General features: G+C 41.4%; 5 protein-coding genes and 2 long non-coding RNA genes across 12 annotated transcripts; 4 read left to right on the top strand and 3 right to left on the bottom strand.

Moving 5' to 3' along the window:
* Positions 1-204958: 204958 nt before the first annotated feature.
* On the bottom strand, positions 204959-227302 carry KLF5 (KLF transcription factor 5). Its single transcript, XM_074961977.1, has 4 exons — positions 226847-227302; positions 223837-224707; positions 222553-222612; positions 204959-206875 (listed from the first exon to the last, which is right to left on the bottom strand). Exons 1-4 carry the CDS (start codon positions 227027-227029, stop codon positions 206697-206699), a joined length of 1293 nt encoding a protein of 430 aa, XP_074818078.1. The 5' UTR covers positions 227030-227302; the 3' UTR covers positions 204959-206696.
* Positions 227285-252538, top strand: LOC141992653 (uncharacterized). Its single transcript, XR_012640627.1, has 3 exons — positions 227285-227556; positions 238784-238881; positions 251804-252538. It is a non-coding gene; the product is annotated as an uncharacterized LOC141992653 (long non-coding RNA).
* Positions 252539-252647: 109 nt separating this feature from the next.
* PIBF1 (progesterone immunomodulatory binding factor 1) lies at positions 252648-417794 on the bottom strand. Of its 2 annotated transcripts, none has more exons than XM_074961959.1 (18): positions 417482-417794; positions 415988-416286; positions 413372-413472; positions 410127-410325; positions 404754-404873; positions 401142-401275; positions 398600-398708; positions 395089-395270; positions 375244-375369; positions 365797-365895; positions 326632-326797; positions 317997-318147; positions 308774-308864; positions 300433-300535; positions 288942-289072; positions 284307-284391; positions 259355-259534; positions 252648-252778 (listed from the first exon to the last, which is right to left on the bottom strand). In XM_074961959.1, the coding sequence occupies exons 2-18, from the start codon at positions 416237-416239 to the stop codon at positions 252722-252724; spliced, it is 2286 nt and encodes a 761-aa protein (XP_074818060.1). In that variant the 5' UTR covers positions 416240-416286; positions 417482-417794; the 3' UTR covers positions 252648-252721. The 2 variants fall into 2 exon arrangements, with proteins under 2 accessions (XP_074818060.1, XP_074818068.1); XM_074961967.1 differs by having other exon boundaries at positions 417634-417793.
* LOC141992643 (uncharacterized) lies at positions 255915-295343 on the top strand. 2 transcript variants are annotated; one of them, XR_012640626.1, is made up of 4 exons: positions 255915-256028; positions 293030-293145; positions 293699-294294; positions 294894-295343. It is a non-coding gene; the product is annotated as an uncharacterized LOC141992643 (long non-coding RNA). The 2 variants fall into 2 exon arrangements; XR_012640625.1 differs by lacking the exon at positions 255915-256028 and adding an exon at positions 288329-288378.
* A 97-nt stretch (positions 417795-417891) lies between the features above and the next one.
* DIS3 (DIS3 exosome endoribonuclease and 3''-5'' exoribonuclease) lies at positions 417892-450644 on the top strand. 3 transcript variants are annotated; one of them, XM_074961924.1, is made up of 21 exons: positions 417892-418217; positions 419153-419310; positions 423023-423216; positions 423319-423392; positions 424433-424600; positions 428941-429105; positions 431455-431568; positions 431669-431806; positions 432655-432801; positions 434245-434361; positions 436502-436708; positions 437578-437642; positions 437733-437817; positions 438490-438617; positions 439664-439750; positions 440984-441140; positions 443164-443378; positions 445015-445183; positions 447824-447982; positions 448620-448742; positions 450288-450642. In XM_074961924.1, exons 1-21 carry the CDS (start codon positions 417990-417992, stop codon positions 450372-450374), a joined length of 2985 nt encoding a protein of 994 aa, XP_074818025.1. In that variant the 5' UTR covers positions 417892-417989; the 3' UTR covers positions 450375-450642. The 3 variants fall into 3 exon arrangements, with proteins under 3 accessions (XP_074818025.1, XP_074818036.1, XP_074818045.1); XM_074961935.1 differs by having other exon boundaries at positions 436502-436603; positions 450288-450640; XM_074961944.1 differs by lacking the exon at positions 417892-418217 and having other exon boundaries at positions 419159-419310; positions 423004-423216; positions 450288-450644.
* Positions 450645-460670: 10026 nt separating this feature from the next.
* Positions 460671-505940, bottom strand: BORA (BORA aurora kinase A activator). Its single transcript, XM_074944164.1, has 13 exons — positions 505596-505940; positions 502444-502614; positions 500744-500850; positions 491820-491865; positions 482074-482155; positions 481038-481103; positions 480219-480275; positions 477318-477541; positions 474176-474329; positions 472154-472761; positions 471126-471257; positions 466231-466408; positions 460671-462110 (listed from the first exon to the last, which is right to left on the bottom strand). The coding sequence occupies exons 2-13, from the start codon at positions 502597-502599 to the stop codon at positions 462052-462054; spliced, it is 1869 nt and encodes a 622-aa protein (XP_074800265.1). The 5' UTR covers positions 502600-502614; positions 505596-505940; the 3' UTR covers positions 460671-462051.
* Positions 505941-506162: 222 nt separating this feature from the next.
* MZT1 (mitotic spindle organizing protein 1) lies at positions 506163-526036 on the top strand. 2 transcript variants are annotated; one of them, XR_012640623.1, is made up of 4 exons: positions 506163-506337; positions 517841-517986; positions 519394-519510; positions 520828-526036. XR_012640623.1 is itself a non-coding variant. In XM_074961905.1 (3 exons), the coding sequence occupies exons 1-3, from the start codon at positions 506289-506291 to the stop codon at positions 519415-519417; spliced, it is 219 nt and encodes a 72-aa protein (XP_074818006.1). In that variant the 5' UTR covers positions 506163-506288; the 3' UTR covers positions 519418-526035. The 2 variants fall into 2 exon arrangements, 1 of the variants encoding a protein (XP_074818006.1); XM_074961905.1 differs by having other exon boundaries at positions 519394-526035.
* The last annotated feature ends 15342 nt before the right edge of the window (positions 526037-541378 follow it).

The raw sequence follows: 541378 nt of genomic DNA, 5'->3' as shown, positions 1-541378 counted from the left end.
AACAGAAGCTAGTGACACCCTCTCTGCCCATCCCGGCTAATACCCACTGATGGACCTATCCTCCGTAAACTTATCTAGTGGTGAAAACCTCTGTGATGTGCTGAGTATTCTCAATCTTTGTGACTTCTTTGGGAGTTGAAGATGCTCCAAATCCTCTCAGCACTTACGAAGGTTGAGCCCAGACAGGCCAGACCCTTTTTACATATTGTCATAAATCGAAATAAAAATGAGATACTGAGGACCCAGCCTAGCGTCTGTAACACCTTTTGGTCCCTTCCTGAAGTCTCTTCAAATTCTGCCTTATTGACTAGCATTATTGTTTAAATACAAGCTTTTGCCAATGACATGTACAAGAGGAGACAGCACTGTGTGATAAAGAAACGCAGCATGCCGTGGCATAGCAATAACAAACAGTGAATGTGTAAGAACTTTGTTAAGGGGGGTGGGCGAGAGAATCCTAGCTAGATACTAATATTAATAAGGTAAGTCAAATGTTTGTGTCTGAAGGCCACAGCACATTGCTTTACATTAACTGGTGAATAATTTGTGCTAAATGTTTTACCCTGTGAACATTCACTTTATTCTCTTGAAACCAACTTTAGGCCCCAGTTCAGGCAAGCATTCCTATACAGGACCTAATTTAGGCACATGTTGAAATGCATTCCTGAATCAGGTCCACAGTTTAAGCACCTGCGGCCTACTCCAAAGCTCGTTGAAGATTTCATTAGACTTTGCTTCAGGTCCCTACAGCATATTAGTTTCATACTAGTACAAAATGGATGGGAGAAATACATTGATGTATCGGATTAATGCACTATCCTTTTTGCCTCTGGAGATTTGACTTAGAATTCAACCATAAGATATTTTGGCTAGGTGGAATTCTATGCTCGGTAGGGGTTCAGAACTGGAATAACAGGTGTGTTTCCGGTCAGTATTGATGTGAACTGGCAGAGCTGTCTTTGAAATTGTTCACAATGACTTAAGCACCTTATACCTCAGTAATTCATATGAGCTAAAATCCATACCAATTTTAAACAAACCTGCAAAAATATTAACATTGGTTTCACCATACTGTGACAATAGCATTGCGTGATTACAACTGGTCATGGACAGTTATTTTCTGTTACTAATTTTTTTAATTAAAAATAAATAGAATTGTTAACTGTGAACCTTTTGCATGACAAAAGTATTAAACAGCAAGCATGATAGATATAAAGTGTAAGAAAACACAGACCTGAGGCAGTATAGAATATGTAGTAAATACATACATTATTATCACCTGGCTCACCTGGATTGATTGGTCTTCAGCTGTTTTTAAGACTGTGCTGATCACAACACATCCGCCATTCTTCTCCCACTCTTACCTTTCATCTTCATGTTCGTCCAAAACGTTTAACAATGTCATCTTCCATCTTCTTGGAGGCCAACCCGGTGGTCTTTTCTGTTCTCGCGGGTACCACTCAGCAATGATCATGGTCCACCTATTGTCCGTGAGCCGTGCTGTGTGGCCCACCCATCGCATCTTGTTATGTCTGCTTTCCACAACAATATCTTTCACACCTCTGCATTCTCTGATCATTTCATCTGGGATGCGATCCAGAAGGGAAATTCCCAACATAGCTCGTTCCATTACCCTTTCAGCTATCTACAGCCACTGTTCTTCTCTCTTCATCAGTGCCCACATTTCACTGCCATACAGCATGGCTGGCAGCACTGTTGAATTGAAGATATTTGTATGTGTGGTCTTGTTGATTTTTTCCTTTGAGGATGTCCTTGATAGAATTAAATGCACACCATCCTGCCCGAACCCTTCGCGACAGTTCTCCGATTAGGTCTTCTTGGCCCAAAAATATGTACTGTTCCACTTCTTTGATTTCTTCTCCTGTTACCGTTATTCGGGTTTTTCATAAGACGTCTGATCACATGTATTTCGTTTTGCAGCGGTTCATTTTCAGGCCGACCTGACTGCTTTTCTTGTCGAGTCTTCGTAGCATGCTGTACACTTGGTTGGTACTTTCGGCAATTAGTACGGTGTCGTCCATGAATCTGAGATGGGATAATTGTTCTCCATTTATGTTTATGTTCTACCACTCTTCCAATTGATCTTGTTCATAACCATTTTGAGGCAGGCGGTGAATAGTTTCAGTGAAAGCGTATCTCCTTGCTTTACGCCTTTCTCGATTGGGATGCGGAGGGGAGTTTTGAGGAGAGTAATGTCTGTTGTACATCCAGTATTCGCTTCTTTCAACAAACTGATGTACCATGTGTTACATTATTATATAAGTTTTATAGCAATTATTTTTATCTCTCTGTCCCAGTTGGCCCATGTTGCCTCAAATAGTTCAGTTTCTCTTAAATCACTTATTTTGGCCAATCATATTTCTACATGTCTCTAAGAGGATATAAATATCCTCTTGCATAAAATTGAACTGTTGCTGTCACTGAAACTGAAATGACAAAAATGAGAGCTTTTGAATTGCGTACTACAATTTCTGAAACTTGAATAAAGCAATAATAGTAACCCTCTGACCATACTGAGACAAATCTAGTCATGGAGTAAAGGGGTATAACTGTATTGCAGCTGTTTATATGGGTTTGAATTTAGCCCATAAATGCATAAATCCTAGTAGGAATGAAAAGGCTTTTAATCCAATTAAATGACATTTTCTCTGCTCTAATGTCAATAGGGTGGATCCCAAGGTAAAGTTAGTTAAATTCACCAGTTGGGAAAGCCTAACAGAGATACCTGACCAAAAAGGAGGAGGTAAATTGTGAGAGTACAAATTTGGAAGCTGACAGAGACAGGGACTCTAGATGCTATAGCTTCTTGAGATATAAAGATGTCTCACGTACGTGAGACCTCGGAGTGGATTGAAAATGTATTGTTTCCTTTATAGGCATATCTTCATAAATACTTTCTTTTGTAGCAGAGAATTTGTGCTAGCACTACCAGTCTACTTGTTTTGTAATAATATGATTTCTGTAGAAACAGTTTTATTTTCTAGTTTCCTTTCTTTGGCCTTTGGAAATAGGTTAGGTATTACATTTATTTCATACGATCTCTTAACTGCATTCTATGTCCAGGGAATTCAATCTTAACATGTTACCACAACATATCCATTATGGGTAGATTTCTGATATTAAGGGAAGCTTTCATATGAGGGCCATAAAACTATTTAGATAGGTAGAGCTGTTAGTTATGACAAGCCAGAGAGAGTTTAAATTAATAGATTCTGCTCCTTGTTTCAATTTCAAGACAAGCCAGTAAGTTTTTTGCCTCACTATGGTGTAACCTTGAATATCTAATTTCAATTTCTGGCTCTGTCATAGAGCAAAAATATGTGAGAGATGAATAAAACTATCATTTTCTTTTGTTCTTAATCAGAGAATGAGTAAGGTATAATATGCAAAGGTTGTGAAATCTTAGCACAGAGTGATCTCAGGTATATGCTTTGTACTGAATAAGGAAGAGACTGGGAATTAACACTTTTGAAGCTTCCCTCTGGATGTTATGAACAGTACCAGGTGGGCAAGGTAATATCTTTTATTGGATCAACTTTTGTTGGTGAAAGAGACAAGACAGGTTGGTCCTTTTCAAATTGTTCCAATAAAAAATTTTACCTCACCCACCTTGTCTCTCTGATATCTTGGGACAATCACGGCAACAACAACACTGAAAATGAACAGTACAAAACATATATTTCCCACATATTAGTCTGTGGGTCTGTAATTTAAGGCACACTGTGAATGGAACAAGAGGAGCTGTTCTTTAATGGTCAAAGCACAGCTTAAAATTTGACAACTTAAATTTAGCAATATGTGTACAGAATTCCATCAATATAAGGCCTTTATATGCCTGGCTACTTATTTGACAGACTTTGTTGATTTATGATATCCTGTTTAATACACATCACTGACCAATGTGTATGCAGATACAATGACAAAGCCTTGATTTAAGGGTATGGTTTCTTGGGCTTTGTTCATTTTTCTTAGATGGATTAAGAACTCTCTAATTCAGTCTAAATCAATCTAAAGTTAATTACATGTTGCAATATGTGTTCTTATCTTTATCATAAATAGAGAAATTTATAATACCACTTCCTCTTTCTAGGGCATCAACTGTTCTTTTGGACTCTGCAATGATGCCTGGAGGTGTTCAGTAATATAATTCTGATACCTATCTGGGATATACCACATTGCCTTCTAATACCCTCCCAGACCCTGACACTCTTCTCAACCTGCCCACAAACATTATCCCTTGTTTCTGCCTACAAAACACAACTCCCTACTTTATTTTGGGCCTGACCCAAAACCCAGTGAAGTCATTGGAAATACTGCCATAGATATCAGGACCTGTGTGCACAAAACAACCACTTTGTCTTCATCCAGACAGGCTTGTTCCAAATACACTGTTAATCTATGAATAAGAAAAGTGTTTCTCACACACACACACACACACACACACACACACACACTGCATGCAAACTTCAAGATGTGCCTAATATTTGGTCATCTGGTTTATTTTGTGTTTATTCTGAGTTGTCAATCCAGTTGAGAATCTGTTCGTAAAAAGATCTACTCACGTGAATAATATTTAATAGATGTGCAGTACCTCAAAGATTGAAATCTTACATTGCAGCCTTCATTTTAAAGCACCTGACAAACCATATAGGGAAATGCAACCACCTCTGGGTGGAGGATGGAAACTAACAAGCAAACAGCACACTGTAATAAAGTATTGGAGGGGCATTTTGGTGAAGCTGAAGCTTTAATATATTCAAAGAATACATATGACCTCAATTATTAAAGACCCATATCCAGTATACTGCACAGAGCTCAGCTTATATAGCTCTGAACACCTGGCTACATTATTTCAGGATTTGAATCAGCAGGTCTCTGGAGTGTAGGTATGGCAAGCTAAGGGATCCTTAAAGGTTTTCTCTTTGGCTAGGATTTCCTATATAAATGTATAATTCACATTTATAAATCAGAGCATGAGTTTACATTATTCTGTTTGGGTTACGCTCTCAGGTGCATCTGAGCTACTATGGTTGGTACATCAGATTGCTGTCCCACTCCCAGTCCTGAGGGCGCATTCAACATCTTGTGCAACTTAGAGCAACTTCATGACTGCTGTAGATTGCATTGGCTTGCAATAGCCTCCTAGAAGCTATTGCATCAGAAGAGATCACCAAAGCACAGAACGCTCCATCTACTCCCTATGCTGGGGTGGGACCCAGGAAGAGGAGGCAAAGGACTAGCTACCACAGCCAAGCATTCCTCCACAACGTTTTAGGATAGCCTTAAGTCCCACTTGCACCATGGATCAGCACAGAGTGTACTGAGTGGGACCAAAGATCTGGCCCATTGTACTGAATGGGAGCCACATGATTGAAGGTCATGTGACCCCCCACTGAAAATGTAGAAATGGACTGTTTCCTTAGTTGTGTTCACTACTGTTAGTAGGCATATGCATATCTGGACAGGCATCATTGTATAAGCATATCTGGACAGGTTTTTTAATTAATAGCTATTTAATTTACAAAGAATGTTGCCATTATTAAAGACATGTTAATACCAATGGATAAGCTAGTTAATCTCATTTTATAAACTGCCAACATGTAGTGGCACTTTTGGGGTTTTTTTTATGATGGGTTTCATCACAGGGAAGTGCTGGTTCTGGTGTATAATTGAATCCATTTTACTGACTCACAAGGGGTGGAGTAAAATGACAAGTTCCTTTGGTCCTTCAGTTAGAATCTTTTCCTATTATTGAGCGATTATGCATTTATCTACTTACCCACATAATGTACAGTACTGTGTGAACTCATGATCAGTAATTACCATCCTAGAACAACTTTAATGTACAACAGAACATGTAAAAAGTGTATGAATAGGTTGGATTAAAAGAGTTGCGAATAACTAAGACTGTCATCCAAAAAAAAAAAAAAAAGACTGGAATCCTGCCCATAAGGTTAAAGGCTCCATTTACTAGATATTGCAAAAGAAGTCAGGATTTATTATGCATTATGTATGCTTTTTTTTTCTTGCTGAGTGTAAAACTGATACAGAAAACCAGAAATCCCTGTAGCACAGAAAAAGTGTGAGACTAAGATAGAAAAATGAGTGATAAAGGAATGAGAACTTGGAGGTTATGGAGGGAAGACTAAGATCACAACACTAATTTGTGTGGTTGCTTTAGTTAGTAATGCAGCGATCTTGACATTTTATTTAATTAAAATATTTCAGTCCATTTAAGAACAGCTGTATTGGGTCAGACCAATGGTCCATCTAGTCCAGTACCCTGTCTTCTGACAGTGCCCCATGCTAGGTGGTTCAGAGGGAATGAACAGAACAGGCAATCATCACGTGATCCATCCCCTGTCATCCACTCCCAGCTTCTGACCGTCAGAGGCTAGGGACATACAGAGCATAAGGTTGCATCCCTGACCATTTTGGCTAATAGCCATTGATGGACTTATTCTCCATGAACTTATCTAGTTCTTTTTTGAACCCAGTTATAATTTTGGACTTCGGAATATCCCCCTGGCAAAGAGTTCCACAGTTTGACTGTGTGTCGTGTGAAGAAATACTTTTTTTTTTAAACCTACTGCCTATTAATTTTATTGGGTGACCCCTGGTTCTTGAGTTATGTGAAAGGGTAAATCACACTTCCTTATTCACTTCCTCCTGGCCCATTCATTATTTTATAGACCTCTATCATGTCACCCCTTAGTCATCTCTTTTCTAGGCTGAAAAGTTCCAGTCTTATTAATCTTTCCTCTTATGGAATCTGTTCTGTACCCTTAGTCATTTTTGTTGCTCTTCTCTGTACCTTTTTAAGATGGGACGACCAGAACTGCACACCATATTCAAGGTGCGGGTGTATCATGGATTTATATAGTGGCATTGTGATATGTACTGTCTTATTATCTATCCCTTTCCTAATTCCTAGCATTCTGTTAGCTCTTTTGAAGGTTGCTGCACATTGAGTGGATGTTCTCAGAGAACTATCCACAATGACTCCAAGATCTCTTTCTTGAACGGTAACAGCTAATCCAGAGCCCATCGTTTTGTATGTACAGTTCAGTTGGGATTATGTTTTCTAATGTGCATCACTTTGCATTTGTCAACACTGAATTTCATCTCCCATTCTATTGCTCAGTCACCCAGTTTTATGAGATTCCTTTGTAACTCTCACGGTCTCGTTTGGACTTAACTATCTTGAGTAATTTTATATCACCAGCAAATTTTGCTCCTCACTGTTTACTGCTTTTTCTAAATCATATATGAATATATTGAACAGCGGTGGGTCCAATGCAGATCCCTGGGGAACTCCTCTATTTACCTCTCTCCATTCTGAAAACCGACTGTTTATTCCTAGCCTTTGTCTCCTGTCTCTTAACCAGTTTCTGAAGAGGACCTTCCCTTTTATCCTATGACTGCTTACTTTGCTTAAGAACCTTTGGTGTGGGACCTTGTCACAGGCTTTTTGAAAGTCCAAGTACTCTATATTCACCGAATGACCCTTGTCCATATGTTTGTTTGACCCCCTCAAAAAATTCTAACTGATTGGTCAGGCATGATTTCCCTTGACTCTTTTCCAACAAATCGTGTTCATCTATGTGTCTGATAATTCTGTTCTTTACTATAGTTTCAACCAATTTGCTGGGTATTGAAGTTAGGCTTACAGGGCTATAACTGTCAGGATTGCTTCTGGATACTTTTTTAAAAAATTAAAAAATCTTTATGATACTATGAGGAGGGAAGTCAAAGGCCTGGTGGAAGAACTGCAGGTGAGATTCTGTGCTGTAAAGTATTAAGAAGCAAAGCCTAAGGTGGCTTTAAACCACATTTGTGTCTTCCCAGTTCTAGGATGCTCTGGAAGTGTGATTGGTGATATAATTTAAACAGCTCTCTGGGCCTAAATTATAGTAATCTCTCCAGGGTGCCCTATGAGCTAAAGTGCTGCCTAGAATTGCCACAGCACGTCAGACCCCTTCACACCTTTTCTGCCCCAACAAACACCCCATTCCAGGGCTTGCAAGTAGGTCCTTGGAAAGCTTCATTACAGCTGCCTTTTTCAGTTCCTGTTTTGGGAGAATTGTCTCCCTCTGGGATATTAGACTTTTAGTGCCCCTGTATGCCCCTCTGGCCCTTTTTCCTAGCATAAAGGAGCCAGTGCAGGTTAGATGACTTCACTGCATTTTAAGAAGAACCTTGAAAGAGGAGAGGGTAGAGAGCTGTCATTTGTATTTTGCTCAACTTTCAGGGTGAAGATGAGGAGCATGAATTTGATGAGGAGAATGGGTTAACACAGTGATGGGATAAGAAAAGGGTCTGGACATGGTCAGAGTGGTGATCAGTGTAGATAATTTTCTTGAATTTTGAATGAACTAGATGGAGGAGAGCTGAGAAACAGGGAAGACAGAGAGGAGGAGGCTATGGTACTGTGCCAGATTATCAGGGTCAGGACAAGGGTTCTGGTGGAGGGAATAAATGGGAGTTGATGACACTGTGGTGGAAAAACTGGCAAGGTGCTGTGATGGTATTGGTTTTTGGGAATGATGAGGGGAAAGAAAACCCTGTGTGATACAAGTATATGAAATCGAGGGATAGTAGAGCTGTCAACCACCACAGTGGAGAAGGGAGAAAGTGCGTCCTCACTACTGTGTCTAACATCAACTTACAGAGCGGTGCACTGTGGGTAGCTAACCCACAATTCCCACAGTCTCTGCTGCCCATTGGAATTCTGGGTTAAGCTCCCAGTGCCTGATGGGGCAAAAACATTGTCACGGGTGGTTTTGGGTACATGTTGTCAGGTCCCCCTCCCTCCCTCCCTCTGTGAAAGCAACGGCAGACAATCGTTTCACACCTTTTTTCCTGGGTTACCCATGCAGACGCCATACCACGGCAAGCATGGAGCCCGCTCAGCTCACTATCACTGTACGTCTCCTGGGTGCTGCTGGCAGACGCGGTACTGCATTGCTGCACAGCAGCAGCTCCTTGCCTTCGCAGCAGAAGGTGCAGTAGGACTGATAGCCATCGTTTGTCTCCTGGGTGCTCCTGGAAGACCTCAGTGAGGTCGATCACGGGCGTCTGGACAGACATGGCTATCTTCCTCTTAGAGCACCGAATGGGAGCAGGAGACTCCAGGTCATTCTCTTCTTTAAGCTTCAACTCATGGAGATTCAGTCCTGCCTGGAATATCATGCAAGCTGGATGCCTCTGCCTCAGGCTGCTCTCCCAGGCGGCAGCACTGCGCGGTCGCATCTACCCCAGCCTACCCCTTGCTCCCATGGCTCATGAAGCCTGGACAGTAGTAAGGAGCCGTTCAACTATAGGCTGAGCAAGTGCAGAATGGTGGTAGAATGTGCCTTTGGACATTTAAAAGCTCGCTGGCGCTGTTTGCTGACTTGGTCAGACCTCAGCGCAACCAAAATTCCCATTGTTATTGCTGCTTGCTGTGTACTCCATAATATCTGTGAGAGTAAGGGGGAGACGTTGATGGCGGGGTGGGAGGTTCAGGCAAATCACCTGGCATCCAGTTTTGAGCAGCCAGACACCAGGGCAATTAGAAGAGCACAGCAAGGCGTGCTGCACATCAGAGAAGCTTTGAAAACTAGTTTAATGACTGGCAAGACTTCAGTGTGACAGTTGTGTGTGTTTCTCCTTGATGCAAACCCGACCCCTTTGTTGATTTTAATTCCCTGTAAGCCAACCACCCTCCCCGCTTCAAAATAAAGTAACTATTGTTTTGAAACCATGCATTCTTTCTTAATTAAAAAAAAAATGAGATAACAGACAAGGTAGCCCGGGTGGGGTGGGGGACGAGGGAAGGACAAGGCCACATTGCTTATTGTAGCCAGACTAATAATCAAACTGTTTGAATGACAGCCTTGGGCCATCCTCTAGAGTGGAGTGGCTGGGTGCCTGAAGCCTTCCCCCCGCCCCCACCTCTGCTCTTGGGTGTCTGGGTGAGGAGGCTATGGAACATGGGGAGGAGGGTAGGTGGTTTAAACAGTGGATGCAGTGGGGGTCTTGCTCTTGTTGGCTTTCCTGCAGCTCCAACAGACGCTTCATCATGTCCGTTTGCTCCCCCAACAGACGCTTCATCATGTCCATTTGCTCCCCCATTAGCCTCAGCATTGTGTCCTGCCTCCGTTCTTCATGGTCACTTAATTCTTTCCTTGCCTCTGAATGCCTCCATGCATTAAGCTGTGCCCTATCAGTGCAGGAGGACTGCATGAACTCGGAAAACATGTCATCGCAAGTGCGTTTTTTTTCTCCTTCTAATTGGCGATAACGTCAGGGATGGAGATGATGGGGGAGTGTAGAAACATTCTACACTCTACAATTCTGGGGTGACAGCATGGTCACCTGTGCTGCTGAGTTCACCATGCTGATCAAACAGGAAATGAAATTCAAAAGTTCCCGGGGCTTTTCCTATGTACCTGGCTAGTGCATCGGAGTTCAAAGCGCTGTCCAGAGCGGTCACAATGGAGCACTCTGGGATAGCTCCCGGAGGCCAATACCATCGATTTGCATCCACACTACCCCAAATTTGACCCAGCAAGGTCGATTTTAGTGCTACTCCCCTCGTCAGGGAGGAGTACAGAAGTTGATTTTAAGAGCCCTTTAGGTTGACTGAACAGGGATGGTTTTGTGGACACAGTCATTTAAAAATTGACCTAATGCGGCTAAATTTGACCTAACCCCGTAGTGTAGACCAGGCCTAAGGATGCAGATAGCCACCTAGTGGGATTTTTCAATAGCACCCTGGTACTTAACTCCCATTCATTTCAGGGACTGTGTAAGTGGTCTGTTGACCCCTTACCAAAATGTAGTGGGGTTTTTTGGTTGGCCCTTTCCCAATACCAGGAGAAAGGGGAACGGTCAAAGAGGATTCAGGATTCTGAGACTGGTAAGTCCCCAGGGCCAATAAGAAGAGTGCAGCCGCACAGAACCAGGGCTGACCGACAACATTTTGGCACCAGAGGCTGGGCCAAAACTTTGAAAGGTCTCAATTCTGCCTTCTTCTTGTTCTGCTCCTCTCATAGTACTGCTCTGCTACCTACCCCAATAAAGGAGAACTAACAACTTAAAATGCCTTGTTCAAAAATGTTAAGTAACACTTAACTTTCAAATGCCTGAACAGCAAATGTAACTTTTTTTCTTGTCTGCATAGTAAACACTGGCATTTTTATTTGTTTGAATATTCAAAGTGGTGCCTTCCATGACTTCTTGGTTGCAAAGATTTGAACTGCTTCCTGCCGAAGGTCCACAGTCTGGGCCAGCTCATGCTCTATTGGGATGGTTGCAAGGCCGACCAGCATCTCCTGTGTCATAGTGGAGTGTAGATGTGTTTTTATTAACTTCAGCTTGGAGAAGCTGCGTTGTCCCCTGGCAACTTTTACAGGATGTGTTAGAAGTATGCACAGAGCAACAAAAGCATTTGGTAAGAGGGTGGTCATCTTATTTGTGCACATATATTCCAGAACATCCTTTGGAGTTGATCCTGCTGAAATGTATCTTGAAAGGTCTTTCAGTTCATCACCTAAATCACTCTCATCAATATCGCACATGTCATCATGTGTCAACACTGTCTCTAGTGCCCTGCATTACTGGTGTAGGTCGTCTTCAGGTATAGTGAGGAGTTTTGGAATATCATACAACATCCCAAATATACTACTGTGTTCCTTGAGCTGCATGAAACGTTCTTCAACTGACTGTATTGCACAATCTAGCCTCTGGTTAAAGAATTCAACTTTGAAGTGTTGTTTGGGGTCTCTTATGGGATTATCCCATGCCTCGTAATCAGAATATCTTCTTCGGTGACGCTTGTATTCTTGAATGGGTGGGAAAATAGCTTCAGTGTGAAGCTCCTCTGCCAACTTCTGTGCACTCTTCAGAACGTTTTGAAATCCCTCATCTGACCGGTAAGACTGTAGGTATGACTTTGCTTTGCCAGTTGTTCCATTGCTCCAGATATATCAAGGTCAACACCTTGGAGTCTTTTGCTTACAACATGTATTTCAAACAGTATGTCATGTCAAACACTAAGACACACAGAAATTTGAAGTTATGTATGTTTCTGGTGATTCCATTTCCCTCTCCCACTGTTCTCCCACGAACAGTTCCTGTCATAGCATTATCCTCCATAATGGCAACTATGGCATCATCTATCTTCCCAATTTTGTGTTTGATAGGCTTTATCGCCTCCACTTGACTTTCCCATCATGTGGCACTCAGTGGTTTCAGTGTCAGAGAGGATGTTCCCAGATGTTGCTTCAAAATTTGCCATTGATGAGTTGATGCAGAGAAAAATACATAGATGCTTTGAATTATATTAAAAATTTCAGCAGCCTCACTAGAAGCTGATGCTGCATCACTGACACCAAGTTCAGTGAATGAAAACTGCATGTGACAAAAAAAGCTCGAGGATTTAACTCTCGGATCCATGACTTCACTCCTCTGTTCTTTCCTCTCATGTTGGCACCATTATCATAGCCCTGACCATATCTTCCAGCTTTTTAAGGAGCACATTTTTTCATACCAACTCCTGTAGTATCATCAATGTCAATAAAGTCTAGAAAATGCTCTCTGACAATCACCATTACAGGGACATTTTCACTAGGTTCTGTTTTTACAAAACACACCATTAGTCATGTGCTCCGTATGGCTGATGTCAGGTATGCAGTCCAGAAAAACAGAGTAATATCTTGCTGACTTCAGAACTGCCACAATCTTCTGTTTGACTTTTTTGTTGCAAGTAACTGTATGATATCATTTTGAATTGTTTTTCCAAGGTAGTGGTGTGTGTACATTTCTGGGGTGGTGACTCTTCTTAGATGCTCCTGGAGTACAGCATCAAACTCCGCCATCAGCTCCACAATTTTAAGGAAGTTTCCATCGTTTGGCACGTACAGCTGATTTGAAGTGCCATGCAGTGCTAGGTTTTGGGTAGCAAGCATTCTCACAAAGGCAATGAGCCTTTTCAGAGCATTTTGCCAGTAAAGAGACTCTGATGCAATCTTCTCTTGATGCTGATAGTCTATGCTGCCCTTTAACCTTAGTCTCATCTCAAGCTCTTTCCATCTTTGGAATGCTCTCTGGTGATTTTCTGCCTTCTTATGGCATGCCAGATTTCTAGCCAGATTTTTCCAGTTCTTTGTTCCTGTAGAACCCAATGTGGCTGGAACATTAGACTGGAAGAGTTTGCAACAAAAACAGTATGCAGCATTCTGGGTTTTTGCGTACATAAGCCATGGCCTCTCCACTTTGTCACCATTGGGGATTTCACGCCAGTAATGTGTTGGATGGAAACTTCTATTTACATTGTCTTTGGAGAACATGACATTTTTCACTTGCTGTGGCCCATGCAGTACAAGAAAGTCCCTCAGGCTACTGCTCAAGTGGGTCCATAGTCCTGTATCATCTAGACTTAAGAAACTAAACTCAGCAGCAGCTGTTTCTTGCGCCTCCATCATACTCTTCTCTGATTTACACTTTTCTTCAGGAATGTGCATGGTTACATCCATTTGAGATAGAGATATGGATGCTGCAGTAGCTGCCAGGTCACCTGCACTCTGACTAACTGGAAGATCAGTCATCTCCTCACCACTCACATCCTCACTGGGGCCAGAAGGCTCATCGTGAACATTTGTGTGTATGTATCTCAGGAGAGCTCCTTCCTGCTTAGATAGAAAAGCTTCCTTTGCTTTCTTTCTTTTTCTGAATGCTGCCCCAGAGGGGCATTTTCTTCTTTCACTCATGACTGCTGTTCTGTGCCAGCTATAGTGGCTCTCAACACTCAATTGAAGGGGACAAATAAGCAGGCTGGTAGCAGGGCCTGAGTGAGGGAAGATAGGCATCTTAAGGGCCTAACTGGCTCCTACTACTTCAGTTGACTGCCTGTTCTCTTCAAGTGGGTTCAGGGAAGCAGCAGGAAACAGGAAGCTCCCTGAGAAGCTGGTGTTAATCAGTCCAGGCTCCTGGGAGTGCTAGAGAGGCACATAAGAGGCTCCTTCTCCTCTCACTCCCTGCAGCTCCTCTGCTTTCTGTTATTCCCCCTCACCTTTTCTCCTGCCTGCCTGTTATGTCTCTTGTACCCTCCTTCCTCCAGCACAGCACTCCATCATCTCTATGCATCTAGAGCAGAGAGAATACATTTGCACCAGCAGCAGACACAATTTTCTACACTCTGGGGCCTAGTGGCATCCCCCCGCAGTCTGGCACCTGAGGCGGCCGCCTCAGTTCGCCTCATGGTAAGGCCAGCCCTGCACAGAATGGAGCCAGAGCAGCAGTCCAGAGCCAGAGGGGCTGGAGCAGCAGAGAACATCTGCGCTCAGATGAGCCAGAATGAAGTTACCACATGGTGAGCTGCGAGACCAGAACCAGGATAGCGGAAAGTCGGTCCATTCTGCAAGTAAACTGGAGCCAAGAATGGTGAGAGGGAGAATGGCATAGCTAATGGCATAGAGAGTACACTTATAAAGTTTGTGGATGATACCAAGCTGGGAAAGGTTGCAAGTATTTTGGAGAATAGGATTAAAATTCAAAATGATGTGGACAAACTGGAGAAATAGTTTGACGTAAGTAGGATGAAATTCAATAAGGACAAACGCAAAGTACTCCACTTAGGAAGGAACATTCAGTTGCACACATACAAAATGGAAAATGACTGCCTAGGAAGGAGTACTGCAGAAAAGGATCTGGGGATCAGAATGGTCCACAAGCTAAATATGCGTCAACAGTGTAACGCTGTTGCGCAAAAAAAAAAAAGCAAACACCATTCTGGGACGTATTAGCAGGAGCGTTGTAAGCAAGACACAAGAAATAATTCTTCCACTCTACTGTGCATATTGTGTCCAGTTCTGGGTGCCGCATTTCAGGAAAGATGTGGACAAATTGGAGGAAGTCCGGAGAAGAACAAAAAAAAAAAATGATTAAAGGTCTAGAAAAAATGACCTAAGAGGTAAGATTGAAAAAAATTGGATGTGTTTAGTCTGGAGAAGAGACGACTGAGAGGGGACATAACAGTTTTCAAGTACATAAAAGGTTGTTACAAGGAGGAGGGAGGAAAAAATTGTTCTCCTTAACCTCTGAGGACAGGAGAAGAAACAATGGGCTTAAATTGCAGCAAGGACAGTTTAGGTTGGACATTAGGAAAAACTTCCTGACTGTCAGGGTGGTTAAGCACTGGAATAAATTGCCTAGGGAGGTTTTGGAATCTCCATCATTGGAGATTTTTAAGAGCAGGTCAGACAAACACCTGTCAGGGATGGGATCGGGGTCTCAAAGTCCCAGCCCGTGGGCCATCTGCAGCCTGAGAACCTCCCCACTGCGGCCCGTGGAGGAGAGACGGAGGAGAGATGCAGGCACATGCTACCGGCAATCTCAACTACAGGCACCCCCCCCCCCGCAGCTCCCATTGGCTGGGGGAGAGGGACAGCGATACCATCACTAATTGCCAGGCAGAGTCAGCCACAGAAGCAGCATCACTTTTTTCCCCACAATGCATACAAGTCAAAATATGGAACACAACTATCTGATGCACACCTTGCTGCAATCCTGAAGGTTTCAACTGTTCAGACACTGAGGCCAAACATCAACAAACTGACAGAACTGAAGTGTTGCCAGGTGGCTGGCCAACACTAAAAACTCTGTGGGACGCGAAGAATTTTATAAAGTTGTATGACAGTTTTATTATTTCTAAGAAATTCAAAATAAAAAATACAATATAAACATTTTCTTCTCTGAACACTATCTTTAGTAACATTATTGGCCCACTGGGAGGATTTGAGGACTGGCACTGGCCCTAAGATAGATTGAGTTTGAGACCCTGGTCTAGATAATACTCAGTCCTACCATGAGGGCAGTGGACTGGACTCGATGACATCCCGGGGTCCCCTCTAGTCCTATGTTTCTATGAAAAGTGTGCACCTTGGACAGAGAGGGCCCAGTGGAGAGGAATGTCACCAGACTAGAGGGCCATGAAGGCTGGACTTTGTGTCCCCCCTCTAACTTCACAGCAGAAGGGTCCCACCACCTAGAGTCTGAAGGTGTGCAGCCACCACCAGAGCAAGTGGCTTACCTACCATATCACCACAGTGCATCCAGGCCCTGGGAAGGCGGCCTGGGATGTGTTAGGAAAAGTCACAGCCTATTCCTAGAGTTCCAGATACTATTGTTTACGGTGCTCCCCATGCCCACAGTGTGGGCTTCGTGGATCATTTAGCCTTTCCGGTTTTTCCCTTATTCATTTAAAGTTGCTGTTTAATAAATTGTATGTGGTTTAAACTCAGTGTAGTGATCACTGGGTCAGAGAAGTGGCTGGTAAGGAGAAAGTATCGCAGTGTGGGAACACCCTAGCCCTCTCCTCAGTGACCCATGACAAAATTGGGGGTTAAGCCCCGCAGGGATCCTAGGTACAGCCTTGTTGGGGTTACGAGGACTGTGCTGCACAGGTGGAGAGTCCTTGAGGTCAGGGCATCCGGGTAAAGGGAGTTGGACTGGGGACTGAGATCTTTTCACCATCTGATTCCACCCGGGTAGTAGAGAAGTCAGGAAAATTCCCCATAATAGCATAGCCATTCCCCTGCTTACAACTGAATGAGATTATCCATAGATAAAGTGTAGAAGGAGAAGATGGGCTAAAATCCCTCTCCTATTTTTGCTATAAATTTCCTCCAGAGACTTTAGCAGATTTGCTCCATAAAAGTTCTTTTTAAGTGGTTATGGGGGAAAGTCATCTTCTCAGGATAAAATGATTTTAAAAAGGAAGGAACATGGTTTTGTTTTGTTTTTTTACCATGGCTGTACTCCAAGCACAAATTCAGCAGTCCACTTAGCCCAAATTCACAGGTCAGCAAAACAACCATGAGACATGAACTGCATATAATCACAATGGAGCTGAAAGAAGGCAATGATAAAATTAGACATGAACTAAAAAGATGTATTAAACTGAACAATATGAATGAAAACTTTAATAATCAAATAAAAGAAATAGAGGAGAAAGTGGAGAAGGCATGGTAGAAACCTCCATCAGTTGCAACTAAAAAAGGATACCAAGTGTTACAAAAAAAAATAAAAAATCAGCAACTATGTAAGGCAAGAACATTTAATAAAATCACGGTTGCTAATTCACACGATTTTATCGCAAGTCTCATGCATTTTGATGCTTTATTTAAAGCCTCGGCTCCAGAGGCAAGTTTCAGAGTAACAGCCGTGTTAGTCTGTATTCGCAAAAAGAACAGGAGTACTTGTGGCACCTTAGAGACTAACCAATTTATTTGAGCATAAGCTTTCGTGAGCTACAGCTACAGTATACATCCGATGAAGTGAGCTGTAGCTCACGAAAGCTTATGCTCAAATAAATTGGTTAGTCTCTAAGGTGCCACAAGTACTCCTTTTCTTTTTTCTCCAGAGGCAAGTGATTGCATGAGAATGGCAGCTTCCATTTTTTTAAGAAAGGTAAGTTTCTAGCTTTCATGGTTAGGGTGAAAAGCTTTAAAATGTGACCTGAGTATGATCTAAAGGCTCAAAAACCAGCAGTAAATAAAAAGAACCCAACTTTTTAAATCTTATGATTTTTAAGCCAATCTGATGGTTGATTGTGGCTTCACTCATGACTGAGAGTTTGCTGCTGGCATGGTGGGATCAGGGTCCTTCCAGTGGATGGGGTTGCTGTGACAGAGCACAGAAGAAAGTCCCCTGCTGAGGAAGCTTTTCCACACTTCCTGTGAACAGAATGAGCTCACTGCTCATGTGCTGGAGCAGCAGCAGCAGGCCTTGAGAAATAATGTCACAAGTGCTGAAATAATTCATACTGGAGAGAATGTGCTGGGAACGTATGGAAAACCAGAAAGATTGCACTTAACGGAATGGAATTTCTTTATCTCTTCTGACCTAAGAGCAGAGACTAGCTGCAGGCAATGGGAATTCCTCCATATGGCTACCTCCTTGAAAAATGTGAGACCAATGATGACGAAATACCTGCAATTCCCAGCCACATTAAGCCTAAGGCTACCCTTTGCACAGTCACAACAGCAGATCATCACACCAAATGCCAGGACGTGCTGAATAGAACTTGTGCCTTCTTTCAGTCTTCAACTTTGGTTCTAGGGCTGCTCATACTTCACAAAGGATACAAACTGCTGTCCAGAATTACATCAGCAGAATTCATAACTATGGAGCTGTAATGTTAACCTTAGATTTTAGAAACAGCCTTTTGTGTAACTAGGCTATTACAATCAAGATTGGGTGACCTTTAGGACTGACTGGAAGATGCACTTGTTTTCCCATGCTTTAACGGAGGGAGGAGGGGGAGAGGGAGAGCGGGGAGTAAATGATGGATTGATGACAGACTTATCTGGTGAGTGTAATGGACTTTTTAGTGGTGGCTGTGCTATGAAGTTGTTCTGTGTAGTGAATCTTATGCTATGCACAATGGCCCTAAAGCGGGGAATGATCTTCTGAGGGGCCCTGCTTCTAGATTCACGTTTTTTTTTTTTTTTTTTTCCAGAAAATGTTGTGCTTTTGAAATTTTGCAGTATGCTTAGTGTCTGAGACAAAGCACAGGCAACGATGAAATAAACAAAACCAATAACCTGGAGGAACTAGATTGACTTGGCTGGTTGAGCAAGTCAAAGGTAATTCCATCTGTTTTGTTCTTGTTCTGCTGCAGATAACTTATTTGGAACTCCATAATCCATCAAATTCAACTAGACGAGGTAATAAAAAACAACACGATGAATCCTGCTTTTGAGGCACAGCCCTTCGTAAGGGTCAGTATGGAGCTGCACTGTCACAGTGAGGAACACTGGGGGGCAATAAATGCCTTCCAGAGCTCCACCATATGCAAGGACAGTGTGCCTGCTATTGTACATCTTTATTAGCATGACATCACTGTGCCCTAGTCCTGCTCCGTGAGTCAGTGTGCAGGGGATGCATGATGGAACATTCTCCCCACCCCTTTTGGGACTGTAGGCTCCCCCAGGCAAGTAGAAATGGAGCAGGCCATTCTCTCCTGAGCTGTCTGGTCCCTACATGGTCCTTGCTCCTTCCCCACAAGGTAAAAATTCCAAGCAAAATCTGGCCCTATATCACTTTATTTATGCTAGCAGTTGTATTAGTTACATTAATAGATAAAGAACAAGAATAACAATTAATATAGTGCTTTACATGTTGAATGCACTGTCAAACATAAATTAACCTAGACAAGGTGGGTGAGGTAATATATTTTACTGGACCACCTTCTGTTGGTGAGAGAGACAAGTTTTGACACACACACACACACACACACACACACACACACACACACACACACACACACACACACACACACACACACACACACACACACACACACACACACCTGAAGAAGAGCTCTGTGGGGCTCAAAAGTTTGTCTCTCTGAAGTTGGCCCAATAAAAGGTATTACCTCATCACCCCCTGGTCTCTCTCATATCCCGGGACCAACATGGCTGCAACTACACTAGTTGTTTAATAACCTAGTTATTTAATGTGTGAGCAGTAATTTCCATGTGTAAAGCTCCACTGTAATTGTCATTTGCAATAATTATTATAGAACTCTTTGGAAAAATCTTGGTCTGAGATTCATGGAAGTGCTAGAGGAAAGATGACAAGGACAACCACTTAGGCTCCCATTCACTTGGGCATTGACTCAAATGCCCACCAGTGCTGCACAGTTGCAAAGGGACATGGAGGCTTGTCTGGGTTGTTCTGTGCATCTGATTTGACAGAGGGCACTGGGGAGAAGTGGTCTGTTCCTTTTGTAAAGAAGCAGCAACGAATGCCATGGGCCATTGTCTTCAGAGGCTCACTGGAGCCGTCGGCCTTGTGTCAGTATAATAGCCTTCCACACAGAGGCTCAGAATTGTGCCCTGTTTAATACTTTATCTTTAGGTGCTGTTTACTTCATGTGCATTCTATTAAACATCAATACGTAATATACATTACCATAATTTTAGAGGCAACTGGTGCATTTTAGAAAAGATTGTTACTTAAAAATTTTAAGCCACATCTCTCAGACAGTTTTTAGAGATTTTAGTCAATATATGGATGTGTCATATAAATTACCCTTGGTTTTCAATATGTTCTTGGCATTGGATCATGCTAAAAAAAAAAAGTGTGTGATTGCGTATTTGTCCATCTTTAAATTGACTTAGTTCTTCAAAGTTCAAGATAAACAATTATTGAAAAAATAGTTTAATTATGTCTACAATTACTAATCCTCATCTGATTGTCAGTTAAATGTTAATGATAAAAGTTTTCCTATATCTACTAACAGGATCCAATGTCTTGAAGTTGTATCTAGACAAATTCAGACTGGAAATAAGGTGTACATTTTTAAGTGAGAGTAATTAGCCGTTAGAACAATTTACCAAATCTAGATTGGATGTTTTTCTAAAAGACACACTCTAGAAATTATTTTGGGGAAGTTCTATGGCCTGCACTATACAGGAGGTCAGGCCAGATTATCACAATAGTCCCTTCAGGCCTTGGAATCTATAGAATGCGGAAAGATCTGACCAAGCAAAATGTAACTTTTTATAACCTAATAGTGAGGCTCAAAAAACAGATGACAAATAAAAAAAAATCTAAAATGTGTTATTAAAAAAACCTCCTGATTTTAAGCCTATTTGATTTTTTTTTTCCAGTTCTGACTCATGATTTGAATGCTTAGGGTTGGCATTGCTGCTAGGATAATGGTAAGATCTTTTCAGAATCTGCAAGACACAGTAAGGAAGTACTGTGTGGGCAAGTATGTTTGTTTAGTTTTTTAATAAACTCAGCTGATTTCATTGGAAAAAGGTTCTGTCAATTTCAATTTTTTACCAGACTTGTATGCTACACATGTTCCATCATTTTCAGATCGGTACATTAGAAATGTTCAACTGGTTTCAGTTTGGTTGCAGACCAGATATATTACAATTGTTCCCTTGATCTTAGTCCAGGAGAAGTCTGGACACATTTGAAATATTCCATTGGTTTCATTTTGTTAGGAGATCAGATACATTAGAAATTATTCACACGGTTTTTAAAGACAGAAGGGACAAATAGATCATGCATAAGGCTATGGTTTAGTCACAGGTATTTTTAATAAAAGCCATGGACAGGTCATGCACAACAAACAAAAGTTCATGGCCCATGATCTGTCCATGATTTGTACTATAAATGCCCCTAACTCAGGCTACATTGGAACCTGAATGACAAAAAACAGACCCCCAAACGACAAAAGTTTTGCTGACTGAAAGCGCCTATGTGAACAGCGCTTGGTTGGCAGGAGCACTCTCCTGCCGACAAAGCTAATGCCACTCATTGGGGGTGGAAGTTTTTTGTCTCTGGGACAGTTCTCTCCTGCTGACAAACAGCAGCTACGCTGCTTGCCTTTTAGCAGCATGGCTGTAGCGGCATAGCTGTGTCGCTAAAACGTGTGTAGTATAGACATAATCTAAATCTTAGCTGGGGCGCTGCTGCTCTGGGGGGTGGGGAGGAGGGGTGGCTTGCTCCAGCCATTGCTGCTCCTGCCACCCCTGGGACCGCCGCTCAGGCAGTCCCTGGGCCCAGCTCCCTGGGCCAGCTTCCGCAGGAGCCAGTGTGGCTGGCTGCGGGACTGTTACAGCAGTGGCTGGAGTGGCTGTTCCCAGGGCTGCCTGAGCAGCTGGCCCCCGGGCCAGCTGGTTGGGCAACCCTAGAGTCAGCCACAGTGGCTGCTGCAGAAGTCATGGAGGTCACGTCACGTCACAGAATCCCCGACTTCCACAACCTCCATGACAGACACGGAGTCCTAATAATGTAATCTGACCTTCTGCATTTCACAGGCCACTAATGCCACCCTGCACTTGGCACACTAAACCCAACAAGCTAAGTGTGACCTAACCATTACAACCCACTGGAGACTAGACTATTATGTGTCATAGAAAGAAAATAGGAGGGAATGAGGTGCACCAGTGCTCAAGGACCCTGTAGTGGTAGGGAAATGATTATGTGATATATACCCAGATAATCCTGGCAAATGACCTGCATACCCACACAGCAGAGGAAGGCAAAAGCCCCACAAGGTCACTGCCAATCAGACCTAGAGAAAATTCCTTCCTATCCCCACGTATAGTGATCAGTTAAACCCTGAGCATGTAAGCAAGAACCAGCCGGCCAAGCATCTGAGAGAGAATTCTTGGTGCCTCCTCAGAGCCCCAGCCCACCCCATCCAGTGTTCCATCTCCAGCAGTGGCCATCCCTAATCATTCAGAGGAAGAAGATATAACAAACCTTCCCAGAATACATGCAGGGTAGGAAGGAAATCCCTTCCTGACCCCTGCTCGTGGGTGTCTGAAACCCTGAAGCATGAGCTTTAGGAATATAAGACAGATATTTTTTCTCACGGTTCTACCAAAAAGGGAAAATATTTTAAATGGAAACTATATTATATGATATTTTCAAAAATGACATATTTTCAGGACAACTCCATGTCTTTCTATTTCATCTCAACGTAGGGATGAGAATTACACTGTCATTTAAAATATGCAATGTGAAATGCACATGGTAACTGTGTGAGAACATTTTATAATTTTGTGGCTCAGCACTACTGACAGAGTTCCTGTCCATACTAGTATATTGATAACTGTATTGCAAGCCAGTTGTGTGGGTCAGACCCTCAAGCAAATTACCTTAGAATGTGTGGGAAGAAATAAGCTTCTTTATCTCAAATTGCTTTATCTCAAGGTGTTGTGTAATTGATAACCAAGTTTCATAGTTGTGGAGCCTGGTAGATTAAGAAATCCCCATGTCTAGCTGTAAATTTGTATAGTGCTTTGGGAATCATATGAATTTGAGGTTCAATATTCATGTGTATATTATCATTTAGTAACATTAAGGCATTAGAGCCTTTTCATTACATTAACATAAATATTAAAAAGCACAAAAAAAGTTGAGTTCAGGGTAAAGATGGTCTATTCCTATGGGTCTGTACAGTGCTTAGGCCAATGAGATGCTGATAGTGCTTGGGGTTTTTGTGTGCTACCCAGTGGCAAGGGTGGATGCACAGCACCTTTGAAAATTAGATCACGTTTACTTAGGTGCCTAAAAATATAAGTGCCTAACTTTAGGCAACCAAGTTTTACAAATGTTGTAATTAGAGTTTAGATTGTCACTGACAACAAAGGGTCCTATTCAGTACACCTTACTAACTCCTTAGTCAAACAAACGTCCTTGTGTGCTCAAGTCAATGAGAGCTTTGCCCGAGTAAGAGATTCTGATCCGGCCCCTAAATCATCCGTGAAATATTTCATTCTGTGCCTCTGGTGTTTAACTGCTAAGTTAGTAACAAAAACCCTAATACCGTATTTTTTATTCCTGGGCCAATTCTTTTAATCACTCACCTATGCACTAGTTGGAAGGCGTTAGTGAAGGAGAAGTTTGAACTTGTACAATCAAACTGATTAGGTTGAGTAGTCAAAGTGAGCTGTTTTTCTAAAAGTCAAAGACATGTTAAATATTCACTTCTCTAGTGTGCAACTCAAAAATTACTTAGCATTTAGTTCCCCAAAGTATTCTAAGACCAGAGGTGAAAGTAAGTCAGTATGGGCCGTTACGGCGTACTGGTAAGAAAGTGGCCGCTGGTACACAGCCGACCGTACTGGCAGAGCCGCTGATGGGGGCTGGGGGGCAACAGGGGCAGCTGCCCTGGGGCCCAGAGATCTAAAAGGGCTGGGGCTCCTGGAAGCAGCTGGAGCCCCTGGACCTTTACATTGCCGCAAGAGCCACAGCTGCTGCTACCCCAAGGCTCTGTCGGTGATTTAAAGGGCCCAGGGCTCCCAGCCGCCACTGTGTCTACCACTACCACACCAGTGGCTGGAGTTCTGGAACCTTTAAATTGCTGCCGGAGCCCCAGGCACTACAGGCTGTGCAGCGCTGAAGGGCTGGTTGGGGGAGTCTGGCCCCAGCCCTGCCCTTTCCGCCCAAGAGCCGCCCCCCCGCCCCCACACACACCTTGCCCAGGACCCCGGCCGCCCTGCATACCAGTAAGTCCACTAAGTTACTTTCACCCCTGTCTAAGACTACGCATAAGAACAAAAGAACGGCGATACTGGGTCAGACCAAAGGTCCATCTAGCCCAGCATCCAGTTTTCCGACAGTGGTCAAAAGCATCAGACTTTTCAAGCCAAAGAATATTTGGTTGGTTGATTGCTTTCTTTTTAACAAAGTCAAAGATGGGGAGGCAGCATTGCTGAGAGTATTGAAGAGAAAATAAATCATATCATGGAATTCTGGCTGAAATTTTAATGTGTGTAAGTGAAGTGACTCTGTACAAATGGTTTTGTGGATTTCTATGTTTGTGTCTCACTATTTCCTGCTCAAATTTGCTTACTTTATAAATAAAAATATGTTTTTCTGACTCCCATTCCTGCAAATTCATGCAGGGCTCTTTCCTTTTCACATCATCCCCAATATTAAATATTTTGTGGGCTAAATTACAAAATAAAAGAAATTTATACATAGGGAAATTTTTCCCCACTGAAATGGCTTCTTCTCTGACTGCTGTCCAATAGAGAACATCCTCAGAACTCTCCAGAATCTCCAATTCCAATGTCCTTGCCAAATAATTTATGTAATTTGCATTTCAAAATGAAATAATCCTAACCTCACTATTATCAGAGCACGAACGCAAATGCTAAACATCCACTGCTTGGGTAAACAAGATGTTCTTATGATAAATAGAATTTTCACATGTAACCTCAGGTGTTTTGATTGAGGTTCTTCCTAAGGCTGTTTGATATTTTTTGAACATAAGCAAGACTGTGGTGTATCTATACCCTAAAATGATTAATCAGCTCTCAGAATTCGTTAGGTCACAGTACCCTGCCCTTGTGATCACTGTTGGGCATACATAATGCAAAACTGCAAGACTGTCCTTAAATAGGCATGATTCTTGCCTGTTCCTTACATTAAGCCTTAGATAATAGGGCAGAGGGATAGTTCAGTGGTTTGAACATTGGCCTGCTAAACCCAGGGTGGTGAGTTCAATCCTTGAGGGGGCCATTTAGGGATGTGGGGCAAAAATTGGGGATTGGTCCTGTTTTGAGCAGGGGGTTGGACTAGATGACCTCCTGAGGTCCCTTCCAACCCTGAGTTCTATGATAACAAATGATTACTTGCCATTTTTGACAGCATGTGCTGCTCATTTACTTGAATTAAGCTTTTTAAACATGAACTTTCTAATTCCTCTTGGTTCTATTTACTGTTACTACAAACACAACAAAGTAGAATTCAGTTAAATCACAATTAAATCACAAGCTTGTGTCTGTTTCTGGAAAGAGCATTTAAAATTCAATAACTCAGAAGGGCAGAATAAAGGAATAAGAAGATTTATTATCTTCCAGGAAGTGACAGGAGCCCTAGCACTGAAGAAAAGTTAGACAAAACTGAGATACTGACAACAGAAGTATGTTTTGAACTATCCGATGAAGTGAGCTCTAGCTCATGAAAGCTTATGCTCAAATAAATTTGTTAGTCTCTAAGGTGCCACAAGTACTCCTTTTCGTTTTGAACTATGTAGTTCCTAATGCCACATGGAACTAGTGGGCCTTCATCTGATATCAAATTACCTGTGTTACTCTGGAATAACTCCAGTGACCTCACTCTCTCACATCCACACTCCATCAACATCTGGAGTTACTCCAGATTTACACTGGCATAGCTGAGAGTGGCATCAGGACTAATGACTGTAGAGAAAGTTGGAGCAGTCATCTCAGCAACCCATTGTAACCTTGCAAAGCAAATGAACATTAGTGAGGAGCAGCACAAGAATTTATAGTTCATAGCAGAGAGGAAGTGGCAGATCACCCTTGCTGTCAACCTTGAATTACAATTATACAAGCTCTATTTTAAATATGCATTGGGATGAATCAGGCAGAAATGCAAGAAGCATTTTACACGCCCACCCTACAGGTGTAAATGACTGAACAAGGAGCAAGGCTGTGGAGACTGAGGCACAGAATTCTACCCACTGATTTCAGTGGGAACAGGATTTGGCTTGATCCTCAGCCCACTGAAGTCTTGGGAGTCTTTCTATTGACTTCACCAGGCTCCGGATCATGCCCAATGACAGTAAGCTATGGTCAGAAGGAAGTTCAGTTTACCATATTGGTTTGTACAGTGATTGTTTGTAGTGGCATTATATTTTTTTAAGTCTTTCCCCAATTCCTCATTATTTTTTTTCTCCATAACTTCTCCTATCCTAAATATCTGGGAAACTGAACTTCTAACCCATATTACTGTGGATTAGTTTACCTAACCTGTACAAATAATTTGAGGGCATAATTGGACAATGGGCATTTCTAATCAAGTCTAGAAAAAGTAAGGAAAAACATACTAGCTTCAAGGAAAAGTTACAGGGTATCTCAGGTTTCAGGTGCTCTAGTCAAAGAAAGAATCCACGCTGATTTTTCTACCTAGCCTTATAAGGCATACCACTTTTTAAAAAGTATTTTAGGTGTGCAACCAAACTCCCATTTGCCACCCACCCACAAAACAACCAGCCAACCAACCAAAAACACTATATATATTTTGACAGTGGGAAGGAGTTGACCAAACCCAGATTTCCCAGTCACACACATCTTAACCACAAATCATCTCCTTTGGGTTCTATTCTTTAATGCTGGGCTTTGATGCATCAAGCCCTACAAGAGAGACCAGTTCAAAGCTAAAGAGCTGCAATCGCCCTTCCAACATTCAAGCACTTCAGGGCCTGATTCTCACTTCCTTTGCACAAATGTAAAGCAGATGAAAAATGCTACCAAATCAGTAGTGTTTTACAGATTGTTCCATGTAAGGGGTAGACAAAGAGCACAGCTGCGAATGCAGCATCAGTGTTCCACAGCCCAGGGTGAGATGATTCTGCAAATGCCCTGTAAAAGCATGATTGCTCAGCCTCTGCACAGCACACTTGGATAGTTTGTCGTTCAGTGAGCAACCTTGCACTAATCTGATGCCATCTCACCTTAAATTTCCTTCTATGTTAACAGCTGCAGGTCTAAAGAATACTGGCTCTATCCGATGATTTAAAGAATGCATTAAAGCTCAGCAATCCTGGGAATAAAAGGAGAGGAAGGAAGGCAAAAATAATCACTTTGCCACAAGAACATGAAATAGATTTTGGATGTTTTATAAATATTGACAAAGTAATAAAATAAAAGGGAAGAAAATACCAATCAACAAACAAGGTACATCAAGACATTTTCACTGAAGCTTGTACTTTAAAACGGTTATGAGGAAGAAAAGGGCAGCTACAGTAACTAGAAAACGTCATTAATATTTTCAGATCACTTCTAGGATTTAGGTGCTGAAAGGCTTGCCAAATTGGGGTTTATACATAACCAGATCATTCAAAAACACATAAATGGCTGCCAGAATAAAGTACAATGTGCACTTTTGAAATCACAAAAAATCCTTTGTTTCAGGAGAGTGAATTGACTAAAGTTTAGTTTCAGTGAAGCATGTTTTTGCTTCATTATTTAGTTTGGCCTCCCTACCAGGGAAACCTTTTACTGAGTGCAGTTCCTTCAACTGTTGTTTTTATTCTCCTGCAACAGCAAAAATCAAGGCTGTGTCAGACGCTACATATTTAAATGAGAACTGTTCAATGTTTATCTTTAATTTGCACATGGTGGTGGTGGGGTGGGGTTGCAGGGTCTTGATCACTTGCCAGGTCCCAGGATTTATACAGCAGATGGGTTTGAGCCTTGTTGCTTAAATAATCTGGAAAATCGAGTTCCACTGGTTGGATCAAAGAGCTGGCAAGTCAGTAAGAAAACGTCTGTTTATCTATATGCCTATCTAGGCATGTATATGGCCTCCATCATCATGGTATCTGAACTCCTGCGGTAGATATATTAGGCAATAGCTACAGATACTGTATACATCGAACATGCCAAAGGGCAAAAAGCTAACAGCTTTGCCAGAGATAAAGGATTAGTCTGTTATGCTTGTGCATACTAAGGAAAGGAATTTTGCATTTTAATAGCAGTCTGAAGTTTCTACTAGTCAGACATTCAAGCACACAAATATCCTAAATCTTAGGACTTAAGCGATGATGAATAACTCTAAATGTATTGTTGCTGTATTCACATTTAAACCCTGTGTTTAGAGAGGGAATGAAACACACATTTCCTTTTGTAGTTTTATAAGGGTAGCATGCGGTATTTCTCAGCTAAGCTGGTTTGTCATTATTTCATTTTCCCTTTTTCATTTGAGAACTTCTTGTCTCAACACCTGTTAAGACAAGATTATTTAGATAGGAATTTCCTTCAGGGAGTGGGGGACGAACAGCCTATTTTGGACATCCTCCCTTTGTGAAGTTTTGTCACATGGGTAAAATACAGAGGTATGTTTTTCTCTGCAGGGAAGAATGAGGTTCCTGCAGATAAAGAACAGTATGCGTCTTGTGCAATGAAAACAAATTCTGACCCTGGTAAGCTGTACCGTGTGTGATGAAGAAACATTCTAGAACTTATACAAAGGCTAACTGATGTCTGAGTTGAGAGGCAGGGATACCTGAAAGGGTTCTAACAAGCAGGCTGTGGTATTTTTGCTTCTTATTTAAAAAACTTGGCAAGTTGAACTGGCATTCAGCTAAATTACGGGTGCAGAAACAAGTAGCTGAATTGTCTGGGGCTACATACTGTCTGGGTAATGCATTGTACATATTCTGTAATGATTTTTAAATTGTTTTGTTGCCAAGAATCAGAGTACGAAAAACACAATATTGCATCTAGCTTTTCTGTATTATTCTATACTATTTATATATTGTCCTGAAGCATGGTACTCTGCACACGCACGGTGAGCTATGAGCAACTACTGCTGCTCCTATCGTAACCCCCTTCTTCCCATTAGCTTTCCATCAGGGGCAAGAGAATCCCCTCCTGTCTGTTGGACAGCTGGCTGAAGCGTGGGATTTCCAGTCTGCAAGAAATTTGGCCTTTCTGAAATTTTTGGTTTTGTTCAGTTTCAGAACCCAGCCTGTGAGTTAGTGAAAGTTCATCAATTGCAAATCACTTTTGCAAGACATTTCAAGGCTGATGAACCAGCATTTTCTCTAACAAAACAGATCATTTCAAACCAGGTCTAGTCTCTTACCACTTGGAGGAGATGCTGCTACTGTTGCTTATTACAGGAAGGGGTAGGCACTGGCAACTAAGCAGGAGGGGCAAGAGTTTCTATCCATCCATCTAAAGTATGCTAGAGCACCGAGCATTTTTAATTAAATATTAATCTGTTTAAATTGGGAGACTTTGCTCCACAAGCAGACAACTTTCGAATAGCATCACAGCACTGGCTGCAAGTATTATGCCTTCACATCCACTTATATGGGAATGCTCCTCTCACAGCTGCATAATGTGCATGTGCCCAGCACCACGTACTAGCAAATAGAAGCGACCGCCCTACAACAATAAGGGTAGTTACTTTGAAAATGAAGAGCGCAATCCTGCAAATCTGCATTACACGTGGGTGAAGAAATGGCTGTGATATTTCATGAGAATTTTTTTTCAAAATTGCAACTTTGTTTTATTTCTTCAAGTTAAAAATCAAATTTTTCAAAAATATTTTCAGTAAAAAAGTTGGGTTAATTTTTACTGAAACCTAAAAAAAATAAAATTGAAAAAATGTCTAGTTTCAATTTCCAGTTTTCCAACAAAAAGCTGGAAATTTTCTATCAAAATGAAATTTTTCATTTTGGTCAAAAAGCCATATTTTATAACAAAGTTTCATGAAAAAATTTCAACCAAGCTATCTGCACCTCAGGTCTAATGTGCCCACTCATGTAAAGCAGTCTCATTGACTTCAGTAAGACTACTCTTATGAAGGAGTACTGGCATTAGCAAAGGTTTGCTGGATAGGGCTGATCAATTCTTGTTAATTATGGGCTTGACAACTCTGCATATCACGAAATTGATATTGTTTTGCCATACATTTAAATTTAGTTGGAGCGATTAATCGAGAGATTAATTTGGGGCATAAAGCCTTGTACCTCCTAGTTTGTTTTTGGCCTGATTCTATCATCTTTACCCATGCTGAGTAGTTATTTACTGCATGTGTAAGTGATAGAAAGTATATGCGAAATAAGGGACTAACTGAGCCTGATAAAGGGTAGCAAAATCAGGTAATTTATTTATTAAATGCACACCTCATCAGTAAACTCTGGGTACATATACATTTTAAAGAACCTTTTCAAAGCCCCAAGGAGCAGCAAAAGGCTTTCCCCTAGAACTGGTTGAAAATTATCAAAATGTTGACAAAAATTACTTTAAAAAAATTCATGAGCATTTGTTGTCATTTTTCTATCAACTCTAGCCTTCCCAAACCCGGATACATGGTTCCATCATCCAAGTTCTTCTGGATCTCATTAGAGCAGGGAAGTAAGGTCTTTTGGAAGGCAGTGTGGGAAAAGGGTGAGGATACACATTCATAGATCTTTAAGGTCAAAAGGGACCATTGTGATCACCTAGTCTGACCTCCGGAATAACATACAGAATTTCACCAAGTAATTTTGCTTCAGGCCTATAACTTCTGACGGGCTGAGGTGTTGTCTTGGGAAGAGGAATGTGATAGATTGTTATGATCTACAATTGCAAAAGACACATTTTTTTAAGAGCACAATTATACAGTTATGGATAGCCAAGTATTGATAAAGCTAAAACAGAGAAAATAATTCAGGACAATAATTAAATTCAAAAATAAAAAAAATTAGAGAATCAGGCAATGGTTTAAAACTGAAGAAAAAAGAGATTATACATATTAAGAAACAGCTAAAAGGCAAGGAAAATAGAAAATGGCTAAGAGCAAGACTAATTTAACATAGCTTATTTTATTTTTAATGTAAAAAATAAATTTAGAAAGATTTAAAGTGGAATAAAACAAAACCTAACTAGACAAGATTTTAAAATAATTAAGCTAATTATTAAATAAGAAAGTGGTGATTAAGAAAAGATTTTAAAAAAAAGCAAAAATAACCTGCGGACCTTACATCGCTTCAAGTATCTTGCTTGTTTGTCTGTCTTGCCCAGATCCAGGAAGGCAAAGGCACATTGAGTCGATCATTGGATTGACACCTTAGATGGTGGGCTATTTGGTGGAAAGACCATCTCTTTAAATATGGCGCCAATCCTGTAAATGCTTGTACTTTAAACGTATGTCTACACTGCAGCTGGGATTGAGCCTCTCAGACCAGGGAGACAGACTAGCACTAAGTCTTGGCTCAAGCTTAGCATGCTAAAAGTAGCAGTGTGGATGTTGTGGCTCCAGTGAAGACTCAGGCTGGCCACCTGAGCTGAGACCCAGAGGAGGGTCAGGTGGGCTTGAGAGCCCGAGCTGCTACTCAAGCTGCAACATCCACACTGCTATTTTTAGCACGCTAGCTCAAGCCAAGCAAGCCCAAGTCTGTCTACCCTCGGTGGGAGGGTCACTCCCTGCCACTGTGGAGACATATCCTAAGTCGTTTAAGTTCAATGAGACTAGTCACATGCTTAATTTAAGTAAAGGACATATTAACTCTGTTCAGGATTGAGTCTATTAAGTGAACACAGCCTAGCACCTCACTACAAACAGTAAATAAAATTAATAATACTGACCCATATAACACTCCCTAGAACCATGAACAGAAGGGAACATCTGCATGTGGCTCTCTCCCTTTCTGCATGAAAGAGGGGCACAACCATCTCTGATGACTACCCCCATCCCCTCTAATTCTGCAGTGCATGCTCCAAGGGTTGATTACTAGGAGAATATGATGGTGACTGGCAGGATTGGGGAGGAGAAGTGGGCAGGGCAGGGACAAGCCTGGAGCGATACAGAGAAATTATTCAGAGAAAGATCATTGATGGTCCTGGGGAAAGCTTCAGCTATGGGGATCCCTTGATAGCTCCATATGGGCCAGAGAGGCAGGGGAGATGCCTGCAGCCAGAGCTGACTAGGTTAACCCTAACCTGAACTAAATGCTAAGGAAGGGCAGCAATAGAAACACCACATGACTTCTCCCATAGTTAAATCCCCCAGGAAGTAGCCCTGCTGACATGAAGAGGGGAAAGGGTACAATTTGCACTCCTTGTACCAGCAGGATGAATTTAGCCTGGAATGTCCCTATACACTATCTCATATGTTGCCCTTTTCCGTCAAAGAAATCCTGACTTTGTTGTTAAACTAATCTATTTCTTTTAGTCTTCTCCTTATTTCACACTTCTGCAGCCTCTGTATTTCACAAAGAGAATTAGGCTGAAAATCTGCAGCTATTTCATCAGTTATTCTTGGTCAGAGTACAGATTCCCCAAAACAGTCCCTAGACTTAGGCGCATGTCTTGGGACGAGGCAGGGAAAACACATGGAGAGTTAGTTCAACAGGAGAACTACCTGTTTTGGTAATGTATTTTCATATGAAAAAATGAAAGTGTAAACTCCTAGGTATATGCTCTGTTGTTATCTTTAATTTTTAGTGAAGGCCAAAGAAGTTTTCACATTTGTATCAATAGTTTTATCAAATCTGCAGTGCCATATCCACTCAGTTATCTCTGATAATGTCAGTCTCCTTATGGACTTTGATGGACAGGCCTGGGTTCATCTGGATCCCACCTCCAGCTCAGCAGGGTGTAACTTCCTTATTCTCGTCATAGCTAATTAATTTGTCAGTGCCTCCACCCCCTTTGCTCCTCCAGGGTAGCTTGGAAGGAAAATTGTAACCATGGTGTAATCCCCTCTTACTTGCCAGATAGTAGGACTCCCAAGGAATAACACAAATACACACAATATATTCAACAGAGTAACTGTTTTAAACAGGAAATGAATCTAACATAACAGGGTAAACCAATATACTCTGGGTCACTGGTGCCCTCCCCCTGTTGATAATGGATTTCCCTAAAACTCCCCAGTTACTTAATCTGATATACCAAGAACAAAATTAAAATCCCCTGGTGGTATGCATACTCTGTGGGGGACCTTGATGACCTGTGAAAATCATATCTTCTATAGCAATAATAAGCACGGTTCAGTAGATCCTCAAAAGACTCACATTTGGGACAAGATGTCCCTCCACAGATTTAATAGCCAGTAAGTAATAAGTCCCCAGATCCCTACCCCATGGCTTGAGAACACAGTTCAGGGAATAGGGGGTCTCCCAAACAATTTCCCTGACTGTCCAACTAAAAGATAGTGCACTTACAAATCTGCAAAGGAACATCGTGCTCAGAGCTGAATCCAGACTATCAGCACCTCTGCAGTTGCTGAGGAATCTCAGTTGGCATGCATCCTCTTCATGCAGAAATCAGGATGCTTCTGTTTCCAAGATTTCTCCTCACCATGAAGGGATATAGAGATCAGGTGCAGATTATAATTTATATCCTAAAAATTCCTCACAGCTAATTTCTTACGCATGAGCTCGGGTACAATCAGGATGATCCAGAAAACAGAAGGGTGTTCTGTCTGCTGGGAGCTAAGATATGGGATGTGGACCTGAGGCTGAAGAGGATCCTAATGGGAGCAGGAAAGAATCCACTCATTCTTGCTAGGATGCATGGAGGCTCTACTTGTCCCGAGATGATCAACAGATGGCTCTGGCAATGGTGCTATGAGGAGGACTTCGGAATGTTCAATCACTCGAAGGCATCCACAGAGGACTGTTCTCCACCTGAGCAGAGAAGGAAATAGACTTCTGGGATGAAGTTGGCACAACTGATTAAAACAGTTTTAAACTAGGAATTTGGGGAAGACGGTTAGGAGATGCTCATGTAATCTCCATGCCTGATTCTAATATTCAGCAAGAGGAAAATCAAGTAAAAGAGGGTATAGCAATGGAGAAAGGAACAACAGAGGGTAGGAGAATGGGCAACAAGAAGAAAGATAATTCCAATACCACTGACAGTAACAGTCAGGTAGGAGAAACTGGCAGTAAAATGACTACCTGATTGGGCATGGAATCTGGGTGAAACCAAGCAGAACCAACTAAGATATCTATACACCAATGCAAAGAGTCTGGGTAACAAAATGGAGGAACAAGAACTACTGGTGCAGGAAATGAAACCAGATATTATTGCGATAATAGAAACATGTTGGAATACAGGTAATTATGTTCTGTTCAGGAAAGACAGAAATAAAGGTAAAGCTGGTGGAATAGCATTGTATATTAATGATGAGGTAAACTGTATAGAAATGAGAAATGATGGAATGGATTAAACAAAATCTGTTTGAGTTAATATAATATTGGGGAAGAAATATAATAGAGGTTCCATTAGGATAGTGCTTGGGGTCTGCTGTAGACCCCCAAGGTCCAATTTGGATATGTCTAGAGATCACTGTAATATTTTTATGAAATAAATGCTACTGGGAATTGTGTAATTAAGGAAGACTTTAATTTTCCAGATATAGGTTGGAGGACAAATGCTACTAATAATGTCAGAGCCCCGATATTCCTAGATAGATAAATAGATAGCTGATAGATTTCTTCACCAAATAGTCACCAAACCAACAAGAAGTAATGCCATTTAGATTTGGTATTAGTAAGAAGAACTGGATGTAGAGGACAACCTTGGTTTGAGTGATCATGACTTAATTCATTTTAAACTAAATGGAAGGATAAACAAAAATAGGTTTGCAGCTAGGGTCTTTGATTTCCAAAGGGCAAACACTAAAAAATTAATGGAATTAATTAGGGAAGTGGATTGGACTGAAGAACTCAAGGAAGTGGAGGATGCTTGGAATTACTTCAAGTCAAAGTAACACACACTATTTGAAGATTGTATCCCAACTAAGGGGCGGGGGGGATCATAGGGAAGGGTTGCAGCCCAAACTGGATGAACAAGCATCTCAAACAGGTTATTAAGAGAAAGCGGACAGCCTACAAGGAATGGTAGACAGGATAGATCAGCAAGGAAAGCATCCTCTTGGAAGTCAGAAAGTGTAGAGATAAAGCGAGAACTACCACAAGCCAAGGAAAGGAAATTAAAAGCAATAGTAAAAGGCTCATTAGACATATAAATAGAAAGAAAACAAGGAAAGAAGAAATGGGACTGTTAAACACTGAGATTGGGGTGGAGATTAAACATAATCTATTTATGGACCAACACCTAAATCACTACTTTACCTCAGTTTTTAATGTGGGTAATGAAGTGCTTGGGGATAGTGGCAGAGTCGCTAATGGGAACAATGGAAGTAGAAATTACCACATCTGAGGTTTCAGAGTAGCAGCCGTGTTAGTCTGTATTCACAAAAAGAAAAGGAGTACTTGTGGCACCTTGGAGACTAACAAATTTATTTGAGCATAAACTTTCATGAGCTACAGCTCACTTCATCGGATACACTGAATGCAGCCGATGAAGTGAGCTGTAGCTCACAAAAGCTTATGCTCAAATAAATTTGTTAGTCTCTAAGGTGCCACAAGTACTCCTTTTCTTTTCACATCTGAGGTGGAAGTCAAACTCAAACAGCTTAATGGGATCAAATTCCTGGGCCCAGATCAAATCAGGGGGCCTGGATAATCTCAATCCAAGAATATTAAAGGAATTGGCACATGAATTTACAAGACCAATAGGAAGGATTTTTAATGAATCCATAAACTCAGGGGGGCATTCCCTATGACTGGAGAATAGCTAATAGAGCACCTATATGTAAGAAAGGGGCAAAAGTGATCCAGGAAACCACAGGCCTCTTAATTTGACCTCCATTGTATGCAAGTTTTTAGAACAAATTTTGTAAGAGAGAGTACATAGGGACCTAAAGGATAATGGAAACTGGAATAAAATGGTTTTACAACATGGCTGTACAAAAGATAGATTGGTCTGGTGATATCTGATCTCTTTCTCTGAGAAAACAAAGGAAACAAAATAGATTTAATCTATCTGGATTTCAGTAAAGCATTTGATATTATTCTACATGGAAAATATTAGTTAAATTGGAGAAAATGGGGATTAATACAAGGATAAAAAGGTGGGTAAGAAACTAGTTAACTGGGAGCCTACAACAGGTCATGCAGAAAAGTAAACTCTCAGGATGAAGGGAGGTTACTAGGGGAGTTCCTCAAGGACTCGTTTTGGGACCAGTCTTATTTAACATTTCCATTAATAACCTTGGCACAAAAAGTGGGAGTTCGCAAATAAAATTTGTGAATGACACAAAGTTGGAGATATTGCCAATACAGAGGAGGACTGGAATCTCATACAAGAAAATTTGGATGACCTTGAAAACTGGAATAATAGAAATAGGATGAAATTTAATAGTGCAAAGAGTAAGGTCATGCACTTAGGCAATAACAACAGGAATTTTTGCTATATGCTGGGGAAGTATCAGTTGGAAATGACAGAGGAGGAGAAAGACCCAAGTGTTTTGGTCAATCACAGGATGACTATGAGCTGCCAATGGCTGTGAAAAAGGCTAATGCAATCCTAGGATGCATCAGGTGAGGTATAGCCAGGAGAGACAGAGAAGTGTTATTACCTTTATACAAGACACTGGTGATATCTCATCTGAAATACTGTGTGCAGTTTTGGTCTCCCATTTTTAAGAAGGATGCATTGAAACTGGAACAGGTGCAGAGAAGGGCTACTAGGATGATCAGACAAATGGAGAACCTTCCTGATGCGAGGAGACTTCAGAAGGTTGGCTTGTTTAGTCTAACAAAACAAAAGATATGGGGAGATACGATTGTCCTATATAAATACAACAGAGAGCTAAACACCACAGAGGAGGAGGAGTTATTTAAGTGAAGGGCCAATGCTGATACAAGAACAAATGGCTATAAACTGGCCATCAACAACTTTAGGCTTCAAATTAGATGAAGGTTTCTATTCATCAGAGGAGTGATTTTCTGGAACAGCCATCCAAAGGGTGCAGTGGGGGAAAAATACCTAATTTGTTTCAAGACAGAGCTTGATATGTTTATGGAGGGGATTGTGTGATGAGATTGTCTACATTGGCATATGGCCATCTGTGACTGCTATTAGCAAATATCTCTAACGACCAGAGATGGAACACTAGAGGGGGAGTGCTCTGAGTTACTATAGAGAATTCTTTCATAGATGTCTGGCTAGGGGGCCTTGCCTACATGCTCAGGGTCTAACTGATCACCATATTTGAGGTCAGGAAGGAATTTTCCTTCGAGTCAGATTGGCAGAGATCCTGGGGGGGTTTCACCTTCCTCTGCAGCATGAGGCACATGTCACTTGCTGGTTTGAATTAGGAATCTCTGTAACTTGACATCTTTAAATGAAGATTTGAGGACTTCTGTAATTCAGCCAGAGGTTATAGGCCTATTTACAGACAAAGGTACTGGAACTAGGGGTCCTGGGATGTGGCAGCACCTCTGGCTAGAAGTGATTTCCATCATATAGAAGGGTACAGATTGCTCAGGAAGGACAGGCAGGGAAAAAGGGGAGGAGGTGTTGTCTTATATATTAAAAATGTATACACTTGGACTGAGGGTGAGATGGAAATAGGAGACAGACTTATTGAAAGTCTCTGGGTAAGGATAAAAGTGGTAAAAATCAAGGGTAATGTAACGGTACGGGCAGTGGTGAGCTGGAGCCGGTTCGCACGAACTGATTGTTAAATTTTGAACCAGTTTTAGAACCAGTTGTTAAAAATTGTTATGGCTCCCTGAGCTCCCGACCGGGGAGGCTCCCCAGGATCCTCCCCCACCTCCCCCCCTCTCACAGAGCTGCAGCGTGCCGCACCACCGGTGCCAGCGCTCTGGACCACTCCTGGGCAGCTCTGCAACTCCTGCCACTTTGAGTGGCATGGTAAGGGGGTGGGTCTGCGAGCTCCAGCGGGCTGCGAGGCATCCATACATACTGCCCTGAGCAGCATGGTAAGGGGGCTGGGCTGGGGCTGGGAGGAGGGGTTGGATAAGGGGCAGGGAGTGGTTGGAGAGGGCGGAGGTTCTGGGGGGGGCGGTCACGGGATGGGAAATGGGGGGGTTGAGTAGGGGTGGGAGTTCCAGGGGGTCTGTCGGGCAGGGCCGGTGCAACGACTAGGCAGCTGCCTAGGGCACCAAGTGGTTGGGGGCGCCAAAAAGTGGTGCCCCCCAAATTTTTTTTAAACAGCAGAGCACAAGGCTGAAGCTGCTCCCTGCCTCCTGGCTCCAGAGGGGCCGCCCATGGCGCGGCCAGTCCCTCCACCAGGGGGAGCAGCCGGGGGTGGAGCAGAAAAGGGGAGGGTCTAGCACTAGTAGTTCTGCCTTCTTCCCCACGCCGTGGGCTGAGCTGAGCTCCCTGCCGCCCCTGGGGCTCTCAGCAGCAGCTGCCGCCGCTGAGAGCCTCGGAGGGCGGCGGGGAGCCCGGCTCAGCCCACGGCGTGGGGAAGAAGGCGCAGCTGCGCTCTGCTCTTCGGGCGGAGAAGCTGAGCGTCTACTCCACCTGCAAGGTACCTAACCAGGCTGCGGGGAGCCGCACGGGCCCACGGAGTGCCGGGGGGTGGGCAGGTCCAGTCCCTGGCCTGGGGAATGGTGTATGTGGGAGCAACCCGGGCACACCTCCCCCAGCCAGTGCCACCCCCCTCCAACACCCACCAACCAGCAACCTTCTCCCCTGTGCACCCACCGCCCCAACAACCCACACTGTCCTCCCACTTTTGCCTCTGGGCAACCTCCACCCAGCAACCCCCCCCCAGCCAGCCACGGTCACCTTCACCCCTGCATCAACCTCGGGACCCCCCCACCTGCCATCTCCCTCCTGCCCATTCCTCCCTTGTGCAAACGCCTCCCTGCCACCTTCACCCCACTGCAACAACTCCAGGCACATACACACCCTTGCCTGCCAGCCCTTTGCATCAACCCCCTCCTGCCCACTTCTCCCTTGTACCACTCCCTCCCTGCCACTGCACCCCCTGCAATGAGCCCCTTTTGCCTCTGTGCAATCTCTTCCCTGCCACTACACCCCCGCCCCCTCCACCTCTTGGTACATCCCTTAAATGAGAACTTTTTATGGGGAACCAGTTGTTAAGATTTTGGCAGCTCATCACTGGGTACGGGTCTACTACAAAGCACCTAACCAGAAAGAAAAGGTGGATGAGGCTTTTTTTAAGCAAGTAACAAAAACATCCAAAGCACAGGACTTGGTGGTGATGGGGGACTTCATCTGTTGGGAAAATAACACAGCAGGGCACAGATTATCCAACAAGTTCTTGGAATGTATTGGAGACAATTTTTTATTTCAGAAGGTGGAGAAAGCTGCTAGGGGAGAGGTTCTAGATTTGATTTTGACAAATAGGGAGAAACTGGTTGAGAATTTGAAAGTGCAAGGCAGCTTGCGTGAATGTGATCATGAAATGATAGAGTTCATGATTCCAGGGAATGGTAGGAGGGAGAACAGCAAAATAAGGGCAATGGATTTCAAGAAGGCAAACATTAGCAAACTCAGGGAGTTGGTAGGTAAGATCCATGGGAAGAAAGTCTAACGGGAAAAACAATTGAAGACAGTTGGCAGTTTTTCAAAGAGACATTATTAAGGGCACAAGTGCAAAGTATCCCACTGCGTAGGAAAGATAGGAAGTATGGCAAGAGACCACTCTGGCTTAACCAGAAGATCTTCAATGATATAAAAATAAAAAATGAGTCCTACAAAAAGTGGAAACTCGGTCAAATTACAAAGGATGAATATAAACAAATAACACAATTATGTAGGGACAAAATTAGAAAGGCCAAGGCACAAAATGAAACCAAACTAGTTAGAGACATAAAGGGTATAAAAAAAAACATTCTACAAGTACGTTAGAAGCAAGAGGAAGGTCAAGGACAGAGTAGGCCCATTACTTAATGGGGTCGGGGGAAACAATAACAGAAGATGTGGAAATGGCAGAGGTGCTTAATGACTTCTTCTTTTAGGTTTTCATCAAGAAGGTTGGTGGTGATTGGACATCTAACATAGTGAATGCCAGTGAAAATGAGGTAAGATCAGAGGCTAAAATAGGAAACAAACACATTAAAAATTACTTAGACAAATTAGATGTCTTCAAGTCACCAGGGCCTGATGAAATGCATCGTAGAATACTCAAGGAGCTGCCTGAGGAGATATCCAAGCCATTAGCGATTATCTTTGAAAAGTCATGGAAGATAGGAGAGATTCCAGAAGACTGAAAAAGAGCAAATATAGTGCTAATTTATAAAATGGGAAATAAGGTTCACCTGGGGAATTACAGACCAGTCAGCTTAACTTCTGTACCTGGAAAGATAATGGAGCGAATAATTAAACAATCAATTTACAAATGTCTAGAAGATAATAAGGTGATAAATAACAGCTAGTATGGATTTGTCAAGAACAAATCATGTCAAACCAACCTGACAGCTTTCTTTGACAGGGTAAAAAGCCTTGTGGATAGGGGGAAGCGGTAGATGTGGTATATCTTGACTTTAGTAAAGCTTTTGATACTGTCTCGCATGACCTACTCATAAACAAACTAAGGAAATGCAACCTAGATGGAGCTACTATAAGGTGAGTGCAAAACTGATTGGAAAACCATTCCCAGAGAGTAGTTATCAGTGGTTCACAGTCATGCTGGAAGGGCATAACGAGTGGGGTTCGCAGGGATCAGTTCTGGGTCCGGTTCTGTTCAATATCTTCATCAACTATTTAGATAATGGCATAGAGAGTATACTTATAAAGTTTGCAGATGATACCAAGCTGGGAGGGGTTGCAAGTGCTTTGGAGGATAGGATTAAAATTCAAAATGATCTGGACAAACCGGAGAAATGGTCTGAAGTAAATAGGATGAAATTCAATAAGGACAAATGCAAAGTACTCTATTTAGGAAGGAACAATCCGTTACATGCATACAAAATGGGAAATAACTGCCTAGGAAGGAATACTGCAGAAAGGGATCTGGAGGTCATAGTGGTCTGGACCACAAGGTAAATATGAGTCAACAGTTTAACACTGTTGCAAAAAAAATGAACATCATTCTGGGCTGTATTAGCAGGAGTGTTGGAAGCAAGACACGAGAAGTAATTCTTCTGCTCTTCTCCATGCTGATTCGGCCTTAACTGGAGTATTGTGTCCAGTTCTGGGTGCCACATCTTCACACAGAAAAGCGCAAAAAAAAAAAAGTGATTAAAGGTCTAGAAAACTTGACCTATGAGGAAAGATTGAAAAACTTGGGTTTGTTTAGTCTGGAAAAGAGAAGACCAAGAAGGGACATAACAGTTTTCAAGTACTTAAAAGGTTGTTACAAGGAGGAGGGAGAAGAATTGTTCTTCCTAAACTCTGAGGATAGGACACGAAGAAAACAGCAGGACTCAATATTGTCAATCCAAATGTTGAAAAATCATGAATCAGCCCCTCCCCCTGCAAAAAAAATCATGAGATTTTAATACATTGTGTACTTTTTGGTGACTGTCTGTTTTTTGAGCCTTTAGGTTGCAGTTGGGTCACACTTTCAAGCTTTTCCCTACAACCATGAGGGCTAGAAACTGACTTTTTTTTAAAACCAAAGATGAGATCTCATGTAATCACATGACTCCAGGCTTTAAATAAAGCATGACATGCCTAAGACTCTCATTAAAATCATGAAAGTTGGGAACAGTGCCTGGTCTTTGAACTTTGAAGTATAAAAATGTACTCTCTGACAAGGGTTCAAGTGCCTTCCTCTGTGTTTTTGCTTAAAAAAAAAAGAAAATCATATTTTTTCCTGCATATCTGAGGATCAGGCCTAGTTTACTGACCAACAAACCCAAATAACCAATAAATAATGTTTTGGCTCAACTATACGCCTTCTTCTGTTTAAGTGGATCATCCAAATGTGACAAATTCTGGCAAATCTGACCTGAATGAAGTTAAGATAATGATAGTGGATGCAACTGCCTCTTTGAGAGAAAAGCCCTGCACTTATGCGAGGCTCTTGAAGTCAGTGGGATTCTGTATGTATGCCAGTGCCTGCCTATATGGAGACACGATTGGGTCCTGACTGTCTAACACTTCCGAAGGGACGAACACAAGGAGTAAGTATAATTTTGCTAACTGCCTCAAATTCAGTTTTGCAATACTGCAATTATTAGTATCAGTGTTTTACTGAATACTCAGTGGGGTTTTCTCTAATGCTAACTAATCTAATTTCTAGAGCTAGAGCTCTCCTTCATGTATTACCTACTACTGTGAGTTAACAAACCTCAGAGAGAGAGAGAGAGAGAGAGAAAGAGACAGAGAGAGATGGTTGCACAGCTACAAAATTTACACAACATAATATTTATGAGTGACACACAATTATTCTGGAGGAGCCCCTGTAAAGAATATGTTGCTAGGTGGCTGATAAATAAAAACAAAGTGAGTTGGACCTGTAAGGATCTGTGTCTGAACATGAGTATTAGAACTGGCAAATAAATACAATGTCAATAAAGGAGCCAGTGAGGTAACAAGAAAGATTTTAAGGATAATGCTAAAGGTATGTGCATTGTTTCCCAGCAGTAATTAGACACAGACAGGTGCAGCAAGAGCCACTTTTATGTGACTGTTGAAACTGAGAGACAGGGAAGATGAGAGGAAGTTAATTTTAAGGTGGAACTGAAATGATGAACTGCACTCTGTGACACAGCTAGCCACAAATTAAATCAATTGCAAAGGCAATACTTCTGAGTAGGCCAGAAAAGGCAACGTAGATAAGGAATCTGAGAAGACAAAGACAAGAGAGGCTGTAGGGGATAAAGCTCGAGGATCAATTTTGAAATTATCTGTTCAATACAGATGGATTTTTTAGATGATTGTGTTATTTGCACATGCAAAATTCCCATTGACTTCAGGGCCAAAAAGATGAGCAAACACAGATGGTTTTGGTTTCCCAAAAACTCATTCAGGTTATGGTTTTAAAAAGCCAAGACTAGCGACAGAATGCATTCAGCTCCCCTGTTATCCAAACCACCAAAAATGGGGTAGGGCCAATCCTCTAGCACTTCAAGATTGTGACTAAAATTAGATTTTATTAGAAAAAGAAGTGGAAAAGATCCCAGTATATGATGTTTTGCAGGCAATAAGTACAGTTCCACAAGCCCCTTTTTGCTTTAGTGTCATAAACAAAGACTTCAGGATCAACCCATAGACAATTTTTCCTCCACAGAATAGTAAATGCAACTTTTTAACTTTCACATTCATTGTTGTTTAACTATGTTAATATAAAATGGCTTTTCAAAATTAACTAAAATGAAAAAAGCAGTAGACCACCAAATCATGAGGAGGATGTGGATGAGGCGTTTCTAGAACAAAGAGAAATATCAAAGATCTGGTAGTAATGGGGGATTTTAGACATCACTTGAAAAAGTAGTAAGGCAAAACACAAAATTTCCAGTAGGTTCTGGAATGTACTGAGGACAACTTTCTGTTTCAGAAGTGCAGGAAATTAGTGGGAACAGCCATTTTAGACTTGATTCCGATGAACAGAGAGGAATTGCTTGCACATCTGAATGTTGAAGGTGATTTGGGTGAAAGTGATCATGAAATGATAGATTTCATGGTTCTAAGGAAAAGAAGGAATTGGAACAGCAGAATTAGGACAATGGACTTCAAAAAAGGAGACTTTAACAAACTCAGAGAACTGGTAGGGAAGGCCCCATGGGAAGAAAATGTAAGAGATAAAGGACTTTAGGGAAGCTAGCAATTTCTCAAAGAAATGATATTAAAGGCACAACAACAAACTATCCTGATATGAAGGAATGATAGGAAGAATAGCAAGAGGCCAATATGACTCTCTCAGGAACTCTTTAATGACACGAACAACAAAAGGCATCCTGCAAAGAGTGGAAACATGGGCAAATTGCTAATAAGTTCAAAAGAACACCACAAGCATGTAGAGACAAAATCAGAAAGGCTAAGGAACAAAACGAGTTATGCCTAGCAAAGGACATAAAAGGGAATAAGAAGAGATTTTATAAATGTATTAGGAGCAAGAGAAAGATGAAAGAAAGTGTTGGTCCACTACTTAGCAAGGGAGGAGAGCTAATAATGGATGACATCAAGAAGGCTTAAGTGTTTAATGCTTGTTTTGCTTCAGTATTTACCAAATAGGTTAATAGTGACCAGATGTTTAACACAATTAATATTAACAAAAACAAGGGGGAAGGGCCACAAGCCAGAATAGGGAAAGATCAGTTTAAAAATATTTAGATAAGTTAGATGTATGCATGTCATTAGGGCCTGATTAAATTAACCCCAAGTTACTATAAGTAACTAGCTGAAGCAATCTCAGAACGATTAGTGATTGTCTTCAAGAACTCATGGAGGATGGGTGAGGCCCCAGAGGACTGGAGAAGGACAAACATATTACCTTTAAAAAGGGAAACAAAGAGGACCCAGGGAAGTATAGACCAATCGGCATAACTTTGATACCTGGAAAGATACTGGAACAAATTATTAAACAATCAGTTTATCAGCACCTAGAGAATAATAGATTTGCTAATATTTTCCTTTGGAAGGAAAAAAATCAAATACAGAACTACAAAATGAGGAATAACTGACTATGCATTAGAATCATAGAATCATAGAATATCAGGGTTGGAAGGGACCTCAGGAGGTCATCTAGTCCAACCCCCTGCTCAAAGCAGGACCGATCCCCAATTAAATCATCCCAAGCCTGACCTTAAAAACTTCTAAGGAAGGAGATTCCACCACCTCCCTAGGTAACACATTCCAGTGTTTCACCACCCTCCTAGTGAAAAAGTTTTTCCTAATATCCAACCTAAATCTCCCCCACTGCAACTTGAGACCATTACTCCTTGTTCTATCATCTGCTACCACTGAGAACAGTCTAGAGCCATCCTCTTTGGAACCCCCTTTCAGGTAGTTGAAACAGCTATCAAATCCCCCCTCATTCTTCTCTTCCGCAGACGAAACATCCCCAGTTCCCTCAGCCTCTCCTCATAACTCATGTGTTCCAGTCCCCTAATCATTTTTGTTGCCCTCCGCTGGACACTTTCCAATTTTTCCACATCCTTCTTGTAGTGTGGGGCCCAAAACTGGACACAGTACTCCAGATGAGGCCTCGCCAGTGTCAAATAGAGGGGAACGATCACGTCCCTCGATCTGCTGGCAATGCCCCTACTTATACATCCCAAAATGCCATTGGCCTTCTTGGCAACAAGGGCACACTGTTGACTCATATCCAGCTTCTCGTCCACTGTAACCCCTAGGTCCTTTTCTGCAGAACTGCTGCCTAGCCATTCGGTCCCTAGTCTGTAGCGGTGCATTGGATTCTTCCGTCCTAAGTGCAGGACTCTGCACTTGTCCTTGTTGAACCTCATCAGATTTCTTTTGGCCCAATCCTCCAATTTGTCTAGGTCCCTCTGTATCCTATCCCTACCCTCCAGCGTATCTACCTCTCCTCCCAGTTTAGTGTCATCTGCAAACTTGCTGAGGGTGCAATCCACACCATCCTCCAGATCATATATGAAGATATTGAACAAAACCGGCCCCAAGACCGACCCTTGAGGCACTCCACTTGATACCGGCTGCCAACTAGACATGGAGCCATTGATCACTACCCGTTGAGCTCGACAATCTAGCCAGCTTTCTATCCACCTTATAGTCCACCTTATAGTAGTACTACTGACAAATATCTGGGTGTTATAATGAATCACAAATTAAATACGAGCCAACAATGTGATTCAGTTGTGAAAAAGACTAATATAATTTTGGTGTGTATTAACAGGCATGTCATATGTAAGGTAATTGTCCCACTCTACTAGGCACTGGTGAGGCCTTAGCTGAAGTTCTGAGTCTAGTTCTGGGCACCCCACTTTAGGAGAAATGTGAAGAAGTTGGAGCGAATCCAGAGGAGAACAACAAAAATGATAAAAGGTTTAAAAAATCTGACCTATAAAGAAAGGTTAAAACAACAGGGCATGTTAGTCTTGAGGAAATAAGTTTGTGAGGAGACCTGATAAGAGTCTTCAAATATGCTAAGGGCTGTTATAAAAAGGAGGGTGATCAATTGTTCTCCATGTCCACTGAATGTAGGACAAGAAGCAATTGGCTTAATCTGCAGTGAGGGAGATTTAGATTAGAGATTAGGAAAAACTTTTTAACTGTAAGGGTAGTTAAGATCTGGAATATACTTCCAAGGAAGGCTGTGGAATCCCCATTATTGGAGGTTTTTAAGAACAGGTAAGAGGGATGGTCTAGGTGTACTCAATCAGTGCAGGGGACTGGACTAGATTACCTCTGAAGCCCCCTTCCAGCCCTACAAGTCTATGAGTGTAAGAAAATGTTCATCTTTGAAATTTGCCCAAATTGGAGTCTGATCGAAATGTAAAGCAAGTTATAGGTATGAAAGGTTACTCCATTACTTTCCTTGAATTTTTATTTCACATATTTCACTCATATAAATTATAGGCACATAGGACTCCCCATACTAGATCAGACCTGTGGCCCTTCTTGTCCAGTATCTTGGATCAATGCCAGGTGCTTCAGAGGAAGCTTCAATAAAGTTCCTAATCAGCTACTATATAGACCTTGGCTTGAGCCCTGAAGCATGATGTTTTATCTATATTCCTTTTTTAACTTTTGCACCTGAGTCATGTCTAAAAAATTATCAATTTAAGATCCAGTTCTCTCAAGCATTTATGCACATGCTTAACTTTACTCACAACGGCAGTCTCACAGACTTCATGGTCCTCGTGTGTGTAAAGTTCTGGAAAGCAAAATACTAACACAAACCCACCAGCATGCTAACCAGGGTGAAAATGCCATATCTTGCTGCTTTACCTGTCCTCTGACCAGCATTCTTGCCAGCAAGTTAAAGAAGTATGGGCTGGATGAATGGACTATAAGGTGGATAGAAAGCTGGCTAGATCATCGGCCTCAACAGGTAGTGATCAATGGCTCCATGTCTAGTTGGCAGCCAGTATCAAGCAGAGTGCCCCAAGGGTCAGGCCTGGGGCCGGTTTTGTTCAATATCTTATTAATGATCTGGAGGATGGTGTGGATTGCACCCTCAGCAAGTTTGCAGATGACACTAAACTGGGAGGAGTGGTAGATATGCTGGAGGGTAGGGATAGGATGCAGAGGGACCGAGACAAATTGGAGGATTGGGCCAAAAGAAATCTGTTGAGGTTTAACAAGGACAAGTGCAGAGTCCTGCACTTAGGATGGAAGAATCCCATACACTGCTACAGACTAGGAACTGAATGGCTAGGTAGCAGTTCTGCAGAAAAGGACCTAGGGGTTACAGTGAATGAGAAGCTGGATATGAGTCAACAGTGTGCCCTTGTAGCCAAGAAGGCTAACGGCATTTTGGGCTGTATAAGTAGGGGCATTGCCAGCAGATCGAGGGACGTGATCGTTCCCCTCTATTCAACATTGGTGAGGCCTCATCTGGAGTACTGTGTCCAGTTTTCGGCCCCACACTACAAGAAGGATGTGGAAAAATTGGAAAGAGTCCAGCGGAGGGCAACAAAAATGATTAGCAAAAAGAAAAGGAGTACTTGTGGCACCTTATGCTCAAATAAATTGGTTAGTCTCTAAGGTGCCACAAGTACTCCTTTTCTTTTTGCGAATACAGACTAACACAGCTGTTACTCTGAAAATGATGAGGGGGCTGGAGCACATGACTTATGAGGAGAGGCTGAGGGAACTGGGATTGTTTAGTCTGCAGAAGAGAAGAATGGGGGCGGGGATTTGATAGCTGCTTTCAACTACCTGAAAGGGGGTTCCAAAGAGGATGGCTCTAGACTGTTCTCAGTGGTACCAGATGACAGAACAAGGAGTAATGATCTCAAGTTGCAGTGGGGAAGGTTTAGGTTGGATATTAGGAAAAACTTTTTCACTAGGAGGGTGGTGAAGCTCTGGAATGGGTTACCTAGGGAGGTGGTGGTGGTCCTTCGAAGTTTTTAAGGTCAGGCTTGACAAAGCCCTGTATGGGATGATTTAATTGGGGATTGGTCCTGCTTTGAGCAGGGGGTTGGATTAGATGACCTCCTGAGGTCCCTTCCAATCCTGATATTCTATGACTCTATTCTATGATTAATCCATCTGACATTTATTCTAACAGTCCAGACCCCAAAGCAGTTGAAGCAGCCTCCATGTTTAATCACCCAGCCAGATAAATATTTCCTTCTTTCCCCTAAAGTGGAATATTCCATTCAAAGTTACAGAAGGCCAAGGCTTAGAATGGGTAATATTCCGTGCTGCACTGGTGAAGAGTTTAAAGTCTGATGTCTCAGGACCCTGCAAGGCAAGACACAGTTGCTTTATACCGTCATTTCTAGCTCTGTGGCATTTTTAGGTACAGAGGGCTAGACTTACAAGAGGGATTTAAGCATTGCAACACTCGGCATTGCAGTACCTAACTTTTAGGTGTCCTGCTGTCTCGTGGAATTCACATCCCCAAGTTAGGTGCCCGTGCTCCCCATGCATTGTATGGTTGAGGTTAGGTGCCTAAAAAGGCAAACTGAGCAAGAAGCTGTCTAAGACAGTGGTTCTCAAAGCTGGCCCACCGCTTGTTCAGGGAAAGCCCCTGGTGGGCCGGACCAGGTTACTTTGTAGCAGGAAGGGCGGCCAGCACATCCCTCGGCCCACGCTGCTTCCCACAGCCCCATTGGCCTGGAGCGGCGAACCGCGGCCAGTGGGAGCTGCGATCGGCCGAACCTGCGGATGCGGCAGATAAACAAACCAGTCCAGCCCGCCAGGGGCTTTCCCTGAACAAGCGGAGGACCGGCTAAGATAGCCAGTAGGAAATGCTGTGGAGAGGAGTGGCACCTAAGCCCTGCCCCTCAAAGGGAGTTACTCATTTAATGCTGGGTGGGTGGGAGGTGCCTCCCTCCACTCAGAATTCAGAGCATGAATCTTCTCCTGGGGCTAGGCACCTAAACCAGGTCAGGTAACTCCAGGAACGCGGCATGAAGAAAAAACATCAAATATCACGAGGCTTATGATAAAATCACAGGAGTTGTCAGTGCTGATTGCTGAGCCATAGAGATTCTGGTAAGAAGCAGCAGATGATTGGAGGTGAGCAGGGGAAGGCCCTTTTAAATCGCAGGCCCAGGGCAGCTGCTCCCTTTGCCCCCATCCAGTCAGCGGCTGTAGGCAGTAGGGTCCATACTGGCAGAGCCACCGACAGGGAAGGGACAGTGACGTTAAAGTGTCCTTTGCTGCGGCAGATTTTTAACGTTGCTGCCCCTTCCCCCCGCCCATCGGTGGCCCTGCTGGTACAGACCCTACCGGCAGGGCCGCCGGTGAGGGAGGCAAAAGGGGCAGCAATGTTAACACGCTGCTGCGGCAAAGCTGCGGACAGGCCGGTACCAGCTTCTTACCTGTACACTGTACCGGCTCACTTTCACCCCTGAGCGCAACACACGCTGGCCACAACCCCTCCAGCTGGGAGAATGTTCAGCTTTTCAGCTGCACACTTAGGGCAGTTTTCCAGCCTCTTTGTGTTGCCAGAGTTGATGTGGCTCAAGATCTGTGTGGTTGGGACATGTCCCTGGAAGAATATTTTGAGCTGGATCCTCAAATCAAAAAGAAATTATTATAGTTGTTTCAAAAGGGGGGGTGATGTGTTTGCATTTCTTTGTACTTGTGAGAAGGCGGCCAGTAGCATTCTGCACGTGCTCAAGTCTGGAGGGCTTGGACTTTTGGAGCCCATAGAGAAGGGAGTTTCACTGGCATCAATGCAAGTATATGGTGTGTGGAATTTTAGATCAAAAACAAAATGAGTAGCATACCTTCCACGGGAACAAATAACCACAAAAAGGAGACTCAAACCATGGAAATCTTTTAAAGAAGAAAACTTGCATTTAATTGAGAATTGCTTCATGTCAGGTAAGAGAGCCAAACCCACTGACTGTTTCAGCTATGTTTGATTTATTGAGCTCAGGGGCTTTGCCTCTATCACCTGACATAGCAATTTTCAGTTACATGTGAATTATCTTTTTTAATTACATTTCTGTGGATTGCATTTTTTTAATTTTGTTAATTATTTATTCCTATGGAATATGTGAGAGACGTCTTACTATCTGATATTTATTAAGGTCATCTACTTCAGACAAAGGCCTAGATGTTCCACAGTGGGTTCGCCATTTTGTGTTGCCCCATTGGCCAATTCTGGCTCTAATGTGGCACATCCAGCTTTGGCAGGATCCACCTGACTGTAGGGGGATGTAGAGATATGGTGGTGTAGAACTGATGTAGCAAGCTCCTGTGTTACCCTCACTCCCTGCTGGAACACGGCAGTCCATCCTGGTCACCTTTGCAGCCCCTCCTGGGCTGTGCTGTCTACAGTTTGACCAATGCTAAGAATATGGGTCTAGGTCTTAAAGAACACTAAATTAGATAACATTTTGATCTCTATGGGAACAGAATTAGGCCAAAGCTGAGTGCTTTTGAAAATCCCTCCTTATAATCTCTTGCCTAGTTTCCCAGAATGATGTATACAGTATCCCTGCTAATATCAGTACCCACACAGAGGATTGATTTAAATGTGATATAAGAGATAGAGAAACAACACTAGAAAAACAAACACTATTAGAGAGTGGCAAAGCAGTAATGTTTCTAATATATTTATTAGAAACAATGTAATACAAATGTAAAATAACATATTTAAAATGAGTGCTGTTTCACCTGCTGAAGTGATTTGAGGGAGCCTTAGAATTTGATCTTAAATAATTTATTGCAAGCAATCAGCCCAGTGGTAGGAAGAGTGTTTTCGTCTTGTTCTCTGGTGAAAGTGTATAATATTATTGTTAGGAATTTTAGCAGCTAAAAAGTGCCACAGACAGATCTAAGATTTTCGATAGTTGTTTCCAGTACACAGTAGACGTGTCTACACTGCAATAAAAGATCTGTGGCTGGCCCAGGCCAGCTGACTTGGGCTTGCAGGGCTCAGGCTGCAGGGGTATAAAATCGCAGTGTAGATGTTCAGGCTTGGGCTGTAGCCTGGGCTCTGAGACCCTCCCTCTCTCAGAAACGTAATTTTGCTGTGGAAGACCACATATTGATACTTTTCAGCATTCCAGGAATGCAACTGGTCGATTATCCTGGTTCTCAAATAAATTTTAGGAAGGAGCAGAGGCTAATAATGGTAAGATACATGTACTAATGTTTTTTAAAATTTTAAATTTTCATCGTGTCACAAGGGGTGGGGACTGGCAGTTCCTTCCAGGGTTGATGTGGCCAGTTTGCAATTTCTTCTTTAAAGGCTGGCCAACAGTTGGAGAACATAGAAGTTTTCAAGGTACCAAAATCGAAAAGAGAAGTGGCTTTCCATTCCTGCGGAGGAGAGCTGGCAATTTGTACCAAAGAGATGTTTCTGCTAAGGGTCACCTCTATACATATCACTGAACAGAGGGGTTTGGTCAACCATGAAGGTGATCTGAGCAGATTTGCACTGCTATCGAACCTCAAGACCCAGCTGGAGTTTCTGCTACATCCAGAATTTGCTAGGAGGAAGTTTGACTGGAAATTGACTCTGTTCTCAGCTAGCATATGGAGTTTCCATACAAAAGGAGATGTGAACCTTGAACACTGCCCACCCCACGCTGGCATAACAACAAAATCCTGCCACTGTGCCTAAGAATGGTGAAATGGATGGGGAAAAACAGACACATACACTGCAACTCTATTTCGTTCCTTGAAGTTTCAGGTCAGTACCACCTGCTGTTGCTTCTCCAGTGCAAAGGGACACCATGCTGTGTTTATCCAACCACCCACCCTTATTTTCTCCAGCTTGTAAAGCATGGCTGGGTGTGGGAGCAGCCAGACACCTGGGACAGGGATGGTAAGAACTTTTGTAATCTTCCAAGGAAGTAAGGACTGCTGTGACTAACCATTCCTCAGACAACCAAATTGTTCCCATCCCAGACCTCAACCCCCACCTTCCACGCAGCTCCTATTTGTAACGGGATTGTACATTCGGGAGTGTATGAGGGTAGAAGCACTGAAACTGTGAAATCTTCCAAGGAAATCTTACTAATTTTAGACTATAAGTTTCCTACAACTGTCCCATCCCCAACCGGGACCTTTTTAAACCAGTCCCCATTACTTTCCTCCAGTCTGCATGACCCCAGACCATCTCTGCCTGCATGCTGGCCAAGAAATGCATAGACACCAGGGCACAATGATTGTTCCTTAATAATCTGTTTTATAGCTTCTACCAAATGCATAATAGTGGTTCACGGGAATTAAATAAAATCACTGATTTATAACAGTGACTTGCTAAGGAAGCATTTTGGGATGGAGTGGAATGGGGCTGGGCTTGAAATCAGGAGTGTAACAACAACAAGAGAGGATATTGGTGAGGAGGCTGGGGGTCCACTGTAACTTACCAGTCTTGGATTCTGGTTCCTGCCAAGGCTCAAGTTCCTCCTTGGGTTCATTGGGGATCTTCTTCAACCGGTTTCTCCAAGTAGAGGTGCAGAATCACATGCTCCTCATCCTCTGAGTCTTTCAGTCCTCTGTGGTCCCTGCTGCTTCCTTGTCTTGGCCCTCATTGGCATCCTGTCGGACAGTGAGGCTGGTGGGGTTTAGGAGGGCGTTGTGAACCAGTTCAGGCTCTATATGGAAGCCCTTGACAACACCCAATTGAGGTCATTGTAAAAGGGGTGTGTACAACGAGACCTCCTGGATCAACTGTTGGAGTCTTTTGCCCTCCTGTAGAGAAATATCAAGTGCTTCATGTGTTCCCAGAACAGTGCTGGAGTCTACTCAATCCACACCTGCTCCACCATCTGTGAAGTTTTCCATTACAGTTGTATATTCCTGCTGCTCCAGGCAATGTTGTGGAAGACAGGGTACTCCAACCACGCATTGATCAGCATCACAAGGCTGCTTTTGAAGCAGAATCCATGTTCCCCTGTATTGATCTGTAAAGAGTGCAGCAGAAAGCTGTTCTGATGTGGTCAGCACAGCTTGCTACTACCAGTGAAAATGGGGGGACAGTGACCCTCATCGATTGGGTAGAGGTCACGCAGGAAAGGGTTTATTGCATTGGAGAGGGGGCAGAAGACTTTTCAAATCTGAAACCTGGTACATGCCCTTTATCCCCTTCCACACTGCACACTGGCACAGGTATGGGGCTGTGCCATGGCCTGAGCTATGAACTTACTTACACCCCTCAGGCATGCTAGCTTACTCACCCTCAACTCATCTTCAGACACATACTTCTGGGGCCTAGATGTGGACAATGGGAGGGGGGGACAAGTTGTACAGTCGCTAGTCTAGATGTACCTTTAGCCAGCTGTCTAAAGCAGGTACCTTTAAGCAGGCTGTCTTTCTGCTTTGCAATACTTGCATTTAAATGAGCCCAAGGGACTTGATTTCTTAGCATATCTTCAAAAATTAAGTTTGGGTAGAACTGTTTTAAATTTTATTTTGATTCATTTGAAATTTTTCACCCTTTTTATTTTTTAAATGAAACATTTCCAAATGAAATTGTTCATTTTTTGTTTGGTTTTTGCTTTGTTTAGAAAAATTTCATTTCTAAGTGCTGGCTGTTTTTCATTTCTTTCTCTCAATTTTCTTACTTTCCCCCTTTCATTCCATGAGAAAGTCAGGGGAAAAGTTTTTTAATCATTTAAAAAAGTAAGTTTCTCACTTTTTCTAAAAAATAAAACCCCCCACACTTTTCCAGTGGAAATTAATTTAAGTGTCAGAGTATTTTTCTTCTCACAATTCTTAACTTTGTGTAGCTCCTTCCTCCACCCCATCATTCCAGTGGGAAAAAAAGGGGGAAAAGCTTTTTAAAATAGGATAAAGTACAAACTTTTGAAGTATTTTGAAAATACATCTAAAATTTGTTAGGATATAGATATTCAGGCCTGCCTGTAAAGGCCTATTCTTTAAGAATGTGTATGTTTATCATTTAGCTAGTAATAGAGGTATACAAGAAAGAATCTGTGTAAGGGCCTTCTCTCACTGTGACAGTCTGAGGCCCTGTTCTTAGGCCAATACCTTTGGCTAAGCAGCAGAGGCAGTCATAAGCTGGGAAGCGAAGGGTCACATCCTCACATTCCAAACTAGTCAATATGGGGCTGTTAGGAAGGTGATTCGATCTATCACCTCCAGAGAAAGGGAAGACCCTAGAAGTTGTAAAAGGAAATTTAGGTTGATAGTTTTCTGTCTGGTAAGAACTCACTTATCAATAGACACAGCTGGGAAACCCTTATGTCTTTGTAGATGTAGTTGTGAAATCCACACTTCTGTATTGTTTTGTCATAGTTCCCACTTTGCTGTTGTTTATTTGCATGATCTCTGTCTGGTTCTGTGATTGTTTCTGTCTGCTGTATAATTAATTTTGCTGGGTGTAAACTAATTAAGGTGGTGGGATATAATTGGTTAGCTAATCATGTTACAATATGTTAGGATTGGTTAGGTAAATTTCAGTAGAATGATTGGTTAAGGTATAGCTAAGAATATTACTATATAAATTAGGGGCAATCAGGAAGTAAGTTGGGATTGAAAAATAAGGAAAAAGGAACTCGGATTTAAGCTTGCTGGAAGTTCACCCCAATAAACATTAAATTGTTTGAACCTTCGGACTTCGGGTATTGTTGCTCTCTGTTCATGCGAGAAGGACCAGGGAAGTGGGAGAGTGAAGGAATAAGCTCTCTAATAAAATCATTTTGAATTTCTTTTTGAAACATGAAACATTTGGTGAAATGGAATTAAAAAAAAATGTTGACAAAAATTTATATTTTTTTATAAAATACCACAAACTTTCATCATTTTTTTTAAACCAGTGCTAGTAAGAAGCTCCAGTTCTGTTAAGGTAGATTTCCACCTTCCTGAACCAGCTTGAGTGATTTAGCCCATGGTCCACTTTGTCTTGAAATTGCTTTAAAGATCTTTCATACTTTGAGCTCCTATCTGACCTGTAGTGCAGAGAAGAGTGAATAATGTCGAAAACATTCAATTGAATCAAAGCAACTAATTAACTTTGACTGTATTAGTGTCCTTTTTACTTATTTTCCACAAACTTACATATGAGTGATTTTGTTGATTGATTTACACGAATGTTGATGGAAAGCAAAAGAGTAAATACAAGCCAGACTTTTGAAGTAATTTAGGTGCCAACAAATGCAGACAGGCACATAGTGCGATTTTAAAAAGGGCCCAGGCACCTAACTCCCTTGGCATCTAGGACCTTTTGAAAATTCCACTAAGTGCCTATCAGTATCTTTCAGCACCTAAATACCTTTAAAAATCTGGCCATCTGTGTTTATGTGAGAGGTGTGTGCAGCCATCTTGAAATCTCTTTGATCCCTCTTCTTTTACTAAAAATGTCAGTCACCCAGTTAGGAAGAGAAGACAAGACCATGTGTCAATCACACATCATGAACAATTAATAGCAAATAGCCAGACATGGTCAATGCAAACAGTTCATGTACTACCCCTAGGCTGAAATATATCTGCTTAATAGCATTCTCAGCACAATTCCACAAACACATTAAAAAAATCAAAGTATATTTGTGGATAATTCACAGGGAGAGAAAAGGGCTGAATTCACCGTTTAGATTATTTGTACTGAATAGTTCTCCCTGTTCTGCCATGAGATCAGTAGTATTTTCTTTTTTATATAAGGTATGATTCCACACACACACCCCACCGCCCCACAAGATTACCACCTGTAGTTTGCGAAAATAAAGCATTTAAATGTCTACTTTGGAACCTGAAACAGTGAATTAAACTGATAGAATTCATCTAAAACTGAAGTACACTGTCAACCACCTCCTCTTGCTTCAGGCATTGATGCCATGATTAGCTATACAAGAAGCTACCTGCTAGTTAAGAATTATATGAAGTCACCTCAGGGTATCTTACATGCTTCTCACGCACAAGATACTGACTGGTTTTTTTTCTTGGCTTAAAATACAGTTCTTGCTACATCCAAGTACTATATCATAGATTGTTATTGCACAAGCTGTCATTAAGGTAGATTGCCTTATTCTCACAAAAGAATTAGTCTGCAAACAATAATGGTTTGTTCCAAATACCCTTGAAGACCATAAGACCTCTATCATTTTTCAGGTAGCACCTACTCAACTGAAATGTTAACAAGCACTTTGTTAATAGAGAGTTTTTAAATAATATATTTAATCCATTAAATCTTTAAAGAGCGACTTAATTTGTAGAGATAAAATTGTCATGATAACAAAGGTGTCTGGCAATTTGAGTAGTGTTATGGACACAGCAGTTTGAAGTTCAATGTCTTCTTCTTTGAGTTACCTAGGTTTAATTTTGATAACTGCAACTTGATTATCACTACAAAAGTTTTTTTCTCCTGCTGATAATAGCTCATCTTAATTAATTAGTCTCTTACAGTTTGTATGGCAACTTCCACTTCTCTGTATGTATATATATATATATATATCTTCTTACTATATGTTCCATTCTATGCATCCAATGAAGTGGGCTTTAGCCCATGAAAGCTTATGCTCTAATAAATTTGTTAGTCTCTAAAATGCCACAAGCACTCCTGTTCTTTTTGCAGATCCAGACTAACACAGCTGCTACTCTAAACCTTTAATTGTTTTGTGATCAGTTTTTGTGCACATGCAAAAGCAATCTTGAAAGGGCTGTGGATGTTAGACCTAAGGTGTTCTTTTGGGTAGGCTGGGTAGGGGTTGCTTACTCTTATTTAGAGTCAGGTACCGTGTGATATTTACCAGCAGTTGTAAACGGGCTTTGCTCAGATCCTTGTGTGTGAGTGTTGCCTACTCACTTTCACTCTGAAAGCAAGGTACTGATCGCACATATTGGAGGTATTGTAAGCTTCTTCATGAAAATGTGTCAATGCATCTTTTACAGACGTACAACACTTCTACCATTTCATCTTTAGGTTTCTCCTAGGCTGGAACTAATAATTCTGTTGAACAGTGTAGCTCTCTTGTAACATGAGCAAGCATTTCCTAAAACAGTCATTTCATTAATTAAGCATTTCATTAATCGAGATTACGTTCAGATCACCTAACTCATTTTCACTTTTAGCCCTACCCAGTCTTCAGTACTGTGAAAAAATGTAATCCAACAATCAAATCCTTCTCTGCTTTTGTCCAACCTTCTCTGTACTCACTCACTCGTTCCCCCTGAAGTGTGGCCATATCCCCTTCCCCATGTCTGCCCTTTTACATTCACAGATGATACTAATGATAGTTATATATATTTGCTTGTTAAGAATCTTATTTTAGTATGGCATTGTCCTTAGGTGCTGTTAGTAATTCTTCAGCCATCAGGGAAGATGGGAGCAGAAACTGTCAGTGGGCACTGTATGTGCTCAGCACCTCTGAAAATGAAGCCATTTACATTTAGGCACCTAAATATGGTTTGAGGAACCTAATTTTAGGCACCCAAGGTTGAAAATTTTAGCCTCTGTAGCAGGGGTTGCAGTAGGCCAATATAAGGCAGTACTAAGAGAGCAGGGGGCATGGTCTGAATGCTTATGTGCATACACCTTTTGCCACTACTCAGTGGTCCATATTCAAACACTTCTGTGCAGATTATGTATGATTCCATCTAGCAGGCAGAATACACAACACATTGAACTAAAACATGGACCATAGACTACAATGAACAAAGGGGAAGAAACAGAAGATAAAATAGAGAAAGAACAGGTTAAAGATATTTAGATAAATTAGATATATTCAAGTTGGCAAGACCTTATGAAATTCAACCTGGAGAACTTAAGGAACTGTGTGAAACAAACTCAGAACCATTAGTAATCATCTTCAAGAACTCATGGAGGAGGAGAGAGGCTGTCTAGAAGACTGGAGAAGAGCAAAAGGAGTACCTATCTTTAAAAAGGGGAACAAAGAGGACTGTGAGAATTATAGACCTATCAGACTAACTTTGATACTTGGAAAGACCCTGGAACAAGTGACTAAACAATCAATTTTTAAGCACCTAGAGCATAATGGGGTCATAAGTAATAGCCAATAGTCAAGAACAGTTTATGCCAAAACAACCTGATTTCCTTCTTTGACAGACTTACTGCCCTAGTGGATGTGGGGGAGGGAGGGAAGCTGTAGGCATGATATATCTTATTTTAGTAAGGCTTTTGATACAGTCACACATGACATTCTCATAAGCAAACTATGGAAAGATACAAAGACAGGAATATCCATTCTATTCAGCACAGCTTATTTTCTCAGCCATTTAAACAAACACAGAATATAACGCATATCTAGCTAGATTACTTACTAAGTTCTAAGACTCCATTCCTGTTCTGTCCCCCCCGCACCCCCCCCCCGCTCTCCTGCTGGTAGTAGCGCATCATAAATGATCACTTCCTTACAGTGTGTATGGTAACACCCATTGTTTCATGTTCTCTGTGTATATAAATCTCTCCATTGTATTTTCCACTGAATGCATCCAATGAAGTGAGCTGTAGCTCATGAAAGCTTATGCTCAAATAAATTTGTTAGTCTCTAAGGTGCCACAAGTACTCCTTTTCTTTTTGCGAATACAGACTAACACGGCTGCTACTATAGTATAGCAGATCACATACTGAGTAGGAACCAACAATTGATGAAGTTGTGAAAAAGAGTAATATTCTGGGATGTGTTAACAGGAATAACATATGTAAGACATGGGAGGTAATTGTTTTGCTCTACTTAGCACTAATGAGGCCTCGGAGTACAGTATCCAGTTCCAGGCATCATACTGTAAGAAAAATGTGGCTATACTGGTGAGAGTTTAGAGAAGAGCAACAAAAATGATAAAATGGTTTAGAAAACCTGAACAATTAGTAAAGGTTAAAAAAAACAGGGCATATTTAGTCTTGAGAAAAGAAGGCTGAAAAGGAGACCTGATAACAGTATTCAAATTTGTTAAGGGCTGTTAGAAAGAGAATGGTGAAAAATTGTTTTCCATGTTTTCCACTGACTGTAGGACAAGAAATAATGGGCTTAATCTGCAACTAGGGAGATTTAGGTTAGATATCAGGAAAAACATTCTAACTATAAGGATAGTTAAGCATGGAATAGGCTTCCAAAGGAGGTTGTGGAAACCTCAACATTGGAGGTTTTTAAGAACTGGTTATACAACACCTGACAGGAGAGGTCTCGGCATATTTGGTCCATCCTTAGTACTGGGGGCTGGACTACAAAAATGGCATAGCAATACTGGTATGTGATTATTATTTATTTATTGTACAGGAGTATTCAAAGGTCCCAGCAAGTGCTGGGCACTCTACAAACATATAATTAGACATGGTCCCTGTCCCAAAAATAAAAGATGAGACATAACAATTGAGAGTCACAAAATATAGGAAGGAAAGGGAAGGAGGAGAGTTGGAGGGTAACAATTCCAGTATTAATATAAACTACTTCAACTGAGATTTGATGCTGCATGGTATGCAAAAACAAATGTTTATTAATGATGTCAAAGCACCTTTGCAGTCAACAGACTTCAATGGACTTTGGATGAGGCCATTAAAAATACATTACATGCTTACTTTGTATCAGACTGTGTTATGCAATACAAAATATCACTCACCTAAAACAAATGATGTGCATGAACAGCTTTTCTTACTGTTCCTTATTTTGCTGTCAACTTATCATACAGGAATTATTTGTTTCACAATAATAAATAGAATATGGCAGGTTTGAGTAATCGTGCTTGTGATTACAGTAGTTGCAACTATTCAGTATCAGAATGATTAATGATGAGATGTAATGTGTTCTTTTCTAATAGTTAGGGACACTGAGTTCATTAAAGTTCATCAAACATATAGCTGAAAATTTGACATGGCAGCTTTTCTTAAAATTTCCTGGTTTCTCAAAAGTACATTCTCTAACATCTGCAAATTCCCAGGAATTTCTTTCCTTATATAGGCAGAACACAAAGAAAAAATAGACATGAAGAAAAATGTGAATTAGTAAGAAGGTATGGGCAAGTTGCTCTCATCCTGAAATTGTTTCTGTATACAGAAAGATACTAGCTTTCATGCTTTTCATTTTCTGTTAATATTTAATATCATATCATATAAATCCCATGCAGAATTACCCCAAAGATACACCATGAACCACAGCCATATTAAGTTAATAACAAACTCCTATTGATTTAAATGTGCCAGAATTCCACCCACAGTGTGGTTCAAAGCAAGGGATTAGAAAATTATCTGACTTTTTAGTCTATCATTTTACAAAGCTCTCAAGTCGATCTTTTCAGTGTCTTCATCCCCTCGTTTAAGATGTCTCTTGCTAAGCCTCTGGAACGCAACCAGATTTTTCCAAGTGGGCTCTAAATGTCCATGTGTATATATTTATGGTTACACATAAGCTAGTTGACCTAGCACCTAATGTGTGGCAATTGACTACCCAGTATATGTACACAAATGTCACATGGGCACCAAATTATTGTTATTGTGCATCCAAAAAATTGTGCTTATGCAATTGTCATGTATAGGTAAAAGCTTGGTGTAGGCAACTCTGAAAAATCAAGTTCTAAATGACTGTAGGAGGTGACTATACACCTTTGAGAAAAGCATTATTTGTGTAACAGAAGGTAACCATTCTTAAATGTATGTATCAAGGCATCCAGGTGAAATTTGTAATACTTATCTTTATTTCAGTGGTCAAAGTTCACTTTAGCCCTATAAAATGTAAACTCAATGTTACTGAGTGGAAATAAACTAAGTAAATGTAGCAATAAATTTAAGAATGTACTTAAAATATTCAGGAAATAATAAAGTTATTATAATTAATAGACAAAAATCTGTTGTGAGGCAATTGGGGTTGCTACACACAAACACCCAACATTCCTGACATGAACTCACAAAAGCAAGGAAATGAAAAGTTAAAACACATAAGCGTTCACACACCCTATATTCTTCAACCTATCTACACACACACACCTTACTTCTATCACAACTACGATACACCATAGACCGTACACCGCAAACTTTATTCCCTCTAATGTTGACAGCTTTCCTTTAATCACCTGTCTGCATACGCCCCTTTACCACATTTCTCTCTCTCTCTCTCTCTCTCACACACACACACATACAGAAAAGCAGTTCATACAGTCGTTGGAGTCAGTTGTGTTGAGAGTAAACCATTTTGTAAAGGCAAACCAGGGCCAGGATTTAGGTTCAGATTATGCAGGAGCAAAAGCTCATAAACAATTCTAATGCTACTGCAGCTGTATCAAACCTGGAAAATAGGCCCATCTGGCTTTGGTTCTGACCTAAACAAAACGATCCATGACCATTTTTGAATGATTCTGAATCCCCCAAGGAGTTCAAATTCAAAGTTCTGAGTCATCTTAGTTAATAAAAAAGTAAATAAGCAATGTAGGACTGTCCATTCTGCAAATAGTGTAATGAGATTAAAGACTCTAATGAAAATGTCTAATTAATTAAAAAGAAAAGCAGGACTTGTGGCACCTTCGAGACTAACAAATTTATTTGAGCATAAGCTTTCGTGAGTTGTAGCTCACGAAAGCTTATGCTCAAATAAATTTGTTAGTCTCGAAGGTGCCACAAGTCCTGCTTTTCTTTTTGCGAATACAGAGTAACACGGCTGCTACTCTGAAACCTCTAATTAATTAGTTGCTTTTATTTTAATTTTTTCTATTCTCTTGCCAAATGAAAATGATAATGAGAAGAAATGGTGTCTTAAGTAGAAACCTAACTACCTCTTGCTTCAGGGTGATAGACAGCTTGTTCTCACAAAAGGAGGTATTAATAGTACTCATTAGCAACAGACTGAGGCTCTCTCCACTGGCTTTTAATAACACAGAAAGCCAAAAGTCTATTTTGCTGGTGCCTGGGCAAAGCTATTTCAGCATATTCAGAATATGCATCAGTGAGACTGAATTAAACTTATTCAGAAAAGGGGACACTCTGTCCCTTACTCCTCTGACACGTTGTCTTCAGTGCCTGGGAGACCATCACAGATCTGAGCGATCTTGTCCGCTTAATAGGTGGAAAAATATTCACATTGAAAATGACATGACTGTCCCCAAATGGAGGCAGCCCACTAACCATATGGAATACTTCAGCTGGTCTAGAATTTGAAGATACTGTGGCAGAGAACTAGGGGACATCAGTTTCAGGCTGGGTTCTTGCAAAGCACTCTTCTTTGTGCTACCTTTAAAGAACATTCAGAAGCTTCAGCTAGTGCAGCGGTTGCTACCTGGCTTTTGAGGGGGTTAGACCAGCCTCTGACATACAACTCCTGAATTCTGCCTTGGCTTCTCATCTCCTTTCAGATGCAAGTCAAGCTTATCTAACAAACTGTAAAAGATTATCTAACAAATTGTAAAAGGTCTGAGCCTTGGTTACCCTGGAGACTGTCACACCCACTACGCCCACTTGTTGTTGGGTTTTTTTTCTGGTCAGTTGCAATGAGTAACTTAGTTGTCTGTCCCCAGGGTAGAACTCATTAGGATGAGGGTTGCACACCCATCTTTGTGGAAGCTCCTTGGGACTGGAATTAACTTGCTCTTTTGACCTTCTGGAGCCCAAGACTGGTGATTTTTTTAGAAAGTGGAGCAGGCACTTTTGTTAACTCTGCCCTTGCCTTTAACCAGACCTGGAACCACAACTTCCTTGTGTTAGCTTTCAAGTGATGGTTCTGATCTACAAAGGCTGACATGGCTTGGGAGCCGTCGACATGCCTCTGTCCCTGTGCCATGCTTCCACAACGGAGCAAAGGCAATTGAAATGCCCTTCCCTTGTTATATAATAGAGGGAGCTGCTGGTAGGGCATCCTCAATGGTTTGATGACCAGAGCAGAAAAGTTGTTCATGTGCTATTTGTTTTAACTGGTTTGCACTTTTAATGGTCTGTCAAGGGTATTCAGAGCCCATTACAATGAAACAATAAATGTCTCATCTGTCATTTTCTGGCACTGTTAACACAGCAACAAAATGAACGCAACAGGGTCCTTGCTGCTGGAAGAGTCCCTCAGCAATAATACCATGGTGGCAAGATATACAATGTTGCCATTGGTAGCTGGGCTACAGACTCCACTCTATGATGCTTTCAGTGGGAGTTCATACAGCACGCACTGTTAGGTACTCCTACTCTCAAGCAGCATAAAATGATCATCTTTTTATATAGATTATCCTCTACACAGAAAGAGGAATAAGCCACTTAGAATAGCTGTTTTTCAGCCCCTTCCCTACTCCCTGGCCATCCTCCTTCTGTGTTGGTGACAGGCTGTATGAAATTTTTGCAGAGGGAATAGAAGCAGCTGCATGGAGAGGTGAATGCAGATGTCCAATAATGTGGTTTAAAGTTTCTTTGCAGGATGCACACTGAAACCTCACTTCTCTGGTACGGATGATCTAATTAGAATGATCTCTTCCCCACCCCTGAAAAATATTAAGTGACAGGCTTTCAGAGGGAGCTTGTCCTGCAAAGTTTTTCTGGTGCTCACTGTGACATTTCTAATGGTATGTGAAGAATTGCACATCTGTTGACAGTCCGACATACACTATACTGTATGTACCGTATGATCTCTCAAATGCTGTCAAGTGAGACAGAACCTTTTCTCGTTTAACCTTTTGATCCCATGAGCAAAGCTGTAAAACTAGCCATTTCAAATTCTCTAATAGGTACACTGGTAAAAATACATTACAACTGGCAGCTTCATGATCACTCCATTTCAACGGAAGTGAAGACATTATCACAAGCACCCGTGCATACCATGGGGTTGTTTAAATCTAAAACATTGTGCCTGACAGATTGTGCCTGGCAGCGGTGCTAGTGCATAAGTGAGATATAAAGAGCTTCTCCATCTTGTGCCTTTGCTGCTGCTCATAGTGGCAGTCCTTGAGCTCCAGAAAGAGTAAGGGCTCTGCAAGTGCCCACAGCAGCACTAGCTTCCCCAAAGGGGCAAAGAGATGGAAAGGCTATGACCTTGCCTCCCCTTAACACCAGCCAGCTGAGCTGCCCAGCCTCAGAGGACACTGTACTGTACATCCTCTGATGGTGTTGTAGTAGCCATATGCTGCTATGCCTCCAGATGCTCTGATACTACTTCTGTCTACCTGAGGCACCATGTTTCATGGAACTCCCACTAGACTGGGTACCTCTGCACCATACCAAGCCCAGGGCTGTGTCATAAAGGCATAATGGAGGCTAAATGCCCCTCTTTTTACCTTATAAATGGTGTATACAGTATTTATCTTGTTATCAATAAAATGTGTCCTGGAAATACCATACTATTATTGTCTGGATTTTAAACCTGTCTGTACTGTGTATGGTGAATTAGTACGGCATTTGCTGAGCATTGCTTCACAGAAGAGTGCAAAAAGAAAAGGAGCACTTGTGGCACCTTAGAGACTAACAAATTTATTTGAGCATAAGCTTTCGTGAGCTACAGCTCACTTCATCAGATGCATTCAGTGGAAAATACAGTGGGGAGATTTTATATACACAGAGAACATGTAACAATGGGTACTACCATACACACTGTAACGAGAGTGATCAGGTAAGGTGAGCTATTACCAGCGGGAGAGCGGGGGGAAAAAACCTTTTGTAGTGATAATCAAGGTGGGCCATTTCCAGCAGTTGACAAGAACGTCTGAGGAACAGCGGGCGGGGGGGTGGGGAATAAATATGGGGAAATAGTTTTACTTTGTGTAATGACACATCCACTCCCAGTCTTTATTCAAGCCTAAGTTAATTGTATCCAGTTTGCAAATTAATTCCAATTCAGCAGTCTCTCGTTGGAGTCTGTTTTTGAAGTTTTTTGGTTGAAGAATTGTCACTTTTAGGTCTGTAATCGAGTGACCAAAGAGATTGAAGTGTTCTCTGACTGGTTTTTGAATGTTATAATTCTTGACATCTGATTTGTGTCCATTTATTCTTTTACGTAGAGACTGTCCAGTTTGGGCAATGTACACGGCAGAGGGGCATTGCTGGCACATGATGGCATATATCATATTGGTAGATGTGCAGGTGAACGAGCCTCTGATAGTGTGGCTGATGTGATTAGGCCCTATAATGGTGTCTCCTGAATAGATATGTGGACACAGTTGGCAACGGGCTTTGTTGCAAGGATAGGTTCCTGGGTTAGTGGTTCTGTTGTGTGGTGTGTGGTTGCTGGTGAGTATTTGCTTCAGGTTGGGGGGCTTGTCAACTGCTGGAAATGGCCCACCTTGATTATCCCTATAAAAGGTGTCCCCCACCCCCCCCGCTCTCCTGCTGGTAATAGCTCACCTTACCTGATCACTCTCATTACAGTCTGTATGGTAACACCCATTGTTTCATGTTCTCTGTGTATATAAATCTCCCCACTGTATTTTCCACTGAATGCATCCGATGAAGGGAGCTGTAGCTCATGAAAGCTTATGCTCAAATAAATTTGTTAGTCTCTAAGGTGCCACAAGTACTCCTTTTCTTTTTGCGGATACAGACTAACACGGCTGCTACTCTGAAACCTGTCACAGAAGAATGTGTCTCTTCGTTTTTGGCTGGAGGTCAGAGAAGGTGAAAGGAGGCAGAACCCCCCTTGCATCATCTTAAACCTTGTCACAACACAGGAATGCTACTGTATCTAAGGAAGTCTCAGCTGTGTAGACCGTGACCAGGCTGATTGTATTTCACAACAGAGCGTTCTAGTTGGAATGGAAAACAAAGCAAAAAACAACTTCCCCCCCCACCACATAGCAGGGATATCTGAGAAACAAAAGGTCAAAATTTTCAAACTTTAGTACCTACAGTTAGGCCCAAATCTATCTTTAGATACCTACAGTATATCAGGTACCTGACTTTCAGAGGTGGTGAGCAACTGTGTCCCCATTAAAATCTGTAGTTGCTATGGGTAGCCAGCCTATCCGTATATCAGGACAGTGGCATAGGTGCCTAAATATGGATTAAAGGGCCCAACTTTAGGCATCAACGTTTGACAATACTGGGCTCAAGAATGTAAATATTTTCAACAAGTCAGCAAAAAGGCAACACTAACCTCCCATTCATTTCATATTTACAACTGACATCAAACACTGATGATAAATGTCAAGGTAGAGTACATGTGAAGATTGCAGGTGGTGGCAACACTGAACACTTTTTCTATTTCTGACTCAAAAACAACAAGACTATAGAATAGTGAAACATAGTTAGGGCCAAAACTAGCTTGTCTCACTACAGGTGTCTAATTGCATTGACCTCTCGGCACTACCTGTGTGATTACTGAATCTTTCTTCATCTAAAAAGGCCTCAGCTACATGTGGAGTAAACAAAACAAGTTAATCTAAATTAAAATTACATTTGCCCAACAATTGTCAATAAACGGACATTAAAACTTACTTTAGAAAGAGCATTAAAATCTACCTGCTTTCCCTAAGAATTTCAAAGGTGAATGAGGTTTTACTGTCCTAGTTGCTCTCAGTATATTGAATTGACACCCTTCATGAAGTGAACTCATAGCTATACACAGGCATAGAAATGTTGAAATTTTAAAATATTTGTCTGTGGATGATGCGGGGGGGGATTATATGTTTAGATAGAAAGCAAAAACCACAGGGGTATTCTATTAAAAAGGAGAAAATAACATTACAGTTGTGAAAGATAACCCTAAGAACTTAATACAACTTGTTGTGATGATCTCGTCAGGTTACATACACTGGTTGTGTTAATTTATATAATATTATAGGATGTGATGTCCTTAGCCATCTAATGGCAGTTTTGGAAATGAGAAATATTCTGGAAAACCATACTTGAGGGCGGAGGGAATGCCAGTTTCCAAAAAAAAACCCCACTGTTAAATAGCAAGTTTAAATAGCTGAAATATTATTTTAGAGGGAAGGAAGGTTGCTAATTAAAATAAAACCTCAGATCTTAACGAGACTGAGCTATTTTAGTGGTTGGTCACCCAAATCTTTTTGCCAGTTCAAGGGTTCATAACTGCTTGTCTGTGAATATTTCTATCTTTAGATGGCTTAAAATTAAATCCTTAGGGCTCTGTTTCATCATGATTTGGACACCTAATGCAAGTCTCCATAAACTTTGAATGACAGAGCCACCTAGCCCTTTTAATTGCAAGTTTTTAACCTGCAAAGCGCTGTGAGTGTGTGAGCATGAGCATTCCGAGTGTGTCTAGAGTCTCAGTTACCAGACTTCAAATCCCCAGTAAACAGCTCACTGCAAATCTAAAAATAACCCTACATATGCAGAACCTGATGCAGCAGGTTTCAGAAGGAGACATTCAAATAGGAGAGAGGTTGAAGGCATTAGTAATTGGATCAGATTACAGTTGATTTTCACTTGAGTTTGCACTCTCTATTGTCTACCTCTACCTTACCCTCTGAATGCCGTGCTCATGCAAGGGGGCATGGATTAGCAGCTCAGAGTGGGTTTCACAAAGTATATTTAGGTGCCTAAATCCTACATTTTTCAGCTGGTTGTCAGAAGTTTTGCAAGAGTGTTGTCTAGCTTGTTGGCTTTGTCTAATTTGTAACCAAAAACTTAGTTGTTGTGAATAAGATTAGTTATGAATCTCGCCTTGTTTTGTTTGTGAATTATTAGCAAATCAATCTCCATGTTTTCAAAGTATTCATTATTCATACGTGAATGGTAAATAGTTTGAAGAAATAATTTTCAGATGGGGATTTTTTGTGAGTTAATTGCAAATTGTTCTAATTGACTACTCGCTGCTGCTAGTTCATGGTGAGTGGGTAATAATCTCAGTCACATGCCATTGTTTCTGTTCAGTGATTAGGTGTTGATAGGAGAAGAAATGAAAAACTAACAATAATGTATAATGGATTTATTTGCATGAAAATTTATGAAAATTTCAGGATTCCTGAATGGTGACAGCAAATAATGAAGAGTATGCCCCTTCGAATAGTCATAATTCAAATTTAAGGCTCATTTACAAACACAACCACAAATCGGGTTTATCTCTATTTATCAAGCTCTACTAAATAGTATCCACACGCAAAGCCCTCTTTTAACCATGTGTCCATGATACCACCATGCTGCAAGTCCTTTCCCAGTAAATGCTGTTTTCACAATACAATACTTCGGCAATAAAGGTTTTACTGCCAAACCATTCTCTACATATGAAGTTGCAGGATAGTCAGGTACACAGTCCAGATTAATAGAAAGTGGGATACCAGATTGCCCAATCAGTAAATTAGAAGGCATATGCAAATACATTTACATTCTGGAGTTTACTCTTATCTATGACATATCAAATACGTACGTGCCAAACAAACATGATTGACACATTATTATCGTGATCACAATACTCTTTTCTGATCATTATTTTTGGTTGAATAACATTATAAATACATTACATAAAATGTTTTGAATGCAAAAAAAAAATAACCTGGCCTGCCATTTACTATGTACACTAGAGGATTTATGCTGCACAGTGTTCTCATATGCTACAATAGTCATACTTCAGCATCACACAACATCTATTGAATGTTGTTCATCCGTTCCAAAGAATTTAATTGTATGGATGTTTTGAGTGCTGCTCTATTTATGTTAATCCTACAATAAAGTGCATTCAGAAACTATTTTTGTTACTTCAGTATCTATTTTGAAAAAACTTTGTTTCAGTTTATTTACATAGACCACAAATATACAAATCCTACATAATCACAAGTGTGTATAGTGAACATATGGTGTGTATAGAAGAGCCATCTGTGGCACAGTGTTGTTGGAATCTGCTGTTCAATTCACCCAGCATAGAGCAGAAGAAGCTTAAGTATACGTGTATATGATACAATGTTGTTAAAGGGTCATTTGTCAGGGGATCGCTTATAAATCTCACTATTTTCAGAGGTAAATAACTGGCATTAAAATGTACTCTTATTCCTGATTTGCATGGTCTCAAACCAGGCCAGAAGCTATATCTATCTATCTATCTGCATACACACACACATATAGGGGTGGGGGATAAGTGTCAGGGGGGAGAGAAAACTGTTCATCTGACACTATATGAATTTAATAAAACTAAGGTGCTATCCACACTGAGGACCACATTTTCATAGAGTGCCTTTCTATATGTGAATACACTTTTAGCATTTAAATCTCCTAGTTCTTGTATGCACTACATTCATTCAAAAATTAAACAGAAGAAAAAGGATGGAAGTCAGTGACGATGGCTGCCTTAATTTCTTTCTTATAAATCATAGACATGTCACATTTTTAAATTGACATTTGTCTTGAAATCTGAATTAGCATCCATAGGTGCTGGAACTAGCGGTGCCGGGGGTGTGGCAGCACCCCGTGGCTTGAAATGGTTTCCATCATATACAGGGTTTACTGTTTGGTTCAATGGCTTTCAGCTCCCCCGCTATACAAATTGTTCCAGCACCCCGGCTAGTGTCTGTATAAGCAGTGAGCCAAACCCAGAAATTAGACTCTGAACCCCTTTGAATGTTTGAACTGATTCCAAAACCAAAAAGTGGCCTATTTTTCAGCTTGGGTTCAGATGCAGTTCAAGTCTCAATAGAACAAATGATATCCTGAAATTTCTCTCCTTTATGGTTAAGAGTTCACAAGATTTCTATACTTGAAACCTGATTGTCACTTGGTCTTGAGTTCAATCCCTTGCCTAAATACCTGTCTCTTAATTCCTGAACCTCCCAAGAACTACTTCTAGTTCCCTAACCTAAATTACTTCCTGATACGCCCAGGTATAGTGGAGAAAAGCTGGGTTCTCCATGTCCTGATGGGACTTCCACTGAACAAATCCTAGCCCCAGAGCTCAGTGCAGTGCCTGTGTAACTGAACAAAAGGCTTGAAGAATATGCCTTGAAGACTATGGATGATTTAGTTGGGGATTGGTCCTGCTTTGAGCAGGGGGTTGGATTAGATGACCTCCTGAGGTCCCTTCCAACCCTTATATTCTATGATTCTATGACAAAGTTTGATACAAGATGTTGTTATGACTGTCTAAGATAACTGGCTCCAATTCCCTCAGTATCTGAATACCACACACACTTTAATACATTTAGGGAAATACTATCATACCCATGTTACTGATGGGAAACTGAGGCACAGAAGGAGTAAGGTGCTTGCCTGAGGTCTCTGGCAGAGAAGGGACTTGGACTCAGGTATCCCAAAGGCCTAGGTTAGTGCCCTAACCATTAGCCCATCCTTGCTCTCACTGTTGTTTACAATTCAAAGGCTGAACAATGGTCTTGTGTTTACGACACAAGCCTGAGAGTCAGAAAACTTGGAACCAAAGTCAACCCTGGCATAGGCGGGTGCAACACAAATTGTATTCAGGGGCAGATGCGCCCATCTAAACCAAAGTGCTATCTTCTGTTTTTGGCTGGAAGGTTTGGTAAGTCACCTGGACTTTCTATCCCTCTCTTTCCTCAACTGTAATTTTAGGATAACAATACTAACCTACCTCACAAGGCTATTGTTAGATTCATGTTTGTAAAGGGCATTAATATACTTGGGTTAAAAATGCAATGTAAATGCAAGGTACTTATTAATTACTATTATTATGGGTTTGGATATTTAGATTAGATGCAGATATGTGCAATCTAATTACTATGGATTCATTATACATCACTGAACCGAGACGGTGTTTGATTACAGGTTATTGTGTTATCAGCATTATAATTGCTAAGTCACTCGCTACAGTGGGCTGGAATCTTTAGACACTCCGGGACAGAATCTCAACTGGTGTAAATCAGAATTAGCTCTTTGAAGTAAATGGAGCTATGTCAATTTACACCAGTTGAGATTCTGACCCTTCAATTTTTGCAATATACAGTTTTATCATTGCAATCTATACAGCCTTTTTAAAAACTATTTTTCACAATGATGCTTGAAATGTTGTTTCTAAAATATGGAAAGAGGGAATAAGAAAGAATAATCCCCAATATTAGGTATATTCTTCTTGGATTTCTTCCCCAAAGAAATTAATTTTTTTACATTCTTAAATCTTTTTTTTTTTTAAAGCAACAGCTTCATTTGAGCACCTCCAGCATTTGCTAGTTGACTTTATGGCAGCAGCTGTCTCTCTTGAAGATGATAGATGACATCCTTGATATTATCACATACAAAATAAATGATGTTAAATGGAAGTTATTTAGGTTGCAAAGTCAAGCACTCAAGAATTAGAAATAGGTGGTCTTTAAAACTTAAATTCTGCCCTCGTTTGCAGCTATCCTGTGCACTGAATAATTCAGGTATACTGTGGGAAAAAACAGTATGTGAACATATAATTTAAGACCATATCATAATGCATATGGACAAAGGGACTGAATTAAGGTTGTATATGAATGCTTAATTCTGGCATTTCCTAACTTTCAGTACTTGATTTTGCAGCCTAAATAATTTCTTTTAACAGAGGGTTTTTTTTAATGCAAGTTACTTACATTTTTGTGCAACTCTAACAAACCCCCCATCACTAGGTTTTGATCACTGCTACTACTTTGAGCTACAGGCCTATGCACTTTAACCAGCAGCAAAAGAAGGCTGTTATCCTGGGGTTGGTGATGGGCAGCTTGGACCAGGCAGTCGTGGTTATAGAGGAGCCCAGCCCAACACTCTGTTTCTTTCTCCGCTCCCTGACAAAGGCGTGAGATCCTGCCCTGTGTGGTGCTCATGGGAAAGGGCAGGGAGAAGAGGGAGAATTAGCAACTGGTACCATATACTCAGTCTAAGAAGTAGTTGGTGGAGCCTGGCCTGGCTTTCTCCCCACAACCCTTCCTCACTCCCTTCCTGACAGCTCCCAGGCTTTTTCAGTACAGTGTCTACTGCTGCTGCTTTTTGCGGGTAGCATCTGCCTGTCCTTGGCTTAGACAGTCCATAGATTTAGTAATCATTTTGACATGCTGCCAGTATTTCCCTGTGGCATGCACAGATGGGAAAAAGAAAATTTTGACAATTTATAACTCAGCCAAACCTGAGCAGAATTTAATTGGCCAAATACGTCTTCCGTTTGTCAAATTTCAGAGGTGTACTACAAACAATGAGATAAGGAGGACTTGTGGCACCTTAGAGACTAACAAATTTATTTGAGCATAAGCTTTCGTGAGCTACAGCTCCCTTCATCGGATGCATGCAGTGGAAGATACAGTGGGGAGATTTTATATACACAGAGAACATGAAACAATGGGTGTTACCATACACACTGTAAGGAGAGCGATCAGGTAAGGTGAGCTATTAGCAGCAGGAGAGAAAAAAAAACTTTTGTAGTGATAATCAAAGTGGGCCATTTCCAGCAGTTGACAAGAATGTCTGAGGAACAGTAGGAGGGGGAAAATAAATATGTGGAAATAGTTTTACTTTGTGTAATGACAACTCCACTCCCAGTCTTTATTCAAGCCTAAATTAATGGTGTCCAGTTTGCAAATTAATTCCAATTCAGCAGTCTCTCGTTGGAGTCTGTTTTTGAAGTTTTTGGGTTGAAGAATTGCCACTTTTAGGTCTGTAATCGAGTAACAAGAGAGACTGTCCAGTTTGGCCAATGTACATGGCAGAGCAAGGACTGGCCTGTCTCCAAGATCTGTGAGAATGATGGGTTGTCCTTCAGGATAGGTTGTAGATCCTTGGTGATGTGTTGGAGAGGTGCCTGCAATGCCCGTCTGCCGTGTACATTGCCCAAACTGGACAGTCTCTACGTAAAAGAATAAATGGACACAAATCAGATGTCAAGAATTATAACATTCAAAAATGAATTGGAGAACACTTCAATCTCTCTGGTCACTCCATTACAGACCTAAAAGTGGCAATTCTTCAACCAAAAGACTTCAAAAACAGACTCCAACGAGAGACTGCTGAATTGGAATTAATTTGCAAACTGGACACCATTAAATTAGGCTTGAATAGAGACTGGGAGTGGATGGGTCATTACACAAAATAAAACTATTTCCCCATGTTTCTTCCCCCCCCCCCCCCCTCCGCTGTTCCTCAGACGTTCTTTTCAACTGCTGGAAATGGCCCACCTTGATTATCACTACAAAAGTTTTTTTTCTCTCCTGCTGCTAATAGCTCACCTTACCTGATCACTCTTGTTACAGTCTGTATGGTAACACCCATTGTTTCATGTTCTCTGTGTATAAAAAATCTCCCCACTGTATTTTCCACTGCTTGCATCCGATGAAGTGAGCAGTAGCTCACAAAAGCTTATGCTCAAATAAATTTGTTAGTCTCTAAGGTGCCACAAGTACTCCTGTTCTTTTTGCAGATACAGACTAACACGGCTGCTACTCTGAAACAATGAGATGTTATAGATTCTCAAAAATAGGTCACAATACTCTTTTATAATGGAAAGTAGTAGGAAATGTAAAGATAAGTTTGCTCCCAGCCCACCCAATAACTTTTAAGTTAGATTTATTATTAATGTCTATGCTTTATTGCTACTTTGAGGTTGTGTTTTACAGAATTCAGTAGTTGAACGGGGATAAAGGGGACCCCAAAAGAGCAAATGAAGATGTGAAACTGAAAGGAGATGTTATTATATTTTTGTGTATCTTAAAGTAGGAGAATCTCCAGAGGAACAATTGTGAGGTAGGAGCCATTTTGTGTTTAAGTTCTAGTATAGAATGAGTCGCTCTCTTTTCAGTTTCTCTTGGAGAATTTATATTTGTTTTGTTTGTCTGTCTTCCTTCATTTGAAATGCAGTAATTGAGATGCAAAAAACATGCATTGTTATCGGTTTATGGGAAAGCCGCATAACCAATACCGTGCAGGTACCTCCAAATATAACGTTAAAATGTACCCGAATGTAATATTAGTTTTATGTATTGTGCTGAAAGGGAAATGTAGAGGATGTAGGTGATGTAATTTGTACAATGGTATAATATGTTTTTATTAATTATTATTATTAGAGAAATAATTACTTTATCAATGTCACAAGAGTTAAATGTCTGCAAGCAGCATGGGGACTGTTTAAAAACACCACGATAGAGGCTCAGACTAAATGTATACCCCAAATCAGAAAAAAACAGTAGGAGGAGCAAAGGAATAGCACCATGGCTAAATGGTAGAGTAATGGAAGCCATTAGAGGCCAAAAGGCATCCTTTAAAATTTAGAAGGCAAATCCTAGTGAGGAAAATAGGAAGAAGCACAAACTCCAGCACCATAAATGTAAAAGTATAATAAGGCAGGCCAAGAAAGAATTTGAGAAGCAACTTGCTAAAGATGCAAAAACTAACAGTAAGAATTATTTTAAGTGCATCAGAAGCAGGAAGCCTGCCAGAAAGGATGTGGGGCCACTAGACAACAAAGTCTTAAAACAGCACTCAAGGAAGACAAATCATTTTCAGGGAAACTAAATTAATTCTTTTCATCGGACTTCACAGCAGAGGATGTTGGAGAGATACCCACATCAGAGCTATCCTTTTTGGGTGAGAAAGCTGAAGTGCTTTCCCACATTGATGTGTCAATAGACAAGATTTTAGAACAAATTGATAAATTAAACCGTGATAAGTCACCAAGATCAGATGGTATTCGCCCAAGAGTTCTGAAGGAACTCAAATATGAAATTACTATTATGAAATATCAAATATGAAAGAACTATTAACTGTAGTATGTATGCATCACCAATCTATTAGCATTCTTTGAAGCTGTCAACAAGCATGTGGATTAAGATGATCTAGTCAATACAGAGGATTTGGATTTTCAGAAAGCCTTTGACAAGGTCTCTCACCACAGGCTCTTAAGGAAATTGAGTAGTCATGCGAAAGCAAGAAAGTCCTCTTACGGTTCAGTAACTGGGTAAAACATAGGAAACAAAGGATAGGAATAAATGGTCAGTTTTCATATTGGAGAGAAGTAAGCAGCAGGGTCCCCCAAGGTTCTGTACTGGGACCTGTGCTGTTCAACGTATTCATTAATGATCTTGAAAAGGGAGTGAACAGTGAAGTGGCAAAGTTTGCAGATGATACAAAATTATTCAAGATAGCTAAGTCCAAAGCTGACTGTGAAGCGTTAAAGGGGATCTCACAAAACTGGATAACTGAACAACAAAATGACAGATGAAATTCTACATCGGTAAAAGTAAAGTAAAGCACATTGCAAAATAATAATCCCAACTACACATATATAATGATGGATTCTAAATTAGCTGTTACCACTCAAAAAAGAGATCTTGGTGTCATCATGAATAGTTCTCTGAAAACTTCAGTTCAGTGTGCAGCAGCTGGCAAAAGGCTAACAGAATGATATGAACTATTAGGCAAGGGATAGAAGATAAGACAGAAAATATTATAATGCCGCTATATAAATCCATGGTGTGTCTACACCTTGAATACTGTGTCCAGTTCTGGTCACCCCATCTCACAGGATATAGTGGAGTTGGAAGAGGTTCAGAGAAGAGCAACAAAGATGATCCAAGGTTGAGAATGTCTTCCACAGGAGGCGACACTAAAAAGATTAGGGCTGTTCAGTTTAGAAAAGAGACAACTAAGGGAGGGTATGATAGAGATCTATAAAATCATGGATGGTATGGAAAAAATGAATAGAGAATTGTTATTCATCCTTTCACATGATAAAAAACATGATGAAATTAATAGGCAGCAGATTTAATACAAACAATAGAAAGTACTTTTTCACATAATGCACAATTAACCTGTGGAACTCATTGTCATGGGATGTTGTGATGGCCAAAAGTATAACTGGATTCAAAAAACTAGTTAAGTTCATGGAGGATAGGTCCATCAATGGCTATAAACCAAAATGGTCAGGGAGACTCTAAGCCTCTGACTGCAAGCAGCTGGGAGGGGAAGACAGAGGTGGATCATTCCAATTGCCCTGTTCTGTACACTTCCCCTGAAGCTCTGATATGGCCCACTATCAGAAACAAGATACTGGGCTAGATGACCTATTGGTCTGACCCAGTATAGCCGTTCTTATGTTCTAATTTTGATAGTTCTTTTATATGATATGCTAAGCTGATTTGCAGATAACTCATGTCACTTGCACTTATGCAATAGGAGAAAATTTTCTGAAACTCTTAAGACATATTCATCAACAATCCATATAGTGAGGATCTTCTGAACAACATTTACTATCATGTAAAAGTCCCTGAGTATGGAATTACCTCATAGGCAATTACCGTGTCAAAACTGGGTAAACATGAGCTTTTAATAGTCCACTGGATCAATAATGTACATTTGAAGTGTCCCTAAATATATATTTACAAGATACAGTATTACAGCCTTGACACAGCTTTTACCCTGAGGTGATGAAATAACACAATTATATATATTCCTGTGCAGAAAGCAGTAATTATTTAATAATACATCATATACTGCATAGTGATAATAGGGCGGTGATTTCTCTGCTCCATGTTGCAATGTTCCTGAAAGTTTATGAAATCCTTTATGGTAGCTGCAAAAGAAGCCCATGTAAGGAAAGCATTCTCAAGCCAAGTTACAGACAGAGTTTGTAATGTGTGTAATCCAATGATAGAAAAAATACTTGAAGAACATGACGGGATACCCAGAACTCAGCTTGGCCCTGATTTATTTCAGAAACCTGACTGGCCTTTTGAGCAGTGATGAAAACCCAGTAGGCATCATGGAAAGCAAGGAAGTGCATACTAGCTACACTGTTAGACATTCACTTTTAGGACAGACATATTCATCTGACAGTACAGACTATGAAATGGAGAATTACCGGCAATTTTTAAATCATTAAACTGAGCCAATGTTTTCCATGGAACAACTTTGTCCTTTTCCAGCTACCCTGCTAAAGACCCAGCAAAGGAACAGTTCTCTATTTACCAGTACATCTTCAATTCTAAGATCAGCTATAGCACAGGCTCCAACTCAACACAAAAAGTGTAGGGGCTTTCATGAACAGAATCATAAATAAAGACCACCAGAGAAAACAAGCTTTTAACTTTCTGACACCTTCTGTGCCCATAGAACAATCATTGCCCTTTATGATATCAGCTTGTAATATTATTTCTGTAAGATGGACTCATGATCAACTCTGCCAAGAGTACAGCACAGTATTTTTGCAGAAGGCATTCACACATCATTTACTCTGAGTAAATGCACATATGCTTGTGAGTTGCAGGAGATTTGTGAAGGAAATGCTAGATGGAATAAAAAGGAAAAAGCACCCTGGAAAAGGGATAGTTTGAAGCTGTCATGTAACATTGCACAACAATGTATAGAAGAGTCAATGAATTTTACCGATGAAAGACATTACTATAGTGCTGAAGACAATGGGACACATTCACTAGTACTTTCTACCAGTAATGCGAAGCAGCCATAAACACAACTGTATGGCAGCTTTGCATCACCAGAGTGGCACCAGGCAGCCAAAATGCAACAGTTGTTTGACACAAGTGTAAGTGAGATAAGAATCAGGCTGTGACCATTTGGGGACTCTGTCTAGGTACAACTTATATATCATTATGTCCCATGATTGTCTTTTACTGTGTACTGCCACATACTCCCTGTGCTAAAGAGATAGGGGGTGGCACCAATGCTATCCATGAATAGACCAATAGATAAGGATGATTAGATAGATTTTACCTGAATGGATTTTATGTGGGTAGAGGGTTGCTGTTTCTGAGGTACAAAAAACTCAAAGCATCTGAGATGATCCCGAACCTGTAAAAGTGGACAGCTGGCAGTGTGTAGTGAGTACCCATACAGATTTCCCAAGACAGAGTCAAATAGGAAGGAAGTCTCAGCTCAGCATTTAGATAATGTACTTAGATTGTCCCTATCATCAGTGCCTTTAAACCCAGCCATTGCTACCATTTTTAGTAATAAGGATCTTCCTCCAAAGAAGAGAAGAGAAGAACGCACTCAGTCTGAGGATTCCAACAAAGGTCCCCATATTTCAAGCTGAGCAGGTAACGCCAAGGTGCCAACAGTAGATAGGAATGAATGAAGGAAATATCATCCTCATTTTCTCTTCTGCCATCTCTACTGCTTTCTAAGTGCAGTAGGAGATGTAGTCGTGGTTTTCCCTTTCGAGTTCTAACGCTAGGCTCTATCATGCTGTTAAGGCACTAGCATGCCGCAGGGGCAGTGTAGAGATACACCACTCAGTAGTAGCTGTAGAAAGCATTGAACCTCTGTGAAACTTAGCTCCAAGAGCTCTTGGTGTCTATGTCCCTTGCTACATTCTTAAAGGGACGCAGCTTATGCTCCCCTTGGCAGCTGTGGCCTGCCTTCTTCTCACACTTCCCCACTCCATTTCAACTGGCTATTGGTGCAAGTCAGGAGCAACCCTTGCAGTCAACATGAGTGCAAGAACTCTGTATATGGCTGGCTCCTGCATGGGTACACAAGGGAACGGGAGGTCCCTTGGTCTCTCTCTCTCTCTGCTCAGTTGCACAAACACAGGATAGACACAACCTGTCCACATGGGCAAGTGAATCTAAAGTTCAAGCTGCATTTCTAATTTCAAAAGACTAGAACTCTATCCTGGGCTGCTCCTGCTCTTTAGGGAACTGCTTTTCTAAGCCAGTGTCAGAACATTAGTTAGAGATTGGTATGATCTAGTGGATTGAGCACAGGACTAGAAGTCAGGAACCGTTTAACTCTAATTGCTTTTTACTGGAAGAACAATAATATGATTTATTACCAATAAAGCCATTGCATTTCATAGTGTACATCTGTCTGGCTCATGTGTTTTATTGGATCATTTACTTTTGGATAAATTCATTACATTAGTAAAAAGGGGTGATAAGCTGAAATAGTGAATGTGAGAGAAAGAGAAAATCCAGTGATGATCAGTGTGAAGTTTTAAGTAGAGTTAATAACCAGATTATGAAAAAAAATGCTGACATTTGTTTGGCAAAGGTATTACAAACACAATTCAAATTATATATTATAATCGTAACTACCTGACTGAATGGTTTTTAAGGGCACCTTAGCAATTCTGGAAGTCTATCATTAATAATATGGTTTCTACCACTATTGAGTGCATTTTGCATTAGTATATACAAAACTGGAGAGCCAAGAGATAGAGAAATGCAGAAAGTGGAGAGTGAAAGGGAATCAGGAAAGCACAGTGGTCTTTTTATTAGCGAGTACATTGGATTGGTCACAAAATAACTTGACTTTCAAGCATACTTTCTTGAAAAATAGAAGGGCCTGGGTTCAAACTCCTTTTTCCTGAATCAGCCCTTTGTTTCTATGGTTTGTTGCAGCAGAAATCATCTAAGAAGGTTCACCACAGCTTATTAAAAGACGACTTACCAACTTCAGTAAAGAGGATTTTAAGGAATTGTGTTTCATAATGTATTGTTACCCATTTTTGACTCAAGCAGTTAGACAGTTTTCAGGGTCCTGCAGATTATTTCTGTTAGGAGGACAAATTGGTGAAGGTGCTACGTGTTTCTTTGATGCAGTCATATTTATTTACAAAGAATGTACAAAGGCCTGTTTTCCTGAACACAGTAGGAAGCAAACAAGAGTTTCTTTGCTAACAGTTTCAAACCTGTTTTAACCAGGATTTAGCCCCCAAAGCTCTCTGTCTCTCTCTCTTGCCTTTTCCTCATGGCCACAATCCCAGTGCTTGGTCTGGCTGTCCTCTAGCTTTCTATTCCTTTTCTGTGTCTGTTTATGTGGTATTCTCATTTTTTCTCACACGCATACATATATACTGTTCCAGTCCAGTCAATCCCCCTGCCCTGAGTTTACTGGATCACAGAGAAATCCCTCTTGAGTTACATGGTTAGCTCCTACTCCAGACCTGAATGTAGCTTTGTTTTGGGTGGAGGCCTTGTGACTCAGGGACCTCTTGGTGCCAATTAGTAGAGGACACAGATGGTTTTACAGGGACCCCCTGCTCGAATATATGCATAATAGTTCAGTAAAGGGTGGCATGTGCGGCCTCTACTGAGAGCCAGCAGCCCATTTATCCTCAGATTCATTGTGAAATATATATATGGTAATTTTTAAGAAGTTAAGTATTTATACCAAAAATTACATTCTTAAGGTATTGGAGTTAAGGCAGATCACGAGGAGATGACATACCTTGGAAAAGTTCCTTTCAGATAGGAGGAAACAGACACCTGTCTCCCTGTTTGGTCATTTATGTATCCTATGCCTCACACTGTATGTCTATTTGCATACAGAGCTGGGGCAGAATAAAATCTACTAGAGAGCAAATGTACAGGATAAAATAAACAGTAGGGGGTATCCTGTTTATCAATAAAGACAAAAGGATTGGGGTGTAAGAAAACACATGAAATCCTTCACCTTGGAGGCAACTGACAGCAGGCTTGTCTCATGAAAGGAGGGTCACAGCCAAGCCTGGCTGGACAGCACTGCAAGGATTTTGAATGCACAATACTCAACCAGACAGGAGAATAACTTGTTAATTAAGTCTAGGGTCTAGAATACATGTTATGATTGTATTCTATATGTAACCATTTGTTTTCATTACTTCTACTTGTTAGTGCTTGAATCTCTGTGCTTTGTTAAAAAAACTTTTGCTTGATTTCACTATAGACATATCTAAGTGCTGTGTGTCAAGTGGAGCAGTGATCTAAGATGGTACTGGTAAGCTGAGGTATGCTGTTTCTCTAGAAGCAATGGATCTGTAAATACAATGAGTGTCCAGTGGACCAGGGGCTGGACACTTCAGCAAGATGTTCAGAGGGTTTGAGGGCTGGGGTGTGCTAACTGCTAACCTGTAAAGTAACTCCAAGGCCACACGGGGAGTGTTTCAGTTGCCCGTGCCTGTGGGAGTCAGGGAGCTGATCCATGGCAGGCACAGAGAAGGGCAGGTGGTTCTTGCCTCACAACAATGGATACCTCCAGGAAGTCGCAGGCTCCTATTGTTACAATTATTTATTCCACAAAGGAGTTCAATTGTTTTTTACAGTTATCCTGAATGAAAAGCAGCTGTTACACCCGCCAGTACCAGTGAGGTTCTAACCCATAAAAGTATTATACTATATTGCACCGACCCCAATGGAAATGTCACCTGTCAATCTTTAGACATTGAGATGATTTGAAAAAATAAATAACGTAAAACCCTGCTCCAATCTGACTGCAATTTGTACTAAATTCCAGACTGTATTTGTATACATAAAACAATAGAAATAATTGTTTTTGTAATCTTAATCTCGTTTTATATCGGGTTTCTGTTCCTGGAATGAAAAGCAAAAGATATTTAATAACCTATAATTCTTTACCCATACTGAAGGGGAAGAATGCATAAAAAGCAAATACCATAAATAACACAAAAGAATACTTTTCTTTCTAGTGAAGAAGATTCTAGTCACAGCAAATTAGCTTCATGCCCATCCCAAACACAGATGTACTTGCCCATTAAAAGTTAATCCGATCCTATACCAAATGAGTTTAGTTTTTTGTAAAGGCTTGTCCCAGAACTGACAGCATCTGTGGCATGCAGGTCTGCAGGCAGCCATTTTAAACAGTCTTTCTTGGCAATAAGACAATTATGAAAAGGGATAGAGAAAAACAATTACTCTAAAAATGTTTATTAATATGTAAGTATGAAAAAGTTTACAATGAAATCACTTTTGAACTGCTAAGGGCAGTTTGTGAGGAATGTTTGTGGGGTCCAATTCAAATGCCATTAATGCCAATGCAAAAAATCCCATTGACTTCAGTGGGAATTGGATTAGACTTATGGAGAGACAATGTATTGAAAGCTGAAGACATAAAAGGATGAACAGGTCTCTACAGAAGTCATTTCCCTGCAAATCCACAAGCTACTCTCAATGCAGGTCAGGCCCTAAACACAAGCTAGTGAAGAATTATACCATTGTCTTGTGCTTGCAGAGAGAATAGAGATTTAGGAATATGGGGATTAACCTAGGGCAAAAGGAATAATGAAACAAATCAGAGGGAAAGTACCATGCTAGTCTATAATATATAATACAGTAAATTTGGGACCAAGGGCTAGATTCATGCCACTGTTGAAACCAGCTTCCTGCAAGATATTAGTAGTAACTTACTTACCATGTGATGATTCTTGTGGTGGTAGAAAGCTATTGTAATCTCTCTTGCACTTCAGGCCGTGAGCAAGCCAAACCAGCTGCAAAAGTGGGTAGTACTGGCCAGGACAGTGGGCATGGCTAGGGCAGCTATGGAATTCAGCACCTCCCTGTAGTAGCTCCAGTCCACAGATCTTCTTTGGCATCCCAGATAAGAATTAAAACTGCTCCCCCAAACAGGAATCCTGAGGGAGCTTTGAATTCCTCTGGAGAGGCAAGAGGACTCACTAAACCATTAGGTATAATTCACACCTCTCCAGCCTTAATGAACCTGGCCACAGATACTTTAAAAAATGGATTTCTATGAAACAATGCCTTTTACAATGCCTTGTCTGAGAGAAGGAGTTTGTAAGTTGTTATTATGCTACAGAATATGGTCTAGGAATCCAGAAAGTCCTCAGATCAGGGATGTCATTTACAGAGAGGCAGGTGGACCCATACACAGACTTGGCTTTCCCCCTCCAGCCTGAGTGTATACCCAAATGCAAAGCTTAAAAGTGTCTTTTCCATACTCTTCAGTTTATGTACTATTATTTGCTTCTGCTTGATGCCCTCAAAGCCTTTAATTTCCCAGCTGCTAGCTACCACAAACAGTAGAGCTAACCAATAGACTCCAGAAGACCATTCTCCTCTCTAGCACAGTGGGAATGGAGGTTAGATCCTTCCTCTACCAACCTCAGGAGGCTAGATGTGATTGTTTCTTGGCTCTAAGGATATGGTGGACAAGGTAAATGTGGATATTTATCCCACAGGGATGTTAAGATTGATTCTGTTTTGATTAATTTGGAGGTATGGATGGTTTTCAGAATGTGACTGCATTAATTAAGCTAGTCATAGCTTTGACTATGGAAAAGTTATGATGTTTCCATATCACTGTTGAAAGTACTTTAGTGGTTAAAACCAGGGTGGATTGGTTTAAATCAGGGTTCGGCAACCTTTGGCACGCAGCCCGCCAGGGTAAGCTCCCTGGCAGGCCGGGCCGGTTTGTTTACCTGCCGCATCTGCAGATTCAGCCAATCGCAGCTGCCACTGGCTGCGGTTCGCAGCTCCAGGCCAATGGGGGCTGCAGGAAGTGGTGCGGGCCAAGGGATGTGCTGGCTGCCACTTCCCACAGCCCCCATTGGCCTGGAGCGGCAAATCACGGCCAGTGGGTGCTGCGATCGGCCAAACCTGTGGCCGTGGCAGGTAAACAAACTGGCCTGGCCCGCCAGGGAGCTTACCCTGGCGAGCCGAGTGCCAAAGGTTGCCAATCCCTGGTTTAAATCAAAGTAGTGTAAATCACTTATTTTAACAATTGATTTTAATTGTGCTGGCATTTGTACTTTTTAGTTACTTTCCTAAAGAAAGGTTGATTCTTATTGGTTGATAACCATTAAAACATGTTAAGTTGCAACTAAATTTGGTGCTTCTTTTTGCTAACAAAGCAGACACACTCTATCCATAAACATTTATTTAAGAAATTGTATAGTTTAACACATTTATTAAGATTCTTACCTTTTACATTTTTGTTATGTTAAAATGGTAAATGATACATTTCATATTTACTAGATGATAATCATTTTTTTATTTTCTATTTGTGTCAATTTGTATTTGGACAGAAATTTAAAATTCAATTAAAAATTCACAAAAACACCATTTTACATTTTTTTATTAAATAAAACTAACTTAAATGTGCTGGCTATATGGGAAGAAAAGTTATCAAAAAGTTTCTCAAAACATTGCATTTATAACTAGCTGATTTATTAAACAAAGGAAGTATATTAAGTTAGTGAAGTGAATTGATTGTTTCTGGTCACCATGTACTTTCATCCTCTCACACCTATTTTTTACTCAAAAATTGGAAGAGGAAAACAACCTTTTCGGCTTTTTCAACTCCCCATTTGTCTTTTAGCTTTGAACAAACTAGTCATTGAACTAAACCACTTGAATAAACTGAAAAGAAGAAAATATTCTCTCTGCACCTGTAGAAGAGGCTACTGTAGAAGAGTCAAAAGCTGGTTTACCACTTCAACAAACTTTGGGTTTCAGGTGCTTAGCCAGCAACTTCCATCATTTCAGTGGTCCAACATTCTTTAAAACCTGGCAGCAAACATGCTGCTTAATATTAACATTTTGTAATGTAGCTGAAATGATCTTAATAGACTACAATAAATTTAGGTCTTAACATAGGTTGTCAATTTAAATTTAAATTTTAAATTGTTTTTTAAAATTAATTTAATTTAAATTTAAAAAACCAATTTTTAAAAATCTGATTTTTTTAATCATCAATTCTTATCCACCCTGCTTAAAACAAGAAAATAAGAACAAAGTTGGTCATAATATAACTCAAGTTGGATGAGTTAAAAATCTACTGTATCTGTACAATAGAAACATGTTTTAAATGGGGTATATAAAATGCTAAGCAATATAAAGTGTTTCAAGTGTCTGTTTTCAGTGAAGCAATGATAATAGGACAATAGGGAATGAAAAGAAATTAAGTAGAAACTAATTCAGAACAGATGGATTATCCTTTGTGCAACAAACAATAAATGTATAGAATTGCCTTTTGGGCAAAAGTGTGAAGATAATTGATTTAACACACAAAGATGGGTAGCTCCCTCTCAAAAACGTCTACATTTTAAAAATGGATTGTTACTTTTTTTTTTCTTTAGAGGAGCAGGAAGAAGAACGCTTTCCGGCTCCAGTCTCAGGTCATCATCTGACTCTACAGAGATTGATTCTCTTTGACTGTGAAGCAGATCCAGTGTCCTAAAGCCTTCTTGATAAGGATTGGTAGCCTAAGCTGGCTCACAGAGCTGGCGTTAGACCAAATGGCACACAAGGCGAGGAGCGTCTTCGGCCCCCCCCCCTCCATTTGTTAAATTTTTGAATACCTTATTTTTGTTGCATTTGTAGCCCATTTCACAACTTTCATGCACAATTTGCATGCATGATTTATCCGTCATATAAAACAATAAATTTGCATGCTAGGATCTGTAAATCTGTATTTATTCATGCCATATATAAGCAAATTAAAAAAATTGTTTCCTCTAAGCTTATAGAAACTTTTTCATTTTAAGAATAACTGAAATGTACTAACATCAAGAAATTGAACTGTGCACCAACATTGGGTGGAACAGTATTAAATAGTCTTACAGTAGGTGACAGTCTTAGAATGTTAACCCTACTTCTTTTGTTCAAAAAGATCGCTTTTATCATCTTTGTCCTTGTGAATGGAAGCACGGTGTCAGAGAGATCCAAAGACTGGCCAATGGCATTTTCAAGTGATAAAATAGCAAGTAATGTCAGACTCTCATCAACCATTGCAGAATGAAGCTATGTTTTAATGAGCCTGAGTTTCGAAAAGCTGCGCTCACCGCTCTCGACTATGTCCTTCAGCTCTGCATCATGAATGAATTGGAGAACTTGAAGTGGAGAGTGCTTCCTGTGTTGCAAAATGTGACAGATGTTGTCCAATTTGACATAGAGGTCTTTATTGTTGACATCCGAACATTCCCCATGTGTCAGCATCCGGTGAAGATCTGTACAACTGTTCAAGAGTGTTTTCATGTCTGCTGGCAGCTTACTAAGTTCATATAAAGAAAAGGAGTACTTGTGGCACCTTAGAGACTAACCAATTTATTTGAACATAAGCTTTCATGAGCTACAACTCACTTCATCGGATGCAAGTTCATATAAAAACACCCAGGTCTTATTGTGGTAATTCATTTGTCCAAACTTTTCTTCGATTGACCCTCTAGCAGTGTCAACAAGCGAGCAAAAAAACTCCTTCTTGAATTTTTCTTCCGAGCGTCTCATCACCTCATCTCTGCCCTAGTAACCAAATTGTCTCTTCTTCCAGTGAATATGAGTTTCTGAAGTTTTCCACCATTTCTTTGGCAGCAGTGATGGCATCTTCAAATCCATTGTCTCTGAAGGCCACAACAAAATCAAGGCAGCTTCTCATCAAAGTAGTAATGGTTTCCATGTCCATCAACTCAGTTTGTAATGCCTTGCTTACAACATTTTCTTGGTACAGGATATCATGCCAAATCACCATTGAGACCAGAAATTTGAAGTCAGTGATACGGTTTTCCTGGCTTTGTGCCTCATGTCAGATTCCGGCCTCTGCTTTACTTGACTGTGCCAGTTCAATCAAGAAATCATAACCTCAATTACTTGGTACCTCACTGGCCTTATGCTCTCCCAGCAAGTGTCATTTAGTGACTTCACGGTCAGATGTATAACATTGTCCGTGAGGATCTTCCACCTGATAGTTGATGCTGAAAACAGGATGTATATCCTTTGCAGTACAGTAGAACCTCAGAGTTATGAACACCTCAGGAGTCCAGGTTGTTCATAACTCTGAAATGTTCATAACTCTGAACAAAACATTATGGTTGTTCTTTCAAAAGATTACAACTGAGCATTGACTTAATACACCTTTGAAACTTTACTATGCAAAAGAAAAATGCTGCCTTCCATTTATTTTTTAGTATTTTAAATTTAACACAGTACTATACTGTATTTGCTTTTTTTTTTGTCTCTGCTGCTGCCTGATTGCTTACTTCCAGTTCCAAATGAGGTGCATTTGGACTGGTGACTGGTCAGTTGGTAATATCTGGTGTTCATAACTCTGAGGTTCTACTGTACTCCGAAGAGAGATACTGAATCTAAAGACGATGACGCTGCTTCTGACACAATCGGGTAGAGGGAATGGCAGCCACAAGGCATGAAAGAAAGCTCTTGGATTCAAGGATGCCACTGTTTCTTCCCTTCATATTCATGCCATTGTCATAGCCTTGGGCACGGCAGTCCTGAAGCTTTATTTTATTCTCATTCAAAACATTCATAAACAGTTCTGCTAGGCCTTTTCCAGTAGAGCCATCCACAGACTGGAAACAGATGAAGTGTTCCTTTACTTGGACACAGCCATCATTGTTATCAACAAACGTTACTGTAAATAACATCTTTTCACTGTGAATGATGTTGGGAGTGCAGTCCATTATCACGACATAGTACTTTGCTTTACCCAGCCAGATCAATATGTTATCAAGCACTTTCCTTGCCATAAGGTCAATCAATTCATTTTGAATTGCTTTGTTGCAGTAATGGTCCATAGCTTCTTTATGAACTACTCAACATAGGTGCTCATACATGACATCATAGTATTTCCCAACAAGCTCTACCAAACCAAGGAAATTACCATTATGTTCAGTGAACAACTTATCTGCTGAGCCCCAGAAATCCAAATTATTCTTTGCAAGGAAGAGAGTAATTGAAATCAGATGCTCAAGCACGTTCCTCCAATGCTGGGTTCCTACATTAACAATGCATTAGTGTTCTGCATCTATGTATTTAGTCAGCTTGAGACTGGACTCAACCTCCATCCATTTGGGCTAGGCTGTAAAATGGCTGGGTGACTGTTCATTTTGCTTCAGAGTATCAGCTAAATTATGTCAGTATCTGTACCCAGAAAGCTCAAGAAACAATTTGGCATTCTTGTCAAATATTTTGCAACAAAACCAGAACACTTTGTCAGTGGATTTCAAGTAAACTAGCCAACGCCAATTCAGTTTCTCACCATTTTCAAGCACTCTTTTGCAGTGTGACTTTGAGAAGTGTCGCTTCTGCTCATTTACTGGAAACATCATATCCTCGATTTTGCCTGGTCCATTCAAATTTGTACGATCAATATGGGCAGAGTTTAGGATCGCCGGCAGGATCTAATGTATTGATATGTGGTGTGCAATTTTTCTCACTGCTGTTTCTGTCATCATGTGAGGCTCATTCTTCTTTATCGTTTCTCTCCTTTTCATGTAAACCAGTTTTTTCTTTGTCATGACTCTCCTTTTCATGTGAGCCATGTTCTTCTTCATCATCACTCTCCTTAACACCACCAGGAAAACTGGATGATTCTCCATCACTTTCCTCACATTTCCATTCCTTATCATCAGGTAAATCTTCTAATTCCTTAGTAATAGGACTTCCATCATTTATGCTTCACTCCTCCTGACAAGATGCAGAATCTGTGGTGGTTGGGGTCCACAACTGAGGAGGGAGAGAGAGTTGTGTATTCAGGAAAGTCTCTTTGTCTCAGCTTCCCCATATATGAAATATGGGAATGGGGAGATAAATTTACTACAGTGTGTGACATGCAGGGTATATCTAAACTGCAATTAAATACTCTCAGCTGGCCTGTGTCAGCTGACTTGGGCTCATGTGGTAGTTGGGCTGTGGGGTTGTGAAATTGTGGTGGAGATCTTCGGGCCAGGACCCAGACATCAGGCTCTGGCCCAAGCCTAAACATCTACACCATAATTCTACACCCCACAGCCCAAGCCCCAGGAGCCCAAGTCAGCTGACACAGGCCAGCTGCAGGTGTTTAACTGGTGTACCCTCAGATACTCCTGTGATGAATGTCCTAAAAAAAGACCATGAGGAAACAAATCAGTTCATTTTCAGTGCAGAGTTTGGGAGATATGCAGTAATAATGCCAGGGGCCATACTGAGGATAAAAAGAGATATTGAACAGCTGCCTCATTCTGGGGTTACCATACGTCAGGGTTTTCCTCGCACATAACCTCTTTTTTTGAGCTTCCTTTCTCTGTCTGGGAAGATTTTTCAAATATCAGGAAATGTGCTGGGTTTTTGCAGAGCAGACAAGCTGCAGCTCAGAAAGAGCCCTGATAGGTCCATTTCCCAATTGGTCCCTCCCCTGCATCTGCAGCTGATTGGTCCATTCCCCTGCAAGCCAGATCCAGCCTACACAGGCCCCAGCTCCCAGCTCTGGGGAGGGGCAGCGAGGCACTGACCCCAACGTCCAGTGAGCACCCCAGCCGCAGGTACCTCCTCCAGCACCCACAACTGTACCCTCCCTCCAGCTCCTTCTTCCCTCTCCCCAGCTCCTCCCTCTCCCTCCAACATTGTCCTCTTTTCGGGAACTTGAAATATGGTAACCCTGTCTCATTCCCCTGAGCAGTGTACATCTTGTGCATTGAGTGAGGCAAGGGACATGTGGAAAAAATAGAATGGGATTGTGTAATTAAAGACTGTACCGTAACACATGCACACACAGGCAGAATTAAGGTTCCATGGGCAACTTTAAATCTGACAGTTCCTAACTTGCAAGTGTGTGATTTTACAACCTGAATAACATTTTAGTTATTTTGTCTGTGTAATATCTTATTAAGAGTGATCTCCTGAGCCTCATGAAGCCATCTAGGCCTCAGAATGTGCCTGGTACAGCAGCCTACACGTTATCAGACAAGATGGGGCTGTGGTAGTTAGCGCAGAAAAATGGCCCAGGATGTTCCATCAAATAGGCCGTTTTTGCACACACTGGATGAAAAACAACAGGATCAACCTGACTTCATTATCCCATTTTGAGTAAAGGGGGAAATTGAGGCAGAGATCATGAGGGACTGGGCTAAATCCACAGGGGGAACTAATGTCAGATTAAAATTCTACGATTTCTGGCTCCAAGTCCTTTAGTCAGACTATAAGACGTTATCTTGCTGAATTGTAACATTAAGCACAATTGCATTTCGAAAGGAAAAATGGGAGGTAGACATTTTTCCATGGTCTGATTCACAGGTTTATAATGGGTGGATACGTCTAAAGTTCTCACGATAGAAATAATGCTTTATGACTTAAAAAATGAATGTTTTAAAGATGCATGTACAAAGTACCATAGTTCCTGGTGACAGCTCTCTGCGTTGCATTATGTCTCCAGAAGAGCTAAGAAAATGAGATAAACCTAATGGGATTCCTCTTGTTAAATATATTTTTACATAAACAAAATAGAAGATCCTGGCTGTGGCTTCTCTGTTCCAAGATACACAACTGGGAGAAGGGGGTTGTTTTTCCCAGAATATTTTCCTTTCCTCATTCCTCATATAAGCACTTTTTCTGATCAAAAGAACAGGCTTTTATTTCTGAAGGAAAGTGTATGTGCAATCATAAAAACACTGTGTAAAAACCATTAAGACAGTCCCCGAAGGATAAAGACATTTGTAAACGAAGCCAGGTCCAAAAAAGGAATTATACAAACAAAGGTGAAAATTTAAGAATATGTAACAATGTATTTTCAGCCATTGTACAATATGCCAGGTCCCTTGAGTTTCAGACTACAACTAAATATCAGGTAATTTGCACCCACCAGTTGTAATTTGTGAACGCAGTTTCATTGAGGGGGTATGTTTGATTACATAACATCTTAGTGCTTTGAATAGCAGGAAGTTTCCCCTTATGTTTGTCTCATGGAAATACAGGCAATTGACATAAGTTGTTCATTTTATTTGCACAGATGATTTCAGTTTCTAAAACTGAATATATTTTAAAAGAATCAACAGTTTCAAATGTTCAGATATTAACTTTTGTCCATATGTATCAGAATGTGCAAACAATTCTCTTTCTGAAATTATCAACTCTAAACTTTTGTTTTAAGTCCTTTGCCAAAGAAAAAAATTCCTTTTAACATTCTTAGTCCAACTTTATGGTTCTCCTCTGTGAATTTCCACAAACTCCCTAAGGTGGGTAAAATCCCCTAGCTATATTACTGCTGTAACAAAAACAACCCACAAATCTCAAACCTTCCGTAAAGGTGGTGATGGTGCTTTTTTTCTTTCTTTCTTTAGCTCTGTGTCAAGAAGGAGAGGGAAGAACGGGAGTTTATCCTAATCAGTGTTCGCCAAGCTCATAGTTGATCAGGACAAACAAAAAGAGAGAGAGAGGCACTTTCAACTGGTGAGGCTCCGTCTTCCTACTGGAGGAAGGCTTTGACTAAAATTCAAATGCACTTTTTAGCCTTGAAAGTACAAATAGGAGTTCCAGTGGGGTTTCTCTGATCTATAACAGGGTGGCCAGAGACAGGCAAGTTAACTTCATTGAAAAGGAATTGTAGAATGACACTGCTTCAGGAGCACTCTACTGTCCAGGAAAAACCCTTAATCTGGGCATATTTCATATATATCACGTTTCATACTCACAGCTGGGGGAGGGCACAAATAATCATTGAATCATGTTTCATTAGTCAAAGTGGGAGATGACTAAGAGCCTTACTAGTGGGAGAGCTTTTAGAGATACTGAACAGCAGGAATCACCAGGGTTTAGTGGAAGCCAGAATGCATTGGGGCATAAAAGAGAGATGTGAAATATGACACTGGGAGTTGCAGTCTGGCATGATAGGGAGGATAATGGAATTTTAAATATACAGGAAAAGGGAGGTGGATGGGGAAGGTTAATGGGAGGGAAATGAACTGGTGCTTAGCTAAACCACTTTTTGAGCAAGTTTCTATTGTAGAACGTGGAGGGGAATACAGCAGCCCAACACAAGAAATTTTGGGGGAAAGCTACTGGATTCTCTTGTAGATCAATCCTTCACTAAGCAAGTTTTGGGTCATGAAAGATCCTGCTGCCCCTTGTAGAAATAGAGTGGGACAAAGGGGACAAAGCAAGTAATTTATTTGCCTTTAAACTGACTACAGTGGTGGAAGGCTATCCTCATATTACTGGCTGCCATTTGGGGAAGTGTCAGAAGCAAGACACCCACTGACCACATCATCAGCCCCCAAGAGTAGGTCCATCCAAGCCTACTCCTTAACCACTACACTGGTTGCTAGTATAGAGAGGCCACTAAAGTCTACTCCAGGTCTTTGCACTTACTGACCTTTTCCTGGTGGAGGGGAGAGGAGAATGTTCACATCCTCGGCTGCTGCTCCCTAGAGACCTCCACTGTTGAAGACAGTGATTTGGCTGATACGGGTCCTTCATTGAAAGACACCAGTAAGATATTTGTTGTTGGGAGGAGGAAAGAGCAAATATTTATTTGGCCCTCATCCCTCTCCTTGGACTGTTGAATACTGAATTTAATTGGAGACGATATCAAAGTGTTAACATTTTCTTAAAAGCAGAATTTAAACAAATGCCTTTCCCCCCAGCTCACCCTCCCAAATGCCTTAGCAGAGAGTTTTAAATGAAAATAAAAAGTTCAAAATGAGTTCAGAAACTCTTAAAAAGCTGTTTACTATGTGACCATTCTGCAATTAGATTATTTTGTTATATATTAACCTGAATCTTTAGGAAGCAGAATTTTAGAACAGCGTTGTTTATACAAGTGAAAACTGCCAATATCTCAACTTTTACAAAATTGCATGTATATGTTATACTACATTCATAGATCTGTGCTTTCGAACCTGTGGACACTATTAGCTAGATATTATCATTAAGCTAAAGACACTGGGTGAAGTTCTGGCCCCAATGAAGTCAATGGGAGTGTTGGCATTGACTTTAATGTGGCCAGGATTTGACCCACTATTCTAATTAGGGTTGCCAACCCTCCAGGATTGGCCTGGAGTCTCCAGGAATTAAAGATTAATCTTTAATTAAAGATTATGTCATGCAACTAAACCTCCAGGAATATGTCCAACCAAAATTTGCAACCCTACTGGTCTTACACTTCAAATCCTGCTGCTTCTACTAACACAACTTCAGACAGAGCCAATGGTGGTTTTGCTTGAATAAATTCTGTAAGTCCCATATATGTAAGGTCTTTGGCCCACATATGCAAAATCAGAGGGAGGATTTGACACCAGCTCCCTCAGTGGGAGGAATATGTCTGCCATTTTTTTTTCAAGCTCACAATGTGGGAGCCCTGTTGGAACCTCAGCTACTTCTAGATGTTTAGCTAGCAAAATAGTTGAGTTCCGTTTACCTTTAGCACTTTGTCAGCCTTTAATTTCAAATACGCACCTTGCCACAGTGATTCTCACCTTTCTCATTTCAAGACTGGATTGCTGTGATGTGCTCTACATAGAGATATCACCCTACACTTCAGAGGTGGCTGCAGTTCAGTGATGTGTATGTGGTTGATTTAGGTTTGTGATTTAGTTTTATGCAAAGTTTTAAAAAAAGCACCTATTCATTTGCTCTAGGTGCCCATGACACAACTAAAAATACTACTATAAATTCCAAAAACTATCATTTAGTGGACTTTGTTATGATGAAAGGCTCCTCTTACATTAACAGCCCTTTGATCCATCTAGTCTTCCACAAGTAGATTTTCTGAGTAGGTGTAGTGTTACACTGTTGGTTCATCAGCACTGTAAACCAAATTGGTCTGGAATAGGTCAAATTAGGTATGTGGTAAAATACACATTTTAAAAAGAACTATATGGAGGCTAAAAATGTGGAACGATATACACAATTCTCACTTATAGTTTGTGGTAGGATTTAGACTCATTCCCATTAGTGCCAATCTAAAGAATGCAAAGACAATTTTAAAATAACCAAACACTTAAATGTACTCTGCATTGAGAATTTGTGTTGAGGTTCCAGCCCATCTTGGAGTGCATTTCTTTCTTTGACATTTGTTTTGCTAATTCCTCCATGTCTCCAGGGATTATATTTACTGTTCTCTTGCTAATGCATTTTTAGGTCTTTAAAGCTTTTAACCTTTCATCTCCACTTATTCAAGTGAGGTTAAGTGATCTTTTTCCTTAACTTGTGTCCAAAAACAGGTCTTCAATCAAACATTCCTCTAAAAAGACCACACTCGCACTTACCTGTATCCTAATAAGCTTCTTTTAAAAAGTCGGCTATATTGTTAATGGTAATTTATAAGGCATGTATAAAACAGCTCGTTCAGTTCTCAAGAGGAAAATAAATAATGGATATTTCCCGCCCTGTTCTTTACATTCAACAAAAGAGAAACAAAGCACGCCAGGAGGTGCGCACTATTGAGACACAGTGTTTCATAGCAAAAAATGTTATATGAGTTTAAAGTGGGGCAGGTAAAGTACAGCAACATGTCACTTATAAAGAGAAATAAGCACAGCCTCTGAGGAGTAACTAAAATTTGTGTATAAACATGATGAACACACAATTTTTAACGTCATCAACGGCAGCATCAGCTTTACCTTTGTAAGGACTGAGTTATAACTAACCCCAGGATTTGGAGCCATAGCTTTTAAAATGCAAAGTATTCTTTTTCCTGCAATTTGTATTGATTTTTAAAAAACTATTCATTACCTGTGTAACACATGTAAGAGAGTCTAATTCTGCCTTTACATACACAGGTTCCTTGGTTTTCAAGTAGATCCATGTACATGAGGAATTTGAGTCTAACGTCCGCCAGTTCCACAACTGTAGCAGACTACTGCCTCATCTTCGTGAAGTTAGTGCTTGTGAAAGGTGTAAAACTGAGGTTCTTGGAAAATGAAGTTCTCTATGGGTATGTCTACACTGAAGTTAGACACCAGTGGCTGGTGCATACCAATTAACTTGGGCTCGCAGAGTTTGGGTTTAGGGGCTGTTTAACTGCGGTCTAGACATTCAGGGTTGGGCTGCAGCCTGAGCTCTGGGACCCCCTCCCTCTTTGCAGGCTGACTAAAGTCAGTGGGAGTCTTTTCATTTACTTCAATGGGCTTTGGTTTTTAATTTTACTGTAAAATGTTATTTCAGTATCAAAAGCTATTTAGGTTGTTCCTTGATTATTTCTTTCTCATGAATAAAAACTTAGGGGAAGGATTCAGTTTGAACCTAAATTAGTTTAGGAACTTAATTTATATCTTGTGGAAATGTGGAAATATGCTTGATTCTCAGATTATATAACAATATAAATATCACGCTCAGTAACATTGTATACCAGCAAATCGCTTTTTGCAGTGTCCACCAGTATAAAAAAAAAAACCTTTAAAGGAATCTTGTGACAAGTTTATTCAAAGATAACATTCTAGGGTGTTTCTATTTCATTTGGTTATAATTACAGCAAATGCTTTAATAAAAGATTCTGAGGTAAGGACTCGTGCATTCCATTCACTTACTGCAGCATTTAATTCCTATCGCTGTTCAATCACTTGTTACTTTATTTTTAGGGGCAAATTTATAGCAAGCTGCTGGATCACATGTACCAAGGTATTTGAAGTATCTGCAGCTGCTTACATTGCAGAAGATCCAAGCTGAATTCCTGTCATGAATCATAAATTTGTGAGGGCACTGACACAAACATTAAAAAAAAAAAAAAAAAGCGAGAGCTTACACTTGTTGCAACCTTCCCAAGGTTCCCTAGTGTCAGAAGAGTTGGGGCACTCATTAACTCTGGTTTGATCGCTTTGCTAACATCCATATGTCACCTTTACATAATCATTAGAAAGCTTCTACTGGAATGGTTCACTGAAAGAAGCAATAAACACTGTGGCCCAGATTTTTAAAGCTATTAGTCACTGCTGTGCTCAACGCTGCAACATCTAACTGATTTAGGAGCCTAAATCTCATTTTGTTAAGGAATTTGGGCACTTGAGTCAAAATCCCAGTCACCACTGACAGAATTTAGACTCCTAGGTGCCCAAATCCCTTTAGAAATGAGATTTGGGCTCCTAAATCAGTTTGGCATTGTGACACACAGTGCAACTATCTCTAAATAGCTTTAAAAATCCAGGCCTGTATAATAGTAGGTAGAGAAGATTGATTTTCTGTTGATTATCCTTTCAGGATCAAATTTTCAAAGGGGATTCCACCTGGGTTCTGAATACATACGCACATTGATTTTGCACTTCTGTCGCTTGTGCAAACTCATTTCTGTTTGATTTGCTTGTGCAGATGGGACCCACAACTGTATTTTAAATTACCTGTGTACATAAGGGAATGTCCCAAAATTGTACTGAGAAGTGATTGCATGTGAAACAGAGCACATATTCAAACAGGGGCCACATTTTGCACCTTGTTATTTTTAAGGACCTCTCAAAATTACTCTGGTTAGTTTGAAAAGCTTTGAATTGGTTTGTTCTCATTCAGGGGGTTATATTCACTTTTCAGAATTATTCAGACAACTGGCAAGTAATTGTAAATATGCTCATGAAACTAAAAGGTTTCACAAATGTTAACATGAATGACTATTTGCCCAAGAATGCATAGTAGTAAATTAGTTATTTGTTAGTCACTATTCATTATTCTCTAGTTTAGAAAGAGTCAGGCATCCAGTCATGAAGAAGAAACATTACAACATGACATAGATGACAAACCACACAACACAAACAGCAAAGAGTTAAAACAAACAGTTCAGGAGCAACTTGTCAAGTGAATATTATTCATCCAAACTATTTAGAAAGTACTTACAAATAACAAATAAATTTTGAAAAAAACAGGATCAGTTCATGAATGATTCACTATCCAAAAGAGGGCTAAGTTCATTGAATAGTTCTACCTATAATAGCATTAAAATAGGACTGTACTCGCTAACAGATTTTGTAGCTTAGGTGGTATCAGTAATACCATGAAAATGAGACTTGGTTACAATCTGTTCCATTATACACAGTATTATGTAAAATGATTATGTTAGACAGAAAGTCCATGTGATGAAGCAGAGAAACCAGCTAACACAGCAGGGGTTATAAAAAGGCTTTGGGCCCAGCTAGCCCCACCTGGCTATACCTGCAGCTAATGCCAGGCCTGCGGGGGAGGGCGGGCGGGGAGGAGAGAGCCTGGCTTAGTTAGGGGCTGACTGGAGAAGAGGCAGGAGCTAGCTACCACACTACCTGAGGGGAAGGAGCACTGGTCTGGGCAACCAACATTGAGTAAGCACTTTCTCCCCAGCCAAGGGAGACTACAAAGGGGACTTAGGAGCCTCCAGAGCCTGAGGTAACTAAGTGAGCAAACCCCAGAGACATTGTTGGGCTTGCCATCATCCTGGCCTTAAAGACTGGGGCCTCTCAACCAAGCTGGGGGCTGAGAGCCACACGCCCTAACAACTAAGACCCTCAGCCCTCCAAGTCATCTGTTACAGTCCCAAATATCCCATAATCATGAACCATTATCATAATCCTGAAGATCCAAACGTTAGCCTCTGAAGTGACCCACACAACACTGTTTCTCCTCGTGCTTCCATCAGACCCTTCCTGTGTTGTCTTACCTAGGATCTGAGTCCTACAGTCAGATCTATGCAGGCATAACTTTGTAACCCTTGTAGAACTTTTTATACAAAAAAAAAAGTCAGTCTCCACCTGTATTATCAAAATATATTTCTCTTATTATTGAGTTTGCTCCCTCCGTGCAACAACCAAGATCTACAATTTCTTTGAGAGGAAACAAGATCCAAACACTTGCTTCAGATAGCAAGGGGAGAGTAAGGGGCAGTAAAGAGGATTGCCATAAAAAGGATCATATCTCATGACTGGAACAATACTGTTTTCAATGTTCAAAAAGCCACCAAGTCAGTGCATGATGCCAAATGCTGGAAATGCACTGCCATTGACACTCATACATATAACATGAGACCGAGACGACCTTTTTGTAAGATCATGACCCCTGACAAACAAAGTTAGCCAATGGACAATGATGCAGCAGTCCTGATACTAGGATAAACCAACTTTTTACATACTTTGATTCAATGGAAAAAAGAGAGCAACAGTGGAAACTACAAGAATTTAACTGGTGAATTTTAAAAGCAAAACTATGCCAGACCTTGGTTTATGGACCACTGCCAATCTGGATTTGGCAAAATGTGAGAAACTTCCTTTATTAGGACTAATAAAATGAACATCTATGATTGCAAATGGAAACCATTTCTGGAATCATTTCATACATAGTTGACATCTGGGATTATCTTCTTTGTGCTTGCCTATCACGTGGTCATGTGGTCAGTTTGTATTCGGGTTTAGATACGAACAGCAACAACAAGGATGGTTTGTGTTTCTTAAGATTATCCATCTTTTCTTCTTCTTTGATTGCTGGTCCCAATGTATATTCCACTGTGGGTGGACTTGTGCTCCATGCACCTGGGATTGGAAGATTTTTGCTAGCAATGTCCATTGGTCTGTGCCTGTGCCCTACTCTTCATGCTCTGAACTGAAGCTGAAGCGGTGGTATGGACTGATCCATTTTCCAGTTCCTTTCTACCACCACATGGTCTGAGATGGAACCCCTTGAGTGTCCACAAAGTTGATCCTTCAATGTCTAACCTGTACATATTGTAAGTAATATTCTTTAGACTGTTCTTGATAGTGTCAGTATAGATTAGTTAGGATTACTTTGGATTCAGGATCCCCCCTGCACATACGCCAAAATGGAACAAGTATTATGCCCAGGATCCTGGGCTTCAAGAACTGTATTCCCTGTCCCCAAGACTTCCCTGTTAGCGATGACCATCAGATAATACACCTGTCATGCTGTCTGGAGCGGCTTACAACCAAGAGCACCGTCAGGGCAGATTGTCAAAAGCAGGGCAGACACACCCCAAACTGGTGGTATGTTCTATAATTAGATTTCACAAATCCAAAATGTGAACTCCTGGATCACTATAACAGTCTTACCATGGAGTCACAGGCAGTGGTCTCCAGTCTATCTTGCCTTCACAACCTTCACAGCGGGGTAACACTCCATCACTGACTAATCTATGTTCTTATTCACAGAAGTCTCACATAGTTCACATATATGTTACAGTATAATGTATGTTTCTATGGTTTTTGCTAAGATCATTATTTTGATTAGGTAGCAATGTCCACATGATATCATTTCCTTCAAATTCCTCGTAAATACTTGTTAAAGAATCATGCTAGAAATGTTTATACAAAGTCATTTTGAAATCATTCTGAATTTGCCTTCTCTTTAAAAATGTTTCAGTTATATAATCAAAGAGCAGAAACAAAACTGCGATTAATCTTATAACAAAAACAGTGAATAGTTGATGGTTTAGCCAAAACAATTGTTTTAATTTAGATTGTATAGCCTAGATCCTCAAAGGTATTTAGATGTGTAACTCGGGATCTGGGCCTAAACTCTTAAGGGCAAGAACTCTTTTACTATAAATGTGTACAGTGGACAACAGAATTGGGGGCCAGTTTGATTTAGGCCTCTAGGGGTTACTGTAATACAAATGATATATAATTATATTTTGCTAACAACCCATAGTCTTAAATATACTGGCATAAAATATTTGTTGAAAATTGAACAAATTGACACAAATCAAAGTCTGTTCCTGAATAATTCATGCACAAAAAAAAGGGCTAGATTTCCTGAATGAATTACTTGCTACAAATACTTTGCCCAGCTTTTGTTGAATTATTTGCATGCAATGGTAATGGAAGAATAAATCTGAATCCCTAGTGATATAGTGTGAGGTCATGGAAGACCTGTAAATGACATTTTCTTGTAGGTTAAAAAGCTATGTGTTGATATCCACATTTCAGACTAAGTAATAAATCAATCAATTATTGTCAAAAATTACTACAAACTGATAAAGGAAATAAATCTTGCTTGTACTTTGTTCAAAGGTTACTGTTTAGTTACATTGCGAGGCTATATTATATCATATTATTGATCCAATTATGGTATGTGCAACAGATCTGTGTTTACTGGGCATGAAGTATATAATTCAGAAGGCATAGGGTAAAGGTCTAAAAATGCCAAAGTCCAAAAAACATTTCTGTTGTTAATTGGCCTAGCTGATATCTCTAATCCAAAGCCCATTGAAGTAAATGTGAGTCCTTCCACTGTCTTCAGTGTATTGGATCAAGCCTATGGAACAAAAACAACTAAAAAGTAACATGACAAATGTGCATATTCCAAATGCATTCCTCGTGTGGTGCTTCTATTCACAGCAGTAGAAGTTACAGGCATGGAATGAGTGCTGAGCACTGTATGAGTCACAAATGACTCAGTGTAAAAGGCATTCCCTGGGTTTTCCTCAAACAATTTGTAAGATGAACTCATTGTTTAAGTTTTATATAGAGCTGTAATTTCTGAGGAAGTTCTTCTCCAAGGGAAGAATCTAACTAAATGGAAGACCTTGAAAACAGAACCCATTGAGACTTTCTCCACTGTGCTGGATTAACAGGTGATGCAAAGTGTAAGGACTTTCCCCTGAAATTAATTGTAACCTCTGGGAGGGGCGGGCCTGCTAAAGACAGAGAGAAGGAGAGAGATTTTGTTACCATGAGCATAAAAAAAATTCTGGCACCAATCCTTGCAACCACAGAACAGCACAGCCCAGAGTAAGGATAGTTGCATTTTAAAAATTTTGGAGAGGACACATTTAACATCTTATTGGCTAATGCCTGATAATATATTGTCATCCTCTCGATCCATAAAATTCTTACTTTTTAATAGCTTCTGCTTTGACCTTGAAAAGTAGACACTGCAATAATTAGTTATTTTCAATGAATTCTCTAAATCTAGCCTAAGATTTTACCTTCATTAGCAAAAAGTATTAGGGATGTGCAAAGGGAATTGAATGCCTAACACCTATTGAATTTCAGTGGGAGTTGGGCACTAACTCCCAGAGGCTCCTTTTAAAATACCAGCCTCACTCACTTATGTGGGAAATATACATTTACCACCAGGGCCGGATTAGCCTTTTGTGGGCCCGGTGCCAAACATATTTGTGGACCCCCATGGGGGCAATGGAGCACGGTGCGGGGAGGTCGGTAACCGGAGTGAGGGGCCGGCCAGGATCATGGCATGGCGGGGTGGCCCTGCTCCGCCCAGCCTAGTGCTAGGGCACTATTTACAAACTGTCAGTTGCCAGACACACAGTGGCCCATCTGGCCCTGTGCTGCCAGCATGCCCCTTCCCCTTGGGGGTGGGCCCATGCTGCACCACACAGCCCCCCTGCCCAACACTCCATAGGCTCCGACTCTGTGGGTGCTCCAGGGCTGGCGCACCCACAGAAAAAAAATAGTGTGTGCTGAGCACCCACCTGCAGCCCCACCGATCAGCTCCTCTCACTCACCCCCAGCGCCTCCCGCCCGCTACTGATCAGCAGTTCAGCGGTAGGAAAGAGGTGCTGGGGGGACGGGGAGGAGCAGGGGCAGGAAGAGGTGGAGCGAGGATGGGGTGTGTTTGGGGAAGGAGTGAGGGAGGCGGAGCCTGGGGCAGAATGGGGAGGTCAAGCACCCGAAGGGAAATCAGAAAGTCAGCACATATTCAACACCTCCCTGACACCCTATGGCCAGAGCCCCCCTGAACTCACTATGCCCAGTGCCCCCCCAGACCCACCCACAAATTCACAGAGCCTTGAACAACAGCACCCCTGCCCAGCGCCCCCTTCCCACAGCCACTCCACAACTGCCCAGCACCTCACACAGAACCCCCACTCCCTAGTGCCCCAACACACACAGATCTTCCCTGCCCACTGACAGCCCAGCACTGCCCCCCCCGGCTTCCTTGAGACCCACTCCCCCACGCCCTACCTCCCGGCCTCACTCACCAGCCCTGCTGGGAGGTGACTGTGTCTGCTAGGCTGAGCTGGCTGCGCAGCCAGGGCTGGTCCCGGAGCAGGGAATCGCTCCGGCCCCTCGGGAGTGGCGCAATCAGCCAAGCCAGGGCCTGCCCCAGCCAGGCTCCCTCAGGACCCACTTGCCTGGAAGGGCCCAGCCAAGCCCCCCCAGCTTTCCCCTCCAACTGGCCGAGACTGGCCAGGCTTCTGCACCAGTCCCAGGTGGTTCCAGGGACACAGGCGGGGCCCCACAGATGGTGGGAAGCAGAGGCGGCCCAGAGTTGGAGTTGCACTGGGGTCCAGCCAGGGGGCAGAGAGGAGCCAGTGGGTGGGGCCAGTGGGCTGAGAGGAGCAAGTGATGGGGGGGGGTGGAGCCAAAAGGCTGGCGGGTTCTCGGGGCACAGTGCAAGTGGAGCAGGCCGGGGCCCCTTCTGAGCATGGGCCTGGCTTTATGGCACCACTGGTGCCATTTTAAACCCAGCCCTGTTTACCACAGCTTTAGATGCTACAGACTTTGTCCATGCCAATAGTTGCATCCCAAAATGCTTGAGAGGCAATGTAGACATGAAGAAAATGATGAGGTATACATACTTCATTGGTCTGACTCTACTGTGTCATTCCCAAATAGGTTTCACAAGATCAGATCATCAGCCAAAAGAATGAGAGACCTTGAAGTTGACTTTATTTTGGAACTTTGACTATGGGCATGATCCTGTTAATATGGAAGTCAATAGGTGTTTTGCCACTGTTGACTTCTTAGAGAGCTTGAACGGTCATATGTGAATTTACATGCTTCATTTTCCACATTTTTCTGGGAACAGTGGAGCTCAAGAGGATGACTAATGTAACATTAGATTCATGGAAAGTTGCTGTCTTCCTTTTATTTTTGCGTCAGTTCAACAAACTCCATGACTCAGATCTCAGACTGGTTGATGCTGTGGGAATCTGCTCTGAAGGAGGGTAATGATAAGTTCTCCTGTAATGCTTCAGAAGAATTTACTTCAGTGTAGTCTCACTACTTTTTGATACACTATTCGCTCTCTGGAATTAGGTTTTTTTCCCCCTCTTTTGAAGTGAGGGAAAAGCTATAAATTTACATAATTGTCTCATAAAACTTAAACTGTATGATCATTCCTAATTGATTTTATAATGAAACCTCAATGGTTGCTTGGGGACTGAGACACGTCACTCACTCTAAAAGATGTTTGGTTTATCTAAATGACTTTACTGGATGACTATCACATTCCATCAGTGCTGTATTAGAAATCATGGTATCATGGAATTTCTCTTTTATTTGGGTTTTGAGGCACCTAAAGATGCAGATAAGTGCCTAACAGGTGTTTCTTTAGGTGCCTAAATACATTTAAAAATCTGTCCTCTAGTAAACATTTTGTAGAAATTTCTAACTGCCTCTTGGAAATCTTTATTTTTATGCATCTCAGTTTTTCTTATTAAATCAGTGGTAGTTAACCAGGGAGACCTGACAACTAGTATGAGATGAGGAAGAGAGAATGGGGTGTGACAAAATAAGTTACATAGCTAAATATGGAGCTTCATGTGTGTGGCAACAGTAAACTATCATGTGTATCTTTACTGCAAAGAAAAGCACACAGAGGGCTCTGAGTGGCAAGTTCCCAGTGAAATCACAGATTTTATCTTCACCCTTTGCTCCTGCTTTTGCATTTCTTTCACAAGAACTTTATTTCATTACAGTTTTCTTCCTCTTGGTTCTCAGAATCTTCTATTTATTCTTCGCCTCAAGTATATTTACTACAATTTCCCTACTAAATTACAAATATCCAATCTATTGTTTTGCTCTTTTACACTCTAAGTTGCTTCAGTGAAATGAGAGATCATGGTATATCCTTAAAACATCTTAATATGGGCCAACCAAGTGTCAAAAGATAGAAGAGCCGTAAATCATGCAGACTGTTTGGTATATCTTTCAAAATCTTAACACTTCCATAAATTCTTAAAGCTGGAGCCTTGGATGTATGATAGAAGTATCTTTTTATTCATAAATATTATTCTGTTTCTATAATAAAACTTACATGCAACATGAACACCAGTTGCTTGTTGTGGTGTACTGCAGTACTGAATTTGGAAGGCTGCGTGGGAGATTTACAAATTCCATATGCCACAGATATCCTGCAATTTATAGATTTGGCATTCCTTGGAGATGATCTGCCAAATCAACCAATGACACTGCGCATGTGGAGTTCAAGCCTTTGATGGCATTTCTTGCCCACAAGAATGACACATCTGGTGACACTTGCTGTAAACCATCTGCCCCACTCCACCCTGAGGAGGGTAAAGAGGTGGTGAGACTGGAATGGGTATATCATGTATATTTATACTGTGGAAACAACACTTCTAAAATTATTTGTACTTAAAGTAAAAAACAAATTAAGACATTTTGCTAGGGAATAAAACTAGAGAAAATAATATCTGACAATATGAAGTTAGTGTGAACAGAGGAGACAAGTAATGACAATCATTTACAGAGCCATAAAATACAGAAGATTAAATAACCTGGAACTATGATCTGTTTGGTTTTGGTCATACACACAAATTTAAAGAAGATTTTTATTTAGGTAAAACAAATTTGGTCAGATGGGGTCCTGCCAGAAGAGTGAGTGGGAGTTTAGACTCTTTCAAATTATCCAAAATTTTGTGATTAATAACCATTTAATTTCCTTTGGAAAATCATCTTTATTACTCTTGTTCAAAGGTCCCTGTATTTTCTTGTATTGCAAGACATCTATATTCATTTATGATTAACTGTACAACAGTGCTGCCTATGTCGCAGGTCTTGTCATGAGATTCTGTTCTATTACTATCCTACCATTCTGCAGCATTTCACTTATTTTTCTTTTTGTCAGTACATTGCCTACAATACCTTCAGGCAGATTTCCATGTAACAGACTCCATCGTGATGTTTTGGTGACTCTAGAACAAGTCAGGTCTTTGAGACTCAGATAATATTCAGATCCATCCACGCATTTCCTTGGACCAGTCTCCATTTCACTCTAATAAATTATATGTATTTCTATTGTATGTAAATCTTCAGAGTCTGTATACTTTCCAGTGGTATCTGATCCCATTATGTCTGATTCCATCACATTTGAAACAATGGCATTCTCTACACTAAACGTGACCATCTACATGCAAAAAATGAGTCAAATGCAACTTGGAGTAAGTAGGCATAACTCCCACAGAAGTTTCTGGGCTACATTAGTCTGGGCCATTGGTTGAAAGTCAAAGCTAGACAGATTCAGATATGAAATATAGTGCAAATTGTTAACAGTGAGGGTAATTAATCATTGGAACAACTTACCCAGGGATGTGGTGGAGTTTCCATAACTTCAGATCAGGACTGGATGTCTTTCTAAAAATACATGCTGTGGTTCAAACAAAAGCTATGAGCTTGGTGCAGAATTACTGGAGGAGGTCCTTTGGCCTGTGTTATGCCGGAAATCAGACTAGATGATCATAATAGTCCCTTCTGGCCTTTAAGGTCTATGAATCTACGATGTGGTGTAAAGTACATGACTCATGTAAGCTATTCAGAAAATGGGTGTAAGCAGCAAAAATATTGTAATTTACACCCTTATGACATTCAGCCACTTCTGTGAGGAGTGGTGAAAGTGGTTATGTAGCAGAAGTTATAACTACAAGGAGCATCTTAGAATCACTCCCAAACATGCACATCAGACCAAATTCTGATCTCAGTTATACCAGTGCAATACTATTCTTCAGTGGGATTGCACTTGTATAACAAAGAACAAAATTTTACCCACAAACTTTAACTTACATTGCACCACTCCCTAGAAAATTCAGATCTGATATAAGAGGACAAAACATCCCATCTTCAATGGGAGTTGCACTTGCTTACATGAAACAATTAAGATATCTGTACACCAAATCAAGGAGCCTGGACAACAAAATAGAGGAACTAGAACTAATGGTGCAGGGAGTGAAACCAGATATTGTAGGATGGACTAGTATTCATGATTGGAATACAGATATTGAAGGGTATGTGCTATTCAGGAAAGACTGAAATAAAGGTAAAGGTGGTGTATTAGCATTTATATAATGACGAGGTAGACTGTAAAGAAATAAGAAGTGACAGAATGGATAAAACAAAATCTGTTTGGGTAAAAATCATTTTGGGGAAGAATGATAACAGATGTTCCACTGGGATAGTGCTTGGGGTCTACATCAGATTCCCAGGATCTGATTTGTATATGGCTAAAGACCTCTAATATATAATGAAATAAATAGTACTGGGAATTGTGCTATAATGGGAGACTTTAATTTCCCAGATATAGATTGGAGGACAAATGCTACTAATAAAAGTATGGCCCAGATATTCCTGAATTTATAGATGACAGATTACTTCACCAGGTAGTCACTGAACAAATAAGAGGAGATGCCATTTTAGATTTAGTATTGGTAAGTAGAGAGAATCTCATAGAAGACCTGATTGTGGAGGACAATCTTGGTTTGAATGATCATTAGTTAGTTCAGTTTAAATAAATGCAAAGGAAATTAAAACTAATAATAAAAAGGTTTTTGAGCCATATAAATAAAAAGAAAACAAGGAAAGAAGAGGTGGAATCATTAAGCACTAAGAACAGGGTGGTACGTCCCAATACCTAAACAAATATTTTGCCTCAGTTTTTAATAGGGTAATGAGGAGCTATGGGGCAGCGGCAGGCTGGCTAATGGGAACAAGGATTTGGAAGCAGAAATTACAACATCTGAGGTACGCAGTATAGTTGAAGCCATGTCGATCCCAGGATTTTAGAGAGACAAGATAGGTGAGGTCCAATAAAATATATTATCTCACCTATCTTGTCACGTCTGAGGTGGAGCCAAACTCAACCAGTTTAAATGGAAACAGATCAGAGGGCCCAGATAATCTCCATCCAAAATATTAAATGAATTGGTACATGAAATTGAAAGCCCAATAGCAAGGATTTTTAATGAATCCATAAACTTGGGTGTCATATCCTATGTTTGAAGAATTGCAGATGTAGTAGCCATATTTAAGAAAGGGGGGGGGAAGTGAACCAGAAAACTACAAGTCCATTAGTTTAGCCTCAATTGTATGCAAGATCTTAGAACAAATTTCGAAAGAGAGTAATTAAAGACAAAGATAAATGGCAATTGGGATAAAATACAACACAGTTTTACAAGCGATCAGACCAGATCAACCTGCTCTTTTTCTTCAACAAATGAAATGCAGTAGACCTAATCTACCTGGATTTCATTAACTACATTTGACACAGTTTCACATAGTTAAACTGGAAAAGATGGGAATTAATACAAGACTCAAAAGGTGGGTAAGAAGATGGTTAAAGGGAAAACTACAATGGATCCTACTGAAAGATAAACTGTCAAGCTAGAGGGAGGTTAGTGGAGCTTCTCAAGGATTGGTCTTGGGACTAATCTTATTTAACATTCTCATTAATGACCTTGACACAAAAAATGGGAGTGTGTTAATAAAGTTTGCGGATGAAACAAAGATGGGAAGTATTGCCAATACAGAGGAGGACTAGAATATCATACAAGAAGATCCGGATGACCTTGAAAACTGGACTAATAGAAATGGGATGAAATTTTAGAGTACAAAGTGCAAGATCATGCATTTAGGGGCTAACAACAAGAATTTTTGCTATAAACTGGGGACGTATGAAGAGAGACAGAGGAGGAGAGAGAGCTGGGTGTATCAATACAGAATAACTATGAGCCACCAATGTGATGTAGCCATGAAAAGGCTAATACAATCCTGGGATGCAGTAGGAGAGCTATTTCCAGTAGAGCTAGGGAAGTGTTACTGTCATTGTACAAGGCACTGGTGAGACCTCATCTAGAATACTGAGTGCAATTCTGGTTTCCCATGTTTAAGAAAGATTAATTCAAACTGGAACAAGTGCAGAGAAGGGCTACTAGGATGATCAGATGAAAGGAGAACCGCCTTATGAGAGGAGACTTAAGGAAATTGGCTTGTTTATCCTAACTAAATGAAAGCTATGGGGAGATAGAATTATTCTCTATAAATATATAAAAAGGATAAATACCGGGGAGGGAGAGGAGTTATTTAAGTTGAGGGCCAATGTTGGTACAAGAACAAATGGATATAAATAGGCCATCAACAAGTTTAGGCTCAAAATTAGGCTAAGGTTTCTAATTATCAGAAGAGTGAAGTTCTGGAACAGCCTTCCAAGAGAAGTGTTGGAGGTAAAAAACCTAACTTGTTTTAAGACTGAGCTTGATACATTTAGGGAGGGGATGGTATGATGAGGTTGTCTACAATAGCATATGGTGCATCCAGAAATATGTCCAATTGCCAGAGATGGGACTGTAGATGGGGAGGGCTCAGAGTTACTACAGAGAATTCTTTCCAATATGTCTGTCTGGTGGGTCTCACTCACACATTTAGGGTCTAACTGATTGCCAGATATGGGGTCAGGAAGGAATTTTCCCCCAAGTCAGACTGGAAGAGATCCTGGGGGGAAGGGTTACCTTCTTCTGCAGCATGGGGTATGGATCACTTGCTGGTTTGAACTAGAGTAAATGGTGGATTCTCTGTAACTTGAAGTCTTTAAAATCAAGTTTTGAGGACTTCAGTAACTCAACCAGAGGTTATAGGCCTATGGTAGGAGTAGATGGGTGAGGTTCTGTGGCCTGCGATGTGTAGGAGGTCAGACTAGATGATCATGATGGTCCCTTCTGACCTTAAAATCTGAGTCTAGGAGAGAACACAGTTGGTGCTGTTATAAGTATGGCCCTTTTGTCCCCTGCTGAAAGACCTTCATAACACTAGGAGAGGAACATTTATAACTTTTGTTTAAAACTTAAGAGAATTCAGGACATATCCTTTAACATACATTCTGCTCTATCAGAAACTTGATGTTTTAAAAACAAAAAATCGTTTAAAAATATTCATGTTGACAGTCTCTTTAAATGCAGGCAAGAGGTCTTTAAAATAATATACAATGCACAATTCAGTAATAGTTTGGACAGATATAATCACACTACGCAACTTGATTATTCAACTCACTCTTAGATTTTGAACATAATTAATTATGGATGCCCAAATGGTCAAAACAATTAGACAACTAATAGAGGAGCATCAAGATTTAACAGCCCCCTTTTGTTAGCTTTTGCCACTGTCAGCTAAACCAGGCCTCCTGTTATGAAAACATGCCCCTACCTTCCCATCTCCTGCCCAAAGCTTCCACTATGGCTTTGCAAATGTTCCCCTTGTGAATCTGTTAAAAGCCCTCCTTTGTCACCTCTGTCTTTGTCCTGTGTGGGAATTTTTCACTCTCCCTTCACCAGTTTCCACCAACTCATTGTCATTTGGGTACTTCCACCTGAACAGGTGACCATTTAAGATCTAACAACCAACCATTGTCCCCGGTCTGACAGAGACATTCTTACAGCCCTGTCAGCAATGGTGGATTCCACATTTACATAGAGGCATTCAATGACGCAGCAATTTTCATAGGCTATGGCTACTCTACAAAGCTTACAGTGGTGCAGCTGCACCGATGCTAGTGCAAACGCTCCAAGCTGATGGAAGAGAGCTCTCCTGTCAACAATTACTCCAGCCCCCACAAGTGGCAGTAGCTATATCAGCAGGAGAAGGTCCCACTCACCTAGAGCTGTCTTCACCAACGCTTAGGTCGCAATAACTTATGTCATTCAGGGAGGTTGCTTATTCTCACCCCTGAGCAAGATAACTTATACTGACTTCAGCTATAGTGTGTACATAGCCATAGTAACAGCAATTCTTATAGTAATAACTTCCCTTGTCTTCAATGGGAGTTGTGTTTGATTAAATGGGTTCTATTTGGATGCCAAAGAAACCAAAGTAATTCCCTTGTTTCACCATATCCCTACACGTTGCACTACATTGCCTGACACCCATTTTCTGACCAACTGACAGACTACATCACTATATTATCATTTCTGAACTGGGCCAAAAATCTGGTTATTGAGATTGCTTGTCAATGGAGTGGTGTCAGCATCAAAGCACTTTTGGTTAACTCTTGGCCTGATCCTGCTCACAAGGAAGTCAGTGGGAGTTTTGTTATTTCCTTCAGTGGGAGCATGCTCAGAGCATACTCATATTTCCCTGTATGGGCCTTGGACTTTGCTTTTCTGTGCCTTTTTCCCCCCTTCCTATTCAGTCTCATCTTCTCCAAACATGGGTCTTGAATAATTGTAAGAGACTAATTCTTAACATATGTTTCCAATGAATGGTTTGTTGGCACATCTGAAAATATTACCATCTACTTCTTCCCTAATAGAGTCTGGTGTTTTTATATTGTGGAAATTTAATAAACAGATCTGTATTGTAGAAAAAGAAATGTCAGCAAGACCGGACTTATGGTTATAACCCACGTTCTTCAAATGCAATTGTCTCCTTTCAAACTACCACAGCTGTTCAGCAATCACGAACTATCTGTATTCCATATGCTAAAGCCACATACTTATGGTACTTATGTGTAAGTCAGCAACACAAGAGTATTCAGAATAGTCAGACCATATTTGGGGGAGAGCAGTGTCTAGGGAACTGAAGTGGGAAGAGGTTCCAGCACTGCTCCAGGCAAAACTGGTAATAAATCCTCTCTTTAGAGATTAGGAAAAGACTTTCATTTTGTGAAGAACTAACTCCTCTCATAACCAATAAAGCCACAAAGAACAAAACCTTGTTCTAAAACAGCCACTTTCGTTTAAGCTGCCATTGTCTGCAGGGGATGCTTCAGCAATGGCCCTTCTGCTCTAACACTTGGTGAGGATCCAAGCTATAAAGTGTTGAATTACACATGATTACTAAGGCAGGGGCATAGTGATTTATACATGGGCCCCCCGAAACAGAAGTTTGAAAAGGGCCCTTCTATCCTCCAGCCCACAATTTGCTTCCTTTCCTCCCCACATTCCATATTTTGTGTCTTCTCACTCATTCCACCCCATTATCAATCCCATCCACATGAAAGGTTCACCGTATGCATCTCCCTCTTAAGGGCCTCATCTGTCCCTGCTAGCACTCTATATCCACCTTGTACCACCACCTACCAAGCACTATTCATTCCCACCCATGGGCATCCACAGGAAGTTAGGATGGCTGGAAGGCATTTCTCTCTTGGCTGCCTTTGAGAAGCAGAAACGTTCTCCCTCTCCAATTCCCTCGTAGGCACAGAACATTCCCCTCCCCACCTCCCCACAGACTGCATGAGAAAGGGAGACAGATGGATGGGTCTGCTTTTGTAGAAGGCCACCAGAAGGGTCGCTGTCTCCTGGAGCATGGAGGCCACATCTGGGTTAGGAGGAGGGGATGGGCTGAAGGTTTTTCTCTCTGCTCCTCTCCATGGGGAGGAAACTGTGGGAAGAAGTTGCTCTTAGGAATTGAAGTGAGGGAGTTATGCTCTAAGTTCCTTTGCTTCTATCTGTGCTTCTTTCAGCAGTGGTTAGAACGGTGGACAAAGGACAACACAGGCAGAAGTATTAGATCAAAGATTCCCTTATTGCACTGGTCCCAGAGAGTCGATTCTCTGGAGAAAACCAAAAGCTCAAACAGTTGAAGTCACAATTAATCATAAGGAATGGGAAGGTTTCCAGTGTGGCACTGCTGCCAGTAAGATTGCTCGGTGACATCGCATTTGGCCTTCTAAAAGGAAATTCTGTGCAGGAAGCAAAAAGAACCTTTGGAAAACAAGACAGAGGGGGAAAATAAGTTGTGGGGCTCCTGGAAAGAACTTGGAGAAGTTTTTATTGAATGGAATTCTAGGGGTCCAACACCCACCAAGATATCTCCCCCCAACACACACACACACACACACACACACATACATACATATAGTAAGAAAACAAGAGCTCAGCAAGCTCATCTTGCTCTCCTAATCTTTTTTCACTGCTACGCAGCTGGTTCAGATAGTACTACCAGTCTGAAAGCCACAAGCTCCCTGATATGGCAATGAAGCATGGAGCAGGTAAAGTGAGGGGGAGAAAGTTGCACACTGAATCATGGGCACTAGAGCCAACTAAATGACTTCACAGGGTTACCCAGCTCTAGATCCAGCCTTGTACTTCTGTGAATGAAAGAATACAGATTCTCCTGCCTCTATCAGACTGGAAAAATCACATACCAAGATAATTCAGTGAGTATTTCTGAGTTATACACCATTGCTCGTTAAGAAGCACGAATCTTTCTCTGGTGTTAAAATGAGTCTGTACTCTGTGGGATATGATGATGTCCTTTTTATTCTTTGTGAAACTAAAAATTGTTGTTGGAGGATACACTTACATTTTTCCTTCTCTGGAGGGTGCCAGAAAGTTTGTAGGGTACTGTAGAAGATGACTCTCAGAAGAAAGAGATGGATCCTATTTCTGAGAACCATGGGCAGTTCTAAACTTGGGTTTGAAAATGTTTTTTAGTATTGCTGGGCCAGAGTTTTAGAGATATTCAGGTGCCTAATTTCTATTGAAGTCAATGGGATTTAGATGCCTAGGCAGTTTGGAACATAACACAAGCACCTTAGGCAACTATACATCTTTAAAAATCTGGCCCTAAGTATGAAAATCACTTTTGAAAATGTCACTTAGGAGAATAAGTTATTTAGGCACTTTCAAAAGTTTTACTCTAAGTCAATTTTATTTTTACATATTGGTTTTCTCTCTGTCACTGTCCTATATTTAATATTTAGGAACCCATAATGAAAATAATTTCCTAATTCAGTATAGTCTTTCAAATACAGCATGGTTTAGTTACAGGTTGACCAGATAATTACAGTAACTCACTACCATAAGCTGCACATACCATTGGTTCTTGCCCAAAATATGGTCCTCTGCTGTAACAGAAATTAACATCTAATTGGTTTCACCTCCAGAAGTTTGTTTTGAAGATTCTCCCTTCAGTTAGAAGAATCACATGTGACAGATTTAATCACGTCACTTAATATGCCACTGGAAAGCACTCAGATACTATGGTGATAAGGGCAATAGAGGAATCTTTATACCATAATGTGCTTTTCAGCCCAAACCTATCAGTGTTATTATTAAACTTATACTTTTGTCCCCTGTACTTACTAATATACTGTTACTCTTTAAAAAAAATCAGTAAAAAGGAAGTTGGGGAGGGGGTTTAAAGAAAACTTATCAGTGACCCAAAAGAATTGTAAGATCTGTTGAGACAGCAAAACTCATCTCTCCCAGCTTTTCTCAGGGAGAGCACAAAACCACCCACCATCCTGCAGTTCATCAAATAGCAGCTAATCATTTCTAGTGTATCTTTGTTCTAAGGCTTTTTGGCAGTTTCATACGGAGGGCTAAATAAATTTTCCTGGTGTAACCCACTACAGTCAGTGAACTTGCACTAAGGATGAATGTGACCATATATTATCTAAACAAACTATTCATTAAAAACAACAAATGACTCTATTTTAAAATTATTTGCATTCGAACAAATAAATGTTTCATCATGTTTTGGTTTTCTAAATCTACTTCACAATACCTATTATGCAGATCCTAGGAATAAATTACCATCCTCAGACCACATATGAAGAAAATTTAACTCTTGATTACAGAATAAAAAGGTTCAAGGGTCAGGGACTTGGGCAACATTCTCTTTTTAAAAGTGAGATTTTCATAATGAGAAATACATCTCACCATATTCTAAATAAACTTCTGACTCAACACAGGCTGTATAGCCATGCTCTCTTTTGCTTCCACCTGAACCTGCTTGTACATAAGGCAAGTAGTTTACCTACTGCACTAATCTATAGCAGCTACTTCAAGACTTTATCAGGCCATTCTGCTTTATCCTTGTCAAATAATAAGTCCTTTGGCTACAGCCTTACTTTCCCCACAGGTGTCAAAAAAATGCAAAATTGTAATTTATAAAATGCAAGATGACAGAATCCCATTTGTACGATACTTCTTGATGCCAAAAGGCAATCTTATTACAAATATCACAACCTTCTCACAGCATTTGCTGTATTATTTTCTGGGTGGTCTGAAAAGTTGATTTGGAGAATAATGCCATAACAGCAACTTGCAGTTCCTAAGGCCAAATATCCAGATGTGTCAATAATCAGTGCAAACTGGAAACAGATGTAGGTCCTTGCTGAATAATAAAATGTAATGAAAATACTCCCTTTGCTCTTTTGTGCTTTCACACACATGAATTTATGTCTTCCATATTTTTAATGGGTCCATTTATTCACCGCTTGATTTTTGTGTCACCAAGTTCTTTCACAATCTTGAAAGGTATGGAGGTAGCCATTCTACAGTGAACTAGTAAAGACTAATACATCGATAGCAATAGACTAATACATTTAACATGGCTGCTACTCTGAAACGTCTATAGCAGTTGTGAACATCTGGTGAGATTGGTTCTACTTGATCATTTTCTTTTATCAGATAACTTCCATTAATAGGACAAGGTGAAAATATTGGAAGACCAATGAAAAGGATGAATAGTGGTATTCCTCGGAGTATGGTATAGCTAAGCTTGAAAGGATTAGGTTTTTATTGGTAAATGTCATTAAACATTGATTTCACCATACACAAACAAAAAATATTTCCATCAGTCATAACAGAAATTTGCAGATAGCCAAAGTTAAAGAAAAAGAAAAAAAAAATCTGAGTGAGAACATAGAGTCAAAATCCAGTGATTTAAACTTTTCAATTAGGCTTGTTACAAATGGACTAGTCCAGAGTTTCCCAAACTTGGGACGCCACTTGTTCAGGGAAAGCCCCTGGTGGGCCCAGCTGGTTTGTTAACCTGCCACATCCGCAGGTTCAGCCGATCGCGGCTCCCACTGGCCGCGGTTCGCTGTGCCCGGCCAATGGGGGCTCCTGGAAGTGGCGTGGGCCGAGGGATGTACTGGCCGCTGCTTCCCGCAGCCCCCATTGGCCTGGAGCAGTGAACCATGGCCAGTGGGAGCTGCAATCAGCCGAACCTGTGGACACGGCAGGTAAACAAACCGGCCGGGCCCACCAGGGCTTTCCCTGCACAAGCGGCGTCCCAAGATTGGGAAACACTGGACTAGAGAATGAATACTAAAAAAAAAAAAAAAAAGTATGATTTGTTGATTTAAGCATATTTATTGTGTATATTTTGACATGTGATGCTGATAGTCTTGTATTTTAGTAGTTTGTAAAGCTTTTAACTATTTGAATCTCAATGCTTGCTGTCATTAATTGTCTAACCCTTCCCCATAATTCCACACAACAGTGAACATGTGAATTGATACAAATCTAATAAAAAGTATTCAAAACAAGCATCAATATTATTAATCAATTATACAAAATATAAAAATCAAATTCTGCCAAGGCTACCCATACCCCAGTGATTAGGGTACTCAGCTGAGGGGGAGCAAAGCCCTATTCAAATCCTTTCTCCCATCCAGGTGGAGAGGGGACTTAAACTGGAGGTCTTCCATGCACTAGGTGAGAGCTCCAACGACTGGCTAAAGGTTATGAGGGAAGTTTGCTGCTAGTGGCGGCTTCCTGCATAAATGCTGTAGGCATCTAACACCAAAAGAGGGTTTGCAGTTCAGAATGCCAAGCTCAAGGAGACACCCCTTTCTCCCCCCCGTCCCGCGCTGCAGCCCAGACTTAGGTGCTGAACTCCTTGAGAGGGGCAGGGCTTAGCACACACCCCTTGCCTTGGCCTCTCTCATTGGCTACCTTAGGTGAGGTTTTGTGAATCCCATTCTGAGGTGTCTGTCTTTCCCCATTCATTGTATAGGCAGCCTGGGCACCACACTCAGGCGTTGTGAACCCCAGTGATTTTCTTGGTGCCTAAAAGTTAGGTGTAGTGATGCTCAGCATTACCACATCTAGGTTTCTTTGTGAATCTAGCCCCTAGCACTTAATGTTCTTAATTTGGCCTCTTCCCTGATTCATAGCAGGCAGTCATTACACTTCTAAAGCCTCTTTTCTTTTCCCAGGATTATGAGAATATTAGTGAACTGGTTTTGCTGGGGAAAATTAGAAACTGACAGCACTGCCTAGTTGTTGCTAGTGCCCAGAATAACTGGTGTGGCTGCAAGTTGCAAGCTGCACCTCCTCCATCCCTCCTACCCTCCTCTGCAGGCTGATCATAGTTTCATGGAAACCCCGGGACTAATGTGGCTGGTGGTTGTCACTCGGAAGAATTTTACTGAGTGATAACAGAGGTGGATGGAGAAGCAGTAAGATAAAGGGCATCCTTGTCCCGCTCCCACCTTCCTCCCCTTTCAAAATGAAAAAGTGGGACACTTTACAGAAAAGGTCATAGTGGGAAAACTACTATTAATCTCTCTGCTATCTCTTCACTGTTCTGTCCCAACAGTGACGAACACAGAGCTGCTCTGCAATCATTTATAAATACTGTATGTTGACCTGGTTATTACTGTAGGACTATACTGGGTTAAATATTGGGTTGTTTTCTGTCTAATTGTATTGGGTTACAACAACAAGAGACTGGGGGGAAAAAATCGACGAGGCAAAATGGTGATTTGAGATAAGACACCTTTCAGTGAACCCTTGAGGGTTGTTATGGGACAGTGGGAGAGCCACTGCCCCTGAGGAGACTGCCTCAACCTCCCACTGAGCCTACCAACTGGTTTTGGACTGCCGGGTCAAAAAGCCCAGGAGCTAAGAGAACAAAGAACTCTGTCTGGATAAAAAGTGATTCTCTGTAGTTGCAGTTGGAGAGCTGTTTGGAGGGAAGAAACTGGCACACGCAGAGATCCACTGGAGTGTCTGAAGAAATTATGGCTTCCTAGGCTTTCCTCAGAGGATAGTAAGCCTCCAGGAAAGATGTGTATAGACTGCACTTTTAGAATCCTCTCTAAATGCTTTGTTCCTACTGTCAAGGCGAAACAATACTTTGGTTTAAGAAGGCTGTGTGGCCACTCTACTCATTACTGGTCATAAAGGGAAGAACTGTGGGTACCAAGATCTGCAGAGTAAGCACAGTTGATATTCAGAGTACTGTAGCCCACAGTCCAGTCCAATCTAGGAGTAAGAGATCTGTGGAATTTCACCCCAGAAGACATAAAGGCACAATAGCTGACACCTGAGAGGGTGCACTCAGGGGGACCAGAAGTTCAGCTAGCCCTGTAACTGTGGCATCAACCTCCCCCCACAGACTAGCTGTTATTCTACAATCTCACCCTGCTCTCTGACCCTCTCCCTCACACCACTAATTCACCCACTACCTCATTAAATTGCCCCTTGCATTCAGCCTTGCCTACTCAGTCCTCTCTGGTGTCACCTCAGAATTTCCCCAGGCCCCCTCATCTCCCTGCCTTCCAATCCCCCCTCCCGGCTCAGAAACACCCTCACGTGCACACAAGCACTCACCCCTCCTGACTCGGAAAACCCATCTGACAACCATCACTCAAAAGCACTCTTTGCCTTATCTCAGAAGCTTCCTTCTATGTCAGAACTCTCCCCCATACTTGCTACTAAGGCTGAAGAGGCAGGGTCAGTGGCAGCAGTGAAGGACTGTGTTTACTTTAAATTGGCCCCACAGGAGCCTGCATCTCCTGTTTTGTGCCTTCTTCTTCTGCTACCCATAGTTCATGTACTTTGGGAGCATGTGCAAAAACCCTTATACTCTGCCTCCATGGGACGGGTCTCAATTAGCTTTTCAAAAGCCTATATTCTTGCTCTCTGCCTTCTCTCTCCCTGATGCCTGAACTCTTCAGTTGCAGCCAGGACTACTACATCTTCCAGGATCTGAAACAGCTACAGAGGCTCCTGGTTGCAGCAGGTGATGTGACACTGGGAAGCATATCAGCCATACAACACACTGTATATAAACTGGCTGACAGCTGTAGCATCACTGGTGAAGCTTAGCCCCAGGAGAGTTTAAAATAAAGGATCACATAGGGACAAGGACCAGACAGGAAGAAGTAGTGTGGGGCAGAAGAAAGGAAGGTCATAGAAGGTCACAGGAGCTGGGAAAAGGTTCCATGCAGGGAAGAGACCAGCTATCACATTACAACCTGCTTGAGGAGGGGACACCTGGCCTGCCTGCTTTCTTGGACCCAGATGGTTCCCCAAGGGCTCACAAAGGAAGGGTCAGATAGAAAGTGAGGGTGATTTGCAGTTTCAGATATTTATTGGACAAGCATAAGTCCATGTGGCTGGATGCGCTGCATCCGAGAGTGCTAAAGGAGTTGGCGGATGTGATTGCAGAGCCATTGGCCATTATCTTTGAAAACTCATGGCAATCGGGGGAAGTCCCGGACGACTGGAAAAAGGCTAATGTAGTGCCCATCTTTAAAAAAGGGAAGAAGGAGGATCCTGGGATCTACAGGCCAGTCAGCCTCACCTCAGTCCCTGGAAAAATCATGGAGCAGGTCCTCAAGGAATCAATTCTGAAGCACTTAGAGGAGAGGAAAGTGATCAGGAACAGTCAGCATGGATTCACCAAGGGCAAGTCATGCCTGACTAATCTAATTGCCTTCTATGACAAGATAACTGGCTCTGTGGATGAGGGGAAAGCAGTGGACGTGTTGTTCCTTGACTTTAGCAAAGCTTTTGACACAGTCTCCCACAGTATTCTTGCCAGCAAGTTAAAGAAGTATGGGCTGGATGAATGGACTATAAGGTGGATAGAAAGCAGGCTAGATAGTCTTGCTCAACGGGTAGTGATCAATGGCTCCATGTCTAGTTGGCAGCCGGTATCAAGTGGAATGCCCCAAGGGTCGGTCCTGGGGCCGGTTTTGTTCAATATCTTCATTAATGATCTGGAGGATGGTGTGGATTGCACCCTCAGCAAGTTTGCAGATGATACTTAACTGGAAGGAGAGGTAGATACGCTGGAAGTCTCCAGAGGCAATCCTAGCAATTACAGGCCACTAAGCCTAATTTAAGTACCAAGCAAATTGGTAGAAATTATAGAAAAGAACAGAATTATCATACACATAGATAAATTTGATTTGTTGGGAAAGGATCAACATGGCTTTTGTAAAGGGAAGGCATGTCTTACCAATCCACTAGAATTCTTTCAGGTGTCAACAAGAATGTGCATTAGGATGATCTAGTCAGTACAGTGTACTTGGATTTTCAGAAAGCCTTTCACCAGGTCATTCACCAAAGGCTCTTAAGGAAACTAAATAGTCATGGGATAACAAGGAAGGTTATGGAAGTAACTGGTTAAATAGGTAGGAAACAAAAGATAGGAGTAAATGATTAGTTTTCACAATGAAGAAACAGTGGGGTCCCCTTAGGATCTATACTGGGACATATTCATTAATGATCTGGAAAAGGGAGTGAACAGTGAAGTGGCAAAGTTTGCAGAGGATACAAAATTATTCAAGATAGTTGACTCTGTGAAGATTTACAGGGGGATCTCACAAAACTGAATGACTGGGCAACAAAATGGCAGATGAAATTCTACATTGATAAGTGCAAAGTAATGCACATTGGAAAAAAATAATCCCAACTACACATATATAATGGCAGGTTCCAAATTAGCTGTTACCTGGGTTAGATGGCCTACTGGTCTGACCCAGTATGACTGTTCTTATTTTCTTATGATACCCAGCAAAGGGTGGAAAAGCCCCAGCAGGATGTGAAGCGGCTAGGGAGTAGGGTGGCAGAAGTGTGCCAGATAGAAGGTCAGCATGCCGAGAGCAGGCTGAGGGACCCTGAGATTGGGGCAGTGGCTGGGCTCAGGCAGCTGGAGCTTGGAGCACACTGGGTTTCCAGAGCACAGAGGCTTGGATTGCCCTCATAGGATTTCTAGTGGGTGGCCAGGAATGGCGCTCACAGGATCTGTGACACTTGCTTACCCACAATGGCAGTTCTTGGCCTCTCTTGGAATTCTCTATTTTCAGACCACATAAGGGATAATACAACTCTAGAGACATATGTTCAAGAAGGCCACAACCTGGCCTCTGAAATGTTGTGTGCAGCTTTTCCCAGCACAGTTCAGGTAGATATTTGAGTGCAGGATTTGAAACTGATGTGAAAAATTACAAATGCCAAAACTTAGATATGACAAAGTGCAGGTGCACGGTGTTAGCTCATAACATCAAAATATTGTTAGAATAACTTCCATATGTTGTAATAACAAACAATGAAGGGAAGCTGATTTCACGCGCTATAGACAAATATACTCAGTCTCTCTGACTGTATTCTCTTAGCTAGATTGTCTGCTGAATAGATTTAAAATGGAGACGGACTTAAACTGAAGGCCCAAATCCACCCTTTTATCTCCCCCAGACTTTGAGAATGTTTCAAAATGGATCCAGGAAAAAAAAACATATTTCAAAACAGAGCATCATATCTGAATATAATACATTGGCTTAGTGCATGTGGTCATGTCTCCTAGTGGTTGGCTCCAGCAGTAATAACAGCTTGTAACTTACTTGCAGTTAAAGAAGTTCTCCTGTTGTTCAGCTGGACTTCTTTTTGGTGAGGAAGCCCCCAAGTTCAGTTCATGCTGATGACCATGATGTCTGTGGCAGTGATGGGGTGTTTACCCCACAGAGCTTGTGAAAGGGTAATATGGCCTGAGAGGCCAATTAACCAGTCTGGGTGTGCCTGGAGGGTGAGCTAGGCCTACACAGAAATAAAGCCCAGCTGGGAGGAGAGGACAGTTTGTCTCCAGAGAGAGCTCAGATGTGGAGGAGACCCAGAGGAGAGAAGGTGGAAACAGGAAACTCTAGGAAACAGCCTGAAAAGAAGACTAAGAAGGAATAAGGGTGGAATAAAAGGGCCAGACTGGCTGCTTCAGGGATTAGTTGAAAGCCTGGCTCAGAGAGGGGCCCTGATGAGCTGGAGCCTGCCAGAAATCTTCAGTAAGCGGTGCAGTGTGGCAACTCCTGGGTCGGGGGACTGATCAAAGCAGGGAGGAGGAGGAGGAGCAACAGCAGCAATACTAACAACACAGGCATGCCTGCTGAACCCATTGCTTTGTATACATGTTTCTTGTCCTTTGATAAAGGGCTCTGTAGCCCTGGAAGGGGCTGGACTCCATAAAGTGACCTGGATGGTCAGGTGACTCCTAGGTCCAGAGTAGGCCAAAGAACAGTGTGGGGGGAAACCGAGGCACATGTATCACATCTGACCACAAGGGGGCATGTAGGGGCAGCAACTTTGCTACAGTGGTTCATTACAAAAACACCCTGGATTTAGGGAAAGTTCAGATTTGGATATCAGTCTTGGATCCAACTTCAGTGACTCATGCCATCTCTAATTTAAATTTAATTTGAGGTGTATTTATCAAGCACCTATGTAGAAATGTTTCACGGTGATGGAGAAAATGAAACAACTTGTTCAGCAACAGTTTTTTTTAAAAGTAGCTCCATGAAGATTAGAAGCTCCTCTGCAACACATACTTTATAGAAGTTTGAAGGACAGCCTAGAGTAATCATTTTATCAGATGGTCTGCTGATGTATTTTAGGTTATATTTAGTCATAGCTGGAAGACCACCTACTTTATCCTGCAATGCAGTGAGGACACAAACATCTGCCCATCAGAAGTACACTTAACAGCTGAATGCTAATAAGACCCATTAGCAGCTTGGCAGGGAGTGTTGACAGATTTGTGTTATCAACTTTTCTCTATTCTGGTGACAGCAAACGAGCTTGCTGGGGTTTTTCACAACAGGTATCATGCAATATTGAGAAAGAATTGTGGTCTACTTGAGTGTACTGAATTAAGTGCAAAGGAAATTACAGCTTACATAAGCAGGAAACATGACCAGGAGATAAAACTCTGATATTTCTGTTCAGCTTCTTAAAAAACTTTTCCCCCTTACGCTGTCACTAAAGGCCTGATCCAAAGCAGAGCTGGAGTGGACATGATTTTCCTGTACTATGAAAATTTCCCTTCCCAAATCAGGACAAAAGTCAAAAATCTTCACACACTGAAAAGTTTAAAAAAAAATGTTTGGGTCAATTAAAATGTTTTGTTTTCATAATTTAAAAAGTCCTTTCAACTATGCCTTTTAAAAAAAAGTTACTCAAATTACTTTATTTTTCTAAACAAAAGTTGCTTTGAACCAGAAATCCAGAATTTTTCACCTGAACAATTTCAAAGCTATTTTCAAAAAATGTTTTTAGTCGAGAAATTTGGTGAACCCAACCATTACCCCCCAAAAAGTTTTGGTTTTGCAGAATCCACATTTTCAGTGAGAAAACAGTTAATTAAACTCTTGACCAGCTCTAATTCAAAGCCCACTGTAGTCATTAGGAGTCTTTCCACTGATTTCAGATGGCTTTGGATCAGGCCCATAGGGAGGATATACTAAAGCAGAAAAAGAAATATGCTTCCAGTGGTCCAAATTCCATGTTCAGAAATACATATGCAGCTCCCTGTGACTTCCGAGGCACATACAAGTAAAGGCAAAGTTTGGTCCTTAGAATGTTTTCAACAAGAAGTGGACCAATAGTTCCTGCAATTAAACCTGGGGAAACAGTTAATATGCTACTTTTTCTTTATTTCCAATATATGCACTAAGTATTGTCTGTGTTATGACATGGAAAGAAAGAGCACCTATATGCAGGTAATCTTTTATGACTGAAGCACAAAATGAAACCCTACATTTAATTACACTCATATTGTTCACAATCAATTTCTGTACAAAAAAAATCATAAATAAACAGAAACTCATTAAAGCAAAGATATTTTGGCATACATTCCAACCAAATGAGCCAATATATATGAGGGACATAGACAAATTGGAGGATTGGGCCAAAAGAAATCTGATGAGGTTCAACAAGGACAAGTGCAGAGTCCTGCACTTAGGACGGAAGAATCCCATACACCACTACAGACTAGGGACCGAATGGCTCGGCAGCAGTTCTGCAGAAAAGGACCTAGGGGCTACAGTGGACGAGAAGCTGGATATGAGTCAACAGTGTGCCCTTGTTGCCAAGAAGGCCAATGGCATTTTGGGATGTATAAGTAGGGGCACTGCCAGCAGATCGAGGGACGTGATCATTCCCCTCTATTCGACTTTGGTGAGGCCTCATCTAGAGTACTGTGTCCAGTTTTGGGCCCCACACTACAAGAAGGATGTGGAAAAATTGGAGAGAGTCCAGCGGAGGGCAACAAAAATGATTAGGGGACTGGAACACATGACTTATGAGGAGAGGCTGAGGAAACTGGGATTGTTTAGTCTACAGAAGAGAAGAATGAGGGGGGATTTGATAGCTTCTTTCAAGTACCTGAAAGGTGGTTTCAAAGAAGATGGATCTAGACTATTCTCAGTGGTAGCGGATGACAGGACAAGGAGTAATGGTCTCAAGTTGCAGTGGGGGAGATTTAGGTTGGATATCAGGAAAAACTTTTTCACTAGGAGGGTGGTGAAACACTGGAATGTGTTACCTACGGAGGTGGTGGAATCTCCTTCCTTAGAAGTTTTTAAGGTCAGGCTTGACAAAGCCCTGGCTGGGATGATTTAATTGGGGATCGGTCCTGCTTTGAACAGAGGGTTGGACTAGATGACCTCCTGAGGTCCCTGATATTCTATGATTCTATGAACCAATTTTCACCTGTTTGGAAATTATAGGGCTTTTTCTATGTTCATGGAGCTCAATCTTCAGCTGTGTCAAGTTTACTCGAAATCACCCTTTCCACCCTCATAATACTGAGCTGCCTGGGAGATGAAACAGCACCTGGAATAACTGAGAGCAGTCTCAGAGCTGCTCTAAGATACTCTGGGCTGCAGCCTGACACTGCCTTACCTGAAGATCTGGTAGAGTGACATGTGCTTTGTTCTGCCCCTGATATATTTCTTAGGCAGAGTAAGTAATAAGGTGGGGTCTGGAGCTGACTATACTGGCTTACACTAGCCAAGGATTTGCCTGGGTCAAGAAATCCTCTGTTGCCCCATTACAGACCAACTGGAAGAAGCAGTGATGGGTGAGTCCATGAAAATCAGGGATATCATATAGGTAATTATATTGTATACATGCGTATAATACATCAAACATGTGTATAATAAACTCAGCCTAACTCGAGGCTAGGAGATGTGCCTATGTATTTCAAGTTTACCTGGTGACAGAGTATCCCACACAAGCACTTGTCATCAAAGCTTAACAAACAATTGTAGGCATTAGAACATGTACAATTTGGATGTGTTTTATTTCTTTTAATAATATTGCAGAAGCAACAAAGAGACCTAAGGCTAGATTTTCAAAAAATAGACACCAAGCGTTATGCATGCGGGGACACACGTGTATGCAAACACAGAATGGCTCAAGCACACTCATGTTTCCATGCCCAGCTAGCATTTGCGTGCAGTCATATATTTTGCTCGTGCATATGGTAGGGGCACAATGGTTGGGTTTTTTTAAAATGTTGCCCTATTGTTGAATATACAGTTGGAGAATTAGTGTCTCTGAGCCTTCTAAAAATCTCAGAAAAATCCAGAAAACCACCTGAGTTTGAGATATTATGCTGCAGGGAGACAACCTACCCACTCTAACGGCTTTGCCACAAGTCCGACGTATTGAGCAGCACACAGCTGTGCTGCCTCAAGAGCAGACTAGGAAGCAGCTTGTGACTCAGTCACACTCTGCTTCCCAGCCTTCCCCCAGCTCTTGTGGGACAGACCCAGCAGCAGCCCTAGAGTTGATTCAGTTTGTGTCCCCCGGCAAGCTGGCCAATTCCCAGCTCTTGCCCACCCATTCCCTGCTCACCTGTGCAGGAGGAGTAGCAGTTGCTCTGCAGAGGCAGCTCCCTGCTCTGCCTTGCAGTTCAGGACAAGTACCTTGTAACACTTTACTCACCTGTGGAGGAACATTAAATGGGCCATAGTTTGGTTCTAAATAAGCATTCTGAATCTGACAGCAGTTTTTGCAACTAGATAGTATTATAGGCCCCAAGAAGATAAGCACAGTGCACAGAACTGAATGAAATTTTAAAAATATGCACACTGAATATTAAACAAACCTGTGATATTCCATGTCATGGTGCTTCTGCCTGGAACCACAGCTTCAGTCTCTACCATGACATATATTGATTATTCTAAAATTATTTAGGCACAGTTGCATCCTTGCACTTCCTGAAACCATATTGCAAAATATAAGCCTATAAAAGTTTCTCATTTACAAGGCTATAAAAAGTACCCATATATTATAAAGCTGTAATTCATGCTTTGAGATCCAGGAATGTCATAAACCTTAGGAGCAAAATCAGCGTGAGTGATTACCAAAGCTACAAAATGAATTTCATTGTATTAGAATCAGAGAAATGTAGGGCTGGAAAGGACCTTGAAAGGTCATCTAGTTCAGTCCCTTGCACTGAGGCAGGACTAAGTAATATCTAGACCAGGGGTTCTAAAATTTCATTGCACTGCGACCTCTCTTCTGACAACAAAAATTACTACACAACCCCATAAGGGAGGACTGAAGCCTGAGCCCACCTCAGGTGGGGAATGGGAGGGGAAGGGCAAAGCCAAAAAGCTCAAGGGCTTCAGTCCCAGGTGGGGGACCTGTAACCTGAGCCCTACCACCCAAGGCTGAAGCCTTTGGGCTTTGGCCCCAAGTGGTGGGGCTCAGGCTTCAGCTTCGGTCCTGGTTGGTGGGGCTCAGACTTTGGCCCTGGGCGGTGGGGCTTGGGCTTCATCTTCAGCCCTGGGCCCCAGCAAGTCTAACTCCAGACCTGGCAACCCCATTAAAATGGAGTCACGACCCACTTTGCGGTCCCAACCCACAGTTTGAGAACTGCTGTTCTAGACCATCCCTGACAGAAGTTTGTCTAACCTGTTCTTCAAAACCTCCAGATATGGAGATTACACGACATCCCTGGGTAATTTGTCCAGTATTTAACCACCCTTACAGTTAGGAAGTTTTTTCTAATGTCTAACATAAATTTCCCTTGCTACAATTTAAACCTATTGCTTCTTCTCCTGCCCTCAGTGGATGAGGAGACCTTTAGCAACCTTTTATGTACTTGAAGACTATTATGTTCCCCCCTCTTCTTCTCTTCTCAGGTTAAACAAGCCCAGTTTTTTCAACCTTTCCACAGAGGTCATGTTTTCTAGACCTTTAATCAGTTTTGCAAAAAGAAAAGGAGTACTTGTGGCACCTTAGAGAATAACCAATTTATTTGAGCATAAGCTTTCGTGAGCTACAGCTTCATGAAGTGAGCTGTAGCTCACGAAAGCTTACACTCAAATAAATTGGTTAGTCTCTAAGGTGCCACAAGTACTCCTTTTCTTTTTGCAAATACAGACTAACACGGTTGTTACTCTGAAACCTGTGATTAATCAGTTTTATTGCTCTCCTCTGAACTTTTTCCAATTTGTCCAAATTTTTCACAAAGAGTGGTGCCCAGAAGTGGACACACTACTCCAGTTGAGACTTATCAGTGCTGAGTAAAGTGGAAGAATTACTTCTAATGCCTTGCTTACAACACTCCTGCTAACACATCCCAGAATGACATTCACTTTTTTTGCAACAGGATTATATTGTTGACTCATATTTAGTTTGCAATTCACTATAATATAAGACCTAGATCCTTTTCTGCAGTACTCCTTCATAGGCAGTCATTTCTCACTTTGCATTTGTGCAAATCACTGGGATTCACAAAGCCTGAGCTCAATGCGTCAGCTCCCTATAGAAATATAGGCATCTAAGAAAGGATACACAAAAGCCAGCACACTAAACACCTCCAATAGGAGATACCAAGGCAAGACATCCATGCTGAGCCCCACCCTTCTCATGGAGATAGGCACCTAAGTGCGTGTTGCAGGAAGGCACCTCCCCCTGTTTGGAATTCTCAGCTGCAAGCCATTTCTTGGCGTTAGATGCCTACACCATTTTTGCCAGAGGTGGCAGTGGCAGCAGGAGGCAGCCTTCCCTCAAAACTTTTAGTCCAGTGGGTAGAGTACTCACCTGAGATGTGGGAGACCCCTGCTTCAAGTCCCCGCTCCACTTCAGTGGGAGAAGAGAGTTGAACAACAATCTTTCACCTCTGAGGTGAGCCAACTAGCCACTGCCCGCAGTCTGTCCTGTTGAAGCTGTTTCAGTGTGGATAACTATTTAAATAATAATTGGGCCAAAGACAGAGAGAGCACAAGCATGATAATGACTCTTTAACCTGGTGCTTAGAGCACTTGGGGTAGATGAAAGACCCGGGATCCAGTCCCCCTGCTCTAAAGACTTTTTTAGATTATTTAGTCATAGTGGAATAGCTTCAACAGAAGAGATTGAGGGAACTTCCACATTAGAATATCCCATAGCTGACTAGTTAGTGCACACACCGGAGAGGTGGTGGAACCCTGTTCAAATCTCATCTGTCCCTTGGGGGGTGGGGGGGGGTTGAACTATGCATCTCTCACATGCTAGGTGAGTACCCTAGCCACTGGGCTAACAATTATGAGAGATGGCATTCTCCTGGGACTATTCTGTGTAAGCTCATCTATAGGTGCCTGATCAGGTAGGTTAGCCCTGAGCACACTTACCAGGTTGGGCCCTGCAGGTGAGTTAGGGGGAGGAATGCCTATCTTCCTCCAGTTTGTGCACTGCTCTGGGGCTTAAGCCTCTGGATGTCTGGCGCGAGGCTGCAGTGCATGTACTGAGAGGCAGAACCATAGGCACCTGTGGCATTTTCACTGCAAAACTTTAGGCACTGAGCAATTTTAGGCAGCAACTGAATGGGGGATTGTGAATTAGGGATTTAGGTGCCTAGAGTGGTAGATGGACACCTAAGTCCTTTTGAGAATCCAGCCCTTGATGCCTGAGACAGAGCTATCAATCAATAAATGCCAAGTCAGACAACTCTGCTTTGCTTCTACTCCCAAGCAATACTGCACATCTGAACATCAAGGACAAGGAAGTGTTGATGCAGCCAAGCACTGGATATGACTTTACTTCCCAACAGGCAAACAGGAAGTTGTGTGCCCCTCGTTTCTCTGTTATCCATGCCTGCTGAACAGATGTCCTGCCAACATAACCCCCAGCCCTCACCCATCATCAACATAAGGAAATTTGTTGGGCCACATCAGTCAGTTTGACTAAGTCCTCCTTACCTGGTATGACCAACTTGTAACCACCATGTTTGCCAGCTCCTGGTGCTCCAAACTGAGCCTCTAGGAGCCCCTATCAAAAGGACTACAATTATAATGTCTACCAGAGCCTCTACCTCATTTCCAGCCTGCATGGAGTCAGGGATGAGGAATGAAGGAACTAGAAACCCCTGCTGAGAACAATAGGGATGCTTTTGCATGGGGTGATCTGGATAAGCAGTCCACTGGACCAATGACAAGCCAGGGCTGAAGAGCCTCCAGTCAAAGGACAGCATGACTTTACACAGAAAAGTTTAGTTTTAATTGTGTTTTGGAAGCTGAGAGAGAGGCAGTGCTAAACTCCCATGCCCCACAAAGGGAGTTCTTTCACTGCCGTGAGACTTTAACTACATGGACTAGGCATATCCAGCACTGCAGTCACCAGAATCCAACAGAGATCCAACCAGCCCCCAGCTACTAAAAGCCAGCTGAGCCTCCCAATTCTAGACCAGGAAACAGCAAGCCTGGTTGGGGCCAGAAGAGGACCCTGGTCCTCCAGGGGCTGAAGGTAAAGTAAGGAAATGTTTGCATAAGCCAGCCAGTGCCACAGCGGTGTAACACTCCATCTCAGGACTTGAAACCTCAGCATATCATCCACCTTGAGAAGGTGCCTGAGAGGGAGTTACGGGGGTTGGAGGAGTTGTTAGTGTTGGGAAGTGGGGAATTGGTTTATAAAGTTCCCCTTTTTGTAAACTGCTATTTTTGGAGTGTCATTCCTTTGCTGGCATTTGTTTCATTCATGTCATTGTCCCCTTGTGTAGCGGGCCTTCCACTCCTTGCCAGCTTGCATTATCATTAATCTTCTGAAGGGACAGCACCCCTGTGTATATGGCACAGTGAGGAGTTATCTTTATGTGTCAGCACCAGAAAAGAACCCAGGACCCAACCCAAGCAAGGAGAGGGGAAAATCCATTCCAAATATTGGTGATAGCAAGCACCAGGGCAAGAAAAGGGAGGATGCTTATGCCACAATTTGGGGATGGAATTTGTCACGGGATGCTTCATTCATTGCTAACAGTGACTGCAGCCTCTCTCTGCACCCCACTTCTACTCTCAGCTACTGGGCTTTATACAGGCCCCTCATGTTCCTGTCCAGCTGAGCTTCCTCTTAATTAACCCTCATTACTCCCTGGCTCTTCCTCCAGGTGCAGCCTAGGCAGTTAATTGGCCCACCCCTAGCCACCTTAACCCCTTCAGGCCTTGTGTGGAGTGGATATCCCATCACAGGGCTACTTACTGAACTCATATTACTCTCCCTGATATGCCTTGTGTCACAGCACTGGTCAAGTTCCCCTGCTGGACACTCACCCAGCTGGTGTGTTTGGGCCCATCTGCTTTTGAGTTTCCATTTGTCTAGCCAGGTTTCAGTCACTCTCTCTTTCTTTGCCGTTCTGGCACAATTCCTCAGCACAAACTGTCTGTATGGTACACTTTCTGGAAGTCAGGCCCTGTTACCCAGCTTCTCTAGGCTCTCAGGACCAATGTTGAACCCGCCAGCCGCCAGGTAACTTTAGCATACCTTTCCCAGAGCTCCAATCCTGATTTACAGTTTAACCTTTCAGGGACATAGGATACTCAAAGCAAATAGACACAATTTTCAGGATTTCTAAAATCAATTACTCTCTACTTTAGAGAAAACAGTACCTGTATAACTTTCCCTGTCTCAGTTTGCTCACTACTCCTGAGCATTCTTTGGAATTTGGTCAGAGTCCCCTGTTCTGGACTTCACTCCTCCATCACATGCCTCTCTTCTTGTTCTGGTCAGTAAGAGAAAGAGCTGCCCAGAGCAGAGCTGGTCCTTTTGTACATTTCCAGCTCCTTAGTCATAAGACATGAGGTGATCAGTTACTAACTTACCAGCCTGACTCAGTAGACTGGTTCTTCTGGGTGGTAGCCAGCTGACTGAAGTAGGCAGGGCCAGCACTAGGTGTTTTGCCATCCAGCACAGAAAAAGTTTTCAGTGCCCTCAAGCAGTGGAGCAAACAAACAAAAAAGCAGCTGGCCAAGTAATGTAGCACTCCCTCAGATGCTCATTAGGCACCCCTGGAAATTGGAGCTCAGGGCAACTGTCCTAATCGCCCAACCATAAGGCCAGCTCTGAAAGTAAGGTGCCTCTATTTGAACAGAAGATCATCAAGGTTTAACAACGCATCATTGTTAGGCCTGTGTTAATACCCCTTGGAATTTCAGCCCAAAATGCAGGTGCAAATACAGCAGAGAAGGCACAATCAAAATGAAGTTTGTAGTTTGACGTAGATATATATGAAGAGTTCATAATATCAGACAGAATTCATAAGGTCTGTGGTCATCACCTCTACATCAGATTCTCTAAACTGACATACCTTGTACGACTTCTCCTGTCCTGGTGTAACATACTTTAACCTGATATGACTTCCCTGATATAAGTATTGTGACACCTGTGATTGGACATCAGCCCTACCAAATATCATATGATGTTATGTTAAGTTAATGTTGAATGCTGTACTATGAGAATACTTGAAAGCCACCTCGTAGCCACGTAGCTATTAGTTCAAAATAATATGGCTTCACGCCAAGAAGGTTGACAATAGATGCTGTTTTATACTGAGGCCGCTATTAAAAAAAATTAGAGAGAAAAGGAGAAACTTCACATGGTGTTCACTGAGCTGGAAAAAGCCTTTGGCCGAATTCCAAAGGAAGTCATCTGGCGGTGTACGGGGGAGAAAATGGTACCAGAACTTTCGGTATGGCTTTTTCAAGAATCTCTATAGTGGTGAATAGAATAGAATCTCTAGTGATGAAATAGATAAACTATCAGTAAAGACAGGAGTGGATCAGGGATCAGCACTGAGCCCTCTCTTGTTTATCCTCATTCTGGATGTCTTCACAAGGAATACACAGAAGGAGAGACTTTGCTTGCATGCTGTTTGTAGATTATATCATTCTAGACACTGAGGAGAAAGCTAGTCTAGAAGAGGATCTTGATAGTTTGGAGTTACACGGGCTTAAAAGAAGCAGAGGAAAAACAGAGTATATGGTATGAAATTTTAATCCTTTGAACACTGAAGAATTATCCTTGAAACTATGTGGGCAGACAGTGCTGAAAACGCAAACGTTTCAACTGTTAAGGTTCCAGAATCCAGGAAACTGGGACAATGGAGGATGAAATAGGAGCTAGGATAATAAATGCCTGCTCTAACTGTAACCATATACTAAAACTACAGCAGATATGCAACAATCTAAAGTACAGGGAAATTCCCTTTGGGATTCTGGTGACAGACCACATAATCAGCATGGTATAGAGGTAATTCATTATGGCGGTAGTAACTTTATTATTTACGTTTGATAGCATGGATCAGTCTGAAGACAATAGAGCAACATCAAGTCTCAATAACCAATGGTGTTGCTCATTGAACAGAATTTTGTAAGAGCTGTGAACCTCCTATCACTCTGTCAGGTGGAGTTGATGTAATTCATGCATCCTGGCCAGCAGTGGGGAGACAACCAGCTTGTGTGAGCAAGCACTAACTAGACGCACGCTTGCCAAGTCACTGAAAGGGCATTGTGCAGTCAACTTTGTGAGGGTATCAGGCAGCATAGGTTTGTACAACATACTTCATATTATCTAAGGTTTACAGCCTACAAATTCATGATTAGCACTACACATCAAGTACAGTTCAGCTCTGCTGGCCCCCCTACAGGCTGCCTCCACCCCCAGCAATGATAGTGAGGGACAGTGCTAATGCTTGTCCCCCCACCCCTCTCGCACCCGCACAGGGCTGAGCACAATCTGGCATAATAAAGACTTCAGTTAACAAACCTTTGAAGTGGGAGGTTGAGTCATGCCATCCGTGAAATCCTCATTTTTCACAGTTATGAAAATGTATCCCCGTGCCAGTCTATTCCATTGTTTATTCACTGCTTTGGCATGGCAATGTAGGGGGATGGATGTCAATCACACAACAGTCTGCAAGATGCTGACAAACAGTAGGTGAGGCTGGTTGGATGTCTCACGGAAAGGGGGAGATGTTTGCTACCAGTGTGATTGGGAGTCCTTTTAAGAATTGTGTCGTTTTGTATCTGGGCTTATATGTCAGAGTTACGTGGGAAAACAATGCACAGTGAACAGGTTTTACTGTGCCCAGCAACACTGTTCCTGCTTCAAACAGAATTAGATGGGTTGCTGAAAGAAAGAAAGAAAGAAAGAAAGAAAGAAAGAAAGAAAGAAAGAAAGAAAGAAAGAAAGAAAGAGCTTTGAACTAAGAGAATGAGTCATGCATCTGGAATTACATAAAATGTATATTTATGCCAGAATCTCATTATTCAGCCACTGTTTTGGCATGCCAGTTTAATGAGAATACCAGTTAACCACAGAACTATGAAGAAGATGCAGAGGGATGTCCCTTGTCTGTTTGCTCTAGCAATAAAGGGTGAAATCCCAACTCCAGTGAAGTCAATGCAAGTCTTGCAACTGATTTCAATAGAGCCAGGATTCCACCCATATCATCCTGCAACTTCACTCAGAACTTATTGATAGAGCCTGTTAAAAATGTAAATTTATTCTTATACTGATAATATGTTGTTATATATCTCAGATATCTCAGATATTACTAATCTCTCCCTGAAATTCAGAGACAGACAAGTGTATAGACCAAAACCAAGTTATTACACTCCCCAGAAACTACAGTCAAATCAATCCTTCCCTCTTACTTATGATAACTAGACAGAGATGCTTCCAAAGATGAAGGCACACTTTAACAGGTGAGGGAAGTTACCTGCAACCATAAGGGCTAGAAACTCACTTTATAGTTTAAATAAAAGCTGTAATTCTCATTTAATCATATGGCTCCCGGAGATGAGGCTTGAAAACAAAACACCAAATCTCACAATGCTTGAAATTTCAATCACGAGATCTGGCAACAGTAATGAGTTACCTACAGAGAAAGGGAATTCATCTCCTGACCTGCTGCTGTACAAACAGGTCTTACTTCAAGAGATTGTTAGTCCAGATTCTCCTCCCACTTGCACCATATTTAAAGCACTGAAACTCCACCGGCATGACTGAAATTACTCCTGAATTAAACTAAGTGTAATTAGAATAAAGCACTGAATTTTTGATACACCACTTCAGACTTATGGAAAGAAATAAGCCCATTATCATTCTTGTTTATATAGATGGAAATGTGGCAGGGACAGGCACCTCTCTCCAGGATATCAACCAGGCACCTAAAAGCACAGATCAACAGAAGTTAGGTGCCTAGGTACCTTTATGTATCTTGGCCCTAAACCCTGCTGCTTTCCTGTGCATTTCACTCCTGGCTAGTTTAGGTGACTCCCCACTCAGTTTGCGGACTTCTGTGAATCCCCCTAGGAGGCGTCTAGCTCTCCTTATACAATGCGTGGGGAAGCCTGAGCACCTAACACAGGGCGAAGATTCCAGTGGGTGGCAGAGTGCCTCAGAGTTTTAGGGCACGTCTTCACTAGCAATGTTAAAGCGCTGCTCTGGCAGCGCTTTAACGTGGCCATGTAGTCGCAGCACCAGCACTGGGAGAGAGCTCTTTCATTTCTGTAATAAAACCACCTCCACGAGGGCAGTAGCTCCCAGCTCTGGGAGCGCAGATCCCAGGGCTGGTGCACTGTCTACACTGCCACTTTACAGCGCTGCAACTTGCAGTGCTCAGGGGGGTGTTTTTTCACACCCTGGGCGAGAAAGTTGCAGCGCTGTAAAGTGGCAGTGTAGACAAGGCCTGAGTCATTGCACTACTCAGCATTGCAACGCCTAGGTCCTTTTCGTGAATGTACTCCTTACTCCCCATGTAACTCTACTGACTTCAATGGGGCTGAAAGACAGCACCGAATTTAGCTGTTTTATTCTAAGACTTGTATCAGATTATTCTGATTATTCCACACAAGAAAACACAGTACTGGTTAAATCAAGGTTTGAAGCAGATCTATAGATTGTTTCCCCTACACTATGAGAAACCTGTCTGTAAATGAGAGCACTCATGTTGGTTGTAGTTTTATGTTCTGAACTAAAGCGGAAATGATTTTTTTTTCTTGAAAATTTGTTTTTCCTTATGTAAATGGTAAGCGTCAGGGCATTGACCCTTCACCATCTTTGAAATGTACAGATCCAAGACTGGATCTGCTTCACACAATAGAGCATTGTAATACGATCTAAAAGTTCTGAGTGCCAGTTATGAGTGAACTGGGAAAATTTCCCTCAAGGACAATTCAAGTCTCTTTGTGATCGTGCCTGCTGAGTAATAAGACAGCCTTGATCTTAAAATGAGGATTACAAGCAGACATAATCAAGGCCCACTGTTTGCGTGGCTCAAATGTTTTACGGATAGTTACAGTATCAGTATCACTGTAATCTCAGTCAGTTATGCCTCTGTTATCTCAGCTGGGGGGACCAGGTTTACCTTATGCTTCCTGTGATGGACTGTATGCCATCAGCGGGAAATCATGTTTATATACATCAGTGGTTCTCAAACTTTTTGATCAGGCCCCCCCCCCTTCTCAGAATCTGTAGTCATTTACATCCCCCCACAAGTACACATACCGACACCCAGCTCTGAAGGCAGAGTTGAGAGCAGCAGCTGCTGGCCGGGCGCCCAGCTCTGAAGGCAGTGCTGTGCCAGCAGCAGCACAGAAGTAAGGGTGGCAATGTGAAAAGCAATATCACTTTTCACAGCAGATTTAGTGCCCCGTTGCCACCCTTACTTATCTGCTGCTGCTGCCACTGCAGGGCTGACAGTAGGAGCCTCGCAGCCTCCAAGTGATGGATTCATGGTGGGGAAGGAGAGCCTGAGCCCGGGATGCCTCCTGATGAGGGATTGAAGGGTGGAGGGGAGGAGAGCCTGAGCCCAGGTGGTGGGGCTCTGGCTGTCAGCCCCAGGGCAGCGGGACTCCGGCTGTCCCCTTTATCTCCCCGCTTCCCAGGTGTGCACAGCCCTTCTGCATGAGCGCCAGCCACCCGGGGCTGACAGCCAGAGCTCTTAAAAAAAAAAAAAAGGCACACAGATCACGCTTCCCTTGACAGATTCCCGCACCTCCCTTGGGAAGCCCACCCCATAGTTTGAGAACCGCTGATATAAATAAATACAGTGTGTACAGTATGTACAAAAGAATCTGAAAAACTAGTTTGAGCACCTAAGTATTCAGATAGTGAATCAATGCAATCAACCCCTTGGGGAAAAGCTATCAAAGTCCAAATAGAATGTAGCTCATCCAGAACAATTTGTATTACCAATAGGCATACAAATGCACACTTAAAGGTGATGTAAAGCTACCAAAATATATCTATTATCTGGAAGGAAGTCGATGGGGTAATAAATTTAATTGCAGGTGTTGAAATGGAGAAATAATGTGCTAACATAAAATCACATCTAGAAGGGTAATGAAGATAGTCACACCTTCACTTCTACAACGATCAAGAGTATAAATACACAGGAAGACCAGATAAAGGAGCGGAGCTTCACTTACACCGGGAAGTGTGGTTCAGTCTCTGAGGGCTGGTCTCCAAAGTGCAGCAATGCACGCTACCGGAGTGCGATTTTTAAAGCACACTAATGTGTGGTGCACTAACTAGTCCGGGTAGACCCTGGTGGTGTACACAAAAGATTCTCAACAGTGCCGGGTTTACAATGGCACCAGTGGTGCCATGAAGCTGGGCCCATGCTCAGAATGGGCCCCAGCCTGCTCCACTTGCACTGTGCCCCGAGACCCCACCAGCCCACTGGCTCCCCCACCCCACCACCACTTGCTCCTCTCGGCCCACTGGCCCCACCCACTGGCTCCTTTCTTCCCCCGGCTGGACCCCAGTGCACCTCCAGCTCTGGGCCGGCTCTACTTCTCACCATGTGTGGGGCCCCGCCTGTGTCCCCAGAGCCACCTGGGACTGGTGCAGAAGCCTAGTCAGTCTTGACCGGTTGGAGGGGAAAGTCGGGGGGGCTTAGCTGGGCCCTTCCAGGCAAGTGGGTCCTGAGGGAGCCCGGCTGGGTCAGGCCCTAGCCTGGCTGATTGCGCCACTCCCGAAGGGCCGGAGCGATTCCCCACCCCAGGACCAGCCCTGGCTGTGCTGCCAGCTCAGTCCAGCAGACACAGTCGCCTCCCAGCAGGACTGGTGAGTGAGGCCGGGAGGTAGGGCGTGGGGGAGTGGATCTCAGGGAGGCCGGGGGGGGGCGAGTGGTGCTGGGCTGTCAGTGGGCAGGGAAGATCTGTGTGTGTTGGGGCACTAGGGAGTGGGGGTTCTGTGTGAGGTGCTGGGCAGTTGTGGAGCGGCTGTGGGAAGGGGGCACTGGGCAGGGGTGGTGTTGTGCAAGGCTCTGTGAATTTGTGGGAGGGTCTGGGGGGGCACTGGGCATAGTGGGTTCAGGGGGGCTCTGGCCATAGGGTGTCAGGGAGGTGTTGCAGAGGCGCCGACTTTCTGATTTCCCCTCGGGTGCTTGACCCCCACACTCTGCCCCAGGCTCTGCCCCCCCTCCACTCCTTCCCCAAACACTCCCCATCCTCGCTCCACCTCTTCCTGCCCCTGCTCCTCCCCTGCTCCTCCCCCCCAGCGCCTCTTGCCCACCACTGAACTGCTGATCAGTACCACCGATGGGGGGGGGGGCGGCAAAGGAACAGCTGCTCCGGGGTCGGCAATTTAAAAAGGCCCGGGGCTCCAGCTGCTGCTGCCACTACCGCAGCAGTGGCCGGAGCCCCAGGCCCTTTCAATTCCCACTGAAGCCCTAGGCGGTGCAGGCCAGGCAACGTGGAAGGGCTGGCTGGGGGACGCTGACCTCCAGCCCCGCCCCTTCCGCCCAAGGGCCCGGCCCCCATACCGGTAATTCTTCGGCTTTATTTTCACCCCTGCCTGTCAGTATTTGGACATAAGGTTTAGGGGCCTGGTTCAAAGTCCATCGAAGTAAGTGAGATTCTTTCCACTGAATTTAATGGGCTTTGAAACAAGACCTAGGAATGTCGGACCTACACTTTTGTTTAAATCAATGGTGACTGAAGGAAGCATCCTATGTAAATGAGGGTGTTTGAAGCCTTTGACTCAGAAATGCAGCATTCTGTCTAACTAGGATTATTTTGGAATCAAACTGTTGTTTTGAGATATTTGCTGCTGGCCATTCTCTCAAAGAAGGAAAACAAAGCCTTGACATCAGGGGACAAAAGTGCTCTCCTTTGTCTTTCAGTCAAAGACAAAGTATTTCCATTGACTTCAGTGGGCTTTGAATCTGCCGCCCACCCACCCCAAAGCAGAAACAGAGGAGAAGCTGAAGGAGAAAAGAAGAAAAGGTGGAAGAAAAATCAGAAAGAAGAGTGAGACAGAAGAAAGGCATACAGCTGCACCAGCCATGCCCACCACAGAATGGCCTGCCATCATTTCATCAGCCATACAGTTGAATAGAACATGAGGGAAATAAAATGCCAGTGTTCTACCAAACAAGTGGGAACTGTTGATAAAATAATTGGCACGCCTTAAAAGAAACTAATTAACACAGTTAAGAGACAATAAGAAACAAAAAGGTAAATTAATTTTGAGCATTTCAAAGCACTAACCAGCACTATTCAATAGTTTAAGATAGGAAGTGAAGCAGCACAAAGAATATTCCATTGAAACTGCAGGAGGAATTTAAGCAGGAAAAATTGCTGAAATTGGCAAGGACTGGGGGATACCACTTACACTTCTGTAAAGTGCTGTGGATTTTACTCAGCACTCATCCAAAAGGCAGCATGTTCAATAGCAAACGGCTCCCTAACGGAATGCTGGGGCACTGGTTTGGTTCGGAATCAGAAGGAAAAGTGCTACCCTAGTGAATCACCAACATGACTGCCTTCTGCACAATGTATTTTCCATAGTAGTCTCCCATCCAATTACTGATCCCATCCATCTCTGCTTACTTGCAAAATCTAACAAGACCATGGCCCGCAATGGAATAGCTACAGACCAACATATGAAATAGAATACAAATAAATCTCTTCAGTTAAAATAATGAGAGGAAGAACACCTCTTTTCAGACAAGATATGTACTATGAATGTGATATATGTCTAAATTTTGTGGGAGTGACAGTAGAAAAGACAGGTCTATTTATAAATCAGGACTGTCTTCACAGTGCTGTTTTCCAAATGAATCATCCTGTTAACTTGATCACCTTTCTAATTTAAAGTTTAAACATGCAGAAAAATGTACTTTCCCCTAATCTTCTCATGTACAACATCGGAACACCACCACCCCTCGTCTCCAACTGAAAATGTTCCCCATCATGCCAACTATGAACAGGCCGCAGGCCTATTTTGTAAGACACATTAAGCATGACTTTGTACCATACATTGCAGACACGTTCAATAACAAACCCACGTTGAAGAAAAATGCACAAACTATTTTTTGGTGTCAGTGATATTAACTACCAATCTCATCTTACTCTGGGGAAAAAAAAAAAAGGTAGTGGGTGCTGTGATTACTTTTTTGAGTTCCTGATACAGATTGCAAAACATGGGCTTGATGTTCCCTTAAGCAGGTTCACAAGTGAAAGCAGACTGGTCAAGGGGGCTGAGAATAGTATAGGTCACTATTCTCAGCAACACTCAGATTTCATTTACTTATAGTAAATGTCAGATCATTAAATCTAAGGTTCAAGTTTCAATTTGCATTCATTAAAGCTGGCACAGGCTTCAGGTTTTGCTCCCTCAGAGTAAAGCAAGAATGAAGACAATAGAAATCGCCTTGATTATGACTTCCCTTTTGGCAAGATAAAATGGGTATTTACTCTATAATAACTGCAGTTCTTTGAGCTGGGTTGTTCATGTGTATTCCACTCTTGGTGTTCATGTGCCCTATGCACTTGAGATCAGATTATTTTGGCCAGCAGTTCCTACTGGAGTCACACCTATACCCTGAGTGACCCCACCCCATCCAAAAGTATAAAGGATAGAGCAGGCCCAACCATCCCTCACTTCGTTCACCAATACAGAATCCAGGTGTTACAGGACTCCATAGTAGTGGGGAAGGAGGGCAGGTCATGCAATACGCATGGTCATTCTGAAGAATCACACTTACTGCAGGGTAAATCACTGATGTCTCCTGTGATTGTCCATATATATTCTATTGCTGGTGACTCACAAGTAGTGATCTTATGAGTAAGAGGCAGATGCTCAGAGTCTATTTAAGTAAGGCTTACAGGACAGCTCTGCCAAAATGAGTACCACATCCTGATGCCTCAACTAGGGAATAATGTCATGAAACATATGGACTGATCCCCAGGTAGCCTCCCTCCAGATTTCAGAGATGGGTACACTTCTCAGGGAAGCCATGGAACCTGCTTAAGCTCTAATGGAGTGAGCTCTAACTCACATGGAAGAATTTAATCTGCCTAGCTCATAACAAACCGTAATGCAAGTAGACACCCACTTAGATTGCCTCTGGGTAGATACTGCCTGACCTTTCATCCTACCTGCAAAAGCAACAATCAGTCTCAGGAAGACTCTGAAAGATTTGGTCCTATCCAGATGAAATGATGGAACCTTGAGCATACCCAGGGACATGCAATCTGTGGCCACAGTGGTGGGAGTGGGATTAAGGAAAGAAGACAAATTAATCATATAATTCAAATGTAAATATGAGATTACCTTAGATAAAAATTTAGGATGGGGCCTAAGGGTGAGCTTCTCCTTATGGCATACAATGTGGGTCAGCCATAAGTGCCTGCTATTTCCTCTATTCTCCAGGCTGATATGATTGCCACTAAAAAGCCATTTTCACAGACAAATGATAACATGAGTATAATGCAAGTGGTTCAAAGGAAGGTGCTATTGACCCATTTAGGACTGCACTGACATCCCAGGGAGGAGGTTATGACTGGGGGAAAACATGAATGAGACTCTTAAGAAATCTAGCTACCACAGGGTGGGAGGAAATGGGATGGCCCTGCATGGAGGAGATGTTCAGTTGATCTACTGCCAAGTGTACTCTAATAGAGCTGCTGGATAGTCCTGGGCTCTTTAATGTCAGCAGGTAGTCCATAAAAGCTAGAATCTGGGTGTCCAAAGGAGTTATGTGGTGTTGCTCTGCCCAAATTTAGAGAATTTATTTGACTTGTCCCTCCTACTTTGAGCTAATATTTAGAGTGCCTCCATAGTGCAGCTCCTTTCAGTGGTGGTTTGCCAGCCAGCATCCACGGTGAAGTGTAACAAAGCAAGATCCAAATGCGGATTGTTACCCTTGTTCTGGGAAATTAAGTCAGGAAGAAGTGGTAAGGGTGTCAGGCTGTGAGGAGAAGTTCATCAGATCTGGGTACCAGAACCATCTTGTACAGACTGGCAGTATCATAATCTTTATAGAGAGTCCTGCCTGAGCTTCCTTAGGACCCTCAGTATTAATGGGATAAGTAGGAAGGCATACATTATCTCTGGCCTCAGTGGAATGAAGAAGGCATCTGACAGAACCTGGGCTTAGACCTACTCAACCCAGACCTGAGATACTTCCTGTTTTTATGTGTGGTGATTAGATCTACAAATGTGTTGATAATGGGAATTACCTACTTAGAATTTCTGATATTTTCTGTGTGCTCGGTGGATTGTTATCTGAAAATATTCATTCAGTAGGTTGAGAGCCATGAACAAGGCCTGGGGATCTAAGGATGGGATTCCAGAGGCTAGAGTTACCATGCTGAATTTGAAGCAGCCAATGAAGGCACTGAGCACCATCCCCCTGTACGGCCGAGGAACTTCTTCCACTGCTCCAAGATGTGGAAGTGAGTTCACCTCTTGCTATAACAGTCTTTTGTGAGAGGATTCCCTGAAGAAGAATGGGGAAGAGGCATCTGAAATTGTATGGAATACTTCACCTCCATGATATCCAAGACCCAATGGTCTACTATGATGAAGTTCCAGGCCCCCAGAAAATAACAAAGATGGTTTCCAAAATGAGGGGAGGGTAAAGATAATTCCAGATGTTAAAACTGCTTCTTGGAGCAGCTAGTCCTAGAACCCATAAGGTGCCAGGCAATTTTTGATTTAGTCCTAAATGGAACATAAGAGCTGGTTCAAGAAGTGAATATAGCTGAACTGCTAGGTAATAGTGACCATAATGTAATTAAATAATGTAACATCCTTGGAGGCAGGGAGAAATACCAAAGAAACCCACCACAATAGCACTTAACTTCAAAAAGGGAACTACTCAAAAATGAGGAAAATACTTAAATGGAGATTAAAAGGAACAGTCACAAGAGTGAAATGCCTGCAAGCTGCATAAAAACCTTTTTAAAAACACCATAATACAGGCTCAAATTATATGTATACCCCAAATTTAAAAAAAATTGCAAGAGGACCCAAAAATGCCACCATGGCTAAACAACAGAGTAAAAGAGGTGGTTAGAGGTATGCTTTAAAAATTGGAAGTCAAATCCTACTGAGGAAAATAGAAAGGAGCATAAATTCTGGCAAGTCAAGTGTAAAAGTATAATTAGTCAGGCCAAAAAAAAAAAAAAAAAGAGCAGCTAGCAAAATACTCAAAAACTAACAGCAAAAAAAAATTAAGTATATCAGAAGCAGGAAACCTGCCAAACTGCCAGTGGGGCCAATGATCAGGAGGAGCACTCAGGTAAGACAAGGTCCTTGGGGAGAAGCTAATTGAATTTATTGCATCAGTCTTCATTACTGAGGATCTGAAGGAGATTCCAACACCTGTGCCATTCTCCGAGATTGAGGTATCGATAGAAAAGCTTTTTGGAACAAATTAATAAATTAAATAGTAATAAATCACCAGGACCAGATGGTATTTACCCAAGAGCTCTGAAGGAACTCAGATATGAAGTTGCAGAACTATTAATTGTGGTATACAACCTACTACTTAAATCAGCTTCTGCACCAGATGACTGGAGGATAGCTAATGTGACGCCAATTTTTTAAAAGGTTCCAGAGGCAATCCTAGCAATTACAGGCCAGTAAACCTAACTTTAGTACCAGGAAAACTGGTTGAAACTATAGTAAGGAACAAGAATTATCAGACACATATTTGAATAAAATTTGTTGGGGAAGAGTCAATATGACTTTGCTAACAGGAAATCATGTCTCACCAATCTATTAGAATTCTTTGAGGGGGTCAACAAGGATGTGGACAAAGTCCCTCAAAGGTTCTTAAGGAAAGTAAGCAGTGATGAGATAAGAGGGAAGGCCCTCTCATGGATCAGTAACAGGTTAAAAGACAGGAAACAAAGGGCAGGAATAAGTCAGTTTTCAGAATGGAGTGAGGTAAATAGCAGTGCCTGCAAGGATCTGTACAGCGCTGTTCAACATATTCATCAGTGATCTGGAAAAAGGGGTTAACGAGAAGTGGCGGTTTGCAGAAGATACAAATTACTCAAAATAGTTAAGTCTAAAGCAAACTGTGAAGAGTTACAAAGGAACTTCACAAAACTGGGTGATTGGGCAACAAAATGGCAGATGAAATTCAATGTTGATAAATGCAAAGTAATTCACATTAGAAAACATAATCCCAACTATGCATACAAAATAATGGGATCTAAATTAGCTGCTACCACTCAAGAAAGAGATCTTGATGTCATTATGGATATTTCCCTGAAAACATCCACCCAATATTCAGCCGCAATCAAAAAAGAATGTTGGGAACCATTAGGAAATGGATAGATAAAACAGAAAATATCATAATGCCTCTTTATAAATCTATGATACGCCCACATCTTGAATACTGCTTGCAGATCTGGTCACCATGTCTCAAAAAAGATATATTGGAATTGGAAAAGATACAGAGAAGGAAAACAAAAATAATTAGGAGTATGGAACAGTTTCTGTGTGAGAAGTGATTAAAAAGACTGGGGCTTTTCAGCATGGAAAAGAGATGACTAAGAGGAGATATAATAAAGGTCTATAAAATTGTGACTGGTATGGAGAAAGTGAATAAAAAATGTTATTTACTCCTTCACATAACAAAAAGATTAGCAAGAGTGATGTAAGCAAGACACAAATAGTAATTCTTCTATTCTACAGTTTCATCTGGGGAGATCAAGGAGTTAGCCTTTGGGATCATATCCTCATGAGACTGTAAATGCTCTTCATCAGATACCTGCTTATCTTGCCACTTGGTGTGACAGAGCGCCACCTTAGCCTTATGCCTCTGTAAATCTAATCCTAGAAGGGGCAACAGATAAATAGCTTTCTGGAAGGCTGTATACCCCAGGGGGCCAGTAGGACCAGGCCTGGACATTGTAGCAGAAAGGAGCAGGAGACCAAGGGTACCATGGTACCATGGGGAATGCTCCCCTCTAGAACCTCTAGGTCTGTGTGTGAGATAACAGGTCCAAGACTTTCTGTCAGACCAATAAGAGGTGTAAGAGAGGGACCTTGATGAATGGTTCAGAGGCTATGTTCAGCCTATGTTAAGAGAGTGATGGAAAAAAAGGAATATTCTTTCTCTAGGCTTGGAGCTACTCTAACAAGGTCCCTAGGCTGAACTATGGAGTGAACTCTTGTTGGTACTAGTAAGGTGCTCGATACCATGTGGGGGCAGTGGCCAGTTCCGAATGGGGAACTCTCACCACATAGTAGAGCAGAGGTGATTCTGGGTCAGCAAACACTGTTAGGTTACTCGGTACTGCAAAGGATCTCAGTGCCAAGAAGGTCACTCCTGAGAAGAGTAGAATGGAGGTTCTCAGCACTGGTGTCATGGATGCCAAGGTCATTAGTATCAAATTACCCGACATCAGTACTGCATAATCAGTACTGGGTGCAGCCTGAAGTTTCTTGGCAGCATTGGTCAGGTACTGGTCTCCAGCGGAAAGTCATTCGGATTCATTCCAGATGTCAAAGGAATTTACCCTTTAAGGAAGTGAGGTGAGGAGAGCTTTGCCTCTTCCTGCTAGGACCCAAGGAGGGCAATCTGTCTTTATGGTCCCTGGAGGAACAATTCTCCTTCCTACCACTGTTAGGAGATTTTGTGGAGGAGGACATGGCTCCGGTGCTGGCCTCCTAAGATGCGGTGGTCTTTCTGGAAGGATTCTAGGAACTCGGGGTTCCACCAGAGCTCACTGGAATGCACCTAAGCAAAAACTCTTCAGGCCCAGGCGTTTCCTTTCTCCTTGGATCTGAGACAGACCTCACAGAATGGTCCAAAAGAAAATGTTTGAAGCAAAGCTCTCTAGACTTCTGCAGCCTTTTTGAGAAGGAATGACAGACAGGGCATTTCTCTGGGATATGCCCTTCCCAGAGGCATAAAAAAAGGCACCTCAAGTGACCATCATTTAACAGCATAGCTGCTTCACATGAAAAACTTTTGAAGCCAGAGACTTCACTTCAGCCAAAGGATTATATCAGTACCAGGAAAAAAATTCCCTAACTCTAAGAAGAAAAATATGTTTGCGTGTTTGATTTTTAAGCCAAACCTATACCTGTACTATTTACACTGATTACCACTATCGCTAACTAACACCTAACTAAATAGTTACACAAAAATGTTCGGTTTACACAAAGGTCAGAGAAGCAGACATTGCGAAGGGTTCCGTCTCACTGCCACGGGCAGTAGAAGAAACAGAGGGCACTCAAAGTGCAGGCATGGCCCCAGCAGACACTGCTGCCCAAAAGAATTGATCTCACATGCATGGGGTACATACACACCAGAGGTGGAATATATATGGATAAGTATTGTTACTGCATTTGTTTCTAAATTCCATACACAAAACTAGGTTAATAGAACATTACAGTTGCATGGATAAATATCCCAGGTTAGGAAATGCTCCCTAGTTTGTATTCACTGAAGTATGATCTTTAATGACACAAACACATATTACTTCTCAATAATGCAATATAATATCTTACAGTTTTTAAGAAATATTATGCGATCATGTCATTACAGACTGTATTAAAATACACACATGCAGAGGACCAGAGTTAAGGTTGTACATGTAAACTTAAATTTGGCATTACCTGACTCCCAAGTGCCTAATGAGGCAGACTTCATGTTGGAATACCTACATATTTTTTAAAGAAAAATTATGGGGGGAAAAAATACTTCACAGCCTGATTTGCATTTACACTAAGATCCCTTTACACAATGTAAAGGAGCCGTAAAGAAAATGTACAAAGATAGATAAATATTCTTAGCCTAGTTTTACAGATGTGGAAACCAAGATGCAGTGATCCAATAGTAGGGTGAGGGGTAGAATTCTAGTCTTCTGAGTCCTAACCCTGGCTCAGTCCAGTAGACCACAGCTCTCCCTTTCTTTTTATCTCATTGAAATAAGGATAGATTTTGAGGACCTGAGAAATTGTTTGTCATTTTTATTAATAATGTTTATGATTATAGTTCCTAAGGACCACCAAGAAGAGGGCCCTATTCTGCTAGGCACTGTACAGACACAGAGCAGCAGTGTTTGGTGTAATGAGTTTGTCAGGTCTGAGGTGAGAGATGTTGCAAAGAACAAGGGCCCTTTGCCAAGGGGTCTGTCCGTTGCAAACAGTATGTTTGCCATGGTACTAAGCAGGCTGAGGTCTCTGTATACTAAATACCAGACCTTGTTTAACACTGTTTAATGTTGGACACTGCTTGGGTTAGGTTAACACCTTTCGCCCCTTGTGACGTTCCCCTCTGGTGTTATCTGGACCGTGATCTGCTAGCTCACTCCAGTCCTTGACTTTAGGAGCCAACCTTACCCTGCTTTGCTGTGACAACCCCCACTCCTGGGCTGTTCATGCACAGCCTCTAGCATGTAAGCTGCTCCTTGGGTTGTGCAACCGAATGACACTAGCCAGTATCTCCAGTCCCAGACACAACCATAGGAACCTCCGTCTTGCAGTGTCCAGTTATGCCTGCTGGATGCTGCAACCTTATATGAGTTCGTCAATTTAACAAAGAAATTGATATGTACCAGGCTTGTTATCCCAAGGGGAGTCTCTGACACACTTCAAACCAAACACACTGCTTCAGGTAGAATAAACAAACAGATTTATTAACTATGAAAGATAGTTTTTAAGTGATTATAAGTCAAAGCACAACAAGTCAGATTTGGTCAAATGAAATAAAAGCAAAACGCATTCTAAGCTGATCTTAAAACTTTCAATGCCCTTACAAACTTAGATGCTTCTCACCACAGGCTGGCTGGTTGCTCTTCAGCCAGGCTCTCCCCTTTGATCAGTGCTTCAGTTGCCTGGTGTGGTGTCTGTTGATGTAGGTGGGAGAGAGAGAGTATGGCAAACGTCTCTCTTCCCTCTTGGCTTTGGCCCCACCCCCATTCAGAGTCAGGTGAGCATTACCTCATCACAGTCCCAAACTGACCAAAGGAATGGGAGTGACTCACTCGAGAGTCCAACAGATCTTTTTGTTGCTGCCTAGGCCAGCTTCCTTTGTTCCTGTGAGGCTGGGCTGGGTTTATCCCATACATGCCCTGATGAGGTGTGAACTGCCGCTCTCCTCTTGGAGAGTTTTTGCCTGGGCTTATTTTAAACCATGAGGATACACTTTCAGCCTCATAACTATATACATGAAATTATAACCTATAACATTACTGTAACAACAGTTAATATAACATCACTATAACAACAATGCTCAGTGCATCATGAGCCTTCCGAAGATACCCAGTATGACAAACTTTGCATTGGATACCACACAATCATTTTATAAGGATGAACATGGGGGTGTAGGCTGTTCCCACAAGGTACCAAATGTCACACCCCTATATTCCATCTAAATTAATACAGGTCCTTGCTTTGGCTGCTTCTGCAGCTGCTCTTGCCAATTCACTGGGTCAAGTGGAAATTCCCAGCAGGGGTCATAGAGCAGGAATGCCAGTAGCCAATAGCCATAAACCTAACCTTTGGTTCCATCCATAACAGTAACAGGTATGTGTGAAGTTGGTTCCTCAAACATAATTAAATACAATTTTACATAGGCTGCCAATGGCTGAACAAGAAATTCTCTTGCTGATAAACTGGATTCCAGAAAAGATGTGAAAAGCACATTATGTTGACATTATTTATTTATTTATTATAGGATCTAAGAGCCCTAATCATGCTAGGTGCTGTATAAACATGAAAAAAGACACTTCCTGCCCCCAAAGAGGATACCATCAAAATATAAGACAGGAGACAACAGATGGATACAGATCAACAAGGGAGTACAGGGTAACAGTGAGATAAAATTGATCAGCATGATAGGTAGGGGTCTCTCAGCATACTATCAGTTTAACCATTGTCAAGTTTTTTGTAGGCCTCACAGCAAAGACAACTTTTAGGAGAGATTTGAAGGAGAATAATGAAGTGGCTATGCAGATATTTACAAGGAGTTCCTCCCAAGACATGAGGGTATTCTCTGGGAACTCAACAGAGCTAGCAGTCAGTCACCAACAAGTTTTAAAATAGGCAATAATATATTAATATTGGTTTCATAATCAGAACATTAATGTCTATAACAAAATTATAGCTGTTGCTACGTATCCTTGGATAGAACAGAGAACTCAGAGTTTTATCTGATGCTCAAAAAAATGAACCTCAAGCATCAACAATTGTCAAAATTATTCTGCCAAAATAGAAGTCAAGAGAACAATTTAAATTTCTAGCTCGTATAAAGGTAGCAAGGAAGTCCTGAAAAAGCAATCACACCATTGTTAGCATTCATAGAAGCAGATCATTAGTGTGCCATACAGTAAGTACAATTGCAAATGCTATCATGAAGATTGTATATGGTTCATTCTGTCTCTGTGACTACCTCTGGTCTGCCATTGTGCCTCCTCGTGCTTTATACTTATATATAGATTTGAATAAAGCTGATGAAAAGGTTATAGATGGAAACACTGAAATGAATTATTTTCTCTGAGTCTGTCTCTTCTTCCTTGCCACCAAATGGGATCCACTCTACAGGTCCTCTCCTTCCAAAGCGCTCGGCTCAGTGCCATATCTTCCATCATACCACATGCTAACATGTCTGTCTTTGTGACATCCCACCACTCTTGGGATGGCCCTTTTGTCTTTTCCCTTCAAACTTGATCTATTGGACTCTCTTACTCACATAGTTGTCAGCAGGGCTTAAATTCTCATCGATTATTTCCTGGAGCCTCCCCCCACCCAGCTCCCAACATGCTATAAAAACATCAGGGCCTAGCATGGCGGGGCTCTGGGCTTCAGCCGTGGGGTGAGGGGGGAGCTCAGGACTTCTGCCCTGTGGTGGGCTGGTGGGGCTCAGGGCTTCTGCCCTGTGGGATAGCGGGGCTCCGGCCTTCAGCTTTGGGGAGGGGTGGTCTTGGGGTTTTAGCCCCGTGGAGGGACAAAGGGTTTTAGGGCTTCAGCCCTGCAGAGGGGCACCAGGGCTCAGGGCTTCAGCCCCATGTGGAGGTGCCAGGGCTCAGGGCTTCTGCCCCACAGGAGGTGCCAAGGCTTGAGACTTCTGCCCCACAGAAGGCGATGGGGCTCAGGGCATCAGCCCCATGGGGCACACCAGGGCTTGGGGCTTCAGCCCATGGGGTGCGCTGGGGCTTGAGGCTTCTGCACGATGGGTTTGAAAATATTTACGCGAGCTCAGCTCCAGACATCTTCAGATATATTTAAGCCCTGGCTGTCCGGATTGCGATTTACATGACCAAACCATCTGAGCCTGCATTTCTTCATTTTTTCATTTATGAATGTTACTTTGAGCATGTCTCTAATATACACATGCTTGATGTGGTTTTTCCTGCTTATGCCACTCATCCATCTCAACATTCGCATTTCTGTGGAACAGATCATTTGCTTATGTTTCTTCTTTGTTGCGCAACAATCACCACTAGACATTAAAACTGGATAGACCACAGTTTTATAGACTTTCATTTTAAATCTTACTGGTATCTTCCTGTCACAAATATCCAACACTTACCTCTCTCTATGTGAGCCAAGCATTTATTATCCTGGCTCTAATTTCATCCTCCACTTTGCTATTGTTCTGGATTCTGGAACCCAGACACTTGAAACTTGACATTTTGGGTATTGTCTGCCCTGATAGTTTCAATGATAATTCTTCAGTGTTCACATTATTAAAATTTCATACCATGTACTGTTTTACCTCAGCTTCTTTTGAGCCCATGTTTCTCTGGCATATCTCTCCAAGTCTCTATATTACTTATATATATTTAGATCAATATTATAAGAATGAAAATACATTTTTAAAATGATTATTTCCCCTGCTTATGTCAAGATCTGTTGATAGGAAACATGCTTCCTTCTAACTTTATGTGAAAGGAAAGAAAAGATGTGCATCGGCATATTCTGGGACAAACACATTAGATGTGAGCCGGGCCTGTTGTAGTTCAAGATTATGGAGAGACGTAAAGGTCTTTCCACTATAGAGCCCAGATGTTTAAGAGAACACTCATTTAGTTGCTGTACCCTCCCTTCTAGAACTCTTCACTCATGCCGTCATCAGAAGTAACACATGAAGACTTCCATCCAAAGCGATTTTCTGTGATGATAATAAAAAATACCAACATATTGTCAAGAGTTCCTTATCTGTGTTACTAATTTAGGGCCAGATTGCAACACACTTACACTGAATACTCCACAAGTAGTTTCACTGAAATCAATGGAACTTGTTGTGCACTAAGGTACTATTCAATGAAAGTTAGGGTATCATAATCTAGCCCTTAGATGATCAAAAAAATCAAATTTGCCTCTCACGGTTTTTATCTCTGTTTAATTATTTTATTCACATGGCGTTGTCACTGGAACTTAACATCAATAGGACTACTCATTTAAGTAAAGTTAGGCACATGTGCAAGTGTTTGGGACCAAAGCTGATTAGTTCCACTTTACTTCTAGTCAGTTTAACTTTCTGGTTCTTGGGCACTAGTCCAGTGTCACTGTGGGTTTGATTTAACAACACTGCAAGGGTATAATTAAATAAAGAAAGGAAAATGTTTTCATACTTTTTAAAAAACATGAATGAAAACATTTCTGTTCTTTTAGATTCTATAAATACTCCTCCACTATTTAAAATAAAAACAAACTAAACCCTAAATTTGGGAACAAAACTAAGTTGACAGGCCTCTTAATGTTGTTTTCCTGTAAGTGTCTGGCATTTCTGCGTCCTCTGACTCTTAAACTATGCCAACATCACAACAGGGAGTGTTTATCCAAAGCAGCATTTTCTGAAATTACTCTGGTTTGAATTTTAAAAGTTTTAAAAGTCTGCAGAAAACAGCTTGAAGTGAAGTACTTCCTTGTTTATTGTTGGAAGAGTGTCTTTTTAGGCATTGCACTATAGATGGAACCACAAAAATATTGGGATGCTAGATAAGATTGTAGTCAGTACACTTACATCATTTATATCTTTCACTCTGAATAATTAGCATGAGTATATTACGGAACATTCTGTACTTTTGATAAGCTACAATATCTAATACACTGCTACAAATAAAGATCATATGTAATATTTACACACCCTTTTTTTGTATGTGACATTAGTTTGTTCTCTTATTCCTAAGTGACAGTTATGGTTTTAGGTTGTTTGGAAGAAACGTAAGAAATTACAGTGTAGGAGTCAAATACTACACTATCATCCAAACAGTGGTCCATTCAAATCAGTGCTGAGCTACATTAGTAGTATAATTTGTGGAAGTTTGCACTGCCGATGCTGGCTCTGCGGATAAATACAAAGAGGGTTTCATTCTCCAGTGCTGCCATTTTGGCCCTCTCACTAACAGAAAAGTCACAGAAAGAAAGAAAGAAAGAAAGAAAGAAAGAAAGAAAGAAAGAAAGAAAGAAAGAAAGAAAGAAAGAAAGAAAGAAAAAGAAATCTGGCCTTTTCTATGTGGGTGTAAGTTCCATTCAAGTCAGTGGAAGTTATGCTGGGTGTTAGTGAGGCTCCATAGCTTATACTGTATTTTATACAGAGAAAGGAAAAGCCCACTCTTACCCTTGTTATCCTTGCTACTAAAGACTTTCCTTTTCATTATATAGTATCCTATATTATTAACAACTTTTTTATGTTGCATGTACTCATAAAGGCCCACAAGCTTTGTTATTCTAGCTGTCATCTTTTTTTAAAAAAAAAAATCTTCTAGTATATTTTTTATGTTACACTTTCGTGATTCGTTCCAGCTTGGCTTCAGCACAACATTTTTCCACCCACACAGGAAAGCACGCCAAGCCTCTGAGGTTTTGCAATATTCTTTTGTAGTATTGCTTTTATCGAGCAATCAAGTAAATATTAATATAGGGTTTTTTTCTAAAGGAAAAGCACTCTTCGCTGCCAACTGCACAACTTGCTCTGTGATAATATAAAGTATCAACACATAGCTTCTTTCAAGAATTTAACTAAGACATTCCCAAACATCTGTAGCTATATTCTCCTCATGGCTATGGATATAATATCCAAGATACATTTAATTTTTTGTCAAATGGGTTATTCATATTGATCACAGCCCAAATCTTTCTCATCTTATTCATGTGAGGTTTTCCACAGTTATCATTGAGTCTCTGAGGGTGAGTAAGATTTGGTCTATATTTAAAAGTTTTATCACCATACTTATGTCGGTTAGTGGTGTGATTTTTTTGTTGAAATGGCTATGCAGGTAAAAGCCCTACTGTAGATGGAGTTATAGCAGTACAAAAGTGCTTGTACCAGAAAATTCCCCAAACTGGCATGAGCTATATTGGTATAAGTTATAGCAATATAACTGTGCCTACATTAGGAGTGTTTTGCCAGTTTAAACTAAACCAGATAAACTTTCAAATGTAAGCCTTCCCCGGAGAATCAGGATTTGGCTCAAATGCATTAAAAGCCTTTAAAATGGTGTTCTTGGGCAGGGAGGAGGGGAAAGTTTCAATTTCATAGGTTGGTTAGCACTTAGCTAAAATAAGAGATAGGATTCAATTCCACAACACTTACTCATGATGAATCACACTTACTTTCATGACTTGTCCCATTGTGGGACGACACATGGGAGTGCAATGCAAAGTAAGGGTTGAAGAACAGGGCTCACACCATAGAGGTCAAAGAGCAGATAAGCATTTAAGTCATGCTTTGAAATACTGTGCCTTAGCCCTCTTATATTTTTGCATTGTAATAGTCTATGTTCTACTGGATCCTCCCCAAGAGCAGTGAGTGGTTTTTCTACCCATGACTTGCTGTTTCCCACTATACTACCTGGAAGGTAACAAACTAGGCAAGGTCCAGGTTCCTGACTAACTGGACAAGATCCTGCCAACACATGTAAATAAGCATTTACCTCTACTACCTGACACAATCAGTACCCAGTTCTCCTTTTTCCCTTGTGAATCAAGTTGTTCTTCATGATGCTTGTGCTTCTTTACCTCCCTCATTGCATTTGCTTTGCCATCCTCTGACTCTAGAACTGAAAACATGATTTCTATCCTTCCTTGTTTACCCTACACTCTTCATTCTCTGCCGCTACAGAATCTCAGCTTCTGTGTGCTGTTCTATGGCTGCAGTGTCAATATGCATGCTCATCACTGTGCCTGTTTGGTGAATAAGCAGAGGACTTCATTTAGCAGGTCTGGCATCTTTCAAAAGCTATGTTATAAATGTATATTTTGTTAAATTAACATGTGCAAGTCTCTCAACATCCTCCATTCACAGCTGCCCCACTCCATCAAATCTAGATGGCATGGTGTATGTGACAACCCTGGAAGAAGAAAAGGAGTACTTGTGGCACCTTAGAGACTAACAAATTTATATGAGCATAAGCTTTCGTGAGCTACAGCTCACTTCATCGGATGCATCTCTAAGGTGCCACAAGTACTCCTTTTCTTTTTGCGGATACAGACTAACGTGGCTGCTACTCTGAACCCTGGAAGAGTTATCAGCTTTCAGAAGGTGCTTGCTAACAGTGTCTTGCCTTCTGAATCCCACATTAACCAATAAGAATTTGTTCTGATGATGTAATGTTTGTAATTTACAGTGATATCATTCCTAGAGTTTGTGGGAGGAATTTTGTGAAAATCGGTTTGAACTGGTCTCCCCAGTTTGGAGATCTTTCCAGGTCTCCTGCTCATGCCACTGAATTAATCTCTATTAGTAAACACTTGTTTCTAATTCTCTTTTAGATTCTGTCTAAACTTTTACCCCAAACAAACAGTCAAACAAGCAAAAAGGTAGTCTCTCTTAGCTCCAGAAGGTGACTTCTCATCGCTACATTCTAACTCAATATAAAATTAACTCCCTGGAGACTCCAGACAAATATATTTGTCTTTCTAAACTTTCCTTTGTCTTGCAGTCTGAAAAAATGTTAGTGTTTTTTAAGGCAGTTGCTTAAAAACTGCAAACTGGGAATTTCTTATGATTACTGAAAACTAACTAATTATACCAGATTAATAAATCTACTAAAAGAGATGTGCGGTGTTTAGAGCACTTTTAGATCTTTGGATGCAAAGTCTTATGTAGGTGCCAAGTATTATTATTATCCATTTGACTTGAATGAAGGCCTTTCACTGAATATCTTGAAAAATTACTGAAAAATCCTGTAATGGAATTTTGCTCCTCTCCCCTTTCCACCCACAGACAAATGAGCAGGACCAAGACTGCCTCATCACTTTCCATGCTTTCACGCCAACAGTGACCACTCTTGAAAAGTCAACATTTATCAACTGTTGTTACACCTCAACATATGAAATAAGCAGTTGTTTTTTATTATCAGTATAGGGGGATAGCATGGTATTTCAGATATCCCCATTAGCAAATGTTTACTTTCTAATGCCATCAACTGTATATCTAGCCATGTACAATAAAATAAGCATGCATGACTAGAAACAATCAATACAGAATAATGTAATCAGACATTTTGAGCGTGCAGGAAGACATCATTCTGCATGATGTACTCTGACGTGCACATGACAGTTACAGAATGGCCATCCTGGCCAAATGTCAAGTTCTTGCCACTGCATAAAACAGGTTGGGCTGCTTCTCAGTTCAAAAACTCCCTTATCTGGACGGCTTCAGCGAAGTTCATGGTTAATCTGGTGCTCACAGTGTCACCCTAAATGTTATCACAAAAAATATTTCTCCCTTATATAACCTATGGGTCCATTCCTGGTCAAATAAATTGGCCCTTTCTGATGACTCCATTGATCATGGGATCAGGCCCTATAGGCACAGTAGCAGCAAAAGGGCCTCTCATGAGGATCCTTCTGCTGAGGAATATTGTGTGTAAATGATTCTCTTTCGTTATACATAAAAAAACTATTCAAAAGTATGACTGATTACCTTGGAAAAACAAACCACAGTGAATACACATATAGGCTCTGTACGATGCATTCCCAAACTGTAAATCGGTTAAAATGGGTTGGCACATACTTATCAAAAGGTTAATTGAGTCATGACATGTTTTTGTTTGGTTTAATAGTGGATACCCTGTAACAGCACACATACAAAACATTTTAGTTAGACACTACCAGGTCACACATTACTGGGACTAGATTATTCTCTTGGGTTGCTACATTAGAGCAGTTCCTGCTCTGAGGGGAACAAATGCTCTAAGAGTTTTGTTTTAACTGTAAACTGAATCAGTTCATCATACTGGTAACTGAAGATCTCTACAATGGTCAGTAAACCCTTTGGAAAACTGTCACAGTAGGTTGAAATACGTTGCCACTCTGACTATGATGATTTAGAACTTTTCCAAAGCTGGTTCACTTCACATATTTAATACTTCAGTTTACTTCCGCATCTGAAGATCAAATGAGTTGCGGTTCACCCATTGACTTTGTCTTACCCTGTATACCCTCCACTGCTAACAAATGCTTAGGTCCATGGATTTTCTCCTCATTTTGTATTACTTCATTCGCTCCTAACATGTAGGGGATCTGACTGGGCCGCTTGCCACTGGGCCAGAAGAGGCTGCAAGCACTGCAAAAGGGGGTCAAATTACCAGTTCATAAGAGAAAGAAAGAGAGTGCTTTATTCTTCAGTAAAACATCTGCAGGACTCAAGGAATGGCCTTAATAGGCTCTGTAAGGAAGCCAATTCCACCTCTCTTTGACCAGCCATCAAGTCAAACTGAAGTGAGACCTCTGAGGGATTTTGTGGGGAAATTTGGAGGTCACCCTAAGTCTAAGAGGGATTCAGGGAAGTTCAGGGTCCATATCATAGTGATTGCTTTCTTTGGATACTTATAACATTAAAACATTTTCCCGTTACACAAGGGTTTGACTCAGAATATATCATCAGAAATCTGTAGGAGTGTCAAGTCATGTGATGATGCTGTTATGATGATGTACGGTCTTGGGACGAAGTAAATGGTTAAATTTTCATTGAAGCGCGTGAAAAAAGAAAGACGAATAAAAGAGAATCAATAATGAATTTGCTGAATAAAACTAAACTCCTGCTTTTCTTTGCAGTGTAGTTTGACCTCTGTGCATACACACATCGCCTGAGCTACACTGGTGTCCTGTATGGTATCCCATTTTGATGTACAAGATAAGCTAACTTACCAGTAATAGATGTCTGATCAGTATTAATGACTGGGACTTCAGTAAATAGGAGGTTTCAGAGTAACAGCCCTGTTAGTTTGTATTCGCAAAAAGAAAAGGAGGACTTGTGGCACCTTAGAGACTAACCAATTTATTTGAGCATAAGCTTCCGTGAGCTACAGCTCACTTCATCAGATGCACACTGTGGAAAATACAGAAGATGTTTGTTTTTATACACACAAATCATGAAAAAATGGGTGTTTATCACTACAAAAGGTTTTCTCTCCCCCCACCCCACTCTCCTGCTGGTAATACCTTATCTAAAGTGATCACTCTCCTTACAATGTGTATGATAATCAAGGTGGGCCATTTCCAGCACAAATCCAGGGTTTAACAAGAACAAGACAGAGGGTAAGGACATGTCTAAAAACAACAGTTCTTCTTAGAGTCACGCTTCCACTTCACATGCAGTAGAGTGTCTCTGGGATGATTGAACTGCCATTCATGAACTATTAGAAATTCTTACAATAAAACAGATAAAGTACAATTGATCTGAGATGAGAAATTTCAGGCTCTGGAAACAAAGTTGAGACTCAAAACTATACAATTGCAGCACTAAATGACTAACTGGAATTGTCTAACATGTGGCGAAGGCACAGGGTAAGATAATCAGATACTACAAAGACCTTAGACACTATAGGGACAAGGGCTATATAAGTACCCAGGGAGATAGAAAACTGGGCTCACATCTATTATTTAAAAATAATTAAAACAGGGATTGAGCGCTGACTGCAGAATTGAACGCTGAATCAACTTCAGAATCTACGCTGTTAAGAAAGGCTTTTATTGATGAGCACATCTCTGCCTCAGTCTTTTACCTTGAAAAGCTATGGTAACATAATGTAGGGGAAAAGAACTTTTGTTTTTGGATGTGGATTTGATCCACTTAATAAATAAAATCAAATAGGACAATGCATGAAAGGGTGTGGAGTCAGAAAGGGAACACAAATGCAGACTGCAAATAAGGCACACAAAGTCAGGGTAATTAACCATTGGTGGATTCCCCATTACTTGAAGTATTGATATTAAGATTGAATGTCTATCTATAAGATAAGTTCTAGCTCATCCATAATTTACATAACTCGATGAAGGAATCACTGGGTGAAATTCTTTGGCCTGTGTTATGCAGGAGGTTAGATGAGATAGCCGTAGTTGTCCTGTCTGGCCTTAAAAACTACAGATCTGTGAAAACACTTAAAAAGACTGAAGTCCAACTTTTCAAAAGTGCCCACTAATCTGAATGCCATCGACTGTAACTGATCTCCACAGAAGCTGTGGGTGCTCAGCAGGCCTGAAAATCAGGCCCCAGGTGTCTCAAATTGGGCACCCAAAAACTGAGGCAACCAGAATTAGTGGACACTTTTGAAAAAGTTGACCTGAACTTGTAGGTGTTGTCATCTTGTTTGGCAAATGCCCTGGTAAAACCTTTGTGTTTCACATCAACATTTCTCCATGGGCATATCTGCAATCATAGTGACACCAGTGCTCTGCACTAGACTGATGGTGATTTTGCATATGCTTGAGAAGTCTTCAGTGTTGCTTGCACTGAGAGTTGATATCAAGGAGGTTTAGCAACAATTCCAGGTATGCACGTCTCCACAGTGATAACAGTATCAATGAGAGAATCACAGATTTTCCCAGTCTCCCCAGATTAGCCCCATTAGATGGAGTAAAGGTGTCAGGCTTCAGGGATTAGTGCTGAATTACTTTGTGTTGTCAAGGGACAGTCACATTAAAACCAGAAAGTTAAATAACTCCGCCTTGCACCATGGGTGGACAGTTGCGTAACAGGATGTGGGTACTGGTGCTTATGAGCAGAGTCATCATGCAGAAGAAGGGAGAGTCCACGTGGGTCACTGGAGAGCTGAGCTGGGAAAAGAAGTATTGCAGCTACTGCTCATTTGCTTGCTGCAAACACAGGCATTTGCTAACTCTGACAGCGTAGCCAGTTCAGTGCAGATAAGCAAGCCAGCCTGACGCTTTGCAACTGTGAGATGTGAAAATGTTTCCTGACCAACCTGATAGCAGCACATAGCTGGTCTCAAGACCAATATCTTAACTTGATTATAGCATTAGAATACAACCAAGAAAACAGGTACAGTATAGCCTTTCCTGTTAACTTGCTGTGCATAATACTGTGTGAAATGATAAATTAATGTGATTATCAATTGTTAATTATTCTTTTTAGTATTATGTCTGATGACACATGGCACTCTTGTCTGTACGTTCTTCACGTCACAACTGATCTCCTGAATTGACCAACGCCTTCCACAGACAGAGGGTGGCCTCATTAGGAGAATCAGAAAAATCATCTACTTCTTTTGTGTACAGCGAAGTTCCTTCCTTGTTCTCTGAAGTGATATCTCAGCACAATGGGTCAAGTTCAGAATGAATGTAAGCAGGTGCCATTACCACTGCAGTCTATTGAGTTATACCCGGGCTTAATTTCTCCCATTGTATATCCATTTCCACTAAGAAGAGCAAACAATTATGCCAGTTATCTGTTAGGACAAAAGAGCAATACTAAAGTTTAAATAACATGTTTCCTTTCTTTTGTGCAGTGTATTCATGTTGTGTAACACACAGAGCACTGAGAAAATTAAACACAGTTACCGCTTGCTTGGATAGACTGAGAAAGAACATGGAAAACTAAACTCAGCATTAAAAAAATTCAATCTCATTACCAGATTAGATTCAAAATTCCTCAGAACAAATAGGCACAAGAATATTGTGTATCTATGACACAAGAAAGAAAAAAGGAAGCTCCGCACAGAGTTTAAATGTAGTGGTGGGTGACTCACCATGTTTCACACTTTGAAGTGAGTGAGACAAGCCTGTGTATCATATCTCAGTCTGCAGAAAACAGGCCATCCCAAGCCATCACTGGAAGCCAAGCACTTGGAGTATAAAAGCAATACTATACCAAATGTGACTGGACATGGCTTTCACTTACACAAGCATCCTGGGAGCCAGAGATCACGAGTTAAGCATCTTTCAGCATTTGAAATACCCATGTTCTCAAAAGTTAATGACTTGGTGATAAAAATGAACTGTGGGCTGAAGCAGTTGACATGGGCTTGATGTAATGAGGAGCCAAGTTGCATACCACTATAGGACCTGATACTACACCTATTGAATCAGTGGGAATCTTTCCATTAACAGCATAGAAAAGTCATTTAATTTCTCTCTGTCTCAATTTCCTCATTGGTAAAATGGGGATAACGATGCTTCTTTTCTCCCATCTTTGTAGGACTGCAAACTCTTTAGGACAAGGACTGTCTCTTACTATGTGTTTTGTGCAATGCCTAACACAATGTCACACCAGTCTTGTTTGGGACCTGTAGGCCCTACTGTGAAAAAAGTCTACTGTAGAAAGAGCCCTTGAAATACATATAATGTTCACATTTGAAGAGCACAGCAAGCTGAATAGAGTCAAAGTTGGGAACTTACAGGCTGCTCTGGCAAAGCTTGTTAGCTCTTCTGACAAAGTTCGCAAGCTCTACACAGTCTAAAACCTCCTGATTTTTTTACTTCCTCTGAAAAAATAAGTAAAAAATGTAAAACCTGAAAATGCAAAATGAAGGTTGCATAGCTAAGAATGTCAAAAAAGTCAAGAAATGCAATGTTTGGGATCCAACAGCAAAATAAACTGCTACATGGAATGTCTGTGCTATGTTTTCTATCTAATCTTTTGGTAAAATGTGTCGCTTAACATTATTGATTATATTATAAAAAACATAGTATAATGCATGCAGGATGAGCAATGAAAGCACTGCTGCCAAAAGCTCAGCTTTTTATCATGTGACTTTAGATACACAGTCTCAACTTCTTTTTGTCTATTTAGGTATTTATTGCATTTCACATATATGTATGCAGATGCACCAGTAAAGTGCTTGTTCACTAATGGAAAGTTACTATACCATGCATAAGACGTTGTTTACTACAGAGTGTTTAGCAACTGATATTTAGAGGTTTGTTGGGCTTTACCTTCTGCAGGTTTCCCAGAATTGTACACTTACTCAATCATTAAAAGTAATGGAAAACTAATTTTATTCCATTCCGATACCAAAGTCCCACACTTTAAATATGATGCCCCCCCCCCACACACACAGATGAACTTATTTGTTTAGATTTAATTAGCTGAAAAGGTGCCTATCAGAGACTCTAGGCATATCCCTCGGCCCACGCTGCTTCTGCAGCCCCCATTGACCTGGAACGGCAACCCACAGCCAGTGGGAGCTGCGATCGGCCGAACCTGCAGACGCTGCAGGTAAACAAACCGTCCCGGCCCGCCAGCGGATTTCCCTGGTGGGCCGCGTGCCAAAGGTTGCCTATCCCTGCCCTAGTTAGTGCCCTCAGCCCTCTTCAAAAACCCCATCAGACAGATAGATGCCTTCTGCAGCATACCTGGAAGGTCAGCACCTTCAGGCTATTTCAAACCAACCAGGAAGAGAAAGTTTAAGAGTTCTGGAGCCCTCACGAAGTATGTCTACACTGCAATTACACACCCGTGGCTGGCCCATGCCACCTGACTCAGGCTTGCTGGGGCTCAGACTACAGGGCTGTTTAATTGCAGTGTATACGTTTGGGTTCAGGCTGCAGCCCAAGTTCTGGGACTCTCCCACCTCATAGGGTCCAAGAGCCTGGGCTCCAGCCTGAGCGTCTACACTACAGTTCAACAGCCCCTTAGCCTACTCCCCACAAGCCCAAGTCAGCTGGCATGGACAAGCCATGGGTTTTTAATTGCAGTGTAGACATACCCCCAGAGAACACCCTGCCAGCTACTCCCTCTCCTTCATAACCTATGTCTCCTCCATTTTGTAGAGCTATTACCAGTTCTATCTGCATTCCCCAATTTGAGGATAGGGAATGTCTCTTGAAATGGTAGAATCTTTCAAAACAGAAGAGACTTTTATAAGTGCAACCACTTAGTCATTTTTTTAAAGTAAGTCTTTGGGCAATTGAGCCTGGAATGTAGGGCTGAACAACCTGTTCATAAATCCCAACCTGCCTGAATACTGCAAGTTTGGGCATGATCAACACTGAATGTGTTGAGAATGGCCTGAAGCCCACAGATTCATGAAAACGTACTTCCGTGTCTGTTGGGTCTTAAAGAGTCTTAAAGAGCTGAGAGAAGAAGCTTTCATTTGAAAAGATGGCTCAGCTGAGCCATTGGAGCTGGGTTTATTTTTGCTCATAATATACAAATAAGATAAAAATTCATTCAAATAACATGGGTGGCATTTTTGGGTTCTGTATACTTTGTAAAAGTATAATCTCCAGTGTTATGTTTACAGCATAGACACAGAGAAGTCAGACACAAAACATAAAATAATCTTGCTGGAAGGTTGCTACATAACACTACTCCATTTCTTAGAATTCAGAACAATCACACACAAGAACCCAGAAACCAAGAGAGACAAAGCAGGCTGCTCCCTAATCAGAGAGGCACAACTCATCCCCACTTTACTCTAAGCTGTCTGTCTGAATGAGCAGCTTGTAAGCATCCCTAGAGAGCCCTCTAGCCTGCAAGCAGGATCACGAAAATATCCTAAAATTGAAAGTGGCAGTTTACAATTTTAAACATAGTTTTCAATATGCCATATCCAGGATTCTTCTCAGTCACTCATTGGTTTCTCATCGTCTACTCAGAAAAAGATCTCACAAACTCTTGGGTGTGGACAATTTCTCAAAATCTCCTTGTGTGGCAAGCAGTTAACTTTGAGAGAGAGAAAATGGGAGAAATTTAAGAAGAAAAGCTAAAGGCCCCGATTCACCACTGTGTTACTAGAGTTTTACAGTGGTGTAATTCCACCTAAATGCATGAAGTTACACTAGCATAAAACCAGAATAACACAATGATGAAGCAGACTCAAAATAGCCAATATGTATTTTGGGGGGGAAAGCTGCCTTCTGCTACTCCAAAGTTTGTGCAAAATTTGTTTTATGTAAATCAGCAGTAGTTGCCAAAAATTCACTCAACTGGTTGCAAACATTTCCACATGGCTCCCGGTACCATATGTTATAAAATAACCAAGACTTGGAAAAGCACTTTAGGCAGCGGCATGCAAAAGAGTAAACTTAGCCTCATTCTTTACTTTCAGAATGTGCAGTACTTACTGCTACAACCAGTTTTCCCAGGCCCAGTCTGCAACCATAGACATGTTTCACCCTGTTGAAACTCATCATCATCATGGAACAGCAATCTGGATAAGTCTGGGTAATGCTTGCTACACAATCAGAACACCCACACATAAAAAGGATGAAAGAGGGAAATTTTCTAATTTATTGTCCTGCCCAGATCTTTCTTTTTGTCCCCATGTACAAACACCAGCACTGATATGTAATAGCAATAATTTGGGCAGGGTTTGAGTTAGAAGTTGCCATCATAGACATTCTTAATTCAAAGGAATGGGGTGGATGCTTTTAAATAACTAAGGTTCCCCTCAGTTTCTCTAAAGTCTCCTTTTGTATCGTTTCTTCTGCATTTTCTTTCCTTTCCTTCAGGTTTTACTCACTCCAGTCAATAGCCCATAGTATCTAGACCAGTGGTGGGCAACCTTTGGCCCGCAGGCCACATACGGCCCATCAGAGTAAGCTGATTACGGGCTGCGAGACATTTTGCGGACATTGACTGTCATTGGCTGAGAACGGCGAACCACAGTCACTGGGAGCTGCAGGGGGCCGTGCCTGCGGATGGTCAACGTCCGCTAAATGTCTCGCGGCCTGCAATCAGTTTACTCTGATGTGCTGCATGAGGCCCGCGGGCCGTAGGTTGCCCACCAGTGATCTAGACCAATGGCTTCAAAATGTTTTGGTCAATGTGAAACAAAAATATTTCACATTTCTCAGTTTTCCAAGAATTAAAAAAAAAAAAAAAAAAATCATTTCGAATGCACCTGAAACAAGTTGGGTTTGGAGTTTATTTGGGGTCAGCCCCTGATTAAAAAAAAATTGGTTATTCACACAATTATAATCATCTGTGCCACTGTGAGTTAAATTATGCACTATTGGAGGGCTCTCATTTACATAATGCAACTATTCAGTTACACTGTTGCTTCAAAATTGTTAAGACACTAAATGTTTATGCCCCGTTCTACAACCTATAATTACATCAAGTAGGCCTTTTGAAGTCAATGGGCATATACAAATGAGTAATGGCATCAGGATCAGACTCTTCAACTATACACTATGAGTTATGTTTTAAATATTTTTTCTTTTAATCCTCTAATGCAATTTACCTAATGAAATTATCTACCAAATGGCTTATTTCTGCAGATTCCATTGTAGGTATTCTTTTATTTATTACTCTTTTACTTTGATCTGTATGCCAATCAAGATAAACTCAATAAAGGTAGAATTTCTAATGAACATAAGGAACTATGTGCAGTTGCAACAGCCAGTTTTTCTAGTTTTCATGGGTCTCTGCATTTATTTTTACTTGTGCAATTGCCAAATGGAAAGGTTGCAGCGTGTAGAATATGCTGCATTTATTTTGATGTTGTGGAGAATGAGAGAGAGAGCTGTATTATTTTTAAGGATCTTGCATGTTCCTCGGTATACCTGCTTGATATTATTCTGTGCGATTACACTGAGTTAAATCAAAGGATGAGATTAGGGAGAACAAGCGGGGAAACAAAACAATTACAAAGACAGGATATCCCCAGAGAGAATACCAAGAGTCCTTAAGAGAACAATGTGGGGGCCTCTTAAGTGGGAAATGCCTACTTACTTGGCTCCAGCCAAGTTAACAGATATGTTCTCCCAAGGCCATAGGAGAGGATCAAAAGAACACTAAACTGTTAAATCCCCTGCCTAGAGAGGAAGAAGAGAGGGAATGGGCAATAACTGCTGGAGGTAAGTCTCTGGCAGAGAGACACTGCGAGAATGCAGCGCAATCTCTGTCTCCCAACCCAGACATAGGGGGGCTGGGCTGAGTGGAACTTACCAAAAATTGGAAATAAAGGATAAGGTTCACCGGTAAAGAGATCTGAGAAATCACCAACCAGCAATTCATTTTCACCAGAATCAGAAAAGTGTTAGAAATATTTGGAGCATGTACTCCAGATACCAACACAGATTCCCACATGAAACTGTCAAGTGGAAACCAACTGGTGTGAGGAAATGAGGGCACCCAAGAGAAACTTTAAAAAGAACCCTTAGCAGGAAGGGCAGAATGTTTGATCTCAATAGCATAATGCAAATATAAGCAATAGCAAATGACTGAGGGTGGCCTTATTAGGAGAATCAGAACAATCATCTACTGGAAAAATGGAAGGCACTGAATTCCATCTTGTGCACCAATGTTTGTGTGAGAAGGATGTAAGGTAAATAATGTAAGACCAGGTGTGTAGGTCTTTTGTTGTTTTAAACATTTTCTCTGGTAGTTATGTATCTTTGGGTGAATAAATGATGTATTTGTTTCAATAAAAATCTTGTGTGTGTCTTTAATCAGCCTCTGGTCAAAGGCTCCTGGAGACAAGTTTTCTTGCATGTGCCAGGTACAGGGTTGGTCTTGTTTACATGGTTGGGAAACAAGAGGGCTGCAACCCAAAGATCCAGCCCAAGAGTGGCTGGACTTCAGTGTTCCACCCTTGAGAGGGGTGAAAGGAAGGAAGCCAAGCCTGGCACCTAAAGGTTGCACTCAAGAGGGCCTGAAAAGAGTTCTAAAAAGCAGCACACCCTGTAAACGTGACAGATGTTTTAATTGTTAATGTCCAAACCATGAGCGAGACCTGCAGATGTAACACCGACAGACCGCGGTCGGCAGCGGATGGGATCGAACCTAGGGCTTCTGGAGCTTAGTGCATGAGCCTCTACCACATGAGCTAAAAGCCAACTGGCTATTATCTAAGGCTATAGAGCAGACTTATTTTCTCTCTCTCTAAGTAATCTCGGTACCACTAGATGGGACAGAACACCACACCCAGAACGTGTGTGGGTTACACAGGCACATCAATGCTAATTAAAGTAAAAGAGATGGTCTACTTTGCCAGTAATCTAACACCAATATATTAATGAAAACACATGGCATAGTTACAAAGAATTGCAGTGGGCTAAAGTAAAACCAAGACAGACCAAAAGAAATAGTTATAGGGTTTTCAAACTGTTTCAATGTGTGGACAACATTTTGATATATAGGTTGCCTTATGGAGTGCCAGGCCCACTGTTTGTGATGACACTGACCTCATCTCCTCCTATTCAAAATCCCTGTGACAACTTCAGCAATTGCTTATGTTAGGAAAGTTTTGTTCCTTTTTTAAGCTGTCTTTTACTGCATTTTAGCAACTAGCGAAGAAGAGGAGCCAGCATCATGTGAGAAGCTATCATCATGTGTTCATTCAGCTTTCTGCAAATCACCAGCAAGTCTGCTGACCGTCCATGAACCACAGCTTCAGAATCTCTGACATGGTTATTTAATTAAGGTAGAGGAGTGAAGTGGAGCTCTTTGTGCTGTTCAACACTGCATTGCAGAATGAGAAACACTGATAGTGAAACAGCCTTTTTCCATCCTGACTTCTTTGACTTAGCTTTCACTAACTTATTTTGGTGCATTTAGTTCTGTCTCTTCCTTTTATTTGTGTATTTTGGTCTCTGTCCCATTTCATCCATGCTAAATATTATTAATTTATCTTTGTACCCTGTCTCCTTGTTTCTTCCCAGTCTTTCTCCACTCCTCTATCTCTTTCCCCTCGCCCTTCTGGAGATTTTGGGCCAAATCCTCAATAGTGTTCTATCATTTCTCTTTTTCTCCCCTGAGATCTTACCCCTCTCCTTCTGGCTCCCTTCTCTTTCTGTTTTCCCTCACTAAAAGTTCCTCTTCTCCTTCCCTACAGTGCCCTCCTTCCAGAGTTGGGTGAAATTTTTCATCCAAAATTTTTTTCTACACAAAATGCAGATTTGGCAACACTAAAGCATTTTGCAAATTCACGTTGGTTTCACCAAATTGTCTGTATTGGAAAAAAATAAAATAAAAAGTCAAAACATTTCATTTTGACATTTTTTAAACAAACCATTTCAATTTTTGTATTTGAATTACTTTTTGTTTAGAAATGTCCTTCACTCTTTTTGAATGTAAAAAACCCCACCCCAAATCAAAATAAAACATTTTCTTTCTGATCGAACAAACTGGTTTGTTTGACCTGAAATGATTTTTTATTTATTTACTTATTTTACTTTTCAGTTCACCCAAAAGTTTTAAAAAATGTCATTCGGATTTGGCCTCAAACTTTTTTTTTTATTTTTCAAAACTACCAGTGAACGAAACAAATCAGTTATTCATACAGCTCTCCCTCCTTCCCCCTCATCACCCATGGTGTGGTGGCTTTGCTCCTATCTTACCACCTCCCTATCTCCCCCTAGGGACTATTAATCCTGCTGTTGAGAGTGTGATTGGGCCAAGACACCTCTTATCTTGACCACCTTGTGCCTGTTGCCTGCAGCTGAGCCAGCTCTTTCTCTGTGTGGTCCCACTTGTGACTGGAGGCCATATTGTATATAGTGTAGTTGTAGCCATGTCAGTCCCAGGATATTAGAGAGACGAGGTGGGTGAGGTAATACCTTTTATTAGACCAACTTCTGTTGGTGAAAGAGACATATTGGCAGCTCAGCAGATATCCAATGGCAGCCTGCCGACACGATAGAAGGAACTTACAGCCACTCCAACACAATCTGTTGTAACTCGGGTTGCCCCCTTCTACAAACACAGGTCCAAAAATATAACAAAACAGAAGAGCCAAAGCCAAATAGCTCCCAGTCCGCTAAGGCTACGTCTGGGTAATTGTGCACATTCTGGAAAAATCACCAGAACAAATTTTCAGCTATAATGATCATTATACATTTTGAAGGGTGCCTCTACAATGAAGAAAGCTAAAAAATTAAAACAAAAATTAGCCCTGATATTTAAAGGGTCCCCAAAACTGGAGCACCCAGAGGCTCAAGCTCCTTGGGCCCCTCTGACTATCTGTACTGTCTTAGTACAATAAGTGTGCAATTCAAAGACCACTAAACTTTAGTGCGTTACAAAGGTTTGCTTGAACAGTCTTGTTGATGAGACAAACCATAGAACCAAAGTTCATACTGTTTATAATGGTAAAAGAATCACAAAATGAATCTAGAGAGACATTTATGGAGGCATGCCAGCACCATGGGATCTGCCATTCAGCACAACACAGAGACACCAAGCAGAAGGATAGTCTAGAGCCACAGGTCAGAGCTAAATAAACATTTTCAGCATCGGTAAAAATATGACAAGGGCAGGACAGAAAATATCGAGAAGCTAACTGTAAGAGTGCCATTAGGGAACACAAAAAGGAATGCAGAATGAGACATTAACTGGCAGTTGCCACAGTGAAGACAGTATGTTAAATACATCAGCTGAGGGGTGAGATTGCATGCATGCCTGGTGGCAATGCAGGAAAGCCTCTTTGGATGTCAGAAACTTTTCAAGAACAGATGATCCTTGTTAAAATATTATACAGTCTCACAATGCCGTGCATGGGCTGTCTGTTGTATTCCAAGTGCCTGTCATGTCAATTAAAGCTCTCAAGTATATAGTTTTATTTTGAGCCATGGACTTTTTCTTTTAAATGGTATCATTTAATGTACTGGAGATTTTTGGAGTTTCTTTCTTCTGGATCCTCACCTTTATTTTACCATCTTCCTTATCCCCCTTTCAGGCTTGCGTGCCTCTTTCACAATAAGAGTGTTCCACTGCCTGGTCATTATTGTCAATGAAACATCAATAATTTATTATTTATGTAGGACACATAGTCACAGTGCATATATTTTCCATGTAACTTGTGCACCTTAACAGTGGATGCAATAATCAGGATGAACATAAGAACAGCCATACTGGGTCAGACCAAAGGTCCATCCAGCCCAGTATCCTGCCTTCCAACAGTGGCCAATGCCAGGTGCCCCAGAGGGAATGAACAGAACAGGTAATCATTGAGTGATGCATCTCCTGTCACCCATTCCCAGCATCTGGCAAACAGAGGCTAGGGACATCATTCCTGTCCATCCTGGCTAATAGTCATTGACGGACCTATCCTCCATGAAGTTATCTAGTTCTTTTTTGAACCATGTTATAGTCTTGGCTTTAACAACATCCTCTGGCAAGGAGTTCCACAGGTTGACTGTGCGTTGTGTGAAAAAATACTTCCTTTTGTTGGTTTTAAACCTGCTGCCTATTAATTTCATTTGGTGACCCCCTAGTTCTTGTGTTATGAGAAGGAGTACATAACACTTCCTTATTTACTTTCTCCACACTAGTCATGATTTTATAGACCTCTATCATATCCCCCCCTTAGACGTCTCTTTTCCAAGCTGAAAAGTCCCAGTCTTATTAATTTCTCCTCCTATGGCAGCCGTTCCATACCCCTAATCATTTTTATTGCCCTTTTCTGGGTGGGTCAGGTAAAACATTCACTAGGACTAAAGATATCAGAAGAATCTGTGTTGATCTTCATGCAGATATGATCAAATATATCTATTTTTCCATTTCACCCACATTAGCCCTCTGGCAAGGGTTTCATGATTCCAGAACACTAGCTGGATCCATTTTGGAGCTGGCAGTCTCTAGAATGACACAATGAGTGGGTGAGAAGAAAATCAATTAAATAAAAGAGGAAAAGGCCTCTTGTCGGCTTAATGGAAACGATTAATGGTTTCTTGGAGCCTGAGCCTGCCTGTACTGTAATCTACAGAAGTGCTTCACACCACAGCATAAAGACCTATGTGCATTCAAGATCCAATACTGCTCCCATTGATTTAAATGGGAACAGGGTGAGCCCTTGAAAAGGAAGGTGGACTATGGTGCTTTTAAGGCTATATGTTTGCATAAGAGGAGCTGTGCCTGCATTACACATAACACACCGAGGAACTTCTAAAACAGGAGCCAATACAGTAGAGCCCAATTTATCCGAGCGTCCATTATCCAGCTCTCCGTATTAACTGAGCCCCAGGCAGGGTTCTGGCTTTCTTCCCTGGGCAGTGGGAAAATAGCTGTCAGTCCCAAACGGATCCCTGCCTCCTAGGGCTGACAGCAGGGCCCCTCTGCCTGGGGCTGACAGCCCAAGCCTCACCAGCTGGGGCTGAAGTTCTTTGCCCATTCTCTGAATTTCCAAATTTTTGATTATCCAATCCGGCCCCAGTCCCAATTACATCAGATAAACAGCATTCCACTGTAGTTAGGAAAAGAGGAGAGTCATCAGGCAACAAGGAGATCCATGTGTGCTGCCATTCCCAAAAGGCACAAATTACAAATCAAACTAATTCATGTCCCTAACCTCAAAGCCTTGAATGAGCACAGTACACTTCAAATATGGGATTGGTGACCTATCTGGGAAAGCCTTAGTGAAATCCCTGCACATATTTCATACTAAAGAACGTATGAAATACTACCCAACAAAGAGAGTCAGGCACTCCACACTAAAACAGACGGAGTTTAATTGTGTGTAGTACAGTGTAAAGCACCAGAACAGGTAATAATTAAGTGATCCATCCCCTGTCGCCCATTCCCTGCTTCTGGCAAACAGAAGCTAGGGACACTTCAGAGCATGGTTTTGCATCCCCGCCCATCCTGGCTAATAGTGATTGATGGAACTATCCTTCGTGAACTTTTCTAGTTCTTTTTTGAACCCTCTTATAGTCTTGGCCTTCACAACATCCTCTGGCAAAGAGTTCCACAGGTTGATTGCATGGTGTGTGAAGAAATACTTCCTTTTGTTTGTTCTAAACCTGCTGCCTATCATTTCATTTGGTGACTCCTATTTCTTGTGTTAGGAGAAGGAGTAAATAACACTTCCTGATTTACTTTCTCCACACTAGTAATGATTTTATAGACCTCTATCATATCCTCCTTTAGTTGTCTCTTTTCCAAGCTGAAAAGTCCCAGTTTTATTAATCTCTCCTCTTATGGAAGCTGTTCCATACCCCTAATCATTTTTGTTGCCCTTTTCTGTACGTTTTACAATTCCAATATATCTTTTTTTAGATGGAGCGACCACATCTGCATGCATTATTCAAGATGTGGGTATACCATGGATTTATATAGAGGCAATATGATCTTTTCTGTCTTATTATCTATCCCTTTCCTAATGATGCCCAACATTCTGTTCACTTTTTTTGACTGCTGTTGTACATTGAATGGATGTTTTTAAAGAGCTATCCACAGTGACTCCAAGATCTCTTCCTTGAGTGGTAACAGCTAATTTAGACCCCATAATTTTATATGTCTAGTTTGGATTACATTTTCCAAAAATGTGGTTTTAAAAATGGAGAGGGAAATATTCTGCTTTGGCAAAATGGATGTCAGCCAAAAGAGTTTGAGAGTATGATTAGAAGTAAAGCTCAGGAACAGACACATGCACTTATAAATACTACAACTTTTCTTGAGCAACCACTCAAGTGACTGAAAAAAACTGGTTGCATAACAGAGAATAGCGGTAGACGTGTAGCAGGTTTGTAGTATATTTGGGGAGTGTTAATACAGGAAGTTGCTGGCCTGTTGTACAGGTTTCACTAGATTATTAAACAATAGTGATCTACATTTTCAATAGCTGGCCTTTCTTTTTGCATGCATGATATTTTACAAGCATATACTTGGATTTTGCAGATGCAAATGTCACTCTGAATGGTACTGTAATTGCAGTGGCTGCCCAGTACAACAAACCCCTACGGGGCCAGTAGTGAGACAGGTGCACAGCATCTCAGAGGCAAGCACTGTAGGTGCTTCAGCAGCTAGGCATCAAAGCACTAGGCCTGGTGGGTTCCAATAACGAGACACATTACTAAGTGAAAGTGTATTTCACCAGAGCTGGCAGGGAAGGGAAAGGTTGCAAATACGCAAGGTACAGAGGCTTACACAGTTACAGTTCAATGTGAGGAACAGTGTTTTTTGTTTGGGCCCTTATAGCAGTACAACTGAGAGTCAGGGATCTTCAGGCCCAATCTCCAGTCCAGTCTCTATTCCAGCAAAGAGGTGCTTGCCCATCTCCAGGCCAGGCTCAGTTAGAGTCTCTCATTGGGACCCCGTGGCAGTGGCTCCCTGCCCTGCCACTGCTGCTCCCCCTTAAGCCCCACACAGATCTGCACCCAGCTGTGTTGTCTGGCGCTCACAGCCTGTTCCAGAGGTGGCTCTGTCCACAGCTCCTGGGGCTTCTGTCCAGCTCCCTGCTGCCATGTGGCTCCCACTCTCCAAGTAGAGCCCAGTCACTTCCTAGCATTATTCCCCTTACCTGCCAGGGGAAAGGGAAGTTTAGTGGGGAGGGGGCTGATAAGAGATATAGTCCCATGCTTTGCAGATCCATCACAGCATTTCTAAAATCATTAACATCTATGTGAGCACTTTAATGAGTCTAATGCTTACACATGTGGGCATGTGCAATCACAAAATGCATTGCTACAATTTTTGTAGAGCAAAGTGCATGCAGAAGTGTGGGAATATACAGTTTTATGTTCTGCACTGATTGAAGATAGAGACCCAATTGAAAGTTATCATGTAACAAGTTTCCCAGACCTCCTAAGCATAGTAACATGAGAATCTAGTTTGCCAACAAAATCCAAAAGCTTGTTAAATAAAACTGAAAGGAAGCTGTAGAATCACTGCTTAACAATCGCAAACAGAGAACAGTAAGAGCACTTGAAGTTGAAAATTTAATTTTAGTCACCATGGTCTTATCTGAGCTGATTCCCACTCTTAGCTGATAAGGAATAACTAATCATAATTTAAGCATTTCTTTAAACCTAGCAACCTGTTGAACAGCTTCTTAATGGGCCTATCAATCACTTGGAGATAAGAATAGTTTGCACTCATAATATCTAGTTGTAAAAATAAATAGAAGTTACTATAACTAGTTCAATCAACAATGGGATTTTTGAGTTCAGATTGGAAATAATCAAACAGTAACTATGAATAAGCTGTAATTTTTCTGATTAACAAATATTTTGCTTGTCATGTGATCTTGAGAGCTGCTCTTTGTTTTTAAAGCACTAAAATAAATTTTAGATTGTATGTATCTACATTGGAGGGTTAAATATACACACGCTCACATGTGTAATTATTACCTTCTAAAGCTATATATGTACATCAAGGGGACATTTTCTTTTAATTTTCTTCATACTGTGGTTTTTTAGCATGAAGGTTTATAAAATATGTAGGGAAAAGAGTACATTCAATATTTCAAAACATATGAGCAATGCAAAATAAAATTATTATTCACGCTTCCCTGCTACAACTGAAAACACAACAGCAAAAAATAACATTACTTCCCAAACACTAGGTGCCACCCACAAATGCTTCTTGTATATCTGGTAGTTTGGTGAGAAAAGTAACAGAACTATATACAGATGTTTAGATGCACCTAGAATACATATACTAAGATTATGTCTCCTATACTCTGAATACAACAAAAATTGAAACAAAAATTTCAGGCCAGTAATTTTTTACTATTCAAATGTGTCCCCAGCTCACAAATGTATGCAACCAAGCAATGTGCTGGATTTTAAAATTACTAATGAAAATCCACACAATGGCATGTAAACATTTGCACAGTTGCTCTATCAACCAGGTATTTCTTCCAAGCCTGACACACACCCTGACCTCCCCACTCACACATTTTTGAAGAAGAATTATGAAGTTCAGCAGGTCTCCTGAATCTTGGATGGTTCTTCATTTCAAATTTTATTCTCCTACCCCAAGAACAGAACAAGATGGTCCTATCTGAGATTTATATAGTTCATTTTCATCCCAAAGCATGTTTGAGGGGAAAATCTGGCTAAGGACCCTGGACAATGGGAAATGGATTAATCAGTGATGCTCAAGTAGAACGGACAGGACTTCAGCTGTTAAAATGCCAGCAGACAAACCTCTCCGCTCCCTTACAATAAGCTTCATAGAATTCACATTATTTACTTCACATGAATTGAGGAAGAGACAACTCTGTCAAGGGAGTATGGATGTTTTAAATATGATATTTTGACCACTGAGCCTTTCCTCTGATTTATGTTGATCCCCGCCCACAAATATAGAAAAGGTAAGTTTTATATAGGACTTGATTAAAATAAGAACACTTTGGATAAGAAGCAAGTTAGGCCCTAATATTGCCTCCACTGAAGCATGTTTGTATCTTTAAGCATATGTGTAGTCCCATTGTTTTCAATAGGACTACTCATGTGAGTACACTTCAGCATGTGTGTAAATGTTTGCAGGATTGGGGCATGAGAAGGGACATGATAGATTAAAAATATTTAAAGGGTTCAAACACTAAGAATAATGAGGCGTATGGGTGACAAAAAAGGACATAACCAGATGTTGGGCTGAATGGACTGTTCATAGGTTTTAAGACCAGAAGGAATCGCTATGAACATCTAGCTTGACACGGGCCATAATATTTCACCAGAAGTTCATTGAGCTACAGCAAATATTTTAGAAAGACATCCAATCTTTATTTAAAGGCTAAAGCCTTCAAGTGATTGAGAATCCACCACATCCCTTAATAAATTTTTCCAATGTTTAATTGCCCAAACAGTTAAAAACTTGCATCTATTCACCAAGTTTAGCCCTTGTTTCTGGTCATAAATTGTCTGTGAACAAGCATATGACAATTTTTATGAATTTGTTCAGTCCAAATTGTTCAATGTTTTATGCAAACTTTTTTCACCCCTGTGGATGGTTTAGATCTTTATTGTAGGATTACCTTCTTTTGAATGTTTGTGGCTTACATTTCACTCCACCACTGAAGCCCCTCCACCTTTTGTCATATATAAATATTATGTTTTGCAAATTGAGGAAGACCCTGAATGAAACATCATGATGGAGAATGTGGTGAGGCTGCAACTGAAAGCACACATAAATCTGAAGTTTTAGTTCTAAAATTTTAACTCCTTGGAGAAGTTACCAGCTTCTGCATAAAGTCCTCAGCTGATGTAAATCGCCATAGTTCCACAGACATAGGATTTTAAACCCCAGAAACCTAAATATGATATTTTGCATGATTTCAACTGATTTTTTTAAAAAGTCTGAATCCTAAACAAAGGCAACCACAATAATACTGTCTCTGGTTACAGATTAACAGTTCTTATTTCCTTGGGATGTCCATGACATTTGAATTACAAGTTTAGAAGTTTATAGTGTTCTCATTAATACTGACAAATAAGGAAATGGATTTGAGAAGTAAAGTATAAAACTTGTTGAATTTCTCTGTATTTTAAACTAGAGGGATTATCTGTCAAAGGTTTTAGTATTAAAGTAACCATCACAACAGCAGTGACTAGTATCAGGTTCCTTAAAGAGCCACTGACACATGAAAAAATTTCAAAAAACTTTTTGTAGAGAAAGTATTCTGCCTATACATGATATTTTCTGTGCATGAAAAGAGAAGCTGTACTTCTTTAGATGTCATGTCCTCCTGTGGTTCATTTCTCACCTGACATCATAACACTCTGGATCAGATTTTGGTCTAGCCTAACAGAGCCAAGCAGGTCAGAAAAGAGAAATAAATCCTCCCACTCATGTGTACCTGCCGTAGCCCTGCCCAGATTGCAGCTGGAGCATGTAGGTAGGGGGGAAAGCAGGGCTGTACACCTAGTACTCTCCCCTGAACAGGTGGATGGGGAGTAAGTGGTGGACTTAGTCCTCCCAAGGCATTGGACATTGGAGGAGGGAAGTTAGCGGCACCCTCTAAATGGCTTGCAGTAAATTAGTTCCTGGGAGCAAGAGGCTATGGGGGTCTGTGTGGAGAAATGAACTGTACATTTCATTCGCCCTTATTTAAAAAAAAAAATTCCCCCTCCACTCTTAAATGGTGGAAAAATGTAAACCAATCATAGGGTCCATCACACAGAGATGTATTGTTATTTGCTAGTATAAACTTCCCACTGTGTGATACTTTCTTCATTTCATGCAGATTCCATGCTTTAACTGCTAAACACTGAATACTGTAAGCCATTTTACAAGTCTCCACCTAGATGCCGTGATCCACTGTGATCGGCTTCTACAATTACTTAAAATAGATCCATTTGATTGTCTTATAATCAACAGTAAGATTGCTAGATTGATAGATTCGAAACCCAGAGGGGACCACTAAGGTCATTTTGTCTGACCTCCTGTATAACCCAGGCCATAGAATTTCCCTAAAATAATTCTTGTTTGAACTAGAGCATATTGTCTCAAAAAAAAAATCAATCTAGTATTGATTTAAATATTGCCAGTGATGGAGAATCACCACAACCCTTTGTAAATGGTTTCAGTGATTAATTACCCTCACTGTTAAAAAAATTCACCTTATTTGTAGTCTGAATTTGTCTAGCTTCAACTTCCAGCTATTCCAGCCATATTTGTTTGATGGATTGAAGAGTCTGTTTTCAAATATTTCTTTCCCATATAGGTGGTACTTATAAACTGTGATCAAGTAACCCCTTAACCTTTTCTTTGTTAAGCTAAATAGATTGAACTCCTTGAGTCTATCACTCTATAGCATGTTTTCCAATCCTTTAATAATTTGTGTTCTGTAGTCACTTTTAATAAATGTACTTAGATAAAGAGAGATGGTATTATCAGTCATTTCCCCTTTTCAAAAGATAAAAGCACAGAATACTGTGAGATCAGGCCAAAAACCTTAGTCAAATTTCTTCCTTAATGTTAATTTTTATCACTTTTATATTTAAAGTTAGATTATAATTTTATCAAAATGCAGCCATGATTAAGTTTGTTTTTTCCCTATTTAAAGCAAAGAAAAAGTATAGAATGTTTCAGAACTCCCTAATTAAATATGTATCTGTTACAGACTGTCAGAAAATTGGTTTGCTCTTGCACGCATTTAAATCAATATAAAAATTCTCACTGAGTTCAGTGTATTCAGGATTGAGTCCAAAGTAGTATATTTAGGGACTTTTTAAAACGTGGAAACTTGGCACAATGTACCATAACATCTCTGAAGGTGTATTGTGTTAGAAAGGCCTTTTTAGTAGGCAAGGCAGTGAAATCCTTTGGAGTCTTTACAGCTGATAGGGTGGATGCATGTCTGACAAGCAGGCATTATGTTGGTATGTTAAAAATGCCCCTGAAATGTTCTGGGATAAAAATTACAAGTGCTGTAGCCTGTTTTAAAAATGAAATAAGTCTCTGTGTGGGCAAACTGACATTCCCTGCCCATGTCTCCCACATAAGAAAAAAAGAAAAGTTTGAAATACCACCCTACTGTGTTTTTCCTAAATCAAACTAATGGAAAGGCTTTTGGTATAGGAAAATACATCCCTTACCTGTAGGTCACTGGCTCAGATTGTTTTAGATCAGTAATATCAGGAGATCCAACACCTGTTCAGTAGCCTGTGTAAAATAAATTGGTAATCTCAGCTCAGTCCCGTTCTTGCAAGGCTAGTGTTCACCTCGCAAAACGACCTCCAAAGCTGGCACTCTCAGTAGAGAGGGTGAAGTTTGAATTGGAGACATATTTATTTGCAAAGCACTATATGAGGCTGTATAACTGGTTAGTGTGCCATGCAAATAAATTAGGGACTCTGCAAGGGGATTGGTCATAGAGCCTCCAAAGATATTTAGGCACCTAAGACCCCCATTTAGGTGCCACTGACATTTTCAAAACCATTGCTCTGTTGCAACCTGACCCTATGGCACCTAAGTTTCCTCTGATCAGCATTTACAAAGTTCCCTAAACTTTGACACCGCCCCACAGCTCGGAGCCCTAGCAGGATTCGCAAACTAGGCTGAAGAATGCCTATCTCGCCAACAGGGCCTGATCCAGTATGTGTGCTCTAAGCATGCCTGAGACCTGGTACTGGAAAGACCCCACAACAAAAGAGCCAGATGCAGGCCACCGATAGGTGTGGGGCAACACAGCTCATGCAGAAATGACAGCTGGGGATACAGGGACACACAGGGTGAGTGTGAAAGAGGTGTCACAAACGAGCAGGAGGCAAGAGAGAGAGAGATGGTTCTGGCTGCTAGAGCTTGGGATACTTAGGGGGCTGCTCAGAATCCTGAGCAGAGGGAGGTGCTTACCTCTGGCTTGTCAGCCAGGTGCACAGGTCAACCACTAAGTCCCTCACCTCTCCCTGTCCCTTCCTCGTATTTCACTCCCAACAAACCCCCTGCTCAGCTTTCTGGCTTCTGTGAATCCAAGTCTTAGGCACTAACTCCCTCCCATGCAATGTATGGGGAGCCTGGAAGTCTAAATTGGGGCTGAGGATTCTTCTAAGTGGCAGGCTGCCTGGATGTTAGACTTTGCAATGCTGAGCAGACTAACCCCCTAAGTAACTTTGAGGATCTGGGCCTGAGTGTTTTCTGAAAGGGGCTCTGCATCCTCAACTCCCATTGACTTTAGAAATCTGTGGCATTTGGTGCTGCAGTACACCCACAAAAGGTGAAGCAACTCAAATAAGGCACTCAGCAGGTATCCGATGTGTTTTCACTTTGTCTAATTTACATGGTGAGCTCCTTGGGGCAAGGGCCTTCTCTTTTTCTGTGGGTCAGATTCGCTGAGGTGCTGAGTGCCTTCTGTTAGGTGCTGAGCAGCCTCATTTCTCATTCACATCAGAAGAATGAAGCACCTCTCAGGAAGGGTTCGAAACCATAATGTCTGGCCGAAGGAGCTCCCAGACAAATAGCATCCATGGGTTTAGTACAACACACTGCTGTATAAACAGTGCTACAATTGTAGAGTCATTCATTGTTGCTGAAATGCTTTCTGGAGTAGGTGGGTTTGGAGAGCTACTAAAATCAGAAGGGTCAGGGGCTTGTATATTAACTCGAAGACTGTACCAGGTGTAAAGAGCAACATGAAATAAAGCATGAGGATGGCAGTGCGCAAATAAGACAAAGAGAGCTACCAGGAGAGATGTTTGGATGATCTGAGGTAGCTGGAGGGGATATAAGAAGAGTAAATGCTAATTTGTGCTCTAGAATAGAGTTCCTTGAGGGCAAAAGAACTACCCTTTTATCCTGACAGATATGGTCTCTTCAGGGCAGCAATGAGGGATATCTCCAGGGCATTGTGGGGAGGTTTGCATTGCCACCACTCGTGCTGTATTTGTTCTGTGAATAAATAATCTCCAGGGCCATCAGTACTAAATCAACTTCTTGTAGATTTCTTTGGAAAAGAAATGGAAACAACAACCACCCATCTCTCTGGATAAGATTTTATCAGCCTTGTGATAATATGCCGCTGCCATAACTCCCACTGAAGGAAAGTTGTATTATACTTAGAAATAATAAGATCTTATAGTAAGAGAAGTCAGGCAGGGAAACACTTAAACTAAACCGGAACTGTGTTTCATGTCTCAGATTGGGAAAAGCATCTGTGAGTGACAATCTTAGAGCTTTCCTCAGAGAAAACTCCCATTGCAAACTTTGCCTAAGAAAGGAGTGTAGGACTGGGCCTTTAATGAGGGCAAGGGCCAGGCCCAGATTTTGCATAATTAACTCTCTAATTTATCTCAGGATATCAAAATACTTTCCAAAGTTTGATTCCAATACAGCGATTAGCCATGATGTGTGTTAGTATGCAATTGGTGCATGCCTCAGGTACATTGGCTTTGTGTCTTCACCCAAAAAGTGTACTAAGGTGATACAAAGCCCATTAAAATCAATGGAATTCTTTCTGTTGACTTCAATGGGCTTTGAATCACCTCCCAATAGTTTACTAGCAAACACCTCAGTGTGGCTTGTTTATATTAGAGTGGGGCTACTTAATATGTAATTATATATTTTTTTAAACTGTTTTAAAAACAATTTTTGGGTGGGTTTATGTAATATATGTTCCCACTATGGAAAACAGTTCATAGCTGAAGAGATCAAAATAGGAGAGGAAAGGGTATAAACACCCTTTCATACAAGAGAAATGATTTTTTTCAACCTTTTCTCTATTTTTTTCAGGTTCCTTGCAATCCTGGGATCCCTTCTACTACACCATCATCTGAGGCTTAGCTAGCGCCTCTCAATATTTTCCACTACCTACCGGCATTACTTTTCTCTTCCTGGATTGAGCTTCAGCCAGCAGTTTCCTATCTCTTGCAGGGTGGTAACCTGAGCAACGGGGTTATTCAGACAGCTACCTCGGGAATGTAGATGTATATCCAAAAAAAAGGAGAGTGGGCAAGATTGATTCTTGTTTCACTGTATATGTGAGAGTTCTTGAGGAAGAAGAGTAGCTGCCCATCATCACAGTCATTTCAGGGTGCTCAGCACAGTACAAACCTAGGGCCCTATCCAGTGAGCTGCAAGCTAACTTAAGGTTTTGTGCTGGTGCCCATCACCACAATATCTGAGTGTCTGAGTGCAAATTACTATTCTGGTTTCCTTAATCTCCAGTTCTCTTCAATTGTGGGAGTTGAGGGGACTCAGCACCTCACAGAATTTGGCCCAGTATTACATAAAAGCTCCCTGCCCCGAGGAGCTCGCAATGTGTGCCAGGTGCTATCAGTGCTATTCAGATACCACTCTGGCACCTTCACTAATTGTTTGATCATGGCACAAGGGCTTTTTGTGGGTAAGACACAGCTGCCAGTGGTTCTAAAGTCAGAGAGATGGGCTGTAAGATCTGAGGAGATGGGGACTGCCATACGGTTGCCCTCCTGAAGAGCCCCCTCCTGGCATGGGGTGACTTTCCAGGCACCTCACCTTCTGTTTCCCCTTCTCAAGAATACTTCTTCAGCTCATTCTGAGGCTAACACCACCCTGCCACACAGGGTAATTTATCAGTAGCGGCATCTCACACCACAAAATAAGGTCCAATACTGTAATTGGAAAAGTTCGGGCTCCACTGCCTCCACGTGACTCCAGGCTCTTCATCAGCCTCAGTCACCTTTCAGACTGGAGGGCTCTGGGCTTACCTCTGGAGTCCCCGTCTAGAGTTCAAAGGAAGCAATCACACAATGCCCACCCACTTTGAGCTTCGTAAAAGTCTCACGGCGCACCTAGATCTTTCCCAGCTCCCTCCCCCTTGTGCAGGACAGTGGCCACAGGGGGCTTTGCTTTTGCTCCAAGTCTCCTCCTTCAAGCCTGTCTGCAGTGAGAGCCCCACATCTACTCTTGCTGCCCCTGACCTGAATGAATTTCAGTCCTGTTTCAGTCCCATCTCCCTACCTGTAAGGTCCAGGTGACTTCTTTTAAGCCCAACTGGGATCAGCTGACCAGTCACGGGTGCACTGGCCTCTTCCCTGTTAAAGGGCCCGTGTCACCCTGTGACAGGTATGTTGCTGCCTTCCAGTAGCCAATCAGTGACATTAGGAATGGAGCTATGTTAAGGGATTTGGAAGGAGATGGAGAGGCATAAGAATCCCTGTGTAGTAAGACGTTAAAGTGCTGAGGTTTTTTAAATATGTGAAATATTAGTGGTCTATGTGATGTTATCAGTAGCGAGCCTTTCCTTTAATTTGTATAATTTGAACTATGATAATTTAATACACCAGTGTTTCTAATATACAGATCAGTGTTTCCAAATAAATTATATACTTTTATTTATGATTATGTTAAAACATTCATTTTGATAAATATATGAATGATATCCATTCACTTAATGTATATTATTCAGTTTGATATGTAGAGGCAATGTGGCCTAGGCGATAGCTGGACTGGGACTTGGGAAACCTGCATTCTAGTCCTGGATCTCCTGCTGGCCTGCTGAGTGAAAATAGGTAAGTCACGTCACCTCCCCGTGCCTCAGTTTTCCCACCTGTAAAATGAAAGGAGTGATACTGACTTCCTTTGTAAAGCTCCATGAAAGCTATGAATGAAATGCGCTATATAAGATCTAGATGTTATTATTCTATTTTTAATGAAATGGTAACATGCTATATCAATGCTAAAATTATTGTATGAGAATATTACAATGTGGGAAGTGATGTCAATGATGGGCTAGATTCTGATCCGCTGGCTTGCATCATGTAGAACCTGCCCCCCCCTTATGAGGTTCTTATGAAATCAATGGGACGTGTAGTGGAGTGAGGTTCTACTCAGCATGAGTAAAGGTATCAGAATCTGGTCTGGTGGAGGTGCTGTGCCCTGTTCTGTTCTTCCCCACATAAGAAATGAAAAAATCTGCATTTACTGGTATTTCCACTCCAAAGTGATTGAATATAAAACCCACCCACCATAAACCCTGAATATCTGGGTTATCACCGTTTGCCATCTGCACATCTGATTTTTCACAGAGCCTCAGAAACTTAATGGTCCTAGGCCCGGCTCCTGCAAAGAGTTACGAACATACATGCGTGAGTAGTCCCAATCCCTTCAAAGGGAGTACTCATATGTATAAAGTTACTCGTGTGTAACTCTGCAGAATCAAGGCTTAGCCTAAAAAACCAATTATTAGAGAGGCAAGGTGAGTGAGGTAATGTCTTTTACTGAACCAACTTCTGTTGGCGAGAGAGATGAGCTTTTGAGCTTACACACAGCTCTTCCTTGTCTCTCTAATATCCTGGGACCTACATGGCTACAACAATACTGCATACAAAAGCAAATACTGTCTGTTACTTTAGCACAAAAATATTGCTGACATGTAACAATTGTTGATGAATACAGGTCTGGTGTTGTAGTTAAAATGAATGTGAGTATTAATCAGTTGTTGTATTTGATTATTTTTGACAGGATAGTTTTCTATAGGTTGAAGAAGTGTACCTTTAATAAGGAGTAGAAAGTTGCTAGATATAGCAGATATTTCTGTTATGCCTACTTAGTAATGATTAATGCTCAACTTTTGAACGGGTCTGTGCTGAAAAGGAAATGTCACCTGTTCAAACACAGCTCTGTATTGTCCTATGCTAATCTCTTCAGTACTTATCAATGCACTGATCTGATGGGAGTTTCAGGGAGTACATTTAAGTTTCAGCAAATGAAGTCTGCTCTTGCAGACCCTTACTCACCAAAACTGCCATTAGTTTCAATGAGAGCTTTGCCTGAGTCAGAAATGCAGGATCAAACCAAGCAAGAGAATAAATGGAATATATGAGCAAAAGAGTATATTTTTTTATTACTCAGGACACCCCAGTGTGGCTTTGAGAGCTACACCGAGACATTTTTGGAGTTTCTTTGGCTTTTTAGTAGAAAGTCAATCACTGAGCAACACTTTTTCCATTTCTTAAAAATCCATTTTTCTTCCCTCCCTTTGCTCAGTCTAATGAAGACTTTCCAGGCTTCTGTACTCTGGTTTGAGAAACAAAGCAAAGAGCTACTATTTTAGGCCCCAACCCAGCAAAGCACTTAAGCACATGAATAACTTTAAGCAAGTAGGCAATCCTGTTGAGTTCAGTGGAACGGCTAATATGCTTAAGTCATGTTAAGGGCCTGATTTTCAAAGACATTTAGTTGCCTAAAGATGCAGATAAGTGCCTAGAGGGATTTTCAAATGCACCTAAGCAGGTTAGAAGCCTAACTACCATTACAATTAATTCATTAGTGCTTCTTGCAATAACTAAAAAATAGCCAACTTGCTGCCCAGATGTACACTAATGTCTCCTGTAGAAAATGGCTCAACCAGCACTTATGGCAGGGAGAGTAGGAGAGGGCAGATTAATGTCCATGAGATAGCCTGAGATAGCAAGTGGCTGGGAGAGACTGAAAGAAATCACTATGATTTCTCCTCTAGTGCTAGATGAGCATTCACAAGTAATAAGTGGAATTTAGCCCTTTTTTCTGTTTGTGAGTGGTCTGTGAGCAGATCAAGATTTCCATGAATTTGTCCATTGTTCAAAATGATTTGCCATATGTTTTCTGTGAACACATTTCAGCCTATTGTTTAATCAGAGCAGGAGCCAAAGGTTGAGGCCAAAGGCCAGATTTTCAAGCACAAACCAGAGATGATTATGTTTATACATATTTTATGGAAGGGATTATAATTTCATAAATCATTGTGGTGATTTGGAATTTGAAACTGCTTTTAGTGGATATTGTTACATGTTTAAAGTTTTTAAAGTAACTAACATTCAAACATTATTGTTCATTCGTTATCTGAACTTCTTTTGAAAATTCATTAGAATGTTCTTTGACAAATACCAGAACCATGGAAACTGTAATATTAGTGTGTCACGGAGCTGATACACCCCATCACCCTTCAGGAACAGGGAAGAGGTGTGTCACAGCCCTGCGGTCGAGTTTGAAGAGTGCCCTGGGTCTCTGGGCTGCGCAGCTCAGGGGCCTGAGTCCTTAATGTGGCCCTTGATAGCAGGGCGGTGCAGCCTATAGGCCAGAATCAATACCCCAGCCCCTGCTGTCAGGGCAGTGCGGCCCACTGGCCAGAATCAATACTGCAGCCCCTGCCATCAGGGCAGTGTGACCCACTGGCCAGAGTCATAGAATCATAGAATATCAAGGTTGGAAGGGACCTCAGGAATTCATCTAGGTCAACCCCCTGCTCAAAGCAGGACAAATCCCCAACTAAATCATCCCAGACAGGGCTTTGTCAAGCCTGACCTTAAAAACCTCAAAGGAAGGAGATTCCACCACCTCCCTAGGTAACGCATTCCAGTGTTTCACCACCCTCCTAGTGAAAAGGTTTTCCCTAATATCCAACCTAAACCTCCCCCACTGCAACTTGAGACCATTACTCCTTGTTCTGTTGTCTGCTACCATTGAGAACAGTCTAAATCCATCCTCTTTGGAACCCCCTTTCAGGTAGTTGAAAACAGCTATCAAATCCCCCCTCATTCTTCTCTTCTGCAGACTAAACAATCCCAGTTCCCTCAGCCTCTCCTCATAAGTCATGTATTCCAGTCCCCTAATCATTTTTGTTGCCCTCCGCTGGACACTTTCCAATTTTTCCACATCTTTCTTATAGTGTGGGGCCCAAAACTGGACACAGTACTCCAGATGAGGCCTCACCAATGTCGAATAGAGGGAAACGATCACGTCCCTCGATCTGCTGGCAATGCCCCTACTTATAAAGCCCAAAATGCCGTTAGCCTTCTTGGCAACAAGCGCACACTGTTGACTCATATCCAGCTTCTGGTCCACTGTAACCCCTAGATCCTTTTCTGCAGAACTGCTGCCTAGCCATTCGGTCCCTAGTCTGTAGCGACGCATGGGATTCTTCCATCCTAAGTGCAGGACTCTGCACTTGTCCTTGTTGAACCTCATCAGATTTCTTTTGGCCCAATCCTCCAATTTGTCTAGGTCCCTCTGTATCCTATCCCTACCCTCCAGCATATCTACCACTCCTCCCAGTTTAGTGTCATCTGCAAACTTGCTGAGGGTGCAGTCCACACCATCCTCCAGATCATTAATGAAGATATTGAACAAAACTGGCCCCAGGACCGACCCCTGGGGCACTCCGCTTGATACCGGCTGCCAGCTAGACATAGAGCCATGTACTATAGCCCTTACTGTCAGGGCAGGGTGGTCCAATGGCCAGGGTCAGTACTACTGGCGAGCTGGGCCACCACCCTGGGGCAGGTGGAGGGTGAAGGGTTTTGTGAAGTTGTGTTGGGCCAGTACTGGCCGTGGGTTAGTTGCTTTCATAGGTCCTGGAAGGTGACCTCACCATCCTTTGACCATTGGACTTTCTGTGGCTGGGAGCTCTTCGTCAAGTCCATCAGTGGGGCGGCGACCGTGGCAAAATTGGGCACAAATCGTTAGTAATACCCTGCCAGCCCTAAGAATTGCCGTACTTGCCTCTTTGTCCTGGGCATAGGGTAGTCCTGTAAGGCCTGCACCTTGTCCACTAAGGGACACAGTTTCCCCCTACCCACAGTGTAGCCCAGGTAAATCACCTCTCGCTGACCCAAGTGACACTTGCCCGGGTTCGCAGTGAGGCTTAGGACTTGCAACACGGTGGCGAGGTGCTGGAGATGTTCCTCCCAACCAACACTATAGATGACAATATCGTCAATGTACGCAGCAGTGTATGAATTATGGGGACTCAATATTTGGTTCATGAGCTGCTGGAAGGTGGCTGTGGCCCCATGCAAGCCAAAAGACATCATGGTAAATTGGTAGAGGCCAAAGGCATCTTCTCCCAAGAGACTGGTGTCAAAGGGATCTGCCAAAATCCCTTGGTTATGTGTAAGGTGGAGATAAATTCTCTGTTGCCCAGCCACTCGAGCAGTTAATCCACTCGGGGCATGGGGTATGTGTCGAACTGGGAGATGGCATTCATCTTTCTGAAGTCAATGCAGAACCTGACCACTCCGTCAGGCTTGGGGACCAGTATTATGGGGCTCCACCACTCACTCGTAGACTCCTCAACCACTTCCAGGGCTAGCATTATCTCTGGTTCCTTCTGCACAACCCCCCACATTTTCTTGGGGAGCGGGCAGTGGTTCTCTCTCACCTTCTCGCCTGGGATGGTAGTAATGTGATGGCTGGTCACATTTGTTTTCCCTGGCCTGGCTGACAAGACTGTGGGGAAGGAAGATACTAACCGCTGTACCTGTTCCTGCTGATTGGGATCGAGCTCCTGGCCGATTGCCACTGGCCCTGGCTCCGCGGGTTTGTTGGCAAGTGGCCCCAACTAGGGCTCTGGGGGGTACAGGGCAATCATCAGTCTCTCACGTTCCTTCCAGGCCTTGAGGAGGTTCACGTGGTAGACCCATGCATTTCTCTGATGCCCTGGCATCCGTATCTCATAGTCAACGGGACCTACCCATCTGGTCACCTCAAAGGGGCCCTGCCACTTGGCCAGCAGCTTAGACTCTGAGGAGGGTAATAACAATAGGACCTGGTCTCCAGGCTCAAAGACCCTCATCTTTGTCCCCCCCTGTTGTACTGGTTCTCTTGAGTGCCATGCTGCTTGGGCCCACAATAGGTTCTCCCGCACCATAGTGCCCAGCTCTTGGAGCCGTTCCTGCAACTGCAGTATGTATTGGACAGATCCCCTGACCTAGGTTTCCTGCTCTTTCCATGTCTCTCTCAGTAGGTCTAGGATTCCCCTGGGCTGCCTCCCATAGAGGAGTTGGAATGGGGAGAACCCAGTGGAGGCCTGTGGAACCTCACACAGTGAAGAGGAGCATGGGGAGCAACTTGTCCCAGTGCCGGAGATCATCCTCCACGAACTTTCTCAGCATTGACTTCAGGGTCCTGTTAAATTGCTCCACTAATCCATCCATCTGGGTCTTGAGAGTGTGGATATTTAGCAGGTGGCACAGCTCCGCCATCAACCTGGATGTTACATTAGTCCCTTGGTCTGTTAGTATCTCGCATGGTAGTCCCGCTCTGGCGAAGATCTGCAGGAGTTTGTTAGCGATCGCAGGGGCAGTGGTGGCCCGCAGAGGGACAGCCTCAGGGTACCATGTCGCATAGTAGGCCATGATGAGGATATACTTGTGGCCCATGCTGCTCCTCTCCAGGGGCCCCACCAAGTCCAGGCCAATACGCTCAAAGGGGATCCTGACCATGGGTAAGGGCACAAGGGGGGCCTTCAGTACTCCCTTCGGGATGGCCTTCTGACACTCGGGGCTAGAGGCACAGTAGTCCCGCACTTCTTGGTGTATACCAGGCCAAAAGAATCATTGGGCTACCCATTGCAGTGTTTTCTCCCTCCCCAGGGTATCGAGTGGGCCAGGTGAAGCAAGCCTCACCGGAACTGCCGCGGGACCAGCAGTTGGCACAGGTCTTCCTTCGTCTGCGGGTCCTGCACCAACCAGTAGAGAAGATCGTTGTGGATCTCAAACCAGGGTCCTTGGGGAAGGGGCTGCTGTTGATCCTCCTCCTGGGTGGGGCCTGCTGCCTGCTCCCAGGCCTGGTTGAGGGTTGGATCTCCCTTTGCTCTTCTAGGAAGTCCCTGTCAATGTCCAGCCATCCTTGCCCCCACCTCCTCCCCGGTCAGCGCTTCAGCCAGGGGGCAGCCTGCCTCTGGCGTCCCAGGGTTTCCCGAGGGTCCTGCTGGTGGGTCATCTGGCCTTTAAAGGCTCAGAAACCCCCTACTTGCGGGGTGTGCCCCAGTAGCTCCTGAGGAGTGTGCTCTCCACTGATGAAGGAGACCAGTGAAACCCTGCCAATTGCGCAAACCCTGCCCAAGATCATTGGGTAGGCTAACTTCGGGGCCATCCCGACTAAGCACAGTCCCTTCCTGATGGGCAGCCTCAAGTCATACCCGGATGATCAAGTACAGTTTCATATCCCCATGAATGCACTGTAGATATATGGGTGCTCCAGCCAGGTCAGTGGTCTCGACCAGGCTGGCACACATGATGGTTTGGATGCATCCTGAGTCCACCAGAGCTGTTGTTGGTGTCCCATCCACCTGAACAAGAACGAATATCTTACCCCGCTCCTTCTTCCGGGCACAGTGATCAGCCACCCACACCTGCCCATAATTGCAGTCCATGTAAGGCCATTCTCTCTGGAAGTGCCCTTCATGTCCACACTTGTAACACCGGGTATGATTTCCCCCTGTGGGTGGGGTAGCCTGGGGTGTGCTCCTTCCACTCAGTGGGTCATCTCTGCCCTGGGTAGGGATTGCCCTGCTTGGGTCCCTTGCACTGGGCACTGTTGTCAGAACCGACGGCCTGGCATAGAGGCAGGGACTCCCCCCTTCGGCCATGTGAGACCCTCAACCTGGCAGTCAGTCTTGCTCTCCCAGGACCCCCAATTTATGCCCCGATCTCTCTGCTCCCTCAGCGGCCATATGGGCAGGATCTGGGTAAATTGTTCCAGGGCCATGGTTTCAGCCACTTGGAGCCCGGTCTGGTGTTCCGGTTCCAGCCACTACAAACAGTAATCCTGCATTCGCTGTGCCACAGCTCTGGGTCTGGCAGGTACCTCTCACGGCAGAGTCGCTGGTGGTATGTTTTGGGATTGATGCCCATTTTGTCCAGGATGGCTGCCTTCACTTTAGAATATCCTATCTCCTTCTGGGGGTCGAGGTTCTGGTATGCCATCTGCGCCAGTCCACGTAGGTAAGGGGCTAGGAGTGTGTCCGAGTGTTTGGGCGGCCACCGGTCAGCAGTGGTGACCCTCTTGAAGGCCACAAGGAATGCCTCCAGGTCATCAGGCGTACAGGGATACCCGTCAGGCCACTCCTGGACTTCGACCTGGCCAGGCTAGGGGAAGGGCTTGTAGGGGATCGCAACAATGAAGCCAGCCTTTGGTCTAGATGTTCCTGCTATGCCTGTTGCTGCGTGGCCAACTCCTGCATCAGCTGTTGGTGCTGCTCCTGCTGCTGTGCCATCTGGAGCTGTGCTGGGAGGAGAAGCTGCACCTGCTGTTGTTGCTGCTCTGCAGCCTGTTGCTGCTAGCTGTCTAGCAGCCATTTCAAAAACTTTTTGGGCTCCATTTGTCTGGTTTGGGTCCTTCTAGCACAGTAGTTCTCGAATGTTTGTACTGGTGACCCCTTTCACATAGCAAGCCTCTGAGTGTGACCCCCCTCTTATAAATTAAAAACACATTTTTATATATTTAACACTATTATAAATGCTGGAGGAAAAGTGGGATTTGGGGTGGAGGTTGACAGCTCGCGACCCTCCATGTAATAACCTCGCGACCCCCTGACGGGTCCCAACCCCCAGTTTGAGAATCCCTATTCTAGCAGGTCCTGATCAGTGCCCGCATTCTCCACCAGGTGCCGCAAAGCTGATACACCCCATCACCCTTCGGGAACAGGGAAGAGGTGTGTCACAGCCCTGCGGTCGAGTTTGAAGAGTGCCCCAGGTCTCAGGGCTGCACAGCGCAGGGGCCTCAGTCCTTAATGTGGCACCTTGATACCATGGCGGTGCAGCCTATCGGCAGTGCAGCCTCTCAGGGCAGTGTGGCCCAACGGCCAGAGTCAATCAATGGCCAGAGCCGATACTACAGCCCCTGCCATCGGGGTAGTGTGACCCAATGGCCAGAGTCAGTACCATAGCCCCTGCCATCAGTGTAGTGCAGCCCAATGGCCAGAGTCAGTACTATAGCCCTTACTGTCAGGGCACAGGAGCCCAGTGGGGTGGGTGGTGGCCAGCACAGGGGGACCCGGGCCTGCCTTCTCCTCCAGATCCCGACCCAGGGCCCTGTTGGTGACAGATTTGTCTGCCGCCAGCTCGGTAGAGGTCCGACTGAAACATGCCGAGCCTTGGTCCGGTTCTGTCACCATTTCCCAGAAAACCTCCCTGGGTCACTTTCTACCCAAATCTCTGGCATCCTCCATCTCTGGGGCTCTCTGTTCTCTCCACTCTTCGCGATGACCCCGGACCGTGTGTCAGGGTCCATCTCCGTCCGGCTGGCTTCCGTGTCTTGTCTAGTCAGTTAGCATACTAATAAACTTATCAATCTTTATCTTCATCTTTCATTTGACCTTCACCTTGAGATGAGTGGAATTATGGTTCAATAAGAATGCTTTTTTACATTGGTAAATTGTCCAGATTTCTTAAGTATGGCCAGATTGCTGCAAATTTTGGTTCTATCCAATTTTCAGTTGAATTTGCACATATCTTGGATATGAGATCTATTCAATGCCTCTTGTGAAGAATTTGAAATTTGCTTAAGGCACTTAGGCTGTTCCTCTTGTTTTCTTTCACTAAACATAGTAAGAGGCATAGAGGTAGAAGAAAAGATGGGTATTGACAGTCTAAGTTAATTGTATGGGATGTGATTACAGAGACAAAGTAAGACATGACTGAAATATAAACGTTGTTATCCATTTCTTACTTAGATAAGTTGATGGTTAATCAATAGGTAAGGAGTGCTAGTTTGGTAAACAATTGATAGCCCACACTAAATGACTCTGTATGGCTTACATGATTAAAATGTTAATTTTAGAATAGGAAACACAATCTTTTAGGAACTGTGAGTTCAGTTGTTTTGATTGCAATAAATATCAAAATAGTATATTTTTGTTGGAAACACACCAGTTCTCTATATTAGCTGACTCACATGGTTTCAAACATCTCCTGTGAGTAATTTGTTTAATGTGAATATATTTAAAATGTAGATAATAGTTCCCATGGGCCAAAATCATCTCCTCAGAGGCCAGACAGAATAACTTGTTCAGGGGATAGAGGAGGAATCCTTCCCCCTTAGGATGCAGGGTGGGAGTGGAGTTGACTCTACAACTATTACTTCAGCTTAGTGGGTGGAATAGCCACCATAGTCCTAGCACTTCCCAAACTCCAGAGAAGCTAAATGAAAAACTGAAGGACCTGTGAAGGGGCAGATCCTTTGGTCCCACTCTCCCACTCCCACTCCAGTCCCCCTAATAGCAATATAAGGGAAGGTAGGCCTCACAGCATTCAAGGAGTATGCACTCCTTACACAAGCTCCCTTTATCCTGCTCTCACCTTCTGCAGTACAATGGGACCAGTACAGCTATGAGAGGACCCTCCATACCTACATGGGAGGGTCCTAAAGATTGTCAGATCTGTTAGGCAATAACACATGGGGCCTAATTCTCTTCTCATACCAGTGTAAATCTGGAGTAGATCCATGGCAGTTGTGTTGTATTATATTGATGTAAATGAGATCAGATTTGGGCCCATGAGGTACAAATTAAAAATGATAATTCTTCCCTCTTTCTTTTCAAAGTTCAAATATGCAGACTTTCCTAGGGTTTCACTGCCTCATGAAAGCAAATGTTGTACATTGCAGAGAATCCCTGAGAAAGTGCCTTGACTGTGCTAAGCAGCAGATGTTGAAGTGACACTGATTAGAGTCCAAACAAGAAAGTAGTGGCTGTTTGACTATAATTTTTACAACGCTGCCTAGACTTTTGTTTCCTCTTTAGTTCTGTTTACCAATACAGACCTAGAGTAAACAGAAACATGAGATTTCATTAACTTGTTTTAGACCAGCTGCAATAAAAACTGCTAATGGAAGTGGAGGAGAGAAGAGGGGAAAGATCAAATGCTCCTAAAAGATATTTATACAATGTAGGAGTGTTGTCACCCTAAGATATCATTTTGGAACCATTAACAGGAGTGAAGAAAGAAACTGCCGTTTCAGAAGACCTTGTGACGAGAGTAGGTGGCAGAATAATTATACTGTGTGTCAAACCTTACCTTTGTACAGGAGAATCATATGAGAAATGCCAGAGCAAACAGCCTGTAAGTGAAGCATAATTTTCATTCCCTTATACATATTTCTGGTGTGAGTCCCTGTGTTTTGCAGGTGTTTTTTTTTTAAGTTGGAGATCAATTAGCCATTGATAATGTATGTGTGTTTGGTTATTCTAGTATTTATTTTGTTTTAGAATTTTATTTTATTCCCTACAATATTCGGAGTCTCACAATTGTTACATGATGCAGTAGAAACATTTTACATTTGTGACTTGCAAATCAATTGCTCTTATAGACAGACTTCTACTGCACTGTTAAGAGACATCTACACTTTTCTGGTTTTTTCTTGTTTTAGTTTCTCAAACATTTATTTCTCACAAGCAGAGTTTTACCTGCTCCTCAGGTCAATTTTTCCATCACACTTTACCCTTTTTCTCGTTAGGCAGATTACTGTTTTAGCAGATCTATTCCTAAATCACAGCCACAATGCAAAGGGCTTTACTATATTTTGACAGGTATTTATTGCATGGATAATATGTTCTTTCAGTAGGTTTACTTCCTTGCAATTAATTTCAGCAAGTGCCACAGTTTTAGAATTTCTACTGAAATTGGTCAATAATAGTAAAATTAAATGATACTTCGCACTTTTCCTCTAGAAATTCTGGAGAGCCCCTTCAGTTTTCAGGATTTAGTTCAAAATATTTTTTCTAGCTATGCCTTCCTGGGAATGAAAGAAAATCTGTGATGGTGACAACTTTGCTGATTTTGTCCCTTATTATTTTAGAATGTTTTTGTTTCAAAGCACCTGCCTTATAAAAATATACTGAAGTAACATACAGATAATGGCCCAAAGCACTACATCTTACAGTGCGTTATCAATATAGTATTAGGGACTATCACTCTAGTGAAATATGTTTTTGAAAGGTTGCAGAGGGATTTCTCACCACTGATTCTGAAACCTGACTTTTGTGGAATCTCTGCTTGCTGGATAGAGACTTAGAAAAAGTGGGGAGTCAGTTGTTGTACAGAAAGTTGCTGGTTTTATGCCTGTTGCTTTATTCTAGAGTAGAGTACCTCTCACATAAGTTGGACACAGGCCACCACAACAGCTTACTACAGTGAGAAAGCCAAGTTGTCTGACTTTCTTAGAAGTCAGAGGCAGCAACAGGTTCTTACTGAGAGGCTGTAAACTCACAAAGACACCAATATGTTTCCTCTGTAATGTGCTTCTATGTGCTGAATCTACTCTCCAAGGGCCTCTTGATGCTGCCCTAGGTGAGATCCACAGCCATGCATGACAGAAGAGAGACACAGATGTTCCTCAGTGAATGAGTGCTGAACTCACTCGGCATGCTGTCCAGGGATATGCTCATCACAATAATGTGTCTAATGTGTCATGCATGGAGCCAGGCACGGATCACCCAAACACCAGTATGCAAAGTGATAAGGGATTGATTGACATACCTGGTTGAATTCTAACACACCATGCAGGGCCAGGGCATAAAGCAGAGCTGTCTGCGAGTGGAGGGACAGAAAGAGTGGAGAAAATGTTGCCACCTTGGGCAATAAACAGTGCAGGTAGGTCAGCAACACAGTTCAGCAGAGCCCCAAGGAGATGTGGTGCTTGTATGTGAAGCCACATGTTGCAGCTATTGAGCTGTCGATTATGTACCTTTTGCTTTCTATGACTGATTATTTGTTTGTGTTTGCTGTTTTGTTCCTCAGTCTGGTGCTTTACACTGTACTACACACAATTAAACTCCACCTGTTTTAGTGTGGAGTGCCTGACTCTCTTTGTTGGGTAGTATTTCATACGTTCTTTAGTATGAAATATGTGCAGGGATTTCACTAAGGCTTTCCCAGATAGGTCACCAATCCCATATTTGAAGTGTACTGTGCTCATTCAAGGCTTTGAGGTTAGGGACATGAATTAGTTTGATTTGTAATTTGTGCCTTTTGGGAATGGCAGCACACATGGATCTCCTTGTTGCCTGATGACTCTCCTCTTTTCCTAACTACAGTGGAATGCTGTTTATCTGATGTAATTGGGACTGGGGCCGGATTGGATAATCAAAAATTTGGAAATTCAGAGAATGGGCAAAGAACTTCAGCCCCAGCTGGTGAGGCTTGGGCTGTCAGCCCCAGGCAGCGGGGCCCTGCTGTCAGCCCTGGGAGGCAGGGCTCCCACTGGGGACTGACAGTCGTAGCTCCGCCGTCTGGGGCTGATAGCCCAAGCCCTGCCGTTTGGGACTGACAGCCATTTTCCCACTGCCCAGGGAAGAAAGCCAGAACCCTGCCTGGGGCTCAGTTAATATGGAGAGCTGGATAATGGACGCTGGGATAAATGGGGTTCTACTGTATTGGCTCCCCTTTTAGAAGATCCTCGGTGTGTTATGTGTAATGCAGGCACAGCTCCTCTTATGCAAACATATAGCCTTAAAAGCACCATAGTTCACCTTCCTTTTCAAGGGCTCACCCTGTTCCTATTTAAATCAATGGGAGCAGTATTGAATCTTGAATGCACATAGGTCTTTATGCTGTGGTGTGAAGCACTTCTGTAGATTACAGTACAGGCAGGCTCAGGCTCCAAGAAACCATTAATCGTTTCCATTAAGCCGACAAGAGGCCTTTTCCTCTTTTATTTAATTGATTTTCTTCTCACCCACTCATTGTGTCATTCTAGAGACTGCCAGCTCCAAAATGGATCCAGCTAGTGTTCTGGAATCATGAAACCCTTGCCAGAGGGCTAATGTGGGTGAAATGGAAAAATAGATATATTTGATCACATCTGCATGAAGATCAACACAGATTCTTCTGATATCTTTAGTCCTAGTGAATGTTTTACCTGACCCACCCAGAAAAGGGCAATAAAAATGATTAGGGGTATGGAACGGCTGCCATAGGAGGAGAAATTAATAAGACTGGGACTTTTCAGCTTGGAAAAGAGACGTCTAAGGGGGGGATATGATAGAGGTCTATAAAATCATGACTAGTGTGGAGAAAGTAAATAAGGAAGTGTTATGTACTCCTTCTCATAACACAAGAACTAGGGGGTCACCAAATGAAATTAATAGGCAGCAGGTTTAAAACCAACAAAAGGAAGTATTTTTTCACACAACGCACAGTCAACCTGTGGAACTCCTTGCCAGAGGATGTTGTTAAAGCCAAGACTATAACATGGTTCAAAAAAGAACTAGATAACTTCATGGAGGATAGGTCCGTCAATGACTATTAGCCAGGATGGACAGGAATGATGTCCCTAGCCTCTGTTTGCCAGATGCTGGGAATGGGTGACAGGAGATGCATCACTCAATGATTACCTGTTCTGTTCATTCCCTCTGGGGCACCTGGCATTGGCCACTGTTGGAAGACAGGATACTGGGCTAGGTGGACCATTGCTCTGGCCCAGTATGGCCGATCTTAGGTTCTTATATTCCCAATATTTTATCAGATCTAGAAAAGAAAGGTGGAGAGTGAGAGAGAACGTAGCTCTATAAATTCGGCTAGAAAGATCTACCTTATAATTCTGTGCCTCTAAAGCACGGAAGCATTTTTAGCATTACAAGGTGTATTTTGATTTTTAAGCCCTAAAATGAGCAAAATATTATAATAGTGTTTAGAGTACTTACAGTTACATAGCACTTTATGAGCCAGATCCTCAGCTGGTGAAAAACAACATACCTTCATTGACTCCAACAGAGCTACATGACCTGAGAATCTAGCACTATACTTTCAAAGTGCTGTAGAAATGTGAATCAAAATCAAAGTAATAAAATTATTCAGTTGTATGTTTAATGGTCGCACATTTCCAAATGAATTAATGTAATGGTCCTTGATATTCTGTCAATGTATGGGAGGGGTTGTGTTTACAGATATCTGTGAATTTTTAAATACAAATAAGTCAATATGTATATTTAGTTTCACTAGATTTCAAGCAATTGGGGGGGAGTGGTTAGAACATCTCTCTCTATGCCCTAAAGCTAAGAGGATAAAATGAATAAACCCCACTTTTCCAGTGGTTTGTGCTAATCCCTATATTCAGATCATTTATGGCCCAACCCTGCAAACACACACACAAGCAACTTTATGTACAGGAACAGTCCCTCTGAAGGGGATTAGTCTCTTCTGTGAAGTTACTGATGCTTGTGTTTGCAGGGTGGGCCCCAAATGGTCTGTAGCCAATCACAGGGTGTGTCTACCATCAGTCAATCATAGGTACAAGCAACTTGGGGACTTCCTATTTCCCCATGTGACTAAGTGGAAATGGTATGCAGGAATAATCCCTTCCCAGAGACAATTCCTATCCACTCCGTGATCACAGAGACACGGTCCAAAAGACTAACTGGTATAAAAGACACTATGCAAAATAAGGCTCCAGTCCTGCAAACACTCATGCGCCTGCTTAACTTTAGCCACCGCCCCTGCTCACATAGGTAAAGTGAAGCAGGCTCATAAATGTTTGCAGGACTGGGGTCTGAAATAGAATGGTCTCCCTGTGGTCACGTGGTAATTTTTCACATCAACTATAGTCCTGGGGTTGGGGACTATGTTCCATGTCCAACACAACAATCATTCGCCTTCCCTTCTTCCATGTTGTGGAAGAAAGAACAATGGTGAGTAGATTGAATGTAATAAGCTGTCCTCTACTTTAACTCTGTCCACTTTTGAGGCATGCTACCTTAAAACAAAGAGGCTTTGCAGTGAAATCAGAAAGGGAAACTCTGCCTTGAGGAGATAAATAAATGGGTGGCAGCATATAATTAATAAAATAAACCTTCCAGAAACCACTTCTTGTAGACAGAAACAGTACTTTGAGGAGACAGTCATGACAAAATCCAACCTTTAATCCAATTTTTATGGCATGCACATCTGAAAAAACAATAAATAAATGCAGTTCAAATGATACCTTGCCCATTCAAATCAGATTAGAACTGATAAAGTCATGGAAACAAACAGTCTGAGAACTGATTATTATTATTATTATAGGGGATATTTATATGTAACCCCCTATTCTACTTGGCAGTGCTACCCAAAAACTATGAGGCCTCAGTTTATAGGTTGGGATGATGAGGATCTGGTTTGGAACATGGCCTGTTTAATGGCAACTGGATCTGACACAATCAGTGGTGTAAAAGCAATGCCTCTAGCTCTCATGGGAACATGAACACAATGGGTGTCAACTTGCCTGTGAGAGGAATTTTGATACACAGTGATCAAAGGAATCAGAGAACCAGTCAGAATACAAGCAGTAAGAACTCCTAACACAAGCAGGGCCGGCCCAGAACATTTTGGCACCTGCGGCAGGGAGATCAAATTTTGTCCCCATACCCCCTCACTTGGGCCAAAACTTTGAAAGGTCTCAGTTCTGCCTTCTTCCTGTTCTACTCTTCTCATGGTACTGCTCTGCTACCTACCCCAATAAAGAAGAACTAATAACTTAAAATGCTTTGTTCAAAAATTTTAAGTAACACAACTTTCAAACACCTGAACAGCTAATGTAACTTTTCTTGTCTGCATTGTGAACACTGGCATTTTTATCTGTTTGAATAATCAAAGTGGTGCTTTCCGGGCCTTCTTGCAAAGATTTGAACTGCTTCCTGCTGAAGGTCCACAGTCTGGGCCAGCTCATGCTCTATTGAGATGGTTGCAAGGCCGACCAGCCTCTCCTGTGTCATAGTGGAGCGTGGATGTGTTTTTATTAACTTCAGCTTGGAGAAGCTGCGTTCTCCACTGGCAACTGTTACAGGAAGTGTTGGAAGTATGCACAGAGCAACAAAAGCATTTGGAAAGAGGGCGGTCATCTTATTTGTGCACATATATTCCTGAACATCCTTTGGAGTTGATCCTGCTGAAATGTATCTTGAAAGGTCTTTCACTTCATCACCTAAATCACTTGCATCAATATCGCGCATGTCATCATGTGTCAACACTGTCTCTAGTGCCCTGCATTGCTGGTGTAGGTCTTCTTCAGGAATAGTGAGGAGTTTTGGAATATCATACAACATCCCAAATATACTGCTGTGTTACTTGAGCTGCATGAAACATTCTTCAACTGACTGTATTGCACAATCTATCACTTGGTTAAAGAATTGAACTTTGAATTGTTTGGGGTCTCTTATGGGATTATCCCGTGCCTCGTAATCAAAATGTCTTCTTCTTTGGTGACTCTTGTATTCTTGAATGGGTGGGAAAATAGCTTCAGTGTGAAGTTCCTTTGCCAACTTCTGTGCACTCTTCAGAACGTTTTGAAATCCCTCATCTGACCGGTAAGACTGTAGGGATGACTTTGCTTTATCCAGTTGTTCCATTGCTCCAGATATATCAAGGTCAACACCTTGGAGTCTCTTGCTTACAACATGTATTTCAAACAGTATGTCATGCCACAACACTAAGCCACACAGAAATTTGAAGTTGTGTGTGTTTCTGGTGATTCCATTTCCCTCTTCCACTGTTCTCCCACGAACAGTTTCTGTCATAGCATTGTCCTCCATAATGGCAACTATGACATCCTCTATCTTCCCAATTTGGTGTTGGATAGGCTTTATCGCCTCCACTCGACTTTCCCATCATTTGGCACTCAGTGGTTTCAGTGTCAGAGAGGATGTTCCCAGATGTTGCTTCAAAATTTGCCATCAGTGAGTTGATGCAGAGAAAAATACATAGATGCTTTGAATTACATTAAAAAATTCAGCAGCCTCAATAGAAGCTGATGCTGCATCACTGACCACCAAGTTCAGTGAATGAGAACTGCATGGGACAAAGAAAGCTCAAGGGTTTAACTCTTGGATCTGTGTCTGCACTCCTCTGTTCTTTCCACTCATGTTGGCACCATTATCGTAGCCCTGACCTCTCATGTCAGCTATCGCAATTCCCGTACCTTCCAGCTTTTTAAGAAGCACATTTGTCATACCAACTCCTGTGGTGTCATCAATGTCAATAAATTCTAGAAAATGCTCTCTGACAGTCACCATTGCAGGGACATTTTCACTAGGTTCTGTTGTTGTTACAAAACACACCATTAAAGTCATTTGTTCCTATACCAATGCGTGACTCACTGGTGCGGCACCTCCCGCTGGTCGTCCTGGGAATTAGCTCTCCAGCCTCTGGAGCGCCCTCTGCAGGCCGGTGCCCCACCTGCCTCAGGTCCCAGTGTCCCTCCCGGACCCCGGTGCCCCTTCCCTCGGGATTCTGCCCTCTGCAGTCCCCCCGCAGTCTCTGGGTCTCTCTGCTCCAGGGAACCCCCAACCCCCTATCCCCACCTTGCCTCAGCAGCTACTGCCAGTCCTCATCTAGCCCCCATGGACTGCAGTCTGTACCACTCATCATCGGCAAGGAGGGTTTGGACCTGCTGCCTTTGCCTAACCTTGGGCTGCCCCTCTGCAACCCCAGTACCTGCTTTAGGCCTTCAGCAAGGCCTGCAGGCTGGGGGTGTTCCAGCCTGGAGCTCCCCAGCTCTTCTGGCCTTTCCCCAGCCCTGCTTCACTATAGGTACCCTGTGAGCTCCCAAGCAGCCAGGCCCATCTCTCTCCACAGCTAGAGAGAGACTCTCTGAGCTCCTGGCCCACAGCGTTTTATAGCTGCCAGGTCACCTGCACTCTGACTAACTGGAAGATCAGGCATCTCCTCACCACTCACATCCTCACTGGGGCCGGAAGGCTCACTGTGAACATTTGTGTGTATGTATCTCAGGAGAGCTCCTTCCTGCTTAGATAGAAAAGCTTCCTTTGCTTTCTCTCTTTTTCTGAATGCTGCCCCAGGGGGGCATTTTCTTCTTTCACTCATGACGGCTGATCTGTGCCAGCTATAGTGGCTCTCAGCACTCAATTGAAGGGGACAAATAAGCAGGCTGGTAGCAGGGCCTGAGTGAGGTAAGATATCAGCATCTTAAGGGCCTAACTGGCTCCTACTACTTCAGTTGACTGCCTGTTCTCCTCAAGTGGGTTCAGGGAAGCAGCAGGAAACAGGGAGCTCCCTGAGAAGCTGGTGTTAATCAGTCCAGGCTCCTGGGAGTGCTAGAGAGGTACATAAGAGGCTCCTGCTCCTCTCTCTCCCTGCAGCTCCTGCTGCTTTCTGTTATTCCCCCTCACCTTTTCTCCTGCCTGCCTGTTATGTCTCTTGTGCCCTGCTTCCTCCAGCACAGCACTCCACCATCTCTGTGCATCTAGAGCAAAGAGAATACATATGCACCAGCAGCAGACACAATTTTCTACACTCTGGGGCCTGGTGGCGTCCCCCCACAGTCTGGCACCTGAGGCGGCCGCCTCAGTTCACCTCATAGTAAGGCCAGCCCTGAATGCAAGGAACTAAGGGAGAGAAATGTATTGGGGAAAGGGCAAAATTAAAAAAGGGAAACAGGAATGCTCTATAAAGCAAACATAATATCAATCAATTGACCAGTGAACTCCTCCCACATCCCTAGTAAACCATTGGCCAGGTTGCTGAAGGTTCAGAATATGACCCTAGTGGTCATACTAGAACTTGCATGCACAACAGAGAGCTCTATACATCCCACTGTCCCACCACAAACATGGATTCTTCCATAGCATCTCCCGTCTCACCTTCACACTGCCTCCTGCAGCAGCAGCAGGATGCACATTGGTTCTGTCAGCAAACACCAGGGCAAACCGAATGCAACTTCACTGACAACAAGGTTGACTGAACACAGATGGTGACTAGCAGCATCACCTCCCTCTTGCTACCGTACTCCCTCACTGCCGCAACAGGGCTCGGACCCGCTCTGCCGACATGCAGCCTCAGGTCCCTTAAGGAGGCTAGTAGGTAAGGGGGATTTGAGGAAACAAATGGGAAGAGCAGGGAGCAGAAATTGGGACAATGTGAGAGGGAGAAGAGGAGTCAACGGGTACTAGAGTTACAGGTCTCATTAGAACTATCCATCGGGCTGCCAAGTAGGCAACCAAAGCTTCCTCTTCCTCACCATTGCTGAGCCTTTCAGTGCAGTGAAGTGGGGCAGCTGACGTGGGGATGGATGTGTCCAGTACCTGCTACCTCTTACTCACTCACTTGCCTGCTAGCCCTGAGAAGCAGTATGTATCCTCCCTGGAAGGGGATCACGGGAGGACATTGTGCATGTGTAGGTAGGGGAGACGGGAGAACAAAGTTAGGACGAGAGACAGTAGCTACTAAAACTTTGTTGAGGGTGATGGGACCAGGGTGGGATGACAAAGATATTCAGGAGAGGGAAAGGACTGGAAGGGGAAAATGGGGAATCAGAGAGAGAGAGCGCCAGGGGTGAAAGTAACATAAAAATCTTACCGGTACAGGAGCCTGGCTATGGGCCACTGCTGGGAAATCGCCAGGCCCCGGGGAAGCTGCCCCTTTCCCCTGCCCCCCCCCCTCATCGTGGCAGCCCTGGGAGGGCAAAAGGGGCAGCGACGTTAAAGCGCTGACATAGCAGTGCTTTGACGTTGGCTGTGTATGGGCCGGTACCGGTGGCAACTTCTTACCGGTACACCATAACAGCCCACTTTTCGCCTCTGGAGAGAGCTGACCACTGGGTGAAAGTGTAGAAGTAAGTCCAGGTGGTAGCAAAGAGAGAAAATGGCAGAGAAAAAAGGAGAGGGAGATGAGAAAATACAAATGATATAAATCAGGGAAGGACAATTTTGTGGCTAAGGTAACTAGGAGAGAGTGAGAGATTTGGCAGCAGTGGAGTTAGAGTTGGTAAAAGAGGTGGTTTGGGGGCAATGAAATGACAATCAGAAAGGTACCAAGGGTGGGAGCAGGAAGGGACAAGGAGCAGACCCTAAGAAGAGAGGACAAAGGCTGGGAAAGCACACAGACAACTGGAGAGAAATGACATGCCACACTGTGTCTCTCAAAACTTTTCTTCATGTGCCATTGTCCCTGATTTGGGGGCTCTATATCTCAGTTTGGCAGTCGTGATTAAGTGGTATGTGACCTGACCTCATTCCAAAGGGGACTACAACTCCCAGCATCCCTTGAGGCTTGTATCTCTTAGAATTACTAAAAATTATAACTGAGCATATTAATCAAAGGAAAGGTAGCATCAAGACCATGTTCAGGTATTAGAAATATGCACTCTCGCTCTCTCTCGCTCCTTAAGCAGCCAGATTTTTTGGAATTCTTACCTGTTTGTTGTTTTTATGGATTTCCAAGGTCATGATGAGTAATAAAATATTAACATCTAATCTGTCATCCATTTATGAAAACTATAATCAAACCCAGAACTTTACATGAGTAACAGCCTGTTAACTAAAGAATAAAATCCTCCTATAATAAATACTCACATTGTGACAGGTAAAACTCAGGTCATACGTCTCCTTTGAAGTTTTAATGGCCACTCCAATTTTATGATAAAGCCACTCAACTTATGTTTGTAGTAATTTTGCAGAGTGTGAAGCGGCTCTAGTCATCTTTAGTGTACAACTCCCAAGGACAAGTCCCTCATAAAACTGCAAGTTTCAAAGAGATTATGCCTCTTCTTTTCTTTTTCTTTCTATTTTTTTTTTCTGGTTAAAGAAAACTCCTCCATGTTCCACATGGGACCCTGAGGAGCCTCCCCAACTTATCCCCCATTTAAACCTACCTTCTCAAGCCCCATGTGTCAGCCTTCATCCAGCCAGGGCAGTTAAGAAGGGATTCCTCTTCTTCCTTTCTCCTTTTTGTGGCAATTCTCTGGGGTAGATGCTGTTCCTTTACTCTATGGTAAATGAAAAGCAATTCCATCCAAATCAATGGAGTTGCTGGGCATCTACAAAGAGGTAATAGGAGGTCACATTAGGCCTTTTAACTCCAGATTGTCAGACAATTTACCAAGTGCTTCGCTCACCTGGGCTTTTTTTGAGCCTGTTCTTTCTCTGTGCATTTTTTGAGGTGGCAGAGGAATACAAATTTAGTTAATCCTGCTCCGTCTCACTTAAATGTGAGACCAGGGCTATGGCTTCACTACGAGGCTTTTAGCGGCACGGCTGTGCCACTGCACCTGTGCTGCTAAAAGGCATGCAGTGTAGTTGCTGTTTGTCAGCAGGAGAAAGCTCTCCTGCCAACAAAAGCTTCCACCTCCCATGAGCAGAATCCGGTGTTCACACCGGCACTTTTCGTTGATAAAACTTTTGTCGTTTGGGGTGTGTTTTTTTTTTTAACACCCCTGAACGACAGCAGTTTTGCTGATGAAGTGCCCGTGTAGACAAACCCTAGGAATCCAGTATGGCATCTTTAACCCACCTCAGCCAGCCGGTCCCTTGCATTCTTTTGTCTTTCAAATATTTTTCAACTTTTTTTTTTATGATTTATTCTAGAGTTTATTTTACATGTGATTTTATTTATAAAAAGACAATGGGTAAAATTTTCAAGAGTGCCTTAGGTGCCTATGACCCATTTTCAGAAGTTGGAAGTTAGGCACCTAAATACCTGTGAAGATCTGAGCCCTGAGACCAATTGACTTCCTATGAGATTTAGGCTCCTAAGTGCCTAACTCACATTTGAAAATGGGATCTTTGAAAATTGTACCCATTAAGGCATTATATCAACCCACTAAAATACAGTGAAACCAGACAAGAGACACACATCTCCACTTACTAGCCAACAATCTGTGTTAAGAGACCAGCCTATACATACGCTTAGTACTTCTAACCACAATGGGTACAATTCTGTGCTACCCTATATTAGAACGCCATCTTCAATAAGCAAATGATTCTTGCTGGTCTCTTGAGATGGCACTAATAGGTGTACATCCCTTTTTCCTTCTTTATTACACTAGGTAGATGTCTGCACACAGCTCAACAGTTAAGGGAGGAAAAATGTTGGCCAACGTACCGGTACAGGTACTATTTCATACTCACAGAGCATACAAAACCTTGGTCTAAAAGATCCCAATATAGTCAACTAGATGGTGATCTGGTTCTCTTCCCCAGAAGGGTAAAGAACTGAGATGAATCTGCCGGACTTTGAACCTTTGGTTTTTCAAACCTAATGTTTATATCACTAAGCCAGGCCCACCAGGAAGCTGATTGAACAACATAGGCATGTATATTTAGCTGCTTGCAGATCGGTTTCATACCTTGACTCTGCTGTAAGATCAGTCTTTTTCTATGAAATGTTAATGCTGTATTTAAAATATTTACTCTCAATGCCAAAAAATAAAGTACTTTGAAAAAGGCACATTTGTCCATCTCACCCAATGTATTTTCTGAGCAGACATCAGATTTTTTTCATTGGAGTTATTGAGACAAGAGGTGGGAAATTTGTGGGCTGTGGAACTTGGCTAATAAAATCAAGTTTCTGTTCAGCTTCAGAGCCAGCACAAACAGTTCAGAACCTGATCAATGGGACCAGAAGAAAAACTCCTGTTACAATAATTGCTCTAAGAAAAGAGGACTTGTGGTACCTTAGAGACTAACCAATTTATTTGAGCATGAGCTTTCGTGAGCTACAGCTCACTTCATCGGATGTTTCGTGAGCTGTAGCTCACGAAAGCTTATACTCAAATAAATTGGTTAGCCTCTAAGGTGCCACAAGTACTCCTTTTCTTTTTGCAAATACAGACTAACACGGCTGTTACTCTGAAACCAATAATTGCTCTAGTCTCAGTCCTCACTTTTTCTGTGTGGGGTTCACAGATCTAGGTGTGTTCTGATGATAGCAGTTATAACATTTGCACATTGTAAATGATTTGCAGACTGGTAAATGTATCATATACATCTTTGCTTCAGATCAGCAAACTTCATTAAACACCCTGTTCCCATTCAGCATGCAGAGTGAATTACACTCACAGGAAGCAACATGGGGCGCTCTCTAGGGGACTGCCTGAAAACATCAATATCAGAACAATCATGAACAAGTTAGGGAACATCTACCAATTAAAATATGTAAACTAAGCAATATAAATATGCAAAGCATGTTATAATGTAGACAAAAGTTTAGCATGTGCACTCACTGTGTCTAATCTATTTGCAGATGGTACATACTAGAATTAGTTGATAGACAAGACTTTTTTTTTTTTTTTTTTTTTTAATACTTTAGCTTCTTCAAGATTACTGAAAAGTTCCTGTACACAAGAAATTAGCTGAAATGTCCTAAGGCATAGTATGTACTCTGAAAATGCTCACATTTCATTTGATTGCTGCTGTTAATGTTTCAGAAATGAAGTAAGTTTTCCCCAGGGGATATTCAGCATGGTTCACCCATTTATCTAAGCTTCTTCAAAGGAGGAACAATTCTTAGTTATATCTTGATAACAGCAAAAGAGAAAAAAGCAAATGCAATGTTAGGAAAACAATTATTGAACGAAAAAAGGCATGGTAACTTTAATAAAAATCACATTTGAAAAGGAAACTGCTACTATTTCACAACAGCTATGAGATGAAAAGAACAAGAGGCCATCCCCAAATCAGCTTCAACTGAAATCGTATTCCCCCCCCCCCCCGCCATTACTGCTGCCACTTCTCACCTGCTTTCTGTAAATTAGTTTATTTATATCAGGTCTCCATTACAGATGAGCTGGTAAAGTAACTTTGGATCAGTTTAGGATTCCACAGGCGATCAGAGTTCAGCCAGGATTAGGATTCAGATTTAGAGTTGATATCAAAATCTTGCAAGATTCCTGGCACCTTGCAAGGTAGAAATCTTATAATATTGGTGGTTCTTGTGAGATTTTTGTTCTGTTGGACCAAAATCATCCTGCACCTGAACAGAACTGGAAAACAGTTCCCCTCTGAATCTGATCCAAAGGGTTGATTTGGATCAAAGATTCAAAGCCAGATTCTCACAAAATTATTCTTCTATAGAGTTTTCATTCAGGTTCTAGTCTATCTCTAATGTCCATTTTGAAAGTACCAGGTTATCAAATTAAGTAGTTCTTTAAAATAAAAGTTTGCGGCTTTCACTGACAATCAAAAGTTCAGAAGCCCAAAGAAAACTGAAGACTTTTTAGTATTGGGTTGCATCATTCCACTCTGAAAGATAGCCGAAGTGAAAAACCCAATTCAGTATGAACTATGGGCACAATGCTGTGTGGTGTTGATAGACTCCTCACTTGTTAACACTGAGCCCATTAATGTTCTGGAATGCATCATGTTATGATGCCTGGCTACATCATGTGTATCTTTCATTATGTAAATACATTTTGAAACTACACTAAGTCTTATTCATCAACATAAATCTCTGATAGTTGGTCACTAATTACACACAATTCTGTGTATATAATATACATTATTATAGACAATTTCTCCACTAATTAATAATTTCATTGGCATTTTTCTATTGTAAGGTAGGATTTTGATTTGTGGCATAAACAAGCCTGTGATTATGAGATGTGGAAGGCATCAGTGTGGGGGGGGCGAGGATTAGGATATAGAGTATGACAAAGGCTATGGGCAGGTCTACACTACGGGGCTAAGTCAACCTAAGTTATGTAACTTCAGGTACGTGAATAACGTAGCTAGAGTCAATGTACCTTAGGTCGACTTACTGCCATGTCTACACTGCACGGGGTCGACGGGAGAGTTTCTCCCATTGACTTACCTTATGCTTCTAGTTCTGGTGGAGTACTGAGTTGACAGGAGAGCAATCGGTGGATGATTTAGCAGGTCTTCACTAGACCTGCTAAATCAACCCCAAGTGGATCGATCGCTGTGCATTGATCACCCGGTAACTGGAGACAAGCCCTCAGCCTACACTACAGTTTGTCATTCACAGGTGTGACTAAAATCACCCCCCTGAATGACAAGTTACACTGACATAAGTGCTGGTGTGGACAGTGCTATGTTGGTGGGAGAGCTTCTCCCACTGAAAGGGGCTGGAGTAGGTAAGCTGACAGGAGAACTCTCCTGCATTGGCTTAGAGTGGCTACATTAAGGAGCCTACAGCAGTGCAGCTGCATCAGTGCAGTTGCACCGCTGTAAACTCTCAAATGTAGCTGTGCCTTCAGTGATTGGAGCAGGGACTTAGATGTCAGGATTCAATTTCTCATCCTTCCAGAACCTTGGAAGGAACTCCCTAGCTGTTGTGTCTTTGTTTGCTCATCTGTAATCTACATAACACCACCCCTACGGGGTAGAATAGTGTGAGAGGATTGAGTCATTACAGCATCTTAATGCAAAGATCTCTAAGTGTAAAAATCTACAGGGTCAGCTGTATTGTAGTTTGTGTTCCTTCCAGGAAGTACTGGTCTTCTTGACCAGAAAGAAGCACAGAAAATGGGTGTAACCCAGTAGTTGCATGTACACATTTGTTTATATATTTTTATAAGTGACTAAGCCTCTCTCCTTCAATAGGAAGAGATCCTGAAATGGAGAGAAGATGGTGGATAATAGTATATACTTTTCACATAAAGTTGACAGAGCTGCAGAACAGATGTAAATAAAATAATAGCACCATAAAGCTAGCTCTTATCACTTCATATGTACTATTTCAATTGTAGTGGTGCCCAAGAAGTGCTAGGTACTTTCCAAGCAGAAAATGATGGTCCTTGCCTCTAAGAATTCTATTATTTGAAAATCAATATGCAAAGTCACTGGTAAGGAGCTATACAGAGAACACTCACGCATATTCATTTTAGGCACTTGGTTTTATTTTATTTTTCAAAAAATTGTCTTTATATATAAACCATTTCATTCTCTCTCAAAACATTCTACAACTATACAGCTGTTTGCTCCATCGTTTGCATAGGAAATACCACAAATACAAAAATAAGGGGGAGCGGGGAGTAGGGAAAAAGAAGCAAAACAGTAACCAATTTATGCATGTGTTTCCATGTATAAACATTTGAAGCCTTACAAAATTATTTACATCATTTGTCAACTATTTACAATTAAGAGCAATGTTTCTAACTATAACAAAAACTATAATTTATCAAGTGTATGTAAAATGGTCTTAAAAAATGTCTACCATATACCACAAAATAAATAAAAAAGACAAACAATAGTTTTAACAAAGCTATGTTTTCCTTTGAGACCCTTTTTTGGCTTTTTGGTTGTTTATTCCACCTATTGGTTGACAGCATGAAATCACAGCTTGTGAATTGCATATGTGTATTAGTTGTTTCCTTTATGTTGTAGATATTTTGGCCAAGTCCTAGGAAGTGTAACCTCATTTTTTGGCCCTTCATTTCCTATTTCCAGACCAAAGGCTGTGGACTAAATTCACTCTTGGCATAAAAGAGCAGAACTCCTTTGACTTCAGTTGCATCTATTTATGTCCGCAGTGACTTTTGTCTGGTGTGTGTCAATGTTAACAGTGGATTAACTAAACTGCACTGTAATTTTAAATAAAATTACTATATCCTTTACCTTCTGGTAAATTACATGCAACATCCACATGAAACTAGATCATACTAGTGCTAAACCAGATTAACATGTCAGTCTATGAAAATTGCATTCTAAATCCTTCTTTTTAAAGCGATACTAAGTTTAGCTTTAGTAAGAGGTTTAACATTCTGTATATTGTAACTATCCTCATTATTTAAGCTTCCAACATTTGCAGTTCATTCTAAATGTTTTGCCCTTTTAAGCATTTTGAAAACTCAATTGTGTTTTGAATATTCAGTGCACAACATTTATGTTAACAGGTACAAAATGTCCGAATGGCTAGTTCACTTTTCTTCAGAAAATAAAACTAAGTTGGTAATGTTTTGAGAGGTATTTAAATAAATTTAATTGAAAATGTGCCATATTATCAAATGTACAATGTCTGAATTTTCAGATGATTTCTAGAAAACTTTTGTAATAAACCTTAAAAGCTGATTTGCATATTTACAAAATCGTTGTCATAGCAAACATGCAACATACTGAACAAACTTTTTGTTCTATGGCTGTTTATGAGTTTTTCCTATATATTTTATCTCCATAGAAAGACAACATTTAAAAAAACCACACAAGTACTAAATATGTCCAGTACAAACCTGACAGACCAATTCATGGCTTGTCCTCTGTGTTCATTCGTCTATGCCCTCCCATTAATTCATTTACTAAACATTGCCACAGTAATGATAGTGCTTTGGTCAAAACACCGTAAGAAAAATCTATAATGATGCAATGTGCTGAGACAGAATACTTGAGATGAAACCTGCTGACTAAAGTCATATACATGATCAGAGCAAACAAAATAAATGACTGAACACTCTGGTACTGTGGTATAGTGTCTTCCCTGTTTCCTCATAAATATACAAAGTATACATTTCCAGTTTCTTTGGAGACTTTATGGATAGTCCATAGTCAAAAACTAAAATTAATTCTAACCACATGTTGAGAGTCACTTGGAAATTGCATAGATACAGACAGCCTCCACGTCAAACCCAGTGTTTAGTTCTGATGTCTCTTCATGTGCAGAGCCAGGTGGTCAGAGCGAGAGAAGCTACGATTGCACACAGCGCATTGGAAAGGTTTGGCCCCGGTGTGCTTCCTGTAGTGGCGTGTCAACTCATCGGAGCGAGCAAATCTCCAGTCGCAGCCATCCCATGTGCATTTGTATGGCTTCTCCCCTGAAACATTGGGAACACACAGAAACAGATGGTTAGTTGCGACTCCACAGAAGAAAAACAATTCACGAGAACTCATTCTAAACACCAATAGTTTGCACTTTAAAGAGGGTGGGGGAGTGCTCATGGTTCCTGATTCACAGCTATACTGAATACTCGCAAGTTAATCTTTGCTACAAGTTCACAGAATTTTGTTCTTGAAATTTGTGGTAAACAGATGCCACTGCAGAGACCTGTAAACATAAACTAATTATTTACCTAAATTACAAAAAGTAAAAAATATACACACCTAGAAAATTATTACATGGAATTGAAAAAAATATACTGCTGCCCCTCCCCCCCATGACAGGCGGTAGAGAGCATGATACTATAATCTGCTCCAATTTAATATACAAATTATTAAAAAGTTACAAGACTCATACATTAAATATATTTTTAAGATCTAGTTTAAATGGGGAGAAAGATTTATAATAGAGATTTAAGAGCTTCTGATATGTAAGTAAAACTAGAATTGGTTATGCAGTATGTAACTGTAGCAAGGTGCTGGTGCAAAAGCACCTAATTAGCCCCTGCTCAGTCAGCTCCAATCAGGAGAAACAGATTGGGGCTGATGGAGAAGGCCTGATGCTGGCCTGAGGATTGGCAACATCTGCTGGCCTGACAAGCCAAGGGCTATAAAGGCTGGGAGGGAGCAGGAAGGGAGGACTCCTAGCTGAAGGCTGACTCTGCCTGTAAAAGAGGTTAAATAATCCTGTAAATCTTGTAAACAGACACTGGTGGTGGGATAACTGTAGGTAAATAAAGACATGGGTGTTGCACAACCCTGAAGCCTCTCTGAGCCTTATTGGGGGCAGCAAGCGGGCCCCAGGAAGAGGGGCGGGTCATGGACCCTGTTACAGTAACAAATACAACAGGGATAATATTTTCTAAAATAAAAAAAAAGTCAATTAATAACTGCAATAAAAATCTTGTGGCCTTCTGGCTCAGGACAGCTGTATATAGAGGAAAAATATCTAAAAGACTCAGGCCCAAGTTTTCAAAATTGGATGTCTAGAATTAGGTGCTTACACAGCCAGATTTTTCAGAGGTGCCAAGCCCCTGCTACTTCTATTAACTTACATGGATGTGGAGAGTGCACAGCATCTCTGGGAAAAAAAAAATCTGACCACATTTATAGAAGCGCTTAATATAGATTGAAATGCCCAGCTTCAGGCAGCTAGATTTGAACATGTTGACCAAAATACCTCAAGTATTTGCATTAATCCATTTCAGGATTGAAAATGGGACATTTTTCAGCACACCTATAATTTGTAGTTATGTTTGTTGAAATACTGGGGAAATACCAAGTCAGAAAGTTAAGGTGATTTCTCTCTCTGCAACAGGGAACCAGTTATTTAAACAAAACATTTATCTGCTTTGCAACTGTCATGTATGTGATGTCACTCTAAAAAGACAAAACATATTTTTGATATAAATGGAGAGCTAGGATTGCCTATTTATAGGATCACTGCTAGAGTGATATACACGGAACTACTCTACATTCATTTCAAAGTGTCTTTAGATTAGGGCTCTCAAATTCTACTTTTTTTTAAGAAGTGTTACAAGTAACCCACATGTTAACAGAGAGAGAAGGTGGAATTTATTAAAGCACTCAGCTTTGACTTAACTGTGCTCCCATTGAAGTGAATGGTAAAACCTCCATTGACAAATGGGAGCAGAGTTAGGCCAGTGCCAAGTGCTTTGGAAAATCCCATCCAGAGTATGTTGTGCATCACCTTCCTCCTAGTTTTGATCACATGGACCTTCCCCACTCCTGTTCACATCCAATAACAATCCTCACGAACCAACTACAGCTACTTGGAAAGTATTTTAAGGTGGAAACAAGTAAGAAAGCCAGCACCACGTGACCAGACAGCTTGTTTTGCACTATCAATAGCCCAGAGAACACTGTGAGAGAACCCCCATGTCAGAAGATTAAGCAATTTGGCAAAAATTAAGGTTCTATTGTTTGGCCACAGAAGAGCTAAATCCCTTTTAAAACAATCATAAAATCCATCCTGCTTGTAGAGTTTATGATGCCTTTTATGTTCAACTAATAACTCTTCACCTACTGCAAGAGGAGAGACTACCCCATCTTTATGAATGGGAAGTAACTCCACATTGGCAGCACATTCACACTGAACGGAACCTACACCAAAAAAACCAAACAGAAAAACCAGCAATTTCTTAGTGCGCAAGATATCAATAAATCTTGGTTATCACTATCATCCTTGAAGGATATCATTCTTTAAAAGAAGCACACTTGGCGCCTGTGGATCAGGCCCTAACTTTTGTCTGTGCCAGTGGGTGCTCGCGCCCTGCCCCCTCCCCCACCCCAACTCCACCCCTATTGGATCCCTCCCCAAATCCCAGCCCTGGTCCCATCTCCTCCCCCAAGCACATGGCTTTCCCCCCTCCTTCCCCCCCCCCCAGGCTTCCCGTGTGAAACAGCTGTTTCGCGGCGCAAGCGCTAGGAGGGAGGGGGGAGAAGCAGGACCCAGCGGCACACTCAGGGAGGAGGTGGAGCGGAAGTGGAGGTGAGCTGGGGCAGAGCTGCTGGTGGGTGCAGAGCCTCCACCAATTTTTCCCCTTGGGTGCGCCAGCCCTGGAGCACCCACAGAGTCAGCACCTATGGCCTGATTCAGCTCTTAGGAACCTAATGAGATTCTTTCCACTGATGTCCATTCCATTCCAACGGAAGATGGTTTAGGCTGCAACCGGTTATAGCTCAGTATTTGCTCTGTATGACTGTGACCAATGAGCACGGTAAGGCATCATTTGTGATCGTACCTCTGTCCCAGAGAAGACATACTGTAGATTAAAATAAGGATATTGTCTAAAGCTGACAAGTGAAGCACTACCATTACCAGAAAAGCCAGTTGACTTAATGTATTAGAATCCCAGAGGTATAATGGCTGGAGTCCACTACAGCATCTTTCGCAGTACAGTAATCATCCTTCCAATATCTAAACTGGGTCTTCCTATAACTTGCTTCATGGTTATTAATGCAATCTTTAGAACATTGCAGAGGACATGGACACAGAAGAGGCCACTTGTAGGTCTGCTTTGTGGTAAAACAGAAACATAAGCATACCTCTTTTGTGGAGCTCAACAGATGTGCTTTCTTTCAGAATGACATTATTAAGCTTTTTGGGATCTGACTTCAAACACTTTTTAAACAGATGTTTTATTTTGCTTATGACTAGATTTTAAAAAACAAAATAGCAACCTAGATAGTGTGGCTCTCTAGTAGATACATGTATTCTTTTAATATAGTCTTGTATTAAAGGCTGCCTTCTTGTACTCAGCACTTCAGTTGTCCCAGCCTTGCCCCATAGATAGCAGCAGAGAGAGGAGGAAGGAGTGGGAGACATCTCATTGGGAAGGACCCATCATTTGAGGATTTTTTTTTTTTTAAAAAAAGAGTTAGTTTTGTTTTGGGAGTGGGATGGGGCTGATTTGGGGAAAAAAAAGGTGGGGGAAGTTCTACTAGCTGGAAGGGAGGCTGTGGATATCTACATAGACTGGGGGTCCGGTGAGGGGGTGAAAGACAAAAATGTCTCCACTGTTCCTAAATTTGATGTTTATATCAAAAGTCACTTCTGTTTTCAGTTCAGTTTTAAGAGCTATGTTACTTGCCACTTGGTGGTCAAATAAGTTCAGAAGGACCCCACCAGTTGGAAGAGATTTAAGAGGTAGTGCTATACCCTGCTAGAAAAACAGAAGAGAAATTTTTGATTTAAAGAAAAATTCCTGTTTCTTTCACCTCAATCAGATTTGACCCTTTGGCCAGTCTCCCTCCCCCAGTTTTCCCTCCACTGAAATGTCAACAATATTTTTCATTAAAATTTCAATAATGTCAACAAGCTCTTGTTCCCAGCAGGCAAAGTGGGTTTGGTTTTAAAAGTGGCCACTATTTACAATGCTGCTGCTATTCCTGCAGAGGTGGGGTGGAGTATCAGGAGTTTTATGCATGCCTGCACTGCAGCACACTGAACACATCTGCAAAACTGCTTGTGTAGCTAGTGTCTACTGTGCATACCACCAAAGCCAAACCCACATGTACTGCTGGTGGGATAAATAGTAGTATGCAGTCTTGTAGTGCATAAGTTACCGATATTCTGGACAGCAGTAATTTATGTGGCCTTGTTGGGCATAAATTACTAAATATCGCTGTGAAATCCTGATTCCATTGACGTCAACAGCAAAAAAACAAAAACAAAAAACCCACACACCTCTCATTGACTTCAGTGGGTCTTGGATTTTACCTCAGATTTCCAGGGGAACATCAGCTGTTCCCAGTGCCTACCCTCATTGCTGCTGGTTATGTCATCTTATGTCACAAGACTGTGGGAAGATTCATAACATGGCAGGTTATGGCGATGGCAGCCTAGACAGCTATGTGCTGCTGCTCCTCCCCATGCTGTCATAGCCCTACCCTGGCTTCTCCAGACTTGAAGTGTGAAGAATTTCATTGAGGGTATGCATGGAGGGGACTGAGTAAGTGTAACCCACACCTCCTGGCTGTGGTGCTGCACCTTATCTAGTGGCACCAAGACCACTTAGAGAGATGAAAGGAGTCTGCCCTACAGCCTTAGCTAACAGCCAGTTGGCCTTTAGCTCATGCTGTAGAGGCTCATGCACTAAGGTCCCTGGTTCGATCCTGTCTGCCAATGACCAGGGTCTGTCGGCATTTCATAAGCACCTCACAGAGTTTGTTTTGAACGCTACTACTTTTATGTACTAGAAATTAAAGCCATAACACTGCCCTTCACCCCTACTATGGCTAGCAGTGTGGGAACTGAGAACTAGAAGATGTATTTTTAGCTCCAGTATAAAGACCCAGCTTATTTTGGAGAAATCTAAGAGGTGAAATCCTGAAAAAAAAAAAAAAAAAAAATCTATGTTTGTGATGCTAGTTTCTGTTGGAAAGTTCTTGAAGTGAATCAATTTGAAATTGGGCGTGGGGAGGGGAGGGAGAGGCAGGTGAAGATAGAGCTTAAAAACTTGTTAAAAAAGGAGAGCAAAAGAACAACTAGCCCCGGTACTGTTTCATCTTTCCCAACCCATACACACGTTTGGGTCATATTTAGTGGGAAGAATTATTTAAGTTCCTGTGGCGGGGGGGGGGGGGGGAAGGATTCCTCAAGTTACACATTTTTTAAAAAGTCATTCTGGTTCTTTGCTATACTGAATTTAAAATAAATAAATAAGCAAGCAAGCCAAGGAACATTCAATGCTTTAACCGCTATTTTCATTAGCTACATAGTAATGTAAGATTTGTTTACTTTAACAATTGTGTGCAATACAGTAGCTGTACAGTTTCAGAAATATTTGGTTTCCTCGAGTAGTTTAGAACTTCTATAGGATGTTAAACCAAGAACGCCATTGGTCATCAAATACTAATTTACTATAGTTCAGTTACTGGAACATGATCATTTTATCAAACAAATATTTCACTGTAAACTCCTCCACTTCAGGGGAGCTTCCATGGGATTTGTTAAAATGTCAACACTGTTCAAGTAAAACACCATGGAGGAAGCTGGTACCGACTTCTAGCCAAATAGCACACTCCAGGCCTTTCTTCCAAAGCCAGAAATATTATACACAGCTCTTCTGGGAAGCAGAACTGCTCTCTGTTGAATTATATTTCAACAGGATAGAGGTTTCATACATTTAATTGGATTTTTGCATCATCTCTTTCCAGTATCCCTGATTTTAAGTATTTTGTTAGGCATCCACATCACAAAATGTATTTTAAGTTCCTCAACTGTTAATATGTATCCATTCTCTGGCCAAAAAAAAAAAAAAATTTGTATAGGACGTGAAACAACCTTGCACTTTAGTGTAAGTGTTTAAAAAACTTTGTTGAACATTAAACTAGTTTGGAATTGCTTTAGGAGAAAGCACTTAGCAAGTGATAAGGAAAATGTAACTTGAAAACTTTCTTGTAACTCACTTGTCTTTAAAGCAAATATTAATGGTGTAAAGGTTAGAGAGATGTCAAAAAGGAGGCTTTGATGTCCATAGGAGGCATGCTACTGAGTTCGCAAGCCTTCTCTCTGTTACTTCACTACCCCCCCACCCCCATTGCCCAAGTGATTCCAAAACTTTGGCCAACAAAGCCCTTGCTGGTCACTGCAAGAGAGTTGTCTGGTCACATGGAGGTGGCCCTCCTTAAATTAAGATGCTAAATCACATTAAAATAAAACTAAAAATACACTGAATATTATCCTAATACTACTTCTCTACATAAGCAACTGCTGTAGATGCCACCTTGACGTTATTCAGTCACCAGTGGGAGAGGAGAAGCCCTGCTCTATTAAAATCATTGTCAGCAAAAACACCATTTAAAGAGCCCCAAATAATTAATGAATTTCCCATTGACAATACAAGAAAATATGCTTCTGTTTAAAAAATAAATAAAATAAGTGACTATTTAATCAAAAAGTTATTTATCTAGCTGGGTTTATCTTTAAAAATAAAGCTAAAAATTACAGGGCAAGTTTTTCCACTGTGCTGCTTACAGTCAGGCAACTAAATTCATATTTTCCCAAGACACTGAGCATTCAATAACTCCCATTAGTTTCCACTTGAACTGTGGACACTAAGTAGAGTTGGGTGGAAAATGGTTCTCGTCTCACACATATTTGACAGTTAGAACATTTTCTTATCCACTGTGAATTGGGATGAAAAGTCAAAATCATTCATAAATAGAAAAACGAATTCCCTTTCTCAACCTGAAAACCCATTTCAGGTCAATTGAAACATTGTTTTGAAATTATCAAAACATTTCATTTCAAAATGTTGACTTTTAAAAAAAATCCTTTTAAACTTTTCAAATTACCTTAAGTTTCCAAACAAAGGAATTTCAAACTGGAAAATTGGAAATTTTCTTAGAAAAATGTCAAAAACAAAACATTGACAATTTCAATTCTCCCTCCCTCCCTCCCCCCCAACATTTTTTCAAGTTGGGAAATCCAACCAGATCCTGTTTTTCAAACAGTTTTGGTTTCAACAAATGAGCATTTCTCGACAAAGATCAAAAAGTTCCCAACCAGTTCTAGTGCAGAGTACCTTAGGGGAAGAAAATAAAATTAAAAACACCACACCAAACCATACAGCTTAATTTTAAGTAACCATGTTTGAAAATTTTGGCCATAGCCTACAAGTGTACATGAAGTAAGACTACCAGGGGAGGAGGGTCTGAAATGTTAGCCCACTGTCCTGTGTTTTGTTGCATGCAGAGCACACAATGATGTGTTATAAGCAATTTACCACCACATGTTTGGAACAGCCACATTATGAGTGAATTATACTGGTCAAAGGATTGTCCATTATTTATATTTGACAATTCCGAAAAGTGTGGTAGGTGCCTCACAGTACAGATGAGAGGACATAAGGTGAAATCCTGACCCCATTAAAGACTCCCAGTGACTTCGAAAAAGGCCAGAACTTCATCCTGGGTCCTGCTCCAAGCTAGTTTCAGACAAGACAGAATGGTGGGGGAGGGGACAATGGATAAATATAGTAAGTATGTGCAAGGAAAAAACAGCAGTAAAACAATAAAATGACCTAGTTACTCATTAAGTTTTAAGAGAAACTAGATTGTGTGTGTTTTAGAACTTTTCTAGGATTCTAGTTTTCATAGCCTTCCACCTCTAGAGCCAGTTCGCTTTAGTTACCAGATACGTTGACGCCTTGACAGAAAGGTTAGAACTAATCTTTTTCAAGTTTACCCGAAATAGCTTCTCTGTATAATATGGTGTAATGATTTTAAGCCTTCCTCTCTGACTGGACTAGAAGTAGTTGACGGTATATTTGTCTCTATCTCAGCTCTCCTATGGAATATAGCACAGGTTTCCAGCCATGACAATTTACCAGATACAAAACATACACACACACTTACTTTTAAGTTTCCTTTTAATGTGCAGTATAACACTACTTGAAAAGGTGCTAATCATTAAGTATTCTATCAAATAAATACAATATTTTAGAACCATATGACAGGAAGCATTACTCTTGCTGATGGGGGAGGAAGATCCAATTACTGGTTAATTAACCAATATTTTGATTTCCTTCTATCACAAAATGCATAGAGACAAGAAAAAAGTTAGTATTAGTTAACTGAAGAAGGTGGATATGCACAAAAACGTTATTCTCTTTGTGACTACAGACGTGGAGAAGACATTATCTCCTCATCAACGAATAAACATTTAGAATTCCCCAATGCTCTGAAGCACTCTTATTTTGTTAAGTGTTGTCTCATTCAGCTCTAGGATTACTGAGGAATCTTGACCGACTTGTGAAGTTGTTTATTTTCTCTCCGGTATAACGTTCTGTTTTAGCAGAGGTGGTCTCGCCTCAAGAATATATGCAAACAAAAGGCAGGGAATGCTAATTTTTAAAAAGTGAATTTATAATAAATCCATGCCATCTGCTATGCGTGTGTATTTACATGTCATATATGGGAGAAGAGGGTTTCCTCATGCATGGTATGGTTGCCAGAACTGCTTTGGAGTTTTCACACCTACAGCTCTGGCACTTGTAGGGTAAGAGGTTCCCCTTAATGGAATGTAATAAGTTTATACTATGATCCTTAAGATCGCCACCAACTATCTGTATATAAAAAATTACCAAAGCAGTAAGTTAAAGCCTTCTTTAACTGAAGGCTAAGTACTGTATACTTGCCAAATGAAAGGTTTTAATGTGTCTTTAATCAGAGTTGTTAGAGATCACTGAATATAAATAATGCAGCCTGACAGGACAGGAATGCTGCTACCAAGATACTCAGACTAAACTAGGACATTACTTAAATGTTTCTAATCTTTCACCAATGGGAGGTTCATGTCAGCTAGTAAACAACCAACATTCACCCCAGAATATATTCTGTGGAACTAGAGAAGATTCAATTGTCCAAGTCAAGCTCAGACAATTACAATATGGAATGTCTAATCAAATAATGGAAAGTTTTAATCACTGGCAATTGCTGTGAATCTTGGACTGTATTAGCATGTGTTCGTCAGCCTCAAAACGAACTATATTTAAAGCCAGTCTCTTAGGTCAACAGTTGCCTTATCAGGAATCAAATATCCTGGAAATGAAGTTTAATCCTCTCAGGGAGCAATTGACAGAAAGTTTTTAAGCTTTCATGCTTAGAGAGAGACTTTCTAGGCTTTTAATCAAGAAGTGAAATTGTTGGACTTAAAAAAAAATCTAAAAATCTAACATGACTGCTCTTCACCTGACACCTACTTGAATTAAATTTTTTATAAAATTGTACCTGGACAGTGGGAATTTTATTACAGTGTTCTGAGTCAGTCATATCAGAGAGTCAAGCCTATGTTGGTAAGACTTTGCTTAAAAAAAAAAAAGCGCACAATATGGTAAAACATATTTCACTAAAGCCATAATTGGAGATAAAGAACCAAATCAATTAACCCTCATGGCCTACAGTCATTCATGAAGAGTTTGAAAAACATGTTACTTTCCCAAAACACTGGTTTTCACAGGATGGTGATGCTTTTCCATTTCTCCCACAAGCAGCTAATGGATTTATGCAAAACTCAAATAAAAAGATACCAATTACTCTCCACTACTGCCTAACTGCTCTTTTGAGCAAGTTATTTCTGCCTTAACATCTGCTGATCACTTTGTCCACAGTATTTTAACTTTGCTCCACTTTTCATTATTCTAGTCTATTAATGACAATGGTTTACATAAGTCAACCTTAAAGTGTTATCTCTAACAGGGAAAAACCAAAAATCTTTCCCTGAAGAGTATATGAATAAAAATGAAACCCTTTTACTGCCATTTCCAAGAGGCAGGCCCCAAAAGATCTCCATGATAAGAATTACCATATTTCACACATTTTAAGTAATTTTCTTTGAAAAACTAAAGTGCTGATAATTACAAGAGTCAAGCACATAAGGAGTATTAATGGCTGTGAGATTAGCCTCTTCTGCTCTGTGGCTCCAGTGCATCTCGGGTGCTACTTTCCAAGATGTTACAAATGAAGTCAGCATATTGGTAGGACAGCATTGTGGGTTAAGGCACAAAAGATTTGGGTTCAATTCCAAACTCAGTCACAGACTTCTTGTGTGACCTTGGGCTTGTCACCCTTTTGCTCTGTGCCTTAATTTCCCATCTGTAAAATGTGGACAATATCACTTCCCTACCTCACAAGGATGCTGTGAAACGTAATATGCTTCCTGTGAGGTGCTTCATAACTAGGGTGATGAGGGCCATACAAGTCACTTCTGGGGAAGGAGCCAGCACCTAGTCCTCCTACCTCTCCTGCATTCTCCATTGTCTTTGTTTCTAAGATCAAGCCGAGCAAGCTGAATGCCTATCATAATGCTCACTCTATTTTGGAAGGTTGAACCTCATAAGCCCCTTTCCCTTGAGTGGTGAGAAGGAAAAAAAAATTCCCCAACTACTGTCGGGCTCCCTCTTACTAGCCTTCTCTGTGACAAAATCCTTGACCTGCCTAAGCTGAAGTGGAGGAAAAACAAAACTGGCCCCTCCAATAAGAAGGCAGTAAAGCCACTGGCAGTTGTGACCCTCTTGTCAGACTTCTTGCCTTTCCCCAGGTACATTTACAAAAAGGACTGCAGGAGAGCTGGGCATGTTTTGCAGAGGGAGAGATATAGATAAGATAGAAAAGGATACTTGGGAAAGGAGGAAGAGAAAGAAATAGGAAAGGTGGGGGTGGAGGGAAGAGAATAATCACTAAACATTAAAGTAATATTAAAATGATGAAAAAGAAAAAACCAGCATCGAAGGGGGGAAATGGAGTGAAGCAGGGAAAAGGCAAAGAGACTCAAATTGAAATTAATATCAAAATATTAACAAGTGACTGTGACTATCACATACACACACCTTGGACTAAATGTACACCTCCAAAAAAAAAAAATCACACAATTTCCCCACAGTTCAACAGCACCTTTCATGTGCACATGTAGTTTATAAACAGTACCAGGTAAAATATACACAGACATGTATAGGTCTGATAAATTGAAGATATAAATTCCTATGGGCTGCTCAAAGCCTGTTGTCCACCACTGGTTCTGACTATGACTGACCATCAGTCCAATTTTGGATCTACTGACATGAAGCCATATATTAAAAGCAAGCTTAACATCTTGAGGCATTGAATAAGTTAACAGTTGTCCCAAGCCAATATAAGCATTTGACATAACTAGCGATGTTGAAGTATTTTGACTTAATCTCATTTAAGGAAATGCCATTTCTCTTGAGGTATCTAGGCTTTCACTTCCCATCACCACATACAAGCTAGATCTATAGATAGAGAGATGAAATAGTTTCTAACATTAACTGCAAAACTATTAATGGCAAACCCAACATGTGATCAGAGAACATGCCTGTACAAAGACTGTGTACAGAAAACCAATATGCAGCTGAAAAAACATCCTCAGTGTGTACCCTGATGTGTACAAAACAATGACGGCGTTTCCTCTAAATAGAAGAGAATACATCTCTGAAACGTGCAGCTGCTCACAGAAATGAAGCACTGGAGTCTACAGGTGAGAACTCAGATTTCAGTTTTAAAAAAAAAAGACAAGCATATCAGTACAACCTGGAGGGGGGGGGGGGAAATAAAAAAAAAAAAGAGGGTGGGGAAACACAGCAGAGTTGTTAATGGAGGAGCTGTTGACGTATGTTCAAGCAACATGAAAGAAAAGTTAATAGAGTGTATTTATAATGAACAATTATCTGCTTTTCTTTGACATTTGACAAGTTTTTCAAGTTGGGCACATACCTTAAGGCACTAGCATGAACAAATAATTTTACTATAGTGTAGCTTATAATACATGTGTTTAAAAAAAAAAACATGCTTTATATGCTGGTTGCACAATACAAGTTATGGAACTAAACTTGTCTTATGACTAATAGGTCAATGTATTTTAGAAGAAAAATCCCTATTATAAAGAGGTTGAAGAAACCCATCTATACTGAAAGATGCTCCTGTATGTATACTAGCACATACTCGTTTTAAATCAGCTAAAGATGGAGGATCAAATGCTAATCCATTCTAGTAAAATAATGCACTGAAGTGCTTTTAAGATGTTACCTAAGAGAACTTGACACCTGATCCAAAATTGTTCAGAGAAGGATACAAAAATACATTCTGTACCTTTGTAACTTGGCAACAACAGCTTGTTTGCCTGTGTTCAATTCTGAGGCTACCAGCTTATCACCAGTTAGAATTCCCTCCATAATTTTAAAACAACTGAAATAACTAGCCTTAGAGAGAGATGCCGGTTTCAGGACCTACAACAAACACAGTAACTTGATTATTTTGGAATACAATTGTCACCTAAAGGATTAAAGGTGTTTTTTTTAAAAAAGAAAAAAAAATGAAAACAGGTCCCTGAAACAACTCCATTAAAATGAAGGGAGCTTTACCTTCTTAAACCAGGGCTGGATTTGACCTACCCTTTTTTAAGAAGAAAAATATAAGGGGGGACCGGGGGAGGGGAGAGACTTTAAACTCTCAGCCATTTCTTATGACCTCATTTAAACATGACTTATGAACCTGCCAATTAGTTCATATTTGAATGAGGAAACAGACTATGGCTCACATTCGTCTTTCAGAAATAACATTTCCCTTAAATTTGTTCTCAAAGAATGTCTATTAAACTCATTGAAAGCCATTCAGGAGGGAGACACTCCTAAATAAATACCGTGAAAGGCTGAGATTTTCCAATACAAAGGAAAGGCATAAGGTCTGTTTTGACTTTTAATGGCAGACAAACTTTGCTGCAGGCACTTTTGAATTTTAAAATGACAGATTGCTGAAGAGGGTGGAGACTGTTTGGGAAGAGAGAGATTGCAGCCAATTTAAAAGGTATCGTCAAGAAACTAAGAATAAAGAGAAAACAACTTCAGTGGTCCATGATTACTAAAGAACGGGTTTAGCCAGATAAACAGGTCTGCTACACCCCTAAGGGATTTGAAAGAATATCACACAAAACTTTATTAAACTGGATTAGGCGAGACTCACCTATTAAATTTAAACTTTGAAGGTAATTACTCCATAAAAGTACAGGTATTTTTAAGATTAAAAGAGAAAAGTTTAATAGCACTGCATAAATCCAATTGGTTTAAGGGTGCGCACAAAGTAAGGGTGGAATTTATACAGACAAACTCAAACTCATACGCGTAGACAAATTAAGTGCAACGGGTCTGATATTTCCCTTTTGAAGTCAAAGGCAAAATTCCTATTGACTTCTGAGAGAACTGAGCACCTAGTAGATCTCCATGGACTTCCCTGAGGTTACGGCTACTTTTACCAAGGCAGAATTTAGCCCTTAATCTTTCAGTTCATTCATTTATACAGCACTGGAAATGTTAAATGGTGTGCTTATGTTCAGACACTAACTTTGCACACAAGGATGTTTAATTTAAAAACCTTGGATTTTCAAATGGATATTGAGAAAGTGTCAGACTTATTCATACTCTACAATAAAAGGTAGGTAACAGGAAATGGACTAACATGTTTGTATATTAACTCTCTGGATAATTTATCCCTTCATTCCCTTCCCTAGAAGACCCTTTGTATTAAAGGCTTACTTAAATTCACTAGATTTTATCTGAAGCAGCATTCTTGTTTCTATGAATAGATCAGCTTCCCTGACCTTTGTACACTTAGCCACACTGCTGAGGTCAAATGTCTACAGGTAAAAAACGTGGAAAGCAACATTAACCTTTACTCATCCATAGCAATAGGTATTAGTGATCACAACTTTGGTAAATACTTCTCTTTATGTACACGAATGTTAATTTTAGAATTCTTAATAATCAATACTATTTAAAGATATGAAAATTACACATCACTCTTAAAATTTTAAGAGTGATTTTCATTTTTACAATAACTTTGTAAAATTACATTTTAAGTTTTATTTTTTGATCTGTTCCAAGAGTCACAGTATAATGACAAGTTACACATTTTCAATCTAATGTTGGTTTAAAAGTAATAGGGCAGTGGCACCCATTCTTTCCTTACTAAATAATCTGTAAAGTAAGATGAACGTTGCATTCTATTATATTAGTCACGTTTATATCCTCATTAAAAAAAATTAAATTACTCTCATTAAGCTAGCTGGTAATGAGTGATTATATGTATCACAAAATGTTTGTAACAATATTCTTGTTTAGTCTATTGCTAGTGGAGAGCACTGACCTTTGCAAAGTTGCTTTTTATTTTTACTGTCGCTGTAATAGAGATAACTACTTCATTTATGAAAACTGGATTTCCATAGTAACATTTAGCCTGGAGATATTTACAGTAATCCAACAATCCGCTCATAGTAACTGTTGAATACAAGGCCTTTTTCCATAGAGATGAAATACATTTTGTTAGATCATTGCTCATGTTAAGTTTTGTTTTGACTTTTGCTTTTAAACTAAGATGAAAGAAACCATGTCATTCACACAGTACAAATTTAATGTTGACAGGCCTGCTACAGTAAGCCTTTTGCTTTAAGTAGAACCATAAGTTACTCTGATTTGAGGATCACGCACCCACGTGTAAGTATTTCATATTGGAGTACAGATACCGCAACTAGATTTAAAGAAGATAGTGGCTTCTTTAGCCTAGGTTTCTTTGAAAAACTTTGTAATTTACATTTCAAAAGGTTCAGCTAAACTGCAAAAACAATTTTGTAACCAAGTTCCCTGCACAAGAATTATCCCAACCTGTTAAAACAGTTCTCTTGTGATGTCAGACTTGGTTTAAAAACCACCACACATGCATCTAAACTGAGCTATGGTTTGGACAGAATGATACCAATCTCTTTCCAATATGTGTTTGTAACACCCATGTATGTCAAGTAGAGAAGAGAACCCTTAGTTCACACTGGAGTCAGTGAATCAAAATTCACTCCTCAGTTTATACCTATGCAGGTCCATTACCTGAGATTGCATGCATGTAGCTTCAGACAGGATTTGGTCTATGATATGACTATATAGGTTGAACACCTCAACACGGTTTTTAATTTTCTTACCACTTTAGTAACTCTTCACCAAGATACTTTTCTTTTTTAAAAAAAAAATACAAACTTATTTGTTTTTAAACATGCACCTTTAATGCTGGAGAAAGAGCAAATGGAGAAGAATTTTGGAGCTCTACTGAAATCTAAGGAGAAAAATCTAAAAAAAAAAAAGTTCTGTCAGCACTAGTATTTAAAGTACTAAAGCCAAAAGAAATGAGAGCTTGTTTATTTAATTAAATAAACTGAGATAATCAAGCACAATAATTATATGATTCAAGACTTGTGGGAGAAAAAAAAAATCCAACATCAAAATAATTTCCTTTAAAAAAAAAAAAAGTGTTTTAGAGAAAAATTGAAGGTTTCAAAGGGAATATTCTGCTTGTTTTCAGTTCTTGAAAAACAATTTACTATAAGGAATTCAAAATAACTAAACAAAATGTCTTAAGAATAAATAGGCAACTTCACTTTATTGACCAAGTTGGTTGGTTGGTTGATAGTTCAATTAAATCAATCTACTTGAACCTAGCCCATTCTGCAAAATCAAAGAAAGAAAATATGACAAATCAAACACGTTTGCTTTTTTTAAAGATTCATAACCAAGGAATGAACAAGGAAAGTACATACCAGTATGAGTTCTCAGGTGAGCTTTTAAGTGGGAAGACTTTGTATAAACTTTTGTGCAGCCTAAAAGAAAAAAAAAAAGTGGTTGGGGAAAAAAAAAAAAAAGGAAGAGAAAGCACATCAGCAGGGAGACTGTAATGCTCTAGGTTTGTTGACAAAGTCACTCACTCAGTCACACTATTCTGAAAATATTTAAACTTACTACCTTGTGGCAGCACAATCATTTGAAATTTCACATGATTTACTACAGAAAGTTCTTGTGAGGGGGTTGCTTTACATAAATCAAGAGAAAAAGCAATACTTAAGATTCTGGAATCCTTAATTACTTAGGATGTTATACAAAAGGATAGCTCCTACAATCTACATACAATTGAGAGTTCACATTTAATTTACATCTGCTACATGAAGCCACACCTGTTATTCAATGATATATGAATGTCACGGATGAACTTCATTTTTTAAAATGTTTCTAAAGGACTCTGTGTCTGATCTTTCCAGGGTATTACTCAATATCACTTTTTTTTTAATTCAGCATTTGTTGTACTATAACATTTATTACATTCAAGATACTATACCCTGAATTATAGTTGAGAGGAAACTAGTTTCTATTCAGCACAGTGTTGACATTTTCTATTTGGGATCACATATTTCATGACTGAATGATTAACATCTGGTGCTAGATTAATCTTTTAGTCTAGCATACAAAATGGATGGACTTCAGGAGGGGTACATATTTGGGTTTTTGAGGGGAGGTTAGACAATTACAGTTGACAACTGAGGAACAAGTTTACACACTGAATTTTCTGTTCATATCAAGAAGATAGCTACTATAAGCCGGACAAAGGATATGGCCCTATGTCCATGTCAATGGACTTCAATATACCAATTTACACCTGTTGAGCATCTGGCCCACTGCATGTTGAAGAAGTTTGCTACAACAAAGCATGAGCCAGATATCAAAATTGTTCAACGTTAGCCTTCCCAGCAACATTTTTTCCCCCAGAGCTATAAGTTTTGTGATACAGGGATTCACATATATGTATTTAAAGACGGTAAGGACTGATGTATTATCTTCCAGGAAAGTGTGTCACAAGTATTTAAAAATTGTAAGAAAAGATGGTATAGAACAATAAGGCTTTGGAGAAGAAAAGTTTATTTGGGTCTCATTGTAACTGGACCACCTTCAAAGATAGTCATTTCCACCCAGATTGTGATCAATGTTTGATGTTTTGCAAGATTAAAGAAAACATTTGGGTGATTTAGTCTCCGTTAGGATAGATTGCTTACCAGGATAATCACAGTAGTGGATACGTCTCTTCTCAAGGTCCGGGTTACTCCTTCTGTTGTATCTGACTGTCTGGATGTTCTGTGAATTTATTGGCATGGCCACCGGTAAATTTGGATTTTGGATTGCCAGCTTGGAAGCTATGGTCGCAGCATAGGATGGAGGAGGGGTTAAATTTTGTAGCATTTCTGCTTGTCTATCGGGACTTCCGGGCTCTGAACTTGGGGGTGAAGGAGGGAAGTAAGTGGCCTGTGGTTGAAGAAACTGATTTGGCATTGTGTATGTGCATTGGGGGATACCCTGGAATTGTTTCACTGTAGTCTGTGGAATAGCCGAGGAGAGAGTGTTAAGGCCTGCCATGGCTGATGACATGGAAACATTGTTAAGAGAGTCCATTACTGCCGCCTGCGTAGTAGAATTGGGCATATCTAAATCCGGTGAACTTAAGAGCTGATATAACTGGCCCTGCTGGGGTGTGACAGAAAGATGAATATCTGGAGTAGGAAGCTCCTGCTTGATGAAAATGTTGTTCACATCGGGAGTTTGGGGAGAGCTGAAGATGCTGGTAAACTCTGGGAGAGCCTGAGTGGGGGTGGGGGCAGGGGCAGTAGTTTCACTCTGATGACTGAAGATGGTAACTGGTTCGGTCTTGATGTGGGTTACACATGATCTCTGGGATTTGTATAGGCCAGTTCTCAGATGAGTAATGTCAGGAAGGAAGACATTCATGTTGATACTATAAGGCAACCCTTCACTGTCAGTGAAGAACTGGTCTACAACTGAGGCACTGTCTCTTCTGTATTTTTTATGTTCAGGGATGACAGGAACTGGTGGAAGCTGAGGTGCCAGATATTTCTCCATTTCACATCTTGTCTAAACAAAAACAAAAACATATAATCCACATGATTTGTTACCAAACATAGACAAGACGGGACATAAAGAATGAAAAAAACAAAAACAAAAACACACACTCTTATGAGTACTCTTACTAGAATAGCTATACGAATCCCATCTCTTCCACAGGGAAAGTTTTAAATAGTCAGAATAATGAGACATAGTAAAACAACCCTGCCTTTTATAATTGATATGCTAATCAACTCCAAGAACAAATCACGCTGAACAATGTTTATGCAGAACAAGAGTAATCATCTAAAATACATTATCCTATTGCAAATATTATGATAAACAAAAATTAATTCATTTCTACAATTCCTGTACTCTACTATTTCACCATTATTCTAAGAAGCGTATTGACATTCTTTTACAGGAAGTTCACACACCTCTCTTTGAATTGTCAACTGTAAAAGCTATGCCCTCATCTGACTATTTGAAGGGTAACAACTAATATAATATATATTCATACTTCAGGACAGATTTAGAACTTAAAAGAAAAGTTATCTACTGGAAATAAAATCCAAAACAGGTATAAACAATACAGAACAAGGAGGTAGGACCATGACTTTAAGTTACTATATATTTGGTGTAAAGAGTCCTTTGGACTAGAGTATCAATTTTTTAAAATCTACAGAGTCTATAATTTGTTAAGAATGTGATAAACATGTTTCTACTCATGGTCAAAATCTTCAGAGATCTTTAATTCCTACAGTGAAATCAGTCCCTGAGTGCAGTGGTAGTAGGGAATCCGTGGGTGGTGAAAGCCTGATACATTACGGGTACAGTCATCAGTAAAACATTTATCATGTACTCTCCAATGGGCAAATGCTACATTCCCTCATACCCTGTAAAAAGTCCAGTCATACCAAATCCCTTTAGCACCCCTAAAAACAGAAAGCAGCTGACAAACGGAAAGTCTGCTTAAAAGTGTATTTCAAGAGCCTTTCCCAAAGAAAAGCAAAACAAAAAAAAACAAAAACAAAAACACACCCCACCACACACACAAAACGCTTGTCTTTGATCTAGACCGGTCCTTAACGTGCCAGGCTACTTTTTCCAGCTCTTGTTTACAAGCCAAGGCCAGCTTGCTTTGAAGGCAGAAACATGTATTCTTTGAAAAGATATCGCTGAGCCACAGAGACTGAAATATGTCCCACTAATATTCACTGCCTTGCTTATCAATTCTCGGGAGGAGAGTTCTTCCTTAATCTTAGTTACATTGGAGATAGGGATTGAGCGACTCCGGCTGAGATCCCAGGGCAGGGCCCCCCTTATACACACACTTTGGAAGGTGCCTCTGCAGAGGTTTGTCAAACTGCTCAGGATCTCACAGGCTTGTCTGCTCCGTTTATACAATGCCACTTGTGCCACACAAGGCAAGTCACTATAATAAACCGCACACGAAACTATTCAATGAAAGAGTCAAGGGCTGGAAATAGCCTCAAACGAAGCCCGTTCCTGAGCTAAAATCAGGTTGCGGTTGGCGCTGGCTGATTTTAGCTCTTCCAGCTGTTTGCATGTGGATCTGTTGCCAAACAGTTTTCTGGGACACGCAGAAAGTCCCGACAAGTCTCTTCCCTCCCCCCCCCCCCCCAGTCTAACATGACCGTGCGTGGGCGAGAGAGACAGGCGGCTGCGCTAATTCTGCTGCTGGGCAAGTGCAACGGCAGCAGCTGTAGCTTTCAACACTCTCACGGGGCGGCTCTGCCCCTGCCCGCTAGCCAGCGCCTTGAGCTGTTTCAAAGTTCGAGTCCCGGCGCCCCGATCCGGGCACCCCTCGGTTTTTAGCAGCTTCCCGGCCGGAGGGCCGTAGCGCCCGGCCGTGTCCCCGCCCGCAGGACCGGGAGCAGAGCTGCTAGCTCACTTGGAGGCACAGCGGAGCCGGGAGGACGCGGACCAGCCGCATCCCCACACAGGGTGGAGCTGGGGGGCAAAAGGGGACTTCGGGCTCCAGCCCCACGCCCTATCCCCTCCCAGGTGGGGGCTCCCCGCTGCAGGGCGCCGCCCTGATTCCCCTGACACTGCCCCACCCCGTGAGCACTGCCCGTGCGGGCTGCGCCCGGCGTCGAGGGGCACGGCCAGGAGGGGGGCCCGCCCAAGTGGCTTCTCCTGCCTTACCTGCACCATCTCCTCCGCCGGCATCCTGGCCCCGCCGCCTCCCGGCTGCTGCTTCAGATCCTCCCCCGTGAACATCGCCGCCTCCCGGGCGCCCAGCACGGGCTTGAGCTGAGCGAACACCGGCTCGTCGGGCTGCTGCATGGGACCCAGGCGGGCGCTCATGGGCAGCACCCGTGTGGCCATGGCCGAGTGGGATCCCTGCGGAGCGGGCACGCAACTTCCCCCTGCTGCCGCGGCCCGGGGACCAGCCTGGTGCCCTGGCGCTCGCACCCTAGCCCACAAGCCCGGCACCAACTCCCCTGCCTCCAGCGCAGCCTCCCGCCGCTCTACCTGGCCCGGGGTAGCTCTACTACTGACACATGCCCGCCTCTATTTCAGCCGACCCCACCCTGGCCAGGCACAAGGGGGCTGGCCCTGCGGGGCCGGGCGGCCTATGGGAAGCGAGCTGCCCGCCCTCTTCCCGCCTCCCTGGGGCCGGGAGCGTGTACCCTGCTCCTGACGGCCGGAGCCAGGCAGGGGGTGGGGGCCTGTGGAAACAAGGCGCTTTGCACGTTTTAGGTGTTGTGCCGGGGAGCCCGGGCTCAAAGCTAAGGTCACGGCCCTTCCCCCCCTCCGCGGTGGGGAGGCAGCTGGCGGGGAGCTGAGAGAAGCCAGCCAGGTTATGTGGAATGACAGCCCCGCATTCCGAGCTAAGCACCTCAGGAAAACAGGTACCCGGCGCGCACTGCAACAGGTTGATCAGTTTAACCCCCCCCGAGCGAAGTGCGCCTGGGGCTGGGGCTTACAAATGCCAGTGGATGGGTTGTGCAGACAGGAATAGTCAGCAAGAAAGAGGAAGGTTGGGGAGCAAAGTGGAAGTGGCTTTGAACAAGTGCTATGAAGCGCTCAGTAAGGCCGATTTCAGACTTGAATATTATTTATAGGCTCTTTGGGAAGCATTTCTCCAGTAGACATTTTAAAATAACCATCCTCAGTACCGTTTCATCTTCAAAGGGCTTTAGAAACATTCATTCTCAGCTATTTTGTGGGGGGGGGGGGGGAGGGGGGAAGGGAGGGTTGGTCCTGAAAGCAGTTCATACTCCAAACTTTATATTAATAAATTTCAGGCATAGCCAGTATTAGGATACACCCCTCTGCAATAGTCCAGGAAAATGATATTATAAATATAGATCAAAAGAGAAGGAGGAAGGGGAAAGGAAAAAAATAGGAGAAATAGAAATGGTGATGCCTTCTTTTCCTCCCGTAGGAAGAAAGTGCCTGTCTATGTATCTGGTTTTTGTGTTTGTGTGTATGACACAAAGCATGCTCTACTATAGACCACTAGTTTTCAACCTGTGGTCCACGGACCCCCAAGGGTCTGCGGACTATGGCTAAGATTTCCAAAGGGATCCGCACCTGCATTGGAAAAATGTTAGGGGTCCACAAATGAAAAAAGGTTGAAAGCCCCTGCTATCGATGTTGCACAATGAACGGAGAGGGGAGGAAAGAATGTCTTAATACCTGCAATACAAGTTAAATGTCTCATACTGTATATGAAATTATAAGATGTTACATACTGTAAATAAATCCTATTTCAGTCTTTTCTTCTCCCAAGCCAATCCTGTATTCCACAGTTGAAGTAGTGATAATCACTAATCTCTGGGAAATGTTAATGTTATCCACCCACTCCTGGATTTACAGACAGAGGTTTGCTAAGTTTCAAAAATATTTCTCTGGTCAACCTCGCACTCTCCTCCCCTTTTCTTTCAGGCACTGTTTCTCCACAGCAAGCAAGGTGTTGCTGAGTCTGAATGCAGAAAGTTAATTACAGAACCTGGAAAGAGTTTAGCATAACATTTCTTTACACTTACTGTCTCTTTAGGAATGTTCATCCACTTGATGTTTGTTGTTACTAAAGTAGAGCTGGCTACTCCCCTCAGTCTGTAGCATTTAGAATAATGCAGACTAATTTCAATCCCAAACCTATACATATAGCCAAGGATCACACACAATCTAATTTTAGCATCCTTCCCCAAAGTATCTTGAATTAAATTTAATTCTCCAGTCTAATTTTAAAATAGTTTGTTTAATGGAAGGCTTTTCAAGTCTTATAAATAAGAATATATAGTTTATTTTTTCCTTGGTTGTTTCCAACTGTAATGCCCTTCATGTACCCCATATTATTTAAATCCAATTTATTTTGACTTTGAACCATAAGATGTGCCCTCATAGGAGCCTTGACCACCCTTTCAATTTTTTAAAATTACAAATTAAATATAAATTACAGTCAGTAGCAGCTTTAAACAAAACTGATAACCTCCCAACACACTGGCTAATACTTCAGTCTCCTTAGACTCTCAGAGATCTGATCTAGGTTAAAAACCAGTTGGAACATAGGCTCCTGGCATTATAGATGTAGGATACACATTATAATATATTACCTATTTACACACATTTATTATGTAAATCAAATGTTCATGCAACTTGAAATGTTTCTGAGCCTTTTTCAATATATGTAACTTAATTTAAAATATAATATATATATTTAATATATGTTTCTCCCCTCATCATTCATAGAAAGTCCTGCCAAACACTTAGGCAGGTGCCTAACTTAAGTGCTGGCAGCAAGAAAGATATGTCTATACTTAAATGCTTACAGGAGAAGGAGCTCAATATGTTAAATTTAAAAGGACAATATCAGGCCTAACCTCAAACAAACAAACAAAAGCCCACACTCTATCTATGTTACTAGAAATTGGCCTAGCGCTGCAGTCCTTACTCAAGCACAAGTAAATACTTTTAAAAATTAACATTTTCTTTTTGGCACTTCACTCACCATTGGCAATTAAATAGGCTAGTCAATTTCATGTTTATTTCTAGTTTTTTGTTTTTAATCTGACTTGCCCACAGATGCAAGGTTTAGATTGCAGACAATGCAGGGGGATGTTTAATTCCAAACAAGCAACTGATTTCATTTATATTAAAAAGATAATTTAAACCCTCCATTATTGTTAGGTTTTATACAATGGCTATATGTATGTTTTAATGTATAAAACAAATAATATCAGTAATAAATTGACAACTGGCAGTGTCCCTTTAATAAAAGTTTTATGAAATCAAGTATTTATTGATAGTCAACTAAACATCAGAAAAACAAACCTTTCATGATTACTGAGAATATTTCTCTCTCTTTCATTATGCATATAGAAGTTAGAAATAAGTTTATGCTTAACAAACAAATTGACAGTGGAAACTCTGAATTAGGTCCTTTTAAACTGAACATAATTTCATATATTTAAATAAGAATTTTGGCATAAGCATTCAGGAATTAGCTCTCTGAGTATCTCACTGAATGTAACTAGTTTTAACATACTCTACACAGAACAAAAGTAGAAAATAACTGTTTACCGCAATGGTAACTATACAGATATGAATATGTGAAGAACACCTTTCAGTGTGTTTAGTTACTAATAAGAGATGCACAGTGCTCTACACTTGAAAAAGCATTTCCATATTTAATAAAAAGGGGTTAAAACTTTTGAAGCTATTCAAATGCTTCAGGTTCTGAGCAGGCATTTATCCAGACATTGTGAATGGAAGTAGACTCAATTATGTTGAATTTTCTTGTTCTTTGCATTCTTCTTTGCTTAGTACTGCTATGCCCATTAAGGAAGACTGGAGAAAACAAGAGTGAATGTCAAGGTCCAGGCAGTTGGAACCTTGGCAGTAATGTACTTGTGGGACCAAGCAACACTGCTCTGTTGGAGAATGGTTAGGGGGCAAGGGAGTTTAGGATGAGTGGAATGGGGGAAGAGAAATGTGCAGACTAATCTTCCTTCCTAATTCATAGAGTACCACAGATGTAATCCGAGAGTAGGCCACTTGTTTCGCTATCCTTGCTACAGGAAAGGTGCCAGAATGTGTGGGAGCTGCATGTGCATTGTTGGGGGAGTGAGGGAATGAGTGAAAAGACATGGATAAATTGCTCCATAATGATGAAGTGAGGGAAATCTGAGGACTTCAACTAAACTGATCCAGACTTTCAGCCACACTCAGATGTGTGATAATTTCAAGGGCTGTTAGCTCTTTCAGGGACGTACTCTGTATTAGTTTATACCCAGTTAAATGAAGTTTTCATGTAATGTAGTTTCAAAAGTGGAAAATATATTTCCCCCTTAAGCAAAATTAGTAGTCAGCTGGATTTTTGGCCACCCATTTGAATGCATATTCACTGTGCACCAGGGAAGGGTGATATACAGGGAGGTGTACAGCTGCAAAAGGTGCGGAAAGATAGCAGAGGACCTGACCCACAGAGTCTATGAAGTCATAAAGATAAATATGATTTTAGAAATACACAGATGTGCAAACTGACATGGCCCTTTATCAGAGGTCCCTAATGGAACAAACACCTAAAAAGTTTGCAGACCAACTGGAAAGAGACACATAAGGGGAAATCTTTACATAAAAGTGATCTGCCCTTCATCAGCTTTTTAGAATGAGTTGGTTATGCAGCAGAGCAATCTACCATAAACAAGCCGAAGGGGAAGAATTACTAAAGGGTTAACACAAAAGAACCCTCTATTTTTTAAAAAACTTTTCCTTTAAGACCTTATATGAAACCCCAATGGGATAGATAAGAAAAAAAGGCGGGGCACACAAGAAGTTCTCAACACCTGAAAGGAGTCTCAACCCAAGACTTATGAAACTGATTTATGCCCTTCCTAGCTTGTGAAAGAAAGTCATGAACAACTGGAGCCATTCCTTACAGAAACAGCCAATGCCTCATTCAGAGAAGGAATCATCCCCTCCTCCTTCAAACATGCAATAGTCCTACCACCCTGGGTACTTCAGGATACTTCAGTCCTAGTCATGTCCCATGCCTGAGCAAGCTCATAGAGAAGCTAGGAAAAGGCTAACTACAAGCTCATCTAACTGAAACGAACATTCTAGACCTAAACCAGGACACAACTCAAACCACCTTAGTGGCACTGATGGATGGTATCCTTCTGTAATAGACAGAGAACAGACATCCGTGCTCTCATCCTTCTGGACCTCTCTGCACCGTTTAACATTGTTGATTAGGATAGTCTTCTGTCTCGCCTGAGAGAGGTGGCAGGGGTCCAGGGTAATGTGCTAAAAAGATTTCAGTCCTTCCTGGAAGGACACACGCAGTGAGTGATGGGGAACTGCATCTCCACCACTAGACCCCTCACTTGTGGAGTTCTACAAGGATCAGTTCTCTCTCCAGTACTTTTCAACATTTACGGTCAGTTGACAGGGACTCAAGTATCATTAATATGCAGGTGACACACAACACTATCTCTCCTTCACTACATAAGACCACACCACAAGATGTCCCAGTGCTTGCATGAGATCTGCTCTTGGATGAAGAACAGCTGGCTGAAGCTGAACCCAAGCAAGACAAAGGTGATGTTGGTGGCCAGATGAAAGGCTTTTGAAGAGCTTGCAGCCACAGTGCAGTGTCTGTTGGTTGAAGATACACACCTACAATTGGTCAGTTCAGTCCATTGGTCTAGGAGTAGTTGTAGAGTCCCCACTGAATCTGAGTTCTGACATAGCAGTATCCACAAGTAATGCTTTCTACCATCTCCACTTGGCTAGGAGATTCCATCCCATGCTGGTGGATGAAGACCTGATCTCAGTTATTCATGTCTTCATTACCTCTCGGTTGGATTACACCAGTGCAATATATCTGGGCACGAACCTTTCAGCACTTAGGCAACTCCAACTAGTTCAGAATGGTGCAGTGGATCTCCTCAGCAACACAGGCTACTGCCAACATATCAAGTTGTCGTCTGCTCTCTCTGCTGGCTTCCCATAGGATTTCAAACCAAGTTCAAGGTCTCAGTCCTTATTGTCAAAGTGATCCATGGCCTGGGCCCAGGATATCTAAAAGACTGTCTGAAGTCCTGGGACAAAGACTGTGGTTGGCAACTCTACTCCTCTGTCACAATGGAACTCTCAACAATCAGAGTAAAGCTCATCCATGTAGGAGACAGAAATGTCTCTGGGGGTGGTCCAAGACTGTGGAACAAACTCCCCGAGGAATAAGGACCACTTTCCTCTTCAAATGCAAGGTGCATTTCTTTGACCTGCCTTCTCTTACATAAAAACATAGCAACAGGTATATTTATATTAGAACCCCCCAAAAAACACACCCTACCAAAACAAGACACTCCACTGCAGATGCTTCTCCCTCTGGGGAGAGGAAGAGAGAACAAACAACATGTGACAGGTGTGTAGTCACATTGCTTAATGCACTACCGGAAGGTGTTCAGATACTACAGTGATAAGCATGGTATAAAAACCAATATAGAATGGAATATGCAGAGATCTTATTTTCATTTCTCCTGCCCTGCAAAAGAGAGCCAGCACTCAGACCTAAGGGGAGTATTTCTTATCATTCCAAATTTCCTTTGAAAATAAAAGGTAGCAGCAGGACTTGCTAGAAGTCACCATCGTTGATCATGTGGCAGGTTTTGGGTGTGCTGCTCATGTACAGCTTCCCACAGCACTAGCAGGGGACAGGAATGTAGCAAGGCAGCTATCCAGTGAGGTCAATGTGGAAAGTTACAAAATATTAGTCTATGGTTTTGTTCCTTATCCTCTGCAGTTCATGGATGTCTGGTGCACTCTTTCCTCCTGGCTCAGGGACGATAGGAGGGAAAATTGTTTTGAAGTATTAAAAGAAAAATACTAAAAAAAAACCTGGGGAAGATCCAGCATTTAAGGTGAAAAGGGATGTTTGGCTGAAACCAAACAATGGGTAGAGCCAAGGGACTATAAAGTTAGTCTCCAGAGGAGAGATACATTATTCAGGTTAGTTCTTAGTACAAGAAGGAGTTCAGTATAAGCTAGCGCTCTCTAACAAAACTTGGTCAATAGAAGGGTTAATAACCTAATTGTCTGTTACTTGAATCTTTGGTAAGTCTAACTAACCTACTTTATGGAGCGTTAAATAGAAATACCCTAGTCTTTTGACTTTTTTCCTCCCTTTAGGAGCAAGTGTATGACCCATAATTCCCACTCTATGGTTGTAATATGTAAATTAAAACAAGGTCTTTTAATCAGGAATGTATTCTTTCTTCCACATCTGTTTCCCCTTGAACAAACATTTATTGTGGAGAATATAGACAGAAAATAGGTCTTTGAGATCCCCAGTGTCCCTCATATCTTCTAGGATCTTGTTCCCAAAGGGCATGCTCTCTCCAGGAATCCAGTGCCATACAGCAACAAGTAAGGATTACCCCCTTCTCTGTGATCTTTTTTTGCCATCAAAATTGAATTCTCACATCATAGAATCATAGACCTGTAGGGCTGGAAGGGACCACAAGAGATGATCAAGTCCAGATCTCTGCCTGAGGCAGGACCAAGTACTCCCAGACAGGGTGTATTTTGTCCAATCTATTCTTAAAAACCTCCAATGATGGGGATTCCACAACCTTCCTTGGAAGCCTATTCCAGAGCTCAACTATCTTTATAGTAAGAAGCTTTTCCTAGTATCAAACCTAAATCTCCCTTGCTACAGATTAAGCCCATAGATGAAGACCAGTGGGTATAGAGACACCAGCATCACAGAACTGAAGATGACAGCCTTTAGACTATAAAAATGACTACATTATAATTACCACAATGAGCAAAGGGAGGTTAGCCGTACACTGCATGATGAAAGTAGCTAGTTCCTCTGTACTATAGACCAAAGGAGAACAGCTCTTTGTTGATGAACATAATAAAGACAAGAACAAAGCAGGTGTTGAATGAATAGTGCTTCTCCTTCATATGATTAAAAGTAGGGGAAAACCTTTAGACTGTGTTTGAAATTCACTAAGTGTGAGCAGCCAGATACCATTGTACATTTGTGTTTTGCTTTTAACCCTATAGCTAATACATTAGCTTTACAAAGCATAGCCACATAGGGGAAAAAAAAAAGTCAGAACAGCAGTGAAGACTTGTGACACCTGAAGGTGGGAGCGTAAATTTATCCAGAAATAAGCTCTGAGTATATCTTTTCAGCAACAGGTAAAGATCATACTGAGTCTGAGTCAAGTCAAAACACAGAAGGTACAATCTGCACTGTACACAATCCAATTATAAACATGTCTCTGCAAAGCTCTGTGCATGTATTTTGCCTGATTTCATAAGTTTAACCTGAGCATATGTGTGTACATTCTAGTTTTCTGTGACTCAAAGGCAGTGCTGACATGGTGAAACAGTAAATAAAAAATTCAACCACTCACTATTTGAATATTCAGTTTAAAGATGGTCAAACCAGTTTAGACATAATAAGACATCTCACTCAACACCCAAACCAAACCTTTAGTCAGGTCTGAAGAAGTCTGAATCACTTTTTGTTCCAGTTATTTGTTATTTTCCCACAAGCCTTTGTGCTTCTGGGTTTCAGTTAGGACTGGAAGTGCTTACATAACATGCAAAAGACTGCTCTTGTGGTATTTTCAGCCCATCTGGGGAAAGAAAATACTGGAAATGTCAATAGACATTGTCAATCTGACATTTCTACTCCAACTTTACTGACCCAAATGAGTAAGATAAACCTCTGAACTTTTTGACTGTTGATCAGAAAACACCGTTTGGAGATTAACAGACCACTGATTCAGATTTAGGAAATACAATACTGCATTTTCATCTAGTTTCATGGAGCATCTCTGCTTTGAATAGTTTAGTTGTGTAGTAGAATCAGTATTTACAAGGGAGTATTTCTTCTTGTATATCAGAGCAAATTGAAACAATTTGTAGTTTCGGTACATATGGAATACGCTATCTGATTTTACAAGATTAATTTATAATACATAATTAGAAAGTATAACAGATATGGCGTATCAGTAATATCGGAAAAGAGTGCGGCTGTCCTCTGCTGTGTTGTTGTAACTGTGTCGGTCCCAGGATATTAGAGAGACAAGGTGGATGAAGTGATATACTTCATTTACAGCTCTCTTTGTAAGCGGGAAAGCTTGTCTCTCTCACCAACAGAAGTTGGTCCAATAAAGGATATTATCTCACCCACACTGGCTGTCACCTGGAATTTAAGGAAAAGCCACCACCACTCTTTTTTCTGCTTCACTTATAGAAGATGGTACAGACCCACATATTTTAGGAAATTCATTGCTGCTGGCAACCACTGGGGTCCCCCTGAACTGGTATTTCACTGCTTGTGTGGATGAGGCAAATCTGTATTCTGCGCGTATTTATGTTTATAAAACATAAACAAGTTCCCACATTATACAGTAGGAACACTTACATGATTCAATTGGAAGTGAACCATTGGCTAGGTAAAAAGAAAAGGAGTACTTGTGGCACCTTAGAGACTAACTAATTTATTTGAGCATAAGCTTTCGTGAGCTCATTTCAGCTCACTTCATCGGATGCATAAAAGTGGAAAATGCAGTTGTGTAAGGTAGAAGGTTTTAAATTTTGGAGAACATTGGCTTCCATCTCAGTTGAAGGGGAACCAAACTTTTAGGAGGCAGGCTCGCTAGATTAGTCAGGAGAACATTAAAGTAATAACCACAGGAGAGGGTAAAGGGGAAACAAATGAGCACTCATTTAGAACTAATTCGTGATGTTGAAAACAAAAATAATCAAAGAACCAAGTGACATGAAGAGAAGAAATTCTTTAATTGCCTACACCAAGGCTAGAACCCTGGATAATAAAAGGAATTGGAATTGGAATTGCTCATTTATGGGCATAATTTTGACCTAGTTGGTATTAGTGAAAACTGGTGGAAATAATTGTGTGATTGGAATGTTAAAATCAATGGTTATAACCTGGAAGGCTTGAGTGGGCACAAGGGGAGGGGAAGTTGCACTCCATGTAAAAAATGGCATTACCTATTTCCGAGTCACTGACAACTCAGAAGAAAATGACCTTAAATGCAATGTTCTAACAGATATAGTACAAGATGAGGCACGCCACACTACTTGGTGTCTGTTACAGATCACCTATCACACAAGGGAACAGAATGACTGGCTCCTCAAGCACTATCTATAATGTGTAGGGAGGGAAAAGGTGCATTATCATGGGGGATTTCAATTTGAGTGAAAAGAAAAGGAGTACTTGTGGCACCTTAGAGACTACCCAATTTATTTGAGCATAAGCTTTCGTGAGCTACAGCTCACTTCATCGGATGCATACTGTGGAAAGTGTAGAATATCTTTTTATACACACAAAGCATGAAAAAATACCTCCCCCCACCCCACTCTCCTGCTGGTAATAGCTTATCTAAAGTGATCACTCTCCTTACAATGTGTATGATAATCAAGTTGGGCCATTTCCAGCACAAATCCAGGTTTTCTCTCACCCCCCCCCCCCCACGTGTGTGGGGGGGGGGGTGAGAGAAAACCTGGATTTGTGCTGGAAATGGCCCAACTTGATTATCATACACATTGTAAGGAGAGTGATCACTTTAGATAAGCTATTACCAGCAGGAGAGTGGGGTGGGGGGAGGTATTTTTTCATGCTTTGTGTGTATAAAAAGATATTCTACACTTTCCACAGTATGCATCCGATGAAGTGAGCTGTAGCTCACGAAAGCTTATGCTCAAATAAATTGGGTAGTCTCTAAGGTGCCACAAGTACTCCTTTTCTTTTTGCGAATACAGACTAACACGGCTGTTACTCTGAAATTTGAGTGAAACATGCTTAAGGTCTAATGCTGCCAGTACAAAGACATCAGAATTTCTGACAATTACAGATGATAATTTCTTAACCCAAAAAGCAGAGAGTTTCATGTTAGACCTCATCTTGATGGATAACAATGAATTGATCACAGAACTAAAAAGTAGTGATTTCTTTGATGCAAGTGATCTTGACTTGATCACTTTTATTGTTTGCAAACACAATAAAGTCTAAGCCAATAATGTAGATACTTCCTGCTTTAAAAGGGCCAATTCCACAAAGCTGAAAACAATTATCAGCCAAATCAGCTGTGAAAAAGAATTTGAACAGAAAAAAATGTGAATTATCATTGGTATCTATTTAAGAATATCTTACTCAATGCCCCAAAATCCACAGTCAAGAATAAGGACTAAGCTGGTTAGGAAAACAACCTGGTTTAGAGGGGACATGAAAGTAGTTATTCAAACAAACAAACAAAAATAATAACAAAGTAAAAAACCCACCACATATAACAAATGGAAAAAAGAGGGAGTTGACAGCAATGAATATAAATTAGAAAATAAGAATTGTAAAAATTGATAAGGGAATCAAAAGGAGACAAGAATAAATCAATGGCCCACAGAGTTAAGGACAATAAGGAGTTTTTAAAAGTATTTAAGAACAAAGGGAATCCTTACAATGGTTTTATTCCATTAATAGATATAAATAGTCTGTAACCCTTCTGCCATGTGGTATCACCTGCACCAAGGGCCAAGTTCAATATCTAGGGGTTCCTCTTAACATTTCAAAACAAAACTAGCTCAAGCCCCCACCCAGTAATCTGGGGGAAAAAATACTAACTCTGGGTGCCTCTGAGAGTCAGTACTTCCCCACTTACAAGTGCTGAGCCTGTGTATAACAAAAGAAGATTTTTATTAAAAGAGAGCAGGAGCTCAACATTAATTTTGGGGAGACACTGCAACAATGATTGAAAAGCATGCAAACCATAAGTAGACACCTGCCCCACAGTTGCGTCGGGCAGTGTCCTTTGCGTTAGTTTCCCACCTTATGGTGAGAGAGTCTGATGAACGAATGTTCCTTTAACACACCACTCCCCTTTCCCTCCACTGCACCCCACTCACAGTTGGGTGTCCAAAGTCCGTGAAGTCCCAGAATTGAGGGATGCATTCACAGGGGTTCACCTTCCAAGCCAAAAGGGGGGAGGGTGCGTTAAGCAATGCCTCTGCTGCTGCCCACTGTCCCTGTTGCCATTTGTTGCTCACTGCCGCCTTTGCTGCTGCTCACCACTGTTCCTATCTCTGCAGCTGCTTTCTGCTCGCTGTCGCCTCTATGATGCGGAGAGCTCATTCATACCCTGCTTCCAGGTAGAATTGTTAATGATACTGGAGAAAAGGCAGAAGTGGTAAGTAAATATTTCTGTTCTGTTTCTGGGGAAAAAACAGATATATTCATATCATGATGATGATGATGATGATATACTTTTCTATTCCAGCAGTAACTCAGAAGGATGTTAAACAGGAGATACTTAAGTTAGATATTTTAAAATAAGCATGTCCAGATAACGTGCATGCAAAAGTTTTAGAATTGCTAACTGAGAGTTCTCTGAATTGTTAATGTTGATTTTCATTAAGTCATATACACACTAAACAAAATGAGAAACATAATAGACCTCTTGGGTTAGTCTGCACAAGAGAGGCCTCAGGGTGGAGGAGCAATTTGCCCACCACTACACTCTAGGCCTCTCAGAAAGATAGGAGAAGAGCCATTCATGAGCAACACTGTCTGCTCATGCTAAGATCTGCTGGTGAGGCAACAGAACCTCATGGTTAATGATATCAAAACCTGCTGGCAGATCTAAAATAATCAGTATAGATACTACTACCAGAAGAAGATAATCAACTAACTAAATTAGTGCAGTTTCTCTCACATACCCATCCCTCATCTGATTGACCAGGGTCCAGGAAGAATAAAAACACAAGAAGCTACCCAACTTGCCCCACTATACACTTCTGCATAATCTTTCCCCAAAAAGGGACGTTAGGAACAAGTCAATAGGTTTCGGGATGGCCAGAATCAAATGTTGATTCTTGAGTATTAGCCTCAAGAATAAGTGGAAATGACCCCCAGTTGGGAGAAATGGAAAATCTCCCCCAACATTGGACCTGAAGCCTCCGTGCTGGCTTCATCATTCATGAAGACCAGTGGCACAGAAAAGATTTTGAAGTCCTACAGATTACTGAAAGAATGGTCAGTTAGTTTGGAAGCTTCTTGGAAGCTCACTAGTACCATCAACCTCTGCTCAATTTCCAAGGGTAGGTGTGGCTCATAAACCATTATACACACACATATGCGCACATTCACACATACATACACCTTGCAAACATGCAACATTAATACTGAGGCCATCTGAAAAATGTATCAATTCATACTTTACAAAAAGTAAAAAGTCTAGTATATTTAGGACCCGGACAGACACTGCTTAATTTAGTCAACTATATTATTTCTACGAGGTGCGTATGCATTTAACTGAAAGTTTTCTTACTGTACACTGCCCTTATTTTCATTTCAGTTTGTCAGGAGGATTATGTAAAATACTGTATAAAACCAAATCTCTTATATATTTCTCTCTTGCTTTTTTTCCTGGTTTCCCTCCTGTCTCAAAATCTTCCATCTTCAGAACCTGATCAGCAGGTGCAAATGGTTTTCTTCACTGGGGTAAAATTGAACATTGTGCCTGTGCATTAACATGAAAAATGGCTATAGCTTTGTGACATGAAAAAGTAAATTAAAAATGCCTAGAAATGCTCTCATGTTGTCTCTACCTAGACTGGGAATGTCATGTCTTTAGAATGCTTTCTTATCAAATCTAGCTATCTATGCATGTATAATACACCATCACTCTAGTACCTTAGTGGTTTAACATCTATGCAATGCATTCGCTGTCACTGGAACACAGATCTTGCTCAAACAGAAGGGCAATACTTATATGTATATTACTACTATTATTTGCTTTGTGCACTAGATGTGTGGCACCGTCTCCCTCTTGATCTTAGATAGACATGTTTATTTCAAAAAGCTATGAACATAGAAAGATGCAGTGATTTGATTCTCCATAACAGTAAAAAAGCCATGCTTGTAACACTAACACATATATAACACTAACACAAACACATATAACACAGACCCTATAATTATTCATCAAACCAAACCATTGTATGTAACGCAAACAAGAATTAAAGAATGTAATGAAACAAGAATTTAAAAATCTGGTTTTATGGGCTTTGTTGCATAGATATTAGGGCTCTGTGTGGCAGTGTCCTGGCTTCCACATTCTATTTCTTAGTGCTTGCAGAGTCAATCTGTAGTCAGTTTGTTTTTATATGGACTACAAATTATGTAGTAAAAACATCAGTCTTCAGTATAAATACCTAGATTCCACCTGGAGCTTATTTTTATGACATTTATATAAATTACTGATAAACGAGTGTTATACTAGAAATATTGATAAAGTGTGATCTACTCTAGCTGAATCTCTGTGAACCTTAGTATGTGATATTAATAGTTAGTAGGAAACACCTCAGCTATGTTAGATATGGTTTAGGTATTTGCTCTTGAAATACAGTGTCTGAAATCACTATTATATGTGTGCTGTGATGGATATAGCTAGGGTTGCACAAATGTTTCCATTTACTTATACCTTTGAGAAATGTTCACTTTTCCATCCTTAGTCTCTGCACAAAACTTAAATATTTTTGACTGTTTGAATAAAAAATAAATCAGCTGTTTTTGAGAATGCGGAGCATGGCAAACACCCACCACTTTTCCCATTACAAAAATATTCTTGCAACTATTTATTTGAACATCTCAAGTCAAAACAGCTAAATTTAGAAAGTTCAAATTTGGCAGGTTATCATCCTCTTTGAAGGAAAGTATGTTTGAGTGTTCCAGTGAAAACTGAGTTTGATTTGATCAAGTTTATGGAAAATTGCACTTCGCACACCTATCGCACATTTTGAATGGGGATTACTTGTTACATTCATAAAGTGCACAGCTCAATAGTAGAGCCAAGTGACACCTGAACATAACGAACAACTGTGGTGCACAGAAGAGTTTACTTAAGGTTCAAGTTGGCTGAGGCAAGACTCTAACAACCCATATCTCAAGCCCAGTCTTTTTATTGAATAAGGTTTCTTCTCTCTCTCTCTCTCTCTCTCTCTCTCTGGTATTTGTTTTAGTAATTTTCAGGGAGCCAAACACATTTTCTTTTCAGTTAGCAGCAAACCTTTCCTATGAGTAATTCAGGGAATGAGACTTAATGACTTTCATGAACTATATGCCACACACAGAGTGGTGCCTAATGCCACAAGATACTACATATTTACATCTAAAATCATAGAAAAATGTATAGACTATTGCATATCAGAAATAGTATAAACTACAATCATAATTCATATACTGGCAGGGCAGAGTAAAGGGTGCCTTTGAATCTTCATTTCCTGATTTTGAGTGCTTAACCATGCAGTGTTACTGCTCTCTTAACATAGCTTTTTAAATTATATCTAATATTAGCTGAGAAACAATTATTTGAATATAAAAGACAACTTAATCCCTGATGTAACTGCATTATCCTCAGCGGAGTTACACCAGGGGTGAATTTGGCCCACTGAGTGCTTAGCAGCAGAAGCATTTAGCAACAAACCACTCTTGCTCCATTTCCAGTCCCTGCTCTGCACGGGTGAAGCTATTTAAAGTATGAAGCAGTGGTTGAGTGGAAACTCAATAAGTTTAAATTAGATACTAGTAAAAGAAGAACAAAAAAAGCTCTGTGTTCTTCAACTCAAGGGCAATGTGATGCTGTTAAACCAGCCCCACGTCAGTTTTTCCTTCAAAATATTGCTGTGCCATTGAGAGGCACTATGAAGCAAGGCTTATATCTCTCCTGCTGAATGTAGTAACAGAGAAGTGGTGTTGCTAATAAAATGTTACCTGTATTTGCCACAAGAATTGACCCTTCACTGCAGATTGTGTAATTTGTGAAATTCCCCTCCACAAAAATTCCAAATTTTGCTAAGCATAAATGCATTATGTAGTTTAAATTCTATCTCAAAAGCCTGCTATGGGAGACAACAGTGGACCAAATTCTGCTCTCACACAGTGTGTCAGTAAACCAGAGTAATTCCATTGACCTCTGTTGAATTACTCTGGATTTAGACTACTTTGAGAACAAAATTTGGCCCATTATCTCCAAGTAATGCAGTATATGTGTTACACCAGCCTCTTCCCAGAGTTCAGAGATGAGTGACAAGAATGATAAGGGGCACAGAAAAGCTCTCATGAAGAGCCTGAAAAGACAGATTATTTATTTTCAAAGAGCTGAATAAAAGGGAACATGATAGAAGTATACCAAATGGTGAATAGTTCAAAGATGAATCAAGATCTTCTATTTTCTATCTCATAATACAACAAAAGGGGATGGTCAATGAAAATGAAAAATTAGAAAAAGAAAATATTTTTCATATTATACATAATTAGACGGTGGAACTCATTGCCAGAGTATGTCATTTAGACCAAGAACAATTGGGCACTTATAGATTCATAGATACTAAGGTCAGAAGGGACCATTATGATCATCTAGTCCGACCTCCTACACAACACAGGCCACAGAATCTCACCCACCCACTCCTGCGAAAAACCTCTCACCTATGTCTGAGCTATTGAAGTCCTCAAATCATGGTTTAAAGACTTCAAGGAGCAGAGAATCCTCCAGCAAGTGACCCGTGCCCCATGCTACAGAGGAAGGCGAAAACCCCCCAGGGCCTCTTTCAATCTGCCCTGGAGGAAAATTCCTTCCCGACCCCAAATATGGCGATCAGCTAAACCCTGAGCATATGGGCAAGATTCACCAGCCAGATAGCCAGGAAAGAATTCTCTGTAGTAAATCAGATCCCACCCCATCTAACATCCCATCACAGGCCATTGGGCCTATTTACCATGAATATTTAAAGATCAATTAATTACCAAAATCATGTTATCCCATCATACCATCTCCTCCATAAACTTATCGAGTTTAATCTTAAAGCCAGATAGGTCTTTTATATGGATATGAAGAACATCCAGTAAATTTTAAAAAAGTTTTAGAAGGATTATAAAACTCCATGCTTCAAGTCTTAAGCCAATCTCTAACTATTAGAAATTGGGAGATTTTCATGGAAGAAAAATCAATCCACATCTGCCTACTATAAGGTTTCTTGCATTGTCTTGTGAAGCATCTGGTGTTGACCAGTGTCAGAGACAGGGTATTGAACTAGATGGACCGCAAAGTCCTATATTTTCAGACAATTAGCATAAAAAAGAAATTGATGAAGTTTTATGCAAGTGAATGACAGCATCAAATCTTCACTTAAATATTGGTTATCACCATTGTTGTATACATGCTACATGTCAAACGATATTATTGTTTTGTGTTAGAAAACGATGTCACACTTCCTAGTTAATTTTATTGTTTTAAAATTTCAGTATTTTGGCCATTTAATATTTCATTTCATAACTACAAAAAAAAAGCCACATATATAAAATTTTCCTGTACAGTTTATTGGTAATACTGCACCTGAAACCACAAGAACTTTATATTTTTGCTGCTGTATAATTTCTCAATATTCTAATAAATTAAAACCATTTTTTGTTTATTTGTTTTAAATCAAATGATTGTCTCACAAGTGTCACCATTTGCTCAAACTACAAAGGTTGTAGCCATTGAAGGTTTGAAATGGCATGTTAGGAGAAAGACTGTTATATTTGATGGGCTTTGGATATTTTGTTTTCATTGACAACAGATCTAATCAGGTGATTGAGGTTTTTCCCCTAGGGAAGTTTCAGTCATTCCCCATTGTGGGGGTGGGCATCCTGGCCATACATTTAGATTAGCCTGCAGAGAATTCACTGAGGTAACAAAGCAAGGTAAGCTCCCCCCTGCTGCTGGTAAAGTCTGTTATTGTTCTCCATCTCCTGCTGACTGGAATGAATGCTATTCTGCAAAGCTAATTACTACAATAATGAAAGAAACAGCACAAAATGACATGGAATGCATTAATTCAGTAAGGATTAAATCACCTGTGTATCATTTCTTTTAGTACTTGCTGCTACTTACTTACAGTCATGTCCCACTCTATTAGATTTGGAATATAAAGAATAAATTAATAAAATAAATGTCAATGTATAGACAACAGTGCCTGAAGATCTCCCAGTGCCTTAAGAGACAATAACTACCTGCAGACTGCCACAGATTTACTTGGGAGGAGAGGAGTCAGCTGTCTCTGCAGTACTTAGAAGTGAGACATATAAGGTGTTGGCTCTATAGATTATTTTAACTTTTCTTTGCTTAGAACGACCACAATACCACAAGATCCTCTGCTATCCCGACAAGGCACCATAGCAGTATGTTGGCCTACCTGTACTTCTGAGGCCCAATTCATTTCCTGCAAGTTAGTTCAGTGGGAGTTGTTGCCATTAGAAAGGAGATATTGATCACAGGAACGCTCCTCCTACCCTCAAAAGGGCCCCTCTAAAATTTGGCCCATGGATTCATGTGAATCAGGGCCGAGCATTGTCCACCCCCATATGACACTGGAGGTTTTATAGATTAAGGCTGTATGAATTTTTGTGTGACACTCCTGCACCCTGGAGAACCCCCTTAAAAGGCAGTTCCAGAGATAGCTACATGTGCAGGATTCCCCAGCAGTCTGGCTCCATCGGAGCATGTCAGGGAACTCTGAAGCTAATGCAGAGATATAGGGCCCCAGTATGGATGGCCCTATGTCTATGGTGGATTTTTTGGGGAATACATTCAGTTTGAACACAGGAACCACAGTTTCTTCCAGGGCAGAGAGAACTCAGTAAGGAGTGCTTTAAACTTTTATTCCTTCAGGGGCCTTTCTCAAGACAGACTCCTTCATGGGATAATTCTAACTAGATACATAAAATGTAAAGTTCAAAATCCCCACAGGAGTCAAACATATTGCCACATTCCACCCAATAACATCCCACAGAGTAACAAATCCTTCCAGCAAAATGAATAAGGAAACAAAATATAAAGAGGTAAAGACTGTGTGCCGCAATATACATCTCTGAGATCAAGATAAAAATGGAGTATTAGGACTAGTAATTACAGTTGCTATGCTGAATAATCTAAGTGAACCTTCTACTATTTAACCCAGAAGGGAAAAATGAAAAGAGCGTCTTTGAAATGTGGTCACAAATTCCATCCAAAAGACTTTTCCTGCAATTAAGTTACATTTACTGATCCAAAACTCCTTAAAAGCAGCATTAACTCAAAGACTTCAATTATTCATGGTCAAACAAAGTTGATTCTATTGCTGCAGTCAAAGCAGTATTCTCTTTTACAGTGGTTATTTCTATAGTATCTTCAAAAAGAACACAATCTATGCAAACATGTAAAGGCTCGAGGTAAATTGGAATTTCCATAATAAATACTAATTTCCTGTATTTAATACTTTAGCCATTCTAAACTGTATGGTGATGAAACTTGGGATTTTTTCCACTTCGCTCCTTCCTTACAAAAAGCAACTTGGTTAAATTAACAGTTTTAGGAACATTTAGATCCAATTTCTGCAACTTTTTAATGTAGGAATTTCTTAAGCAAAAATGGCTTAATTAAAAAGGAACTTGCAGGTATTTAAGGCTATATGATAATCTCCTGTGAAAAACCTTTTGGGAAGAAGAAAGCAAGCCCAGGGAAGTCTGCAGAGTAAATCTTGTGGAATTGCCTTCTCACACTTCCAGCAGAGGATTTAAGGGGGCTCTGGCACAGACAAATGACGTGGGCCTGCAAACTCATTGAGTCCAAGGATCCACTAGGAACTTTGCCCCTATTCTCATTGCGAGGAGCCTCCACTATTCCCTGTTGCTACTGCCCTGCTATAAATCTCCACTACCATCCATAGGTGCTGACTTTTGTTTTTGCCGGTGGGTGCTCCTCTCTGCCCTCTGTCCCCCATCTGAGCGATGGGCAGGATCTTGGGAGGAAAAAGCCAAGCGGGGGCAGGGCCTTGGGGCGAAGCAGTGGTCAGGATCATAGTCATAGTCCAGGCCCTGTGGCCCACAAAAGATTTAAGATTAAACTCGATAAGTTTATGGAGGAGATGGTATGATGGGATAACATGATTTTGGCATTAATTGATCTTTAAATATTCATGGTAAATAGGCCCAATGGCCTGTGATGAGATGTTAGATGGGGTGGGATCTGAGTTACTACAGAGAATCCTTTCCTGGGTATCTGGCTGGTGAATCTTGCCCATATGCTCAGGGTTCAGCTGATCGCCATATTTGGGGTCAGGAAGGAATTTTCCTCCAGGGCAGATTGGAAGAGGCCCTGGGGGTTTTTCGCCTTCCTCTGTAGCATGGCACACTGGTACTTGCTGGGGGATTCTCTGCACCTTGAAGTCTTTAAACCATGATTTGAGGACTTCAGTAGCTCAAACATAGGTGAGAGGTTTATCGCAGGAGTTGGTGGGTGAGATTCTGTGGCCTGCATTGTGCAGGAGGTTAGACTAGATGATCGAATGGTCCCTTCTGACCTTGATATCTATGAATCTATGAAAGTTCTAGCCCCCATTCTATTGACTCATACGTTAACAGGGAGACATTCTTCCTCAGTAGACCCCCCTCTTATAAGAATGATACCCAAAAAGGGTGTGAGGGAGTCATGTACTCAAACTGAAGAGTATAGCTTCTCCCAGTTTCTCAAACCCTCCTGACCGGTGGTTGATTTTCAGGTCTGGAAATGGAACAAATAGTTCCCCAAAGGACAGAAAAGAGCTTGCAGAAAAGGATAGTACTGTTTCCAAGCTCTCTCTGGTACCATCATCATTACTCCTACAAAGGTGCTGCATCTGAGGAAGACATACCAGGAGGAAATGAAGGCTACCCATCTGTCTGTTTTGCCAGGGTTGGAAAGGCTTAGTAGTGAAATGCTCTTTTTTGCTGTATGCACTGTAGCTGTAGCCATGTTGATCCCAGGATGTTAGAAAGACAAGGTGGGTGAGGTAATGTATTTCATTGGACCAACTTCTGTTGGTTAGAGACAAACTTTTGAGCTACACAGAGCTCTGTGTAGCTTAAAAGCTTGTCTCTCTCACCAAAAGAAGTTGGTCCAATAAAATACATTACCTCATTCAGCTTTTCTCTTCTTTTCTGCTGGCATTAGAGACTGCATGAAAAGGTTGCAGATACTGAAAAAACCTCTGATCATGGTAAGATAGCAACTTCTTTCTGAAATCGTGTTTATTACAGTAGTGTCTAGCCAAACCATGAGTGGGGCCCCACTCTACTAGGCACTGTACAAACACAGGGTAGTACATAGTCTTTTCCCCACAAAGCATACAAAGAAAGATACTGGTAAATGTTCAGTCACCTAGTAGTTGACTTAGTGTTGTTCATTTTTTTCCAAAATTTCATCAGAGTTTACTACTGAATGCATTGGGGCCTTCAAATTGAGAACTTTCAAATGCATTTCTTGGAACAACATGGAACGCATCTGAAGTATGACTCCTATATTCAATAAACAAACCTTAGAGTTCAACACCTTGTAAGAAGCATATTCCTATTTTCAAATGTGTTCATGGCTCAGATCTTGTCCTTTCCTGATGACTGATTTCATCTTAGCTCATGAGCCTCTGGCAAAAGGTGGAAAAGTGAGAGAGCACTTGCACTATAAAGAGAAACCACAGTCTGCTCTAAATGTCACCTCTTTCCTCCCTTCAGATTTCCCACACAACTGTCAAACCTACAAACTGCCAACTCTGAAAATTAAACTAACAACTTAAGATAGCAGTTAGCAAACATAAAATAGGATAATGGGGATCTTTTTCCTTTGTCTTTGCTGGTGGAAAAGAAGAACTGAAGATGGGTAAGAGGTTATTTGGTTATGGAATGTTCAGATGCATGCCAGACCCCTACAGGTTCCACTGGTTTGAATAGTTCCATAACAAGACCACCTACAGTGGGGAAATGCAGAAAGAATTTCACGAGGAAGAATCGTGGGATAATTCACCTGATAATTATGTTTGTGAGAACTAATGTCACTGAAAATAGCATACAGGTAATACAACTGAACCTTATCATTATTTAAAGGGCAAAAGGGTTCATTAATTTTTGCTGTAGGGCATTTCATATTTGATTTGTTGTATTCAAGTGACATTCTAGCTTTCACATGAAAAGCTAGGATGATCTTCTCCTAGATAATTAACTGAAATCTTCATGTCTCTTAATAAGACATGAAAAATACAAAGTGTATTTCTAGAAAAGTCTCTTCAACTGAAAAATGTACGAATATGTCACAGGAGCCAGGAAAACCTATGAACGGAAGTGTGCATTGTCTGTATATTCTAAGCATTGATATTGATGCTTCCAAACTTCAAGACACAGACAAAGAGCTGGTTGGAAATTTTCCAGCGATACATTTTTCCATTGGAAAAAGCTCATTTTTCTAAATCAAAATGTATCATGGTAATGTGTCAATTCTGTTCAAATTTCAGCAGAAACCAGCCTAATTTTCTGTTAGCTTGCCCACTCACCTGGCAGTCTGCCATGGAGCTGAGCCTCTCAGAGTGTCTGGATTCAGGCTCCACTGAAATGTTTCCAGAGCAGGAACATTTTGGTGTTTCAGAAATAAAATATTTCAGACATCTAGTTCGACAAAAAATTACAAGTTTTTGGATTTTCAAAAAACTTGACTTTTCTCAGAACAGGAAATCTGTTTCCCAACCAGGTCTAACAGTAAGCAAGGTGAAACTATCAAGATCAAGATTAAAAAGTAGAGCGGAGGTAACTTTTAAAATGTATAACTGTCCAAACAAATATACTCCTACAACCATAGAGCTGGTTATGTTTTGTAATATGAGAGAATGGGTAAAAATATACTAAATGTATAAGAATGCATTTCTTGTGTGTACTGATTGTGGCTAGATAAAATGCTAAAATCTTAAAGTATACTTAGAAATATTATGGAAATTGTAGAAATCAACGAGAAGTTTCCAAAGAAACTTATTCATACCCTTAGACCAGTGGTTCCCAAACTTGTTCCACCGCTTGTGCAGGGAAAGCCCCGGCAGGCCGGGCTGTTTACCTGCCGTGTCCGCAGGTTCGGCCGATCGTGGCTCCCAGTGGCCGTGGTTCGCTGTTCCAGGCCAATGGGAGCTGCAGGAAGCAGCGCGGGCCGAGAGACGTAGTGGCCGCCGCTTCCCACAGCTCCCATTGGCCTGGAGCAGCGAACCGCGGCCACTGGGAGCTGCGATCAGCCGAACCTGCGGACATGGCTGGTAAACAAACCGGCCCAGCCTGCCAGGGGCTTTCCCTGCACAAGCGGCAGAACAAGTTTGGGAACCACTCCCTTAGACAATATGATTTTTAGAAGTGCCAGGTGACAATTTAGAAATACATAACCCTGTACTATATCACTGTGAATATTAAATAAGTTATTCCTTCTTACAAAAAAGTTCAGTGGCATACAATTAACATAAGAAGATGCAAGCTTATTGGCGTAAGAAACTGCCATTTGTACTCTACCTCTCATTCATAACAGCAAAGTTCTAATTCTGGCAAGTGCTTAAACGTTTCATAAACCTACTGTCTGACCTTCAAAACATGTATCTCACAAGCAGTATCGTTCTCCTATATGTACCCAATGACTAGGACCCTACCAAATTCATGGTCCATTTTGGTCGATTTCACGGTCATAGGATTTTAAAAATAGTGAATTTCATCATTTCAGCTATTTTAATCTGAAATTTCACGATGTTGTAATTGTAGGGGTCCTGACCCAAAAAGGAGTTGTGTGTGTGTGTGTGTGTGGTTTTTGCAAGGTTATTGTAAGGGGGGGTTGCGGTGCTGCTACTCCTATATCTACACTGCTGCAGGTGGTGCCGCTGCCTTCAGAGCCGGGCACCTGGCCAAAAGCCACCACTCTCTGGTCACCCAGCTCTGAAGACAGCGCAGAAGTGAGGGTGGCAATACCACAATCCCCCCGTTAAAATAACCTTGCAACCCTCCTGCAACTCCCTTTTGGGTCAGGACCCCCAATTTGAGACAGTCTGGTTTCCCCCATGAAATCTGTATAGTATAGGGTAAAAAGCACACAAAAGACCAGATTTCATGGTGGGGAGACCAGAGTTCACAGTCCATGATGCGTTTTTCACGGCCATGAATTTGGTAGGGCCCTACCAATGACCTATGTAATAAAGATGAGGTAGAATAAAACAAGCTTCCTCCACCCTTTGTGCAGACATTAACTCAAGGATGAAAAATAGTTCCTCTCAAATGTAATGGAAATAGTTTTCTGATATAACTTTCTGGATATTTACATTTTTGGACTAACTAAAACTCCTTTGTTTTTATATCTGCTCATATTTTTGAAATAATATTAAAATTTATTCTCTCCCTGGGAAACACTTTTGTTACTGTTAACTAAGTAACAAAAGTACTGTTTCACGTCTGCAATATGCAATATATGGGTTATTATTCTGTGTCCTAAAGAGAGAGTGACAAAGCAATCATGAACTTGAACATGATTCTATTACTAATTAGGAAAAACTGATGAAGAAATTGAGACCCACATGAAGCAGAAATAAGGGGAATTGGCTTTGCCTCAACTGGGTGTGTGGAAAATGCAGGAAGAGCTGCAAAGGGTAGGTGAACAAAAGGCATCAGCAGCCTGATGCAGCTCAACACTTTGGCAAAGCAAGTAGTAATTGTTTGATGCCCAATACCTAAATATATAATTATAGTGGAGCTTCATCTTAAAATATAATCTGAGCCATATTTTCAATGGACAGTCATCTCAAATAAAGGATGCCATTATGCTTTATGTGAAATATTTGTGTCATATACAAAATCTATAATATACACAATCAGAAGTTCCGGATTTACATAACAATTTATGACCATGTTGACATTAGAGAAATCTGCATGGTGCACTCCTCTACTCCAGATGTGCTGCGCTGATGTAAAGTGGGGCTTACTTTGGGTCTAATTTAATATGGTAAATCATTGGACTAAACACCGCTTTATATCGGTGCAGAACATCTACATCAGGGGGTTGCATATTTCTCTAATGTAAGCAGGGCCTATACTATCAAGATATTTGATGTGTTCTTAATGAAGCTGATTTTTAGTTTTTGTTTATTTATACACTCAAGGAGTTTAAGGCCAGAAGGGACCATAACATAATCTAGTCTCATCGCCTGTATACATTTCATCCAGTTACCCCATATTGAACCCAATAACTTGTGTCTGACTAAACTATCTTCCAGAAAAGAATCCAGTCCTGATTTGAAGTCAGCAAGTAATGAAGAATCCACCACTTCTCTGGGTAGTTTGTTCCAGTGGTTAGTCACCGTCACTATTAAAAATTTGTGATATTTCCAATTTGAATTTGTCTGGCTTCAGCTTCCAGCCATTGTTTCTTGTCAGACCTTTCTCCACAAGATTAAAGAGCCCCGTAGTACCCAGTATTTTCTCAATCTGTCAATCTTCATGCTATCTGCAAATTTTATCAGTAGCAATTTTATATTTACTTCCAATTCATGGATAAAAATGTTGAATAGCATGAGGCCTACTACTTGATCCCTCTAGAACCCCACTAGAAACACCTCCCCCTCATCATTTGAGGATTCCCCATTGATGATTGGTTTTTGAGATTTGTCAGCCAGATATTTTTACTGAAATTTTTTGTGAAACAAAGGGCATGAGCAGAGCCTAGCTTAACAGCCCCACATAATCAGGGCTAATAAGAAACTTAAAAATTCTTGCCATCTGATGCTGTTTTCTGATGTTTCTTAAGTATGTAAGCTTCTAGAAGCCAGAACGGTTACAAGAATGTGGCATGAAACACAGTATCCAAGAAAAACTATATGAAAAAGCTGAAATTCATATTAATGAGCACTCTGAATAAGATGTCCTTTATTAGCCAAAATTATAAACACACACAGAGTATGTTTGTATTTAATATTTTGAATTAGAACATATTGATGGTAAAATCATCACATCAAGTACTGCACACATTTTTTCATTAGATGTTTAATGGTAATGTTACAATGTATAAACATAGGTATAAAACAAACCCATTATTTATTTGTGTGGTACTAAGAACATGATTATGAATACAATTTCTTTCTTCACAGAAAAAACTGCCAAACTGATTATTTATATTGAAAATCCCTGGAAAAATGTCATGGTGCTTTTTTCTGCTTCAGTTTCCTGTACCAATCAGGTGCCTCTCTATTTGTCTGTGAAACAAAGAATGTTTTGGTTATGAGACAATTGAAAGGCAGGAGAAATATGCAATCCACACAACACTGCACTCCTCTCTCTGCCATTCATAGCTCTGCTTAAACTAAAATCAATTAAAATGTGAAAGGTTTACATTACACAAAAATACACTAAAGTTCTGTGTGTCTAAGACAATAAAATAAACCAAATATCACGTTATTAACCAAATGATGATTCAAAATGTTTACCAACGTTAAAATGATTCATTAAATGCTTAACTAAAGGACCATCATTGTAAATTATGTTATGTGTATTTCTGTTAAAAAAGGGGGTGGGAACCTAGGACAAAGAGGTGTGCTACAATATGCCAACGTTTTAAGCATAATACAAAAAACTACATGTAAGAACACTGGTTCTCCAATTTAGTCATAGCACAGACCATAACTTAATTGTGGGACACTGCCTCTGGATCACCTTTTCTTACATTCACAGTCTTGTAGGCTACTTATCACACATTCATAACTGCATAAAATTCCTATAGCAATTACAGCAACCTTTTACATGGAAAAGCAATAGTAAGTAAGTGGGGAAAAGAAGAGGATGAGTCATCTTCAGACTCAATGAAATTGGCAGGGAATTCACCCCTAAAAACAAAGTTCTAGGAGAGCCACCAGAAGTACAGACCTTTCACAGTATGGAAATGTCCCACTCACTGCCTCTCAATTCCCCAGGCTCTATGGCAGTACATTTTGAACAAGTGATAAGTGTAATTATTACTGTTAAAATCCTCTACTGAAATGGCCTCAAAAAGATATAAACGCATGTGTTCTGTTTCTTACGTAGCGCATTTGTTATTTCAGACTTTCAAAAGAATTTTGTGTCATTAGTGAACATTCCATCCAAAGAAATGGTGAATAAGTTTGAAAAGGCATTATTTTCATTCTACCCATGACATTATTTGACTATTAAGTCTGGCTCACAAATTTAATCAAACACAAATTGTTCAACAGCAAACACACACCAAACTTGAGAGGGGAAAAAAAGCCCAATTATTACAGCTGGCACTTGATTTAGGAAATCTCCCCAAAAATATATTTTCTAAATTTGTCCCCTACTTGTCAGAAAAATCAGAGGGTACTTAGTAGTTCGAGCAGTGGACTGTGAAGTAACTCTTGAGTTATATTCCCAGCTTCCTCAAGGAAATGGAGCAACATTTGTACAAAACACTTAACTTCTGTGCCTAAGGATTGTTGTTAGGCTTTGTGTATGTGAAGTGCTTTCAGTACCTTGGGTGAAAGGCACTACATAAATACAAGTATTTATTATTTACTATGACATCTACCTGTGGTGGGATGTTGTATCATTCTTCCATTTGTTCTATTAGTAACTGCAAATGAAACTTGAAGCTACAATTCATTTTCCTTTGCTTTCCTTCTCTGGAGCTACTTCATTTTTGACTCTTACTATCAAAATGAGATTGTAAATCTTTGTGAAAGCCACCAAAAGATGTAAGTTAAAGTATACCGCTGTCACTTTTGTGCTTGGGAGTCTAGCATCACATGTATGGATGTCAGGCCTATCTGAAAGAATTAACCAGAACTGGCCACCTTCAACAGGGATGCCTGAATCCCTCCTGAAGATACAACCAAGAGCCTGCCTAAGTCTGTCTCTGAAGCAGAAACTTGCGTTGAGTAACTCTGAGTACTGTAAAAAGAAAAGGAGTACTTGGGCACCTTAGAGACTATGCTCAAATAAATTGGTTAGTCTCTAAGGTGCTACAAGTACTCCTTTTCTTTTTGCGAATACAAACTAACACGGCTGCTACTCTGAAACCTGAGTACTGTGACTCACTGTCTGCTGCCCTACTTAAGACAGACCCAGCACCCTTCTAGGCCCACATCACTGGCCACCTTAAAATGATCTATAATCCATTTACAAACTAAATTCTTTTGAAGTGTGCTTACAATGCAACACCCGTGGAGGGGAGTGGTACTGCGCTCTCTCTTACTGGACGAGGTATCAATTTCACCTTAAGTGGCAAGTACAAAGTGCAGTAACATACTGGAAACATCTGCACAAAAAACAAAATACACCACCGTAGCAAGTCACCTCACAGGTCTCAAAATAGCAGCGTAGGCGTTGCCGCTCATGCTGGCGCCTGGGCTCTGAGACTTATCCCCCTCACCAGGTCTCAGAGCCCAGGCTCCAGCCTGAGTGGGAGCATCTACCTTGCTATTGCAAGACCCATAGCATGAGCCTGAGTCAGGTGACCCAGGCTCTGAGACTTGTTGATGTGGGGTTCTTTTCTGCAGCATTGACACCAGTGGTGGATTAGCCCCTTGGCCAATGAGGCCCTGGCCAGGGCCCCTGGCCAACTGGGGTGCACCCACACTCCGATTGGCAGGAGTGCCAGGCGGAGTGGGGCAAGCCCCGGTGCCCCACCCTGCTCTCTGGCAGGAGCACCGGGGGGGTAGGGGTGTACTGGAGGCAGAAGGGGTAGGGAGTGGCTCCCACTTGTTCTAGCCCAGGACCCCTCAAAACCATAATCCGCCTCCGATTGACACATCCCTGCTGAAGCTATTGACTCCAATCAGCCATGAACCAAAGCCTCCAGAAACTCCTCTGCAAGCAAACATATAAGAAAATTGGAAACTCATGCTTATAACACGGTCAGCCACCCTTCTCCTCCTCAGTTCTTGTTTTTGAGGGAGTGTAGTGGGGTGGTCACCCTGCTCTGGCCCTGAAAGGGTTAAATCAGTCCTGGGGAGCCAATAGTAAAAGCAGCCCTGGAGAGGGAAGGGCTAGCTGCCTGGGAGCAAGATACCTGAAGAAGAGCAGTGCTGGGGAAGGGCACAGGGAGCTGGGGAGCTCCAGTCTGGTAAACCACCAGGCTGCAGGCCTTGGTAAAGGCCCAAGAAGGTACTGGGGCTGTAGAGGGGAAGCCTGAGGATAGGCAAACGCAGCAGGTCCTAACCTCGTTGCCAATGATGAGTGGCCTTTACAGACTGCAGTATGCCCCAGTGAGCGGGGGCTAGATGATGACTGGCAGCGGCCACTGAGGCAAGGTGGGTTTAGAGGGATGGGGTTCCCCAGGGAGGGGAGACCCAGAGTGTGGGGATACTGCTGGGGCAGAATCGCAGGGTAAAGGGCACCAGGGTCTGGGAGGGACACGGATGCCAGCGGCAGGCGAGACACCAGCCTGCAGAGGGCGCTCCAAAGGCTGGAAAGAGCCAATTCCCAAGATGACCAGCAGGAGGTGCCGCACCGGTGAGTCGTCACGTCGCTACAGGGAGGTATTCGACTTTATACAAACACATCCATACACACTATATATATGATTTTATATTCACATGCAAGCACCCTTTATTTTATATATTTTATACACACACACACACACACACACACACACACACACACACACGTATATTAAAAGGACAATGAGGCTTCAAAGATAAGAACTCAAAAGTTAGGAAATGCCAGAATTAAGGCTGCTTTTGCAACCCCAATTCAGTCCCTTGAGACTTAATGACACTATCATTAATTACATGGTGACTTTCCAAAGAACCCCTGCCTCATTCAGTGCACAGAATGGACCTGCTCTGGCAAATAATCAAGACTGTGTAATGAAGGGGGGCTGTTGTCTGTAGCACCCTTGTCTCTTCTCTTAAGAAGCTGGAAGGTGCTAGTGACTGAGGCAGGGCGTTGCATGTAGAAAAAGAATGGTCTCATGGTTAAGGCAACTGAATGCTGATTTGGAGAGCCGGAATCTATCCCTGCCTCTGCCACAGAGTTCCTGTATGATTCTGGGCAGGTCACGTAAGCCAACCTTTTCACAGGTGGTGACTAACTGTTTGTTCCTCATTCTATGAGTGCCCAACTTGAGACCCTGGGGTCAGTTTAGCAGAAATGCTGAGCACTCACAACTGCAAGTGAAGTCAATGGGGAACTGTGCTTTGAACATATAAAGTGTGATACAATGCTAAATATTCTGAAAAATCAGATTGGGCAATCAATATTACTGTAAACTTTTGACATTATCTCTGTCCTTTAGCATCCCTATTTCAGAGATGGAGATAATACCAACCCTGCACCTCACAGGGGTGTTGTGAAGATAATTGCTATTTGTATAGCACTCAGTGATGAGTGCCATGAGACACCCATAAGGTAATTAATAATTCTGTGTTCAGAACAGGGATTAAATAGTGTGCAGTAAATAAGGCTGAACATTGATTAATAAGGGTAACCCAAAATATTGCTTATTAAATGAGCAGAATCCATCCTGAGCACCGAATGAGCCAGGGGTCCTATGGAAATAATTACCCAGTATTTAATTAAAGACTGTACCCTAATGCATATACACCTAGATGTCAAATTAAGGTTGCACAGACAACCTTAATTCTGGCTTTCCCTGATTTTTTTAGTGTATATTTTCCTTGCATTTTAAAAAAGTGAACTGAAAAAACAGAAATTCCATAATGTGGATTCATATGACACCAATATCATTCATCAGCAGGGTTGGAACCTTTAAACTCTCTGCCATTTGAGCTAACAGAGTAACTGATAGCAATAGTAGGTTGTTATCCTATGTGGACCAGCATTGGTGGGAGGGTGGGGGGGCGGGGATGAGACACACACTTTATCAGTAGGTTACACAGATATTTGCAGACAGCAGAGGAATGAGAACTCAGGAATTTGGAGTTCCATTCCAGGTTCTAGAGAGGAGTGTATTCCATTGGTCTTAGACACTTCTGCCAGTTACACCCAAGCTTGATCCCTTCTTCCCCATCACAGCCAACCTGTCCCTGTCTTACTCCTGTGTTCCTTATTCTTGGCTCCTTGTCTCAGTCCCATTCCCCTTCCCTATGCAGTCCTTGTCTTCACTCCTCAGTCTTCTCATCCTAGTCTCCCCCTCCAAGTCTGTCTCCCATCCCCACTCCCAGTCTCTTTGCCCTGGTTTCTCCGCCAATCTCCATCTTGCCTTCATCCCCCCACTCCATCTCAACTCCTTGCCTCCAATTTCCTCCATAATTGGCTCCTTGTCTCAGTCTCTTTGCTCATCTAGTCCCAGTTCTCTCTCTGCACCCCAGCTCCTTGTCAGATCTGTCTCTCCTTTCCCCCATTCTCATCCCCCGGCCATTGGTTCCTGGTCCAGCTCTGTTGTCCTGTCACTTCCAGTCGCTCCCTATCTCCTCGTCTGATCCCAGCGTTCCACTCCCAACTGGCTCTTAGTTCCATCCAACCCCAGGTTTTCCTCATCAGTTCCCAGTCCCAATCCCCTCCACTGGATCCTAGTTCCAATCTCCTTGCACAATTAGTCCCAGCTTCCCCAACATCTCACTGGTTTCCAGTCCTGCTCCCCCAATTCTCCCAGTCAGCGTCTCCCTCCCTCCCAGCCTCCAGTTCCAATCTCACCAGGCTTCTTGTCCCAATCTAGTCCTTTCCCTCCCCTCACAGTCTGGGCCTTGTTCCCCTCTGCATTCATGTCAAGTGTCTTCCTCATCCACATTGCCTGGGAAGCAGCAGGGAAGGCACTAAGAGCACAGGAGAGAGAAGACTCTCTCCTCTACATTCCAGAACCAAGAGCAGCTGGAAGCTGAAAATTCAGGGATAACCAGCTTTGACTCGTAAGCCCCAAGCTCAGTTTAGGGGAGCATGCTCAGCACACACGGAATCTTCAGAGATTTTAGCTACAAAACTAAGAAATCTCTATTGAGCTTGTGCAAACAAATTTTTTGGCCAAGTCTTGTATCTTGGCCACATTTGGGTGCATTTTCACAGGGACAGCAAAAGGTACAACCCTGATACAAAGCCCACGTCTCCCCTTTGCCAAATTTTAAGTCCCTGCTCTAAAGTTTGGGGGCGCTATAGCTTCTCAAAGAAAAGGTTGCCAGAAATTTTTAAAATGACAAAATATTTTCCCTAGCCTCACTCTCAGAAACTTCTGAACCGTTTAGCATGAAACTTTCCAAAAAATTTAGCCTGAAGCAGACCCCCAGCACAGAATATTTCAGCCCCTAAAGGTATAAATTTTAAGTTATAAAGCAACCAAAACCAAAGTCGTATAACAGGAAGTGTCGGGCCACCTCAGTATTAAGCAGTGCGACCAGCCTGTGTATGTGTAACTATTATGTAAATATAAATTCCAATATATATATTTTCTTACATCCATTGGGATGTTAATATATTGGATATGTTAGAAGTCTGTTTTGTTATCCATTTTTAATACAACTTGACACTAATTAAAATTTTTTGGGAGATTTGTTTCCTGTGCACTTTAAGATCTAGAAGATTCTAGAGGGCTGGAATCTGTGATAGTGTGTGACCAGTAGAGGGATATAGCTTCCTGTAGCCTACCACTACCACAGAGAGAAACTTTCAGCAGGCATGCTGTACCGTTTTGAACTAACACCACAAGATGAATGCAAATCCTGTGAAATCATCTCTTCAAAGAAGCAGACTTCTAGGAGTAATTTTTTTTTATAAAACCCCCCCCCCACCTCCCCCACGCGGACAGCTTTTTTGGTTTTTTGAAATGTGAGCAATAGTGCTCTAAACAAAATGCCTAGGTCACTTATTTTAATTACTGTACTTACAAATAATGTTGGTTTGGGTATAAATACATTTTCTTCCTCGTGTTCTGCTGGCAGCTTTACAGAAGGGTTTGATTTGTGTTTTGCAGTTAAGCTTCTTATGTCACTATGAGACTGAGGTAAATTTTCCCCATAGCGTTTACCATGCAGACTGATAAGAATCTGTTTCATTACTGCCAGTTCCTGTAAAAACATAAAATAAAATTAAAATAAATAACAATGCTAAATTTTCAATAAAACTAAAAATAGTAAAACCTATTAAAATGATTATCTGTTAATAATGCATTTCTATTCACCAAATCAAAATATCTAAATAGATATATAGGCAGATCAATAACCCTATAATAAGCCTGATTATTTACTTGCATTTATTAGTCTGAGTACTAGTTAGAAACTACTTTACTAAAGGGAGTAATAAAATAAAAAGGCACAGAAGAGTTATACAAATAAAACCTCATAATGTCTAAATGCTGTAACAGAAAAAGGATTTAAAGTGCATTAAGGATCGCGCTATCCATTTAAGCAGCCATTTATTTTAAACAATTATTTTAAAGATAGCTTACAGAATCCAATTTGAGTGGCTACGATAAATAGTACTCTGAGGGTTAGGGTTTGGGTATGTGTCTTATAAATGCAGATATAAAAAAACAAATATATGTCTTTACCCCTAGAAAAATCAATCAACTGATAAGAGAGGCCTAGGAGAGACTACAGCAAAAAGGAGGAAAAGGATCATGATCTGAACTATGGAATGAAAAAGCAACTACTGAAAAGGAAAGAAAGGGATCTGGTGGCCAGAAGGGATCTCACTGACTTGGAAATTTAATAATTTGCTAAACAAACAATTCAATAGATTTTAACCTCTCCCCCCCTCCCCATAGATTGGTTCAAGATCATTAGTAAAGTGACAAAAGCAAAACCATAACTCCTCTCTGACTTTAATCTGCCGTGATCTTCTAATGTCACTGCATCTCCCTGCTGCTGTCATTATTTTCTTCATTTTTAATGGATGCAATTATTACAAAATATGTTACATAATTTCCCCCCACCCCTCACACTGGTGCTTCCAGCTCTACCTTTTAGCGATTTGTGAATTACTGACAAAACAACCAAGTGAATGCAATCTTCATTCAAAGAGCAGTTCAAAACCATAAGGCTCTTCAGAATTTAATATGCAGTTCCTTGTACAGGCACCGACTCCGGGGATGGAGCTACAGGTGCCAACTTTCCAGTGTGCCGGGGGGGGTGCTGACTGCTCAACCCCTGGATCTGCCCCCACTCCTTCCCTTCCTGCCCCCTCCCCTGAGCCGGCCGTGCCCTCGCTCCTCCCCCTTCTCTCCCCAGAGCCTCCTGCATGCCACAAAACTGCTGATCAGCGGGGCTGCCGGAGGGTGGGAGGTGTTGGGAGCAGGGTGGGGGAGCTGATATAGGGTGGAGGGGCTGCTGACATATTATTGTGGCTCTTTGGCAATGTACATAGGTAAATTCTGGCTCCTTCTCAGGCTCAGGTTGGCCACCCCTGCCATAAGGTTTTGACTGTCTTCAATAATAATTCAGCACAAATTCATGTAATCTTCTCTCTTCAACCAAAACAACAGTATAAATTAATGTTTATAGTTTAATGCCAAACACAACAAATGGAGAATATAGTTATTGTACATTACATATTACCTATTTCTTAATATTAACCAGAAAATTACAGTGATTCATATTCTATTTTCATAACAGTATTCAAAATTAGCATAATGTAAAAACAGCCACTTAAAAGTCTTGTCATCTAACTTCTGATACATAGTTGCTTTTAATAGCTCCACAACAGTACATACGATATAAATATTCTTGAAAAAATTAAAAATAGGCATGCTTTGTTGTAGAGAATTTAGTTAATAAACTGACACCACAATAATTCAGTTATATGACTGGAACCCCAACACTAAATACACCCAACAACCTCATCCAGTGTACAAATTGTTCTTGGGTCTCAGTCATTTAATATTTGCATAATTCAGCCGTGTGTGGTGGCATGTTAAAACAGCTCAGCTGCAGAGCAGCTGTTTAAAAGGACTGCATAGCTGATGCCAACATATTACTGAAAGTTGTAAACTCTGCAAAGATGCTGCCAAAGTGATACATAGACAGAATTTCTTGATGAAAATAACTCAGACAAGTATATTACAAATACATGCTCCATGACTGGTGATTAAGTCACATATAAGCAATGTTTTGACATTAGTTAGTGGTGCTATATCTTTTGGGAGCTAAATCTTGCATCAGACTATATGGACCCAAAAAAGTTGTAATTATGAGTTTGAAACTGCGCTCAAAAAACAAGGCAAAGATCAAGAATTCTTATACTGATTTGATAAAGAGGTTAGTTTCAGATACATAAACCAGGCCCAATTCTGCAGTTACAGAACCAAATTCTCTAGTCTTGCCTCCTTTACACCACCTGAGTGACACAAAGGAACCAGAAGAGACTGGAGATGAGAATTTTCCCCACAATGTATATATTAACCTAAAACAGTGTCTATGTTTGTTATGGGGCATTGATAAGGTTGCATTTGCATTTAAAGCAGGACTAAAATCCCTCTGTTTTAAACTTTAATGATTAATTTTAGTCTGAAAATTCCTAATTCAGCACAATGTGCAAAGCTCCTCTCTGTTACACCATAGTTATTCCACAGTAACCCTGTTAACTTCAGTGGAATTACTAGTTTATTTATGGCCCAAATACATTTCAGATTTACTAACTTTTGATGAGGATACATTTGAAAATGTCCTGTTTCTGAAATGTGGCAGTTCCCCTCTCTCTTTTTTTGGATTTCTCGAGCTAACAGTTCCAGCAAATGCCACAGTCCACAAACACATTAAATTCACAGGTGGCATGTGATATCAGAAAGTGTTGTTTCCCACATTAGGAATGACTGATACAAGTTATGTAAAGATTAGACAATTGAATTGCTCAGATTTATCACCTGTTTCTATTATTTGATGCTGGTAGCCTGCTTCCAAGACCCCTGCTCAGCACATAGATCCTAGGAAGCCAGGAAAGGCAGCAGGGGGTGAGAGACAGGGATCTTCAGGTCAATAATGGTGGAACAGAGCAGGAATGTGTGGGACATGAAAAGCAGGGCCTTGGGGAGAAAGAAGGGGGCATTAGCAGGGACATGAATTAGACTGGGAGGGAAAAGGTGTTGCTGGGTGAAGGAAGGGTTGTGGGTAATGTAGGTCGGGGAGTAAATTGTTCCTGGGGTGGGGAGTCCAATGCCTCTGTGAGAAGGCATCAGTGCTCAAATTGCTCCCTCACTGTTGCTGCCTCAGCTCCCCACTACACTGAGGAAGCAGTGCAGTGTAAAACCCCAAAAGCGCTGATTCCTATATGGAGATGCTTGGCTCCTCCAGCATTGCAGCACTGGCTCTTGGACACAGTGAGAAGACAATGCTGGGTAAGTTGAGCAGCTCTCTCTTGAGGCACTGATGCCTGAAGGGCTCCACCCAACATTTCTGCACCTGTACACTGGGGGGCCTAGATGGCAATTCCATGGGGAGAACTTCAAGTGCTTATGCCTCAAAGCAGATTCAACAGTGTGCCCTTGTTGCCAAGAAGGCTAATGGCATATTGGGCTGCATTAGTAGGAGCACTGCCAGCAGATCGAGGGAAGTGATTATTCCCCTCTATTCAGTACTGGTGAGGCCACATCTCAAGTACTGCATCCAGTTTTGGGCCCCTCACTACAGAAAGGATGTGGACAAACCAGAGAGTCCAGCAGAGGGCAACAGAAATGATTAGGGGGCTGGGGCACATGACTTATGAGGAGAGGCTGAGGGAACTAGGCTTATTTAGTCTGCTGAAGAGAAGAGTGAGGGGGGATTTGATAGCAACCTTCAACTACTTGAAGGGGGGTCCAAAGAGGATGGAGCTAGACTGTTCTCAGTGGTGGCAGATGACAGAACAAGGAGCAATGGTCTCAAGTTGCAGTGCGGGAGGTTTAGGTTGGATATTAGGAAACAATATTTCACTAGAAGGGTGGTGAAGCACTGGAATGCGTTACCTAGGGAGGTGGTGGAGTCTCCATCCTTGGAGGCTTTTAAGGCCTGGCTGGACAAAGCCCTGGCTGGGATGATTTAGTTGAGGTTGGTTCTGCTTTGAGCAGGGGGTTGGATAGATGATCTCCTAAGGTCTCTTCCAACCCTAATCTGATTCAGTGAGCTCCTCCCCACCTCGCGTTGCCTGCACAGCTCCAATCCCACCACCCAAGAACCCCGCATACAACCCTCTCCTCACCCAATCCTCTCACATCCACAACCATCCCCCTTACCAACCCCAGCCCCACTCTGCCTCTGGCTCCCCACACATCCCTCCCTGTTAATCCCTCCATTGTCTCCCCCACTGCACCAGGCAGCAGCACTGAGGGAGGAGGAGGAGGAGGAGGAATATGGTGGGAGGGCACATAGGGAAGCAGAACTGTATTAGGGTTGTAGGCGGTAGAGACAAGCGGGGTCTGTCCTAGGGAGGTATTGAATGGGAGAGGTGAATGGAATTTTAAGAGCTGAATGTGGTAGGGAAACAAAGGGAGTTAAATGTTGCAGGAAGCATATAAGGAATGAATGAATATCTGCTTATTTCCTTGCATTTCATGCTTTACATTGGTGGACTATGCATATGCAGTCTAGCAGCCTTAGTTCAAAAATAACCAAGGTATTTTTGTATGGAATCAAAGATATAGATTTTTAAAAAAAAATAATTAGGTGTCTAGCTAGATTAGGAAAAGTATATTTTTCTTTTATATCATTAGGCTACTGGCATTATGCACGCTTACAATTTAAATAATTCCTAGTTTCTGAACATTTTATTCTAGAATTTAATTAGGGCCTGATGCTGCAGCTGCTGTGTGTATGTGAGTAACTCCCATTAACTTCAACAGGTATTCTGTGTATGTAGTAATTAAATTATCAGGTTCTAAAACAATCATGAGTTGGTAAAAGTGAAAAAGGGTCCATGATTTTTAAAAGGTAAAATAAAATGGTATTTGCATACTCAAATTTCAGTAGCATTTGAAATTATAGTAATGGTAAATTCTGTTCTTGACAAGTGAAAATAAGATGCAACATATTTAATTCTTAAACACAAAATGTTTATTATGGATAACTGACACAGTACATTAAAGTATGGAGAATGGATATGTATAGTCCAGACAATTGATTATAGAGGATAAAATCTGATTCCCCCCTAACTATATAAACCATCTTCAATTATGGTGGGTCATTTATAGATGTTTGAGTGCAATTATGGCAGAGAAAAGAACAGATGCAAAAATGAAACGGTGGCATTACATTTTAAAAATGTAAAATATGACTTCATTTAATAAATTTGTTTATTTGTATTTATGGACACTATAAAAGGACGACTATCAATGCACTCTGTGTCCTTGACATAACTTGTACATACGCATATCAAATATGCTTCTTACATTTTCCAAATTGAGTAGCTATAGACATTCAAGGTTAGTAGGATATTAATATCTGATATTCATATGATTGAAACAAAATTAAAAAGAATTTCCAGATGTGGAAATATGATTAGGGTGGTAAAAAGGAATGTTGCCCTAGCAAATAAATAACTGCTAAAAAGTGTGAAAATTTGTTCACATTCAACATAATGGACAATTTTCAATGTGACAATTGAACAGGTTTTCAACAGACCCGAGACAGCTACAATTACCTTTGTTCTTACAGCTGTGTCATGTACCTATAACCTAAACATCAAAGGTTCCGAATGGGACAACAACACCATTTCTTTTTTTGGGATAAGAAATAATGGGACTAAAACCCCCTGCTCCTGAACTCTAAGGGCACCTCTTCCACTCCAAACTGCTCAAAGTTGTAGAAGGAAGTCCCCTTTTTGTCTTAATAGTATCTTTTGAAAAAGGTCCCTGAAAAGGGACAGTGAAGAGGGTAGGAAGTGACTAGAATGAAATAGAATACCCCTTGCTGACAATTTCCAGGACCCACTGTTCCAATGTGATCTGAGTCCAGACTTCTTGAACGTAAAAGAGGAAGTTTCCAAAGGGGGAAGGATGAGTGCGTAAGGGAAGGGATCCTCAAGTTCAGTCATCTGATGGAAGACACAGACTGTGTTTAAGCGGAGGAAGAGGTGAACGGTCATTGTTGCTTCTTTCTCAGTGGCTCTGAAGTCCTCTAAGTGTTGTAGTAATATTGAGCAGAAGGATGCTGCCTGAAGGAGCTTTGAGATCTTACTTGCTTCCTCCTTGGGGCTGGGATGTAGAGGCCCAGGAAACCAAAGGGCAGTCTACAGGTTTACTGGGTACCACAGACTCATATTTAACAGTTGGTATCAAAATGCCAAAGGGACCTTTGTGAGACCTTTGGCTCTCCTTCAACTGCTGAGCCCAAGACCTGTTAGGCACCTGCTGACACACATCTTGACTTGGTAGGCACCAGAGAATGACATATGCCTTGGCTTATCTCTGAAACAGTGCCCCTTCCTATCTCTACCAGAGGTTAAAGTTGCCAAAATGGAGACAGATGACTTAGAGCCTGGGGTGGAATCTGAGCTCACGGGGTGTTCATGAAAAGGGACTGACCAAAGGCTTGAGATCTAGGTACATCCTTCCTTTTGGCATCTGGGGAAGCATGAACAGAGTGCTCCATGAGGAACAATTTTAGATGGACCTCTCTAGCTTTTTGAGTCCACGGATGGAAGGAGCAACACGTGGAACAAAACTAAGGAGTATTCCCTCTTCTAAACAAAGGAGGCAAGTGGAATGCCCACTGCTAAGCGGTACTGAAGCTTCACATGAAGAGCAGAGTTTGAACCTCAGATTTCATTTCTGCCATACTGCTAAGGCCTCTCTATGAGGGGAGGAGAGGTAGCTAGCCTTTTAACTAAGTATCTGACTAAAGTTGTAGGGTTTTTTTGTCAGTCAACTGGCAAAAAGACTAAACACAAACTACTCACAAAATTAATTAACAATACTAATAACTCACACTAAGCACAGTGTGCAGAGAAGCAGGTGGACACCATTTCACTGCTGCAGACAGTAAGACTGAACTAAGTGATAGTTGAGCCCATTCTGACCTTTATTTCCTTCAGGCATGTGCAGAATGCCACAGCATATACCCTGACTACTTCTGCTGTATTCTAGCTTAGTTCCTAATCATTATATCTATTTTTAATTGTCAGAAGAAAAAAAAAGGAAAGTTTCAAATTTTTGAGGTAAATTTTACAATTTATAAAAGATGTGTGAAATCTGGTATATGAATATTCTAATACTTTGATGTAAACAACACACACAGAAATAAATAATATACTTATAACAAAAATAAAAGACTTATTTGGAACCAATACTTTTTAGCTCAGAGCCACTGTATAACTGTTAGTTAAATCTAATTTAATGAAAATATGCTTTCATTACAGAAAATATTGACTCAGTTTTACTAATGTGTCAAAATAGTTATAATAATCACAATCAGTTACTGATTATGAGGTCTTATCTTTTCAATTGAGTAACTCCCCCCTTTAATTTGATTCATCCAATTTTTGGTATTTCATAAATATTTACATTCTGTTTACAGTTGAGGATATTCAAATAGTATCATTCAGTGAAGGAAAGTAAAAAAGTCTATACATCTGGAAAATTAACAATATGACTAAACAATTAATAGCCAACACTGGAAAAAAATGAATATAATTAAATATTTAAATATTTGGAAGACCTTTCTGCCAACAATTTCTTGCTTAAATTCCTCCTCTTTTTTTTTTTTTTATTTAACCTGTCCCTAAAAAGTACATTACTTAAAATGTGCATGCCAGTTGGCTCTTGTAATCCATATCAGTGAGTTGAACTTTGCCTGTATTTTGTGAAAAAAATATTTTAATGATACAGAAAAATAATTCATATTGTATTTATATGAAGTGACATCATTATAAACCTTGCTACCCTTTTTAGGTTCTTAAAAACAGTAATTGCTAGGTAGCAAGCAATATTCAGCATGTAATTATTTGGCATATAACACAGAAAATGGAAAGATAATTCTTGAAGAATTTGTATGAAAACTGCTATTCAGAAATGTACAACATCAAGAAATGAATAAATGTATCCCTCTGTTAAATCCTTTATCTGCCCAAATTCAGTAGCATTTTGTATTCAAGTTTAATTAAAGCCTGACATCACTAAATAGATAACAAAATGACAAATACTGCTGCTTAAGAGCATATTTTCCCCTGTAAAGTATGAACTGGAAACTTCTCTACAATCATTTAGCAATGTAAATGTCACTTGTTTCTCTAAGTCTGAAGATGAGAATAGCTCCAGGGCTTATTTGTAATGCAGAAATGTCCCTGTATTCTACTGAGGAAAACATGCAGAACATTAATAGGAACTAGAATCTTAAAACATAAATGTAGCATAAGAAATATGATAATTACCCTGTGGCTTAACATTTAAAAAGAGCACCAAGCATTGTACATCAGGTGTTTTTTTTTTAAGATTAAACAAGTTACTGCACATAGATGAGGAGGAATTCACTTTGGAAACACAAATAATTTTGAAATTACTACGTACAATCTTTTAAATTAAAAAAAGAAAAGAAAATTTTTTTTTTTAAAAGGAAAGGAGCAGGGCTGAACATAATTTATTTGAGGCACCTGTTCCCAATCCTTTCCTCCCAGCCCTCTTCAGATACCTCGCCAGCTCCCTCTCCCCTCCCCATCAAGAAGTTTCCCTTTCCTGAGATTCACTGTCCTCTTGCCCCTGTTCACGTGCCTTCTCCTTCTGGCTCCAGTGCTTTTATGAGCCCTCCTGTCACAACTTCTCTCCATGTCCTCTTTTCAGATGGAAGCTGCTGCCAGTGGCACATTAGCCACTGTGCCAACGGGGCTCATGCCTAGGGGCCCCAGCCAATTGGGACCCCCACACCTCGACCCACTCAGCCCAGCACTCCTGCCAGGGAGCGGGGTCAGGGCACGGGGGCTTGCCCTGCTTTTCCCACCTGCATGGTGCTCCTGCTGGAGAATGAGGGAAGCCCCCATGCCCCAACCCCATTTCCCCGGCAGGAGCGTGGGGCGAGGGGAGGGGGACTGCAGATGGAAGGGGTGGGGAAGGGCCCCCACTTGCTCTGGCCCAGGGCCCCACAAAACCCTAATCTGCCTCTGACTGCTGCTAGTCAGTGGCTCCATAGCATCCTTCTAATGCAGTGGCTCTCTGACCTAAGCTGCCACCAGCCACTTCCCCTCAGCACAATTCAGTTACAGTTCAAACCAGAGCAGGCCGCACTTTAAATGTGTGACTAGTGTGTAATGGGGGGGTGGGGGGGAAGAGAGAGAGATATTTGTGCAGGTGACCCATTTCTCCACACGTTCTGTTGCACTAATGTCAAAGATGAGAGGGAATGAGATAGTGGGAGCTCAGGGGATCCAACAACAAGAGGCACAGCAGGGGAAAAAGGGATATATCGAGACAAAAGGAGGACATGTAGAGATGAGGGTAATAGGTCAATGGGACTGAATTATGGGGGCACAGACACTTGGTGAGACCCCAAATCTCAAAGGGACAAAGAAGGGTAAAAGCCCCTAGCACCTTCTTCCATCCAGTGAAGAGAAACCTTATGGCCCAGGAAATAAGGGAAGCATCATGAGGAGGAAACAGGGTTGCTGCTCTCCCCTAGGATGCTGGCACAGGATATAGAAGGCTAACAAGCCTCTGAAACTTAAGTCAACTGCAGGCAGAGGAACACATTGAGGAAAGTGGTTACTTGGGAGGGTGGCTCTCTAGGCTCCATAGGTGCATAAGCTCCATAAACATAGAAACTTCTGGGTGCAGTTTAGAGTTTGTGGTTATTAATAACTGAAATTGCCTACATTAACCAAAATCTACATTCAATCCTCTGACAACCTCAAAACTACCATTTTATTAGTAGAAGTTTCCTGGAAAAATCTAAGAGCCATGAACAAACTATAAATAGTTTAACAGATCTTATGGGCTGCTGCCCTGCCCACCCGCAATCACATGGACCTCCTCCCTGAGGCAGCTACACTAATCTCTTAGCAATTAAAGTAATATTAAACATTTGTGTATTTTTAACTAGAATATAGGAAGTGTTTTGTCCATTGTGGAAGTGTTACACTGCCTACTTTTGAATGCACTGTTGTTGTAGCTGTGTTTGTCCCAAGATAGTGCCTACTTTTGTTCTTCATTTCATCTTCCTCTTCCATTGGTTCTGTTCTTTTCTCCATTCACACCCTGTTTCCTACACAGTGTCACCATAGCACTTGGTCCTCTCCTGGGTAGATGTCGCCCAGCTGCCTGGCCCTGTGCTTCTCTGGTCAAAACACAGCTACCAATTTTTTCTAACTCTGCTACCAGTTCTGTCCCCCAAGGAAGCTCCCTTTTCTCCTCTTCCAGCTAAGTACTAATGGCTTCTGGAAAAGGCAGCTTGGATAATGACTCCTCTTTATTTCCAGCTGCTTCTACAAGAGCCCATATGCCTGTATAAGTGGCTGCAGGGAATGAGGAGCCAGCACCATATGACCTGCCAGCTTTCTGGGTCCATTAGAAAGTGCCCCAAGGACCACAGTTTGAGAACAGCTTTTCTAAAGTAGTGTGTGCATGTGTAGCAGTTCAATTATGAGAAATATATACAAAGTATCCTTTCAAGAGTTCAGTTAAAAAAATAAATGCTTGATTTCCATGCTGTAAAAGACCTCACAAGTCTTTGAAAAATGATTTTTCAGAGCCTTTGTGTGGCCTCCTTTCATATCAAGGGCAGATTTTTAAAAACTGAATCTGGCCTAAATTCTCATGACAAAACAGAACAAAAGTCTAATTAGTTTGTCAAAATCATGTAGGCAAGTGGATTAATTATATTACTTCCAAGTTAAAAAAAACCCAGTAGTAAAACAAGTTAATAAACAGTGGAAACAAAGTGTCTAACAAATATTCATTTTATCATTATTTTAAGTAAAGTAGAAAAATTGACAATATTTTCTTCCCAAAGTCTTAAACTGGAGAAAAACATAACTAAAGGAGGGAGAATGGTTGTGACTGAGAACAGGAGGAAGGTTCAAGAGCTCCTTGTTCAACTCCCACCTCTACCACAGACTTCCATGGCAGGGATGTGGGCAGTCAGGCCTAGCGGATGGAGCTGGAGCTGAGGGACAGAGCCAGAGTTGGAAGCCAGAAACCACAGCAGAGGATCAGAGCTGAAGTCAGAGCCAGGAACCAAAGCAAGGCAAAGGAGTAGGGTCTGTGGTAGAAGCTGGTTGGGCTGGAGATCCTCCTAGCTGTACAGACCGCTTCTTGGTGTCCCCTTCAGGCTTACGTAGGGCACCCGGACCAATTGGGGCCCTGGGAGCACTGTCAATCAGGCGCTCTGTGAGCAGCACATCCTGTAGTGCTCGGCCCCACCAGGCTCAAAGCTATTAACTGATGCTCTGTTAGAGCTGCCGGATGGCAGCATGGATGCAGCAGTTGGTCAGTGACCAGCAGACCCCAGGTTATAGCCCTGCAGATCCTCACATCATTCCCCCCTCAGGGATGACACTGAGGTGTCACTAGACTGGGCTCGTCTAGGTGGCTCTTGTGGAAAGCCTCCACCAGTTCAGGGGCATGTACATGACTAGCAGGTTTTCCAGACTGCTTCTCAGGGCCATAACCTTCACCATCCACAAGGTACCATAACTTTCCTCACCTCAACTAAGCGTACAGGGTGGCATGGATTAAGTATTCCTCAATACCTTGGACCTGAAGAGGTGGAGGCAGTGACTACATCTGGTCAGGGAACAAGTTTTCCGTTAACCTTTTCAAGAGTGAGACATGGAAAATGGGGTGTATTCTGAGAGACTTAGGCAAGTGAATCTTAAAAGTGATGAGGTTAATTTGTTGGCAAATTTAGCACGGCTCAAGATACTAATGGTCCAGTTTGTGAGATGGCCTGCCTGTGTGGAGGTTCTTGGTAGACAGCCATTCCTTCTGATCCGCTGTTAAGACAAGACCCTCTCATCTCTGGAGGTCTGTGTGTTATTTATAGGCCTCCTTAGTGTCTTCGAGGTGATGCTTTTGCTCTTCCTGGATGTGGTGGATCTGCCAAATCATATTGGTAAGTCCAGGATCTTGGGAACCTGTTGGCAGTGCAGAATGGAAACAGGGATGAAAGCCGCAGCTGGTGAAGAAGGGGTTTTGGCCAGTGGAAGCATGATTGGCATTGTTATATGCAAATTCAGTGTAGGGAAGGTGGATGGATCAATTTTTCTTTGTAATATTTGATAAAACATCATAAGTACCTCTCTAGAACCTGGTTCAATCCTTTCTGTCTGGCCATCTATCTGGGGATGGTTTGCTGATGAAACAAACATCTAGCTGTTTAGCTGCCAGGGGACCTCATGCCAGAACATGGGACGAACTGGGGGCCTCAATCTTATGTGATGTGGTCTGGGAAGCTGGGAGGTAGAAGACATGCACAAATAGCAGCTGTGTGGTTGTCTCGGTTGAGCACCAGGAATAAAATGCACCATACTGGTTAGCTGGTCCTCTACAGTGAGCATCATATTATGGCCAACAACTGCCTCCCTGCCTCAAACCCAAGTGCTTCTGCAATTTTCAGGAAAAAAAAAAAGAAAAGCAGCTTGATTTAAAAAAAAAACCAAAAACAAAAAAACCCCTTACCCTTGTCTCTGCACATCTTTCACTGTGATTAACTTGGCTGTGTCCAGGGAGTGTCCATGGTCTGAAGCATCCCTCTCACGATATACTGAAGTTCAGAAAAGTAAAAATTTTATGTCCTTGAAATTCCACAAGGAGTTTTTTCCTGTGCTCCTGCACTTGGTGATCTGAGTCAATGACCCTGGTGCAGTTTGGAAACTCCATTCCCTCAAAGCCAGCAATTACTTCAGGAATATCTTTTATGCCCAACCAGTTTACGGTAAACCACATGCCTGACTGCCTCAGACACTTTCACCACCTATTTACCCACAGTCAACTTTCCAGCATGAAACTGGTTGGCAACTTATAGCAGTCCGGGATAGCCAGCTTTCAGATGGTTATAGCAACCCATTTCTGAACTGACTTGGCCACCTTAGGTGTGTCTTTACGCTGGAGGGTTGGCGCAAGCTGCTCACAAAGCTCCTGAAACGTAGCTTTCTTCATGTGAAAGTTCTGGACCCACTTCTGGTCATCCCAGGTCTGCCTAACAATGTGATCTCACCAGTCTATGCTTGTAGTCCTGCTCTAGAAGCACCAGTCTATGGAGGGGGCATCAGGGGCTAGTCTAAGTGTCATGAGCAGCATCAGCCAGTTCAAGTCTGCTGTGTCCGTGTCCTCCTCTTCTTCCCGCTTCCTTCTGCTCCATCACAAGCTCTGTCGGGTGTCTTTGGTGGGTCAGAAAACACTGCTGAAATGTCCACCAGCGTCTCACAGCTCTGCCCTTTTCCTGACACAGGAGTGAAAGAACAAGCGAAAAGTTCTTCAAATGTTGCCTCCTCCATATTGCTGTCTCTGGTTGCTAGGAGTGCACAGACCTAAATGGCTTCTCTCAACAGAATGTGTTGGCAGGCTGTTCAAACTTCCTATAATGTGCAGGGTGGACAGTCAGGCTTTCCCACACTGCACCATGGTCAAATGGCTACAGCAGCCACATCTCAGAAGGGCACAAGGGAGTGTGGGATATGGTTGGTTTGACTCAGGTCTGTGTGCTGCAGTGTGGTTGCCATAGCCCCAGGTTCAGGCCTGGGTTAGGAAATTCTTAACCTAGGGTTGACTATCAGTTTAGACATTCAAGCCCTAGGTTCTCTAACCCAGGGTCTGCTGACTTGAGTCCCACTAATCCTGGTTTACACTGCAGTGTAGACATACCCTAAGGCCTGACCCCTGAAACTTACCATGCATAGAACTCACACTGACTTCAGTGAGATTTCCATGTGTGCTTGGTTTGCAGGATAAGGTCCTAAGCAGGTAGGAGTGAAAGCCTAGAAACCTTAACCTCTTCCCTGAACTGTAGCATGGCTTACATGGAAAACATAGATAACATAAGGTAAATCCTACCAAGAAATATTAGTGTAATATTGGTAATTAATCCAAATATAAAGCAGGACTGACAGTGATAATGTTTCATTACAGAACTAACCATTCAAAACCATAATACTTAATTTAACAAGTATTTATAGACTGAATATCTAATGGCTGTGTTAAAAAAATCCTTCGTTCTGTAAAAAATATAAGATTAATATGCTGCAAGATTAAACCATTTTTAACCGTTTGCTGTTTTTGAAGGTGTAATTTGTATTCTTAATATATGTTACACCATTTATGGTTCTATGTACATGCCTCTTGTTAGTGTTAAGATGGCAAGCAGCCTTGCCTTGGAAACAGAGCCTCACTATAAACTAGTGGAGATCAGCCAAATAGAGCCATCCTGTATAAAAATTTCAGTAAATCAAATAATAAAGTGCTGTTTGGTGGAATTCAGAACACAATATAACTAGTGGAGGAGATCTGCCTTAAAAGTACAAAAAATGGTTGCTTTAGGAGTAGAAACAAGGTGATGAAAGGTAGAGGCAAAAAACTTAAAGAAAACAAATGAATATAATCAAGATATTTTGTAGCTGTTATGCATACAATGATCCTTTTTGCCTTAATAGTGTGTTTCTTGGTTTTTCTGCCTTTCCTTTTTCATTTGAACAGTACCTGCATTTTTGAACCTTTTCCCTTTCCCCCAAATATGAACCCCATTTCTGTCTCTTTTTTCAGTGAATAAACTTTATCCTTTATAGAGGGCCCAGGTAAAAAATTCTGTTGTAAAAACATCATCAATAATTTTATCTGTTTTTTAAAAGTGACTTGCAAGGGAATTTGACAAAACAACATCAATTTTGGAAATATTTGCTGATTTCCCTTAATACCCATGATGAGAAGGGCATTCTGCACACAATCAGATTCAAACTTGCCTAAGCCATGTTGTTATTGTTTAGGTTACATGCTATTCAGCCCTTCTTGCATTGCTGGCTGTCACTCTGAATGATGTCTCAGTATACACTATAGTGGTGAAATTATATTAACCAGCAAACTCCTTCAGATTAGACACAGCCTATGTGGATCAACAGTGGGGTTTTTTTTTCTAATTTTATTTTTATTAACCAATGTTGCATAGTTTTGGCAACACACTTATTTTACACCTCATGGTGGAAACATTACTAGACTCCTTGCAAAACTCCACAACATTGAAACTCTTCTCTCACTTACCTGATACACTAGGGAGGAGGGTGGGCTTCAGAGCCCAAGCTCCATCCTGAGCCACAATTTCAGCTATTTTTAGAGTGCTAGGGCAAACTCCGCTAGCCCAAGTCTGTCAATCTGGGCTGGGAGGCTCACTTCCGCAGGCTGTGTAGACATAATCCTAGAGGCTGGCTCTAGTCAACTGCAGGATACAATGGCTGATTTGGCTTTACTAAAATGCTGCATGATGGGGCATGCCTAAGTGTGTGCTGGCAGTATGAGTGGGGCTGGAAGTTCTGAGGAGTGCAAAAGGAAGAAATTAATTTTAAATTAATAATCTGCTGACTACCTCTCAAACTGGCAATTCAGAGCATTTAGTACACATTTCTAAAACTTACTTCATTAGACTCCATTTCAGGCCAGTCTTCAGAAAGTCCATTTATAAAGTTTGTTTTTTAGTATTACCAGTACTGGTGGACTTAAACTACAAAGTTTGGAAAATAACTTTTCCCAATTTCAGGGTTTTGGCTTGGTCCCTTTAAGGATAGAGGACAATCCATAATATTCAGTTTCAGAAGCCATTTTTTCAAAAAGTAGGGTGAGTTTGTATTTGGGCCAGATCTTTAATTAACAATTGTCGGATTAGAGAATGAAATTGTCTCTGAAATTGACATTATGCAGGTTATAACAAACAACCCCAACCTACGCACAAAGTTAGACGCTAAAGAATTATTATGTGGAACATTCTAAAATCTAATCCAGACATAAGAATGCACAATTACGATTCTCATTGGCAGGAAAAGAAGCAAATGTTTCAAATAATCCCTGTTTCATATAGTTTAGTAGAAGATTGACAAAATTGTTTAACACAGTTGTTATAAGGAAGTGACAGTATATCTCAAACTGCAATAATCAATTCTTAAAAGCATCCATACAAATCCATGAAAGCAATTTTCTTCCCTTGTTAAACTATGCCATACATTTATCCTAGATAATGGGACTTTTCTGTGATTGTTCTTTTAAGTTACTGTGACGGAACTACAGTTTGGTAATAACTAAATCTCTATGGTTTTATAGTTTAATTTATAACTACAGAATTATCACGGACAAAACTTTTCCAGGAAATGAAACAGAAATAAAAAAGAGAACGCTAACTATAGTTTGGAACTTTACATCTGTCTCACATAGAATTTCATAGTCATATCAGAGTGGTGACATCAAGTTACTTAAATAATTAGAATTAACTTGTTTAAAGCAAACTGTTTAAAAAAAAACTACTGCTCTGCAATAGGAAGGGAGGGTAGGGCAGAAGATTACCTTGATATTATTGATATAACTTATTATTGATATAACCTTGATATTATTACCTTGATACCTTGATATAACTAATATTTCAACATTTGCTCAATGGTTCATGAAATATGAACAGTAAAAACAGCATTTTAGAAAATAAATTTTACCTTTCATATTTATGATATATATATGACAGACACCTGTCTCAAATCTAACTTGATATATCTTGGTTCACATTTTGTTTCTTAGGGAATGGAGTATTTTGTGTGCACAGTAATGAATTTTCAAAGGTCTGTAGCTCTGTATTTCAGATTAGAATTGAGACAATACATATACATTTACCATCAAAGCATGCGTACCTGAAAGTTATATTCAAAAAAAGAATTCTTTGCTAGATTCAAGAAAATGTAAATATAAGCTCCACTACTAAACATCTAGTTCAGTTATGGTCCAGGTCAGCTGTAATCCAAAAACTGGCCATCTTATTTTTCAATTTTTTTTTATTAAGACTGCATTTAACAAACAAAATTAGATGCAATAATGCAATATTGATTTTGTCTACTGAAACAATCTTATTTTTATAATCGTTATAATTTAAATTTAGGTGGAAGGGAAGAGTGAGTTAGGTTTGATATAAGTTTACCATTTTAATGTTGTGGTTGATTATTTTTACTTCTTGATGAAATTAAGCTAAACATAAATATCAGCCATTTGCCCCAAGTCTAATCATAATTGAGAAATCTGAATTTGGGTTGGCAAAATTCAGAAGCAACAGGCAGAGTGAATACATGTCTGACACATCTACACAGCATCCCACAAGATCAAAGAGAAGGCACATTTCTGCCAGGGTAGTATTGGAAAGCACAGACAGTTGCTTTCTGTTCTATAGTTAGAGAATTTCAATCTCAAGGCTCTGTATTCCTTTTGAAAGGATTCCAGACTTAAAATCAATTCAGAGTTAAATCAAGAAATCCATTCTGAAAATAAGTTATCTCAGAGGACTACATAAGCTGGTTCAGTACAGAAAGATTTTTAACCTTTTCAAATTAGAATTAAAGAACAACAAGTTTGATACTGTTTTATCAGAAATTTTAATTCTGAAGTGAAAGAACAATTTCTTACCTTACAGTAACTGTGGCTCGTTGAGATGTGTTGTCCACACAGATTCCACTTTAGGTGTGTACATGAACCATGCATGAGAGATTGAAAGCTTTTGAATAGCAATGTCTGCTGGGTCTATGTCTGTGCCTTGGGAGACCTCGTGACCACCATAGTTGTCACATGAGGGGCAGTTGTAGAAATCTGGTGACTTAGAATCCGACATTACAGGAGATATACAGGAAATATACCAATATGGGAGGTGAGAGTGGTGTGTGAAGACTTAACTGTCTATTTAAAAACTCTCCTTTTTTTTTGGTTAAATATGCTAATAAGCAGAGAACTAAGGAGAGTTCTAAAACAAACTATGTAAAAAGAAAAGATTTAATTAAGCAAGTTGCATTCCAGGATTTTCAGTGTGCTGTAGCAGTGTCCACATGGAATGTTACTTTGTGGCAATCTGGTGAGCTGTAGATTTACAGAGTAATTTACCATGGAGACGAGCCCTACCACTCATTTCTTCACCCTTGCCTTCACATTATGCACACACAGCTAAAAAACAGAAAACACCCTTGGAATGAAGAGGAAATTTCAATGACTGATGCAATCTCATTATTCATAACTCTGGAAGGTGTCAAATTTCATGGTGATATGCACAGTTTAAGAATCTAAAAACAGGAGAAAAGAGAGTTCCCTTTTCCATAACTGGTGTTCTTCGAGATGTGTTGCTCATGTCTATTCCACAATAGGCATGCGTGCTCGCCAGGTGCATCGGAAGTTTTTCCCCTAGCAGTACCCGTAGGGGGTTGCACCCCAGCGACCCTTGGAGTGGCGCCTCCATGGTGTGGTATAAGGAGAGCTGCGCGCTCCCCCCACCCTCAGTTCCTTCTTGTCAGACAACTCCAACAGAGGGGAAGGAGGGCAAGATGTGGAATAGACATGAGCAACACATCTCGAAGAACACCAGTTACGGAAAAGGTAACTTTTTTCTTCTTCGAGTGATTGCTCATGTGTATTCCACAATAGGTGATTACAAGCAATATCTGTTGGAGGTGGGTAGGAGTTCACAAATTCTCAGGATGGAGTACAGCCCTGCCGAACCCATCGTCATCCCTGGTTTGGGAGACAATCGCATAGTGCGAGGTGAACGTGTGAACCGAAGACCACGTGGCAGCCTTACAAATGTCCTGGTTGGGAACGTGGGCCAAGAAGGTAGCCAATGAGGCTTGCACTCAAGTTGAGTGCACCTTCACAATTGGTAGCGAGGGGATGGATACCCACCAGATCATAACAGGTACGGATGCACGAAGTGATCCAGTTGGGGAGCTGCGACTGACATGAGATCAACCGACATCTCATGCGCTCAGCCGTGGCGATGAACAGTTCTGAACGGCTTGGTCTGCTCGAGGTAGAAAGCCAGAGCCCATCGCACATCGAGCATGTGGAGACAGTGCTCCTCACTGGAAGCGTGGGGCTTGACGCAGAGGACCGGCAGAAAAATGTCCTGACCCATGTGATAGGTATAGACCACCTTCGGGAGGAATGCAGGGTGTGGGCTGGACCTTTTCCTTATGAAAAACTGTGTATGGAGGCTGGGAGGTCAGGGCCCTGCGCTCAGAGACCAGCCTGGCCGACGTGATCGTGACCAGGAAGGCCACCTTCCACGAGAGGTGGGACCAGGAGCACGTGGCTAGCGGCTCAAGCGGGGGCCCATGAGACAGTCCAACACCAGGTTCAGGTCCCACTGCGGGACCGGGGGCCTAGCATACGGAAAAAGATGGTCCAGCCCCTTAAGGAACAGGCCAGTCATAGCATGGGAGAATACCATGTGACCCTGCACTAGTGGATGGAAGGCCGATAAGACCACCAGATGCACCTTGACTGATGAGGGTGCCAGGCCCTGGGCCCTAAGGTGGAGAAGGTAGTCCAGGATAAGCTAGATCAGGGTGGCCACCGGGGAAACACCCCGTTCCTCCGCCCATCTGGAGAACTGGGGCCAAGTAGGCGCGGCGCGTGGAGGGCTGCCTGCTTTCTAGGACGACGCGTTGAACCCCTTCTGAGCACGTCCCTTTCTTCCTACCTAACGACTGAGCAGCCACACTGTGAGGTGGAGAGCCACTAGGTTGGGGTAGAGGAGGCAGCGCTGGTCCTGGGAGAGCAGGTCATGGCCATAGCCATGGCCATGGCGGAGCAACCACCAGGCCTGTGAGGGTCCCGTATCAATGTTGCCTGGATCATGCCGGGGCAATCAGGAGGACCTGGGCCTTGTCAGTCTTTACTTTTTCCAGGACCTTGCTGATCAGTGGGAACGGGGAGAAGGCATAGAGAAACTGGCCTGACCAGGACAGGAGGAAGGCATTGGAGATAGCGCCCCGTTCCAGACCTCCCCTGGAGCAGAACCGGGGACAGTGCTGGTTACGCCGAGTCACGAACAGGTCCACCTGGGGAGTCCCCCATACTTGGAAAAGCCTGTGAGCCACTTCCAGGTGGAGAGAGGCAACCAACAGGCCCAAAGCGGTGCACATGGACAGGAGGAGCGTCATGTGATCCTTCACCTGCAACTGGGAGCTGCCCTTGACTGGGCAGATCAAGATAGGGAAAAATCTTGGACCCCCCAGCACCTGAGGAAGGCCGCTACCACAGACATACATTTTGTAAATACCCTAGGGGCAGTGGATAGGCCAAACAGGAGGACCGTAAATTGGTATTGATTCTGCCCCACCACAAAACAGAGGAAGCATCTGTGCCCCTCGAATATATGAACGTGGAAGTACGTGTACTGCAGATCGAGGGCAGCGTACTAGTCCCCGGGATCCAGGGAGGGGACGATGGAGGCCAGGGAGACCATGCAGAACTTGAACTTCACCATGTACTGGTTCAGACTTCGCAGGTCCAGGATGGGCCTGAATCCCCCTTTGGCCTTTGGGATAAGGAAATAGCGGGAGTAGTACCCGTTGCCTTTGAACTCCCTGGGCACTACTTTCACCGCTCCTAGGCCCAGGAGCCGCCCATCCTCCTGCCCGTCGCCCCAGGAGGGACAGGGGCGGTTGATGGTTGGGCAGGGAGGAAGTAAACTGGAGTGTGTAGCCCTGGGAGATGTTTTGAGGACCCACCGGTCTGAAGTCAGCTGCAACCACTCTGGGAGGAAAGCACACAACCGATTGGAGAAGGGGAGCTTTATTGAGGGTGGATCCCTGGTGAGAACTGGCAGGGCACCCCCGTCAAAACTGCCTTTTCCCCGCCTTCCTGCCCTTGGAGGACCCAGGCTGGGGGGCAGGCCGAGACTGCCTCTGAGAGCGCCTCTTATAGTCCATAGACTTCTCATAGGTGGTCTCATATTTTGGGTGGGTCACCTGAGGGTACTGTGGCTTGAACTTAGATTTAACCAGAGCTGGAACATAGAGACCCAGGGTCTGGAGGGTCATAGGGGAGTCTTTCGTGCCATGCAGCTTTGTATGTGTTTGTTCCGCAAACAGAGCTTTGCCATCAATGGGAGATCCTGCATGGCGGTCTGTGCCTCACTGGACAGCCCGGAGAACAGGAGCCATGATGCTCTTCTCATGGACACCGCAGAGGCCATAGACCTCGCGGCCGTGTCTGCCGCATCCGAAGCCACCTGCAGGCTTGCCCTGGCAGCTGCTGTACCCTCCTCCACCAGCACCTTGAACTCCTTCCTATCGCGCTCCTGAAGGGAATCCTCGAACCTGGGCAGGGAGCCCCACAGATTGAACTCATACCAGCCCAGGAGAGCCTGGTAGTTTGCCACTCGGAACTGAAAGCTTGAGGACAAATACATTTGTCTTCCAAAAGAGTCCAGCCTCTGTGAATCTTTATTTTTTGGGTAAAGGGCTGGCCAGCCCTGCCATTCCCTGTGGTTGACCAACTCGACCACCAGGGAGTTGGGCGCTGGGCGGGTGTATAAGGACTTGTGCCCTTTGGCGGGTACAAAGTACTTGTGTTCTGCCCTCTTAGAGATGGGGGCCAACAAAGCCGGTGTTTGCCACAGGGCATTTGAAATTTTTGCCACCCCTTCATGGAGAGGCAAGGCTACCCTGCCCAGTGCCGAAGAAGACAGCATGTTAAACAGGGAGTCCGAGGGCTCCTCCATCTCCTCTGACTGGAGATGGAGGCTTGATGCCACCCTCTTTAAGAGTTCTTGGTGGGCCCTAAAGTCCTCCTGCGGGACAGAGGGGGTGGGCCTGTAATTGCCTCATCCGGGGAGGGCGAGGAGGCCAGTGCGGTACTCTAGGTGTCTGCTGGCACCGGAGGGTCCACCACCTGGTCGGTCTCCAGGCACGTCCCACCGACTCCTTCCTCAGAGGTCTGGAGACGGAAGCCAATGGTCCAAGGCTCCGGCCACCAAGCAAGCCCCCACTGGGGACTGTGTCGGGGGCCACAGTGCCCACTGGTACCGTTGGGCTGGCCACGGGGCCCGGTGCCTCTGCACCTGCTGCGGCACTGGTGGAGCTGGTTGTTCGGCCTGGCTCATCGATGGACGACTACAAATGGAGGCCGGGCTGACGTACGACCTGCTGCTGTCCCCAGACCGGGAGCAGCAGCGGTGCTGGGAGCGACGCCAACCACGGGACCGCGATCCCGACATGGAGGAGCAGTACCATCGGTAATAGCTGCTCTGTGATTGGCTCTGATAGGTGGATCCGAGATGGCGAGACGCCAGCAATTGACACCCGGGACTGCAGAGGTGATGCCTTGACGGGGTCTTGGAGCAGGATTCTGAGCAGGAACAACATCTATGTCTGTGCCGTGACCGGCTATGATAACCCCTCCGAGACAAGGACCTTTGGCGATGTCTGCCTCGGTCCCGTTGGCATTCACTCCTCGAGGTGGAGCAGTGCCGAGTGTCTCAGTCAGATGGAACCCAACCAGACAGTCTGGTGGAGTCGAGGACAACCCACATGGACTTTGCCCTCAACAGTCGCTGGGTGGCGAACAGCGTTGGGAACGTTCCCTGGATCGAGACTGGTACCGAGCCAGGGGCGACTGCGGAGATCCCAGCGACGGCTTGGCCCTGGAGCGTGGAGCTGACATCGGCAGTGCTCCTGGTACCGGCATGGACGTAACATCCCAGGCCGCCTGCAGGGCCTCTGGAGTGGTGGGCATCTGGACATCTGGGGAGGCCTGCTCTGAAGGGGCCGGGCTACTCTGCTCTATGTGAGTCGGAGGCCTAGAGGCTGGTGGGGATCGAGGACTGCCCAATATGGGTCTAGCCTCTGTCCCAGGTTTACCTCGGTGCCACTGCGAAGAAGCATCTTTCTGGCTTTCTTGGCGTGCCCTAGGGATGGGGAGTGGTGCCGACTGGTCGATGACGCTGGAGGGTTGCCGGGCACCGACACCGCAGTGCCTGGTGCTGGCTTGGAGCGGCGTGCCAGAGTCAGGGTCAGCACTGACTCCATCAGAATGGCCAGGAGCCTAAAGTCCCTTTCTCTCTTGGTCTGAGGCTTAAACAACTTGCAAATCTTGCAACGATCGCTGATATGGGCTTCTCCCAAACAGCACAGACAGTCCGCATGCGGGTCACTCCTTGGAATAGATTACCTACAAGTGTCGCACGACTTAAAACCGGGGCACGCCCCGGCCCAGGCGCTCTAACGAACTGAACTAACTAAACAGCTAACTAACTACAGGTACCAACACTGAACGAACAAGAAGTTCTGGGGATGAGCTACAGCAAAGCTGGAGCAGAGTAGTTCCGACGCACCTTCACTGGCAGAACAGAGGGTGGGGGGAGTGCGCAGCTCCCCTTATACTACGTCATGGAGGCGCCACTCCAGGGGTCACTGGGACACTCCCCCCTATGGTACGACTAGGGGAAAAACTTCTGGCACCGGTGCACGTGGCGAGCATGCACACCTATTGTGGAATACACATGAGCAATCACTCGAAGAACAGAACAGCAGAATGACGATGCTGCCTTGTTGCTGTGTTGGGTGGTGATAGTTGTCGTCTCCATGTTCCTCCCCTTTTTCAAATCCAGTTAGAATTCTCATGGCTGATTCAGTGCTGTGGGAACACAGCACTTTTCTACCTCAAAAATTATTTTGGTACTGCTACTAAAACCTCATCTTTCTTTAGGGAGAGTTTTAATTTCATTCAGATTTCAGGCCAATTTTTCATACCCCAAGTCTAAGCTATTAGCTTATTTTTGCCTTTGATTGCTTTCTGAGCCCACTCCTGCATTGAGCTCCACATAAGCAGATCTTTATATCTGCACAGAGCTCTACTGACTACAGGAACTTGTATATGAGTGTAGGGGTTCATTTGCATGGACCCCACCATTGCAGGACTGGGGCCTCTGCCAAAAAAGAAAAAAAAAAAGAAAAAAAGCTTGTGATCTGCAGTATGTTGCTACTAAACTACCAGCTGATAATTGACCTCCCTATTTAGAGCTATCAGAAAAATCCAGAGATGGGACCCCTATTCCATATCAAGTATTGTTTCAAGTTTAGCAAGTGCAATGGATGAGACCAGTGTTTATTCATCCACAGAAAGTGGGACAGCATCAAGGATATCACCCCCCTTCCAGGCACTGGCACAGTTGAAGCCCTGAGATGTCTATTTATCATTGCCTCACAAATTTTACTTTTAATAAGAGAATTTCTGGCACTTACCTTAATGTAAAAATCTAGTTTAAAAGTTCAAAGTATTTCTTCATAATCTGTTGAACTACTTTTACCTTTAGGTGCCTAGTACTGCTTCAATAAACTCACGTTTAAAAAGTTCCTATTATAGTAACAATATTTTAGATGACAGAATGAATAATCTCTCTATTAAAGCATTGTGTAATACTGTATATTAAGGATACTACATAAAATGTGTGTATTTTCTATTTGCACATTTTTATTGCATATGCATCACAACTTTGCAATCTTTACTAAGAAAAGTTATGCATCCTAAAAGAATGCTTCCAATAAATTTACTAAGAGTGAGCTACTGGGATTTTTGAGAACTAATGTACAATGGACTCTTAAATACAGTGTAAAATAATATGTTGCATTTTATACCATCTTTCATCAAAGAACCCCAAAGCACTTTATCAACAATTAAACTGACAACACTCCTGTAAGGCAGGTAAGTAATAATATAACTACTTTACAAGTGAGGAAACTCAGAGACAGAAAGAATAAGTGTATTGCCCAGCATCACACAGTGAGTAAGATGGCAGAGTTGGGAGTAGAAACCAGAACTCCCTTTTCTAAGTGTGCAGGTGACACACTGCCTATAGATTTCTAAAATCTATAGAATATAAAATATTACTTTCCCAGGTTTTAACTGCAGAAAAACATCTATGCTAAAGTTGCATAAAATAGAAAGATTACCTCACGGTGATTTAGAAGTCTTTCCAAATCTGCTCCCATTTGATTCTTGACACGGAGCAAAGCTGTCTTTTCTTTATTTAAAAGGCTGGTAGAAAGAGGATAAGAAATACAGTAATAGCAACAGATAATCTCTTCTAATCTTGTCTGGTTGAAACATGCATTTTTAAAGCTAAATACTGGCAACAATGAATGTGCTCAAGCAATTGTATAAAATAATCCTTTATTCAAAAATTGTAGGTTGTTAATGCATCTGAAAAGACGGGTATATGTGAATGCTTGCTTTAATCAAATAACAGAATTGAAGATCACTGATTCATTTACATACAACACCACAGTAAAAAAAAAACCCTGATTTGATTTAAAGTGTGATTCTTCTCTTTAGAACTGGCATCACAGAATTCTATTTTTATTGTGTCAGTAACTTCTAGATAAAATTTTCTCAATTTTACAAGCAAAAATAGATTTGTTTACTTCTAGCCCTCGAACCTGAACCTGAGGTGTTCTCTCATTCTTATGCATCATCACCAGTAGTAAAGGTTTGGCAAACCATATTATATCCTCACTCTCTGCTGTGTAATTTTTGCTTCCACTGGCTTTGCGCTGGTGTAACTGATGGCCATGTAATTGGATTTTTATAAATTCTGTTGATGATGCATGAGAGTCCAACTTGCACCCTCTTAGCTTTGTGGTCTCTGCAGAAGTAGTAAAAAAATTATTTTTGCCACATATTATTTAGTACTATGGTAGCATCCATAATCTCAGGTTTATCTTGAACAAGCATATAACTTTGGAACAATGAGATGTATTAAAGACCCAGTGTCATGCTTAACTTTAATTGTCCTTCCTTTTGTTAGCTTACATCATTGTATTAACTTGTAAAACAATTTTTCTCTATAAATTCTGATTCTAGGCAGCTACTCTGGAGAAGGTTGTGAAGGCTAGGACTATAACAGGGTTTAAAAGAGAACTGGATAAATTAATGGCAGTTAAGTCCATTAATAGCTATTAGCCAGGATGGGTAAAGGAATGGTGTCCCTAACCTCTGTTTGTCAGAGGGTGGAGATGGATGACAGGAGAGAGATCACTAGATCATTACCTGCTAGGTTCACTCCCTCTGGGGCACCTGGCATTGGCCACTGTAGGTAGAGAGGATACTGGGCTGGATGGACCTTTGGTCTGACCCAGTATGGCCGTTCTTATGTTCTTTTCCAGTTTAATTAAATGTATTTCCATATTCAGCTTTAGCGTCAGACTCCAGGAATAAATGCCAGATTGACAGACCCATAAGATTTGTATATGCTCTTGCCCAATTTTGTTTCCATAGTCCCAAGAATTCGGAAAAAGAGGACTGATGTGAGTATCACATGACCAAACCAAATAATCTTCACAACAGGTTAAATTTGAAATCAACACCACAGAAATGATTAATCTTATAGCAGTAAAAACAGATTATGAACTCAGAAACAGTCTAAGAAGGAAACACATTATAAACTGAATGGAATATTTAGATATGATGCAAGCACACCAAATGTTTAATAGGATATAAATTTTATAGAAATGATCAATCAACTGGATCATACATTTTTTAAAAATGGCCATATACCTATGACTTTTTCCATTTTAGAATAGCAACATCGATTTTGGATTTGGGTACTTCCTGGGAATTAACAACCTGTTCAAGTAAATAGCCCTTGATTGCGCTTTAGGGCCACCAGCTCCTTCCAGGCAGTCATTACTTTCCCAGGAAGTGTCCTGCAACTTGATTCATACTGCTTAAGCTATGTTTTCAAAGTCTCACTACATTTTAAACTATTTTAATTATACATTTTTAATTTAGGCAGTACTTTTATCCTCTGTCATTTTTAACACATACTGAAGCTGCTGAACTCAGTGTTCTTTCTATATGCATGTCTTGTTACTCAGTGATACTTTAGTTTTTCTTGGACTTATGTATTTTATAAACAGCAGAAAACAACCTTTTAGAGTTGGAGTTCTTGTGCATGACTCACAAACTTAAAGAAACCACAACATGAAGTTCCTTGTATACCTTTACAGTATATTGTGCAAGAGTATACTTCACTGTTAATTATTAGTCAGAAGCTCATGTCTGAAGTTCAGTTTCATCTGCTGAATTAAATATATTCCAGTTATACTGCTTCTTTCCCTTCTGAATCAACAAACCATGATTGCTCCATAAAGTGAAGCTATAGCAGTGTTCTAATTTTTGCTTATGAGCAAATTTAAGGATGAAACTGTGCTGTTTCATTTTGTTTTGTTAACTCAAGGTTTGTCTACACTACAAAATTAAGTTCATATAAGTTAATTACAGACACCGCAGTAATTAAATTCCGCTCCCCATCTCTCACCAGGAGGCAGCTGGGCTCAGGCTCCCCTGACCCCGTTCCTCAATCCCGCACCAGGAAGGAGCCAGACTCAGGCTGTCCCTCCACTCCTGCCCAATCCCTAACTGGGAGGTGGCAGCAGGGCTCCAGGCTGTCGGTCCCGGCAGGGGGACTCTGGGTTGTGAGCCCTGTGCAAGGCTGACAGCCAACACGTGATGTAAGTAATATATTTCCCTAACTACATCAACCTAAGTGTTACACCTTTTGAAGAGATGGAGTTATTAGGTTGATGTGGTGGGCAACTAGTGTAGTCCCGGACGATTGGAAAAAGGTAGATACTGGAATGGGTTACCTAGGGAGGTGATGCAGTCTCCATCCTTGGAGGTTTTTAAGGCCTGGCTTGACAAAGCCCTGGCTGGGATGATTTAGTTGGGGTTGATCCTGTTTTGAGCAGGGGGTTGGACTAGATGACCTCCTGAAGTCTCTTCCAACCCTAATCTTCAATGATTCTATGACTTACATCGGTGGGAGCACCATTCTAGTGTAGACGCTTACATAGTTACGTTGACGTAAACTGCCTTATGGTTATGTTGACCTAACTCTAGTGTAGACCAGACCTCAGTCTTCAGTCAGTACTGTGAATACAGAATTGTCAAAAGGTGCCAATTTCCAGATTTAGAACAGCTTTGTTCTTGGTGTTCATCCATTGTTGGAGTAAAGGGAAAAAATGTACACTACTGCAAATATAGCAGATAAGATACACACAAATTAAATTAGTGGAAAAGTGGAGCTATCAGAGACAACTTTATTAACATGCATAATAGTAACTACCAAATAATATCAGAGAGCAGGAAGCCCTTCCAAGGTCAATTTTGGGAAGGAGCTTATCTTTCTTCATTATCATTAACAAAAGTGCTGACTTGGCACTCCAAATCACAGCATCCAACATGCCAATCATTTCTGCATCCCAGCTGGAAAAGGCTCTAAATCTTGGGCTCACATGGCCAAACTTTCATCACTGCTAGTGTTTTCTTTCTAATCTGGTTGAGGACAATTACCTTAGGTCCCAAATCCCTAGAACTGGGACGCCACAAACACCCATCAGCCAATGAATTAAGTTTTAACACATTTATTTAGTCTTCAGTCAAGGAATATCAGAAATGAGCTCTTCAACCAAGATTGGAGGCATCTATGATAACTATTGGTGATAGAGATGCAGATTGAAAAAGACTCCCTTAAGCAAATTGCCCTTTTATATCCACCACTTGAGAGACTTTTGAACTTTCAGAACAAGAGTCAAAAATGCATTCATGCTGTGTATGCAGTCACACCCAGTTTTTAATGGTTTCATCCACATTTGCGCATAAAATGTCACATACGTGAAAGAGGTGATGAGGTTTGTCAAAAAAGTGCATTAACTTTTGAGGTTTCTGTTTCAAGAGGAGCCTGGGAAAACGTCAAAAAAACCCTTTCCTCTGGAAGGAAAATACTAACTTCTATTGAATCAGAGATATCCCCAATGAAAGCTGTGGAATATCACCTTTCATTGGGGACATCTGGGGTGGTTTTCTATCCAGTTTATCTGCATGTCTAGCGTTTGAAACAGATGGTTCCTCTTCAAGTGGTTATACACATGCATTCCACTCAACTGTACTTTCTTTCCAGAGATTCCTCCAAACCAAACAACCATCCATGTGTGGATACATATTCATTCCCTGTCATCTAAAGAGGTATGCTGCCACTATTGCCAAGTCCCAGTTCTGCATTCCCAGTGCTGTATAGTCTGAAGGGGAAGAATTTTATTGACAGTGGTTGTTTCACAGTGGTGTGAACGTATGCATCTCTTAAGTAGTTACTGTATAACTACTGGATAGTTAAAATTTTAACTTTGCTTCAGAAATGAACTCTGGGACTTGTCTTTTATTTATGCCTCAGATTGCACCTCTCCCAGCTCAAAGGACAGCTCCATCATATAATCTCTCTCTGGCTCCAAACTATTTCCCTGATTCCATATGAAGTCTGGTTTGTTCCTCTATGCTCCCATGATCTTCCTTTTCTTCCCACCATCTCTCCCCAACTCCAAGCTCCTCTTTAAATCCAACTCTTTCCCTATTGCCTCTCTCCAGCTCTGTGAGACTGAGGAAAAACCTGGATGCAAGAACTGCAGTATGTAAAACTGGTTTAGAGAATGATGCAGTGGCAAAGTCTCAAATGTTATGACACTAATATTATTTTCTAAGTTGGGATGCAGATAAATATAAAAATGACATACACAACATTTTTTGGTATTTACCTGACATCTTTCTCAAGTTGTGCAATATGTTCTTTCTGTAAATGTACCTGAGAATCTCTCTGTTGTACAGACTCAATGAGGTACTTGTATGGCTGTTGTACTTGATTCAACAAAGAATTGGCTCTGTGAAGCTGACAAAAGAAAAAATGTATTTATTTAAAAATTATAAAGTAGTACACCACACTATGATCATATAAAACGGATAATCTGACAATAAAAACATGCAACCCCCTCAAACCATGGTGCCAATTCCCTTTAATCCACAACTGCTCCTCTCCTCTAATTTGATTCTAGATCCATTTGAATCTGATTTCTGACCTCTATACTCCACTGAAACTGTTGTCACCAGAATTTTTAATGGCCTCCTACTGTTCAAGTCTCAGAGTCTTTTCTCCACTTCATCTTCCTCAATATCTTGGCTGTCTTCGACACCACTGACACACCCCTCTTCTTGAGCACTTGTCTTCCCCGGCTTTCATGACTCCATAGTCTGTATTCAGTCTCATTTGGTGGGGTCCTCAAGGGCTCCGTCTTTTTTTCCTTTCCTTTTCTCTAAGCCCTATCTTTGGATGATCTTATCTGTAAACATGACTTCAGCTATCTTGTTTATATTGATGACTCCTCCCTTCCCTCCCCATTTGTTTTATCCATCTGTTGGGCTTTTGTCATCTTCTAATATTGCAAACTTTTTGGGACGGGTAATGCTTTTTATCAAATGCATGTGTACAGCACCTAGCACAAGGACATAATTCTTGATTATGGCTTCAAGATGCTACCTCAATACAAATAAATAATAAATCATGTCACACAGAATTAGTCAAAAATTCCAAGTAAGTTGTTGGTGATAGGTGTGCCTCAAGTGGAAAATTAGCATAGGAAAGTATTCAAGAATCACACATCAGTCCAACTGTATTTTTCCAATAGTTGTATTTCAGGTTAGTCCACGAAATGCTAACACCTACAACTTGTGGTTTTCTTCTTTATAGTTAATACATTTTATAAAAACAAAATCCCTGTTTCACAAAGTAAATCTTTCTAGTTTAGTTTAATAAATTGTAGTGTATATTACACCAAACAGATTTTCCGTTTGTAACTAACATGCTAAATTAGAAACTATAATTGATGAACAGTCTTTCACTCTAAATATTTACTCACTAAATTTCTGAATCCCACAATATTCAAATATTTTAAGACTTTTGAAGCAGAAGATGATGGGAGAAAAGCCCATCTGCAGGCTTTCAATATAATTTATTAAAGGTATTTCATTACAATAAAGCTTTTGTACCATATACTTGCATGAATTGTCAGTTTTTAAATTAATATGCTCCAACAGCTGTTTATACGACTGGATCATTATTATACTGCAATAATTCACCTATAGTCATGATTTATAATCACAATATAGTAGTAAAATGTAAGTTAATTCATATAGTCTATTTGGAAAAGCACTACAATCAATACTATAGGAAACAGCATGTGAGATACCTTTATAAAAGTGAAACTAGAATATTTCGCTAGTCCTCGGTAGCATCTACTAGAGATATTGGGCATGACTCTATACTGACTTTGCACCTTGGATAGTCATTCGACATATGCAATCAGAGTACAAAACATTACCTTTCTGATTTTCTAGCATTTTACACCAACTTTGCATGAGCACGAATAACTGCACAAAGTGTAAGGCAATGGAGAACCAGACCCACTTTACACTTCGATGATAAATCATGATAATTCATAGTTCAGAACTAGAAAAGTCTCCAATAATACTGTCGTTATCAGGGTTTCCTACCCCATGATACCGCCTTGCCTTCATTAGACAATTGAATCATTAACATGATACAGGACATATCATGCCCTGGTCTACTCTGACTGGCCATTCATAGCCAGTACTGTCATTAACTCTCCACTATCATGTTTAGACATGATACATATTTTAATTAAGACAAGCCCCTTGTGTCTCAATTTGCTTTGGCAAATGAGGGACACATAATTCACCAATGGAGCAGATGACAGGAGGTAGCAATGGTTTTGAGCTGTACTGGTGGTAAATTGCAGGTTCTAAATTTGACAGAGCAGAGAGGCCTATAAGTCTTAACATCTCTTAAATGTGCAAAGAATCCATTAAGTGGCTTTTCATTTCTGATTACACTTCTGTGAATAAACACAAAAAAGTAAATCCTTTGTAGGTTAATTTAAAATGGATGTAAATTTTAAATTAATTTCTAAAGATATATAACTTCGAGCAAGAAATACTAAGTATGGATTTATTAAAGGGTGATCACTTACAAGTATGTTTTCCTTTTGCCATCTCATGAAACTGATTTGCTAAAATAACACTTAGCTATTTATACTGTGTTCTACATCTTCAAAGTGGTATTCAAACATTAACTGAAGTGCATTCTCACACTTATTTCAAGTGTAAAAATATTGCATTTACCAACTTTTTTTCTTTGTAACTAGTATTTCTTTTAACTTCTATGTATCAGCTTCCAATCCAATGTAGAACATTCATTTCATTTTTTTTCACAGGTACCATGTCAAGTACAGCCTTCAAATTCCCCATTATAAGATACTGTTAGAAAGATGAAAGGCCTAAATTTTTAAGTCTAAAGGTAGAAACCTAAATCTATAAATTAGCTAAATTATGTCAGCTAAATTAGAAGCCTGATTGTCAGAGGTCATAAGTACCACCACTCCCTTAAAGTTAATCCACTACCCGACTCCTTCTAGTCCCCGCCCTGGTGTAGGAACCATTATGCCAAATGGAGATTGTTAGAACTCACTGGCCATTGCCCCCTCTAACTTCTGCCACATCCCCTAGCCAACACAGTTGACTCTATGGAAGACAGAGTTTCACACACAGAGGGAATGCTCATTTAGTACAGCTGTGTAGACCCTGTATGCTGCAGGAGCAACACAAAGGGGCCATATCATGGGTCAAGATCTGGCTCATTAATTTTAAGGGAATTGTCTTAATTTACTGCCACAGACACAAGTGAAAAGTATTCTGTTTCTGAGATATAGACTATATTATTTGATCTTAACTCATTTTTGGCCCTTTAATCTATTGTTTTATCTTTCGCTTGTATTCCTATTAGTCCTTCCCTTTACAGATCCTTTGTGATTTCCTTGTTTACTGTTTATCCTTGCTGCTATTCTTTGGTTTACTGTATTAACTTTTATACTTTTTGACAGACGTGTAATAAACTTCTTTTAAATTCCTCCATAGTTTCTGAATGTTAAATCAAATTCCCAATATTAAAATCAAGTTGTGATAACATACTACTCTCTTCTCACGTTTACTAAAATTAGCACACGTTCAGAATATCATCTGATTTTGTTTGACTGCATAACAGCTTTTATGTACTTCAGACGATATTTTAGATACTTATGTAATTTATTAATTTAGCCAGTGTTTCAGGGAATTACTGTGTATTTTAAACCTACCATTGTTCAACCTCAAATCTATTAAAAGCTATCATTTATTGCTATAAACATTTCCATTTTATCTCCCACAAAGTCAAACAAGTTTTCAATTGCTTTTCCGTTCAATTATCTTTAAATGCTGTAGCTGTGCTTCCTAATATATGTGAAAATACATAAGTAAAAAATGTCAGTCAGCTATAAAAGTAAGTTCATGAATATGGTATTACGATAAAATATATATTGTTTGAACCCGTTTACATTAGCCTGCCATTCTTCACCTTTGAAAGGCAAACAGCACTGTTATGGTTTTATTTTTAGACTCATCCATATGCTAGAAAAGAGCACCTACTTTAATAATGATTATGATGTAACTGAAAAATGCAACAAAAATAATATTCAAATATAACTCAAGTGCAACAGTACAATTTTATATCATCCATTACATTGAATATAAAAATCTTCTTCTGATGATACAATTTTTGCTAATTTAGTAAAAATGACATGAGCCTTTGTTCTTACTCTATAACCATTACTTAATAGGAATGCAAACACAGCACAGATTTAAACAAGCACAATATAGTTTTAAACAAAATAAAATAGTTTTTAATTTCATGCTGTCTCATGTCAGCTAACAATCAAATACTTTCCCTTTTTTGTTATAGGTTATCTTTCAAGTATCTTTTACAAGAACCTTTCCAAACACGCTCCCTGCTACAGTGTAGACATACTCTAAGAGGCACAGCACAGAACTCACAGACTAAGGAGAAATAAGAGAAAGGTATTTTAAAGCAACATTAGTGCTTTCTGATTCTGAGCTGTTCTGGAGACTGGTGCAGTCTCCAATGCAGTACAGGTAGCCCTCCAGGGCTGTCTACAGTAGAGCCTGTCCCCAGCCATGCTGTCCACATTTTCTGCAACATTGCATATTGCAGCTTCATTCCCCACACCAGAGCTAGCGAGGGGATCCTGGAATGTAGCCTGCTGCAGTCTCTCTCAGCCCTGGTCTACACTAGGACTTTAGGTCGAATTTAGCAGCGTTAAATCGATGTAAACCTGCACCCGTCCACATGATGAAGCCCTTTATTTTGACTTAAAGGGCTCTTAAAATCGATTTCCGTACTCCACCCCTGACAAGTGGATTAGCGCTTAAATCGGCCTTGCCGGGTCGAATTTGGGGTACTGTGGACACAATTTGACGGTATTGGCCTCCGGGAGCTATCCCAGAGTGCTCCATTGTGACCGCTCTGGACAGCACTCTCAACTCAGATGCACTGGCCAGGTAGACAGAAAAAGGCCTGCAAACTTTTGAATCTCATTTCCTGTTTGGCCAGCGTGGCAAGCTGCAGGTGACCATGCAGAGCTCATCAGCAGAGGTGACCATGATGGAGTCCCAGAATCGCAAAAGAGCTCCAGCATGGACTGAACGGGAGGTACGGGATCTGATCGCTGTATGGGGAGAGGAATCCGTGCTATCAGAACTACGTTCCAGTTTTCGAAATGCCAAAACCTTTGTCAAAATCTCCCAAGGCATGAAGGACAGAGGCCATAACAGGGATCCGAAGCAGTGCCGCGAGAAACCTAAGGAGCTGAGGCAAGCCTACCAGAAAACCAGAGGGGCGAACGGCTGCTCCGGGTCAGAGCCCCAAACATGCCGCTTCTATGATGAGCTGCATGCCATTTTAGGGGGTTCAGCCACCACTACCCCAGCCATGTTGTTTGACTCCTTCAGTGGAGGATGGAGGCAACACGGAAGCAGGTTTTGGGGACGAAGATGATGATGAGGTTGTAGATAGCTCACAGCAAGCAAGCGGAGAAACTGGTTTTCCTGACAGCCAGGAACTGTTTCTCACCCTGGACCTGGAGCCAGTACCCCCCGAGCCCACCCAAGGCTGCCTCCTGGACCCGGCAGGCGGAGAAGGGACCTCCGGTGAGTGTACCTTTTAAAATACTATACATGGTTTAAAAGCAAGCATGTGAAAGGATTAATTTGCCCTGGCATTCCCGGCTCTCCTGGATGTACTCCCAAAGCCTTTGCAAAAGGTTTCTGGGGAGGGCAGCCTTATTGCGTCCTTCATGGTAGGACACTTTACCACTCCAGGCCAGTAACACGTACTCGGGAATCATTGTACAACAAAGCATTGCAGTGTATGTTTGCTGGCGTTCAAACAACATCCGTTCTTTATCTCTCTGTGTTATCTTCAGGAGAGTGAGATATCATTCATGGTCACCTGGTTGAAATAGGGTGCTTTTCTTCAGGGGACACTCAGACGAGCCCGTTCCTGCTGGGCTGTTTGCCTGCGGCTGAACAGAAATGTTCCCCGCTGTTAGCCACGGGGGGGGGGGGGGGGGGGAGGGTTGAGGGGGTAGCCACGCGGTGGGGGGGGAGGCAAAATGCGACCTTGTAACGAAAGCACATATGCTATGTATGTAATGTTAACAGCAAGGTTTACCCTGAAAGACTGTAGCCACTGTTTTATAAAATGTGTTTTTTTAAATACCACTGTCCCTTTTTTTTTTCTCCACAAGCTGCATGTGTTTCAATGATCAGAGGATCTTCTCCTTCCCAGAGGCTAGTGAAGATTAGAAAGAAAAAAAAACGCACTCGTGATGAAATGTTCTCTGAGCTCATGCTGTCCTCCCACACTGACAGAGCACAGACGAATGCGTGGAGGCAAATAATGTCAGAGTGCAGGAAAGCACAAAATGACCGGGAGGAGAAGTGGCGGGTTGAAGACAGGGCTGAAGCTCAAATGTGGCGGCAGCATGATGAGAGGAGGCAGGATTCAATGCTGAGGCTGCTGGAGGACCAAACCAGTATGCTCCAGTGTATGGTTGAGCTGCAGCAAAGGCAGCTGTAGAACAAACTGCCACTACAGTCCCTGTGTAACCAACCGCCCTCCTCCCCAAGTTCCATAGCCTCCACACTCAGATGCCCAAGAACGCGGTGGGGGGGCCACCAGCCAACCAGCCACTCCGCCACAGAGGATTGCCCCCAAAAAAGAAGGCTGGCATTCAATAATTTTAAAGTTGTAAACTTTTAAAGTGCTGTGTGGCATTTTCCTTCCCTCCTCCACCACCCCTCCTGGGCTACCTTGGTAGTCGTCCCCCTATTTGTGTGATGAATGAATAAAGAATGCATGAATGTGAAGCAACAATGACTTTATTGCCTCTGCAAGCAATGATTAAAGGGAGGAGAGGAGGGTGGTTAGCTTACAGGGAAGTAGAGTGAACCCAGGGGCGGGGGATTTCATTAAAGAGAACTTTCACACCGTAGCCTGGCCAGTCATGAAACTGGTTTTCAAAGCTTCTCTGATGCGTTCCGCGCCCTCCTGTGCTCTTCTAACCGCCCTGGTGTCTGGCTGCGCGTAACCAGCAGCCAGGCGATTTGCCTCAACCTCCCACTCCGCCATAAACGTCTCCCCCTTACTCTCACAGATATTGTGGAGCACACAGCAAGCAGTAATAACAGTGGGAATATTGGTTTCGCTGAGGTCTAAGCGAGTCAGTAAACTGCGCCAGCGCGCCTTTAAACGTCGAAATGCACATTCTACCACCATTCTGCACTTGTTCAGCCTGTAGCTGAACAGCTCCTGACTACTATCCAGGCTGCCTGTGTACGGCTTCATGAGCCATGGCATTAAGGGGTAGGTTGGGTCCCCAAGGATACGTATAGGCATTTCAACGTCCCCAACAGTTATTTTCTGGTCCGGGAATAAAGTCCCTTCCTGCAGCTTTTGAAACAGACCAAAGTTCCTGAAGATGCGAGCATCATGTACCTTTCCCGGCCATCCCACGTTGATGTTGGTGAAACGTCCCTTGTGATCCACCAGAGCTTGCAGCACTATTGAAAAGTACCCCTTGCGGTTTATGTACTCGCCGGCTTGGTGCTCCGGTGCCAAGATAGGGATATGGGTTCTGTCTATGGCCCCACCACAGTTAGGGAATCCCATTGCAGCAAAGCCATCCACTATGACCTGCACATTTCCCAGGGTCACTACCCTTGATATCAGCAGATCTTTGATTGCGTGGGCTACTTGCATCACAGCAGCCCCAACAGTAGATTTGCCCACTCCAAATTGATTCCCAACTGACCGGTAGCTGTCTGGCGTTGCAAGCTTCCACAGGGCTATTGCCACTCGCTTCTCAACTGTGAGGGCTGCTCTCATCTTGGTATTCATGCGCTTCAGGGCAGGGGAAAGCAAGTCACAAAGTTCCATGAAATTGCCCTTACGCATGCGAAAGTTTCGCAGCCACCGGGAATCGTCCCAGACCTGCAACACTATGCGGTCCCACCAGTCTATGCTTGTTTCCCGAGCCCAGAATCGGCGTTCTACAGCATGAACTTGCCCCATTAGCACCATGATGCATGCATTGGCAGGGCCCATGCTTTCAGAGAAATCTGTGTCCATGTCCTGATCACTCACGTGACCGCGCTGACGTCGCCTCCTCGCCCGGTATCGCTCTGCCAGGTTCTGGTACTGCATATACTGCTGGATAATGCGTGTGGTGTTTAATGTGCTCCTAATTGCCAAAGTGAGCTGAGCGGCCTCCATGCTTGCCTTGGTATGGTGTCCGCACAGAAAAAAGGCGCGGAACGATTGTCTGCCGTTGCTCTGACGGAGGGAGGGGTGACTGACGACATGGCTTACAGGGTTGGCTTCAGGGAGCTAAAATCAACAAAGGGGGTGGCTTTACATCAAGGAGTATTTCAGGCAGGACTTCACGGAGGGTTCCAATAAGAAATGGTGCACCTAAGTTATTGTTCTTATTGGAACAAGGAGGTTAGTCTGGCCTCTGATTGATACATGGCTAGATTTACCTCGCTGCACCTTCTCTGTGAGTGACTGCAGTGTGACCTAGAGGAATGAGTCCCTTAGATGGGGGAGGGGCAGGAAGCAAATGAGTACAAAACAAATCTGGTCTATTTCTTGTTTTGATCCACTCCATCTATCTTTTACATCTTTGGCTGGCAGCAGACGGTGCAGAAGGACTGCATGCCATCCACATCTCATGGCTGCCCGGCAGAAGATGGTGCAATATGACTTCTATCCATCCTCATCTCTTGCCTGCCCGGCAGAAGATAGTACAGTACGACTGCTAGCAATCCGTATCGCCTGCCTGCTCACCATAAGACGGTTCAATAGGACTGACTGCAGGACTAAAGAGAATGACCTGGTCAAGTCACTCCAAATTTAGTCCCTGCGCCCATGTCTGCCCAGGCGCACCTGGCAGACGCGGCCAGGAGCACCTCGGACATGACGATGACGGCGACGGCTACCAGTCATATTGCACCGTCTGCTGCCAGAAGGCAATGGGTTGCTGCTACTGTGTAGCAATGCAGTACCGCGTCTGCCAGCACCCAGGAGACATACGGTGACAGTGAGCTGAGCGGGCTCCATGCTTGCCGTGGTATGGCGTCTGCACAGGTAACTCAGGAAAAAAGGCGCGAAACGATTGTCTGCCCTTGCTTTCACGGAGGGAGGGAGGGAACGGGGGCCTGACGATATGTACCCAGAACCACCAGCCCCATCAGGCATTGGGATCTCAACCCAGAATTCCAATGGGCAGCGGAGACTGCGGGAACTGTGGGATAGCTACCCACAGTGCAACATTCCAGAAGTCGATGCTTGCCTTGGTACTGTGGAAGCACTCCGCCGAGTTAATGCACTTAATGCACTTAGAGCATTTTCTGTGGGGACACACACACTCGAATATATAAAACCGATTTCTAAAAAACCGACTTCTATAAATTCGACCTAATTCCGTAGTGTAGACATACCCTCAGTTCCTGCACTGAAGGAATTTGCCCTTGGCTAGCTCAGGGGCTTTTAGAACCCTTTTACACCACACCAGCCCCTTTACCCAGCATACAGGCAAGGGTCAGAATACAGGAAAAATGCTACCTTTTAAATTTTAACTGGTGTGTTTATATCAGTGTTGTTCCACTAGTACAACCAACACACACACACACTCGCAGAGTAAGCCAGACCTTTGGAAAGAAACAGAAGTAAGAAGCACTCAGTAATACCAACCTAAGCGTTCACAAACCATGGGTCATGCTCTGAAAAATCTTGAATGGCTTAAAGTTAATGAGATCTGAAAATTAACACACTGAGTTTTTATTTGCCTTTTGGCATTGAAGCATTTAGGGTTCATATTATCAAGCTTTTCTCAACAACCCTGACAGCTAAAACTTCACTTTAAAAAAAAAATATGAAAGCTGAGATTCTCATGAAATAACCAGATTCCTGCACCTGTGGCTTTAAAAAAAACAGTATTTATCATGATAAAGTTGCAATACCTGGCAACACTCCAGTGCAAGTTACTTTTTACATTTTTACATTGGTGCAGAAACAAATGTGCAAAAAAACCTAGTGCAGGCACCTCAGTTTGTTCATCTTATTGAAATCAACTGACTTAGTTTTAGTATTATACTTTTTAAAAATAAATGTACTATCTAGTGGAACTTCAAACTCTGAAAATCTCTGAAACAACTAATGAGAAAAAAAATCAATTAATGTAGATGAGCTAGACTAACAAATGCAATAGCATGGTTCCCAGAATAGCAAAGGAACTCTCAGAACCTTTTACCAGGTAGGAAACAAATCATTCCTGTTTTATTCCCTGAAAAAATTACAGAATTATTGGAACTAAAGACAGTGCTAAATGTTACAAATTTTTTGTTTAAAGCCTCGTTCCATGCACAGAGAGTGAGATAATCTGCAAGTGTTTGTTCCTGATCCTTGGGGAGATTTGGCAGGAGGGGGACTGCTCTCTCTTTACAGCTGTGTATGGGATCTTCTGTGGGCACAATCAGCCCAGTGGTCTTCTTGGAAGTAACTGCCAGATGTCCTTTCTCTACCTCTCTGGTGTAATTATGAAAAGTTGTATCCTTGGCTTTAATCAGAATCTCTGTCTGCTTTCATTCGCTAAGGAGTTTGAACCAATAAAAGTTTAGTTTCTGGAGCACATGAAGGAAACTTGAGAGAGGTAGGGGTACGCTGTTCCTCTGCACGCCATCCCAATTCAATCTGTGGCTGGCAGTGTGAAATTACTATAAATTTACCTTCAACATAATTAAAACAGCTTTTAAAGTGTTTAAAGTTTTATGATTGACAGGCCTCAAAACTTGTCACCTAGAAATGTCAGTCAGAGCTGTTCCAAATTAAAGGGACATTTGTAAGAATACAGTATAGTTCTGTTATTCAAATTAAGTGGTACGATAATCTTAAAATCAAACTATTAAACCTCACAACTAAAGCATAATCTGCCTGGGACTTCAATAAGGTGGTAATGTCACCTCTGATAATTTAAGACTAATGAAGCTCTTTCATTCTTAAAATGAGAGTCTGAAGGAAAATTTAAAAATTTCTAGGCATTACTGAATTTGAGTCTGTGGGATTTCACTCTGTTTTCATTATTCACTCTCCATGTCAAGTAATATGACTTTAGCTAGTAAAGTGATAAAAATAATGTACTGTAAAATATATAAGTACTCATCAATCATTAAACTAACATTACGTTAGGGAACATTTTTAAAAAAACAGAATACAGAACTTTCCTGAAAGTAATTAGCATAATGATATTATCAGATATCACCCAGAAATAACCTAAATTTGTGTGTTAAGAGACTAAAGGGCCTGAACAAATATAGCAAAAGTAGGGAGCTATAACAGATAAGTAATATCTTAAAAAGTGATTTAAAAAAGCAGACCTGTGTCAGAAGTAATGAGGTACTAGTTGAAAAATTAACCATCATAGAAAATACCAAACTAGTTTTGCTAGTTAGTCATCTGCTCAGAAATCAGAGCTTATATTTTTGTTTAGCCTACATTTTTGTTTAGTCTGTAAAGTAATCTCTCCTTTTGATCTCTGTTTTACAATACACTATAAATTGCTTTGTAAAGGTTTAGCATAAATGTGTTTTTGTTAATTGTAAGGTCATTTTTAGACAGCAAGCAAATACATAATAAACTTTGTTCAGAAAATAACTATTCTGTAAAGGACTACTCTGCAATATTTATGGTCTCGTTATATATTTTTTTCTTTTGTGGAAGTAATTTACCTCTTGTGAAATCTGTGTGACTTGTTCTTTCTGATGTTCCAGATCTTTTACAAGCAATGAGTTTTGCTTTTCTAGCTGCAGTAACCTTCTTGCCAAGTGAACACTGTGCCAATAAATAAGTAAATAAGTAAGCAAATAAATAAATAAATAAATGCATACATACATACATAAACAAAGTTCATGTGGAATGTTTTCCAAAACATGCAAAATGCATTCTAGCACTTATATTTGAGAACTTGCTTGCTTTAATTTTTCACTAATGCTAAAATGTAAAGAGGTAAAAAATACACAGTAAAATGTTATAAATAATAGTCAAAATTGGAAGAACAAGTCAATAGAGCGCTGCAAATCTATGGGTATCCACAGACCATTCTTATGGATCACAGCTTGGATGCGCATGAGGCAGGAAGTCTCTAGGGACAAGTGGGGGGCAGTTGAGGGTTTGGCACAGCCCTGTGTCACTGTTGTGTGGTGACCTGTGGAGCTGTTATATACAGCCCCGCAAATCTGCAGACAATTTATACAGCTTGTGTATCAAATGCAGATACAAATGTTTGTATCCGTGCAGGGCTCTATAAGTCAATGCTACTTTAACTGCACCAAAGTAACATCCCCACAAAAACGTAATTCTGATACGTTGTTCACTAAGGTAATTTACCTCTATCACTTTACAATGTTATATTAGTTCAGTGTAAGTAATTATATTGGAAGGCTGTTACCTTCCAAAACAAAAACATAAAACAAAAATATACTGTACTTTATACACAAAATAATTTTACGTGATATTATAATTATGTATAACATTGAAATGGACTTCAGGATGTAATGGTTACTTATCTGACAGCCTGAGTAGAGACAGGCTGACCATTCATTCTGTTGAAAAATACTAGGAACAATCTAGAAGAATTCCTAAATGGCTTTATTCTGTCCAGATTGTAAGAAAGAGAATTGACAACATCCAAGGGGTGGAGTTTATCTTCACCCAGGGTAATGTGAGGCTTGGGGAAGAAGTATAGGTGGATCATCTGGTTAGAATGAATGTCAGAAACCACTCTGGGTAAAAACCTGGGCTGAGGTCTTAAAGTCACTTTGTCACTGTGGAATGGAGCTTAAGGTGACTCCACCATGAGGGCCTTGAAATCTCACCTACTCTCCTGGCTGATGGAATAGCCCCTAGGAAAGCAGTCTTCATGAATAGATGGTACAAGGAATATACTGAAGTCTCATTTAGCCTGCTAAAACAATGTTGAGGTTTCAGGAAGTGGAATCTCCCTGAATGGCAGGAAAACATGAATGAGACCTTTGAGAACTCCAGCTATTGTTGAATGAGAGAAAACAGTGTGGTCTTCCACCAGAAGCTGGTGAGCAACGGTACCAGCAACAATGGTACCAGCTCAGACAGCGCATCAGGATGCTGCCCCCACATCTGGCCAAAGATGCCCCTCCTATGATTTCTCCTTTTTTTACATTGATACAAACAAGTTATGTATTATATTCCAGACGTTGCTAATTACCACCCTTCTCCTTGTACCTGCTACTGTGAACAAAACATCATTATCCATTATCCTGTCATCTCATCCTTATCTTACAAGGGGACGGTGTGTTCCTGTACCATCTCTTATGAAAGTGTTCATGTAATTACTTGAGAATTCTGGGTGTTCTTGTACCATCCTCTCCAGTCAGGAAAGTGCCTACTTGGTTAGCCAATAACCTAGTTTGCTAGTTTTGCCAAGGCCAGGCCTACTCTGGTTCATATCCTTAGGTTCACACTGTTAGTTATGCCTGGGGTTCCAACAAGGCATACAGTTAGTACTCTCTCCTTCTGGGAGATAGGGTGTGTATGGACAGGGAGGGAAAGATCACTGTAAGTCCTTCAACATGTGAAAAGCCTCACTGCGGGCAAAGCCTTTGAAGGAGAGGTCCTCGATGGTTGTTTGAATCTCATTCAGTATTCCCAAAGACTGCAACCAGGATGCCTTGAGCATCTCCTTTCCATACTCCTGTGGGAGTTAATCTTTTAATTGGGATACCAGGCCCAATTCAGGTAGTTGTATTTTGCCAGGAGCACTTGTTAGTTCACAATGCACATTTATAGACCGGCTAATGAGTTTCCACCTCCGGCCAACTTTTTAGGGCCTTATCCCTGGGAGTCACTTCAGTGGACCCCTGTTTGCTGGTACCTCTTGTGGACCATGGCTATGACCAGAGAATCTGGTGTCTGGAGGTTGAAGAAATATTCAAAGCCCTTAGAAGGGACATGTCTGATTTCTTAGATGTAGGTGCCATGGGAACAGGAATCTTCCAAAAATGCCTGGCTGGTTCCAATAAGCCCTCACTTATTGGTACTGCCAGTCTCCCAGAGAACAACTACTGCAGGATACCGAATAGTTTGTCTGACTTTTCATGTGGTCTCTTGACCAGGAATTCCAGTGTGTTGTCTACCCTCCTGGGAAGTTCCTAGAAGATCCAGTAGTTATCAAGTGGGGTTGGAACAACTGGGGTCACAGCGTTGGCAAGTGAAAAGGATGAGATCAACTTTGGGACCCTTTGGGCTTCTATCTGCTGTAAGGTCTCCTGTTCACTCTGCATATGGTGCAGGAGGTGCCTGCTGAGCGCAGTGACCCTCTTGAAGTCTACAAGGGGAGGGTGACTTTGTTCTAGTCACCTGAGAGGCAGTCGAAACCCTGTGACTAAAGTGCATCCCCTGTGGGCCCCAGAAGGCCACGACTACATGGGATTCTAGAAAGGGGCTGTGGGCCATGACAGGTACCATGCAGTGTAATGCTCACAACTGTCCTGTAGTTTCTCCTTTCAGATGGTGTAGGGATTGGGGACTGAGGCACCTAGTTAGGTGACATATCACTCCAGTCCTTCAAGTCCAACGAGGAGAAGGAACATACCTCCTCCATGGCTGAATATTCAGGAAGGATAGGCAGCTCCTGTGGAGGCAGTACCAGTACCACAGCAGATACTTTTTTAGCAAAAGACAGCAAATAGAGACTCAGGCTTGTCCAGTACCATCAACTGGTACCGTGAACGGCATAGGTACCATGAAGAGAGGCTCCCCAAGTGAAGACACAGAAGAAAGGATGACTGGTGTGGAAGCAAAAAGAAAAGGAGAACTTGTGGCACCTTAGAGACTAACCAATTTATTTGAGCATAAGCTGTGGAAGCAGTTGATGTTAAGGTATTTGGTACAAAGCCAGAGTTTCAGTCAGACAGTGCTCTTTCAGTGCTGGGGTTTTCAGCATCAGTGCCAGAAGGTTCAATGAGTGTTCTTACACCATTGGCTTCAGTGTTGTGTACTCCAGTGCTGGCTGCCTTGGTGTGTGCTGTTTTGGTGCTGGATGTTTTGATCCAAAGCTGCTGGTACCAGGTATATTGATGGCTGGAGAGTATGTTGAGGCTGGTCAGTGGCCAATCAGTGCCAAGGACTTAGCAGAATCCGATCTGGGCCTTAAACTGTGTCATAAGCTAGATCTGCTTGGGGCCAGACAGAAGCTCTACATCTCCGCTTACCATGATAATGTTGCTCCTTCTGTCCTCTCTCTTCAGAGGATTGGGCTGAAGAGGTGAAGGAACTTCTGGCTAACTACATGGTGGAGGAATGGGATTTCATCAGCATCAAATGGAATCAGGAGACTGGAGTGAACTGGTGGCTTACCAAGGAGCTCTGAGAGGTGGTCTGACCTGGAGGAAGTCTTCTTGCTTTCATGGGGCTCTGAAGGAGGATGAGCTTAAGTTGAGACTCCCTGGACTTCTGCATCATTTTAGAGAAGGAACAAAATATAAACCACTTTCATAGTATATACATTTCCCCAGACCAAAGAGGCACGTAGAGGGTCCATCACTGATGGGTATTACTCCCACGCAAGAATAGCAGGTCTTGAATCCTGGGGATTTGGACTCTGCTATGTCCAGTGTGGTCCTGGTGTTGGAGATGGCATGGGGGCTTAAAAACCCTAAAATCTTTTTAAAAAATGCCAATGGGCCAATAGGATAAAACTAATTAAAACTATAACTAAGTGAAAAGCTAAATCGTGCAGTGTACAGAGACATGGACACTGCAGGTATTCTGTCTTCCAGCCACAGGTGGTAAATTGGAGAGTGGTTGTGGCCATCCCACCCTGGCAACAAGGTGCTAGCATGCCCCTATGGACACTGCTATTCAAAAGATTCTGATCTTGCACTCATGGGGTACATGAGCATCAGAAGTGGAATACATGCAGACAATCACTTAAAGAATATTTACAGTTGGATTTAAATTGGGAACCTTTTAACATAAATCCTGATTTAATTATTTACTCTCCTCTTGTTTTTCATGTGTTTGCTTCGTTTACTAGTTAACTACATATGGCTTTGGATCTTTTGCAACTATTTTTCTCTTCCTTCTTGACCTTGCTGTGAAGTCATAATACTGAATTTATGACCAATGAAACAGATTATGTCATCACAAACATAGGCTTAAGAGTTCAGTGCAGGTTCAAGTGGAGAGATTGACTGTGGAAATAAGCTTTTATTCAGTACAAGTATATGTGAAATACCACATTAAACAGAAAGATCTGAGTGAGTGTTGCATTTTTAAAGTCTGCTCTAATGTGCAAGTCTCTATTTAAAGCAAATAAATCAAATGTCACAAATGTTAAAATACTGATGTCTATTAGAACAGTGTTTTAAAAAAATTGATCATACCGCATACTCAGATTCTACAGAACAGTATGAAAAGCTAATTCCAAAATAAGAGCATCATTTGTTTGTGCTCTAACCATTTCTTCAATTGAAAGTTATGTACCATATCAAAAATGTAAAACTGTTTTCAAAACAAAATTGAAAATATGAAGTAATGCTTTTATTTTAATCAAATTAAAGTCAAGCCTTGTTGAGCTCTTTTTACTTTGCGCTTTAGTTATACAAGTCCACAATATTGCAGTGCACATAAAAAATAAATCTATACTTTTTCTGAAAATGTATACCTATATTCACTGAAAAAATAGTGCCAATGTGAATTAGCTAAGCTAGAGCAGTGTTTTCCAAAGTGTGAGACGTGCCTCGAGATAGGAGAGCAAAGGACTAGTTAGAGGCATGTGGAAGATGAATAAATTAAAATAGAATAGAATAAAATGGAATGACTTTAAAATTTAACAAAACATTGCAAGGTTGAAGACCTGCTTAGTTTAATCTTTCTTAAATGGGGGCTCAGCTTTTGAAAATTTGTGAAGTACTGATTTACTATATAAACACACATCTTTTCTTTTCAGGATTTATTTTCCAAAATACATTTTTAGATGAAAATGATTTTTTTAAACAACCTTGTATATCAAGTCTTCTGTTGCTTCTTTGTGTGAAACAGACTAGCCAAGTGATATCCAACAGCTGATGGGCAACAAAGAACATATAATTAACAACTTATTAAAAAAGTTTTGTTACTAGTTGATTAGACAGTGAAACTGCAGTCAGACGACTAGCAGTATTTATGTGCTTTTTCTTTCCAAATGCAAAGTGAAAAAATGACAAGACAGAAAAGAAAAAAATTCAGAAATTACCACTCTGAGGAATTACAGGTGGGAAAGCACTGATCTACTGCACTTAATTTTCAGAGAACAAGAAGTTCAAGTAAGTAATTTTTTTTTCCTCCAAAGGTACCACACTAAGGGGTTTTGACAGTCTTCCCTCATGCCACAGAGGTTTAATATATCCTGCTGTGTCCTAGAGCAGTAAGAGTGAGAGAGGTGCCAATGCACCTGAGAAAAACATCATGGAAGTCAGCTGACCTATGCCTACGCATCTATGCTTGCGCGGGAGAAGAGATCCTGCTCTCTAAGTCAATATGGAGCACCACATTGGGATGCTACACTGATGAACCAATGACAGTGATGACTATTTCAACATAACAGAGAAGCACTTGTTTCAAGAATCCACAACTTCTGGACCTCTCATTAGTCCTGAACCAAACCTGGAGGACACTGATGGAGCCTCTTAATGACAACCTGGGATGCTCAACTCTGCCATCTGGCTTGAATCCAGGAAATGCCAAAAGAAGACCAAAGTGCCTTCATGCACTCACCCTGCAACTGACATTCCAGTGCTCTGTGGGCATAGATCTTACAGACCAGCTAGACACAGCTTTCTCCATGACTGATGACGAAACAGTGGCTAAGTTCCATCCATTATGGACAAAATACACCTGCAGTTGCAGCACTTTTAAAGTTGCTGGGCTGCTACAACCCCAATATTTTATGAAAGAAGGGAAAGTGAGCAAAATACCTATTTTGGTGTTTTTGAGAAAGATTTGAGTTAAAACAATGAACCTCTGTAGGTCCAATCACTCAAATGTGATCAAAATCAGACATAATGGAAAAATATATTTAAGCTTAGGTCCACACTACAGACTTCTGTTGGCACAGACGTGTCAGTCAGGGGTGTGAAGAGGTGTGATCCCTGAACAGAGCTGCGCTGGCAGAAGTCCCTAGTGTAGATGCAGCTATACAGGCAAAAACAGCACTTTTACCAGTATAACTTGTTTATTTGTATAACTTGGCTTTACTATACTGCTGCAAAGCACAAATTTGTTAGCATAGCCATGCCCACAGTAGGAGAGTTTTGCTAGTATAGTACACTCATTGGTAAAGCATTCCTAGTGTAGACATACCCTATATCTTACATGACACACAAAAGAATAGAGACACACACAATGAGATGCACTAATGGCACCCAAACAGGATATAATTCAGAGGAAAAATTGTTTTTCCCCCCTTCCAAGACAAGTAGATGGATGTGATGCAGCAGTAGCAATATAGACCAGACAAGTGGCTCCCTGAAGTTCCTTCATTTTCAGTACAGTACCAAGAAACTAAGGTTTGCAGACACTAGGTGGTTGCTGTTTTACAGAAACAGTAGTAAAAGGCTTCCCATATTGGAGCCAAAGGATTTAGGAATTTAAGGTATAGAGTACTGAAAAGCCTCCTACTATGAACACCAAAATGGGATTTTTTTTTTTTTTTTTTTTTTTTTTTTTTTTTACAGGTGATATTTTGGAGATTATCGTATGCAGTTTTCTAAGAAAAGAATCTAGATGCAAATACCAATATGGTAAGGCAAAATAAGCATCTATAAATCAAATACTATGCAAATCTTATTACTTGGCATGAGGCCTTTAAACTGTATACATACTAATTTTTTGCATACGTATGGAGAAAAATGTGTCCTGGTATGACACATATTGAAATAACCTATTTTAAAAACAAATTCAAAGTAAACAGGAAATGGTACATAGGTTTATGCAGAGAGTGAAGATTTAGGGGACTACCTCCTTTTGTCCTTAATATTATCCAGTAATTACAGTGGTGTACTTCTGTTCAAAATGATATTCAATAAATTATACAATTGTTAATTTTGGGGGTGGATACATAAAAAGTTGTAGATGCAATTTCTGCAGTAAAAGCCAGCCATACTTGAGAAAAGTTTCCCTCTTTGGACTGAATACAATTTGAGAAAATGAAAAAACAAACAAATGCACTCTTTTCTCAAGTTATACTTTTTGTTAAAACTATCTGTAGATATCAGAATGTGATCAAAATGTCTTAAATACAATCCAGGAGTGACTGAAGACCTGATCTGCCAAGAACTACAAGCTTTCTCCATTAGAAGTTGGTTCAATTAAGGATATTACCTCATCCTCCTTGTCTAACACAATATTAAGATTAATTATTTAAACACCCAAATGAAATAAAAAACTTATGACTCTAGCAGAAACATCAATTTGCCCACATTGTATATATTTAGGTACATATTTAACATACTAACATTCAGAAAATACTATGGGCCTGATTCACTCACCACTGTGTTTTTTCAGTTTTACACTGCTACTTCACAGATTTCAGTGAAGTTAAACCAGAGTAAACTGGAGAGAGACACAGGTGAATCAGGCCTTGTATGCACACAATTCAGATGAGATAATGATGCTCTGAAACTTTGGACTTTTCCCCTTTCCTGACAGCTGTGCTTCTGAGTTCACTATTGGTATGTTAAATTAGCTGAAAATTTATTTCAACTAGTTTGATTTTACAGCTATTTGAGTTTTGCATACTCAAGGCATCCAGATACCTACCTTTCTGAAAGATAAAGAAAAAAATATGAAGCGTCAATAACGCAGAAAAATATCCACGCACCTATTTATACACACAAACCACAAAACCACTGTTTTAAAGATTTCTGAATATTGGACAGTTATCTAAAAAATAAAATTACTTTGCATCATTCAAAATGGCTGGCTTCCAAAATGGATGATATATTGAATCTATTTTTATTTAGTTTAGACGTAAACCAGGGAGACAGTTTTTACCTTTGCTTTAGCCGCCTTTTGGCTGTTGTAGGAACATTAGCACCATACCCATAGGAAAAGAGAATTCTTTCTGCTTCATCTTCATTTTCCACTGCAAAATAACAAACAAACATAAAGATGTATCCAGTATTTTAAAAATATTGATCCTCAAAGGAACATAATTAATGTAAAAGATGAAAAAAAATGTTATTTACCTATTCTGCAACTGCTGTTCTTTGAGATATGGGTGCAGATGTGTATTACACTCAGGCGTGCATGTGCACAGTGTGAAAAGATGGGAGAACTTTGCCTAGCAGTACCCAGTGGGGCACGCGTGTGCCCCTGACCCTCAAATCCCTTCCTAGGGATATTTAAGAGTGGCAGTGACCTGAGTTCCTTTGAACTGGAATCCCGAGTGGAGACTCTGATACAGAGGGGACAGAGAGTGGAATATATGTCTGCACCTACATCTCAAAAGAACAACAGTTACTGAATCGGTAAGTAACGATTTTTTCTTCTTTGAGTGGTTAGACATGTATTCCACTCAGGTAACTCACAAGCAGTAACAGAAAGAGGTGGGGCTCAGAATACTTAAACAGTGACTGCAGAACTGTCTTTCCAAAGTTTGCATCTGATCTAGACACAGCACCTAACAGGATAGTGTCTGGCAAAGGTTATGCATGAAAGACCAGAGAGTGGCCCTGCAAATATCCAATACAAAGACCTCACTGAGAAAAGTGACCAAAGCTTCCTGGGCCCTCATCGACTGAGCCACCAGTCTCTGTGGAAGTTTGGCCTGAGCTACCCTATATTCTATCGTAATGCAGGAAGTAATCCATTTGGACATCTTCTGTGCAGAAACTGCCTGGCCCTTATTCGATCCACATAGGAGACAAAAAGCCAAGGTGATGCATGAAATGGTTCAGTCCTTTCCAGAAAGAATACCAAGGATCATCTCACATTCAATGAATGAAGGGGTTCTTCATCTGCATTTGAGTGAGGCTTAGGAAAAAAATACTATTGTTTGGTTAATGTGAAACTGATTCAGACAACAATTTAAGGTATGGCCTTCAGGTCACCTTGTCTTTGACAAACTGCCTATATGGAGGCCCCATCATTAGGGCCTTCAGTTTACTTACTCTCCTTGTGGATATTACGGCCATCGTAAAGGCTTTTTTTGGCAAAGGAAAGACAGAGAATGAGTTGCTAGGGGCTCAAAAGAAGGTCCCATAAGGACAGCCCGCACAGTGTTAAGGTCCCACAAAGTAACTGCTAGCTTTACAGATGTAAAGAGGATAGACAATGCCTTTAAGAAATCTTACTACCATGGAATTAGAGAAATCTGACTTTTCTTGGATTGGAGGATGGAATGACGAGATCGTCACCAAGTGGACTCTCAATGAGCTGAAAGAGAGACCTGAGGATTACTAATATGTAGTCCAAAATGCAGGCTAACACAGCTGAATTCCTCCAGCCAGTGAACAAACCAAAAAACTTTTCCACTTGGCCAAAGAGGCAGACCTAGTAGAGGGTTTTCTACTATTAAGTAGGACTTGTTGAACTGCCTGACAATACTTTTTGTTGCAATTAGTTACAAACAGTTCAATAGTTGGAATGCCCCATTCTCTGAAGATGGACCTCAGAATGCTGTTCTTCACAGACCACTCGTGATTCTCGGAGAAATTCCTGCTGAGGTTATCAGCCAACTAATTCGGAGCACCCAAGAAGTCTGCGGCTATAGGAATGAGGGCATCCTCCATGCAGAAGAGCTAAATAAATTGGTTAGTCTCTAAGGTGCCACAAGTACTCCTTTTCTTTTTGCGAATACAGACTAACACGGCTGTTACTCTAAAACTTTATTGCTTCCTGACAGAGCTAGTTGGAGTGGGCTTTACCCTGCTTGTACACATAATACATTGCAGTGGTATTGTCAGTAAGTATGTGAATCTCTGTGCCCTTGATCTGAGCCCAAAAGTTCCAGCTTGCATTGTAAATCACTCAAAGCTCCACGATGTTGATGTGAAAGGAGGGTTCCTGTTCTGTCCACAAACCCTGAATTTTCAATGTACTTAGATGCGTTTCCCAACCCCACCCCCTGCCCTAGTGTGGAGGCATGGATAACTATAGTCTTGGTTAGTGGAGGACAGGAAAAGGAGACACCTTCACATATATTGTTCTGATCTGCCCACCATACTAGGGACTCCAGGATCACCAATGGCACTTGGACAACCCATCCAATGACTGACAAGTTGGGAGACAGACCAACTTCAACAAAGTTTGAAGAGGATGAAGGTGCAATCTCACATGCTGGACTACGTAAAGGCATGTGGCCTATATCAAAAAGTGAGTCCAGAACAAAGAGGAAGAGTAAATCTGCTGCTGTTTGATAAGCCTGTGGGATCGATATGATCAGTGCTGAAGCTGATGTTGTTGGTCCTAGACTCAATGGCCGCCCAACAGGCAGTACGAGAGTTGATAGTACAGTGCTTGAATGATCTTGCTTCTCTACAGGAGAGCATGTACATGGCTCAGCTCTATCCTGAACACTCCAGGAACCCCAGTGCCACCCAGCACTCCTTTTAGAAGAGGAGGAAGACTCTCTCTGAGCCTAGGGCACTACTACTAACTATATACAAAATATCGAGAGAAAACTAGCTGAGAGAACAACAGAAGTGTGAGCTAAGGTATCACATGGCACGATCTGAGTCAAGCTGCGGGCAGTGAGAAGGAACTGAAGGGGTCAGGGCAGTGCTACTCTTAAACACATGCAGTGCTCCTACAGGTATTTCTAGGCAATGTTCTCTGTCTTCAGTGCACTGGTAACACACAAGTCTGCAACCAGTCAAAGAACTACTGATTAAACCTTTAAGCAATTATGCTTATAATCTCTCTCTCTTTCTTTCTCTCTCTCTCACACACACTCTTCAATTTTTAAATTTGAAGTAAATGTAGTGCTTATGAAACAGAGGAAATTAAAAAGAACTGATGTCCTTGAGGGCTGAAGTCAACACTTTAGCCACAAATGCATTCATAATGCGAACTTCCTTCATACACTACTGGGCCAACATGCCTTAACTTTTTCTGACAGGTGCAGTCTCTACGCAAATATGATTCTTTGACTCCCTCCTGAAACTGCCAACAAGTATTCTAATTAAGACTTCATTGTTTGTGCTTTTGAAAATGTAGCTTGTCAAAGATTACATATTTTGAAAATGGATATTTTGTGGTAAGAAACATTTTGGCTACGAAACTCATTTTCTCAACTTCAAAAATAAAACAAACATACCCTACTAATTATAAAATTCACAGAGAGAAAAAGACCTATTCAGTCCATCCTCCTACAAGTGCATGATTGTTCTTTGAAATATATTTTTACTAATGCATTGTCAGAAGTCTCAAAGTATTATCTTTTGGGTTATTTTATATTATGTAGTTCATTAATTTAGATCCTTCACATAAAAAATAGTTAGTCACTCCTCTTTCACCATCTCATTTGTGATATAAAATAGCAAACAAGTTATTTTAGCTCCAAGAGTGAGCGTTTCTTATTTCTCTGGCAGAATACCATTGCTGCAACATGCAATAGCATAATTATACACTCTAAGTAGAACTATGTGCACAGAATGTACAGGACAAAATATTGGCAAGAGCATCTCAGTTCTGAATGCAGAAAAAAAAAAGATCTAATCTATTATCTCCAAGCTCTGCTATTATTGACAAACTAAGAACATATAAAGCTTTCCCTTAAGCATGTGATGATATAAATTATACTTACACCAATACTTTTATCAGTAAACTAAGTTATAACAGAAACAAGCCTAATATTACATTGAATTTTAAGTTTTTAAAAGCAAAGAAAAAAGCTAAAAGAACTATTTAGAGTTAGATAACTTAGCAACCTGAAAACATACTTCTAAGGATTTAAAACCAAATGAAAATTGCTTTAAAAAGCTTGTTTTTTTTTATAGTCCAATGGTATAAGATTTACAGATCTACAAAAATTAATATCAGGTTAACATAGGGCATACTTCCTGACACACTACAAATGCAAATTTTTCTAGAGCAGGTTATCCCTTTCAATAGCATTGTAACAAATACAAACAACATGGGACTGGGGTTACATTTAAATATGGGAGTAACTATATCCACAGTTATTATGTGATAGAAAATCCCACTGCTACTAACATAAACCTACTGTGTAAGCAGCAAGACTGTTGTTATCACAGCCAGATTCTGTCTTACCCTGCTCGTCCATATTGTTTGTATTTGATACAATACTATTAAAAGGGGCTTGGGGAGAATGCCACAATTTAGACAAACCTCCAAGGCTGTCTAAATTATACTAGGGACCTCTCCAGTTTCCAGAACACCACGGGATCAGGAGGGTGCAAAGATGGCTTAAAGCCACCTTAACCCCTCCCCTCCCACTGGACTGCAAGTTCTGTGCTAGGCCTCTTAGGCTACGTCTACACAGCAAAGAAAAATCCGCGGTTGGACTGTGCCAGCTGACTCGGGCTTGCAGGGCTATTTCATTTCTGTGTAGACTTCTGGACTTGGGGTGGAGCCCAAGCTCTGGGACCCTCCCACCTCACAGGATCCTAGAGCCCAGGCTCTAGCCTGAGCCTGGAAGTCTAAACAGCAATAAAACAGCCCAGCAGCCCGAACCCTGCGAGCCCGAGTCAGCTAGCACAGGCCAGCCGAGGGTGTCTAGTTGTTGTGTAGACATACTCTTAGAGGAGCAGCACAGAATCTCACCCTATTTGTTCAGATATGTAGGCACAGGCTATGTAACGTAGGGTCTGGCAGGCAAAGACACCAAGTTTGAACATAATGTAGGCAATGAGCCAAGGCTAATGCTCATTGAGCTAAAACATGCTCGTTTTACTGTTATCTTACCCTCTTCCCCTATCCCCCAGACTGTTTTTTCCCCTGTTGTGATCAATTGTATTGCACATAGTAAGCTCACGGGGGTAGGGACAGCCTTTTTAATTAATGTTATACAGTGCTTAGCACAAAATGGCCCCATCATAAGAATGACATTCACAACACTGATATCTCATCCACTCAAAAATCCGCTCCCCACCCAAATCATCCAAACAATCTAAAACCAAAAATATCCCAGTATAGTTTTTACCCCAAAAACAAAGATGACCCAGAGATTCCAACTGATTTCATTACTGCTATTTATACATAAGGCACTCAGTTATTACAACAAATAGTATAAATTTCTAAAACAGACAGATCCCTGACTAGGCCATTACAGACTATTGTAATATTAATAAGCGAAGCATAATGAGGAGTCAGTGAAGTGACTGTAATAGTCACATTTCAATAGTCTCTTCCACATGCACATGCTCTACAGAGAAAAAATGTCAACAGATTATTTGATACAAGCCATTTCACTTGTGTAAATATATCATTTCTTACAAAAACAAAGATAGCATACAAGAGTAAAGGCCTTATCAATTAAGGGCAAATATATATATATATATGTGTGTGTGTATATATATATATATATATATATATATATATATATATATATATATATATATATATATATATATATATACATATACACACACACACACACACACACACACACACACACACCTCTATATATAGCATTTCAAGATACAGAGATTCAGAGTGGCCCCAGAATTCAAAGGATGAAATCTTGGCCCCATTGACGTTAATGGTAAGATCCCATGTCAATGGAGTCAGGATTTCATCCTAAATCTTTTGTTTCATATTGCTCTGGGAAGCAGATTACAAGATTTTTATGGCACACAAGTGAATGATCCAAATATAAATGTTCAGAACTTTAAAAATAATGAACATATTTTCTTGAAATGGGTTGCTTTTGCTTCCTTGGTTATCTGAATTAAAATGCCAATATTTCAGTTGGAATATACAGGGAAAGTGTGTCCTCCCTCCTCCTCACATGTTGTTAAACAATTTTAATTTTCCCCAAAAGTTCAACATTTCGTTGAGACCAAGCATGAAAGTTTTCAGCCACAAAGAGATCTATTTAAAAAAATTACCAGCAACTGGAGGAGATTGGGTTAAAATGAATGCAACTATAATTATAGCTTCCACTACCTCAGAAGGTAGAACAGTAAAAAATACCAATGATTAACTTCAAAAGAATGCAGTGTCCTCATTTTCATCATCATTAGATTTACTCAAATCTTTTTTTAAAAATAAGAAAACAACGGTAGATATTAAGTAACAGTAAAAATAGGCATGGTAAACTAATAATTTGTATTATAATTCTTTCCTTTTTAAAAATTGAACAACAGTTCAATAGTAAACCAATTTTAAAAAAAATCTTGTATTGCAGCATACAATTTTAAGGTTTAACTATAACTCATTAAAATATTTAGCAAGTAGTTAATACTTTCAATTCCAGCAACAGATCTTTTACCTGCTAAACACCAGATGAAATAAGAAAGTTTGCAGGACTAAGGAAGAAACCATTCTAAACTACGATTCTCTCTTTGGGAAAATTCTTCATTATCCTAATGAGGGTGTAAGTCCAAACAATTCTAAATGTGTCTGATGTTGACACATGAATACCCCTCCGGAAGAATAACACATGCATTTCCAACAGCATGTGTTTATATTATTGTCAGTAGCATATATCAAATATACATTAATAAAGGTTATATTGGGTCAAAATTAGACAGCCACGCCAGCTTCCAGGTACAGCTGCTTGTTTCATACAATATCCATATCTTGGTTGTTGAAAGCACCTCAGACCAATCCAAGGCACCTTTATAACCTCACACTCTTTTGTGAGCTGTTATTTATAGAAAAAATGTAACATACTTTTGCAAAATTCCTCTGTTGTACTTAAGTGAATATATCATCAGTCTATCTCATTTTAATGACAGGTAGGCCCTAAATGGAACCTCAAATAGAACCCTTGTTCTGGATTTTTCTGGGTGAACAGAAGGCAGGAAGATAGTGGGAGATGGATTAGAATCCTTGAATATGCCTTTCAAACTTAGGTCCTGATCCTTCGATCAGTGCATTCCAGGGCTCCACCTGGACATAATGGTGTACTTAAAACACAGTGAGCTTCAGGATTCGTGGCAATCAGGGGAGGTCCCAGACAACTGGAAAAAGTCAAATATAGTGCCCATATATTAAAAAGGGAAGAAAGAGAACCCGGGGAACTACAGACCGGTCAGCCTCACTTCAGTCCCCGGCTAAATCATGGAGCAGGTCCTCAAGGAATCCATTTTGAAGCACTTGGAGGAGAGGAAGGTGATCAGGAACAGTCAACACGGATTCACCAAGGGCAAGTCATGCCTGACCAACCTGATTGCCTTCTATGATGAGATATCTGGCTCTGCGGATATGGGGAAAGCGATGGATGTGATATATCTTGACTTTAGCAAAGCTTTTGATACGGTCTCCCACAGTATTCTTGCCAGAAAGTTAAAAAAGTATGGGTTGGATAAATGGACTATAAGGTGGATAGAAAGCTGGCTAGATTGTCGGGCTCATCAGGTAGTGATCAATGGCTCGATGTCTAGGCAGTCGGTATCAAGCGGAGTGCTCTACGGGTCGGTCCCGGGGCCGGTTTTGTTCAACATCTTTATTATGGGATTAATTGCACCCGCAGCAAGTTCGCAGATGACAGTAAGCTGGGGGGAGAGGCAGATCACTGGAGGGTAGGGATAGAGTCTAGAGTGACCTAGACAAATTGGAGGATTGGTCCAAAAGAAATCTGATGAGATTCAACAAGGACAAGTGCAGAGTCCTGCACTTAGGAAGGAAAAATCCCATGCACTGCTACAGGCTGGGGACCAACTGGCTAAGCAGCAGTTCTGCAGAAAAGGACCTGGGGATTATAGTGGACGAGAAGCTGGATATGAGTCAGCAGTGTGCCCTCGTTGCTAAGAAGGCCAAAAGCATATTGGGCTGTATTAGTAGGAGCATTGCCAGCAGGTTGAGGGAAGTGATTATTCCCCTCTATTCGGCACTGGTGAGGCCACACTTGGAGTAGTGTGTCCAGTTTTGGTCCCCTCACTACAGAAGGGATGTGGACAATTGGAGAGAGTCCAGTGGAGGGCAATGAAAATGATCAGGGGGTTGGGGCACATGATTTACAAGGAAAGGCTGAGGGAACTTGGGTTATTTAGTCTGCAGAAGAGAAGAGTGAGGGGGGATTTGATAGCAACCTTCAACTACTTGAAGGGGGTTTTCAAAGAGGATGCAGCTAGGCGGTTCTCAGTGGCGGCAGATGACAGAACAAGCAGCAATGGTCTCAAGTTGCTGTGGGGGAGGTCTAGGCTGGATATTAGGAAACACTATTTCACTAGGAGGGTGGTGAAGCACTGGAATGGGTTACCTAGGGAGGTGGTGGAATCTCCATCCTTAGAGGTTTTTAAGGCCCCGCTTGACAAAGCTTTGGCTGGGATGATTTAGTTGGTGTTGGTCTTGCTTAGAGCAGGGGATTGGACTAGATGACCTCCTGAGGTCTCTTCCAACCCTAATATTCTATGATTCTATGATCAAGGTCTTAGTTCCTGTTTACATCTGAAACTGAAAGGGGCCTGTTTTCTGGATCATCTGGATATGAACCAAGATAGTTGAAATCTCATGAAAAGAAATGACCTCACAAGGATTCTATCAGGTAAAATGGGAGATCCTGTTATTTTTGCCAGTTTGGGCAAACATCTTTCAAAAATAGCTTAAAAGATTTCTACAGAGTCAAGCCTGAACTCTCATCATGGTTTTACCTTGAACCAAAATTTTGAATCCTCATCAGTACCTAATACATATCTGGATCCAGCTTCCGTGGACCATACCTAATTAATATTAATCATTCATTGAATTAAAACCAAATTATATTTATATATTGGATTGTAGAACCAAGGATTGGGCTTTATCATGTTAGGTGCTATATACATATGTAATAAAAAAAGACAGTCCATGTCTCATACACCTAACAATCTAAGAATACAATAAGAAACAAGAGGTGGAGAGAGTAACAGAGAAACAGTGGAATGACTGGTATAATAAGGAATACTTAATATTAGCATAAGTATTTAAATCTAAATTTATAATATATAAAATGCAATAATATTTTCAATACACACTATGTACTGAAAGGATTTATTGCATCTTGAATCTCTACCTAAAAAGGCTTGTGCTAAATATTATATATCATCACAAACAATGCATCTTTTATAAGAACACCAGTAAAAACAGTATAATTTGGGTCCAAACTTACTTTCTGCAGTTTGGATTATTATCTCATCAAGTTCTTTTTCCAGTTTTTCATAAGTGTCTAGCCTTGCCTGATGCTCAGAATTCTGTGCCTGAAGTTCAGTAATGCGTGTCTCACTAGATGCTTGAAGGCTGTAAAACTCCTTAGTGAGAACCTGTGAGAATGAACAATGGAACAAATGCAAAGATCAGGATTATAAGCTATTTTTGAGAGAGATGAAAACACGCATGTGAAAGATTCGGTAGACTAATATTTAAAGATAACAGATTTTCAGTGTTTGTTGAAAAGTCCAATTTAATGTATTGTTCAGAAAAGAGAAAAAAATCCCCTTAACAGCAGTTATTCTCTAAATATAATACCTTAGACAGATCTACTCTCTTGAGTTATGTGCCATGTGACAAGACATCTCACAGCTCTTTAAAGCTTCAATAATTTCATGAGCCTCTACTTGAGGACACAACCAAAATCCTCATGGGAGGAGAGTCAAGAAAAAAGGATAATGAGGGGGAAAAAGTGTTTAGTACTGTACATAGGATTTTAAATAATGGAAGGTATTTGTTTTGTTGTTTACTTTGATTAGTTCAAGGGACTTCTTTAATAAAAGGATAAATGCATAATTATCACGATTTGATATTTATGATGCACTTATTTCCTATAAATATAGAGACCTAAAAAATAATACATTATTAACATTCAAGACTAGCAAAAATAATTAATGCAATAGGCTGAGGACTTAAATAAAAATAGGCACATACTCAATTAAAAGTAAAATCTGTAAATGCCGATATGCAAATGTGAGAATCTTAAAAGCAGGAACAGGTGAGCTAGAATGCCTGGAAATGGAAAAAGACCATGACAAAATAAACATTACTAAAACAAAGTGGAATGACAAAAAACAGTGTAATTCTTTAATATCTAGCTATAAATTTCACCTGTTTTCCAACTGAAAAGTCCATCCCTCTGAAACAGAAGGTCCTCAACTTTTGACTTACTTTCATGGAGAAGAGGAGCACAACCATGCATGTCTTCGGAGCGTTATTGCTGTTACTACTTATCCTGAGGATGCATTTGAGACATCAAAGGACACTCTCAGTGCATGCTTAGCAACATTTTGACCTTCCTTAATGAGTCAGTCTGCAGGGTTTGTTGGAGAGGTGATAAACACGGACATTTTGTTCCAAAGGTAAAACTGATATCTGGCCATTATGGTTAGGTAGTTAGTTATTCACATGTTGGAAGATGAAGACACCAGTTTCCTTCCAAAATAATGTGGCCTTTTCCCTTCTCTGTCACTGGGAATAGAACACAAACATTTACATTGTTGTAGCCACCACTAAAGAATTAAGAGGAGGATGTACATGGAAACAAGAACATCCTTCATACGGAATTTGATACATCTGCCTTTCTAGCAATTGGCTGACAGAAAGATGGAGTATTCCATATTGATTTAGATGGCTGCCAGAGACCTTCCAGAGAGGGCAGAGATAACTTGCTTGTAAACGTATTTCCCTGGATATCAAAAAGAGGATGAGAAGGTTCCTCCACTGAAACCAAAGGTAATTTTAAAGTAAAAACCAATCTGCTGATTAACTCTTGAAATCAGACAACATCCTCAGATGGTGAAGAAGATGAGATTACTCTGAAATTTACATCTGCTGAAAATTTGCCTGCAGGTTCTTGTTCCTGATGTGGAGGTATCACATCTTCTTGTTCATCATCATCTAGAATATTTTGGATCAGAGTAATGGACCTGTCTCCCATCATCAGACCTGTTGATACAGGAGCTGAATGTCTCAGATCTGAATAAAGAAAAGGAGGACTTGTGGCACCTTAGAGACTAACAAATTTATCTGAGCATAAGCTTTCGTGAGCTACAGCTCACTTCATCAGATGCATTCAGCATGAAGTGAGCTGTAGCTCACAAAAGCTTATGCTCAAATAAATTTGTTAGTCTCTAAGATGCCACAAGTCCTCCTTTTCTTTTTGCGAATACAGACTAACACGGCTGCTACTCTGAAACCTATCAGATCTGATTGGCTTGGCACAGGGTGTCTCACATCAGTTTGTCTTAGATCATTTTGACTCAGATCCACAAAAGTCTCTTTGGTTTGATGTGAAATTGAGGTCATGACTCTAGAGGAATGATGATATGGACGACCTGGAGTTCACCAATAAGGTCAAGGCATCCAGGAAGGTACTGCCAGTCCTGCCGATTTGTCCAGTCCAATAGCATGTCAAGGTCAGGGGGATACCTGCATCTCAGAAGAATGACTCTGATTTTGTGGCCCCAGATCAGCATTTACATCCAACTGTTCCTCTCTATGCGGATCAATCTTTTTTGGATTCTGTTCTTTGCATCTTGGATCTGTATGAATCTGATGGATCTCCTGAATAGGAAACGATGATAGACCCAGAAAGGTGCTTAGTCTTTGCCTTCTTTTTCCTTGGAAGCAAAGCTCCTGTTTTTGTAGAGGTCTGAGGCATAGGCTGTGTATCATCCTAGTCTGTTCTCACTCCTGCTGGTACCTCTTTTGGAACAGGATCAGAGGACTTTGCTACCACATGCGCCATCTTTTTAGATCTGGAGATTGGAGCCAAGTTTGACGACTTCCTGGAAACAGTTGGTCCTGGAATGAATCCTGACTTCCTATTTCTATTATCTGAAGCCTTGGGAAACTTAGATCTGCAAGTTTTAATCAATAAGGTTTCTTGTAGGAGGAGGGTTTGGAGACTATTCTGCCTCTCCTTTCTAGCTTGCGGTGTGAAAGTACTACAGATTGAGCAACAAGAATGCCCTTCTCTTAAGCACTTTAGGTAGCAAGCATAATTCTGGGAAAACGGCTGGACACAACACACATCTTTTAAAACCATGCTTCTTGATCTTCCGATCTGTCATAATGAACAACAGTAACTAACACTAAAACTAACTGTGACACCATGTATCCCATGTTTACCCCTTTTTATACGGTTATGATATATTTTGTGCAAAGCATGCTTTGTGAGGTATCATTTGAAAACTCATAATCTGCTGAATATCACTGTCCTGTTAAGATGTGTGTAACATCACTGCATGTAAAATTATGAGATTCTGCTATATGATTGTTACTGAAATATGCTACAGTTCTGGGTAACACACAGACTAACTTCTCAAAGACAAAGACACACTCACATGCCAGCTCAGTGCTCAAAGGCCATTACCTGCTTAATTGGAGATTCACCAACAGGAAAGTTGTAAACAAGAAATTTACAATTCACCTGAAAGATAGTTGGCAGCTCACGTACACCATGGAACTGCCTCACCCGCATGACCCAGTAAAGACTTTTCTTTTCTGAGTATAAGAAGGGAGAACAATGCCTCTCCCATCACCTCTCCTCCTTATATTGCTCTGCTCAAAACATTAAAGAATACCTGAAGAACAGTGAACTAAAGGGAGTGGTCCCAGGTTGAAAGGAAATTTCAGCCTGTGAACTGTCTGCAGCATCTGGTGTGGTGAGAATGATGTTTGTTTCAAATCTTATTTAGCTTGGTAAAGTTTAGGAATTAGATTGTGGTTTTATCTTTTTATTTCTTTTGTAACCAATTCTGCCTTATCACTTGTAAATCACTTAAAATCTATCTATCTTTCTCTAGTCAATAAACATGTTTATTGTTTTATCTAAACCAATGTGTTTGGGAGGCCTTCACTTGAGACAACAAGGCTGCTGCACATTCATTATCCTTTGTTGGAATGACAGACTAATTTATGAGCTTGTACAGTTCAGTGGGCTACTGAACAGTACAAGACATATTTCTGGGTGAAAAGGCTGGGACTGAGGGATATTGTGGAGTCAGCCTGTATCTATTCATGAATGGCTGGGCATAGCATTCATGTATTCAGCTGGGAGTGACTTTACATGCAAGTGACTCTGAGTGAGCAGAGCCTGGAGGGATTTGCTCTTCACTAGCAAAGCAATGTAAAAGGCACCCTGTGCTGGAGAGTTAAAGGGACACAGCAGTCAAGGTTGTAGCCTGGGGAATATCACACTAACTATCTATCCATCCAATTATTAAAACAACAAACAAGGCACTTAGTTAACTTTCTAAAGGACCTTGAATCTGAAGGAGGATCACATCCATCCATGGTCAGTGACAACCACAGCCATGCCCCTTTTTATAGCCCCAACCTCAGAATGTGCTCAGATACTGAGGAACAGCGGGTGTGGGGGGGAGGATGTAAGTGATCTAATAGGCACTACTAGTAGAAGGCTGTACCATTCAACAGCACTGATTGGCGCATATCTTAAAAGTGGGAAAATGCAGAGGACACTCAAAGAAGGACTAGAAGATTCCACAGAATCTATGGAGATAAAAATTGTGAGTAGAGAGGATAATTCAGTTGAATCTGTATGGATATAAATCCCGGGTTACAGAAAACATGAGTAACATGTAAGGTTATAACACCAGCATAATGATCAGAAAAGGAATATTGTGCGTACTATGTTGAGAGCAATCAAAGAGGTAACAAAGTCTAATATAACAACAATAAATAGGGGACTTCAATTACTACAACATAAAATGGTCAAATGTCACAACAGGATAAGCCAAGAAAAGCAATTTCTCAACACCTTAAAGATGAGTTTTTGGAAAAGCTAGTTCTAGAGCACACAAGAGGAGAGGCTTTTCTCCACTTAGACCTAAGTAACAAGCAGAAGTGGTTCAAGAAGTAACTATAGTTGAGCCAGTAAGTACTGGTGACCACAACACAGTTTAAGTTCGCCATCTTTCTACTGAAGGGAACCAAAACCTAGTACAATGCCATTAAATTTTAGAAAGTGGGATTAAAAAAAAAAAAAAAAAGAAGCTACTCATGAAGGCCCTCAAGTCAAAAGTATAATATGATATGATCCAGAGACCAAACTTGGATAGATACTGAATAAAGAAGTTTGGACTCAAAGCCAGTTTCCTCAGTTGAAAACTGGGCACCCTTCTAATACTCCTTATATTAATAAATAGAACTAGATAAATTTTTGATAGCACTTATATAAATCTCTGATTTGTCAGGCATCCTGTCAGTACAGTTAAATTTTAAGTTTGGACACAAGGAGATGTCCTTGTCCCAAGTCATTAGATTTGTTGTAACTGGGATTGGCTACGGCTATTTACAACAGTAAATAAATTCACAGCTCTTCTTGATTTCCTTCAGCCGTAAAACTAGTTGTACATAGTTTTGTACAGGTCTAACTATTTTAATTAGAGGGTGTTGTTTTTTATTGAAATGCTGGTACAACCTCTAAAGTGGACACAATTATATTGGTATAGCTTCCCATATAGATATAAATTATACTGGCATAAAGGTGTTTATGCCAGTACAACTGCATCCACAAGAGAGGGATATATTTTAACTATATCAGTATCATTAAACTGGTACAACTTTTGTGCATAGATAAGCCCTAATATGGCTTCTACTTCTCCTTCGGCATCAGGATTGAGCTTCACTTTAAGAATAATGCATACTTTACTATAAATAAGAACAAGATATTCTTTGTTTCATATTTATACCCAGAGAATGAGGAATAAGTTAAGAAAACACTATGGCTTTTATTTTTTCAATTTTCAAAATTTTATTTAAAATCATACTACTTTTTTTGAAGAGGTGCAACAAGAGAGTCAGCAGTCCTCTATGTAAAATATATAAATATCTGCCAAAGCAAAGCCTGCAATGCTAAAGCAATATGTAACGGAGATGATTTTTACTACATAATTTAATAAAATGACAAGTATGAGGAGAGATTAAAGAGGCTAGGACTTTTCAGCTTGGAAAAGAGGAGACTAAGGGGAGATATGATAGAGGTATATAAAATCATGAGTGGTGTGGAGAAAATGAGTAAGGAAAAGTTATTTACTTGTTCCCATAATATAAGAACTAGGGGCCAGCAAATGAAATTAATGGGTAGCAGGTTTAAAACAAATAAAAGGAAGTTCTTCTTCACTCAGTGCACAGTCAACCTGTGGAACTCCTTGCCTGAGGAGGTTGTGAAGGCTAGGACTATAACAGGGTTTAAAAGAGAACTGGATAAATTCATGGAAGTTAAGTCCATTAATGGCTATTAGCCAGGATGGGCAAGGAATGGTGTCCCTAGCTTCTGTTTGTCGGAGAGTGGAGATGGATGGCAGGAGAGAGATCACTTGATCATTACTTGTTAGGTTCACTCCTTCTTCTGGGGCACCTGGCATTGGCTACTGTCGGTAAACAGGATACTGGGCTGGATGGACCTTTGGTCTGACCCAGTATGGCCATTCTTATGTTCTTATTCTACAAATATGTATTATAGCGTGATATACTGTATTGGAAAAGATTAGGTTAGAATTTGGACGTTTAATTATATTGACAAATATTTACACAGGGCATTTTAACACAGTATTTTACAGAGATTAAACAGAAAAAGTTAATGCAAAGATATGAGTGAATGTACACATATGTATTGAGAGGTGTAGAGTGGTGCAAGCGATTTTATCAGTAGACGTTTGGGATTATTACTCATTATCTGTTTTACCTTAGCACCTAGGATTGTCATATTGTTCAAAAGTAGCAAAATTAGAAGTGAAATATGAAGGTCAATCCCAACCAGTGAGAATAAAACTTTTATATGACAACAAACCATTTGTAATTCTGTATATGCAGTATTTCAAAATAAAGCTATTATAGACAGAAGGGTTTTTTTTAATTGTATTCAACTACTTTTCATATTCCACCACCAGGAAATCTAGACTGCTTTAGTAACCTGAGACAAACTGTATGGGATTCAGAAGGAGAGGAAAATTATACCTAAGTAAACTGTAAAACTTCTAAAAATTGTCTAAAATATCTGTTCTCCACATAATATTGAACCTTGAAGCCATGACCTTGAGCTCTACCAGATACAAGTGCTGTGTCCCATCTGAGGGCTTGAAACGCCCTCTCCAGCAATATAATGTTCCTGTTTCTAGCCTGGATTGGTTACACAATTTTGGAACATACACCTGTAACTAGTGAAGACAAGTAGAATTGTACTATACGGGTTGAATTTTTTTTTTCAGAACAAGTATGTTAATTTTTAACAATAAATAGAAATGGGAAGGGGTCTCAATCTCTCTTCATGAAGGACAGTTCTGCCTCCTTCCTCTTCCTACCTACAATCCTACTTTCTATATGTGTTAGCAAGAACTAGTTTCAATAAACTTTGCTTCATCAGACTTCAGTGGCAATGCCAATTCCTTGTGTATTTTATAACATCTGAAATTTTTACTCCATTGCAAGTTCTGTAACTTTTATTTTATATATATATATATATATATATTATATATAAAAAAAGATTGTGTAATACCGCACCCCAATTCTTCATAGAGATATTATTACCATATGATTATGGAATAACTATGATGTATTTTATCCAAGATAGGCCATGTAAGATATCATTGAAAAGGTTATTTACTGAATATGTTTACCCTACTTGTATGCATGTATTATTTTTGTATCTGAAGTTAGATGTCTATGTATTTCTAACTTGTTATAAATGTGTTTACACATGGGGAAAGCCCACTAGGTAAAAGACTCAGTCTAGATGGCTGGCTGGGAAGGGCCATTCAGGTTAATGAGCCATTAGAAGAAAACAATAGGCCTTAGAAGAAGCTTATCTCCTGTGTGTATGTTCCTGAGGATGCTACAAACAACCTATGAATCATGGCTGATGTGACATTACAGGGACATATGACGAGGTCACCCGGTGCTGGACTCCATCTTGGGACATCAGTGTTTTTCCACTGACTGGCGTGGGGACCAAGCTTTGAAACAAAGGGCTCCCGCTATATGCAAAAGCTATATTAGGCAGGGGAGTGACACCATCGTGGTTCTTCACTGACTCCTCACGCAAGAAGACTCCTGAAAACACCTAAAGAATAGAAAGACTGAAATGGGGGAAGTGCTGACCCCAGGCTAAAAAAGGAATTTTTAGCCTGTGAATGAAACAACTGGCATTTCTAAGCTGTAAGCCACAGCAGCTTGCCCCTTAAGAATCCGCAGCCTGCTTGCATTATCATTCAGGGTGAGAATTTGCTATTCATATCCGATCTATGTAGTATATTAAGCTTAGTTTGCATGTTTTATTTGCTAGATAATCTGCTTTGATCTGATTGCTATCCCTTATAAACACTTAAAATCTATCTTTTGTAATTAATAAACTTGTTTTTGCTTTGTCTAAAACCAGTGTGTGTGGAAGTCATAACTCGGAGCAGAAAGCTGTTGTATATTTCCTCTCCACATTGAGGGAGGGGGCGAATTTCATGAGCTTACGCTGCACAGTTCTCTTTGCAGCGCAAGATGGTATAATTTTGGGTTTACAACCCAAAGGGGTGTGTGTACCTGAGTATCTGGGAAGTTCCTTAGCTGAAGCTTCCCCATGCAGAACTGATCACAGCATCTGTATGTAAGTGCAGCTTGGTGTGTCCCTACCTGTATGTGTGCTGGTAAAAGTGCAGGCTGGAGCCTCGGAGAGGGTTTGGCAGTCTGGTCACTGCAGTGTGTAAAGGGAGCCCAAGCTGTTGGGTTGGAGGGCTCAGTGGTACCCCAGTTCCAGGTTGCACCCCAGGAGAAACCCATCACAGATTCCTTTTGTAACATACCTCCAGTTTTCTCTGATATTTCTCACATTCTAATTGACATTGAGAGAGATTCTTTGCTGTTTCTTCTTGCATGAGTTGAACACGTTCACTCTCAAAGGACTTTAATTTACTTTGATGGAGAAGTTCAGCCACCTTGCTCTCTGTGCTGAGTTGCAGCTGTCTATACCTGAAAAAAATCGAAGTAGTTGTGTGGTTTGATCAAAAAGAATACATGTAGATACAGCAAAAAGATACATGTACATCTTTTCAGTATATGGCACAAATTTCAGCAAAGAGGAGAATCTTTGTTAAAAAAAATGCAGAGTTTAACAACCACTGTTAACATTAAACTATATACTATCTCTATTGGAAGTAATTGTTCTTCAAGCTGTCGTTTGTGTGGATCCCACTCTAGATTTGTACGAACCTCATGTATAAGAGATCAGAATCTTTCAATAGCAGTGTCTGTTGGGCCATGCCTGTTCCATGTGTGTCCTCATGCTCACCCACATGAGAGAATAAAGGACAGAGCAACCACCCCTCAGTTTCCTTGCTATTTTAGAATTCCAGGTAAAGACGACTCTGAAAAAGCAGGGATTGAGGGCTGGTCATGTGACTCACATGGACAACATCTTGAAGAACCACAGTTCCTAAAAATGAACCAGAGGTCTTTGAGATGAGCCTCTGCATGCTCATACTTGTGGGATGAAGGCACCTGAGCTGCAAGCTTCCAGAACCTTCTGGAAAGCAATGTCCACTGGGGCTACTCACCTCACTTTATCTCCTGATTCCTGAAGAGTTCCCAAGGAGATAAAAGGGGGAGTGGCCCCAACTACCTCTCAGTTCCTCCCATTAATTCCTAACCTGAGACGCCAAAGAAGTGGGGAAATTACGCAGGGAATGTGAATATGCAGAGGCTCATCTTGCAAAACTATGGTTACAGGAAAGTAACCTTCATTTCTTCTTCAACAGACCTCTACATATTCTGACCTGGGGGACTTTAACAAGTATTACAGCCCCCAGGAACGTGGGCTGAGGAGTACTAGCTAAACAAGGATAGCAGAACTGGCAAAACAACATCAGGTCTGGATGTCAAGAGTAAGTCATTTCTATCTTCTTGCTCTCCCAAGACCCCCTCCCCCTAAAAAAGGAAGGAAACAAAATTGCTAAAAACTGCACATATAGCTGCAGTATCAGGCATGAAATATGGTGTGATAGACACAGCATTAGGGCATGCCACAGACACTGCCTTTGTCCTGGATGAGGGCTGACAATTCCCGGAGGCTGAAGCTCTGTCAGATCATGATAATTCTAAAACACTGTGCACTACATGGATAACCTTTAGACTGTGACAGACTGACTCCTCTTGTGTTAGTTCCATCTCTCCAAGGATTTGTGTAACTTGTAGATAAGCTTTGGCCCCATCTGGACAAGGCATGCAATGGAAAACTTACTTCCATTAAAAAGGCCAAAAGGTAAGGTACAATTTTATAGATAGAAGACTTTCTTGACTTCAGTCAAAGGTATGTGTAAACAGTTAGATATGAGACCATGAGACAGAAGGGGGAATACCATTGGAACACTTCTAGAAATCAGAAAGACTTCTGTCAGGGTATTAGCACAACCAGACAGCATTTTACCCCAAGTCATACAGTCCTATTATCCACATTGTATGATATATGAAAATTTGCACTTAACACTGTGGCCAGGAAATAAACCTCACACCCCATTATGTGTAGGTGATGGATGTCTTAAACATTATGTGTGACTGTTTATTTCAAGATGAGACGGAATGAAGCTAGGTTTACTGAAACATTCTGAAATGCTAAGCTGACTGCTCCATTGGAAAAAAACTCATCTCTCAGATCAAAGAAAGACTTGGTTAAGGATGGGTGCTCCTTGATGTTTCTACTACCCTGACAGGGGGGCGATCCAATCGTAGACACTGCATCCTTCATGGTGGAGTCAGTACCTGATCTGTTCCTAGCTTAGAATGAGGAGCTAGTTATAACTGAAGATAAGTAGTCCAGAGCTCAATATTGTTCTAATAAAATTTCCTCCTATGAGAGATCAGATACACAGATCCATCAATATTTATGATGATGTATCCAACGACTAATCATTGGTTTTCTTAGCTTCTCATATACAGGGTTTACAGCACTCTGTAACTTCTCCACAGAACCTTGGTAATGCACCTTTTAATTTCCTGAAGAAGATAGCCCTCAAATGGGAACGTAAAAAAGAGACCTATAGAGAAGCTATGAAGTCAACAGGCAGTTCTTTCTAGATCATCAGACTGATCCGGTGACACCGTAACCTGTTTCTCCTACAAAGGCTACATAGCAGAGAAATCTTCAGATTTGTGAGATCTCAGAATCAACAGAACTGAGATGGATATAGTACCCTCACATTGTAAGGGAGTTTTTGATCCAGGCATCAGTTCTTAGACTGTCAGATGCTCAACAGCTATAGTCTTCTAAACCTGGTCCTGGGGAGGGCTCTGAATTAGCCCTTAGGGATAGGCTGGGAACCCAAGAGAACTTCAACAGTTCCTATGAAGAACCACTGGAACTGACAGCTGTGGAAAGAAGCAAATTGGAATCTAAGATTTATTATAATAAATGAGTCTAAGACTCAGTCCGTCTCTTCACAGCTGCAGGATGAGAGTTTGATAGACAATCATCATAAGGGGAAAACATACTTTCAAACAAAGCAGAGCACTGAGTGTGTGCACCTGAGTATGACCAAATGGGAAGCATGATGCAAAAACACTGTTCTATAGAGAACCATCATCCTCTGATGTGATCAGAAGCTTGTAATGCATTTCTCCTTTCCAGTGTTGTAAGGACTCCATACTAGATCTGCTTGCTCATGTCACTATGTTGAGCACAGAATCAGTATTGTAAGCAATTCTCAAAGATCATGGTGTTGGAAATGCAGAATGGGACTCCCCTGACCTGGGTGGATCTGAAGCCTCATTGGTATAGAGCCACTAGACAAGAGATTCTCAACAATCTAAGATGTCAGCTATTCATGCTGGCTGGAACCCAGGTACTAGGATGTTCTTGGCAACTGTCTGGCAGTCTTGCATGTTTGGCTGTCAAATTTGGATCCAGGATCTGACCCTGGATCTGGATCCATACTTGTCAGCCCACAGATCTGTACGCAGCCTTTTTTTTGGCGGGGGGGAGCTCCAGATCGGTGCTCTGTTGCGGATCCAGATCTTGATCTATAATTGGCTGCCAGAGATGTTTTAGGATCCAGCTCCTTTGGAAACTGCATCCAATGGCCAGAAAGCCAATTTAGGCACACAGCTAGGTCTCCTAGGCCAACCTGACCTTGACAGTGACCAACCTGATATACTTCTCCCATGGAAGAAGAGGCAGCCAAAACAGCTCCTGAGGGACACTCTTCAAAGCTGATGCTGGACTTACTCAGTGCCAGCTTAGTCGACTAGGCCTGAAGAGCTTCCCCCATGAGCAGGAGTGCATAAGCCATCCTCCCACTCCTGTGGGTGCAGACAAAACCCATGCCGGAAGGGCATCTCCTCCTTTCTTTTAAAAGAAAAACAGGAATGACAAACTAATTATATAAACAAATTTTGCCTCAAAAGGGTATAAAAAGAGAGAGAAATATAAAATCTATGAGGACAGCAACAAGAATGCTTTGTGATTTGAGTACAGTGACCATATTTTCCCAAAGGGAAAATGGGACATCCCCAGGCTGACCTAAGGGATCCCGCCCTGCTTGAAGCCAGCTTGAACCCTCCCTGCCTCCCACACACACGGGGCCAGCCCAAGGTCCCACTCCCCACTGGCACCAGAGGACAGCCCAAGCCGCCCTGCCACCTGCCTGAGACCCCATTTCCCCCCTGCAACCCACCTGTGGGGCTGGTGGCCCAAGTCCCATGCACAGCACTGGTGGCCCGAGTCTCCGCGCTGCCCACCCACAGGCAGAGCTAGCCCGACATCCCCCTTACCCCGCTCCACACAGGGCAGGCGGGTTGGCTGGCTTGAGCCTCTTTCCAGGGTAGGACTGGCATTAGCACTCGCCTCCTCCCTGCACATTCCTCCGTGTCCCACTAGGGATCCCACCCTGCTTTTTTTTTTTTGACAAAACTGGGCATTTGTCCCATTTGCTCTTGCCAACTGATTATCAGTTGGCAGGAGCAAACGGGACAAATGCCCAGTTTTGACAAAAAGTTGGGACGGCTGGGACAGGGCCTAAAAAAGGGACTGCCCCGGCCAAAACAGGATATATGGTAACCTTAGATTTGAGCTTGCTGCACCTTCTTCAATTACTGGCAGTTGGGACCAGTCCCCCCACCTTTTAAATCCCTGGAAGCCTCCAGGATGGGAAGTGGAGAGAGAGGTTGAGTAGCCCCAAAAGACAGTGTTTTCCAGATGATTCTGGAAGCTCATAGAACAGGGACTTTGATCCTAAAAGTGGGAATATGCAGGGGCTATTCGAAGAAATAACTTTTCTTGTTTCTTTGAGTATGTGTTTGTGTGCTCCCACTCTAGGTGACTGGAGCTTAGTGCCCCATCTGGAAGATGGGACTGACTGACACTAACTAAATACTGCTCCTAACACCACCCTACCAAATTTGGCATCTGATCTTGCAGCCAGTTAGACGGCATGGTTTTAAACAAAGGGGATTACTCCAAGTAGCTGGCTTGCAGGTTTCAGATATGAGAATGTTTTTAAACCATGCAAAGGAGGCAGCCTGAATGCTATGAGCTTTGATGTTTGGAGGAAGAAGTGTACTAGCCATGTGAGAACAGATCAAAATATAATAGGCATTTAGACAGTCCCTGAGAAGAAGTGGCTTTGGCCCCATTAGTGCTATTTATGGCAAAAAAATAAATAAATAAATAAAAAGTCTGCCTTTTAAACGGTTTGGCCCAGATTTTTAAAGGTGTTTAGGTACTAAAGATGCAGATAGATCAAAGGACCACTCGTTGCCTATCAAGACAGTCACTATACTCAAGGGCAGACACTGCTTGTTCCTTCTCACTGCTGTGGGCGGTAAGAGGGAAGGGAAAGGTTGTGGCCGACCTACTCTTTATGCCCTCAAGTGGGAGGGACACATGTATGGCACAGAGAAAGAAAATCCTATTCAAAGATTCCAATCTCACCTCTGGAGTGAGATCCACTTAGACAAAAACTTGTAAACACTGAGCCATATTTGTCTTTTGAGACCATGCTGACACAGTAATCATAAACTGGGTCCCTGTATCAAATGGGGACATGCTATCTCCCCCTGCACCATTGTCTAGGCTGTGGCCAAGAATTGGGGGCATTCATACAATTATTTATATTATTATTGCACATAGAATTTCCAGTCATGGATCATTGTGCTAGGTGCTGTACAAACATAACAAAAAGTCAACCTGTGCTCCAAACAGCTTACAATCTAAGTATAAGACAAGAGACAATATATGGATAGGCAGACAGATGGGATGGTCTCAAAGGAAACAATGAGAAAATATAGATCAGTATAACAGGCAATGATCTCAGCGTGATATACCCAAGGTACAATCCAGATTAATGATTAGCGGTGTCACCCCTGCCCTCTAACCTGAGATGCCCTTTACACTGTTTTGCTGCTGTAGTCTCCACTCTGGACTGCTTATAAACAGCCTCCTGTATGCAAGTCATTCCCAGCTATGTCTGTGTGTGTGCTGCAGCCAGCCAGCCACACTTTGGCTCTCACCATCTTAGTTATACTGGAGGGTGACCTCAACACATACCCAGTCTAAGATTTCCCCCCAGAAATGTATATCCTATACTGCCCAGCCCGTATCCTGGACAATACAAGCTTACATAAAGTCCATCATTTTATTAATAGAAATGATATGCACACATCTTGCTTTCCCAAACACTTCGATTTAAACACTCTGGATTAGATAAAACAATAGAACAAGTTTATTAATTACAAAGAGATAGATTTAAGTGAATAAAGTAATGAGGTATAAAAGTCAGAAATGGTTACAAGAAAAATAAAGAAAATGTAACTGGTGCCTAATTTAACAAACCATGTTAAATTCAAAGCAAGTTTTTCTCACCACATGCTCTCAGCTGTCTTACTGACCACCTTAGGCCCCAAGACCCCTTCTCCAGTTCAATGTCTCCTTTTTTCCATCTGTGAATCAATGGACAGAGAGAAAAAGAAGGGGTGCCTTGGGGTGTTTGTCCCCCTTTTTATAGTGTCAGTCCCCCTCCCCCTTGGAAAATATTTCCAGCTGAGATACAGGAGAGAGAGAGAGAGAGAGAGAGTCTATAGTAAAGGATGTCCCCTGCTGCTCTTCCTCACCTGTTGAAGGTTCTTTTGTTTCCCTTCCTGCTTGATGACTTGGTTTACTGCTTAAATGCAAATTAAGCAGAGCACACATTTCTTTGTTGAGACAGGCCTGTTTGCCAATTTCAGTTTGGAACATGTGTTAAGGTCACCATGCAGTGGAACTTTATAATTTCACATACAATATTGTCGCACATTTTATCAGTATAACATTGACCAGCAAATTATGGGTTTGCAAATGATATCTCACAAGGCATACTTTGTACAAAGATTACTACAATAACGTGCAGGGTGTGGATATGGGTACATTCTGTCACACTCAGCAAACCAGCAGCCTAACCATTGTCAAGATCTTTGTCGGCATTACAGTAGACAAGAATTTTAAGGAGCGATTTGAAGGATGATAATGACTTAGTTCTATAGATGTTTACACAGACCTTCTCTCAAGTGTGAGTGGCAGCATGTGAGAAAGCACAAAGGTGCTTGTTTGAAAATGCAATAAGTGGGGGATGGAGGCTGACATCATGGGCAGACTGGAGGTAGGAGTTCATGCAAAGAGACAAGTAATACAGGCAAAGTCACAGGCTAGGAAAATGATCCTTCCAGCAGCATTTTGAATGGGTATGGGCGGGACAAGATTTTGTGTGTCAAGGTCAGAAAGAGGGATGTTGCAATAATCAAGACACATGATGACGAGAACCTGGATGAAAATTTTAGCCATGTGGGTGAAAAATAATGGCTGTTTCTTAGGGCCTGTCTACATGAATACTTAAGTTTGTGACAAGCCGAGGTTTAAATCTACAGAGCTTTTTTCTGCTGCACACTAAATGTCCATGCACTAAAAACTTCCATAATATGAAAAAAAAAATAAAAAGTTGAGAGAATCTTTTTTCTTTAGATTTCAGATGTGTTCCTGTTTCTGTTTCTTTTCCTCAAATTAACAACTTATTTCTGTGTCTCAATAATATCAGATGGAAAAATATACACAATATAAACTTTAAAAATGATACAGCAATTATCTTTTAAAGCAATGAGTACTAAATACGCCCTACTTTAAATTAATTTAAAACCTAAGTACCAAAAGTGGTAAACTAGCTGTTACATAAAGCACAACAACAGCAACAGACTTCCTCTGTCCCTCTTCCAAAAAATAAGATATAAAAAGCAATTAAATTTTGGACACAGTTACAAACAGAAAGAATATTCAGAAATACATACTCATGCTTAAAAAACTCCCCCCAAATTATCAGGTAAAAGACATATGAACATTCAGATGTTTGAGTTCTTGTAAAACACACACACACAAATACAAATGCAGTTCATTAGTGACATCTGAACTGAAACTAAGATATGTGTAAACTACTTCCGTAATATCAGTGGCAGTGAGTGTGTAGACAAGGTAGATAGCCCTCCTTCAGCTATCTTGACTTTGATGAGTCAGTGCTTTTCTAAACTATACTTGAGTTTCAGAGAGAAGTACCACAACCAGCTGGTTTATTTCTAGCCTCACAGTAGACTGTGGATAAGCATGTGTGTTACATTTAATAATGAAGCACAGACTGGTTGTAAATACTGTATTACTTTTTTCAAACACATCACCGTATTTAAATCAAATGTGCATCAGAACATCTTTTGATGGTATATCATCCAAGAAAGAATGAGAACTGTTTTGATACCACTAGTTTAGTAGATGAGACTACACGGACATCAAGGGCATCACTATCCCATTCCACCATTCCAAGAGAAGCCACGGAGACTGTAACACAGGGATACAACCTTGGGCCATTCCTTACAGTTTTAAGCTGTGTGGTAGGGATACTATATGAAAATGGCTGTGAGAGCAGTCTTGACACTAGTAGAATAGAACTTGTTTCTCATAAGCTCTGCACACAAAAAACCTAATGCCAGTTAACATTAATACAAAAGCGCTAAACTGCTCCATATGCCCTAGCCACCCCAGATGAACCCTCAGAGTTCTGACTTCAACAACATCAGCATTACCATATTCAACAACATCAGCATTACCATATCAAGTTCATCCTCAATATCAGTAAAGCTTAGTAGCAAGTTTAAATTTTATTAAAAAGAATTAATAAAACCTGTATTGGATAAATTAGGGAGGTCATCTTGCTAGCCTGGAACCTAAACCCTTATTTCCCATAGACCCTTGGTATCTTTTTACGCGATTTCTATTTGCACGGTGTTTTTTCAAAAATGTAACCACCATGTAAATCAAGGCCTGACTGCATATCCAAACCAGTTTTCTTCACTTATTACTACTTTTATTTTTTCCACCCTCTCTTTCCCCGGCCTCTCAAGTTTGTGTACCTCTCTCACCTGTTCCAGTCTCTCTCAGCTATTCTTCCATTGTCATTTTGAGCAGAAGAAATGGACCTCAACAGCAACCTCTGCAAAACTTCCTCTTTCCTCCTCCTTCTTTAAGAGGACTTGAGCACCTCTGTGTTCATTCCTGTTGCGATTGGAGAGCAAGACCTTATCCCGCAAATATTCTCTACTCTGCTTCAGTACACAAGAGAGAACAAGTCAACTCTTCTCTCCAGACACTTGGACTATGGGCTTGTCTACACAGTGGGATAATACACCCTACGGAGTGTGATTTCTCAGGTACACTAACGTGTTTAGAAGAATGAACTATTGCATGTAAGCCGGGTGAGATGTGACAATTCTCAGGGCACCCATGATTATGAGTCACCTTGCTGCCCCCTGCTGCTAGTGAGAGGTAGATTCACTTTTGGTGGCTGGGTGTTAGCTCCCCAACACCAGAAGCCTGTTAGTCACTCAAGCACTCTACTCTAGGCTATGCCAGTCCTGTCTTAGCCTTGAAGGTTAACAACGGGTGCACAACAGTCCCTGAGTCCCTTTGAATTTTTCCCCCTGTGATATGCAACCCTTGGCACTGGCCACTCAGAGAAATCCCAGCTCCTGTGCCCCCAAAGGAGTAGTGTACCTCAGTTTACCAGTTTTACCTTAAACACCTGCTCCTGTATAATCCACAGCACTTTTAATAAAAGAAGAGGTTTAAGAAAAAATTGAGATTCCACTAGAAAAAAAGAGAGCGATGGAAGCATATGGTTACAATACAAAACTAGATCATAAAATGCAAACTAGGACCTAAACTTATTAATAGTTACCTTTCCTGTCTAATAAAGTATGTCCCTCCTCCTCCCCCCGGCGAGTTCAATCTGTTGCAGAACAGGCTGACTTCACAGGAACAAGGATCCAATATTTCATGAAAAACATCCCCGTTCAAGAAGAAGTCTCCTAAGTGAAAAGATACTTTTCTTCCAAAACCATAAAGTATACTTTCAATACTGTTACATTATTCCTTAAATATTATCTGTATGTACATCTTGCAATGATTATGAGTCTTAATAAGTTATGAGCTTTCTGAAGATAACTTACAGTTACCCTTTACAGATAAATACCCTTCAAGACATGTGTGTGGTGTAAAGAGTTTGTTGGGCCTGAGATAAAAGTTGTTTTGCACAGAGCAGTGGACGCTTTGCTAAGGGGCCTTTTTGTCACTTGAGGCCAGCCAGTTTGGACTTTATACCTAAGATTTGATTAAAAGAGTATTCTGGTTACTACTGTTCTCTAGTTAACTTTGCTCTGTGGTATGTGCAATTATTTTACCTTTTGTGTCGCATAGGTAATTTAAAACCAGTTTAAAAAGAAGAAGGTGTTTAACAATTTCCTCACACTACTTTTTCCGTTATTCCATTCTCAGTATGCCATTATTATTATTAAAGCCTGAACCAGGTTGAAACCAGACACTTCAGCTTGACCTGAAAGTCACTCACCAGGCATATAGTTAAACTTGCCACAGCTAAGAAGGGAGTCAGTCTTTTCAGAAAAGTTAGTATTTCCGTATAAAGCTGTTACTTTTTGACTAATGCTAGGTTTTGGTACTCTCTTTTGAGCATAACAGCTTTCCTGAAAAGATTGAGTTTTTCCTGACCTACAGAGGCTTTCAAGGGTCCTGTCAATAAGTGACTGCACCTCATATGAACATGGGATTTAGGTTCCTGAGGCATTAGGCTCCAGTAGAGTACTGACGATCTTATCTATATGCATTTTCTGACCCCTACTAGGAATCATCTTCTCTCCAAGACAAAGAGGATATCTTAGTTGAAAAGTGGAATTTTCACTTGTTTTCCTCAACTTGATCCCTATAGCTGCTAATGTTCTGCATTTTTATAGTTAGCTTCCACACAAGAATCACAATCAAAATTACAAATTAAAGCTTCACAATAGTTCCATAATACAGGAATTGTACCATTTTTACAGACTGGGAAACTGATGCTCAAAGTGGTTTAGTGACTTGACCAAAGTGACACCCCAAGTCTGTGGCAGGGTAAGCTTTAGTACCAGATCTGATTCTCAGGCCTGTAGTTTCACCTCCAGGCCATTCTTTCTCAGACTAGAAAATACCTTACCTGTCAAAAAAGGATAGTTAATTCTAAGGTAAGTTTGCTACCATTAACAAAGAAAAACCATATTCAGTGACAAGTAAGCTTGCATCTGGATACATCCCATATTGCTAAAATCTTTAAGCATGTAAGTAAGTTAAGGGGAAAGACTTCTGCACTCCTTTGTACCTTCATACCGTAACCCACAATGTTGTCAATAATGCACTCCAACAGGTCATCTCCAACAGATGTCAAAGAGCAACACGCACACAAATTTCAAACTTGCATGCTAAAACAAAACCTTTACTATGACCTCATATGCTTAATCAATTATATCAGCACACCTGATTGTCACTCATTCCATACATCTGGGAAGTTATTCTGCCTTAACACTGCTGAGTTTGCAGTTAAGGTTGTGTGTTAGAATGTAAGTTTGATGAAGTTAGGGTATTTAAAAAAAATCGGGGTGTGTGTGTTGGGACAGGGCTGGAATCAGACCCCAGCAGCACCACCTAGTGGTGGTACTCTGGGCCAGGTCACCCAGTGGTGAGAGTCAGCAGCCAGGGGTAGGGGAGCCTAGGCTCTCCCTGCTCCACTGGGCTCTGACCCAGGGCCCTGTGAATAAAAGTTTAACTATGCGGCCAAGGGGAAGGCACCTGTGCCTGCTCCTTGGGCCACTTCCTACCCCAGCTTCAGTTCTTCCCCTGGCACCACTGGTCTACATCTGGATTACCCCTGGAGTCCTCTCTGATTGTGCTCCACAGGGTTTTCCTCTATGTTGAGGACCATTGTTCCCAGCACCCGCAGGTGAAGAGCCTGCAGTGGTTTGGCAGTGAGGCCTGGTTCTGGCCATGTGGAGCCCCAGCATCTTCTCTAAAAAAGGAGGACTTGTGGCACCTTAGAGACTAACAAATCTATTTGAGCTTAAGCTTTTGTGAGCTACAGCTCACTTCATCGGATGCATTCATGTAGCTCATGACAGCTTATGCTCTAATAAATTTGTTAGTCTCTCAGGTGCTACAAGTCCTCCTTTTCTTTTTGCGAATACAGGCTAACACGGCTGCTACTCTGAAATGAAGCATCTTCTCTGAGAGCTTGCAGCATATGATTGCTCCCCTGCTCTGTCTGCCTAGAAACAGCTGCTTCCTTTTCAGGTCAGTTTACACTGTGAGCATGTCTAGCACAGAAGGCCCCAGGGCAGCTTAGTTCACCAGTGTGGGGCTCACGCACCCCATCACAGTAGAGATCCCAGAGTCTTTTTGGTTTCTTGCAAAATGGTATAAAGAAAAGTGAGACTATCAAGTGAAAAAAGGCCAAAAGAATTATTTCTGTGTCATTTTTTATCAAACCACGATGAAAAAAATGAAATTGTACTCAAAGTTTAAATTCTATGTTTGGTTTTTTGCTATTTCAATGAGGGTGTTTTGGGTTTTTTGTTTGTTTGTTTGTTTTAAAATAAAGTAAAGGTTTAAAACTCCTATACAACTGAAATCTGTAATAGAACCTTAATTATAAATGCATCCGATGAAGTGAGCTGTAGCTCACGGAAGCTTATGCTCAAATAAATTTGTTAGTCTCTAAGGTGCCACAAGTACTCCTTTTCGGGGATACAGACTAACACGGCTGCTACTCTGAAAAAAGAATCATATATGTAAACTAAGGAATATTAAAATCACCTACACATTTAAAAATATGAAAATTAATAGTAACATAAGCATTCAAATACACGCATAGTTCATACAAATCTCTTAAATGAAGTAATATGAAATTTAGGCGCTAAGCAGGGCCCCTGACTATCCCAGCTCACAAATCTCTGCAAGAAAGACAACTCAAGATACCAACATCTTGTGGAGCTCAAGAGCATTTCTCTAATCCTTTGAGCTGAAGAGCAGGAACATCAGCTTCTCCTAGCTCTGACTCTCCTACAGAGCTTATGAGCTCCACTGGATCCCCAGATTCATGTGGAATGATCGACTCAGTGTTCCACTTTCTCCTCGCCCTGCATAGACTTTATAAAGCGCCACTGAGCCACGTCAAACTTTATAAAGAACCTGTTACTATGCCAAACAGTAAGGCCAATTTTTTTTTTTTTTTTTTTTTTTAAGAATCAGAAATGAAGGACTGGAAGGGATCTCGAGAAGTCATCTACTCCAGTATCCTGCTCTGAGGCAGGATTAAGCATTATTGTGAGCATCCAGGACAGGTATTTCTCTAACCTGTAGTTAAAAAAACTCCAATGACAGAGATTCTATTATCTCCCTAGATAATCTGTTCCAGCGCTTAACAAATCCTGACAGTTATGAAGGTTTTCCTATGTTACTTAAATTTCCCTTGCCGCAATTTAAGCCCATTTCTTCTTGTCCTGTCCTCAGTGGTTAAGGAGGACAACTTACCACCCTCCTCTTTATAACAATTTATTACGTATTTGAAAACTTGTCCCCCCTCAGTCTTCTCTCCTCCAGACTAAACAAAACCAATTTTTTCAATCTTTCCTCATAAGTTGTGTTTTCTAGACTTTTAATTAGTTTTGTTGTTGTCCTCTGAACTTTCTCCAATTTGTCCAAATCTTTCCCAAAGAGTGGTGCCCAGAACTGGACACACTTCCCCAGTTGAGACCTAGGAGTCCTGAGCAGAGTGGAAGAATTACTTCTTGTGTCTTGTTTACAACACTCCTGCCAATACATCCCAGAATGATGTGGGGTTTTGGTTGTTTTTTTTCTTTTTTTGACAACAGTATTATATTGACTCATGTAGTTTGTGATCCACTATAATCCCCAGATTCTTTTCTGCAATACTCCTTCCTAGGCAGTCATTTCCCATTTTGTATTTGTGCAATTGATTATTCCATCTTAAGTGTAGTACTTGGCATTTGTCCTTATTGAATTTCATCCTATTTATTTCAGACCATTTTTTCAGTTTGTCAAAATCATTTTGAATTCTAATCCTATCCTCCAAAGCACTTGCAACCTCCCCAGCTTGGGACTTTCCACAAACTTTGTACGTGTACTCTCTATGCCAATATCCAAATCAGTAATGAAGATATGGAATAGAACTGAACCCAGAACAGATCCTGTGGGACTCCATTCAATATGCCCCTTCAGTTTGACTGAGGACCATGGATAACTACTACTTGAATATGTTTTTCCAACTAGTTGTGCACCCACCTATTATAGTAAGCTCATCTAGGCTATATTTCTCAAGTTTGCTTATGAGAAGATCATATGAGACAGTATCAAAAGCCTTACTAAAGTTGAAATACATCAATTTACACGATGGTTATGTTTCTGAAAAAACACCGTGCAAAAAGAAATGGCGTAAAAAGATACCAATGGTCTATGGGAAATAAGGGTTTAGGTTCCAGGCTCACAAGATGATCTCCCAATTTATCCAATACAGATTTTATTAAAAATTTTTAATGAAATTTAAACTTGCTACTAACCTTTACTCATGTTGAGGATGAACTTGATATGATGATAATGCTGATGTTGTAAAGTCAGAACTCCGAGGGCTAATCTGGGGAGGCCTGGGAGTGTGGAGCAGTGGCGTAGCCAGCACAGGACACTTTGGTGGGCCCCCACTTTGGGTGGGTGGGCAGGGAGGCAGGAGGGATCTGTATCGCCTCACCTCACCCTCTCCAGCCGGCCTTTCGGGGGGGCGATGGACACTCTGGCCAGGGGCCCCCCCGGTGCCAGGAGCTCCAGCAGGGGAGCAGGGTTGGGACGTGGGGGCTTGCCCGCTCCCCAGCTGGAATGGCAGGCGGGTGGAGCGGGGCAAGCCCCTGCATCCCAACCCCACTCCCTGGCTGGAACACCGGGTAGGCAGTATAGGACAAGCCCCCGACCCACTCCCCAGCAGGAGCACCAGGTGGAGCAGGGTAAGCCCCTGATCCTGCTCCCCGGCTGGAAAGCCAGGCGGGCTGAGTGGGGTAAGCCCTCGATCCTGCTGCCTGGCTGGAGCACGGGGCAGGCAGGCGAAGCGGGGCAAGCACTAGGGCTGGAGCAGAGCTGGGGTTGGGCAGGTAGGCCTGGATGCTAAGTGGGTGGGCCATGGCCCACCAAGGCCCACCTGTGGCTACAAAGTGGAATTGGTGGTGGAAGACTTGCGAAAAAAACTGGTGATGGTCAGTTGTTTGGCTCTCTTTTGCATGTCTTTGTAAATTTCCCTGTAAGGAGCCAGCACACCCTAAAGCTCTCTCTTGAATTTCACGCTACGTTCCATGAATGGATCCTCAGCCAAAAAAAAAGGTCTCCTAGTTCCTTGGCCAATCGAAAAACCTTATCCAGAATCTTCATTGTCAGCTGCAGCTTTGGTACCACCACCACCTCCACCTCCTCACTGTCCTCGTCACTGGTACTTGACTGAATCAGTTCCTCCAGCTCTTCCTCACTGAGCTCGGTGGCGTGGGACTCAAGTGGGACTCCGCTGCCTGGAGATAGTCAAAACCCTCCTCATCAACACGATGACCCTGTATTCCAGAGGTGGGCAAACTACGGCCCGCGGGACCGTCCTGCCTGGCCCCTGAGCTCCCGGCTGGGGAGGCTCGCCCCTGGCCCCTCCCCCGCTGTCCCGCCTCCCCTGCTGCCATGCCACCACACGCCCACCCACTTCCCAGGCTTTCCAATAAGCCTGTCCTGCCACTCTGAGCGGCATGGTAAGGGGGCGAGGAGCATGGGGGAAGGGGGGTTGGATAAGGGGCAGGAGGTCCCGAGGGACAGTCAAGGGACAGGGGGTGGTTAAGAGACAGGGAGCCGGGGGGGGGGGTGTTGGATGCGGGTAGGGTCCTGGAGGGTCAGGGGATCCCAGGGGGGGACAGACAGGGAGAAGGGGGGGTTGGATAGGGGGTGGGGTCCGGGGGGGGGCAGTTAGGGACGAGGGTCCTGGGAGGGGGCGGTCAGAGGACAAGGAGCAGGGGGCAGTTGGATAGGGCATGGGGATTCCTGGGGGGCCTGTCAGGGGGCAGGGGTATGGATGGGGTCGAGGCAGTTAGGGAGCAGGGGCTAGTTGGATGGGGCGGAGGTTCTGGGGGGACAATCAGGGACAGGGAGCAGGGGACAGTTTGATGGGGCAGAGGTTTTGGGTGGTCAGAGAATGGGAAACAGGGGGCAGTTGGATAGGGCAGAGGTTCTGGGGGGTGCAGTCAGGGGACAGGGAGCAGGGCGAGTTGGATGGCAGGTGGGGTCCCGGGGGGTGGTTAGGGGCGGGGGCGGTCAGGGGACAAAGAGCAGGGGGAGTTGGATGGGTCAGCAGTTCTGAGGGGGGCAGTAAGTGGGAGGGGGCAGATAGGGGGCAGGAGCCAGGCTGTTTGTGGAGGCACAGCCTTCCCTACCCAGCCCTCCATACCGTTTCGCAACCCTGATGTGACCCTCAGGCCAAAAAGTTTGCCCACCCCATCTCTATTCGGCACTGGTGAGGCCACACATGGAGTACTGTGTCCAATTTTGGTCCCCCCACTACAGAAGGGATGTGGACAAATTGGAGAGAGTCCAGTGGAGGGCTATGACAATGATTAGCGGGCTGGGGCACATGATTTACGAGGAGAGGCTGAGGGAACTGGGGTTATTTAGTCTGCAGAAGAAGAGAAGAGTGAGGGGGGATTTGATAGCAGCCTTCAACTACCTGAAGAGGGGTTCCAAAGAGGATGGAGCTAGGCTGTTCTCAGTGCTGGCAGATGACAGAACAAGAAGCAATGGTCTCAAGTTGCAGTGGAGGAGGTTTAGGTTGGATATTAGGAAACACTACTTCACTAGGAGGGTGGTGAAGCACTGGAAAAGGTTACCTAGGGAGGTGGTGGAATCTCCATCCTTCGAAGCTTTTAAGGCCCAGCTTGACAAAGCCTTGGCTGGGATGATTTAGTTGGTGTTGGTCCTGCTTAGAGCAGGGGATTGGACTAGATGACCTCCTGAGGTCTCTTCCAACCCTAATATTCTATGATTCTATAGCAGAGTATTAAAAATATAAGAGTCTCTGGATGAAATAAAGCCTTCCACCATCAATGCATGTTGGAATCCTTCCAGCACTGGATCACTGTTAAACTTGGATCACCATCCATAGCATCAAGGATGCGGTGAAAGGTGCGACGAGTGTAATAAACCTTAAAAGTTACAACAACACCTTCGTCAAGGGGCTGGAGAAGTGATGTGGTATTTGGAGGCAGAAAATACACCTCCGCTTTGGGCTATGCAGCCTGAAGGCTTGCAGGGTGGTCTGGAGTATTATCAAGGATCAGTAGGACTTAAATGCCAGGTTCCTTAATGCCAGGTAGCATTCCACTTCATGACCAAAACAATTATGAAACCAGTCCATAATGAGCACTGAAGTGACCCACACATGCCAATTAGACCTTCAAAACACTGGTAGCTGATATTTATCTTTGCCCTTAAGTGTACAAGAATTCAGGGCTTGGTGAAGGAGCACTGGCTTTACCATAAAATCCCCCATTGCATTACCACAGATGAGATGAGTCAGTCAGTCTTTCACAGCCTTGAAACCCAGAGCAGATTTCTCATCTTTTGGAAGAATGGCTTATTTTGGAAACGGATGCCAAAGAGAACCTATCTGATCTGTGTTAGTAACTTGCTCCGGTTTGTAACCTTTCTCCTCAATGAGTTCGGCCAGCTTGTGTGGAAACCTTGAGCTGCTTCATGGTCTGCTGAAGCAGCTTTACCAACTAATTTAACATTATGCAGCCCATATCTCCTTTTGAATTCTCAAACCATCCCCTGCTGACTATAAAAGTAGATTCCTTGGCTACACTGCTCTCCTCCAAAGTTGACGCAGCATCCTGTTTTAAGTGATTGTACAATCTCTTAGCTTTTTCTCAAATCACTGGCCCAACCATGGAACTTTTTTCTGTGTTTTCTCAATCCATATATTCAGCGCTTTCTCCATCTTTTGCATGGTAGTATCATGAGTATAGAATGATATTTTAGCACCTTTAGGTGCACTTGAAGCAACAATTGCTCTAATTTTGGCTCATTTCTCTTCACTGTACACACGGTCAACTCATTAAGGCCATAAGCCCTAGTCACAGATGATTAACCTTCACCCTTAGCGAGCCTATGCAACATTTCCATTTCTGTACTAAAGTCAACACTTTCTTCTGCTTCTTCACACACGATGTATCACTTTTTGATCCACTTTCTCTCAATTTTCTCTTTGAGCTCATGGTAAACACTTATTAAGGGCGATAAATAGCGGGTAAAGGCAGAGGATAATGTAATGTGTACGAGACAATATCCAATCACACTGAAAGCAGCGTGGTGGAGGAGGGGCAGGAAGCGACCAGCTGATTCTAGATGCACCTGTGCATCTTGGAGACCACGCTGCACCGTGTAAAAGTGAATCCATACCATGTACAAAAATAAAGGGTCACAATTAATTGACCATGCATAACTGAAACCGTGCAGAAAAAATACCATGTAAATCGAGGCACGACTGTAGATAACATTTACTGATTCACCCTATCTACAAGGCTTGTTACCCTGTCAAAGGAGGATACTAGATTGGTTTGACATGATTTGTTCTTGAGAAATCCATGTTGACTGGTACTTATCACCTTATCTTCTAGATCAGTGGTTCTCAACCTATTTAACACCGTGGGCCACACGTGACATACAATGTGTTATGTGGGCTGTATCCAATACTACCTACATGGTCCTGAGGATATCACATGGACCACAGCATTGTGCTGATTGGGCCACAGGTTGAGAACCACTGTTCTAGATGCTTACAAATTGATTATTGGCCACATTATGTTTCTGGGTACAGAAGTTAAGCTGACTGGTCTATAGTTCCCTGGATTGCCCTTATTTTTCTTATAGATAGGTACTATATTTACCCTTTCCCAGTCCTCTGGGATCTCTCCCATCCTCCAGGAGCTCTCATAGATAATGGCTCGGAGATCTCTTCAGCCACTTCCTTAAGTATTTTAGGATGGATTTAGTCAGGCCCTTCTGACTTCACCCCTCTCCCCCCAGTGCCTTATTAATTGTATGCAAAGTTTAAAGCCGATATTGTGCTCAGTTAACCCCCAAAACCCAAAGAAATTTAAACTTTAAAGGGTTTGAATTTTAACTCTCTGTAAACTTTAAAAATAAAAAGATATTTCTTCTTCCGCCTTCAAACTTAAAAAGTCTGTAACTACTTACAGGTTGCACTAAAATATTCTACAAAATTATAAGGGGAGTGAAGGAGTAGCTTATAAAAGGACTGTGGTTGCATTCTTAACCACAGAGCTAATATCGGAGTGCCCCATATTCAGAGTAATATTTAATTACTTGTAACTCAAAAACAGCCTAATATTATTCATAGTAACAAAAACCCACAATTGGGTACAAGTTTGTAATTATTCCACTATTAGTAAGAACAAAATTTCTAGGTAAATCAAGCATATATGTGGGAATTAGAATCTTGGACCTTTAGCTCCAAAAACCACAACTATCACTTCAGCTCAGGGGAAACTTTTGTTATAGTGATGAAGTGTAGAGGGACCATATGTTCTCTCTAAACTACAACCAGACACCAGAGGGCAAACTACTCATTGTATTCATTATTACCAGAATAGTTAAACACAAGACTTGTTATTGTTGCTTAGCTACACCCGGTTTTCTTGAAACAAAGTCTTTGCTATATTTTTCAAAAAATATTTTACTATTTGGAAAGCCTGACGTGGTAGTAATTAGACATTCCAACACAGAGGTACACAGAACAATATTAGACATAAGTCAGATCCCAAATCAAAATAAATTTCTTAGTGACCTGAGACACAAAAATTGTTTGACCAATTTTCTTCCAACTCTGAAAGAAAATTCCCACCTTCACAATAAACCTGGCAAATTTCAGACTAACCCAATAATAATAGCAAGAGTTATAGCAGGGCTGAATACAGAGTTTATAATGGATACTGGTTGCAACAATAACTATGGAAAGACTAGGGCCAATACTGGTTTCTTCTTACCAGACCTAGTGCTGTTTAAAAAGGAGAAAGATGTTCCTTATGAGCCTCTCCTCCCCAGCCTTTGATGGCAGCACATTTCAACAGGCCTAACCCTCTAACTTATAACAGTGGCTTCTTTTTAAAAATTGTTAAAATTATCTTTTAAACTAAAGGCAGTGTCAATATTTTCTGTGTTTTTTAAAAAGAATAAAGCTTTGTTACTCCTTAAGATTTTTTCAAAATATTATTTTTCTCCATCCACTATAATCTTTTTAACAAGTTATTAATAAAAATAAATGCCTTTCCTCAATTTCTTTCTGATGAATATTCCAGAATTCCCTCTATGTTTACAAGGTTTGTGAGGTCACTAACTCTGATAGAATAAATAGGACAGTCTACAGCTCAGACTATTTCATAGACAAAGATTCTATTATTTTCCTTTAAATTGTAATTATTTTCATTCCAACTTCAGACACCATTTTTAGGACAGTTATTTTTGTGAGTCACCTTTAACTTGTTTTAGGAACTACAAAAATGTCACTTTATAAGTGTGATAATGTGCTCTGGGATATAGGCTTTTAAAATGTACATATAGTATATTAAGAGCTATACAGGTAAAGACTCAATAATGCAAACCTGGTATGTGCACTGTACTGTACATTCCATTATTACTGTATACAGCACACTGGCATAGAAATATAGTACTTCATTTTAATGTTTTTAAACATTCATAGATTCTTCTTTTGAAAACATTTAATTTCCCCCCCTTTTATTTAAAAGTTTCCATTTATAGTATATATCTTTCGTTCTTGCTAAAAAAGATGGTCGATCTCTTATGTCTGAGTAATCCTCTACATCACATGGAATGAATCTGAAGACTCTTGGTGCTCGTGTCAACATTAAAATAGGCCAAATATGCTGTTTTGGCACAGTATAGTCAAACCATTGCCACAAAGTTAGGATTATAATGCAGCCAACTCCCCTCTTCTCCACTCCTTAGTATACTATCACTTACACATGCTGAAAGAATTAAAGATACAAGCAAAGAAAAAATCCTCTCCAACTACATTTATTTTAAAAATCTGGGAATATAAGAAATAGAAGCATGTGAAAACAACAGGGGCAGAAACTCTGATCCACCTCAACTTTCATTAGGCTTTACAAATTTACTGAGCTGGAATATTCTTCTTGACAGCTTATATAATCATCATTAACACCTCAAATAACTTTACCTCCAGACTCGATAAAGGAATCTGAAATGCACTTTTTCTGCTTTGACCTAAGTTAACTTTTGTTTGTATGATTTCCTAAACCATTTCACCTCTCAGCTGTAGCAGCAACTGTCATTCTTGGCTTGGAAGCAGATTCTTGTATGAATGTGAGTAATCTTTTTTTGCTGGGGTAAAACCGCAGGGTATGTTCAACAACTGTACTATGGATCTATAGGAATCCAAAACATGCATTTAAAGTAATTCAATGCATCTCTCATATCATGATCAAATAAGGCATCCAATGTGATTAATAAACAAACAGTACTTTGCAGCACTTGGTTGTCTTGTTAAGGCACATAATAATGCCATATCAATTATGTGGAGATAAAAGAAGCTGTTATTTAAATCAAACAGATATAGCAGAAGGAATGCTGCAACTGGGGCTTTCATTTATTTTTATGGACAATATAACTTTTGTAAAATCTACTGTTATTGCAAATATTTTGGTATAAATTTTATGCTTTAAATAATTAAATGAAAAATAACCAACAGTTAACAATCCACCCCAAACACGCTTTCTATAAACTCATTTAAAGTTCCAAATACATAAGTTTCTAAGATTCCAATGGTTCCTGCAATTCCTATTCCACTCTGCCTTTAGCTACTTTTATGCATGTTGCTTCAAACAAGTATGAGACTAGAAAATGTGTTCAAGACAATGTCAAAGAATAGAATGGTGTGCCGACAGCCATGTAAGCGTTTTGAAATCTCTTTGCCAAAGTCAATCAAGAAAGGCCTTGCATAAAAGTTCTCTCTTTGATATTTAGGCATATTTTTATCATATGGGAGCAACTAAATAGAAAATCAAGTGGCTATTTTTACTTTCAAATTTAAATAGGAAAATTACATATTTACTAGAATTTGGCTTTTTAAAAAAATCGTTGATAATAGTATCTTACTATGAACAGCACATCAAGTTTCAGAATCTAGAGATGGAAAAACCTGTTAGCCTGCCTAGTCATCCACTTTACTAATGCAAGATTGGTCCCCGCTGTACATTTACTAATGTTTTGTCCAGCCTAAATTGAAAGTGCCCAAGCAATTGGAATTCCACAGCTTCCCTTCTGAGACTATTCCACTCCTCTCAGGAGGATTTCCCTGATTTTCAACTTACATTTTCCTTTTATTAATTCCATTTCATACAGATATTTATACCTTCTTTTATTATGCTAAGTAAATCATTGAATTATTTGCAGACATCAGCTCATCACAAAGCTAGTAATATACATGTATGTGGCTAAATATATTCTCCTCAGTTTCACTCAACACCTGCCCCTCTTCCTCTCTTCTCCCTTGCTCTGTCCCCCTCACCCACCATCCCCTCCCTTTACTTTCTATTTACCTTATATCCTCCTAATTAACCACACATCCATGCCCTCAAAATATTATGGAACTAACATGACTTTTGCTGCCATCACATTGTCCATTCTGTTTGTGTGTTATATCCTCCCCCTCACCATGTGTCTGTCTTGTCTATTTAGATCAGTGACACTCAAGCTTTCCAGACTACTGTACCCCCTTCAGGAGTCTGATTTGTCTTGCGTACCCCCAAGTTTCACCTCACTTAAAATCTACTTGCTTAAAAAATCAGACTTAAAAATACGCAAAAGTGTCACAAGGCACTATTACTGAAAAATTGCTTACTTTCTGTTTTTTACCACATAATTATAAAATAAATCAATTGGAATATAACTATTGTACTTACATTGCAGTGTATAGTTTATAGACCAGTATAAACAAGTCATTGTCTGGATGAAATTTTAGTTTGTACTGACTTTGCTCATGCTTTTTACGAAGCCTGTTGTACAGCTAGGAAAATATCTACATGAGTTGATGTAACTCCTGGAAGACCTCTATGTACCCTTGGTCGAGAACTACTGATTTAGATTGGAAATTCTTCAGGGCAGGGACCATCAACTACTTTGTTTGTACAGTGCTTAGGACAATTAGTTTCCATTTTTCAGTGGCCCTTAAACATTATTATTTAACATGTTTATTATAGTAAACAAAAGCACAGAGGAAATATTTTTTCCACTGGAGCAACTTTAAAAACAAAAGAGAAATACTATAAACAGCTCAATGTGGATTGTCCGGGAAAAAAAATCAGTTTCCAAATGGAGTTTCTTGTATGGCTTAAGATGGGTAATCACCTGAACAAATCAAAAATATACTGGCGATTGAAGTCAGTTTTAAGCTGTTCACTCTTATCTTCATTCATATGTAAGACTATCTATAACCATATTTTTATTGCACAACTCCTCCTCAAAGTTTTATCCACTTTTCTTTGCTCAAAAAGAAAAAAAAAAAACTTTGAACAATCTAATGGCACAAAAGAGGTCTGCTCCCTTAACATAGTGACCATCAGAAAACTTTCCAAGCTGTGATATATGACATTAGAAAGCTAGAAGTAACAAACCTACTTGAACTACGAACAAACTGCAAACATATTCACCACAGTTTAGAATTTTTGTTTTGTGAAGGGTTCCTTTTGTTCTCCTCCTCTAAATCAGCAAAATTATTACTATTTGTTTGAAAGTGACATTTCAACACAAAATATTTCAGAATCTGCACAATGAAAAAGAAAATACAATACTTTGCTACCACTTTCTGGGTCACAGGGTGCACATCATGTGAGATATTTCTTGAGTAGGTTTTCCCACTTGAGGGACTGCAATTATGAAATATTTCATGAAAGGCGTAAAGCTTTATATAGAGGCTTAGCAGGATTTTTTTTTTTAAATAATTTCAACAGATAATTTTGTTTATAATTGAAAAATATGCTTAAAATAATCAAATTTAAATTTTCACAGTTCCACAAAATTGTGTTTTAAGTATTTTTTTATTTTTATCAATTTTAATGTTCACACTTAAATGAAGTTATGGGGGCAGACAATAATTATTTAAAGATAGCAGAAAGATATAAAAAGTTATAAATCTTGAACTGCTGAAAACACAAACTGTCAACATCACCTTAAACTATATAAAGTAAATATCCTTAAATTAAACTAACTTATCAAACAGCATTTTACTTACTTTGCCTCGCTGTAAATTTCAGCCATTATAGATAGAAATATTTTTTCGTTGGTTTGTGTGTGTTCAATGAAATCAATGTTCAATGCCATTTATGGATAAAAATCAAATCCTTCTAAGCCTATTTACATATTAATAGACAATCAAATTTAGCTGTGAATCAGGTAGGATTACTTTACACTAAAAAACTACAAAAGCAAGAAAATGAAAAGTTAAACCAACTAACACAACATACCATCTTCTTCTCCGCTAAAGGACACACATCTTACCACTACCGCAAGAACTGTACAACCACAAACTACACACCAGAACTTTACCTCTGCCTGCCTATCTAAGCCAGGCTTCTAGCATTATGTTTTCCAGACTACCACCTGCGATATATACAAGACTGCCCCTCAACCTCTGCTTTTCAACACTCACTTCACCACACTACTCCCTCCCAACACTACTAGCAGTAAATATTTACTAGTGGTAATAGCTGGTGTGTTTGGAGAGAACCCAGGGATAAGAGAGAATTATTTATTAGGTGTATTATGGTAGCACCTACACCTCTAATTAAAGACAGGGGCTCCATTGTACTAGGTACTACTGTACATATATAACAAAAAGTTGATCCCTGTGCTACACTTATGTTCGCATTCTATAAAACCAAACCAGCCAGCAGTACGTTTCTGTCCCAAATCCTCCCAGGGTACTTCAACCAAGACGTGGAACATGTTGAGACTTAAAGATTTAGATAAAAAGATTTTTTTTAAAGGGAATAACTGCTGTAATATAATGAATGTCCCTAACAACAAAGGCAACAGGGACGGTTTGTGAACATAAAAAATTCTAAATATACCGAGCCTTTTCTTCCCATTCCTCATTTTAGACCCTTCAAGCCATACCAACTATCTTATCTCATGTTCTTCTGTAATGTCCCTGCATACACCATGCTGGGTTCTCTCAACTCTCAGCAAATCTCACTGGAGTATAGTCCCGACTTATGGGAGTGGGAGGCATAATATAAGTGGTATCATATTAAAATATGGAGGAAGGTTTTTAAAAAAAGTATGAGTATTGCTACACATAAAAATAAAGGTGAAAGTCTGCAAAACTAAGCTCATGTACTAAAAACAAAAACAAATACCTTATCACCATAGGCCACTTATATAAAACTTGTTGTGCATTTATCTCAGAGCACTTTACAAAAGTAAGCAAACAGTATTATCGCCCTATTTACAAGATGAGTAAATTGAAGCACACAGAGGTTGACTGTCGAAAAGACGTTTGCAAACACCTTTAACATTACTTCCAAAACCATTTCTAATCAGACCTGGTTTTCTGCATTCTGAAAGTCCTATTCACAGTCACTACAACACTGAGGCATAAAACAGTTTCTAAAACTGGGCGTAACATTCATTTACCTATGTGCGTCAAGTTTTAAACTGTTTTAGGAGCTAAAGTAAAACATGCTGAAAATGACTCATTGTGGTACCGGAATATATACTATAGGAAATAGGAGTTCATTTACAAGTGGGAGAAATGCACTCACACTTCATTGGTGGGAATTCACTGGACTTCCTTTCCAGTAAACGTCATTTTAAAATAAATATGGAAAATATGTTTCTTTTACCTGAAGTTTTTATAAGTTGATTTAGATAGCTGGCATTACTAAATCATTTTTATATTTATCTTTATAAGTCTATCTTTTAAAAAAGAAGTTTTACTAACCAATTTTGCTAAATATTACCATTTTATGAATAGAAAACCATTATGATTGGCATTTTTTTTAATGTGAGGGATAAACTTGAACTCTATCATACGGTTCACATAAACACAAGTATAACTGGTAGCCATCTGAGACTAAGGCTAAAATTTTCAAAAGCCTCTGAATGGCTTAGGAGCATGATTGTTTATAAAGCACAACAAAATGGGAATATAGATTACATATTTTGGCAAGACAGCTTTTTGGTGGCTTCTATGACACTGGAACATGTTTAGTTTTCAGACTGCTAATTTAACCCTCAATATTTTTTGGACTTCCCTGCTTTCCTTAATTAGCCTTCTTGAGATCAATAGGAAATAATCAAATGCTTGAAGGAAAAGGCTCACATTCTTCACAATGTAGCTGCCTAGTTCCAAGAAGCTAAAGCTTCAGAAGTTTATTCTACCAATATATGTTTAATGCTTGGAAAAATTCTATGCAATTAAAAAGTGCTTCCAGTATGGACTTTCTATTATTGTATCTATTGTATTTTCAATCATTGTATCTCTATTAGATACAACCAGAGCTGGGAGAAATCTTTGTGAAGAATAGTAAAATGTATTTTTGGGGCACCAAAACTATTCATGAATTTTAGTCGAATTTGGTGAACAGTTCCGTCTGGAAAAAACCTGAAAAAAAATTGTTGAAACAAAACAATTTCAGAAATGTTGTTCTGAACCAACATTCAAAACGTTTTGTTCAGCCTGAACAATACTCTTTGTTCTTTTGTCAAGAAAAACTGGGGGGGGGGGAAATACAGTTTCAGTTCAAAACAAAAATTTTTGTTTTTCAGTTTTTTTGTTTCAGTCACTGAACTGAAAAATGAATTATTCAATCAGCGCAAAATGAAAAAAAAAAGGAAACTGTTGCAGGATTTTTGCAAAAGCTAGAAATTAGAACTTGAGATCACAAGTTTGGGGGCATGGAACATCATTATGAAGGGCAACAAAAATGTATATTTTCAATTAATTAGCCTTGCCAAAAGAGCATCCAACAAAGGATCCCTGATGGAGTGGAAATAGAGAACAAGGTGACAGGTTTTGCTACTGTATTTCAACTCTTACTGGGACAGGTCCTTCTCTAGGTGCAGCAGAGATGGGGGCTGATGGCAGCCCTCCGCCAAGTAGTATGGATTACAAAGGAAGGATGATCTGTGCAGGATAAGTGACTGATAGATCATTCCCAGTACTGTCACTTAATAAAGTTGCAGCACAGTTAAACCATATGTCTTGTCATTCTTCCTGTGGTATCCAGGACAACATCAATCAAAATAAGCTTTTAAAAATATTAATTCTCTCCTGCGTACTATTCTGATAAATTTGTGAATCCCTAAGCACCTGAAAAAGAACAAGACAAGACAAGACAGAAAAGGGTCTGCTTTGCCACAACTGGAATTTTTATTTACTATTTCCCTGGTTTAATTAAAATAAGTTTTTCAGAGATCAGACATAAGTTACAATAAACACAGCAACATTTTCAAAAGGATTAGTTAGTGCAGATTTGTTTCCCCTAAGGCAGCAGACACCTTCCAAGTTAACAAGCAGGACAGTAGCCAAGAAAAAAAATCCAGTTAACCTGAAATCCACATCTAAATGATTCAGACATAAAACTAGAATACATATGATACTTAGGGTTGCCCACTTTCTAATCGGACAAAACTGAACAACCTAGCCCCGCCCCTTCCCTGGGGCTCCAGCCTCTGCCCTGCCCCATACACGAGGCCCTGCCCCCTGCTCATTATATTCCCCCTCCCTCGGTGGCTCACTCTCCCCCCCACTCTCACTCACTTTCACTGGGTTTAGGCAGGGGTGCGGGGGGTGGGGGTTGAAAGCTCTAGTTAGGGGTGCGGGCTCTTGAGTGGGGCCAGAAATGAGGGGTTCAGGGTTTGGGAGGGGGCTCCAGGCTGGGGCAGGGAGTTGGGGTGCAGGAGGGGTGAGGGCTCTTTAGGTGTTGGGGTGCAGGAGGGGGCTCCAGGCTGGGGGATGGGGCCGAGGGATTCGAAGTGCGGGAGGGGGCTGTGGGTTGAGGCAGGGAGTTGGGGTGTGTGGAGGGGTACAGGCTCTGGGCTGGGAGTCCAGGCTCTGGGGTGGAGCCAGGGATGAGGGGTTTGGAGGTGGCCTCAGGGCTGGGGCACGGGCTTACCTCGGGCAGCTCTCGGCCAGCGGCACAGCGGGGTTAAGGCAGGCTCCCTGCCTGTGCTGGCTGCACTGCACCCCAGAAGTGGCCAGCAGGTCTGTCTCCTAGGCAGAGGAGCCAATAGGCTCTGTGCACTGCTCTTGCCTGCAGGCACTGCCCCCCTGGCCAGCTTCCATTGGCCGTGGTTCCCAGCCAATGGGAGTGAGGAGCCAGTGCTTGGGGCGCGAGCAGTGCACAGAGCCCCATGCCCCCCCACCCCCCGCCTAGGACCCAGACCTGCTGGCTGCTTCTGGGGCACAGTGCAGTGCCAGTACAGGTAGGGACTAGCCTGCCTTAGACCCACAGCACCGCCGACCACATTTTTAACGTCCCAGCTGGCAGTGCTGACCAAAGCCACCAGGGTCCCTTTTCAACTGTGCGTCGTTCCGGGCTCCTGGCAACCCTAATAATACTTTAATATCTTATTTTACAGTAGCAATTAAGAATTATTATATTTTGACAATGTGTCCAATATTTTGTTTTAACTTCAATATATTTTTACTGATATATAAGTATATAATTACTTTTGAGAATGTTCACTATATTATCTATCACCTAATTTATGTATTTTTTGAACATTACAGATTAATATGTTTGATTGCGGAATTGCTCAGGTAGTGTTCAGGTACCCCTGGTAAGAGGAAGTATGGCCCTGTAGTATTCTGTTAGAGTCCTGTGAGCACACACATTTTTTGTCGTAGCAATCTACTCAGCCAAATTTGCAGATACCACTCTGAATTATTTTCTATATTATTAGATAAATAAAATTAGTAAGAATTTAATTCATTGTTATGCAATAAGTTTAGGCTTAATATTCAATATTAAGCCTAAACTTATTGCATTATGAATTAATTATGAATTAATATTCAAACCTTTTGGAGGTTTGGGAAGGGAAACTTTGATAGTCATAGTTAAACTCAGCTACAATATCTATCTATATAGCATCAAAACTCCTCAGCAATTTATAGACATGTAGGAATATAAGGTTGCTGGTTCAGCAGAATTTAGCATTTAAATAGCACTGAGAATGAGGGGTTTCTATAAATACTTCTGTAACGAACTATAGTGTTATTGCTTTTATTCATAGCCATCTTGCCATGTATGGTTTACGTATTTTGTTTTCACCCTTCCTACATTCTAAAGCTTAATAATGAGCAATTTCTTGCCTGAAATATTTCTGTTATAGCTTTTCTCAATATGCTCATTAATGGGTTAATACCCCTATCTATGAATTCGGAGAGACATTAGACAGCAATTCCAGTGTCACTGCTGTAGGCTCCGCCCTTCAATTGAGACCATAAGAAAAGTTCTTCCAAAGTTGGACAAATAACCAATTATTAGCATTAAGACAATAGCTAGATATCATATATTGATTAACTTTAAGACAATTATATGTCTAAATCTCCTTTAGAGAAAATTTTCAATTTGTATTCTGATCATTTAGCCAGCTACCAGGGAGGACTGAATGAGGAGAGAACCTACGAACAGAAATATTAGCATTTGACCATTTTATAAATATTTATTTGATAAAAATTAATCACCGACACCATGAGAAAAAAAGAATAGCATTTGACTAAAAAACCCCGAGGTATTAGCTACACTCCTGATCATAATGTTTGCCAGGGGCTTTTCTTAACCACCATCCAGGTTCATCAGCATTCCACATACTTCTGAAGTTTTCAAACATATTCGATTATACAGATTGTGATACCAATGGTAACTATGATGAATCTTTTGAGTAATAACAAATTTAACTTATGATAAAAAAACAGCTCTGTCCAAAACTGAACACCACAAGTATTCCCTTACTGAGAAAAAAGTAATATTCTTTTCTCTACTTCTGTGTTAGGTCTGGACTACACTAAAAAGTTAGGTTAACCAGCTACGTCACTCAGGGGTGTGAAAAATAAGTGAGTGACACAGTTAAGCAGACCTAGCCCCTGGCATATACAGTAGACTGGACTTTGGTGACAGCTTTTTTTTGTGGGAGTCAGTTGCTTCTACCATCAATGGAAAATGAAGGAAGTAAGGAAGGATATTCTGATGAGGCCAGAGCCCAGACATATTTTAAAGGTGAATTGCCAAAATTCTGTTAACTTAAGCAACATATTACTGGCATCAGTAACCAGCCTTCAGTAGAGTTATCTAAAACTTCACTTTTTCTCTTCTTTTTAGTTGCTGCATATTCCAATTTTATTTAGACTGTTGTCTTTTGTTGTGTTCAATACCACCAAAGCATAAATAATAGGGCTGTCTAGCACGATTAAATAAATTAATCACACTGTTAAACAATAATAGAATAATATTTAATTTTCTTTTGTTTTCTACATTTTCAAATATATTGATTTAAATTACAACACAGAAAACAAAGTGTACAGTGCTCACTTTATATTTTTATTACAAATATTTGCACTGAAAAAACAAAAGAAATTGTATTTTTCAATTCACCTAATACAAGTACTGTAGTGCAATCTCTTTATCACGAAATTTGAACTTCACAAATATAGAATTATGTAAAAAAAAAATAACTGCATTCAAAAACAAAACCATGTAAAACTTTAGCGCCTACAAGTCCACTCAGTCCTACTTCTTGTTCAGCCAGTCGCTCAGACAAAGAAGTTTGTTTACATTTGCGGGAGATAATGCTGTCCGCTTCTTGTTTACAGTGTCACCTGAAAGTCAGAGCAGGCGTTCGCATGGCACTGTTGTAGCCGGTGTCGCAAGATATTTACGTGCCAGATGAGCTAAAGATTCATATGTTGACTTCATGCTTCAATCACCATTCCAGAGGACATGCATCCATGCTGATGACAGGTTCTTCTTGATAATGACCCAAAGAAGTGCAGATTGACACATGCTCATTTTCATCATCTGAGTGAGATGCCACCTTGTGATGGAATGGACTAGGCCCAAATGCCCCCTGCTGGAGGCCTCAGAGTTCTGCCACACCCATCACAGGGAGGGAGCAATGGAGAAGTCCTCCAAGCAGGCTACAGAGGCTGCAGGGGAAGTAGCCAATCAGGGCCCACGAGGGCCATAAAAAAGGAGCTGCAGAGCAGTAGTTAGCTGCTGCTTGGAGCAGAAGAAGAAAGGACTGCAGGCCTGGCTGCCTGGAAGAGCAGCAGGGCCACGGACGGTTTGCTAGCAGGGACCGGGGGAGTACTGAGGCAACTCCTGGCTGGTTGCTAGGACTCAGCAGACACTGAACCTGGGTAGGGCTACAGGAAGATAGTATCTCCAGGGAGGAAGCCCTGGGGATACAATCCCATACCAGGGCTGAACTACTTAAACATCACAGCCAAGGGAGGGCTAGAGAAATACACCACCACCACAGGGGTTCGAAGATAGTCTCTGGTGGACCGTATACCTGGAAGGGGTTTGCGCTGGTTAACATGCAGACAGTTTGACTTGGCTAGAATGCTGTGTCACTGACAAACCCGCCTGAGAACCAGCAAAAGGGGTCACCAGAACTAAAGAACGCAGACACGCCCAGCCAGAAGGGGGTACTCATGAAAGGTGAGTGCCAACCCCGTTACACACCTACAGAAGGTTGATTTTCTTTTTTGGTGGTTTGGGTTCTGTAGTTTCTGCAACGGAGTGTTACTCTTTTAAGACCTCTGAAAGCATGCTCCACACCTCATCCCTCCGATATTTTTAAGAATCTGAAGAATCCGACTTCAGATTCTTAAACCTTGGTTCAAGTACCATAACTATCTTTAGAAATCTCACATTGGTACTCTCTTTGCGTTTTGTCAAATCTGCAGTGAGCGTTCTTAAACCGAACAACATATCTTGGGTCATCATCCGAGATTGCTATAACATGAAATATATGGCAGAATGCAAATAAAACAGAGCAGGACACATTTTACTCTCCCCCAAGGAGTTCAGTCACAAATTTAACTAACGCATTATTTTTATAACAAGCATCATCGGCATGGAAGCATGTCCTCTGGAATGGTGGCCGAAGCATGAAGGGGCATACAAATGATTAGCATATCTGGCATGTAAATATCTTGCGATGCCAGCTACAAAAGAGCCATGCGAATTCCTGTTCTCACTTTCAGGTGACATTGTAAATAAGAAGCGGGCAGCACTATATCCCATGAATGTAAACAAACTTGTTTCTCTTAGTGTGGCTGAACAAGAAGTAGGACTGAACTTGTAGACTGTAAAGTTTTTTCATTGTTTTGTTTTTCAGTTCAGTTATGTAACAACAAAAATCTATATTTGTAAATTGCACTTTCACGAGAAAGAAATTGCACTACAGTACTTGTATGAGGTGAATTGAAAAATACTATTTCTTTTGTTGATCAGATTTACAGTGCAAATATTTGTAATAAAAAATACTAAGATAAAGTGAGCACTGTACACTTTATATTAGTATTTTTGTGTTGTAATTGAAATGAATATATTTAAAAAGTAGAAAAACATCCAAAAATATTTAATAAATTTCAATTGGTATTCTAATGTTTAACAGTGTGATTAAAACTGTGATTAATCGCGAAGAATTTTTTTAATCGTGATTAATTTTTTTGAGTTAATCACATTAAGTTAATTGAGATTTATTGACAGCCCTAATAAATAATGCCATTGAAATCACAACAATCAGACCACCTCAGTGGACCAGGAAACCAGCATTCAAGAGGTCAAGAAACTGTGCTTTTTTTTAAAAGAAGGCTGTTGCATGGTTTTGAAGTTTTTAAAAAAGAAAAAAAATTATATGCCCAAAATATAAGATAGCGTTTTGTTAAAACAAAAATTCTATACAGTAAAAAGAGAAAAAATGGCACTTATCTCATTCTTTACGTGATGAATATATTTTCCAGCAGGGTTCCACATTTTATATGAATTCACTTACAGCATAGTGCATGCTGGAATGTTATATTGCAGTGAGGGTTAGGAGTCCCACAAGGGACAAAATACACAGGACTGAATAATAAAGAGTGTTTACAGGTTTGGGCAATGTGCTAAATGCCCTAATAGCAGTATCTTGGTTATTAGGTGTGAAGCACATATTGCTTAAGTTAACAAAATCTTAACAATTCCTATTTACAGCTCACCTTTGAAACCTAGTTCAAGCAAAATGTCACTTAAACGTTCATTCCAAGTAGACAGCGAGGTGGCACGATTGGTTAATGCATTAGCCTTTCAGTTCTAAACACCTGGGTTTAAACATGTATTAAGTCATATATGAAATGAATGTAGTAGCCTCATTCAAATCCTTATTTGGATATTATCTATAGCTCAAAATCAGCAATATAATTAGCATGACTACTAGTCGTCATTTAGGAGAACTAAGCATTTAAATAACCAAAGCGCTGCAGGGCAGGACACTGGAGCTATTGTGAAGCAGTACAGAGAATTATTCACAACTCCTCCCCATACTAAAATATATTAATAAATTGGCATGGGGAAGTATTACAGCCATTCTACACCACCATTTGGGACATATGGAAGTGAGAAAACTGGTGGAGGCAGCAGGAAAGGAACAAATGGGCTACCCCAAAAGTAAGTATAATATTCAATTACTATTATGCTCCATACAAATTATAGCTAAATTGTTAGTTGAAAACATTATAAAAATACTTCCTATTCTCAACTAATGAATCACAGCACTGGTCCACAGAGTACTCCTGAGTGAATTATGTGCAAAAAAATTTAAATTATGCACCAAAAAATTTCAAATTATGCGCACAGTATTTTAAAATTCTGCAAATTTTATTTGTCAATAAACAAATGTGGCTCCAGCATGGCAGTGGGGAGCTGGCTGCACTGAGATGGGAGGTCACCCTGAAGACCCCATCTCCCCCAGTACAGGGACTCGGCAGTGAGGCTGCACCTGACCCTGACACAGTGCAAGGGCTGGACCTGCCCCAGAAACACCTTGGTGACCTGGCCCTCTGCACCAGGTGTGGGAGGGCAGGCTCCGCCCAGCAGGATCCAAGTGTGGAGGTGCTTACTGTGGGGGGATCCAGGTGTGGGGCAAAAGGTTTCTGTGTGGGACAATCTGGGTGCAGGTGGCTCAGTGGGAGATCTGGATGCACAAGGACTTATTGGGGGGTTCCAGGTGCAGCGGCAATGGGACTCTGCAGGCAATCCAGGTGAAGGTGGTGGGGATTCAGCAGGTGGGGGTCTGGGTGTGGGGAGATAGGGATCGGCAGGGGGGTCTGGGTGCCATGGGAGTGGGGCTTGATGGGGTGGGGGTCCAGCTGCAGCTGGCTGGGGATCAGTAGGATGGGGGTCCAGGTGTGTGGGGTTAGTTGGAGGAGTGCAGGTGTAGGGCTATGAGGGTGAGAGTTCAATGGGCCTGCTTAACGGGGGATTCCCAGCTGCTGCCGAGGGGGCGCCAAATGCCGGGCTCGCGATTCCCCTATCCCCTTTTCTTCTCTACCCCTGCCCCTCACTCCCACATTCCCCCCACCCCGCCCTATTCCACCCCCTTCCTTCCCCACTGCCTCTTCCCCCCACCCCCTCCCTCCCGTCCCTCATTTCCCCACCCCTCCTTACCCAGCCCCACTGCAGGAACTCACTATTCCACAGAAAACAGGAAGGCTCCCGCACACAGAAGGGGAGCACAACTGTCACTAGGACCCAGGAGGCGACGTTCAGCTGCAGAGTCAGTGGAGCCGATACAGCTGGGCAGCTCTACGCTTGAAGAAATGAGGGGAGGCAGAGGCATGTAACCCTGTGTCCCCCCCATCCGCCGATGTCTCACTTCTGTTTGAAGGGGAGCAATCCCCGCAAAAAACTGCACCCATGGTCGTGTCCTCTCTTCCCACACACACCCTGGCGCGGCTTCCCTGCCATTTTCAGGAGGGAAGCACAGGAATTCTGCGGGAGATAAGGGAGTGGTATTTTCTGCAGGCGCACAGTCACACAGAATCCCGCAGGAGTAATAGAGAATCAGAGAGCTCAGAGTCTGATGAAAGAGGTGCTTCACATCATATGAAGCTATCCCGCCAGCGTGAGTTGCACAACTTCACCACAAGAGGAGCACTTGTTTTGGCCACTAGTTATTTTAAATACTGCCCCCTTAGGTGACAGGCCTAACAGATAAAAAACTATGACATTCTTGAAACAACGGTGAGAAAAATATTCACACGATCTACTCTTTGAGAGACAAGGCAAGACAAGGGAAGATGAGAACGTTGCTCACCTCATGCAGTAACAGAGGTTCTTCAAGATGTGTCCCCCTGTGGGGGCTTCACTTTAGGTATCAGTGAGCCCCCGTGTCCATAGCTGGAGATTTAAGATAGTAGTTGCCCGGTCGCACATGCACGGTCCCCATCTCACGCTGCTTCAGGCGGTTCACTGGTGCTGTGCGACCAACCCCCGTTACTTTACTCTGCGGTAGAAAAGTAATAAAATTCCGAAGCAGAGGGGAGGAGGGAGGGTCATGGAGCACCCACAGGGACACACATCTCAAAGAACCTCCTCTACTGCACAAGGTGAGTAACGTTCTCCTCTTCTTCGAGCGATGTCCCTGTGGGTGCTCCACTTCAGAGCAGTGCCCTCCAGTGAAATGAGGGAGCTTCGGAGTTGAAGACGTAGCAGATGAAAGTACGGTATGTCCAAACAGAATACGGGAAGATGCATGTTGTTGCAAAGTGTAATGCTGGGCATATGTGTGTGGAGAAGCCCAGGTTGCAGCCCTATAGATTTCCGTGATGGGAACATTATTAAGAAATGGTATGGATGCTGATAGGCCTATGGTAGAATGCGTGCAGATCCCTGAAGGCCCTACAGTGTAGGGGGTTCTCGTTCATGCTGGAGGTAACACAGTTTTATGCAGTCTGATATCCATTAGAAACACATTCTTTGGAAATGGCATTACCTTTTGATCGTTCGGTGACTGAAACAAACAGTTTTGGAGACTTGCGAAAATATTTTGTCCAATTAACGTAGAAGGCTATAGCCCTGCGGACATCTAGGGGATGTAATCTAGACTGTTTGTCCGCATGCGGTTTAGGAAAAAATGTCAGCAAATGTATTGATTGAGATGAAAGGATGAGACAACTTTAGGTAGGAACTTGTGCTGTGGTCTGAGGGATACTTTATCTTTGAAAAAGACTGTCTAAGGTGGGTTCTGTATAAGTTCTCCCACCCTTCTGGCAGATGTAATGGCCACTAGGAATGCAACCTTCATGGAAAGATGGAACAAGGAGCTTGTAGCCCTGGGCCCAAAGGGAGGGCCGATGAGGGCATGGAGGATTAAGTTGAGGTCCCATGGTGGGGTGGGATTCCGAAATTCTGCAGAGGCCCTTAAGAAAACGTTTAGGGAGTGGATGTGTAAAGGTACAGAATCCATCTACTTTATGACTGAATGCCAAGATTGCTGATAGATGCACACATATGTAACTCATGGAGATGCCCATCTGAGTTCCAGCAAGTAGTCTAGAATGAGAGGTAAAGGGGCTGAGAGAAGTGCAGTCTGTTTGTTGGCACCATGAGTCGAATGGCCTCCACTTATGTATGTATGTGAGTCGGGTAGTTATCCTATGACTGTTTAACAAGATGTTTTGTACATCTGTGGAATATGTCATTTCACAGTCTGAGAACCATGCAGTAACCAAGCTTTGAGATGGAGTCATTGGGGATCCAGATGGATGACACAACCTGCAGCTGAGGTAGAAGTGACAGTGTGTGTGGTGCGTAGACCACCATGTGCAGAAGCTAACGGTACCATGTTTGTTGTGACCATTCGGGGGCTTTTAGGATCACTCTGGATCTGTCTCGTTTGATCTTATGAAGCACGCGGGCTAGGAAAGGAGATGGGAGAGAAGGCATTTAAGTAGGGGAGCGTTCAACTTGATGAGGAAGGTGTCACCCAGAGACTGTGGACCGAGTCCCGCTCTGGAGCAGAACTGGGGGTATTTGGTGTTTTGTGCAGTTGTAAAAAGATCCATCATTGGAAACCCCCACATCCAGAAAATGTCTAGTATTACTGGTGTGTTCAGCTCCTACTCATGGTCCTGATAAAACTTCCTGCTTAGGGTATCTGCCATAGTATTCAAAAATCCACTCTAACACCAGTTCAACACCTGGAATTTATTGGAGTGGACCTCAGCTCCCTCGAGGCAACAGCCTCCCTACCGACAAAACAATTTCTGATTCTAACCAATTTGATCTCCACAGCACAAAATAGCCTGCAAGTGTCTGCCAGAACTTGCGTACAAATTTTAGGCCACACGGCCACCATGACCTTCGTTGTCTGACACGCAAGATTACATATGCAGTGCCTCCAAGCCTGGCTCCAAACAAATTATGTCCCACACAAGCACAGTATAAACAAGTGCCTCACCATGTCAAAGACAGTCAAAGATTCTCTTTTGTGGTGGACCAACCTGGACAATGTCTACTGGTGGGGTGCCCTTCCTAGAAAACCCACTGTTGATCACCATCACTACGGATGCGTCCCTTCTAGGGTGGGGAGCACATCTGCAACCACCCTCTGTATAGGCCAATGCTCCGTGACTTCCGGTGGATTGTCTTGATCAGAGAATTCCTCCTCCTCCTCCTGAGCCCCCTGTTCAGAGGTGCCAGGTGGGATCAATAAAGGTGTTTGAAGTGTGTCAGCTGTGGGAAGGCTGACAGGTATGCCTGGTTGTCGTTGTTGGTATGTAGCCCATAGGTTCCAAAAAGGCCATTGTGGTTGGAAGGGCATAGTGGGCATCCAGTTTTCGGTTTCTTGGTACCGATGGTGCCAAAGGGACCCTCTGTTTCAGCTGCTGACATGGCCGGTGCGGTCAGTACCAGGAGTGTTTGCGGAGTGTGAGTGGAGAGCCTTTTGTTGGCCAACTCCAAAGTTGGAACATGGTGTCCCGCTTTTTTGCCGCCTTCTTGGCGGGTTGATCAGGAGCCCGTGCCATGGAGGAAGGGTCCTTATCAGAGGCTGCCGATGGCAATTTCTGGCCTGGTAAGGTGCGTACCTAATGTTAGATGCCAGGTGGAGAGATCTCTCCATGAGGAGTAGTTTCAGTTGGAGATCTCTTGCCTTTCTGGTGCAAGCTTTCAGATTGTGACAGTGCGAACACGTCTGCAGTACACGTGTCTCGCCGAGACACCGGGCACACAGAGTGTCCGTCAGAAAGAGGTACAGAAAACCTGCAGATAGTGCAGTGTTTGAACCCTGGAGAACCAGTCATGCCCCTCAAGGAGCGTACTCTCCCTGTAAAAAAACAAAGGGCAGGGGAAGTACAATAACCACCTAGAAATGGAAACCTACATGCCCTCTGAGGAAAAATTTAAGTAACTTTTTTTTTTTTGGGGGGGGGGGGGGGAAGAAGCAAAAGATGGGGATCAAATAGGAAGGCTAACTATTCTAACTGAAAACTAAAAACTAAGGGAAAGCTTAGTTCTTGCTAAGCTGCGAGGCGCTGCTAAGTGCTCTGACTCGAGCCAAAAGCAGTAGAGAAGCAGCTGAGGGGGGGTTGCTTGCACAGCACCTGTTAACCGCCTGAAGTGGTGTGAAACGGGGACCGTGCATGTGTGACCCAACTGGGCACTGATTCCTTAAATCTCCGGTTATGGGCGCAGAGGTGCACCGACACCTAAAGTGGAGCACCCACAGGGACATCACTTGAAGAACAGAAGAATCTTGAGACAATCTGGATTGCTGCTCAGACATTCTGGAACTCCACTGGTTGCTCATGGGTGAAAACGCATTTTGTTAAAAACTAATCTTGTCCACTTAGAGAAATGATGAAAACACAGAACAGAAATGACAGGAACCTCTTCAGTCAGAGAGTCCAATTCCCTGCTATCACAGGAAATCATGTCATATAATCATGTTCATAAATTTATCAAGATCCACTTTAAAACTGGTAAGTAGTTTGCTTCCACTATTCCTATTGAAAGTTTCTGAGACTCAGTCCTCTGATAGTTAGAAACATCATTCTAATTTCCAGCCTAAAATTTATTCATGGGCAATGTATACCCTTTGTTCTTATCGTCAACATTATCCTTTATCTTAAATAGCTTTTCTCCTTCCCTGTTGTTTTACTACCCTGCGGTATTTATAGAGAGTAATCATATCCCCTCTCAGGCCTTCATTTAGCTAGGCAACACAAGCCAAGTTCTTTTAGTGTCTTGTAAAATAGGCTCTCCATTCCTCTGCCCATCTTAGTAGTCCTTCTCTGCACTTCATCCAGTTTTAATTCATCTTTCTTGAACATGGTTGACAAGAATTGTATGCAGTATTCCCTTTAAGTCCAGAAAAAATTATCAAATTTAATGACATAAATATACTAGTATCTCTTTAGTTCAATTTGTGTATATGCATTTTAAAATATACTTACTGTTCTAAGAGATGCTCATATTTTCCTAAAGCATCTTTTTCAGCCACAACTGCTCTTTCTTTTTCAGCCACAGCATTATCTCTTGCTTCTCTCAAATTTCTGAAGTAAAAAATAAAATTATTCTGTCAGCAATCTGGTATATATGAACAAGAATTTTCATAAACAAACAATATTAATTTATATCTAAATCTCTTTTTTAGTCATTTTGGACTGGCTTACAAGAGCTGTATGGGAGTGCTAACTTATTTTGTGAATAGCTTCTCATACTTAATAGTTGACTATTTGTCTTTTTACACAAAAGTCTTAATTTACAATAATTTTCCCATCCCCAATTTCATATACATTTTTACCAATTGTGACTTACTGGTCTCAAATAGTCTACATCATTGCCACTGATTATATATCCCCGTTTCTCAAAATGCATTTACTACCTCTTTGAAAAACAAAGATGTATGAGACTCTTTTCTGCAATTATATTATTCCACATAATCTTTTTTGCTTTTATGCTGGTCAATTAAAAATAACCCTTTCAGCTGCTTTAGAAATTTTAATAAACTAGTTTTCTGAGTTACAAATTTTGAGAATTAAGACAACTCAGCATAGTTCACTTTGGGGCCAACAGAACACAAAATTTGCCTGACATGCTCCAAGATTTGTATAGGAAACAGACAGATTTGATTTAAGAAAATCCAGCCCTAAAAACTGAATTGAACACAGCAGATCTCCACTTTTAAGACCTAGCGATATTACTTTGTACATAATGTCAATGTTCTTTATATAATTCACATTTAGAGCCTAATCCTATAAAATGATGATTATCTGAATTCCCACAGCAGGATTAGATCTTCATTCATGTATAGAAATGACACACAAAAATGTTAAAGAATGTTAAGATTGCAAAGTCAAGAATTCAAAGTTTGGAAAAGGATTAAGGGTGCCTGACCCTATGAGGTTGAGTGATAGACATCATCCCAATTTTATACCTAGGGAACAGAGAGATTAAGGTAAAAAGTCTACATTAATTTTGGGTGCCCAATTTGAGTAGCCTAGGAACTGATTTTCAGAGCACTTAGCATTATATAGTACTTTATGTGTTCAAAAACAACTCCCCACTGACTTCAGTTGCTACTGTAAGTGTTCCGGCAATCAGAAGCAGGTATCTCAGATTGCATACTCATAAAATAAGGAACACAATTAGTGCCCATTGGTGAAAAGTTTGGTTTATGTGACTTGACTAGCATCCCCACCCTACCCTGGACTCCTCTCCCCACTCTCAGACTCCTTGCCAGGCCAGTTCCATCCATCCCTGGGCTCTTTATTCAATCTGTCACAGAGTCTGTTTCTGTCCCTGCAGTAGTTTAGAATAGGCTCAGGAATGCACTGAGCCTTACTTGTCCACCAGCCAGGAATCATCCTTCTTTTCCTCTTCCCATTCCAAGTTACCACTTTTGAACTCCCTTAGACCCCTTACACTTCTGTTCCAAAAGATAAGAGACCAAAATGGAAGAATGAGAACAAGGAGATAGTATCGTATAAGGTTAAGGCAGATCAAAAGATCCCCAAAGGATAGAATAAACCTCAGATGAGGAGCTCAAACACCAATCCTATGTCTAGAAAAAAGACATTGTTCATGTCCAAATTCCTGAGAACCAGAAGGACAGAATGACACACAAAGACTTTAGTGGCCCTCAGGCTTCACTGAAGATGAAGTGGGGACAATTCTATGAACCCTTGGTTCTGAAGGCTCACTAACTGAAACAGAAGATGTAACACTGAAGCCCGAGACACTATAAATAGGGAAAGGTTTACAGCTGAGAAAGAAAGACAGAAAGAACCTAAGTAGTATTTGAAACAGCAATGACACCATAGGCTCTCCTACACATTGAGATAAGCATATAGATTTGAATGGGCTGCCAGCCCTGGTAAACCTTAGGACCAATGAGCTCACTGTCACCAGCTTCCTTCTACACAGAGGATCTGCTCAGCACCAACACAGTTCCTGAGCTGTGCTTCCTGGATCTTTGAAGCAAAGTGGATCTTTGAAACCAAGTGGAGTTGGAACTTCAACCCTTTTTAGCATAACGTGCAAAAAAAGATGTGAAAAAAGACCTTCCTACCATGGGATTTTGATGTTGGGGCAGTAAAAGAGTCCCTCAGTACTAATCTTGATGGATCTTCTGCTTTGGACTAGGCCAGAAGTTCCTTAAGTGCTCCTCCCACACATGGAGTTTTAAGAAACCCTCCCCCTCTCTCAGAGTCCCAAGGATCAAACTAATGTAGACTTACTATCAGCCCAGACTGTGCCCCCCATACCTAAACACCTGAGGTATAGCACATGGTCATCAGCATCTGACAATGTAATGTCAAGATTCATACATCTTAAAGTTGGTATTACTGGCATCAGCCATGGTACTGATCAGGGTGGATAAAAATCAATGATTTAAAAAAAAATAAAATAAAAAATTGGATTTTTTTTTAATTTAAATCAGATATTTTTTGATAAAATGCTTTTTGAGAGAAAAAACCTACCTAAAGATAGTTTTAATTAATATATATTATAGCTCAAAGATATCTCATCATGGAATAGGGATTATACATTCTAATTCTATAGTATGAGACAATATATTCATGTAATGTTTAAGAAAAGATTTATAAATGAGTTCCAATAGTTCATGGATTAGGGACCCAATCTTATGGGGTTCCAGAGGCTTCTGTATAGCTTATTTAGATTAATCTTTCTATCTACCCAATGGGACTCAGTGCTCAGTCTAGAAGATACCATCAGAGATGCTTAGTTTTGCAGTTCTCCAACTGTGGATTTGTGTCTCCAGAGATAACATGCTTGTTAACAGCAAAAATGTTTTAAAATAAAATAAATATATAGAGGTGAGAAATAACGGACCTCTACCCTATTGTCCCTCTGCAAATTTGCGTACACCAGGGGTAGGCAACCTATGGCACGCGTGCCAAAGGCGGCACGCAAGCTGATTTTCAGTGGCACTCACACTGCCCAGGTCCTGGCCGCCGGTCCATGGGGCTCTGTATTTTAATTTAATTTTAAATGAAGCTTCTTAAACATTTTTAAAACCTTATTTACTTTACATACAATAATAGTTTAGTTATATATTAAAGACTTATAGAAAGAGACCTTCTAAAAACGTTAAAATGTATTACTGGCATGCGGAACCTTAAATTAGAGTGAATAAATGAAGACTCGGCACACCACTTCTGAAAGGCTGCCGACCCCTGGTGTACACAGAGTCAATCCCTTTCTTCTCTCTAAAAGTATCAAAAAGACTGTTGGGGGTGGAATAGAGCTAGATAAGGAGAAGAAGTCTGGAGATAAATGTGAGAAGGGAGGGACAGGCAGTAGAAACAAAAGTGAAACTGTTTGAGCAGCATATTCCAGAAGTCTTGAGGTCTTTCTGAGTGTAGCCTTCATTGATTTGAGATCTACCATACCTTGCTCTCACTGGAAGGGCAAACCTATAATGGCAGCAGGCCATAAAAGAGACCCAGTTCAACAATAAGAACCATTCAAGAAATACAAGTTTGATGATGATGTTTTAAAGAAAGTCACAGAAGTGAACTGCTGGAAGTCACTTAAGCACTTGGATTCAGAGACTGTTGAAGTGATAATTTCACTTTTAACAGCAGTAAATTCTTCTGCCAGCGTAGAAAGAATATTTTCTCCCCTTGGACTAATTCATTCAAAATTGAGAAATCGTTTGGGACCTGAAAAAGCAGGAAAGCTTGTTTTTCTTTTCCAGATTATGAACAAACAGGAAAATGAAGGTGAATACAATTGAGTTAGCTGCAGAAGCCAATATTTTAAGTTTCTCATGTTGACCTGGCTGACTTAGTCGATTTAATTTTTGTTTTTGTTTTTTAAAATACCTCATTTAACTATTTTAGTTAAAAACAATTTTAACAAAAACAAATCTGATTTTAAAAAACTTGACTGTTGAACTAAATTCAGCAACCCCCTTCCCCACCCCTCCCCCCCCAAAAAAACCCAAGGAGTACTTGTGGCACCTTAGAGACTAACCAATTTATTTGAGCATAAGCTTTCGCGGACTAAAACCCACTTCATCGGATGCATGCAGTGGAAAATACAGTAGGAAGATGTATAGACACAGAACATGAAAAATGGGTATTGCCATACCAAAAAGTCGCAATTCTCCAACAAAAAAACTTCAAAAACAAACTCCAATGAGTAACTGCAGAATTGGAATTAATTTGCAAACTGGACACCATTAAATTAGGCTTGAATAAAGACTGGGAGTGGATGGGTCATTATGCTAAGTAAAAACGATTTCCCCATGCTAATTTTTCCCCCTACTGTTACTCACACCTTCTTGTCAACTGTTTGAAATGGGCCATCCTGATTATCACAACAAAAGGTTTTTTTTTCTCCTACTGAAAATAGCCCACCTTAATTAATTGGTCTTGTTACAGTTGGTGTGGCAACACCCATTTTTTCATGTTCTCTGTGTATATATATCTTCCTACTGTATTTTCCCACTGCATGCATCCGATGAAGTGGGTTTTAGCCCAAGAAAGCTTATGCCCAAATAAATTTGTTAGTTTCTAAGGTGCCACAAGTACTCCAGGGTTTTTTTTGCTGATACAGACTAACATAGCTACCACTCTAACTAAATTCAAAAATTCATATGCTTGTTTTGTTAAAATATTATATGTTTGCTGTTGAAGCAAAAAAATCCCAAATACATAACATTGTTGTTTTTATTAAATAAAACAATTTAAATATCTGTCTGGTGATGTTCTCCAACTAATACAGCATGGCAAGAAAATCCTCCAAATATTAATGATTAACGTGCTGAATTGGAGATATTTATGAAGTCTTTGGGAGGTGAACTCTCTGCTTCAATTACCTTCGGTAAATGAAATAACCAAACAATCATTCATTTTCTGATATAGCTGTAAAACTAATCTGAAAAGTTTTCAAAATAAATCACTAAAAAACGTATAGTTTGTACCTTCTAAAAATGAAATTTACATCTCTCTCTAAGTTGTGAAGAATATGTATTAAGGTTATAACAACCAACAAGAATGCACTTTTATGTAGAAACACATGATTAAATCGAATCTTCCTGATTAGTGATTTAAATCATGATTTAAATCAATTTAACTCAAATCCACCCTAGTACTGATAGGAAATAAAATTAATGAGTTTATACCTCATACCTGTCCACAACAGAACAACAAGAAGAGTCAAAAAATGCAGAGAACAATACAGCAGGACAAAGTCTAAAGAGAAGCTGTGAATGTACAGATTAACAATACTCTATAGTTATATCCTCCCACCCCCAAAATAAAATCCCCCCTGAAACTGAAACCCAACCTCTGAGGGCCCAGAGTCAAAGGTACCGCCTCAGGCATGGAAGAGGTTGCGCTCGTGCTCAGTCAGACGAGCAGGCGAAAGCCCTCTATCTTCCTGTGCTTTTTGCGAGGCACCAACGACTGCGAGCGGTGGCGGGTCTCTGCACGCGAGGAAGTCTTCAGTGCTGGGGAGTGACAGTGCCGAGGATCACTGACCTCTGAGTCCTTCCTCTGTGGACCTCCCTCATTGAAGCTGGTGCACTACACACTGATGCCAAAGTACCCAGTGCCAGGTCCACGGGGATCGATTCTGATTGTTGCTGCAGGCCTGCCTCGATGAGCAGAAGTTTCAGCCTGTGCTTCCTTTCCTTCTCGGTCCTGGGCAGAATCCTCTGTAGATTTTGCACTTGTCAGTCTGGTGAGATTCCCCCAGGCACTTAAAGCAGGATATGTGTGGGTCAACTTTGGTATCAGCTTTTGGCAGACCCCACATGGCTTAAAACCCCTGGGACTGAGGCATGCCCTGGCTCCGGGAAGCAAAAGGGGAAGAGAACCCCGGCGAACAAGGGGGTTAAAAAAACTACACTACACTATACTAAGAACTATTAACTATTTACAGGTAATAATTAAGAGTCCACTAGGGGATCGTTTGAGAATGAGAGAAAAAAGAGAACGCTTCAATGACGGTGACTGGCGGTAAGAAGGAACTGGAGAGGCGGCAGATTGGCAGGGCCCTATGTGGAGCACCATGAAGGCATGACTCCGGGGGCGCCTGAGCTGACCCAACAGCTACTGCTAGGGGAAAAACCTTCCGGCAACTTTGCATGCGGCGCACACACACCTACTTGGAATCAACATGAGCAAGCACCCAAAGAAGCATGTTCCTGTTTATCAGGAGGAGAGATGAACAAAGTCCCAGTTTGATCCTCAACGGACATTCCATCAGTATTTTCCTTGACGGGTGACCACTCCATTTCCTCTGAAGGAGTATCTCTTAGTTGTCATGCATGTGCCACTCTTCTTGAGGAGGAAATGGTGTCAGAAGTGCCAGTCATCTCTGCACCGATTAAAACATAGGTGGCTCTGGAGGGCAGCAGTGCCTGACATGAAGCCAGTACTGGGAAAGCTGTCGATACTGGTGGAGGTGCCTCTGGTACCATGAGGTGCAACGGTGTCAGGTTATCAACAGAGCCAAAACTGGCGACGTGTTTGTTTGGCAGCACTGGGAAAAGCCTTCACTGACTCCTGAACATAGGACATAATAGTTGGTGTTCCTACATAAGGTATTTCCAGGCAGATGGAGATTTTGGCAAAGGAAGCCCACTAGGTTCCCTGCAGCAAACCACAAGACTTGCGTTGTTTGAGGAGCATGGGATCCCCTCAGAACCAACATGTTCTGCATCAGTATCAGTGACAAATACTGCTGCACAGAGTCAAGCTGCAGAGTCATAGCCAAAACCACGGATGGCGGTCCCCCAATCATGAGGGACTACATAGTCTGAGATATGCACACCAGTAAGGTGTCAAAATAATTTGTCACCAGAGTCGTATATCGAGGAGAGGTGCATGCCAAGGGCTTCACTGACAGGGTAAGGAGTTCAAGAGGTGACATGTCAGTGGAGTAGGAGAACAAAGCCTCAGCTTTCTTCTCCTTGGTCTCCTCTTGTAAAGCAGAATACTTTCTTTTTTCCTTCCTCTTCCCTGGAACAAGTTCACAAGGAGATCTGAAAACAGTGTCAACTCTAACAGCACAAGGGCAATTTTCAGTGCTGACAACAATGCCAATCTAGATTGCAGTGCCAGAGTCCTCTATTTTGATGGAGCCTGTGGTGCTGAATGGCAGAACAATCCCACTAGATGTTTGTCTCAGGCTAATTGATTTCAGGCTGGTTTCAAGGCTGAGGTGGCATTGTTAATTCCTCAGGTCTCTTTAAAAAAGTTGTCAGCACAGAGGAAGACCTCAAAACTCCGGAAGGTGCATTAGGACAATCTGGTTGAAGGCTTAAGGAAGCCAAATGCCCCTGCAGACTTAACTGTTTGTCCTTTGTCGTCCAAGGAGTGAAGATGTGGCAAATTGTGCACTGGGCTAGGTGAGCTTCTCCCAGTCACACTACACAAGCCTCTGCCAGTGTGTCTGTCTCAGTAGCTGAACAGGTCACACATGTTTTGAACCCTCTGTGGTGTTCAGGACCCAACACAGCCTTGGCAGTAACCTAAGGCAAGTGGTCTCAACTACTTTAACTGTACTAGAACTATAGTAACATTAAGAAAAGGACAGGCTAACTGGCTAGTGGACGCAAGAAAAAAGTTCCAGTTAGCTCTCTGTGATAATGATGAAGAAACAGAGGTGGTTGTGAGAGAGTACTCCTTTGTATAAACTGGACTGATGTTGTCATCCTAGTGTGACAGGTACTTCTGCATCTTCCTCCTCTCCCACCGGCAAACGCGGGCTTTTTTAATATAATTCCACAGTTCAATGCTAAAGGCTGTAGATTTCCCATAAGTGGGAATGCACAGTAGCCAACAAAGAAGGATTTTTATAATGTGGGCAAAACAACATTTTTTTCCCTAATCTTGTTTTTGGAAACAAACAAACAAAAATTCAATCCGAAGACCACACCAAATGGTTCAAGCGTGGCAATGTTATAAGTAACTGAAAATGGTCCTAATAATGTAAAGTGTGTATTTTAACTACAAGTGTCACCACCTGCAATGCCTAGAACAACTTCTTCTAACTGAGTTTGTATACAGTTAGAAAGTGAGATGGTTGGATCTAAACACAGTCTGTGTGCACACACATGGTTAAAACAGCCCAAACCATTGCCTAGGCTGGCACAGGGCTGTCTTCCAGCAACTGATTTAGTACACTGTTTCTGCAATGTAAATGGTACCCTCCTAAAGAACCAATTCTAGGGTGAGGCCTCTAAGAGACTACCAATTAATAGGTAGTGGACCAGTAATGGCAGTTGATGTTTATTTAAAATAAAAATATAACATACATAAAAAATTTTGATCATATATTTGTTTACACTGAGAAAGACAACAACAGTGTGATATATGTAAAAATATGGTGGTCACTCTGTTGTAATTGTGTCAGTGTCAGAAACTGATTACAAAGAATTTGTACTTGCAATGGACAGAATCTTACCTTGTACCTGCAAATACACTTACCAGTTCTCCTGATCTTCGATTATAGTCACATAAGACTGGATAGGTTTGTGCAATAATTACTATTACTATGACCTCTTACTATTGGCTGATCACTTTGGCAGAGAGAAACAGTGCCAAAATTCCTACGGTCATAGGTCCCAACCTTTAAATGCCTAAAGACTTAGATAGGTGCTTAACACTATGCATATGAGGCATTCCACTGAATTCAAATGGGACTACCAACATGCAAGGTATGTCAAGCAGGTAGGTCAGCCTTTGCAAGATTGGTATCACAGTATGTTCTGCTGAAAACATAACAGTATAATGAATTGGAGATCTATACTTTTTTTAGATCATAAGTTTTAAACCATATCAAACTTGCTTTCTTTTTTTAAAAAGTAAAAAAACAAAAACAAAAAAAAAACCCCTCACGACTCATTTCCCACGTTCCTCATTCTTCTCAAAACAGTCCCCTCTCAATTCTCAGATTCCAAGGCTTGTCTCCAGAACAGCTGCAAAGCATCATATATAGGAGACTACCTGACATGTATGTACTTTATACATATTAATTTCACTATGATATAAATGACAGCCGCACAAAACACAAACCACTAATGCTAAAGTGGAAGATAACTTTTGCTTTTGCTGACAATTAATTATTTTCAATACTAAGAATTGTCAGCAGTTATTTTAAGAGAAAGCAAAAAATAAAACTGCACTTTTATTGTAAAGATGTAATTTCGTATGAAAAACTTTCTTGTAACATCTAAGTTTATTTAATAATGGCTTAACAGTAAGTCTAATTTTCTGCACTGTGACCACCCCTTCCCACCATAAAACTGACAACATGATTCACAAATAATAGGAACACAAACACAAATATGACATATGACAATGTATACCTTAATTACGTTATGCCTGAAGGATTTTTTTTTTAAAATAACGTTTACCTACCTGTTTTCACGTTCATACATTTCCTTTGAGGTGCTTCGAAGCTGTTCAATTTCTTGATTTGTTTTCAATCTAATTTGTTCCAATTCATCACGCAATTTGTTCTCATATTCTGTTTTATAATGGTCTCTGAAAATTAAACAAATCAGCATAATTTACAGGAATTTAATAGAGAAATAGTTACACCTTCTGGATCACATTATTATTTGCTTTGCCATAAATCTCCAAGGACCTGTTACTCAAGATAAGTACAGCTGTGGGTTTCTTTCTTCAAAATGTGTGATCTATGCAGCTTACCTAAGAATGGCATCCAGGCTTTTCTTGACAGAAGTACTGGCCTCAGTTATTAGTGACTCACTTAAAACTAATTGTTAGTAACATGTGTGCTTTAGTAGCTCATTGATTAAAAAAAGTCAGGAATTATATAAGTGGGGTCTGCTGTAATAATTGGGCCTACAGATTTACCCCACTTTGGAGCCTAACTGTGGAAAAGTGGATAAAAATTTATAAAATGTCACAAGAAACAGTTACTAATCTGTCCTGTAACTACTGTTCTTTGAGATGTGTTACATATCCATTCCACTTCAGGTGTATGCATGCTAAGTGTACTGTTGTTGGATGTTTTTTCCTCAGCGGTACCCCTTGGGGTAGTGCATGTGCCCTCTACTGCCTCGCACAGCTGCATGGTGGTATAAAAGGCAGAGCCACCCCCTGCCTTCCTCAGTTTCTTCTTACCGGATACATTTTGATAGCAACAGAAGAAGGAGGGGGTTATAGAATGGACATGTGCAACACTTCTCAAAGAACAACAGTTACTGAACAGGTTCATAACCATTTCCTCTTCAAGTGGCTGCACATGTCCATTCCACTTCAGGTGACTCACAAGCAGTTTGATCTGGAGGTGGATAAAGACTGAAGGACCACACATCCAAATATGGTGTTAGCTCTACATTGCTGAGAAATGGCATGAGACACGAAGCTATGGACTGAAGACCAAGTTGCCAGTTTGCAAATGTCCAGAATAGGCACTTCAGACAGAAAGGCTACAGAGGCTGCCTGAGATGTGGTTGAATGTGCAAGCACTCTATTTGGCAACATCACGCCTGCCAAATCATAGCATAAACAAATACAAGAAAAGATCCAGCAAGATCTTTTGAGAAAAGCCCTAAAGGCCCTTTATTCTATCTGCAATTGCCAGGAAAAGCTGTGAGAAAGACCTAAACAGTTAGTCGTGTCCAGGTAAAAAGTTCGAGGCATTCTAACGTTCAACATGTGTAGTGTCTCCTCGTCCCTATGATTATGAGGCTTAGAAAAGAAAGTTGATAAATATAGCCTGATTAATGTGAAAATAAGACACCATCTTGGTAAGGTACTTTGGGTGAGGGCTTAGGTAAACCTTGTCCTTGTAGAATACCATATATAGTGGTCGTGAAACTAGAGCTCGTACCTCATCCACACTTCTGTCCGAGGTGACTGCAACTAAAAGGCTACCTTCATGGAAAGATGGAGTAACAAACAGGCAGCCAGTAGCTCAGATGGATGACCCGTTAGCTTTGCTAACACCAGGTTTAAGTCCCAATGGGGAATAGGATCCTCTACTTGGAGATATAACTGATCTAAACCTTTAGAAATCTGATCATCACACGATTGGAGAAAAGGGAACAGTTTTCAACTGGCAGGTGGAAAGCTGAGTTAGCTGCCAGGTGGATCTTGACAGAACTAATAGCAAGGCCCTGTTGCTTTAGATATAACAGATAATCCAACACATAGGGGATTGGACCCTAGCCCAAGTAAATGTCTTTCTGCTGGGACCAGATGTAGAACCTCTGACATTTCACCAGGAAAGTATACCCGATAAAAGGTTTTCTACTAATTAAAAGCATCTCTTGAACCCCATTTGAACAAATTTCCTCCTGAGAAGTTAGCCACGGAATATTCAGGCTGTCAGGGGGAGGGCCCGTAGTTTGGGGTAGAGGAGATGACCATGATTCTGAGAGATCAGGTCTGGTTCCAACGATAGTATCTACAGAGCTCAGTTCGAGAGGTTCAGCAGAGTGGAAAACCAAATGCTGTCAAGGCCAGATTGGAGCTATGAGTATGACTGGAGCATGGTCCTTCCTCTCTTGGAAGGAGTGGAACTGGAGATAAATGCATACAGGAACTTGTCTGCCCAAGGCAACAGGAGAAACCCTGGGCTATGATCTGCCCGAGAGCAAACCGGTCTATTTGGGGACTCCCCCATTGTTGGAAAATTAATCTGGCCACCATCTGGGCGGAGACAACACTTGTGACTGGAGAAAGATCCATTTGATGGGTCTGCCAGTTTGTTCTAAACACTTGGAAGGTGAGAGGCTTTGAAACGGATTGAGTTGGCAATGCAAAACTCCCAGAGCCTCATCGCCTTGTGGTAGAGCAGTCGACCAGGCCCCTCCTTGCCTGTTCACATAGCCCTGGTCTACACTAGGACTTTAGGTCGAATTTAGCAGCGTTAAATCGATGTAAAACTGCACCCATCCACACGATGAAGCCCTTTATTTTGACTTAAAGGGCTCTTAAAATCGATTTCCGTACTCCACCCCTGACAAGTGGATTAGCGCTTAAATCGGCCTTGCCGGGTCGAATTTGGGGTACTGTGGACACAATTTGACGGTATTGGCCTCCGGGAGCTATCCCAGAGTGCTCCATTGTGACCGCTCTGGACAGCACTCTCAACTCAGATGCACTGGCCAGGTAGACAGAAAAAGGCCTGCAAACTTTTGAATCTCATTTCCTGTTTGGCCAGCGTGGCAAGCTGCAGGTGACCATGCAGAGCTCATCAGCAGAGGTGACCATGATGGAGTCCCAGAATCGCAAAAGAGCTCCAGCATGGACCGAACGGGAGGTACGGGATCTGATCGCTGTATGGGGAGAGGAATCCGTGCTATCAGAACTACGTTCCAGTTTTCGAAATGCCAAAACCTTTGTCAAAATCTCCCAGGGCATGAAGGACAGAGGCCATAACAGGGATCCGAAGCAGTACCGTGTGAAACTTAAGGAGCTGAGACAAACCTACCAGAAAACCAGAGGGGCGAACGGCCGCTCCGGGTCAGAGCCCCAAACATGCCGCTTCTATGATGAGCTGCATGCCATTTTAGGGGGTTCAGCCACCACTACCCCAGCCACGTTGTTTGACTCCTTCAATGGAGATGGAGGCAACACGGAAGCAGGTTTTGGGGACGAAGATGAGGAGGAGGAGGAGGAGGAAGTGGTGGTGGTTGTAGATAGCTCACAGCAAGCAAGCGGAGAAACCGGTTTTCCCAACAGCCAGGAACTGTTTCTCACCCTGGACCTGGAGCCAGTACCCCCCGAACCCACCCAAGGCTGCCTCCTGGACCCGGCAGGCGGAGAAGGGACCTCCGGTGAGTGTACCTTTTAAAATACTATACATGGTTTAAAAGCAAGCATGTGAAAGGATTAATTTGCCCTGGCATTCCCGGCTCTCCTGGATGTACTCCCAAAGCCTTTGCAAAAGGTTTCTGGGGAGGGCAGCCTTATTGCGTCCTTCATGGTAGGACACTTTACCACTCCAGGCCAGTAACACGTACTCGGGAATCATTGTACAACAAAGCATTGCAGTGTATGTTTGCTGGCGTTCAAACAACATCCGTTCTTTATCTCTCTGTGTTATCCTCAGGAGAGTGAGATATCATTCATGGTCACCTGGTTGAAATAGGGTGCTTTTCTTCAGGGGACACTCAGAGGAGCCTGTTCCTGCTGGGCTGTTTGCCTGCGGCTGAACAGAAATGTTCCCCGCTGTTAGCCACGGGGAGGGGGGGGGAGGGTTGAGGGGGTAGCCACGCGGTGGGGGGGAAGCAAAATGCGACCTTGTAATGAAAGCACATGTGCTATGTATGTAATGTTAACAGCAAGGTTTACCCTGAAAGATTGTAGCCACTGTTTTATAAAATGTGTCTTTTTAAATACCGCTGTCTCTTTTTTTTCCTCCACCAGCTGCATGTGTTTCAATGATCACAGGATCTTCTCCTTCCCAGAGGCTAGTGAAGATTAGAAAGAAAAAAAAAACGCACTCGTGATGAAATGTTCTCTGAGCTCATGCTGTCCTCCCACACTGACAGAGCACAGACGAATGCGTGGAGACAAATAATGTCAGAGTGCAGGAAAGCACAAAATGACCGGGAGGAGAGGTGGCAGGCTGAAGAGAGTAAGTGGCGGGCTGAAGACAGGGCTGAAGCTCAAATGTGGCGGCAGCGTGATGAGAGGAGGCAGGATTCAACACTGAGGCTGCTGGAGGACCAAACCAGTATGCTCCAGTGTATGGCTGAGCTGCAGCAAAGGCAGCTGGAGCACAGACTGCCACTACAGCCCTTGTGTAACCAACCACACTCCTCCCCAAGTTCCATAGCCTCTACACCCAAGATGCCCAAGAACGCGGTGGGGGGGCCACTGGCCAACCAGCCACTCCACCACAGAGGATTACCCAAAAAAGAGAAGGCTGGCATTCAATAAATTTTAAAGTTGCAAACTTTTAAAGTGCTGTGTGGCATTTTCCTTCCCTCCTCCACCACCCCTCCTGGGCTACCTTGGTAGTCATCCCCCTATCTGTGTGATGAATGAATAAAGAATGCATGAATGTGAAGCAACAATGACTTTATTGCCTCTGGAAGCGGTGATCGAAGGGAGGAGAGGAGGGTGGTTAGCTTGCAGGGAAGTAGAGTGAACCAAGGGGCGGGGGGTTTCATCAAGGAGAAACAAAGAGAACTTTCACACCGTAGCCTGGCCAGTCATGAAACTGGTTTTCAAAGCTTCTCTGATGCGTACCGCGCCCTCCTGTGCTCTTCTAACCGCCCTGGTGTCTGGCTGCGCGTAACCAGCAGCCAGGCGATTTGCCTCAACCTCCCACCCCGCCATAAACGTCTCCCCCTTACTCTCACAGATATTGTGGAGCACACAGCAAGCAGTAATAACAGTGGAAATATTGGTTTCGCTGAGGTCTAAGCGAGTCAGTAAACTGTGCCAGCGCGCCTTTAAACGTCCAAATGCACATTCTACCACCATTCTGCACTTGCTCAGCCTGTAGTTGAACAGCTCCTGACTACTGTCCAGGCTGCCTGTGTACGGCTTCATGAGCCATGGCATTAAGGGATAGGCTGGGTCCCCAAGGATACGTATAGGCATTTCAACGTCCCCAACAGTTATTTTCTGGTCTGGGAATAAAGTCCCTTCCTGCAGCTTTTGAAACAGACCAGAGTTCCTGAAGATGCGAGCGTCATATACCTTTCCCGGCCATCCCACGTTGATGTTGGTGAAATGTCCCTTGTGATCCACCAGAGCTTGCAGCACTATTGAAAAGTACCCCTTGCGGTTTATGTACTCGCCGGCTTGGTGCTCCGGTGCCAAGATAGGGATATGGGTTCCGTCTATGGCCCCACCACAGTTAGGGAGTCCCATTGCAGCAAAGCCATCCACTATGACTTGCACACTTCCCAGGGTCACTGCCCTTGATATCAGCAGATCTTTGATTGCATGGGCTACTTGCATCACAGCAGCCCCAACAGTAGATTTGCCCACTCCAAATTGATTCCCAACTGACCGGTAGCTGTCTGGCGTTGCAAGCTTCCACAGGGCTATCGCCACTCGCTTCTCAACTGTGAGGGCTGCTCTCATCTTGGTATTCATGCGCTTCAGGGCAGGGGAAAGCAAGTCACAAAGTTCCATGAAAGTGCCCTTATGCATGCGAAAGTTTCGCAGCCACCGGGAATTGTCCCAGACCTGCAACACTATGTGGTCCCACCAGTCTGTGCTTGTTTCCCGAGCCCAGAATCGGCGTTCCACAGCATGAACCTGCCCCATTAGCACCATGATGCATGCATCGGCAGGGCCCATGCTTTCAGAGAAATCTGTGTCCATGTCCTGATCACTCACGCGACCGCGATGACGTCGCCTACTCGCCCAGTATCACTCTGCCAGGTTCTGGTGCTGCATATACTGCTGGATAATGCGTGTGGTGTTTAATGTGCTCCTAATTGCCAAAGTGAGCTGAGTGGCCTCCATGCTTGCCTTGGTATGGCGTCTGCTCAGAAAAAAGGCGCGGAACTATTGTCTGCTCTTGCTTTCACGGAGGGAAGGAGGGAACGGGGGCCTGACGATATGTACCCAGAACCACCCGCGGCAATGTTTTAGCCCCATCAGGCATTGGGATCTCAACCCAGAATTCCAATGGGCAGCGGAGACTGCGGGAACTGTGGAATAGCTACCCACAGTGCAACACTCCGGAAGTTGACTCTAGCTCGGTACTGTGGAAGCGCTCCGCCGAGTTAATTCACTTAATGCACTTAGAGCATTTTCTGTGGGGACACACACACTCGAATATATAAAACCAATCTCTAAAAAACCGACTTCTATAAATTCGACCTAATTTCATAGTGTAGACATACCCATAGAACATGGTTGCTATATTATCTGAAAATATGAGTAGATTTCATCCCTTGATCTGAGGCTGGAAGACTTGACAAACTCATTGGATGGTGCACAATTCCTCGATGGTTGTATGCAGAATTAAACCCTGGGAGGACCATAAGACTTGTGTTTTGCAGGACTCCAGGAGAGCACTCCAATCAAGGGCAGAAGCGTCCATAACTAGGGTAAAAGTTGGCTGTGGAGAAGCAAATGAAACCCTGCACACATATGTTTAAAGCACTTGTCCACAAGTGTAGAGAAGCTAAGATGTGTGTGGGGGCGTGCAAACCACCATGTCTCTAGGATGATGAATCACTGAAGCTGTCCAAACACACGGCTCCCTGAGACAGAGCTAGGCGTGTTCAACTATATAAGTGCAAGAGGCCCGATGCCTCAGAAGCTTGAGTCAATTTTGTATTGTCATGGTAGGATGGGCCTTCAGGTCTAAAAAGCTTTTTCCAGATGATGCTGGTATCATAAATGGGAACTGAAGACCTTGGCTTCCATCGAGTCCAGACTGTTCCTATAAACTCTATCTTTTGTACATGAGACAGGATTGACTTTTCTGCATCAATGAGCAACCCTAGTGCATCAAAGGTGTACTGCATGACAGTCATGCTGAACAGCACCTGAGCCTCAGACCAGCCAATCATCAAGGTAGGGAAACCTCTGAATTCCTGAGGACATCCGCCACCACTGCCATTATATGTTGTGAATGCATGTGGGGCTGACGACAGGCCAAATGATAGGACTCCAGACTGTAGGGGCATTGATTGACCACAAACCTGAGGAATTTCTTGGGGCCTGGATGTATTGCCATATGAAAATACCCATTCTGTAAGTTGAGGGCAGCATACCAGTCATTGGGATGCAGAGATGGAATAATGGAAGCCAGAGTAACCATATGAAGCTATTTTCTTTAGGTTTCTGGTGAGATCTTACAGGTCCAGGATAGGTCTAAGACCTCCCTTTGTTTTTGGAATTAGGAAGTATTAAGAATAAAATCCCTTCCCCTCTGTGAAAATGAGGAACTTTCTCTATGGCTCCCAACCGTAGCAGAGATCACACCTCCTAAGGGAGAGTCTCCTCATGAGAACAATATCTGAAAAGGGACAGAGAAGGGGGGATAGAAATAAATTGAAGGGTATATTGGAATTCCACAATGCTTCAGACCCTAGTCTGCCGTGATGCAGGACCAAGCATTTAGGCAGTTGGCAAAGAGAAGGGTAGGAGAGGTTGGCATTCTGGAGACTGGTATGTTGTCCTTGACAAACACCTCAAAATGTTTGCTTAGAACTCTCAGGCTGCCTGGACAAACTAGGAGCTATTGCAGAAGAAAGAGGGAGGGGCCATCTTCTAGAACCTCTGCCGCCTTTTTTCCCTGGCTAGGTCCTGGTGGCAAGACATGAAAACAGGACAGTGGTGGGGCTGTTGCAGTCAAAACTGCTTTCTCTTTACGGCAGCTGTAGAAATGCCCAAAGATCTGAGTGTCACCCTACAGTCTCTCAGACTATGTAACTTGTTATCCATCTTTTCAAAGAGTGATGGCCCCTCAAAAGGGAGGTTCTGTGTGGTCTGTTGGACCTCTTGAGGGACACCCAATGCCTGGAGTCACGAACCCCTGTGCATGGTAATGACTGACACCATGGCTCTAGCTGCAGAGTTGGCAACATTCAAACCCACCTGAGGGGAGGTCCTGGCTACTAATTCATCCTTGTTTACCAGTGCGAGAAATTCCTGCCTTGGCAGTCAGTCTTTAAAATTTAATATGCTGTCCCAGAGACTGAAGTCATAATGCCCCAACAATGCCTGCTCATTAGCAATCTTAAACCGCAGACCTAGAGTCGAACAAAGCTTTATGTGAAAGAGATAAAGATTCTTTTAATCTTTCCCTTTCAGTGTAGATGCCTGCTCAGCCTGACACTCCCTCATTTTCAACTGAAACCACCAGGAGACCCAGGAGAGGGGTGACAGTAAAAATGTTCAAACCCCAATGAGGGGACATATCTTAATTCAGCCCTTTTCGCTATGGGAAGAAGGAAGATGGGTTTTACCAAAGCACTTTACTGACCTTCAGGATCACTTAATTAATTCGAAACACCACTCAAACCGGTCCTACAGATGCTAAGATGTCAACCAGTCTGCGAGACCTCTCTTGAACATCCTCCATCTGGATACCAGGGTAGAAGCCACCTTCTTTAAAAGGTCTTGATGAGCTCTGTAATCATCAGGGGAAGGAGAGGAACCCTCCAGTACTATAGCTTCATCAGGAGATGACAAGGAACACAAAACCAGCTGCAGCGGTATGAGTCTAGAGACCAACTTCTATTCAGCCACGGGTCCCTGCTTGATGGCCAAGATGGAGCCTCTGGAGAGTACCAAAGGAGGCAGGAGGTGGAAGAGGAAGGTGAGGAAAGTGCCTCAGCTGCAACCTCCTGTGACCAAGGGGTGCTGTTCCTGTCAGTAAGGAGGACTGAGGTGTGAAGCTTGGCCAAGTCGGTATCACTGAAATCATGGCCTGCTTCCCTCTGGATAACGCTGCATTGGGGAGGTGGGGAGGGGCCACGTTGGTATCCAGAGGCACCCATGGTACCGCATGCTGGGACAAAGCTGATGGTAAGGTAACAGCAGCAGCTATCAGTACCGGGCAAAAAGACTCTGGAGAAAACAAAGACTTGCTCAACAGATCACATGCCGCCACATAAACCTCCAGGGTTGGTGGCATCAGGATAGCGTCCTGATGCAATCCACTAGATGTAGCCACTTCAGTCTGGTCTCAACAGTGCCAATGCTGGCACCAGAGTTAATGGCCCCGCATGAGATGAGGAGTGCCTTGGAGAAAGCCTTGGCCTCTAGTGCCCTCTATCTTCGTCTGCAGGCTTGTTGGACTTTGGTGCATGGGGTTCTCAACCTCCTGGATTCTGAGTCCTTAGACCTCACTTTCCAATGCCTCTTCCTTGGTACAGGGGAGGGCAATCGGCCCTGAGGCTCAGCCAGATCTGGTGAAGCACTTTTCACTGATGCAAAAGCACTCAGTACCTGCTCTGAGCAGGCAGGTTCCACAGATGGGCACAGAGCTGCCTCCATCAGCAGAAACATAAGCCTGGTTGCCCTGCATTCTTGACTGTGGGCTTAAAGTCCTGGCAAATTTGGCACCAATCCTGAATGTGAATCTCCCCGAGACACTTCAGACAAATGGAGTGTGTGTCACTCACTGACATCGGCTTTTTGCAGGAGTGACTGGGTTGGAAACCCGGTGACCAAGCATGTCCCAGCACCAGTACAAGGACACAGCAATGGGAAACACTTTTAAAAGAAAACCCACTTCTCTAACTTTTAAAACTACTAAAGCTGTTAAAAGAGCACCAACTACATGAAGACTATAACTAGGGAAAACTTGCAATAGCAAGATGACAGCTCCAACAACCATCACAGGCCATAAAGAAGGAACTGGCAGGGGGTCAGGGCAGCTCTGCCCTTTATACTACCAGACAGTAGTGCGAGGCAGCAGATTGCACGTGAGCTGCCCTGATGAGTACTGCTGAGGGGAAAATCTCTGACAACAATACACAGAGTACACACGCACCTGAGGCGGAATGGATATGTGCAATTGCTTGAAGAATAACCTGTAAAAATAAAAGCTGATGGGAAAAGGTGTAAAAGGGAGACAGACTGAACTAGTCCAAATAAAAAGGCCTATTGATATACCTCAAAGCCTGCATTAAGATCATGCCTGGTAAACAAGAGAAGTGTGGGACCAGAAATCAAATTAAACAGAATTGGTGTGTTGGAAATTAGGCCTAACGGGTGAAAAAATAAGGACAGGATGGGCTATGTCACCCATCATTCCCTTTTGTGGTCCTTTAACAAAAAGAGACTTGGGGAAGGGGGAAATATGGAAGGATGGAAGTGAGCACAACAACTGCTGTCTGAAAGAAGGGGAAGGAGCCAGCTTCACCATCATGGTTGCCACCTCCATAGTCTCCTGGCACCCAATTTAACAATATTGTGCCTTTGTTTTCCTGATCTTGAATGATGTCCTGACTAGATTCGGCCTGAGAGAGGGACCAGCTGACAACAATACATTTCAGGTGGTGGTTGGAATTTAGACATAACTGGTAAGATTTTTGTCCCTGTCGCCTCTCCCACGTGTCCTTTTCCTTTCCCACCTTATTTTTTCTTTTTCCTATCCCTCTCCTTTTTCCTTCCATCTAATAAGAGTCTAGCTTATCCTGCCAAGACTGTATGTTTCACAACGATGCTGTAAGCTTCTGACTAGAAAGGCTGCTAAATGAATGATACTGCCAAGAATGACCTTGAGCGGATCACTGCGGACTATGTGGCTCTGGGAAGAAGGATAAAGGAGTTTGAGGCGCAAGTGGTGTTCTCATCCATCCTCCCCGTGGAAGGAAAAGGCCAGGGCAGGGACCGTCGAATCGTGGAAGTCAACGAATGGCTACGCAGGTGGTGTTGGAGAGAAGGCTCTTTGACCATGGGATGGTGTTCCATGAAGGAAGAGTGCTAGGCAGAGACGGGCTCCATCTTACGAAGAGAGGGAAGAGCATCTTTGCGAGCAGGCTGGCTAACCTAGTGAGGAGGGCTTTAAACTAGGTTCACCGGGGGAAGGAGACCAAAGCCCTGAGGTAAGTGGGAAAGCGGGATACCAGGAGGAAACACAGGCAGGAACGTCTGTGAGGGGAGGGCTCCTGCCTCATACTGAGAATGAGGGGAGATCAGCAGGTTATCTCAAGTGCTTATATATGAATGCACAAAGCCTTGGAAACAAGCAGGGAGAACTGGAGGTCCTGGTGATGTCAAGGAATTATGACGTGATTGGAATAACAGAGGACTTGGTGGGATAACTCACATGACTGGAGTACTGTCATGGATCGTTATAAACTGTTCAGGAAGGACAGGCAGGGCAGAAAAGATGGGGGAGTAGCACTGTATGTAAGGGAGCAGTATGACTGCTCAGAGCTCCGGTACGAAACTGCAGAAAAACCTGAGTGTCTCTGGATTAAGTTTAGAAGTGTGAGTAACAAGAGTGATGTAGTGGTGGGAGTCTGCTATAGACCACCGGACCAGGGGGATGAGGTGGATGAGGCTTTCTTCCGGCAACTCGCAGAAGCTACTAGATCGCACGCCCTGGTTCCCATGGGTGACTTTAATTTTCCTGATATTTGCTGGGAGAGCAATACAGCGGTGCATAGACAATCCAGGAAATTTTTGGAAAGCGTAGGGGACAATTTCCTGGTGCAAGTGCTAGACGAGCCAACTGGGGGGGGAGCTTTTCTTGACCTGCTGCTCACAAACAGGGAAGAATTAGTGGGGGAAGCAAAAGTGGACGGGAATCTGGGAGGCAGTGACCATGAGTTGGTTGAGTTCAGGATCCTGACACAGGGAAGAAAGGTAAGCAGCAGGATACGGACCCTGGACTTCAGGAAAGCAGACTTCGACTCCCTCAGGGAACGGATGGGTAGGATCCCCTGGGGGACTAACATGAAGGGGAAAGGAGTCCAGGAGAGCTGGCTGTATTTCAAGGAATCCCTGTTGAGGTTACAGGGACAAACCATCCCGATGAGTCGAAAGAATAGTAAATATGGCAGGCGACCAGCTTGGCTTAACGGTGAAATCCTAGCGGATCTTAAACATAAAAAAGAAGCTTACAAGAAGTGGAAGGTTGGACATATGACCAGGGAAGAGTATAAAAATATTGCTCGGGCATGTAGGAATGAAATCAGGAGGGCCAAATCGCACCTGGAGCTGCAGCTAGCAAGAGATGTTAGGAGTAACAAGAAGGGTTTCTTCAGGTATGTTGGCAACAAGAAGAAAGCCAAGGAAAGTGTGGGCCCCTTACTGAATGAGGGAGGCAACCTAGTGACAGAGGATGTGGAAAAAGCTAATGTGCTCAATGCTTTTTTTGCCTCTGTCTTCACTAACAAGGACAGCTCCCAGACTGCTGCGCTGGGCATCACAACATGGGGAGTAGATGGCCAGCCCTCTGTGGAGAAAGAGGTGGTTAGGGACTATTTAGAAAAGCTGGACGTGCACAAGTCCATGGGGCCGGACGAGTTGCATCCGAGAGTGCTAAAGGAATTGGCAAATGTGATTGCAGAGCCATTGGCCATTATCTTTGAAAACTCGTGGCGAACGGGGGAAGTCCCGGATGACTGGAAAAAGGCCAATGTAGTGCCAATCTTTAAAAAAGGGAAGAAGGAGGATCCTGGGAACTACAGGCCAGTCAGCCTCACCTCAGTCCCCGGAAAAATCATGGAGCAGGTCCTCAAGGAATCAATCCTGAAGCACTTACACGAGAGGAAAGTGATCAGGAACAGTCAGCATGGATTCACCAAGGGTAGGTCATGCCTGACTAATCTAATCGCCTTCTATGATGAGATTACTGATTCTGTGGATGAAGGGAAAGCAGTGAATGTATTGTTTCTTGACTTTAGCAAAGCTTTTGACACGGTCTCCCACAGTATTCTTGTCAGCAAGTTAAAGAAGTATGGGCTGGATGAATGCACTATAAGGTGGGTAGAAAGTTGGCTAGATTGTCGGGCTCAACGGGTAGTGATCAATGGCTCCATGTCTAGTTGGCAGCCGGTGTCAAGTGGAGTGCCCCAGGGGTCGGTCCTGGGGCCGGTTTTGTTCAATATCTTCATAAATGATCTGGAGGATGGTGTGGATTGCACTCTCAGCAAATTTGCGGATGATACTAAACTGGGAGGAGTGGTAGATGCGCTGGAGGGCAGGGATAGGATACAGAGGGACCTAGACAAATTGGAGGATTGGGCCAAAAGAAACCTGATGAGGTTCAATAAGGATAAGTGCAGGGTCCTGCACTTAGGACGGAAGAACCCAATGCACAGCTACAGACTGGGGACCGAATGGCTAGGCAGCAGTTCTGCGGAAAAGGACCTAGGGGTGACAGTGGACGAGAAGCTGGATATGAGTCAGCAGTGTGCCCTTGTTGCCAAGAAGGCCAATGGCATCTTGGGATGTATAAGTAGGGGCATAGCGAGCAGATCGAGGGACGTGATCGTTCCCCTCTATTCGACAGTGGTGAGGCCTCATCTGGAGTACTGTGTCCAGTTTTGGGCCCCACACTACAAGAAGGACGTGGATAAATTGGAGAGAGTCCAGCGAAGGGCAACAAAAATGATTAGGGGTCTGGAACACATGACTTATGAGGAGAGTCTGAGGGAACTGGGATTGTTTAGTCTACAGAAGAGAAGAATGAGGGGGGATTTGATAGCTGCTTTCAACTACCTGAGAGGGGGTTCCAGAGAGGATGGTTCTAGACTATTCTCAGTGGTAGAAGAGGACAGGACAAGGAGTAATGGTCTCAAGTTGCAGTGGGGGAGGTTTAGGTTGGATATTAGGAAAAACTTTTTCACTAGGAGGGTGGTGAAACACTGGAATGTGTTACCTAGGGAGGTGGTAGAATCTCCTTCCTTGGAAGTTTTTAAGGTCAGGCTTGACAAAGCCCTGGCTGGGATGATCTGATTGGGGATTGGTCCTGCTTTGAGCAGGGGGTTGGACTAGATGACCTCCTGAGGTCCCTTCCAACTCTGATATTCTATGATTCTATGAAATGCCTTAAACAGCCCAATGCTGGTACAAGTTTGCCAGGCCTATCAGAGTGGCTGATAAAACTATGTGCTGTGTTTGTGTTGTTCCAGAAGTGAGACTGCAAGTAAGAGTCAACACCTGAGACAGAAGCTGCATGGTTTTTTGTTTTTTTTTTCCGTCTTTGCTGTTCTTTTCTCTCTGCTTTTGTGTGTATTTGCTTTTCTTGGCTTCTTGGAAACGGGATCAGACTTTAACCACAGCAGCAATAACAGCTCCAGCCCATCTCAACTGACCTCTTTTCCCCAAAAGGACAGTTATTACCAGTTTTAATACCATCTAAAAAAAACCTGTCAAACAAGTAGTTTTTCCTTCTTAAAACTCTTTTCCACCCAAGGGAAGGGGAACACTGAGATATGGCTAACATGAAAACATTACTTAATACTTGACATTTCAAATGCTTTAACTGTTTTTCTTTTTTCCCTGTAACCATAACCCTTTTATTAAAAAGATTTTTAATGGGTGTTTGACAAAGTACTAAGAAAGCGGAGGTCTCTGTATACAAATTCCCAACCTTTTTAAAAACCATTTAATGTTGCACAGGTTCAGGGTCATGTTTGACTCTTTAGGTCTATATATTCCAACAAAATTAATACAGAAAGGAGGTGTCCCCTTCCTGCTATAGTCTAAAGCCTATGAGGAAAAGGAATACTACTCTTCCAGTGGTGGAGCAGACTTGGCAGGAGTCTCAGGGCATGATCTGAATAGATCCTTTGCTGGCACCAAATATGTACCCGATACAGAGGATATGGTGGTGGTTGGTGCCACTGGTTGTATCTACAGAACATAAAATCAGTGACTCAGGGAGGGTGGATACCATTAGGTCTCCCAGTACAGTAAGTCTCAAAACCATGAGCAACAGTCAGCACTGGAATAGTTGGCGCTGATGGTGTTTGTACTGATAGAGTAGATACTGGTACAAAGAGCCACAACGCTGGGCTGAAGCCTGAAGGCAGCATGATACTACTTTTTAGTAGGTACCGAAGTATGGAGACAGGGGTCTTTTCGGGTGCCAGGCTTTGTGCTAGCATAAGCTGAGGTAAAGTGAAGCAACCTCTGCCCAGTCTTCTTACTAGGTTCCTCAGACTGTGACCTCTGCTTGTGCTTCTTAGAAGAGCGATGTCCCATCAGCTGATGATGTGGACTTGAGAGCATGAACAGCTGAGGAATGATTTGGAAAAGCAGGAGACTGGGAACCAGCCACAAAGCCAATGCTCACTGGGGCACTTCTGGAGGAAGACTGCACAGATCTGGATGTATCTTGTTTATCCTAATCAGAACCAAGACTCAGGGATTTGTCCAAAAGAAAAAAAGTTTCAGGTAAGCCTCTCTTGCCTTGTGTCCATTAAGAAAATAAATGAAAAATTGAACATTTCTCCAGGATATACCTCTCACCAAAGCAAAACAAACAACCACAATGATTATCATCAAGGAGCACAGTAGTCTCAATATTTAAATCCTGGAGATTTTTGCTCAGCCATAAGGTGCTGAAACCTGGTACCAGGTAACCCAAAAAACCCAACCAACCAAACACCTAGAGAAAAAAATTACCCTAGGGGAAACCCAGTACACCTACACTAACTACGAAAAATTCAATAAACAATAACTATATACAATAACTTTTGTTTTAGGTACGCAAGTGTGTAAGAGATAGAGATGCTACTTGCAGTTTCATATCACAGATACAGATGTTAGAAAGGAACTGAAGAATGGCTGGCCGCAGTCAGTCCTTTATGCCCTCAGAAGATGGGGCACATGGGTGCTCTGTGCGCAAGTGCAGCCCCAACAAACACTGCTGGCAAAAAGATTCTGAGCTCGAGTGCACCAAGAGTGGAATACTTACGGGTAAACACTTGAAGAACTGTAGATGCTGAGTGCTTTTGAAAATTATTGTCTTTAGAATCTAGGTGCCAGGATATCCAATATATGTGTGGTTGCGACCTTGATTAAAAAAAACATGTTTGGGCAGGTGATGTTCCATAGTACAGCATGATGTATATGGAGATTATCCAGTCAATCTAAGGAGGATTTTTCATTTGAACTTCTAATATACCAGTGCAGATTTAAAAGCGATAAGCATTCAAAACAACCTACCACTATGGGTATGACTGTATGAGCAGCTTATTTCTAGTGGCTACCCTCAGAGCTAGGTCACCCAAACATCATATATGAAACACAGACGTTAATTAATCCACAAATTACACTTCTATGCTATGTCCTCTTTTGCTTACTTCTGAAATGTAGGTGACATATTAAGCTAACATGTTTCACTCTGCATAAGTGGTGCCTGATATGTTTTTTTCAGTTTTTAAAACAGTCTTCAGGACTTTCAGAAATATTTAGGATATAAACAACAAAACATGTCATTTACATAACACTTCTCATTCATAGATCTCAAAGCACTCCTACAAAGGAGTTCATTTCAGTGGGAAAATCTTAGGTTGCAGAGCATTAATGACCTAATTAAAACAAAAAAATCGGAGGGGCTATGTTGGCTGATTGTTTTGCATGTATATTTATAATGCACAGTTCCATTAGAATACAAAAATAGGGTTACTCTTACTGAACAAAGACTAAATCTGCCAAAATACTCTAAATATTAAGGTCTGTGTGACGTTGCACTCTATACGATTGTATGAAAATATGCTAATGAGTGAGAATATAACGTAACTGGAATATGCTTCCTACAAAAGGTCTCTTGTAAGGTATTACAAAGCTTATAATCTACTGAGTGTGGTCATCCTATTTGTATAAATGTATCACTCTTGTATCTGAAACTAGAAATATGAAATATAACTCTGAGGGCCTATTGTAATTATGCAAAGTGTGGGCCATTAATGGTGGTTTGGAATCTTAATGGCTCCCATTAACCAGGACTGTAGAGGGCTCTGTTTACTGGTAAGTCTTCCTGTATACTTGTGTGCTGGCAAGTGCATAATGAAGTCTTACAGTGACATGTGATCATGTCAGCTGAACGCGAATCCATCTTTAACCTGGGGCTTTTCCATTTAGAGGGAGGGATGGGAACCCAGATAGAGACAAAGGATTCCCGCCTTGTGCAAAATATATCTAAGGGGGTGGAACAGAACAAAGGGGGCTGCAGTCATGAGAAATCCCCTACTTACCACCTGACCTGGAACAAGAGTTGTACAAGGAGAAAGAATTGTGCCCAGTCTAGGAAGGCATCCAGTCTGTGATAGAAGTTTATTGAAACATCTCTGAGGGTGAGATTTTATCTGTATTCAGTTTTCTTACTATATTAGACTTAGACTTGCGTGTTTTATTTTATTTTGCTTGGTAATTCACTTTGTTCTGTCTGTTATTACTTGGAACAACTTAAATCCTACTTTTTGTATTTAATAAAATCACTTTTTACTTATTAATTAACCCAGACTATGTATTAATACCGGGGAGGGGGGGGCAAACAGCTGTGCATATGTCTCTATCAGTGCTATAGAGGGCAAACAATTTGAGTTTACCCTGTATACGCTTTATGCAGGGTAAAATGGATTTATTTGGGTTTTGGACCCCATTGGGAGCTGGGCATCTGAGTGCTGGAGACAGGAACACTTTCTTAAGCGGTTTTCAGTTTAGCCTGCAGCTTTTGAGGGACGGAGTTCAAGTTTGTGTTTGTAGCAGGCAAGCGTGTCTGGCACAACCAGGCAGGGTTCTGAAATCCCAAGCTGCCAGGGAAAATGGGCTCAGAGGTGGTCTCAGCACATCGTTGGCAGTCCCAAGGGGGTTTCTATGATCCAACCCGTCACAGTCTGTACTCTATTTTCCAAAGCTGAAGGCAGCAGAATTCTTGATTCGGAAAGGGGGGAGGAGGATAGATGATGCATAGAAGAGGGCATTCTCTGAAGTTCTGCAGGGTTGGAAGTCCTAAGTTTTGATGTAAGGAAGGAGAAAAGTCACTCTCCTCTCCCTAGGTAGTGGATATCTGCACATAAATTGCTGCTGCCTAAACCAGCAGCAGCTCAAGATCCAGGCCTGTCTCCATTTCTGTGATGAGGATTTTGTAGAGATGCTCGTAGCCTATCAGTTGTATGGATTTTACAGGAGTCACGCTACCAGTTAAAAGAGGGAACAGGAGCATAGATTCCCATCCCCTTGATCTGTAGGTTTAGGAGGGCCACGTTCACCCTCAAAGCTGTCCCACCTACAGGGAGCATTTCAAGGTAACTGCAACCTTTCTGGAGTGCCCACCTCCCTGTTCCAGCTTCTTTCTGAGGTGTCAAAGGGTATAATTTGGCCCTAAATTAATTTTATGTACATTTTCAAAACTGTTTCTGCTTCACAGCCACTTATTTAAGTCACATTGCTACTATGAAAGAACGGTCTGTTCCTTTGTTTATATTCTTTTAGTTTTGTGCCTATAAAAGCAAATAGGCATTACTGCTTACAAGCAAGCATAGAGAATGAAAGAACTGAGTATGCAACTGCACAAAGTCTACCAGTTCACCTCATCTCAGCTCTAAAATTTGCTCATTTTAAGCAACTTGTATTAAGAAAAATTGCCTAACTCTTACTCTTTTTGGTTTTGTGCTCTTAAAACAAAAAAGGTTAGTTTTTAAATCAAAATTTTGGAAGTAGTAGGACAAGTTACACTTTATAATACAAATATTTTTCAAACTAAAATTAAGGTACCTGTTACATACCCAGAAACAGAGGACAAATACATACTCATAAATTTGGAATACCATGTACTCAATACTCAAAGTACATTCACCAGCAAAAAACAACACACTTGTCTAATCTTTATTATTAATATTTGATAGACATGCCTGATCTATTAAAAGTCTGATCAGAGATTTCTCTCAATTTCCCATTCATCACTAGAAATTGTGTGTCATGGATATTGTCATGATGCTTGCTCTGTCATATGGTAACACCATGTTAAATAGAGAGATCTGATGACTATATTACTTTGTGGTACCTCTAAACCAGGGGTTCCCAAACTTGGTTTGCAGCTTATTCAGGGTAAGCCCCTGGCAGGCCGTGAGACACTTTGTTTACCTGAGCATCCACAGGTATGGCAGCTTGCAGATCTCAGTGGCCGCGGTTCACCGTTCCCGGCGAATGGGAGCTGCAGTAAGCAGCATGGGCCGGACCACCACTTCCCGCAGCTCCCATTGGCTGGGAACGGCGAACTGCAGCCACTGGGAGCTGCGAGCGGCTGTACCTGTGGACGCTCAGGTAAACAAAGTGTCTCACGGCCCGCCAGGGGCTTACCCTGAACAAGCCGCAAACCAAGTTTGGGAACCCCGGCTCTAAACAAAAGCTCACTGTTGTAATGATTATTGTTTGGTTTTGATATTTACTTGGCATCACTTTACAAACCTATTAGAACTTCCTAAATAAACAGTTAAAAAAACCCTTCACTATGAAATACATAGTTTTAGTTTGAAGTCATTCGGGCAGGGTGGTACCAATTTACACGCTCAATTTATTTTTGCATTAACTGGCATTTTCAGAGTAAATCCTCTGTACACAGGTAAGAGAATAGTTGCTATAAAGAAACCCACAAGGAAGGGTTACTTCTACAGGTTTGTCTTAATCTTAATTTGTTAATGCATTTTTTCTAATGTATTACAATGGAAAATGAAGATACTAAATTAAATTCTGATTTCAGCACAAAGATCTTGACAAATTCCCCTGAAACTGACCATATACATTATAATGGAATTCATTTAATAAATTATTTCAGAGAAAAATTAATTTCATTTGTCTGCTTTATAAAGACGGAAGAATATCAGAACTTGCCTGGATGTGACATATTTTTCATACATTTCCTCTCTAGTTTTTTTGGCATCCTCCAACTGAATCTGAAGTCTTTCAAGGCGATCTTCTTCATGGGCACAGCGAACACTGAGCTCCATGTTCTGACGATTAAGATAATCCTTATCCTTTTGCAGTAAATTAACAGACTGCTGTAAAGTTGCAACCTATAAAGAAAAATAGGACTGACATAAGACATTCTGTCTTGAATTTCAAGTTATTTTTTTTAGATTTAATCACATACACACACATTTCCATTATAAAAAGTAAACATTACTTTTTTCCCTTTTAAACTTGCCCAAATTTAAAACACTCATTTCACATTTAAGCTTAATATGGACTTTCAAACTTGAAATGCAGTTCTACTTTAAGAAGGGACTCTAAAAACGGAACTGGCGTTTCACATTTATGGTGGCTTAATTTCCTGCTCAGATTTGCTTTAATTTATAACTAGCTACCAACCCTAGAAGCTCAACCTCTTAACACAGATGTCACACTGTATCCCATGTTCCTACAGCATGGGAGACAGCTTGGCTCTTCCTGATAAATTTGTCCCACTGCCCTTGGGTAACCCATGGTATTTTATCAGAGCAGAATCTCCTGATTCTGGCAGAATTTCTCAGACTCTTTGGCATTCAGTCTCTCTCATCTGCCCATCACCCGAAGACTACTGGGCAAACAGAGAGGGTCAATCAAATCTTGGAGCAGTATCTTCACTGTTTTTTAAATTTCTAAATTAAATCAGGATGACTGGTTTCCCCTGCTGTGCCACACCAAATTCACATATAATAATGCTATCCATGCCTCAACATTGCTCACACTTTGCAAACTATGGCTTTTACCCCTCTTCCACCCATACTTGCACATAAGTTCCCCAGTACCGGCCACTGTGGATTCACCCTCAACCTGCATTAGGTGCATCGGGAGCTCAAGTAACATCTGCAGTCTGCCAAAGAAGCCTACAAAACACCAAGCAGACCAAGACCAATCTGGCCATATAGGACAAGGTGTGGCTCTCTGCCCAGAACTTTATGTCAAGCCACCCACCTGTCAAACTAGACTACCAATGCTTGGGCGCTTTCAAGATTGTAGAATGGATAACCCAGTGGCTTTCAGGTAACAGCTGCTTGAGTCCCTGAAGATCCACCCCATCTTTTACATCTTAGTTTTAAAGCCCTATACCGAGAACCCATACCCAAACCTCTGTAACCAACTCTCCCCCTCGCCCCACATACCATTCCATGGATAGGAGGAGTACTTGGTCCACCAAATCCACTGTCGGTGACTTAGGGGAAGGCTCCAGTAGGTGGTGGATGGGGAAGGCTATGAATTGGATGAGCGGTCTGGGAACCAGTAGAGAATACCCACACCTTGGACTTATTACAAGAGTTCTATCAGAAGTACCCCTGAGAACCCAAGTGCTGAGGCCCCTAGGAAGTACCCTCAAGTGGAGGGAAGGATAGAGTCAGAAATCAGAGCTGCACCAGTCTCTGAGCAACCTAACGAGTACATTTGGTCATTAGAAGGATGCTTGACTGTTTGGCTGGAAGAGTCAGAAGCCCAGCAGCAGCAGTTGTTCAGCAGCTGCTCAAAGCATTCATCCATGGCTGTGATAGCTCCTGTGCCTGTTTATTCTCAGCCTTGCCCCACACTAGTTAACCTGGTTCTGATTCCAGGCTCCAATTCCTAGCTACCGACTCCCACTCCAACCACTAGGCCTGACTGTTCACATTCCGGTCATGTGACACAATATATGACAGAGGAGTCATAATTTATCCCGTTCCATTGCTAAACAAGTTGTTACCCTCATATGTTACCTGTTGTTTTCTGTCCCAGAGGATCCCCAAGGACTGAGGGCAAACTTCCTCATGACTACTGCAGTGGCCAATGTGTACAATGCAGTTTTAAATGCATCCAGCATAGGCTGTAGTGATTTGCAGAAAATAAACTAAATCTGTCATGGCAGAAGGAATCTCCTTCTGGTGTTCTTAAATTGAGACAACATGGTTCAGTTTATAAAATGATATTAAGAAAGGAAGGCCTGAGAGTTAGCTATCCTTATCTGAAGAGTGTATTCACTAGCTAAAGAGATCCCACTTCTCTGCGTGTTTTTTTTCCTCAGTGTGAATTTATGAGGTCCCCAATGTTTTGATCTTTCCTGAACTGCTGCCACTACAAAAGAATCCAGTGTCAGATGCAAACAAAAATAAACAGTCAAATCCCTTAGCAGAGACCTGATATCTCCTTAGTTCTTTTTTTGATGTGGCCAAGATGAATGTAGGTTTGTGCAAGACGGTCTTTTGTAGGCTCCAGTAGACCATCATTAATGTGCAGGGCAAGCCTCTTTGGAGTGAAAAGATATAGCAGTGGAGAACAAGTATATCTCCTCTGAGTTGATTATGAAGTTGGTAGTTTGGCTGTCACCAGCCTTACTCTTTCCAGGAAAAGTGACTATGGTATTTGGACCTCTACCGTGAATGGCTTAGGTGCAAAGAGTCCGTGCCAAGGTAGTGGGTACCACAAAGGTAGTCAGAATCAAATGAAAGGTGCTGTGGCTATTTTCACAGAATCCTTCTGTGACAAGGTTCCAGGTACCCAGGTTAGCATGCTCTACTTATTCAGAGGGTATTGTATGTGCTGACTTGGAAGATGGTGATACTTCTGTCTCAGTCTGTCATGCACCAGGGATGGTGACCTGAATCTGGGCTCATCTTTTGAAAACAGTGCTCCTTTCTGCCCCTACCAGACATTGACGGCGACGTAGTGGTCCAAACGAGGCCTCTGAATGTGGCTTGGGTGCTAGTAGTGGAATCATGGCTCAATGGGACCTTAACAGAGAGAGGCAGATCTGACGTCTAAAGGCCTGGCTGTAGCTCTGCTCAGTATATGAAGATGCTTATATTAATTGCCACAGCAGAAATATTTCCAGACACACCTTCCTCGCTCCGAGTGTATTTGGAGAATGAACGAGATAGAAATTGCTCAAGGACGTGTCCTCCTCCAAGACAGAGTGAGCACTGGGAGCGTCTGTTGTTAACAGACAGCACAGAATCACATGAGGAACATGTCTTAAACCCCAGTGACATAGCTTCTACTATAATGCTAGCATCCCCTATACAAAGGGGTGGGTGAGATTTCTAGGCTAACTGAAACTTAATTATATCTTTATCTATTTGCCAGGAGAATAAAAAAGAAAAAAATTATATTAAAAATACTAGCAATGGTAACTATACTAAATAATATGCACAAGGCTAAGGAAAATGTCACTGATTAAACGGACACTGCATGGGGTTCCATTTCACTGCCATTGGCTGTAACAGGTAGGAACTGAGGAGCGTTTGGGCCCACTTCACCCCTTATGTCCTCAGGTGGGAGAGCATAAAGGTACGTAGTGTGCAGAAATGGCCCCAATGGACACTGCTTTTAAAAATAATCTTACTTCACACACCAGGAATAGAATCCATGCACACAATCACTCAAAGAGCTACAAGTTTACCTCTTTTGATAAGTCATTTCTTTCTTTGGCTTGTGCTTTGTGCGACACTTCTAATATTTCATATTTTCTTCTGAGCTCTGACAATTCGTGTTCAAATGCATCTCGTTCACTATTAAAACAAAACCAGAATATTATGAGATTCATTCAATGAAATGAAAATAAGTCCTCAAACCTCGTGTATCTCTTTAATTTCATTCATCCTCTGTGTTCATCTAACATTGGCGTCTCTTTCCCTTCATTCAATGTAGCCACTATTAGTGCAAGTCCTTCACTTCTTCATTTCCTGTTATCTGGAACTGCTTTCTTGTGCCATCTAACCTTATTACTATTCAATTTTCAACTATTTTCATATTTCTCATCTGAAAACTCATCTGAAAACATATCTATACTACATTTCTCTTCTCGCTCTGCTTTTGTATTTCTCAAATTTAACTTTGGGCCATATTATTGTCTCCTTTTAACAATGGACAATGATAAAGCGTCTATGCCTATTCTTTAAATCTGTCAGAAGACTTTGATACAACCCACCATGACATTTGGTTGACTCTTTTGCAGACAGCTGCAGTAGTGAATGAAAATGCTTGAGTGACTTCATCCCCTTCTTTCTGAGAGAACCCAAAGGATTGTTGTGAACAATTGTTCCTCTGTCCAGAAGGTTCTCTCTTCTAAAGTGGTACATGGAGCTATATCATCCTCTTGTTCAACATACTGTATGTATGATATTGCTGGGAAAGTTAGTGAGGGGACATGGGTTATAATGCATTTAGCATGCCTATGATTCTCCAGGTCTACATTTCTATAATATCTGACCCAGTCAGGGCTGCGGAACAAGTTATTCAGTGCCAGCTTGGGGCTGGGATAAAAACTAGCCAACTGTAATGCAACCCAAACAAGACTGACATAAAGTTGGCAAATAGGGTAAGGAGCCAGAAGACTTTGTAAAACTGAGTTCAATGTGGACACGCAGTTAGATCATGTGCTACTCCTGGTTTCCTGGGTAGCACCCATGCCCAGAGTGCTTTTTTACCATCTGCACTTAGCAAGATGACTGCAACCTACTCTCCCAAATGGAAACTTTGCCACAATTATTTACACTTTTGCCACCTTGAGATTAGATTGCTATAATGCACTCCGCATAGGGCAACACTCTGAACTTTTCAGAGGCTGAAGCTAATACAAAATTATGCGACTTGCTTATTAAATGGAGTTGCATATTAGAAGCACAGTAGATCAGTGATCCATGACATATATTGGTTTCCAATGAACTTTCAGGTAGAATTCAAACTGTTGGTTTTAATTTATAAGCCAAGAATGGTTCAAGACCTAGCTATCGGAGAGATCAACTCTCTCAATGACATATTGCCACACTTAAGATCAGCAGAGGTGCCTGATCTTGCTCAATATAAACAAGACAAGAGGAGGGCTGATGGCAAGTTGTTTTTTCTGTATGGAATCCTCAGTGTTGGAACTTAAGCCCCCACTGATCTTCCAGATTTTTTAACCTTCTGGACACAGCAAAGCTCATCTGTGGGCTGGGTTGAAATATATATATTTTTGCGTTATTTTGCAATTGTAATTTACAGGATAGGCACTCACAACATAAAATGAACGAACACCTGTAGTTATATTTTAGAAATAAGGGAAAAAATAGGTTCCTGAGGTAACTATAAGGATCTCGTCACAATGAATCTTTTAAATCTGTGCTCACACCGGAACCCACAGGGGAACTCTATTTCCAAATCTGTGGATCCCTAGGCCTGCCCCTTTGCATTGGTTTGCGGGCATCTCTCCCTCTAGCAGCATGAAGGGGAGCACAAAGCCCTTTATTACTTAACTCTGTGAGGCATTTTGGGACTGTATTTTATTAAACTAATAAAAATATTAATATTTGTTTAGCTGAAATGCAAATAAAACGAGCCCACTATGCTATGCAACACTAACTATATGGATTAAAGAAAACCAGGAAGGATTCTATCATGTCCTTCAATAAATAGGAAAGAATCATGGGCCAAAATTTTCTAACCTGGATACCTAAAGCTAGGCTCCTAGAAAACATCATATTTAGGTACCTGAATAGGCTGATTTTTACAGGAGGGCCAGGCAACCCCAGGTCCCAATGAAGATGACAAGAACTGCACATGCTGAATATCTTGGAAAAGTCAGAACACTTGAATAAACAGACCATTTCTGTTTAAGTGGTCTAATTTTTCAAAACATTCAGCACCTGCAGCTCTTTTCTTCATTGGGAATGGTTTGCTTAGCCCTCCTGAAAAATCAGGCCACTTCAACTTTAGGCACCTAGCTTCAGGAAACCAAGTTTGAAAATTTTGTTCAGTGTTTCTTGAGGAACCAGACATAGCCATAAGCTGAACAATTTACTTATCAAGTTGAGGAATAATTCATCCACAATATATTTGTGAGCAGGCTTGAGCCAAAAAACAAAATGGAGTTCACATTAAGGGCTATCACCTTGATTAACAAAAATATTGACATAATTTTCTATGAATATCATTGAGCATATGTACTCTGGAGATGCACTGACCGTTTTACTTTATCATAGTTCTCCTGCCTGTAGTCACCTTGCTGAATCATCTGCTTGGTATCTGCTAGTTCTAGTGTCAAACGTTGACATCTAACTTCTAGCTCTGAACGACTTCTTCGCTCATCTTCATAGCTCTAAAAGTAAAAACACGTTTTAAAATAATCAAAGTTCCACTGATATTTACTTGACTTAACGATGTGGTAACTGTGAGAATAAAACCAAAAAAGACTTTTGTTGCATTATCTGTAGTCTAGCTTTGTGTGTCCAAATGATGAGGCTTCCACCTCTTCTCTTGGCAGACTACTTCACAACCTAATAGATGTGTTACTATAAAGAAATACTGAGCTATATATATTTGGCCTACATTTTTCCTCTTCTTATTTTAATTAGTTGATTGTGACTTCTTTCTCACTCACATACTTCCCTGTTAGGTTTCATAGATTCATAGCGTTTAAAGTCAAAGGGATCTTTAGATCATCTAGTCTGACCTCCTGTGTATCACAGGCCATTAAATTTCACTCCAATAACTTGGTCTGCCTAAAGCATAACTTCCTGAATGGTATTTCTAAGAGCCTTTATTCCTCTTAATCCTTTTGTCAATATCCATTCTGCATTTTTCCTTGTTTTTTCTTAGCCCTTTAGCACACAATAGATGGTAACACACTGGTAGTCAGCAGATCACTAAATTAATCTTAAACTTCTTGCCTGAAGCTCAATATGTAGATCCTAAATGTTTCCATTATTCAGATAGTGCATGTCAGCCCTAGCTTCATTAAGCCACGTACTCCATTATATTTTGGTTCATATGCTTTTGTGGAACTTGCTCCATTTATAAGAAAGCATGCATACAGAATACATGCTACAGATTATCTAACCTGACTCACAGACAGCTACCAAACCTAAAAACATTCAATATTTATAGCTAGCCATATCAGAGTTGCTCAGGGGGAAATCCTTTTTCTTGTGGCATTCCACTGTTTGATCTTTTGTCCTGTCAATATTTAACTTATTTGGCATTCAATCTCACCAGCCAGCTGCCTTACAATTTAAATGTGGTGATGTGCGTACAGGCAGTAAAATACAACATTCCTGATTCAACATAGACAGGATGCTGCTTTCTAATTACTGGCATAAAAGGAAAAACAATAGATTTCAAATCCCTGGGATGGTCAGTCAATAGATAGAGAGATGCTGCCACCATGTGGTCAGGGGAAAACAAATCAAAGATGATAAAGCTTAGACTGATTACATCTGTTTTTACATCACTGCAGTTATTGTAACATATCCCATTTTTAGTAGCATTCATCTGACATTGGATTACCTTTCAGAATTTTAACTGTATTAAAAGAAAGGGATAATTTATTTCTAAGTAGCAGAATGGGTTAACATATTGGGGAAGAGCTTTCAAATTAGGATTCCAGCACAAACAAAACATGGGGGGAGGGATAGCTCAGTGGTTTGAGCATTGGCCTGCTAAACCCAGGGTTGTGAGTTCAATCCTTGAGGGGGCCATCTGGGATCTGGGGCAAAAATTGGGGATTGGCCCTGCTTTGAGCAGGGGGTTGGACTAGATGACCTCCTGAGGTCCCTTCCAACCCTGATATTCTATGATTCTATGTTTGGTTGTCACCACCTCTTATCCAACTAACGTTTGTCTCCATCATAAAACCATCATTCTTAATTCAGACCTGAGAAGGGGTAAAAATTCCAAATTCATGGGTGATATATATTCAGGTCAGATTTAAGGTGGTCAGAAAACAAGTGGTTGTGAAATCTGTACCAATCTGGCATTTACTGCACATGAGTATAAGGATGTAGGAAAGGAAAAAACAAGTAACAGGGAGATGCAACTTAAACTTTTAACTTTATCCTTCTTATCCCTTTATGGCAAAATTTAATTCACAGTTGAATTTGCCCCCATAAGTGGGAGTGTCTGTTCAAGCCAGGCCTTGAACTGAAACAGTACGATTCATACAGATCATGACTGAGGTTAAATGTCTTAAATTAACTTCTATTTCCGTAACTGCTAAATTTCCTCCATAATTTAAACAAAGTTTGAACTGCTGGTTTATAATGTGCCTAGTTAAACTAGAAGGAGAGAAAATATTTTACAGCCAGCAGAACCTTAAGAGACATTTTTCCTTTGCATAGGTATAGTATCTAAAGACAGGAGAAAGTTAAACTATGGAAGCAATACCAAATGATCACAAAAGGCATTATTTCATCTTTATTTTAAGTTAAAAATTCACTAAAGAAATAGAATTACGTCAAAAAAGTGAGATAAGAGCCTTCAGCATTTCACAGGGTAAGGTCCTTAATTGGATATCATTATAAAAGTTTTAGTCTCTCCCTTATCTCAAGGGTGTTTTAAACGCTACTACATTTAAGTACCTACACCTATAATTATTTGAATGTGACTATATTAAGTACACAGTGATGGATGTTCTTTAGGAGAAAAGCAGGCAGTTGCATTTTTTTGAAGGGGAGGGAAGGTGAAGTAAGAGGGGGTAGAGAAATGTTGTGCATGCACAATACATTATTATTTTCAAATCTCTTTAGAGTCATTTAAAATACAAATTTCTTCAAACAAACAAGGTAGAAAAAACACTGGTTCACGTCTATATCGCTGAAATTTTAAAATTAATAATTTACAGCACAAAAGCCATTTTTAATGTCCATTTATAAAATAAAATAAGACATTGTGATAACTCAAGAACAGACACTGCTTTAATTTTCCCAAAACACACATTTATAGGCTGAGCCAGCCATGAAAAGTTTCAGGGGGAAAAGGTAAAATGAGTCAGCCTAAGCAACTATTATCAAGGATTTGGAAAAGAAAATGTGTTGTCGCAACCTTAACTACAGCGATGCAATTATCTTAATTCCAGCTTTGTGCACAACAGGGTAAATCTTAGATGTATTCTTTAAAAAGAAATTTTATGATATTGAGCGCAGCCAATGTTTCAATATACTTTGGGAAAAAAAAAAAGATATTTCTGCTTTTTTTGTGTCTCTTCCCCTTCTTTACGAGAAGGAAGACAACAGGATTTAAAGTAAATTTGAGTAACTTACTCCTTAATTGTAGTCACAGTCTTTTATTTGTGGCATCACAATTAATTGCTATGGGGTCCCGTTTGATATCATAAAGATTATTATTTCAGTCGAGGAACAAATAGCAAGAGCAGGTGAACATCAAAGCACCGCAATCCTGTTTTCAAATCTTTAGCAGTAAATAAAAATAGGGAAAGAATAAAACCAAGGAAATTTAAAAAATTAATAAAAAGAGGTAAATGTGACAGTCCAGCAGATGTGTTTCCAAACAGAATATTTGTCAAAGTTTTCCATTAGGTTTTGGTTGCTACTTAAAATTTTTTATTAAATATGCACCCGATTACAGTGATACAGATTTTTATTATTAGTACAAATATTAAGCAAATTAATATTGTGAGAAAACAATTGCTTTGCAAGTATTAAAAAAAATGAATGCCCCGCTATTAAACCTCTAGTCTCCTACCTGATCTGAAAGGTAACTGGAACGGAAATGTACCCATTTGACAGAACAGGGTTATTTTATTACTCATTTTCATAGCTGGGTTACTAAAGCATACAAACCTCCATCACACACTTCAACTGGGACTTGTAATAACTTAGATCTTCTGATAAGCTGTCTTTTTTCATCTGTAGTTCATTTACTTCTTTTCTTAATGGTTGGACTACTTCATAGAATCGAATCTAGAAAAGAAAGCAAACAACACTGTCACTCCTCAAAAACAGATATTAAAAAAAATGCAGATAAATTCTAGTAAGAGAACAATTAAAACATTTTATGCCACTAACTTAAAAATCTCATATTTGTTTTTCAAAAAAGTTAATATTTTCAATTAACACATACACTACTTACTACATATCTTTTTACATGTACTACTCTATTACACTGGGCTAATCTACAGTAACGCTGTAAGTCAATCTAAGTTACGCTATTTCAGTTACATAAGTTATGTAACTGAAGTCTGTGTAACTTAGCACGGTGTAGACACCGCTGTAAGTCAACCTATGTCAATGGGAGATGCTCTCCTGTCGACATAGCTTTCGCCTCTCGGGGAGGTGGAGTACAGACTTTAACGGGAGAGTACTCTCCCATTGACTTAGCGTATGTTCACAGACCCACTAAATCAACACCGCTGCATTGATCGCAGCAGTGCCGATTTAGCCGGTAGTGTAGACATGGACACTGTTTGTATTTAATAGTCCTTCAGACTCAATTTTTTGTTCCTTGTTTTTATTCTTTCCACACTAAGCATTCATACTAATTAGATGCAACAGATCAGAGTACCACAATAGTAGCTTCTCTTACTCCATTTTATGTTCATTCAACCATTAAACACGCAACTAACATAAAGCAGTTGATGTCGCTCATGATTCTCACACATTCCCTTCATACTTCTAAAAATTATCTCACCAAGTTTAAAATCAACATTACCCCTTCTCCCCCCACCACTTCTGAACAGAAACGTTTTTATTCATCATGCCAGGTGAAGTCAATGAGGAGCAAAATCATAGTCCCTGTCAGTCACACATAATCACCAACACTGCTAAAAGCACTACTTTGTAGATGCACAGATGGTACATGAATTATCCTCCATTTCCTTCTGCTGCAAGTGAGAGAGAGAAAGAAAGAGGATGACGACCAATCACTGGGGTGTATATTGAAAGGAGCTCCAAAGTAAAATATTGACTCCCAAAATGTTGATGCTTATCTATTTAAATTTGAGAAAAGAAAGAAAAAGGGAAATTCAGCTTCCAAAGAAATAAGAATTCTAATGATCTCTACTTTAGAATGAGCATTGTCAAGCATTTATGAGTAATTCTTCCAATCATCACAATGAGATCCATTTTTTTCCAGCTTCTCATTTATAACAGATACAAGATTAATTACACCGTGTAGTTTGTATTCTGACAAACACCTGCTTCTATGGTGAATGGCCTTATCAGTGATCCCATTATAAAATTTATTTTCAAAGATTTCTTATAGCAGGCTTTAAAAGCCCTTACTGAAAGGGCTTTAGCCAAAGTCAAATAGGCCTTTTTAAAAGATATAGAAACATGAAAAGTTGAAATCATACAAAATATATTTTAAAAAAATGCACAAATCTGTGCATTATATATATATAAATCTGTTATTCTATATCAATATTGCTGGGATCATAAGTATGTGGTTTGGAAAAGCTACGAATTAAATATAGAGAATGGTGGAATGCACTATTTGCTTATGCAATGGCACACCATACATGTACAAGCACACACACAGGTTGGCACCACAGTTATTTAACTATCCACCTTCAGTCAAACTTTATTCCTCCCTTTCATTTATAATGCTTTAAAACAGATCATTTCATCTATCACCTTTGAAGTCCTGAAGTTCTTTTTATATTATACATACTATATATGATTTGTGAATAGTTTTGGGGTTTTTTTTTTTAATAAGTCCAACTTTAGAATTATATTTAATTATCAACAAAGAAGTGGGGATTAAGACATGCCTGTATTTTTTTTTTTTTTAAGTCCTCCATGTGATGGTACATATAGTGTCATTAGAGCCATTCTGGAGACCTGCTGCAGACTAGAACTGGCCTCCTTGGGTCAAGTAAGTCACATTTATTTTATTCCTTTTACCTCGTGAAGGTAAACAAGGCTAAATTCAAAAAGGAACTCAGGCACTTACCTGCCATTTTGGCACCTAAATCTGAGACTTAGGCTTTGTCTACACTGGCAAGTGAACGACAAAATTTTGTCATTCAGAGATGTTAAAAAAATACCCCCTCAGAAAGACAAAAGTTTTGTCGAGGAAAAGCGCTAGTGTGAACAGCGCTTGGTCGGCAGGAGCACTCTCCTGCCAACAAAGCTACCACCACTCATTGGGGGTGGAAGTTTTTTGTCAGCAGGAGAGCTCTCTCCCGGACAAACAGCGGCTATACTGCGCACCTTTTAGCGGCACAGCTGTAGCTGTACAGCCATGTCGCTAAAAGCTGCGTAGTGTAGACAAAGCCTTAGGCAGCTACTGATATTCACAAAATTCCTGCTCAAATGCCTCCTAACCGCACAGGTGCCTAAACTTGTTTGGTGCCTAAATTTCCCTAGGTACCAATGTTTCTGCCTCTAGGCATGCACACTCCAGCCTCGCTTTAGGTGGCTGGCTGCCTAAGCCCCAGAGCAAGTCACAAACTGGGGGAAGATAAGCCGAAGAATGCCTACCTTGCATGCAGGACTCAATCCAGTATGCATGCTCAAAGGCAGTCTCACTCCATATGCAAGAAGAGGAGGAGGAGGCACTCCCTCATAACTTTTAGCCTAGTGATTAGGGTACTCACCCAGGATGTGGGAGTCTACTGGTTCAGGCTAGCCCCATGCTGATGAGGAAAATGGATTTGAACAGAAGTCTGCCACTGCTCAGGTGAATGCCCTAACCACTGGGTTATGGGATATTCTCATGTGAGGCTCCCTCAATCGCGTCTCTTGAAACTGTTCCGCTGTATATAACTACTTAATCACTGAGGCTGGGAGTGTGAGAATGACTCTAGCCTGGCAGGAAGGGCACTCACCTGGGAGGTGGGAAACTCAGGATTAGTCCCTCTGCTCCATTGTCTATTTATTTATTTATCCAAAATGGAACAGCTCAACAGGAGAGACTGAGGGAGTCCTACATCAAAATATTCCATAGCCCAGTCATTAGGGCACTCATGTGAGAGGAGGCAGAACACTGTTCACATTCCTTCTCCTCATCAGGCAGAGGGGGCTTGAACCAGCTGTCTCACACACCCTGTGTGACTACACTAACCACTGGGCTGAAAGTCTATGTTTCTCGTTGTCCCTGGCACAGAAATTTAGATGCATTTTATACTTTTCAAAATTTATTTTGCAGGGTAAGGGCAGGGGAAAGCCAACACAAACCTTCGAAAGTCCAGGCTAGTCTCTGTGGAAAAGCTACAAGATTCTCTTAAACTTCAGTTCGTCTCTGAAAAAACTAATACGGTATTGTGGGGTTCCACATTTACTGTGTTTCAGTTCCTTCTACATTAAATTTGCTCATTTTACAAATAAAAAGATGGTTTCGCTAGCTGCAGTCCTAGAAATTCAAGCTGTCACAAGCTGTGGGATGTCAGTTAAGACTGCATTTTTCCGTGTTCATATAATAAAAATTCTACATGAAAAGTTCTTCCCTTAGTTTATTCAAGTTCTGTGCAAACCCATTGAAGACAATGGGATTTCACGGGTGTAAGTGAGGAAATAATTCTGTTGACTGCACATAAGGAACAGAAGTATGTAGAGATGACAAGAATAGCAAAATTTATATTTTAGTCACTAAAGTAAGCACATAATACTCAGTACACACAAATTTTTGAGACACCGATGTAATTTATACATAGACACTTTGCAAAAGAAAAATGTAATTTAAGGTTTATGGGTTTTTTTCTCCTAGTTGATATTATGTGTCTGGAAATACAGATTTGCTGGTACTTCTGTCCTGTCTGTACTTGATCCACAACAGGTGTCTGTTACCTTTATAAAACTTTAGAAACTTCCATGCAATATCATGAATAAATGGGACTTAGCTTACCTTTAGAACCTGTAGTAAGGAGAGCACATAATTGTAAACTTCCTTAATTCTTTCAGAACTATTTGCAAATTACATTTAAAATGTTGGTTACATGCTCTGTGCCACAGCAAAATATCACTTAGCACCACCTTGTGGAAAAAATGGGAACAGTAACCAAAACAAAACACTCAATTTAGTAGCTAAAGCAGTAGTTTTCAGACTATTTGTATTGGTGACCCCTTTCACACAGCAAGCCTTTAAGCACGACCCTCCTCATACAATAAAAACAGGGGAGGTCGGGGGGGAAATTTAATGGAAGCTGTCAGCCCCACGGAGCGGATAGCTCATGACCCCCATGTAACCACCTTGCGACCCTGAGGGGTAATGACCACCAGTTTGAGAACCCCTGAGCTAATATCTGCTATCTATATTAACCTATAAAATACTAGAAATTAAACTTGTGATATCCTTTAGTTCAAAATCTAGATAGAATAAACTTGTTTAAAAGATACTTTCTGCTGTAAGCCTGGTATAGAAAATTTACAGACTAAGGACTATATAATATAAGAACGGCCATACTGGGTCAGACCAATGGTCCATTTAGCCCAGTATCCTGCCTTATGACCATGGCCAATGCCAGGTGCTTCAGAGGGAATGAACAGAATGGGCAATCATCAATGATCCATCCCATGTCATCCATTCCAAGCTTCTGGCAAACAAAGGCTAGGGACACTCAGAACATGGTGTTCCATCCCTGCCCATCTTGCCTAACAGCCATTGATGGACCTATCCTCCAGGAACTTATCTAGTTCTTTTTTGAACCCTGTTATAGTTTTGGCCTTCACAACATCCCCTGGCAAAGAGTTCCACAGTTCTTATGTTCTTATGGATCCAAGGAAAGATCCTTCATCTCTGCACTGTTTAGATTCTAACAGGGCAGAATAACTGAACGAGAACATGGATTGTTGTTCCAGGAAGTCTGTGTGTTTCAAACTCATATGCTCACTCTGTTCCTTCCTCTGACACTTAACTTCCCTGCTGCCTACCATGCAAGTAAAACAAATCTCATCCACTTCTTGGTCTCATCATTTCAACCTATTAGGCATTAAAGACTGGGTCTTAAAAGGCTTCTTCTTTCTGTTTGAATGCCACTTTTAATGACTGAATTATATTAGGAAGAGGCCCAGCAATAGGAGTCTCATTTCTAGTGCAGGCGGCCTGTGGGTGGTGATAAAAGAACCTGAGTTCTAAAGGCTTCTCCCTGTTTTCTTCACAGGTACACTGTGAGTCAGAAAGAGTGCATTAAGGTACTCATTATGACCTTTACAAACAGGTTACTAAACTATGATCATTTATATTTTGAATAGCAATACAGAACACAAAGTACTCACAGAAACATATTCAGGGATAGAAAGCTCATCTTCAGGGAGAGATTTCAGTTTTTCATAATAATCTTCTGTCAATTCCAAATCACGCAAGCTGCGACGGATATCTCCAGCCCGCTCCCTTAACTGATGATTTGTTTCTTCTAGTTGTTTTTGCCTCATTAAAATGGTTTCCATTTCCTGTTTCATTAGCTCTTGATGTTTTCTACGTAAATGTATCAGAAAATTATGATAAACATGTCTAAAGTATCAATAAATCCTCACAATACTTGAGCTAGGCAAATAATTATTATCCTAATTTTCAGATGAGAACAAGAGTTCACAATTAATTTAATCCTACCCAAAAAAAACCCCAAAAAACACCTTGTTAACTAGAATTAAGATTGCACAAGTATATTGCCTTTCAAACACAAACTGTAAGAAAATAAGGCTTTGTCTACATTACCTCGCTTTTAGCGACATGGCTGTGCCACCACAGCCGTTCTGCTAAAAGGCACGCAGTGTAGCTGCCGTTTGTCAGCAGGAGAAATCTCTCCTAATGATAAAAAGACTTCCACCCCCCATGAGCAGCAGCAGCTTTGTCGGCAGGAAAAGGCGCTGTTCACATTGGCACTTTTCATCAGTAAAACTTGTGTAATTTGGGGAGGAGGGTGTTAAATACCCCTGAACGACAAAAGTTTTGCCGACGAAGTTCCAGTACAGACAAAGCCTAAGACAACTCTAGTTAAAGCAACATTAACACCCAAACAACTTCAATTCACACCTTATCTTCCAAATATAATCACACTCACAGAGACAACCTCCACAACAGACTGCGTCTCACTTCCAACATACAGCCATCATAATGCACTCATCAAGGTTCTTAGAAATCACACTCAAACAAGGAACTTTAACTCCGATCTCCACAAATGTTAATATGCTACTAATAGACTTTTTAAAATGTTACTACCTAAAGTTAGGTAGGTTGATCATGAGTGATGAAGGATTATACAGCATTGTAAACTGGTTGAATCCCTTAACTGCTCACTTCCAAACATCTGAACATTGAAAGAGTTTGTTTGTTTATGTTTTTGTAGACCCACAATTGTTGTAAAGAAAGCCTACTACTTTTGTATATTGGTTGAACTCCACTGAAAAACACTTTCAATCTAAACTGTTCTTTCAGGAAGGGTTTTATTTGGGGGTGGGGGGAAAGAGGGGGAACTACCCTGTTTTGTTTTTTAAACAAGCACCCAAAAAGTTTTAATTGGGTTGGTGTACAAGGTTTCAGGATAAATCTTGATCCAATATATTTTTTGAGGTTCACTAAAGCAGGCCTAGTCCACAAAAGGGATATGTTCTGAAGAAAGATAAGCATAAGTTATTGATGGGCAGGATATAAAGGTAGTAGACAGAGGAGGGTAGAAGACAGTCACTCAGCTGTTTTAGGTCTCTGGCCCTAATAATTTGTACAGTACATAGCACTTTTTCATCTGTACAGATGCCAGAGCACTTGACAAAAGTTAGATAAGCATAAGATGGCACAACTAAGCACACAATTTGAAGACATTTTTCCAAGAGCCACTGTGCTCTTAAGTCCGAGACCAGTTCTGCCACAAATTACTCCTGGGGAATTCTGCACTACTGCACACGTGCATAATTAATGAGCTCTGCAGATTTCGAATTTTTTGCGCCAACAAAAGCTTCTGCCAAAATGTTGCTGCAGTTCCACTTTTCACCCACCAGAGGGCCTGCGGTGATAGAACAAAGTGGCAGCTCACAGCCAGATAAGGAAGAGAAAGCCTGCCTTCTTCACAGAGCCTGTGGCCAAGTCAGGAAACAGGGGTTATGGGGAGACAGACAGTGTAGGGTGCTGGGGCGGGGGGGGGGGTGGGGTGTGTCAGACCAGGACACATAAGGGCTAGTGGGGGAGGGCAGAGTGGAGCAGGGGCAGAATAGGAGGGGAGGCACAAGGCCACAGGGGTGAGGAAGATGCAGACACACATGGGGACTGGGGGAGGGGGTGCAGTGCTACATAGGGCTGGGTGCGGGCACAGAGACCCATGGGGAGACGGGCAGATGTGCCTGACTGAATGGGAGAGGCTAGGGATCAGCCAGGGTATGCATGGGAGAAGCTTCCTAACAATCCCTCCCCACCCCCACAAAAACCTGTTCCATACTTCTCTCACCCATACCCAACAACCCTCCAAGTTCACACCCAGGTTCCTTCCCAGCAATTTACTTCCCTCTCCCTCGGCTCCTCTGTTACCCGTGACTTCCCCAAGCCTTTTCACTGTTTCTGAGGGGTGAGAAAATATGATTCTGTATTCTAGTTTAAATGAATTATTACTCAAGAGTTCTGTATTAATATGCCTAGTAAGGAATCTATTTGTCAAAAAACATTTCCTGAATCGTTTTCCGTATTGTTACATAAATACTTGCTGACAAATATTTTGAAATAAATGACCACAAACAATTGAGACTGGTGTGATTATATTGTGTTATTTTGACAAATAAAATATACAGAATTTTAAAATATTGTGCGCAAATTTTTAAATTTTTTTTGGCACAGAATTGCACCAGGAGTATCAAATCTTCTACAGAAAGAGACTTACATAAACTCAAGCACAGAGAAGTTGTGAGTTTCTGCATCTCCTGCTGTGTTGCGAGACTTCACTAAATAAGATACCACACTTCACAATCCTTCTTAAGACCAGTCAGCAGAAGTGAGAACAGAACTCCTTAATGAGGTATTTTGTCAACAGCACATTACCAAATCTAGCTTTAGGTTCTAGACAATTGTAATGTTTCAGAAGACTCAAGTCAAAATCAATATTTACCCAAACACTAGAAGCACTTCTGCTCAATTAAGGCTCTTTCAGGGCCAAATGAGAGTTTTCTAAACTGTCATTCCCTCCCATCTCCCCAAGCCATTCAGGATATAGAATTATTAAAAAAAAGAGTTGTAAATGTATTATTTTTTAAGTGGGGAAAAGTATTACTCCTAATCGAGCCCTTTATTCACAAAACAGCAGAGATTCTTACTTATATTAAAGTTTCAAGTACAATTCAGGTTCAGTCAGGGCTAGTAGTGAAAGTTTCAGCAAGTTACAGTTAGCAGTTTTAAGTGAAGGTTTAGAATGGAAAGTTTATACAACCTATAATAAAGCTGCTCTTCCAGTAACCTACATCCTGTCATGTTTTATTTCCTACCACTGCATTTAGATCAACAGTACATATTAATGCTGAAGTTGATTTGTTTATTCTCGTACCTGGCATCTTCTTGCTGTAATGCCAGCTGGTTGTCTAGTCGTAAAGATAACAGCTGCTTCTGGTGGATTGTATCATTAAGCTTCTCTTCTAGCTCTTCAATCTAAAAGCAATTAAAGAAAAAAGAGAAAAATGACTTACCTTGCTAACTTCTCCTGAAACATTTTCTGACAAAAGCAATACCCTATACTACCTTTCACTAAAAGAAATAAGAAAAATAGCAGAGGTCTGAATTAGTCAAGAGCCTGCTATTCTGACTGTTTTAAGAAAACCCAAAAATGTTCTAGACACCTGCCAAAAGAAATAAAGAAATTATACCTGTCCCAAAGTACCTACAAAGTAAAGCTCCAATTCTATAATTGGATTCACAAAGGCCGAGGCATCCGCTTGCTCAGATTCGATTGCAGGATTTGGCCTAAATTCAACTTACAGACAAGTGCAAGCTATAAACAGATATCAACAGAAGAGACTGAGCCCTGGTTTACGCTATGAACTTATGTCGGTATAACTACAGTTGCTCAGGGATGTGGAAAATCCACACCCCTGAGTGATGCAGCTATACTGACGAAACTCCCTTCATAGACAGGGCTTCTCTCATCGACACACCTGCTGTCTCATGGAAAGGTGGAGAAGCTCTCCCATCAGCATAGGTAGCATCTTCATTAAGTGCTACAGTGGCACACTTGTACAAGTGCAGCTGCACCGCTGTAAGTGTAGACAAGTTCTAGGATAAAGGTAACAATAATAAAACTATACACTACTGTAGTAAGGCATTATTGCACTTCCCCCTACCTCAGCTTCCCTCCCCATACTTCTTGTAAATGCGATGGGACAAGATATGGAATCTCTTGCTTCGAAGTCAGTCCACGTTTCCACAGACAAGCTTTCCCATTTGACCACCTCTCAAAAGTCTACAATTCAGTGTTTCTCAACCTTTTCAGGCTGGTGATCCCTTAACTCCCTTACATTTTTTATTCTTCTGTAGTAAATGCATGTGATAGCCCTCTGTAGTGTGTGTCTGTGTGTTTTGAGAGGCTGACAAAGAATTCTTGACTTTGAATGGTAAGAGTGCCTGGGGACTAGTATTTTCTTTGGTTTAGACTTGTAATAAGCACAAGACTAAAGTAAAAAGAAAAGGAGTACTTGAGGCATCTTAGAGACTAACAAATGTATTTGAGCATAAGCTTTCGTGAGCTACAGCTCACTTCATCAGATGCATCCGATGAAGTGAGCTGTAGCTCACGAAAGCTTATGCTCAAATACATTTGTTAGTCTCTAAGATGCCTCAAGTACTCCTTTTCTTTTTGCAGACACAGACTAACACGGCTGCTACTCTGAAAAAAGACTAAAAGTATTGTCACAAGAATTCCTAAGTTCTAACCCCAGCTCTGTTTGTACTAAAGATATATCCTCGGGAAGTCAAATAATTCCTTCATGTCTCAATTTTCCCATCTTTTACCTTTTATAAAAAACAGGGAAGATATTTTGGTACCTACCCTACAGGAATATTATGGAAAATTGAAGTCTGTACAGTACTCTTGTCATAAATATAAAGGGAAGGGTAAACACCTTTAAATCCCTCTTGGCCAGAGGAAAAACCCTTTCACCTGTAAAGGGTTAAGAAGCTAAGACAACCTCGCTGGTACCTGACCAAAATGACCAATGAGGAGACAAGATACTTTCAAAGCTGGAGGGGGGGGGGGGAACAAAGGGCTCTCTCTGTCTGTGTGTTGCTTTTGCCCAGACCAGAGCAGGAATGCAGGTCAGAACTCCTGTAAAGAGTTAATAAGCAATCTAGTTAGATATACATTAGATTTGGTTTTGTTTAAATGGCTGATAAAATAAGTTGTGCTGAATGGAATGTATATTCCTGTTTTTGTGTCTTTTTGTAACTTAAGGTTTTGCCTAGAGGGATTCTCTATGTTTTGAATCTGATTACCCTGTACGGTATTTACCATCCTGATTTTACAGAGGTGATTCTTTTACTTTTTCTTTCATTAAAATTCTTCTTTTAAGAACCTGATTGCTTTTTCATTGTTCTTAAGATCCAAGGGTTTGGGTCTGTGTTCACCTATGCAAATTGGTGAGGATTTTTAGCAAGCCTTCCCAAGGAAAGGGGGTGTAGGGCTTGGGGGGATTTGGGGGGAAAGACGTTTCCAAGTAGGCTCTTTCCCTGTTATTTTTGTTAGACGCTTGGTGGTGGCAGTAGTAAGATCCAGGGACAAAAGGTAAAATAGTTTGTACCTTGGGGAAGTTTTAACCTAAGATGGTAAAAATAAGCTTAGGGGGTTTTTCATGCAGGTCCCCACATCTGTACTCTAGAGTTCAGAGTGGGGAAGGAACCTTGACAACTCTGAAAGTGCTAAGAAGTATTAAGTCAAGAATGAAAGTGAACTCGTAGGCCTAGAAATTTCCACAGGGCTGAAGCACATTGTATAAGAAAGCTCACATTTTCACCTCTGTACCGTTCACCTGATTTCAGTTAGAGCAACTGAAGTTGATTTGTATACTGAAGTTATTCAAGAACCATGAATGAGGTAGTATATAAAGTACTTTTCTAGACTTAAGCAGTTGTTGTGGAATAGGGCACACATATACACAATCAGATACTTCCTTACTTTGGTCAGATATTCCACTTTCAAGTTGTCAATCATTAAGTTTTTCTGAGATAACTCTATTTTCAGCAACTGTAGATTATGAAGCAATTCCTTCCGCTCAATCAGTTGCCTAGTGATTTTGGTGGTACCGTCTCTCTCTTCAGAAGAGGAAATGTCATCTGTTGGTACTGTAGTCTCTAAACTAATATCTTCAGACTCCAGGGAGCTGGAGATATTTGCTTTCTTGGTTTCCTTGGAGCCCTTCCGTGACATTTTTCTATTTGAAGAGGCTTTTATGGTTATGATTTGATCTGAGCACCCTGTAGAGTGAAATGCAAAAGTCAGAACAATTAAGAGAAAAGGTATTAAGAGATTATGAAAAACTATTAACCAACACTTTAGATTTCCTGCTCAATGTTTGGCCTATCCTTTCACCTGTAAGAGATGTCTGTAGGATGCTGTAAAATAAAATCTTTCCCCAGAACTCTGTTTCTGGGGCTTCCTACCTTCCACAACAGCAATGGCCTTCTCTCCAGAAGGACATTCTAGGCTCATCATTACCAATGGGTGGTGTCACCAGTGCTAGAATGAGCTACATATGGAATATCACAGTGGGATTTCACCTTGCTCAGTCTCAGCATAGTGCTTGACCCCCTCATTAATCACATGCTTTGCACTGCCTATGCAGCATTGCAAAAAGACACCATGGGTTTTTGGTTCAGTCTCTCCCACATTTTTCTCATTCAATCTCCCTCTTTCCCAGAGGCATGAAACATAATATATGGCAGAGATCCAAATGAGGGACATACTTATTATTCATGCAGCAAACTTATATGACATGGGAAAGATTCCTTAAGCTTCCATACATAACTTTCTAACCCACATCGGTTCTTATACCATCCTCTCTAGCATACTATCTGAACGCCTCTCAGTCGTGCCTGAAGCAAACTGACCACACATCTATCAAATGTGTTTTGTTCTCTCTCTCAGCCTCTCCCCAGAAGATAACTGTGCATCCCATACAATGTTGGGGGTTTTTTTGGGGCGGGGTCATAATACTTGACCCTGTGTTTATGTTAGGAAAGGAAGATCAAAGATTGGTGCCTTGCACCTGCAGTGGGGAAGCTCCAGTCGGACCCTTACTTTAGTCTTCCTTGCATCCACAAAGCCGAGCTCGCTCTCCACCACAGCCCGTGCCCTGCCCCTTCATCCCTAATGAACAGCCTGTTTAAACACAGAAGTGGGGAGTACCAGGCCTGACCACGGGGGCAGGGTCACAGCAGGAGGGCTGGAAGTCACCCTAGGGCACGAGTGGCTCCTGGTCCCAATGAACACCAGTGGAGCCCGGCCTGCCCAGCCTGTGCCATCCCGGACCCCACTCGGGCTTCCCTCCTGAATGACCCCGGGCACATCGCCTACCGGCCCCGAGCCGCCCAAAGGCCAGCGCGCAGCGAGGGGCTGGTGTGTTTGAACGTGTTATAACATATCTGCGTATAGCCCCGCACGAACCATTACCTGGGCGAGCGGCAAAACGAGGCTGCCCCGTGAGAGCCGCCGGGGCGGATCCCCGCGGCGCAGGCAGGTACGTTTCGCGAGGGGACCCTCACAGCAGCCCTTCCCCGTGCACTGCCCGGCTAGGCGGGAGAGACCCCTGCAGCCGGACTCACCTGCGGCAACTACCGACCAACAGCTCAGGCTTCACCCCGGAAAGGGCGGAGCTGTTAGCTGCCGTCACCAAGACAACAGCACTCGCGCTAAAACCAAAGAACGAAGGGAGCCGCGCCAACCGACCCGCTCTAGTCGCAATGCATGCTGGGACCCGCAATCCCCTTCCATCCCAACAGCCCAAACAGCACAACGGGCGTCCGAAGTGTTTCTGGCGCGGGCCGCAGTGCATGCTGGGAGCTGTAGTCTCCGGTTCCGCCTGCCGTTCCGGTTCCGGCAGGGTCGAGTTGCTTGCCGGGAGCCTCTCGCCTGGTGCTGGTTCTTCCCTGGGGTACCGGCCGGCGCTACTGCGGGCAGGATGTTGACCTCGCGCACGTTCCTGAAGCGGACGCGGGCGGGTGCGGTGATGAAAGTGGTGCGCGAGCACTACCTGCGCGAGGACATCGCGTGCGGGGCGGCCGCCTGTGAGCAGTGCGGGCAGCAGCCCGGGGAGCCCCGCCTCGAGGCCCAGCCCAGCGGTGCCGCTAGCAGCCTCTGCCCCGCCCCGCACTACTTGCTGCCGGACACCAACGTCCTGCTGCACCAGGTACCAACCCCCGCCCACTCCCGAGGGCGAGGGAGCTGTGCGCGTGGGGCTTGGGACTCACGCAGGAGTCAGCATTGTTCTATGCGCCGTAGCCGTAGCCGTGTGGGTCTCGGGATATTGGAGACAGGATCCCTCCCCCGTCTTCTCTCAGGATTCGCTGGTCAGGCCTCCAGCAATCCGAGATCCGGTCAAACGTCAGGAGACTTAAACCTCATAAATGCGGTTTTCTCTTTGTCGGCCTGGCAGTGGCTGCGTTGCCGTGCTTTCTGGCCGCGGTTTCAAGCATTTCCCCACAGCCCCGGGGATATAAACCTCCTGTTTCTGAAATCTGAGCCCAGCTTCCCTTGTAATCGCTTGTCTCCAGGAGCTGGGACTTAAAGAAAAACACCAAATGTTGTGAGACATGCAATCAAATCAAGAGAGTGGCAGCACCAGCGCCATCGCTTTTGGGATTCCCTGTTCTTCGGGCCAATGTTGAATTTGGCTTCCTTGATGATACTGTTGGGGGGTCAGGGCTGCCACTGCTGGGAGCTGAAGTGAATCTCCTCTCTCTACCTAATCAAATTCATGGCTGACAGCTTTTGAAAATCCCACCCAAGGTCTCCAGGCAGGGTATGGGGACAGCGCCTTAGGAGCTAGAATTTCCACCGTCTGCTCCCCAGCAGCCACGGTGAGGCAGGTCTGGGCATCTCATCATTCATTTTATCTTCTGGCAATTTGTGTCAGGATCAGGTAAACACTTCCACTGAATGCATCCGATGAAGTGAGCTGTAGCTCACGAAAGCTTATGCTCAAATAAATTGGTTAGTCTCTAAGGTGCCACAAGTACTCCTTTTCTTTTTGCGAATACAGACTAACACGGCTGCTACTCTGAAACTTGAATCTCTGTTATGAGTTATAAATAAACAATAACTTGGATTCTTTTTGTTTCACAGATTGATATACTTGAAGATCCTGTTATTACAAATGTAATTGTGCTTCAGACAGTTTTACAAGAAGTGAGGAAACGGAGTGCACCAGTGTACAAGCGAATTAGAGATGTGATTGCCAATCCTGAAAAACATTTCTATTCCTTCACTAATGAACATCATCGGTAAGGAATAGCTTAGGGTACAGCAAACTTCAGAATGTACCACATAGGTAACCGGGATACAACTGACATTTTTGGGGTAATGATGATGACAATATGACAACTGTAGTAGTAAAATTCAAGTGCTTTGAAGTTTCATCAACAGACATAAAATAATGCACTTTTAGGGTGGCCAGTTGTGAGACAATTGCAGGTGCTTGAAAAGGAATATGCCTGAAAGTCAAATGCCTTCAGACACTTCAAAATACATTTACCTCAAAATATCCACATGTACTGGAAAATGATTTTACATTCAGAAAAAATAACTTTTTAATTTAGGAACTAATGAAGCTAAGGGTTTGCATGCATTTGTTGCCAATAATTACATGAATTGGTCTCTTGGCAATTGGATTGGTCCCTTAGTCTGGATCACTGTGTGAAAAGCTTCATGCATGATTCTCCTGTGTTATAGTTGCTTTTGTTTTACTGGAGATAGGGTGTAGCTACCTGCCCCAAACCACTTTCACCTGCTGCTCTGACTCACTTCTGCACCTATCCCAAACCTAAATTTTTCAGTACTGTTGCAAAAGACATGATTTAAAATGTATTAGCAACTTGAACCAGAATTTAATTTCTTTGCTATTTTTTCTTAATCGCAAGCATGTATTGGTTTGGTGGTGTGGAAATTGCTGCTGGAACAGATCTCTGGTCTGTCTAGTAATATCCTATCTCCAGCAGTGGCTTTTAGTAGATTTCTCAAAGGAAGGCAAACCTTCACTCTACCACACACACTAATGCATCTGGACAATTGTACATTGTTAAATCATTGGAGAACTTGTGAAGGCCTACTTTGGTGGTTTGCTAATGCCAGGAAGTTTGCAAGATTTGTAACTCTTGTGTTATTGTTGATGTGTTCTGTTAAATAGTTATCACATTTCACTCTTGTGGTGATCACTTTGCACATTAGTGAAATGCAAACTGCACAAGTAAACATCATGATATCAGTCTGGATAAAAGACAATATATTAACTTAAATTGTCATTAGCCTCAGTCATCTAGGGTTTGATCCAAAACTCATTGAAATCAGTAGAAAGACACTCTCTTTGACTTCAGTAGGCTTTGGATCAGGCCCCTAACTTTTCTGAAGGCTTGTCTACACTACAAAATTAAGTTGACTTAAGTCCACTTACAGCCACCGCAGTAATTGAAGTGGTGATTCATGTCCACTCTTGCTCCTCATGTCTGTAGTGCGCGTCCTCACCAGAAGTGGGGCATTGTGGGACACTGACACTGGAGCCCAGCAGCCCTGGGCTGACAGCCTCAGCTGTAATCATGGGGCTCACAGCCCCCCGCAACTGTCAGCTGGGCTCTGGGCTCATAGCTGCATAGCCGGAGCTGTCAGCCAGGCACTGGGCTCACAACTGTGATCCCACCCACCAGCCCAGGGACTAACAGAGCTGTGAACCCACACAGGGCTCAGTTTCACAGCAGGGAACTACTAGCAATGAAATTGACATTCTTGTCAGGTTCACGGCTGCTATTATTTCACTTTTCAGCTTTGGCTGTCAGCCACTGGGGGCTCCGTGAGCTCATTGCTGGAATCCCCGGGCTACAGGGCTGACAACCGGAGCCAAAATGTGAAATAATAGCAGCTGTGAACCTGACAAGAATGTCAGTTTCATTGCTGGTAGGCTCCCAGCTGTGAAATTGAGCCTTTGAGGCTCACAGCTGGGGCTGTTGCTGGGGGGGGGGGGGGAGAGTCCAGCTGCCAGGGCTGACAGCCAGAAGCACAGCTGCCACCTTCCAGTGAGGGATTGGGGTGTGGGGGAGAACAGCCCAAGCCCGGGCAGTGGCTTAGCTCCTGCTCTCCTTCCCTCCCCACCCCCAGATCCCTCACCAGGGGGCAGTAGTGGGGCTCTGGGCTCTCAGTGCTGGGGGGAATGACTCCGCTGTCAGTCCGGCTTCGGGTTGACAGCCAACAGCTGATGTAAATAATGCAGCATCTACACAGACGCTGTGTTGCCCTAACTACATTGATATATGCACTGCGCCTCTCATGAAGGTGGAGTTATTATGTTGAAGGGAACATTGACTTCATTGGAAGCAGCATTCTAACGTAGACACTGACTAAACTGTCTTATGTCAACCTAACTCTGTAGTCTAGACCAAGCCTGAATCTTGCTAAGTAACTTGACTCAATAATGTAGTGTTGAGTTCCATACCTCACATTTAAAAGATACAATAAAGTGCAAAAAGTTTAAGACAAAAGGAAGTAATTATGTATGCCATCGTCTTTTCATGCTATAAGAAATGGCTAATGGTAGTGCCAAACATAATGAGAGTGTATAAATCATTTTGTATTATGGTAGTACCCAGAGGGCCCCGGGCAAGTTGGGGACCCTGTTGTGCTAGGCACTGTACAAACACATAGTAGGAGATAGTCCTTGCCCTGAGGTGTGACCAACAAAAGTTGGGACAAGGGAATATTATTCCCATGCAGAGGAACAGATATATTAAACAACTTTATCCAGGGACACACAAAAGATCCAGCAGAGCTGGGAACTGAACCCAGATCTCCTGACTACCAGTCCATTTCCCAAACTGCAAGACCATCTTTCCTCTGACCATCCCCTTTCATTCCAAAGTAAATACTTCTATTATTTTTAATATCTTGTAGAACTCACCCCTAATATCTCTTAAGTTTTATTTTCCTTCAAGCTCTTTTCTATTTCTGTTGTGTGGGTTTATTTTTTAAATGAGGTGACTGAAAGACTGAATACATACATATTGAGCCAGTAGCCTCATCTAGACATCCACAGAGACAACAGCCTCTCTTAGGGAAGGTTTACTGGGGTTGTTTGTTTGGTCAACAGACCTAGTGGTTTAGGTCTCTCTTTCAGTTGAGTGTGTCCTGGACCCCTGAATGGGTCTCAGCTAGGTCGGCTTCCTTGATGGTAACACCTAGTCCGGCCCAACCTACGGCTTGGGGAGGGGAATCTGGGAGGGAAGCAGACCTGGGCCGCCTTGCTCCACGAGATCCCAGCCCAGGGCCCTGAAAGTGTAACAGCCTGGGGTGGCCTAAGTTTGGCCCACCTCCCAGTCACCTTCTCCTGAGCCACTTCCTACCACACCTGATGTCTCCATTTGGGGCATGTCTGCTGTTAAGTAAATCTCGTTGGCTTTAAACCCGCAATCTAGGGGCCAATGCAGGTAACTCTCTGGTGTTCCTGCACGCAGTTCTCCCTCCTTTGTTATTGTTGAAGGTAAAAGTGCGTTTTCTACTGCTGAAGAGCAGTACTTCTCTCTTTCCTCACCCCTGCTGGAGCTTTCTTTATACTGGTCCTTTCCCCAGGACCATGCTAGGCATTGCCTGAGGGCAAAGTTTTCCTGCCCCAGTACTGCTCCAGCCCTTCCCTTTTTCTCAGACTTGGTGGGGTCTGTAAACTCCATCATAGAAGATAACTAATTTTGATTTGTTGGTGCATGCAAGTAACTTCTGTTATTGTTTCTGTAGTGCATTATGTTTGTCCTTGTGTTGCTCAGTTAACCAAATTCATTAAGTCCCTCTGGAGTGTCTCTCATCCTCCCTAATCTTCAAGAATAAGTTCTATGTTGGAAATAGAATTTTCTCACCATTTTTCCTTATTCCCCTAACTTTTAGATTGTTGTTGGATATATTTAAACATCAGTAGCATCACACTTTTAACCTTGCTTTAGGATTTTCTGTTGATTTCAGAGAAACTTATATAGAACAAGAGCAAGGAGAAACTGCTAATGACCGCAACGATAAAGCCATCCGAGTAGCAGCAAAATGGTATGATGAACACTTGAAGAAAATAAATGATGAGGAGACCATCCAAGTTGTTTTACTAACAAATGACAGAAATAATAAAGAGAAGGCTGTGGAAGAGGGGTTAACTGCTTATACATGTAAGTTTGATATGAAGTATTTGACTTATTGCTGACATGTAAAAATCTCCTAGTGTCTTCATACTTATCTTGTAAATAAATAATCTGCCTGTGTTTTTATAGGTGAAGAGTATATAAAGAGCTTGATAGCTAATCCTGATCTTGTAGATCGGCTTGCTTGTGTATCTGATGAAGGGGTATGTTTTCTTTTATTTATTTTTGTTCCAGCTCTTCAAAAGAAGTGTAAATGGTTTGCAATATGGTGATACTGGTCTTTATGTGCATTCTTAACTTATCAAAGTTTCGTGATAGTATTGTTTTGCTGCTGCTGGAGAAATGAAATGTTGCTCAGAATGCACTGTTTATGCAGTTACAGTTACAAGTTACATGCAGAAGTCACAGTTATGGTAGATAGCTCCTCGTTCAGTGTCAGGTGAAAACAATATCAATTGAACCAAAAATGTAGATCCATAGCCAGAATAGCTGGAGTAAACAAACATTGCCTAAAACTGGATTGTGGAGCAGTTAGCTCTTTGGTTGTTCCTGTTATTTTAGAGCTCACATTAATTTAATATTTTTCATGAGCATTTTCTATCAATTTTTATTTAATATGATTTACTTGTATAAACAATTTAGGTATTTCAAATACCTACATACTCATATAATTACCAATGATTTAATATGGGACAAAATATTTTCTGATTTACTAAATATATTAGAGTTGATGTGGTTCCAAGGCTCTCGCTTTGCTCAATATTTCTCTTAAAGTTGTGGTTTTAGTAAATGCTTTAAATCACTCTAATTTGGTTGTGATTTTAAAGGTTTAGGATTTGGCAGGGGGTGAGAGGTTACATGGAACATTGAGAAATATTGTCTTGGGAACGGTTTTTCCCTCAGACAAACTTGATGCTGTCCTGATAACCTCTGAATAAATATAAATGCACTTGACATCCACACAGTATATGGCTATGGTGTGCAGCTGCAGGCAGAAGAAAGGAACTCCCAGTATGTGATGCTTCCAGGGTCCTTGTACTGCTGTGAAACCTTTGAGACAGTAATCCACTTCCTGTTAGCAGTAGCCTGCACATTTTATATACTCTTATTGCTACCTAAACAAATGGTTATACCTCTGATTTTTGCACTGGAGTTCGGTAGGCTGAATTTGATGTCAGTGAGCTTAGTTTTAGGATAGTTATGAATGCAGTGAATCAACTACCAATTTTAACTTTTTTAACAGAAAGAAATAGAAAGTGGAAGGATAATTTTTTCAGAGCATCTTCCTCTTAGCAAATTACAGCAAGGCATAAAATCTGGAATCTACTTTCAAGGAACCTTCAGAGCCAACAGAGATAATTATCTTGAAGCTACAGTATGGGTTCATGGAGATACTGAAGAGAACAAAGAAGTGAGTTTTGCATTCGATTTCATGTTTTGAAAAAACATCCAGTGTGTTTTTATGAATAACTTATGGGTTTCTAAGGATTTATGTAGATGAGCCACATGACCTCTTACTGTTTTGAAATGTTGCTATAATGTCCCTTCGCTTAATGAAGGCCCTTTCTCTTAGTTTTACATTAGTTACCTATATGTGATCTATGTCATGTCATCCCAGTTGTCTTTAACTCAGGTTTTCCACCAAGATCTTGGTTTTTATAGCACTGTCCGCTTCTTTTTTGTGAGCAGTGTGCATTTTATTGCGGCCATTTTTTTCCCCCTCCAGTTTTCTCTGCCACAACTCCGACTCTTTGTTAATCGAAGTGAGAAGGTTCTCTATTGACCAATATACAAGTCCACTTTTTAAGACCAAGGAAATATGTCTGGAGTACATTCAAATATATATTTTTGCTCATCTTCTTGAGCACTTATTGAAGTTAGTAATCTGGGAATATAATGTCGTAAAATCTCATTCTGTGGGCAAGTTAGTGATAGAAAGGTAAGGAAGGTCTCATTTGATTTGTTTAAAAAAGATCTACAAAATCATAATTTCAGTCGTGTCACCCTCTGCGTCGTAGGGAGGACTTGCTGCTTTCTTCCAGCTCCAAGTCTTCCAATTGGTGGAAACTTTGATAATACAATGTCTTTGAAAATGGGTCAAGCTGGGTATCATTTGAAAGTCCGGTCTGTCACAAACACAGTGATACCAAACACGACAAACCTTGAACAATTGTGTAAATATATAGTTGAGAACATTTTTAAAAATCACATTTTTTTTAGTTTAACACAGGGATGCATTGCTTACATAAGAAGGACTTTGATCTTTGATAATCCTGGGGGAATTAGCCCTGACATGTAGGACTGAAAACTTTAATTCATCAAGTCATCATCAGAGTCATCTCCGTCTAGACAAATTGCCACTCTTGCATATCTCCATACAAGGCACGCTGTTAGCCAAACCTTTGCAGGGTGTTGAGTATCTAGTCTATTCATACAAGCATTTGATTACCTGAAGGATTGATTTGGGCGTGCGTGGTATTTTATATATCACTGGTGTGTGATAAATCCTTCCTCCAAGACCCATCCGTGCCCAGGAGGGGAGGGTAGTTTTTGGATGTGCTTGATCATCCACAGAACCATTCCATTGCTTGATGATTTGCCCTGTTGATACCAGATATAAATGCACCCTTTGTTGGTGGCAATTTTTTCCATTTGTCTGCTTCTTGGAAAGCATCCACCAACAGAGCTCTGCAAGTGTAATAATGTTGGTCTTCAAATGGTAAACTCAGCATATAAACATGTCCAGTTCATTTATTACCTTATCAGTGACTGTCTCAGCTGTTGTGAGCACCTTCAGAGTAAGGAGAGAGTCATCAGAGGTTGAATAAAATGCCTCCCATTAAGATAATTTGGTCATTCCAGCCAGCCTTCCAGTAGTATCACATCCGGTACCTGGCATTGTAGCAACTTTTAATGGTCCAAGTGATAGGAATGCATTTCAGAGGGATATACAACAATTCTGTTCCACAACAGCAGTCACAGAAACAGAATCTTGCAGAAATCTTGGGTGTAATGTCTCTCAGAGAGCGCTAGAACATCTGTGTCTTGTGCAAAAATCCAGAGTTTAGTAGCACCTCTCTCTCTGGCATTGAGCGCATACAAGATAACTTTAGTGTCAGCCGCCGTATGGGAGCTACTAAGAAACTCCTCTGAACTGGGTGATGTTAGGGAGCTTTATTGCTTCACCCACTTACTTCCCTGGTCCTTCTCGCATGAACAGAGAGCAACAATACCCGAAGTCCAAAGGTACAAACAATTTGATGTTTATTGGGGTGAACTTCCAGCAAGCATGATTCCAGTTTCCTTCCTTAGTGTCCTCCTTCCCAGCTCTGACACCACAGAGCCTTACACCTGTGTCCCTGTTCCCATTCCTGCCCTTAGTCAAACATGATTCCAATTTCCCCACCCCCATTCCCTGTTCCCATTTCCCCCTTTAGCAAAACATGATTCCAGTTTCCCCATTCCCTCTTCCCATTTTCCGACACACCCACCCACTTCCTGATTGACTGCAGACTATATAGTAAAACTTGAGTTCTGCTTAGCTATACCTTAACCAGTCATTTTCCTGAAATTTAATTAACCAATCCTAACGTATTGTAACATGATTATGTAACCAATTATATCCCACCACCTTAATTAGTTTACACCCAGCAAAATTAATTATACAGCAGACAGGAACAATTACAGAACCAGGCAGAGATTATACAGACCAACAATAGCAAAGTGGGAATTATAATGACAAAACAATACAGAAGTGAGGATTTCACATCCCAGCTATTGATAAGTGAGTTCTTGTCAGACCGGATGCTATCAGACTAAGTTTCCTTTTACATTTTCTAGGCACTTCCCTTTCTCTGGAGGCGATAGGCATTATCAGGACAGGATTGTATTCCTAACAGCCCAATAACACCTTATTTCAGTGTGACTGGTTTGGAACGTGAGGATGTGACCATTCGCTTCCCAGCTTATGGCTGCCTCTGTTGCTTAGCCAAAGGCCTTAGCCTAAGAACAGAGCCTCAGACTGTCACAGTAAGAGAAGGCTCTTACACCAGCAGACAGTGATTTTGATTCTTTCTTTTATACCTCTATAACTAGCCAAGTGATAAGAATACACCTAAATTCTTAGAGTATAGGCCTTTACAAACAGGCCTGAATATCTGTATCCTAACAGGTGAGGCAGCAGCTTCATTACACCATGTAACAAGGACAATTCTTTTTAGCATGCAAAGAATTGCTCAATGTTTTTCCTGCAAGGTATACAGTTAACTCGTACAAGTATGAGATAGTAGTTTCTTCATCACGACATGGGAGATGTTTGTGGAGTCAGTGGTTTTGTATTGGACGTGTGCAATACCATAGAGTCTCTTCTTGTAATATTTTTAATTGATTCCTTTGCATACATGTGAAACATGAGGTGGTGTGTTCTATATCTGTAATTAGATTTTACCAACCCAGTAACAGATGTGAACTCCAGGATCACTGTTACAGTTTTACCATTGACTCACAGACTCTCCAGTCTATCTGGCCACTCAGGCAAGCTGGACATAGTGACAAATGGTCAGTTATACCAACAGTCACAAAATATTCAGGTTGCTTCCGGTCCCAAGAGACCACTCACTCACCCCAGATCAGTTGATACCCTAGACCTTATACCAAGGAGCACTTCTGTAGCCAGTCCTGTAATAAGCTATCTAAAGGTTTATTAACCTTTATTAGGAAAAAGAAATGAGTTATTTTACAGGGTAAAGCAAGCAAACATGCTCACATTGAGTCACCATCTGTGATTCCTAAAGATGACAGAGATGTGGTAATAATCTGTCCGTTCAAAATGTCTTTCAGGGCAGACTCAGGTCAACCCTGGGGAGCTCTGCTTTAGTTTAGTGTCTTTGACCCTGTGAGAGTTCAAACAACAAAGAGAGATGAATAGTTTTCTTTTGACCCTGTTTTATTTTTTACTTTTGGCTTTCCAGTCCATGAGAGGAGCTCTCTTGCATGTAGCATTTCTAAGGTGTGATGAGGCCATTCACAGTCCTTTGTATAGTGATGTCCCATAATGATCCATTTAATTTTGATAGATGTCCTTAATGGGTGGGAGGGACAATTCCCCACTTGTGTTCACAAGTTCAGAGCAAACATTTTCAAGGTCATAAAACAAAACTTACATATTTCCTTATAGCATGGGATACAGACCTTACAAGTGAGATTAACGCATGTAGCAACTTACAAACATTTCATAGTCTAAACACTAAATACAGTCTTATAATAATAATTAATAATACTTATTATTACAAATATGCTGATTTGGTTTGCAGCTATGAGTCTTAGCTAATGCCTACAGTTTTGGTCAGATCTGGCACTTGGTTTACCAGTGTCACAAGGGAAACGTATGAAAGGTCACATTTGTGCTTTAATAAAGTTCCTTATACATTTAAGATAAATTTTAAATCAGTTGAAACAAAGATTAACAATAAAAGGAGATAACTCTTGGATTTTCCAAATTCAATCTGGGTTAAAATCTGAAAAATGTGAGGTTAGTGGGAGTGAGAATACTAGGAAAGTATTTTTAGTACTGAAAGAGACCTGGGATGGAAAAAATAGTTATTGCTAGCTCTTAATGACTGTGTAAGCTCTTTGGGACAGGGACTGCTGCTTCTATTGTACGTGTGTACTGTGCCTAACACAATAGGGCCTCTGCGGGACTACTGTAAAATTTTGTAATTTTAATATCTAAAACATTGTTTTCTTAAACAGATAATTATACAAGGGCTTAAAAATTTAAACCGAGCAGTTCATGAAGATCTAGTAGCTGTGGAACTGTTGGCAAAAGACCAGTGGGTTGCACCATCCTCTGTGGTTTTGCAAGATGAGGGTCAAAATGAAGATGATGATGAAAACGAAGAAGAAAAAGAAAATTCTGTATGATATAAATGACAGGTTTCTGATTCAGTCCTATTTGTGCTCCTGTGTTGTCTCCTTTCTTCTCGTTGCCTGGCAACCTGGAGAAAGATCTATTTCAGCTCTTGAAAGATGAGTTCAATAGGTCTAGTTAAAAATTTCCAAAATTTATAGTTTTGACAAAATGGATAAAATTTTATAACGATACCCATTTTTTTTCATCCAGTTCTAGTGGTGAGAGATGTGAAATCAGGAATGCCAGTGTAGCCAGGTCATAGCTGGATACAGACTTTCTTACCTCTCACTCTCTTCTCCATGTGATTTGTATAAAATTTCCTTCAAAACTAGATGTATCCTCCAGTTTACCTGCTGCTCTTATTTTTTATTTTATTTTTATGGGGATGATAATTTATTGAGAACTTAACCTTTCCCAAGCAAGTAAAGATAACATTGATGATACGTGTACTTAGCAGCAGCTTAAGGGGGTGTCAATAAAATACCTTACAAAAACAGTGGTTATTTAAAACAAAAACCCCACAACAACCAGGAAATTCACACATAAAGTTAAATTTCACGTCTTTTCAAATATTTATATTTCTTTTAAATACATAGAAAAGATGCCTACGCTGTTTAAACACTGCCTTTCGTAATTTCTGAGAAAAATCAGAAACTTCACCATCCTTTTATTTTTGATTACAAATAACAATTTGTTACAGATTTTTTCTTATTCTTCACAAAAACTTGGATGCCTTAATCTTAATTACACAATTGTCCTGCCTTTATTATAGACATACAGATGTACTAAATGTGCACAGATATGTAAAAAAGATGCACTGTACAAGTTTCTAATTAGAAAAATAGCATACTGGGGGTGATTAGTCCCTGCTCATAAATGGTCCTGCTCCTGGAATGTATGGAAGGTCTCACGTGATTACCTTCTGATTCCATGTACGAGCCAGTTATTAGACACGGAGCTAGGTCCAGATTACAGCTCTTGCATGAAAAGAGCAAAGGTTAAGTGTGATGACAGACCGTTAGCCTTCAGTGGGGTCATGTATATAAGGAACCATTTATAAAGCATTCTATGGTACATATTTGTGATACTCCATTCACAAAAAGAGACAGGAAGATAGTATTTCTGTGGGGGTGGAGTTCAGATACAGTGGGCACCTTAATTTCCATATAGTCAAATGCCTGTTACATTAACTTTGAATTTCCTGGCTTTTAAATTGTTGTCTTAAAATAAGCACATAGCTTCCTCCTCCCCCATTCACATCCCCGAGTAACAAGACTCTTTTGTTAAGAGGTTTACAGAACAGCAAGGGTGGAGGAGAGTTGAGGGATTGTGTGGGCAGCAGAACAAGAGAGCATTCCTCTCACACACACAGATTTGAAGTCATTGGGGATAATCAGCTGAACATGAGCTCCCAGTTCGACCTTGTGGCCAAAAGAGCTAATGTGATGCTGGGATGCATAAACAGGGTAATTTCAAGTAGGAGCAGAGAGGTTATTTTACACCTGTATTTATCACTGGTGTGACGACTGCTGGAATACTGTGTCTGGTTGTGGTGTCCACAATTCAAGAAGCATGTTGATAAATTAGAGTTCAGAGAAGAGCTATGAGAATGAGTAAAGGATTATAAAACCTGCCTTATGGTGATACACTGATCTCTTTCAGTCTACTTACCTTAACAAAGAGACGATTAAGGGGTGACTTGATCAGTTATAAGTACATATATGGGGAACAAATATTCAGTAATAGGCTCTTTATCTAGCAGAGAAAGGTATACCTGATCCAAATGCTGGAAGATGAAAATAGACAAATTCAGACTGGAAATAAGGCGTACATTTTTAACAGCAAGAACAATTTAAGCATTGGACATTTAAGCATTGGAACAATTTACCAAGGGCCAGGGTGGAGTCTCCATCACTGACCAATTTTTAAATCAAGATTGGATGTTTTTCAGAAAGATCTCTAGGGTTATTTTGGGGGCAGTTCTGGGGCCGGTGTATGCAGGAAGTCAGACTAGATGATCACGTCATCCCTTCTGGCCTTGGAATCTATGGGCCCTTTTTGCAAATTTTTTTTCACCACTGTGGTGTTCTTATGTAATATATCTGTACATTTAGGGGTAAAACCAGTTTAATCTAAATCAAAGCAGCTGATGTCACACCTTGCAGACATTAAAAGTGGTGTAAAGGATATGGGAGGATGGAAGAGTCATGGTCCTATTTATGATGTCATAATATAGTTTATGACCATTACAGTGACAGATAAAATTGTGTCCTTAAAGCATGAGTTAGATTATTTACTATATTAGCTATGTTTAAAATAATGAACTCAAATACTGTTTGTGTTTTAAATCCTAGCTAAAGTCATCTGTAAGCAAGAATATGTTGAGACCATCAGGAAGAGTAGTAGGTATTATAAAAAGAAATTGGAGACCATTTTGTGGTATGCTTTCCAAATCACAGATAAAAGAGGTAAGCAAATATTCTGTTTGTTGTAAATGTTTTGTTTTTTTTTTTTAAAAAAAGGGGGGGAAGGGGAAAAGTTGTTTCTCCTCCTTTTCTATTTCAACAGGCCAGACGGCATTTGTTTACACCGGCTGATCGCAGAATCCCTCGAATTCGAATAGAAACCAGACAATCTTCTGCATTAGAGGGACAAAGAATTATTGTTGCTATTGATGGTTGGCCCAGAAATTCCAGATATCCTAATGTAAGTTTTAAAATAAAAATTTCATTATTATATATCTGAGAATAGTAATTTTTAATATAATGATCAGAACTATTAGTAGTATTAAGCTAGGTGACTTAAAACTTTCTTGTGTTACATGTTTTGAGTACCTTTAGCAATGCTGAGGAAGTTCCCAAAATAATGATATGATTGAATAACATTTGAGGTCACAGCTCTCAAACTTGAGCATCTAAAGAGGTCCCGCTTTTTTTTTTCTTCAGAGGTGCTGAGCATCCATAGCTGCTGCTTACTCTCATCTCTTGTATTTAGGCTTTGAAAGTCTGGTCCTAAAGTTCTGAAATGAAATATTTCTGAACTGATTCTGGTGTTTTTACTTATATAGGCCAGGAAATGCTGTGTTTTCCTTTTCCTGTACATTACTGTCAGTGTATGCAATATTCAAAAATAATAAACAGGCCTCGAAGTTAACCTCTGTGAAGCACATTATGGGACTTTGAAGTGAAAGAAGTTGTTAATATTTCTAACAATCTGGGAAATCAAATCAGTATCAAAAGAGTATTATAATCTGAAATGTGGAGAGAGTATAACTGTGGAGAGAGTACCATCTCTCTCAAGGAGGGCATTGTGGCTCCAAAGGGGGAAATAAAGAGTGGGTAAAATCTTGAAACTTAAATATCTTTGGCTAGAACAGTTCTCAGGGAATGTGTGTGCCACAAAAAAACAATGGACCTCCGAGATGAGGAAGTAGCTAAGGGGAGAGTGTACTGTATAGTTTAGCTCAATAACAGCTTAAGAGATTGTAATGTTAAGTATTTGTCAAACAGCCCTGTGTCAAGATGCTGCTTAAATATCTCTCTCTCGTTTCTTAGGGTCACTTTGTAAAGAATTTAGGAACTGCTGGAGATAAAGAGACTGAGACAGAAGTTCTGCTTCTTGAACATGATGTTCCCCATCAGGCTTTCTCCCAGGCTGTTCTTAGCTTCTTACCAAAAATGCCATGGAGCATTACAGAAGAGGTAAATTAAAAACACATGTAACAGAGTGGCTGCCACCTGAGCACCCCCTTGTAGCACTCTACCTCTGCTTCTCCTTTTCAGGGCTCCATTCAGTCTTGTGAGCTCCATACAGTCTTTCTCTCTGTTCCGTAATACCCCTCCCCTAGGGACAGGTTTTATTGGCATATGGTTCAAAATAAACACACGCACACAAAAAATCTACCCCCTGCCCGAAGCTGGGCACAGCTCCTCCTCTCTGAGGTACTGTCTCAAAATGCCCCTAGTGTCATAGGCTTGTCCCTGCTTTAGTAAGCCATTCTCAGCCCCTCCTGGGGTTGACCCTTGATCTCAGGGTCTTCGCTGTAGGACCCGTTCTCACTCTCTGCAGTCTTTGTACTGTTTCTTCTTTTATTAGGGCCCAGGTGCTTTCCCTTAAGCCCAGTTCAGACCAGGTAGCCAGTCATAGAGTGCACTGGACCACACTCCCTCTTAAAGGGGCCAGTCACTCTATGACAACACCAGTTTTAACTGAGCTCAAGGACTACCACGACTCCTCCTTCAAAGCCAGACACAAAATTTCTCTGTCTTGTTGCAAAGGGATCTCAGAGAATAAAGATGGGAGGGGAAGAACTTTTCCAAACCTACCGTCTCTTGGGATGAGAATTTTAAAATGTTATTTCTACTTCGCTCTTTCCTTCGTTCCACCAGCAAGAGTTATGCTGTATTAGATTTCTTCAACCGCTCTCCCAAATCTTCAAAGCATATTCAATACAAAACCAACTAGTTAACTTCCTGTTTATTGAGTTCAAAGTGCATTTCCTCCAATGATATAACCTAAATGTGGGAAATGACTATTTTAGGATGTATAAAATAATCACTTGTAATCAAGGCTCTCTACAAACATTAACTGACCCTTGTAATAACCTCTGTGAGGTAGGTGAGTAGTATCCTCATTTTACATTCATTACACATATTCATTTGCAACTTTTTTTTTAAACTGGAAAACTGAGACAGAGAGGTTATATGATTTCTCCTGAACCACAAAATTTTCCATGAACTCCAAGTCAGCATGAGCTGTGCAAAGGATCAGGAGCCAAGAAATACTGACTCTGACACTCGGAAGGACTGAGTGTCAGAACCGCTGTTGCTTAGCTCCTGATCATTTACTAACTTCATGCTGACTCAGCTCATGAAAAGCTTGTGTCTTTTTTCTTCTGTTTGCCAGTAAATAGCAAATGCTTTAAACATTTCTCTCATAGTTCTTCTGTCCATCACTGTAGTACCTGTACACTTTGACCTAACTGTATACAAGAGAGAAGCTCTTCTATTACTGAAAGTTGATGTGACTTGTGCTCATAACTCACTTAGGTGCTTTTGAAAATCTTACCCCAAAGTACATTCCTCTAATGACATTTTGTAGTTTGGTTTCTACAATATGTTTGAAAAACTTGTTTAAAATTTCAGGACATGAAATTTAGAGAAGACTTAAGGTATCTGTGTGTTTGTAGCGTGGATCCTCCAGGCTGTACTGATATTGATGATGCATTACATTGCAGAGAACTGGAAAATGGAAATCTAGAGGTATTTTGTTCCATTATTTTCTTATCTATGGGCCATTTATTTGTCGTCGTTGTCCCCCCCCCTTTTCCTCAAACAACAGTGTAATGGCAGAAGGAACTGAAATGGGATTTCTTTAATGTGCAGCGCTAGAAAATGTTTTTGTCTTCACCAGTTGCAGTAATGGAGCCACTGATATCAGCACATTAAAATGAAATGTGACTGGGTGGACAAGGAGGATTTCTAAAAATATTTCTTGAGATTAAGTTTCACTTTTCCAAGAAAGTCACAAAAAAGATTTGTTGGTTTTTTTTAATTTTGAAATGGGTGTGTGATATGCAATGTCACTCAGCATTTAGGGAAAATGCTGCGAGAGGGCTTGTCTGCACTGGCACTTCACAGCGCTGCAACTTTCTCACTCGGGTGTGAAAAAATACCCCTCTGAGTACTGTAAATTTCAGCTCTGTAAAGTGCCAGCGTAGATAGTGCACCAGCGGCTCCCAGCGCTGGTAACTATTCCCCTTGTGGAGGTGCCTTGACTACACAGCCATATAAAGCGCTGCTGCGGCAGTGCTTTAATGTTGCTAGTGAAGACATGCCCTTAGATTGCTTCAGCGAGTCTCTTAGGCCTGGTCTACACTAGAAAATTAAGTCGGTTTAACTGTCAGTCGGGTGTGAAAAATCCATTATCTCTGAATGGCGCTGTTAAGCTGACCTAAATCCTCATGCACACAGCGCTCGGTCGACAGAAAAATTCTTGTGTCAACCTAGCTACCACCTCTCAGGGAGGTGGATTACTTACTCTGACGAGAGAACACCTCCTGTCAGCATAGGAAGTGTCTACACTTAAAACGCTATAGCAATGCAGCTACAACAACGCATCTGTGCCACTGTGGCATTTTAAGTGGAAACAAGTCCTTAAAGTGGTTGCTTGGAGAAGACATTTCTAGGCTGTAAAATATATTTAACTATAATCCCCAGTTCTCACTCATAATTTTCCCAATAATCCTGCTCTTGGCCTGAAATCTTCCAAGTGTGCTGTCTGCCCAAAGATCTTATATCTGCGGCTTCCTTTTCTTTTTTAACACATTTGTGTTTGGCTATTCTTTAAGTTATGCACAGATGGAATAACTAGTTAATGGAAATTTGACATGCTTAGCATGGAATTAAGTCTCACTGAGGTCTAGGACTAGGTGTGAAAAACATTGGTTTTCAGTTACTGAAGATATGACCATTTGATATTAGTTGTTTTGCACATGCATTTTAATACTTCCAATGTGTAGTAGTAGGCCCTGATCCTGCACGCATTCAGAATCCCACAGGTGGACTCCTATGAGGTGATTTGTGCCCTTTGTAGGGTGAGGGTCATAATACAGATGCATGTACATATGTGTATAGCTTTTCATGTTCTCTGAGACTGTGCTTATATCCAGGTAGCACAGGTTCACTAGTGAACTCTGGTGTCTATTTAAAAAAAGAAGTAAAAGTGGAATATTAATACTAGTTAACATTAATGTTGAGAAACCAAGCTTGTAGTTCAGGAAATTTGAAAAGTTAATTTTTACCACAATGTTGTGCATGCATTGTATTTGCTATTCCCATTTTCCATGTGTTATATGCGCAGTCTAGGAGTCTAAGGGATTTTTACAAAGGTTGGGAAGGTGGGGGTTGTTTGGGTTTTTTTAAGTTACTCGTAAAACACCTTTTTGCACCTCACAACTCGTTGTATTGTGTGTCTTGATATATATTAGCTTGTGACAATAATAGCACATAACACCAAAATTGTAGGGCTAGCAAACATGGAGGAAGACAAACCCAAATTGCAGTTTCACTTGGAGAGAGATTAGAGCAGTGGAGGCTGCAAGCAACAAGGAGAGTTACCATCCCAATAAATGTAAAGTCTGTCACCTGGGCAATAGATGTGGACCCCTATCTTGTATCTACTGTAAACATCACTTTAAAGTGAAATTAAATTAAAGTTACTTGTTCATGGAATCAGTCACAGTAGTTGCTGCAGGGAAACGAGATTGTGAGGAGAGATGAAAACACAGACAGTTTTTCATATTGTGAATCTCTGCTTAAGATAATACAAGAACCACTGCTTCAATCCATAAAATGCATACAGTGTGATATGCTGAAAATCATGTTTTTATTTCTTTCAAAGGTTGGTGTACATATTGCAGACGTCAGCCATTTTATTCGACCAGGAAACGCTTTGGACCAAGAGTCAGCAAAAAGAGGAACAACTGTATATCTATGTGAAAAAGTAAATGCTCTTTTCATAGAGCTTTCTTGTTTTGGTGGAATGTTGTTGCTAACATTTTATTTGGAGGAGACGGAGACATATCATTATCTCCAAGCTGAACAAAAGGGAGGTCTTTAGACTGTACTTAATTTGGATCATGTGTTAAAGTAAACATACATTGTATCAGGAGTCAGCCAATAGAGCAGGACTGTAGATCATTCTAAAGGTTCTCTGTAAATCACAATAAGAAATACATCGCTTTAGAAGTATGTTGCATATACTGTATGTCCCAAGTAGCAGGATTAAGAGCGGTGTTCTACATACTTCTGACTCTGGAGTATTAAACTCATTGTAATTTGCAGATCACTGTTAAAGATCAGAGTTGTAGTTCCTTCACTTACTGGTCATCAGCCAGAGTAGAGCTGACACAGTAATTGGTAGTTACAGTAGAACAATTGGCACAAGTACAGAATCCTAAAGTAAATACAGTGGTGTGGCATTCATAGGCAACAAGATAGTCAAAGCTGTGGAGTCTGCTCAGTTTAATATAGTAACATCTGATTGGCTTTTCTCATTGCAGAATCTCTTGTAGCCTAGAAAGGCTCCATCACACAGATGTCTGTGCCCGATTCAGCTCCATTTGTTTTGTCTAACTCGCAGCAGTATATTTCCTATGGACCACCATTTCTTTTCAATAATAGCTACTGTAGAAAGAGCTGTTACAAAAACTGACACCTGTTAGATCCCACTCAGAAGGAATAAGCTTCTTCTGAAGTTGTGTATTCCTTTTTCTTATAAATCTGAAAACCTATTTTATATTTTTCATGATGAGATTAATGCCTGCTGGAAGAGCCATTTAATAAAAGCTTAGAACTAATATTTTCTTGCTGTTAAATATTTTATTGTCCTATGATTTGGGATGGAAAGAAGTCTCTAACTAATTTAGGTAAAACTGTATGTATTGCTAAATAGTTTGTTTATCCCTTGTTTTACAGAGGATTGATATGGTTCCAGAGTTGCTTAGCTCCAATTTATGCTCCTTGAGATCTAACGTGGACAGGTATTTGTACCTAATCTATATTTAGATCTTGTCCAAGTAGCTCCAGATGTTTTTTCCATGTTTTTAACTTCAGTTGATTCTTTTTTTTAGGTTTGCATTTTCATGTATATGGGAAATGAACCACAATGCTGAAATTTTAAAAACCAGATTTACCAAGAGTGTTATTAATTCCAAGGTTAGTTATGTGTATTAAAATATTATTTTAATGCTTATAAAAACAACCTGGAAAAACTTTACTGGAAACTGAATGTCCTAAGGATCCAGAGACTCAATATATAGGAGTTTTTTCTTCTTTTCATTACTCCTTTTGTTTTTTCTACATTTTTATTTCATTTTATAATTAGAAAATGACTTTTTAAATAAAGTCAAAATAAATGCCTTGCCTGAATCAACATGTTAAGGCAATTAAACAAGAGGTTACATTTCTCCTCCTATACTTTTTGGCCTGATATTTGCATACGTTTATGAAAATATAATGGGCCTGATTTTCAGATGTGTCAAGCACCCATAACTTCTTGTACAATCAAGGGGAGCTGCAAGTGCCCAGCAAATCTGAAAATCAGGGCTAACGTATGTCTCTGAGACACAAAAAGTACAGTGTAAAAGCCAAATTTTGTACATCTGTATATGTGTTTTCTGTTGTGCTAGTCTCAGAACACTTGAGGATGATGAGGTAAATTCAGTGTCGAGTGGTAGTCTTTGGGATTATGATTTCCTTGTTTGTGCTGGTTTTCAGCATACTTTGACAATGAACTATGACTTGTATTTACAACAAAGGGAAGAACATTTTGCTGTTCAGTACTCAGTTGTTTATGGTATTGTCACATTGTTTGTTTTTCTTTTCAAGGCATCCCTTACATACGCGGAGGCACAGATGAGAATTGATTCCTCAAGCATGAAAGATGATATTACTACTAGTTTGCGTGGACTAAATAAATTAGCAAAAATTCTGAAGAAGAAAAGAATTGATAATGGGTACATTTGTTCAAATTGGTTTTAATGTCATGGTCTCATCTGTTTAGTTGTTTTAAATCTGTCCAACTATATCATACCGCTTGGTGTTAGTCTGCACTAGCCAATATAACATTTCGAAGACCAGTGTTAGATTGCCATTATAAAATAATATAGACTATGTATAAGGTAGTTATTTTAAGTTCTCCAACTATACTTAACCTTTTAATTTTCTTTTGTAAGTTTGCGATAGATATTTGTAATAAGGTTTTCATAGCAATCCAATTATATTTTTAAAGCCTAGCCACTTTACAAAACTTACTGTTTAGACTTGTTTTTGGGTTAAAGGAGTGCCAGAAAGTTTCTATAGTGCGAGAGGAAAGACCATTTAGGGAATTGAGGTTCTAACTAAAACTGAAACAACCTGAGCTGTAGCAGAACTGCTAGGTATCATTTGAAATACTGTACTGTACAAGAAACATATAAAGAAGGGTTTTTGTTTCCAGCTTTCATCTTACAATATTCAGTCATCTCAAGTAGCTGCGTATTTAGGAACGTTAACTTTTCTTTATCTCTGCAAGAGGAAGTAGAAAATTATATCTCCTAAAAGTACAAACACAGGATATGTGTATACTTCAAGCTGAGGATGTAATTCCCAGTTTGAGGAGACCTACTTGTGGTAGCTTGCCACAGTAGGAGGGGTTAGCTTCCCCGAGTATGTACTAGCATCTCTGATGAGCACACACTTGGGGCTGCTAACCCCTTCCACTGCTGTAGCTACATCCTATCTTTAGCACACTAGCGTGAGTATGTCTCCTTAAATTGGAAATCACACCCCTAGATTGAAGTGTAGACATACCCATAGAAGTGCAGTAACATTTTGGTTTGGGAATTCAGGGGCTGATCCTCAGAGATGCCAAGCATCCCTAACTCCTGTTAATAGAAATAATTTGCACTTGCTTGACCTATATCACAGTCAAGCAGTATAATTGTTCAGACTACTTAAACTGAGCCTTCCAGTACTTTTTGCTGTAATACATGATTATTTTGTTCTGTTTATTGTCTTTCAGGGCTTTAACACTTTCCTCACCCGAAGTTCGTTTCCATATAGATAGTGAAACTCATGATCCTATTGATTTGCAGACCAAAGAGCTTAAGTATGTGTTATGGGTTTCTGGTGGGAGGAGTTATTTTGTTTATTGAATAGTGCATTTGTAGAGTCCACTTACATTTGGTCAGTTAATCCTAGATGGACTATGATTTCTATGAATTTCCTAATAAGTCTATGAAGTATGTAAATCAGGGAAGGTCCATAGTAATATTTCAAATTGAGATCTTACTTTTTATGAGTGTAGACCAAAATGTTCAAATCCTGAGTGCCTAACGTTAGTGTTAATGTCAGGCTCAACGTGCCCTCTCAATCTCCTGTGGGGCTACCTAACAGTTGATGAACATAGATAAGAGCTCAGTTCACCAGCTGAAAGGCAGAGGAAGTACCAGCTGAAAGGCAGCGAGCAGGGGAATGAGAGGGTAGAGTACAGCTTCCATCCTGCTTGCTGCACGTACAGGAAGCAAATGGAGAATCCCTTCCCCAGAAGCCTGGAGCACATGGGGATGAGGCAGAGGGATCCCTACCAGCTCCCTCCTGGTGATGAGGACAAACACTGCCTGTTGGAAACACTGGACCTGAAGTTTGGGGGCCAAGGGAGGACAGCATCGGTGGGGCACACTGGGAGACAGAGATCTGGGCAGACACACAGCATTTATATACATGCACAGTGATCCCGAGATACTTTATGTTAATATAGGACATAGTGCTACCGAGGGACTTTCAGGAAGAGAGGAACTAAGCTTATCTGCGTAGCCAGCTCCTTTAAGCCCAGCCCAACTTTTAAGTCAAAATTTTTTTGACTCCATTAGATCATCTCCCAACTTTATCTGGCATATGTGCAAATGAGTTCTTTTATGTATAGTGTGCTTTAATATTAGAACAATTATACTAGACTATTTAAGAAAATGTGAAGTGGCTTATCCCACGATTTCCCTTCTGAATAAGTGCTGAATAAACTAATGCCATGTGATCTGATTGACAGACTTTTTATTGTGATTTTGTCCCCATTCTTCCCCCCAGATAAATTGTAGGATTGGTTTAGTGTAACTTTTTGCTTCTGTCTCTACCTCCTTTTTGGACCTGTGTAAATATACAGGTTTGTCTTTACATATTTTAAAATTTTGTCTACTTATGTTTGTATAAATGTTCTAAATTGCCAGTTTACTAGGCTCAGTTTTAGAATCTTGTCAGAGGTAGTAAAAAGACTTCTTTATTGAGTGCTTAAGCAAATCAAAAATTGGATATTCTTCTAACAGTGCAAAATGTTTCCTGTTGACAGAGAAACTAATTCCATGGTTGAAGAGTTTATGTTGCTTGCCAATATCTCCGTAGCAAAAAAAATTCATGAGGAATTCTCAGAATATGCCTTGCTCCGGAAACACCCGGCTCCTCCTCCATCAAATTATGACATCCTTGTGAAGGCAGCAAAGTCCAAGGCAAGTTTTAACATTTTAGAATAAAGTAATTCTAAATAAAGGGCTATTCTTTGCTGTTCTGCTGTGTAGACCTTTCTCTCTAATGGGCCACTTAAATTCCATTTCTACCCATTGCATTTCTACCCATTATTTTGTGTATTGTGTTCCGTTTTGTTTTTAAATCTAACTTGGCTCTGCACCATTTAGTCTATGCTTTGAGAAACTCCACCAACCCATTTGTCAAATACCTGTTTTTGAATGAAGGAAACAATACAACCTTAAATCTTTTATATCTTGTGGAAGGCTGTTTTTCCCCTCTCTAGTCTAAGAGCTTTCTTTTTAAGGTAATTGTGTTGGCTTCTAGATCATTTATGCTGGTTAATGTATTTTGCATTTACTTAAAGGGAGGGTCAGTGACCTGTAGTTAATGGGTTCTGAAAACAAATATTGCTGTTGTAATCTAGAAATAAGCATAGTATTTCAGACATGACCAATCAATGGTTTAACATAAACTAAGGTGGAAATAAATGCCAACACAACTAACCTTAAAGTTACATATTCTTGTATAATGCTTAGATCAGAGGGATGAGTTTAAGATTGGAATTAACTAAAAAGTTGTTTTGCCTTTCATTAAAGGGAAGTTGAACTTCAATCTTTTTCTGTCTGTCTATCTTAGGTACATCTTTGTGCCCCTTTTGAGTTGAACTTTTTAAAAAAGTTATTACTTTCTAGAGGCCGTGCACAATTTCTTTCAGCTTTGCTTTCTTTTCCGCTATTATTCTCGTGCATGGAGCAGGGTGTTATGATGCAAGTTCTGCCCCTGACTTGGCATCTTGGATAAGTCACTCCTTAGCTATAACATTGGGATGATGATTTTTGTGTCTCTAATCTGAAAAGTGACTGTCAAAATTCCATTTTTCCCAATGGATTTGGTCCCTGTGTGTATTGAGAGTCCTGTTTATCTAGTATAGTAGCTAAAATTTTACACTACTGTTTGCCTGGTAAAACCAGTAGTGCAATGGAAAAATGAGTTGGAATTTGTAAAGCCTTGTATCATCAACACTCATGTTTACAAAGATCCAGTTACAGCATCACCACTGAGGACATAATTTGACCTGGAGAATCTTTACTAGTGGTGGTGATGTTTCAGAAGGAAAGAGCCCCCTTTGATTTGGATAGCTGATTGAATTTGTAGGGTTGGCACTTGAAGAAACTAACTTTAAAACTGAGCAGACTGATCTTTCTCCTGTTTATTTCTTTTCTTTTCTGCGTCTCAGCTTCAGTCCATTGCTGAAGGAAGAAATGAAAAATCAAAGTGCAGCCCAAAGAACTCATACAAATATTAATTTTAACAAAGTCATTTCCTCCACCCTCCCTCTGCTACCCTGCTAATTAGATCTGACATTTTGCTGAATTTTTAGAATGTTGGCTTTTAGCTCTTTGCTGCTCGCCCATCAAAGTCCATGTGTAGATCTGTACTGTTCTTTAAGGTACTGACATCCTATCAGATTGTCAGCACTTCTAAGGTAATTTATCAGATATGACAGAAGTTCTTAAACTCGGGGAAGGGGTTGGGGGAATGTGTTCTGGGTGTGTGAGAGAAGCTTTAGGAAAAAAGAAAACTTACTGCACAGATTCAGAGGTGGGCAGCCAGAGAGCGGCAGCTGCTGGTTGGGTACCCAGCTCTGAAGGCAGCGCTGCCGCCTGCAGCAGGGGAGAAGTAGGGATGGCAATACCATACTATGTCACCCTTCAGAGCTGGGCGCCCGGCCAGCAGCCGCTGCTCTCTGCTCTGCCTTCAGAGCTGGGTGGCCAGAGAGCAGCGTCTGCTGGCCGGGGGCTGAGGGGTGGTGTAAACTACTACAGACACAAGGAAGGGGGGCATGATCAAATAACTTCTGAGAACCACTGAGATACAGTATGTGGGGCAGCATGTACCTGATAAGTTTGGAAGTGCTGAGATGGTGTAGTTAATTTCCTGCGAATGGCTTTGAAAATTTTTAAGGATTTGACAATAATATAACTCTGGCCTTCTTTCTTACAGAATTTGGAAATTAAGACTGATTCAGCAAAGGCTCTAGCTGACACTTTAGACAAAGCTGAATCTCCTGATTTCCCATATCTAAATACGCTGTTGCGAATCTTGGCCACTCGCTGCATGATGCAAGCTGTCTACTTTTGCTCTGGAATGGATAATGATTTTCATCACTATGGCTTAGCATCACCTATTTATACACATTTTACTTCACCCATCAGAAGGTAATTTACTTTATGGAACTTTCAAAGGAAAGAAGAGAGTGATGAATGCATTAAAACTACTTTACATACTGCATCGTGCCTCATAATTAACAAAATTTCATGATAGTTCTTTTGATTTATATTTGAAAAGGATGACTTGTGCAGTGCTCCTGTCATCCTGGTCTGACTCCTGTGTTCCTAGGTTTGCTGTAACTCTTTCCCATGACATCAGGCTCAGTATTCTGATTTCAGTCATACATTCCATAAAATAGGTCTGTTTCTGTATTTTAAGTGGAAAGCAGTACATCCTTAATGTATAATTGCATAAAAGCACATTTTTTGGATCCATTTAGGATGAGACATTCCAAACAGAACCTACAGCAGAATCTGGCTAATCATTACCATGTTGGAGCTCTGCTGCAGAATTTGGGTGTAAAATAATATTTTAGGGGGGATTAATTTACATATATAAAATGTAGCCTTAATTTAACATTAACTTAGTAAATGACATTTCATCTGTACGTTGCACAGGGAAGCAAGTATCTTTTGGGGAAGGGATAACTCAGTGGTTTGAGCGTTGGCCTGCTAAACCCAGGGTTATGAGTTCAATCCTTGAGGGGGCCATTTAGGGATCTGGGGAAAAAATTGGGTATTGATCCTGCTTTGAGCAGGGGGTTGGAGTAGATCTCCTGAGGTCCGTTCCAATCCTGATATTCTATGAAGTAATTTACTATTGGCTTGAGTGAGAATGTGATGTGGAAACCAAATGTGCATGTAAAGGGTAATTCCAATGTTTATGTTTTAAAATAGGGCTTATTTTTATGGTTTCCCTGATGTACAGGTGGATCTAAGTTTTATGGAAACTACCTGTGCTTATCATTACTCCCTAGATGTATCTTTAAGGCAAATGTGTTGTATTTGGATAATTGAAATTCCTGTGGAATACATATGTATAACTGTCAGTAAATTGTAGAGCTGTTAACAGTCCAAGGATAATATGTCAGTAGCCAAACTGAATATATATATATATTTTTTTTTTGAGTTAAGCAAAAGTTGTTATTCTGCCATAGTTTCATACATAATCAAGTTCAGTTATGCTCTGAAAATCATTAAAAATTGCATTGGCATTCCACGCTGAATCAATCATTCGATATTTAAATTTGCTCAGTTGACAAGGGAAAAAACTATGGCTCAACTGCCAGTGTGCAAACTCCCCCTTGAATTTGAAAGTCTAACTGTGTTTCTGGTTTACGCATCATTAATGATAAAAAGTCTGCAGGTGGACCATAATAAGGAATTCTGTTGATGTTGTAGAAATCAGAAAGTAATTCAGTTCACTCTTGCATCACTGTGCTGGCTCTGTGGCAGATTTTTTTGTCACTAAAATAAACAAATATAATCTTGAATTCACACAGGGAACAGTTCTGTTCAGTAAAGTGATGTCTTTTTTTTTTATAGAGTTGCTTATTGGCCTTCACCGCGTGCTACCATAATACCTGTTAAATAAAGTCCCTCGTCTGGGATAAGCTTTTTTTTTAAAAAAAATTGAGTAATTTCATTCATACAAATAAAATGAGATTCAGAAACTTCCAAAAAATGAGTACATTCTGATATGTGGGCTCAGCCTTATGTTAGTGATTTTATCTCATCCGTGCAGGTACGCTGATATAATAGTACATCGACTATTGGCAGTGGCTATACAGGCAGACAGTACTTACCCAGAACTTACAGATAAACATAAACTAGCAGACCTGTGTAAAAATCTCAACTACCGACATAAAATGGCTCAGTATGCACAAAGAGCATCAGTTGCATTCCATACCCAGGTAAGTAGTTTTGAGATGGGGTCATGCTTTTCAAACTGTAGGAAAGAGTGAACTTTTGTAATAAGAGCTACATCTGTGTAGGTAATATACGTTATTGCCCTGCACACTATACCAAAATAAGTCAAGTCTGAAGCATGTAAGGAATGGTTAAAGTTTTCAGCATTAGAGTGCTGCTTCTAAAGGACATCTTAATTTTACCTGGGATAATAGATAAGGTATCTGCAGGACTCCCTTGTACTACTTTTGTATTTTAAAAAGACCATATGTACTACAAACTACTGTAATGTGTTTTTTTTAAAGCTTATAAATAATGCATTTTAAATTTAAAATACCTTGACATTGAGCCCAGGATTATCTGAATCCCGCTACAGCAGCTAAATAGCAAAAAGTTGTGAACTATAGCCAAATAGAATCATAGAATATCAGGGTTGGAAGGGACCTCAGGAGGTCATCTAATCCAACCCCCTGCTCAAAGCAGGACCAATCCCCAACAAAATCATCCCAGACAGGGCTTTGTCAAGCCTGACCTTAAAAACTTCCAAGGAAGGAGATTCCACCACCTCCCTAGGTAACGCATTCCAGTGTTTCACCACCCTCCTAGTGAAAAAGTGTTTCCTAATATCCAACCTAAACCTCCCCCACTGCAACTTGAGACCATTACTCCTTGTTCTGTCGTCTGCTACTACTGAGAACAGTCTAAATCCATCCTCTTTGGAACCCCCTTTCAGGTAGTTGAAAGCAACTATCAAATCCCCCCTCATTCTTCTCTTCCGCAGACTAAACAATGCCAGTTCCCTCAGTCTCTCCTCATAAGTCGTGTGTTCCAGTCCCCTAATCATTTTTGTTGCCCTCTGCTGGACGTTTTCCAATTTTTCCACATCCTTCTTATAGTGTGGGGCCCAAAACTGGACACAGTACTCCAGATGAGGCCTCACCACTGTCGAATACAGGGGAACGATCATGTCCCTCGATCTGCTGGCAATGCCCCTACTTATACAGCCCAAAATGCCATTGGCCTTCTTGGCAACAAGGGCACACTGTTGACTCATATCCAGCTTCTCGTCCACTGTAACCCCTAGGTCCTTTTCTGCAGAACTGCTGCCTAGCCATTCGGTCCCTAGTCTGTAGCAGTGCATGGGATTCTTCCGTCCTAAGTGCAGGACTCTGCACTTGTCCTTGTTGAACCTCATCAGATTTCTTTTGGCCCAATCCTCTAATTTGTCTTGGGCCCTCTGTATCGTATCCTATCCCTACCCTCCAGCGTATCTACCTCTCCTCCCAGTTTAGTGTCATCTGCAAACTTGCTGAGGGTGCAATCCATACCATCCTTCAGATCATTTATGAAGATAATGAACAAAACCGGCCCCAGGACCGACCCTTGGGGCACTCCACTTGATACCGGCTGCCAACTAGATATGGAGCCATTGATCATTACCTGTTGAGTCCGACTGTCTAGCCAGGTTTCTATCCACCTTATAGTTCATTCATCCAGCCCATACTTCTTTAACTTGCTGGCAAGAATACGGTGGGAGACCATGTCAAAAGCTTTGCTAAAGTCAAGGAGCAACACATCCACTGCTTTCCCCTCATCCACAGAGCCAGTTATCTCGTCATAGAAGACAATTAGATTAGTCAGGCATGACTTGCCTTTGGTGAATCCATGCTGACTGTTCCTGGTCACTTTCCTCTCCTCTAAGTGCTTCAGAATTAATTCCTTTAGGACCTGTTCCATGATTTTTCCAGGGACTGAGGAGAGGCTGACTGGCCTGTAGTTCCCAGGATCCTCCTCCTTCCCTTTTTTAAAGATGGGCACTACATTAGCCTTTTTCCAGTCGTCTGGGACCTCCCCCGATCGCCATGAGTTTTCAAAGATAATGGCCAATGGCTCTGCAATCACATCCACCAACTCCTTGAGCACTCTCGGATGCAGTGCATCCGGCCCCATGGACTTGTGCTCGTCCAGCTTTTCTAAATAGTCCCGAACCACCTCTTTCTCCACAGAGGGCTGGTCACCTCCTCCCCATGCTGTGCTGCCCAGTGCAGCAGTCTGGGAGCTGACCTTGTTCATGAAGACAGAGGCAAAAAAAGCATTGAGTACATTAGTTTTTTCCACATCCTCTGTTACTAGGTTGCCTCCCTCATTCAGTAAGGGGCCCACACGTTCCTTGGCTTTCTTCTTGTTGCTAACATATCTGAAGAAACCCTTCTTGTTACTCTTAACATCTCTTGCTAGCTGCAACTCCAGATGTGATTTGGCCTTCCTGATTTTACTCCTGCATGCCCGAGCAATATTTTTATACTCATCCCTGGTCATTTGTCCAATCTTCCACTTCTTGTAAGCTTCTTTTTTGTGTTTAAGATCAGCAAGGATTTCACTGTTAAGCCAAACCGGTCGCCTGCAATATTTACTATTCTTTCTACACATCAGGATGGTTTGTCCCTGTAACCTCAATAAGGATTCTTTAAAATACAGATACGTTAATACACTAATTACAATGTCTGAATGAATAGTATGAACATGCTTTACTTGTGATTGTTTGATAATTGTCTTCATAACAAGCCATTATAATATCAGTTTTTAGCAAATCTTTTCATTGCCTAAACATTTGTTTTTATTCTCATGATTCATCTCTCTCACAGTTGTTCTTCAAAAACAAAGGAGTAGTGAATGAGGAGGCGTATATTTTATTTGTAAGAAAGAATGCAATTGTGGTTCTAATTCCCAAATATGGTTTAGAAGGAACAGTCTTCTTTGAAGAAAAAGACAAACCAAAGCCAAATCTCAATTACAATGATGAGGTACAATATTTAAGGAGATTTTAGTCTTATTTGGGCTTTTCATTTGATAATGGGGCACAATGTCTAAAATCAGTATTCTAGTGGTTAGATGCAGGGAATGGCATAATATATTGTATCCTTGAAGTTATAAACTAATCTATAGTAACAGCAATTCACCTTCATGCTCCTTGTGTGAAAGTTTTTAAATACAGAAGGTTCTGAGGGAGAACAGCATTCATTCATTCTTAATGAAATCCAGCTACAGCATAATTATTTTGAACTCATTTTTTATTTATATATATATATATATATATATATATATATATATATATATATATATATATATATATATATAATATTTATTTAATTTAGTTGATACTTTGGACAGTCAGTGTTCTCTCTCAATTGGCATTTTTAGGCTTGTCATTAAGAAATATTAAAACTAAAGGGAAACTTTTTGATGCGTGTAATTTGTATGAGCATTAGGAGTTGTGAATGGTGCCTGTTATAAACTGGGAAAATACATAGCAAAATACATAGCTGGTAGCAAAAATAAGAGATATAAGATGTTGGGGATGAATTGTAAGCCTCAAGTATTCAGATATAAAGTTCCATGTTGGGGGGAAAAAAAACTGTTAAATATATTGACACATTCCAGGTACCCTCGCTTACAGTAGAGAAAACAACATTTTATACGTTTGACAAGGTTAAAGTAAACATCATGTTAGATGCTTCCAACATCCAACACCAGAAAATTCGTATGGCGCTGGTAGAACCCAAGGTAAGGCACAGGCTTTACAGTGCAAAGCAATATATCATTCAGTTGTCTTAAAACTATTGTATAGTAAACTTCATATTTAACTTTTAAAAAAACATTATTTCTGTTTATTAGGAGATTGCAGTAACACAAATCACATCTGCTTTTAACAAAAACAAATCTGACTTCAGTGACAGTGTTTAAAAAAAAAAACAAAAAACAAAGTGGCTTCTACATGCTGTGGGAGCCATATATTTTTAAAATGTAGATATTTAAGAAGATGGGGTTCTAAAGTAAATTTCATTTCCACAAAGCACCTTTTCCCACCAGTGGAAATTCCACTTGTGGATCAGAAGTAATATATGATTTGAAATTCAAAGCTCCAGCTCACAGACCATAAACTTGTAATTGACTCTCTAAAACAGATGCAGTTAACATGTCTGTTGACATTAGTTTGAGGGTCTTTTCCCAGGTAGAGAAATATATTACTACGTAAATACAATGTTAATTTAAAATTCTATGAGCAAAATGATAAGTTTACCTCATGCAACTATTGGTTTACTAAGAATCACAAACTTGATAAAGAAATGGCTGTTCCTTTTCACAGCAACTTCTGTATATGCCCAGCTATCTTTGCCTAGAATAAATTTTGTAAGTATTGCACAACTATAAGCTAGTACTAGCAGTTAGCATCAAGACTATGGATCTTGGCCTCTTCCCGTCTGCATCAAAGACACCTGTATTATACCTCTTTGTATCTCAGGCTAGCTGACAAATTTTACATGATGACAGGAGCTCTGAAACCACCAGTAAGGGATTCTGTATTTGCATTCAGCTATTTACAATTTTTAGAGATTTAAGTAATAAATAGTAGACAAATGTGAATTAAAAACAATAAAGTAAATGTTAATTGGAGTCTTTTTCCATTTCTGAGTATATAATCATTTATGTTTTGGATTATTTTAGGAAAATGTTGAATCTGTTTCTAAAATATTAGATTATCCTGATCTTTGAACTCTGCCAATACAAGACTTTATTTATAATTACTTTTATACCTAGTCTTTGTCCTTGCTCTTAATAATTTCTACCTCACTTTGCATTGTGATTGCTGTAGCAACATCATGACATTTTATATGGTGGCCTAAACTTTATCTTGATACCTACTGTCAGAGATACGTTTCAGAGTAGCAGCCGTGTTAGTCTTTATTCGCAAAAAGAAAAGGGGTACTAGTGGCACCTTAGAGACTAACCAATTTATTTGAGCATAAGCTTTCGTGAGCTACAGCTCACTTCATCGGATGCTCTGATGAAGTGAGCTGTAGCTCACGAAAGCTTATGCTCAAATAAATTGGTTAGTCTCTAAGGTGCCACTAGTACCCCTTTTCTTTTTGTCAGAGATACTTATTTCACTGAAATGTCAGATGTGGTTTACATACATACCTGCATGTAACTTTTGTTGTTTGTTTTAGAGTCGTCATCTCTCCCATTATTAATATTTTTGACAAGAAAACAAAAACTAAATGTTTGCTTTAACCTTTTTTCTATATTTTTTTTCTCCCTTTTTGATAGATACTGGGAAGTGATGTTCCAAATCAGACTACAGAGCTGAGCACTAACAGTGAACCAGAGAAAAAGAAGAAGAAGCTGAAAAAATAGCTGCATTCAAGCACCTAATAAATCAAGTTTACCTATTTTGTATTTTGAGTGTGAAGACGGAAATTTGTAAATTGAGATTTCATACAACTTTTAAATTTACTTGTAAAATTTTTTTTTAATAATTTTAAAACTGTTTGCATTTTTATTTCATCTCTTGCGTACCCAAGTGTTTGTAATAGTTTTTAAAACGAATATTTTGATGTTTTCATCTTACAGGTGAAAATAAATACTCATGTAAAATGAAGGAACGTTCCCAGCAGCAGTTCATTATTGTACCAGAAGTGGGAAATCAAAGGACAGAAACTTGTAGCGATTTGATAAAGTAAATTATTGTACTGTACAGAAATTTTAGTTTGTTTTCTTAATCACCTGGTCCTGTGAATATTACTTCTAATATTTCTGATCATGTTAGAGTATTGGTACAACTCCACTCAGGAGGAGTCTGTAGAAGTACAGGGTCTAAATTATGCTGTTACAGTTACACCAATGCAACAATGTTACACTTCAAATTGAAATGTTTTTACTGTCCAGTAACAGGAGAGGATTGAAAGATTCTTTTAAACAAAGGTTAGTGATATTTTTGGAAAATCCCTACTTTCCAGATCAGGATTTCCCCGATTAGTATGGCCAAAAAGGTTGAAAAAAATAACTAAAATTGGTGAATTGCTAGGACCCAGCAGTAGCCTAGGCACAAGGGAGGAGGAAATATTCTCTTCTGCCTCCTCCTGCCGTGTACTAATGCTAATCCGTGTCCCCTTCCTCTCCTACTTCCGAGCACAAAGGGCTAAAAGGGCAGTTAGGTGTTGCAACACCGAACTCCTAGCCTGTCACCCAGTGGAATCCTCAGTCCCAAGTTAGACACTCAGGCTCGCCGTGCATTGTATGGAAAGAGTTAGGTGCCTAAGAAAGGAGTTCACAGAAGCCATCAAGATGAGCAGGGAGCCACCTAAGCTAGTCAGTAAGAAGTGCTGAGGCAAAAGGTAGGGTCTCAGACCCATTCTTCAAAGGCAGTTATACACCTTACTCTGTGCTGCGGCAAGGTACCTCCCTCGAGAATTCTCAACTATGAACCTTCTTTGGACTGCTAGGCCTAAGATAGCCAATAGGAAATGCTGAAGAGCGGGGTTGGCCTAATCCTCACCCCTCAAAGATAACTAGGTCCCTATTTCTCATCAGGATTCACATTGGTGAATCCTCTCCTGGAATTAGGCACTTAAGTCACAGCAGCAGTGTCTCCTGAACCCCCACCCCATTATAGCTAATAGCCCATTTAGAGTCTGTCCTCTGCCTGTGTTAGAGCAAGGACTTGAATCTTCCATATCCCAGGCACTACCCTAACCAGGGGTCCATAAAGTCACAACAACCCCAATGTGTGTTTAGTTATTTGTACAGGGAGGCATCTGTAATTGTTTGGTCATCCCTATACTTGAACTGAGCCCTTGGTACTTTGCATTCTTGCTTGTTAAGAGGAACAAACTGATGGATTGACCCCAACTTGGATCCTCTACTAACGGAGAGCCACAGGATAGAAGAGTTAGGTACCTCTCTCCAACCACTCTGCAAGGGTCAGTGGCTCTGGGACCAAGGACTTTCTTGTTTGCGGCAGTCTAGAGTATTGCTGTTTTGTTGTCATAACCTTTGATCCATAGCAGTAAACTGGCCAACCCACCTTATGGCTCACACTTCAAGAATATTTGTTCCACTATTTACTAAATTATAGAAGGTCTCCCCCCCACCTACAGTATCAATTAGACATACCTGTGATGGCAAGAGTGCTGAAAGAAACTAACTTTAAAAAAGGAATATAGTTGTACACAGTCCCCCTTCTTCCCACAACCAGAAGAATCCAGAGTGAGACATAACTAAAAGGCAAAAGGTTCAGCAAAAAGGGCCAAGAAATCACAGCTGCACAAGCCAACTGATTCAGGCTCTGAGCAGGCAAGGTGGAAAAACAAACACTCTTCCTCCCCCTCCCCCAGAAAACTTGATACTATGTGCCCCAAAATGGCATTTATCCTATAGATTCCCTCAGAGGACTCATTAGATAAGAAGCCTAAGGGCAAATCCTTACATGAGACAGCAATTTTATTGCACCCTTCCAGTGATGATGCAATCCTGACCAGGGAAAACATAGAAGCAGGAAAGCACTTAGAAACTCTAGGACAGCATTTCTCAAACTGGGGTCTGTGGACCCCCGAGGGTACTCCAGGGGGGTCTGTGAGCCCTGTTGATCAACTCCTACCCCTCCCTCCCAGTGACTCCTGCATGCCAAACAGGAGATTTTAGGTGCTAAAAGTCCAGCAGTGCAGTGGGGCTAAGGCAGACTTCCTATCTGCCCTGGCTCCACACCACTCCCAGAAGTGACCAGCACATCCCTGCAGCCCCAATCCACAGCTCCCATTGGCCGGGAACTGTGGCCAACGGGAGCTGCGGGGTGGTGCCTGTAGGCAGGGGCAGCATGTGGGCACCCCCTCAACTCCCTGTCTAGAAGCCACTGCCAGAGGCATAGGTTGGTCACTTTTGGGAGCCACCTGAGGTAAGCGTTGCCCAGCCGGAGCCTGCACCCCTCACCCCAACCCCTGCCCAGTCCAGAGCCTGCACCCAAACTCTTGCACCACAACCCTCTGCCCCAGCTTGGTGAAAGTGAGTAGGAGTGGGGGAGAGTGAGCAACAGAGGATGGGGGGATGGAGTGAGCTGGGGCATGGTCTCAGAGAAGGGGCAGGGTAAGGGCTGAACAGGGGAGCTTGGGCAGTCCCCAAAATTTTTTAAATCAAAATGGGGGTCCTTGGGTTGCTAAAGATTGAGAACCGCTGCTCTAGGATGCAAGAGCCCAAAAATGCCATCACAGAAATACAAAAAGGTGGATGCTGTGATAGTATCATTAGCAAAAGGATACCATAATCCCATTGGAAAGGATATTTTGAGAAGGAAAATCCAACTGGCAGAAAAGCAGAGCAGCCCTGGGCACTAGCTGCTTTGCAAGAGCTACAACTGTGATGACTAGACCATCTAAAGGCTCTGGATGACAAGAGCCAGTCTGAGTGCAAGTCTACCCTTAAGAAAATAACACTAGCAACACCTTTCATCGCAGATGCCTCAAAGGATGCAAAGAAATTCTCAGCCAGGGCCGTGAGTGCAGTAGCCAGGTACCACACCTGGTTACATGCCTGTACTGGGAATGCCCACTCCAAAACAAACCCTGAACTCATCCAAATTCCTAGACTCCTGGTTGGAGAAAAATTGGATAAGAGGGGCAGACATCGTATCCAAACTGAGGCAATCCCTCCCATCTCTACACAGTGCCCAGTGAAAGGACTACAAGCCCAACAAGAGGTTCTCTATTGTCATCACAGAAGTACCTCAGGAAAGACAGCATGTATATCAGAGGAAAACCCTGGGGGCAGGGAGCAAAACCTGATTTGGCAGCAATACCTTTAAGAGCTCACTATGACAACAAAAGACTGCCTCCAGCCCAATTTTAATCTAGGAGGCACAATTTTCCATTTCTCAGAAGAATGGGATTGCTTGAGCATGTACAAGTGGGTAAAAGTAGGAAGCAGTTTTGGTTACTCCCTCAAACTAAGGGCCTGACCTCAACCCTGCTTCATCCAATCACGGATACCAAGAACCCTATCGAACACTAGCCCGGGCTGAATGAGATCTCTTACATTCCGGACATAGGACTAATATAATCGGTACCCTCAGAAGAAAGGTTCTTAGGACTACAATGGCCTTCATATCCAGAAGCACACTGTGGCAGAGGACTTCAAATTGATGAACACATGGATGAAGATGAGATGCCGTATGGAGACCCTAGTCTTGACAGTAACATACTGGTACCAAGAGGATTTCCTCACCTCAGCAGACCTAGCAGATGCTTATCTACATATCCCCATATGTCCATGTCACAGTCATTTGAGTTGTGTATGGCACAGCTCACGATAGGTACAAAACACTGCCCTTTGGCCTTCCATCAGCCTCCAATGTTTCCTAAGATGCTCTTTCAGTGCCACAGCTCTTACACTGAGGTTGCTTCAAGCAGATGGGTTTGTGATAAACAGCAGGGAAAGCTCATTGATCCCTTCCACAAAGATAGCTCGCCTGATAGTGGATGTAGACACATATGTGGCCAAAATCTATCCCTCACTGAACAGATTTTAAAAAATCCAGAACCAGGTCTTCATGCTCACGAGGAACCAAAGACAATCTACAGCCCAGTGTCTGCAGCTAAGACTTCCGGTTTCACGGGCAAGATTCCACATCAGGTGTTTCCAGAAGTTTCTGTTGAAGGTATGGAACCACTTATCAGAATGCATGCAACACTGGGCACTGGTTCCAAACCAGGGACAGAATCCCCCAAATGGTGGATAGTCCTAGTGAACATCCACAGGCATCTTCCTGATCCATGGACCTTCAGGTACTTGAAACCGATGCCCACCTAAAATGTTCTATTCTAAATAGGCTTATATACCACACCAACTGTAGAATGTGTGCTTTCCAAAAGTGCCTAGCATCAGCCTAACACCTGTCATGTGTTTGTTCTCTCATCTTCTTCCCTAGGGAGAAGTGTATGCAGTGGAGTGTCTTGTTTCCTGTTTTACAGGGACAAACACACCGCTATATGTTTGTTAGAAAAAGCAGAGTCAAAGAAATGAGCCTTGCAATGGAGCAGGAGGTGGTTAGGTTTGTGACTGTCCTTGGTTCCTGGAGGAGTTCATTCCAATCTTGTTCTGGCCGCCATGAAAGCTCCATCGCCTGAACAAACGAGCTTTACCCTTATTGTAAAGTTCCATTTTGCCAAAGGAAGAAAGTCGGTGACCCTAGGGTTCATTGCAGATCTTTATGCAATCTGGACCATAGGCCCAGATCACTGAGCTCACTGAAGATCAGGACCAAGATATTAAACAGACTAGAGCAGTGTTCCCTCTAATTTTTTCCATCCATGTGTGGAATGAATTTTGTTATGTGCACCATACCAAGGTAATGTGCAGATGTGAGCCACCAGAAGAAACCAAAAACCTAAATATGTTTTTAGAAAGTTACCATAGGGATAATCATTCCAGCCAGGACAGGTTGGGCATTTTAGAACTCTCTACTCAAAGAATTAAATTTAAGCATAAGAGAGAAATAAAAATTATGAAATGCATAGACCAGTCCAAAAACTCAAACAGCACACTTTAAAAGAAGTATCAACCATACAAGTTTGTGTTGGGAAGTGAGTGTGAAAGAGAGAGAGTGAGTGTGTGTGTGTGAGAGAGACAGAGACGTGTGTTGCCCCTTTACGTACACTGACCCCACTATAAGTATGCTGCCCTTTTAAGTAGATCAGCAAGTTCAGAAACAACAGCACCTGCCAGCAAGCACCCTCTGTCCTGAGCCCTGTCTTGTTCCCTATCCCCCACCCCTGCTCTGTGGAGATGGAGTACAGGGGGGAGGAGGACACCCTGACATCAGCACCCCTCTCCTCTGCTCTGCACAGGAAGCAGGAGGCTCCCGGGAGCAGCTCTAAGGCAGACAGCAGGAGCAGCATGGCAGTAGGTGGAGGGACACCTGACCTGCGTGGCATTTGATAGCCTGCTGGGCAGCTGCAGAGCTTACAGGGAACTTAGCCAGATGGTGAACTGATCCTTGTGGTATGGGGAAGTATATCTGGAATACAGAACAGCATAGGAAATGTATTGCTTTGTAGACAGGAATGAAACCATCAGTCTCTTGGAGCTCAGAGCAACAAAGCTATCCCTCTGAAGGTTCCAGAGCCACCTCAAAGGCAATCACTTCCTACTCAAACTGGACACCATCACAACAATGGTGTATCTCAAAACCAAGAAGGAACTTGAAACTCAACCCTACATTGGGAAGCAATAGCAGTAATGAAATGGGTGGAGGAGAATCCGGTTTCTGTAAGAGCAATACACAAAGGGAGAACCACAGCAGAAGGCAGATTAGCAGATGTGCAGCCAAAAAATTCAAAATGGTGTCTGAGTCAGGTAGTCCTCAACATGATCTCACAGAAATTTGGTATTTCAGCTGTCAGTCTGCATCACAAAGACACAATGGTGCCAAAATACTTCATTAGGGAAGAAGATCCAAGGTCAGTAGATATGGATACTCTTGTACACAGGTGGAGAAAGGGCTGCTTTCCCACGACTTCCACTTCTAAGGAAGGTAGCTCAGGAGATAAGGCAAGAGGAAGCAAAGGTAATAGTTCTAGTTCTACATTGCACAAGGAGACCATGGTTTTCAGACCCAGAAGGCTTATTAAAGACTGGTGTGACTGCAACTCTAGCCACTCTTTCCTAAGTGGGATCTACCGCTGGTCCTAACAGCCCTAACCAACCAACCCCTTGAACAGCTGTTACGCCATTCTATCAAAACCTGCTTCTTGGTCACTAACATGTCTGCTAGATGAGTAAATTAGCAGCCCTATCCATGCAGGAACCATACGATGTATTCCACAAGAACTTGGTTCTAAGGGGTCAAGACTCTTTTACCAACAGTTTAATCCTCTTTCTGTGCTTTGGAGAAAGTGATCTTCCCATCATTCTTTCCAAGTCCACAGCATCCTACTGAAAAACTGTAGCATAATCTGGATTTATGTAGCGCACTAAAGATCTGCCTTGAGCAAAGATCTGCCTCAACAAGATCAGGTTCATCCGTGTTTGTGTCCTTTCACCCGAAGCATCAAGGTCTTTGGGCATCCAAACTAACACTGGCCAGATAGATTGAGTTATGCATTGTAGAGGTGCATACAACATAGGCCTGAGATTTACTTTCTATTCAGGCACTTATCTTCAACAAAAGATTTCTCAGTTTCAGTCTACTCTTTATCCTTCCCGGCTTAATGTTTACTGCTCACTACTTCCCATAGAACACAAAATTATATGGAACAATGGGCTGCAGGAGGCACAGAGGGCACATGTGCACTTCAAGTGGAGTAGCTGTAGGGATACTACTCATTGTATGAGAAATTTCTTATCCAGTAGTTTCATTTCTGCTAGCAGCATCTCCCACAATTCTACCCTCCTTTGTATGACATTTAATTTGTCTACAGGTTGTGGGCTAGACAGACTACTGAACATAGTTCACCGGTTGGCATTAAGGTTATCACTAATTATATTTAAATTTTTACACAGCTTTAAATTTCTACACAGCTAAATTTATATTTAAATTTCTACGCAGCAAGCCAGAGATGTGAGCATGGCCAGCAGAAGGCTATGTTGTAACACTGAACTACCTCCAGAACCACAGAAAGGAGGGGAATATCCCATACAGTCACAGAATTGTGGGAGATGCGGTTAGCAGAAAGGAAGTTATCCCGGTAAGAAACTTGTCTTTCCATACCCACTGAAGACAGGAACAAGTAAAGGCAGCTGAATACCCAGTAGTATCCAAGAGTTAGTGAAGGATAATGCTGCATATTTGCATACATTCTTGGAGACGAAAGGAAGAGAATTTGGAGGGGTAAGTGGCATACACTTCTGCAGTAGGGAAGCAAACACAAGTGCTAACAAAAAGGGATAAGCAGCAACAGGCAAGGAAAAGATGAAACGAGGAGCCTTCTGCTACTAAGCAAAGCTGCTGACTCATGGCATTGCTCAGATCAAATATTCTGAAAAGGCAATACAAGGGTTTTGCCACCTACTTAAGTCAACCTGTGGCTCTGGTCTGCTCTTCTCTACTTATGATTCTTCCTAATGGCAAAAAAATATGGCTATTGCTTTATGGTTAAAAAAGCTGTTTCTTTCCCATACACAACACCACTGCCACTTAGCACCAGTAGTTTTCCACATACTTGAAGTCATAAGTCACCTCCCTCTCTCCATTCTACTCCCTTAGTTCATTTTTTCAAAACTTCCTCATAAATTCAAATAGTCAGATAATACTGAAAAGGGACCACTACCATTTGACTCAACTTGTGCACAGTCTGCTGTATTAGATAATTTATAACTAGCATTATACTCTTCAACACCATGACCTGTGCTGCTCATTGTAAGTTGAAGCATCAAAATTAGGGCTGTCGATTAATCACAGTTAACTCATGCAATTAACTCAAAAAATTCATCACAATTAAAAAATTAATGACAATCAGTTTTAACTGCACTATTAATAGAATACCAATTGAAATTTATTAAATATTTTTGGATGGGGGTTTTTTACGTTTCAAATATATTGATTTCAATTACAACAAAGTGTTGTACAAAGTGTACAGTGCTCACTTTATATTTTTATTACAAATATTTGCACTGTAAAATGATAAACAAATGAAATTTTTCAGTTCACCTCATACAAGTACTGTAGTGCAATCTTTTTCTCGTGAAAGTGAAACTTACAAATGTAGATTTTTTTTTTTTTTGTTACCTAACTGCACTCAAAAATTAAACAATATAAAACTTTAGAGCCTACAAGGCCACTCAGTCCTACTTCTTGTTCAGCCAATTGCTAAGACAAACAAGTTTGTTTACATTTAAGGGAGATAATGCTGCCCACTTCTTATTTAGAATGTTACCAGAAAGTGAGAACAGGTAGTTCACATGACACTTTTGTAGCCGGCATTGTAAATTATTTACCTACCAGATATGCTAAACATTCGTATGTGCCTTCATGCTTCAGCCACTATTCCAGAGGACATGCTTCCAGGCTGATGACGCTCGTTAAAAAAAAAAATGCATTAATTAAATTTATGACTGAGCTCCTTGGGGGAGAATTGTATGTCTCCTCCTCTGTTTTGCCCCCACTCTGCCATATATTTCATGTTACAGCAGTCTTGGATGAGGACCCAGTACACTTTGTTCATTTTAAGAACACTTTTACTGCAGATTTGACAAAACGCAGAGAAGGTACCAATGTGAGATTTCTAAAGACAGCTACAGTACTCGACCCAAGGGTTTAAGAATCTGAAGTGCCTTCCAAAATCTGAGTGCAACAAGGTATGCAGCATACTTTCAGAAATCTTGAAAGTACAACACTCTGATGCAGAAACTACACAACCTGAACCACCAAAATGGAAAATCAACCTTCTGCTGGCGGCATCTGACTCAGATGATGAAAATGAACATGCGTCGGGCTGCAATACTCTGGATCGTTATCAAGCAGAACCCGTCATCAGCATGGACGCATGTCCTCTGGAATGGTGGTTGAAGCATGAAGAGACATATGAATCTTTAGCGCATCTGGCACATAAATATCTTCCACTGCTGGCTACAACAGTGCCATGCAAACAGCTGTTCTCATGTTTAGGTGACATTGTAAAGAAGCGGGCAGCATTATCTCCTGCAAATATAAACAAACTCGCTTGAGCAATTGTCTGAACAAGAAGTAGGACTTGTAGGCTCTAAAGTTTTATATTGTTTTGGTTTTTAATAGTTTTTTTTTGTACATAACTCTACAGCTGTAATTCAACTTCAATGATCGAGATTGCTCTATAGAACTTGTATAAGGTAAATTGAAAAATACTATTCTTTTGTTTTTTACTGTGTAAATATCTGTAATAAAAATAAATATAAAAAGCACTGTACGCTTTGTAGTCTGTTGTAATTGAAATCAGTATATTTGAAAATGTAGAAAACATACAAAAATATTTAAATAAATGGTATTATATTATTGTTTAACAGCACAATTAATCTTTTTAATCACGCGATTAATTGCAATTATTTTTTTTAATTGCGCAATTAATCAGGATTAATTTTTTTTAATTGCTTCACAGCCCTAATCAAAATCAAAATCAGTACCTTCAACACCAGACTTACATCACAATAAAATCAGCTTTAGTCCAAGTTGTTTCCTGCCCCACTTGAAAGAAGAGAAGTATCTTAATGTCTTTAGTCTGGCATGACACTAAAAACAAAACTATTCAAAACAATCTAGGGTGTGAGGGAGAAACAGTCAGTCTTTATTACATTAAATCGCTTAAAATTACACAATAATTTTCAATATAAAAAACCCTTGTTAAAACAATATAAATTGTTTTCTTTAAATGTAAACAGTGACCATTTTGTGCAATATGTGCCAACTGATGAATTAAGTAAAACTAGATAAATGTGATGGTCAAAAGGGCACTGTAGTTCATTAGTACAGTAGGTTTTCTAAACATAATTAAAAATATTTGTTTTTCTTAAGTCAAAATAAATAGTTGGTTGCTTCTTGGCACACTCTATTTGAAGAGAGAAAAGAGGATAGACAATACATACAAAAACTTTTATACAATTCACTATTTTCACATTCATCCAGTTGTGCTATTCATTTTTTGCCTTACCTATGAAAAAGCTTATTTTACACAGGGAGCAATTAAACAATTTTAGTGATTACTTTATTATTTGTGACTAATTTGAAAACTCTGATCATTGAACATGCAGCTCTGAAGAATCCAACTAAAATTTAATTTTAAAATGATAAACCACAGTTAATCTCACATTTCAACCAGAAGAGTCCAGAAGTTCCACTGATACTACAGGGATCATTTTCATTACTGGTACAGGGCAAATTTTTTGAAAAAAATGTATTGTCTTAGAAATACTTGTACTGGTCTACCAATGTGCTTCTAGCATAATCAGCTCACAAGATCCAACCTTACATTCACATAAAATTCTGATTACCATATTGCTTTCCCTCTTCTTCCCCCCACCTTACATTGGCATAATATTAGCATCCATTATATGTTGGTTATCATAAAAATATAAAACCCCAAACATTCCTTATTACCCTCTGGAAGTCTGAAATCCTTGCTTTCAAATGGCATAAAACATTAAATTATCTGTTTTGCTAGATAGTGGCTACTAAAATCGTGCCAATACAAGCAGGAAGCAGAAAAGGGGAAGCAGGATGACAAACAATGTTGTTTTAAATTTCTGATCTCATGACATGCCAGAGAACAGAATGCTTTGCACACCATTAGAAAGCAGCATGTTCAGCTTCTAATGGTACAAAGATATTTTTATAGCCCTGATGGTTTGTGAGATCACACCTAAGTATACAGTTCAGGACATAAATGCACTGTAAATTTTTAATCCCTGTATTATTCAAGTGGACCTAAAACACAATACAGAAACATAGTGCCAAACCTAGTTGATAGTTATATCTCCTATTTCAAGGGTTTATCATCACAATTAAATAATGAAGTGTGACTTATCCTCCTTGGCATAGAGACTATGCCAAGGACCAACCTTTATTTATGCCAAGAACCTTAAACTGACAGGTAAAGAAGGACAAAGTTTAAAAATGTAAAAAAACCAACCAAACAAAAAAAGCACCTCAGAAAAGTATGTTAATTTGTTGATTACACATTTTAAATGAATCACAAATTTCGATTTTTTTTTTTACAATACTTAAGTTTGAAGAAACAGAAAATTAATAATATTTTATTAGTGATATAGAAGTCTCCCTGTTAATTTCAATGTACATTTTCTCCAGAGTGGTCATTGCTGAGGTAAGGATAACAAACATACAGAGGTTTATGATTTGACAAAATTTCACAAGCTATTTTGCCTTTCAAGTAACAATTCAGATGACTTGTTTTTTAAGTGCCATACAAATCGTTCTCACATTTTATCTTCAAAAAGTGTTCACAATGTAGTTCAAAATGCAATTGAGACACAACTGATTCCATTTGCAAAAGTCATATGTGCCAAAGGCTACTTGTCAGCCTTGGTCTAATCACTTTGATAGAGGCATTTCTTCAGGTTATTGCATAGAATGACAGGCAGACTCTCCATCCAACATCTTGGGACTGTTTGTCCTTACTATAATAGAAAAAGAAAAAAAAAGCTTAACTGAAAGCATTTGATAATGGGATAAACATGCATTCTACAGCTTCTAAGATTAGGTTATCCACAAAGGTGGAGTGCCAAGTTCCAATATCCTTGTCTCCAACAGCCAGGCTGGTAAGTAATTCAATGTATTGTTTCTTCAGGTTTTTAAGTCCAATGGTTTTTGTAAACTTGGCTAGTCAAAACTGACATGTTATCTTTGCCAGTTTGCACCACTAACTTAAACAAATCCAACAATAGCAAAATTAAGGATATATAATATAGTGTTTTTCTATTGAATATCTATTTTCAGTGTTGTCAAATCATTCTGGAAGCTTTGCTAGAACAAAAAAAAAATTGAGAAATATTCTCTCATCGAGTCCCTCCACATTCTCTCATTTAGGGTTTGCCCTATACGGTGATGGCCACTGTTTATTTTCCTGAATCATCAGACTTTTCTTAGTCTTGATTTTTTCCCCCTGATACAGTATGACTACAGCAACTTTTTGTATAGCATCTTTCATGCAAACTGTATCCCCAACTGCTTTTCAGCGTTAAATTACAAAACACAAAGTAGAGGCAAAATAGAAGAGAATTGAGACAGATATGGGAAGACTGTTCCAAATATAAGAAACTGTAAAGGAGGTACCAGCAATGTAGATATTATATAGAGGGCCACAGGCCAGTGGTTGTAAGCAAACGGTGTAAGAAAATATCTGAGTGATTAGGGCAAGTCCATGGGAAGTTTTTAAAAACAAACTTCTCTTTGTATTGAAATTGATAAGGAGCTAGTTGAGTTGATTGAGATGGAGATGATTTATTCCTTAGAACAGACAGGAAGTTATTCTGCAAATACGATAGTCCACAGAGGTGGGATTTGGGAATTACCACTGAAAAAGGAAGCTGAAAAAGTGAAATCCTAGCTAAGATGTCAGTGTATATGGAAGTGAGAATATGAACAATATTGCAGAGAGGCTGACAAGCCAATCTATGAACCTAGGAAAATGTGAGAAGAGGAGCAAGAAAATTAAGATCACAAGTTATATTTGGAGGACAGTGAAGGAAAGTGGAATAGATGAAGAGGAAGTTGGTAAAAAAAGAATGAATATGGGAAAAGATCCTTGTGGAACTCCATAAAGGAGAAGCCTTTGTGTAGAGGAAGTATCAACAGGGAAAGAAAACTATCAGATACATGCAAGAATGCAACTAGACACCTGCACAGCTATTGAAGTTGGGCAGGAGAATGGGGTAGTTCAGTTTCAAATACTCAGCAGATTTCAAGGAGAAAGAAGAGGGAGAGAGCACCAGCAACAACAGAAAAGACAGTTAACTAGGAAGAAAGGAGTGACTTCTATAGAGTGGCCAAAAATAAAACTAATATTTTCATATTGAAACTCCAAGATACTATTCTACTGAAAAGTGTTTAAGCAACGAGGTTAGAAACTGAAGATAAAAATTGGTCACTGTGTACTCTCAAGAACTGGTAAAACTAAAAGGAGTGGTTGACAATTGTCCACTAGAGTGGGCAGATGACAAGCAAGGGCAGGGGATAAGGAGGTAAAGTTTTTGGTAAAGAACTAAGTATCAAACAAGTCCCAGAGGAGTCCCTCACTGCTACTTCTGTGCTTAAATCCATCGGACCACACTCAAAAGAGAAGTTTTCTTTTGCATATTCAGGAAAAGATTATGAGGGAAGTGTGAGCTAGTTATGGAGTGCACAATGAATAAATAAAGGATTACCAATACTGTAGTTATGGAAGTAGAACTATATTGTGTGCTTCACACCACCATCTGGCAATTTCACAGCAGATATTTTGATGTAACATGCACTTTCCCCCCCGCCCCGTGAGATGTTAACTAAGCATTTGAGGGCCCATGTCTGAAAGAAATATTGGTGGATGAAAACTAGAGGTGCTGATCAGGGCAAACTTGTTCATGGGCAATGTCTAGGTTACATGTATACTAAATGGCTGTGTTGCAAAATCTAATCTACTTTTTGCTTTATTTAGAGAACAGTGAATTTACAAAGACTGTAGAATATAATATCCCCAGAATATCTTCCAATAGCTCAAACTGGTTTCTTGAGAATTAGGGATGTCAAGCTATTAAAAAAATTAATCACGATTAATCACACTGTTAAATAATAGAATACCATTTATTTAAATATTTTTGGATGTTTTCTACATTTTCAAATATATTGATTTCAATTACAACACAGAATACAAAGTGTACAGTGCTCACTTTATATTTATTTTTGATTACAAGTATTTGCTCTGTAAAAAAACAAAAGAAAGAGTATTTTTCAATTCACCTTATACAAGTACTGTAGTGTAATCTCTTTATCATGAAAGTTGAACTTACAGATGTAGAATTACATACAGAAAATAACTGCATTCAGAAATAAAACAATGTAAAACTTTAGAGCCTGCAAGTCCACTCAGTCTTACTTCTTGTTTAGCTAATCACTCAGACAAACAAATTTGTTTACACTTGCAGGAGATAATGCTGCCCGCTTCTTGTTTACAATGTCACCTGAAAATGAGAACAGGCATTGTCATGGCACTGTTGTAGCCGGTGTGGCAAGATATTTATGTGCCAGATGCGCTAAAGATTCGTATGTCCCTTCATGCTTCAACCACCATTCCAGCGGATATACGTCTATGCTGATGGCAGGTTGTGATCGATAACGATCTGAAGCAGTGCGAACCCATGCATGTTCATTTTCATTATCTGAGTCAGTTTCCTCATCGGAGTGTTGCTCTTTTAACACTTTTGAAAGCATGCTCCACACCTCATCCCTCTCAGATTTTGGAAGGCACTTCAGATTCTTAAACCTTGGGTTGAGTGCTGAAGCTATCTTTCGAAATCTCACATTGGTACCTTCTTTGTGTTTTGTCAAATTTGCAGTGAAAGTGTTCTTAAAATGAACAACAACATGTGCTGGGTCATCATCCGAGACTGCTATAACATGAAATATATGGCAGAATGTGGGTAAAACAAAGCAGGGGACATAAAATTCTCCCCCAAGGAGTTCAGTCACAAATTTAATTAACGCATTATTCTTTTAACAAGCATCATCAGCATGTCCTCTGGAATGGTGGCCAAAGCATGAAGGTGCATACGAATGTTTAGCATATCTAGCATGTAAATACCTTGCAATGCCGGCTACAGAAGTGCCACGCAAATGCTTGTTTTCACTTTCTGTTGACACTGTAAATATGAAGTGGGCAGCACTATCTCCTGTAAATGTAAACAAACTTGTTTGTCTTAGTGATTGGCTGAACAAGAAGTAGAACTGAGTGGACTTGTAGGCTCTGAAGTTTTACATCGTTTTGTTTTTGAGTGCAGTTATGTAACAAAAAAATTCTACATTTGTAAATTGCACTTTCACGACTCAGACTGCACTACAGTACTTACATGATGTGAACTGAAAAATAGTATTTATTGTGTTTATCTTTCACAGTGCAAATATTTGTAATCAAGGATAATAAACACTTTAATTTCAATTACAACACAGAATACAATATGTATATAAAAATGTAGAAAAACATTCAAAATATTTAATAAATTTATATTGGTATTCTATTGTTTAAACAGTGCGATTAATCATGATTAATTTTTTTTAAGTTAATTGCATGAGTTAACTGCAATTGAGAGCCCTAATGTGAATGTTGTCTGGTGTCCAAACATGGAAACATTAGATTAAGAAACTGCTAAATATTCACCCATTCTAAGGTTGCTAAAATGTAGAGTGTATTTCTATTGAAGCTGGTACAGCTAAGATTTTGGAACAATTTGACACCTCTAGAAACCTGCCACTAGTGTTCACAGAAACAGCTCAAAAGAAAAAATGCTATCAATTTTTGTTTCAAGTCCAGCTCACAGCCTCCCTAATTTTCCATATCCAGTGGATGTGGGTTAGGAGAACCTGTATAGATTGCTGCTTCCCAGCTCCCTATAATACATATGAAACAAGCAGCAAGGCAGCAGTTTGGTCTGCTCCCTGAACTCAGTTGTAGTATTACTGTGTTCATCATTCTTCAGGTCCTACAAGATAAATTATTAACAGGTACCAGCCAATAGCATTTTAAGTTCTCCATAAAAATCCACATACCATTTTTGTGTAATCCCTGAATCTGATGTTCGTTGGTATGTTTCCAAGTAGAAAAGTTGCAAGTTGCATTTTGGCTGAATAATGTATTGTATGTTTTTACTTTATGGAAACATGGTTGAATCTCTGGAGACTTTGCTCTCAACAGCTGATTGTCTTTATGGTTTAAAACAGGAAACTCCTAGGTTTGTAAACAAATTTCTTTTATTATCATTCTTTCAAAAATCCTCATTTCAATAAGTTCACAATTCAGATCTCACTTCATTTGAATCAGTCCCTGCTATAACGGGTGCTGATCTCAGGATATTACAGAAACAAGGTAGTTGAGGCAATATCTTTTATTGGACCAACTTCTGATGATGAAAGAGAGCTTACACACGCTGTAGAAGAACTCCGTGCAAGCTAGAAAGCTTGTCTCTTTCACCACCAGAAGTTGGTCCAATAAAATATATTATCTCAACCATCTTGTCTCCTTGTTATAAAGGATCATTTTGGGGGTTAAGTCACTGGAAGTTTCAGATCACCAGTATAAAACAGTTTTATCTTCATCCCTTCCTGAAAATTAAAACAGAAATAAAAAACAGCTATTTCCCCTATAGTAACTATGGTTCTTAGAGGTGTTGTCAACTTCTGGTGCACACCCTGTGTGAGTGAGATCGGATGCTTTTGGCCTGCAGTGTCCATTGGGGGAGAGGCATGCCCTGATCGCTCGTTTGTGTCGTCATTTCCCCCTCCCCGCAAGGGCATAAAGGGCAGAGCAGAGCCAGCTGCTCCTCAGTTCCTGCACAAATACAGATTTGGGGTAAAAGGGGACTCTGTAGTAGTGGGGAAGGAAGACAGGTCATGGAATACACATAGACAATATCTCAAAGTTACCATTCGCTTTCATGTGATTCTCCATACATATTTCTCTGCTGATGATTCTCAAGCTTTGACCTGATGTATAGAATGTACTTGCTCAGTATCTACTCAAATGTCAACTGCAGGACCGCTCTGCCAAAACGGGTATTAGATCTTGATGCCTCAACTGGGGAATAATGTCATGTAAATATATGACCAGATCCCCAGGTCACTGAAGACCTTCAGATTTCAGAGATGGTTACACTTTTCAAGAAAGCCATAGAATTTACCTCAGCTCTAGTGGAGTGAGCCCTAACCTGCACTGAGAATCTAATTTGCCTAACTCATAAAACCCTAAAGTAAGTAGACACCCACTTAGATAGCCTCTGGGAAGATGCCTGACCTTTCATCCAACCTGCAAAAGCTACAATTAGTCAAAAGAAAACTAAACGTTTTGGTCCTATCCAGATAAAATAATAGAGGCTTAAGCACATCCAGGGTATGCAAATTTGGCTTCCTCTTGGTGGGAGTGGAGTTTAGGGAAGAGCACAGGTACATGACTCATTTGATTCAAAATGCAAGTCTGAGACTACCTTGGGTAAAAATGTAGGGTGGGGCCTAAGGGTGACCTTCTCCTTATGGACTACAGCATCTGATGGGCCAGAATTAAGCGCTTGTATTTTTCCTATTTTCCACGCTGATATAATTGCCACTAAAAAGGCCATTTTCACAGACAAATGATATTAGGAGCTCAAAGGGAGTTGCCATCAACCCAGCTAGGACTGCACAGAGATCCAAGGGGGGAAGTGACTGATTGGGGAAAAACATGAATGAGACCCGTAAGCCTAGCTACCACAAGATGGGAGAAAATGGTGTTGCCCTGCATGGAGGAGATGGTCAGCTGATTCACTGCCACAGAGCTAATGGACAATCTTTTTTTTTTTTTTTAAATCTTAGTAGATATGCAGAGTCCAGCTATTCTGGACTCTGCATATCTAGAGGAAATATGCTATTGACCCCACTTTTGAAATGTTACAGATAAAGGATCCTGAGTGTCCATTTGTGGTCTTCTAAGAATTGCCTTATTAGGTGGCAGTTCCCTAAGGACAACTCCAACAATGTCCTTGGTGCCAAGATCATCTGTCCTGAGAGAGTAAACATCAGTACCATAGATTTGGTATTGGGCATGGCTTGAATCTTTTCATAGGCCAGTACCATTGGTCATGTACCGTGTTCTCCAGGGTGTCATCAGGACTCATTCTGGGCTGAGCCACCTTTGAGGGAGTGAAGTGAGTTTTGCTTCTTCCAGCTAGGCCCTTCCCAGAGGCAAAAAAGGCACCTTGAGTGACCATTGTTAAAGAACACAGCTGTCTCACATGAAGGGCAGTTCTTGAAGCCAGGAGACTTTAGGTGTGTCTACACCTTGAGCTGGTTGTGTGATTCCCAGCTTGCATAGACATACTTGGGCTAGCTCTTATCAACGTACCACACAAAACAGTAATATAGCCAGGGTAGCACAGACGGTAGCAGTGGCACAGGCTAGCCATGCCAAATACAAACCCATCTGAACCCTGCGCATACATATTCAGCACAGTTAACCTATGCTGCCACTTGCTGCTTCCCATGCTTCACTACTCTCTTTAGCATGCTAGCTACACAAACTGGGAATCACACCCTCAGCTCCAAGTGTAGATAGAACCTTTGGTTCAGACAGAGGAAAAAATTCCTAACACTAACAGAAGCTTGGGGGTGTTTTTGCCAACAGATGTACCAACCCTGTACACACTAACAGTAACTAATTTAACACCTAACTAACAATACAAAGATATGTTTATTTGCTTCATAAAGCACACAGTGATGCAGACACTGCAGGGTTCTGTCTCACAGCCATGGATGGTAAGAAAGAACTGAAGGGCAGTTGGACCCATTCTGACCTTGGGTGGGGATGTCTGAGAGCACTCAAGGTGCAGACACAGCCCCAACAAACACTTCTGTGCAATATAATCTGATTTCATGCACACAAGGCATAGGTGTACCAAGAGTGGAATACATACAAACATTTGAAGAACTGAATAATTCCCCTTTGTTTTAGTCTAATATATCCCCTTTCACTATTCTCAGAAACTGTATTATGTGTTTGTTGCTTTCCCTTGCCTCTGTACAATGAGATCACAAGTGGAAGTAGAGATCTCAAGTTGAAAAATTCTCTTAAAGACATTCCTCAGCATACTGAATCAAGTCAACACCATGGAACTTTTAAGATACCCAGGGACGGCACGTTGTCCATTTGTAGTCTCACCAATGTTTTTGCCAAGGTCTCCCCAAGCCCCCAGTGCCTTTTACTCCTGATGGAATTCTGCGCGCCTGCATGGGCAGAGAATTGTTATGGTGATCAGATATCTATCCCCCCATGCAGAAAAAAGAAGAAGAAATCTGCTGGGGACACGTGCCTCTTCCTGGACAGCCTAGGCGGCGCATCTGTTCCAGCACACCTGGAGCAGCCATCAGAGACGCAAATCACTGCGGGGGCGGGACGTACGCACCTGCCTGGGAGACATTAATCACTGTCGGGGGTGGAGTGGGCTGGGCGTGCATGTGTGTGAACAAGCCAGAGAGACTTGCCACAGAGTGGCTTGCCGGGCATGGGGGGCTTGGGGTTGTTAGGCATGAGGCAGGCTCTGTCCCCCGAGGCAGAAATGTAGTAGCCTGCCTGCCTATGTTCCTTCACTGCAAGGAAGCAAGCAGCTGTTTTGCCAGAGTTAGAAATGCAATCAGCCAGTGTTATCCCTTAAACTGCATGGAGGCTCATTTTATAACAGGAATTGGATTGAAACAAAATTCAGTCAGTTTTTGCTTGAGATGGGATAAGGTGTGGAAGAAAAAGAGTCTGCTCTGTGCATTCCTTCAAAACTGTTTCAATGTTTGAAATAAAAGATTGTTCTAAATGTGAAAATAACACATTGTTAATGTTGCTATTGATCGTTAATTGATCTCATTCTCAGGCAAAAATGTAGCAGCCTGCCTGAATAGTAACATTGTTAATGTTCCTATTGTTAACTAACTGTTCCCATTCTCAGCCAATTCCCCCCAGAAGCATAAAACACGGAAAAGTTTTAAGGCTCCTTTACATTGCCAGAGTGGTGTAAAGGAGCCTTATTATAAATGACCATAAGGGAATCCTCAGCTAGGAGATCTATGTGCTTTCTCACTTTTTTTTCCTGTGCCAAAGTGGCCCAATGGAGTTAGATTACAGATCAGGATTTATTTTACTTACCCATTAAAAAATAAATAAATAAATAAAATAAAATAAAAGACTGAGGGCAAATAAAACATTTATCAAGAAGTCACTAAAATGTCAGGACAATCAGAACCAAGCACTTCCCAAAGTACCCAGCCCGGTCCAGATTAAGTTACTAAAGGGCAAAAGGGATATATTTGTTCTTTTGCATGACATCAAAAACGGCTACACCAGGTTCTCATGCTTGAGAATCCCCTACAAAACTGCATGTAGACGGGGACAAATTATTTTGCACATCCTGCAACGTTGTTCTCAACAATGACTGATGGTCTGTAATTGTGGATCATTTTGCATTTAAAAAACAAAAAAAACCCACATTATTTTGACAAAATAACATATGCAGAATTTTTAATTTTTTGGCACAGAATTCCCCCAGGAATAGCCTTTGCTGTCATCAGAACACGTGAATTTTAAAATGGGATTTTCAGTATATTTTTCTTTATTTTATAGATCCATGTTTTTAATCTAATACTTGACACTAAGACCAAATAAATTTGCTGTCTACAACTTCCCACAAGTTCTTAGAAACAATCTGTCAAACCCCTGACCTAGCAGGGAGTGGTGTGAAGGAATGGATATTGAAAATGGAAAAACATATTCTACAGACTAACAAATTTATTTGAGCATAAGCTGTAGTTCACGAAAGATTATGCTCAAATAAATTTGTTAGTCTCTAAAGTGCCACAAGTACTCCTTTTCTTTTTGCGAATAGACTAACACGGCTGCTACTCTGAAACATATCATTCTATGCATTTCCTACCTTAGTTCTGGAAAGCTGAGATTTGTTCTGAGCCTCATAAGAATGTACATTATTGTCTCTGCAATTGTTCTCAGCCCCAACTGTATCCATAATGCTGCTTCCACATGTCTGTGTATTATAGCCACTGTCCACCTAGGAACAAAAGCCAGGAATTAATATCCTATGTACTCTGTTCCAGATAAGCTCCCCTATTTCTTGTGCATTACTTAATTTACATTTGTATTGCCCCTACTTCATAATCCTTTCATATTGTATTTATAAACTTAATCTATCATACAAGCTATACATATCACTGATTAAAATATGAACCATTGAAATACAGCCACATCTAAAGGTGATATCCGGCAACTGTTTAACAATGCATGCTTAGAGTCACTTCTGTCCTAAGCTATTATCTGATTGAAACTTCAGGGAAAGTTAAATAGGCAAATTGGAAATACTTGTGAGTTCAAGTACATGCCCGTTGGACATTTAATGGTCACAACTCAGAACTTTTTCAAATATTAAGGTGTCAGCATCTTCAGCAGGACAGTTCCTACTACTATCATCATAGTTTCTTCACTACCTTCAAAACCCAGGACTTCTTTGGAGACCTCCTATACAAGGTGATATGGCTAGATGTGTGTGGCTTGCATATTTTACAAGATAATGCAATTGCAGGCTTAAATAAAATTGACAATCTATTTGTGACTTAAAAAGCAAAAGGCGGCTGCATTATGTAATAACTTGGTTAACTGCAGCAGATTCATTAGAAACAAGAGGAGATAGTAAATTGGTCAACCAGAATCCAAGTAGTTTGGGATTAATCCACATTTACTACTGTGGTAGCATAAGAAATATTTCCTTGAATTGCTGTGTTGCCAGTCAAATAGAAAAAGCTTTAAGTCACACAATTCAGTGTTTACACCCCATCAGATAAGAGGTGACAGAAAGTATATCCAGAATGGTAGAGGGACAAATGTGAAAACTGAGAGATTAAACTTGAGGTATAATTTACTAAATTATTTAAATAAAACAAAAACCCTTACCTGAATACTACTGCTGTCACAAGGAATTACACTGCTTTCCGCAAGAGGTGATATGCACATGTGAGAGCTTTCAATACTGAAAGTAATTCCTGTCATGAAGCTGGTCATTGGCATACTGCTATTACCAACACATTCCTTGACCCAAGCGTTCTCATCTGACACCTCAACTGTATCAACCATATCAACAGTATTATTTTCTTTTAAACCTTCTATATCCTGCAACGATGCCAGTCCTTGTTCACAAGCTTCAGAGTGATCTGGTGAAATAGATACAGTCGCCACAACTAGATGTGTACCGTGTGCAAAAGTATCACCATCCTGCTGCTGTAAATTTACTCCAGTGTCCATCTGTGGTAACAGAACTTCTGCAGGTAGGGCATTCTCTTTGTCTTCTGCCTCTTCGTTGTGATTTTCAAGGGTAAATGGTATCCTAATAAGGGAAGTTTGATATTGTGCAGTCCCTCTGCATGCTCCAAGTCTCATAGGAGAGCAATTTTTAATTGGAGAACAGCCATCTATATAAGGACTTCTAGTACTTGGGGGTGTCATTCTGTTTGAGACTGGTGCAGAAGGAACATCCGGAGAACGAAAAGTCAACTTTCTTTGTTCTGTCCATAGTAAAAACAGAATAATACAATTCATTAGATATCAGATGGAGAAAAGCTAACAGTCTGAATCCTAGGACCAGAAGTCACTAGAACAACTACAGCCACACTAAGTGGTGATTCCCTTGAGTATCATGTCCTAGCACTAAAGGCATTTGATACAACTATTTTTAAAAGTTATACTTGTTACACACACGTTTAGCCATCATACTTTCAAATTTTAATCCTGCTTACCTAAAGCTTTCCTTTCTCTGAAAGGTCTACTACTGCAGAGACCAGGTCAGGGATCGGCAATCTTTGGCACACAGCCCGCCAAGATAAGCCCCCTTGCGAGCCGGTTTGTTTACTTGCCGTGTCTGCAGGTTCGGCCGAGCGCAGCTCCCTCTGGCTGCGGTTCGCCGATCCAGGCCAATGGGGGCTGCGGGAAGCGGCAGCCAGCACATCCCTCGGCCCGCACTGCTTCCCGCAGCCCCCATCGGCCTGGAGCGGTGAACCACGGCTAGCGTGAGTTGCGATCAGCCGAAACTGTGGACGCGGCAGGTAAACAAACCAGCCTAGCCCGCCAGGGGGCTTACCTTGGCGGGCCCCCACATGCCAAAGGTTGCTGATCCCTGGACCAGGTTTTCAAATGGCAGTACCAAATTGTGTCAAAATGAACAGTGCCTTACCCCAAAATGCTTCCAGTCCAATAACCTAAAATCCATACTAGGCAAGTACTGTAAATTTCTTAGAACACATTAGTTCTACAAAAGCTTTTTGAGGGTGAAAATTATCAGAACTTTATACAATCAGGCATAGAGTGGAAAGTAGCTATTCAGTCTTTATACATAACTTTGCAGAAGTATCTCATAGCAGGTTCTGACTGAATCAGCTATGCAAACAGACTAAGATTTTACAGAACACAGACTACCAATACTGCCAAATTGCAACAAATTATGGAGTCTGATATGGATAAGCACCACTAGGTTTCTAAACTAGTGAATTCATTTAATCTCAGCTTAATCTAGTTATAGGGATCAGGGCTCAAATGTAAGACACTAACCCTATCAAAATAGTTTTTCCTACAACAATTCTGACTGCTCATCTTATTTTTGATACATAACTTCAAACAAAACCCTCCTCCTCAGATCATATTGCTCCCCTTTACTTTATTTCATACTATGAGTTTTCATGATTCCTTTTTCCACTTTTTCCCCCACTAAAAAAATTTATTTTTTTGCACTTTCTAAGTAATTCTGTTCAGGTAAACATTTTATACATTTACATTGACAACACTTTACTGTTCAACATGCCATGTGCCATACTAGATGAGACCACTGGACTATCAAGCCAAGTACCTGCCTCTAGATGGATCATTTTTTCATCACAAGAAATACAAGCTGCATGAAAGGAGACTGTATATAAAGTCAAACCATACCTGACAATGGTGTCTTCCTTATCTGAAAAGCAATTGGAGAAAAAGTAGGGGAAGCAATATTTGCAGGGGACCTCTCTGGAAATGTGGGACTGGTAATGCTTCCCAGACTGTATGCCCTTGTACCTCCCTGAATAGGACTGGAGGAAAACTGACCCTTTAACAACAAAAAGTAAGAATTAGCTTTTACATAATATAAATTTATAGACTGATGTACAAATTTGTAGACTTGAAAGTACAGTGCTACTGGGAAAATAATTCTATTCCTGCTTCACTGACACTCTCGATCAAGCATTTCACTGCTGCAATATTCCATTTGAAATTCTCCAATTGGATTTTATGATGCCTCATAGGAAATCCAATGCTTCCAAAGAGGAGTACTAATTAAGACTATGTTATCAATCATATTAGAACTAACAGGAGCCAGACTACTGTATAAGGATTTTCCTAATCAACAGCCAAATTACTGTTTAGTATTTGTATTATTGTTATGCCTACAACGTTTCATCTCCCAAATGGCAGACACCCCAAAGCAGAATGGAATGTTGACCCCAATGCAGTGACAGATTGAGTAGACTGCACACTGACACCACTGGATATTTTAACAGAATCCACACTATCTGAAGGACATAACTTTGAAGTCAACCAAAACAGACCTTTCATCTGAAAGAGTCAAAAGAAGCTGTGCTCTTATCTCAGGCCAAGTCTATCGTAGGAACAGTTTGCTGTCATGGGTATAACCCATATATTGTATTGGTAAAGTAGTAATTGTGTGGACACAGAGTTTGCTGGCAAAACTGAGGTTTTGCCAAAATAGCTTATTCAAGCCCCCTAACAAAATAAGTTCTACTGGAAAAAGCACAGTGCATAACTCAGCGTTTTTGCCAACACAGTTATAACGGTCAGAGACCAAGACATCGCACCTCTGACTAACATAACTATGCCAGCAAAAGTCTTTTGTTTAGATCTATCCTCAGCAGGAAATAGCAATTTGCACATCACCAGAAAATGTGAGTTGGAGCTAAGAAACACAACGTTCAGACATTCATGCCTTAGTTGTGATCTTGTTTTCATTTAGTATAATATGCTCCTGGCTGGTTGAAGGTCTCATTAAAAGTGAGTTTGTGTTGGAAACTGATAGCTCAAGAAATTGATGGACTTCCAATTCACTTGTAGTTCACTTCCAGTTCACTTTAATGGACTTCCAATTCACTTGTATATTATAGCATGCCAGAGGTGCATCTGTATTTTACATTCCTAGATCTGAGAGTTCTGAACAAAGATCACAAATGAGTAAATAGCACTGTAAACATGGCAGTTCTGTAATACGATACCATCCTTTCAAGGAAAATACTTATTTTACTTTGAAGTGTAAAAAAAGTGCCTTTTTTGCTTTATTATGTATAGGGCTTCTGATTTTTGGTTTTATTCCATAAACACCCTTTATATAAATGAGCGGGGGAGGGAAGAGAAACTGGAGTTCATCCACTGAACACCAGAAAACCACCACAAATGGTTACTTGTATCCAAGGCTTGTTTACACAGAGAAGTAATGCAGACTACAGGGGAGAGATTTCTAAAGTGCACTAAACATGCTGCATGTTAACTGGTCCATGAAGATCCTGCTGCTGTGCACTTAAGGTTCCCTAGGGTGCTCTGAAGTCATGCTGTTTGAAACATTATGTGTTAAAGCATTCTAGGGAACATTACAGTGAGATTACTCATTACAGTATACATAAGCAGAAAGCCCCTATATTTTAATATATATTATATACCCGCCTATATTTTATATATCTACATAAAACTTGAAAATTGCTTCAAATAACAACCCCAAAAAACAAAAGCCCTAACTACATATAAATATCTGTAAAGTTTTCCTCAGACATTCTGCTTTTCTTTTCTTTTTTTTTTTTTAATTAAAAATCATGTTTTGCCTACTTTTCCCAGAAATACTATGGATTACTAGAGAATTAGTAGGTTTAGGATATACACCAAGAAAGTAAGCAAACCCTGTCTGAGAAGAAACGTGATTTTTATTCAGATTTGTTAACAAAAAGTTAACTATTGTTTGGAGAATGAATCTTTAACATTCAACACTTCCCTTTCAATTAAGGGTTAAAGAAAGTCCACAACCTCAATCAGACCACCGAGTTCTCTGCAAACTCAGGGAAGACCAGATTTTACAATCCCAATATTTCCGACGTGTTTGTTTTTTTTTTAAAACAAGCACAGAACAACCCCCTTTTAGGTACATTGGGTCATTTATACCATTCCTAGCAAGCAAGCAAGCGAGAAAGAGAGAAAGAGAGAAAGAAAGAAAGGGCACAAATCTTTCTTCTTTGCAGATCAACTTTAAGGGAAAGCAACTAGAGCAATTATATACACCAAATGGTGTTTTAGGTACTAATCAAGCCGAGGACTAAGATGATATTTGTGGTATGCAAACTTAATGAGTTTACGAAGGCATGGCTGCAATATGATCTCAGCCAATAAAGTTTTTCTGTAAAGTGCATCCTATATGGAAAGATCAAAGAGACTTCACAAGCTATTCATATTTGAATCATTCCCTCTCATTCTCTTATGTCAATATCATTCAGACACAAATACCATTGGGCAGAGAAAATAGCAGCTCTTCAACAGTGAATATCAGGACTACACAACAATTTGATAGGGAAAGAAAAGCATAAATTTTAAGTTAAAAAACATGAAGTTTTAGTTAGGCACAATTTAGTTCCAAAATTGGAATTTGACCAGGACCCTTGGTATTAACACCACTCTGTAATTACTTCAGTTGTGTAAACTATTCAAAAGCGGTACTTCAGCTGGTGAAATCTGATCAGACACCATCAGAAGTGGTTCTGCTGCTTTAGAATCAGAGGAGTAGCCTTGTTAGTCTGTATCCACAAAAACAACGAGGAGTCCGGTGGCACCTTAAAAACCAACAGATTTATCTGGGCATAAGCTTTCATAGGTAAAAATGCTGCATCTGAAGAAGTGGGTTTTTTACCCAAGAAAGCTTATGCCCAAATAAATCTGTTAGCCTTGAAGGTGCCACTGGACTCCTTGTTGTTTTTGCTGCTTCAGAGAATTTCACGTGTACCAGCTAAATCAGTACATACACAAAGAAAATGAAAAGGCTTCTTACTGAACTAGATGTTTCCACAGGGCTTCTGCACCGGGCTGGAGAAATATCTATTGAACATAGCACTCCAAGTGATGCTGGTGGATTATTACAAGGGCTTTGTGGAGAAAGAGACAAACACTCAGATACACTTCCATTCTCATCTAAAAACAGCTTTCTTCTCAGTGATGAGGAGCTTAGGCTTTCCTGAGACTGGTCTGCAAATTCTTCTGTTCTAAAATATTCACCTAAAGAAAAAAGAAAAAGTTTGTTGGCAAGTTTAATTAGCCAGTCTTGTCTTATTTCTCCTGTCTACAGAAAAAGTATGGGGGAACAAAGGGGACAAGGACCTCGTCTACACAGTCATAAACAGCCACTGAATTCTGTAACTGCTGAAATTGTTAATAATATTTTAGCCATTCTGTGGGCATTAGACTAAGCAGCGTTATAACAAGGTTAATATAAAGTCAGGGCTTTCCCCCCATAAACGCTGGGTTTATTAAAATTTGCTGTAACGTGATTTTTCCCACACATGGAAGCTGGTCCAAATGTGTCAACCCCAGTTCAGTCATGACAATGTTGAATACTTTCTGTTAAACTATTCTGCTTGAGTAGACAAAGCTTTTCGGACAGCTGCCATTCCAAATGATCATGCTTACAGAACTCCCATAGAATCACAGGACTGGAAGGGACCTCGAGAGGTCATCTAGACCAGTCCCCTGCACTTATGGCAGGACTTAGTATTATCTAGACCGTCCCTGATTGTCCAACCTGTATGCAGTGGAATGCACATTCTGGCCATCTTACCCAAGAAAAAAGATGTACAGGCAGGACGTACCCAGCCAGAAGGCTGGAAACTCTTCTGAACGGAAGACTGAATCAAGTCTGTCTAACAGAAGTATCATTAAGGATGCAATCAGTGTTTTCCTCCCTATTACCACGTTCTAGTGCAGGGCTTCTCAAACTGGGGGTCGGGACCCCTCAGGGGGTCCGCGAGGTTATTCCAGGAGGGGTTGCGAGCTGTCAGCCTCCACCCGAAACCCTGCTTTGCCTCCAGCATTTATAATGGTGTTAAATATATAAAAAGTGTTTTTAATTTGTAAGGGGAGGGAGGAAGGGGTTACACTCAGAGGTTTGCTATGTGAAAGGGGTCACCAGTAAAAGTTTGAGAACCACTGAAGTGCAAAGCAGAGGTGGTGACAGATAAAATTTAAGAGCCACTTTATGGAGTTCTATCAGAGATAGAAAATGATTTATCAGGCTCACGTTCTCAAAAGAGAAGGGTAAGTCCCACCCCATCCACCAATGTAGTTCAGCGATGGGATGGAGTCACAAAACCATGGTAGGAATAGAGACTGGTAATTTTATTTGTAATAAGTTGAAAATTCTAAATATTCCATCCAGTGTGTTGCTATGGGTTGAAAGCCCCACCACCAGATGACAGACTGAAAGAAACATTCTGCACCTATAAGCTGGCTCCTCCCCCTGCTCCTTGGGTCCTGCACCATCTCTCCTTGCAGTGGCTGGGTCATGCTTTGTAGCAACGCCAAAGGAAAAACGGTTACTCACCTTCTCGTAACTGTTGTTCTTCACGATGTGTTGTTCACGTCCATTCCAAATCAGGTGTGTGCACGCCACGTGCACGGTCACTGGAAAGTTTTTCTCCTAGCAGTTCCCGTCGAGTCAGCTGGGGAGCCCCTGGGTGGCACCTTCATGGCACTCAATATATGACCCTGCCGACCCAACCCCCTTCAGTTCCTTCTTACCGTCCGTCACGGCCGCTGGAACTGTGGCTCGCTTGCTTTGCAAGTGCTCCCTTAGTGCAGTTATCTAGTCTAGTTGTTCTTCTTGTTTTCTAGTTGTTTGCTGATAGTGTAGTTATAGTTAATACAAGTGTTTGTGCGCGGGATCTTTCCCGGTCCCCTCACCCCTTCTTGGGCTCTGGGGCATGCCGCAAGGCTTTAAGTCTTGCAGCGCATGCCACAAGCCCATGCCAAATAATGGCCTCCCGGACTCTCGCCTGAGGTGTCCATGCGTGCACACCTGATTGGAATCGACGTGAACAAGCACTCAAAGAACTATTCTTGGTAAAAGCACTCCATCTGTAAAAGTCAGGATGCTGGGATGAGGTTGAATTGCATTTTTTTGTTGTGCTGTTTCTCACTTACTTTTTCCCTATGAGCTGTTTGTGTCAGTCACACAGCGGATGTGACTAGGAAGTAGTAACTCGTGAATTATGTGGCCCCAACTAGAGGTAAAGGGAATAAGATGGACTGGTCTAGAATAGCTTATTGAGCTCTTCCTACTCAAGTTCTGTTACATAACTCTGCTTTTTAAGTATTTCACAAAAAGCAAACATTTCCTTTAGATAGGTCAGTGTGCAGTGCAGATAGTATGCACAGTCTTCCTAGTCTGTGTAGCCTAGAAAACCATGGATATTTTCTTTTGATTCAAGACCTGTGGTCTTCCATTATACCAATGATAAACATGAGGTTACTGTATGCAGTTTTTAAATTCCTGCAAAATGGTCATGCAAACCCAATCTAGCAATTGAGACTATTAGGCTTCCATAGCTAACTTCCAAGCCAGCCTACATTATGAATGCTGGCCCATACTTTAACATACTATCTTTTAAAATATAGCAATACAATGTTTATGTACACTCATCATTGTCCTACCATTCACCATCCCTCCACCTTTTGTTTCTTGTCCTCCCTTGCTGAGCCATTTCTAAATTAGAGCAGGAGCTCCACAGGACAAGGAGCTGTTATCTGTCCAAAACAACATTTGTACTTTGGGCAATTCTATGAATACTCAATTTTGAATCACACTAGGTTTCCAGTGCATTGTATCTCCATTCCTAATCAGCATGCAAAATAGATTTTTCAATTTAGACATTCATACATAAAGTACAACACGACATACCTAATATTTTTTCTAAGTTAAAATCCACAGGCAAAGACAATACTGTCTGACAAGCAGCTGCAATGAATAAAAACAATGAAATTAGCCTACAGTAACTTAGTCAACTAGTGCAAGTAAAAGGTTTAACTTTAAAATTGTATTTAACACATAGCTAGTTCAATTAGTGAAACACAATGTGTTGCCATGAGGAAAAGGGAAAAACTTATAGGCCTGGGGTCCTGAATTGGCTACAGTGTATGGAGCAAATCAGGCTCAGGGATAAGTGAAAAGGGTTGTTACACACAAGCTCTCCAGATGGCACCATATCCAGCCATACCTTAGCTGGGGGAAAGGCCTTTAAAAAAAAAAAAAAAACCTCAAGCAAGAAAAATCAATGGAATACCCTGAAAATTGTGTGTTTATGTACAGGTTTCAGAAAATAGTTTCTGTGACCTCGTACAAAATGGAGGGGAGAGGATGTCAAAGAATCTTTATATTATAATGTAATTAAGTTAGTATGCAATTTGGGCTTCAAAGCATAAACAGAACTTTACGTGTAATACTACATGTAGTCCAAGAACACATTTATTCCTAGACAAACAGTAACATAAATACCTTGCTGAATTGGGGCCTAAATACATGCCTAACTTTAAGCACTAAGTCGTCCCATTAAATGAGACTACTCATGTGCTTAAAGTTAGGTAAGTGCTCAAGCACCCTGGCAGTACTGAAGCCAAACAAACTTGTTTTTAAAAAGGAGTTCAGTTAGCTTAAATAAAAACTTCTTATATTCCTTTGAGTGCATGTTCATTTTGTCACTTGATACTGTTTTATACCAACCATTGCTTTTTCCAGGTTGCACAGTTAGCTGTCTTCCAATCGGTGAAATGTTATTTAAATCTATACCTGTAAAGCATCATTTAGATAAATTCAGTTAAAACTTAAATTAAAGCTTTTTACCATTCTGAAACATAACAGCAGTAAAGTGAAAATAGTTAATCCGATTGTATTGAGGAACTTCTCAAAAATAGTTAGCTACAATAAAATATTGTAATACTTTAGTTTACATCAAACCAAAATATTTTCAGAGAATAAAACTAGAACATGATTTTTGCAACTAAGTTTGGGACAGAGTAAAAAAAACAAACCTAGAGAGACAAGTGTCAGAGAAGCCAGAGAGAGGCTATATCAGTTTTTCTGACCAGCTCACGTTGTAAGAGTTTTCCATCAGAAAATGCAATTCAATTGAAATCTAAAAGCTTGTCAAATTATGTTGATATTGCCAACATATTGTTATTTTTTGGGGGGGATGGGGGCGGAGGAAGGGGACACAAATGAAAAAGTTATTATAGTGTTAAAAGGCCATTCATGACATTTTGGGAATGAAAAGCTTCAATTTTTCTTTTCAAATTGATGGTTTTGAAATTTATTTTGGATTATGTTATACTAAAAAAATCAAAACTATACATTTTGATCATTTTTTTAAATTACCCAATTCTAAAAAATTTGGTGTGTTCAATAAAAATGTAAGAGTCTGTTCAATTTTCCTAGTCAATATAATTATGCTTGTTTTGTGAAAGGGAGAAAGAAGCAAAACGGTAATTCCAATTATTACAGTGGAATTTAGGTAATGAGAATATAATTGAGACAAAGTATTACCATGAGATCAGAGCTAGGATGAAGTTCACAGGAACTGAAAAAAAACATGAAGCCTAACTTTTTAGGCAAAATCCTGGCCCCACTTAAGTGAGTGTTCCCATCTAGTCACGCTGTCTATAACTTAAAAAAGTTAAACATATACATATTAAACATGCAAAACAGCTGATTTCTAAATTTAAGCTACTAAAAGACACCTTTAGAAACATACACAACTTACATTTAGTGGAATGAAACTGGGAAACTTGCTTCCCTTCATGATCAGTCCAAGGAGAGGGAACGATAAGACTTTTGGTGAAAAACTAAAGGAAAAAACATAATTAGATACTCCCAAACATTAAGACTATCCACTTAATTTTATAAATATGTATTTGCAAGCAACTAGTTGTAAAATCTTGAGTTTTGATTCTTATGGGCATGTTTAACATAGCCAAGATTAATCAAAATTCACTTTGGAACAGCTGATAGCTTTCTATCAGATTTCTTCAGCCACATATTTTCAAATTCCCTCTCTGAGATACAGCCCAAAACAACACAATTTCAGTTCAAATTAGTGTGGCTGGAAGATATTTTAAAAAAACCATCCATTGTTACAGAAAGGTTAACATTTTGAAGCGCCCCATCTTTTTCGAATTCCACAAGTATACTGGTACGTACACCATGTTAGCTTTGACAAAGCTTTCTTCACACATCTGTATTAACATACTCAATGCTGGTGTCTCAAACATGTCTCATTACTCCAGCAGAGTGATTAGATTTTAAGAGGTCCCATGTACTTTACAGCAAGCTGGAACTAAGTTCTGAGGCAATATAGTGCAGCAGAATGGAAATCTCATTTTCAGTACACCACAGTTTTGTACTGACAATTCGGATGCTTTGTAGAAGCAATCAAGAGGAAGTTGAAGTTGTTATTGAAGATGAATATGTGGTGACTGTTGGGGCTTTTGGCACCTTGGAAGACATTTAGGATCATAGAAATAAGCATATTTATGACAGGTTCCTGCTAAAAGTTAACAGTACTTGACACTCAAATCATCACTGTTAGGTTTGGATTTTGGAAATGCTCAGATATAAAAGGTGATGGAGGTCATTATAAAAACCTGGATAAACAAGGAAGAAATTCTCCCACCCTAACCAATACTAGCAAGACCCAAAACACAGTCAAAAGGAAAACTGGAGTAACTGGACTTTTGAGAAGTGCTGACCGTATATTCCATTAACAGTGCACATGCACTCAAGATCGGAGTCTTGCCAAGGGCGTTCCCTGCACAAGCGGCGGAAAAAGTTTGGGAACCACTGATCCAGATAGGCTTTGTGGCAAAACAGGTCTTTCACCATTTCTGCTACTGCCATAAATCGTTTTGGAGTAGATCTCTGAAAAGGTTTAATCTTTTGCTAGTAGAATGCCAATGCTCTCAGACATCCAAATATGAAACACAGCCTCTCTCTTAGAAGAGCATAGCCTAGGGGGCAAAATGTGGGCAGATGAATCCCTCGGTTCAGATGAAAATTCATAGTAATTTCAGGAAGAAACTTGGGATGCATCCTGAGGGATATTTCATCTGGATAGAAAACTGTATAGGGTGAGTCCACCATCAAGGTGTGGATTTTACCAACTCTTCTCAAAGATGTAATCACATTCAAAGGTGCCATTTCCGTGGACAGGTGTAATAACAAACTGCCTTGGACTTAAAAGGTGGGCGCATTAGGACAGATAAGACCTAATTAAGGTCCCCTATAGAGGGATTCTTTGTTAGAAAATACCCTGATAAGATCAATCACAAACCTTATAATACTCATGTGAGAAAAAAATTGTCTCCCCCTCTACAGGAGAGGGATGAACAGAGGTGAACACTGATGAAGCTTATTGAAAGATGTTTTAGGTCAAGTATGTATTATAAAACATCATGAATCAGCATCCTGTGGAATTAGAGATCTCTGCTGCTACCAAGAGGAAAAATCTCTTCCATTTTGATGAGTAGGTTGAACTTGTAGAATCTTTCCACAGTTTAATATGCTGTTGGGATTTTGTGTGTGTGTGTGTGTGTGTGTGTGTGTGTGTGTTTTAAAGCAGATGTACAACAGGACTTTTCTAAAGTCTAACCTCCATCCAGCAGACAGGTGATGAAATAGAGATACTTTAGGTCCAGTTCCTTCGTGTTGCATCAGCCAGTATGGAATTAGAGATAATGTCTTTGGTTGGTAGACTAAAAGATTCAGTATGCTGGGGTACCAAAATCATCTCAGCCATGCTGATGCAATTAAGATAATTTTCGCTGAGACCTGCTGGATCTTGCGTCAGACTGTTGGGATCAACAGAACTGTTGGGTATGCATAAATTATAGTCCACAACCACAAAAATCGGAAAGATATCTGAAAGTGAGCCTGAGGTGATGTCAGGACTTCAGTTCAAGAGGGAATACTTGTTGCTTCTATCTGTTGCAAATCTGTCTACCAGAGGATAACCCCATCCCAAGAGGATATTGCAAAGGACCAAATCCTTGATCTCCTACACATGATGGAAGAGTTGCTTGCCAAGAGGGAGATTCAATGTCTGATACACCAATTCCATAACCTGATTGCCTCTTGGCATAATGGGGGAGATTCCCCCCGCCCCCTTCTCTGGTTATGTAAACATGGTTGTTGTAATGCCAATCATAATTTGGACTGATTGGTCTTCTTGAATGTTACAAAAGCACACAAGCCTTTGTCCAATATGTCCAAGCAGCACAGGACATGCCCTTACTGTGGTGTTTGGATTCAATTTTATCCAGAGCTATTAAGGCAGACATGTTCTCGAACCTATCTTGAGGTAGACACTGTGGCCTTTATGGAGTCTAGGATTGGTCATATGAGCTCCACTCTTGGAATTGGTATTAACTTGCATTTCTCCATGCTGAATTTTGGGCCAAGAGTGGTTAACGGCTCAAGAACACAATGAATCGCATCTCTCACCTTAAAAGCTTGTTTTCAAACTAACCACTTGTCTAGGTATGGGTTGACTGTTATATTTCTTAAGTGCACTGGAACCACTGCCAACACTTTCGTAAAAACTCTCAGCACTGCAGAGCATCCAAAGGGTGAAAACACAATTATGAAAGTGTTCCTGACCACTAGGAATCTTAAGTACTTCATATGAGTGGAATTATTGAAATATGGAAGTTCGTGTCCTGTGAGTCAAGGGATAAAAATCAAGTCCCCAGGATTTAGAGGGGAAATTATGGAAGCTAGCATGGTCATCCTGCCCTTTATTTTGTGAATTAAGATGTTTAATTTTCATAAATCTAAGATGGGATGCCATCCTCTCTTCTTTTCTGGAATGAAGTAGTATTTGAAAGAGTCCCTTTTCTTGGTATTGAGAGGGAACTCTTTCTACTGGTCCGAGAGATAAAAGTGAGAGGGCTTCCTGCTGTAACAGTCCCTTGTGAGATATGTCCCTCAAGAAGACCAAAGGTAGGCACAGTGTGGAACTTGATATCCTGTGTAACTGTCTCTAGTACCCATTGGTCTGAAAATACAGAAGGCCACATGTGCCTGAAGGAACTCAAATTGTTGATGAAAGTAGGAGTAGAAAGTTCTGGGTCTTTGGAAGCGATTTCATGTTCCTCTACTAACTTGTCAAAACAAGTGATTCAGGCCAGATGTAGACCGTTACAAACCTGCAGTGACAAACATGGAGAATAGTCTCTTTATGGAAATGCTTGTTAGATGGTTCTGAAGGTTTCTGATGAAAAAAATGGAAGTAATGGTACATATATCCATGAAGAGTAACTATTGTCTCACATGCTTCCTCTTAAGGGCCTGAGTATAGACCTTAGGGGAGTACGAAGGGCTTTGATTAAGTCCTGCTCCTCAAAACAGATTCCCTATAGCAGGCTGAACCTCCAGTGGGAAGCCAGACTTTTGAAGCCATGAGGCTCTTCTCATTACCACTGCTATGGCCATGAATCTTAAGGCACATCTACTGCGTCAAGTTCAGCTTTCAGATGAGTCCTGGCCATTAACTGACCTTCAGTCACCAGGGAAGAAAATTCTTCCATAACATCCGGAGGGAGCTTACCTACAAACATCAAGATCTTTTCTTAATTCAAGAAATCATATCTGGCCAACAGGGCCTGGTAATTTCAATTACAAATTGCAAGATAGCTGATAAATACAATTTAAGACTGACTAAATCTAGATTTTTTTTTAGTTTACTTTCTTTTGTTGTTGTGTATTTTGTGTTCTTGATTTCCCATTTGTGGGTGTAACCACTAGTGACCCTGGTACAGGATGTGAACAGAAAAACAGAGCCCCCAGGGAAGGGACATGGCATTTCTCACCCGCTTTTTTGGGATGCAAGGACTTCTGTAGAAGGAATCTTATTCTCACTAGGTCCATTACAGCCTCATTAATTGGGAGGGCTATTTTCTCTCAGGTAGAGGACTGAAGAATGTTAATTAGTGGTGGATTACTGCACCTCCTCAACATGTTTCTGTAAAGAGCCAGCTACCCTTGCAAGAAGGTCTGAAACCCTTTAAAATTGTCCGTATATCATGTGATAGGTGGGTCTACAGCCTCATTCAGAGATAAGGAAAAAATGGTAGGTCCCAGTATGTCAGCTGAATTTGGTGGATGCTACTCACTTGGTTCCTCAGTTTGAGCAGATTGAGAGGATTGCTACATCAGAGCAGCTGAGACAGAGGAAGATCTCACATAAGTAGGTGATCTTCCTGGATGATGTTCCAGCCTATATGGCCCCCAAGGATTCCAGTATGACCACATATGTATTTAAGATAAAGTCCTGGCAGCCCTGGGATAGAAAGTCATGGTCCATGTCCAGAATGGTATTTGCCATAGGATGAGTTTTTAGATTCCCTGCATGACCCATACAAAGTAGGATAAGGTATTCTTCGTGAATACAGCCTGCAAAGTCTCTGCACCTCGAATGGTGAAAGGAAGACGCTCTCTTCCAGAGAGGAGATTTATTAGAGATCTACCTCTCACTGTCTCCAAACTGAATTTTCTTCAAAAAAAGTTTACCAGATTTTCTTCAGCTTGGAGCTGGTCTTGTTTGATGGGACTCCGGTGGTGTAGGCCCCATGCTGTCAGCAGCACTTCTGGAAACAGGCATGTCATGTACAGTGGTTCAGATACACCAAGGTCTGAAGCCAGTCTCATTGATTTAATCCATTAAAAAACATTTAGAAACAAACTTTTTTGGATTTTAACAGCCTTTTTAAAAAGAACTTATATATTGCATATTTGCTAGGGATGTGCAATTCCCCCCAAGTAAAAACAAAAATAAAAATGACATCTAGTGTGCCAGCCATTAATGGGCCTAACACCCTCACATGAGGGGCAGTATTTGAATCCAGGGGTTAGAATTAGCCATCCTTAAATTCCAGTATCAGGGGGAAAATATATATTTTATAGGCATATTAATTATATAAATTTTCTGGTTAAAAGAGAAGGCTATAAAATACCCTTTGCCAATGAGCAAACAACTAAACTAGCTGGGATAGGAATATATACACAGAGAAAAAGAGAGCCAGCAGCTTGTGAAGAATGGACAGCAAGCAGTTCAATCTCAAAACTGGAGGTGCTGAGAGGGAACTGAATGGCAATTGGTTTGCTCCATCCTTTATGCCCTCACTGAGAGACATAAGAACATTCAGGGTGCATTCACAGCCACAACAGATTCCTATCTCAAACAAATGAGGGGAATGTGTACCATAAGTGGAATGTGTGAACAATAATTCAAAGAAGAATCAACCATTACTAACAAAAACTAACCACTAATGTCAAACGCCCAACCAACAAAGCTATTGTTTGAGGCTCTTCAACTCAGCAAGACCACAGTCCACAAGCTTACACAATTTATGTTTCAAAGGTAATTCCATCGGAAGGGCTAGATTTCATTTTTTTAAAATAAAAGCTTAGACTGGAACCCAATTCCATAGCAACAGATGCATTCCATGGCAAATTTTCTGAGTGACAAAGCCCCTGTTTTTACTTAAAGGAAAAAAAGAACAAAAATTCATTCAATACAATATTGTAGGGAAGGGCAATAACAGTAATAAGCACCACCTTTTTTAGAATCTTGATAATTTTTAAAATCTTTAGTGTTAGACAGAAGAACCATTCCCCTCTGTGACCTTAAGAACCCCTCAATGCCAATTGGCAGAGCACCCACCACACTGTAACTTATCAAGCTGGATATACTCAATAACTAACACACCACTGTCAAAATATGTATCTAAAAGTTGCCAAGTAAAGTATCATATGTAAATGCTGGTCCAGAAAATCATTGTGTAATATATGCAAAGACATACAAGGGTTGTGTACAAAGAATTTTGATGTGCTGGAAACACGTTATTAAAATGTGTTTGGGAGGCAGTACATAAGCCTGACTGGTTTGACTGCAGGCAAAGAACAATGCAAGTACATTTACACAAGGTAAACATAGCAATCAAGTTAACAGCTTAATGAGCACACCGGGGTCTAAGCCTGCACCCCTAGGAAGTCTTTCTGTTTCTTGAGGCAAAGACAGTGGACTTCGGGGAGGAGCAAAAAAGACATTCTAGTTATCCATCATTTAGGGAACGGCACCCTGCGATTCCGTGAAAGTTGGATCCCCTCACCTGGAGGGCTAGAGATGCTGGCAAGTTGACGTAAGTGACGAAACTGCTACGCAACGATTGTAACTTGCTAGAATTATACCGTAGTCACTAGAAAGCATGTTTTATTTGTAACCATACCTGTCTTTTTTCTTGTACTTAATAGGACTTAAATCTGTGTTTTTTTATTAATAAACTTATTCTTAGTTGTACTATAAACCATCACAGTGCTGTTATTTTGATATACAGAGCGAGTCCTCAGCTAATTTAACAGGCTGGTGTATATACTGTCTCTTTGGAGGCAGCAAACTTAATTTCTGTGAGTTTCCAGTGAGAGGGACTGGACGCTGCAGAGAGATGTTTCTGGTGGAACTCAGGACTCAGTTTAGACTGGCAGAGCCTGAAGGAGTTTGCTGATGAAGAGGACAGACTGATGGGCAGACAGCTGACACACACTAATCTCCAGCAAAGCTCTCCCTTGCGGAAGCAGAGGGGTAACCCAAAGGCTTCGAACAGAATGTCACGCCCTCTTCCTCAGGCTACCAAAGCACAGCTAAGTGGGTTTTGTTTGATTGCCTTACTTTCCCTAATAATCCCCAAGACACTCCTCGGTCCTACCTACAACTTCCCTTGTGCTCAGAAGCCATCAGTATGTTGGCTTCCATTGCCTCTAGTGTGATTTCATTGGCTTTGGAAATGCCAAAGTAAGTAAGGAACCTTACTATCAAAACAGGTAACCTCTCCCCACTCAACTTCCTCTATAGACTAGCATGAAGTAAGGTCAAACGAGATAAGAACAGAAAGGTTGGCTTTTTGGAGAAGCAAAAAGCAAAGAACTGCATTATTACAAATGAACGGAAACCTCACCAAAGGAGATATATACTAGGGGCCTGTTTCTTCTTTCAGACCAGCTCTGCACTGGTGCAAATCCACTGCTTCACTGGCTTTTGAACATTTGTACAAGGCCCAGACAGAAGCATTACAACAGCATCTTCAATCAGGAAATGCATTTGATTGTACCTCTCAAAACAAGGCAGCCAAACTACCGTAACTGCCCCACAGGACCCTATTGCTCATAGTTTTGATATATGTTCACCACAGAAATCAGTTTTACACATACATGACTTATTACATATGCTTCTTTGTCACTACTCTAAGCTTTTCCCTTTTCATGAAAATGTTCTAATAAGATATGGGCATATGAAGTTTGTATGTGGATATATACTAGCTGTGCTTACTGACACTTGGACAACTGGCCGCCACATGGAACTAGAGTCTGATCCTGCCTTAATGAGGAACAGGAATTTATCTTTGGCATACTATTTATCTAATCAGTTTATAAAAGTCATTTATGCATACTATGTATGGTCGTAAAGAAAGCAGTAAAGCAGTCATCATCAATGGATTCTAGGGTTTTTTTGTCACTGAAAAATTAAACTCATGACAGTTAACGTAATGTGGCTGTCTTATTTGCTCATCTGTAGCTGTGCTGTGGAGTGTTAAGGCAGTTTGAGTTGTCTGTGAAATACAAACTTAATTCTGCATTTCCTGATTCTCCAATGTTTAATTTATTTATTTTTTTAAACTTGGATATTACTTAAATGTACCTACAACTTTAATTTCATCTAAACAAAGGTGCTTTGCGGAGGAATACAAGGGTTTAAGCACTTAACTTTAAGTGCCTAAGATGGAAAAATTATTAGAAAAATGGATTACTTGCTCTTCTCCCTGATCAGAAAACTCCCATAACTGAGTACAAGAGACTATGAAGGTAGAGTTTCCAGAAGTGTTGATACTTAAAAGCTGTACATTACAGCAAGCATTGAGGTGCAGAGGTAAGTTACACCAATGCACTGAAGCAAAGCTCTGGGGGGAGGCAGAAGGACTGCAGGAACCAAAAGGGCAAGGAAACTGGAGTTTAGTGATAATTCTGGGCCAAGGAAGACCTTGACAGAAAGAAATAAAAAATCACCACACCACACCACACCCACAAGCAGATTTGACTGGAAGCTAGAAAACATTAAAGAAAGAATACCCAAAGCAGGATGAAGCCGGATAGGTTGGAGAAGTATGCCCCCATGGGGAGTTCTTTCACTGAGTAGAGCAGGGATCGGCAACCTTTGGCACGTGGCCCGCCAGGGTAAGCTCCCTGGCAGGACGGGCTGGTTTGTTTACCTGCTGCATCCACAGGTTCGGCCAATCGCAGCTCCCACTGGCCGCAGTTCACTGCTCCAGGCTAATGGGGGCTGCGGGAAGTGGCATGGGCCGAGGGATAGAGAACTGAATTTCTTCAGTCAGAATTTTATTATCTTGTAGAGATGTATTTTTAGATCCTAACCATGACGGCACATGATCTTATGAAGTGTCTTACTGCATACCAGTCAATCGTCCAAGGTAAGTACCTATGAGGTGTTAGTACACTTCATGGAGGGGGGGGGGAAAAAAAAAAAGGAGAGAGAATTATGAGAAGGACAAGTTATTCTTAGACGGTACATCTAACTCTGCAGACTTGCAGTACTTTTTCACACTGTTGGTGCAGTAGAGCAGGGCTAGACAACACGGTGGGGAAAAAAAGCATAATCTACACTAACTCTTCCACCATTCCTACAACCAGCACTAGTTCAGTAGTGGGAAGAGTACTAGTGTAGGCAACCCCACAAAAAGCAGTTCTCTCCTCCATACCTCTAAGTTGAGATTCCGGTAGAAACTCCTTTAGCTAGTTTTTTGGCCCCATGGCATTTGTGGCACAGAGTTGCCCATCTGCTGGTGACAATTACTGAACAGATGGCTGTTTAAATTCTCTTTAAAAAAAAAAAAAAAGCAATTCAGGTCAGAAGTAACAGGCCAGCCAACTCTCCAATAAGATTTTTCCCTCAGTGAAAAAGCAAAGATTGCCGGGCACCATTATAACTGCAAGCAGGACTTAGAAACATGGAGATTCAACCCCTGGGTATTTTGAAAACTGTCATCTGTTCAGGACATCTTTGGAGAGTTTATATCACAGGTGATATTTTTGTGGAGTGCTCTAAAAGACTTATGCCACATTTCAGGTCTAGATAACATGAAAGTTACAAAGTCTGCTTCTTTGGCCTAAAATTGTAGGGTGGAGGAAATCCAATAAAAGCCACAAATAAGGATTCCCATTCTAAAACTACAAGAGATAAGCAGTAAACTGCACGATCTTCTACTAACCATTAAAATACCACAGGCTCTTAGTGAAGAGCTACCTCATACTTTGTAAAGTTGCTTTCAAAGTTGCTTTGCAAAGTTGCTAGACAACACTGAAAATTTACTTTTTACGATTGTTCATTTTACCCATATACACAATATTAATATCTGATTTAATATCAATAGCAATTTTAATTACCTCTTCAATGGCTTTCTGTCTTTTGTCTTCCATCTCTTTATCTATTCTAAACAATGCAAATGAAAAAAAAACCAATAAATTACCAATGCCATTACTGAATTTGATGGTTCAAGTAAATGAAAAGTACCATTTTTATAGAAGATTAAGATTAGCTGCCTTTTAAAATAAATCACAATTTACTCTATGTATAGTATTCATAATGTGCTGTGTGCAATTCCTTTGTATTCAAAATTGATAAGTGTCTACTGTACGCAGACAATTAGCAACTTTAAAGAAGGAGTTCCCACCCTGGGCAATTTTGTAATAACATTTTACACAGTAAGTGATTTATTTTGCAAGCTTCTGTATATCCCTTTTACTATTATGAAAGATTTCTAGTTGACTGATATCTGTCTTGCTCATAATACAGCTTCTCTTTCCACCTAAATCTCTGATTTTGAATGCTTCTATAAACAACTTTTAAAATTACTATAAAAATAGACTTAAAGAGAAACTCACTCTAGGATCAAGCAAGACAAGGAATTTGACCATAAGGAAGAAAGCTCTTTAAACAGAAAAAAAGTAAAGCCAAAATGGAAAACGAAGGAACTTGTATAGATTTATTTGACATTATCTACTTCTTCCCCAACGAAAGGTTCCCTCTTCAAGTGGCTTATAAACCCACCTTATCCTAGCCCAACGCAATAATCACATCAAATATCTGAGTTAAGATTTTTTTTTTAAACAATCTAACACAAAATAGGCAATTCCAAAAGTAAGCGTGTATTAAATGGTATTTCCCCTAGTTCACATATTTCTCACCCATATTCAAATGATTTGTTCAGCTTTGCACAAATGGTACAGTTTCCTTTTTGTGTCACCATAACTGATAAAGCTTCACTATACCAGTCCTTAGGAGGCTTATAAATGACAACCAAAGAAATTCATACTAATAACATAGCTTTTGAAGAACAGCAGAGGCATGAAAATATTTATATGGAAGTTATATGTGAACAATCTCTTCAGACCACATAAATTACATATTTAGAAAGGACTGGGTACAGCATTTGGATAAGTGATAGAACTATTAATTAGTATAAAATTCATAGATGTCCTGATACCACCTCTTTTTCCCCCCCAAAAGGGGTCAGTCATGGCTCTCACTAGACTTGCAATATGTCAATATACAAAAAAGGTACCATCTACAACTAAGAGCTTATGATACTGCTAAGTTGTTATAGTGCACAAGTCCAGAATTAAGATAACATAGCAAAAGAACAGGCCAGGCACCTTCACTTGTCATTTATTCGTAAGTACAAATGATCACAAAAACAAGTATCCCTGCAGGTCAGACTGCAAAGCCGAAACATGGGGACTGAAAAGGCAGCATCTAGTTAAGAGAAGAGTGAGATTCATAACATTAAGTGCAAGAGTAAGTGCTTTTTCTTTGGGCAGTGAGTTTGGAAAGTGCAAAGGCAAAAACATCATATGTAGTTGGCACCTAAAATATCAATCCTGTATTAAGCCATGGTCAAAATGCAACGCTGGCACAGTATTCATGTTGCTATGTGGTTTTTTTGAACAGCAGATACTTCATACCATATCATCTAATCTGAAAACATCCAGTGAAAAATGAAGAGGAAGAAAGCCAGGAGACTGGCCTAGGACACCCCAAGCAAATTTTGTACCAAATATACAGTAAGAATTACAAGAGACAAACAAGCGTGTTTTGGGTCTTTCAGCTTGAACTCATCAGCTGATAGAATACTACAGCGGAATTTGGGAATAGTTGAAGTTGTTAATACTGATCTCAGAAACCTGTAATAAGTTGCCATTTATGCACGGAATAGGCAAATGTGTCCATGCTCACTTGAAAGTTTCCTTTCTTTGAGTAATAAGGTCTACATATTTGTTACAATGGTACTTTAGCCTTCTAGCAGCTTGGAGACAAAACCACACCAGTCAGTCACTGGCAGCGGAGGATTATGTTAACTATGCTGTGAGGAAAAAGGACAGTTTCTCTTGATGAGCTGAGCTGAAATAGCTCAGTTGGGAGAGCATTAGACTGAAGACCTAAAGGTTCGTGGTTTGATCCCGGGTTTCCGCAGATGATTTTGGGATAGCTCAGTGGTTTGAGCATTGGCCTGCTAAACCCACGGTTGTGAGTTCAATCCTTGAGGGGGCCATTTAGGGATCTGGGGCAAAAATTGAGGAGTGGTCCTGGTTTGAGCAGGGGGTTGGACTAGATGACCTCCTGATATTCTGATTCTATGACACACAGTACTTGTCATGCTCCAATACTCTTTTACCTAGGGAGGTGGTGGAATCTCCTTCCTTAGATATTTTTAAGGTCAAGCTTGACAAAGCCCTGGCTGGGATGATTTAGTTGGGGATTGGTCCTGCTCTGAGCAGGGGGTTGGACTAGATGACCTCCTGAGGTCCCTTCCAACCCTGATATTCTATGATACAGCATATTCAACCTAACAAGAAACAAATTCTTGAATGTCAAATTCCATCTTTCTTCTGGATGATCCATTTGTCTCCAGATTGGTCCAGATCTGTGGACTTACTAATTACTCAAAGAAAGGAAATTTCAAGAAAAAGCATGGAAAAGGTTCCCTATTCTTTGTCATGCTAAGATTCAAAAATCTGGTACAGTAGGATTGTCATAGCAGCAAGCCTCCAGGGTAAGAGGCAGGATCAGTCTTTAAATATGGGGATCCAAAACAAGGTAAATGTATATGATATTCTCCACCTTCCCCTGGGCTCAAAGGCACGGAGAAGGCTTTTGCCAAAAGAAAGGAAGTTGCATTGGCTAATATTGGACAACCACTATTATTCCTGGGGGAAAATACGTTCTGCTGGAAAGGCAATGCAGTTACATCTTTCACCCACCAGGGGCTGCTGTAGCACCAGAAGAGAGGACAGCAGGCTCATGGTCCTGAGCAGCCAGCTGTGGATAAGGAGGGCCTGATGCTGCATTTCTCACAGCAACACGCCTGCAGGGCCAGATGAGAAGGCACGGGATATTTGGGCGGGGAAGGAAGAAGGGAGGGGGAGAGGAGAGAGCGGACAGAGCAGGGCACAAAGGATCAGGGGTTCAGAAGGGCAAGAGTGGGGGACAGACGGGGGAAGGGGCATAGGAGCTAGTGGGGTGAAAGCACTGAGCCAGGGGCTGAATGGGAAAGGGGCGAAAGGCCACAAGGGACAGGGAGAGGGGGGTGGCTGAGTGGAGGTGCAGGGCCACATGGGGACAAGGGCAGATGTGCCGGACTGAATGGGAGAGGCTAGGGGTCAGCCAGGGTCTGCACGGGGAACGGTCCCCAATTCCTCAACACTCCCCTCACCCCAGAAAGTGCCATACTTCCCCCCACCCACATCCAACAACCCTCCAGCCTCATTCCCAGGCTCCTTCCCAGCATTTACTTCCCTGTACCTCAGCTCCTCCCTTACTCTTGATTCCCCCAAGCCTTTGCACTGCTTCTGAGGGGTGCAGGAAATACGTTTCTATATTGTAGTTTAAATGAATTATTACTCAAAGTTCTGAATTAATATGCCTAGTAAGGAATCTATTTGTCAAAAAACATTTCCTGAATTTTTTGTTGTATGTATTGTAACAGACATGCCTGCTGACAGGTATTTTGAAATAAATTACCAAAATAATCGAAACTGGTGTGATTATAGTTTTATTTTGACAAATAAAATATGCAGAATTTTAAAATATAGTGCCCGGAATTTTTAATTTTTTGGCACAGAATTCCCCCAGGGGCACAATATGCTACTCTGAAAAGAGACAGTCAGTGCTCCTAAGAACTGGACTTTGACACTTAAGATGGAATATTTATTGAATTTACTCAAGGTAACAAAAACTGACATCGACAGTTGTGAGGACTCATTTTCATCATCATCACTCCCATAACCACACTGGTCGTTGGGGCACCATCACTGATGAGCAATCAACCAACTGTCTCCACCCCTGACAAAATGTGTGTCACTGCTTGAGTCTCCGCAAAGTCCATTCCTGTCCACTCTTTTATGTTGTCAATCCATCTTTTCTTCTGGGTCTACCTCTTTTTCTCTTCCCCCTGTAATGTCCCTTGGAAGATGATCTTGGATAGGCCAGATGATCTCATTACATGGCCATATCACTTCAGCTTGTGCTTCTTCATGGTCATCAGGAGGTCTTCATATGACCCAGCGCATTGGGTGATGATATTGCGGACCTCTTTATTAGTGACGTGGTCGAAGTAGGAGATGCTTAGGATTTTACGGAAGCATCTCATCTCTACCACCCGTATTTTCCATTCAAGTTCTGCAGTAAGGATCCATGTCTCTCACGCACACAGAAAAATGAAGTGACCAATGCGTGCAGCAGTTTCAGTTTGGATTCCAAGGAGATGTTCTTATTTCTCCAAATTGGCTTTAGCTTTGCCACTGCTGCTGTTGTTTGCGCAGTTCTTGCCCAAATTTCTACCTTGGATCCTTCATCAGTGATGACTGCCCCCAAATACTTGAACTGTTTCACCGTCTCCAGCTCTTGTCCACTGCCAGTGATATGTGAACTGATCCCATCATGTTTGTCTGTCATCAGCTTGGTTTTCTCTGCACTGATTTCCATGACATATTTTGCAGAGGTTTCATCCAATCGTTTCAGACGGTTGGCAAGTTCATCTTTGCTGCCTGCCGGGCCATCAATGTCATCAGCGAACCGAAGATATGAGAGATTGTTCACCCCCCCAATGCTGACTGTGCATATGTGATCTTCTAGGGCATCAATCATTATGCACTCCAAGTAGATGTTGAACAGTGTGGGCGAAAGAAGGCAGCCTTGCCAGACTCCAACAGCGGTGCAAAACCACTCTCCTATTGTGCCATTGATGAGAACTGCACTGCTGGCCTTGGCATACAGTTGTTTAATGGTAAGAATAAGCTTACGACCAACATTGTACTTCTTCATGGTTGCCCAGAGAGCTTCATGCCATACTCTGTCAAATGGCTTCTTGAAGTCAACAAAGATGTGGTAGCTATCCTGCTGGTATTGTAAGTACTTCTCACATTGTGCACGAAGGTTGAAAATCTGTTCTGTGGTACTTCTTCCAGCACAAAAGCCAGCCTGTTCTTCCGAGATGATATTGTCTGCTTGTGGCCTCAATTTGTTCAATATGACTTTCAAAATCACTTTGCTGGGATGGCTAATTAAGCTTATGGTCCAGTAATTTTGACACAATTGCAGGTTGTCTTTCTTTGGCAGAGCGATGATTAGTGACTGTGCCCACGTGGGGAGCCACTCACCGGTCTGGTGAGTACATCTATTACTGTTACTGGTGAGTACTATCTATTACTATTTCTCCTCTGAATTTCATCAGTTCAGCTGGGATGTTGTCAATACCTGTAGCCTTTCTGTTCTTGAGCGATTTCATAGCTGTCTCCACTTCTTTACATAGTATTGGAAAATCATCCTCCTCTGTTGAATCTGGGCTGCCTAAGACACTAGGATCTCCCTTTGTATGGTGGTTGTATAGATCAGAGCAGTAGTTTATCCACCTATTGATGATGTTGCTTTCTTCTGTAAGACTGTTCCCTTCTTTGTCTTGAATTGCGTTAGCTTTGGCCCATGTTTCCTTCGTCAGAACTTTTACAACTTGGAAGGCTTGTTTGCTATTTTTATTATTGATACACTCTTCAATTTTAGAGCATTATTTTTCAATCCATATCTCCTTGGCCATCTTCATTCCTTTCTTGATCTTTCTGCCAATCCCTCTGTATTTATCAGCTCCCTCAGTGCTGTTCTTGTCTTAAGTTTTCTTCTAATGTCACACATTTGTAGTATTTCATTTGTGACCCATGGTTTTGTCTTCTTTTGATGTTTCCCAAGGATGTCCATTGCTGCCTCATTCATTACAGTGTTGAAATTGTTGATCATTGTTTCTATGTCTTCCTCTAGAGCAAGCAGAGGGGCAAATTTTCCGCCGATCATTGCTTGGAATGACTCTGTAATGTTTTGGTCTCCAAGTCTAAGTCAAACTTGGTTCTGGTGAACTTTGGCCTGATGATTTTTCTTAGCCACAGCCAAAAATTTAGCATCATACGGTTGTGATCACTTCCAATATCAGCACCATGGAAGCTCCTTGTTTTAGAAGCCTGTTAATCCAAGAAAGAAATCGGTTTTGCACCATGATGTAGTCGATTGGGCTGTGATGTAGACCATTAGGTGCATGCCATGTTGATTGTCTGGATGCTTTACGTGCTCCTAATGTGTTTGCAAGAACCAGATTGTTATAGTTGGCAAACTCCAAAAGTCTCAATCCTCTCTCATTGGTTACCGCATTACAGAAAGGACCACAATAATCTCTCCAATCTGCCTGTGCATCAGTAGCCACTTTAGCATTCTGATCTCCTTGTACAATCAGGATATCTTTCTTGTGTACCTTATTGATGTCTTGCAGCTGATTGTAAAAATCTTCAATTTGCTCATCGTCAGTCTGCTGTAGGGGCATAGACTTGTACCACTGTGATATTAAACAGTACTGCCTTTAGATGGATGGAAATAAGCCTGCTGGACATTGGGTGGCATCCTAATACTGAACTCTTGATATCTTTATGCACAAGAAATCCTACGCCATTGACATGTTTTTCCTCTCCCACTGTAATAGAGTACATGACCTTCTTCTATTAGTACCTCTCCAAAGTTCTTCCATCTGAACTCAAGAGATTCCTAGGAGGTGACAGGTGTATTGTTCCATTTCATACGTGAGTTCTTTCAACCTCCCTGTTTGTCTCAATGTCCTTACATTCCATGTGGCTATGATGAGGATATCTCTTCCACAAATCCGCTTTGTTGGGGTTACACCAATAGTTTACTTGTTGTGTCTGCCCTGGTGGGAGACGGATGGCGTGGTCATTATTAACCCAGCCTATGATCAATCCGGTATGGACATTATTGACTTACTCATCATATGCTGCGTCCTGGGCAAATTTCTAACCTGGCAGAGCCCATCCCAGTCCAGGCAGCCCCCTTTTAGTCGCCTCTTACAACACGTAGGAGCAGTGAGCCTATTCTGTCCCCGGACCCACAAGGGATTTGTGAGGACTACCTGTCTGAATTAAAAGTATAATACTGGGTTTCAGTGAAAAAGGTTTCCGTTTTCAAATTAAAAAAAAACCAAAAACCAAAAAAAAAAAAAAAAAAAAAACCACACCAAAAAACAAAACAAAAACCCAAAACAAAACCCACCTTCATCTGACTGGCGCTAATAACCTTTCAGAAGCCTACCCTTATGGACAAGGAGTATAACACCACCTCCTGCAAGGGGTGGAATCTGGGAAGTGCTGTAAGAAGCAGAATGAGGTTCCAAGGTTGTGTTCTATGACTTTACAGAGCTGGAATAAGGTTAATTCTCTAAAGAACTACTTAATGTTGGGATTTGTTCAAGGAGAGGAAGTTTTGTACATATTAAGAACATTTTACTATGGAGACGCGACCTTTTTGCATTGACAATCATACACCCAAAGGCCCTTCTGAAGGAATCCAAGGTTATGTTTCACATGTTAAACTATGGCTTTGCACCAGAGAACAGAATAGCTGTATTTCCCCCCCCTTTCTCTTCTCTTTTGGGGTCCAGGAAAGCAATAATCACTTTATCCATGTATTCATTTTAAACCTATCTGGTCCCAGATGGAGAACTGGTTTTGCAGTAGCTCCACTGAGATACTGGATCTTCTGATGTCTCGGCTAGGTTAATCAAGCCTGAGAGTCATAGGCTCTTCACCCAGAAAGGCATAAGTAATAACACTACTGCTCCTTCATGCTGAGGCAGCTCTGGAAAAGGTGGAAAAATGTATAGGAGGAACCTTGCTCAGCTTTGAGATGTCTTTCACTACTTTACATCCCAGTTCCTTATACTCAAAGATACCACAGGGCACTTTTACTGTTTTCAGATGCAAAAAGGCTGACCTGGACCAGCCCACCAAATTGACTTATAATAGTAAGATATTTCAATGTATAGTAGCTATTCTGATAATCTGACTATGGAGTTGACCTAAACGTGTTTTCCCAATGAGAAAACCCTATCAGACACACACACTATTGCAAGCAGAAGAGGCCTGTTAACCATGGTAGGAGCAGACCTTAATCAATCATTGTGTTCCCGGATGATGTCCTCCCTTTCTGATACCCATTCCCTGAACTGAATCAGGAAGTTCTTTAAAAAAAAAAAAAAAAAAAAATCTCTGCATTTACCAGTGTGGGGAGTGGAAAATATATGACACAAGCTAGCTCTGTCAATGGATGAGACAAGGCAAGATGTGGAGGGGATACCTGGAATTACTGGATAGGTATATGAACTCTGAGTCATTGAGACATGCCTATGTATGAAATTAGAATTCTCAACAAGCTCCAATAAGTACTGGATATTTGTTTTTTGACACTACTTCCTTTCCATTATGACCATCATCTTCTGTTAAAATTGTTCCAAAGCGAGAACTTGTACCTGTGATAGTACTCACTCTCAGCCCAGGCCTACGACTGACTTCCCGGGCACCATGGTCTTTGTCCTAACCCAAGATACTCCAGAAACCATATCACTCTGTATTTGTTTTATCTTTCTCTCTATAGAGTGATAAGGGCACTGTAGGCTCAGGGGGAGGGGGTGGGAAGGGGTGCAGTGGGGGCAGAGCCAGGGGTTGAGCAGTGAGCAGCCCCCAGCACTTTGGTAAGTTGGCACCTGTAGCCCCAGCCCTGGAGTCGGTGCCTATACAAGGAGCTGCATATTAACTTCTGAGGAGCCGCATGTGGCACCGGAGCCACAGGTTGGCCACCCCTGTATTAGATAAAGAATGCTGAATATTTATATGAACATGAATAAAACAGCCATGCATATATAAGGATAGCTTTCTAGTATTCAAATATCAGTTCAGTTCACTGCATAAAATAAAAAGCAACTTACCTGGCATGACTTAAATACATTGCCTGACGCCGAATATCTTCAGAGTCAATTTCAACAGGATTTATTAGAGCAAGTTGATCAATAGACCACCTAAATTTTCCTGGAGTCTGAGAAAGGAATGAACATCACAGTGAAGTATGCAGCGCTTACTATTCTAAACAGACAGAATCAAAAACACAGAATACATATCTTTAAAAAGAAGCCACATTGGAGCCAAAACCTCCTTATATAAATGAGCTAAAACAACAGTAATTGTTTCAGCCAGCTAAGTGAGCTACTTAAACTTTAAACTACAGAATCAGACCAACTGACCTTGTAATCTATTTTTGTTTAATGATCATTAATAGATTGCAATTGTATGTAACATGAAACAAAGCATAGCATATTTAGCATTTACAGAGTGCTTTGCATCTTAAAAGCACTTTACAAACATTAAAACCTCACAAAACCTCCGTAAGAAAAGTATTATCACACTTTTACTGATGGGAAAATTGAGGAAGAGAACGTATGTGACATCACTTGTCTAAGATCACACAGAGTTAGTGTCAGAGCCAAGATTAAAACAGAGTGCCTATTTTCTAGTCCCATGCTCAGTCCACTAGATCAAATTGCCTCCCAATGCTCAAGACTTCTACACCCGTAGTCATATCACCTCTTCCTATAAGGAGATTTTAAAGGTAGAATAAAGCTTGGCCAATATTTGGATGGAAAACCTCAAATTGTTATAGAAATGAATTTAGGGATTCAGAAGGCACGGTCCTTCCAGAAATTGAGCATGATGTTTAAAGGTTCTATACTGCTAGCAGTGCATTCTTTAAGATACATGTAAAACAGAGATCCAGATCCCCTGTGGTAAGATATTCATGATACACCCACATCCATACAATTGTGGGTAATATCCCCAAGGACCTCGTCACATTCCAGTTTGGGAAATTATATTTCATCTACCTAAATTTTTTTTGCGTTTCAATGGACTAAAGTTTTCTTCACTGCATGTCAAACTAATATTGCTTCTGCAAAGTGATGATTTTACTCCAGTGTCCTGGAATTTATGGACAAATGATCCAGATAAACCAGAGAATGGGAAAGTGCAATGCTACAGCACCATATAGCAGCCACAAGAGAGCTAGCTCCCTTTCTGGATATGTGCATGCTGGTTGTCAAGGAGAGCCAAATAATGGAGTGTCGGATGAATAGGGTTCTACTGTATATAGATATAAACAATTTACACAGGACTTCAAGGCCTTCACGTGATAAAAGTGCAAAATAATAAAAAGAGGAACGTAAAATATCATCATCTCTAAAGATTTTGTATCCAACCTGCTTGCGTCACAAGCCTAGAACAAGAATTGCTCCAGACAGAGCACCTATTTAGACCACGACTAACTCTAACAAGTGGTCTTCATTCCTCCCTTTCTCAAGAATTTGATTAGCATCAAATAGCTACAAATAGCTTTTTGCATTTAGTATATATGTTAACGCAATGTTATCATTAATATTTTAAAAACAAAGTCATACTGCTAAGTGACATCTGAGTTGTAGCAGTAGGTTTCCTTTAGTATTAAGAAGGTTGTAAGGAACTATGCTACTTAGTCTTGCTTAAATTCTAGTAAAAACTATCTACACATTTAAGAAATGATAAATTAGTATTTGGAAGTATTAATATTGCCTCTGACATTGTACTAGATATAAAATCTTACTGATGAGGATTTTGTTGATTTAAAGACGGAAGGACTGGAAACAATCTGCTCCTGCAGACTATAGTAATCACTTGGACTTTCAAAGGGGTTTAGGACAGCGGCGCGTCCTGGAGTCTTTGGTGTTATCTGCATTTTAGTTTCTTTTGCATCTCCCATAGCACAGAGCTGCACCTAGAAGAAAATAATTTTTTAGTTAAAATTTAAGATGTTACATTTTTCATTTTGAGTCACCCTTAGTTTTAGGAAAAGACAAGAAACCATATCATTTTTCAGTTTGTCAAGCGATTAAAAAAATTGATCGTGTTTAATCTCTCGATTAAAGATAAATCGTGATTAATTATGCAATTAATCATGCTTTTAAAGAATAATAGAATACCATTTATTTAAATATTTTTGGATGTTTTCTACATTAAATATATTGATTTCAGTTACAACACAAAATACAGTGTACAGTGCTTACTATATATATATATATTTTTTATTTCAAATATTTACTCTGTAAAAAAACAGAAGAAACAGTATTTCAATTCACCTAAGTACTGTAGTGCAATCTCTTTATCATGAAACTTGAACTTACAAATGTAGAATTATGTACAAAAAGTAAGAGGATTCAAAAATAAAACAATGTAAAACTTTAGAGTCTACAAGTCCACTCAGTCCTACTTCTTGTGCAGCCAATCGCTAAGACAAACAAATTTGTTTACATTTGCAGGAGATAATGCTGCCTGCTTCTTGTTTACAATGTCACCTGAAAGTGAGAACAGGCATTCACACAGCACTGTTGTAGCCAGCGTCACAAGATCTTTACATGCCAGATGAGCTAAAGATTCATATGACCCTTCATGCTTCAACCACCATTCTAGAGGACATGCTTCCATGCTGATGACGGGCTCTGCTCAATAACCATCCAAAGCAGTGCAGCCTGACACATGTTTATTTTCATCATCTGAGTCAGATGCCACCAGCAGAAGGTTGATTTTCTGTTTGGGTTCTGTAGTTTTCTCTTTTAAGACTTCTGAAAGCATGCTCCACACCTCATCCCTCTCAGATTTTGGAAGGCACTTCAGATTCTTAAACCTTGGGTCAAGTGCTTTAGCTATCTTTCGGAATCTCACATTGGTACATTCTTTGCGTTCTGTCAAATCTGCAGTGAAAGTTTTTTTAAAACTAACACCATGTGCTGGGTCCTTATCCAAGATGGCTAGAACATGAAACAAATGGCAGAATGCCAGTAAAAGAGAAGAAGAGACATACAATTCTCCCACAAAGAGTTCAGCCACAAATTTAATTAACGCATTATTTTTTTAAAAGAGCATCATCAGCCTGCAAGCATGTCCTCTGGAATGGTGGCCAAAGCATGAAGGAGCATACTAATGTTTAACATACCTGGCACATAAATATCTTGCAATGCCAGCTACAAAAGTGCCATGAGAACACCTGTTCTCACTTTCTGGTGACACTGTAAATAAGAAGCAGGCAGCATTATCTCCTGTAGAGATAACAAACTTGTTTGTCTTAGCGATTGGCTGAACAAGAAGTAGGACAGAGTAGATTTGTAGGCTCGAAAGTTTTACATTGTTTTGTTTTTGAGTGCAGTTAGGTAACAAAAAAAAAAACTTATATTTGTAAGTTGCACTTTCACGACAAAGGGATTGCACTACAGTACTTGTATAAGATGAATTGAAAAATACTATTTCTTTTGTTCATTATTTTTACAATGCATAAATTTGTAATAAAAATAATATAGTGAGCACTGTACACTTTGTATTCTGTGTTGTAACTGAAATCAATATATTTGAAAATGTAGAAAAACAATCTAAAATACTTATACATTTCAATTGGTATTCTATTGTTTAACTGTGTGATTAAAACTGGAATTAATTCTTTTAATCACAATTATTTTTTTTTGAGTTAATTGCATGACTTAACTGTGATTGATCAACAGCCCTTATAATTTTTGAAGAAGCACTAACGTCCCACAGTCTAGTCAGGTTAAAAAAAGTCTGAGAAGTAGTTTCAGATTTGAGGTATCAGGCTCAGCTATGAGAGGCAGACACATAGAGGTACAGGGAAGTGCAAGGAAGATAAGATGAAGAGCAAAAACTTAGTACCTATCAAAATGAGAGTTAATGAGTACAAAGTCAAGAGAAAGGACAGAGATAGAAAGGAGAGATCAAGTTTCAAAAGACAGCTCTTATTTTACTGAAGGTTTCAGAGCAGCAGTCATGTTAGTCTGTATTCGCAAAAACAGAAGGAGTACTTGTGGCACCTTAGAGACTAACAAATTTATTTGAGCATAAGCTTTCATGAGCTACAGCTCACTGCACCCGATGAAGTGAGCTGTAGCTCACAAAAGTTTATGCTCAAATAAATTTGTTAGTCTCTAAGGTGCCACAAGTACTCCTTTTCTATTTTACTGAAGTGTTTCCGAAGGCATTAAGAATTTGGAGATACCACTCAAAAAGTTGCTTCACACAAAGAAAATCATCTTAAAAGGTACTGCTCGATGTAACTGAAATATTTTTTATGATTAAGTGAAAGAGACACGTAAGCCACCTGAAAGAGACAGATGTCTGTTTGATGCCTGGAGTTTCAGAAAAAGGAAAATAATCAGAACAGTGCAAACAGGAGGGAGTAGCAGGAAAGTAGAGCAAGACAGACAGCAGGAGTTAGGTAGCAGAGGTTTTAGACAGCCAACTGGGTACTCATCTGTTACAGAAGAGTAATTAAGCACTTGAATGTTTTACCAAATATCTACAGGGAGCGGGGGGTGGGGGGGGGAGACTTACTCACTAAGCACCCCTACAAGAAAGTGGCGATGCTGACTTTCCTACCAGGGATTTACTTTTGTTCAGCAGCCATGTGATCTCCTGGAAGGATCTTGCCTGGCCAGGGGATGCGAAGCCTGCACTGGTGTCCACACTGCCTGGTTCCTCACGGTTATTTATTGTCATTTTGGGGGTAGAGCTGGGGCAAAAGAAGTTTCCTAGTGTCTAAGGCCATTCGATCATCTAGTCCAACCTCCCGTCTGCCACCAGCCATTAGTCCGAGGAAAGTCTCTCTACTCTTTCTCCCAACAACTCCCTGCTCCCGCGCCCCCCTCCCCCCGCGAAGAGGCCGGGCTATTGTCGGAGCCGCAGCGGGAAACTCACAGCCTTGCCCGCTCAGCTCCGTCGCCGGTTCCCCGTGAAAGCAGCCGCCTGGCGGAGCCCGCCCGGCGAGCCGCGAACGCCAGCAGAGGCAGCGCGCTCCCCGCGGACTCGGGGCCCAAGTTAACGACAAGCTTCTCCTCAGCCGCAGGCTCGGCGCTCGCGGGACTCGGCCTGTCAGAGCCTCACGGGAGCGGGTAGCTACCTCCGCCGTTGGGTACCTATTCAGCCACCGTTGAGCTGGGGCTGGCAGCACCGGGCGCCCCTCGCCGCTTTCACTCAGGCTGTGGCATCCCTGGCTTGGCTACTGCTTTCTCACGCGTCCGCGCCAGCCCGGGAGGCTCTTTAACTGCCACGCCCCCTTTCCCCGTGGCTGCCCAATCGCCGCGCGTTCATTCTCATGCCCGGCCAATCGCGGCTCGCCGTCGCTCTCGAACGGACCAATCAACACTGGGCCACTTCACAAATTCGAACCGGTTCCTCCTCCCACCTCTCCGGTTGTTAAGCGGGCAGGCTCTATTCAAACTAATACGGCGGGTGGGGCGGGGCTTGAGGGCGACAGAGGGAGGTCAGGCAAGGACGGGCAACTGCGCGTGCGTGGTGAGGTTTTTCTGTTGGGGCGGTAATGTTCGAACGCCAGGGAGAGGGTGCCTGTTTCCGGGTTAGAGGTCTCGCGCCGAGTGGTGCTCTGTCGCCATGGCGAGCGGCGCAGCCAATTTAAACGCGGTGAGAGAGACGATGGATGGTGAGTCCCAGGAGGTCGCTTGTGGGTTTTGTTGCGGCCGCCTCGGGTGTCCGACCCGCGCAGCTGCCGTTGGGGTGGGTGTGTGACCTCGATGGGCGGCGGCGGCGGCGCTCCCGGGCCTCAGGAGATCCCCGCGGGGTCCCCCTTTGCCTGAGGCACGTCTCCCGCCTCCCCCCCGGTGTGTTCTGTGCGGGTCTGGCAGCGTGACCGTAGCCCGGGCTTCCGTGGTCGCGACCTATCGCAGCGGCGGCGCCCGGAGGCCTCCGTCACGGGCGGGCCCTGAAGCGCTAGGGGACGTTGTACGAGCCCGCGATTGGGGCCCGGCTCCGGGGCCGCGGCGCAGCCGTTAAGGACCGCTACGAGCGGGCGGGAGGCTGAACTGAGGCGGCCGAGGAGCCAAGCGCGGCAGTGACAGGGAGCTCGCTCCCGTGGTCTCTGCTCTCTCTACGGGCCGCTGCTGAGAGAAGAGCAAAACCACGTTCACATGGGGAGGGGGGAGAAATCAGCGTTAATATCCGGCTTTCCAGAGAGCCAGGGGTTTCTCCGAGTGAGGGTTTCCGCCAGCGCCCATGCTGTCTGTGTGTGTGTGTGACAGTGTGAGGCTATCGCTGCCTGGATTTTATTTTCTCTCTTAAATGACATGATGCACAAGTCGACTCTGCAATGCAAATCGTAAGGAGTTGTCAGATATCGGCGGCTGCGGATTGGTTACCTTCAGGAGCAGTTTGGTTGTGAGAATTGACAAGAAAAATGGCATTTTCTAGCTCCATTATTTGCATTTTGTGTGTTCACTTATGTCTGCTCGCTATTGACAATAATATCTTTGTCTACACTAGCCCTGCAGAGCCCACAAAAGAGAATGTGAATTGGGTTCTGTTCCTTTTTACCCAGCAGGATTATTTTCAAACTCAATTTTGAAGGATTTTATGTGCAATATGATTATTGTCAATCAGGCCCAAATTAACCAAATAAATTGGTTAGTCTCTAAGGTGCCACAAGTACTCCTTTTCTTTTTGCGAATACAGACTAACACGGCTGTTACTCTGAAACCAGGCCCAAATTATACATGTTTAACTCTATAAAACTGCAATTACTACCTTTGTGTAATTTGGTGATAATGCACAAGTAGGACAACATGATTCAACTTTAGTTCTGTTTCCTGGCTGTAATTTTAGGAATGAAAGAAAATGTATCCTTCTAGATCTAGTTAAGTAATCAAATAATTGAGGCACAATAAATGTAGGACCTGAAAATGTTGTTTGTTTTTTTTTTTTTTGTTTGGTTTTTTTACACAAAGTCACTTTTCAAAGTAGAACTAGAATTGAATGTTGCACTGATGCTAACACTTTTAATAAAACTACTTCCCCCTCTCCCCCCCCATCAGGAGTAAGATACAGGAAAATAACTGAAGATGATTTCCTTCATTTACTGTAATTGTGTTTGCAGTGGCTGCAAATGAAACACAAGTTCTTTTTCTTAAACACTGATATATAAACTTTTTTGGGGAGGGAAACAAATGTTAGCATGAAAATGGAAAACTGTTAAATACCCTTTAATTCAAGCTTTTTCATTACTACTATGATAAGAATATTTGGTGATGTCATGGACTGCATAGGCTCGATGCTCTGGAACCACTCAAAATGAAGTTCAGACAGTACCCTCTGGTGGCGTGATACTCCTCAGGGCACACTCTCACTAGGGCAAGCCTCCTTTCCTTCAGTGCTTCCTTGGGTCTGACCTCTGAGTGTTCAGCACCTCTGCTCACAGTGTGAGCTCCTCACATTGAGTCCACTTGGGTAGGACACCTAGGGAAGCCTTCCATCCCCCCTCCCAATGGGGGCCATGCACTCTATCTTTGCAGTTATAAGTGACTCAGCCAGTGAGGTAAAACAGAAGGGTGTATTAGTTGACTGGGACACAGTGTTGAACAGATCTTGTTAGTACAGAAACTCAGCGATGTCCATCTTGGGGAATCCAGAGCCCTTGGCTCTCCTGTGTGAGTCCCAAAAGGAGACTGATTCATTTCCAGCAGCCAACCCTCAGTCATGAGTAGTTGCTCCTCCTCCATCCTTTGTCTCTTTCCCAGGTCTCCACCTCTCACTTTGTTCTCTAATACCTCCAGCTGGCTCTTGCAGAGGATGGGCCCTGGCTATCAGTTGCCAGGATACAGTGTCAGTTGTTGTCTGGGCCAGGCAGCCAGAGGACAGTTACACCTGCGCTCTAGGGATCTGCAACAATCACACACACCCTTGTACCATCACCTAGATACATAGGGGAAATTGAGGAACACACACAGTATTCAGACAAAACATTAAGAACATTCCCAGTTCATCACAGAGGGCATATTTCTTTTTTCATTCCCATTTATGAATGGACAACAGATTGTCAAACATTAATGGTCGCAATTGGCATTATTTTGTCCTCTTTATTCTTCATATAAACAATTAAGTGTGGTCAGGTTTAACTAGTTTTGTGTTGAATGTGCATGACTAAGAATATTTTACTAATTTTTAAATCTTAATTTATTAAAAGAATAATTGAAAGTGAGGAAGTGCATAATTAACACTCTTCAAACATCCTTAACTCTGCTACTATATGTAGAGCCCTGCGTGGATACAAATTTATACCTGTGGATGCAGATTAAATCGGTATCTGCGGAAACGCAGGGCTCTCCTGGGAACCACAGCGGCAAAAGGAGCAGAATGTGGGGGTGCCGCTCCCAGGAGCCAACTCCCTGCACCAGCAGCTCCTCCAGCATGGCTGTACTGTCCCCAGCCCCACCCACTGGGGCAGGCACCAGGCTCGCGGCAGCTGTCCCTTGTTGTTCTCTTTTGTTCAACCGGCATGCACCCCCTGAGACAGGAGATGCAGACAGCTGCGGGGAAGGGATGGGGGCAGGTCTGGGGGCGATACAGCTGCGCTGGACGAGCTGCTGGCTCAGGGCACTGGCTCCTGGGAGCGGCGGCCCAGTGTTCTGCTCCTTTTGCTACTATGGTTCCTGGAAGAGCCATGCAGTTTCGTGGATACCGATTTATATCTGTGGATATACATTTGTATCCACACAGGGCTCTAGCTATATGCCTGATGACCTTCAACCTAAAGACCAGAAACCTTTTTCCACCCATTCACCTTCTCAATATTATATGGAACATACAAAACCCAATGATAGATGAAAAATACATGGTTAAAAATGAAGTTTTAGCATCTACACAACATTGTCAATCATTTACACCTGTATATAATATAAGCAAGAAAAAAATCACAAGAGCACAATTATACCAGATACCTGAGAGCTGTGTGTGTGTTGTATGTCATAACGCAGAGTGACTTAACTTTATTTATCAGATGTGCAGTCTGGTTCAACTACTACACATGGGTTAATAATTTTGGACAATCAATTTTTTTAATTAATTGTAAGAACAGTTAGTAAAGTTCCTTTAAAAAACATCTCTCAAATTGGGGAAAGTACTATATTCCTAATATTCAGTAGCTTGCATTAGCTTACGCAGGTCAGTGTGCAGTAGCTGAAAGAGACAAGTGATTTTAGCTCAGGGGTGGGCAAACTACGGCCCGTGAGATGTTTTTATCCGGCCCGTGAGCTCCCATTGGGTAGCAGGGTCGGGGGTTGCCACACTCCGCCTGGCACTCCCTCTGGGGAGCAGGGTCGGGGGCTTGCTGTGCTCTACCTCGCGCCCCCGACTCAGTGATGAGCAGTTTGAGCACCATCTTCCTGGAAGATTCTTCTGGCACACAGAAGAGCCACATTGCGCAGGTGCAACTTCACCACCCCTACGCAGCAGAGGCAGCACACCAAATCCCCTCCCAGTCTCCTACAGGACTACCCTCGAGAGCCTTAAGTGGAGGGAAACCACCCAGGGGCTGCAATTGCACCCTTCCTAGCTTTGGTGCCTCTGCAAGTGGCACAGCTGCCTTGGTGTCACACTGCCAGCAGTGCCCCTAGGAGTCCCTGGTACTACCCCTGTAGAGCCCCCCGCCCCTCACGTGCCACACCTCATGAGTCCTCTTGGCCCACCTCAGTAACATCCCTTACTATATACACACTTTGAATGAATGCAACAGTGCAAACACAACTCAAAGTACAACAGTAAGAACATTTTTGGGGGGAGGCTGGGGCATAAAGTTACAGGTGAGTTTACACCTGCTTCTGCCTCTTGTCCACATGGGTTGTGGGATAGAGTGCCATGGCACAAAATTGTCAGGGGCACTGATGCCCAACAATTCCAGGCTAGAGAGGGGGCCCAGTTTTTTCACGGTGCGTGCCATCTTGTAAAACAGTGGTTTGAAATAAGGGCAGCAGTTACAATTTTCTTTTCCCTCTCAAAAATGAGTGCTGCCAAAAAAAAGAAAAGTGGAGAGTGAGTGTCAGGTTTTCAACGAAAAATGGAATGCAAAATAGTTTTTCACAAACGTGGACTCAAAGGCTGTACGCCTGATTTGTCAGGAGAGCATCGCAGTGTTCAAGGAATACAATTCGAATTGTTATTTTTCAATGAAACATTCTAATTATGGCAGCAATTTAACAAGTGAGGGCAAGAAAAGCTGAGAAACTCGCCACAAACTTAAAAACTCAGCAAAATATATATGTGCGACAAGCTGAAGTTCAGGAAGCCACTACAAAGGCAAGTTATGTTCTGGCATTTAAAATCGCTAAACAAAATAAGGCTTTTGCTGAATGGGAGTTTTTGAAAGAATGCATGGTTGATTTTGCTGGAATGCTGTGCCTGGAATACCAAAACAAATTTGAGAACATAAGTTTGTCATGAAGAACGGTTACTCATCGTGTAGAAGTGATTGATGAACATTTGGCTTCTAAGTTGAACAAGAAAGCACAGGGCTTTACGTTGTTTGTTGTTTGTTCGATGACAGCACTGACATTAAGGACACAGTACAGTTACTGATTTTTGTCAGAGGAATTGACGACAAATTTGAAATCAGAGAAATTTTTATCAATGGAATAAATGAAAGGCACAACAAAGGGATCGGATTTATATGAGAGGGTGTCTGACTGCCTTGAACATCTGAAGCTCCCCTGGAGTAAACTGGCAAAGGTAACCACAGATGGATCGCCAAATTTAACCAGGAAAATCGTAGAACTTTTAAAAAGAATTCAGGACAAAATAAAAGAAGATGACCCTGATAAAGAGGTGATTTTTCTGCATTGTATATACATCAGGAGGCCCTCTGCAAAAATGTCCTGGACATTGATCATGTTGTTCACACAGTAGTGAAAATAGTCAACTACATAAGAGCAAGGGGACTTAATCATCGCAGTTCATTTCCCATCTTGAAGACACTGACACTGAACACTAGGACTTACTTTATCATACAAATGTCCACTGGCTCAGCCTAGGAAAGGTATTGCAGTGAGTGTGGGATCTCAGAGATAAAATCTGCACTTTCTGGAGATGCAGGGGAAAGAAAATAATTTCCCTGAACTAAAGAATTCAAACTGACCTTCCTTTTGGTGTAGATATCTTGGCACATTTAAATGAACTTAATGGAAAGCTACAAGGAAAGAATGTGTGTTTGTACACAAATTGTATTCTAATGTGACAGCTTTCAAAGCCAAGTTAGTCTTGTTTTCAAACTAAATTAAGGACAAAGTGTTCACTTACTTTCCAGCAGTGAAATACTTGGAAGTGTCACCAGAGCAGACAGAAAAGTACAGCAAATCTTTGTGTGACTTGCATGGAGAATTTTCTCATCGTTTCTATGACTTTGAGAAGATAGAGAAGACACTGGAGCTGGTGTCATGCCATCTGTCACTTGACTACAAGAAAGCCCTGCAAGAATTACAACTGGCGCTCATTGATCTCCACTGTGATTCCACCTTGAAGGAGAAGTACAATTCAGAAAAACTGAACAAGTTTTATGCCACCTTGAGTGAAACAAAGTTCCCAAATGTCCGCAAGGTGGCACAGAAAATCCTTGTTTTGTTCAGCTTCACCTATGTGTGCGAACAGACATTTTCCCTGCTGAATTACAGCAAATCTCACTACAGATCCCAGTTAACTGACCAGCATCTCAGCTCGGTATTGTGTATTTCCACAACGAGAATGACACTGGACTTTGATGCCATTGTAAAGAAGGGTGACCAGCTGCATTGTTCACTGTAATCAAAGAGGCCGTGGAAGGGGGTTAATTTGGTTTAATTACAGTAACTCCTCACTTAACTTTGTAGTTATGTTCCTGAAAAATGCAACTTTAAGTGAAATGATGTTAAACTAATCCAATTTTCCCATAAAATTTAATGTAAATGTGGGGGGTTAGGTTCCAAGGAAATTTTTTGGGGGCAGACAAAAGGCATTATATACTGTACAGTACTGTGGTTGGGAAGTGCCCCAGGCTTACCCCACACAGGTACAGCCTGCTGCAGGCAAGGACACTAGGAAGCACCTTCGCAGCAGCAATGGCAGCTTACCGAGAGTGGCAAACAGATGCTGACTTTGCCAGGTGATGCTCCAGGCCCACCTCTTTCCACCCCCACTCCACCTCCTCTCCTGAGCACGCCGTATCCCTGCTCTTTCCCCACCCCCAGAAAATCCTAAGCGCCGCCAAACAGCTGTTTGGTGGGCTTAGGGCTTTCTGGGAGGGAGGGGGAGGAGTGGAGATGTGGTGCTTCCCTGCTCCTCACCCTTCCTCCCAGCACTTCGCACTCAGGACTTTCTGGGAGGGAGGGAGGGAGGGAGGGAGGGGGAGGAGTGGAGATGCAGTACTTTTCCGCTCCTCCCCCTCCCTCCCTCCCTCCCAGAAAGTCCTAAGCACTGGCAAACAGCTGTTGGCGGTGGGAGAAGCGCTGGGAGGGAGGCGGAGAAGAGGAACTTGTGCAATGCTCCCTTGTTAAGTCGCTGCTCTTCCACAAAATCTTACATGCAGTGCACAGAGCAGGCAGCCAAACGACATTATAAGGGAGCATTGCACAACTTTAAACAAGCATGTTCTCTAATTTAGCAGCGATGTAACTTTGAAACAACGTTAAGTGGAAGGATGTTAAGTGAGGAGTTACTGTATTGTAATACGTTGTTATGATAGTATATTTATAATAGTAAGTAAGGTTTTATGTTTATTTCCACTTAAATGTATTTTTATTAAATTGAGTTTACTTGAATATCTCTGAATTGTTAATTTCGTGAGCATTCATGGCCCACCATACAATTTCCACACCCAGATGCGGCCCTCTGGCCAAAAAGTTTGCCATCTCCTGTTTTAGCTGCTGTTATACACAGAAACAACCATTGGCTAGTTTATATAATGTCTTAAATCAGAGTCTTAAAATATTGACTGTATAAATAGTGTTTTTTCCCTCACTTTGGCTAATCTAAATCTTGTTAACAGTGAAATTGAAGTGGCATGACAGTAGGTGGCGATGAACTGAAAATGCTTACTTATTGTTTTTAGCTTCTGCCTGCTGAGCTGTACAAATGCTAGTTCTAAAAAAACCCCTGCAGATTTGTGAGCCAAAAGTGCCTAAAGTTTAGTCTTTCAAAATCTATAATACTTGTATTTCCCCTCTGATGTATGCAATGATTTCTGGGAGGACCCACTTACTGATATGTCCAGGTTGGTATAGTTATGCCTGGTACCTGCACAGTTAGAATCATTAGCATCCAGTCAAATTCTTCTTTTGATAATGCTTGCTAATACAAAATGAAGTGACATTCACCCCAGTTCACACAGTCAGCATAAGACTTAAGTGGTACCTAAGTCTTATGCTGGCCTTTCTCACAGAGGTGAATTTCACCCATTATCACTACATTTAAAATAAAAAATGGCATGCTCCTCAAAAGTTGTCTAAAATTATAAAATTGCATCTAGCTATCTATATATCCAGTATTTAGATCACTGTATGCCAGTTTGATGTTTCAAAGGCCTTTAATTGAGCATTAAATATTCATATAGTCATTAGTCCCCTTTTGATCTTAAGTGCTGTTTTATGTGCTTACAGCCCTCATTTCCTTGCCTCATTAGCAAAATAATAACTACTTTTTACCACCCTGGCTTTTGAGAGTAAGTCTATGTCCACACTACAGATCTTACAGTGGCATAGCTGTATTGCTGCAGCTGCGCTGCTGTAAGATCTCCCATGTAGCCAATCTATGCCAACAGGAGTGAGCTCTGCTATCAGCATAATTAAACGACCCCTCCAACGAGCAGCAGTAGCTATGTCGGTGGGAGAGAATCTCCTGCTGACATAAAGCTGTCAACACCAGCACTTCTGTCAGTAAAACTTAGGTTGGTCAGGGGTTGTTTTTTTCACAGCCCTGAGTGACATAAGTTGTACCAACATAAGAGGTAGGGTAGACAAAACTAAGGATATCTTGACAGTAGCTTTGATTTGACCTTTTAGAATGTGTCCGAAAGCATTTGAGAGAAGAAAATAAAATTATATAGCTGAATTTGGAGAGAGAGAGTGTTCCTGCCCCAAAAAATCATACCATGGTCAGAATAAAGTAAAATTAGAGCAACTATTAATGAGAGATTAAGAAAAAAAATAGTTATAAAAGTTGCAAATATGTGAAAAAAATTATAATAGAACCTCAGAGTTACGAACACCAGAGTTACAAACTGACCACTTAACCACGCACCTCATTTGGAACCGGAAGTAAGCAATCTGGCAGCAGCAGAGACAAGACAGAAAAAAAACAACAAATACAGTATTGTGTTAAATGTAAATTATTAAAAGAAAAGGGGGTGTGGGGCTAAAAAAATTGACAAGGTAAGGAAACTTTCTGTGCTTGTTTAATTTAAATTAAGATGGTTAAAAGCATCATTTTTCTTCTCCATAGTAAAGTTTCACAGCTGTATGAAGTCAATGTTCAGTTGTAAACTTTTGAAAGAAAAACCATAATGTTTTGTTCAGAGTTTTGAAGGTTTCAGAGTTACGAACAGCCTCCATTCCCAAGGTGTTCGTCTTTCAATGGGAGGTATTTGGTGCCTAAAATAGTGGAATTTTCAAAAGTGCCTAAGCACCTAAGTGCCTAATCTCCCAGTGATTTCAATCATGAACACTAGAGTCAACTTTTGAGGCTTCTGAATCACTTAACCAGCTTTGAAAAATCTAGCCTTAGTCTCTCTCTGCCTCAGTTCCCATGTTTGAAAAAGAGGTGAATAGTACTTTCTTATCTCATAGGGCTGTTGAGGATAAATACATTAAGATTGTGAGGTGCATGGGTACTATGGTAATAGAGGCCATGTAAGAACGATAGAGAGATTCTACCCTGTGGTACATTATAATAGCTAAAGAAACAAGGAAAACAAATCAACATTAGACTTTATAAGGGTCTTACTGAGATTTGAATTCTAAATTATGCTGTATCTTGTTTAATTTCATAAAAAGTAAAAGTTATGTGCGTAAATGAACTAACCTTAGGCTGGAATGTAAGATATCTTTCCATAAAACCCCATTACCAAGTGCTAATAAAAGAGAAATTCTGCAGAGAATAGGAGCTGAAATTAGTCACTGAAAAGCTGTGCAATTCTGTGCCTCAAACTATCAAACACTACTTTTCCATTGGAAAAAAAAAATCCATTAGAACAAAGTAATCAGAAATGTATATGCCCAGGAAATATATACTAAAAGCTCATTTAAAAAGTTAAATGTATTGTTCTGACTTCAAAATATACTGTGTTTATATAATTGCAGTATTTTCAAGGTCATTATGAGAGAATTGCAGCCACCTTTTAGTTAAGCAGGGAGAACATATCAAATAGAACTCACAGTTCAAAAGTGCTGAACACTTGGCAGCTCCCACTGACTTTGTTGGGCTCTTCTGGATGCTTAGCACTTCTAAAAATTAGGCCACTTACCTAGGTGCCTAATTATGGACATAGATTCCTAACTTTCGGCACCCATTTTTGAACATCTGGGCCTGGCCTATCTGTTGTGGGTGATCTTATTTTTTTTAAAGCTATACTTGAGTATACCATAAATTTATACTGCAGTAAAACATTTTTAGTATTTGTGAACTATATATCTTGTCAATATTAGCACATTAGGTATTAGAACAGCCATCTGTTGTCCGAGTGTAATGGTGAAAGGAATGAAGTAGCATTTCTATTTCAAATTTTGGAAAGCTTTGTTTCTTTGCGATTATAGAAACGTTATGAGTGATATTTCTTAATATAAATAAATCACTGTTGTCAGGGAGTCTTGCTGAGGACTGAACCTTGTACTGTTCTACAATAATGAAAGCTTTTCAGAAGATTCAAAATGGAGTAGTATCTAGTCAAAGGATGCCATTTGATCACAAACATGCTTGGATGAAGATGCTTGTAGTGGAATGAGCAAGTTCCGTCATTGTTAGCAGATGAGAAGAATGTAAGGCAAAAGGGTAATGATGGTGGGAAAAACTAGCCAGTAAAAATCTAGAAGTATCTTGAGTCACTGAATCAAGTGATGGCCATTCTTGTAACACGTGGCATTGTCATTGTCAAAGGGAGAGCCAGGTATAGAGGTAGGAGTGAGGGCCTAGGACAGTGGTTCTCAACCCAGGGTTCACGTATCCTAGGGGATGCACAGAGATGTTTCCAGTCCACTCATCTAGGTATTTGTCTAGTTTTACAACAGGCGACATAAAAATACTAGAGAAATCAGTACAAACTAAAATTTCATACAGACAATGACTTGTTTATACTGCTCTATCTACTGTACACAGAAATGTAAGTACAATATTTATATTCCAATTAATTTATTTTATTATTATAAATAATAAAAATGAGAAATTAAGCAATTTTCCAGTAATAGTGTGCTGTGACACTTTCATATTTTTATATCTGATTTTATAAGCAAGTAGTTTTTAAGTGAGGTGAAACTTGGGAATATGCAAGACAAATTAGACCCCTGAAAGGGATACAGTAGTCTGGAAAGGTTGAGAGCCACTGGCCTAGGACACTTTTTAAAAGCTTAAATTAATATTTGCTTTTGAGAACAAATAAAATTTAATATTTATGTCTATATTTTCAGACAAAACTTTAATATTGAGTAAAATTGATAATTAAATATGCAGCAATACAAAACAATATTATAATGTTGTAATAATTAATTAAAACTGCTCCTGTTTTCTTTCCGACCTTCCATTTAATGGGCAAAGATTTGAATTATTACAATTTTAGAATTTTTTAAAATCACTGTCTACAAATAAAAGCTTACTACATTCTGTAGGCATGTTGACTATTCTTCCTATCACAACAGTAAACAAGTAATATCCTGGTTCAGTGAATGGGGAACACTAGAGTAGAGAATGTAAGTGTGGATCTGAGTTTGGAGTCTGGGGCTTCTGACTCACACAGGGAAGGTAATTATGAATGTTACAGGTGGGGTTCACACGGGGGTGGATAGGTAGTGTTTCCATTGTCACCATCCACAGAGGTTCAGCTTTTGAAAATCCCACCCTTAAGAAATAAATTATTTTAAAGAGAAATGTCAGTAATCTCCTTTTAACTTTAACAAAAACTAATTTTAATTTTTTAAAAATTGTTGCAGTTCTGCTTGAGATTTCAAGAATATTAAACACTGGTTTGGATATGGAAACGCTGTCTATTTGTGTGCGGTTGTGTGAGCAAGGTATAAATCCAGAGGCCTTATCCTCAGTAATTAAAGAGCTACGCAAGGCTACAGAAGCGCTAAAGGTAAGGCAGTTTATGAAAAACTTGCAGAGTTTGTTTTTTAAAAAAAATTAAAGCAAATCAAAGTTCAGATTACTGCACTTTCAGCTTTTTGTACGAAATTGTACCTTTTCCTTGCATTTTAAATAAAATAAAAATAATAAGCTTAGGAAACAAACCCTGTTGCCTTCATCCTGTATTGCTAATAGGATTTGGTCCAAAGAACAGAAACTGCAGATAGCAAACCTTACAAATTTTTACTTGCTTTTTTTCTCCTTACTTTGAATGAGTAACATGTTTCGATGGACCAATAAAATTACTATCTTTCTTTATTATCAATCACAGTAGTAAAAAATGGGCAAGTGGGCCTTTTTGTTGTTTGAGTGAACAGGTACGCTTTCGTGACGGTTTTGCAAAGGTATAAATAATGTAGAGCCAGAGACTGGATTCTCTAACTATTTGTTTATCAGATTCTCAAATTCTATCAACAGATCCACACTTAGGCTCAATTCCCATTCACCTATATATCAAATACAAGCTCCTTGTTTTTTATCTTTAAGGCTCTTCATAATTGAGCCCTACACTAGCTGCTTTAGTAATCTTTCTCTCTTCTTCAAATCCCAATTTAAAAAAAAAAAAACTACATAAATGTAGACAAATACATGTAACTGAGAAGGCAGTATCAGTTCTTCCCCACATTAACTTTCTTGTATGTCATATCCGCATTCCCTGCGTTTGTCTGTAGAGTCTTTCAGGGCAAGGGTATCTCTTCTGTGTTTATCCGGCATCCAATGATACCATTATATAAATATTTACTGCTGCTACTATTACTACTACTATTAAAATGATCTGTATAACTCACTGTAGTGTTGTTTATGAATTATGCCAGTGTCCCAAATTCATGCAGATAAAATGTTTATGCTACACCATTATGTATTTCATATTATATAATAAAAACATGGAAGAGACAAGAATAAGGATTCATATACATTTCACACATTTTTTTGTTGTTTTGGTTTACAGTTTAACAAGTAGGTGCGACTGCATGACTATGTTTGGGTCTGTAGTAAAACATGCCCTAATCTGAACACCACGTGCATGAGTCAGTGCGAAAAGACCAGGTACAGCTCCTTGTTAGAATTATACACTTGGCTTCCCTGTGTCAAAATTTGTCAAGTGATGGCTAAATTAATAAAGGAAGGATAGTGGGAATCAAAAATATTGTGCAAATGAAAATAATCCGTGAAAGAGCCTTTTAAGCAGCATATTAAGATTACATATCACATGATTTATGATCTGTAAACTATTTAAACATTGTTGACCAAATAAAAGTAGTTGCAAGAAATGACCATAAGTGTTCTAGCTGACCTATAGCTCCACAGTGTTTATTTTCAGCGGGTTCATTATAATGAATTGTACTTCTCTTTCTAGGCTGCTGAAAATATGACAAGTTGACTTCATGGGAGAAAATCTCTTGATGAGATAAATGACAAGCTAGCAAAGGGTTTGAAGACTGGCTGCTATTCAGAAATATAGAATGAAGTTACTGTATGTCAGGTTTCAAAACATTTCTGTAATCTTCTTTAAAAAGAAAAGGATGAGATGTAAAAGTGTAAAGCTTTATACAAAAGTGGGGGGGAAAGGCATATTGATGGAATTATCTAATAATTATTCGTTGCTTACTTTTTTCCTTGTTTTTTTGTAGACTGTAGTACTTTGGAAATAGCATGATTATTATATGTATTCCTTATAAATCTGAGCTTTAGTTTTATAAACAGTCTGTCAAATATTGCACGTTCACTGAATCTACCTAAAAGTTTAGTGAAACTTAATCACACCAATATAGTAGATATAACTTGTTGAGAGTTTTATTATAAACTCTTAATTTTGGATGGCTGATGCATAATGGATTTATTAGTTTATTTTCTTCTGGTATGAAACTTGGCATTCAACTTCAGATGCGCTTTTTTATGTACAAGTTATAATTTAAATCCATTCTGGGTTTTGTTTTTAATCAGAGAGCAGGGGAAAATAGTGAGAGTTGGCTTGCTTCTTTAAAAAAAAAAAGCTTACAATTTCAAAATGAAACTTATCATTTTGATAGTTTTTTTTTCCCCAGAACTGAATAATGTTTATTTAAAAAAAAAAAAGCCCAAGACTTTTCTAACAAGCTGGCCTAAGTCTACAAGCAGTTACCGTACATACAGATGTGTATATATACTTAAATTCCATAGTACATCTTTTATGCATTATATGGAATATCCTATTGACTTCAGTAGTGCTTTAATTAGGTTTATATCCTGTCCATTACAGATCACAAGAATTCTAATGGAATATTTGTTATCTTCATCCTAGTCCAAGTATAGACCAGAGATGTCAAACTGATTAGGAAAGAGCAAAATTCCATTTTTTTATTATGGTCAGTGAGTTTGGGTATAAGACTATTTGCTCCCCTCGGTTGACAGTGGAATATCCACTGATGTCTAAAAAGCTTGCATAGGAATCCATGGTAGAATATACAGTAACTACATTTTTTGTTATTATTTTAGCATTCATTATCACTCAAAGGGAAAATATACTTACATTCAGGAGAATTGCTATTTCTCCTCTTTTGTTTCTCCATCCTCCTTTCTTTATTTCCTTCCTTCTCTCTGTTTCTCTATGTCTCCACTTCAATAATTCCCACCCATTTCCCATTTTATCTATTGAAATAATTAGTGCTGATGAGTAGTTGTCATTACTGGGTTTAAAGCAGTGGTGGGCCGCATGCGGCCCATGGGTTGCAGGTTGCCCACCACTGGTTTAACGTCACCCCAACACAGATTAATAGGAAGCAGAGATCACACTTCTGTTTTATTGTTTTAGGTTGTCTGCAGACTCGAGAAGATAACACTGTATGGACTTACATTTGGAAAGCTAGTTTTGCAGCCTGGAGACAGAAAAACCTTTTTAAAAAATGTAATCTTAGATTCTGTATAGTCTGAGTAGGACATGAGGACCACAGAAATGCATCAAGCAGGCCTAATGGTTGACACCCCTATTATAGACAATATGTAAAATATACATTCATTTTAATGGTGATCTGCATAGTTTTATGTTTATTTTGTTACCTGGTAACATGATCTTTTTGGTTTGCTGTTTTACATATGTGAAATAAAACACTTTAGTATCAAACCTGGGAAATTTAACTGTAGTGATGTATGCTAATTATCATGGTACATTAGTGGCACCATAATGAAAGTTGACACATTTTAATTAGTGCTTTTCTGACTTGAATATTTGTGGGGGAGAATAATGAAAATTATAAATGCGAACATGTTTGAATTGTCTAAAGTATTTTCAGTTCCCAAGGTACTTTCAAAACAGTTTTTCATATTTTTACAGTGTCTTGGATTTTTTGTAATGTTTTTGGTGATGAGTGGGAAGAAGAAAGTTTAAAAAAAAAAAAAAAAGCACAGTTGAATATTGGGGTGGGGGCACAGAAAATTAATAGGTAACTAGTTTGCGTAATTGAGTGGTGTCAAATCAGTTTACAACAGTATAGCAAAAAATGACAAAAGATTGAAGAGCATGCTGGTAATGTCGACTTGCTCATCTCTTTGCGTTTTCCTGTCTAGTTTCCTAACCATAGATCCCAGGGAAGGGCCGTCTTCCCTGAGGACACGCTGATTTTTGTTCCATTTGCAAAGAGTGGGATATAGTGGCACTACCTAGAGGCAGCCTTACTTCCTCTTGCAAAAGCTCTAGGAAAGTGCCAGCCATTGCTGAGGTCCATCTGTGTCTTCATTCCCTTTGGATACTTGCATCAAAGGCAACATTTAGAGCTGTCTGGGTATGCCCTTGGTGACTAGAGTAGAATAGGTTTGTAGGGTGGTGGATGATGTGCTTTTAGGTCTGTAGGTGTGAACAGAACTTTACTCTGTTTTTTCTGCTTTTTGTGAATTTGGCATTATTGTCCCTGAAAGACCTTAAGAAGTTTTCAAAATGTTTGTTTGAAGAGACTACTATACAATTCGTACGTATTAATCTATAACACTGCTTATACATGAAGGAAGGATACAAATACAAGGATATATTTAGGAATTAGGTTCCAGTTCTGCAAACACTGAAATATGTGCATATTTTCATTCATGTGAATAGTGCCAAAAAGGTCAGTGGGTCTATTCAGATGGGTAAAATTATACAAGTTTGTAAATATTTGCAGGATCAAGGCCTGACTTAACACTAAGTATTATTATTATTTATTATTACTACAGATCTTGCCAAATTTGGTCTTGATAGCATGATTTGATTTCATAACTTGTGAGAAACCTGTGCTGGAGGGGAAGAAGCATGCTTTGATTTAAGGGTGGTTTGTTCTGGTATAATTACATTCCAAATACTGAACTAACAATGTCAGAGGGAGCAAGAACTGATTTGTTAATTGAAAGGAAATAGGGAGAGGACATCTCTCATATAAAGTACATTATTTTTAATATGTAAGTGGCACACAAAGCATGCTAGACATTCTAAAACAAGTAATATATATCCTGAAATCTCAACTTTTTTTGTTAAATTTTGTTAATAGGGTAAATTATTATTTACAGTTTAATCTTCTCTCCATTACTTCCACTTGTTTGTGTATGGAATTTGAGAGACAAAGGATAAAGAATATAGGAGGGTACATACGGAAGGATTGATGGAAAATTGGTAAGGTTCTGGTAAGGATAGGGAATTGAGGGCTGGGCAAAGTTTGGGGAGGAGGCAAGAGACAGTAGGACAAGTGCATATAGCTTGATTAGACTAATGACAATATGAACAGCAAATGCAAGCTTATAGCAATGGCAGTATGGATGAAACAAAATAATGGCAACAGGTTCCAGTGTGAAGGTCAGGAGTCTTTTGTTCACAGCCACCAAGATTTGCACAACTCTGTGTGTGACACTTTATGTAAATTATGTAAAGCTAATTTGCATATGGTCAACTTCATTTTACTGTCAATGTAGCTTTCTCCAAGCAGAGATAGGGATAGGACATGGAGCTGCATAACAATTAGCAGCTATGAGGCTGGGGCCTGTGGGGCAGTTGAATGTCTAAGAGTGCTATTGTGTGTTCAGAGCGCTTGAGCTGGTGGATGCTCATGGGTGTCTCAGGATGCTGAAGTGACTGGCTCTTGCTGTCAAGGAATGAGTGGGAGAGATATGGGCTCTGTCTGTAGACTAGAGTGGGCAGGGGTCTCTTGAGAGGTTGTGGGAGTGGAGTTTCTGGAGACTGGCATCTGTGGTCTATCTTGATGGTCTCTAATATAAGAAATTACATCTAGATTGGAAGAGTCTAATCCTACAGAATGTGTTAAATTTAAATACCTGAGCTTCCACTGTCTCCACATCAATTCTAATCTGAAATAGCTTCCGTCTGCCCACTTCAGGAGACTGACTTCAGAACCTGATCCCAATCCTCCAATGAACCCCTTTCCTTCTTGTGAGAGAGTGAACAGATAGCCAAGGGGAACCCAATGCATAAAACACCCAGTGCTGGGTGACCTTGGGTAAGTCACTTCACCTCTCTGTCCCAGTTTTCCCCATCTGTAAAATTAGGATGATATTGACCTCCTTCATAAAGCACTTCAAGATCTATTGACAAAAAGTGCAATATAAGAGGTAGGTATTGTTAACTTAACAAAAAACAAGTTAATTTAAAATAAAACAAACACAATTGAAATATGAACTTGCTGAGAATCAGCATTCAAACGTGTTTTTCCATATTGGTATCAATCAAGAAGAGATGCTTTCAATCAAATTCACAGTTAATTCCACTAAAGAGCACAACTCTGAACCATTCAGGGCTAAACATGTGATTGCATTTTTATAAGTATTGTCTACATTTAATATATTCTCAAAAATATTTCTCTGGGTTTGATTTTTATATTTTTTCTTTATGAATCTTTTTTGGTTTATGCAACATTTGATAGAAAAAACACTGTTTGTTTCAAACAGCCCCAATGGGTGCCCACCAAACTTTAAACTTTTTGTTATGAGAAGACAAGTTGATCTCTAATAAGTTATCAGATTGCAAACATATGTTTATGTAATTTAGTGGATAAACTTAGTTCCTTCAAAACTGAATTTAACAACTGTGACATTCTGTGGCTTACACTCTCACAAGCTTCTCACAAAAAATGGCAGCATGCCCAAAATACCAGCTCTAATAGGTCTGCAGTCAGGAATGGAGAGGACAGGTGCTTTCCAGCACCTTCCTGCCAGATGACTTCATCCCCAGGTCCCACAGGGCAGCAGAGCCATGTAATAGTATCTCATTCAAATTGCATTTCTATAATTCTAGAAATATATTGTGACAGATATGGCAATTTCCTACAGTGTGCTTAAAAACCTTCTTGAATTATGTTTAAGTATCTTTGTAATACATTGTTTAAATGAAAAGGTTATGTATTATTAAGGGCCTGGATGATCAAAGGACAATATTGAACAGTGTGGCAGACACAAATGGTATTTTGGGAGAATATGTATGAAGTGGATTTCCTGGGAAATATCTAGGGGGAGGTGAATGAAAATTCCTTCCTTCCCCCAGTTATGCAAAAACCCAGCCTTTTGAAGCTGTGCCCTGAATAGGGGACCTTTGTTACATGAGTCAGATCAAAGGCCTAAACTGTCTAAAGGAAAGACTGGACTATTCGTGATTGGTTGTTCTGAGCTAATGCTGTTATGAACTTACAACCACAGAAAAACACCTTTAAGGGTTTGAAGGACTGATCCCTAGCAGAGCCCTTGGTGGACTTTGTGGGTGATTCTCTTATGAGAATGCATGTAGGTTCTTTTAAACATGTCTTCTTTGTAACATGTTTACCTGAAGAATAAAGAGCTTATAAAGAGCTGTGTGTTAACTCACAACTGCTAGTAATTATATTGCTTTCTCTTCTCCATCTATGAACAAAGTGCAGAGGCTGGCTTGTTCGGGCTGTCTGGCTTGTTCGGGCTGTCTGGCTTGTTGGGAATGTCACAGTGTTGGTAGGGAACTGTGTAACCTGGAAAAACCCAGTCAGGAGAGAGAGAGAGAGACAAAGGCCTCTGCCTAAGAGAAGTGACAGCTGAGGAGCGGGGATTGGGTGCTCTTGGTGGACCACAGAGGGAGAAATACAAGTGAGATGCAGTTTTCCTGAATTGTGACATATTATTGCACATAAAACTGCCATTACCAGTGAGATAAAAAAAGACCTTTTAATCATTGTGTGTCCCTAGCCTGCTTAAAAACAAACAATATATTTATAAATGTAATATGAACAATCTAAATGCAATTTTGTTCATGCATATATTTTCAGACATTTCAGTCCATGGGAGTTGCAGCTGTATTGTTGTCTTTCTCCATCTCTATTATGACAAGTTCTGTGACCAGTACAAAGTTCCTCACATCTACAACTAAAAGTACAACATTGTGTGAGTGACAGTCATGAGGGTCAGTTAGATGTTCAAAATCCCAAGGCCAGTCCTTGCTTACAGACAGCCCCCCAACCTGAAGTAAATACTCACCAGCAACCACACACCACACAACAGAACCACTAACCCAGGAACCTATCCTTGCAACAAAGCCCGTTGCCAGCTGTGTTCACATATCTATACAGGGGACACCATCATAGGGCCTAATCACATCAGCCACAATATCAGAGTCTTGTTCACCTGCACATTTACCAATGTGATATATGCCATCATGTGCCAGCAATGCCCCTCTGCCATGTACATTGGTCAAACTGGACAGCCTCTATGTAAAAGAATAAATGGACACAAATCAGACATCAAGAATTATAACATTCAAAAACCAGTTGGAGAACACTTCAATCTCTCCGGTCACTCGATTACAGACCTAAAAGCAGCAATACTTCAAAAACAGACTCCAGCGAGAGACTGCTGAATTGGAATTAATTTGCAAACTGGATACAATTAACTGAGGCTTGAATAGAGACTGGGAGTGGATGGGTCATTACACAAAGTAAAACTATTTCCCCATATTTATCCCCCACTGTTCCTCAGACGTTCTTGTCAACTGCTGGAAATGGCCCACCTTGATTATCACTACAAAAGTTTCCCCCGTCCCCCGCTTTCCTGCTGGTGATCACTCTGGTTACAGTGTATATGGTAACACTCATTGTTTCATGTTCTCTATGTATATAAATCTCCCCACTGTATTTTCCACTGAACGCATCCGATGAAGTGAGCTGTAGCTCACAAAAGCTTATGCTCAAATAAATTTGTTAGTCTCTAAGGTGCCACAAGTCCTCCTTTTCTTTTTGCAAAATCCCAATATGAGCAGTGCATTTTTAATTTTATAATCTACAAATGCTTTTCTCCGTTTAAGCAGAGTTGAACAACAATATTAATTACACTTAGTGTTTTACATTTCCAAAGCACTTTGTAGGCATTACGGAACATATTTATGGGGTAGCACTCACTCCAGTTACTCAGACTAGGATCTTTCCTGTGCTGCTGGTAGCACTCCAGCAAAGTGGGCTCCTAGCTCCAGCTGGGCAGGGAGAGGACTTGTCCCTCCCCTGCACAGCTGCTCTGTGGGGAGAGACACCAGCCCCACCTCCAGGTACCTCCCTCTGCTTCAGGACACTCTGGGTCTGGGAAGCAGCCCCGGAGGTTCCTACAACTGGAGGAGTGCTTGTGAGTTGTCAGATCTTTCCTGTGCTGCTGGGAGCACCCCAGCAAATGGGGCTCCGAACCCTGGCTGGGCAGGGAGGAACAGTCCAGCTCTGAAGGGAGCACAGAAGTGAGGGTGACAATCCACATACACACACGTTAGCCACCTTCCCCCACAGAATCCCCTTGTGGGTCAGGACCCCCACGGTTACAACACTGTGAAATTTCAGATTTAAACATCTGAAAACATGAAATTTACCAATTTTCAAAGCCTATGGCTATGAAATTGGTCATAATGGACTGTGAATTTGGTAGGGCCCTACTCATAACATGGTTCCCTGTAAGTCCCTGACTCTCCCATTCTTGCTGAAATGAAATTAACCATTGCAGAATACACCATGTAGCTCCCATATACATTCGTTCTCCTCAGTCCTCTCTGTTCGATGGACCTATACCGACTCCACTGTCAGAAAACCAGGGTAGATCAAAATCATGATTTTTTTAAAACCCAAAATATCACAATTTTAATTTTAAAAATAAATAGAGAGCATAATGATCAAATTTGCGGATGATACAAAGCTGCGAGGTGGGGGGGATGCCAACACTTTGGAGGAGAGAGCTAAAATTCAGAGGGATCTTGATAAATTGGAGAACTGGGCTATAGACAGTAAATTCAACAAAGCCAAATGTAAGGTACAACACTTAGGGAAGAAAAAAGAAAAGAGGAGATTAAGATTCAAATAGTTGAAAGGCTGCCATAAAAAAGATGGAGGAAAGTTCTCTCTTGCCACAGAGGGTAGTACAAGAGGCAACTACAGCATAACAGATTAGATAAAATTTCAGGAAAACTGAAGAACATTAGGACAAGGGAACAGACTGCCTTGGGAGGTTGTAGAAGCTCCTTCACTGGAGGCTTTCAAAAGGAGGCTGGATAGCCATCTGTCTTGAATGGTTTAGATACAACAAATCCTGCATCTTGCCAGGGGGTTAAACTAGAGCAGGGGTTCCCAAACTTGGTTCGCGACTTGTTCAAGGTAAGCCTCTAGCGGGCTGCCAGACACTTTGTTTACCTGAGTGTCTGCAGGTACGGCTGCTCGCAGCTCCCAGTAGCCACAGTTCACCATTCCCAGCCACTGCGGGAAGTGGTGGCCCGGCCTGCGCCGCTTCCCACAGCTCCCATTGGCCGGGAACGGCAAACTGCGGCCACTGGGAGCTGCGAGTGGCCGTACCTGCGGACGCTCAGGTAAACAAAGCATCTCACGTCCCGTCAGGGGCTTACCCTGAACAAGCCGCGAACCAAGTTTGGGAACCCCTGAACTAGAGGACTCTCGTGGTCCCTTCTAACCCTATGCAGCCAGGTTTCAATCATACTAGGTGCTGTGCATCCTTAACATCCATTGAAACCAGTGGGAGTTGAGTGTGCTCAGCAGCTTGCAGGCTTCAGCCCCCATACTTGAGGGGCTGGATTTACTCCTTAGCCGAGTTCTACCACATCCCAGTGTAATAAATTATCACTATTTCCTATTTATTTTTGTTTTAAATGTTAGTGTAAGTTATGAAGTTTTAGGCCTACAAAGTCTTATGTGTGTGTTTGTTTATACAGAATGTGTAGTCCAGTTGATTTCAATGTTAAGCCTCTGCAGGATTGGTGGCTTCCATGCTCTGTTCCTTTACCAAAGATTTTATTCTAAATATAAAAAAGGAACACAAATGATGGAGTCCCAGCAAACACACCCAACATTATATACTGTGATCTTATTTAAAAGACAGAATGCACAATGAATTCCAGTTTTAAGAAAACATTTTGTAATATCATCTCCTATTGACATAATTACAAAACACAGCAAAACAAGGAATGATATAAAGGTTCTCAAGCCCTTACTCTTTGTTTTCATTTTCATTGTAGCCTTTTTCTAAATTCACAAGTGTTTGTCTGCATGCGACTTTAGTAAAGATAAGCAGCATCCAGTCTTTGTTGATAAAGTATGGCTAAATACAGTGCTACATTGTGATGTTACAGTTTCAAATACATACATTGAGTATCTTGTTTAGGATAACATATCTCATCTGTCCAAAGTGTTTCACCATTTTAGTGATACTAATTCAAACTGATAGAGAACTTTCATTTTGTTACAAGAGGAAATAATCCATGGTGAAAAATGCCTGCTCAGGTACTGGGATAAAGGTATTTGCTGATGGGACAACTGAAGGATAGTTATAGGCTTTTCTGGTCAAGAGGTTGTAAATCCATTCCCTGCCATAAAGAAAGCTGTTGCTGCATAAAGTTCTCAAGTATTACACTTTTTTATGTCTCTTTTGCACTAAATAAGGATTCTGTAAGTGATACAAGCTTTCTGAAGAACATTAAAAGAGGGGTTAGCGTGGGAGAAACCTTAGTTCAGTTCTGGATTCATCAAATCAGCAGGTCTGGATAACTTACATCCATGAGTTTTTAAAGAGCTGGTTGAGGAGCTCACTGGACCATTAAGTTGATTTTCAATAAGTCTTGGATCACTGGGGAAGTTCCAGAAGACTGGAAGAAAGCTAATGTTTGCCAATATTTAAAAAAGGTAAACGGGATAACCTGTGTAAATATAGGTAAAAATATGTCAGTCTCACATGGATCCCAGGCGAGATAATGGAGTGCTTGATACAGGACTCCATTAATAAAGAATTAAAAGAGGGTAATATAATTAATGTCAATCAACATCAGTTTATGGAAAATGGATCTTGTAATCTCGTTACAAATCAAGTTAATTTGACATCTTTTTTTTTGATATTACAAGTTTGGTTGATAAAGTTAGTAATGTTGACATAATATAGTTGGACTTCTCTAGGGTGTTTGATTTGGTATTGGACAACATTTTGATTGAAAAACTAGAACTATATAAAATTAACATGGCACACATTAAATGGATTACAAATTTGCTAACTGATAGGTCTCAAAATGTAGGTATAAACAGGGAATCACTGAGTGGATGTGTTTCTAGTGGAGTCCCACAGCTATCTATTCTTGCCCTATGCTATTTAACATTTTTTATCAATGTCCTGGTGGGGAAAAACACTGATAAGGTTTGCAGATGACACAAAACTTGGGGCATGGTAAATAATGAAGAGGACAGGTCACTAATACAGAGGAATTGAGATTGCTTGGTAAACCAGGCACAAGCAAATAGTACACAATATCGCTCAATATAAATGCATGAATCTAGGAGAAAAGAATGTAGGCCATACTTACACAATGTAGGACTCTAGCCTGGAAACAGTGACTCTAAAAAAAGATTAGGGGGTCATAATGGATAGTCAGCTGAACAAGAGCTACCATACGATGCTATGGTCAAAAGGGCTAATGCGATCCTTGCATGCATAAATAAGGGAATTTTGAGTAGAAGCGGAGAGATTATTTTACCTCTGTATTTGGCACAGGTGCAACCACTGCTGGAATACTGTGTCCAGTTCTAGTGTCTGCAATTCATGAAAGATGCTGAAAAATTGGACAAGGTTCAGAGAAGAGCCACCAGAATGACTAGAGAATTAGAGAAGATGCTGTATGCCTGAGATTTAACTCACCCCATACTAAACCAGCCTTGGGTGAAACTCCAGGATTTCACCACTAAAATTAAGGGGAAAAGTGCTCCACTGCTGCGAAGGTGCCCACCTCAAGAATGCCCCTAACAAGAGTTATAACACCAAGGGTGGTAAAGTAGAGACACGCCAGAGCTGGGAAGTTTAGGGAGGAAACAGGAAGACCTCAAGAATTGGTAAAATAGATAAGATAAGCTCTGACTAGTGAATATATGCTGATCATCTGCACAAACAAACTCTGACCCCTCTGCACGACCGTGACATGCAGAGGCATCCCCGGAAACCCCCAGAGGACAGGATCGTGTTTGGCCATCAGATGAATTTTGTCTGTATATTGGGAGTGGTGAGCATAAGAGATTATACGTATTGGTATACGTATTCTGTGTGTGTTGTTAATAAATAGATGTATAGAGCACAGTTGTGTTAGGCTCTCTCACTGGGAAAAGGTTCCTCAGACCTGTAGAGCCCTGAACCCTGTGGGAAAGGGCAGGTACCTAAATTGACCAGGTCATGCCTTGAGCCCTTGGTAGGGTATAGGTGGGGTGCCCTACATTTTTTGCGGTTAACAATGCCTTATAGTGAGAGACACTAGCTGAGGTATACCCGGTAGCTCCTCCCCACCCCCTTAGAGACTCTGGCACAAATCAGCTCATTGAGGGGAAAGGAAGGAGTGCCCATTGTTTGCATCCCCCAGCTCAAGGGATTTAACCTGGAGTATGGGCCATGTGGAGCCTCTTTTGGTATTCCAGCAGCTTACTCACCAACCCCACAACAGCAGCAGTTGGGGTCAGGATGCAGAGGCGTTAAAGTTAAGGATTCTGGGGCCATTCTTTCCACAGGTATCAGGTCTGCCTCAGCAGGGGGAAGGGAAGGAGGTATCTCTGCCCCACTGCATGCGGGCTCTGCCCACTACCAGAGGATGAACCCCTTAGGGAGGGATTTCATGCTGGTTCCCTCCCCCCACCCTCCCTGCTCAAGGTGAGAGAGGCAGAGGACACATGGTGCTGCTGCGGTAGCCGTGATGAGTCAGGGCAAGACTTTCAGGGTTGCATCTGTCACCACTGCCCCACCCCGCCCCCCTGCTTGGGAAAGGGGATGTCAGAGAAGTGCTGCAGCTGCCACAGAAGTGCACGGCTCCTTATGTCCTTCTATGCCTCCAGTCTCGTCCCACTTCAGGAGAGGGAAGGGGAAGGCTCGTGTGGCTTCAGCTAAGAGTACAACCAGCAGGTCTGTGGGTGCCTGCACCAGGAGTCACTCTGAGAAAGTGAGACAGAACACCTAATCCCTTCCCCTCCCCTGGGGTTAGACAGTGGGGGTCAGGGTATAGGTGGTAAGGTTGTCCTCCAGCAGGCATTGGAGGGACCTAGCCCTGCCCTACTGGAGGTATTGAGAGAGGTGGCCTTAGAGGTGGGTGATGGTTCATTCATGCAGCTTTGCCCAGGAATTCTGAGTGTGGGGTTGTTGCCCCTTGGGGAAGGATGTCCTCAGTCTTCTCAGGAGTAGAGATCAGGGAGGATCAATGGTCTGAAACTGATGTGAAAGAAGAGTCACAGGACAACGAGAGCAGAGGGGTGCAATTCAGGACCTTGGCTAGGACATTTCACTTTGCGGTTGGTGATGTCAGAGAAGTCCATTCCTCCCTGATGGGATCTTGAACCTTGTACAGGAGGTCTCTTGGAGGCACAAAAAGGGTGAGTTTGAGTCCTGGTCTATACTACAAACTAGGGCTGTCAAGCGATTAAAAAAATTAATTGTGTGATTAATCACGCTGTTAAACAATAATAGAATACCATTTATTTAAATATTTTGGATGTTTTCTACATTTTAAAATATATTGATTTCAATTACAACACAGAATACAAAGTGTTCAATACTCACTTTATATTTATTTTTTATTACAAATATTTGCACTGTAAATAAACAAAAGAAATAGTATTTTTCAATTCACTTCATGCAAGTACTGTAATGCAATCTCAAATGTAGAATTAGGTAAAAAAAAAACCCTGCATTCAAAAATAAAACTGCCAAACTTTAGAACCTACAAGTCCAATCAGTTCTACTTCTTCTTCAGCCAATCGCTCAGACAAACACGTTAGTTTACATTTGCAGAAGATAATGCTGTCTGCTTCTTGTTTACAATGTCACCTGAAAGTGAGAACAGGCGTTTACATGGCGCTGTTGTAGCTGACATCAAAGATACTTATATGCCAGATGCACTAAAGATTCATATGTCCCTTGATGCTTCAGCCACCATTCCAGACGACATGTGTCCATGCTGATGATGGGTTCTGCTCGATAATGATCCAAAACAGTGTGGACTGACGCATGTTCATTTTTATCATCTGAGTCAGATGCCACCAGCAGAAGGTTGATTTTCTTTTTTGGTGGTTTGGGTTCTGTAGTTTCCGCATCAGAATTTTGCTCTTTTAAGATTTCTGAAAGCATGCTCCACACCTCATCCCTCTCAGATTTTGGAAGAGGCTTCAGATTCTTAAATCTTGGGTTGAGTACTGTAGCTATCTTTAGAAATTTCACATTGGTATCTTCTTCGCATTTTGTCAAATCTGCAGTGAAAGTGTTCTTAAAACAAACAACATGTGCTGGGTCTTCATCTGAGACTGCTGTAACATGAAATATATGACAGAATACAGGTAAAACAGAGCAGGAGACATACAATTCTCCCTCAAGGAGTTCAGTCACAAATTTAATTAGTGCATTATTTTTTAAAAGAGCATCATTAGCAAGGAAGCATGTCCTCTGGAACAGTGGCCAAAGTATGAAGAGGCATATGAATCTTTAGCGCATCTGGCACGTAAATATCTTGCAACGCCAGCTACAACAGTGTCATGTGAATGCCTGTTCTCACTTTCAGGTGACATTGTAATTAAGAAGTGGGCAGTATTATATCTTGTAAATGTAAACAAACTTGTTTCTCTTAGTGATTGGCTGAGCAAGAAGTAGGACTGTGTGGACTTGTAGGCTATAAAGTTTTACATTGTTTTGTTTTTGAGTACAGTTATGTAACAAAAAAATCTACATTTGTAAGTTGCATTTTCATGATAAAGAGATTGCACTACAGTATTTGTATGAGGTGAATTGAAAAATACTATTTCTTTTGTTTATCATTTTAACAGTGCAAATATTTGTAATCAAAAATAATATAAAGTGAGCACTGAACACTGTATTTTGTGTTGTATTTGAAATCGATAAATTTGAAAATGTAGAAAAAATCCAAAATATTTAATAAATTTCAATTGGTGTTGTATTGTTTAACAGTGCAATTAAGCAAAATAATTTTTTCAAAATTGCGATTAATTTTTTTTAATTAATCACATGAGTTAACTGAGATTAATTTACAGCCCTACTACAAATTTATGTTGGTATAACTCCATTGCTCAGGGGCATGGAAAATCCGCACTGCTGAGCAACGCAGTTATACCTACCTAACTCCCAGTGTAGATAGCGCTATTTTGACGGGAGAGCTGTTCCACCACTTCAGTGCTATAAGTGTAAAGAAGCCCTAATAAGGTGACCAGATAGCAAGTGTGAAAAATCGGGACATGGGGTTGGGGGTAATTGGTGCCTATATAAGACAAAGCCCTGAATATTGGGATTGTCCCTATAAAATTGGGACATCTGGTCACCCTAAGCCCAGAGGATAGCAAGGGACAGAGTCTTATCGAGGTGGACAAGGATAATGAGTAAGTGATAGTCCCTGGGCCTAGGCCTCATTCCCATAATCCATCAAGAGTCCAGTGGGTCTCCTTGGGATATGGCAGTGGTGTTTGCCAGTGGCCCGAGATAACGAAGGAGGAGATTGCAAGCACTGGTGCTCATGGGCAAGGTCAGCTGCCCAGGTCGCTCATCTCTCTTATACCCCCCTTCCAGGGATGTGGGGTGACCTAGCAATTGGTGGCACACAGTGTCAGGGGACCAGGTTGTAGGCAGTCAGGCCAAATGTGAGAGCCAAGAGTCGAGATAGTGTCAGAACCAGGATCCAGGACCAAAGGTCAGAATCGAAGTTGGAGTCCAAATGCGAGAGCCACAGGTCAAGACAGTGTCAGAGTCAGGAATCAGAGCCGAGGGTCAGAACTGTCAGGCAACCTAGCTGACTCATTAGGGTGTCGAGTACTGAGCAGCCTTAGTCCTGACACATAGGCTGGGAAGCCTGCCTGAGAAAGCAAGTGCTTCAGACAAAGGGGTAGCACTGTCACAGTTTTGGGGCAGGACTGATAACTCACAAAGGGATACACAGCTATCAGGGAGGAACCCCCTGTTGCCAGGCAGCAGCATTCCTAAGGAGACACAGGTGAGACATACTGCAGCTAAACCCCTGGGAGATCATATGCGGGATCCGATCAGCCCCTCGAGAATGATCTGTCTGAAGGGGTTAAGGAAACAATTTGGAAGGGGGAGTTCATGGATTTACTTACCTTGCTGTTTAGGGAAGAGTAGACAGAAGAAAAGACGAGAAAGAACAGAACAGAAAAAGAACAGAAAAGACGAGGACAAACTCTGCTGCAAACTTGAGAACTAGTCCACCGCCTATTGCATTATTCAAATATAATTTGTGTGAGGAGCCCCAAGAGGTGTACCCAAGAGGTGTATTTCCTTGTTCAAGTACAAGGATTTAATAGCAACAGCTTATGCTACATATGGTAGGCTAGCATAGTTAAGGTATAGCAGAGAATTTAGACAAAGGGCAGCAGAGGATCCTGGGGTGAAATGGACCAGGAACTTTAGCTGGTGTATATGACTCCTTATATCCCCACCCAGCTGACATTCACAGACAGCAGGTTGCCTGTGCTAAAACCTCGGCTTCAAAATGTGGATATAAAAGTGAATGTTAGTTTTGCAGTTAACAATGGGAAATGTTGTCACTCCCAATGCAAGTATAAACACTGCAGTATGAGATGCAGGGGTCAGCATAGTGCCCTCTCTTATCATGGGGGCAAAGGATGATTCCAACGGGGCAGTAGGAAAGTGAGTCAGCAAGGACCCAGTGCTTCAGGAGATGCTACGGGGTAGACAGTAATCATGGGACGCCTCCTGCTCCAGTTAAGATACAGGTGTTATGGAATTTGTTATTGAACTACCCCAACAAAAAAGATGCTGTTTATTTATGGAATGGATTTTCAGCCCGTTTTCAAATCCCATATGAGGGAGTGAGGTGCCATTCCTGTGCAGAGAACTTAAAGTCTATTCAAGCATATAGTGAGGGCAAAGATGACCATGGAAGTGGCAACAGGGAGAGTGGCAGTCCCCGTCCCGTGCCTTCCGATGACAGAATTACATTTATCTCCCCTGGGTGAGGTACCAAAGAAGGTGAAGGGGTAATACAGGCTTAGCCATCACTTGTCCTATTTTTGGGGCTCATTGGTGAATGACTCTATTGCCCCCCCCCCCCAGCTGTGTTCAGAGAGATATTCCTCATTTGATGTTGCGGTAGCCATGGTTCAGAAGTGTGGCCCTGGGCCGATGTTAGCTAGCTGCAACATCAGGTCTGCATTCTGGTCACTCCCAGTGTATGCCAGGAATTTTTAACTTGGTTGGGTTTCAGTTTGAGGGCCACTACTATTAGATAAAGCCATGCCCATGGGATGTTCAGTGTCACGTGCTGCTCGTGAAAGATTCAGCTCCATATTGGAGTGGGCGATTGTGTGCAAGCCTGGCCTGCATCATGCGCGGCACTATCTTGATGACTTATTGCAGGAAAATTAGGGATAAGTAACTGTGTGTACTTGCTTCAGGCATTCCAGAACCTAGCTGAGTGCCTCAGCGCCCCCGACCCCCTTCCCCCCCCCGCCCCCCCCCCCGCCGCAATGGAGAAGACAGAAGGCTCTACCCAAAGTTTAACATACCTGAGCATTGAACTGGACACAGTTCAGCATTTTTCTAGGTTACTTGCAGAGAAGCTGAACTCAGTCAGAGCACTCAAAGGGGAAAAGAAAATTAAACAGAGGGACCTACCAGTGGTCATGGGACACTTAAACTTTTCATGCAGAGCAGTGACTCCCAGTTGGGCATTCTGTGCCCCATCTTGTGTTGGCCTCTGTAGTAAGATGAGGCCCTGAAACATAAACCCTTGGTATCAGAGGCCCGGTATGAGACCTAAGGCCTGAGCTAAAGTAATGGTCAAGACTTTGCTAACATAAAGCAAAGTTAAGCTGTGAGCCAGAGGCAGGCCCTGCTCACAGAAGCTGGCAAGGAAAAGACTGATGCTGCACAAACATATATCTAAAGTGGTGGTTGGGGGAAACCATGGAGTCGCAGCAGCAGAAGTCACAGACAGGTCACGGCTTCCCTTAATTATTGTTTATTTCCCGTGACCTGTCCATGACTTTTACTAAAAATAACCATGACAAAATCTTAACCTTAATCCTAAACAACTGACGAGCAAGTGAGGGCTGGGGAAGCAAACTGACACTTTATATTGGCTACTGACTGTCTCCAGAAAGGTCAGTAGCAAATAGTTCATGGAGCACATTTTGATAGGAAATTTTGTCAGTCCAAAAATTTAGACCAGTTCTAATCATTAAAGCACCATAAGCATTGATAAGGCCATGCTGTCCTTTACACCACTCTGGCAATATAAAGGAGCCTTAACACTTTTACACTTGTTTTATACTCCTGGGGGAATTCACAAAGACAATGGGAACAATTCACTAAGGAGGCAGGCTGCCTGAGGGGACAAAGCCTACCCCATGCCTACTCCTTAGAAACACCCTGAAGCCTTGCCCCTCCATGCCAAGCGTGCTGCAATAGTGAGTGTCTCTTTCTCACACACACATGACTGCCCAGCTCCCTCCCCCTGCCTGGCGGTGATTTAATCTCAACCAGCTGCTCCAGGTGCCTGAACCAACCTGCCTGCACTGCCAGGGAGGGGCGCATGACTGCTCTTGCGGCTTCCCTTTGCTTCCCTGTCAGAAGGCATTTTTCTGTAGGGAAACAAACAACCCTGTGGGGGGCATGAATTCTGCGCATGTGCAGTGACACAGAATTCCCCCAGGAGTAAGTTAAGGTAGATTAAAATAGCCCAGAAGGAAATGGGGGGAGGGTTATGTGATGTGGAAGGAATGTGCATATGAACGTGCCCCATAAAGGCAGTAACAGACTTACTAGAAATCCAGGGCCACAGCCAGGCCTGCTGTTCATTCATGGTGATGGCAGCTTCTTGATGAGGTATCTATTTACTGTGGTACTGAGAGAAACCTTGCACTACTGCAATCTTGATCTGGGTAAATTTGGAATTTATTCTTTCAGGATTGGGAAAGCATTGTCAGCGGCAGCAAAGTTTTTGGCCCATGGAAGGTGCAGGCAATAGGGTTCTGGATATCAAGGTTTACAGGACTTAAGTCCACACCTAGGGAAACATCCCAGAAATCATAGAAATGTAGGAATGAAAGGGACCTTGATAGGTCATCTAGTCCAGTCCCCTCCACTGAGACAGGACTAAGTATTATCTAGACCATTCCTGACAGATGTTTGTCTAACCTGTTCTTACAGATGAAGAGAATGGTAAAATGTAACTTACCCACAGTGTTTTTTGTTTCAGTATACTCAATATTTGGATTTGCAGGCACTGTAGTGCATTGGAGCCCCAAAAGGGTGGCCAGGAGGGCAGGTGGATCTCAGCTGGGCTTCAGGGCCAAAGCTGTTTGCATCCAGTGGTTTGGCGGAAGAGGCATGCAGTGGGATCAGGTCATGACGCTTCTGGACTCATTGACGAACAATGCAGACCTACCTCACATCCTGGTTATTCACCTCAAGGAGAACCATCTCAGGGGCTGCACAGGAATAAATGTAAGGGGTAGAATCCAGAGGGATATTGGCTTGATTAGTCAATAAAGTGGCTTGATCTGTTCCCAGGGAATACACTTGGCATAAAGTTATTCCCAAGGTGTAAAGCTTCCCCTGAGGTTGCTCTATACCAGTGGCGGGCAACCTGCGGTCAACGCAGCCCATCAAGGTAATCTGCTGGCAGGCCGCCAGGCAGTTTGTTTACATTTGCACAGCCGCCTGCAGCTCCCCCTTGCTGCGGTTTGCTGTTCCCGGCCAATGGGAGCTGCAGGAAGCGGCATGGGCCGGCAGCCCCATGGATCACTCCCCCACTTCCAGCGCCTCCCGTCCACTGCGATCAGCTGTTCTGAGGCATGCAGGAGGTGCTGGGGTAGAGGGGAAGGAGCGGTGGCAGGAAGAGGCGGGGCAGGAGTGGGAAGGGGTGGGAGTTTGGGGGAAGGGATGGAGTGTGGGGGCAGGGCTTGAGACAAACTGGGGTCCAGTACCCCTGGGGAAATCACAAAGTTGGCGCCTCTGTGAAATTTGACACCCATGGCTGTCCTGTGCCAGCTGACTTGGGCTCTCAGGGGTCAGGCGAAGGGGCTTCAGGCTCGATCTGCAGCCTAAGCTCTTGGACCTTCCCACCTTGCAGGGACCTAGAGGCCAGGCTCCAGCCTGAGGCCAAACATCTACTCTGCAATTAAACAGCCCCTTAGCCTGAGCCCCATGAGCCTGAGTCAGCTGACCTGGGCCAGCTACGGGTTTTTAATTGCAGCGTAGACATACTTTAGAGTGCTGTCCCTTCAGTATACCAGCACCACAGAGTGCAAGTGGTGGAGCTCTATCCCCAAGAGGGCTTCTCTGTCCCCCTTCTATTGACAGCATAGATTAGGGCTGAGAGTGCACAAGCTATTAGGCTGCCTGTTCAGTTCCCTTTTGAGCGACTCCACTGAAGAGCTCCCCCCAAGTACACAACCGGGGAAAGCTGAAGGAGAGGGAGTGAAGAGCTGGCCAGTTTGTGACTTCAAGGAGGCAACAGGTAAGGGCCTAAGAGGAAAGAGGGAGCAGAAGGGTCTCTGTCCTAGCAAGGGGTGTGTGAAGTAGGGGCTCAGCGGAATGGGGTCTGTCTGCTTATTTTCAGGAGGTATATGGGAGCAGTGGCTGGAGTTACAGCAGAGGAGTTATGGGAGGGGGGAGGGGTTGGGAAATATCCCCAAATTGTTTATTATATCTCTTTTACCTGGAAGATCAAAAATGATTGTGTGTGCGTGTGGACAAGTGGCGACAGATTTTTGTGCATGTGGGTTTCTGATCATCATCATCATCATCACTGGAAATCTAACAGAGATGTAGCCTCCTTGTAGCTCTAGTGCCACCTGGATCGGTCCGTAGCTAGGTCCTTAGGGTTCTGGCTGGATATTCAGTTTGTAGCCATCATTAGCAATCTTATCATGCCACCAAAGCCTTTGGCGACCATTCAAGCTGCACATTCAAGTCATGAGGGTGTTTATACTGAAGCCAACCACCTGAGACAATCTAGTGAATAGTCCTTGTAGCTGAAATGGACAGGCGCTTCTCTGCCCCTGAGGTTAAAATGACCAGTGAAATCTTGTGGAGGGATGAAAGGGAAGATCTAATACCAGCTTCACTGTTTATTTTGGCCACCAGCCTCCCCTGGGAAGTATAATCATCCCCAGTTTACAGATGGGAAGCTGCGGCACAGAGAGATTAAGGTCACAGAGCTGGAAACAAGCCACTTCTCTTGACTCCCAAGCCACATGCTCAGTCCAATTAAACAATAGCTCCACTTGTGTCATGTTTTGCCTTCTGTGGAAAGTTGTCAGTTCTGACGTGTTTCTCTAAAGATACCGTCTGTGTAGGACTCCCACTCCTGCTCTTGGTTCATTAGCACATGACTGGTGAGCACACAACTGAAACTCCCTTAACTTTTAAGACCTCTTACCCTTGAAGATTGCAGAAGTAGTGTAGAGTGCATTGAGCTATAGACCATCATGTGCCGTCTGCCACATATAAATAATGCCCACCGAACATTCCACCCAGTTCTTCTTAACTGCAGTCGGGGAAGGAGCTCCCTGCAGGAGCTATGCCACATCAGCTATTGCTCCAGCTGTTCCTCAGATTCCCAGCAATGCTTGTGGGGTATCCTTTCTTGGTACAAATCCTGTCTTCCAATAAGTTCTTTGTACAGTCAGAGTGCCTTGTGTGTCAAAAATGATGTTTGTTCCCTAGTAATCTGCTGTCCTGGTGTATGATGTTTACACCCCTGGACCCTGTGGTGCTGAGAGCTCTGGCACAATCACTGTCAATATTCCCTGCAGCACTTACCACGTATTTCCCCTACCCCACCTTTTGCCTACCCACTTCCAGCTACTTGAGGAGGAGCAGGATGAGAATCAGGGTAATGAGGGCAGTGACGTGGACTCAGATGATCATTTTGGATAGAGTCAGCTAATCAGGGACATAGGCATAATACCATGCAACTTCTTTCGTATGGCCCATCCCAGTGAACCTGACTCAAACTCAAAATATACCATGAAAAGCAGCATCACAGACGATGATTATTTATTATTTGTATTGCAGTACTGCAAAGAGGCCAGGACTGCACTGTACTAGACCCTGTACAAATATAGCAAAAAGCCATTCCTTTCCCACAAGAGCTTACACTGCAAGGGCTTGTCTATAGTGCCCTGCCGTTTGGACTATGGAGGGGTGAATAGCAGTGTGCACCAAAGTGCTGCATTGTAACTTCCCCATGTGGATGCTACAAGGGTGATCTAAAGGGTTCCTAGTACATGTTAATATGGTCTTCGTCATACAAGACTACATTAATGTGAACTAAGAAACTTTTAGTTCGCACCCACAGCATCTACACAGGGAAGTTACAGTGCAGCATTTTGGTGCACACTGCTGTTCAGACCCCTGTAGTTTGGACTGTGGGGCAGTGTAGACATATCCTAAGTTTAATACTAGAGACAATGAGTAAGCATGACAGACAGATGACGGGTGGGGCATAAAAGGACAGTAAAACAATTATGAACAGTGGAATAAGCAGTGGTCACAGCACACCAGCTGCCTGACTATCATCAAGTGTTTTGTAGTATTGGCGGGTTTTAAGGAAAGATTTAAAGGCGGATACTGGAGTGGCCTTGCAGATATTTTGAATAAGGGTATGAGCAAAAATATCCAGACAAATCTTCAATAGATAATATAGAAAAAAAAGAAAGAAATCTAACTGTTACCTCAAGGGGAATAAGGCAATGCTTCAGAAAGGAAAACTTTAGAAATGGTAAAGGGGAGATAAAAGGAAAGCCCCTTTTCCCAGAAGGTGCAGACTCGACTCCCTCCTGTATCTGTCAACAGTGGATTTAGCTTACAATAAGGGTGTCCCTCGCACCTTG

Source organism: Natator depressus, chromosome 1, assembly GCF_965152275.1.
Source record: "Natator depressus isolate rNatDep1 chromosome 1, rNatDep2.hap1, whole genome shotgun sequence".
In the NCBI taxonomy this organism is placed as follows: domain Eukaryota; kingdom Metazoa; phylum Chordata; order Testudines; family Cheloniidae; genus Natator; species Natator depressus.
Note: the sequence above shows the minus strand (reverse complement) of the source record. Positions and strands in the feature narration are given on the sequence as shown.

Coding starts and splice junctions, on each gene's coding strand:
- KLF5 (XM_074961977.1), bottom strand. CDS start 227,029: ATGGCCACACGGGTGCTGCCCATGAGCGCCCGCCTGGGTCCCATGCAG. Junction 224,708..226,846: donor CGGCGGAGGAGATGGTGCAG/GTAAGGCAGGAG, acceptor GTTTTTGTTTAG/ACAAGATGTGAAATGGAGAA. Junction 222,613..223,836: donor CCACTACTGTGATTATCCTG/GTAAGCAATCTA, acceptor TTTTTCTTTTAG/GCTGCACAAAAGTTTATACA.
- PIBF1 (XM_074961959.1), bottom strand. CDS start 416,239: ATGTCACGGAAGGGCTCCAAGGAAACCAAGAAAGCAAATATCTCCAGC. Junction 401,276..404,753: donor AGTTGAAGTGTGTGATGGAG/GTTTGTATGCTT, acceptor TTTTACTTTTAG/AGCTATGAAGATGAGCGAAG. Junction 308,865..317,996: donor AATAATCCAAACTGCAGAAA/GTAAGTTTGGAC, acceptor GTTATTTTGCAG/TGGAAAATGAAGATGAAGCA.
- DIS3 (XM_074961924.1), top strand. CDS start 417,990: ATGTTGACCTCGCGCACGTTCCTGAAGCGGACGCGGGCGGGTGCGGTG. Junction 424,601..428,940: donor ATACTGAAGAGAACAAAGAA/GTGAGTTTTGCA, acceptor TTTCTTAAACAG/ATAATTATACAAGGGCTTAA. Junction 432,802..434,244: donor CATGGAGCATTACAGAAGAG/GTAAATTAAAAA, acceptor TTAAAATTTCAG/GACATGAAATTTAGAGAAGA.
- BORA (XM_074944164.1), bottom strand. CDS start 502,599: ATGGGAGATGCAAAAGAAACTAAAATGCAGATAACACCAAAGACTCCA. Junction 491,866..500,743: donor ATGTATTTAAGTCATGCCAG/GTAAGTTGCTTT, acceptor TGCATTGTTTAG/AATAGATAAAGAGATGGAAG. Junction 462,111..466,230: donor TCAGGGATTACACAAAAATG/GTATGTGGATTT, acceptor TTTCTATTATAG/TAAGGACAAACAGTCCCAAG.
- MZT1 (XM_074961905.1), top strand. CDS start 506,289: ATGGCGAGCGGCGCAGCCAATTTAAACGCGGTGAGAGAGACGATGGAT. Junction 506,338..517,840: donor GGTGAGAGAGACGATGGATG/GTGAGTCCCAGG, acceptor AAATTGTTGCAG/TTCTGCTTGAGATTTCAAGA. Junction 517,987..519,393: donor AGGCTACAGAAGCGCTAAAG/GTAAGGCAGTTT, acceptor TTCTCTTTCTAG/GCTGCTGAAAATATGACAAG.